Source organism: Hyla sarda, chromosome 2 (genome assembly GCF_029499605.1).
Source record: "Hyla sarda isolate aHylSar1 chromosome 2, aHylSar1.hap1, whole genome shotgun sequence".
NCBI classification, from domain to species: Eukaryota; Metazoa; Chordata; class Amphibia; order Anura; family Hylidae; genus Hyla; species Hyla sarda.
Genome location: NC_079190.1, coordinates 205,565,771 through 206,117,507, shown reverse-complemented (window position 1 = coordinate 206,117,507; position 551,737 = coordinate 205,565,771). Strand labels below are relative to the sequence as shown.

Here is a 551,737-nt window from a genome sequence, read left to right as displayed (position 1 = left end):
AGATGCGACTACTACCGCCGGGAGCTGCCCCAGCGGCCGATACGCGCGGCAGAAAGACGCCGCAAGAAGAAAGCACCCCCAGAACCTGCTCCCCGTCGGGACTTGAAATGCCAGACTGCCTCGTTGGTAGTTGGACTCTAACATCACTGTGGCAGATGGTGGGAGATCCCATAGATCCCTAAAGCTGGCCTCGCCAAACATCCGACATGCCCTGACCTGTCGGCAGGGGGCATTAGGTACTCCCACAAATACAGCCTATCAGGCTTACACTTTCTATTTCTGGATAACCCCTTTAAACCTCTCTAATCCTCTGAACCCATTGGACATAAGTCACTGCCACTAGACTTATTCCCTTCCCCCATTAGAGCAAACATTGACATTTAGGAAGTGGCCAGAAATCTGGACTGAACATACTGTACTAGTGACATCCCATCAATTCCAAACCTTTATTTTACAGGAATAAAAAAAAAAAGTGCTGCCTCTTTTGGGTCCCACAAAATAAAAAGTACACACTTGAAAACAGACCCAATATAGTCACTAGCAGACTGTTATGTCCTCTGAAGTCAAAAAGCCTGGCTTAAGGTGGTGCCACAATATATGGCATGACGTACCTTTTGTGCTGGTATACAGTACAGCACTTTAATAGTGTGCATGTCTATTTTTCCACATGCTAACCTTATATACTGGAACAGCCGTGTGAAGCAGGCGCTTATGTTGAGCCAAAGTGTTTTCCATCCGTAGACTGAGCATGATCACCTAGATGGATACGATTTACCTTTCAAATTAGGAAAGCAAACAAATAATTCTCATTTTAGAAATCCAAGATTTGCATTCACTTGGTATGTAAGACCCAGCTAGTAATGCTGTACAGGGATGAGCAAAAACTCCACAGAACCAGATTTTGGAAAGTGGTCCGTTTATGGCTGGGTAACAGGACATAGGTATAACCTAGACAAAAGCTTTCCTCCAGCCATTACTAAAAGGCTATTATGCCATCATGCAACACAGAAGATAAATAAATAAAATAGAAAACCAACAGTGAAGAGCACCCACTACAAGTCCTGCACCAGAGGAGGATCCAGAGGCCTCAATGAAGGAGCAAAAGGAAAGTTAGCGGGACTAACACCTCACTAGCATATGCCAAAGGACAATTGCCAGACTTACGATCTACAATATCGCTGCTGGCCCTGAAGACTTTGTGAGCAAACGGATGTTCCCCTTTATAATGTGCCAGCAGTTATACTGGGTACATTCTGAGGACTGGTTCTCTTCAAGCATTGTCAGTGATAGATTTGGCAGGGATGGAGTGACATATGATTGCTAGATTTCGGAAAAATTGTACCTACATCCAAAAACCTCATTTTACCAGGCTCAGTTATAGGTGCATTGCTATGACAGAGGAAAGAGTTCCCACTAGGGATCGACATATCTTTTATAGGGCCGATACCGATAATCTGTCGCCTTTCGGGCAGATAGCCGATAACTTATACCAGAATATCGGTATAAGTTATCGGCTATTTCAAATCCCCCCCGGCGGGGCAGAAGTCGTTGCAGATCAATGATTTAAAGTTGGCGCTTTAAATCAATGAACTACAGCGGCTTTTGCGGTGCCAGAGACAGCCACTGCCGCCGCCCGCTTCTCTCCCCCTGCCTGTCCTGAGTCTAACCACCACAGTTGCCCCATCGCCTCCCCCCCGCCCCCCCCCCCCATCATGTGCCCACATACCACCGCTGCCCCATCGCCTCCACCCATCCCCGTGTTATAATTACCTGTTCCCGGGGGTCCGCAATCGTTCTGGCTCTGTCGGCGTCCTGCGCGTACACAGCAACAGCAACAGCGCAGGAGCCAGAATGATCGCGGACCCCCGGGAACAGGTAATTATAACACCGGGGATGGGGGAGGCAGCAGCGGCGATGGGTCGGTCGCGGTGCGGTGGTGCATTATCGGCATATCGGCAAGGTAGTTGCCGATACCGATAATGTCCAAAATCACAATTATTGGCCGATCCCTAGTTCCCACTTCTCCTCACGAGTATACCAGACTCCTAAGGGTGCAAGCACACCACATTTTTGCTATACAGTTTCAATTTGAAAACCGTATGCATTGACTTAACATTGTAACCATATGTCAAACACCTCATCCGGTTTATTCTGTTTTGTCTGTTTTTTTTTACCTGTATCCAAAAACCATAGTCTGACATGGTTTTTTGGTCAGGATGAAAAACTTACTTTTTTTCCTTCTTCGCAGTCAATGTTGTGTGGGTACGGTTCCATCCGTTTTTCCCCATACGGTTTTTGACTTTGCACAGCTTTGTTTTTTGGAATTTCAATCAAACAAGTGAAACTTTGTTCAAAAATGGAGTGAAAAGTTAACTTGTGGTTTTCGCTTTAGAAAAAACAAACATATACATACACATATGCAACCGAACATTTTTCAAACTGTATACGCATTTTAACCATATACGGGTTGAAATTTCTACACACTGATACAGATTAGTCAGGTTTTGAGGAATCTGTTTTGTCATCAAAAACCTGATAGGGTAACTGTATTGCAAAAGTGTGGTGTGCATGCACCCCAACTATGAGGCTGCCATGTCCATTTACCAACAACTCCTAGTACAGTGTTTCCCAACTAGTGTGCCTCCAGCTGTTGAAAAACTACAACCCCCAGTATGCCCAGTTAGCAGAAGGCTGGGCGTTGTAGTTTTGAAACAGCTGGAGGCACACTGGTTGGGAAATAGGCTGTCCAGGCAAGTTTTGACCAGTGTTTCCCAACCAGTGTGCCTCCAGCTGTTGCAAAACTACAACTCCCAGCATGCCCGGACAGCCGAAGGCTGTCCGGGCATGCCGGGAGTTGTAGTTTTGCAACAGCTGGAGGCACACTGGTTGGGAAACACTGGTGTAACCTGTCACCAGGGAAGAAAGCACTGGATTTATAGCTCTATGGTGCTTTCACACATGTAGGTTGCTGGTTTTCTGTAACAAACTTGCATGAGGAAAAGCAAAAATTGGATGAGATAGTAACAAGTATCACCAACATATGGCGGACACACAAGCTATCTACAACGTGTCTGTAGGCTACAAAGCCATGATAAGTGACCAGCAGCTAACAGATAGGACCGCCCTCTACCATTCATACAATGTTTACATTCATAGTCACTCGTCTCATGTGAATCAATTCGGACACGATCATGGACAAACTCACATGTGTACAACAGTATTCGCAATGGTTGGGGGTGCTGCCAAATGAGTTAATGTGGTTCACATGCATTATAATATGCTCCGTCACTCACACCGGGCACATTATTTTGCACTCAAATGGACTTCTGCAGGCCGCATCCAGAATAGGAGCAGACAAAGAAACAGGGTTTTTTTTATTTATTTATTACAAAAGAACATTAAAAAGGGGTTATCCAGCCTTATTAAAATAAATAAAAGGCTAACAAAATGTGATTGGTGGGGGTCCAACTCTTACCAACTGATCATATGTTTAAAGGGGTACTCCGTTGGAAAACAATGTTTTCTAAATCCACTGGTGCCAGAAAGTTAAACAGATTTGTAAATTACTTCTATTTAAACATCTTAATCCTTCCAGTACTTAGCTGCTGTATGCTCCAGAGGAAGTTTTATAGTTATTTTCTGTCTGACCACAATGCTCTCTGCTGACACCTCTGTTCATGTCAGGAGCTGTCCAGAGCAGGAGCAAATCCCCATAGTAAACCTCTCCTGCTCTGGACAGTTCCTGACATGGACAGAGGTGTCAGCAGAGAGCACTGTGGTCAGACAGAAAGGAAATTCAAAATGAAAAAGAACTCCTGTGGAGCATACAGCAGCTGATAAGTACTGGAAAGATTAAGTTTTTTTTTTAATACAAGATATTTACACATCTGTAACTTTCTGGGACCAGTTGATCTAAAAAATAAAATAAAAAAATAATAATAGTTTCCCACTGGAGTACATTGCATGAGGTTGATGCGTTTTAAAGAGCCTGTCCAGTGGAATGTTATACAAAAATTTACACACACTAATTTTTTATACACACACACACACACACACACACACACACACACACACACACACACACACGTAATGTTGCTCCTGGTCTCCAATGCTCTCCTTCTGGGTGCTGGAGGTTAATGCGTCAAGTACAGCTCAGCCAATTACTGCCCACAGCGGTACACTGATGTATTATTGGACCCCAGAACAAGGAGCGCAGCTGAGACCACTGGAGGCCACTCCACCACGGAGTGCGGCTGCATTTTAATATATATATATGCACAAAGCAGCTCATCACACCACCTTCACCGGTAGCATTCCCTAAAAAATCTGCTTTAGATCCAGTTACTGATCCAGAAACTGATTGGGATTTTAGACTAGGAAAAGGGGATAAGTATTCTCCTTAGGGAGGAGCACCGCTCCTGATGTATGGAGATTCAAAAAAAAAAAAAAAAAAAGGCCATTAGCACTCCGCGGGTTAATTTGAGCTGCTTTGCATATTCCTTTTTCCAGAAAGCCTGTGGAGTGCTAATGGCCTTTTTTGAATCTCCATACATTGAAAGCAGAGCTTGTCCCCAAGGAGCCTACTTTTCCTGTTTTATTTATTTTTTTGAATGCCACACACACACACTAAGCCAGTAAACCCCTTTAATACATCACTATGGCAATAATAAAGTGGCGGTCCAATTTAATTAAAACCCATCACCCTCATGCAATGTACATAAACTAGGACATACCCACCTTCAGTAAGACGATTTCCCCTGTTGATATGCTGTGGTGATGTTCTAGTGAAGACACTGGAGTCTCAGTCATTGGCTGCAATATGTTCCGAGTAAGTTCTGCTTTATTAAAGGAGAACTCCGGAATATAAAAATTGTCGCCCATACTGCCGGCAATAAAAAAAAAATAAAGATGTACATACCTTCCTCCACTCCCCCGGGGCCTCCAGTAACCGCCACGATCCTCTTCCTGGTTGCCGGTGGTCGGATGAATCATACTGCACTCAGCCAATCACCAGCCACAGCGAAGTCAGACTCGGCCAGCGATATGCTGAGCGGCAGTGTGAGAACGCTTCAGGACACAAAATTCTTCACTACAAGGGCACCTGTGGCCAGGGCCGAAAACGTCACACTGCCGCTCAGCCTATCGCCGGGCGAGTCGGGACTTCACTGCGGCCGGTGATTGGCTGAGCGCAGTAAGACTCTCCGACCACCGGCATCCAGGAAGAGGAATGCGGCGGAGGCCAGAGCCGGTTACCGAAGGCCCCGGGGGAGCAGAGGAAGGTATGTACATCTTTATTTTTTTACTACCGGCACTATTGGGGACAATTTATGTTCTGGAGTTCTCCTTTAAGGTTACATGCTGTAGTTGGGTTTAGTTAAAACTGAATACCCCTTTAAATATTTTTTTACAGTAATAAAGGTGCATTCTCATCTCTTAAAGTGATGGTACATGTTAGAATAGGTCACCACATTATTTAGATTAGAAGCTGATCATATCCTCCTTTTCCCAGGCGCCATCTGTAGAAGAGTTTTAGGGCCTATTCACACGTACAGTATTCTGTGCAGATTTCATGCGCAAGATTTTCTGCTGCAGATTTCAATGCAAGTTGAACACAGCTTGAAATCCTACACATCAAATCTGCGCAGAATACTGTATGTGTGAATAGACCATCAATATCCCTGGCACATTAGACAATTGCCAGGCCCCAACTTAAATCAATGGGTTCAGCTAACTCTTGTATATGGGGGCACTTTAAATGCACCAATTTTTGCATGTGCTGCTGCTATTTGGACATATTGAAGTTGGGATCCCCTCACCAGGGCTCCTACTCAGCTTGCACCGGCTACTGAATTTACACTTTGGTTGTGCTGCTCTCCTGCGAAGTGCATGCATATATCTATATACAGTGGTTCCCTCAACATATCATGGTAATCCGTTCCAAACGAACCATCGTTTGTTGAAACCATCGCATGTTGAGGGATCTGTGCAATATAAAGTATAGAACAGTGGTCTACATCCTGCGGACCTCCAGATGTTGCAAAACTACAACACCCAGCATGCCCGGACAGCCCATGCTGGGAGTTGTAGTATTACAACATCTGGAGGTCTACAGGTTGTAGACCACTGTTAGAGAAAATTGTGAAATTGTACTCACGTGTCCCCGCCGCTCCGGACCGTCACCGCTGCCCAGGATGTCGCCGTCGCCACATCCCCGTGGTGTCCCTGATGCTCCGGCAAGGCCTCTGCTTCCACGGCATCCGCGCTCTCCTTCGCCGCCATCACGTCGCTACGCACGCCGCTCCCATTGGATGATGGGACGGCGTGTGCAGCGATGTAATGACATCAATGGAGAGCGCCGACGATGCAGAGGATCCTGAAGAGGACGCGCCGGAGCCCCAAGGACAGGTAAGTGATCGTCAGCGGACCACAGAGGGCACCGTAAACGGCTATCTGGTGGCAGCTGAAGCAGTCAGCGCTGCCAGATAGCCGTTTATGCGATGGCCCCAACATACAAAAGCATCGTATGTTGATGCTGCCTTCAACATGCGATGGCCTCTGAGAGGCCATCGCATGTTGAAATTATCGTGTATCGGGGCCATCGTAGGTCAGGGGGGTGTCACTGTATATCTCTATCGAGAATGGTGTTGTGAGAACACAGAAACGATGCACTTGCCTGTTCGTGGAATAAAAGTCATTTATTATTTTTGACGTTTTGGAGTGCTGCGGTCATCTTTTTGTATTTGTATCTCATTGGACCCAGGACCGCAGCAACCTGCTTGCACCTTACCTACTCATTTACAGTTTTGGAGGTGCTGCTCATAATATATATATATATATATATATATATATATATATATATATATGTTAGTTAGTGTGTATATACACATGCAATACACATATCCACACGTGTATATGAAATATATGTGTGAAAAATATATATATGTACACACACTGTATAATGTGTCTAGACTGGGGGTTACCAGAGTTAACTCTATAGACTCTTTCTCCAAATCGGCCCGGGGCTGTGCTGCCTACATCCAGCATTAGCCGGATCAGGGACCAAACAGTGAAGCATGGTGTGACCAGGGCTAAACACATGCGATAAGGACACAATCCCTCATGGAGGCACAACGTGTACACACGATACAATGTCATACAGCAGGATAGATGAGGCCATGCAGGAGGTTACATATACAGATCAGACTACAGTAGTTATGAATGGACCCGCCAGGACAACGTGAGCCCCAGCATGGCCATGTTCACACTATGGATAATGATGATGCAATGATATGAATGGCGCTGACAGCACACTCCTCACCTGGTCTCCTGGTTGCTGAACTTCTTGGTGACCACCTTGCCCAGCTCCAGCCCCAGGCGGTCGGCTACTTTCTGGGAGAGATCTTGGTGGGAGCTGCCGCTGAAGAGCACGATGTTAGGCATGGCGGTGGTGTGCAGGGACCGAGCTACAAGCTGACCGGAGCCGCCGGGGGAAGAGGCCAGAGCGGAGGGAGAGGACCGATGTCCTGCGCACAAGGCTGGAGTGAGGCGCCTGTCTCCCCGCTGGATCAGGGTGCAGAGCCCAGTGTCATGTGGCTGCTGTGCAGGAGGAGGGGACCCGGGAAGGAAGTGATGGCGGCGTCCTCTGTGTCAGGCTCCCGCCTCCTGCCGTCTACACAAGACTCACTGAAGAGTGTGGCCAACCAGAGGGATGGCGCGCAGTACTGGCAGTGGAGGCTACGGTGTACTACACACGAAACAGCAGCACAAGTAGTATATATAATGTATGTGGGGGAGGCCCCTCCCAGCTTGTAGTGAATGGAGATGAGGACACATATAACAAAATCTGTGTAGAAGAAGAGCTGTGCAGATACCCATAGCAACCAATCACATCGCTTCTTTCATTTCTAAAGAGTCCTGTGAAAAATGAAAGAAGCAATCTGATTGGTTGCTATGGGCAACTGCACCACTCATCCTCTACACAGGTTTTGATAAATCGTCCCCCATAAAGCAATGCACATATCAACATTTATGTGTAGCCACATGTCTAACTACCCCCAGTACCTTCTCATGTACCCTGCAGACTATGTAAGTGGTTACAGTGCATGTAGTTACCACAGGGGACATCTTCTGAGATCACAATCAATCACTGTAAGGCTGTATTCACATCACGTTTAGGCACTGCGGCTGCCGGGTTTAGCTGGAAAATGTAAAAACCGGGCACTCCCATATCCCAGCCGGATCGGTGCCGAAACCCATTCACTTTAATGAGCCGACCGGAATCAGACAGTGACTTCGGTCGGCTCACTTTTGACTCGTATCCAGTTTTGTGACAAGACCTAAAACCGTAGTATACTACGCTTTTAGGTCCAGTCACAAAACCGGATACAGGGCAAAAATGAGCCGACCAAAGTCACTAGTCACCAGAGTCAGTGAAGATTTGACGCCCGTCCGGCTTGGATATTGAAGGGCCTGGTTTTGAAATTTCCCAGCCGGACCCAACAGCGGTAGTGCCCAAACGTGATGTGCATGCAACCTAACCCATTATTTTCCCTCCAGCTCAGAATCTTGGAGTGTGTTCACACTGAGGAAGTTCAACTAGACTCGGTAGGATCCCCATCGTTCAAAATAAGCCAAAAACAGTGCCTATACACATAAGTGGCAACCCTTTGACAAACAGCACTTCTCTGGCAGATCCAATGGAGGACATTTATCAAAGTCAGTGTAGGACAGGTGCACTATGTTATACAAAGGATTTGATGGTGTAGTTGGAGTGTACATGCACCAGATTTAAAGGGGTATTCCAAGAATTTTTTTTTTATTTGACTATGCTACAGGGGCTGTAAAGTTAGTGTAGTTCATAATATAGTGTCTGTACCTGTATGTGATGGTTTTCTCACTATTCTTATGTGATTTTCACCCCAATATTTATTTTTAACAGCATACAAAATGACTGTTGTCTCAGATTTTTCCCAGCTTGCAATGCAGCCGAGACCTCACTCACTAGTCAGCTGATGACAGGGAGCCTGTCTGCTTCCATGAGTGGAGGGATCGCTTGGTGGGAGAGAGATCAATCTGCAACTAATGCATCAGTTGTAGGCACCCTGATTGAAAACCACAGGTCTTTTGAATGGATGCAGCTTATTTATGTTTCAATAGGTGGGGTGGCTGATGTGTGGGAGCGAGGAAAATGGAATGCTGGGATTTGTAGGCAAAGAAGGAAATTCAAACAGGAAATACCAGTTCACAAAAAGCTTGCCACAGTGTTCTGGTAATCTCACAACATAGCCATTTAGCCCCAAGACAAGCGCAGATCCTTCCTAAGCATGTCCATTCCTGTCTGCCAGGTACATACTAAAATCACCTTATGGTGGATAACCCCTTTAATATATAGTGCAGGGCATGTGATAAAAATGGGGTAGTACACATGTTTGTGAAATTTCACTTCAGAACACCACTTTGTATGACTCTTTTCACTAGGGATGCACCGAAATTTTGCCCACCAAAAATTATCGGCCAAAAATGCCTCTTTCGAAATTTTCCGCCGATAATTTTGGTGGGTGTGGCTTAACCCTTTCCAGACCCATGACATACATGTACGTCATGAAGCGGGCTGCGGGTCATGTCCGCCTCATAACCGGGAGATGCCTGCTGCTATCAGCAGCTGACATCTGCCTGTAATGAGGACATCGGAGATTGCTCCGATGTCCTTCATTAAACTGGGTGCTACAGTTTGAGGCGTGGGCTCCTGACTCAAACCAGCTCCATACTCGATGGCCCCCTGCTGATTCTTGTAGCAGGGGGCCGCAGCTAATAGTCAACATGCGGTGGCTATTAACCCTTTGGATTGCCGCTGTCAAATCTGACAGCTGCATCTAAAGGGTGCTTTAAACACTCCCTGGTGGTCCAGTGGGGTGGATCACCCCCCCGCAGTGCGATTGCAGGGGGGGGGGCGATCCACTGTGGAGGTGTCGGGGGGGCTTACCTCTGCCATACCTCCCAACTTTTGCTGAGAGCAAAAAGGGACAGGCCACGCCCACTAACCATGCCCTTAGCCACACCTCTAGCCATGTCCCATCACGCTAGCACATGCATAATGGAAATACCTCTTTAACAGCAATAATGTTATCAGTCTGTCATCTAAGTTTAGGAGGACATCCTATACAGGTGACAGACTGACAACAACTCCCATCATTACCACTACAGACCATATAAAAGATCATGTACAGTTATATGAGGTGACTGACTGACAACAACCCCCATCATTACCACAATAGACCAAACAAAAGATTAAATACAGTTACATCAGGTGACTAACTACAACCCCCATCATTACCACTACAGACCATAAATGTGATTACATAAAGTTAGGTGACATCTTCTCTGATTGGAATCGGTCACTTTCCTTTTTCTTCTCCATTCGACCCAGACCGTCATGATTATTCCTTCCAGCTATGACTCCTCTCTGCCGAACCTGTCGGAAAAAAACATTTTAAGCTCCACATTCTTCTAAGATCTATAATGCCCCAAACCGTAATTATAAGTGACCTGAGTAGGTAGGTTCCCTCTGGAGAGTGTTGCCCCTTGTAGGTAAATCCGCCAGATAGCCATTCACTGTATAAAAACCCCTATATAACCTATGTAGATAGTAGGTAGCCCCCCTATAAGCTTGGTAGCTAGTCCCCATATTTGCTGGGCAGGAACGTAGTAGATAATCCCCCAGGTAGGTGGCAGTTCCCCCACATAAGGTAGGCGACATTTCCCCCACATTTGACATGCGGCAGTTCCCCCACATTAGACAGGCGGCAGTTCCCCCAAATTAGACAGTTGGCAGTTCCCCCACATTAGATAGGTGGCAGTCCTCCACCCCCTAACTTTTCTAAGTGCTTATGTAGCATCCACATGTTGCCTTAAAGTGCCCACAAAGTTCCATACAGTGCCCATATAGTGCCATGCACTGCCAACATGGTACCATATAGTGCTCACAAAATTCCTATCAGTGCCCACAGTGTGCCAGCACTGTAGGCTAAGGATCATAGGATACAATATATCGGTAATAGAAGAAATGACCCAGGACAGCAAGGGTTAATGCAGGCAGCTGTACCGGTAGAAGGATGGGCGCTAAAAGGCAACCTGCAGAAGAAAAAGTGCGAGCACCAAAGAGGTTTGGCAGCCAACAGAAGGCCATGGAGACAATATTTGGGGGGGGGGGGGGGGGGGGATGAAAAAATAGCCACCTGAGGGGAGGGACTCCCACTGTTGCCAGTAGCACCACAGACACCAGACCTGGACCTTAGGGCTAGGAGAGGGGAACCATGAGAACTAAAAGGGTCAGCAACGGGAGAAATATTTACTTCTCCGATGTCTTTGGGTGCACACAGTCACCCCTTCGGTAACCTCACACAGATAGTGGGGTACCAGCGCTCCAACTGCGGGTGAAGTATTCCAGAATGAGTGGTGGACCCCGCCAGTGGGCCCTTTTCGGTGCATCCCTACTTTTCACCCATGCAACTTTTTGAAACTGCTGTCTGTAGCTGGTATTGTAAGCCAGGTCTGGGATGGTGTAAGTGAGAGCTATAATCTGCAACCTTTTGAGAAGAGTCGCACTTCATAAATCTCTTACCACTGCAAAGTGAAAAAGCAAAAGTGTGTGCAAGTGTGACAAATCTGCGAAAAATTTACACCAACAAACTGTGTAAAAAGTTACCAACACGGTAAAGGAGGACCGTATATTTTAAAGAACAAAAACTACCACAAGAGGACATAGATTTAAATTGGCACTGTCAGATACAAAACTTTTGATATGTTGTAAAGCATGTAAAACCAATAAGTTTTGCAATTGCTTTCATTAGAAAATTTTCAGTATTTCAAACTGAAAAAGCCAGTCAAACAGTCCTGCTGTGTCCATGCATCATCACCTATGTCATGGACACACTTTCTTGATTGACAGTTGTGAGCGCAGGGCTCTAACCTATAGGAAAAATCCTTCCACTGTCAGCTTGTGTCCCGCTACTGTCAGTGAGGACAAGCTGGGAGTTGTAGTTTTGCTAATGCTAGGGGAGATGTGAGCAGACAGCATACTGAGGGAGGGGGCGGAGACCTGGACAGTGAGGCCACGCCACCTCCCTTTGAGAGGAATTCAGACTAGTGAGCTAAATTAAAAGTGTAATACAAAAATAAATAAAGGTGCTAGACACATCAAAATTAGATGCACATGGTCAGGATTAGGTACTGAGTGGTATGTTTAAAAAAAAAGTTTTTTGTTGGATCTGACAGGTACGCTTTAAATTAGAGGGGTAAAGATAGTGTTACTTTACTGAGAGAGTAGTGGATGCATGGAATAGCCTTCCTGTAGAAGTGGTAGGTGCAAATACAGTGAAGTACTTTAAGCATGTGTGGGATATTCATAAGGCTATCCTTCATATAAGATAGGGCCAGGGACTATTCATAGTATTCAGAATATTGGGCAGACTAGATGGGCCAAATGGTCCTTATCTTCCAACACATTCTACGTTTCCCACTTGTGAACTGAGCAGCAGAACTCCATTTGAAATCAATGGGAAGGTGCTGCAAGCAGAATTCACACAGAATTTATTTAGTCTGAAAATTCTCCAGCACTATACCTACCTCTTCCCCACCCATAGTGCCCTGAAAAGTAATAATGCCCCCATGGTGCCCTACACAGTAATTGTACTCCCATATTTGTGACCCAAACAATTACAGTGCTTCACAGAGCCCCCAAATCAATAATGCCCCCTCTGTGCCCTCACACATTTATAGTGTCCCTCTGTATCCCCCCAAAAAATGAATGCCCTACATTTTTAGAGACACCATGCAGTTTTTAGTGCCCACTATGTGCCACCATATATTTATATTGCCCCGTCTATGTCCCCATGCAGTATTACACTGCAGAATACATGCTAAAAATCGTGCCTTTAACATGCCCCACATATTTCTAGTGCCCTCTATGTTCCCCCACACATTTATATTGCCCCATCTATGTCCCCATGCTGTAGTACACTGCAGAATACATACTGAAAATCGTGTGCATTACACGCTATTCTTATTAATAGACTCCACAGTTTACACTGTTAATTGCAGCACGTGTTTCGTGCTTGCACTTCAAACATGATGGAGTAAGTGAAATTTGACTTTTTCAGAGGATATTGCTCTGGAATGTTTGTTGAAAATGAATCCAGATAAATCCCCTTGAAATAGGGCTAGTCTGCATTCAAAATTGCTGTCCATAGTATCAGCATATACTGTGAAAATCCCAGGCTATCCTCAGAATTTCCATAGTATATTTTGCAAATCACATTGTTTAACCCCTTAAAGAGGTACTCCGGCAGTAAACTTTGTTTTTCAAAATCATGCATAGGCTGCCGGCATTAAAAGAAAAAAACTCTACTTCCCACTGCTCCTCCAGTGGCTCCAATATTGCCACCCCAACCTCAGCTGCGATCCTCTTCCTGGTGCCGAGAGAGGTCGACACTTCAGACTGCAGCTTAGCTAATCGTTGGCCACAGCAGTGTTCCGCTTTGGCAAGTGATTGACATAGCCCAGGCACCAGGAAAAAGATCAGGGCTGGGGCTCAATATGTCACATAGCGCTGATCTAATTACTGTCTGAGGCGGAACAGCGCTGTGGTCAGCGATTAGCATTCCATATACAGGGATGTATGAAGGCTCAATTTTTACGCCGTGATCTTTTTTTTGCATCGTGATAGTTCTTATCAGTACCTGTTTTGTTTAGATGGGATTACTTGATTATATGGTGGTGGGGTGTGTGGGGCAGGGCAGATGTTGTTACCCTAGGGGCAGATGGCATTAACCCCTTGTATTCGTGACGCCAGGGCGTGGTTTAGCCTGTTACCACCCGAAGGTATACTGCTGGAGCCTGGGCTAGGCACTGGGGCAATAAAGACTCCAGTAGCTTTGCTGAGGGTAGACAGTTGGTAAAGTCTATACAGTTCAGCCAGGGCCCAAGGAGGTCACCACTGATGCAGAGACCTTAAGGGCTTGCTGGGACTTGTAGTAGAACTGGACAATTGAATGCAGACCACGCTGACTTGACAGATGACAGGGACTGACTTGACTCATAAAGCTATGACTTTAACTTACTTGACGGTGGCTGCAGGACTCGACTTTGAGGCCTACAACACTCTGAACACCCACACACACTAGGCAATACTGCACTGGACCTCAGCTTAGCAGAAGAGCAGAGCTCAAAGAGAGAGAGCATCTTCAGGACCCCTTGGAGCCTCTGAAGCTGCAGCTAAATCTTCCTCGACAAATTCAAGAGTGGATATTGGTCCAGGGCTGGCGGGACCCAAAGTTGCTGGCATCGGCACTGGAGAGGCTGGAGACTGAGTTGGTACTCTAGAGACTGGCGTAAAGGCTGGAGCCAATGCTGACAAGACTGGGACTGGTGTGGAGACTAGTGTTGGTTGAATGGGCCCTGGGGTTGGTGAGACACAGAAGATCGCAGGCTGAGTTAGAGATAACATGGTGAAGTCCATGGATGGGTGGATTTCCTCACCTGGGATATATTCTCTCATAGGTCTGACAGCTGGTGGTAGTGGTGCTGGGGCACTGGTAGATCTTCTTTCAGTCACAACTTGATTCGGTTTTGGTGAACAAATTGTGGCTCATACCCAGACTTTTGTATGTTGTATACAAGAGTCCGGATAGGGTATGGCCATCACCGTGTACGGTTCTGTCTCCCAGATAGATTCTAACTTGTGGGTCCTTGGAAGCTTCCACAGCCAGACTTTATCGCCAAACTGAAGTGGTTTGGCATAAGCATGATGGTTACAATCCTCCTGTTGTCTCTGCTGGGCCTCGCCCATCTTCTTGCTGACAATTTTTTTTGGCCTCATGTATTCTTCTCTGGTGGTGAGAGATCCACTCCAGGGAGGCTTGCTGAGAATTGTTGAACGGGGCTTGGAGCCCAAATGTCTGATCTTTAGGCAGCTGTCCATTGCACTCCATCATCAAGTAGAAAGGGGTGTATCCCGTAGAACAGTGGACTGTGTTATTATAGCTCTCCAATAGTTCAGGCAGCAGTTGTCTTGACACAGCAGCGGCTCGCAACATGTGGAAAAAGATTTGGTTGATGTGCTCACAGAGCCCGTTCCCCTGGGGGTAATAAGCAGTAGTCTGGAGTTTCTTGCAGGCATGGAATTGACACAGCTCTTGGAAGAATTGGGACTTGAAGGCCATTCACCGGTCCATTAGGACAGATTCCAGACACCCAAGGGTTTGCACCCAATCGGAGTAGAACATCTGGGCCGTTGTCTTGGCTGTAAGATCTTTAACGGGGACAACGACAACCCATTTAGAGTAGTGATCCACCATGGTGAGAGCATAAGTGTACCCGGACCCGGCAGGAGACAACTTGACATGGTCTAGTGCGACCAACTGGTTAGGCCTTTCACTCTGGAATGAATGGAGGGGTGCTCTTGTGTCCTTGGCATGTTCTTTTTGACATTACACATTGCACATTCACTGCACCATTTCTCAATGTCGCTCCACATTCCGATCCAATAGAATCTTCGCCTGACAGTAGCTTCGGTCTTGTGGACTGATCATGGTATGCGTTGAGGACCATCGCCGTGTCTCTTCAGGGGAACCAGAATCTGATGAAGTCGATTATCAGAAACCGGATCCAAAGAATTTTGGCACAACAGCCCTTTGTGCACAAACAGTCGCTTCCTCTGTCGCCACAGACGTTTCAGCTCATAATCACACTGGGCCCGTAGACGGGTTGGTACCTTTTTCGCCAGAAGGTAGTACAATAGATCCCCCATGATTCGACTTTCATCTTGAAGATTCTTCCAGGTGTACAGGTCTTCTTTAACCTTTTAGGACCTGGGTTGACCGTCCATCAGGGCGGTCACAACATTCTGGTTCACGAACCGTTAATAAAATGGGGGCATCTCCAGTTGGTTCTTCGCCGGGGTGTCATCCGAGACAGTACATTGGCATTGACATTCGACTTGCCGCTTCTGTACATGATGGTGAAACTGTAATTGTCTAATCTTGAAGCCCAACTTTGTTCGATGGCGCCCAACTTGGCAGTTTTCAGGTGGGACGGTTATTATCCATGTACACAGTAAATGGTGGCCAAGTAGTCTTTGAACTTTTCGGTCACGGCCCATACCAGGGCAAGAAGCTCTAACTTGAATGAGCTGTAGTTTGCATCGTTCTTCTCTGCTCCTCGCAGGTTATGACTGTCATAGGAAACTACTCGCTCTTGCCCTTCCTTGACTTGGGACAGGACAGCTCCCAGACCTTCGAAACTGGCATCGGTATACAACTGGAACGGCTGACTGTAGTCTGGGTACGCCAGCAGACGGTTCTGTCAGCAGATGTTTAAGAGCTCGGAAAGTTGTCTCTTGCTCTTCGGCCCATTCAACAGGTAGTTTCCCATAGTACTTCTCCTTCACTGTACCTCGTAAGAGAGCTGTGAGGGGTTCTGCAATCTGAGGGAAGTGGGGAATGAAGTGGCGGTAGTAGGCAGCAAATCCCAGGAAGTTCCTGACTTCTTTCACCGTGCGTGGGGTAGGCCAGTTCTTGACAACTTCCACCTTTTCAGGATTGGGCTGGACTCCCTCGGCCTGACAACATGACCCAGGTAGTGTACCTGAGGTTTGAGCAAGTGACACTAGGACACCTTGATCTTCAACCCATGCTTGATCAGGACTTGGAAGACGTCTGATAGATGACTGAGGTGTTCCTGGTAGGACTTGGAATACACAATGACATTGTCCAGGTACAATAGGACACTTTGAAATTTTAGATGGCCCAGGCACCTTTCCATCAAATGCTGAGTCGGGAAGGAATTTTTACCTCTAGTATGAGGGTTTTTTGCCTTCCTCTGGATCAGCTCAACTCGGTAGGGATTCATTAGGGTTATAGGTTGAACTTGATGGACTCTGGTCTTTTTTCAACCTTATGTACTATGTTACTATGTAGCAGAGGAATTACATAGCCCAAAAGGCATAGTTTTAAACTCGAACAGTCCCATGGGTGTCCCGAAGGTTGTCTTCTCCCGGTCTTCCACAGCCATGGGCACTTGCCAATATCTGCTGGTTAAGTCCAGGGTGGAGAAGGAAGCAGCAGACCCGATAGCTGTGGGTGACTCCTTGATCCTTGGCAGAGGATAAGTGTCCTTATGTGGGACATTTTTCAGTTTCCTGTAGTCGACACAGAAGTGGATGGTTTCGTCTTTTTTCTTGACCAGGACAAGTGGCGCCGCCCAGGGACTCTGACTTTCTTGAATGCCGAATGCCTCTTTCATGTCAGCCAGCATCTTCTTGACAGTCTGATACATGCCTGGTGCGACCGGGCGGTGTTTCTCCTTGATAGGTGGGCTGTCGCCTGTGAGGATTCGGTGTTGGATCATGGAAGTATACCAGAAATCTGTGGGGTGTTTGCTAAAAGCTTCATGGTACCTTTTGGCGACATTGATGACTCCCTTGAGTTGGTCCCTTGGGGTAGTGTCGTCTCCAACTTGGAGTTGTACTCGTACTGGATCCTTCAGCCACTTGGGCTGCACGCTGTTGGGCCACCATACGTTCTGTTAAGATGTCCTTTGACTCTATGAGATACAACTGGGCTACTGGGGTGTATTTGGGTAACAAAATAGCAGCATCAGACAGGTTGACTAACTGGACTGGAACTCTCCCATTGGTAACGGTGACAAGGCTTCTCGCAGCTCGGACAAGAGGGTGGTCTTCTAGTTGCAGAGGCTCCAGCAAGGCTTGATAGTCTCTATTCTTGACTCTGGGATGTGCATGACACCAGATGATAGTCTCTGTGTTGGGTTGCAAGGTCACCGACAGGATGTCTTGTACTCGAACTCTGCAGATTTCACCTTGCTTGTTGGCAAACTTCCACTCCGCTTGTAGAACTTTTCAAGTGGTGCTGCGCAGCCCGCTGGCCTGAAGGGGACATATGGGGAAGAGAGGCATGCAAGGCATCTACTCTTTCAACAAAACAGTTTTTCATAATGTTCCTCCCCAGTATAAATTCAGCAGACCCCTTATCTGTCACATTAGTTACAATCACTCCCTGCCTGCTAAGTACATGCTCTCCCAACTGAATGGTTGGCTCCCAGTATCCATGTCTGAGGACTGGTTGCCCATTACCCGCAACTACTCTGAAGTTAACATTCTCCCGTTCACACAATAAAATAGCATCCAAATGCTGATAGAAAACATTTTTAGATATAGTAGACACTTGTGACCCTGGATCTATCAACACCTCCAACGGTACATCTGCTACAATAATTTTTACATAGGGGCAGGAGACAACATAAAGTGAGAGTCCTGACTTAGGTCGTGGTATTGGACCTGATGACTGTTTGAGGTAGAGAAATAAATAAAGGACTTAAAAAAAGACCAGGATTTTCGGCGCTGACCACGGAGAAATGAACAAAGCCCAGGTAAAGGAATGGAGGTGTCACGATGCCGGCTGGCAGGAGGTGGATCCTCTGTGCCAGAGAGGGATTGGCGTGGACCGTGCTAGTGGACCGGTTCTAAGTCACTACTGGTTTTCACCAGAGCCCGCCGCAAAGCGGGATGGTCTTGCTGCGGCGGTAGTGACCAGGTCGTATCCACTAGCAACGGCTCAACCTCTCTGACTGCTGAAGATAGGCGCGGTACAAGGGAGTAGACAGAAGCAAGGTCGGACGTAGCAGAAGGTCGGGGCAGACAGCAAGGATCGTAGTCAGGGGCAACGGCAGGAGGTCTGGAACACAGGCTAGGAACACACAAGGAAACGCTTTCACTGGCACAATGGCAACAAGATCCGGCGAGGGAGTGCAGGGGAAGTGAGGTATAAATAGGGAGTGCACAGGTGAACACACTAATTAGAACCACTGCGCCAATCAGCGGCGCAGTGGCCCTTTAAATCGCAGAGACCCGGCGCGCGCGCGCCCTAGGGAGCGGGGCCGCGCGCGCCGGGACAGGACCGACGGAGAGCGAGTCAGGTACGGGAGCCGGGGTGCGCATCGCGAGCGGGCGCCACCCGCATCGCGAATCGCATCCCGGCTGGAGGCGGTATCGCAGCGCACCGGGTCAGTGGATCTGACCGGAGCGCTGCCGTAGCGAGAGTGTAGCGAGCGCTCCGGGGAGGAGCGGGGACCCGGAGCGCTCGGCGTAACAGTACCCCCCCCCCTTGGGTCTCCCCCTCTTCTTAGAGCCTGAGAACCTGAGGAGCAGACTTTTGTCTAGGATATTGTCCTCAGGTTCCCAGGATCTCTCTTCAGGACCACAACCCTCCCAATCGACTAAAAAAAAAGTTTTCCCTCTGACCTTCTTGGAGGCCAGTATCTCCTTTACGGAGAAGATGTCCGAGGAGCCGGAAACAGGAGTGGGAGAAACAAGTTTGGGAGAGAAACGGTTGATGATGAGTGGTTTAAGAAGAGAAACGTGAAAGGCATTAGGAATACGAAGAGAAGGAGGAAGAAGAAGTTTGTAAGAGACAGGATTAATCTGGCACAAAATTTTGAAAGGACCAAGATAGCGTGGTCCCAATTTGTAGCTAGGGACACGGAAGCGGACATATTTAGCGGAGAGCCATACCTTGTCTCCAGGAGAAAAAATGGGGGGAGCTCTTCTTTTCTTATCAGCAAACTTCTTCATGCGTGATGAAGCCTGTAAGAGAGAATTTTGGGTCTCTTTCCATATGGTGGAAAGATCACGAGATATTTCATCCACAGCGGGCAAACCAGAGGGCAAGGGAGTAGGGAGGGGGGGAAGAGGGTGACGGCCGTACACCACGAAAAATGGGGATTTGGAGGAAGATTCAGAGACTCTGAAGTTATACGAGAATTCGGCCCATGGTAGAAGATCTGCCCAGTCATCCTGGCGGGAGGAAACAAAATGTCGTAAATAATCACCCAAGACCTGGTTAATTCTTTCTACTTGCCCATTGGATTGAGGATGATATGCAGAAGAAAAGTTTAATTTAATCTTGAGTTGTTTACAGAGAGCCCTCCAGAATTTTGACACGAATTGGACGCCTCTATCCGAGACGATCTGCGTGGGCAACCCCTGAAGACGAAAAATGTGTACAAAAAATTGTTTTGCCAACTGAGGCGCTGAAGGAAGACCAGGAAGAGGGATGAAATGTGCCATTTTGGAGAATCGATCAACGACCACCCAAACAACAGTGTTGCCACGGGATGGGGGTAAGTCTGTAATAAAGTCCATACCAATCAGAGACCAAGGCTGTTCGGGGACAGGCAGAGGATGAAGAAGACCAGCGGGCTTCTGGCGAGGAGTCTTATCCCGGGCACAGACAGTGCAGGCTCGCACAAAATCCACGACATCCGTCTCCAGAGTCGGCCACCAATAGAAACGAGAGATGAGTTGCACGGATTTCTTGATGCCCGCATGACCTGCGAGATGGGAGGAGTGACCCCATTTGAGGATTCCGAGGCGTTGGCGTGGAGAGACGAAGGTCTTCCCTGGAGGAGTTTGCCTGATGGAGGCTGGAGAAGTGGAGATCAGGCAGTCAGGAGGAATGATGTGTTGCGGAGAGAGCTCTACTTCCGAGGCATCCGAGGAACGAGAGAGAGCATCGGCCCTAATGTTCTTATCGGCAGGCCGAAAGTGAATTTCAAAATTAAATCGGGCAAAGAACAGAGACCACCTGGCCTGGCGAGGATTCAGCCGTTGGGCAGACTGGAGATAGGAGAGGTTCTTGTGATCGGTGTAAATAATAACTGGAAATCTTGATCCCTCCAGCAGATGCCTCCATTCCTCAAGTGCTAATTTAATGGCTAGAAGCTCTCGATCCCCGATGGAGTAGTTCCTCTCCGCCGGAGAGAAGGTCCTAGAAAAAAAACCACAAGTAACAGCATGCCCGGAAGAATTTTTTTGTAGAAGGACCGCTCCAGCTCCTACTGAGGAGGCATCAACCTCCAATAGGAAGGGTTTAGATGGGTCAGGTCTGGAGAGCACGGGAGCCGAAGAAAAGGCAGACTTTAGCTGTTTAAAGGCGTCTTCCGCTTGAGGAGGCCATGACTTAGGATTGGCATTCTTTTTGGTTAAAGCCACCATAGGAACCACAATGGTGGAAAAATGTGGAATAAATTGTCTGTAATAATTGGCGAACCCCAAAAAACGTTGGATAGCACGGAGTCCGGAGGGGCGTGGCCAATCTAAGACGGCAGAGAGTTTGTCTGGATCCATTTGTAGTCCCTGGCCAGAGACCAAGTATCCTAGGAAAGGAAGAGATTGGCATTCAAACAGACATTTCTCCATTTTGGCATAAAGTTGATTGTCACGAAGTCTCTGAAGAACCATACGGACATGCTGGCGGTGTTCTTCTAGATTGGCAGAAAAAATCAGGATATCGTCCAGATATACAACAACACAGGAGTATAAGAGATCACGAAAAATTTCATTAACAAAGTCTTGGAAGACGGCAGGGGCGTTGCACAGGCCAAAGGACATGACCAGATACTCAAAGTGTCCATCTCTAGTGTTAAATGCCGTTTTCCATTCATCCCCCTCTCTGATGCGGATGAGATTATAAGCACCTCTTAAGTTCAGTTTGGTAAAGATGTGGGCACCTTGGAGGCGATCAAAGAGTTCAGAGATGAGAGGTAGGGGGTAGTGGTTCTTTACCGTGATTTTATTAAGACCGCGGTAGTCAATGCAAGGACGTAGGGAGCCATCTTTTTTGGACACAAAGAAAAATCCGGCTCCGGCAGGAGAGGAGGATTTGCGGATAAAGCCCTTTTTTAAATTTTCCTGGATGTACTCAGACATAGCAAGAGTCTCTGGGGCAGAGAGAGGATAAATTCTGCCCCGGGGTGGAGTAGTGCCCGGGAGGAGGTCAATAGGACAGTCATAAGGCCTGTGAGGAGGTAGAGTCTCAGCTTGTTTTTTGCAAAAAACATCCGCAAAGTCCATATAGGCCTTAGGGAGACCGGTTACAGGGGGAACCACAGAGTCACGGCAAGGAGTACTGGGAACCGGTTTAAGGCAGTCCTTGAAACAAGAGGGGCCCCGACTCTTGATCTCCCCAGTGGACCAATCCAGGGTTGGGGAATGGTGTTGAAGCCAGGGTAGTCCAAGGAGAATTTCGGAAGTGCAATTGGGGAGGACCAAAAACTCAATTTTCTCGTGATGAGGTCCGATGCACATTAGGAGGGGCTCCGTGCGGAAACGTATGGTACAGTCCAATCTTTCATTGTTAACACAATTGATGTAGAGGGGTCTGGCGAGACTGGTCACCGGGATGTTGAACCTGTTGACGAGAGAGGCCAAAATAAAATTTCCTGCAGATCCGGAATCCAAGAAGGCCATAGTAGAGAAGGAGAAGGTAGAGGCAGATATCCGCACAGGCACAGTAAGACGTGGAGAAGCAGAGTTGACATCAAGGACTGTCTCACCTTTGTGCGGAGTCAGCGTACGTCTTTCCAGGCGGGGAGGACGGATAGGACAATCCTTCAGGAAGTGTTCGGTACCGGCACAGTACAGGCAGAGATTCTCCATGCGGCGTCGTGTCCTCTCTTGAGGTGTCAGGCGAGTCCGGCCGACCTGCATAGCCTCCACGGCGGGAGGCACAGGAACGGATTGCAGGGGACCAGAGGAGAGAGGAGCCGGGGAGAACAAACGCCTTTCGGAAAAACGCATGTCAATGCGAGTGGCTAGATGAATGAGTTCATGTAGGTTAGCAGGGATTTCTCGTGCGGCCAGAACATCTTTAATGTTGCTGAATAGGCCTTTTTTAAAGGTCGCGCAGAGGGCCTCATTATTCCAGGATAGTTCTGAAGCAAGAGTACGGAATTGTACGGCGTACTCGCCAACGGAAGAATTACCCTGGACCAGGTTCAACAGGGCAGTCTCAGCAGCAGAGGCTCGGGCAGGTTCCTCAAAGACACTTCGAATTTCCGAGAAGAAGGAGTGTACAGAGGCAGTGACGGGGTCATTGCGGTCCCAGAGCGGTGTGGCCCATGACAGAGCTTTTCCAGACAGAAGGCTGACTACGAAAGCCACCTTAGACCTTTCAGTAGGAAACTGGTCCGACATCATCTCCAAGTGCAGGGAACATTGGGAAAGAAAGCCACGGCAAAATTTAGAGTCCCCATCAAATTTATCCGGCAAGGATAGTCGTAGGCCTGAAGCGGCCACTCGCTGCGGAGGAGGTGCAGGAGCTGGCGGAGGAGATGATTGCTGAAGCTGTGGTAGTAGCTGCTGTAGCATCACGGTCAGTTGAGACAGCTGGTGGCCTTGTTGCGCTATCTGTTGTGACTGCTGGGCGACCACCGTGGTGAGGTCGGCGACAACTGGCAGAGGAACTTCAGCGGGATCCATGGCCGGATCTACTGTCACGATGCCGGCTGGCAGGAGGTGGATCCTCTGTGCCAGAGAGGGATTGGCGTGGACCGTGCTAGTGGACCGGTTCTAAGTCACTACTGGTTTTCACCAGAGCCCGCCGCAAAGCGGGATGGTCTTGCTGCGGCGGTAGTGACCAGGTCGTATCCACTAGCAACGGCTCAACCTTTCTGACTGCTGAAGATAGGCGCGGTACAAGGGAGTAGACAGAAGCAAGGTCGGACGTAGCAGAAGGTCGGGGCAGACAGCAAGGATCGTAGTCAGGGGCAACGGCAGGAGGTCTGGAACACAGGCTAGGAACACACAAGGAAACGCTTTCACTGGCACAATGGCAACAAGATCCGGCGAGGTAGTGCAGGGGAAGTGAGGTATAAATAGGGAGTGCACAGGTGAACACACTAATTAGAACCACTGCGCCAATCAGCGGCGCAGTGGCCCTTTAAATCGCAGAGACCCGGCGCGCGCGCGCCCTAGGAAGCGGGGCCGTGCGCGCCGGGACAGGACCGACGGAGAGCGAGTCAGGTACGGGAGCCGGGGTGCGCATCGCGAGCGGGCGCCACCCGCATCGCGAATCGCATCCCGGCTGGAGGCAGTATCGCAGCGCACCGGGTCAGTGGATCTGACCGGAGCGCTGCCGTAGCGAGAGTGTAGCGAGCGCTCCGGGGAGGAGCGGGGACCCGGAGCGCTCGGCGTAACAGGAGGTTTAATAGCAACGCGTTAACGCGTTTCACCACATGCGCGGCTTCATCAGGCTTAACATACAACAGTTGTTGAGGGTTTTTATACCCACACAGAGTTAACCCATGAAGTACATACAGAGTTAACCCATAAGGTGCACAATAGTCATAAAATACAAATAATACATGTATGTATAAAAACTATATATAAAATGTATATAAAGAGCGCAGTATTAATCAGAACATGTTATAAATGCAAAACACGAACATAACCGATTATCCTTAAAAGACCAAATCAATACAAAAAAGTAAGAAGAAAACGCACAATGTGAAATAGGACCTAAATAAGACTGAGCATATTAACCCCTTAAGGACCCAGCCATTTTACACCTTAGGACCCGGCCATTTTTTGCACATCTGACCACTGTCACTTTAAACATTAATAACTCTGGAATGCTTTTAGTTATCATTCTGATTCCGAGACTGTTTTTTCGTGACATATTCTACTTTAACTTAGTAGTAAAAAATTTTGGTAACTTGCATCCTTTCTTGGTGAAAAATCCCAAAATTTGATGAAAAATTTGAAAATTTTGCATTTTTCTAACTTTGAAGCTCTCTGCTTGTAATGAAAATGGATATTCCAAATATTATTTTATTTTATTCACATATGTCTTCTTTTTATTTGCATCATAAAATTGACGAGTTTTTACTTTTGGAAGACACCAGAGGGCTTCAAAGTTCAGCAGCAATTTTCCAATTTTTCACAAAATTTCCAAAATCACAATTTTTCATGGACCAGTTCAGGTTTGAAGTGGATTTGAAGGGTCTTCATCTTAGAAATACCCCACAAATGACCCCATTATAAAAACTGCACCCCCCAAAATATTCAAAATGACATTCAGTCAGCATTTTAACCCTTTAGGTGTTTCACAGGAATAGCAGCAAAGTGAAGGAGAAAATTCACAATTTCCATTTTTTACACTCGTATGTTCTTGTAGACCCAATTTTTGAATTTTTACAAGGGGTAAAAGGAGAAAATGTATACTTCTATTTGTAGCCCAATTTCTCTCGACTAAGCACATACCTCATATGTCTATGTAAAGTGTTCGGCGGGCGCAGTAGAGGGCTCAGAAGGGAAGGAGCGACAAGGGGATTTTGGAGCGTACGTTTTTCTGAAATGGTTTTTGGGGGGCATGTTGCATTTAGGAAGCCCCTATGGTGCCAGAACAGGAAAAAAAACACATGGCATACCATTTTGGAAACTAGACCCCTTGAGGAACGTAACAAGGAATAAAGTGAGCCTTAATACCCCAAAGGTGTTTCACGACTTTTGCATATGTAAAAAAATGTAAAAAAAATGTCAATAAAATGTGTGTTTCCCCCCAAATTTCACATTTTTGCAAGGGTTAATAGCAAAAAATACCCCCCAAAATTTGTAACCCCATCTCTTCTGAGTATGGAGGTACCCCATAAGTTGACATGAAGTGCACTATGGGCGAACTACAATGCTCAGAAGAGAAGGAGTCATATTTGGCTTTTTGAGAGCAAATTTTGCTCGGGGGCATGTCGCATTTAGGAAGCCCCTATGGTGCCAGGACAGCAAAAAATACCCACATGCCATACCATTTTGGAAACTAGACCCCTTGAGGAATGTAACAAGGAATAAAGTGAGCCTTAATACCCCACAGGGGTTTCACGACTTTTGCATACGTAAAAAAATTTAAAAAAATCACTAAAATGTGTGTTTCCCCCCCAAATTTCACATTTTTGCAAGGGTTAATAGCAGAAAATACCCCCCAAAATTTGTAACCCCATCTCTTCCGAGTATGGAGGTACCCCATAAGTTGACCTGAAGCGCACTACTGGCGAACTACAATGCTCAGAAGAGAAGGAGTCATATTTGGCTTTTTGAGAGCAAATTTTGCTCGGGGGGCTTGTCGCATTTAGGAAGCCCCAATGGTGCCAGAACAGCAAAATAACCCCCACATGGCATACCATTTTGGAAACTAGACCCCATGAGGAACGTAACAAGGGGTACAGTGAGCATTTACCCCCCACTGGTGTCTGTCAGATCTTTGGAACAGTGGGCTGTACAAAATTTTTAATTTGCGCAGCCCACTGTTCCAAAGATCTGTCAGACACCAGTGGGGTGTAAATTCTCACGGCACCCCTCATTACATTCCGTGAGGGGTGTAGTTTCCGAAATGGGGTCACATGTGTTTTTTTTTTTTTTTTGCGTTTGTCAAAACCGCTGTAACAATCAGCCACCCCTGTGCAAATCACCTCAAATGTACATGGTGCACTCTCCCTTCTGAGCCTTGTTGTGCGCCCCCAGAGTACTTTGCGCCCACATATGGGGTATCTCCGTAGTCGGGAGAAGTTGCATTACAAATTTTGGGGGCTTTTTTCCCTTTTACCTCTTGTCAAAATGAAAAGTATAGGGCAACACCAGCATGTTAGTGTAAAAAATTTATTTTTTTACACTAACATGCTGGTGTAGACCCCAATTTCACCTTTTCATAAGGGGTGAAAGGACAAAAAGCCCCCCAAAATTTGTAAGGCAATTTCTCCCGAGTACGGCGATACCCCATATGTGACCCTAAACTGTTGCCTTGAAATACGACAGGGCTCCAAAGTGAGAGCGCCATGTGCATTTGAGGCCTAAATTAGGGATTTGCATTGGGGTGGACATAGGGGTATTCTACGCCAGTGATTCCCAAACAGGGTGCTTCCAGCTGTTGCAAAACTCCCAGCATGCTTGGACAGTCAACGGCTGTCCGGCAATACTGGGAGTTGTTGTTTTGCAACAGCTGGAGGCTCCATTTTGAAAACAGTGGCGTACCAGACGTTTTTCATTTTTATTGGGGAGGGGAGGGGGGCTGTGTAGGGGTATGTGTATATGTAGTGTTTTTTACTTTTTATTTTGTGGTAGTGTAGTGTAGTGTTTTTAGGGTACAGTCACATGGGCGGGGGGTTACAGCGATTTTCCCGCTGCGAGTTTGAGCTGCCGCGCCAAATTTGCTGCATCGCAAACTTGCAGCCTGATACTCACTGTAAGCCCCCTGCCCATGTGAATGTACCCCGTACATTCACAAGGGGGGGACCTCCAGCTGTTGCAAAACTACAACTCCCAGCATGCACAGTCTATCAGTGCATGCTGGTAGTTATAGTTTTGCAACAGCTGGAGGCACACGGGTTGGGAAACACTGAGTTAGGAAACAGACAATGTTTCCCAACCAGTGTGCCTCCTGTTGTTGCAAAACCACAACTCCCAAACATTCTCAGGCATGCTGGGAGTAGTAGTTCGGCAACATCTTTAGAGCCAGATGTTGCCGAACTACAACTCCCAGCATGCTTGGAGTTGTAGTTTGCAACATCTGGAGGACTACAGTTTGCAGACCACTAATACAGTGGTTTCCAATCTGTGCCCTTCCAGATGTTGCAAAACTACAACTCCCAGTATGCCAAAACTGTCCAGGCATGCTGGGAGTTGTCGTTCTGCAACATCTGAAGGGCCAGATGTTACAGAACTACAACTCCCAGCATGCCTGGACAGTAAGGGCATGCTGAGAATGTGTAGTTTTGCAACATCTGGAAAGGCACAGTGGTCTCCAAACTGTGGACCTCCAGATGTTGCAAAACTGCAACTCCCAGCATGCCCAGACGCCAAGGGCTGTCTGGACATGCTGGGAGTAGTAGTATATAGGGTCCCAATACAGCAATGCATGTCGCTTTACGGCGACGTGCATTGCTGTAAAGGGCCCGACCGCGGCTGAAGATCTACTCACCTATCGCCGCCGCCGCCATCTTCATCGTCTGGATCCGGGTCTTCAGGGACGAGGTAAGTACCGGGGCCGGTCCCCAGCACTCCCCCGTCCCCCGCCGCGTCCTCCGGTCTTCCTCCCGTCCTCTCCGGACTTCAAGGGGCCGGGCAGGACGGGAGGAAGTAACCGCCCCCCCTCCTGCGATTGGTCGGTTAACTAACCGACAGATCGCAGGGGATCGGAGGAGGTGGCCGGCTTGCCGCCTCGCTCCTAGTCTTCAGCATGGTCCTGGCTGTCTGTGACAGCCGGGATCATGCGAAATTACCGGGCGGTCGGGTCCCAGAGACCCAATCAGCCCGGTATCGCCGCAGATCGCAAGGGCGATTTCCCTTGCGATTTGCGGCGATCGCCGACATGGGGGGCCTACATGGCCCACCTCGGCGTTTGCCCTGGATCCCTGCTGAAGGATTTCAGCAGGGATCCGCTTCCGATCTCCGCCGGGTGAGCGGCGGAGACCAGGAAAAGACATGACGTATGCATACGTCATGGGTCCTTAAGACCCAGGGTGTGATGACGTATGCATACGTCATGGGTCCTGAAGAGGTTAAAGGAGTACTCCGACGCGCATTTTTTTCCTTTTATCCCATCTGGGCTGCAAAATAAAAGAAAACACACTTTCTCTTACCTGCCAACGAGCCCCCGGAGCTCCGGTACACTCCGGTACAGGTGTTCGGTCCCCGGGCTGTATTCTTCTTACTTCCTGTTAGCCCGGCATGTCACACGGAGCTTCAGTCTATCAGCGGCCGCAGCGATGTCCTGCCTCAGCCAGTGATAGGCTGAAGCTTCGTGTTAAGTGCCGGGCTAACAGGAAGTAAGAAGAATACAGCCCGGTGACCGAACACCTGTACCGGAGTGTACCGGAGCTCCGGGGGCTCGTTGGCAGGTAAGAGAAAGTGTGTTTTCTTTTATTTTGCAGCCCGGACGGGATAAAAGGAATAAAGAGCGCGCCGGAGTACTCCTTTAATTCCACCGGGCGTGTCAGGCTAAATCCAGGGCTCAAGCTATGAGCCACACAGTGTCTGTGGAGGATACACCCTCCATAGGCACCAATTCACACTTGGAAAGTCATTGATGAACATCAGACAGAGGTATACACTGCAGCAATTATAGATACAAAATAATAAAGTGAGATAAAATAAATTAAATTGGATTATAATAAAATAATATAAAAACAAGATTAGCGAACATTTTCAATTGTCTCATTTAAACCATTCGGAAATAAAGTACCGTATTTATCGGCGTATAACACGCACTTTTTAGGCTAAAATTTTTAGCCTAAAGTCTACCTGCGTGTTATATGCCGCAGGCGCTTTAAATCAATGAACTGCAGCGGCTTTGCAGGTGCAGAGATCGCCACCGCTGCTGGCTTCTCTGCCCCTGCCTGTCCTGGGGTCTAGAGCCCTGCTACCGGCCCTTCTCTCCCCCTGGCTATCGGTGCTGCTGCCTGTTCTCTCCCCCTGACTATCGGTGCCGGTGCCCCATTGCCAGCGCCGATAGCCAGGGGGAGAGAAGCGGCGCCAGCAATGGGGCAGCGGTGCCGACAGACAGGGGGAGAGAAGGGGCAGCGGCATCCATTGCTGCCGCCGCTGCCCCATTGCCTCCCCCATCCCTGGTTGTATAATTACCTGTTGCCGGTTACCTGTTGCCGGGGTCGGGTCCGCGCTGCTTTAGGCCTCCGGTGTGCGTCCCCTACGTCGTTGCTATGCGCTGCAAGACGCAATGACGTCACTCGCCATTGCGCCGTGCAGTGCATACCAACGACGCATGGGATGCACACCGGAGGCCTGAAGCAGCGCGGACCCGACCCCGGCAACAGGTAATTATACAACCGGGGAGGGGGGAGGCAACGGGGCAGCGGCGCCGGCAATGGGTGCCGCTGCCCCTTCTCTCCCCCTGGCTATCGGCGCCGCTGCCCCATTGCCGGCGCCGCTTCTCTCCCCCTGGCTATCGGTGCCGGCAATGGGGCGCCGGCACCGATAGTCAGGGGGAGAGAAGGGGCAGCGGCGCAGATAGCCAGCGGGAGAGAAGCGGTGGCAGCAGGGCTCTAGACCCCAGGAAAGGCAGGGGGAGAGAAGCCGGCAGCGACGGCCCCTCTCCCCCTGCCTTTCCTGGGGGTGTATCGGGGTACACGCATGCACACACACGCACCCTCATCTTACCAAGGATATTTGGGTAAAAACATTTTTTACCCAAATATCCTTGGTAAAATGAGGGTGCGTGTTATAGGCTGGTGCGTGGTATACCCCGATAAATACGATAGCTAACTTATGGATCCAAAAGCTCTCCCGGTTAATCAAACATTGAAACCTATTTGAATAGCTTATAGGAACAGATTCCAAAATAATTAAATTTAAAGAATCAATGCAATTATTGTGCTTTAAAGGAAAAAATTTTTTCTTTAAAGCACAATAATTGTATTGATTCTTTAAATTTAATTATTTTGGAATCTGTTCCTATAAGGTATTCAAATAGGTTTCAATGTTTGATTAACCGGGAGAGCTTTTGGATCCATAAGTTAGCTACTTTATTTCCGAATGGTTTAAATGAGACAATTGAAAATGTTCGCTAATCTTGTTTTTATATTATTTTATTATAATCTAATTTAATTTATTTTATCTCACTTTATTATTTTGTATCTATAATTGGTGCAGTGCATACCCCTGTCTGATGTTCATCAATGACTTTCCAAGTGTGAATTGGTACCTATGGAGGGTGTATCCTCCACAGACACTGTGTGGTTCATAGCTTGAGCCCTGGATTTAGCCTGACACGCCCGGTGGAATTAATATGCTCAGTCTTATTTAGGTCCTATTTCACATTGTGCGTTTTTTTCTTTCTTTTTTGTATTGATTTGGTCTTTTAAGGATAATCGGTTATGTTAACCTTATGGGTTATGTTAACCTTATGGGTTAACTCTGTGTGGGTATAAAAACCCTCAACAACTGTTGTATGTTAAGCCTGATGAAGCTGCGCATGCAGTGAAACGCGCTGCTATTAAACCTCCATTCCTTTACCTGGGCTTTGTTCATTTCTCCGTGGTCAGCACCAAAAATCCTGGTCTTTTGAAGTCCTATATTTTTTCCACATCTCTCAGGAAGGCTGCAGACTACAGGATTGTGATCCTCAAATCACACACATGCGATCAGCATTGTTGTGTATGCCACTACACAACTTAGCAGGGGGAGCACAGAAATTTTTCCTTTTCTTTTTCCCCGCCCTCGTGCTGGCTTTACTCCACAGGGAGCGCCTTTCTTCTTTTCTCTTTTCTGTTTGAGGTAGAGGTAATTGATTAAGCGCAGGTGTGCGAAACGATTCGTCGACTGAGTATACAGATACTCAGGGCATCCGTATGTTTTGTTCTGAAATTCGGCTCTTGTGGTCTGGAAGAGCACCGGCACTAGCGGAGGATCCATGAGTAGCAGTGGCATTCGTGCTATTATTCCAGTGTTTTACCCAGTGGCAGTGCCAACTCTGGACTTTATTCTGACTTTGGATAGAAAATTATTACTTGCTATCTTTCAATTGCAAACACTGTTCAATGCTACACCATAGCATAGCATGGATCAGGATTTCCAAGCGGCACAGAGGCAGGGGAGGGACCTCTGACCGCCATCTTACCTTACCTTAACATTACATAAAATTAACACTTTTAGATCCCATACATAACAAGTATTAGGTTTGCGACAAATAGTGCTTTAAAACTATAATGCTATTTTTCTATTTTTCCCGCACGATGAACACTTAAAAAAAATAAAGAAAGAAAAATAAATAAATTAAAAGAAAAATCTTTGGTCCCTTTGCCTTCAAAAAAGCAAATAAAATACAAAAGAAAGAATGTATGTCAAAAATGGTACCAAATACAAAGTACTCGTCCAGCAGACCAGAGAAGAAGATTGACGATGATACTGATCAGTATCGGCAATCTAAGGATTGCTATAAATATTCCCTTATGGGGACATAAAAAGTACAAAATAAATATGGGGAAAAAAATGTAAAAGCCCCTCCCCCAATAAAAATGTAAATAACCCCTTTTTCCCATGTTATTAAAAAAAAGTGAAAAAAAAAATTAATAAACATATTTGGTATTGGCATAAAGATATGTGCATAAATGTTTGAACTATAAAAACTTTATGTTAACGATCTTGTGCGGTGAATAGCGTAAACATAAAAAAAAAAGTACAAGATTGCTGCTTTTTGGTCAGATCACATCCCAGAAAAATTAATAAAAAAATGTGATCAAAAAGTCACATATACGCAAAAGTGGTACCAATAAAATCAACGGATAATGGTGCAAAAATGAGCCCTCATGCAGCCCCATATATGGAAAAATAAGGGAGTTTATAATAGGGCGATTTAAAACATACTAAAGTAGTACAATAATAGTAAAGCATGTCAAAATGGGTATCATTTTAATTGTATTGACCAACAAAATTAAGAAAACATGTCATGTTTATCTTAAAAGAAAACCCTCCAAAATTAGCAAATTTGTGGTTTTCTTTTTAATTTCCCCACAAAATAATATTTTTTTGGGTTGCGCTGTACATTTTATGGTAGAATAAAAGGTGTCAATACAAAGAACAATTGGTCATGCAAAAAACAAGCCCTCATATGGGTCTGTGGATGGAAAAATAAAAAAAGTTATGGGTGTCTTTGTAATTGTATTGACAGGATAAAGATAATATGTCAGTTTTACATAAAATTTCAAAGTAAAAAATAAAGTATTTGTTTATTATTTTTGCTTTTATAACATTGGTGTCAGGGACCGACCAGGGGACAGGGAGAGTGACCCCTAAACTCACCATAAAACCGCTCTCCCTGCCTACTTGCCCATCCACCCTAACCGGTGGATCGACAACTGGGCGCCGTGCCCCTTCCTGAACTAAGGTTCAGGGGCCTAATAAAAACACATACTAATAAATAGTCGGTAACAAACCAGAAACATAACAGGAACATAGAACTCTAAAACAGATTAAGTTCAGAGGACACAGATCAGTGAGCAGCACAGGAGACACTAACAGCAGACATGAACAGAGGACACTATAGATCATCGGACATGAACAGAGGACTCAGTGGTCGTGAACAGAGGACACTATAGATCTGTTGTCGTGAACAGAGGACACTATAGATCAGTAGTCATGTACAGAACTCCAAAGATCTGAAATCAAGAACTAATAAAAATAGAGTTCAAAACACCAGACAGGAAAACGGATAAGTCAACAGACTTTAGGAACAGACAGGAATATAACATAATCCCCCAGAACATCCAGAAGACACAAAGTCCCCATCGACCAGAAACAGGGATCTATCGCTAATCAGGAATATACGCATTCCCTATGCAAAACTTCCTGTGGACATGAAGTCCCCATGGATAGGTAATAGGGATGCCTAGATACACAGGATATATTTATAGAACACTGTTCACACTGAACATAAGACAGGAATCGCAATCCCTCAGAAAACCTCCAGTAGACAGGATTGTCCCCATGGAGCAGAAATAGGGATGCCTAACATAGGACACTGTTCACACTGGACACACAAACTGGACACTCCACTCCACTATAGGAGTAGCCATTAATAATAAATCAAAATAGACTACTGGCCAGCGGCACACTCCAACGTCCACTCCAAGTATAAAACACAGAACTTCACCTAAACGGATACAAGAGAAAACACAGTGTGAACAGACACATAGCAGAAAGGATAAACAAATCCTAAAACCGACTAAACAAACACAGTTTGAAATCCACTAAGAGCATGCAACCTAACATGGCTAAAACCAGAAAATAAAAAGTGCATGCTAAAACAGAGATAGTAGATGAAAAGCTCAAATAAGAAGTGTTTCACCCAGCCTCCATTAGCAGCATAGCCAGCATGATAGCAGCTAGACATCAGGAAGTCCATCAGTAAATGAAGTCAGGATGAAATGTAGTATCACCAGCCCAGAGGCTAGGCTGGGCTGACTTTAACTAGACGCACCCAAAAGGCTATTGGCTAACAGAGGCTGAGGCTGAAAAGGCCAGAGACATTAACTATTCCCTGACCAGAAAACATAAAACTGTTCACACACAGCAAATCCAATTGCTGTGTATGAACACAGACCAGGACAGACATGACAATTGGCACATACCAGAACAATTTTTTTTCCTCATGTATCCTCAAACTTTTTATGTGCAGTACATATTAAACGGGAACTGTCAGATCCAAAAACCTTTTATATGTTTTTACTGATGAAAATTAAAGACCTTTTGTAATATGGTTGTAATTTTTTTTTTATATTTAATAAAGAAAACAGCTCCTGAAAATCCCATAATTAGGGGTTCCCATACCTACTGGGACACTTACCAGTCCTGCATCATCAGGCTTGTCCATGAGTCATGGACAAGAGATGACTCGTGGACAAGGATGCATGAGCAGACACACCAATCACCTCCCACCACCACAAGGAGGGACACGCCGCCCCCTTCCCCTGAGAAGATTTCTAACAATGTGAGCTAATGAAAAAAATTATTTTTATAATAAATATAGGTGATAGAGACATAAAAATTAGATGTACATGGTCATTAAAAATTTTTTTTTGTGGGATCTGACAGGTACGCTTTAATACAATAAAATAAACGCATATATGTTTTTATAGTTATATGCTGCTGTATCTGGGATTTTCATAGCGTATTGCTACCATCCCTTGTTTCATGTGATTGTTTTCATTAATACTCCAAGCATTGTTATGTCCTTGTACTTGCCTGTTCTCACACAAAAGATATAAATATTTAATTTCTTGGCCTTGCTGAAGACTAGATGTAAATGGCAATGCTTTTATTATTGTGAAACAGAGAAGAGACAGATGATAGACACTATACAGCAAGTGTTGTGCACTGGGAGAATAATAATACCATCACTGACTGTGATATTCTTGGGATGACATTCCTATGGTGCAAAACAATGCATACTTTAAATAGTTTTCTGCCTTGTTTTCTTGAATATGAAAATGTCTCTGTGACTGATTTTAACACGAGCTGAGCTTTGAAGATGAGCAATGTTTCAATCCCAGCTCCTTTTCGCTAAGTGGAATAATGCCTTTAAATAATATGGTTAATGCCTGCGAACAATTGTGAGTAACATATTAACAGGATCAATAAACAGTGTTCCATGCTTATTTAAGAAAGCTTTTTGAATGTGTGCCAATTACCAGTACACTCTGCAGTAATGGTAGAACAAATACATGGAAGCCAAATGTCAAAATGAGGTAATGTAATGTAAAGCCAAGTAGGAGTAAGGTCACACATATAGGGGAAGCATATATATATATATATATATATATATATTTTTTTTTATATATTCATTTTTTTTCTAAACCATTTCATGCTTGGGAGAGAAAGACTGAGTAGTTTTTCAAGGAAAATCTAGAATATGTTTTCCCTCAAAACCAATACCTCTTGAATAACCAAAACATACACTCACTGGCCACTTTTTTAGGAACACCTTGCTGGACTCCTTACGCCTACAGGACTACATTCATTCTTCATGGCATGCTTTCTACAAGGTGCAGGAAACATTCCTCAGAGATTTTGGTCAATATGGACATAATGGTATCACGCAGTTGCTGCAGATCCATGATGGGAATCTCCTGTTCCACCACATCCCAAAGGTGCTCTATTAGATTTAGATCTGGTGACTGTGGACGCTATTGGAGTACAGTGAACTCATTGTCATGTTCAAGAAACAGTTTTAGATTATGTAAGCTTTTTCACATGGTGCATTATCCTGCTGGAAGTAGCCATCAGAAGATGAGTACACTGTGGTCATAAAGAGATGGGACTGATTAGCAACAATATTCAGGTAGGCTGTCGCATTTAAACAATGCGCAGTTGGTAGAAAAGTGTACCAAGAAAATGTCCCCCACGCCATTACACCATCACCACCAGCTTGAACATGAATTCACGTTGGTTACATCAAATTCTGACCCTGCCTTAAGAATGTTGCAGCTGGAAACGAGACTAGTCAGACCTAGCATGGCTCTTCCATTGTCCAAATGCATGATTTAAATCAGGTTCATCTACACTGTAACCCTGTGTATGGTTTAATTACTGTACTTAAAAAAAGAAAGTAAAAAAGAGTTAAACGCCTAGCTACTAAGGAGTATAGACACTGAGTGGCTAAAAAAGTAACAAGTCTGTGCTAGCACAATGTTGAAAAACAATCATAAAGGGTTATTACATTCATTCTGCTTGAAGTTTCCCCATTCTTTTTTTTATATAACTGTTTATTTTAATACATTTTTCAACAATTTTACAGAAAAGAGAGAAATGAAATATCATTCAGAAATAACTATGACATAAAAAAACACAGAAATATCTGTGGACCAACTACATTATATGAGATATCTATTCATATGCTAAGTTGTCTTAAAAGTTTGTGGGCTGGGGGTTGGTACTGATTCTTATTATAGAGAACCAAGGGTGTATGGAAGGTAAAAAAAAACTACAGGTAAGAATGCTAACAGCTGTCTACAGATGGGTTACTCTTCCTTCTGGAAGGCACTATGGTTTAGCCAGGAACCTCTAGTTCTTCCTTCTGGAAAGAGGTAGTTTACATGCTTTTTTTTCCCCAATGAGTATTGCCTGAAAATAGGTATCTTTACACCTCTGGGTCTCATCAGCAAGTATCAGTACACCCTGAGCTGCCTCTAAGACATCTCTCTGGCAAACCAGAACCCTCTGTACTGACAAAAGGTAGTAACGGTTACTGAGTCACATGAGGTGCCTGTTGAATAGTGTATTTACACTTTCAACAAACTTCTGTCATTTTATAGTGAAATTTTATAGTGATTCTTATTATAGAGAACCAAGGGTGTATGGAAGGTTAAAAAAAAACTACAGGTAAGAATGCTAACAGCTGTCTACAGATGGGTTACTCTTCCTTCTGGAAGGCACTATGGTTTAGCCAGGAACCTCTAGTTCTTCCTTCTGGAAAGAGGTAGTTTACATACTTTTTTTTCCCCAATGAGTATTGGAAGGCACTTTTAAAACACTAATTATTCCCCCTCTACATGTTTTGTTGCTCCAGCAACGTCTTCAGGAGGGAAACGGGCATCCTCCTGAAGACCATCTGCATACCTGTTAATCTGTCAAGGGCCTAGATACTGTGAAAGGACATCCAATAGTACACATGTGCTGCTGTTCTACACAAATACTGTTTTAAACGTAGTGAAACGTATTGTACTCCCCTCATATGCGCAGTAAGTATGTCAAGCAGAGTAGTGCCAGGACGTGCACAGAGGATTGGCAGAGGCCTAAATTCATCAGGCACAGGCAGAGTTTGCAGCAGAGATGTGTGGCAGCCGGAGTCACAGCGAGAGGTCTGAGCTCCCGGTGTCAGCTAGCAGTCGTGTCGCGACCAGCAACCCTGCAGCGGTGATTGATCGGTTCACTCGGTCATCTACTTCATCCCAAGTGAGGTTCACTCGGTCATTCACTTCATCCCAAGTGACATCCAACACCCCCAGTCAACATGAGGTGGGTTCCTCAGACTCAACCCTCAGTTGGCATGGCCCTCATGCTGCTGCTGCCACCTCCAGCCTCTGTCATTCTGCTGCTCTATGGTCTCTTCATGTTAATGCTACCACCTCCAGGCTCTGTTATTGTGCCACCATATGGTCTCCTCATGCTGATGTTGACACCCTTCAGGCTCTCTCATTCTTCTGCTCTATGGTCTCCTCATGCTAATGCTACCTACCTATCACCTTGGATACTGCAAAACAAAATTAAGGTGCTGGTCCCCAGTTTCAGCAATTCCTTGCATTAGGGTCACTTTCTGGACTCCTGATGCCACCTCCAGGCTGTGCCATTCAGCCTTTATATGGTATCCTCATGCTTCAGCCAACTACAGGCTGTGCCATTCAGACACTTTATGGTCTCCTCATGCTTCAGCCACCTCCAGGCTGTGCCATTCAGACACTTTATGGTCTCCTCATGCTTCAGCCACCTCCAGGCTGTGCCATTCAGACACTATATGGTCTCCCTATTCTGCCACAAACTCCAGGCAGCCATTCAGCCACTGCATGGTCTCCTCATACTGATGCCACCTCCAGGCTCTGTCACTGTTCTGCCATGTGACATTGTTAGATATGGTCCTTTGTACCCACACGCCGGGGCCTGGGACACTAAAACTTGGGAGTTAAAATTTCAATTTCAAAATCCTCAATTTCAAAATCTTAAATTAAAAAATCTTAAATGTCAATGGTCTCCCCATGCTGCTGCCAACTCCAGGCCTGTGCCATTCAGACACTTTATGGTCTCCTCATGCTTCAGCCACCTCCAGGCTGTGCCATTCAGACACTTTATGGTCTCCTCATGCTTCAGCCACCTCCAGGCTGTGCCATTCAGACACTATATGGTCTCCCTATGCTGCCACAAACTCCAGGCAGCAATTCAGCCACTGCATGGTCTCCTCATACTGATGCCACCTCCAGGCTCTGTCACTGTTCTGCCATGTGACATTGTTAGATTTGGTCCTTTGTACCCACATGCCGGGGCCTGGGACACTAAAACTTTGGAGTTAAAATTTCAATTTCAAAATCCTCAATTTCAAAATCTTAAATTAAAAAATCTTAAATGTCAATGGTCTCCCCATGCTGCTGCCAACTCCAGGCTGTGCCATTCAGACACTTTATGGTCTACTCATGCTTCAGCCAACTCCAGGCTGTGCCATTAAGCAATATATGGCTTACTGATGCTGCTGGGCCTGGCAATAAAACATGTGTTATGGTAGCACTAGCTACCGTAAATCTTCAATTGAAATTTCAAAATTAATCTTTTAATCTTAGGGATTGTGAAGCCCTAGTGTCTACTCATGCTGCTGCCAGCTCCAGGCTGTGTCATTCAGCCACTGTATGGTCTCCTGATGCTGCCAACACCTCCACACTGTGTCATTCAGCCACTATATGGTTTCCTCATGCTGCCAACACCTCCACGCTGTGTCATTCAGCCACTATATTGTGTCCTCATGCTTCAGCCACATCCAAGCTGTGTCATTCAGCCACTATATGATCTTCTTATGCTGCCAACACCTCCATGCTGTGTCATTCAGCCACTATATTGTCTCCTCATACTGATGCCACCTCAAGGCTCTGTCATTGTGCCGCACTGCTGGAGTGATTCTAAAAGCAATGCCTATAATCTGCATGTCATACTGAATGACAGTATAATTTCACTACCGCAGCACACTCCATATGCATGTTAGAACAAAGCAAAGTGTTCTACACCCCTATTGAGGCTCTCTGTAGGCCAGAAATAGCAGTTTTTAATATAGATTTGCCGCAAATAAATTCGGATCAAACCAAATTTTTTTGAAAAATTTGCCAAATCGGCCGAATCGAATTTTTCTAAAGTTCGCTCATCTCTACCTATAATTTCCACCTGTTGTCTGTTCCATTTCCACAACAGCATGTGAACTTGATTGTCAATCAGTGTTGCTTCCTGAGTGGACAGTGTGATTTCACAGAAGTGTGATTGACTTGGAGTTATATTATGTTGTTTATATGGGCACTGTCAGATACAAAAACTTTTGATATGTTATAAAGCATGCAAATTTGCAATTGCTTTCATTAGAAAATTTTCAGTATTTCATACTGAAAAAGCCAGTCAAACAACTGCCCCCCCTGCCTGCTTGGACACATACTAGTCCAGCTGTGTCCATGCGTCATGGACACACTTCCTTGATTGACAGCTGTGAGTGCAGGGCTCACAACTGGAGGAAAAATCCTCCCACTGTCAGCTTGTGTCCCGTTACTGTCAGTGAGGACAAACTGGGAGTTGTAGTTTTGCTAATGCTAGGGAGATGTGAGCAGAAAGCATACTGAGGGAGGGGGCAGAGACCTGCACAATGAGGCCATGCCCCTCCCTTTGAGAGGCATACAGACTAGTGAGCTACATTAAAGTGTCATAACAAAATAAATAAATATGCTAGACACATAAAAAGTTGATGTACATGGTCAGGATTAGGTACTGAGTGATAAATTAAAAAAACAAAAATTTTGTTGGATCTGACCGGTACGCTTTAAGTGTTCCCTTTATTTTTTTGAGCTGTGTATGTAATCTTTTTCCACAGATAAATGATTCTTCCTTCTGGCTAGTATGAGCCAGTTTTCTTCCATTTTGGAGAAGAGGTAATTCACACACTTTTTACCATGTAGCATTGCCTAAAAATCTATCTTCATTCACCAATAGGTCTCTTCAATGTGAATCAGGGCCTCCATGTGAAAAGACCAAAGGATTACCATCTTTCTTCATACTAGAAGCTCCATACCCATGGCACACATTCCCAATAAGAGGTCCTTAAAGGGAACCTGTCATCACTTGCGTCACCAACCTTGATTGATAGCTCTCTCCTTGTTTGAATATAGAGAAAATAAATTACAAAAAAGACAGCACTCATACAATGTGTTTCAAAAGAATAACAAAGGCTGGACTCTCCTGGAGTAGATGGGGAGCCACCCAAAGACGATTAAATGGCACCCCACGACACCTAAAGCCAGAAAAGCGATGATAGGGAGAAAGGGAGGAACATATACCTCTTTTCTACATCCTCTTCTTGAAGATCCACTAAAAATAATAGAGTGAGCAGTGTGGAACCTCAAATTTTTTATAGACTCAATATGGGCAGATAATGAAGGAAGAGAAAGGTAAAAAAACAAAACACTTGCGCTCAGGATGGGGACCAAATAGCATATAGACCAAAGGTAAAATAAGATTAACAAAGCTCCTGGACACGTCCGTGGTCGGGAGTGACCGATTTATTTAATAAAAGCATGTGTAAACAGCAATGCATTTTGGGGGGATGTACACACAGTAAGAAAAATAACTATTTATGCTCACATATCTCTGCATCACTTCCAGGAGTCGCACGTCCGAGCCCCTCCTCTACCATGCCAGCGTCTGTGAAGACTTCCGGACCGGTGGATCGCACATGCGTCCTTCCCGACATCACTTCCGGCTCCTGCCCTTGTGGAGCGCACATTGCATTCCACCAATGTTTATGTCCTCTAATCTTCTGCGTGAAGCGCAACAATGCACTCCACTACACAGGGAGGTGCCGCTAATGGGCACATAAACCTCCAAAGGATGAATTAACATAAAACTAATACTGGAGGGCTCGGGGTGCGTCACCAGTTCGTGAGCAAGAGGCAAACATCATGCATATCTCATATACAGCATTCATATATATAACTAACATATAATGTATATTAACCCCTTAAGGACCAAGCCCATTTTCACCTTAAGGACCAGAGTATTTTTTTGCACATCTGACCACTATCACTTTAAGCATTAAAAGGGTTCTCCGGTGCTTACACATCTTATCCCCTATCCAAAGGATAGGGGATAAGATGCCTGATCGTGGGAGTCCCGCAGCTGGGGATGCCCGTGATCATGCACGCAGCACCCCGTTTGTAATCAGTCCCTGGAGCGTGTTCACTCCGGGTCTGATTACGGGCGACTACAGGACCGGCGGCGTGTGACGTCACACGTGATAGCTATGTGATAGCTTTGGATAGGGGATAAGATGTGTAAGCACTGGAGAACCCCTTTAATAACTTTGGGATGTTTTTACTTATGAGTTTGTTTCCGATATAGTTTTTACGTGATTTTCGTCAATCATCATTTCTAGGTGAAAAATTCAAAAATTTCATGAAAACTTAGAAAATTTTGCATTTTTTCTAACTTTGAAGCTCTCTGCTTGTAAGGAAAATAGACATACCAAATAAAATATATATTGATTCACATATAAAATCTGTCTACTTTATGTTTGCATCATGAAGTTGACATGTTTTTACTTTTGGAAGACATCAAAGGGCTTCAAAGTTTAGCAGCAATTTTCCAAATTTTCACAAAATGTTAAAAATTTGAATTTTTTTGGGACCAGTTCAGTTTTGAAGTGGATTTGAGGTGCCTTCATATTAGAAATACCCCATAAATGACCCCATTATAAAAACTGCACCCCTCAAAGTATTCAAAATGACATTCAGAAAGTTTGTTAACCCTTTAGGTGTTTCACAGGAATAGCAGCAAAGTGAAGGAGAAAATTAAAAATCAAAATTTTTTACACTAACATGTTCTTGTAGTCCCAGTTTTTGAATTTTTACAAGGGGTAAAAGGATAAAAAGCCTCAAAAATGTGTAACCCAAGTATGGAAATACCCCATGTGCGGACATAAAGTGCTCTGTGAGCGCACTACAATGCTCAAAAGAGAAGGAGCCACATATGGATTTTTGAAAGGAAATTTTGCTGAAATTGTTTTTGGGGGGCATGTCGCATTTAGGAAGCCCCTATTGTGCCAGAACAGAAAAAAAACTCCACATGGCACACTATTTGGGAAACAACACCCCTTAAGGAACATAACAAAGGGTAGAGTGACTTAACACCCCACAGGTGTTTGACAAATTTCCGCAAAATTTGGACGTGAAAATGAAAAATTAGATTTTTTTCCACAAAAATGCTGGTGTTACCCAAAATTTTTCATTTTCACAAGAGGTAATAGGAGAAAAAGCTGGGCAAAATTTTTAACCCCATTTCTTCTGAGTATGGAAATATCCCATATGTGGATGTAAAGAGCTCTCTGGGCGAACTACAATGCTCAGAAGAGAAGGAGCACCATTGGGCTTTTGGAGAGAGAATTTGTTTGGAATGGAAGTCGGGGGCCATGTGCGTTTACAATGCCCCCATGGTGCCAGAACAATGAACTCCCCCACATTTGACCCTATTTCCGAAACTACATCCCTCACGGAATGTAATAAGGGGTGCAGTGAGTATTTACACCCCACTGGCGTTTGACAGATCTTTGGAACAGTGGTCTGTGCAAATGAAAAATTAAATGTTTCATTTTCATGGACCACTGTTTAAAAAATCTGTCAGACACCTGTGGGGTGTAAATGCTCACTATACCCCTTGTTACATTCCATGGGGGTGTAGATTCCAAAATAGGGTCACATGTTGGGGAGTCCACTGTTCTGGCACCATGGGGCTTTGTAAACGCACATGGCCTTCCATTCCAGACACATTCTCTCTCTAAAAGCCCAATGGCGCTCCTCCTCTTCTGAGCCCTGTAGTGCGCCAGCAGAGCACTTTACGTCCACACATGGGGTATTTATATACTCAGAAGAAATGGGGTTACAAATTATGGGGGGCTTTTTCCTTTTACCCCTTGTAAAAATGAAAAATTTGGGATAACACCAGTATTTTAGTGAAAAAATTACGTCCAACTTTAATGAAAATTCTTCAAACACCTGTCGGGTGTTAAGACTCACTACATTCCATAGTTTCCAAAATGGGGTCACATGTGGGTGTTTTTTTTTGGGTGTTAATATCAAAACCGTCGTAACGATCAGGCACCCTTGTGCAAATCACATCAAATGTACATAGTGCACTCTCACTACTGAACTTTGTTGTGTGCCTGCAGAGCATTTTATGTCCACATATGGGGTATTTCCATACTCAGAAGAAATTGTGTTACAAATTTTGGGTCTTTTTTTCCTTTTACCTCTTGTGAAAATTAAAATTATGGGGCAACACCAGCAATTTAATATTTTTACAATAACATGCAGGAGTAGACCCCAACTTTACTTTTTCATAAGGGGTAAAAGGATAAAAAGCGCCAGAAAGTTGTTAGGCAATTTCTCCCAAGTTCGGAAATACCCCATATGTGGCCCTAAACTGTTGCCTTGAAATACAACAGGGCTCCAAAGTGAGAGAGCACCAAGCGCATTTGAGGCCTAAATTAGGAATTTGCATTGGGACGGACCCGGATGCAAGAATTACACTTGCCTCCGATACCAAAATTAGCTGTTGCAAATCTCCCAGCATGCCTGGACAGTCAATAGCTGTCAATTGGGGGGGGGGGGGGGGGGTTTGGTGTTAACTGTGTAGGGGTATGTGTATATGTAGTGTTTTACTTTTTATTTTGTATCATAGTGTAGTGTAGCGTTTTTAGGGTGCATTCACACAGGCTGGGGTTCACAGCGAGTTTTCGGCTGGGACTTTGACCTGCAGCGAAAAATTAGCTGCATATCAAAATTGCAGCAAGAATCTCTCTGTAAACCCCCGCCCATGTCACATGGGGTGGGGGAGTCAAACCTCCAGCTGTTGCAAAACTACAACTCCCTGCATGCCCTTTGGCTGTACTTGCATTCTGGGGGTTGAAGTTATGCAACAACTGGAGGCACACTGGTTGAAAAACACTGAGAGTTTGTTACTTAACTCAGTGTTTTGAAACCAGTGTGCCTCCAGCTGTTGAAAAACTACAACTCCCAGCATGTACGGTCTGCCAGTGCATGCTGGGAGTTGTAGTTTGCAACAGCTGGAGGCACACTGGTTGCGAAACACTGAGTTAGGTAACAAACTCTGTGTTTTGCAACCAGTGTGCTTTCAGCTGTTGCAAAAGCTACAACTCTCAGGATCCCCCCCCCAGGGGTTTGCACGGGGTGCCTGCTGAATGATGGAATTCCCACGGACGTACAGGTCCTTAAGTACCAGGACGTGAGGGCATTCCTGTACGCCCTTGGTCTTTAAGGGGTTAATAGAAGTGAAAAAATATATAGGCACAATAGCACATTAGTAAAAAGAGAACATATATACACAATAACACATAGATAAAAAGGGACGGAGGGATCCAGAGAACAACCAATTATATATTAAAAATCATGGAAAGTGCCACAGGGAGAAGAAATGCCACCTTAAAAAAACTGATTCCAATGATTCATTAAGACCATGGGGGCTAAGAGTACCAAAACGAAAAATCCAGTACATCTCCCTGTGGCATAACGTCTATAGTGCCCCACTTTGATCTTATCAATGGGGGTCACGCTCAGGCCAGAGTAGTTTCCTCCATGACAGGTCGTAAAGTGGCGGGACACACTATGTAATTCATATTGGTGTTTGATATTGAACCTTTGTTGTGTGAGCCGTTTCCTCAAAGAGTTGGTGGTCTGTCCTATATACCTGAGGCCGCATGGGCATTCTAACATATATATGATGTACCTAGTTTCACAATTAAAATACGTGTTTATAATATATGGTTCGATTTCTCCCCCAATGTGGAGCTGTCTGGTTTTATGTGCAATAAATGGACAGCACTTACACTGGGCAGAGCCACATTTATATACTCCCATAGGACCCCCACACTTGGCCATCTATTTCTCCTTCTGTTGGTGGGGTACGGAGGGATCTACAATATTTTTTATGCTACGGGCTTTCTGGAAGATACAGCTAGGTTTATCATTAATATTTTTTTTCCCCAAAATAGGATCACTTTTTAAGAGTCCCCAATGGGCTTCTAAAATCCCTTTAATATGAGTATGCAACATATTAAACTGAGTAAAAAATGCTAAATTAAAACCCTCTTTCATAGTGCATTTGTCATCAGTTCTTGGTCAAGGGCCCTTTGTGGTAAATATTTTATGCACTATATTGTATGCAACATAAGCTGTACTTTTAATAAAATTTGGTTCATAATTGAAGCACGGTCTCAGTCAACCAATCTATTAATGAGAATACTGCCCTTGAGGTGTAGGTAATTTACAAATCTGTTTAACTTTCTGGAGCCAGTTGATATAAAAAAAATAAAGTTTTTTCCTGGAATAACCCTTGAAGATTCAAGGCCTGGATGTATTCCAGTAGTTTTCCCTGGGGGCCACTCCAGATGATAATAATATAAATATTGATGAACCTCTTATGGAATTTTACGCGGGGATCACGCATATTCCTCTCAGAGGCTCCCATATACAGGTTTGCATAGCTAGGGGCAAACTTAGTCCCCATAGCCGTGCCACAAACCTGTCTATAGAAGCCCCGGTCATAGGTAAAGTAATTGTGTCCGAGTGTTAATTGAATTTAATATGAATTCCTGTTGTTTCTTGGGCATCAATGGATCTTCACCTAGAAAGGATGCCACAGCTTGGACCCCTATATTATGGGGGATGTTACTATACAAAGCCGTGACATCCCAAGTGGCCCACAGATACCCTTCCATCCATTCAACCCCCCTCAGGAGGCTCAATAGATGTCCGGTATCTTTCAAGTAAGTGGGTAGATGTACTCTGTACCTCTGGAGTAATTGATCAATATACTCTGAAGGATTGCTAGTGATAGATCACATGCTGGCTATAATGGGGCGCCCTGGGGGAGTCTTTTGGCACATATACAGCTTAGGTAGGAAATAAAAATATGCAACACTCGGATTGGGATAAAAAATATAGTCACTCTCTTTTGTCAACATTTTATTTAACTTGTTTGAATATAGGGAAAGATATATCATTTATGGCTGCAAGGCAGCCAGAAGCCAACAGGGACTGCCACAATGACTCATGGTTCAGGCAGCATAAAAGTGAGGACAGGTTTCTTTTAAGATCATTCTCATTGTTAAATGTATTTTGCACAGGATTTCTACTAGAAAATTCCATGCAGAATCTGCTTATAGCAGCCTCTCATTGATTTCAATGGGCGTTGTGCTGCACAGTTCACACATCGGAAGTTCTGTGACAGAGAAGTGCTGTTTGTCAATTTGCTGTGGACATAAGTGCTGATTCTGGAACATTTTAGAATGGCGCATATCCAATGAGAAAATTCAGTGAATGTCTGCTGATGAATTTCCTCAATGTGAACATACCCTTAGGGCTCATTTACACTATAGAATTCAGCAAGGAAAATTTCCTCAATGACTTCCTCTTGGGACCCCCAACCTTTCTGTGGAATCAGCAATTTGCCACTGAAATAAGTACTGAAAATCAAATTCTATCCTAATATATTTTAAAGAAAACTGACACCACCTTTACCCATATGATACTACTGCCACTGCTAAATAAAGCTTGTAAAGTATTGAACAGTTCCTTTGTTATGCAAATGAATTTGTTACGCCGAGCGCTCCGGGTCCCCGCTCCTCCCCGGAGCGCTCGCTACACCCTCGCTACTGCAGCGCCCCGGTCAGATCCACTGACCGGGTGCGCTGCGATACCGCCTCCAGCCGGGATGCGATTCGCGATGCGGGTGGCGCCCGCTCGCGATGCGCACCCCGGCTCCCGTACCTGACTCGCTCTCCGTCGGTCCTGTCCCGGCGCGCGCGGCCCCGCTCCCTAGGGCGCGCGCGCCGGGTCTCTGCGATTTAAAGGGCCACTGCACCACTGATTGGTGCAGTGGTTCTAATTAGTGTGTTCACCTGTGCACTCCCTATGTATACCTCACTTCCCCTGCAATCCCTCGCCGGATCTTGTTGCCCTTGTGCCTAGTGAAAGCGTTCCCTTGTGTGTTCCTAGCCTGTGTTCCAGACCTCCTGCCGTTGCCCCTGACTACGATCCTTGCTGCCTGCCCCGACCTTCTGCTACGTCCGACCTTGCTTTTGTCTACTCCCTTGTACCGCGCCTATCTTCAGCAGTCAGAGAGGTTGAGCCGTTGCTAGTGGATACGACCTGGTTACTACCGCCGCAGCAAGACCATCCCGCTTTGCGGCGGGCTCTGGTGAATACCAGTAGTGACTTAGAACCGGTCCACTAGCACGGTCCACGCCAATCCCTCTCTGGCACAGAGGATCCACCTCCTGCCAGCCGGCATCGTGACAGTAGATCCGGCCATGGATCCCGCTGAAGTTCCTTTGCCAGTTGTCGCCGACCTCACCACGGTGGTCGCCCAGCAGTCACAACAGATAGCGCAACAAGGCCATCAGCTGTCTCAACTGACCGTGATGCTACAGCAGCTACTACCACAGCTTCAGCAATCATCTCCTCCGCCAGCTCCTGCACCTCCTCCGCAGCGAGTGGCCGCTTCCGGCCTACGACTATCCTTGCCGGATAAATTTGATGGGGACTCTAAGTTTTGCCGTGGCTTTCTTTCACAATGTTCCATGCACTTGGAGATGATGTCGGACCAGTTTCCTACTGAAAGGTCTAAGGTGGCTTTCGTAGTCAGCCTGCTCTCTGGGAAAGCTCTGTCATGGGCCACACCGCTCTGGGACCGCAATGACCCCGTCACTGCCTCTGTACACTCCTTCTTCTCGGAAATCCGAAGTGTCTTTGAGGAACCTGCCCGAGCCTCTTCTGCTGAGACTGCCCTGCTGAACCTGGTCCAGGGTAATTCTTCCGTTGGCGAGTACGCCATCCAATTCCGTACTCTTGCTTCTGAACTATCCTGGAATAATGAGGCCCTCTGCGCGACCTTTAAAAAAGGCCTATCCAGCAACATTAAAGATGTTCTGGCCGCACGAGAAATTCCTGCTAACCTGCATGATCTCATTCATCTAGCCACTCGCATTGACATGCGTTTTTCCGAAAGGCTTCAGGAGCTCCGCCAGGATATGGACTTTGTTCGCACTAGGCGTTTTTTCTCCCCGGCTCCTCTCTCCTCTGGTCCTCTGCAATCCGTTCCTGTGCCTTCCGCCGTGGAGGCTATGCAAGTTGACCGGTCTCGCTTGACACCTCAAGAGAGGACACGACGCCGCATGGAGAATCTTTGCCTGTACTGTGCCGGTACCGAACACTTCCTGAAGGATTGTCCTATCCGTCCTCCTTGCCTGGAAAGACGTACGCAGACTCCGCACAAAGGGGAGACACTCCTTGATGTCAACTCTGCTTCTCCACGTCTTACTGTGCCTGTGCGGATATCTGCCTCTACCTTCTCCTTCTCTACTATGGCCTTCTTGGATTCCGGATCTGCAGGAAATTTTATTTTGGCCTCTCTCACCAACAGGTTCAACATCCCGGTGACCAGTCTCGCCAGACCTCTCTACATCAATTGTGTTAATAATGAAAGATTGGACTGTACCATACGTTATCGCACGGAGCCCCTCCTAATGTGCATCGGACCTCATCATGAAAAAATTGAGTTTTTGGTCCTCCCCAATTGCACTTCCGAAATTCTCCTTGGACTACCGTGGCTTCAACGCCATTCCCCAACCCTTGATTGGTCCACAGGGGAAATCAAGAGCTGGGGTACCTCTTGTTTCAATGACTGCCTTAAACCGGTTCCCAGTACTCCCTGCCGTGACCCTGTGGTTCCTCCTGTAACCGGTCTCCCTAAGGCCTATATGGACTATGCTGACGTATTTTGCAAAAAACAAGCTGAGACTTTACCTCCTCACAGGCCTTATGACTGTCCTATTGACCTCCTCCCGGGCACTACTCCACCCCGGGGCAGAATTTATCCTCTGGCCGCCCCTGAGACTCTTGCTATGTCTGAATACATCCAGGAAAATTTAAAAAAGGGGTTTATCCGCAAATCCTCCTCTCCTGCCGGAGCTGGATTTTTCTTTGTGTCCAAGAAAGATGGCTCCCTACGTCCTTGTATTGACTACCGCGGACTTAATAAAATCACGGTAAAGAACCGCTACCCCCTACCTCTTATCTCTGAACTCTTTGATCGCCTCCAAGGTGCCCACATCTTTACCAAACTGGACTTAAGAGGTGCTTATAATCTCATCCGCATCAGGGAGGGGGACGAATGGAAAACTGCATTTAACACTAGAGATGGACACTTTGAGTATTTGGTCATGCCCTTTGGCCTGTGCAACGCCCCTGCCGTCTTCCAAGACTTTGTTAATGAAATTTTTCGTGACCTCTTATATTCCTGTGTTGTTGTGTATCTGGACGATATTCTGATTTTTTCTGCCAACTTAGAAGAACACCGCCAGCATGTCCGCATGGTTCTTCAGAGACTTCGAGACAATCAACTTTATGCCAAGATGGAGAAATGTCTGTTTGAATGTCAATCTCTTCCTTTCCTAGGATACTTGGTCTCTGGCCAGGGACTACAAATGGACCCAGATAAACTCTCTGCCGTCTTAGATTGGCCACGCCCCTCCGGACTCCGTGCTATCCAACGTTTTTTGGGGTTCGCCAATTATTACAGACAATTTATTCCGCATTTTTCCACCATTGTGGCTCCTATCGTGGCTTTAACCAAGAAGAATGCCAATCCTAAGTCCTGGTCTCCTCAAGCGGAAGACGCTTTTAAACGGCTCAAGTCTGCCTTTTCTTCTGCTCCCGTCCTCTCCAGACCTGACCCATCTAAACCCTTCCTATTGGAGGTTGATGCCTCCTCAGTGGGAGCTGGAGCGGTCCTTCTACAAAAAAACTCTTCCGGGCATGCTGTTACTTGTGGTTTCTTTTCTAGGACCTTCTCTCCGGCGGAGAGGAACTACTCCATCGGGGATCGAGAGCTACTGGCCATTAAATTAGCACTTGAGGAATGGAGGCATCTGCTGGAGGGATCAAAATTTCCAGTTATCATTTACACCGATCACAAGAATCTCTCCTATCTCCAGTCTGCCCAACGGCTGAATCCTCGCCAGGCCAGGTGGTCTCTGTTCTTTGCCCGTTTTAATTTTGAAATTCACTTTCGCCCTGCCGACAAGAACATTAGGGCCGATGCTCTCTCTCGTTCCTCGGATGCCTCGGAAGTAGAGCTCTCTCCGCAACACATCATTCCTCCTGACTGCCTGATCTCCACTTCTCCAGCCTCCATCAGGCAAACTCCTCCAGGGAAGACCTTCGTTTCTCCACGCCAACGCCTCGGAATCCTCAAATGGGGTCACTCCTCCCACCTCGCAGGCCATGCGGGCATCAAAAAATCCTTGCAACTCATCTCTCGTTTCTATTGGTGGCCGACTTTGGAGACGGATGTTGTTGATTTTGTGCGGGCCTGTACTGTCTGTGCCCGGGATAAGACTCCTCGCCAGAAACCTGCCGGTCTACTTCATCCTCTGCCTGTCCCCGAACAGCCTTGGTCTCTGATTGGTATGGACTTTATTACAGACTTACCCCCATCCCGTGGTAACACCGTTGTTTGGGTGGTCGTTGATCGATTTTCCAAGATGGCACATTTTATTCCTCTTCCTGGTCTTCCTTCAGTTGGCAAAACAATTTTTTGTACACATTTTTCGTCTTCACGGTTTGCCCACGCAGATCGTCTCGGATAGAGGCGTCCAATTCGTGTCTAAATTCTGGAGGGCTCTCTGTAAACAACTCAAGATTAAATTAAACTTCTCTTCTGCTTATCATCCTCAATCCAATGGGCAAGTAGAAAGAATTAACCAGGTCCTGGGTGACTATTTACGGCATTTTGTTTCCTCCCGCCAGGATGACTGGGCAGATCTTCTACCATGGGCCGAATTCTCGTACAACTTCAGAGTCTCTGAATCCTCTTCCAAATCCCCATTTTTCGTGGTGTACGGCCGTCACCCTCTTCCCCCCCTCCCTACTCCCTTGCCCTCTGGTTTGCCCGCTGTGGATGAAATAACTCGTGATCTTTCCACCATATGGAAAGAGACCCAAAATTCTCTCTTACAGGCTTCATCTCGCATGAAAAAATTTGCCGATAAGAAAAGAAGAGCTCCCCCCATTTTTTCTCCTGGAGACAAGGTATGGCTCTCCGCTAAATATGTCCGCTTCCGTGTCCCCAGTTACAAATTGGGACCACGCTATCTTGGTCCTTTCAAAATTTTGTCCCAGATTAATCCTGTCTCTTACAAACTTCTTCTTCCTCCTTCTCTTCGTATTCCTAATGCCTTTCATGTCTCTCTTCTTAAACCACTCATCATCAACCGTTTCTCTCCCAAACTTGTTTCTCCCACTCCTGTTTCCGGCTCTTCGGACATCTTCTCCGTAAAGGAGATACTGGCCTCCAAGAAGGTCAGAGGGAAAACCTTTTTTTTGGTCGATTGGGAGGGCTGTGGTCCCGAAGAGAGATCCTGGGAACCTGAGGACAATATCCTAGACAAAAGTCTGGTCCTCAGGTTCTCAGGCTCTAAGAAGAGGGGGAGACCCAAGGGGGGGGGGTACTGTTACACCGAGCGCTCCGGGTCCCCGCTCCTCCCCGGAGCGCTCGCTACACCCTCGCTACTGCAGCGCCCCGGTCAGATCCACTGACCGGGTGCGCTGCGATACCGCCTCCAGCCGGGATGCGATTCGCGATGCGGGTGGCGCCCGCTCGCGATGCGCACCCCGGCTCCCGTACCTGACTCGCTCTCCGTCGGTCCTGTCCCGGCGCGCGCGGCCCCGCTCCCTAGGGCGCGCGCGCCGGGTCTCTGCGATTTAAAGGGCCACTGCACCACTGATTGGTGCAGTGGTTCTAATTAGTGTGTTCACCTGTGCACTCCCTATGTATACCTCACTTCCCCTGCACTCCCTCGCCGGATCTTGTTGCCCTTGTGCCTAGTGAAAGCGTTCCCTTGTGTGTTCCTAGCCTGTGTTCCAGACCTCCTGCCATTGCCCCTGACTACGATCCTTGCTGCCTGCCCCGACCTTCTGCTACGTCCGACCTTGCTTTTGTCTACTCCCTTGTACCGCGCCTATCTTCAGCAGTCAGAGAGGTTGAGCCGTTGCTAGTGGATACGACCTGGTTACTACCGCCGCAGCAAGACCATCCCGCTTTGCGGCGGGCTCTGGTGAATACCAGTAGTGACTTAGAACCGGTCCACTAGCACGGTCCACGCCAATCCCTCTCTGGCACAGAGGATCCACCTCCTGCCAGCCGGCATCGTGACAGAATTACACAATTGTGTAGAAAACAATCTTTTATTTTTTATGCTAATTAGGTCAATGATGAACAGGGGACATTACTTTGGTGACCAGGGTACACTGCTGTGCTCACCCAGACCACTCCCATCTTCTCCTGTAGCCCCTCCTAACTAACAACCCTGTTCAACCCCTCTGCAAAGACATGGAGCCAAGGCAAATGCAAGATCTCCAATCTCCAATGCACCAATGACCTAATTAGCATAAGGTATAAAGCTTGGTTTTATACATGTTGGTTCAGCACATGTACATAATAAATGTATTGTTTATTGCATTACAAGCTACGTATAGCACTGGCTGTCATACAGGCAAATGTGTTGTCAGTTTCCCTTTTAACAATGGGACTTTTCCAGAAGCAGATAATGCAGATTCCACCAGAAGAATTAACATGTTCATTCTTCGGGCAGAACTTGGATCTGCAATGAAAATTACCTCTCAGAAATGTTGCTGCATGCAGAATTTTGTAGTATGAAAGAACCCTTGGGCTATGTCCACACAATGGAACTTCGGGGCTGAATTCTGCATTGGAATTTCGCACAGAAATTCCGCAGCATTGATTTCAGTGGGTATCTGCTGTGCTTTTCACATAGCAGAATTTCCGCACCGGAAACATCTGGCGTGGAAATTCTACTTCTGTTCTCCGCAGAAAGAATAGGCATGTCATGTCTTTCTGCAGACTCTGTACGGAAATGCAATTGCTGTCTAAGATGTCTATGAAATGGTGCATTTCCGAGCGGTCCTAGCTGTCAAGGGCATGCAAATTTTCCGTGCAGGCATTCTACCATCTGAACATAGCCTTGGAGTAAACCTATATAGTGGATTTCTGCAGAACGTGCATCAAAGTGACACATATATATGAAAACCACATGTAGCGGAAAAAGTCAACCTATCAACACTGTTGCGAATTTTCACCACAGATTCTTTACTCTGCAACACATAGGGTGCAACCAAAAATGATGACAAAATATGCAGATTTTGTAGTGCATTGATTGCGGATTAGCCTCAGGTTTAGAAAAGATCGGTCATATATGACTTTAGACATCCTGGCAACCATATTATCAACATAGGTCATAGCAGGGTATGATGGCTCATTGCTTAGGGGATGTAGAAATGTTTATGTAAGTGGTCAGTATACCTGCTGAATTGCTCATTGTACAAATACATTGTATAATAATGTTAATGGCATTTCTCACAGCGATTTACCAAAAAATGTATCAGTCCTAGGAGTTTAGACAAGCATTTTGACTACTGTGATATGTGCGCCTTAGCACTTCCTGTCATACTGCCAGTACTTCAGCTGACCACATTCATGTGTGCTCTGTGGAGAACTATGAGCTGCCGGTGCTGTGAAATCAAATGAAAGGGTCTAATGCATGATAGGAAGTGCTGCTACAGGAACTATGGGCATCAGAGAAAGGAACAATGAAAGCATTGAAAATGACCTAAGAAATCACACACTGTTATAACAGTATATATTGCATATTGAATGTATATATTAACATATAAACAGGCTAAAGGTATCCTAGTCGGATGTCACAGGCAAGAATCACAGGAAGTTGGAGAGTCCTTAAATGATTAGAACACAGGTGTAAAAATAATATTATATATGTATATTTTCTGGACAACATACTACTAATATATTCACGTGCGAATTTCATAAGAGTAATTTACAGGAGCTTCCTGAGCCTAAATAAGTGATGGGCTATCCATGCCAGGCAAAGTATTGTACTTTAGGCAGGGCTCAAGTCCTGCAGGAACTCATGGGAACGCAGTTGCCATTAGCAGGAGTCCTGCAGGACCAGCCCTTAAAGAGGTACTCCGCCCCTAGACATCGTATCCCCTATCCAAAGGATAGGGGATAAGATGTCTGAACGCGGGGGGTCCCCATCGGCGGTTTTCGGCTGTGGCACCCGAGACATCCGGTGCATGGAGTGAACTTCACTCTGTGCCAAATGACTGGCGAAGGGGGGCAGAGGCTCCTGATATCATGGCCATGCTCCCCTCAATGCAAATCTATGGGAGGGGGCGTGACGGCCGTCATTACCCCTCCCATAGACTTGCATTGAGGAGCTGTGGCCGTGACGTCACGAGTCTCCGGCGCTGCACCCAACGCTCTATGCGAATGCCGGGTGCAACAGGGAGATTGCGGGGGTCCCCAGCAGCGGGACCCCTGCGATCAGACATCTTATTCCCTATTCTTTGGATAGGGGGTAAGATGTCTAGGGGCTGAGTACCCCTTTAAGTGGAAATCTTGGGTGAGTTCCCACACTTTTTTCTTGACCCCTGACTTTAGGTAATGGTTCTGCCTGACACTGCAGCTAAGGCCAGTTGACTTGAATATGACTGAGCTGTAGTAGGCTGTAATACCAGACACAGCCACTACTAAATGTTTGGTGCTGTACCTGGTACACAATTAAAGGGGTACTCCGCCCCTAGACATCTTATCCCCTATCCAAAGGATAGGGGATAAGATGTCAGATCGCCGGGGTCCCGCTGCTAGGGACCCCAGGGATCACTGCTGCAGCACCCCGCTATCATTACTCTGCATGTAATGACGGGCAATACAGGGGCCGGAGCATCGTTACGTCACGGCTCCGCCCCTCGTGATGTCACGGCCCACCCCCGTCAATACAAGTCTATAGGAGGGGGTGTGGTGGTCGTCACGCCCCCTGCCATAGACTTGCATTAAGGGGACGGGCCGTGATGTCATTAGGGGCGGAGCGATGACGTCACGCTGCTCCGGCCCCTGTATCGCCCGTCATTACGCACAGAGCAAACCCGCTCTGTGCAGTAATGATAGCGGGGTGCCGCAGCGGGGATCCCTGGGGTCCCCAGCAGCGGGACCGTGGCAATCTGACATCTTATCCACTATCCTTTGGATAGGGGATAAGATGCCAGGGGCGAAGTACCCCTTTAAGAAGCTGCCATTCTTCACATCTTCTTTAGTCATCAGATCAGTAGGAGTACCTGAATTCAGAGCTCCACTGGTCTGAAATTGTTGGCCTATCCTAGGACAAACTTTGAGTAATACAGACTTGAAAAACCTTCTTAATGACAAGAACAAAATAATACAATAATAGACATACTCTATGTACCTTGGCTTTCAAAGTAATATCCCCCATTTTCAATTGATTCTATTAAAGGACAACTGCAGCGGTATGACACTTATCCCCTATCCACAGGATAGGGGATAAGTGTTTGATTGCGGGGGGACCGACCGCTGGGACCCCCACCGCAATCTCCCTAACAGGGTGCCGCCATTAGCACTCATGGTGAGCGATAAGGCGCATAGTGTCGACCTAGAGGTCGACGGTGACGCCTCGTCTCCTCCCCGTCCCCATACAGTTCTATGGGGGAGACGGAGAGGCACGAATGCTGCCTCCCCGCCTCTTCCATAGAGATGTATGGAGGAGGTGTGCCGGCTGCAACGTCATGATGCGGCCGGCACGCCCCCTGCACGGGACAGCCGCGGCCCCGTACAGGAGATCACAGGGGGTCCCAGCGGTCGGACCCCCCGCAATCAAACACTTATCCCCTATCCTGTGGATAGTGGATAAGTGTTAATCACGCTGCAGATGTCCTTTAAAACTAACTTATTTCCTAAAGGCACCTTAACCCCTTCAGGACCAAGCCCATTTTGGCCTTAAGGACCAGAGCGTTTTTTGCACATCTGACCACTGTCACTTTAAACATTAATAACTCTGGAATGCTTTTAGTTATCATTCTGATTCCGAGATTGTTTTTTCGTGACATATTCTACTTTAACATGGTGGTAAAATTTTGTGGTAACTTGCATCCTTTCCTTGTGAAAAATCCTAAAATTTGATGAAAAATTTGAAAATTTTGCATTTTTCTAACTTTGAAGCTCTCTGCTTGTAAGGAAAATGTATATTACAAATAAAAAAAATTTTTATTCACATATACAATATGTCTACTTTATGTTTGCATCATAAAAGTGATGAGTTTTTACTTTTGGAAGACACCAGAGGGCTTCATAGTTCAGCAGAAATTTTCCAATTTTTCACAAAATTTTCAAACTCACTATTTTTCAGGGACCAGTTCAGGTTTGAAGTGGATTTGAAGGGTCTTCATATTAGAAATACCCCACAAAAGACCCCATTATAAAAACTGCACCCCCAAAGTATTCAAAATGACATTCAGTCCTCATTTTAACCCTTTAGGTGTTTCACAGGAATAGAAGCAAAGTGAAGGAGAAAATTCACAATCTTCATTTTTTACACTCGCATGTTCTTGTAGACCCAATTTTTGAATTTTTACAAGGGGTAAAATGAGAAAATGTATACTTATATTTGTAGCCCAATTTCTCTTGAGTAAGCACATACCTCATATGTCTATGTAAAGTGTTCGGCGGGCGCAGTAGAGGGCTCAGAAGGGAAAGAGCAACAAGGGGATTTTGGAGAGTACGTTTTTCTGAAATGGTTTTTGGGGGGCATGTTGCATTTAGGAAGCCCCTATGGTGCCAGAACAGCAAAAAACCCTCACATGGCATACCATTTTGGAAACTAGACCCCTTGAGGAACATAACAAGGAATAAAGTGAGCCTTAATACCCCACAGGTGTTTCACGACTTTTGCATATGTAAAAAAAAAATAATTTTTTTTCACTAAAATGTGTGTTTCCCCCCAAATTTCACATTTTTCCTAGGGTTAATAGCAGGAAATACCCCCAATATTTGTAACCCCTTCTCTTCTGAGTATGGAGGTACTCCATAAGTTGACCTGAAGTGCACTATGGGCGAACTACAATCCTCAGAAGAGAATGAGTCATATTTGGCTTTTTGAGAGCAAATTTTGCTCGGGGGCATGTCGCATTTAGGAAGCCCCTATGGTGCCAGAACAGCAAAAAAAAAAAAAAAACACATGGCATACCATTTTGGAAACTAGACCCCTTGAGGAATGTAATAAGGAATAAAGTGAGCCTTAATACCCCACAGGTGTTTCACGACTTTTGCATATGTAAAAAAAAAATTATTTTTTTTTCACTAAAATGTGTGTTTCCCCCCAAATTTCACATTTTTCCAAGGGTTAATAGCAGAAAATACCCCCCAAAATTTGTAACCCCATCTCTTCTGAGTATGGAGGTACCCCATAAGTTGACATGAAGTGCACTATGGGCGAACTACAATGCTCAGAAGAGAAGGAGTCATATTTGGCTTTTTGAGAGCAAATTTTGCTCGGGGAGCATGTCGCATTTAGGAAGCCCCTATGGTGCCAGAACAGCAAAAAAAAACACATGGCATACCATTTTGGAAACTAGACCCCTTGAGGAACGTAACAAGGGGTACAGTGAGCATTTGCCCCCCACTGGTGTCTGACAGATCTTTGGAACAGTGGGCTGTACAAGTTTTCATTTTCACGGACCACTGTTCCAAAGATCAGTCAGACACCTGTGGGGTGTAAATTCTCACTGCACCCCTCATTACATTCCGTGAGGGGTGTCATTTCCGAAATGGGGTCACATGTGGGGTTTTGTTTTTTTTGCGTTTGTCAAAACCGCTGTAACAATCAGCCACCCCTGTGCAAATCACCTCAAATGTACATGGTGCACTCTCCCTTCTGGGCCTTGTTGTGCGCCCCCAGAGTACTTTGCGCCCACATATGGAGTATCTCCGTAGTCGGGAGAAATTGCGTTACAAATTTTGGGGGGCTTTTTTCCCTTTTACCTATAGGGCAACATCAGCATGTTAGTGTAAAAAATTAAAAATTTTTACACTAACATTCTGGTGTAGACCCGAACATTTCCTTTTCATGAAGGGTTAAAGAAGAAAATACCCCCCAAACCTTGTAACGCAATTTCTCCCGGGTACGGCGATACCCCATATGTGACCCTAAACTGTTGCCTTGAAATACGACAGGGCTCCAAAGTGAGAGCGCCATGTGCATTTGAGGCCTAAATTAGGGATTTGCATAGGGGTGGACATAGGGGTATTCTACGCCAGTGATTCCCAAACAGGGTGCCTCCAGCTGTTGCAAAACTCCCAGCATGCGTGGACAGTCAACGGCTGTCCAGCAATACTGGGAGTTTTTGTTTTTCAACAGCTGGAGGCTCTGCTTTGGAAACAGTGGTGTACCGGACGTTCTTATTGGGGGAGGGGGGCTGTGTAGGGGTATGTGTATATGTAGTGTTTTTAACTTTTTATTTTATTTTGTGTAGGTGTAGTGTAGTGTTTTTAGGGTACAGTCACATGGGCAGGGGATTACAGTGAGTTTCCCAGCGCAAAATTTGCTGCATCTCAAACTTGCAGCGAGAAACCCACTGTAAAAGCCTCGCCCATGTGAATGTACCCTGTACATTCACAGGGGGGGGGGGGGGGGGTGCAACAGCTGTTGCAAAACCACAACTCCCAGCATGATTGGTCTGTTCGTGCATGCTGGGAGTTATAGTTTTGCAACAGCTGGAGGCACACAGGTTAGGAAACACTGAGTTAGAAACAATGTTTCCTAACCAGTGTGTCTCCAGTTGTTGCAAAACTACAACTCCCAGCATGCCCAGACAGCTGAAGGGCATGCTGGGAGTTGTAGTTCGGCAATATCTGAAGGGCCAGATGTTGCTGAACTAAAACTCCCAGCATGCCTGGACAGTCAGTGCATGCTGGGAGTTGTAGTTTTGCAACAGCTGGAAGAGCACAGATTGGAGACCATTATACAATGGTCTCCAAACTGGGGCCCTCCAGATGTTGCAAAATTACAACTCCCAGCATGCCCAGACAGCCAAAGGCTGTCTAGGCATGCTGGGAGTTGTAGTTTTCAGACTCCTAGAAGCAGCAGTGAAGTTCTTCACTGCTGCTTCTGAGGACCATATACTCACCTGCCGGTCCAGTCGCTGCTCGTCCACGTGGCCGGTCCCGCGCTGCTCCTCGGTCCCGCCGCTGGGTCGGGTAAGTCCGCCGGTCCCCACGTGTTCCCCCACCTATGCCGCGAGCCCCCGCAGCCATCGTCCCCCGTTCTGCCCGACTTCCAGGGGCGGGCAGTGCGGGGGATCTGAACTTTCACCCTAGATCACTGTGATTGGTCCACAGGGACCAATCACAGTGATCGCTGACCAGGACCATCAATGGATGGTCCTGGGGGTGAAGCAGAAGTTGTCCCCTGCTGGAAACAGCGGGACTTCTGCCAGTTAACCCGTGCGATGCTGCGCATCGCCGGGTTAACTAAATGTCATTTATAAACGCCGGGATGCGCGAACGCACTGCACAACCCGGCGTTTATATATGCCATTCTGCGGGAAGGGGTTAAAGGGGTACTCCACTGGCCAGCGTTAGGAAGTAAATGTTTCGAAAGCTGTTTTCGTGCTGCGGGGGTCGGCCACGCCCCTCAAGACATCACGGCCACACACCCTCAATGCAAGTCTATGGGAGGGGGTGTGATGCTTAGCCTCTTCTCCTATGTTTGGCCGTACACCAAACCGGTAAGTGACAAAGCATTTTTTTTAATTTCTCCAGTGCAAATAATGGTAATACTGTGCAAACTGCCTATGTGGTATCAGAACACTATGAGGGGCATTTACTAATCTTTTACTATATAGTCTGGTTTTTACCCTGTTTTTTTCTACTTAATTTTTGACTATGTGCGACAAATTTACTAAATTGTTGCACAGCGTTAATAAATTTGGCACACATAGGTAAAAGTGGGAAATTTACTTCATGTAGTAGAAAAAATAGTCTTTTTCCTGCTGTCTGAATAGGTTTGGCTGCTAGGTTTCCTTCTGGATCTTTTGTTTTTGAGTTTTTTTTTTTAGCTTTTTCACCACATCTAAATAATTCAATAACTAAATTGTAATCATGGCTCAGAATAGTGGTAAACGGTGTTTAGTGTGTGTGTGTGTGTTTATTAAATTTTTTTAACACAGTTTTTTCTCCCTAAATGTGCTTACACTTTTTTTTTTTTTGCTACTTCTTCTAAAGATCCGTGTATCCTGTGGACTCCTTCGGATTCGGTGGACTACTTCGACGACCAGCGTTTTTCTTTGCTTGATGTTAATAAAATGGTTAATGAGGGCTTGTGGGGGAGTGTTTTTTTGTAATAAATTTTTTTTTAAACCTGTTGTGTTTTTTTAAATTCTTTTTACTTTACTGGACAGGCTTAGTAGTGGAAGCTGTCTTACAGACACCCAACGCCACAGGGGTGCCGGGAAGAGCCGGTGCCAACAGCCCTGGAGCGTCAAAAATGGCGCTCCTGGGCCTAGGCGGTAACAGGCTGGCGTTATTTAGGCTGGGGCAGGGCCAGTAACAATGGTCCGTCTATAAGACAGCTTCCACTACTAAACCTGTCAAGTAAAGTAAGGAAAAAACACAACAGGTTTTAAAATTTTTTTATTACAAAAAGCACTCCCCCACAAGCCCTTGTTAACCATTTTATTAAAATCAAACAAAGAAAAATGCTGGTCATCGGAGTAGTCCACCGAATCCGAAGGAGCCCACAGGATACACGGATCTGAAATGAGAAGGAAAAAAAAAATGTTAGTATATTTATTATCACCTGCTCACACATCTCCCGTCCCGCACGACTACAACTGCCAGCATACCCTTACAGTAAGGACATGCTGGGAGTTGTAGTTGTGTGGTGTAGGAGATGTGTGGGCAAGTGACAAGCTTGTCCCCTTCCCCTAGCTGCAGGACTACAACTCCCAGCATGCCCTTACAGTAAGGTGGGGCGGAGGCCGGGCACAGTGTTTCCCAACCTGGGAGTTGTAGTTTTGCAACATCTGGAGGCACCCTGGTTGGGAAACACTGGCCTAAAACAGTGTTTCCCAACCAGGGTGCCTCCAGATGTTGGAAAACGACAACTCCCAGCATGCCTGGACAGCCAAAGGCTGTTCAGGCATGCTGGGAGTTGTAGTCTTGCAATATCTGGAGGCACCCTGGTTGGGAAACACTGTTTTAGGGCTTGGGCAACTTACCGGCTTCCGTAGGATCCAGCGCCGCACGGCATTGCCGCAAGACACTGCCGCAAGACACTGCCGCAAGACACTGCCGCCCGATGATCTCCGTCACCGATCGTCGCTGGAGCCTCGGAAGGGTAAGTGAACGTCTTCGCCGGTCCCCTTCAGCTGTTTAGTTTTGCAACAGCTGGAGGACTACAGTTTACAGACCACAAACCAGTGGTCTGCAAACTGTGGCCCTTCAGCTGTTGCAAAACTACAAAACCCAGCATGCCCTGACAGCCAAAGCTTTTGGCTCTCAGGGCAGGAGCCCGGGCTGACATTACAGTGCAGCCGCTCCTCATACTGCCTCCCCGCTACCCTCACTTATGGGGACACTGATATACATCCCCCCCTTGTCTCCCACCCGAGCCGCTCAGCTCCCGCTGCTACAAGACTACAACTCCCAGTGTGTCCTCACTGTAAGGGCATGCTGGGACTTGTAGTCTTGCAACAGTTATCAGACAGATGGGAGTTGTGTGGCGCTGGCAGGTGAGAGGGGGGGGGGGGGGATGTAAATCACTGCAGTGTCCCTGTAGCGAAGTGAGGGTAGCGGGGAGAAAGTATGTCGGAGCCCGGGCGGCAGTAGCTTTTCCGGCTCCATGTTGGAGCTGGAGTAAATTTAGTCAATTTTTCGGCCGTTGCGACAGTTTATTGTGCAGCTGCGACTGTCGCAGTTAATAAATACTTGACCACTGCACGTCAAAAATGCAAACTAGCGTAAATCAAGCGGGAAAAAAAAATGTGACTTTCTAGCTCTTGCTAGAGAAAGTCGCACGAAAAATAGGGTAGGCGCAATTGCGACAATTTAGCACCAAAAATAGTCAGAAAAAAATGACTAAACCCCTTAGTAAATGCCCCTCAAAGAGAATAAACATGTGTTTCTGTGAGACCATTACGGCCATGACTGTACAATATGTCTACTTTATGTAGGCATCATAAAGTTGTCATGCTTTTACTTTTGGAAGACATCAGTGGGTTTCAAAGTAAAGCAGCAATTTTCAAAATTTTCATGAAAAATGCTAAATCTGCATCTTTCAGGGACCAGTTAAGTTTTAAGTGGATTTGAGGGGTCTTTCTGTAAGAAATACTTTAGGTGTTTCATGGGAATAGCAGCAAAGTGGAGGAGAAAAATCTATCAAAATCTTCATTTCTTTTCTTTTTACAAGGGGTAAAAGGAGACCCCCCCCCAAATTTGTAACCCAATGGATGGAATGGAAATAGCTCATATATAGATGAATCGTGCTTTGCGGCGCACAACATGGCTCAGGAGGGAAGGAGCAAATTTGGAATTTTTGCTGTAATGTTTTTTTTTTTTTTTTGGATGGGGGTCATGTTGCATCCAGGAAGGCCCCATGGTGCCAGTGCAGGATTTAAACCCCACATGGGAAACTACATCCCTCAAGAAACGTAATAAGGGGTATATTGAGCCTTAACACCTCACAGGTGTTTGACGACTTTTCAAGTTTGATATGTAAATGAAAAATTAGATTTTTAATATTAAAATGCTGATGTTACCTCAAAATTTTCATTTTCACAAGGGTTAATTGGAGAACCCTTCCCCCCCAAAGAAAAAAAAATTGTAGCCCAATTTCTCGCTAATAAGGAAATATCCCATATGTGGACAAAAAGTGCTCTGCTGGCACACTACAGGTCTCGGAACAGAAGGAGCTCTAGTGAGCTTTTGGAGAGAGAATTTTTCAGGAATTTAAGTTGGGGGCCATGTGCATTTACAAAGCCCCCATGGTGCCAGAACAGCGGAAACCCCCACATGTGACACCATTTTGGAAACTATACCCCTCAAGAAATGTAATAACTGTTACAGTGAGTACTTACACCTCACAGGTTTTTGGAACAGTGGGTTGTAAAAATGAAAAATTAGATTTTTAACACTTAAATACTGGTGCTACCCCAAACTTTTCATTTTTACAAGAGTTAATTGGAGAAAAATACCCCCACTACAGGTCTCAGAACAGAAGAATCACTAGTGGGCTTTTGGAGAAAGAATTTGACAGGAATTTTAGTTGGGGGTCATGTGCATTTCCATAGCCCTCATGGTGGCAGAACAGCAGTTCCCCCTAACTGAGCGATCCTTTTTGAAAATACACCCCTCAAGGAACATAACAAGGGGTACAGTAAGTATTTACAGCTCACAGTTTTTTTTTAAATTGAAAAAGCAGATTTTTAACACTGAATTTCTAGTGTTAGACCAATTTTTTTTCATTTTTAACAGGGATTATAGGAGAAAAAGCCCCCAAAATTTGGAGCCCAATTTCTCCCGAGTAAGGAAATACCACATATGTAGATTTAAAGTGCTGTGCGGGTGCACAACAGGGCTAAGGAGTGAAAAAGCACAGAGCACCTTTGAGGCCTAAGCTGTTGATTTGCCCTGCAATGGCAGAAGTTTTGACCTAAAATCTAAAAAAAAAAAAAAAAAACCCCGGCAAGTGACCTCAATTTTGAAACTACACCCCCAAGGAACGTAACAAGGGGTACAGTGTGTATTTACACATCACAGGTTTTTGGATCAGTGGGTTGTAATAATGAAAATTTAGATTTTTTTACTAAAATGCTGGTGTTAGCCAAAATGTTGCCAATTCACATGGGGTTAATAGGAAAAAAAGCCCCAAAAATGTTTAGCTTAATTTCTCCAGAGTAAAAAAAAATTACCCCATATGTGGACGTAACCTACTGTGCGGGCACATAACATGGCTCAAGACTCATAGAGCTATGGTTGCAGCTATGGAGGAAAATTAAAAAAGAAACACCCACATATGACCCATTACAGAAAGTACACCACCTGAGGAATGGGCATAGGGTTGAAGTGGACATTTGGAACAGACAGGTGTTTCTTATATTTATATTCCAGGAATGGATGAAGTGTAGTTTGTGGAAAAGGAAAATTGCAATTTTCCAACTGATATGCTATCTCTGTATTCTGTATTATGATGACCCAGAGCATAGTCAAAAGTAAAATGTGTGCCTGTAACAAACCCTAGGCTCTGCTTTATCATTATGGGAATGTTTTATTTGGGTGGCCATCCCTAAACTGTTACCCGCAAATGCGCACACACCGCTCAGGGGTTTCTAACTGACATATCAGTAACTGACAGTCACATACATTCAGAGGAATATAAAAAAAAGAAACAGCCACATATGACCACATTTTGAACGGACGGACATTTCCTAAATTTATTTTCCAGGAATGGATGAAGGGTAGTTTTATCAAAAATGAAAATAGCAATTTTCCTAATAATATGCCAATTGGGTACCCAGAATGATGATAAAAATTGTGCCGCCCCAAACCCTATTCTTTGAATCATCATTCTGGGAATGTGATGTGTGTGGCCATCACTTTTCTGTCACCTCAAATGTACACACCGCTCAAGTGGGAAGAGAGCACTGCGTATTTGAGGCAATTTGAAAACCCCCAATGCAAATGACTCTGTGACACATGATCCAATACCACCAGAGGTCTTTTCAGGTTTTTGCGGGTTTTTTGGGTTTAAAATTTGGAAGATAATGTACTTTGGACAGGTACATTGGGGTCAAATCAAGGGGAATTAAAATTGGGAAAGAGGATTTGAAAATTTAGTGCTCCATGGAAGTGTGATACTCCCTGAAGCAATTTCTAATGCAGAGGCCCGGATAATAGGGGCAAGTGTCACACTGGGTGGTGGTGTCCTTCCGTATCCCCCTTCTGCAACACACTCTGCATTTTTTCTGGGATGGTACCTTCTTTCCAGTGTGGGGGACCTCACCCGGAAAGTGTTGGCCTGGGGCAATCTGGAGGCCTACAGTTCCTGAAGTGCTCGGGGCCAAAGAGCAGGGCATTTATGAGCACCTCCTGGAACTGTAGAAATCTCCCAGTGTTACCAGTGCTCCAGTATAGTACATATGCTTTGTACATGGCAACCTGAAACATGTAGATCGCAACTTTTATTGTACCATGCCCGGGTTTTAGCATGGCGCTATATGGCTTGAGGACTTGATCAGAGAGATCAACTCCCCCAAATACAATCAGGCTTGAGGACCGATGCCGCGGTACCTTGCACATCGACAGGGGTGATGCCGTTACCATGAATTGTGGTGAGCATAAGGACATCCTTCTTGTCCTTATACCTGACCAGCAACAGGTTTTCATGGGTAAGGGCACTGGTTTCACCCCTGGGGATTGGCGCCTGGAGGGGATAGGTCGGGAGGCCTCTCTGATTTTTCCCCATGGTCTCACAAGCGGACGTAGATCTGGCGGCGAAGGATTTGAAAAGAGGGATACTAGTATAAAAGTTATCCACATAAAGGTGGTAACCCTTATCTAGTAGTAGGTGCAAACATGATCTTCTCCCTGACACCCAGAATGGGGGGCATTCTGGGGTTCAATACGGGACCTCGACCCTCGTATATTCTAAACTTGTAAGTGTACCCTGAGGTACTCTCACAGAGTTTATACATCTTCACGCCATACCTCGCCCGCTTAGATGGGAAATATTGGCAGTAAATGAGTCTCTCCTTAAAACTGATGAGAGACTCATCAATAAAGACCTTCCTTTTGGGGACATAGGCCAAAGTGATCTATGACCAGCTGTATTTTGGTCAGGCGGTATTGGGCAGGATCACCTTGGGGGGGGGGGGGGGGTGACATGCTGCATTATCATTGTAATGCAATCATTTCCGTATGGCTTCAAAATGTCTCCGTGTCATGGCCATACTGTAGAGTGGGGTCTGGCAGAGGATGTCCCCACTCCAGTACTGCCTGACACTGTTTTTTTTTACTAGGCCCACATGCAGCACGAGGGCCCAAAACATCATCATTTTGGCTGCATCGATGGCACGCCAGCCACTGGGCCTAGCCAGAAGTGAGCCCGGGTGCACGGTGACAAACTGTTGGGCGTAAAGGTTTGTCTGTGTCACCATCATATTGACAATTGACATATTGAAATAATAACTAAAAGTCTATTTCAGTGAGCCAACAAATCCAGGAATCACAGGCTCAAAGTTCTCTGGGGTAGTCCACACAGGTTCACCGGTAAAGGTGGACTTGCCTGGTGGGCTGGCATACTAGTACTGGCGACAGGGTCGCTACTTCTAGTATGGGGTATGGGGTCAGTTACATGGGGGGTTTCTGGCCTTGCACGGCGGCGCCTTGGGGGCTCATCATCAGAATTTGATGATGAGGAGAGCGAGGAAGAGACCAGGAAAGTGGGGTCTTCCTCGCCCTCACTAGCTCTTTCAGTGTCAGAGGCAAGTAAGGCACCCCCCCAACAAAAGAAGAAAAAAGAAAAAAAGAGTGGTACCACTGATTAAGGGTCAGTAGCAGCAGGGGGTGCAGAAGACACCAAAAAGGGGGGGGGGGGGGAAAGCACCTGCTTGAACCCTAAAAAAACGCTGATCAGTTATATATATTACTGTCAACGGTCAGAACAGGTTCACACATGGGTACGGTCGGTCCACACAGCACAGACCTGCTGCTGGTGGCACAGACCACAAATCCCCCAAAAAGATGCTAAAAAATGTATGAAAAAAAAACCGCTAGATCCCCCAAAAAAGCGCTGCACCCATAAAAATATGCTGATCAATTGGACAGCACTGATCAGTGGTGGGGTGGGTGATTCGCTAACAGTGGCCGGACAAAAAAAAAGAAAGAAAAAGCTTACACCCCCCCCAAAAAAAGGATGTGGTTAAGCCGCATCACCCCTGTAAGGGCTGGAGAACGCAGCAAAAGGTGCACCCTCAGAACCCAGACAGTGGGCGCTGCCCGAAATAAAAATTACTTTTTTTTTCTTTTTTTTTTTACAGTTACACTGTCCATGCCTAATAAACACTATCCCTGAGAGGACAAGGGGACAGGGGGCTACAGGGGGCTTCTGGACGGCTCAGTATGGGGGGATCTGAAAAGATCTCCTCACAGTCTCTGCTTTGCCCACCAACTACAAGCTGTTGGTGGGCAGATCAGAGCTTTGAGGAGATTTGGGGGCGAATTGGAGGGAAGGGGGGATCCCCTCCCGTCAACACATTTGATTGGATGATCGTACAGATCCTCAAATCAAATCAAAGAGCTGTGGGAGGAGCATCACTACGACAGCTACGTCAGCAGGTTGACGAGTGGCATGTATAACCGATATGGGGGGTTCTCAGGACCCCCCTCGGCGATGTTATGGGATGCCTGCTGAATGATTTTGGCAAGCGGCGGTGATTGCATATGCCAAGGGCGTACAGGTACGCCCTTGGCCCTTAAGTACCAGTGAGCAAGGGTGTACCTGTGCGCCCTTGGTCCCCAACAAGTTAAGTGGTATGCCATATATATAATGGTAAAAATGGCGGAACAATTATCTCCAAATACAGTAGCTTTATTGACTCTTTTCCACCTGTCCCCATTAAAAGCAGATCATTTGCTACTTATTGCTTCTCTATTATGTTAAAATCACAACTTCCTAGTCTGGGCATTGCCAGTGTTTGCAGCCAAGCCAGCTACAATTGCTAAAACAAACATTGTTATAGCTGCCGGTTTTATGAATTCGTAATCAGTCATTGGCCTTATTTTACAGCAGTAGTGTTTTTATGTACACAAAGTGCCCCAATGTCCCAATGACATTTAACATACAACAATGATATTAAAATGTTGTAAGACCTAAGTCTCTTTACGTTAAAGCATTTAAATGTTAATAACACTACATTATTTTCCACTATTCCTTATTATACATATTTACTTTTGTAAGAAACCTTTGTTCTTTACTTAGTTAAGCACTATATTGAAATGTTTACACAGTTTAGCTAACTTTGTGTTTTGTGAGCTTGACCTATGATCCTGTTGGATCTGCAGTTTCCGTTCTTATAATAGCGCCTGTTATTAGGTCCAAGTATTTTTATATTATTATGATCCTTTTTTTTATATGTTCTCTGATATTTAGTATAAATTGTTTAAATGTTTACAAAGCGTATTATGCTCATTGTTGTTCCAAGCTGTGCTGCACCAGCATGTAAAGGAAATCTACAGAAAAAGACAACTTATCCCCTATCCACAGGATAAGGGATAAGTGTCTGATCGCGGGGGGTCTTAAAGCTGGGACCCCCCCGCGATCTCCCAAATGGGGCCCTGTATTGTCGCTCTATCTGAGCGGCTAATGTGCGTAGCGTTGACCTCTCCATGCCCCCTCCACTCCCCCTCCCCATACAGCTCTACGGGAGAGGCGGGGAGGCACGAAAACTACCTCCCCACCTCTCCCATAGAGATACACGGAGAAGGCATGTCGGCTGTGGTGTAATGCTGCAGCCGGCACGTCTCCTGCACGGGAGAGCCGCGGCAGAGCCGTGGCCCCATGCAGGAGGTCACGGGGGTTCCAGTGGTCAACCCCCCCCCCTCCTGTGATCAGACACTTATCCCCTATCCTGTGGGTAGGGGATAAGTTGTCTTTTGCTGCAGATGTCCTTTAATGGTTTCACTTACCTTTAAAGGGGTATTCCAGGCCAAAACTTTTTTTTATATATCAACTGGCTCTGGAAAGTTAAACAGATTTGTAAATTTCTTCGATTAAAAAATCTTAATCCTTCCAATAGTTATTAGCTTCTGAAGTTGAGTTGTTGTTTTCTGTCTAACTGCTCTCTGATGACTCACGCCCCGGGAGATGTGCAGTTCCTATGGGGATATTCTCCCATCATGCACAGCTCCCGGGACGTGACATCATCATTGAGCAGTTAGACAGAAAACTTCAGAAGCTAATAACTATTGGAAGGATTAAGATTTTTTAATAGAAGTAATTTACAAATCTGTTTAACTTTCCCGGAGCCAGTTGATATATAAAAAAAAGTTTTTGCCTGGAATACCCCTTTGAAGAGTATCTCTCACCATCATATCTTTTTTTTCTGTCCCTGCCTATTGCCCATCTATCCCTAACCCCCTCCCTGCCTTTACATTGACAACTTGCATCACTTGCCATCAGTTGTATGGCATGCAGTGTTGATTGTTCCTGGACGCCGGACAGGGGAATGCACCTTGCAGCTTTTTCCTGTCCAATGCCATCCGGCATGTCCAACCATCCGACGTCAAAATTGAGACGCTGGATGATTGTGAACTGTCCCATTCTAATGAATGGGATCCGTTCTAGCATCAGTGTCCCTCCAGTGTACGCCAGTGTACGGCATATGTGAGCCCAGCCTAAGCTGTTAATGGGTAATCGCAGCCATCACTCTGAATGCCGTACATGTACGACACTTGTCCACAAAGCCCAAGTGGCTGTGCCATACATATTCAGCATACAGTATGTCACCAAGGAGTTTATGGCTTTAACAGTTGTGTTAGACATTTATATATTATTTTTTTATTTGATATATTACGTGTTGTGATCAGCATATTTAGTTAAAACCAAGAATGGATTTAAAACACAGAAAATAGTTGTCTTTGTATTGGTTGTAAACAATGCATGTAGAAAAATTGGTAGTACAGTACCTTTTTGTTGCAGTTTGAAGAAATGTTATTCTTTATTTTGTTACAGAATATTGGTTGGACTCCTTGTTTTGGCTACAGTGTGTGAACTCAGCGTAAAGGTTGCTGTTTTGCATATTCTAAGTAACAGTGCCATCTAGTGTTACAAAAGGCTATCATCAGTTGTTCAGAGGATTTGAATAACTATTAAAATGGTTTGGATACAGATTGCTTAGTTTTGGTCACCTGCTATTGGTTGCAGCTTTACCCACTGTCGTGGTGGTATTTGGGTATCATTCATTTAAATTAAAGAGGTGTGTTTGTGTGACAGAAACAAACCAAAAGCTCTTCAAGTAAAGATTCTAACAAAAAATTTGCTGAAAGGGATGTCTATCCCCATTAACAAATATCTTAGTTTATGTTCACACATATTTTTGGGGCCATTTTTGCAGCTGTGAAACAGTTGTTTTATAGGTGGAAAAGTTCCATGGAAAAAAATCTAAAGGAGAAAATACCTGTTTGTTCCAAAATCTAGTAATTCTACAGATGTAATTATCACAGCCACAAAATATTTGACAGGTCCCATTTTTGGCCATGTATGGCACAAAAATCTGCCTTATTTTGTGGCATTTTTTGGAATGTAAACAGCCCAAAAAATTTCCCAAATGCCAACAGCTGTTTTTTGAGCTGTAGAATTATGGCTCAAAATACAATGTGTGAACGATATTTATTCCATATGCTCTGCTCTATAGTCATATTGAATTACTGTTAATAACAGGTGTTAGTTCTGCCTACGTTAACTTTGAACATTTAATATTTCTTAATATGACATATTTCAGCAACATTCTGAACACACTGAAAAATAAAAAAGAAAGTCTATAAGGGTGCGTTCATACATGCATATTTTTGTTGCAGATTTGCTTCCGCAGATCTTTCTGCCCATTGAAGTCAATGGTGAGCAAAATCTGCAGTAGCAAATCTGCAACAGATCTGCAGCAAGAATACGCACATGTGAACGCACCCTAAAATAGGTATATAAAAGTAGCATTTTTGATAAAGTGTTCTATTGTCCTGATTTTACAGTGTGCGTACGTTTGCCTCATAGTAACTGTGAGTCATGGCAGATTTCTGATTCATGGAAGTTAAAGGGGTATTCCAGGCCAAAACTTTTTTTATATATATCAACTGGCTCCGGAAAGTTAAACAGATTTGTCAATTACTTCTATAAAAAAATCTTAATCCTTCCAATAGTTATTAGCTTCTGAAGTTGAGTTGCTGTTTTCTGTCTAACTGCTCTCTGATGACTCACGTCCCGGGAGCTGTGCAGTTCCTATGGGGATATTCTCCCATCATGCAAAGCTCCCGGGACGTGACATCATCATTGAGCAGTTAGACAGAAAACTTCAGAAGCTAATAACTATTGGAAGGATTAAGATTTTTTAATAGAAGTAATTTACAAATCTGTTTAACTTTCCGGAGCCAGTTGATAGATATAAAAAAAGGTTTTGCCTGGAATACCCCTTTAAAGGAGTATTCTACCTTTAAAAATATGTATATTTTACTGGGGATAGAACATTTTAATCTATACATAACCATTGTCCCAAGGCAGCTTCTTCAGGTCCCTCGCTGCTTGTCTTCCCCTGTATTCAAAAGAGGTTGAAGCAGGACCTGCCTGCTCAGCCAGTCACTGTACAAGACAGGACACTGCATCAGACAGTGACTGGCTGAGTGGGCAGGTCCTTCTCCGACCTCTTGTCTCAAAAGCAGGGAGAAGAAATGAACAGTGGGGGGCTGGAAGAAGCTGCATTGGGAGCTGTGGGTTTCCGGGGTAGATAAGCATCATCTATTTTAATTGTGAAGGAACAGCACAGGAGCAAGTAGTAAGTGAACTGTGTATTTTATGAACACTGGAGAAAACCCTCTTTAAAGGGTTATTCCAGGCCAAAACTTTTTTTTTTATATATCAACTGGCTCCGGAAAGTTAAACAGATTTGTAAATTACTTCTATTAAAAATTTTTTATCCTTCCAATAGTTATTAGCTTCTGAAGTTGCGTTGTTGTTTTCTGTCTAACTGCTCTCTGATGACTCACATCCCGGAAGCTGAGCAGTTCCTATCGGGATATTCTCCCATCATGCACAGCTCCCAGGACGTGACATCATCATTGAGCAGTTAGACAGAAAACTTCAGAAGCTAATAACTATTGAAAGGATTAAGATTTTTTAATAGAAGTAATTTACAAATCTGTTTAACTTTCCAGAGCCAGTTGATATATATAAAAAAAGGTTTTGCCTGGAATACCCCTTTAATGATGTGATGTTCCTGTGACAGGTTTGCAATTATATAATGTCATTGCAGTGGTCCTCTTTAAAAAGAATACCCTCATTTTGGCTGGTAGCCACCTTTTGAACAGGTGTATCTTACTAGCAGCTTTTTTTTCATAGACCATATGCTTCATTTACATGCACTTACTTCTCCGCATGTCATGACCACATGACCACATGGGGGTGAGTATTCTTCCCACTCCTGACTCCAGCACACAGTAGGGAATAATGAGTGGAATGGGAACCTGTTTCTCTTTAAATACATGTTGTAGATCTGATTCGTGATGCCATGAAATGCACTGTTTCGAGGTTGTTGGCCCTTGTCAGTACAGAGCAGGGTGTTCTAGCTTAGCTTGTGAGAACCCTGTTGACTAGGTAAAAGAGATAATATTTCCCCTCGTGGAGACACTATTGCTGGTGTGTGGAGCTTCAAAGGCCTATATATATATATATATATATATATATATATATATATATATATAGGTACACTATATATAGTATAGTACAAAACCTTTGTGTGCAGCTGTTCCTTAAAGGGGTACTCCCCTGGATTTTTTAAATGAACTGGTGCCAGAAAGTTAAACAGATTTGTAAATTACTTCTATTTAAAAATACTAATCCTTCCAGTACTAATCAGCTGCTGTATACTCCACAGGAAGTTATTTTCTTTTTGAATTTCCTTTCTGTCTGACCACAGTGCCCTCTGCTGACACCTCTGTCCATTTTAGGAACTGTCTGGAGCAGGACAGGTTTGCTATTGGGATTTGCTCCTACTCTGGACAGTTCCTGATATGAACAGAGTTGTCAGCAGAGAGCACTGTGGTCAGACAGAAAGGAAATTCAAAAAGAAAAGATATATTCACATGGAGAAATTAGCTTGGAGCACTCACCTCGGACACCACGTTCTTTATTCAGTAATGTCTTTATTCACATTGCAGGTGGAACGTAAAGCAGGGAGGTGGGAAGATGGAACAATAGCGGGTGGGTTCAGCCGGTGGGCGACGGTCCATATCGCACTCTTGCGCTTCGTCAGGTCTTGTGGGGGTATCAAAAAGAAAAGAACTTCCTCTGGAACATACAGCAGTTGATATGTACTGGAAGGGTTAAGATTTTTAAATAGAAGTAATTTACAAATCTGTTTAACTTTCTGGCACCTGTTGATTTAAAAAAAAAAAAAAAAAAGTTTTCCAGTGGAGTACCCCCTTAACATCAAGTTCTGAGAATGTGATAATGGGTTCCACCATAGTTTCCCCTATAGGTGAGTTATTCTTTAACATGGAGGATTCTCAGCAGTCCGTCTCGAAGAAGGTGGCCTCTTGACATTTCACCTTTTAGATAGAGCGCTGACTGCAGAGACCCTTATCTCCCAAGATTAAACCCCTAGTCCTTTCCCCAACTAAATAATAATAATAATGACAAACACAAAATTAAATTTTTATCTGTGGGTGAGGGTAGGCCACAGCTTTATTATAAATAATAAAATTAACATTTTTATAAATAACCGTAGAAAAATAAACTGTATAAATTAACTCTGTTCATCCTGCGAGGTGCTGCCACACCCTCCGGTGCACAGGTCTACCCCAGGATGTAAACTCTTCACTCTTCTACCGCCAGCTGTGACTTCAAACAGAAAACACACAACACAAAATAAACACCAACAGGGGAGGGAGGGCGGGACAAAATTCTCCGGGTACGAGGGGCAGAATGAGGTGAAGGAGGAGAGATCTCCCTTTTAAACCGGTGGGAGGAGGGTAAAAACCCGGGAACAAAGCACACCCATGATTGGTGTGATCCCCAGCTCTCAAGTCTCTGGGCAGTTTAGGAGGGAGGGGGAGGAAAAGCAGGGCGACACAAAGTCTGTAGCTGGGGAAAGGAAATTAACCCTTACAGTACTTTTTTCAAACTAAGCTCTGCAGTCAGAGGGCAAGCAAGTTATACACAGCTTGCCCTGACAGACTGCAGAGACCCTTATCTCCCAAGATTAAACCCCTAGTCCTTTCCCCAACTAAATAATAATAATAATGACAAACACAAAATTAAATTTTTATCTGTGGGTGAGGGTAGGCCACAGCTTTATTATAAATAATAAAATTAACATTTTTATAAATAACCGTAGAAAAATAAACTGTATAAATTAACTCTGTTCATCCTGCGAGGTGCTGCCACACCCTCTGGTGCACAGGTCTACCCCAGGATGTAAACTCTTCACTCTTCTACCGCCAAGAAGGAGGCCAGTTACACCTACACTGGGCTCCGACCCCCACCCAACAGATAAAGACCATGCTCGATCCCATCCTGCAAACCGGACAAAAAGATGTCCAAACCAATATCCGTCAGGTGCACCCCATCAGGCCTCATCAACCGACCGTTATCCCCCTCCAACTGCACATGACGGACCACCACGCCAGCCCGGAGGCGCACGAATCGAGACATTCGCGCGTTCACCGTGCGGCGCGCCCTCTCCACTGCCACCGGATCCCTAGCACCTGTCCACAAAACCCGAGGAACAATCTCCGACCAGAGAAGGAGAAGCTCAGAGAAAAACCCAGAGAAACATATTAAATCGGCCCTCATCATGGTGAGAAGCTCAGCCAAGGGAGTGTAACACAAATCGTTGCCGCCAACGTGCAAAGCCAACAGAACCGGCCCCCGGGAAAACCTGCTGATGCCAACCACTTCGGACAGAACCTGGGGCCATCTCAAACCGCCAATGCCTCTCCAGCACACCTCGACCCCTTGGAATCCTAAGTTCCGGCCACCAGGACGAATCTCCGCCCGCTGAGCAGCACGAAAGACATAGGAGTGCCCCAACACCCAGACCACCGGCCGATCAAACTCTGGAAAAGAAATTAAAAATCAATCAAAAGGTCAGGGCGAATATACCGAGCATAACAAGCAGAACGCCAGCGCCCGACGCGCTGAACATCCGACTCTGACAAACCCGCACGGGCGGCCTCCGTAGCAGCACCAATATGAAAAGAATGGGTACCAAACTCCCGAAAATCAAGACCCACGAACGAAAGACACCGCCGGAAAAGAGCCAAAAACTGAAACTGAGTAAGGGGAGAAGCATCCTCATGCAGAAGAAAAAGGGGCCCACGGGGCCGCAAAAGCAAAAAGGAAGAAACCAGCTGAAAAGGACAAGCCTCGCCATTAACCGCATAAAGCAAAAGCCACGTGCCACGGCCCGCCTGGTCAGTTTTCGACTTACCAATACGCACCCGAACAAAACCCTCTCCAAGAAAAATATCCGACTCACCCAGACCCCCCGGACGCGAGCGAGAAGGAGGGATAAGCTCCCCAATTCTCATAGCCCCAAAAAAGGCCAGCGCAAAAGCCGTGGAAAACAAAACAGACTCAAAATACGAAGAACAAACCTGGCGCGACGCCACAACCAATTTCAGCGAAAGCGGAAAAGATACCGGACGACGCACATCAAGGCAAACCCGCTCCCGAGACCAGCCCTTCAAAGCTTGACGGACCACGAAAAATTTCGTGACATCCGACCAGCCCAAAAGCTGAAAATTAAAAAGCCACCCCGGACATTCGGCGAGCAGCAACCGAACCCGAAAACCCGCGCCCGCGCAGCGCCAGCAGATAGTCTAAGGTAACCTCCAGCCTATCCGGCACAGCACCTGCAACATCACGATCACCCACCAAATCCAACCACTCAGCCCATGCCTTACCGTGAGATGACCAGGTGGCCGGAGCCACAGAGGACCTGACTAAAGACATCAAGCAGTCTCCACGATGTCCCACAGGATGCCCGGACACGGGCACCCCTCTGGATCCGCCTGAGGAAGCAACTGCCGAAAATCCTGCCAGAGAAAACGAGATAAAGCGTCAGCAATTTTATTCTCAACACCAGGAACATGGCGAGCCCGGAACCATATGTTAAAACTAAGGCAACGAAGGACCAAATGCCGCAGCAAGTTAAGAACAGGAGGAGAGCCAGAAGAAAGGCTATTAATAGCACAAACCACACCCATGTTGTCACTCCAAAAACACACTCGGCGATCACACAAAGAGGCCCCCCACAGCTCCACAGCCGCCACTACCGGAAAAAGTTCCAACAGCACCAAATTCCGACACCTACCAGACTCACGCCAAGAAACTGGCCACTCCCCTGCACACCACTGAGCCCCAAAAACAGCACCAAAACCGACCGAGCCAGACGCATCCGTGAACAGAGCCAACTCGCCATTAGTGACAACGGGGGACTGAAAACAAGTACGCCCGTTGTAGGAGTCCAAAAAACCCAACCAAACCGAAATGTCGGCTTTTATGGCTCTGGTGACACGGATGCGGTGACTCGGGCGCCGAGCGCCCCTGATCGCAAATGACAGCCTGCGGGAAAAAACCCTGCCCATAGGCATGACTCTGCAAGCAAAGTTCAACAAACCAAGCAAAGACTGAAACTGGACCAAAGTAACCTTCCTAGCCACAAGGAAACCAAGCAACAAAGCACGCAATTTGCTCACCTTGTCCGCGGGAAGACGGAAAACCATAGCCAGCGTGTCAAACTCAATACCAAGAAAGGACAACACCGTGCCAGGGCCCACCGTCTTATCCACAGACAAAGGAACACCAAAACGCCCCATGAAAAAACGAAAGGTATTTAAAAGGAAGCTACAGTGATCAGAACCTGCAGGGCCAACAAAAAGGAAATCGTCCAAATAATGCGTGACAGACGAGGAACCAGTCTCATAGCGGACCACCCACTCCAGAAAAGAGCCAAACAGCTCAAAGTAGTGGCACGATATGGAGCAGCCCATCGGGAGGCAAGCATCATAAAAATAATCACCATCCACAAAACAACCCAGCAAATGATGGCAATCCGGGTGAACCGGGAGGAGGCGAAAAGCAGACTCCACATCCGACTTGGCCAATAACGCACCTCTACCCGCCCCACGGACCAAATCAACCGCCCTATCAAACGACACGTATTGCACGGAAGAATCCTCCACCGGAATACCGTCGTTGACAGAAGCCCCAACGGGAAAAGACAAATGATGGATCAACCTGAATTTCCCCTCCTCCTTCTTAGGAACCAAACCCAGGGGAGAAACCCTGAGGTTAGAAAAAGGAGGAGACGAAAAAGGACCCTCCATCCTACCCATCGCCACCTCATCCGTCAATTTGGCACGCAAAACCTCAGGATGAGAAATGGCGGATTTAAGGTTGGGAGAAAAAAGAGGGGAACCATCATACAAAAAGGGGATGAAAAAAACAACAGAAAAACCAAAACGCAACAAATCTGCAGCAACTCTATTTGGGTACAGGTCGAGCCACGGGCCCATCGCGTCCACGCTCACCGGGGTCCTTCGGGTCACCAGCGACCGGAGGCTTACCCGGCAACTTGGAAGCGGGGCGGGTGCACTTGACGGCAGCATGGGCACCCCCACAGGAGGAGCACTCATGTTTGTACTTGCACAGCCCGAAAAAACGGCAGTGGCCCTCGTTGAAAAGCCAGCACGCCCCTGGGCGGCGCACGGCCACCGCGCCGGGACCAGACACTTGTCCCGACACAGCGGCCCCAGGCTGAAAGGGGGGGATTTTAGGAGACAACATGAGCCGCAACCACACATCCGTAACTTTAACCCCCCAACCCATCTCAGGCTGAAGGGCCAGACGCCTCCTGAACTCCTCATCATAGCGCCACCAAGCCGAGCCACCGTGAGACTTAAATGAGGAATAAATCATATCCAGATAAATAAAAAGCTCAGCACAACGTTCAGGATGCCTCTGGCCCATCACACACCCCAAAACGCTAAATGCCTGCAACCAATTAGACATAGTTTTAGCAACCCGCGGTTTGCGGTCAAAAGACCGGTCACCCGGAACCCTGCGCTCCTTGTCCACCGTGTACTGATCTGCAGACACAAGTGACCAAATATCTACATAGCCATTCTCCCAGATCTTAGTCTTAACCTCATCAGATAAATGGGACCCCAAAGGACTAACCCCACAAAAGAAAGTATCCTTATGAACACTAGCACCAAAAGGAACAACAGAAGGGGACGGGGCGTCCTTATGCACACTAGCACTAGAAGGGACAACGGGAGGGGAAGGGGAAACCTCAGTAGAGACCGAACCTGACAATTGATCAGCCAGAGCCCTAAGGGCTGGCACCAAAGCAGAACCCCCCTCCGCCCCCCAAGCCCCAGAATAATTGCACTTACCATCTCCAGTGGACGTAGAAGGAACACCAACTCCTGGAACCGCAGCACTGGACGACAGGTGAAGAACACTGGACTGAGGAACAGCAGCACTGGACGACTGGGGTACAGGCACCACCGCAGGCACCGAAGCTCCGGGAACCGGCCGCCGACTTGACCGGCGCCGAGAACCAGAACGACGCCTGGAAGCACGCCTGGATCCCGCATCAGAGGAGCCTGAACCAGAAGAAATGGAAGGAGACCTCCAGCGGGAGGACCTGGAGCGCCTGCACCGCCTGGGGGATCTGGAACACCTGGACAATCGCCTGTACCTGCTCCTAGACCCAGAGCGAGAGCGGCGGCGAGAACGCCTGTGCCCTCGCCCGGACCTAGAGGGGGAACGGCCATGGGAGCTAGCACAGGAACGCTCCCTGTCCCCCCTGGCAACAGCTGGAGGAGCAGGAGGAGGGACAGCTGAAACAGCAGGAGCAGCAGCTAGTGGAGGGACAGGAGAGGGCAGGACAGGGGGGGGGGTGGAAGAGGCTGCACAAACACAGCCTGAGAGGCGTCCCCTGCAGCCGCAGATGGAGAGGGGGCCTCCTGGGTAGGGGGGAATAGCAAGGGTGAAGCAGCATCAACAGGGCTAGAAAATAGGGCAGGAGCTGCATCCACAGGGCCAGGAGTCGGAGGGACCACAGACTCACCGGAGGAGCTACAGCTGGCCTGCGCCCCCATGGCAGTAGAGGAGACTGGAGGTGCTGCAGGCTGGGACTGCTGGAGACCGGAAGAGGCACGCTGTCTCAAGGAGAAAGCTCCACGTGACTGACCTCCCTGCACAGCAGGGGAAGCAGAGAGACCAGGGCTGAGACGGACAGGAGGGCGGGACTGCCTGGAGGACCGCCTACCTCCCAAGGAAGACGCTGCAGCCGATGGTGGGACAGGAGGGGAGGCGATCTCAGCAAGCAAACGAGTCAGCCACCCCTCACCCTCCTGTTCCACCCGAGCCCTAAGTTGAGAGACCAAGTCCATACCCACTCCGGCAGCAACAAAATTCTCCGGGTACGAGGGGCAGAATGAGGTGAAGGAGGAGAGATCTCCCTTTTAAACCGGTGGGAGGAGGGTAAAAACCCGGGAAAAAAGCACACCCATGATTGGTGTGATCCCCAGCTCTCAAGTCTCTGGGCAGTTTAGGAGGGAGGGGGAGGAAAAGCAGGGCGACACAAAGTCTGTAGCTGGGGAAAGGAAATTAACCCTTACAGTACTTTTTTCAAACTAAGCTCTGCAGTCAGAGGGCAAGCAAGTTATACACAGCTTGCCCTGACAAAAGACATGCCAGCTTCATGGCCTTACTAGGAACAACAGTTAGCAGTTCACAATCAAACTGTAGGGGATTAGATGGGAACCTCAGTGAGGATAGGCCAGCACTCTGGATACAAGATCCCCCCAAAAATTATCCATTTTATTAAGTCATTTTCTAATCAAATTGTTTGTATACATTTTTACCCCTTAACGACGCAGGATGTAAATGTACGTCCTGGTGAGCTGGTACTTAACGCGAAACAGCCAGTGACCCGCCGGTAATGGCCGATATGTCCGCCATTAACCCCTCTGATGCCGTGATCAATACAGATCACGGCATCTACAGCATTGCGGTCACTAAAATGGATGATCGGATCGCCCGCAGCGCTGCCGCGGTGATCCAATCATCCAGAATGGCAGACAGAGGTCCCCTCACCTGCCTCCGCTGCCTTCCATGGGTCTTCTGCTCTGGTCTGAGATCGTGATGTCCTATGCATAGCACTGAACAGTATTAGCAATCAAAAGATTGCTATAAATAGTCTCCTATGGGGACTATTAAAGTGTAAAAATTAAAGTAAAAAAGTAAAAAAATTAGATATGAGCGAACTTACAGTAAATCCGATTCGTCACGAACTTCTCGGCTCGGCAGTTGATGACTTTTCCTGCATAAATTAGTTCAGCTTTCAGGTGCTCCGATGGGCTGGAAAAGGTGGATACAGTCCTAGGAGACTCTTTCCTAGGACTGTATCCACCTTTTCCAGCCCACCGGAGCACCTGAAGGCTGAACTAATTTACGCAGGATAAGGCATCAACTGCCGAGCGGAGAAGTTCGTGACGAATCAAATTTACTGTAAGTTCGCTCATCTCTAAAAAAAAAAAAATTTTTAAATGTGAAAAACCCCTTCCCTAATAAAAACGTAAATTGTCCCATTTTCCCTATTTCACCCCCAAAAAGTGTAAAAAAAAAAAATTTTTTTATATACATATTTGGTATCTCCGCATGTGTAAATATCCGAACTATTAAAATATAATGTTAATGATACCGTAAGGTGAACGGCGTCAACGTAAAAAAAAAAAAAGGCCAAAATTGCTGCTTTTTTGTAACATTTTATTCCCTAAAAAATTTATAAAAAATGTATTAAAAGTTTTATATAAGCAAATATAGTATCATTAAAAAGTACAGATCACGCCGCAAAAAATAAGCCCTCGAAAAATGAAAAAGTTATTCAAAATAGGGGGATTTTAAACTTACTAATTTGGTTAAAAAGTTTGCGATTTTTTTAAAGCGCAACAGTAATAGAAAAGTATGTTATCATGGGTATCATTTTAATCGCATTGAGCCAAAGAATAAAGTACATGTCATTTTTATCATAAATTGTACGGCGTGAAAACAAAACGTTCCAAAATTAGCAAAATTGTCATAGAACAAGTAATTTTAGGAACAAAAGCTACAAGTTGATTCCTTCCATGTTATAAAGCAATGGAAGATCTGTCTGCATATTCTCAAATGAGCAAACACACAGATCTACCCGGCATGCTGGCCCACCTCCAAACCTTCCTGCACATACAGGGCTGCTGCAGGTAGCCCTATGTGTCTGCTCATAGAATATGCAATGTATTTCCTGCTGTCCAGCAGAGTTTGTGCAGGGTGAAATACGCTGCGTATATGCTATGTGTGACACTACCTTAAATATCGGAATGTCCCCTTATTCATTTTCTTAAAAGAAGTGACATATGAAAAATAGTAAGCTATGATTAAGAACCAAGTAGGTCCGAAACAAGTCAGCTAGAAAACATGTAGTTTGAATACTTTTTTTTAATGTTTCACAGTTTTTTAGAAGATGGCTAAATAAAATAGGTTATTTTAATTGCTTTGGAGTGCTGGCCTATCAGGCCTCAGACTTGGCTGTGCCACCTGGATTCTATTACTTTCCTGTGCATTGGGAGGGGGTCAGCTCATATCACATCTTTTAACTATTATGACTGGGGTGGTTTTATCATTTGAAATGCTGCAATGTAAAGGAGTGTTTTATTTTATTTGTCTACCCAATTTTTTGGGGTTCTTTTTTTTCTGGGTGGGACATGTTCAGCTTTCTAATTATTTAAAATTGGAGCAGAAATCATTTGTAGGGTGATCAAAATTCATTAAAAAAAGACACATTTTGTACACATACTTAAAGGGGTACTCCCATGGAAAACTTTATTTATTTATTTTTTTTTAATCAACTGGTGCCAGAAAGTTAAACAGATTTGTAAATCACTTCTATTTAAATTTTTTAATCCGTCTAGTACTTTTTAGGGGCTGTATACTAAAGAGAAATCCAAAAAAGAAATGCATTTCCTCTGATGTCATGACCACAGTGCTCTCTGCTGACCTCTGCTGTCCATTTTAGGAACTGTCCAGAGCAGCATATATTTGCTATGGGGATTTTTTCTGCTCTGGACAGTTCCTAAATTGGACAGCAGAGGTCAGCAGAGAGCACTGTGGTCATGACATCAGAGGAAATGCATTTCTTTTTTGGATTTCTCTTTAGTATACAGCCCCTAAAAAGTACTGGAAGGATTAAGATTTTTTAATAGAAGTGATTTACAAATCTGTTTAACTTTCTGGCACCAGTTGATTTAAAAAAAAAAAAAAAAAGTTTTCCACGGGAGTACCCCTTTAAGCAATGCTCTTTTCCTTGTGGTGTTTTTTTCCACTAGTGGAGTCTTTTTTTAGTGGCATTTTCTTTCCAAATGCAGCAGGGTCCAGGTCTTACATTTTTTCAGGTACTATGTGGTGGTTCTGTTTGCTTTTTTTTTCCAGCTTAAAAACACATATATAAGTGCATGTCACCTTTTTGTTAGCTTTTTTGTAGATTTGTTATGGGGACAACACTATATAAAAAATTCCACCCAAAACACAGATACTAAAACACAGAGGCATCTTTAGCCTGGAGACAGACAAAAGTCAGAAAATGCAAGTGGGATTTCAGCTCAGCACAGTGTATAGAGTAAACAGTAGAGTGTAGAGATCTGAGGGGGGAGTCTGCGGCCTCAGCCAATCACAGCCCATCTCGCACTGTAGTGCTCTGGGCTGTGTGTAGCTGAGTGAGGGAGGAAGTTCTCTCCAGCAGGGCTTCAGATGATGTTATGCCTGCTGGGGTAGCCCCTTCCTAGCCCGTGGAGCTCACTAAGACAGTGCAGAAGATACAGAACAATATCAAGGTAGAAAACTTAAAAATAAAAAAATTAAGGCAGGGGGTGGTTTATCTTGATGGGGGGAATGAACTGGAAGGATTATAAAATTTTTCAAGATCATGACAAGTACAAAGCAGAAAATGAGTGTTCAGTGACATCAAATTGTTGCCCAGAAAGTGCCCACTGAGCCAATCACTAGCGGATTCTGGTTACTACCGCAGCCAATGGTTGGCTGAGTGGGTATTACCTTTATCAACACTCGAATAAGCGTGCCGGAAAGCATTGGGGCCTGAGAGCCATCATAATGGAAGTAGCAAGGGATTTCTTTTTTACAACACCTGGGGGCATTTAAAAAAAAAACTTTCTGCCCGTAAAATCCCTCCAAAGGGAGGATGAGCTGCAGTACCAGACACAGACCATGGGCAAAAGGGTGCATTTTCTAAATAAAAAAAATACCAGACTCTTGTTGTCATTTTGTTTAATCCTCCCTTCAAGGAAATGTGTCACCAAATTTTGTACATTTTTTTTTTAGAGGTTTAATAAATTTTTCACATTTTTTAAATATTTTTGCTAATATTTTTTACATTTTTTATTTGTCACAAAATATGAAAAATTAAAAAATAACATCATATTTCCCACTCTTGACCAGCAGAGGGCGCTAACATGAGGAATCAGATGAATAGAAAGGAATTGCTGTAAAATATGGCCTTGCTTTCCTGCAAGTCCCTCTTGTGTCTGTATGCAAATAGAGTGGGGGATGGGAATCTGTAGTCCACTAGCCAGAGCCATTTTGTCAGTGATTGATAAATGCAGACTACCAAAAGTCTCTCACACACTTTTCTGCTCTAACTTTTCCTCACTGCCTGCTCCTCCGCTCCTTACTGCCTGCTCCTCCGCTCCTCACTGCCTGCTCGTCCGCTCCTCACTGACCGCTCCTGCACTCCTCACTGCCTGCTCCTGCACTCCTCACTGCCCGCTCCTCACTGCCTGCTCCTACGCTCCTCACTGCTTGCTCCTCCGCTCCTCACTGCCTGCTCCTCCGCTCCTCACTGCCCGCTCCTTCGCTCCTCACTGCCCGCTCCTAAGCTCCTCACTGTCTGCTCTTCCGCTCCTCACTGCCTGCTCCTCCGCTCCTCAATGCCTGCTCCTCTGCTCCTCACTGCCCACTCCTCACTGCCCGCTCCTCCGCTCCTCACTGCCCGCTCCTCCGCTCCTCACTACCCGCTCCTCGGCTCCTCACTGCCCGCTCCTGCGCTCCTCACTGCCTGCTCCTCCGCTCCCCTCTGCCCGCTCCTCACTGCCTGCTACTCCGCTCCTCACTGCCTGCTCCTCCGCTCCCCTCTGCCCGCTCCTCACTGCCTGCTACTCCGCTCCTCACTGCTTGCTCCTCCGCTCTTTACTGCCCGCTCCTAAGCTCCTCACTTTCTGCTCTTCCGCTCCTCACTGCCTGCTCCTCCGCTCCTCACTGCCTGCTCCTCCGCTCCTCACTGCCTGCTCCTCACTGCCCGCTCTTCGGCTCCTCACTGCCCGCTCCTCGGCACTTGTTAGTATAAGATTCATTTGTATTCGTTTGTGTAAATGAGGACACATACACAGCATGAACAAAAAAAAAAAACAATTTATTATATATATATATATTTATTTATTCTCTAGTAAATCATAATACCTTCTTGGATGTGAAACATATTTCATCATTTTCAGAGCTTAAAAATTATAATTTAAAATATTAAATATTGTTTATTTACATTATGATTTCATTTGCTATATCTAATGTGACTGGGCTGAAAGGAAAAGAGGAAGATGCAGCATAGGTTAACTGCTTACATAATAAGCCTGCAGATAATGCAAGATAAGTAGTTGAGGTTCATTAGGCTCTTAGATGCTTCATTTTTACAAGATGCCGCATCACATCAGCATTTTAGCTAATGAGCAATGCCATTTTCTCAGTATGGTTTAGGGACAGATGTGTCGTGGTGGATAGTAGGTTACAAGCGAGTAATGCAATTTACATTGGTCTATACATATGTAAAGAAAAGGTTTATGTATGGCTTTGTTAAGGTAGTTTATGAAGTGACTATCTTAGCTTATTTGTTCAAAAGCGTTTTAAGAGAACGTGTTAGTGTGCTTACAACGGCAGCCATAGTACTAGAGTGTCGAGCCATAAGTTTAACACTGGGATCACTGAACACCTTTGCAGATGTGGACTCGGCAGCCTTCAACAAACAAATGTAGTTTAATACCACCTCATCTATTTTTGCTATAATTTCTTGTTGTTGGGATTCAGAGTTCACCGTTTTAACTAATCGCATGCAAGCTTCTGTTAAACAACAGAGAATTTGAAAACTTGAGGTCATAGCTGACAGCATTTCTTCTGGACCCTTGTCCGAGGTGGCCATCTTCCTGCAGGCACTTCCTAGCTGTCTGGATTCAACAGAAAGTCGTTGTTTATACTGAGACAGCTCCTGGTCATAGGTATCGATGCTTGCATCTTCCCCCTTTCCAGTGTGGTTTGATCGTATTAGGCAGAGTAACTCATTCGCATCTCTTTGAGCAGCATGAAACCCATCAGGTATTGCATAAACTTTTTCTTTTAGTGCATTTATTCTGGTAATCTTTTCATCAAAGTCCATGTTCTGGACACTCATCTCAGTTTGCCCAGACACCTGTTCCTCCTCAGTATGCTTTTTGGCCATTACTATACTGGCCCTGGGAGATTCTGTATCTTTACTTCCACTAGGTAGGAATGAAGGCTCTCCTTTTTGACCTTCCACTGGTGATTGTGGTAGATACACACATGACAATTCCTTATTTTCATTATTATTACCATGGTCTACCTCTTCAAACTCATCTTCTTCATCATCAGCATTCTTCCCCCTGTTTTGGAAGCAGTAACTAAAGGGCCCCCGACATCTCCAGTTGCTTGAATCTAGCTTCAACAAAGGCAGCGACCTAGACTGTTTTTGTACCTTTTGCATAGAGCCAGTGGAGGTTGACCTTTTATTATCTTTGCTTTCATTGAGTGTATTCACAGAACTATGGGAACAACTTTTGGAAATTTTTTTCCCTAATGGAAGCTCAAGTCTCTTTTCAGACCTGGACTGTCCTGTCTCCACCCCGTCCAAGCACAAGCTTATTGAAGAAATTTTCTTGTCTGTTACTTCTGTGCCTGAGGATCTTGTTATGACACTGCTGCTCCTTCTTAGTACCTTTCTATTATGTGGCATTTTCAGACTTCCTCCCATGATGTCATACTGGTGTGAACTTATCTCTGCGGCACAGGCCTGGTTCCCTTGGTGAAAATGGAGAGAGTCTTGGTTCTGAGTTGGCACATTTGATTCTGAGCAAATGCTGGATGATGCAATAGGGTCACCTTTCAGGTGCTTATTTGTAGCTGTAGGCATGCCATCTCTTCTTCCTTTTGCAGGCTCTGTCAAAGCTACACTAGGGGTAGTAGAAAAGCGGAGATATTGTTAAGCATTTCTGAAGAAATAAATATTGCAGATAAACACATGAAGTAATAAATACAGTAAAACCTTTTCAAAAGACCTCTTCTTTGAATAGACCACCCTGTAATTCAGACCAGATCTCCTGTGACAAATTTAAATTCCACTATATATTATGCACATGTCTATATTCTTTGAGATGGCCATCACCCATTTCAGTGCAATTTTAATGGTTGTCTCAAAGAAGTTTCACTGTACTTACAATTCGCAAACATGGCTTTACACTGGTTGCCCTGTTACTTTGTCCAAGACTATTACAGTTCTAGTGAGTTAGGCAAGAACACAACTCCAAGGTAAATGCTATTAATAGGAGTGTGTTCAGAAACCCAATTTGAAACAATATATGTTGTAAACATAGAAAGAATACATGTCCAGATTTACTGTCTAATTCTTAGGCACTGTAAACTTAGACTAGATTGTCTAAAAAAGGGGCCAGAATTTTCAAAGTCTATTATGTTGTTTAATAAATATGAAGCCAAAGTGGGAAAGATACGCAACTTGCATATCTACCATTGATGAAAATTGTGCAAATGGCATAGCCCTGTGAGCTACTCTGTTTCGGTAACGCTAGGAGTTTAGTAAACAGAGTAGTGTACGGGGCAACACCATTTCTTCAACTTGTATTAAAGTCAATGGGAGTTCCCTACCACCTCTAGCGTCCAACAACAGGCTGTAGGTGGCCAAAAAGCCAATTGACGAGATAGAACAACCCCATTTTTGTCTTGTCCACAGTGCTCTCTGCTGACACCTGATGCCCGTATCCGGAACTGTCCAGAGCAGGAGAAAATCCTCATAGCAAACTTAGGCTACTCTGGACAGCTCCTAATAAGTACTGGAAGGATAAAGATCTTTTAATAGTAATTTACAAATCTGTTTAACTTTCTGGCACCAGTTCATAAAAAATAAAAATAAAAAAAAGTTTCCCACCAGAGTACCCCTTTAACTCCTTAAGGACTGAGCCCTTTTTCACCTTAAGGACTCGGCCATTTTGTGCAATTCTGACCACTGTCACTTTAAACATTAATAACTCTGGAATGCTTTTAGTTATCATTCTGATTCCGAGATTGTTTTTTCGTGACATATTCTACTTTAACATAGTGGTAAAATGTTGTGGTAACTTGCATCCTTTCTTGGTGAAAAATCCCAAAATTTGATGAAAAATTTGAAAATGTTGCATTTTTCTAATTTTGAAGCTCTCTGCTTGTAAGAAAAATGGATATTGCAAATAATTTTTTTTATTCACATATACAATATGTCTACTTTATGTTTGCATCATAAAATTGATGAGTTTTTACTTTTGGAAGACACCAGAGGGCTTCAAAGTTCAGCAGCAATTTTCCAATTTTTAACAAAATTTTGAAACTCTTTTTTTCAGGGACCAGTTCAGGTTTGAAGTGTATTTGAAGGGTCTTCATATTAAAAATACCCCCACAAATTACCCCATTATAAAAACTGCACCCCCCCAAAGTATTAAAAATGACATTCAGTGAGCGTTTTAACCCTTTAGGTGTTTCACAGGAATAGCAGCAAAGTGAAGGAGAAAATTCACAATCTTCATTTTTTACTCGCATGTTCTTGTAGACCCAATTTTTGAATTTTTGCAAGGGGTAAAAAGGAGAAAATTTTTACTTGTATTTGAAACCCAATTTTTCTTGAGTAAGCACATACCTCATATGTCTATGTAAAGTGTTCGGCGGGCGCAGTAGAGGGCTCAGAAGGGAAGGAACAACAAATGGTTTTTGGGGGGCATGTCACCTTTAGGAAGCCCCTATGGTGCCAGAACAGCAAAAAAAAAAAAAAAACACAAGGCATACCATTTTGGAAACTAGACCCCTCGGGGAACGTAACAAGGGGTTAAGTGAACCTTAATACCCCACAGGTGTTTCACGAGTTTTGCATATGTAAAAAATAAAATAAAAATTTTACCTAAAATGTTTCTTTTCCTACAAATTTTACATTTTTAAAAAGGGTAAAAGCAGAAAATACCCCCCAAAATTTGCAACCCAATTTCTCCCGAGTACGGCGATACCCCATATGTGGCCCTAAACTGTTGCCTTGAAATACAACAGGGCTCCAAAGTGAGAGCGCCATGTGCATTTGAGGCCTAAATTAGGGATTGCATAGGGGTGGACATAGGGGTATTCTACGCCAGTGATTCCCAAACAGGGTGCCTCCAGCTGTTGTAAAACTCCCAGCATGCCTGGACAGTCAGTGGCTTTCTGGTAATACTGGGAGTAGTTGTTTTGCAACAGCTGGAGGCTCCGTTCTGGAAACCGTGGCGTACCAGACTTTTTTCATTTTTATTGGGCAGGGGAGGGGGGCTGGGTAGGGGTATGTGTATATGTAGTGTTTTTTACTTTTTATTTTATTGTGTGTTAGTGTAGTGTAGTGTTTTTAGGGTACAGTCACACGGGCGGGGGTTCACAGTAGTTTCTCACTGGCAGTTTGGGCTGCGGCAGAAAATTTGCCGCAGCTCAAACTTGCAGCTGGATACTTACTGTAAACCTCCGCCCATGTGAGTGTACCCTGTACGTTCACATAGGGGGGGGGGGGGGGGGGCGACATCCAGCTGTTGCAAAACTACAACTCCCAGCATGTACGGTCTATCAGTGCATGCTGGGAGTTGTAGTTTTGCAACAGCTGGAGGCACACTGGTTGTGAAACACCGAGTTTGGTAACAAACTCAGTGTTTTGCAACCAGTGTGCCTTCAGCTGTTGCAAAAGCTACAACCCCCTGCATGTACGGACAGCGGAAGGGCATGCTGGGTCTTGTAGTTATGCAACAGCTGGAGGCATACTACTTTGCCTGGGGATGCTGGGGATTGTAGTTATGCAACAGCTGGAGACACACTGGGTTTGCTACTTAACTCAGTGTGCCTTCAGCTGTTGCAAAACTACAACTCTCAGCAGTCACCGACAGCCAACGGGCATGCTGGGAGTTGTAGTTATGCAACCAGCAGATGCACCACAACTCCCAGCATGCACTTTAGCTGTTTGTGCAAGCTGGGAGTTGTAGTTATACAACAGCTGAAGGTACACTTTTCCATAGAAAAAATGTGCCCCCAGCTGTTGCAAAACTATAAGTCCCAGCATGCCCATAAGGGAATGCTGGGAGTTGTGGTGGTCTGCCTCCTGCTGTTGCATAACTACAGCTCCCAGCATGCCCTTTTTGCATGCTGGGAGCTGTTGCTAAGCAACAGCAGGAGGCTGTCACTCACCTCCTGCTGCTGCTCCGTGCACAGGTCAGTGCCGCCGCAGCCGCTCCTGGGGCCCCGATCCCAACATTAATGCCGGGGATTGGGGTCCCCAGCTCCTGGGGTCTTCTTCCCGCACCCGCTCACGTCCTCCGGAAGAGGGGCGGAGCGGGTTGCGGGAGTGACATCCGCAGCAGGCGCCCTGATTGGTCGGCCGGGAAACCAGTGCCACCTCACCCCTGCTGGCTATGGCTGTTCTGGGCCGTCAGAGTTGGCCCCCAACAGCCTGTAATTCTGGGTCACCGGGGTCATCATGACCCCCCTGGGCGATATGCCGCGATGCCTGCTGAACGATTTCAGCAGGCATCGGGCACCGGCTCCCCTCTGGCTAGCTGGGGGCCGGGATTTGACAGGACGTACTCAAACATCCTGAGTCCTTAAGGACTTGGAAAAGGGGCCGTTTGAGTACGTCATGCGTCCTTAAGGGGTTAAGCCACACCCACTTTTACAGAAGCCATGTCTTTTTTTCCAAAACTATCCGTGTCCCATTTCTAAAAGTGTCAAAACTTATAACAAATGTGGTGTAAGTCAATGGCCGACATTTATCATTGTCTTTAGATTGTCTTAAATAAATAAATAAATAATAAATTGTCTTCTGTGTCTAGAAAAGATGCAAAAAAGGCACAAGTAGGGTTTATTTGTGCTTTTTTGCACCTTTCGGTTTACACATTTCTGCTGATTTTGAGTTGCAATCCACTGATTTTGGCAATACACATGATATGGAAGGGTTTTATGAAATGCCCAAAACGTATCAAATGCTCTGCAACTATTTAATAAATTTGGTGCTCTTGCACATAACCAGCACACACAAAAAAAAGGTGCAGAAAAATGCTTCACTTACACCTACAAAGATAAATGCTTCACTTACACCTACAATGATAAATGCCAGCCAATGTGCTTGTACAAAATCGTTGGCTAATTTCTGGGGCTATTACACAGGCTTGTTTTGCTAGTAATTGCCCAGTGTAATAAGACCCTATGTAATACAGGATAGGAGCACAAAGGCTTATAACTTACTAGAACTGGCAACACAGTTTACAGATGGTCTGCTACACTAATAAAATAACACAAGCTGTATTCTGAGTCCAGCGCTAGCTCTCCAGTCCAGCCCCACTCCCCCTGCTTACTTCCCCTGATGAAGCGCTCTCTCTGCTCTGCTGATGACATTCTCAACACATTGCATTGGCTGCCACAGCCAGTCAGTGCTGACAATGGATTTAGAAGATCATCAGCAGAGCAGGTATAGTGTGCCATCTAGGGAAGCAGTGAAGATCAGCATTGCTAGACTCAGCTTGCAGAAAAATCGTGAGTATAGTGTATTTTATTTTGTTATAACCAAATCATATTATATATTGTATATTAGAAAACCATTTTAAGTGTTTCAAACTAGGATGACAATGTTGTAAATGATAAGGCAGAATCCCAGTGCTGGGAATTGCTTAATTTATAGAATCCTCTCTCACATTTTCTTTTGCTTGGGTTAGAGTAAGGCCCAGGAACCACTAGACATCCAGGGTGTACTTGCTGATGCCCCTTTCCTTCCTGATCCTCACACATAGCCTTATCCCCTGGAGCAGCCACAGAGGTCCACAGAGAACAGAAAGGAGACAGACAGAAAACACAGACAGACATGACCCACTGGGAATTTACCTAATAGTGCTAATTACCAGTGTGGACCTGGCTGATTATATGACTTATGTAAGAGTTCGTCATATATATGTATAAATATATATATATATATATATATATATATGATCAGCTATTAAAGAGGTCATTTTAAAACGCCACATATCACAAGATATGACCTTTGTAGGCATTAGGACTTCTGTTGGGACTTAAGTGATCAGGCTCATCATAAGGGCTTCGTAGACCCAACATACTATAATCAGCCCATATATGAAGACTGTCCACTTGCTGGAGACTCTCTAAGTACTGGCTCACCAGGTTGTGGGCTGCAGGTCAGCAAAAAAGAGTTGGCAACAGGAGGCTGAATAATGGAGGGAGGGCAAGAAAACAGAGGGAGAAGGCAGAGCTTCACCTCTTCCCTTATAAACAGTGTTCTCCGAACTTTCTCATTCTCAGGGCTTAGAACCTTTTTTGTGTCCTTCTAATCTGCCGACCCAGGACTATAGAAGAGTGGAAACAATGTGATCTCACCAGGAGCAGCACGGACAGTGGCCTCAACTAGGAGAGCTGCCCTTTGTGTGAAACAGCAGAATGGCGTAAAGGAAATCTGCACAGTAGGGCCTGATATTCCAATAGTGAGTGATGATCTTTGTAATTGCCAGTGGCGTACTTAGGGGGGGCGGCCGGGGTGGCCCGCCCCGGTTGCCGCTCACAAGGGGGGTGCCAGGGGCGGACTGACCCGCCGCCACCACTACTGAGGTCCCAGATCCCCAGCAGACAGCGATGCCTTCTCCTGTATGCGCGATACACGTACATACAGGAGAAGGTGTCCCCTCTGTGTGAGCCGCATCTGCAGCTACACAGAGGAGACGTGACCTCTGCCCCCACGCAGCACAGGCGCCGATGAAGTCACTCATCGGCGCCTGTACTGTGGAGGGGAGAAGACGTGGGCCCTGCAGCTGAGGAGATCGCTGCGTGGGACATCAGGTGAGCATCCTTTTTTAATTTATTTTTTCTCAACTCTGCATACACCTATGGGGAAGGGGAGGAGGGGGGGTTACTCTACATATACCTATGGGGAAGGGGTGGGGGGGGGTTACTCTACATATACCTATGGGGGAGGGGGGGTTACTCTACATATACCTATAGGGGAGGAGGGGGGTTACTCTACATATACCTATGGGGGAGGAGGGGAGGTTACTCTACATATACCTATGGGGAAGGGGAGGGGGGGGTTACTCTACATATACCTATGGGGGAGGGGGCGGTTACTCTACATATACCTATAGGGGAGGAGGGGGGGGTTACTCTACATATACCTATGGGGGAGGAGGGGGGTTACTCTACATATACCTATGGGGGAGGAGGGGGGGTTACTCTACATATACCTATGGGGGAGGAGGGGGGGGGTTACTCTACATATACCTATGGGGAAGGGGAGGGGGGTTACTCTACATATACCTATGGGGAAGGGGAGGGGGGTTACTCTACATATACCTATTTGGGAGGAGGGGTTACTCTACATATACCTATGGGGAAGGGGACGGGGGGTGTTACTCTACATATACCTATGGGGAAGGTGAGGGGGGTGTTACTCTACATATACCTATGGGGAAGGGGAGGAGGGGTGTTACTCTACATATACCTATAGGGAAGGGGAGGGGGGTTACTCTACATATACCTATGGGGAAGGGGAGGGGGGGGTTACTGTACATATACCTATGGGGAAGGGGAAGGGGGTTACTCTACATATACCTATGGGGAAGGGGAGGGGGGGTTACTCTACATATACCAATGGGGAAGGGGAGGGGGGGTTACTCTACATATACCTATGGGGAAGGGGAGGGGGGTTACTCTACATATACCTATGGGGAAGGGGAGGGGGGGGGGTTACTCTACATATACCTATGGGGAAGGGGAGGGGGGGGGTTACTCTACATATACGTATGGGGAAGGGGAGGGGGTGGGGTTACTCTACATATACCTATGGGGAAGGGGAGGAGGAGGGGTTACTCTACATATACCTATGGGGAGGGGGGGTTACTCTACATATACCTATGGGGGAGGGGGGAGGGTTACTCTACATATACCTATGGGGGAGGAGGGGGGGTTACTCTACATATACCTATGGGGGAGGAGGGGGGGTTACTCTACATATACCTATGGGGGATTATGGGGGGGTTACTCTACATATACCTATGGGGGAGGAGGGGGGGTTACTCTACATATACCTATGGGGGAGGAGGGGGGGTTACTCTACATATACCTATGGGGAAAGGGGGGGGGGGGTAACTGCCTATTCCAGTGGGGAAGAGGGGGGTAAATCTGCCCATACCAATTGGGAAGAGGGGGGGGGGGGATCTGCCTATACCTATGGGAAAAAAGGTGTTTAACTCTGCCCATGCCTATGGGAAACAGGGGGAGTTTTTTTTTATAACTCTGTCTATACCTACGGGGAAAGGGGGGTTAACTCTGTTCCTGTACCTATTGGGAAGGGGGTTTAACTCTGCTGCCTATACCTACAGGAAAGGGGGGCTACCTAACCTTATACCTGGATGCCTAACTACTTACCTACATACCCAGCTACCTAACTATGTACATACCTGGCCTTCATCCATGGCTGCCTAACTACCTAGCTAGCCCCCTACCTATCTACATATCTGGCTTCCTGATCTACTTACCTAGTTACCTATTTACCTGGCTACCTACCTACCTGCCCGTTTACTGTGCAGGACACCAAGGAGGGCATTATTACAGTTTGTGGGCCTATAGATGGAAATATTGTAGAGGAGGTAAGGGCACTGGAAAAATGCAGAATCTGACATGTTTTTCCTGCAGATGTTAAGCGATCTACATGGCGGTCTGATCCAGTTAGAGAAGAAAAGGAAAGAGGACGCCGCTGATCAGAAAAGACGTAATTGTGAGTCCCAAAATGTAACTGTAATCGCTTATATGGTATATACATCCTGCATACAGCTGATATCTACCGCCATATGGTCCTGTATATAATCACTTATACAGATCCTTTATAGTATACTGGTCTGTGTATAGTGGTTTTATTCAGTACAGTATGGCGGTATTATACAGTTATTGTGTGGTGGTATATATTTACTCCTTGTATACCAGTATTATTGGTCATGGAAATTTACCTATGTTAAAGTGTTTCTTATATATATAAATTTTAGTTTATTGTGTGTGGGATTTAGGTGGAATAGGGGCATGGCAGAAGATTGACGAGCTGCAGAGCCTAGCAGGGGCCCTTGCTTTTTTTTGGTCCATGGGCCCTGAGTGTTGTCAGTCCACTCCTGGGAGGGGGTGTAATTAAGGGGGGGGGGGGAGAGGAGTGGGTAAATAAAGGGGGGGGGGAGGAAGGGGGTGCAATTAAGGGGGGGGGGTGCCAAACAAAGGGTCCGCCCTGGGTGCCAAATGCTCTAGGTACGCCCCTGGTAATTGCTCACCAGGATCCAAAAATAGAGACCCCTATTCCCTAAAATAGTTTCTTTAAATTATACAATATTTTTCATTCTTTTAACTTTATAAGGGACGAAGTGGTTTTTGCAATCTGATGATTTTTCTCTTCCTCTGCTAGTTCACATTACCCTTGCCTGTCTGTAGCAGAAAGAATAAGTAGTAGAATCCCCCTGTAGTCATGTCATGGCACGTGCCATTAAACTGCACCTCTACTTCTATGTATGTCTGTGATTTGGAGCCTCCATCAATCTGTAAAAACAGCGATGCCATGAAATAGACTGACTTTACTAAAGATGAGTGGTCTATAAAGGATCTTGCAAGTTTGGGTTTTACATGTACATTTTTACAATTTTTATATGAGGATATATGATACCATTGATATATAAGCACTATGTATAGTTGAAAATACCAGTGAATGACCTGCATAAAGTCTTTACATGTATTTGTCTCCCTAGTTGTGTGTCAAACTCTATAAAAACAATAAGGAAAATACCAGCTTTCTCAATGGTCATGAACACAAGCACTGTAATTTTAGGATACCTGATAGTCCTTCAGTTATACAGGTACTAAAACGAGCGTATACATTGTTACAGTAATGTTACAGTAATGTAATAATGTCAAATGTTGTGGAAGCTGGTAGGTAGGAGTTGGTTGCTAGGAAGAACTGTATAATTATAGTCAGTAAGCTGTTCTCAGCCAGTATTGCTTCTGCTCAATGTTTAACATGCACAGTGTGTAGTCTAACTATACTCAATAACGCTACACAACTGTATTTTTCCAACCTCTGCATAAATAGGGAGCCTGGGAAACACATCTGACTCGAACTACAAAATTGTATAAAATATGGTAGGAAAACATGTTGCAGATATGCTGCAGACTTTCTGCAGCAGAAAATGTGCCAAAGGCAGAGGTGGATTTAGCAGGAAGTATAACACCTGCCTTGATATTTCCCCTTCCAGCTGGCTCCACTTCTGCCTTTGGCACATTTTCTGCCGCAGAAAGTCTGCAGCATATTTGCAATGTGTGTTTCTAGTCTAATCAGTAGAGATGAGCGAACTTACAGTAAATTTGATTCGTCACGAACTTCTCGGCTCGGCAGTTGATGACTTTTCCTGCATAAATTAGTTCAGCTTTCAGGTGCTCCTGTGGGCTGGAAAAGGTGGATACAGTCCTAGGAGAGAGTCTCCTAGGACTGTATCCACCTTTTCCAGCCCACGGGAGCACCTGAAAGCTGAACTAATTTTAGCAGGATAAGTCATCAACTGCCGAGCCGAGAAGTTTGTGACAAATCAAATTTACTGTAAGTTCGCTCATCTCTATTAATCATTATAGCATAATGTAAAAACATGTACTCTAAAAGCCACATATCATAGAGCAAACAGCCTTGTTTTCATCCAACATTTCTTTTATTTTTAGACCCCCTTTAATGCAGTTTGCAACCCACTTCTATTGTGTATTTTCCAGTGATACATGCTGGATGTGAGTTCTGTAGATTCAGGATGTTGCTGTCTTTACTAGGTCTCATTTCTGGTGAGATTTCTAGTTCTACGGCTTTTAATGGGTCTTTTCTTCCTAGTGCTGACAGATATGAATACTGATAAGTATTGGATTCCCCTTCCTCCCCCTGCAGAGTGTACATCCTTCTGCTTTCCTGTTTATCTAAATCAGATACTGTACAGCCGGTGTGATTTCCCCTTCTTGATTGGTTGGCTCCTCCTTTCCCTTTGCTCTTTCTGATCTGTTGTGTATAGCCTCCTTCACTTATCTGTTATCTCTTACACTGAGAGTAGGAAGGGGGGGAGCACAGACGTAAGCAGCAGGACAACTTTGGATGTAATGAGGTACACAGAGCTAGCAACAGCAAAATGGTGGCATTTGTAATGGAGACTATATAGAAATATAATGTTGTCTTTGGGAACCAAGTGAACAAAAAAATTAGTGCAAAGCCCTAGCCATTAAAGGGGTTCTCCGCTGCCCTGCCTTCCGGAGCTCCGCTCGCAACATTCGGAAGTTTATTACTCTGAACTCTGTGTGCTGGCTTCCGTGTTCCAGGCCACCCCCTCGTGACGTCACGCCCGCCCCCTCAACGAAAGTCTATGGGAAGGGGGCATGGCCACTGTCACGCCCCCTTCCCATAGACTTTCATTGAGGGGGCGGGCGTGACATCACGAGGGGGCGGCCTTGAACATGGAAGCCCGCACACAGCGTTCAGAGTAATAAACTTCTGAATGCTGCGAGCGGAGCTCCGGAAGGCAGGGCAGCAGAGAACCCCTTTAACTAAAAGAAATCAAAACAGCTAAGTACTGTAAAATACTCCAAAAATAAAAACTAAGGATATCATGTGCGGTAATGGTAAAATGTCTGTACAAGAGATATACAAAGGTTCTGTTATAGAGGAATATACTGTCTATTAGTACTACTAGTTAAATATAACGTTAAGTTGTGACTACATAACACAAGCGCTTTCTCCAGTGGTTCCTTTTTTTTCTCTTCAGGAGCAAACTTTTCCTTGCCACCCAGTCCTTCTACTGACAGCTTCTACTGTGATGCAATGTCAGTGCTGTAAAACCTGAATACATTTCTATGCTATCTTAGATTTGCAGTAAGGCCTCAAATACTCCTGGTTTTAGATGTAAATAAGCATAAAATCTCCTAGCTAACACAGTTACTGGTAGAAACTGGTAGGTACTCCTCCCCTAGACATCTTATCCCCTATCCAAACAATCTGATCAGGGGGATCCCACCACTGGGGACCCCGTGATCTCCCTGCTGCACCCGGCGTTTGTTTAGAGTAATGGGTGCAGTGTCGGAGTGCTGGAGGCTCATGATGTCATGGCCGGGCCCCGCTCATAACATCATGGCCACACCCTCTAAATGCAAGTCTATGGGAGGGGGCGTGATGGCCGTCACGTCCCCTCCCATAGACTTGTATTGAGGGGGCATGGCCGTGACATCATGAGCGGGGCATGACCGTGATGTCATGGGCCTCTGCCCAGCATTGCCAGTCATCCGGCATGGAGCGAAGTTCGCTCCATGCACTGGAGGTGTGGGGTTCCGCAGCCAAGATTGCAGGGGTCCCCAGCGGTGGGACCCCTGCGATCAGACACCTTATCCCCTATGCTTTGGATAGGGGATAATATGTCTAGGGGCAGAGTACCCCTTTAACCAGTTAAGGACTCAAGGCATACAGGTACGCCCCCATTCCCGAGACCTTAAGGACTCAGGGCGTACCTGTGCACCCTGATCCCGCTAATGGGGTTTAAACGATTCTCACGAGCGGAGAACGGGTTAAACCCCGTGGGTCTCGGTTGCTACGGGCAGCCAGGACCCATGGCTAATGCCGGGCACCGCCGATCGGGCCGATGCATGGTATTGACCATTTAGACGCCACGATCAAAGTTGATAGCGGCATCTAAACTGAAAGTAAAACTATCCCGGCAGCTCAGCAGAGCTGATCAGGACTATCGTGACAGAATCGCGATGTCCCGATAAGCTTACTGGATAACGGGAGGATCCTCACCTGCCTTCTCGTCATCCGATCGGCGATCTACTGCTCCATGCCTGCGCAGCAGTCTGGAGCAGCAGGGCACCGATAACACTGATCAATGCTATGCTATGGCATAGCATTGAACAGTGTATGCAATGAAAAGATTGCATGGTATAGCCTCCTAAGGGGGCTAAAAAAGAAAAAGTTGTAAAAAATATAAGAGAATAAATGTGAATAAGCCCCCCCCCAAATAAAAGTTTAAATCACCCCCATTTTCCTATTTTATAAATAAAATAATGTAATTAAAAAAATAATCATATGTGGAACCGCCATGTGCATAAATGTCCGAACTATTAAAAGATAAGGTTAGCTAAACCGCACGGTCGATGGCGTACACGTAAAAAAAACTACCAAAGTCCAAAATTGTAAATTAATAAAATGCAATAAAAAAAAGTCCCATCAAAACAAAAATGGTACCGATAAAAACCACAGACCACAGTGCAAAAAATAAGCCCTCATAAAGCCCTGTATGTGGAAAAATAAAAAAGTTATAGGGGTCAGAAGATGACAATTTTAAATATACTAATTTTGGTGCATGTAGTTATAATTTTAAAGTATTTAAAAACACTGCGTAGAAGAAACGGAAGCCCTAAAAATGAGCAAAATTGTGTTTTTTTTTTTTCACGCCACAAAAACATTTTTTTTCACTGCAGATTATTTTATAAAATAAGCAATGTCATTACAAAGTACAATTGGTGACGCAAAAAACAAGTCCTTATATGGGTCTGTAGGTACAAAATTGAACGCGTTAGGATTTTTAGAAGATGAGGAGGAAAAAACAAAAGTGCAAAAATGAAGATTGTTTTGAGTCCTTAAGGTGAAAAGGCCTGAGTCCCTAAGGGGTTAAAGAAGCAAAATAAATCTGAACATGTGGTTACATTTTGCATAAAAAAAATCCTGCAAATGCCAATTTTACCAAATCAGTGGAATTATTACACATATTTTACACTCTTCAAAACTAATGTAAGAATTTTTTGGCTGGTTTTAACAGAAATTATAGAATTATGTCTATATATTTAAACAAAGAAACTGATGTGTAAAACATTAGTGATGTACCTGTAGTTTCTTTAATTTTAGAAATCCGATGACCTCCCTCTCTCAAGGTTCCAAACAATGGGTCGGCATTCGCTGCTGTGTGTGCGGCTGGAACATTCATCCTGTGACAAGCAGTGTCACCTTGTTGATGCAGTTCAGGATATGTTGTCCCATGATTTGGAAGCATTGATTGTCTTTCATCGGGGTTCATGTAACTCCCACTCTTGACTGATGCATCAGAGAGAATATGCTTAGCATCAGAAGTACACAATGGAGACTCTACTGGAGTTGCACATGAACTGCTACCAGTACTACAACCTGCATCCACAGACGAACACTGGGAACTTTGCAAAGAAAAATGCCCTTCGCTCTGAAATGATGACATGTTCTTGGCGATGTGGTACTCACAAATCCTATTTATGTTCTGATCAGTGTCAGCTAACTTCGAAATGTGCTCGGTAGAAGTGCCATCACCTTCAGGGTCACCAAGTTCTTTGGAAGAAGAAATAAAAGCTGCATTGGAAATAAATATATCCTCTTGTTCTGAAAGGGAGTTTTCAATATTTGGGTCATCCTTAGTATCAGTATCAATTTTTCCTACCGCAGAAAGCCTCGGCAAAGTCTTCACATACACTGAACCGGCTGGCATTTTCTCTATTGCTCCTTTCTCTGTGGTATTATACCATCGTGGATTGTCTTTCCGAAATGCAGTTCTTTCCAAGTTAAAATGACTCAGGAGCTGACAGTCTTTTGAAGGGAGTGTTTCAAACTTTGTTTTTAGTTCACCATCATTTTCTGTGCGTTTACCTACTTGCTTTTTGACGGTAACATTTATATCAAAATGTGTTTTTATTTCTGGGTCTGGTTTATTTTTCCTTTTACAAGCATACACCAAAGAGCCCATTTGCATCTTGTTGAAGTATTCGGTAACAGATTTTGTCTCCATGGTTTCTGGCTCCATTTCGATGTTATCAGAGTGAAGTATTTGTTTTGAAGGCACAGCTTTTGACTGGAGTTCCACAGCCTGCCGGTTAGCTAAGGAAGAAGTAGACTTCAGAGACATACATCCAGACGGATTCTTAGCTACAGAAATCCCTGTCTGATCTGGCATCAGAGTTTGGTATGCTTCATTGTTGGGCAAGATTGCACGGGCTGGATTTTCTGTTTGCTTCTGTGCTGAAGCTAGTTCCGAACTCTCTGTCATTTCTGAGGAATTGGTTTCATTTCCAGAGTCTGAAGATGATTCAGGACTGTATGCCCTTAATATTGTTACACCTATGGGAGAGAAAAGAACATTGGTGAAAAAATGACTACACTCAATGTTTTAATCTGTTCTGTATATTAATATAATCGTACCTTTGTAAATAACATGAGTGTTTCATATAAAACTTCAAAAATTATAAAAATGAATGGCAGGTCCAATGGATAAAATGAAATTATGAGATTTATACAAATAAAATATGTGATGGCTCAAGGGATGAAATGGACACTAATGAATGAATGTCACAATGGTAAAAGAACCTGAGGTGTCATCTGCTTGGCTGTCTTCTGATACAGCCAATTCTTGCATCACTTGAAGATTTGAAACCACTGTCTCTTCTAGGATTGTCTCACATTTTTCATCTGCACTTGTTGGTACGGCATCAATAAGCGACACAGGGATGTCATCATTAGACATACTGACAGCGCAAGCAGACTGATTCTGACTGTCTTCTTCATCAGAACTGTCTCTAAATCCAGGGGGAGGAGCAGCAATGGCCATGTTCAAGGAGTGCAACAAGAAGTCATCCTCATTGTCGTCTCCTTCAGGTGGTGGAAGTGAGGTCAAATCTATGATGTCATCACTGGATCCTGACATACTTAGGATATCTGTTCTGGTATCCTCTGGTACTATTATGTCTTCTTCACAACTAGCCTCATCTTCATCTTCAACATCGTCTGTGGTTTCAGAGTAACATATATCATGTAAAAGTGGTTCTTCAATTCCTTCTGCAGCGCTAAACATTTTACTTTCCGATATATTTGCATAAACAGCATTAGCAGCATAATGGATGCTTTCGGCATCAGATGTCAAGTCTAGGTCTTTAATGTCATTGGCATTATTTAAATAAATTACATTTTGTTTATCTAAGATTTCAGGACTTTCATCTAACAATCTTTCGTAGCCAAGTGTCTGTGGGTTCATGGTGTCTAAGCTATGATCACCGAATATGAAAGACACCTTTGCACTCCTTGGAGAGTCTTGTGCTGTATTAGAGTGTTCTAGTCCTGACAGAGATAGCAATGCCGTCTGGCTTACACTGAGGCTATTTTCCAAATCTATATGGTCACATTGTTTGGTTAGTTGCTGATCAAGTTCTCCTGAATTAAATGTGGTCTCTATATACAAACTCCGATGGTCTTTATGGCATAAGGGACTTTCAGAAACTTCTATGTTTCGTTGTTTCAAATCTGTGTATATTTGTTGAGCTTCCTGATTTTCTTCGTAAGCAAAGATAGTTGATTTTGGTAAATAATTCCAATCACAATCATGATAGTTCATTTTACTACGGAGTTCACTTCCTAAAGAAAGATAAGAAAGTAATAAATACTATAAAATACTGATGACATTTTGCTTACAATAAACATTTAGTCTAAACTGTAATATTTACATAAAATAGCATACATGCTACAAACAAGGAAATCAGATTGCTGCTTTTCTTTTTCAGAGACATTGTTAAGAATAAAAGAAGCAATCTGATTGGTTGCAATGGGCAACTGGTCAACTATGGGCAACTGGTCAACTTTTCCTAAATCTCCCCTTACGTGTCGCTCTGATTGCCTACAATCCACCACTACAAGAGGACATTCAGAGCCGCACGGCCACAGCCGGGAGCTCGCTGTGCAGTCTCTCTTCTGACTGCCGCCGGGCGCATCCGTAGCATCAAATATGCTGCGGATCCGCTACCTCTGTGACCCCACCCTTGGGGTGAATAAAAGTCCCATTTTGGGGCAGCATATTTTTACTGCAGTCTGCCTATTCTAAAATAGCATGCATTATACACAATATAAGGATATGATGCCTTACCTGATTCGCGATTGGCTGTGTTTTTATTTGCCACATTAAAAATTGACCGTCTTGAATCAACTAATAGTCGGTAATAACCTGCTGTTAAGCAGGCAAGATTCATGGCATCAGATGATTCCATAAGCAGTGTGATAGGCTGTGAACATTAAAAACATATTAAGATATAAAATATAGATTACAAAAAAAATTCTGCATTAATATAGTATCTAGTATAATATCATCAAAGCAAAATAACTATAGCAATATATGGCCTAATTTTATGATATGGGGGTATGTTCACACAGCATAACATTTTCTGGTGTAATTTATTGTGTCTGCATTATTGCCGATTACAGATGAAAATGCACACGTAAAATAAAATATGCCAGTGAATTATATGCTGTGTGAACAAACCATGTCCAAATATGTCATGCCAATACATTCCTCTATGGAATTTTAGAAAGATTATGATTGTCACAGAAACTTTGGTTCTACTTCTATAAGTCTTAATTTGGCCATCTTAATTGTAAATGATTAAATTGTAGCAAACAGCAACCATATTATCAACATAAAGTCCTTTCATGGGACATGGTGGAAATAAATATTTTTGGTGGGAATAGTGTTCATACAAATATTTATGACATTTTATTTTATACTTTCTAATGTAATTTTGTCTCATAAACTAAATTAAAGTTGACATCTTTTATTCAGCCATACTATTTGTTGCCTATCTCAAAGGGAATCTGCCAGCTCTATATCATGCCCAGACCTCTAGTGTCAAGCAAGTATGCATGCCTCCTCCCTCTCTGCCTTGATTGATTGACATACAGGACTCAGTGCTTGAATCCAAACCCTGTACAACAATGATATAAGATGCATTATGGCTTTTCTATTACAGTCTGCCTGAGGCAGACTCTATTACAAGATTGAACTGAAGCCAGCAAGGAGGCAATTAGGGAAACTCAGGCTAGCATGAGAACTGATCGGACCCCTACATACATGTTGTAGGGGTGCCGATTGGTCAGAGGAGCTGTGATTTAAGCTCTTAAAGGGGTACTCCCATGTAAAACTCTTTTTTTTTTTTTTTAAACCAACTGGTGCCAGAAAGTTAAACAGATTTGTAAATTACTTCTATTAAAAAATCTTAATCCTTCCAGTTCTTTTTAGGGGCTGTATACTACAGAGGAAATGCTTTTATTTTTAGATTTCTCTCATGTCATGACCACAGTGCTCTCTGCTGACCTCTGCTGTCCATTTTAGGAACTGTCCAGAGCAGCATATGTTTGCTATGGGGATTTTCTCCTGCTCAGGACAGTTTCTACAATGGACAGCAGAGGTCAGCAGAGAGCACTGTGGTCATGACATCAGAGAAATCTTAAATGAAAAGCAAATCTTAAATGAAAGCAAATCTTAAATGAAAAGTATATAGCCCCTAAAAAGTACTGGAAGGATTAAGATTTTTTAATAGAAGTAATTTACAAATCTGTTTAACTTTCTTGCACCAGTTGATTTAAAGGGGTTATCCAGGAAAAAACATTTTTTTTATATATCAACTGGCTCCAGAAAGTTAAACAGATTTGTAAATTACTTTTATAAAAAAAAATCTTAATCCTTTCAGTACTTATGAGCTTCTGAAGTTAAGGTTGTTCTTTTCTGTCTAAGTGCTCTCTGATGACATGTGTCTCGGGAACTGCCCAGTTTAGAAGCAAATCCCCATAGCAAACCTCTTCTAAACTGGGCGGTTCCCGAGACACGTGTCATCAGAGAGCACTTAGACAGAAAGAACATCCTTAACTTCAGAAGCTCATAAGTACTGAAAGGATTAAGATTTTTTAATATAAGTAATTTACAAATCTGTTTAACTCTCTGGAGCCAGTTGATATATATAAAAAAAAGTTTTTAACCTGGATAACCCCATAAAAAAAAAGTTTTCCACAGGAGTACCCCTTTAAGTGCCAAGATTGTTATTGATCATAGCACAAGGGGTAAAGTTTATGTTATTTCTCTTCATTGTATGTCTTATAAAAAGAACACATGAGACTAATCAGAGATTAGCTTAAGTAAACAAAAACATTTTTATGTAAGTAGGTCTGAGGACATGAAAAAATTGCACATACCTTCACATCAAGAACATGAAGCTCCACTCTAATGGTTACATCATCCTCCGTATACATTTCAATTCGATTGACATGGCTAAAGTCTGCAAGTAGGGCAACCAGGTTTGTTTTTGTGTTGATTACGTGACTGATGCCATATCGCGGACCAACTAGCAAGGTCACATCTGAATGTTTTTCTCCCTGCTGTAAGTTCCAGAAAATATAGTGGTTAAATGTATTCACCGGCCAATCTTTTAAGGCAAGGCTAAAAATAAATTGCGCCATGCTGTAAGCATTATAAATGCATTTGTTGATTAAATGAATATGGATAGGGAAATGTATTTAAATTTAAAGCAAGGCACAACATCTATATTTGTGCAGCTGTGAAAATGTATTCCATCATTTCCATGTATATTCGTTGTAGGAGATGAAATAAAATTACCCAGGAAATATCAATGACCCTTTTACTAGCTTTCACATTGATTGATGCTTAAAGCCTTTAGAATAATAATAAATTACAGGATACCCAGATATCAGAGTATGTTGAATTAATAGCTATATAACAAAAAATCACTTACAACCAATTTTGCTTTAAATACTCGTCCACCATATAAGCGTAAGTCACTAAGAAACTTCAGATAGTGCACTTTGGCTTGTAGAGCAGACAGCTGTGAAGAGAAATCATTTTTTTGCATTAATCCATGTATTTATACAAGAATTTCTGCTAAAATAGAATAAAATACAATAAGCATAAGTACTTTAGTTTAGTTCCTTTTATACTCATTTGCTTGTTCCTGACTACTTACGACCACTCTACCTGTCTGCCGCCTGTCCTGACCTGTTCCAGTCTACTTTATTTAAAAGGCCACTGTCATTATGAAGTTTTGATTGTGGGGGTCTGACTGATCAGGAAAATGAGCCAGGAGAACTTCGCGCTCGTCACATTCTCTTCCGGCTCCATGTCACGTCATCGATACAAACTCTCTATGTAAATCTATGAGAGCGTCCCGATCACATGACACACGCAGGGGGGAGGTAGAGATAGTAACGCATAGCAGTGCAAACTTCCTCCGGCTCATTTTCCTGATCTTCCGAGGTCTAAACACTCAGACCCCCACCGATCAAAACTTTGCACATGTTGCAAGGACACATCAAAAATTTTTTACATAATGGCAAGTAGTCTTTAAACAAGAATTTCTGCTAAAATGTAAAAAAAAATACCACTTACTATAAGTATTTCAATTATCCACAACTGAAATGTTTTTAAAAATAGGACACTTCAAAGAATCCTATTACTTAGATTTAAGTGGACATGTTGACGTGGGAACATAGGATGTTGCTGCCCTCACCAGCTCTCATGTATCAGCACCGCTCTATTACTGTACTGCTTTGAGTCAGCTTTGAGTTTTTCCTTTCTCTGTACAATAATACTTAGTGCCACACGACACCATCTTACCTGCTCCAGGCCAGTAGCGTTATCTGCTTCTGCCTTTAGCCAATGCCCAGGTGTCCTGGGTTTTATAAGGGACTTTCCCTCATCACTCTTGGTCTAAGCAGTAGGGTGCATTTAGTTCCTCTTGTCTGTATTTAATACTTATGTTACCCCCATCTTGAATACTACTTCTAACTGTCTGTCCCAACCTCTTATCCCCACACTCTTGCAGTAGTTAAAGGGGTACTCCACCCCTAAACATCTTATATCCTATCCAAAGGATAGGGCATAAGATGTCTGATCACGGGGGTGCCGCCACTATGGACCCCGCCATCTCCCTGCTGCACCCAGTATTTGTTTAGAGCATCGGGTGCAGCGCTGGAGGCCTGTGACATCACGGCCGTGGCCCGCTCGTGACATCATGGTCACACCCCCTCAATCCAAGTCTATCGGAGGAGGCGTTACGCCTCCTCCCATAGACTTACATTGAGGGGGCATGGCCGTGACATCACGAGCCGGGCATGGCTGTGACATCACGAGCCTCCGCCTCCCCCCCATCCCCAGTCATCAGGCATGGAGGGAAGTTCCCCTTTGGATAGAGATAAGATGTCTAGTACCACTTTAAAGAGTACCCCTTTAAATATTAAGAGGTTACAATCCCTTACATCCATTAGGTGACCCAGTGGATCCACAGCTCAAATTTTGAACTCCACTTGGACTTTTCATTTTTTCAAGGTGCACATTCAGATGCAGTCTGGCATTTATCATTCACTCACAAGCGCTTGTCATAACCGCAACTGCCAGTATTATCCAATCCTTTAACCTCACGTACTGTATGTTAAAGGATTGCTAAAGGAATGTTAAAGGATTGGATAATATTAAATAATAATAATGTTAAATAAGAAACTACACAATAAGAAGACAACATTCAGGAACCAATAAAGTATCTTTCTAACCAGCAGATAAATGCAGTTTATCAAGGAAAATGTACCAAAAATAGCTGACCTGGATCTATTTCTAAGCAATAATTATACATCAATATTTCTGTTAGTTTTATTATACAGACATGTCCAAATCTAAATAACTCAAAATGAAACAATGGCTTCACTAACTATTAAGTAAAAATTGGGAATCGTACACTTTTAAAATATTGGCCCTCATTTACGAAAGGCTTCCCAACTGTTTTTATCGGTTTGTGCACCTTAATTTCTGTCGCAGCAAGCGTGCGACCAAATGTGTGCCCAAAATTTACACCGCAAAACCGACAGTTTTGCTAACACTCAGGGTATTTTTTGGAACCAAGAAAATGGGCGTGTTTTTTGTTAAAAGGGGTGTCGTCCCGACAGAATGCTAAAAACACTCCGAGTTAGTAAATTGTGTGAATTGTGTTTGCTGAAAAACCGACAGCCAAGAGGATGTGTAAAAACTACCAAAAGCAAGTGATTTTGGAAAAGGCACAGCTTAAAGTGGTGGGAAGTGCTATATATATTTTTTTCATTGTTTTACAGTTGTACACAAGGATTTTTAGAATATGCAATGCATTTCAAACTTTAAAATATGCCTTTAATTGTATATATGTTTTTAATTCCTTTATTAGATGGCCTAAGTCAATTTAATTTTTTTAGTTCTATTTTGTTATTTGAAGGGGTTATCCACCATAAGGTGATTTTAGTACATACCTGGCAGGCAGTAATGGACATGCTTAGGAAGGATCTGCGCTTGTCTTGGGGCTAAATGGCTATGTTGTGGCTAGCTTTTTGTGAACTGGTATTTCCTGTTTCAGTTTTCTTTTTTTGACTACAAATCCCATAGTTCCATTTCCTCCCTCCCACACATCAGCCACCCCACCCATTGAAACATAAATGAGCTGCATCTATTCAAAAGACCTGTGGTTTTCAATCAGGGTGCCTACAGCTGTTGTATTAGTTGCAGATTGATCTCTCTCCCACCAAGCGATCGCTCCACCCATTGAAGCAGACAGGCTCCCTGTCATCAACTGACTAGTGAGTCAGGTCTCGGTCGCATTGAAACCTGGGAAAAATCTGAGACAACAGTCACTTTGTATGCTGTTAAAAATAAATATTGGGGTGAAAATCACAGAATTGTGAGAAAACCGTCACACACAGGTACAGACACTATATTATGAACTACACTAACTTTACAGCCCCTGTAGCATAGTCAAATAAAAAAAATCCTGGAATACCCCTTTAATTCCTGTTAAATCTTGCTTGTTTGGTTTGGCACATACTATTGATGAGTATGTGCGACACATTTTCCTGTGCGACACAAAAAAACCTGTGCAACACAAAATGAACCGACACGTGCAACACATTAGTAAATCAGCTCCCAGAAAAAGAGGAGTGAAATCTAAAACACTCCAAAAGGAACACTCAGATATTAGTAAATCAGTGCCACTCTGTTAAATGCTCTTAGTACTTTTCTAGTTTTAGCTTATTTTTATTAGATGTGAATATTACCTTTTTACCTGGAGGGACCAGGTTTTGATTGGCTTTGACAAGGTGTGAAAGAGCCTTCTTTATGTTCTTTTCCTTCATGCTTTGTAGAACAGCAGATGGAAGAAAAGTCTCAAGTCCCCATTCCTTTCTGCAGGGAAATTTTTTTATTCCTCTTGTTAATATCTAAGATGATTAGATTTCTCGAGCAAAACAATAGTAAGATGAACTATTAGGGTATGTTCACGAAGGGCAGACGCTCTGCTGATTTTCCATTCAAGATCCGCATGCAGAAAATCAGCAGCATATTACAGCAGTAGAAATCTTGTCTATACACTGCGTAAAAAAAAGTCCACAAAAAAATTGCACATGAAGTAACCCATGGTGCAGATTTTAATCTGTGGCATGGTAAGTTCAGTGATGAAAATTATGTGGGTTTATTGCAGAATTTCCCCATTGACTCGGGGAATTAAAAATCTCGATTGGAATAGGGAATTAAAGGGGTACTCCCGTGGAAAACTTTTTTTTTTCAAATCAACCGGTGCCAGAAAGTTAAACAGATTTGTAAATCACTTCTATTAAAAAATTGTAATCCTTCCAGTACTTTTTAGGGGCTGTATACTACAGAGAAATCCAAAAAAGAAATGCATTTCCTCTGATGTCATGACCACAGTGCTCTCTGCTGACCTCTGCTGTCCATTTTAGGAACTGTCCAGAGCAGCATATGTTTGCTATGGGGATTTTCTCCTCAGGACAGTTCCTAAAATGGACAGCAGAGGTCAGCAGAGAGCACTGTGGTCATGATATCAGAGGAAATACATTTCTTTTTTGGATTTCTCTTTAGTATACAGCCCCTAAAAAGTAATGTAAGGATTAAGATTTTTTAATAGAAGTGATTTACAAATCTGTTTAACTTTCTGGCACCAGTTGATTAAAAAAAAAAAGTTTCCCACGGAGTACCCCTTTAAAAATCTGTAATAAATGCACAGTTATTTGAGATTTGCTGCACAGATTTATATCTGTGGTTTTTTAATTCATTGTTGTTTTTTTACTACAATTTAAAAGGGGTAATCCAGAAAAAAAAAATATTTTTATACATGCGGCTGGGGAGCTATAAAAAGGTAGAGATACTCACCTTCCCCAATCCCCTACAGCTGCCATTTTGAGGCTTTACTTTTTGCTGTAATTTCCTTGTTCCTGTCCCTGTCTGAGGTAAAACACTGATGCAGCCAGTGATTGGGTGAGCAAGGCAGTTCCTTTGGGAAAGAAAGGTCACAGGAACAAGGAAGTAGCAGCAATGAGCAGGGACCAAGAGTGTTGCAGCTGCAGGGGATTAAGGAATGTGATTATTACTTTATCATTTCTTTTATAGCACCATTAGCCATATCTATTTTATTATTATAATTTTTTTTTATCCCTGAACAGCCCCTTAAACATAATCTGCAACAAAATCCACAATGAGAAAACAAATTTGCATCAAAATCTGTACAACTTGGTGCCTGGGGATTTTGATGCAGAAAATCCACTCTGTGTGAACATACCCTTAATTTTCTACCTTTACACCTTTGACACCATTATGCTGTCCATTTAAATAAAGAATTATTGTAATGCATAGATAAGATAGCATTCCATTCTGGCTCATTAAGGGAGGTCTCAACAAGGAAACCTTCTATGATGCTCATCTTTCCAAGTAGGACATATAGAAAGTGCTTGTCAATATCAACCCTTTAAAGGGGGTACTCCACCCCTAAACATCTTATCTCCTATCCAGAGGATCGGGGATAAGATGTCTAATGGCAAGAGGCCCTGCTGCTGGGGACCCCCGCAATCTCGGCTGCGGCACCCCAGACATCCGGTGCACATCCGGATGACTGGCTATGCGGGGCGGAGACTCATGATGTCACAGTCACGCCCCATTCATGACGTCACGGCCATGCCCCCTCAATGCAAGTGTAAGGGAGGGGGCATAACGGCCGTCACGCTCCCTCCCATAGACTTGCATTAAGGGGGCATGGCCATACTGTCACAAGCCTCCGGTGCTCCAGCGCTGCACCCTACGCACTAAACAAATGCCATGGTGCAGAAGGGAGATCGCTGGGGTTCCCAGTGGCAGGATCCCCGCAATAAGACATCTTATCCCCTATCCTTTGAATAGGGGATAAGATGTCTAGAGGCGGAGTACCCCTTTAATCATATATTATTCATGTAGCCTTTTATAATTTATGTTTTTAATATTCAATATATTTTACATGTAGCCAAATCTGGGCTTAGAAATATGATTCCCAGTGAGTATATAAAACTAGAGTACACAAGGACAAGTAACAAATAAATTCCAAATGATGGTCCAATACATAATATACTTAGAATAACATATTCAGATTTCTTATACTTACTCAATATATTTCAATGAGATTTTTTGTGTTTGTTTCGTGGTAACTGTTGCAATGTACATTTGTAATGCTGCCAGTCTCAGTGCAATGTCATATTTCAGCTCCGGCCCAAATCTTTCTTGAACAACGTCATTGCAACTCTGTAATTGACCAACAGATGGAGCATTAGGCTTAGAATTCCAGACAATGTCATTTTAAAATGGATGTGCGAACAAAGATCGAGAGTATAGTAAACAGCTCCAGTGCCAATCAGGTAGGCCATAGGCACACAGGCAAAGAGTTATTAAAAAATCAATGTCATAAAAGCTTTATAATGTGTGCAGACTAGAATAGACAGAAAAAAGAATACATCCAGCTTATATTTGTTTTCAATCATTTCTAATAGAAACTTGGCATTTTAGAAGGTACTTGGCCTATTTTATATCATATCATGCTTGCAGAAAGAATATATGACTATTTTACCTAATTGTTAATAAATTGTGCACAATACTGACTCTTATATTCTTCAGATATAATCCATACAGGGTCTGACATATATGCTGAAGTGGTGACGATAATGTCTTACCTGTACATATAAATATTCAAAGGCAACAGGATCTCTCCGAAGTAAGTCTATTGGATCCTTTGGAACAAAGCTAATTCTAAACAGGCATCTCATCATATGCGAGCTGGGTCTTTGAGTCACCTAGTCATTACATAACAATATTAGTAGAATTCTGAGAGATTGGAATATAAAGGGTATGTACACCGATGCAACCATTTATTTACTGCTCAAGTGTATAATAAATTGTCCAGGAAAATGAATAATTTGCCCACCCTGGTCTATTAATATGTGTAGCATAAATGGCAGGAGATTTATTGATACATATCGGCACAAAAAAACACCTTTTGTGTAGTGTGATCCTGCAGTCATGAATTAATTACTCTACTTTATATAGCAACTGGCTCCAGAAAGTTAAACAGATTTGTAAATTACTTCTATTAAAAAATCTTAATCCTTTCAGTACTTATGAGCTTCTGAAGTTAAGGTTGTTCGTTTCTGTCTAAGTGCTCTCTGATGACACTTGTCTCGGGAATCGCCCAGTTTAGAAGAGGTTTGCTATGGGGATTTGCTTCTAAACTGGGCGGTTCCCGAGACACGTGTCATCAGAGAGCACTTAGACAGAAAAGAACAACTCAACTTCAACAGCTCAGAAGTACTGAAAAGATTGAGATTTTTTAATAGAAGTAATTTACAAATCTGTTTAACTTTCTGGATCTAGTAGATATATAAAAAAAAGTTTTTTCCTGGAATACCCCTTTTAATCTGTCTCCTCTCCTTACCAACTGATGTAGGTTAGAGTAATAATATCATTGTATTGCTATGGTCAGGAAGGCTACATTCACAGTACTGAATTTTCCTCAGTGGAAATGCAAATTCTGGATTCTGATGAAAGAATCAACATGTTCATTCTTTGGGTGGACATCTGCGTGGACTGCATTGCCATCAATAGTGAAGGTACATGTCCACGAGGACTTTCTTAGTGTGGATGTAGCCTATCTGTCATGTGACAAAAGTCTCTGTGGCAAAAACAAGTACTTATTTTACTAAGCAAACAGATAAATCTAATATTAGCTGACATCTTTTATTTTATACAAATCCCATTTTCTGATCCTGTTTTCATGGTCTAAACGATTTAGTAAGATAAATAAACCTGAGTTAGTGTCTCCTGTTCATGTAACAAAAGGAGTTTGGTTCCAGCTCCCTCGGTTCTTTGCTCCAGCATTAAGGAAAAGTGTTCAATGCACTTTATTGAAAGCTTTTCTTGGAGTGTTAATATAACATCCTGTAAGAAAATGATCATATTTCAGTATAACACTCTTCATCTTATCTCCTCCCCATGAACAAGCAAGAACGATGGAGTAAGGTTTTTTTGTTTAAACAGCCTATAATGCATTTCCTTCTTTGGAGACTGCGACAGCTGCCCATGGTGTGTCAACAAACTAATGGAGACAACAAACATAACACTAAGGCTATGTTCACACTTCGGAATTACCGTGCGGAATTCAGCACAGAGATTCTGCAGCAGCTGAGTTCTGTTGAATTCAGTGGGATTCAGCTGCACAGTTCACACCTCGGAAAACATCTGGCGCGGAAATTGTGATTCTGGTGTCTGCTGAAAGAATGTACACGTCCATTCTTCCTGCGGACTTTACATGGAATGTATAGCCATCTATGAGACGCTGCATTCCCATGTGGTCCTAGTGCTAACATACTATGCTAGCACCTGCAGACTCCAGAATGTCTGCACAGAGATTTTCCATGTGAATATTTCGTGGTATTTACATAGCTTAAAGGGAACCTCTCATCAAACAAACTTTTGATATATTTTAGATTAATGAATGTTGAATAACTTTCCAATAGCATGTTAATGAAAAATATGCTTCTTTCTATTGTATTTTTCCCGAGCAGTCCTGTCAGCAAGCATTTCTGACTCATGCTGGAGTCCTAAACACTCAGAGCTGCCAGCCTGCTTTGTTCACAGCCAAACAGGCTGTGAACAAAGCAGGCGGGCAGCTCTGAGTGTTCTCCTTTGTGAACAAAGCAGACTGGCAGCTCATAGTGTTTAGGACTCCAGCATGAGTCTGAAATGCTTGATGCCAGCACTGGTAGGGAGACCCCTAGTGGTCATTTCTTCAAAGTGGAAAATTAAATAGAAAGAAGCATATTTTTTTAATAACATGCAATTGTAAAGTTATTCTGCATACATTAATCTATAATATATCAAAAGTTTTTTTTGATGAGAGGTACCCTTTAAGGGTGCAGACATAGAAACAAAAATGTTTACTGAGAAGTTGCTTAGGTTTTTTTTATTTTTTTTATTCTGCTTACCAATATTTGCAAATGCATTAAAAAGGTACCTAGGAAATCACATCAATGTATCTGTCATCTAAAAAAACTAAAAATACAAATACCTATGGAAATAAATTACCAAGATTGTAATATGTGCTGTGGAGGTTTCCATCTGCATGTGGCAGAGACAGATGGCATGGATTGTTAAACAGGAAATGTTAAGTACAATGAGAGAAGTAATGGGAAAGCAGATAGACATATTTTGGATTAGGTAGATTACGGCACCAATTAAACATTGCGGCTGCAGTTTCACAGCTTAGAGACTCATTGGTCTCCGTAATGAGACGGGGGGGGGGGGGGGGGGGGGGATTTGCAGATGACCAAACTACTTTAATGTCAACCACAAATCCAAATGTTAAAAGTTGATCAGAAATGTGATTCCCTCTGATAGGAGGATATTAACATATAATCTACTTATAATGGCAATTCTAATTACTGTCTGACACAAAGGAGGAAAGAGTAGCTGCCGCTTAGCCTGATGTATGTTTCATGTATCATGCAGCGTGTCATTATGATTAAAATCACATTACATAACAGCAGTGCAATTCTGAGATTAAAGTAACCTGCCATTAACAACAACTTTTTATATAATGTAGAGAATACCATTATGTACATTTGTAACATACAATGATTAAAACATTTTTGTATTTTTGTAGAAAAAAATACTCTCCCTGCGGCTATCGCCTGTGTGTGTCTAGGAGGAGTCCAAATACCAGAAGTGAGGGAAGGACAAGCAGGGTTCTGTGCAGGCTCCTAGCTTGTCAACCTTCCTGATGTGTGAGCTGGAAGCTGTCATAGAGCCTCACTGCACAAAGCCCTGCTTGTCCTCAGTGTACAGAGCCCTGCTTGTCCTCACTGCACAGAGACCTGCTTGTCCTCAGTGCACAGAGCCTTGCTTGTCCTCAGTGCACAGAGCCCTGCTTGTCCTCACTGTACAGAGTCCTGCTTGTCCTCAGTGTACAGAGCCCTGCTTGTCCTCAGTGTACAGAGCCCTGCTTGCCCTCAGTGTACAGAGCCCTGCTTGTCCTCACTGCACAGAGCCCTGCTTGTCCTCAGTGTACGGAGCCCTGCTTGTCCTCACTGCACGGAGCCCTGCTTGTCCTCACTGCACGGAGCCCTGCTTGTCCTCACTTCTCAGAGCCCTGCTAGTCCTCAGTGTACAGAGTCCTGCTTGTTCTAAGTGTACAGAGCCCTGCTTGTCCTCAGTGTACAGAGCACTGCTTGTCCTCAATGCACAGAGCCCTGCTTGTCCTCACTGTACAAAGCCCTGCTTGTTCTCACTGCACAGAGCCCTGCTTGTTCTCACTGCACAGAGCCCTGCTTGTTGTCACTGCACAGAGCCCTGCTTGTGCTCACTTCACAGAGCCCTGCTAGTCCTCAGTGTACAGAGCCCTGCTTGTTCTAAGTGTACAGAGCCCTGCTTGTCCTCAGTGTACAGAGCACTGCTTATCTGCAATGCACAGAGCCCTGCTTGTCCTCACTGCACAGAACTCTGCTTGTTCTCACTGCACAGAGCCCTGCTTGTCCTCACTGTACAGAGCCCTGCTTGTCCTCAGTGTACAGAGCCCTGCTTGTCCTCACTGTACAGAGCCCTGCTTGTTCTCAGTGCACATAGCCCTGCATGTCCTCACTGCACAGAGCCCTGCTTGTCCTCACTGCACAGAGCCGCTTGTTCTCACTGCCCAGAGCCCTCCTTGTCCTCAGTGTACAGAGCCCTGCTTGTCCTCACTGCACAGAGCCCTGCTTGTCCTCAGTGTACAGAGCCCTGCTTGTCCTCACTGCACGGAGCCCTGCTTGTCCTCACTTCACAGAGCCCTGCTAGTCCTCAGTATACAGAGCCCTGCTTGTTCTAAGTGTACAGAGCCCTGCTTGTCCTCAGTGTACAGAGCACTGCTTGTCCTCAATGCACAGAGCCCTGCTTGTCCTCACTGCACAGACCCTGCTTGTTCTCACTGCACAGAGCCCTGCTTGTTCTCACTGCACAGAGCCCTGCTTGTTGTCACTGCACAGAGCCCTGCTTGTGCTCACTTCACAGAGCCCTGCTAGTCCTCAGTGTACAGAGCCCTCCTTGTTCTAAGTGTACAGAGCCCTGCTTGTCCTCAGTGTACAGAGCACTGCTTATCTTCAATGCACAGAGCCCTGCTTGTCCTCACTGCACAGAGCCCTGCTTGTTCTCACTGCACAGAGCCCTGCTTGTCCTCACTGTACAGAGCCCTGCTTGTCCTCAGTGTACAGAGCCCTGCTTGTCCTCACTGTACAGAGCCCTGCTTGTTCTCAGTGCACAGAGCCCTGCATGTCCTCACTGCACAGAGCCCTGCTTGTCCTCACTGCACAGAGCCGCTTGTTCTCACTGCCCAGAGCCCTGCTTGTCCTCAGTGTACAGAGCCCTGCTTGTCCTCAGTGCACAGAGCCCTGCTTGTCCTCAGTGCACAGAGCCCTGCTTGTCCTCAGTGTACAGAGCCCTGCTTGTCCTCACTGCACAGAGCCCTGCTTGTCCTCAGTGTACAGAGCCCTGCTTGTTCTCAGTGCACAGAGCCCTGCATGTCCTCACTGCACAGAGCCCTGCTTGTCCTCACTGCACAGAGCCCTGCTTGTTCTCACTGCACAGAACCCTGCTTGTCCTCAGTGTATTGAACCCTGCTTGTCCTCAACGTACAGAGCCCTGCTTGTCTTCAGTGTGCAGAGCCCTGCTTGTCCTCAGTGTACGGAGCCCTGCTTGTCCTCACTGCACGGAGCCCTGCTTGTCCTCAGTGTACAGAGCCCTTCTTGTTCTCAGTGTACAGAGCCCTGCTTGTCCTCAGTGCACAGAGCCCTGCTTGTCCTCAGTGCACGGAGCACTGTTTGTCCCCAGTGCACAGAGCTCCCTTCTTGTTCTCAGTGTACAGAGCCCTGCTTGTCCTCAGTGTACAGAGCACTGCTTGTCCTCAATGCACGGAGCACTGTTTGTCCCCAGTGCACAGAGCTCCCTGCTTGTCCTCAGTGCACAGAACCCTGCTTGTCCTCAGTGCACAGAGCCCTGTTTGTCCTCAGTGTATAGAGCCCTGCTTGTTCTCAGTGTACAGAGCCCTGCTTGTCCTCAGTGTACAGAGCCCTGCTTGTTCTTAGTGCACAGAGCCCTGCTTGTCCTAAATGCACATAGCCCTGCTTGTCCTCAGTGCACAGAGCCCTGTTTGTCCTCAGTGTACCGAGCTCTGCTTGTCCTCACTGCACAGATACCTGCTTGTCCTCAGTGTACAGAGCCCTACTTGTCTTCAGTGTCCTGAGCCCTGCTTGTCCTCAGTTACAGAGCCCTGCTTGTTCTCAGTGTACAGAGCCCTGCTTGTCCTCAGTGTACAGAGCACTGCTTGTCCTCAATGCACAAAGCCCTGCTTGTCCTCAATGGACAGAGCCCTGCTTGTCCTCAGTGCCCAGAGCCCTGCTTGTCCTCACTGCACAGAACAGTGTTTGCCCTCAGTACACAGAGCCCTGCTTGTCCACAGTGGACACAGCACAGTTTGTCACCAGTGCACAGAGCTCCCTGCTTGTCCTCAGTGTACAGAGCCATGCTTGTCCTCAGTGTACAGAGCCCTGCTTGTCTGCAATGCACAGAGCCCTGCTTGTCCTCAATGCACAAGAGCCCTGCTTGTCCTCAGTGCACAGAGCCCTGCTTGTCCTCAGCGCACAGAGCCCTGCTTGTCCTCACTGCACAGAGCCATGCTTGCCCTCACTGCACAGAGCCCTGCTTGTCCTTAGTGTACAGAGCCCTGCTTGTCCTCAGTGTACAGAGACCTGCATGTCCTCAGTGCACAGAGCCCTGATTGTCATCAGTGCACAGAGCCCTGCTTGTCCTTAGTGCACAGAGCCCTACTTGTCCTCAGTGTACAGAGCCCTGCTTGTCCTCACTGCACAGAGCCCTGCTTGTCCTCAGTGTACAGAGCCCTGCTTGTCCTCGGTGAACATAGCCCTGCTTGTCCTCACTGCACAGAGCCCTGCTTGTTCTCAGTGTACAGAGCCCTGCTTGTCCATTCACACTTCCTGTATGTGGACTACTCACATTTTTTAACCAATGTATATTACAAACATACATATAATGGTATTAGCTACATTATATAAAAAGTTATACTGATGAAAGGTACATTTCAAATTATGCTCTATGGTCTAGAATAAAAGCAAGGTAGAAAATGGCATAAAATGCACATACATCATACCACTGCCAGGTACAGTATATTGTCTTCTCTGCATCTACATAGTACACTTATAGGCCTTAGAAATAACTTTGGAATCTATGCGTTATAACAGTAACACATGCTGTTTTTTCACATTCATAAGAGTAATGTATAGGCAGTAGTTTTCAGAATTTTATAACTATATTTACATTTTAGTAAGTGGAAGATAATGCTTGTCTGGAAACACATGCTTCACTGTTTTGACAGTGTAATTTATTTACTCTCTTCGACTGCACAGGATTTGAATCAGATGATGAAGAAGAAGCGTAAACTATTTATTTACAGTCCCGATCCTGGCCATGTAACCCTTTGACCCATAACATTGATTGCCGTGCTGATAAAGGTAAGGGGTCTCTGTCATTTCCCCATCAGTCAGATGATTTGTAGTTACCTGGGCTGACAGCTTTAAGACACATACCATAATATATTTCTAAATGATGGTTAGTAGTAAATAGTTTAAACAAAAAAAAAAAAATCGCAAAGCTTTTGTGTGGCTTTTCTCATGCATTTGCCACGATTCAAACATTTTTATTTATTAAACATTAACATATAAATGATGCTAGAAAAATCTTCAAATTGTCCCCCCCCCCCCCCCAAAAAAAGGCCCCAAAACATCTGCATAGACATACATTTTATAATGTTATGGCTGACACAATGCAATGAGACAAATGCAAAAAATGTGGTCATGTGGTCATTAAGGTTAAAAAAAAATAACTGTCTTGATTCTTCTAATGCATTCACTTATGTATGATGATGGGAGAAATAAGCTTGAGACTATAAAGACTTGAAACTATATATATGCTATATAATGCTGTAGGTGAATTGAGCACTTGCTTCCTGATTGTGCCATACGTCATGGATGGCTACTAGGGGGTGCCTGAAATAGAGCACTCTATGATCAGCCTATAAGCCAGGAACCCTTTTATGAAAAAGGGGTTTCCACATGACCAACTCTTTAACAACAGGGGCATACATAAGTCAAAATGTAGAGTCCAGTAGAGGGGAAAGTATTTATTGTATGGGTTTATATGACAGTTATTAGCTTCATTTTACCTATGTCTTGTCATTATCTATTTGGTTGCTTGTGTGCAGTAATTCGGCTTGTCTAAGTAACTGGTCAGCTCTCTGTGTTATGTTGTCCTATATGATCCTGAGGTATTGGGTGCAATGTGGTGTTTGTTGGGCACAAGTTGAAGTGATTGTTATATTTAGGGAAGGAGTTATTTAGGTGCATTTTCCCAACCATGTACTAAAAAGTTACACCCACGCCTAACAAAGTTCAACCCCTGAGGAAGTCGCTTGTGACAGAACGCGTGGGGTTCTCTGACCCTGTCCTCTGCATGGTATCTGTGTCGCTGGCCTGTGTGGAGTGTATCTGTAATATTGTGGTATTGTATATGACAGTGTGGTAGAAATAGAGCACTACTATTGGTTTATTGCTATATTATGAGATAGGTTACTGTTATAGTGGTGCTTATCTTGCCCGTTGAATTGTATTATCTCTTTACAGTCACATAGAGCTGACACTGCATGTATTTATTAACAGTAGGACGGGGTCATTCACTCAGAGCAGGGGGTCATGGCCCGGCTCTGAGGCCATGTTGTGACTCTTAAGGAAGCTTTTTTAAATGGTTTTAAAGTAGAACTTGATCTGTTGTTTTGTATACTTTAATAAAGATATTGTATCATGAGATTGTATAGTGGTGTGCATTCTACTTTCAGTGGCAGCTTTTTTTGGGTAGAATTGAAGCTGTTAGAGGCTGCATCTATATAAATTGTTATTTGTGCACTACTAAAGTCTAAGTAACACTAAAGAAAAACAAGAGACAAGCAATTATCCTCAGGCACTAAAAATGGTTGGTCTAAATATATGACATAGTTCTTTTATATGTCTTTTTTTTGACCATTCAGGGTTACAATGAATAACCTCTTACTGCATTGATCAAGAATAGTGTTGCTCCCGAATATTCGCAATTCGAATATTATTCGCGAATATCGCATATTCGCGAATTCGCGAATTTCGCGAATATAGCGCTATATATTCGTAATTACGAATATTCTTTTTTTTTTTTTTTATTTTTTTCACAGTACACATCACAGTGATCACCCCTCTCTGCTTCCAGCTTGTGTGGTGTAAAGAAGGCTCTAATACTACTGTGTGAGACTGGCGCGCGAAAATTCGCATTTGCGAAAATTCGCACATGCGAAAATTAGCATATACTAATTTTCGCATATGCGAATGTTCGCATATGCGAAAATAAAACGAATATGCGAATATTCGCGAATATATGACGAATATTCGTCCATATATTCGCGAATATTCGCGAATTCGAATATGGCCTATGCTGCTCAACACTAATCAAGAAGAAACTACAGATTACCAATGAGCTATACAAAAGAGGTTGTTTCTCGAAGATTTGTCTGATTTCTTTTCTCAAACTGGAGATGGCCTAGTGATCAGCTGATCATCCAGCATTAGGATCCTATTGATAGTTGTTATCATTAAGGAAAGCTGCAACCACCCATACAATTCTCCCTGCAAATGTCACATGTAGTAGTAAATGCTGCCTATTTAAATGGATGGTCAGCCATGTGATACATGAATAAACTGGCTACACTAAAGTAAGAGATGTTTTTTTACTTTTTTTTTATTTTTTTTTGCGAGAAGAATATCATATTGCTATAAACAACTAGGATGTATGGAAAGGGATAGTTTTCATTAGACCCTTTTAAAGAACTGATATTAAAGGTGTACTCCCCTGGAAAACTTTTTTTTTTAAATAAACTGGTGCCAGAAAGTTAAACAGATTTGTAAATGACTTCTTTTAAAAAATCTTAATCCTTCCAGTACTTTTTAGGGGCTGTATACTACAGAGGAAATGGTTTTCTTTTTGGATTTCTCTGATGTTATGACCACAGAGCTCTCTGCTGTCCATTTTTGGAACTGTCCAGAGCAGGAGAAAATCCCTATAGCAAACATATGCTGCTTTGGACAGTTCCTAAAATAGACAGCAGAGGTCAGCAGAGAGCACTGTGGTCATGACATCAGAGAAATCCAAAAAGAAAATAATTTCCTCTGTACTATACAGCCCATAAAATGCATTGGGAAGGTTAAGATGTTTTAATAGAAGTAATTTACAAATCTGTTTAACTTTCTGGCACCAGTTGATTTAGAAAAAAAAGTTTTCCACGTGAGTACCCCTTTAATGATTTACACAATATGGAGGGTCTAATAATATGACATGTTTGATACAATGATGTATGGGCACTGTTTTGGTCATACTATATAACTAAAAGGGTTTTTCCACTACAGGAACTGATGGCTTTTGTGTCCTCAGAAAGAAGAAGCTCCAGTTGATAAAGTACAACAACCCCTGCTAATGTTCCCTGTGCATGAGAACTACAACACAGACATGCCAATTCAGTAGTTGTGATGCACGTCCCTGCACATCAGGTGGCTGGAAGTGCTCCCGTATAAAAGAACTGCCAAAAGGGGACTTAATTCTGAATTGACAGTGGTCTTGATATAGACGTCAGATAAAGAACCAAGTGATTTGCCATAACACATACATGCTATCTAAACTGTATGATGAATGCAATCCAAACACACCCTCTGTCTTTGTTTTCAGAATTCTTTATAAATAGGACATCCTATATCCCACTGCACCTGTTGACAAGTTATATTAAGGATACAATTCCAATTCTAATTTATCTTATAGGTCCCTCAGTTTATGATTGGAATTGCTTATCGTCAACTTGTAGTGTTTGGGGTAGGCTATATATATGGGATAACACATATGGACACGCTCTGTTCATTATTATAAGGTCACACTCTGGCAGGTTGAAAGCCGTGTATTTGGTACAGAACAGCAATAACACTATGTTATTGCAATGCTTTATTGAGGCACGTATAAGCCTTCAAACCATTAAAACAAGGAGTATAGCCGAGTACAAAAGGTTACCAGCCAGGTCAGAAAGAAAATTAGAGAGGAGTGCCAGTCTGCGATAAAACCTGTAAAATACACGCTGTTGTCTAAAGGTCTATAACTATGACATGACTATGAAACCTCAGGAATAATTCTCTTTGCATAAAACTATAGCAAAAATGTCTATAATAAAGATGATTTGTCAACATTTTTGTGCTGCCCATATCACAAGCAGCATAAAACTGGTGCAGGGCGTTTTAGATAAATCATAGTTTAAAAATGCCACCGGACCTGGGTAACTAGTCACAAGGGGTAGTCCCTGTGGCTTGTCTATGCCCTGCCTGCTCTGAGGGATGCGTCTTTTTCTGTCTGTGTGTAGGGAGCGACATGTCACTCAGTGGTTGCAGGGCTGATGGACAATTGATGGACAAAACCTGATATTATCTATAGTACACACCTGAGTTCTCCAACTTTTCTGGCTTGTAAACCACTTTAACATATGACAGTGAGTCACAAATATGTAAGAAAAAAAGTCTTCCAAATATATGATCAAGTATTATGGCTTGACCCTATTGCCACCTGCCAGTGATCCAATCTTTACCCTAGTATTGATTATACTCATCCCTAATGCCACAAGTGTTCAATAGTATCTATAACTGCTAACATCTGCAAAGCTACGTGTGGCTAATCCTAGAACCAGATGTGTCGCCTGAACCTTAGTTGGGAAACACTAGTAAACACTTCTATTACACTAAGGCTGGGTTTGCACACCATATAATTATATGCAAAACACGTCCGTAAAATTGGTATAAAAGACTGGCCTATTTTTTATTTAATTACGTGCACTATAAAAGTCTATAGAAAAGTCTACAAAAAACGGCCCTAATTCCAATATTGCCATGGTTCACTGACAACCACTTTTCCATAGACATTTCTATTGCACATTTTTAGATTTAGATTTTTTTGTTCTCCAATTCTACAGCTGTATTTTGCTTTGTGTCTACATGATCCAAGGCTATATTCACATGGTGTAAAATGAAAGGCAAAATTTGTCTGTAAAATAGTAATATATCACATTAGTATTTTTAATCTAATGTTGTGTACAATAAAAGTCTATGAAAAAGTGTCAGTAGACGTGATGGGGGAGATTTATCAAAACCTGTCCAGAGGAGCCCATAGCAAGCATTCAGATGGCTTCCTACATTTTTCACAGGTCTTTTCAAAAATGAAAGAAGCAATCTAACTGATTGCTGTGGGGAAATATGCACTGCGTAGAAACGCAAGCCCCCAAAAGTTACAAAATGGCGTTTTTTCTTTGATTTTGTCGCACAATGATTGTTTTTTTCCTGTTTCGCCATGAATTTTTGGGTAAAATGACTGATGTCACTGCAAAGTAGAATTGGTGATGCAAAAAATGAGCCATAATATGGATTTTTAGGTGGAAAATTGAAAGGATTATGATTTTTAAAAGGTAAGGAGGAAAAAACAAAAGTGCAAAAACTGAAAAACCCTGAGTCCTTAAAAATACCAACATATTATATTACTATTTTACGGACTTATTTTTCTATTTATTTTACACTGTGTGAACATAGCCTAAGAGTCTTTTGAACAACAAAAAGGTAAACCCGGGCTTGAGGAGTGGAGGAGGATTTTAAATGGAATGTACCATAGTGATCTTGTTGTTTTCTATACTAAACCAAAAATGTAATGCCATATATGTTTAGCATCTGCTCTCCAAGACAGGAAGCCACTACAGAGAGCTAAAGAAGGATTGAGTATAAAGCCCAGGATTTGGAGGCAATGTATTTGTGATTACAAAGACATATGGTTTGTTATTTGCCATTTCTTCTATATGTAAAACAGATTGGGTTATTTAGTAAGCAAGATGTATTATCCTCTATAGGGATGACTGGTCACTAGGACATACATACTGTAGACAAAACATCAATAATCATTGTTGTTTACCTTACCTTTATAGAAGTACCGCTGTCAAAGCGAAAGGATTTGGTTTGCCCATTTTCTAAATACACTTTTAGTACATTTGGCATGAACAGAAGTGAATTGTCTTTGACTGTTTCCTAGGTACATGTAAGGAAGAAACAGGTTAATTTAGCATTTATACTTTTTTGATATTTTTTTTTTGGGTGGTATGAAGTGAAAGTCAGACAATAATTGTATTATTGAACAGTAACACATTTGATTTGATTACTTTGTGCTGCATCTGTTTCATGCTGTCGGAACCACAAGTCAGGGTAGTCACCAGGGGCTTCTCCCAGCCAGCCTTGGTTAACTGATCTCTCCCTATACACAAACAATGAGAGATCTATCAATCAGGGCTGGTGGGCTGTTGAAAAGCCACGTAAGACTGCCCAGATGACTCATGGTTCAGGCAGCATGAAAGAGATTACCGGTTCCCTTTAAAGTGCTCCTACCATTTCAATGTTATTTTGTCATAAAAGAAAGAAAGATGCCAAAATACACATTTTTACCACAACTGTAACTAATATTGCCTTGTACTTGCACAGTGGCAATCGGGCTTTGAGCTGAACAGCTAAATAATTTCTATCCTGCTGATTCTTAATCACACTGCCCAAAAAACAACAATAGCCCTGTAGTTTTTTTTTGCTGACAGGTATTTTAACAAATTTTCCCTACGTTTTGCAGAGCTCAAATCCACCGCAATTTATGTTGGAATATTAATAAATATGTTGGAATTTTTCAAAACTGTTTGGGGGCACACCCCCTTTTCAGCAGCCACACCTCTTTCATTGGAGGCCATACCCCTTTTCAGTTTTTCTGCAGATTGTGGAGAGTTTGTATGGTTTTTTGGACTTTTTGTCAGAAAGTCTGGCACAAGACACATGCACAAAACAAAACCCCTAAATGTCTATTAAGGGTTAAATGGGCACTGTCAGATACATAAACTTTTGATATGTTGTAAAGCATGCAAAACCAATAGGTTTTGCAATTGCTTTCATTAGAAAATGTTCAGTATTTCATACTGAAAAAGGAAGTAAAACAACTGCACCCCCTGCCTGTTTGGACACATGCTAGTCCTGCTGTGTCCATGCATCATCACCTATGTCATGGACACACTTCCTTGATTGACAGCTGTGAGCGCAGAGCTCACAGCTGGAGGAAAAATCCTCCCACTGTCAGCTTGTGTCCCACTACTGTCAGTGAGGACAAGCTGGGAGTTGTAGTTTTGCTAATGCTAGGGGAGATGTGAGCAGACAGCATACTGAGGGAGGGGGCGGAGACCTGCACAGTGAGGCCATGCCCCCTCCCTTTGAGAGGAATTCAGACTAATGAGCTAAATTAAAAGTGTAATAATAATAAAAAAAAGTTGCTAGACACATCAAAATTAGATGTAGATGGTCAGGATTAGGTACTGAGTGATATATTAAAAAAAAAATGTTGTTGGATCTGACGAGTATGCTTTAATGCATAGTATCTGTGTCATAGTATCTATTGCTTTAAGAATCAGCGGGATGAAGTTTATTCACATTTTTGGCTCCTTATCACAACACAGCCAATTGTATTAAAGCAGATTTTATTGCGGCTGTGATTCAGATAAGCCTAAGAAAAGCTTCCAACAGACCAGTCCCTGTCCTCCTTGGTGATTATTTTTCCGATTGAAACACTAAACACGCTTTCTATTCTTAATAACAAATCATCACATGGTTCTGTGCTCAAAAATAAAGTTCTCAAAATATTTGTACAAGTTGATGCAAAAGGAAAAATAACCAAATCATGTTCTTATTTAAAGGGGCACCCCCGTGGAAAACTTTTTTTTTTTTTTAAATCAACTGGTGCCAGAAAGTTAAACAGATTTGTAAATTACTTCTATTAAAAAAATCTAAATCCTTCCAGTACATTTTAGGGGCTATATACTACAGAAGAAATGCTTTTCTTTTTGGATTTCTCTAATGTCACAACCACAGTGCTCTCTGCTGACCTCTGCTGTCTATTTTTGGAACTGTCCAGAGCAGGAGAAAATCCCCATAGCAAACATATTCTGCTCTGGACAGTTCCTAAAATGGACAGCAGAGGTTAGCAGAGAGCACTGTGGCCGTGACAACAGAGAAATCCCAAAAGAAAAGCATTTCCTCTATAGTATACAGCCCATAAAATGTATTGAAAAGATTAAGATTTTTTAATAGAAGTAATTTACAAATCTGTTTAACTTTCTGGCACCAGTTGATTTAAAAAAAAAAAAAAAAAAAGTTTTCCACGGGAGTACCCCTTTAACCCCTTAAGGACTCAGCCCATTTTGGCCTTAAGGACGTTTTCATTTTTTCCTCCTTGCCTTCTAAAAATCATAACTCTTTTATATTTTCATCCACAGACTAGTATGAGGGCTTGTTTTTTGCGCGACCAGTTGTCCTTTGTAATGACATCACTCATTATATCATAAAATGTATGGCGCAACCAAAAACACTATTTTTGTGGGGAGATTAAAATGAAAAACGCAATTTTGCTAATTTTGGAAGGTTTCGTTTTCACGCCGTACAATTTATGGTAAAAATGACGTGTGTTCTTTATTCTGAGGGTCAATATGATTAAAATGATACCCATTATTACATACTTTTATATTATTGTTGCGCTTAAAAAAAATCACAAACTTTTTAATCAAATTAGTACGTTTATAATCCCTTTATTTTGATGACCTATAACTTTTTTATCTTTCCGTATAAGCGGCGGTATGGGGGCTCATTTTTTGCGCCATGATCTGTACTTTTTTTTATACCACATTTGCATATAAAAAAACTTTTAATACATTTTTTATAATTTTTTTAAAAATAAAATGTATTAAAAAAGTAGGAATTTTGGACTTTTTTTTTTTCGGTCACGCCGTTAACCGTACGGGATCATTAACATTTTATTTTAATAGTTTGGACATTTACGCACGCGGTGATACCAAATATGTGTATAAAAAATTTTTTTACGCTTTTTGGGGGTAAAATAGGAAAAAACGGACGTTTTACTTTTTTATTGGGGGAGGGGATTTTTCACTTTTTTTTTACTTTTACTTTTACATTTTTTTACATTTTTTTTTACACTTGAATAGTCCCCATAGGGGACTATTCATAGCAATACCATGATTGCTAATACTGATCTGTTCTATGTATAGGACATAGAACAGATCAGTGTTTTCGGTGATCTTCTGCTCTGGTCTGCTCGATCACAGACCAGAGCAGGAGACGCCGGGAGCCGCACGGAGGAAGGAGAGGGGACCTCCATGCAGCGTTATGAATGATCGGATCCCCGCAGCAGCGCTGCGGGCGATCCAATCATTCATTCAAATCGCGCACTGCCGCAGATGCCGGGATCTGTATTGATCCCGGCACCTGAGGGGTTAATGGCGGACGCCCGCAATATCGCGGGCGTCGGCCATTGCCGGCGGGTCCCTGGCTGCGATCAGCAGCCGGGATCAGCCGCGCATGACACGGGCATCGCTCCGATGCCCGCGGTTATGCTTAGGACGTAAATGTATGTCCTGGGGCGTTAAGTACCACCGCACCAGGACGTACATTTACGTCCTGCGTCCTTAAGGGGTTAATGTCCATTTACCTCAGATTTCCACTAATATTAGTTGTTTCAGCTTGCTTTTTTCCCATCACGCTACATAAAGGTCATAGACACTATAAACATTGACCTTCTGAATGTGCTATTAAGCTGAATGGGTCATCTCTTGTAAATAAAGCTGGGTTAGAAGGATTTGGGGAAAAAAATTGCAATAGGTGCTTGATAAAATAATGACCATTCCATTAACATTTTTTTTCAGGAGACCTTGTTGTAGGTGGTATATCGGGTGAATGACACAAGGCCATTTTATTCTAAGTAAAAAGAATACTAGACATTAAAGGATAAGTTACACATAGGTAAATGTATTCCCTTTCCAAAGTTTAGAGTATAAGTTTCTTATCACGGAGGGGTATAAGTGGTGGGGACCCTGTGATTAGACTTGTGTATCTCCGTCTCTCTCATAGAGATGAATGAATGGTACGTGCCGACCTTCGCTCCATGCATGAGGAGAGCCAGAGCACTGTACAGGAGATTGTAAGGGTCCTAGCAGTTGGACTCCCTGCAATCAGACATTATACCCTATCCTTTGGATACAGGATACATTTTCCTAAGTCCTAACCATGCCAGAACCCGCAGGGTTAAATCTTTCTAGTTCTGAAGTTTCTTTTGTTTGTTTTTGTTTCTGGGTTACGCCCAGCTGTCTGGGCTAGGTCAGCTGACCTCGTTGGCTTTTCACCTGAATAGCTCCCTATTTTAGCCTGTATAATGCCTTCAGACCTTGCCTGTGAAAGATTTTTCTCCAGTAGCTAGCGCTATTTCTTGTATTTCTGATCATCTGGCATTCTGACTATTCTCCTGTATTTGTTACTTGGCACCTTTTGACAACTCCTGGCAAAGACTCGGCTAGTGGACTTTGACTATTGTGTCACGCCCTCCATCTGTTTTGTAGTTTATTTTGTTGACAGTGACTTCCATCAAATATTTAGGGAGGGACTGTGACCATGGTTGTCGATCCATTATTTAGGGCGGATAGGCAAGTAGGCCATAAGTGACGTGCAACCACTTATTTTTATATAAGGATTGAGTACTGAACAGTCTCAGACCAGGTCCATAAAAGAGTATTCAAGGTGCAAAACAGTTGTCACCTGTACAAACTGCACACAACACTGAAGTGTCTTAGCTCATGTTGAGCAGAGGATTGTCTGTTTTATTACTGCCTGCACTTTCATGAATAAATCCTCAGAACGACATATGGTTAGTTGACGCTTTCTCTTCTACATTTGGACAATGTAAGACTTTACAATATATTAGCTGAAAACCACCAATAGTCAACCAGACAGCAATTTCATTGGTATTTCATTTAATTTCATTGGATGATTGTGCCAACAGATTTTTCTCTGTTATTTATTGTCTAAGCATGTGTAAGCTTCACCCACAGGGTATGGGTCTAATATTTTAGAATTCAAATTAAACTGTTTTAGGAGTCATTGTGGCCATGAAATGATATAATGTGATCTATGATCTAGATACTACATGGATACTACACTAGCGGTACTTTGTTTTTCCTATGCCAAGATGTTAAAAATTATGCAATTACAATTTCATCTTAAAATCTGAAACAGATTTTTCGATTTTCATGAAACATCATTCTTTTTTATGTTTTTATGGCATTGTCCTAAAAATGTAAGATTATATCAACAACATAATATGGTCTGGTAACAGAAAACATAACAAGAAGATTTAGTCTGATAATTTAAAGAGTACCTGTCATGATCTTATAAAATTTTATAATCCTCCCAGTTCACTACCCCCATCATGATAAACCACCCCCTGCCTTTATTTTTATTATTTGTTAGTTTTCTACCTTAAAATTGCTCTGTATTTTCTGCTCAGTCTCACAGACTGGGAAGGGGCGTTCCTCAGCAGGTGTGACATCATCTGAAGGCATACAGGGGAGAACTTCCTCCCTCACTCTGCTACACAGCTTAGAGCAGTTCAGTGTGAGATGAGCTATGATTGGCTAAGGCTGCCCCCTCAGCACTCCAGACTGCATTTCCGGATTTTGGACTTCTACCAGACCAGCAGGAGTCCAAAGTATGTGCAAGAGATGGGGGGGGGGGGGCTCTGGACAGGTAGGGAGACACCTAATGGCAGCCTTTTTAGACACAAATAAAACATGGAAAACTTATTTTTTTAAATAAAGTACATAAGAAAGATTTTTTATTTACCATGAGGAGTGCAATGCAAAATTTTTTTTAATGACAGTGCCTATTTCCACTGTAAATGGAAAGCAATTCTCCTAATTATTTTATGTTACAGTATAGGGTGATGAGCCAAACATGTATTGCACACCATACAGTACAGTGCTGTGGTGTCGTATGTATTAGCTAGGAGAGAAAAAGTCTGTACATTCAACGTGTAATAAAATATGCAGCAATTTTTTTTCTATCCAATTTTTATGGACTAAAAAGCTTAAAATTCCTTTGCATAAAATCAGAGGAATATGAAACTACAGTAGGGCCTTGTGGGTGCCCTATTATGGCTCCCTATGAAACAGACAATACATTTCTGCATTGTGTATGAGACCTAAGATGGCGAGAGACTTGATGAACATTTGAAAAAGAGTAGTTGTATTGAGAAAGATTAGTTGTAGTAATATAGGCACCATATAGTTCCCTTGAAACGTTGTAAGAAATTATAGCGGCAGACAACACTTACAGAAACCTGCCCATTGATGATGACTTCCTCCGAAAATCGGACCTTGACTGGATTGGACTTCAATCTTGCTTTCTTTGCTGCACTAATAAATGCTGATTTTGGTGACTTGAAAAAATGAAAGACACAACATAAACCATTAATATTAATTCTAGTCATTATATAATAAGAAAACAAACTGACTATAGGTATAGGTCATATACACGTGGAATATATAATTTTAAATACATTTAATATGACACTTTTATTATGACTCTCAACAGCTGACTTTGCTGGAGGAAGTTGAAACTAACTGTTGATTTCCCCTGCACCTTTGTTACATATGAAATGAGAAATGTAGACATTCAAATGAATAACTATCCATGCAATGTATAGAAAGGCCAAACCAGGGGTTGGTGACATTTATTAAAGCTCATTGAAGTTAATAATCTTTAATGGTAAAGTAATATTATTTTGTTATACTCACTGGGTATGGTTGCACAACAGTAAGAAGTATTGATTCCTTGCAGCTTCTGTAAGAAAGCAAACAAACATAGAATTTGTAAAATATATAATTTCAAAAGTTTAAAAGCAAAACATGTAATTTTATTGCAGCACTATGTATTAACACTGTGAAAATGATAATCCATGTACAGTTATAGAATGGAGAAAGCCAGAGGCATGATCTTGTCTTGAGCAACAACCATTCTTATATACAACATTGCTTTTCTGTATGACCTTAAATGTCCTTTGCGGCTACCTAAAAATTCCAGGTGATAAGACATTGTCCATAAATAGGTCATTATGAAGGCTGCACCATTAAAGAAGATGTCCAGCAGTAAGAAATGTGTCCCTATGTGCAGGAACCCCCTGATCCCCCGTACTCATCCCTGGCTCTGCTCAATTAAATGACGTTTTGCATCCAGCAGGTCAGCAGGTAGAAAAATGCCCCCTCCATTCATTTCTATGGGAGAGGCGGAGACATGCAAACATGCAAAATGTTCACGTTTCTCCGCCTCTCCCGTAGAGATGAATGGAGGGGGTGTGTTTCCACTTGCTGATGTACTAGGTACGAAACTCACTCTAGCAGAGCAGTGCCCAGGCCCCGTATGGGAGATCACATGGGGTCCCAGCGTATACCCCCCCTACGATCACACATTTATTCCCTATCCTGCGGATAGGGGATAAATGTCCTATTGCTGGACATCCTCTTTCTGGGACAAGACGAATACTTCACCTCAGGCTTTGCTGTACTAGGACTGCAAAGGGGCATCAATTTAGCCTCCATCAATGCACTCCTGAACAGCCCTGTATGAAATCAGCCCCGGTCTGCAGGAACTGCAACAGTTGTTCTGAAATGTGAATATGTTTCCCAGTTTGGTCACTTTTTATGTGTACAGTCAAGTTAAACTTCAACCTTAACCCCTTAAGGACCGGGGTTTTTTCCGTTTTTGCATTTTCGTTTTTTGCTCCTTGCCTTTAAAAAATCATAACTCTTTCAAATTTACACCTAAAAATCCATATGATGGCTTATTTTTTGCGCCACCAATTCTACTTTGTAATGACGTCATTCATTTTGCCCAAAAATCTATGGTGAAGCGGGAAAAAAATCATTGTGCGACAAAATTGAAAAAAAACCGCTGTTTTGTAACTTTTGGGGGCTTCCGTTTCTACGTAGTACATTTTTCGGTAAAAATGACACCTGATATGTATTCTGTAGGTCCATACAATTAAAATGATACCCTACTTATATAGGTTTGATTTTGTCGGACTTCTGGAAAAATTAATAACTACATGCAGGAAAATGAATACGTTTAAAATTGTCATCTTCTGACCCCTATAACTTTTTTATTTTTCCGTGTATGGGGCGGTATGAGGGCTAATTTTTTGTGCCGTGATCTGAAGTTTTTAACGGTAACATTTTTGCATTGATAGGACTTATTGATCACTTTTATTCATTTTTAAATGATATAAAAAGTGACCAAAAATGCACTATTTTGGACTTTGGAATTTTTTTGCGCGCACGCCATTGACCGAGTGGTTTAATTAATGATATATTTTTATAATTCGGACATTTCCACACGCGGTGATACCACATATGTTTATTTTTATTTTTATTTACACTGTGTTTTTTTTTTAATTGGAAAAGGGGGGTGATTCAAACTTTTAATAGGGGAGGAGTTAAATGATCTTTATTCACTTTTTTTTCAACTTTTTTTTTGCAGTGTTATAGGTCCCATAGGGACCTATAACAGTGCACACACTGATCTTCTATGTTGATCACTGGTTTCTCATAAGAAACCAGTGATCAACGATTCTGCCGCATGACTGCTCAGGCCTGGATCTCAGGCACTGAGCAGTCATTCGGCGATTGGACAGCGAGGAGGCAGGTAGGGGCCCTCCCGCTGTCCTGTCAGCTGTTCGGGATGCCGCGATTAGCCGCGGCTATCCCGAACAGCTCGACTGAGCTAGTCGGGAACTTTCACTTTCACTTTTAGCCGCGCGGCTCAGCTCTGAGCGCGCGGCTAAAGGGTTAATAGCGCGCGGCGCCGCGATCGGCGCTGCGCGCTATTAGAGGCGGGTCCCGGCTTCACTATGACGCCGGGCCCGCCGTGATATGACGCGGGGTTACTGTGTAACCCCGCGTTATATCAGGAGAGCAGGACCAAGGGCGTACCTGTACGCCCTTGGTCCTTAAGGGGTTAAATGGCTGCTCCGGTGAAATTTTTTTTTTAAATCAACTGATGCCAGAAAGTTAAATAGACTTGTAAATGACTTATGTTTCCTTCCAGTACTCATCAGCTGCTGTATACTACAGAGGAAGTTATTTTCCTTTTGAATTTCTTTTCCGTCTGACTACAGTGCTCTCTACTGACACCTCTGTCCATGTCAGGAACTGTCCAGAGCAGAAGCAAATCCCCATAGCAAACCTCTCCTGCTCTGGACAGTTCCTGACACAGACAGAGGGGTCAGCAGAGAGCACTGTGGTCACGCTGAAAGGAACTCCAGAAAGAAATACAACTTCCTGTGGAGCATACAGCAGCTAAATACTGAAAGGCTTAAAAAGTAATTTACAAATCCGTTTAACTTTGTGGCACCAGTTGATTTAAAAAAAAAAAAAATTCCACCGGAGTACCCCTTTAACTGTTTGCAGTTTAGCACCAAACATGAAAACAACATGTACAAAAAAAAACGCCACCTGCAAAACAAGAGTATTTGGAGGAAAGCACAACATAATAAAGCCGGTACAAGTTTGATCATTTCCCTTTAAGACATATTTTGCAATTATAAGAAATCTTCCAGTGACATTGTTCCAGGGTTTACTGACATATTGTGCGTGTCTTTTGAACCAAATAATCATCAAGACGCATTCATAAGTTACTTTAATTTTGAGCAAAGTATTAGATCAGAATATGCCATGGGCTTAAATTGACTAAGCTAAGTAAATCTTCTTTCATTCTTTAATGTCTTTCATTAATGTGAAAATTATGGAACACAGGCATTTGAGCAATGATTTGTGTTGCTAATGTAGTTTAAAATACAAAGGCAAAAGCATTCTGTTATAAATGGGCTCCTTGTGGTGCATCATAAGAGACATACTAAAAATATCAATCGCTGTGGAATCTGCATTAAAAAAAGAGAAGAAACATGCATAATCTTGAACACCAGATTCAATTCCCAATATAGTACAATGTCTCATACAAACAATATACATATACAGTACAATTGAAGCCATACGTTTACATACACTTAGGCTAAAGTCAATACAGTACAAAGAGGTAAGTAGGCTGTGAAAGCAGGCTTAAAATACTACCACAGGTCACCTCCAATTACCTCACATGATCTCATTTAAACTTCTACCTACATGATATCATTTTATGGAATTTATTAAAACTAATTAAAGTAGACCTGTCAGCAGGAAATTAGGGTTATTAAAGGGGTACTCCACTGGAGAGAAAAAAATTCTAAATCAACTGGTGCCAGAAAGTTAAACAGATTTGTAAATTACTTCTATTAAAAAATCTTAATCCTTCCACTATTTAACAGCTGTTATATGCTCCACAGGAAGTTCTTTTATTTTTGAATTTCTTTCCAGTCTGACCACAGTGCTCTCTGCTGACAACTCTGTCCATTTTAGGAACTGTCCAGAGTAGAAGCAAATCCCCATAGCAAACCTCTTCTGCTCTGGACAGTTTCTGATATGGACAGATTTGTCAGCAGAGAGCACTGTGGTCAGACAGATAGGAAATTCGAAAGAAAAGAACTTTCTGTGAATCATACAGCAGCTGATAAGTACTGGAAGGATTAAGATTTTTTTTAAATAAAAGTAATTTACAAATCTGTTTAACTTTCAGGCACCAGTTGATTTAAAAAAAAAATGTTTTCCAGCGGAGTACCCCTTTAATGATCTTGTGTCTGGATAGGGATGGTCATCAGGACTTGGGGCCTACCTTTTTTTTTATTTCTATAGTCCTCTCCATCACTGAGATATAAGCCTTTTTGTTCATTTGCAAATTATAATGGGGTGTGGCATGCAAGATCACAGCAGCGGGACCCCCCGCCATCAGGCATCTTATCCCCTATACTTTGGATAGGGGATAAGATGTCTTAGCGCTGGAGTAACCCTTTAATTTGTGCCATAATCTTGCAATTACATTTTGTTGCATTTAAGTCATGCCCATTTCAAGCAAAGACACTCCCTTATCCTGCATCGTTCACATTGCTGTTGGACTCCGCTATTCGGAGTTCTGTCAGCAATCTGGCCAGAAGAAAGGAAGTTTAGTGGAGAAAAACGATAGTGCAAGCTCTATTTTTTTCTCCGCTAAAATCCTGTAAAATTACATGGTCACCGACAGACCCCATGCAAGTGAATGGGGGCCACCTGGTCCCGGCAGTAGCCATTTGTATCCGACCCGTTTCAGGGTCCGATCGGCTCAAAAAAAAAAAAAAGAGCCGATCGGACCCTTTATGGATCGGTTGCAAATGGCCGTGTGAACCTAGCCTAAGTCCTGAGACTGGAAATAGCATCTAAAACACAGAGTAAATGCAATGGAAGAATTCTAGTGCATTTGTTACAGTAAATCTGCCTCAATGTTCCCGAAATTCTTTTATGGAGATTATACTTTTAGTGACCATTTCCAGTATCAATCTAAAGCATGCCTACAAATATTATACTATCTCATGCTTTTAATAATGTATTTATATGTATGTGTTTGGTTATATTTGTACATTTCTATTAGCCAGCTGGCCCAGCATCTACTTGAGACAATAAACTAGTTTTAGAATCATTTAGCAGATGTATGCCAATTTACATCACATTAGTAGGTTGTGATTTTATGTCCCTTATATTTAATTTAATATTTTATTATATTTATAATAAATATTTCTAATGATCAAGCACAGCTAGCAACTGTTTTAAATTCGGTGAACGCAGACAGCCATGCCCCTCCTGTCCCTCCACCGCACACCTACTAGTATAAACGTATAAACATTTTCTGCATACGTCACTTAGTTGGCCAAGGACATTTTAGCCATGTATATGGCATACAATGGGTTAAAAAGATATTACTCTAATTTATATTCATTTTGTATAACAGAGAACATAAAACTAGATATACGTATGCTGATAAACTAGATGTATGTACAGTCAGTCACCCATACTATGACTTAAATAGACATATGGTACCATACATCTTAAGAATCACCCAAATAAAGAAATATTGATGATAGTTGTTATAGAAGAATAATAAACACCATATCATTTTAGTGTCCCATTAATACATGTATGGTGGTCCCTCAAGTTACAATATGAATCAGTTCCAGGATGACCATTGTATGGTGAAACCATTGTATGTTAAGACCTTAAAGGTATACTCCACTTCCTGTACTTATCAGCTACTGTATACTACAGAGGAAGTTCTTTTCTTTTTTAATTTCTTTTCTGTCTGACCACAGTGCTCTCTACTGACACCATTTTAGGAACTGTCCATAGCAAACCTATCCTGCTCTGGACAGTTCCTGACATGGACAGAGGTGTCAGCAGAGAGCACTGTGGTCAGATAGAAAATAAATTCAAAAAGAAAATAACTTTCAAATTACAAATCTTTAGAAAGGAAAAGAGAGGGTACCATAAGCCTCTAGACTAATACCATAAAATGGTACATGATGATAACCAAATATTAGAAAGAACTGTGCTTCACTTTGATAATAAGAACATTTATTTATAAAATAATTGCAAAAGGGTAGCAAAAAGATAGCATTAATAACAACCTCCTTTTACAGGGCCCTTGTGGGATGGTGTATCCTGCCTCCTCGGATGTCCAGTGATACGGCGCCACACCACGAATCATACTACTAGCCACTCTCATCGGCAGGAGCTGGTAATTATAAATGGTGTTCCTCACCTTAATCTGAACTATACCCCATACATGGACATTGACTGCAATTCATTTCATATGAGAAGCGATCCATGCCGGTATATTAAATGTCGGATTAGCGGATTATAGTATTACATAGCGGTTTATTAAGACTCCATTGTTTTATACTATTCTGTATATGTTTTAACATCTCCCCACAAGGGCCCTGTGAAAGGAGGTTGTTATTAATGATATCTTTTTTCTACCTTTTTGCAATTATTTTATAAATAAATGTTCTTATCATCAAAGTGAAGCACAGTTCTTTCTAATATTTGGTTATCATCATATACCATTTTATGGTATTAGTCTAGAGGCTTATGGTACCCTCTCTTTTCCTTTCAATAGTTATTTAATCTGTACTTGTTTGGGTGTCAGTACCTTTCATAAAGCCTCGACTAATTTATTTGTGAGCTGCACAATACAAAAACTTATTTTTTTTATTTACAAATCTGTTTAACTTTCTGGCACCAGTTGATTTAAAAATGTTTTTTTTTTCTAGTGGAGTACCCCTTTAACTTTATGGAAACCTGGTAATTGGTTCTGTAGCCCCAAAATATCATTCAAATATAGAAAAAAGGTGAGAATTAAAGAAAAATAAGTAGATAACTAAAACAGATATAGCACATCCTTACATATAAAAGTAAGAAAGATCTGCTGTAAGCTGTAAATCACTGTCTATGTAGAGGACAGGATCTTCTTCAGGGTCCTGTACAGTACACAATGTCCTAAAAAAGTAAAATGGAGCCACCTTCACCTGGTGTCCAAAGTATCAGCTAACCTTGGCACAGGTATAATGTAGTACAGAACATGTAGTACCACTCTGTACTGTAGGGAGGCGCTACCAGACGGCCAGTCAGTGCATGCACTTTTTTTTCTGGCTCTTGTCTTCTTCCTCCTTACCTTCTAAGACCCATAACTTTTAAATTTTTTGACTGACAAAGTTGTATAAGGCTAGGTTTCCACTTGGGTTTTTTTCTGTCAGTTTTTGGAAAACTGCCACTGCAGTTTTTGAGCCAAAGCCAGAAGTGTTTTCAAAAGGAATAGGAAATATAAAGGAAGGACTTACACTTCTTCTCCCTTATGGATCCATTTCTGACTTTGGCTCAAAAACTGCAGTGGCAGTATTCCAAAAACTGCCAGAAAAAAAACCAAGTGGAAACTTAGCCTTAGGGCTTATTTTCTGCATTGCGAGTTATACTTTCCACTTTTATTTATTTTTTATCATACAATGTATTACAAAGCCAGTAAAAATTATATGTAGGGAAAAATTGAAAAAAAAATGAAATTGCACAATTTTGTAGGGCAATAATACGGTAAATCTGACATGCCATCTTTATTTAAAGGGTCAGTACAATTCCAATGATACCAAACCTGAATATTTTTTGTTTTGTTTTATAGTAAAAAAAAATAATTTACCTTAAAAAAAAAACTTTGTCCATTACCATGTTCTCACCCCTATAACTTTTTTTATTTTTCCACCTATGGAGTTGTTTTAGGATTTGTTTTTTGCACCATGAGTTGTAGTTTTTAACGGTACCAGTTTTGTGTAGTTCTGGGATGTAATATAACACATAATATAAACATAATAATTTAATAGTTCAGACAATTAAGCACGTGGCGATACCAAATATGTGTATTTTTTTGTTTGTACATTGTTTTATTTAAAAAATGGCAAAAGGGAGGTGATTTGCATTTTTATTAGGGGAGGATTTTTGATACACACTTTTTGCCCCCTCCCTAGGGGCCTATCATAAGCCATCATCAGATGGCTTACATAGATCAATGTCATGCTATTGCATGACAATGATCCATGAAATCTGTGCTCGATTGCTAAGGGCTACCTAAGGGAGCCCTAAGCAATCACAGAGACAGGGAAGACACCGAGGACAAGGTAAGGCCTTGGGCTTTCCTAGCAACCCATGTATTCGCAGGGGGGGCGGGGGGGATATTGGACCACTAGACACCAGGGTATAGTGGCATTTAATGTTTAAATGCCGTAATCTGTATAGATCACGATATTTAAACAGTTAAATGACAGACATCGGAGCGATCTCCGATGACTGTCATTACCGGCAGATGTCAGCTGCTGATAGTAGCGGACATCTCCCAGTCATGAAGCGGAACCGACTCGCGGGCTTCCGTCATGTCCACCTACCCGACCCATGACGTATATGTATGTCATGGGTCGGGAAGGGGTTAATTGTCTGTCCCCCGTGTCCCACAAATCTGTTTAGTTTCTGTGCTGGTATAATAAGTGAGGAGTAGGGATGAGCGAATTGAATCTGATGAATCCGAATTCGTTGCGAATTTCATGAAAAATTTGCTTTGCAACGAATCAGAATATCACCGCGATTTGATCGCACAAATCGACTCATTAAACTCCATTTAGTGAGGGCCAGGCTCCAGGGCATCTAAGATAGCGACTCCACATGTCAGGACATGGGGCAAGGAATTCTGGGAACATGGGTAGGCGGGATGACTCTGAATCACATGCAGCATGCAGCCTATCAGTAGCCAGCCACCCCTGTGATTTCACAGCCCTATATAATCGGCAGCCATCTTGCGGCCAGTCACATCAGCGTTTTATTACAGAGAGAGGGGGACAGAGAGCAGTATCTGTTTCACAGAAAAGCATTTTTACAGCAGTGATTCACCTCCCAGTCACATCAGCATTCTATTGCAGAGAGAGAGGGACAGAGAGCAGTGTCTGTTTCACAGAAAACCATTTTTACAGCAGTGATTCACCTCAAGGCCAAATCCAACCTAGATGCACTGATAGGGAAGGGAGAGAGATTGAGAGAGAAAGTTCAATTTTGGTTGTACTACACAGCGACTGTGTGCTGCAGCACTGGTGTGTACAACAACTGAATGGCTAATAGTAGCTAGCCAGTTGGGGTGAGCAGAGCACTAAAAGCCATAATCACCTGCTATTAGTGCCTAATGCAGGTTGCGTGGCAGAGTGTATGGTCCTCTATTAAGTGCAACCTGTGCGTACATAGGTGGTGTACAATTTTGTTCCTGCTAAAGTCTTAAGGGCCTACTTACTGTGAAAGGCCAGCCAAAAGTACACACCTCCTGTTGTTCTAGACAAATACTGTTTTAAGTGTAGTGGAATGTATTGTACTCCCCTCATATTCGCACTAATCATGTCAGGCAGAGAAGTGCCAGGACCTGCACAGAGTGGCAGAGGCCTAAATTTATCAGGTGCAGGCAGAGGTTGCAGCAGACTAGGGGCGAGTGGCAGCAGGAGTCGCAGTGAGAGGCCTGAGCTCCCGGTATCAGCTAGCGGTCGTGTCTCGACCAGCAACCCATCTGCCGTCATCGATTGGTTAACTCGGTCATCCACTTAATCACAAGTGACATCTGACACCTGTCAACAGTCGGTGGGTTCCTCAGTCACAACCCTCAGTTGGCATGGCCCGGGAGCAGTCTTATCCTCCCATTGCCTCTGTCCTATGCTGTTCCCTCCCCCACAGAAGTATCTTATGCTGTGGGTTCAGATCCACTATTTAGTGAGGACGATCTAGAGGACAGTCAGCAGCTACTGCCCAGCCAAGAAGTGGAGGAGACATCCGCCGCTTCCTCCGCTAGGCGGCCAAGTAGTGATGAGGAGAGTGGCGTGGGAGGTGGTGTTGCAAGTGTTCAGGCTCCTGAAGCAGACACTGTTGAGGAACCTGAGGAGGACATCAGTGACATGCAGACACAACTCGATGATGATGAAGCCGATCGCACTTGGGAGCCAGGTGCAGAAGGGGCTTCATCATCATCAGGAGAAGAGGGTTTCAGGTTGCCCTGAGGCAGCAGCTGAGCCAGCAAGGTGGTAGCATGGTTGACAGTCAGTACTGTACTTTTCAATTACTGTATGGTTCAGTGCTCATAGTTGGGGGTCATGCACAGTGGGTGAAATCAATACTCATAGTTTTTAAGACTAAACCATGTGTAAGATCTACAAGAAGCTTGTTTTGTCATATTTGTTGAAACATGAACCACTGCTGTGCCTCAAGACATTATTATAACTTGCGCACATTGTGTACTTTTTGTTAAATTAGCAAATAATCAATAAAAGTGCATTCTGAAGCAAAGCCCTGGGAAATAAGCAAGAACTTTTGGAAGACAAATCGCAAGTGATATCTAAGACATGATGATTGATTTTTGCTGTAATGAAAAATTCTGAATTTCTGAAATAGTGGCAGAAGAAATGCATTGATAGCTGTAGAGCAAGCTTGTGCTTTGCATAGCTGAAAGGATACTTAATGTCTCCTACTGTGCAGTGTGAACAGATGGCAAATATTTCCCCTCCCGTCTTTCAACCTGCTTTAGAACTATGCATGGTACATAAGCTGAGCATATTCACTGAATTCTACATTGTTATGCCAGGCCTTGGCACAGACAGGTTTTATGCCAGGCATTTTACATTTTCAATTATTACAAGTAACATTTAGTATAAAAACAAAACAACAACTAAACACTTGTTATAAAGAAATGATGTCCACATGATCACAATTCCTTAGATTTTCTGAACAATACATTTTTTTCCCATTGTATAGGCAGAACAATGAAAATAGTGGCAGTATGGCATCCTTTACATGCTGGACACCTACAATGACTGGTAGATTATTGGGATCCATAGGGTTTCCATCATGGTTTCATCTTGAAGAATCTGTAATGGAGGCTGCAAACGGAACCACTGATGCAGGTGTGAATGATGCACATGTATACTTTCTGCATTAATCTCTAACTATTTTTAGGATCTCGTTTACATGGGAACTTTAGTATCTTGTTTGCATAGAAGAAAACTTGTTCTGTTCATGTGACTGACATCAGGTGTCAAAACCATTACAAGATCCAGCTCAGATAGAGACAAGTAGTATGTATAAACCAAGTAGTTTGGATGGATTTCACTTCGAAATCTGCATGCACTCCAATCCAGAGATTCAGCCCTCCTTCTCCCCATATATCATTAGATACAGTCTCAAAAAGCACTCACGTGAGTGCTTCATTCCCTGGTTTGCTGCCTTTTCTCTCCCTCTGCAGGAGACAGGCTTCATTGTAGGTCTATGAAAATGGTCTCAAACTGTGACCCCCCAGATGTTGCAAAACTTCAACTCCCAGCATGCCCGGACAGCCATTGGCTGCAGCCAACGTCTGTCCAGGCATGCTGGGAGTTGAAGTTTTGCAACATCTGGAGGGTCACAGTTTGAGACCACTTGTCTATGAAGACCCTCTCCTGCTTTGAGGCAGAGATTATAGCCGGCTGGGGAGTGAAGTGGTTAGCTGAAGAAATGTCAAACATTTAAGGGGACCCTTTAAGTCTTTAAAAATGGTTTCAAAGTTAGTGACTTAAACATGGACAGAAAATATATTATACTGATTATACTGTTCTCTTGCCTGTAAACGGTCTAAATCTATACCAATTCTCTCCTTAATAAATACAGACAATAATAAATGTTTATTACATAGATCGGCTACAGACCATATTCTTGATTTAATGGTAAAATAAAAACTGCATAGAGAAGCTTTGCATTATCCAGTTACTGGAATACATTAATAGGAAGAAAAGAATGTGGCAAACAAAATAATACGTCTGCACAGAATAAACTCTAGCATGACTGCTTGACACATGACTAAGTGTTCACTTACATTGGAATATAATAATTTGTATAAATAGGTAGCAAGTTAAATCATTTGAATCAAACATATTCTGTAAGTTTTATGAGAATGATGTACAGACCGATTGAAGCCCGAAACTCATGTGGTGCAGTATCCTTGGGTGGCTTCATATACTGGATTCTCTCTTGCAAGTGGCCTTATAGATCTGTGTACTTGGGATTTGGGCAACATTGAACAACATTCCATTTACATCATTTGGGTAGATAAAGAAGGAGAGATCCTACTATCCAGGGCCAAGTGATGGAGTATCATATCTTGGCAAAATCAGAATTCAGTAGGGTATTGTATACATGCAGGGCCGGTTTTAGGCTTAGCGTGGCCCTAGGCAAAATCAAAAGAGGGGCCCCAAAAGTCGTAATAGTGCACTAACCAGATTTGCACATTTTTGGTCACTTCAAATACCATAAAAAATATCTAAAAAAGCAATTGAAAAGTCCCATCAAAACAAAAATGGTACCGATAAAAACTACAAATCACAGCGCAAAAAATGACCTCATATATCCCATATACAGAAAAATAAAAGAATTATAGGCATCATATTAGTACAATTTTATATTTTTGTATAGTTCCCCCACATTAGGTTGGCAGTATAGTTCCCCCACATTAGATAGGCAGTATAGTTCCCCCACATTAGGTTGGCAGTATAGTTCCCCCCACATTAGGTTGGCAGTATAGTTCCCCCCACATTAGGTTGGCAGTATAGTTCCCCCACATTAGATAGGCAGTATAGTTCCCCCACATTAGGTTGGCAGTATAGTTCCCCCACATTAGATAGGCAGTATAGTCCCCCCCCATTCGGTTGGCAGTACAGTTCCCCCACATTAGGTAGGCAGTATAGTTCCCCCACCAGGGACGTGCACACATAGGGCTCAAAGGGGGCTTGAGCCCCTGCCTTTTCATGCACCTGCCCCTTAATGCCCCCTTTTTTTTTTTTTTTTTTAATAAAAGGTGTGAGGCACAGAGGCACAGGGGCAGGAGTGTATAGAGGCACTGCTGGTAGAGATAACAGCAGGGGACAAGAAGAAAGAGCAGATACAAGTGTTAGGAAGTGACATCTTGTCATACAGGCATTCTCTGGACACTGTCTCCTGGGGTCCTGCTACTGCTGATGGCCCCTCCCCTCCCTGCTCCTCTCTGAGTAAGTAAAGGAAGAGATGGAGGATAGAAGATCAGCTGGAGCTGCCATGAGGGGACAGTAAGTGATAATCAGCCGGGTCTGTCAGGGAGGACTATAGGGACGGTGGACGGTGTGAGGGGACTTAGAAGAGTTAGAAGAGTCCACAATGACAGTAACTGATGATCAGCAGGGTGGTCTGTCAGGGAGGACTGGCCTCCTCTGTACAAGCAGCTTCAGGGAAATGATAGTGTGTTTTTGTGTTGTTTTGTTTTTTTCCTTATTTATTCTGATATACACTATGGGGGAGATTTGACAAGACCTGTCCAGAGGAAAAGTTGCCCATAGCAACCAATCAGATTTCTTATTTTACTTTTGAAAAGGCCTCTGAAAAATGAAAGAAAGGATCTGATTGGTTGCTATGGGCAACTTTTCCTCTGGACAGGTCTTGTTAAATCTCCCCCATAGTGTCCCCCACCTACAGTACCTGAAAAGCTTAGTCCAGCATAGTTGTTCTTTCCCTCCCAATAAACCAGTGTTTCCCAACCAGGGTGCCTCCAGTTGGTACAAAACTACAACTCTCAGCCAAAGGCTGTCCAGGCATGCTGGGAGTTGCAGTTTTGCAACAGCTGGAGGCACCCTGCTTGGGAAACACTGCTATAAACCAATAGTGTTACCCACCTGTGCCCCTATAATGCCATTCCACATCTGTATCTTCCCCACATCATCAGTCCCTACAATCTTTGTATTGTCCCACCTTTCTTGTGGACCTGTCCAGAGGAAAAGTTGCCCATAGCAACCAATCAGATTGCTGCTTTCAGTTTTCAAAGGCCTTGTTAAAAAGGAAATAAAAAATCTGATTGGTTGCTTTGGGCAACTGGACATCTTTTCCTCTGGACAGGTTTTGATAAATCTCCCCCATTTTGCTGCAGAATTTATGCTGGTAATTCAATAACAAAATCCACAGTATAAAATCTGCAGCAAAAAAATCTGTAGCAAAATCCCAATGGCTGGATTCACACTGTAAAGCACAACTCCGTTGCTTATGATAAATAACTATTGTGCAGAACCAATTTGGCTTCTAAATACCTTAAAGGGGTACTTCTTTTTTTTTTTTTTTTAAAGAACTGGTGCCAGAAAGTTAAACAGATTTCTAAATTACTGCTATTTAATAATATAGCTGCTGTATGCTACAGAGGAAATTCTTTTCTTTTTAAATTTCTTTTTTGTCCTGTCCACAGTGCTCTCTGCTGACACCTCTGTCCATGACAGGAAATGTCCAGAGCAGGAGAGGTTTGCTATGGGAATTTTCTCCTGCTCGGGACAGTTCCTGATACAGACATCAGGTGTCAAAAGAGAGCACTGTGGACAAGACAAAAAGAAATTCATAAAGAAAATAATTTCCTCTGTAGTAAATAGCTGCTAATAAGTACTGGAAGGGTAAAGATTTTTTTAATAGATAATAACCTGCCAACCCACTGCCAACCCCATTAGGTTGGCAGTGTGTTCCCCCCACATTAGGTTCCAGTCCCCCCCCCATTAGGTTGGCAGTAAGTTCCCCCACATCAGGTTGCACAGTCCCCCCCCCCCTGCATTAGGTTGGCAGTATGTTCCCCCACATCAGGTTGCAGTCCCCCCCCCCATTAGGTTGGCAGTATGTTCCCCCACATCAGGTTGCACAGTCACCCCCCCCCCATTAGGTTGGCAGTATGTTTACCCACATCAGGTTGCAGTTCCCCCCCCCACCCATTAGGTTGGCAGTATGTTCCCCCACATCAGGTTGCAGTCCCCCCACCCCCATTAGGTTGGCAGTATGTTCCCCCACATTAGGTTGCAGTCCCCCCCCCATTAGGTTGGCAGTGTGTTCCCCCCACATCAGGTTGCAGTCCCCCTCCCCCCATTAGGTTGGCAGTATGTTTCCCCACATTAGGTTGCAGTCCCCCCCCCCCCATTAGGTTGGCAGTGTGTTCCCCCCACATTAGGTTGCAGTCCCCCCCCCATTAGGTTGGCAGTATGTTCCGCCACATCAGGTGGCACAGCCCCCCCCCTATTAGGTTGGCAGTATGTTTCCCCACATCAGGTTGCAGTCCCCCCCCCCCCCATTAGGTTGGCAGTATGTTCCCCCACATCAGGTTGCAGTCCCCCCCCCCCATTAGGTTGGCAGTATGTTCCCCCACATTAGGTTGCAGTCCCCCCCCCCCATTAGGTTGGCAGTGTGTTCCCCCCACATTAGGTTGCAGTCCCCCCCCCCCCATTAGGTTGGCAGTATGTTCCCCCACATCAGGTTGCAGTCCCCCCCATTAGGTTGGCAGTATGTTCCCCCACATTAGGTTGCAGTCCCCCCCCCCATTAGGTTGGCAGTGTGTTCCCCCCACACCAGGTTGCAGTCCCCCCCCCCATTAGGTTGGCAGTATGTTCCCCCACATTAGGTTGCAGTCCCCCCCCCCCATTAGGTTGGCAGTGTGTTCCCCCCACATTAGGTTGCAGTCCCCCCCCCATTAGGTTGGCAGTATGCTCCCCCACATCAGGTGGCACAGTCCCCCCCCCCCATTAGGTTGGCAGTATGTTCCCCCACATCAGGTTGCAGTCCCCCCCCCCATTAGGTTGGCAGTATGTTCCCCCACATCAGGTTGCAGTCCCCCCCACCCCATTAGGTTGGCAGTATGTTCCCCCACATCAGGTTGCAGTCCCCCCCATTAGGTTGGCAGTATGTTCCCCCACATCAGGTTGCAGTCCCCCCCACCCCATTAGGTTGGCAGTATGTTCCCCCACATCAGGTTGCAGTCCCCCCCATTAGGTTGGCAGTATGTTCCCCCACATTAGGTTGCAGTCCCCCCCATTAGGTTGGCAGTATGTTCCCCCACATTAGGTTGCAGTCATACATGATAATACACTGCAATCAAACTGCTTTGCTGAGGTGTAAAATTCAGGGAGAATAAACACAGAATCTGTTCAGAGTCAAACCTAATGACTGAACAGGACCCAAAGCACAAAATACAGAAAAATGGTCATCACAGGTATATCACGGGAAGGGGTTAATGTCATTCAAATAAAGCCCACCTAATAATAAACATGCCAAATGTGGCTTTTTTCTGCAGTTTTTCAGTTAATTAAAGGGGTATTTCCATCTTATAAATTCTTGGGTAGGAACCAGTCACTTCCCTGATTCATGCAAAGTGGTTGGTAAAAATCCCATCCAGTTCAGGGGAGAAGCAGTGCTCTGTCCTAATATGAAAGCAAGCACCATGTTTAGGGATCCCCTCCCCCCCCCCATCCCAATGGCTATTATGTCAATTTTGACAGTTGACTCCTTCCACAACAGCTTATGGCCACTGCCGCTACTTACTGTGTCAGTATGGCCGATGTTTGTAAGTTAGGAGAAACCTGTAGTTGGAAATTTCAGTCCAACCACTACATAAATTGATAATGCCTTGCCTTGTGATTGGTAGTCCCCCCTAGTTCCTGAGAATGAAGGGGCTGCAGCACTATTGTAGTTCTGCTGTCCCTTCATATCTCTTGCCCCAGCCACCTGGTGCAGGGAAACTACATAAAAGCTCAATTCAAGTGAATAGAGCTGGCTGCAGTTCCCTGCTAAGGCTTTGACAGGGAGCACTGTCATGCCAGGAAAAAGCAATAATGTGGCCACATTGCTCAGCCATGCTGTTGCCCTTTCATTCTAAGAGTCTCTTTTTGCCCATATCCTAGCTTTATGAAATGGGAATAGCATTGACATTTAAATAAAAATACATGCTCTTGGACATCATCTCTGTTAACCTTAGGCTCTGTGTACACTACATTTGAGCCCTATAATTGGTTAATGTGCTGGGAAAGCTCCTGTTCCATACACCAAATGTATCCTGAGACAAAAAATGCTTGTACAGAGGGTTCAACCATAATGTGTACAGAGCCTTTCTCTATTAAGAAGACAAACAAATGATAATAGGCTATAGCTTTAGCCTATAGCTTCACAGACTCAAAAAGATTACAAAAAGTACAAAAACAGCACATGTAGAATCTGACAGTTTTAAAGTTATGGCCAGATGTTTGGCATTATCATACGCACAGTGACAAGGTAGATTTCCTCTTCCATGCCTATCATTATTATTCTTCAGTAAACTATTCTATTGGTTGTAAAAAAGAATTAAAGGGGTATTCCAGGATTTTTTTTTTATTTGACTATGCTACAGCTGTAAAGTTAGTGTAGTTCATAATATAGTGTCTGTACCTGTGTGTGACGGTTTTCTCACAATTCTTATGTGATTTTCACTCCAATATTTATTTTTATCAGCATACAAAATGACTGTTGTCTCAGATTTTTCCCAGCTAGCAATGCGGCCGAGACCTGACATCACTAGTCAGCTGATGACAGGGAGCCTGTCTGCTTCAATGGGTGGAGCAATCGCTTGGTGGGAGAGAGATCAATCTGCAACTAATGCAACAGCTGTAGGCACCCTGATTGAAAACCACAGGTCTTTTGATGGATGCAGCTCATTTATGTTTCAATGGGTGGGGTGGCTGATGTGTGGGAGGGAGGAAAATGGACTTGTGGGATTTGTAGTCAAAAATAGAAAAGCCAAACAGGAAATACCAGTTCACAAAAAGCTAGCCACAGTGTTATGGTAATCTCATGAAATAGCCATTTAGCCCCAAGACAAGCGCAGATCCTTCCTAAGCATGCCCATTACTGTCTGCCAGGTACATACTAAAATCACCTTATGGTGGATATCCCCTTTAATGGAATTATATTGGAGACAACAGTACCCAAATGGTTGAGTTAGACATAGGCTTAGTCTTACATGATTTCTAGTTTAAAGTTTTGTCGAGTTCTCATGTTCTCAGAAAGTTTTATATTCACTCTAGTTATTATACTGCTACTAAATGTCAGCTTATATTGTAAAAAAAAATACTTTTTAATGGAGTACTGTCTTAATGTAGCTTAATATAGCTATTTAATTGACAGGTTAATGTATTTTTTACAGTTTTGAGGAGGCATAGCTACAATTAGTTCATGCCTAGTTATTCTGAAAATATCTGGCTAGTGTAGTGTAGAGTTTAGCAAACAAGCACATTATAATTCAGAATTTTTCTGTATAAACACCCTGTAAAAGGCGTAGCTGGTAGATATATAAATAGATAACTGGCTGCTGTCACCATGAAAATTTAAATTTAGTACATGGAGTACAAAGAGTAGTGTGCTTTCTGACTCCCAACGTCTATAAAAATAGCATAAAATTCTAGAACGAAATGATTTTAGTTTAATCTAATATTTTTTTTTGACAGTTGTTCCCAGAAAATGATGAACAAATAGACAGAAAAAAACAGACACATGATCTGTACCTAGAGGAGTTATATTATAATAGCACAGCTTAATACTTCAATGCCTAATACATCTATTACTTTAATGGGGATGCTTTATCCTTTGTCATGTTCCTGCTTTAAAGTAGTCTCTGTATAAGCGTGATGCGTGATATCATACATAAAGCATATCTAGTCTAGATTATATATATATATATATATATATATATATATATATATATATATATATATATATATGTAGCATCAAGACAAGGGAGAAAATGACGCTGCAACTCACCACTTTCAAGCTTTCTCTTTATTGCCGTCACATCCTCAGAACAAGTACCGCTTGTGGTGGACCGACATCGGGCTGTGGGTAGGGGAGAGAGGGCGATGTGGACGCTGCGGGGAGGTTCCTAGGTCTAGGGACCTCCCTGCAGCGTCCACATTGCCCACTCTCCCCTACCCACAGCCCCGATGTCGGTCCACCACAAGCACTACTTGTACTGAGGAAGGATGTGACGGCAATAAAGAGAAAGCTTGAAAGTGGTGAGTTGTAGCGTCTTTTTCTCCCTTGTCTTGATGCTACATACAAGTCACTTATCACTCAAGTATACGCTATTGCACCCCACCAAGCTACGGGACTGTTTCAGCAGTAGTCCTTCTAGGAGTCACCGATTCACACGCAGTGCCTGGCTTATTTTCTTCTGTTGATATATATATATATATATATATATATATATATAGTGTACTTCCTTGTAAGCAGTCATATAGCTTGGCTTTTACCAACGGCGAAGAAACTTTTATTGTACAAACCCCGTATCTAAATACCCTGGCCAATGCTGTGTAATTTTTTTGTGCCCCCACCCCCTTGCCCCGGTTGCTCCCTCTAGCTACACCCTTGCATTATAGATTGAAAAGAAACTGACTTTAGTGTTCTTTGATGAGAAGTCTAGAAAAGTCTCTGACCCATGATCACTAGTTTAACATATATATAAAATATGCTCAGTTAGTCATGTTGTCATTAATAATGTATAAATCGACACATTTATAGACCTAGTATTTTTCTGTGGCTAATTACATAGTTGTTGAGGCTGAAGCCATAACTGTTTTTAAAAGGTTACTTTTACTAACAGTCCGGTACTGTAAAACTCAGAATACTAGGAATGAAAAGAAAAAAAGATGTATTTTCTTTAAAATTGATAATTGAAGTACCAGATTATAAATGGATAATACAAAATCAATCAGAAAAGAGCATTTGAAGATATAAGGAAGTAAATCGCTCATTGAAACAAAAGTCATGGAGCGTGACCAAGTAAATACAGAAATAAAAACCTAAAGAAAGCCATCACCATTACACAGGAAGATCATTAAATCATTAATATCATGACCTATCGATGAAAAATGAAATCGGTGCATAATCTAGATGTAGGGTAAGGGGCAGTGATAAGTTTGCCATCACTTGTTTTGCCTGGGCTATGCCTTTTAATGGTCACTCCACTTCGAACAAGTTATGCAAAAATCTACAGAAACAAGCAAATATACGCTTTTTTCTTCTTCCTACTAAACATATCAATCACGCTGAAAAACTATCTATCTGCACTCCTATACAGATTCAACTAAAGTAAATCACAAAAAAAATTTATTCAGACAAATCAGAATTTTCTTTAAAATTTGGATTGATTCCAAATTGATTCGCTCATCTCCAGTTATAGCTTCTATGGGTAGGTTATCTATTGTCAGGATGGAAATAGTAAATATTGGCATTATATTCACTGTCACTGTGAATAGACATTTAAGTCCAGGTGTTCTACATCTGAATAGTTCAACCATAAAAATTAAATACCAGTGAAACCTCTATGAAAAGACCCCCAAAATTCTAGGGGGTGGTTTTCTTGAAGAATGTATAATAATGAGGAATTGAAAATCTGTCACAAAGTATCTGGCCTGGATAAGAGGTTTTGGAGTGGTGTCAGAGTATAAACATTTGTTGTACAGTTATATCAACGGACACATTTAGTATCAATAGCTTTCCTTGAGCATTTTACATACAAACATATGATATGCACCTGCTATAAAGTCTCTATTAATGTTCCATAGACCGTTTATGCAAACAAACCATTAATATCATAAAAGTTACCTATATGTTCTAGTTTTCAAGTCCCAAGGTAGGTTTTTGATAGACAATTATACAAGAAACCCAAGGTCTTGTAATTAGGTCTGCAAATTGGTCTCAGAGAGAGACCCTTTGCATATAATTCTGCAGACAACTATAAAGAACATTCACAAATAAACAAATAAATAGGATCCAAAAATAGAAGAAAATGAAGCAACAAACAGCAAATATTTCATGCTTTTGCTGAAGTAGAAATACAAAACTGCAAAAGGGAAATTGGCTATTTTTAACATAAATTGTACACTTGGGACCTTTTTAGAACAACCATAGTGTTATTTATATTACCTGTATTACCATTTCCTGCTGATGTTTTGTATTTCAGTACAATTTTCTACATTCTCCTCTCTTCTGATGCGCCTAACTGGGATTTTTTTTTATTAAAAAAGCACTTAAAATCAAAATTCATGTAACTCTGAGCGCTCCGGTCCCCGCTCCTGGACCGGAGCGCTTACGGCGTGTGTCCCCAGGCTGCGCTCTGGGGTCTCAGCGTGTGCGCCCCCGCTCTCTTGGTCCCGGGAAGCTTAGATCTAAAGGGCCAGTGCACCGGTGATTGGTGCCTGGTCCAATTTGGTTAATTAAGGGTTAAGGTTTGTGAGAGGCAGTGCTGCTTGGACTTAATTAGGCTACTGACTACCGCCTGTGAACCGTTGCTGCCTGCCCTGACCATTTGCTTCGCCCGACTACGCCTTTGCCTGATCCTCTTGTACCTTGCCTTATCTCAGCAGCCAGAGAGGTTGAGTCGCTACTGGGAGGAACAACCTGGGGGTTACCTGCCGCAGCAAGTCCATCCCGCTTTGCGGCGGGCTCTGGTGAAAACCAGTAACTCCTTAGACTCCGTTCCCCTGGTAAGGCCCACGTCTTCACCTCTCTGGCACAGCGGATCCACCACTAACCTCTGCTACCTGCTACCAGCCCAGATCCTGACAATTCATACTTTATTGGATCCCCATAGGATAAAATTTAAAGGTTTGATTTTCATATAACAGTCACAATTATATTGTCATGCCCATGTTCTACTCTTACCTAAAGAAGCACTCCAGTTTTTTATGCCAATATCGTGCACACTCACTATAACACCATCACTAGTCCTACAGTGCTGTTTGGTTCATTCCAGCACAGCTGCATCATTGCTTTTTATTACTGTAATGCCAACATTACATATATTGTCTGATATAGTTCCCTCCGGCATGCACCGGAGGGAAACTGATGCTAGAACTAATCCCATTCCTTTGAATGAGACAGTTCACAATCATCCGGCATCTCAATTTGGACACTGGATGGTTGGACACAGCGGACAGGGTAATGCAGCTTGTCCGGAGCCAAGAAACAATGGACGCCGGATGCTACACAACAGATGACAACTGATGCATGTTTTCATCAGTTGTGGGATCAATTGCGTCAAGATTTATGCTAAGTTCACCTATGCCGGATGTGAATGCAGCCTAACTTGGTCATGTGATCACCAATTTGACTCACACAAAATTACAGTGGTCAGTCCTGAGTCAGTTAACTTCTTGTGAATTACAGGATGAGATCATCACCTATCAGATCCCTGCTAGCAGATTACAGACCACTCCCCACCCAGCTCTATCAGTATACAGCAGCTATCTCTGTGGGATTTATATATATCACAGTAAAAACTTCTGGTTGCTATAGTATTGGCGGGTGATAAGATTGGTCTCATTAGGTGAACTACAGTGAACTTCCCCTATCTACAAACCCAGAGGATTCATTGGAAATGCAGGCAGCACAATATAATTTCTGCTCTCAACAGAAACCAATATAGATGAAAGCCCATGCCTGATGAAACAGGTCAGCACAAAAAATACACATAAATCTATTATATTCTCTAATAATAGCCTATGTTGCACTATTTGAGAAAAAATCTGAGAAGAAAACATTCCATTGGAATCCAGGGGAATATGATCTCATGAAGTTTATAGAGCTACAGATAATGGTGACAAGAAAGTGTCCTTGCCACCACAAGTGCTGCAGAAAGTTTTGGTTAGCAGATTTTTTCAGTAAATCTTTTCAATGGAGAACACAATTTAAAGAATGCCTGTTGTTTCAAAATAATTTTAAAAAGCTGCATGGCTTTGTTAGATTAACCCTTCAGAGTAGTGATGAGGTGGGCTTTCTGGGCTTTCACAGCTGTTATTGAGAGTTTGAGAGTCCTTCCATGGTAAATTACTATTTCTTATTATCTCCATATCGGGCAGGATCGGAACTGTCCTGTTTGTCAATAGCACTCAAGCAGGTACTCACTTTCCCTTATTTGCATAGCAGGACAGCACCTATCCCTCATGTCTATCAATCCTGTGATTTCCATAATTCCACAACTTTTGCTTCATTATGTTGCAATTTCAATGTTGAGAAATGCGGGAATGTGTGTGTGTGTGTGTGTATATATATATATATATATATATATATATATATATATATATACCCTGGGGGGAGATTTATCATTGAGTTTACCCCTTTTTCACGTGTATTTTTTTTGCGCAAAAATTTGCGCAGTGACTTTCATTGCATCTTTTTTGTGCGTCTTTTTTGATAGAGCAAAAAGCAAGTACTCTATTCTTTTGCATATTGTGGAATGCATTCTACAGTGGATACTAATTTATCATGTGCGTTTTTTTTTTGTTTAGACGCATTGCTTTGCGCAAATAGGTTTTTTTAATGCAAAAAATACACCATTAAAAAGGACACGTAAGAAAGTGTTCTACCGAGACAGCCGGGGGATGCAGAAGCCGTCCCTCAACACTGCTAAACTACAACTACTCCAATCATGGGTGGCACATGTGGCTACACTGCGCTGCCCTTTGTCTCCTGTATACACGGCTCATAATTCCTAATTGCCACCGCCGGGAGACGGGAGCTCTGATTGGTGACAGCGGGGATTATGAAATGTGACAGCTGTATACAGGAGCCTGGAGCCGGCGGGAAGTGCAGTGTAGCCGCATGTGCCGCCGGCTTGTTAACTTAATAAATGCGGATCGCAGTGGGTCTCAGCAGAATGACCTGCTGCGATCTGCAACTCAGCCCCTGGACTATAACTACCATCATGGACAAAGTCCAGCAGCCGGGGGATGTGCAAGTGCCATCCCTAAGCACTGCGCTACTACAACTACTCTCATCATGGGACAGACTGTGTCCGGCTTTTACAGTTAATAAATGCGAATCGCAGCGGGTCTCTGGAGAATGACCTGCTGCGATCTGCCCCTCAGCCCCTGGACTATGACTCCCATCATGGGCAGAGTCTGTCCCATGATGGGAGTAGTTGTAGTACTGCAGCGCTGAGGGATGGTACTTGCACATCCCCCGGCTGGGGGACATTTAGGACTACTACTACTACTCCCATCATGGACAGACTCGGTCCATGATGGGAGTTATAGTCCAGGGGGTGAGGTGCAGATTGCAGCAGGTCATTCTTCAGAGACACACTGCGATCTGCATTTATTAAGTTAACAAGCCGGCGGCACATGCGGCTACACTGCGCTCCCCGCCGGCTCCAGGCGGAGAACCCTGTCATTATTCATAATCGCCACCGCCAGGAGACGGGAGCTCTGATTGGTGAATAGCTATTCACCAATCAGAGTTCCAGTCTCCCGGCGGCAGCGATTATGAATTGTGAGAGATGTATACAGGAGCCTGGAGCCGGCGGGAAGTGCAGTGTAGCCGCATGTGCCGCCGGCTTGTTAACTTAATAAATGTGGATCGCAGTGGGTCTCAGCAGAATGACCTGCTGCGATCTGCAACTCAGCCCCTGGACTATAAATCCCATCATGGACGAAGTCCAGCAGCCGGGGGATGTGCCATCCCTCAGCGCTGCGGTACTACAACTACTCCCATCATGGGACAGACTCTGTCCCATGATGGGAGTAGTAGACCAAGGGCAGAGGGACAGTCCGAGCTACACAGTCCAGGCCTGACTCTGTTCTCATTATGCGTTTTGCATAATGGGAACAGAGCCTTTTTGGCAGTGTTTTCCCAAACAGGGAGACTCCAGCTGTTGCATAACTACAGCCCCCATGATGGAAGTTGTAGTTTAGCAACAATTGGAGGCTCCCTGTTTAGGAGCATGCTGCATTATGTGTGCTCTCCCCCGGGGAGGGTGCAAAAAATGTACTAACCCATATTTCTTGTTTTTCTTTTCTTCTCATTTCAGATACGTGAATGCGGAGGACTACGTCAGATTGGTTGGATTGCAACGATGACCAGCATTTTTTTTTTATTTCAATAAAATGGTTAACCAGGGCTGTGGAGGAGTGTTTTTTTTTTTATACATTTCTTTTTTCAATGTGTTGTGTTGTTTATAATTGAATTTTCAGGCTTAGTAGTGGAATCCGTTTTACAGACTGAATCCATTACTAAGCCAGGGCTTTGCGTTAGCCCCAAAATCAGCTAACGCTAACCTCCAGTTATTACCCTGGTACCCATTGCCAGAGGGGTGACAGGAGCCGGTACCAACAGGCCCGTTGAGTCAAAAATGGTGTTCCTGGGCCTAGGCGGTAACAGGTTGGCATTATATAGGCTGGGAAGGGCCAGTAACAATGGTCCTTGCCCACCCTGGTAATGTCAGGCTGTTGCTGCTTGGTTGGTATCTGGCTGATACTGAAAATAAGGGGAACCCTATGCGATTTTTTTTTTAAATAAATAAATTTAAAAAAACCTGTGGGGTTCCCCCATTTTTTTATTATCAGCCAGATACCAACCAAGCAGCAACAGCCTGACGTTATCAGGGTCGGCTTGGACCATTGTTACTGGCCCTCCCCAGCCTAAATAATGCCAGCCTGTTACCGCCTAGGCCCAGGAGCGCCATTTTTTACAATTCGGGCCTGTTGGTACCGGCTCTTCCCAGCACCCCTGTGGTGGTGGGTACTGGGGAGCAATAATTGGGGGTTAGCGCTTCTTTGAGAATCTCCCCTCTGTGTACTTTATAAAGATTTATGATTTTACTATTGTGCAGAGTTTTGTTCGGCGCACACTGCTGCTCCAGCACTTCTAGCTATGTGAGCAGTATATGGCAGGAAAATGCCACAGCTAGGTGAAGTGTGAGGTAGAGAAGGAGTGCACGGTAGAGCTAGGGGGGGCATTTCTATATTTGCACAAAATTTATCAAAGGACGTGCACAACTTTTGTAAATCTTGAGCAAGAGTGTAAATTAGACAAGCAGTGTAAAGGGGTAGATCTGTGTCTACAATAGACACCTAATGATAAATCTCCCCCTCCGTATCTACCTGTGCCAGGTTAATTCCAGAATAATTTACTAAATTCATCTCTTGGCTAATCTACTGTCACGGCTGACTATGATCCCATACATAAAGGTGGGATTAAATACAATTAGACTGGGATTCTTTATGGTTCATGCAACCTTGGCCATGAACATTTTCATAAATGTATTTAGACAACTCATTGAGACCTATTGAGCTCTATCAATTTAATGCTTCTTGTTGCTTTAAGCAAATGTCATATTTATAAAGTTTGTATGCCTAATACAAGCATGTTAAAAAAGATAGTAGTGTTTCAGAATAGGACTTGGCTAAAGACATTTCTGAACATTTTCAGCTTTTTTATTTCACTTCTAAAAATAGCAGGTCCACTTTGTGTTGTTATTAGTCTACTGGAAATGTTGTCTAGCACTTGTCTTTTCTCACTTGACTTTGTAGGTTAGAGTCCTGAGATATGCATACACGGATCAGCCATAACAGTAAAACCATCATCTGTAGAGGTATCACCTCCTAACTTATGAGACTTAAAGGATCTGCAGAATTATGATACTCAGTATACTGTGTTAAAAGGGTACTCCACACCTAGACATGTTATCTCCTTTACAAAGGATAAGGGATAATATGTCTTATTGCGGGGGTCCTGCCAATAGGACTCCTCGCAATCTTCAACCTGGTGCTGCAGCATTACGGACACAAAAGCCTGGATAGGGGATAACATGTCTAGGGGCATAGTACCCCTTAAAGAAAATGGATGTAAATGCTTAACGCACCAAGGCATACATTTACAACCTATACATGAAGCGAGTGCAGGAGCTGTGCTTGCTTCATGCACGGCAGGTCTGGTTGCTATCAACAGCCAGGGACTCACCAGTAATGGCGGACATCAGCGATTGCGCTGATGTCTGCCATTAACCCCTCAGATTCAGTGATTAATACTGATTACAGCATCTACTGCATTATCGGTGCTGCTGGTGACTGATCAGACCACCCGCAGCAAAAATCGAAGGGGTTCGAACAGTCAGGATAGGCTGCCTCCTGGCGGCTCTGGCTCTGGCCTTCTTGCAGATCAGAGCCTTAAATCATTGATATCATTGATCAGTGCTATGCATATGCAAAGCACTGAACAGTAATAGCAATCTAGTGATTGCTATGTATAGTCCCCTATACTCCCCCCTATTTTTGTCCTATGGGTACATAAGAAAAAGTAAAGTAAAAAAAAAAACTTTTATAAAATGTGAATAAGCCCCTCCCCCAATAAAATGTTAACCCCCCCCCCCCCTTTCCCATTTCCCAAATTCCGGAAAATGCATCCCCAGAGCATTCTAGTTCCAAAGCAAGTCACAGGCTCAAAAGTTACCGGGAAATTCAAAAGAATCCTTCTGCTGGGGCAGTCATTAGAGGCAACAAATCTGCAAAGTTTCTTCCATATAGGTGTCACAAATTCCAAAGAACAGACTAGACAGGTAATGTTCCTTTTAGCCCTCAGTCATTTAAGCATTTTCTTTACAATGTTCTATTTCAAGAAGAGAAAGAAATGTTCTTTTCCTGTATTAATTCATTAAAAATGCATGGGCAGGAGCAGCTCTATGGGCTCAGTAAATCAGATTTTTTAATAAAAGCACGAACACCTTTTTTTATTTATTACAGAACAATGAATAGCAAAGGTCTACAAGCTTTTCTGAGCGTTTTCTGAGTTTTCCTAGAAAAACAAGCTGATGATGTACTGGGCAACAAAACGGCAAAGGAAAAAGTAATTTCTTACAGTTTTGGCCCCAGGCAGTTTGGCAGAAATAAATAAGTATGTATTATTGTAATTCAATACTTCAAATAAAGATCTCCATTTTATACAGACATCCAAATATAGATTTACTTCACTGTAGAATTATTATTATGTAAGGTAATGTTCTGTGGTAGACTCTGGAAATAGCTGCTTTCTATTGTATGCTCCATCAAACATTACCTTTATATCTTAATCTACAGCAGCAATTCTATTTCATCTACTGTGATTGTGAATGAGGTTTAATTTATTAATGACATATTAAAGAAAAATCATATTTAATATAATTTAAGTTTTATGTCTCTCTTTTTTTACAATAATTGTGTCAAAGGCAACCCAGAATTTTAGCCATGATCAGCATGGGAAAGTGAGGGGATAACCTGGGCAAGTGCCTAGGGCCCCCATCCCTAAGGAGGCCCCCAGAACAGATTAAGGACCACAGGCACATCTGCATTTTGCCATCATTTGTACAAAATTGTGGGAAAACACCACCGTTTTTCCAAATGTGACAGATTACAGTAATGTGAGTGTTGACCTACTGCTGTTTGGACTGCACAAAGTCTATAGAACAGCACAAACACTCTTGGGATGCCATCACATGTATCTTGTGATCAGGCTCAGTACTAACCCGGATCACTGGCTACAACTAATGCCAAATGCAGTAGTTGTGGCATGGTACCCAGTTATATCTGCAGGTCGGATGGGGGAACATTGCAAGATGCCCTACCCCATCCAACGTGTCCAGCAATCTGGCATCCCAGTTGAGATGTCGGATTAATCTGAACTGTCCCATTCAAATTAATAGAATAAGTTTAATAATCAGTTTCCCTTTGGCACTTTTTCTACAGCACTGGAGGGAAACAGAGCCGGACATATGTGATGGCACCCTTACTGGACCTAAAAGGACCTTACTGATGATGTCCTCACAGGTTCCTACAGCTACAGTGTACACAGAGGAGGAGGATGTAATAGCAAATGCATTGGGGTTGGGGGGAAGTTATAGAAAACAATGTATGTGTGGTGTAGTCATAGGGAGTAGTATATAATTGGCCACAGAGAACAGTATATAGGGGGCATAGGGAGCAGTATATATGAAATAAGGGCCATAGAGAGGAACATGTATGAGTTTGAGTCTGTATTCTATGATTAAAGGTCATGCCCTATCCACAAGACAGTTCTTAAGCATCTGATTGGTGAGATCCGACCACTGGGATCAGATCAGATACTTAGTGCCCCCAGTTTTGTGGGTTGGTGAATATGATTAGTTTAAATCTTGGGATAGCCCTTTCATTTTACAGTTTGGTCTGTGGCCCATTTATCCCTGTCTTTGTTCATAATGGAAGTATAGTATTTGGGGGTATGGGACAGTGTTGTAGGATGGCAATGGGGACACATGGGTCAACCGCAGACTTAGAACAAAAGGAGAAAGTCTGGCATACGAAACTCCAACTTTATCTTTATTAGGCAATAAAAGCAGGTACAAACTCGAAGGACATCTGGACGCATTTTGGGAGGGTATACCACCCTTTATCACAGATAGTTCCTAACCCCTAGTGGCTCCTTAAGTAAGGAGAAAATTCCAAGGGGAGGGAACTTCCTGTCTAACAACTTCACATGTGAACAAGATAACAATTTAAAATGCACACATAAGAACAAAGCATAAGATCATGAAAACAAAATTGTAATAATATAACTGTGAAACTGTTGCTTCCTATTTTGACTTTTTGGTTCAACATGCAGTCCAATATAAGCATGAAATATCGGCATGGACATTAATGTAAATGCATGCTATCCAAAGGAAATCAAACATCTGGCAAGAAGTCAAGAATCAAAGTATAATATTAATAATAATAAATTGTTATTTATAGTGTTGAGCGGCATAGCCCATATTCAAATTTGCGATATTTCGCGAATATATGGACGAATATTCATCATATATTCGCTAAATTTGCATATTCACAAAAAAAATTTATTTTCGCATATGCGAAAATTAGCATATACAAAAATTTGCATAAGTGAAAATTTGCATGTGCGAAAATTAGCATATACAAAAATTAGCATATGCGAAAATTCGTACGCCAGTCTCACACAATAGTATTAGAGCCTTCTTTACACCACACAAGCTGGAAGCAGAGAGGGATGATCACTGTGATGTGTACTGTGAAAAAAAAAATGAATATTTGTAATTGCGAATATATAGTGCTGTATTCGCAAATATTCACGAGTTCGCGAATATGCGATATTCACGAATAAAATTTGCATTGCGAATATTCACGAGCAACACTAGTTATTAATAATGCAACAAGAATTCTTGTCTGATGTCCAAACCAGAGTGGGCATGCATTTTTAGCACAAATTGCCAATAGGCTTCTCTGTTTAATAATTTTCTGTGTAAATCGCCTCCCCTTATACCTGTGGTTACTTTCTCAATCGCATATGTTACAAATGTACGGTGTGAACCATGATGCACATTAATAAAAGGATTTGAAGCTTCTTAAAGTGGTGTTTTCTATGTCATTAAGATGCTCACAAATGTGTGTTTTGAATGTTCCTATATATTTCAAATTGCATTCGGAACACTCAATGACATAGGCGACACTACATGAATTGCAATTGAGAAATAGTTTTATTTTATAGATACGATTGTTACTACTATCTGTAAAGGTATTGACTGGCTTGACAAAACTGCATGTTTTGCACGGTGAGAGTCACATTCGTTAAAACCGCTATAATGTAGCCATGTGCGGGTGGAAGAAATAGTGGATTTCACTTCACTGGGGGATAACATATCGTCCAGTGTAGTGGCCCTTTTGGCCAAAATTGCGCAACCATTTTCTAATAATTTAGATAGAATTGGATCATGATGTAATATATGTAGGTGTCATTTTATGATGTTTTTCTCTTGAAAGTGGGGTGAAAAAGTAAGTGCAAGGACTGGTATATTGATCAGTGTGTTATCTGATTGTCTCGAGTTGGTTTGATATGTTAACAAATCCTGTCTACTTTTTTTAGCCATCATGTGTTCTGCACGCTGTAAGTAAAATCTAGAAAAACCTCTATTTTTAGACGCCTTTTAAAATCTTCTTTATGTTTTGATAAATTTCATGGTTAGTGCAATTGCGTTTGAGGCGGGTCATCTCACCTACTGGTATCGAGCGGATTGTGTGCCGTGGATGGTTACTGTCAGCACGTAATAATGTATTACCTGATATGGGCTTACGATAAACTGCAGATCGGACCAGTTCACCATCTACGGCAGACAACTCCAAATCGAGAAAGGGAACAGTGCGTGAGTAGATCGCATGGGTACATTTAAGATTGAAATCGTTAGAATTAATATAGTCGACAAACAGTGGCACGGAAGATACACTGCGCCTCCATATAAAGAGAACGTTATCTATATATCCACCACTGCACATCGCCAGAAAATGGATTATTGGGAGAATAAATGTACTGTTCTTCCCAATATGACATTGTCAAGTTTGCGAGGGAAGGCGAGTGTCTTGCACCCATAGAGACGCCACTTGTTTGTAAGTAGTGCTTCCCATCAATTAAGAAATGATTATGTGACATGAGGAACCAGGTAATGTGAAGTATAAATTCATGCAGTTCTTTGGTGTACTCACTATATTTGGTGAGATGGAATTCGAGAGCTTGTATAGCCACCGACCAAGGGATGCAGGTATAGAGCGAGGTAACATCACATGTCACCCAGCTCCAACCTGCATCCCACCGTACATCACACAGACTACAAAGAACATCCTTGGAGTCTCTGAGAAATCCAGGAACCCTTTGCACCAGCGGTGGAGTAATTGATCCAGCCACAAAGACGCTCTCTCTAAAAGAGAACCTGTGCTGGATATAATAGGACGCATGGGCGGGGGTGAAACCCCTTTGTGGGTTTTGGGAATAGCATACAGGATGGGAATCATGGGGTCATCATGTGATAGTTCTGTATTCTGTGACTGCATCTGATTAGGTCAGAACTGCTGTAACTTAGCCATAATAAAGAGGCATTTCAGGGTCTGAAGTTACATGGTTAAACATAGAAAGTATTCACCATGTATTTCCCTTTCATTGGGAACATAGGCCATATTACATGGATGTATGATCATTTACAGAGCGCTATGTATTCTGTATCACAAAACAGATCCTTTAAGAGGGAACCAGCAAAACTGTCCCTGTTGGAAAGTTTTGGGAAAGTATGTCCTGTTTTCATGGGTTTCCAATCCGTGTTTTGTACAAAGTATACAGCTCTCAAGCTGACAACAATACAGTGATGGGAACACAGGCATAAAGAGAGTCAAATGTAGGGGTATTATGCTGTAAGAGGCAAACAAAAAGATTAATGATTACACTGTAAGGCTATGATTACATCATTACAAGGAAAATTAAATGGTGGAAGTCACATAGACTTGCTTGGGACCTCTGGCAAATCTGTCTCCTGATCACAACCAGGCTCGGAAGTTGCAGAGATATTTAAAGACATATCTTACCGCCAGGACTATCTTTGGAGGTGTGCTTTAGAGATTGGATTAGAGCTGATAATTCAGGAAAAAGCCATTTGTAAGAAAATGAACAGGGATATTTTTCATCTGATCAACATTATAAACTTTTCTGGTAGTGCTTCTTTAGCTTACTACCAGAATGATGAACGATCCACTTATATATAATGTATGAGCTTTTATGTATTTAGCCATGAAATGAAATCAGGTATGTAAGTTACATTTATTACATAACTTTAGTTTTCGGAATCGAAGTACCATATATACTCGAGTATAAACGCCCCTCAGCTTATACTCGAGTGAACTCTCTGCCTGTCAATCCCTTCTCAGTGTTGCAAAACTACACCTCCCAGCATGCTGGGAGTTGTAGTTTTGAAACATCTGGAGGTCCGCAGGTTGAAGACCACTGTGGCCCTCGTCATCATCCAGACCCCCCTTTAGTTTTCTACTCACCCTGACATCCCTGCCCATGAACGTACGTCATCGTCAAGGCAACGTCACCAGTCTGGGGCCGGCCCGGAGCGGAGAAGAGGGCCTCCCGGTGAAGATGGACAGCCTGGAAGGACTAACCCTCCCCACCGGACGGTCCCTGCAGCATAGATGGCCCGGACCAGCTCACCCTTCCTTCCCACCGAAAGGAGGTGAGTAGAAAACTAAAGGGGGGTCTGGATGATGACGAAGGCCACAGTGGTCTTCAACCTGTGGACCTCCAGATGTTTCAAAACTACAGCTCCCAGCATGCCCGGACAGCCGATGGATGTCCGGGCATGCTGGGAGTTGTAGTTTTGCAACTTTTCCTGGGGTGAAATTAGGGGCCTCGCCTTATATTCGGGTTGGCTTATATTCGAGTATATACAGTAAATAGAGCTGTAGTCTAGGGGTTAGTTGACTGGTCTCCAGGGGCAATTACTCATAGCTGTATAAACTAGAGCCCACACAACATGTTCATGTCAACAGGCGGATCACAAATATTGCTCAGTTTGGGATTTTTTAAATACTTTATCCTGGATGCTGGTTTTAACTGCTCATAGGGAAATTACAAGGAAAATAAATTAAAACTTATTGGTAAAAACTATCAAAGAAGTAACATTTGAATATGGAGACCATATTTGTTCTATTTTGAATATGTTATGCTTGAATGCTCAACTTTAGAATATAAATGAAGGACATCTGTTACAATACAAGATTTGTGGGATTAAACTATGCTTTTCTGCATTCATTTGATTTAACTCAAGCCATTTCATAGAGGCAGAATCAGATAGTAGAGATAATTAAGCCGGATTACTCACAGCTACTCCACCTACTTTTTATGTCCATATTCCCTGCCAAATAAACAATTGGAGGGGAATAAAATGAATTACATCTTCGGGTGCCTAGACCTGGCACCCAGGGCCGATTTTACATTATATATATCTTTTAGTCAAACATCTTCCAGCCAAACAATTGTCCTGACTAGAAAGAAATATATAATGTTTCATTGGCGCTAACTATCATGCACCCACATTTTTAGTTTATAAAATCACTAAAAGCTGTGCATGTGAATTGAAGCATTGCTTTATGCATTATTATACTCTAAATTCCTTATTTTTCAGGTTGTAACATACACTTTTTAGGAAAGGTAACTTTTGATGGCAACTGACTGATTCATGGCAAGGAGAAAGCACATAGCCTGTCCCGAAGTGACATTTGTATCCATTAAAGGAAATGGGATCCATATGACTTAAAATAGGTCAAACTTATTCCCAGCTGCATGCAGAAAATCCAAAATATTATATGGAGATGGTAACATGATATTATTAGCAATATTAATAACAATACTAACATAATACCTTAGTGTTCCCTTTTTTTTCTTTTCTTATCAGTGTATATATATATATATATATATATATATATATATATATATACATATTTATATATATACATATATAAATATATATATATATATATATATATATATATATATATATACACTGCTAAAAAAATAAATAAAGGGAACACTAAGATAACAATAACACATCCTAGATTATCAATGGAAATCAAATTCATCAACCCATAGAGGTCTGGATATGGAGTCACACTCAAAATCAAAGTGGAAAACCACACTACAGGCTGATCCAACTTTGATGTAATGTCCTTAAAACAAGTCAAAATGAGGCTCAGTAGTATGTGTGGCCTCCACGTGCCAGTATGACCTCCCTACAATGCCTGGGCATGCTCCTGATGAGGTGGCGGATGGTCTCCTGAGGGATGTCCTCCCAGACCTGGACTAAAGCATCCGCCAACTCCAGGCCAGTCTGTGGTGCAACGTGGCATTAGCAAGACATGATGGCCCAGATGTGCTCAATCGGATTCAGGTCTGGGGAACGGGCGGACCAGTCCATAGCATCAATGCCTTCCTCTTGCAGGAACTGCTGACACACTCCAGCCACATGAGGTCTAGCATTGTCTTGCATTAGGAGGAATCCAGGGCCAACCGCACCAGCATATGGTCTCACAAGGGGTCTGAGGATCTCATCTCAGTACCTAATGGCATTCAGGCTACCTCTGGCAAGCACATGGAGAGCTGTGCGGCCCCCCCAAAGAAATGCCACCCCACACGATTACTGATCTACCACCAAACCAGTCATGTTGGAGGATGTTGTAGGTGGCAGAATGTTCTCCATGGCGTCTACAGACTCTGTCATGTCTGTCACATGTGCTCAGTGTTAACCTGCTTTCATCTGTGAAGAGCACAGGGCGCCAGTGGCAAATTTGCCAATCTGGATGTTCTCTGGCAAATGCCAAATGTCCTGCACTGTGTTGGGCTGTAAGCCCAACCCCCACCTGTGGATATGGGGCCCTCATACACCCCGATGGAGTCTGTTTCTGACTGTTTGAGGGGACATATGCAGATTTGTGGCCTGCTGGAGTTCATTTTGCAGGGCTCTTGCAGTGCTCCTCCTGCTCCTCCTTGCACAACGGCGGAAGTAGCGGTCCTGCTGCTGGGTTGCTGCCCTCCTATGGCCTACTCCACATCTCCTGATGTACTGGCCTGTCATCTGGTAGCGCCTCCATGCTCTGGACACAACATTGACAGACACAGCAAACGTTCTTGCCACAGCTCGCATTGATGTGCCATCCTGGATGAGCTGCACTACCTGAGCCACTTGTGTTGGTTGTAGACTCTGTCTCATGCTACCACTAGAGTGAAAGTACTGCCAGCATTCAAAAGTCACCAAAACATTAGCCAGGAAGCATAGGAACTGAGAAGTGGTCTGTGGTCACCACCTGCAGAGCCACTCCTTTATTGGGGGTGTCTTGCTAATTTCACAACAGCATGTGAAATTGATTGTCAATCAGTGTTGCTTCCTGAGTGGACAGTGTGATTTCACAGAAGTGTGATTGACTTGGAGTTACATTGTGTTGTTTAAAGGGGTACTCCGGTGAAAAACTTTTTTTTTTTTTAAATAAATCAACTGGTGCCAGAAAGTTAAACAGATTTGTAAATTACTTCTATTAAAAAAATCTTAATCCTTCCTGTACTTATTAGCTGCTGAATACTACATCAGAAATTCTTTTCTTTTTGAAACACAGAGCTGTCTGCTGACATCATGAGCACAGTGCTCTCTGCTGACATCTCTGTCCATTTTAGGAACTGTCCAGAACAGCATGTTAGCTATGGGGATTTCCTTTTACCCTGGACAGTTCCTAAAATGGACAGAGATGTCAGCAGAGAGCACTGTGCTCATGATGTCAGCAGACAGCTCTGTGTTTCAAACGGAAAAGAATTTCCATTGTAGTATTCAGCAGCTAAGAAGTACAGGAAGGATTAAGATTTTTGAATAGAAGTAATTTACAAATCTGTTTAACTTTCTGGCACCAGTTGATTTAAAAAATAAAAGTACCCCTTTAAGTTTTGTTTTTTTTGAGCAGTGATATATATATTTTATATATATATATATATATATATATATATATATATATATATATATATGTATATATGTTGTTATTATTGTAATCTGCTACTAATACATGACTGGTGGGGGGGGGGATGGGGGTGACTGCTTAGTAATATATTTGCACACTGATACCCCATGCTCCACCATCATCTTAGATGGTGCGGCACCTATGTGCCTCATACATAGACTACATAGACTTCCCTCTGTATATGGCTGGAGTTTTTTTTATTTATTTTTTATTCTTCACGTTTCTGGATTGGAAATTGACTTCCTAACCCTCTTGTGTGTGAGAATAATCACAGACTATTGGCCTACATCTCCTCGCTGGTAATAACCGATAGATCACAATTATTACAAATATTCTACGTCCTGCGGAAAATCTTTTCATACCATTATGGAAAATCGATGTAATCCATGTAGTGCCAGGAACTTATTTTTTTAGCTTAATAACTTAAAACTTGAAGATTTCCAGAAATTGTCCCATTTTATAAATGACTGAAAGGCTCATCTCTAAGAGATTCCAATTTACATTCACAGCTGTTCATTATTCTGAAAGCATATGCAAGAAAACATAAGTCCTGCTGTGTATTAATGTTTTATTACTGGTGGCAACAGACTTAAGGCTATTGCTGGGTGCGACAAACGAAAAGCGGAATCATATCACTTACCTGACAAGGTCGATCACTCGCTCCCTTGGGGCACTGCTGACTGGCTCCTCATTTATCATAATGATCTGGTCTCCTGGGACTAGTTTTCCTTCAGAGGGTCCACCTGGACCGGAAACAAGGGAAGAGAAATTATAAACTTTTAGTTAAGTAATGCACCTCCTACTCCATAAAATATGTATTATTATTTATATTCTACTCATTATATTTATGGCATTGTATTATTTATTGTTTTCTTCCTAGTAGTTATGGTAAAATACAATACAGAAGGTCAAAATACACAATAAGGGTATGTTCACAAACACAGGATCTGCTGCATATTTTGTGCAGCTGAATTTGCTACCTATTAACTTCAATGGGTAGCAAAATCAACAGCATAAAATATGCAGCAGATCTTGTATGTGTGTACGTATCCTGAATGTACAAAAAAAAATTTTTAGTGATATTTTATTTATTACTGATTCTTAGTTTGTGTAATAAAATGACTGCTCCAATATTAGGTACATAACAATCTACATGAGAACAAGACAGCTGTTTCTTACAGCCCAAACCATGGGCAGCATTATAGGAGAATTCCTTAACAACTTATTCCCCTATCCGCAGGATAGAGGATAAGCGTTTTATCGCGGGGGGTCTGACTGCTGAGACACTAGCAAGCATTTAGCTAAAAGATAACACTGCGACTAACTGCAGCCTTACTATGGAGACCTTACTACATACTGGTCCATATTTATCAATCAGCCTTAAACCCTAATTGTCTGTTTTTTTTCCATAGCAACCAATCACAGTTCAACTTTCACTTTACATGAGCTCATTGAAGGGGTACTCCGGTGCTTAGACATCTTATCCCCTATTCAAAGGATAGGGGATAAGATGCCTGATCGCGGGAGTCCCGCCACTAGGGACCCCCGGGATCTTGCACGCGGCACCCCGTTTGTAATCAGTCCCCGGAGCGTGAGGGGCAGAGCGTGACGTCACACAGGGCAGAGGCGTGACGTCACATGCCGCCAGCCGTGTGGTCGCCGATAATCAGACCCGGAACACGCTTCGGGGACTGATTACAAACGGGGTGAAACGTGCAAAATCCCAGGGGTCCTTTGGATAGGGGATAAGATGTCTAAGCACCGGAGTACCCCTTTAAGATATGAAATCTGAGCTGTGATTGGTTGCTGTGGGAAAAACCAGACAATTAGGGTTTCAGGCTGATTGATATATCTGGACAACTGTGTCATGATGGAGTTCAACATATAGCAGTAGGCAGTATGTACTAAGCTATGTCTGGTTGTGGCCAATGTTTAAAATACATGTCTAGATATGGGATTTGGTATTAAAATGAAGCTATGACATGCAAAAATATTAAAAACTGTATCAGCACAGCACAATTTTAAACCTAAAACGAAATAATGAGAAAAAAGTGAAGATTTACTTTAGGGCTGGAATGACACATCGATTTTATGTGAGTGGATACAATAGAAAGGAGAAACATCAGCATTTCCTTTCTACTTTATTTATGCATCTGGCTCTAAAAAACTATTAGAACAAAAAAAAAGGATTAAGGCATTCATGTAAATGAAGGTTAAGGTTGCGTTAACACGGAAGTGCATACGCATCATATTGGACGCCACGGATGCGCTGCTGGCACAGAGTTACGGCAGAGCGAGCTCCCTGTTGCTGCTGTAGCTCTGTGTGTCCACTCGTGAGTCCGTAAATCCACAATCATGAGCAGACACACAGAGCTATGGCAGCAGCAGCGGAGAGTTTGCTCTGCTGTAACTATGTGTGTGCCGCTACATCAAATACACTGCGGATGCGCTCCCGTGTAAACGTAAATGGTCACTGTCATTTTAACAAACTTGGCATAGATCAATAGTTTCAGTGAAAATAAGAAACTCTGAAATGTATCTTATCAGAGAAAAATGCATTTCCTCTTATTAAGCTGGTTCCTACCTCCCCTAATAAAGTTTAATTCACTCTGAAATAATAGCATCATTCTGTCCTGTGTTTACAAGACTCACTAGCAGGTCACATTATATGCTGCCCATAGAAGTTTATGGAGAGGGAAGGGTGAGAAGTGTGATGGTAGGGTGAGTGAATTTAGAGAGTGCAGGAAGACAGATACATGAAGAGAATGCAAACAGACTTTGTAATATAATCTTTTAAAATTCCTCAGAAATGACAGTATATGTTTGTTTTCTATCAGTGAATAAAAAACATCTTTGTTTACATCTAGAACACCTGTGCAGAGCTTTTTCTGGTCAAATCCTATTTGTAAATGAATTCAGCAGATAAAAACATTGTCTAGAGTGGACCCAATTGTGACTGTCTCAAATTGGTAATGTGTATAAGGTATATTTAAATAGGCACTATCAGATCCAAAAACTTTTTATATGTTGTTACTAATAAAAATTAAAGACCTTTTGTAATATGGTTGTTTGCATTTTTTAAAATGTTTAATAAAGAAAACACCTGCTGAAAATCCCACCACTAGGGGTCCCCATACCTACTGGGACACTAACCAGTCCTGTGGCAGCATCAGGCTTGTCCATGAGTCATGGGCAAGAGATGACTCATAGACAAGGCTGCATGAGTAGACACACCTCCGACCATCACAAGAGATGGACACATCCCCTTCCCCGGAGAGAGGATTTCTAACACTGTGAGCTAATAAAAAGAGGTATTTTTATGTTAGAGGTGATAGAGGCATATAAATTAGATGTACATGTTAGGCACTGAGTGACATAATACATTTTTTTTTTTTGTGGGATCTGACAGGTACGCTTTAAGTATCAGATGTAAACATGAATATTTTCAGCCAGTACCAACCAACAAAAAACTGGTAAAAAAACAAGATAAATCTAGTGGATTGTTACATAACTTTCCCTTTTATAATAATGATGCTTTATTTACATAAAAGCGGAGAACTCTTTAATGAGCATTTCCACTTAAAAGAAGAAAAAACCCAATTAATTAACATAACTTCTTGAGTCGTCCTCCTCTGTCATCTGGATTACGCTTCTATTCAGAGGTTTCTTAATTATGTCTTCTAGTTTTCTTGCTATTTTTTAAAAGTGACAAGACATTTTTGTCTTTGCAGCTTTCCAATATTTCGCAGGTTCCTGAATGGCAAATCTGCCTTGTTCTGCAGTGTTATAGCCTGCTTCTTATATTAATGCATAATTACTATTTGGGAGAGTGAAAGCTAGATAACAACACCTATTAAAGCTGATATGGCAGCCATTATAGCTGTTTTTAGTTGAAAGCAATTGAAGAAACAAATGTAATTTAAAAACCGCTACACAGAATGTTTAACAGCTTGGGGTTTTCTATTCATTGGTCACTATAGGGCTTTAGGTGTAAATATTTTTAAAGTTACATTACAAGTCACAACAACATTAGACTAGGTGGTCTCTCAGTTACACTGTGCCCAAAAACACTCCTCCAGAGCTAATAGACAGAATCACGGTCCTATCAACGTTAGGATAGTTACATAGTGGATAAGGTTAAAAAAATCCACAAAAGTCCATCAGGTTCAAATTTAACCTTTGCTGTGTTGATCCAGGGAAAGGAAAAAAAAACTTCTTTGAGGTAGATCCCAGTTGCCATTCTTGGGGAAAGTTTCTTGCTGACTACAAATATGGCCATAAGACTAATTTCCCGAATCAGCATCCCACTTAAGACCTGTAATATTATATTTTATAAGAAAAACATTAAGGCCCAACAACATCATTGACTCAAACATCAAATCATAGAATAGAGGATAAATATATGATATCTTGGGGTCCAACCACTGGGACCCTCACCAACTACAAGAACAAGGGGGGAAATTTATCAAAACCTTCCCAAAGGAAAAGCTGCTGAGTTGCCCATAGCAACCAATTAGATCACTTCTTTCATTTTTAACCCCTTAAGGACCAAGGACGTACCGGTACTTCCTTGGTCTTGCTCTTCTGATATAACGCGGGGTTACACAGTAACCCCGCGTCATATCACAGCGGGCCCGGCGTCATAGTGAAGCCGGGACCCGCCTCTAATAGCGCGCAGCGCCGATCGCGGCGCCGCGCGCTATTAACCCTTTAGCCGCGCGCTCAAAGCTGAGCCGCGCGGCTAAAAGTGAAAGTGAAAGTTCCCGGCTAGCTCAGTCGGGCTGTTCGGGATAGCCGCGGCTAATCGCGGCATCACGAACAGCTGACAGGACAGCGGGAGGGCCCCTTCCTGCCTCCTTGCTGTCCGATCGCCGAATGACTGCTCAGTGCCTGAGATTCAGGCATGAGCAGTCATCCGGCAGAATCGTTGATCACTGGTTTCTTATGAGAAACCAGTGATCAACATAGAAGATCAGTGTGTGCAGTGTTATAGGTCCCTATGGGACCTATAAAACTGCAAAAAAAAAGTGGAAAAAAAAGTGAATAAAGATCATTTCACTCCTCCCCTATTAAAAGTTTGAATCACCCCCCTTTTCCAATAAAAAAAAAACACAGTGTAAATAAAAATAAAAATAAACATATGTGGTATCACCGCGTGCGGAAATGTCCGAATTCTAAAAATATATCATTAATTAAACCGCTCGGTCAATGGCGTGCGCGCAAAAAAATTCCAAAGTCCAAAATAGTGCATTTTTGGTCACTTTTTATATCATTTAAAAATGTGATCAATAAGTCCTATCAATGCAAAAATGGTACCGTTAAAAACTTCAGATCACGGCGCAAAAAATGAGCGCTCATACCGCCCCATACACGGAAAAATAAAAAAGTTATAGGGGTCAGAAGATGACAATTTTAAACGTATTAATTTTCCTGCATGTAGTTATGATTTTTTCCAGAAGTCCGACAAAATCAAACCTATATAAGTAGGGTATCATTTTAATCGTTTGGACCTACAGAATACATATCAGGTGTCATTTTTACCGAAAAATGTACTACGTAGAAACGGAAGCCCCCAAAAGTTACAAAACAGCGTTTTTTTTTTCAATTTTGTCGCACAATGATTTTTTTTCCCGCTTCACCATAGATTTTTGGGCAAAATGACTGACGTCATTACAAAGTAGAATTGGTGGCGCAAAAAATAAGCCATCATATGGATTTTTAGGTGTAAATTTGAAAGAGTTATGATTTTTTAAAGGCAAGGAGAAAAAAACGAAAATGCAAAAACGGAAAAACCTCCGGTCCTTAAGGGGTTAAGAGGCCTTTTCAACAAAGAAAGAAGAAATCTGATTGGTTGCTGTCGTCAACTTTTCCTCTGGACAGGTTTTTATAAATCTCCCCCAAGGAGTCATATGTTTGCACTGCTCCTCTATGCATTGTCTATAGGACCACCAGACATAGCCAAGTGAATGAAGCTGCTATATGCACATGTGCTGGGAAAAAAAGTATATGTTATGCCCTAAGCAGATAACAAAAATGGAGCCTCCATCACCTTCATAAGCTTCAGTGGCAACACAGTTAATATAATTTTTTTTTCCACTGAGCTTGTGCTCTTATATTATTACCCCTCCCTTCATTGCAGTACAAGCAGCTGCCTACCCTGCCTAGCTCTTGTTCAGGCCTTGCACCTGACCACTATTCCATTCAGAGAGAAGACGCTGAACCTCCATTCTCATGACTGCTGGAAATCTTACAGTATGCCTTGTGGATATGGGATAGGTGTTGTTGGTAAAATATCCCATTTGAATACTCTACAGTCTGGAAGTAAGACCCTTTGGTAGACACCTTACATGGCCAAAGGTATAGAAAATAAAAACAATTTATCAAGATGTGACCAGACAAAAAGAGTACAAAAGGCTGTAGTGAAAACAATTGGCACCTGCAACTAAGTAACACACGTATATGTCCAGGTGGAGAGAGAGGAGTTAATAACCCAGCATAAATTACTCATAGTGCATCACGTCTCAAGAATCAAAAATAGATACAAGTAGCATAAGGAAAGAAAGAAGCGGAGCACTCACACGATCGCTGGTCTTCAATTCAAGTTGTATTGACTGAGGTCCTGTTACCGGTGACTTCTGCAGGGAGGCAAAGATGGATTAGGGGGAGCTCGGACGGCGGCCACAGTCCGTATGGCGCCAACGGGCGCTTCGTCAGGCCGTACGGCCTGACGAAGCGCCCATTGGCACGATACGGACCGTGGCGCCATCCGAGCTCCCCCCTAATCCGTCTACGCCTCCCTGCAGAAGTCACCGGTTACGGGACCTCCGTCAATACAACTTGAATTGAAGACCAGCGATCGTGTGAGTGTTCCGCTTCTTTCTTTCCTTATACTACTTGTGTCTAAAAACAATTTATGTTTGTATCCAAATAAAGCTGGTCCTTCCTTTGCTTCTATAAAGATTTTCTCTCTTTGTAAAGCTATATATTAGTTATTATAACAGCAAAGATTTTGCCAAATAAGAGTCATAAGGTCTTGCTAATACTGTACAGCTAAAATAAAAATACAATCTAAAATTATATATAAAAGAGACTGTAAAATGGAGATCTCATCTTCCTTTGTTGTCTGTTTAATCTCACATTTCAGTGTTAATATTACTGCTCAGAATCTTGAGTCTTGTACAAGGAATTTAAGTTACTTTAATGATGTTTTAATGACCAGGCAGCATCTCGAAAGAACTGTTGAGAAACAAAAACAAGGCTTGAAACTTGTGAATTATTAACACGATTATCTGCCCGTTGATAAATCTTTTATCAGCTAACCTGACTTTCCTTTAGTTCAATGTCACCCATTTATCGGTGATAGTTTTTAACTGCTTCCACAATGCCAGTCCTGAATAAATATCCGAAATGTTGCATCTATAAATGCAGTGACTTGAACCAAGGAGATTAAACCTGAAAGGACCAAAGTCTTGGTGACTAAGTAGGAAAATAAATCTGAAAATCTAGGCTGTCCAGGATGCTTGTTTCACGGTGTGCGCAATGCCAGTGTTTGCATTTACCACGCATAATAGAAGCAGCTTTCTACTGTGACATCTTATCAGTTGTCAATGACTGCTGAAAATGACCAAAATGCAGCAGTTGCTGACTATATCTATGTACAATCAGAGCAACGTACAGAGGCTATGAATGAGATACAAACTGTGTCAAACAGCGATTTGTTCTACACTTGGCACTGTAAACTTTTTTCAGATACATGAAATTTATAAGAATAAACTATAAAAGACATCCATTGACACATGTATGCTATCCCTGCCTGCAAATGTCAGCAGCTGCATGAGAAACAGCAATGTCTAATCGAAGCATTAAGAGTGCGCAGAGCCTATTTCTGGTAGGAAGTTAAGAGACCCAACAAGAAGGGAAAATATTCTGCACTCTAGCCTTATACAGGAGTTTGTCATCAGTGTCAGCTGCACTAACCTGTTGTATAGGCTTGTAGTATGGGTGACACTGATAAAAATGATACTTACTATTCCTTGATCTGTGCCTCTGTTCTTTAGTAATCCCTGTTCTTTTGTATATGCAAATGTGGAGCTTGTTGTACATGGGGCGTTCCCAAGCTCCCCATGCACAGTGATGTCCAGCCGGCATCTTCATTGTAACTCCTCCTCCCCTGTGCTGAGACTCCACTGCTACAGAATGAAGCTCCACTCTGTAGAGGTTCAGCACAGGGGAGGAGGCATTACTACAGAGATCTCAACTGCACATAACTGTGTCTGGGGAGCTTGGGAACTCCCCCTGTGCAACAAGCTCCATATTTGCATATACAAAAGAATGAAGATTACTGAAGAATGGCACATGGAGTGAGGAATGGTAAGTATTATTTTAATCAGTGTCACCGGACACTACAAGTCTGTACCAATAGGTTAGTGTGGGTGATACTGATGACAGATTTTCTTTAATAGTTTTGGGACCTTCTTGTTTTAGCTTGTATGTTTTATATTTCCTTCCCACCACACTTCTAACCTCCTGTTATTCCTTTCAAGGTCGTAATAAATGTCCTTGTTAGACAGGCTGCAAAAGAATGCCCATTCTGTTGGCAGTGACTTTCTATTTGACTATACTGATTATATTTTCTAGCAGCCTCTTCCACTTTAGGGAGACAACACAGGAGGTGGTATATAAAAAAATGGATAAAGATTAAGGTAAGCAAGAAAATAGGGCTGGTTCAGGACAACATATAAGGAGATAGAATACATTAAGGGGACGGGCCGTGATGTCACGAGGGGCGGAGCCATGACGTCACTCGCCTCCGTCTCCTGTATCGCCCGTCATTACGCACAGAGCAAACTCGCTCTGTGCTGTAATGATAGCGCAGTGCCGCAGCGGGGATCCAGGGGGTCCCCAGCAGCGGCACCACGGCGATCTGACATCTTATCCCCTATCCTTTGGATAGGGGATAAGATGTCTAGGGGCAGAGTACCCCTTTAAATGATGTTTGATAGTTGGGGCGGCTGGTTCTGTGACAAGCCTTTTACTGGGGGCCAAGAACTTGGAGCTCTGTAATGATTACATATTTGGGCTAAATAATACAGTGAAAAAAGTATTTCTTTTATCTCTTTATTTCATCTATTCAGACTGCAATAAGAATACTGAATTGTTCTTTAATGAATTATGCCACTTCTAGATAGTCCAACTTGCACCGTAAATAAACACCGAACTTAAAGATTGTTACTAACTGAAGGGGTCTATTATATGTTCCCACTGTCCGGGTAGGGCCACACAAATGATCGCTGGATTGTTCATGTAGCCATTTGCTTCCATACATCACCTTTTACACAGGGCAATATGCGGCTAATACACAATCTTTTTTTGACAATAATCAAAAAAAGGAGCCCTTACTGAAGGAGAATTCTGCAAAGTGACTACCACCATCCCTCAACATACGATGGTAATTCGTTCCAAACGACCCATCATTTGTCAAATCCATTGTATGTTGAGGGATTTGTACAATGTAAAAAGTGCATTTAATACTCACCTGTCGCCGCCGCTCCGGACCGCGTCCTCACCGCTCCCGATGCTGTCTCTAGCATCTTTTTCGGGATCCTCAGGCTTCTTCCGCATCTTCTCCGGTGTCCGGGCCTCGCTTTCTGGTGACGTTATTACATTGCTGCGCCGGGACGTAATAACGACGCCGGAAAGCGAGGCCCGGACCCCGGAGAAGATGCACAAGAGGCCGGAGGATCACGAAGTGGACCCGGAGCAGCGGGGATGGGTAAGTGAACCTGTCCGGGATGATTAAACTGCTATCTGACAGCAGCTTAAGCATTTTGCGCTGTCGGATAGCAGTTAATGCGATGGCCCCGACATATAAAAGCATCGTATGTCAATGCTGACATCGACATGTGATGGCCTCTCAGAGGCCATCGTATGTCGATTTGATCATATGTCGGGGCCATCGCATGTCGGGGGTTACTGTACTATTAAATCTTACAGTTCTTATAAACCATAAAACATACATATCTGTGAATTATATCAGCTCCTCTTTCATTCCATAGGTTTGACCTCCATAAACTGCTGACTTTTGTGTAAAATTTATTGGAAAAAAAGTATAAAACAGAGATAGAATAAAGAATATAAGAGCCAACAGCTATGTGGTGGAGAATTAATGAAGCATTCTTCATATATAGTAAGAAATACACAGCAAGCATGTCGTCTTTCACTCAGATATCATTTCATTTGAGCAGCAGGAAGCAGAATCAGACAGAAGCCCGTTGTGCTAAACTGGTATGTAAAGATTTTCAGACACACCGGGAACAAGGGTGCTTCTAGCGTTTTTGCTACCTGAGTTTAAAAGTAAAATGCTGCTATCCCACTTCTCAATTTGAAGCACTTCTCAATTATGAGAGGTGAAAGTGTGTGGATAATTTCTCATGTATATTGCACAGATCAGAAGGGCACACAGATCCTTTTTATAGTCAATGGGGAGATATATATAGAAAAATATTGCCCGGACCTTCCAAGGTAGTGTGATTGATTAAATAGACAATAGATAACTGGGTCGTACTCCAATAATAATTCAATAGTTATTTATTTAAAATGTATAGTGCATTACTCCTCACAGGGCCCTTGTGAGGAAAAACACATTTGATAAATGTACAAGATTAAAATTTAAAAATATTAAAAAGTATCACTGGCATATGAGATAGCTCTATATAGACAAATTCATATAATGTCTTTACGGTATTGTGAAGATGCAGTATAAATCTTGCTTTTAGAGCATTTTTTTTGTCTATGTTTAGGCGCAGTTCAGGCGCAAGCAGCATATTTAGTGACTTTTATGCGTCTTTTGATATAGACAGTTTCACTTTTTTTGCCTACCCGTAGAACTCTTTCTTTTTGACCATGCAGTGTCACGTAGTTATAATTTGCGACTTTTGTCAAAGTCGCTATTTTGTGTGCAAAGGTACTTTTTTAGATGCAAAGCTACATCACCTACTAGTAGGCGTGAGAATCACTTCTACCTACCACAATTCCACCTTTAACCTCTTGATGACGACAGCGTCCCACTCCCCTTCTATGACACATGCTCACGAGCTGAGCGCAGGTCATAGCTGGGTGGTCCTGGCGGCTATCTGCCACCAGGACCCATCTCTATTGCCAGACATCACCGATCACGGTGATGCCCGGCTTTAACCCCTTTGACACTGCAATCAAATTTGATTTTAGCATCTAAAATGCAGCTCTGTGAAAGTAAGTAAAAACACCTAACCTGCCAAATTCAGGACCCGAGACAGTGTCTACTTCCCTCCCTCACAAGCATCTAGAAAAAGTGTATGTGGTACAGCTTTTCCCACCACAGCAGAGCTGCGCAAAATTTATCATCCTGCTGCACCTTCTTGATAAATAAGATGCACGCTAGTCAAACCCACCACCCAAATAAACGGGGGAAAATAGCTCAACCATAGACATTCTTTGATAAATCTGGGCCAATGACTAGGGTATATACAGTATAATTCTGAACATTAACCACATTGTCAAACACCAAAAGGACAAGTCATAAATCTTCTAGGAGAATGTCCTTGAGGGTGCGTTCAACCACTTTTTGCTTTTGTGGGTTTTCCGCTGCATATTTGAAAGGGGGCAGGCCCTTCTCGGCTGTCCGTAGCAGATTTTCCACGGAGGAATTTACGCTGCGGAAAATTCACCGCAAGCCCCGTTGAAGTCAATAGGGACTGCGGAGGATTTTCCACAGCGTAAATTCCACCGTGGAAAATCTGCTTCGGACAGCTGAGAAGAGCCCGCCCCCTTTCAAATACGCAGCGGAAACCCGCAAAAACTAAAAGCGTGTGAACGCACCCTTGAATAAAAAATGTTTGCTTTTTGGCAAGTCACATCAGCTGCATCTTCATTCACAGATACAACAATTAAGCATACAAAGAAAAAAAAACACCTACTCTATTTATTATTGTTGCTTTGGTAAGCAAGTTCAGTAGGCATTTTTCTTTCCTTGGTTTTGCTTATGTGTAACATTTATTATACTATCACAGGGGGTTGATACATTTGGCTCACTTAAACAAAAAACAATAAATCACTTTTGAATACCATTTTTTTTAGCACACATAAGCAAAAAACTATTTGCAGCTTTGAAAAAAATGTGATATATATATATATATATATATATATATATATATATGTGTTTATTACATTTTTTTCCCCACCTTTTTCCCACTAAATGTACTAATTTTTTGTTTTTTTACTTCTCATTTCAGATCCATGTATCCTGTGGATTACTTTAGATTCGGAGGAGTACAGTGACCAGCGCTTTTTTTGGTTTAACGTTAATAAAATGGTTAACCAGGGCTTGTGGGGGAGTGTTTTTTTGGAATATTTTTTTTTTTTAAACGTGGTGTGTTTTTAATTTTTTCTATTTACTTGACAGGCTTAGTAACGGAAGCTGTCTTATAGACGGAGTCCATTACTAAGCCGGGCTTAGCATTAGCCACAAAAACAGCTTGCGCTAACCCCCAATTATTACCCCGGTACTCACCGCCACAGGGGTGTTTGGAACAGCTGGTACCAACAGGCCCGGAGCATCAAAAATGGTTCTCCTGGGCCTAGGCGGTAACAGGCTGGTGTTATTTAGGCTGGAGAGGGCCAGTAACAATGGTCCTAGGCCACCCTGGTTACGTCAGGCTGTTGATGCTTGGTTGAATAACCTACACTTGCTATCAAAAAAATATATAAACACAATATCATCAAATATCAAAAAACTTTATTGACAACCGTATTGCACAAATATCCAAAAGGACTCAAAAAAGGACAGACACCCCTAACCCATAAAAACACACACCCCAAAAAAATGACATCAGGGTCCCAAACTGCAATACCATCTATAATTTAAAGAGCAATATGCGTGATACCATTATATGGTCACCTCCGTATGAACACAATTCGCGGTAATGCTAAAAACATATGAAGTCATCTTCACAATATATTATCCATACTGCAGTACCTGCTCCAAGCATATTACCAGCGGCCATTTGGGGACCCTGTGTACCCTCGACGGACGTCGTTTCGGGGGCTAACCCACTTCGTCAGGATGCTTGGTTGGTATTTGGCTAATAATAAATCATTGTTACTGGCCCTGCCCAGCCCAAATAACGCCAGCCCGTTACCGCCTAGGCCCGGGAGTGCCATTTTTGACGCTCTGGGCCTGTTGGTTCTGCTTTTCCCAGCATCTTTGTGGTGGTGGGTACTTGGGTAATAAATGGGGGTTAGCTAGCTGTCTTTGGAGCTAACGCTAAGCCCGGTTTAGTAATGGACTAAAATAGGTTAATACATTTATTGTCACCCGCCCGTGCATCTCCTGTGCCGCACGACTACAACTCCCAGCATGCCCTTACAGTAAGGACATTATGGGAGTTGTAGTCATGTGGTGCGTGAGAGTGACAAGCTTGTCACCTATCCCCTGCTGCATGACTACAACTCCCAGCATACCCTTACAGTTAGGACATGCTGGGTGATTTAGTTGTGGGGCAGGTGACAAGCTTGTCACCCACCCCAAAACTACAACTCCCAGCATGGCCTAACAATAAGGGCCTGCTGGGAGTTGTAGTGGTGCGGCAGATTGTCACCCCCCCTGGCTGCACAACTACAACTCCCAGCATGCCCTTACAGTTAGGGCATGCTGGGAGTTGTAGTTGGTCAAGCCAGGAAAGCGAGCGGTAATGCGCTCCACTCCCTGGCCGGGGGGGAAAATCACTGTAATTTTATATTTCCCACCGGGTCCCGTGACACCGAACCTGGCAGGAAATTTGAAATTACAGTAAAGTCTGCTGCGCCGTGGTAAGGAGCCTGGACTGACATAAATCTGCAGCCGCCGGGGACTCCATCATATGTTATCATATATTAAATGTACAGGAGCCGTCCCTGCCATCTCTCAGCGTGTACCGCAGTGCTGAAGGATGGCAGGGACGGCTCCTATACATCTAATATATGATAATATATGATGGAGTCCCGGGCGGCTGCAGTGAGGCCAGCCCGGGCTCCTTACAGCGGCGCTGGGGCTATAGTATATGACGGAGCCCGGGCGGCTGCAGAATGATGCCAGCCCGGGCTCTTTTTAACATATAACAAAGCCACTGAGTTTTTAGTCTCTACTGTCAGATCAAATTTGCTGTTGGTCCTGTCATTGGCTGCTCGGTCCCGGACAATCACGGGACCCAGTGGGAAATATGAAATTACAGTAGGAGATATAGAAACTCTGCAGCGCCGAGGTATGTTAAAAGGAGCCTGGGCTGACATCACCCTGCAGCCGCCCAGGCTCTGTCTGATTCTAATCCCGCTACCCTGACATAATGACAGGGACACCGCTTTACATTCCACCTTGTCTCCCGCCTGCGCCGCACATCTCCTGCCTTCTACCTGCTAGAAGACTACAATTCCCAGCATGCCCTCACTGTAAGGGCATACTGGGAGTTGTAGTCTTGTAACAGGTAGCAGACAGATGGGAGATGTGCAGCGTGGACGGGTGGGAGACAAGGGGGATATAAATCAGTGTCCCCGTCATTATGTTAGGGTATCGGGGTTAGAATCAGACAGAGCCTGGGCGGCTGCAGGGTGGTGCCAGCCCGGGCTCCTTTGTGCCATTATAATATCATATTTCCCGCTGCCAGAAGGGAAATATAAAAATTTGCTCTCCAAAGCCGTTTGGTAAGCCAGCTCTGCGCTGGCTTACATTTACGCTGTTTTGGAGGGCTTGTGACTTTTTGTGCGACTTTTGCACTTGATAAATCCCTGACCACTGCAAAGTGAAAAATAAAATGTACTTTCCTACGCTCTTTTGTAGCTTTTTGCTTACAGCCAAAAGTTGCACAAAAATTTGCTTGGGTGCTAATGCGACTTTTTGTGTGATTTTTGTAAGCAAAAAAAAGAGCTTTAAATCTCTTGATAAATGTCCCCCTATGTGTTGTGGCTGCTTTGCTGAATCAGGCACAGGGTGTCTTAAAGAGTACCTGTCACCAGACTAACATTTTGATATATTGTTTCTTCTGTAATTATAAGACACTACGCTATTTACTTGCTCTTAAAACTCAGGAAGTTCATGCGGGTCATGACGAGCCACAGCTCTTGCACGCTTCAATGATGTCGCTGGGGAACACCCACTTTATCACACAATGTGAGCAAGGGGAAAGGTATGATAAAGAGCTTTTTAAGGGCAGGAGGGGTGTTAGGAATAGGGAATATAATCTGAGTTACAGTAGTTTAGAAAATATGGTTTGATGAAAGGCACTCTTTCAATTTGTATAGGATAGAATGAAACCTCAAGACTAGAAAAGTATTCTGAAGCAAAATGTGCTGCCCAGTGTCAGGAAGCTTAATCTCGCAGTACATGAGTTCTCCAACAGAATAATCACTCAAAACTCACAGCTCAAAACACCCAAATGGCAAAGAGCCAAATATTGGACTGTTCTGAAGTGTCCTTCTTTGATCCATGATTTGAGCGTGCTCTGTCTGAGTGTGTTTTGGAAGAGAGGCACCTGAAAGAGAGTTATAAAACAGAAAGATATCTGCTGTGCAGAGTGAATCTGTGAAGTTGGAGTGACTTGTGTGAGTACTTACATTTGCACATAGAGGGATCACTGACAGCCTTTTCACTCTTTTTTTCTTCTCTACTCTGCCTCTAGGGGGAGGGGTAGATTGGTTAATGAAGTATAAATCTTAGTTTGGGCCTCAATTCTGAAACTGCTCTGTCTGAGTGTGCTTTGGAAGAAAGGCACTTGAAAGAGAGTTATATAACAGAGAGTTTGAAAGCAGGAGTTTGAGATCGCTGTGAGTGTTACTTTACTTACGCTGTAGAGACTTTAACTCAAAAGGTCTATTTAGAATTTAATTCTGATAGTTACTGTCTGTTTTTTGGCTGTTAATCAGTGAAATCCCCATAACTAGATGGCCTCTATGTTGGGAAACGCAGTCCGGTGTACATTTTGTGCAATATATGCAATCCTTGAACAGCAGTTTGAGGGTGCATATTGTTGTGCGAGATGTGTGCGAGTTGTTCATTTGGAAGCCAGATCCTGGATCTAGAGGAGCAACTGTCAACTTTGAGATGCATTGACAACTTGGAGAGGAGTCTCCTGCTCACTGTACTCTCTGGGGTAGAGGTGGGGGTGGATAGTGGGACGGAGGTGCAGGACAATCAGGCAGTTAGCAGGGTTACAGTCAGAAAATGGGGTAGAGGGAAAAGTGTCAGGGAGGCTAGTCCTGAACTGGCACACCCCAACAAGTTTCCCCGGTTGGAGGATGAGGGGGATACCATTTCAGAGCTAGCAGTACTGCAGGACTCTGCCTCTGACCGCCAGAGGGGTGTCTGCTCCAGTAAGGAGGGAGGGAGGAGTGCATGGCAGGCCAGACAGGTACTGGTAGTGGGAGACTCAATTATTAGGGGGACAGACAGGGCGATCTGTCACAAAGACCGGGATCGCCGAACAGTGTGTTGTCTTCCTGGCGCTTGAGTTTGGCTCATCGCGGATCGGGTTGACAGGTTGCTGGGTGGGGCTGGAGAGGACCTAGCAGTCATGGTACACATTGGCACCAATGACAAAGTAAGAGGTAGGTGGAGTGTCCTTAAAAATGATTTTTGGGACTTAGGCTGCAAGCTTAAAGGACATCTGCAGTGCTGGGCAAAAAAACTTTTTTTTACCTCATTTAACCTCTTCAGGACATAGGGCGTATGGATACGCCCTGCATGCCGAGTCCTTAAGGACCGAGGGCGTATCCATACGCCCGTGGGAATTCCGGCCCCCACCGCTAGCCGGTTGGGGACCAGAGCCGGATGCCTGCTGAAATCGTTCAGCAGGCATCCCGGCATATCGCCCAGGGGGGTCATTATGTCCCCCCATGTCGGCGATCGCCGCAGATCGCTGGACAATTCAGTCCAGCGATCTGCGGCGATTCCGGGTCAATCGGGTCTCCAGTGACCCGGTGACCCGGAATTACTGGCTGTTCGGGGCCGTCTCTGACGGCCCCGAACAGCCAGAGCCTGCAGGGGTGAGGTGGCACTGGTGCCACCTCACGATTGCCCTGATTCGTCGGCCGGATTACCGGCCGACCAATCAGGGCGCCTGCTGCGGGTGTCACTCCCGCACCCGCTCCGCCCCTCTTCCGGAGGACGTGAGCGGGTGCGGGACGTGCACCCCGGGTGCTGGGGACCCCGATCCCCGGCGCCCCTGTTGGGATCGGGGCCCCAGGAGCAGCTGCGGCGGCGGAGACGACGAGGGACTGACCTGTGCGGCGAGGATCGTTGGAGGTGAGTGACAGCCTCCTGCTGTTGCTTAGCAACAGATCCCAGCATGCAAAAAGGGCATGCTGGGAGCTGTAGTTATGCAACAGCAGGAGGCAGACCACCACAACTCCCAGCATTCCCTTATGGGCATGCTGGGACTTATGGTTTTGCAACAGCTGGAGGCACATTCTTTCTATGGAAAAGTGTACCTTCAGCTGTTGTATAACTACAACTCCCAGCTTGCACAAACAGCTAAAGTGCATGCTGGGAGTTGTAGTGGTGCATCTGCTGGTTGCATAACTACAACTCCCAGCATGCCCGTTGGCTGTCGGTGACTGCTGAGAGTTGTAGTTTTGCAACAGCTGAAGGCACACTGGTTGTGAAACTCAGAGTTTTTTTTTTACCTAACTCAGTGTTTCACGACCGGTGTGCCTCCAGCTGTTGCAAACTACAACTCTCAGCAGTCACCGTACACCATGCACCGTACATGCAGGGAGTTGTAGTTTTGCAACAGCTGGAGGAACACTGGTTGTGAAACACTGAGTTAGGTCACAAACTCAGTGATACATAACCAGTGTGCCTACAGCTGTTGCAAAACTGCAACTCTCAGCAGTCACCGACAGCCAACGGGCATGCTGGGAGTTGTAGTTATGCAACAGCTGGATGTCCCCCCCAATGTGAACGTACAGGGTACACTCACATGGGTGGAGGATTACAGTAAGTATCTGGCTGCAAATTTGAGCTGCCGCAAACTTTCTGCTGCAGCTCAAATTGCCAGCGAGAAACTACTGTGAACCCCCGCCCGTGTGACTGTACCCTAAAAACACTACACTACACTAACACAAAAAATAAAATAAAAAGTAAAAGACACTACATATACACATACCCCTACACAGCCCCCCTCCCCTCCCCAATAAAAATGAAAAACGTCTGGTACGCCACTGTTTCCAGAACGGAGCCTCCAGCTGTTGCAAAACAACTCCCAGTATTGTCGGACAGCCGTTGACTGTCCAGGCATGCTGGGAGTTTTGCAACAGCTGGAGGCACCCTGTTTGGGAATCACTGGCGTAGAATACCCCTATGTCCACCCCTATGCAATCCCTAATTTAGGCCTCAAATGCGCATGGCGCTCTCACTTTGGAGCCCTGTCGTATTTCAACGCAGCAGTTTAGGGCCACATATGGGGTATCGCCGTACTCGGGAGAAATTGTGTTACAAATTTTGGGGGGTATTTTCTGCTTTTACCCTTTTTAAAAATGTAAAATTTTTGGGAAAACAAGCATTTTAGGTAAAAAAATTTTTTTTTTTTTTACATATGCAAAAGTCGTGAAACACCTGTGGGGTATAAAGGTTCACTTAACCCCTTGTTACGTTCCCCGAGGGGTCTAGTTTCCAAAATGGTATGCCATGTGGGGGGTTTTTTGCTGTCCTGGCACCATAGGGGCTTCCTAAATGCGGCATGCCCCCAGAGAAAAATTTGCGTTCAAAAAGCCAAATGTGACTCCTTCTCTTCCGAGACCTGTAGTGCGCCAGCAGAGCACTTTTCACCCCCATCTGGGGTGTTTTCTGAATCGGGAGAAATTGGGCTTCAAATTTTTAGGGGTATTTTCTGCTATTACCCTTTTTAAAAATAAAAAATTTTTGGGAAAACAAGCATTTTAGGTAAAAAATTTTTTTTTTTTTTTTACATTTGCAAAAGTCGTGAAACACCTGTGGGGTATTAAGGTTCACTTTATCCCATGTTACATTCCCCGAGGGGTCTAGTTTCCAAAATGGTATGCCATGTGGTTTTTTTTTGCTGTTCTGGCACCATAAGGGCTTCCTAAAGGTAACATGCCCCCCAAAAACCATTTCAGAAAAACGTACTCTCCAAAATCCCCTTGTCGCTCCTTCCCTTCTGAGCCCTCTACTGCGCCCGCCGAACACTTTACATAGACATATGAGGTATGTGCTTACTCGAGAGAAATTGGGCTACAAATACAAGTAAAAATTTTGTCCTTTTACCCCTTGTAAAAATTCAAAAATTGGGTCTGCAAGAACATGTGAGTGTAAAAAATGAAGATTGTGAATTTTCTCCTTCACTTTGCTTCTATTCCTGTGAAACACCTAAAGGGTTAAAACGCTGACTGAATGTCATTTTGAATACTTTTGGGGGTGTAGTTTTTATAATGGGGTCATTTATGGGGTATTTCTAATATGAAGACCCTTCAAATCCACTTCAAACCTGAACTGGTCCCTGAAAAATACTGAGTTTGAAAATTTTGTGAAAAATCGGAAAATTGCTGCTGACCGTTGAAGCCCTCTGGTGCCTTCCAAAAGTAAAAACACATCAATTTTATGATGCAAACATAAAGTAGACATATTGTATATGTGAACCAAAAAAAAATGTATTCGTAATATCCATTTTCCTTACAAGCAGAGAGCTTCAAAGTTAGAAAAATGCAAAATTTTCAAATTTTTCATCAAATTTACGGATTTTTCACCAAGAAATGATGCAAGTATCGACAAAAATTTACCACTATGTTAAAGTAGAATATGTCACGAAAAAACAATCTCGGAATCAGAATGATAACTAAAAGCATTCCAGAGTTATTAATGTTTAAAGTGACAGTGGTCAGATGTGCAAAAAACGCTCCGGTCCTTAAGGCCAAAATGGGCTCCGTCCTGAAGGGGTTAATAGGTCTTTGAAAGACCTTTCCAACGATGTTTCCCCCATCAAAATTGGCCCAGTCTTTCTCCCGTTATCAGCACACGAATTACGGAGGAGAAGTGAAAATAAAACTACATCTCCCATCATGCCTTGTGCTTACTTCCTGTAAGCTGCTGCCCTCCCCCTGTTCTATCCCCCCGAGCAAATTATTATATTATAACGCCCACATCTCCCTTCCCTATGCATACACCCTCCCCTTCTGCTCATCTCCCCCTCCCCACACTGGCTCCTGTCCAGTGATGAAGCAGCTGCCTCCGTGCTCACTGTAGTGTGGGCTCTGGAGAGTGGATAGTGAAAGTAAAAATGGTAAAAAAAACATAATTGTTTGTCTATAAAACTGTCCTGATAGGGGTCCCTCCATCTTTTTCACAACTACAACTCCAAGCATGCCCAGTTATTTTATATGCTGTTCGGGCATGCTGGGAATTCCAGTGGTGCCTCCAGCTGTTGCAAGACTACAAATCCCAGCATGCCCTGTCATCTTTCTGCTGTATGTGCATGCTTGGAGTTGCAGAGGTGACTCCAGCTGTTGTAAGACTATACATCCAAGCATGCCGTGTCAGCTGTCTGCTGTTTGAGTGTATAAAGGAGTTGTAGTTCACCAACACCTCTACTGTATCAGGAGACTCCTGGGAGTTGTAGTTCACCAACACCTCTATTGTATCTCTGTAGTCTCCTGGGAGTTGTAGTTCACCAACACCTCTATTGTACCTCTGTAGTAACCTGGGAGTTGTAGTTCACCAACACCTATATTGTATCTCTGTAGTCTCCTGGGAGTTGTAGTTCACCAACACCTCTATTGTACCTCTGTAGTAACCTGGGAGTTGTAGTTCACCAACACCTATATTGTATCTCTGTAGTCTCCTGGGAGTTGTAGTTCACCAACACCTATATTGTATCTCTGTAGTCTCCTGGGAGTTGTATGTCACCAACACCTCTATTGTATCTCTGTAGTTTCCTGGGGGTTGTAGTTCACCAACACCTCTATTGTATCTCTAATCTCCTGGGAGTTGTAGTTCATACACCAGTGTTTCCCAACCAGGGTGCCTCCAGATGTTGCAAAACTACTACTCCCAGCATTCCCTGGTTGGGAAACACTGGCATACACACACATAACAGGGACTACAACTCCCAGCATGTGTCATTCAGTAGTCCCCCCCCCAGTATGATATTTATTCCCTGTATACACCACCAGCCCGTGCAGTGTAATATGTCTCCTTCACACACACGTCCTCCCCTCCCCCCTCCCTGCTCTATGGTTTGCTCTGTGTTTCCCCTGTGAAAACTTGAAACCTCCCCGTGATAAGTGAGGTCCTATGTAGACAGAGCAGGGGAGGGGGAGGAGCTGTGGACGTCCTCATTCTCCCCCTGCTTCAATCTTATAGATAGGGGCGTTTCTGAGGATGAGCCTATGGCTGCCTCAGAAAGCACCCGCTCATGCATATGCATAAGCAGGGAGGACCTGACAGAGGCTAGGGGGAGCACAAACACTGCTGGGAGGAAGAGATCTCCGTCCCCAAGATGGCGGCTGCAATGTAATGAATAGGGGACGGACGCAGGACTACTGGGCTATGCTGGCAACTCTAATATCTCAGAAACGGCTGCATATAGGTAAATAGGACTAATTGACTGAATTGTATAACTTTTGTTTGGGGAACATTTGGGCAGGGATTTTTGACCACTACAGTTGTCCTTTAAGGCAAAGACTTCCAAGGTAATATTTTCTGAAATATTACCTGTACCACAAGCCACACCAGAGAGGCAGCGGGAGATTAGGGAGTTAAACAAGTGGCTCAGAAGCTAGTGTAGGAAGGAAGGGTTTGGGTTCATGGAGAACTGGGCCGACTTCGCTGTTGGATACTGGCTCTACCGTAGGGACGGGCTGCACCTCAAGGGGTAGGGTGCAGCTGTACTTGGGGAGTAGATGGCTAGAAGGGTGGAGGAGTGTTTAAACTAGGGACTGGGGGGAGGGAACCTACAACATAGAGGGGGAAGATAGTGTAGATAGAGAGGGGGGACTTATTAATGTACCTGGGAGAAAAAAAACATACACCAATGAAATGCATGTTGACTAATGCCAGAAGTCTGTCCAATAAAACTGACGAACTGGAGTGGTTAATGTCTGAGGAGATTTATGACATAGTGGGTATAACAGAGACTTGGTTGGACGATAGCTCTGACTGGGCGGTCAACATACAGGGTTATAGTCTATTCAGGAAGGATTGGACAAAACGTAAAGGGGGAGGAGTTTGTCTTTATGTAAAATCCAGTCTGAAGAGCACACTGTGGGAGGATATATGGGAGGGAAACAATAATGTGGGGTCATTATTGGTAGAAATATATGGAGATAAAATAAAAAAATTCTGGTAGAGGTTTGCTATAAGCCATCAAACATAATGGAAGAGACAGAAGATCAATTACTGAGGCAAATAAAAGAGGCAGCAAATCATAATGAGGTGATAATAATGGGGGACTTTAACTATCGTGATATAAACTGGGAAACTGAGACCTGTGAATCTCATAAAGGAAACATGTTTCTGACTATAGCTAAAGACAATTATCTGTCCCAAATGGTGCAAGACATGACCAGAGGGGGTGCCATGCTAAAGTTAATATTAACCAACAGATCTGACAGAGTAACTGTAACACTCAAGTTTCAGAAGACAGGTTGGGTAAGGCAGCTCGTAGTCAGGATAGCAGAAGGTCAAGGCAGGCGGCACAGTATCGTAGTCAGGACATAGCAAGAGGTCAGTAGGCAGGAGGCAGAGGAGCAAGGTCAAGTCACAGTACAAATGATCAGATACACGGCAAGACAATACTCAGGAATGCTTTCTCTCAGGCACAAGGCAACAAAGATCCGGCAGGGAAGTGAGGAGGGTGGAGAAATTTATCAATGATCCACAGGTGAATTACACTTATGAGCGCATTAGCCATTTAAATATTAAAGCCCCGGCACGCGCGTGCCCTAGGGGATGGGGACACACGTGCCGGAGCAGAGGCGGGGGCAGGAGAAGCACCAGGTGAGTGAAGGACTGGTGCTCGCATGCAGGCACATCCCGTGATGCGAGTCCCAGCCTTGCCGGCAGCAGCAGGTAATGGGACCATGCGCATAATGTAACAGTAACTAATGTGCAGGTAGAAGGACACCTAGGAAATAGCGATCATAATATAATACATTATAACTTGTTCTCCAATAAGGTAATCTTGTGAGGGGCCACAAAAACAATGAACTTTAGGAAGGCAAAGTTTGATCAACTCAGAGAAGCCCTTAACAATATAAAATGGGATAATGTCCTCAAAAACAAGAATACTGACACTAAATGGGAGACTTTTAAAAATATCTTAAATTTTAATACTGTAATATGTATATACTTTATGGGAATAAAAGGATCAGGAATAAAAGAAAACCAAAATGGATGAATAAAAATGTTAAGGGGGCAATAAATGACAAAAATAAAGCATTTAAACTACTAAAACAGGACGACAGTGAAGAATCATTAAAAAGCTATAGAGAAAATGTAAAATATGTAAAAAACAGATAAAAGCCGCAAAAGTAGAGCCAAAAAAACTCATTGCTAAGGAGAGTAAAACTAACCCCAAAATGTTCTTTAACTATGTAAATAGCAAAAAGGTTAAAATTGAAAGAGTTGTCCCTTTAAAAAACGATAAAGAAGAAATTATAAACGGGATCAGGAAAAAGCAAATATATTAAACAAATTCTTCTCAACTGTATTCTCCGAGGAAAATGAAATGCTAGGTGAAATAAAGCGAGATAAGGTACACTTCCCAGTACAGGTCACCTGTCTAACCAAGGAAGAAGTACAGTGCCGCCTACGAAAAAGGTTCAGATGACATTCACCCCCGTGTTCTAAATGAATTAAGTAATGTAATAGACAGACCACTATTTTTAATATTCAGGGACTCTATAGTGACAGGGACTGTTCCCCAGGACTGGCGCATGGCGAATGTGGTGCCAGTATTTAAAAAGCGGTCAAAAGGTGACCCGGGAATTATAGGCCTGTTAGTTTAACCTCCATTGTATGTAAATTGTTTGAGGGTTTCCTAAGGGATGCTATTTTGGAGTATCTTGATAAAAATAAATGTATGACCCCATATCAGCATGACTTTATGAGGGATCGGTCCCGTCAAACTAACCTGATCAGCTTTTATGAGGAGGTGAGCTCCAGACTGGACCAGGGTGAATCGCTGAATGTCGTATATCTAGATTTTTCCAAAACATTTGATACGGTTCCACATAAAAGATTGGTGCATAAAATGAGAAGGATGGGGCTGGGGAAGAATATGTGTTAGTGGGTAAGTAACTGGATAAGTGATAGGAAACAGAGGGTGGTTATTAATGGTACTTATTTTGATTGGGTGACTGTTACTAGTGGAGTACCACAGGGGTCAGCCTTGGGTCCTGTTCTATTTAATATATTCATTAATGACCTTGTAGAGGGGTTGAATAGTAAAACAGCAATCTTTGCAGATCATACTAAACTCTGTAAAGCTGTAAACACCATAGAGGACAGTGCACTGGATAGCTTAGACAGTGATCTGGATAGGTTAGAGGTTTGGGCTGGGAAGTGGCAGATGAGGTTCCACACTGATAAATGTAAGGTAATGCACATGGGGAGGAAAAAATCCGGGCTGGGATTATATATTAAATGAGAGAACACTTGGGACGACTGATGTGGAAAAGGACTTAGGGGTCTTAGTTAATAGTAAACTTAGCTGTAGTGACCAGTGTCGGGCAGGTGCTGCCAAGGCAAATAAAATCATAGGGTGCATCAATAAGGGCATAGATGCCCACGACAAGGAAATAATTCTACCGCTGTACAAATCACTAGTCAGACCACACATAGAATACTGTGTACAGTACTGGGCACCAGTGTACAAGAAATTTATAGTGGAGCTGGAGAGGGTTCAAAGACGGGCAACCATAGTAATACGGGGAATCGGAGGACTACAGTACCCAGAAAGATTATCAGAATTGGGGTTATTTATTTTAGAAAAAAGAAGGCTTAGGGGAGACCTAATAACTATGTATAAATATATCAAGGGACCGTACAGAGATCTTTCCCATGATCTATTTATACCCAGGACTGTATGTATAACAAGGGGGCATCCTCTACGTTTAGAGGAAAGAAGGTTTCTACACCAGCACAGATGGGGATTCTTTACTGTAAGAGCAGTGAGACTGTGGAATTCGCTGCCAGAGGAGGTGGTCATGGTGAACTCTGTAAAAGGGTTCAAAAGGGGTCTGGATGCATTTTTTGAGAGTAATAACATCGCTGGTTATGTATATTAGATTTATAGGGACAGAACATCGATCCAGAGATTTATTCTGACCGCCTTATTTGGAGTCGGGAAGAAATTTTTACCTCTAAGATGAGGGTTTTTTGCCTTCCTCTGGATCAACTCAGTAGGGACTCATTAGGGATATAGGTTGAGCTTGATGGACTCTGGTCTTTTTTCAACCTTATGTAACCATGGGTGTAAATAACCACATGACTAGATAGGGCTAGTCATCAGGATTCTGGGCATACCTTTTTTATTCCCATAGCTCATGCCACGTCGTCTTTAGAATGACACATTAGCTTGCTTACATCTGATTACATCATGTGACTGACAGCCACTAGATAAAGAGGACATGGGCTAGACTTACCTGGGCTCTACTCATGCTGGGAAACGCCCCCCCCCCCCCCCCAGGGCTCTTGAGCCTAATTTGCATGACAATAAAAAGGCTAATATCTCCACACTGGAAAGGACAAAGGACATAAAAAAGGGATGCCCAGAGTTACAATGACTAGCCCTATCTAGCCATCTGCTTATTTACACACCTTTTTTTCCTGCTGACAGGTCCACATTAACGGAGAATACAATAGCCTAAATGAAAACCATTTCTGAACTGTAAAAGCTTTTCACAAGTATCAAAAAATATTTATGTAACCATTATACAGTCTGTGTGCTTTGCAATAGCCTAAACCAGTCACTGAAGATCCTATTAGAATTCAGACTGACTTTAGTCAGGATTCATCTTCTAAGTTACAACAATTCACTAGACAAAGGTGACATTTCACAGTATATGAAGTCATATATAGGGGTTTTATTGTCCCCACCAATCTTGAGTATTCTCAGCTTTACAGTATAGTGTAAATAGCAATAGACATCTCCATTTTTTATTCTACCACGCATACCTGCTAAATGTTAGTTAATACAGAGGCTTATTATGTATCCCATTATGATTTTGTTACATCTCTATTATAGAAAGATATACAAGACCCTCCAGTTGTGTATGTCTGTATGTGTTTGCTTATTTGTATTCTCTTATTGCAGCACTATATGTCAGCTGCGTCCCAAATGTGTGACGTCTATCCTCCTGGAACAGTCTGTAACAGGCTATATGCCGCATACAAATGAGATTTGCTTCAAGTACCAAGTAAAGTGAAATAAAATGTCTTTGTGCGCATTGGTTCATTTATCAGCTGTTTCATTTCTATTAGTATTTTGGTGTGAAAAATAATACCTGTAAGGAAATGAACAAACTATTTCATTGAAATATTGCTTGTTATAAATTTTATTCCAGGAACTGTATATTAAGCTGTGATTGACTGCATTCCTCTCCTACTTTCCCATCAAACATTTAAATGTGCTGCCGCTCAATAGTAGCAGGATGCCTATTTTGTAAGCGTAACAAATGTGCACCTAAAACCAACTAATTACCCATGTGTCCTAGCTCACTCAGCTAAATATCACTATAAAAACGTTATATATATATATATATATATATATATATATATATATATATATATAAGGCTGTTTTCCTATGAGACATCCTCAGTGCACTCCATGCAGCTCCAGGGAACCTAAAACCATGACAGCAGTCTCAGGAAAAAAGCACATTTTGTTTGTTCAAGTTTTTCTTGTTTAAAGGTTTAACCTGTTAACACCAAGTCATCTTTCATTTTTGCTTTTTTCTCCTTTCTTTCTAAGAACCATAAATCAATTCTTTCAATTTTCCTATATACCAGGCCATATTAGGACTTGATTTAATGAAAAAAAATTGTACTATGTAATGACATCACTCATTTTACCACAAAATGTACAGTGAAACAAAAATAAAAAAATTGTGGGGTGAAATTGGAATAAAAAACAGCAACTTAGCTAATTTGGGGCTTTTGCTTTTACACAGCATATTTTACATTTAAAATGACATCTTTATTTTATAGTTTTTTGTGATTACAACAATACCCAATTTATAAAGGTTTTCATTTATTTTACTATCTTAAAAAAGTCATAATGTGCTTAAAATTGCCCTATTCTGACCCCTATAACTTTTAGATTTTTCCATCTAAAAGCGCTGTGTGAGGGCTTTCTTTTTGGCATAGCGCTCTGTAGATTTTATAGGTGCCCTTTTGATTTACATGGGATTTCTTGATTACTTGTTTTCCTGATATGCATTGTGACCAAAAATCTGCAATTTTGATGTTTTTTTTCAGTTATGGCATTAACCATGCAGCATCAGTAGTGGGTAATTTGGGTATGGAGTGGGTCTGATGGAAAGGTTTACCCATACACACTTACATGCATTGAAAAGATTTGGCATGACGCGGTTCAAAACTATTTAAACACACTATTGGAAAATTCGGATTTAATAGAGGAGAATGCCTTATTTTTGGTTCCTTTTTGATAAGAATAGAGAATGGCTACACCGAGTTACTGTCATTCCAGCAGAACTAGCATAATGTAAGTCTGAGGCTACACAGCAATCTGGGCAGGGGTGTTGACACCAAAAAAATCACTTGGTCACATTGTGTGGATCATGCTGCATCACACCAAAGTGTTATTTGGAATCAACTTAAAATGTCTGATGCCGAAGTCTCCCACTAGGATTATCTTCTCCTGTGTTTAATTTAAAGAAAGATCACTTGACATTAAAGGGGTTATCCAGTGCTTAGACATCTTATCCCCTATCCAAAGGATAGGGGATAAGATGCCTGATCGCGGGAGTACCGCCGCTTGGGACCCCCGGTGTTTTGCACGCGGCACCCCGTTTGTAATCAGTCCCCGGAGCGTGTTCGCTCCAGGTCTGATTACTAATGACCACAGGGCCGGCGGCGTGTGACGTCACGCCTCCGCCCCGTGTGACGTCACGCTCCGCCCCTACATGCAAGCCTACGGGAGGGGGCGTGGTAGCTGTCACGCCCCCTCCCGTAGGCTTGCATTGAGGGGCGGAGCGTGACATCACACGGGGGCGGAGGCGTGACATCACACGCCACCGGCACTGTGGTCATCGGTAATCAGACCTGGAGCGAACACGCTCCGGGGACTGATTACAAACGGGGTGCCGTGTGCAAGATCCTGGGACTCTTGCGATCAGGCATCTTATCCCCTATCCTTTGGATAGGGGATAAGATGTCTAAGCACCGGAGAACCCCTTTAAACGGTGTTGACACTTTTGAATGCATTTAGTTATGTTTTGTACAGAGTGCAAAACATTTTTCTCATAGGTGTTTATTGATATGTTATGTTTAGTTTTTCTTCCACTGCCTCATTCACAGTAAAGTCTGTCAGAGACTGATCAGTCTGTTTCCTGCCTTAGCTCTCCTGATCTGGACAATCTACTAAGCTGATTTATTATGATTTATGATACCAGCCGTCATTCCAAAAAACATTGTTAGATGGGCTAGTGATGTACACTCTCTTACACAGCATTGAGTACTTTGTCAATAGGCCCTATCAACTATTAGCTGGATTTAAGTTTTTTATCAATGTAATTTTTACACAATTTTATACTAAGCACAGAGTTATCCATGGCACTAAAATAGTTATTTAGCACTCATATATTACAGTAGTGGTTGCCCACCACTTCCCTGTAAGTATGCAAGAATTTGTGATATTAAGATGGTTTTATAATACTATAGTGAAAAACCTAAACAGGGTAAATATTTTGAATTCATTAAAAGACTGTATATAGTCTTGTCTGTGTCCTTGTTATTATTGTTTATAGCTGTATAAAAGAGGTCTCTGGAGTTAAAGCAGGTAATAAACAGTATTCTTGAATGTTGACTTATCCATTGATAAAGAACAGATAACAATTTGATTAATATTGATCAAATAGAATCACTTACCTGGTGTAACAGAACGGACAACAACTGGTTTTTCACTCCCTGCAACAAACCCAAAACCAAGAACCGGATCTCTCCTCATTTCCACATTTCTAGGTGTGGGAGGGTTGATTTGGCAGCTTTCAATTCGGGGGTCTTCAAAGGTCGCTGCTTGTGTCAAGTGACTGTGGAAAAAATACATCATACTGTTCAGCTCTTTTGTCTTAAGACCTGTACTACATAGATCAATCAAAATTGTATAGAACATTGTAAAGTATAACCTTATTATTCCCATTAGTTACATAATCATTATTTGTGTTCTGCAATTACACATTCAGCATTGAGGACATGACAAAAAGTGTTAATTATCTGAATTCATCTAGCCCAGAAGAAATTGTGTGTTATACTTAATTTAAGAGATTCTGATGGGTGGATAATGTTATATAATTAGCAATTAAGGTAAGAAACTTCTGTTGTATCTTTAAAATGCTCTCACAATAGGAGAAACAATTCTCCACAGCTCATGCACAGTGACTGGGAGTTATGCGCTAATCGAAATTAGAAAACAACAGTCATATCTGTTATCTGCTTCTAATATGGTTAGAAGTATTACATAAGTATCATCCCTACAATAAACAAGATACCAAACCTAAACATAAAGTCACACCACACAGGAAGGGTGACAATGTTAATGTACTAGAGGGACAAAGTCATGTCTGAATTTACTTGGAGCTTAATGCAAATTAATGTAGCAGGTCTAAAGGTGCCCATACACTTTCAATATCTGTTGGCTTATGTATCTTTCCATCCCTTCATACATACATGCCTGAAAATAAACAATAGAGACCAACGGGGGGCGCCTTGTGCGTTACCACTATAATAATCGGCAGTAATGTGACAAATGGTGTCACCAGGCAGGAGATGCCCTTAGGTAATGGCCGCTTACCAGAAACTAATAGGAAATTCGCATGTCAACCCACACAGGGGTTTTCTAAGAAGTAGGGAGCCAGCTGCAAAGCCCAGGTCACAGGAGAAGGAGAAGTCCAATCCTGATGGTAACCAATACGTGGAGTAGAAAAAAACGACCCTTTTAAAGGCGCTGCTGGTTCAAGTAAGAAGTGGATCCAAGCCAGGAATATTATAAAACACTGTGGTGTTTTATTTGAATAGATAAAACAATAAAAAGTACAAGGATGTCGTGTTTCGGGGGAGCCACCCCCTTCCTCAGATCAGTGTAAGACTGATTTAGACTGATCTGAGGAAGGGGGTGGCTCCCCTGAAACGCGTCATCCTTGTACTTTTTATTGTTTTATCTACTCAAATAAATCACCACAGTGTTTTATAATATTCCTGGCTTGGATCCACTTCTTACTTGAACCAGCAGCGCCTTTAAAAGGGTCGTTTTTTCTACTCCACGTATTGGTTCATACATACATGTAAGGCTAAGCGTTCTTGTGTTGTAAATGGGGAGAGGGGAGGTAAGCCACTCCCAGAAAGCTCTAACAGTAACATATCTAAGTAAAACAAAAGGGTTCAACAGTTGAAATCCAACATGTCCAATCCTTCTTTCAGGAGGTCCCCATACACATTAGAAATTCAATTGGCCCTGCTTAAACCAATAGGGTAAGCTGAATTGTAATTAAAGGGGTACTTTGCCCCAAAAATTTCAAAGGATAGGGGGTAAGATGTTTAAGATCAGATGTTACGGCACCCCTGTCATCCGGTGCCTAAAGTGAACTTCGCTCCGTGCAAGACGACAGGCGACCACAGACATCACGCCCCCTCTATTAATGTCTATGGAAGGAGGCGTGACGGCTGTGTAATAGCCAATAGTGTTGAGCGCGAACATTTGCAATTCGAATATTTATTTCAAATTTCGCATATTTGCATATTCGCAATTACGAATATTCGTAATTTTTCCCCCCCACAGAACACATCACAGTGATCTCATCCCTCCCTGCTTACAGCTTGTGGTCTAAAGAAGTCTCCTATACTATTTACTGTATTAGACTGGAGAGCAAATTTTTGCAAATATGAGAATGTGCATTCGCAAATATCGTCACTAAAGAATATTAGAAGATAGATAGATGGATAGATAGATAATATAGATAGATAGACAATATAGATAGATATGTAGATACTTGAAGGAAGAGAGCAGCACTCCACTAAAAGAGGTGCACGGGTGCCTCCCGTTATTGATCTGGGTCAGAGATCCAAAGTTGATATCCAAATAAAAGCAGTGGCACTCCAAGTAGTTGAGCTCACTATGGAGTCAATAAAGACAACACCTTTTTCACCTACTTGGAGTGCCACTCCTTTTATTTGGATACACAGGTAGATAGTTATCCACACACGCGCATGCACATACGTGCATGCGAAAATAACCGCAAACATATTGAATATGCGAATTTCGATATTCGTCCATATATTCGCAAAATATCACAAATTCGAATATGGCATATGCCTCTCATCACTACTAGCCACCATGCCCCCTCCCGTAGACATGAATGGAGGGGGTATGGCATGACATCACAAACACAGAAGCTCCAAGTGTCCGTGTTCAGAACGCCGGGGTGCTGGTCCAGAGATCGCAGAGGGTCCCAGTGGCTGGACCACCACAATCAGACATCTTATCCCCTATCCTATGTCTAGGGCAGAGTACCCTTTTAATATATATATGGGGCCTTAAAAACATCTACTTGTGATGTGCAAAGTTGAGACCTAGAGCTACCCAGGCTGTCATGTAAAAGTTGCCTCTACTAAAAAGGGGTTTAAAGGCAGTAAAAAAAATGTTATTCAATTATTTTATGTTTTTTAATCTTCATAAATGTGGATTACTTTGGACAAGAATTGTGCAGTCAAAGTGTTTTAGTTAAAAGTTACATTCCCCCCAAAAAAACAGTTCTGGAGAATCAATGTTTAGTAGACATTATACCATTCTTCCTGGAGATGAATACTAAAGTTGACAATGTTTTTAAATACAATATAAATAAATTAGAGGTCAAGAGGGTTTGTATGCTTATTGATAATGTAGTGATGAGACTCCATATAGCCTCTGAAATATAATTGTGAACATTCTCATTGCCATATTTCCTCCTTTTTCAGCTCAGTCTCCTTCTGCCCATGTGTTACTTCTTATAAATATATAAATGTTGTACAAGTATAATTTTTTAGATTTATTTCTCTACTATCTATTTAAAATGGAGGAAACACCCTTCGCATCCATAGACAGCTTTGATGAATCATTCCATGATTACAAGGGTAATTGATCTACTAAATTAGGATAAGCATTCGATTTTGTAAGAACGTTATTGCTGATCTCAATTATATGTGTAGATGAAATAACTAGCATTTAGAAAACCTTAGTTCAGTTTTGCGATTATAATCTTTCTTAATTAAAACAATGTATATAATCACTTTGATACAAAAAACAGCAGATATAAACCTGTTTATCAATGTAAAAAATAAAAATATACCCATGATTTAATTAGATAAATATTTATGCTACAAAAGATTTTGAAGAAGGCTTTACAGCGTACTTGTTGTTAACAAAAACTTTATATAATGTAGATAACACCATTATATGAATGTTTGTCATATAAATTGGTTACAAAATTACATTATTATATTTTTTTGGGGAAAAAATGCTTTCTTTGCAGCTATTTCCTGTGTGTCTCTATGAGGAGTCCAAAAACAGGAAGTGAGGGCAGGACAAGCAGGGCTCTGTGCAGGCTCTTGGCTTGTCAATCATCCAGCAGTGTGAGCTGGGAGCATGTCACAGAGCCTCAGTGCACAGAGCCCTGCTTGTCCTCAGTGTACAGAGCCCAGTTTGTCCTCAGTGTACAGAGCCCTGTTTGTCCTCAGTGCACAGAGCCCTGCTTGTCCTCAGTGTACAGAGCCCTGTTTGTCCTCAGTGTACAGAGCCCTGTTTGTCCTCAGTGTACAGAGCCCTGCTTGTCCTCATTGCACAGAGCCCTGCTTGTCCTGAGTGTTCAGAGCCCTGCTTGTCCTCAGTGCACAGAGCCCTGCTTGTCCTCAGTATACAGAGCCCCGCATATCCTCAGTGTACAGAGCCCCGCTTGTCCTCAGTGTACAGAGCCCTGCTTGTCCTCAGTGCACAGAGCTCTGCTTGTTCTCAGTGCACAGAGCCCTGTTTGTCCTCAGTGCACAGAGCCCTGCTTTTCCTCAGTCTTCAGAGCCCTGCTTGTCCTCAGTGTTCAGAGCCCTGCTTGTTCTCAGTGCACAGAGCCCTGCTTGTCCTTAGTGCACAGAGCTCTGCTTGTTCTCAGTGCACAGAGCCCTGTTTGTCCTCAGTGCACAGAGCCCTGCTTTTCCTCAGTCTTCAGAGCCCTGCTTGTCCTCAGTGTTCAGAGCCCTGCTTGTTCTCAGTGCACAGAGCCCTGCTTGTCCTTAGTGCACAGAGCCCTGCTTATCCTCAGTGTACAGAACCCTGCTTGTCCTCAGTGTACAGAGCCTTGCTTGTCCTCAGTGTACAGAGCCCTGCTTGTCCTCAGTGTACAGAGCCCTGCTTGTCCTCAGTGTACAGAGCCCTGTTTGTCCTCAGTGTACAGAGCCCTGCTTGTCTTCAGTGTATAGAGCCCCACTTGTCCTCAGGGTACAGAGCCCTGCTTGTCCTCAGTGCACAGAGCCCTGTTTGTCCTCGGTGTACATAGCCCCTCTTAACCTCAGTGCACAGAGCCCTGTTTGTCCTCAATGTACCGAGACCTGCTTGTCCCCAGTGCACAGAGCCCTGCTTGTCCTCAGTGTACAGAGCCCTGCTTGTCCTTAGTGTACAGAGCCCTGCTTGTCCTCATTGCACAGAGCCCTGCTTGTCCTTAGTGTACAGAGCCTGCTTGTCCTCAGTGCATAGAGCCCTGTTTTTCCTCAGTGTACAGAGCCCTGCTTGTCCTCAGTTTACAGAGCCCTGCTTGTCGTCGGTGTACAGAGCCCTGCTTGTCCTCAGTGTACAGAGCCCTTTTGTCCTCAGTGTACAGAGCCCTGCTTGTCCTCAGTGTACAGAGCCCTGCTTGTCCTCAGTGTACAGAGCCCTTTTGTCCTCAGGGTACAGAGCCCTGCTTGTCCTCAGTGTACAGAGCCCTTTTGTCCTCAGTGTACAGAGCCCTGCTTGTCCTCAGGGTACAGAGCCCTGCTTGTCCTGCCCACACTTCCTGTATTTGGTCTCCTCACAGAGACACACAGGCGATAGCTGCAGGGACAAAAATATACACATTTTTTTGACCAATGTATATTACAAATATACATATAATGTTATTTTTTACATTATATTAAATGTTTTGTGCTAAAGACAGGAACACTTTAATTACATAGAAATGCCACAGTAGTATTGCCGGGCTACCATGACTTCATCACATCTTGAAAGTGATGCATTAAAAAAAATCAGCAGAACGTGTCTTGTTTTCCAAACAGAACAGATTGTGTGGTATTTCTGCCTCTGCCTATATAGTATTTCAACAGAGTTTAATTATTGACATGTTTGTAATATGATGGGTCTATTTTTTATAAATAAACATCAAATACTGAAAGGTACATTGGAAACATTACAGCCATAGACAAAGGCAGCTCTTGAAGCTTTTAAGGAATGAATTTACACTGGTCCGACACATACACTATGAAAGTTCCACATTTGGTGTAATTACACTGTATTTAACATGAGCTACATACGAGGTGCTCAAATAGATAATGTCAAAGTACCCCCAAGGTTATCATCATACACATGTACGGTACAAGGACAGTGTGAGTATCCCCCAGAGATATGGCATAAACCCCCTTTAGTACATGTACCACAAATTATGAATTTAGAATCTGAGTCAACAATGTGAAACCCATGGAGTCTCCATGAAAATTTACATTGTTTTGCAGACCACAAAGTAGAAATTCTGTCATAACAAATAGAGTACTCTTAGGCCTTAGTTACTTGGCCTTAGTAGGTCAGCCATACTACTAAAAGCTAAACATTTATAATACATTTTAATTTCCCTATTCATTATAATAGAGGAAAAGAAGATGATCTCATTGCTTTTCTACAGGCTTAGTTTTTTATTGTGTTTATTCACACCATGTTTTCATTGTACACTGCTCAAAAAAATAAAGGGGACACTTAAACAACACAATGTAACTCCAAGTCAATCACACTTCTGTGAAACCACACTGTCCACTCAGGAAGCAACACTGATTGACAATCAATTTCACATGCTGTTGTGCAAATGGAACAGACAACATGTGGAAATTATAGGCAATTAGCAAGACACCCTCAATAAAGAAGTGGTTCTACAGGTGGTGACCACAGACCACTTCTCAGTTCCTATGCTTCCTGGCTGATGTTTTGGTCACTTTTGACTCCATATTCAGACCTCCATGGGTTGATAAATTTGATTTCCATTGATAATTTTTGTTTGATTTTGTTGTCAGCACATTCAACTACGTAAAGATGAAAGTATTTCATACATTCAGTTCAAGGATGTGTTATCTTAGTGTTCCCTTTATTTTTTTGAGCAGTGTACATCAGGGTTACATGTTAAAAAAATAAACAAACAAACAACAAATACTACACGGCGTGGTGTGCGGGCTCAAGTGTGTCCTTCATATAAGGATATACTGGCTAATGTCTCAGTTTTACATCAGTTTTGAGGGTTAGCTAATGTCATTGTTTACATTAACCACAGTAGTGAAACCATATTGTGATCCATAGGTACAGGTCCTCCACTCCAAAGTAGGTGCACAACTGCACCTGGGGTTGAGCCCCTTGTATCACCTTAGATCACGTCAATGTAATTGTTCAAATACTACATGGTTTAGTTTTTTCCCTAGATTCCTCCATAGAATAACACGGCAAAGTATGCTAATTCATAGAATGGAAAAAATGGTATACTAATGTATTTCAGCCTAAAGGATGCCAAAAAAGACACTCTTTTGCTCAACAGAAATGTGTTACATTAAACAGACACTGAAAAATTAGAACACATCCTTAGGGTGCGTTCCCACAGGGCGTATACGCAGCGTTTTTGACGCTGCGCAAAATTTATGGCAGCAGCGGGAAATACACTGCGTATTCCTTACTCAATATACACACAGGGCTTTCCTGCGGCAGCCCTATGTGTGTAGTAAGTTTTGGAGGCGGGGCCGTGTGCCGACGTGTCTGTGACGTGCGGCTCCGCCTCAAAAACTCACTACACGCATAGCGCTGCCGCCGGAAAGCCCTGTGTGTATAGTGAGCAAGGAATACTCAGCATATTTCCCACTGCTGCCATAAATTTTGCGCAGCGTCAAATACGCTGCGTATACGCCCTATGGGAATGCACCCTTAAAGGGGTTATCTACAGCTTTTTTATTTATTATTCTGGCCGAGCTGCTACAATAAAAATAACAAACCTAACTTATCTTATGCACTCCCCTGGTGCCACTGAAATTGTCTCCCGTCCTCTGGCCCTGGTCTTCCTCAACATTCTAGGGCCTGAAACATCACACTGCAATCAACTAATTGCCAGTTGAAAAGATGTCCTGCCTCGGCTGGTGATAAGCGGAGTGTGATGTAACAGGTTGGGCCTGGCCTTCTTCCTGATTCCTTTGAACAGATTTCCTCTCTACAACCTCATTCCAAGCACTAAACAATGTGGCACCTAGTGAGAGTCCAAGCTCAGCTTTCAAGGACTTGGAAATTTATCATACAATATATGGCATTGAAATGTTGTCTATATACTGTATAAAGTATTGTTTTGAAAGCTTCAAGTGATTGCCACTGTACCTTAGTCATATTATTAAAAAAGTATGCTATAGGGTTTCTACTACCATGTGTCATATATAATACTTCTTGCATAGCAGAGGTTCCTTTGGGCCTCCTCAGAAACCAGGGCCTAGGTGTGAGTGCTACATTTGTACCCACTATAGCTATGCCTCTGTATGCATGCCAACAAGCCCATTAATGTTAGTATGAAAGCTTGCCTAAGCAAAGGCTTTATACTGCCATATGTAAACCTCTATACCACAATTGTTACTGATAAACCACTCATTTATCAACACAGTTCTACAAATTATTCTTCAATTATGTTGTAACAGAAATATTCTGCTTAGGAGCATTAGTAGTAAAATATTAGGGTTATACAAGCAACAAACTATTGATATATTATTCCACTATACAGTAAACATTACAGAAACAATAATATATTAACAATACTAAAAATATAATTATAATGTATATACATTTTATACTTTCTATATTTAAAATCTACTTTTGGCTAGAGTACATAAAGCAAATAAAAGCTATTATGAAGACACTTTGTATTTCATTGTGTTGTGCTGTTTTTTTTGTCTGAAGCACCATCGTATTCTTTGATAGGCCTATTTAGTCTGGCAATTAATAGAAGGTAATTTTTAAGAGCCCTGTGAGAATTTGGTTGACACCATCTGGAAGAGCATATGCTGGTGAAAATGACTATTTAGCTTTGAAAAATACATAATAGTTTAAGGTAAAGTCAAGGCATGTGGTTATACGTGAGTTAGATAAGTTGAAGATATCAGATATATTTTGCAATGATAGAGGATTATAGGTAGCTCATAATAATAGATTGTGTGTGATGGATCGAACGAGAACTGGTATATGAAGAGGTTGTGTACCCTGTACAACCTAAGAATGAATATACATATAGGGTTTATACTGTTCTCAAGTAAGGTCCCTGTAAGTGTATATGTTATATATGAATGAGGTGCTGTATGCGGCTGACTGTCTATATGTAGTGAATATCCAATCAGTGAGGACTGGTATTAGTATATAAAACAAGTAGTGTTTATTTCACGGGATAAACCAAAGCAACTGGTAATACAACTTGGAAAAAAAAACACTATGAGTTAGCTGCAGGGCCCCTGCAGGTCGCCCTTATAGTGGTATTTAAAAATACAGTGGGGATCAAAAGTTTGGGAACCCCAGGTAAAAATTAGTGTTGAGCGGCATAGGCCATATTCGAATTCGCGAATATTCGCGAATATATGGACGAATATTCATCATATATTCGCGAATATTCGCATATTCGTTATATTCTCGTTTTATTTTCACATATGCATAAAATCGCGTATGCGAAAATTAGCATATGCTAATTTTCGCATATGCAAATTTTCGCACGCCAGTCTCACACAGTAGTTTTACAGCCTTCTTTACACCACACAAGCTGGAAGCAGAAAGGGGTGATCACTGTGATGTGTACTGTGAAAAAAAAACAAAAAAAAAACAAACGAATATTCGTAAATACGAATATATAGCACTATATTCGCGAAATTCGCGAATTCGCGAATATGCGATATTTGTGAATAATATTCGAATTGCGAATATTCGTGAGCAACACTAGTCAAAATGTGTATTAATGTGCATAAAGAAGCCAAGGAAAGATGGAAAAATCTCCAAAAGGCATCAAATTACAGATGAGACATTCTTATAAAATGTCAACAAAAGTTAGATTTTATTTCCATCATTTACACTTTCTAAATAACAGAAAAAGATAAATGGCGTCTGCAAAAGTTTGGGCACCCTGCAGAGTTAATATCTTGTACTGCCCCCTTTGGCAAGTATCACAGCTTGTAAATGCTTTTTGTAGCCAGCCAAGAGTCTTTCAATTCTTGTTTGAGGTATCGTTGTCCATTCTTCCTTACAAAAGTCTTCCAGTTCTTTGAGATTTATGGGCTGTCTGTCAAGCACTGCTCTTTTAAGGTCTATCTATATATTTTCAATTATGTTGAGGTCAGGAGATTGTGAAGGCCATGGCAAAACCTTTAGTTTACGACTCTTGATGTAATCCCCCGTGGATTTCGAGGTGTGTTTAGGATCATTATCCATTTGTAGAAGCCATCTTCTCTTTAACTTAGCTTTTTCACAGATGGCATCAAGTTAGCATCCAAAATTTGCTGAAATTTTATTGAATCCATTTTCCCTTCTTCTCGTGAGATGTTCCCTGTGCCACTGGCTGCAATACAACCCCAAAGCATGATTAATCCACCCCATGCTTAACAGTTGGACAGAGGTTCTTTTCATTATGCCTTCTCGCTTTCTTCTCCTAACGTACCTTTGCTCATTCTGGCCAAAAAGTTCAATTTTAACCTCAACGGTCCACAGGACTTGTTTCCAAAATGCATTAGGCTTGTCTATATGTTCATTTGCAAAGGTCAAACACTGATTTTTGTGTTGAGGATGTAGAAGACATTTTCTTATGACGACTCTTCCATGAAGACCATATTTGTACAAGTATCTCTTTATAGTGGAATAGTGTACCACAACTTCAGTGTCTGCCAGATCTTTCTGGAGGGATTGTGCAGTCAAACGTGGGTTTTGAATTGTTTTTCTCACAATCCTACAAGCTGTTCTGTCTGATATTTTTCTTGGTCCTCCAGATCTTGCTTTAACTTCCACTGTTCCTGATGACTGCCATTTCTTAATTACATTCCGAACAGAGGATATTGACATCTGAAAACGTTTTTCTATCTTCTTAGAGCCTTCTCCAGCTTTGTGAGTGTCAACTATTTTCAGTTTCAGATTTCTAGACAACTGCTTAGAAGAACCCATGGTGCTGATTGTTTGGGCAAGGTGGGATGAGTCTGGGCATTTAAAACCTTTGAGATTGACATCACCTGGTCTTCCCAGATGATGATTGAGAACAATCCATGACACTGGCAGATCTCAGCTTTGCAAAGGATGCAGTGCATACTATAAATTCAGCAGGGTGCCCAAACTTTTGCAGACGCCATTTTTTAGTTTTCTGTTATTTTGAAAGTGTAAATGATGGAAATAAAATCTAACTTTTGTTGACATATAAGAATGTCTAATCTGTAATTTGATGCCTTTTGGAGATTTTTCCATCTTTCCTTGGCTTCTTTATGCACATTAATACAAATTTTTACCTGGGGTGTCCAAACTTTTGATCCCCACTGTATATATAAAATATATCATATATAAAATATATATAAAAAACTAAAATTTATTAATAAGATTTTATGCAGAGGCATGCACCTTAGTAGATAAATAGTTCATGCAAATGTAGCACATACTGTATAGCTGTTTACAGTGGTCAAGTCCTGGGAAAAAAAGTATGGGAACTCTTCCACTCAAGGGCTGGTCCTGCCGAACTCCTACTAATGGGAATTGTGTTCTTGCTGTGGAAATAGTGCAGAAACTCAGTTCCCACGCGTTCCTGCAGGACTTGAGCCCTGGCTGTTTAGAAAGAGTATGTTGCATAGACTGGAAGATAATCTTATAACACGTGGCATCAATATAACACCTAGATATGGTGGTGGAGAAGAAAAGTTCACAGATTGTTCAGAAATCCCATATAATGCTGGTCATACATTGAGTACAAAATGGCTTTGAACTCCTATATTGTCTTTTGTGAAGACTGGTTCCTGCAAAGGGAGATTGTGGCAAATATCGGCAGTGTGCGCCGTTCCTACAATGCTTCTATGAAGCTTGTGTCAGTCCTTGCTATGTCTTCTATGAAGACCGGTTCCTGGAAAGAAAGGGTAAATATCGGCACTGTGTGCCATTCCTGGGTAGCTTCTATGAAGCTCAGTGTCATTTCCTATGGGGTAAAAGAATTGTGGTGCAGTAGCACCTCTCACCAGATGACTCTCACCCACTATGACTCCAGCCGGGTCTTGCTCTTGCTCTCCAGTTAACTGGCACCGGATGCCGGCAAGTCTGGGGAGGGAGAGGATCTTGATGTGGATGTCCTGTAGCATGTCATATTGGCATCCTTCTCGTGTTTGCTGTGCGCCACTGGTGAAGTCTTCTGTGATACTTTCCTAGGTGCCGGTTTTCTATATAGAGCTATATGTAATAAGATCTAGTGGTGCAATAGATTAGATTATGCAATGCTACACGCGTTTCGAGGCTCTGCTCAGCCTAATTTTCCATAGCAATAGCTTAGCTATTGAAAAAGAGACTGAGCAGTGCCTCGAAACACATCTAGCATTGCATAATTTAATCTATTGCACCACCAGATCTTATTACATATAGCTATTTACAGAAATCCGGCATCTAGGAAAGTATCACAGAAGACTTCACCAGTGCCGCATAGTGAACATGAGGATGACGCCAACATCACATGCTACAGGACATCCACATCAAGATCCTCTCCGTGCCCAGACTCGCCGGTATCCAGCGCCAGCAGACCGAAGAGCGAGCGCAGGACCCGGCTGGAGTCACAGCGGGTGAGAGTGAGAGCGCTAATGCACCACAATTCTTTTACCCCATAGGAACAGAAACTGAGCTTCATAGAAGCTACCCAGGAACGGCACACAGTGCCAATATTTCCCCTTTCTTTCCAGGAACCGGTCTTCACAGAAGACATAACAAGGACTGACACAAGCTTCATAGAAGCATTGTAGGAACTGCGCACACTGCTGATATTTGCCATAATCTTCCTTGGCAAAAACAAGTCTTCACAGAAGACAATATAGGAGTTCAAAGTCCTCTTGTATTCAATGTATAACCAGCATTATATGCGATTTCTGGAAATCTGTGTACTTTTCTTCTCAGCCACCGCCAAACCTGTATATCTAGGTGTTATATTAATGCCACAATGACTACTTGCTTTATATACTAATACCAGTCCTCACTGATTGGATATTCACTACATATAGACAGTCAGCCGCATACAGAACCTCACTCATAAATAACATATACACTTACAGCAACTTTATTTGAGAACAGTATAAACCCTGTATGTATCTTTTGGAATGACATTTTCGAAGTGAACATTGCTTAGTCCATGTTCATTTTGCTGATCACCATGCTGAGCATAAACTCATTTACATTTAGCTTCATTTTTAATTATCTAATATGAGAAGTAAGCCACATGGAACCAAACTATGCAAATATATCATTTAGCAAAACCTGGAAGAAAAACAAATGTTCAGATAACAGATATTAGAAAATGTGTGATTTTCCATCCAAAGCTAAGACTTTTCAGGATGCTTAATATTAACCTTTTTCGGGAAAGACACAGGTATAGTATGTGGGTCTGTGGTGTTCAGCAGCTGAATTTTCAAGAGACATTTGCTCATTATATAGTAGCTATATAGCAATATTCCTAGTTACCCCCCTTGCTAGAGTTCCCATTTCTCTTGCATAACCAGTGGCTCTGCACCCTTGTATCTGATGGTCAGTGGATTGTCGTACCAGTCTGTTCTTGGTATTTACTGTTGTTTAAACCAATTTGTCCTAGGTAATTCTATTTTCAATGCAGGATGGTGAAAGCAAAAGAACTGTTGGTTGACAAACACTTTTCTGTTTTTCCAGTCTGTAGGCTAAAATATCCATCATTAAAGGAGTAGTGTGGCAAAAAACCTCTCACGGGATAAGTGTTTTATTGTGAGGGGTCCAAGTGCTTGGACAACACACAATCTCCTGCATGGCGCCCCAACTCTGTGAGAGAAGTACATGCTGTGGCCTCTCTGGCATCTCCAGCGCTCCCATAGAAATGAATGAAGTGCGTGCTGTCTGTAGTATACGCTCCTCTCAGAAAGCCTGGGCACCAGGCAAGATATTGCGGGGGGTCCCAACGTTTAGATCCCCTGTGATCAAACACTTATTATCCACAGGATAGCGGATAAGTTGTTTTTATTGCCGGACAACTCCTTTATGCAAGCCCAACACTTGACTCAACAATACATTAATATACATATAGATTTACTCTCTGTATTAATTTTTTGTATCTTTTTGTCTTAACATGTCCTGTACATGCAAAAATATATGATATATCATGTGCCTTAGGAAATGTTCGCATTGCTATTGTGCTCTGTCCCATTCTGGGTCCATTTGTCTCTTTATTTTGTCCCAAATGCCACCAAAATGGGTCAGGGCACAATTGACTCCACCCGGTTACCACTTGGTCCTGACTTGAATAGGGTCTGTCAGGGATCCGGTAGAATATCGGAGTTTAGAAGAGAAAATAATAGTGCTTTGGCATATTGCTGATGGAGTTCCCTTTAGCGGAGCCCAATGGCAATGTGAAAGATGCCTTAGGTTATTTAACACACATTATACATACCATATCATAATAATAATGTTAGATTGCAATTACAGGTAGAATAGATTAGAGGAAATCTATAAGAAAATAAAAAAATTTGTTTTGAAGAAAATAGTTATATTTATAGTTTGCCAAGTGCCAGTTTTTATGCAATTTTATGACATAAAAATATCCAGAAATATTCATGTTTTTCCTTGTTTTTTAAGAGATCACTTTTCAGCTAGAAGTGTGTATATACTGAGAGCAGCATCAACATCATATCATTATCAGCACTGGGCAGGTTTCCAACAAAGAGGTAACACCTCTCCTCCTCTCTATGCACATTGACTATGGCACATATCACAGAGTCAAAAAAAAAAAAAAGCCTGCTCATCATGTGCACTGAGTGCATGAAGACAAATACCAACGGTATTTGGAGTAAATTAGTTAATTTAAAAAGTAATCTGATTAAAGGCCATGAGGGCCTGAATGTGTCAGCCATATTGCATTTTCTCCAGCTACATGCTATAACGATATGTTTTGTACCTCAGTTTTTAACCCCTTAACTACACAGTATATAAATGTACTTCCTGGTGCAATGGTACTTAACGCACCAGGATGCACATTTACGCCCTTTATATGACCCCTAGCACCGGAGTGGTGCTCTCATCATGTACGGCAGGTCCCGGCTGCTATCAGCAGTTAGGGACCCGCCGGTAATGGCGGACATCAGCAATCATGCTGATGTCCGCCATTAACCCCTCAGATGCCGTGATCAATACAGATCATGGCATCTGCGGCAGTGCGCTACTTTAAATGGATTATTGGACCGCTTGCAGCGCTGCCGCTGGATTTCGATCATCCATAATGGCGGTCGGAGGTCCCCTCACCTGCCTCCATCTGTCTCCAGGGGTCTTCTGCTCTGGTCTGAGATCGAGCAGACCAGAGCAGAAGATTGCCGATAATACTGATTAGTGCTATGCCCCATGCATAGCACTGAACAGTATTAGCAATCAAATGATTGCTACAAATAGTCCCCTATGGGAGAAAAAAAAGTGTAAAAAAAAATAATGAAAAGTACAAAAATTTGAAAAATCCCTCCCCTAATAAAAATGTAAATCACCCCATTTTACCACCAAAAAGTGTAAAAATAAATAAATAATAAACATATTTGGTATTTCCGCGTGCGTAAATGTCCAAACTATCAAAATATAATGTTATTGATGCCGTATGGTGAACAGTGTAAATGTAAAAAAATAATTCTAAATTGCTGTTTTTTGTCACATCATATTCCTAAAAAATACTAATAAAAACTTTATCAAAAGTTTCATATATGCAAATGTGGTATCTATAAAAAGTAAAGACCACGGCGCAAAAATTAGCCTAATACTGCTGCATAAAAGGAAAAATTTTAAAGTTATACATGGTCAAAATAGAGAGATTTTAAACGTACTAATTTGGTTAAAAAATTAGCAATTTTTTAAAAGCAGTACAATAATAGAAAAGTATGTAATCATGGGTATCATTTTAATTGTATCGACCCAAAGAATAAAGAAAACATGTAATTTTTACCGTATATTGTACAGTGTGAAAACGAAAACCTTCCAAAATTAGCAAAATTGCGGTTTTCTTTTCAATTTGCCCACAAAATAGTATTTTTCTTGTTGCGCCATTCATTTTATGGTAAAATGAGTGATGTAATTACAAAGTACAACTGGTCGCACGAAAAAAAACAAAAAAAAAAGCCCTCATAATCATCTGTGAATGAAAATACAACAAGAGTCATGATTTTTTACAATGCGAGGAAGAAAAAATGAAAATGCTAAAATAAAATTGGCTGTGTCCTTAAGAGGAGCTGGACTAAAAGACCATCTTTTATTATTTTCTGCCTGCGGCATGCATGTTGTTAAGCAAATTTTAACATTGTTTGTTCCAGTAGCTCAGCTAATATGGTTGCCAATAAAATTGTGTACAAAAATGAAATAGAAATTTGCACTTGGAAAATAATGCTAATTTTGAAAAATTCTATATGTAATGGTATATATTTTGCATTACTAAAAATGGTCACCTTCCGTGCCTAGCACTTTGTGGTATAGATTTACTTTATCACCAGTAAATGATACTATCACATGCTTCTCATTTCAGTAAAATTCCATTGATCATTTATAATTAATTTAAATGAATACACTTTATTTTAAAAGGTACTAATGGCATCAGCTTGAAGAGAAAGTAAGACTTTCGATTCCTACAGCTCTAATATCCGGTAAGTGACTAGCAAATGCTAACTTATTTGTTAGGTATAATCAATATTCTGGTGCCTTGTGTCGCTATAGTGGAGCACTCATTGATGAATGGCTCTGTCCTCTGGATTAGCTGGCACTGTTAATCTTGATGATGTTAAGATTGGAGCAATTAACTAAGTCTTTTATTGGGAAAACAAATCTACTTGGACATCGAGTCTAGATTTCTATCCCCAACACAGTTCAAGTAAAAAGCATGTGAATTCAGATAGTTCGGGTTATTGATTAGATTCTCATTAGATTTTAAGGCTGGTAAAAAAAATGTGTCACAACTACTTTGAATGCACCTTGAACAAATAATTGTGCATCTTACATCTGACCTGTATTCCCATGGATAAAACCAATCTTGTGCAGAGTCAAACAGATAATATAAATTTTTCATCCAACATCTGTCAGGCCTGAAAACTGGTTAGATAGATATTACTCCCCTGATTACTGAGATCGAGTGACCTTCTTATTGAAAAAGATCACACCAAGCTAGAGATGATATATACATACATACATAAACTAAGCCTTATGTATTTAGTAGCATTATTACTTAGGTAAGTTAATAATGTGAACAGAGACTCTTGGAACACCAATAATGTCATCTGATAATGAATTCTATATAACAATCACAGGCTGCAGTGGTCCAGTGCTCTTAAAGTATCATAGTTACCACCAATGCACTTACAAAGTGTGTAATTCTGGGCGAACACCTTTGACCATTGGGCTCTATGGACCCTAATCACACATGTACATGCTCAATAGATCATGGCGTTCCTACTGCAGACAGGTTAATAAAGCATAATGTCCATACTGATGTTAAGATATATTATCCTTCACATGTTTATTCAATGAATCTTCACGATTTATGTGTATAGGTGTGAAGAGAGACAGACTAGTGCTGCATGTCAAAAGCTGCCTCTAAAAGGTGCTAGACAGAGGGAAGCTATAAGAGTCTTGTTTTCAAGTATATGCCGCAGTAACTTCAGATGCATTCATACAAAAGCTTACAAGGTACATGGACACACTTATAGAGAAACTCCTCACATGAAAACATTCATGCATAAACACACCCAATACATAATGTCCCGCTGCTTAGCTCTGCCGAGTCCCACACTTGGCTCTTCCCTGCTGCAGATTTCGGATATCCTCCTCCGTACTGTCAGAGGCAGCAACAGTTTCTGGTGCGTCCCCTAGGGCCTGCACACATGTACAGGCTGTTTAAGGGACTGTGAGCATCCCTGATTCCTGTCCTCCTCCCATCCCTGACAAGCCTGTTACCTGACTCTGCCTTTGTCTCATCCTGTTTGTACATTCCTGTTTCTCCAGTCCATGACCCAAACTGTCTACTATGCCTCTGCACACTCAGGTAGCAAACACCATCTGGCTGCTTCTGAGCTAATCAGCTCTGCTATTAACACCAAAATCAGCACTGCTAAATTGGCAATCCAGCTGCTACTTAACTGGGACAACTCTTACGGTAGCGGCCTGGTATCCCACCTGCAGCTGTCCAGCTTCCACATCCAGTGGGATAAAGGGTAACAACCAGGGGAAAACTTACACTATGCACCCATGTTTGGCCCAAAGCCAAATCGGTAAGTGGCAGAGCGGGTCCACATCATACATAGATGCCCTCAAATGCATGCTTACTATATACACAGATACATTGATATACATGCTACACATGCAATTATGCACACCTACTGTATGTATACTACTTAATGTCCTCCTTAAAGATAAATCAGTTGGCACAGGTCTCATTAATGTAGTAGTTTACAGAAAATATCAAACCACTTAGCTTAGTTAGCTAAAAGAGTTAAAAAGTAAAATGCCACTACGGAACATTTTTGGTAGAACTATTTTCAATAAATGAATGGAGACATTCATAATGGAAACACATAGTAGGGAATGTTTGGCTATTCTGTAAAAGCTGTGAAGACTGACAGATTCACTTCAAAATGCAGTTCATGCGCTGCCAACTTAATCTCTAACCTGTATTCTACCTTTCCTGCTTTGTATTAATACTCAAAACTAAATTCAGTCAAATAGCTGCAGAGCCAAAATCTAAGGACTGGAAAAGGGAACAAAAGAAAAGCTCCACAGATTAATGTAACTTATTTCAATTTTTTCAGCGTAGTTTTATAGCCAGTCATATAGCCAGTATATTAAAACTATTAATTTCTGTAATGAACTACATTTATATACTTAACTGCAGTTGTTTTAATTGCACAAATCAGAATAGCTATAATTCTTAAATGTTTTATTTAGTATTGTTCATTTAATAAAAATACAAAATGAAGGAACTTGTGACAAAAGTATTTTTTCCCATACATGTTTCACTTCCTGAACCCCCACCATTCATTATAACATGGGTCCCAATAGTACTTGGCTTCATGGGAAAGATTAGTTAGGCCACTTTAGGCTTTATGGAGTGTCGGAAGATAGATGTTATGCACATTCACTTTTAAAGGATTCTATAGTAATTTGTGACATGGACTGCACATCATGCCTCCTTGCTGGGAATCATTTATAATAGATGATGGCATAAGGTTAGCACTTCTTTTTCCCCCTTCTTTTCACGGATTTAATATTAAGAAACATCAAGACAACATAAATATCCTGGATTTTCCTTTAAACCTAATGGGGAATACAAGCATAATATTTATTGTACACATCTCCTTGCTTTGGTTAATGGTGATCCATGCTAAAATATTGGAACCTTAAGACCTGTGATTGTTAAACTAGCCTAAAAATTTGAATATTTTACTCTATTATACTGAGATGAAAACTCGGTCTGTAAATGAACGGAACAGTACAAAGAGTCAAACATTTCAGTCAAATGTGTCAGTAGTGTAGCTTCCATTCAGCGTCTCAATAAAGCTGCAATCCTAAAGTCAACTGTGATAATTACAATAGATAATTACTACAATTTACGTTTCACTAAAATGAGAAGCAGGCAATATCACCAAGCACCTAAATAAAGGGGAAGTAATGATGGTATTTACAACGAAACGTCAAATAGAATAGAGGCTGCTTACCTTATAACTAGCTATGGCTGTGCCAGGATTTGCAAGAATTTACACTCACAATTTATAAAGTTTGTCAGCATCAAACCAGAGAACAGATGCGATTCCCACCTCCCTAGATCAGTTACTGGGGACATCGGGTGCTTTAAATCTAGTTCCTGTTATTGTCTTTCAAACAACCAATTTTCTTTGGAATTCAGTGCACAAAGCTGTCAGTTGTAGTTGTTGCCTACAGCAAAGCATTATGTGCTAAACCCCTCAGTATTAAGTAACATCATATGATATGATGTGACTGAATCTGATAAGCATGAAACAAGCACTATGCTTCTACTGTACATTGTTGTCTTATAAATATGCCACGTACTGCAGAAAACAACTGGCTACATGGTTGTCAGATACTCTGCTGTCTATTACTTATTCTTTTTAATTGAATGCAAACAAACCATTCTTAGAAAGATGTAACACATACATGATTGTGTAAAAGTAGAAATATGGTGGCTGATATTGTTTGTAATTTTACTCATAACTCCAGGTAATCCTATTGTGTTATCTTTCTTCAGTGAGAATTCAGAAGTGAAAGACAAATTCAGCTCTATAAGTAAGATAAGTAGAAAGGTAGTATGCTTGTTTCCTCAGGCAACAGTAGTTGGACGAGTACTTTTGGCAATGCACTGTTCAAAAGATATTGTACAAGTTTACCAAGTAATAAACAAGACATTGGGAAGATTTATCAATAGTTTTGTATGATTTCTGACTTGATGAATCATTGAAAGTGGCAAAAATCGTGCCAAATTTATAATCATGTTGTACATGCTATCATATGCATAATAACGACTATTCTCTAACACATCCCATTATTGTTACTTTCCTATTACACTAGTTTTCACATCTCTCACTCCTTGTGCTTCTGTAGCTGATCAAGAACCTTGAAACGCGTTAGCCATAGCACAATTTGTACACGTTTTTTGAAAAATGAATTAGAATTAAGAAGCCGTTTCAGAAATGTGTTTTCCCTGAATGCAGGGATTATGTTTAAGGAGTTTCTCTGTGTTCTTCAGAAAATTAAAAGGGGATTTGTAAAATTAGAAACAAAGTTCTGATCATTTCCCAGTGGCAATGCCAATCTCGGGCTGATTTAAATGTGTGAACTGAAAATCTCATAGAATTATAGTATTTTATCATTTTTATCAGAATGATAGAAGGAAAACAAAACTTTCATTTGAAGAAAAGAATATGTCTATGTTAGTAAAGAACTGATTATTCCATAACTGACATTTTAGAATGTGTTAGTAAAACTAGATTTTTAATTTGGAATTGTGAAGTACAACTACCGTATATACTCGAGTATAAGCCGAGTTTTTCAGCACAATTTTTCGTGCTGAAAACACCCCCCTCGGCTTATACTCGAGTGAACTCTCCACCCGCAGTGGTCTTCAACCTGCGGACCTCCAGAGGTTTAAAAACTACAACTCCCAGCAAGCCCGGGCAGCCATCGGCTGTCCGGGCTTGCTGGGAGTTGTAGTTTTGAAACCTCCGGAGGTCCGCATGTTGAAGACCACTGCGCCCTTCAACATCATCCAGCCCCCTCTCACCCCCTTTAGTTCTGTACAATACTCGCCTCCACTCGGCGCTGGTCCGGTGCTGCAGGACTGTCCGGAGAGGAGGTCGTCCGGTGGGATAGTGGTTCCGGGCTGCTATCTTCCCCAGGGAGGCCTCTTCTAAGCGCTTCGGGCCCGGCCCCAGAGTAGTCACGTTGCCTTGACAACGACGCAGAGGTACGTTCATTGCCAACGTACTTCTGCGTCATCGTTAAGGCAACACCTCTATTCTGGGCCCGAAGCGCGGAGAAGAGGCGCCCCCAGTGAAGATAGCAGCCCGGAACCACTATCCCACCGGACGACCTCCTCACCGGACAGTCCTGCACCACCGGACCAGCGCCGAGCGAAGGTGAGTACAGAACTAAAGGGGGTGAGAGGGGGCTGGATGATGTCGAAGGCCGCAGTGGTCTTCAACCTGCGGACCTCCGGAGGTTTCAAAACTACAACTCCCAGCAAGCCCGGACAGCCGATGGCTGCCCGGGCTTGCTGGGAGTTGTAGTTTTGAAACCTCTGGAGGTCCGCAGGTTGAAGACCACTGAGGGCGAATGATGACAAGAGGATGATGAAGGGGGGGGGTGTGGGATGATGACAAGAGGATGATGAAGGGGGGGGTGGGATGATGAAGGGGGGTGGGGATGATGACAAGGGGATGATGAAGGGGGGTGTGTGGGATGATTACAAGGGGATGATGAAGGGGGGTGGGGATGATGACAAGGGGATGATGATGGGGGGGTGTGGGATGATGACAAGGGGATGATGACAGGTGATGATGATGAAGGTCTGGATGATGACAGGCGGTGATGATGATGAGGATGTTAATGACGGGTCTGGATGATGACAGGGGGGGATGATGTATTTCCCACCCTAGGCTTATACTCGAGTCAATAACTTTTCCTGGGATTTTGGTTTGAAATTAGGGGGTCTCGGCTTATACTCGGGTCGGCTTATACTCGAGTATATACGGTACTTATAAATCAACCTTATTTTAAGATTTGCCATTTTGACATATTACAGTGATTACAAGTTTTTTAAATTTTTAAATTTTTTCCATTCTCCTTTGTACTATATATCAAAACATGATGGGGAGATATTAAAAAAAACTACTGTAATTTCTGTTCCAGTGATATTAATTACACTTCTTTTTTTCTCTTAGGTCTCTTGTGCTGCTTAGAAAATATGAAAATATGTGAGAGTTCATTTCCATGCCACTTTAATTTTTATTTTTTTTGCACCAAAAATTGCCAAATTTGGCATCATATTGGATTTGTTTGCACCAAAATTTACATCCCTGAACATTCTGGCGGAAGCACCTATGTAATATTCCATGATTACTAGTGCCTAGACAAGCGATAACTGTATAAATAAAACATTTCTAGGGCTTAAATGTGAGTTCAGGTGCAGTGACCAAGAAAAAAAAAAAGAAAAAAATATATTTTTTTAATAACATTTTCCAATAATAATTATTTATTTTTCAATTATTGATTAAATAACATCTTTTCCCAAAAAACTAAAGAAAAAAAAAACTACAACAATTTCTGTGATTTCTACACTAGCATAAAGCTGGTGTGAAATTTTTGATGTAAAATGGACTCTCACCCCTTTGAAAATATCATGTAAAACAATGATATCATGTAAAACACAGAAATTGACATAGCAATGCCCACTTTTGCAAAACTGGTGTGACTAGTGTAAACCTTGGATAATTATCATGTAAAACACTTTGAATATCTGATGTGAACTTTTTTGCACCAAAATTTTGTCATGAAACGCAAAATATGTGAAGAGTTTTAAATATGTTTTTATTTTTTATGTATTTTGCTAGAGTTCTAGAAGTCTCCTGTCGTTGTTCAGTGTACACACAGACTATGCTAAGTATTCTCTACTATAGATGGAATATTTGTTTTCAGAAATTGATAAATTTGTTTAAAATTTATAAAATTAAAAGAAAGGAGTGGCCTATAATACAAACATTACCAATTTATGAAAATATAGAGCATTACACAACCTGCCCTTTTGGATGCCAATGGTTTGGAGTTAAAGGATGTGTAGATCTTCACAACATAAATATGTTGTACTGCTCTACTGAATTTATAGAGTTTCTTGATACATGCATACAGTTATGATTACAGATATAACACCGTTTTGTGTCTCTATGTAACATGAAGACCTACATGTACATTGTTACTGACTTCAAACAAACCCTGCTTCGTCTGATCCTGAAGGTATAATCCCTTCAATCTGTCCCCTATGGAACAGATGGGAGGGAATCACTGTAGTCATACTACACACTGCACGCTTGTAGTCTGCAACCTTGAAAAGTGAGCTTTGCATAAGAGCTATAGACATGTTTACATATTGGAATTACCATCCTCTTCAATATGATAAAATACAATGTAAACAGTAACATACTGCACTATAGTGAAGCATCTTTTCTAATACCTATAGAATAACAATGACACCACACTTCAGCTGTTTCTACAGTCTATAAATAATGAAGTGATATATAAGTATAGAGAATATAACGAATCCCAAGTGTAAACCTTTTAAACCCTTTACCAACTCTGAAATAGTTTATTATTATACATGTTTAATTTTTCCTTCTGTCCATCTACAAAGCCAAATAAGGGCCTGTTTCTTTTGCTATAACTTTTTTACATTTCTGAGCTGTGTGGGGACACATTTCTGTGCCATAATCTGTAGTTTTTATCTACACAATTATGGCCTAGATTAGACTTCTTAATTGTTTCTTATGACATTTTATGTTAGAAAAGTTGTGACTAAAACACAACTCTGGCCTTTGTTTTTTTTTACATTTATGCTATTTATGGTGTAGTCTTAGTATAAACCCTCTGACCGGTCTATGGGTATGCAGCCACATATACATTTACAGTGAGCTTTCTGTCTAAAGGCCTTCATTTTGCTCCCACTAACACTTTTAATGTTTTTAATTCTATGTGTCAGGTTAATAAGTTTGTGAGAAATGTAACTATTAAAAAGCATTTTTAAAATGTTAAAAGTGATAATAATGAATGTTTACAACAACCTATTATTAATGAAAATAATGGCATGATCTTTCATGAACAATTGTCACTGTTGGCCTTACAGGACCTTGAGTCTTCCAACACTGACATTGTTCGCAACGTTCATACCAACATGATACATCGTAACTCTAATCCATTTTTTACCCAGTACAATCCAGATGTGATCAGATGGACATATTTCAGGAATATGTTATAGGGACTTTGTTGCTCTATTTGCACAGCCCAACACAAACTATGCCATCTAACAGGTGGGGAACTTTTGGCAGTACAATCCCTGTATAATGACAAGAATCTTACTATTAAAATGTCCAATTTAGGGCGGTATGGTTACAGTTATGAACACCACCTGTTACACAGATCATATGTTGAAATTGTTAGAGGATGGTTCCACATATAGAAAACCATTACTCTCTATGGTTTACACAAGACGCATAAAGGTATTTTACCTCCACCTTTGCGTCTTATAGTATCTTCTAGGGGATCATTAATGGTTCCCGGGTTTTCTGAGGTGCACCATTGATGCAATTGGATGGTATGATATGGGATGCTGGATACAGCTGGGCAGCATGTGATGTCGCCTCGCTGTATGGGACATAGCATTAGTTGCCCTTGAATTTCATCTTTCTAAATACAGCCAATATTCCCCTGACTTATGTGAATTTATTTTGCAAGCGACCAAGTTTCTGATGTCCCACAATTACTTTGCATTTAATGGGGCTAGACACTTCCTATGGCTTGCAAACCTCACCATGTCCTATTGGGAATCTCTCTTTGTTTTTTCGGAGTCCAACCCTTTTGTGGCTGACATACATCGATGACGTGCTTCTTGTTTGGCGCCCTGATGTATCTTCTGTGCTAAATCTTATGCATTACTTTAACAACAATAGTTTCAATTTGAAATTAAACTTTGAGGTGTACAAGGACACTGTGTCATTTCTTGTTGTAACCCTGGTGGGAATAGCATGTTGTGCTGTGCAGTCTCAATCTTATAGAAAGCCCATTTCGGGCTATGAGCTGACCGAAATCATCCCAGACATACCACCAGGGCCATCCCAATAGGCAAACTAACAAGATTGAAAAGGAGTAATACCACACTTGCGACTTATGAGACACAAAAACCTAAAAATCCTGTTTTAGCTCTAACCTATTCTCCTTATTTTGAAAAAGCCCGAAACATCATCTACAAACATCTACATATATTAAAACAGGATCCAATGTTAGCAGAAATATTATCGGATGGTTGCATGATTGTTCCGACATCTAACACTAATCTTGTAGGTGCCAATTCACATACCTCGGACACATGGCTGCGGTGCAACGGCTTCCACAAATGTGGGAGACACCCCTGTCACACCTGCGGCCATGTTATATCTAGAAAAACCTTTTCAAATTCAAGAGGAGATCTTGAACATTTACAATTAAACAGTTTTTAAATTGCTGCTCAACTAATGTTATTTATATCGTTGAGTGCTCCATTTGTGAATTAAAACATGTGAGATGTACAAAGCGCAAGCTTAAAACAAGAAAAAAAAAGATATTAACAATTCTTCCAGGCACACATGTTCATCAGTATCTTCTCATTTTGCCAACATACATCATGGTTCACAGGATGCAGACTTAATAATTTTTTGTAATTTTTGCATTACTAGGATTTACTTTTGGATGTCCACGTTTTTTTCTCATATGTCAAAATGCTATATGTGAACAGGAGTTTTTTTTTGTCAAGCTTTGACTGCTACCTTTTTTATGTCTTTTTTTTAAGTGTGTTGCTACTAGACAGGACAGGCCCGCTTGTAAGGAAAATAGACATACCAAATAAATTATATATTGACTCACATATACAATATAAGTAGACATGTTTTTACTTTTGGAAGACGTCAAAGGGCATCAAAGTTTAGCAGCAATTTTTCACGAAATTAAAAAAAAATCGGAAATTTTTCAGGTACCAGTTCAGTTTTGAAGTGGATTTGAGGGGCCTTCATATTAGAAATACCCCATAAATTACCACATTTTAAAAACTGCACCCTCAAAGTATTCAAAATTACATTCACAAAGTTTGTTTCACAGTAATAGCAGCAAAGTGAAGGAGAAAATTTAAATTTTTTACACTCTCATGTTCTTGTAGACCAAGTTTTTGAAATGTTACAAGGGGTAAAAGGAGAAAAAGCCCCCCAAAATTTGTAACCCAATTTCTGTTGACTAAGGAAATACCTCATATGTGGATTTAAAGTGCTCTGTGGGTGCACTAGAGGGCTCAGAAGGGAAGGAGCGACAATGGAATTTTGGAAAGTGAATTTTGCAGAAATGGTCTTTGGGGGGAATGTCGTATTTAGGAAGCCCCTATGGTGCAAGAACAGCAAAAAAAAAAAACAGGGTACACTATTTGGGAAACTACACCCCTCAAGGAACGTAACAAGGGGTACAGTGAGAATTTACACCCCACTGGCGTTTGACGACTTTTCGGTAAAGTCGGATGTCTAAATGAAATTATTATTTTTTTCACTAAAATACAGTTTTTTTTCCCAAATTTACCCTTTTTACAAGAGGTAATAGGAGAAAATGCCCCCCAAAATTTGTAACCCCATATCTTATGGAAATACCCCATTTGTGGATGTAAAGTGCTCTGCAGGCGCACTACAATGCTCAGAAGAGAAGGAGCGCCATTGAGCTTCATGAAAGCAAATTTTGGTGACAAAGTTGGACGTGAAAATGAAAAATTTAATTTTTTTCACTAAAATGCTGGTGTTACCCCACATTTTTCATTTTCAAAAGGGGTTATAGGAGAAAAAGCCTCCCAAAATTTTTAACATCATTTCTTCTGAGTAAGGAAATACCCCATATGTGGATGTAAAGTGTTCTGCAGGCGAACTATGATGCATGGAAGAGAAGGAGCGCCATTGGGCTTTTGGAGAGAGAATTTGTTTGGAATGGAAGTCCTTGAGAAAGTCATTCTGCGTGGAACGGCTGGTAACTGGATGAAATATGGGTGAGTCTCCTACCTATTGAATTCAATTGTTTACTGTTACCTGCAGTGGCACTTTAATGTAGGATGTAGGAGGTGTAGGGAGCATACTAGCCCATACAATATAGTGCAATCCACTCTGGATTTATATTACTATAGTGCAATATTGGGCATTAAGCAATACCTGTATTCTGTCTTTTGTTCCCCTAATCACCCCCTTTAACAATTATGAGATATTATATCATGAGAAGTTGATTCTGTGTGCAATATTACGACCATCATCCAGTCCCACCAGTACTTGTTTTTAATAACCTGATGTTCCTTGTGTGTAGATGTCTAATTGTTGCTAATAAAGATTATTTAATGCATCAGTAGTAATTTCATGAGGGTTGTAGTGTCCAAAATGGGGTCACATTTGTGTGTGTGTGTGTGTGTGTGCGGTGGGGGGTCCACTGTTCTGGCACTATGGGGCTTTGTAAACACATGTGGCCTTCAATTTTGGACACATACTCTCTCTAAAAGCCCAGTGGAGCTCCTTCTCTGCTGAGCATTGTAGTTCGCCCGCAGAGCACTTTACATCCACATACTCAGAAGAAATGGCACTACAAATTTTGGGGGGCTTTTTTCCTATTTCCCTTGTGAAAATGAAAAATGTAGGGTAACACCAGCATTTTAGTGAAACATTTTTTTTTTTTTTTAATTTTCAAATCCAAATTTAACAAAAAATTTGTCAAACACCTGCTCACTATACCCTTTATTACATTCCGTGAGGGTTGTAGTTTCCAAAATGGGGTCACATGTGGGTATATATTTTTTGGCATTTATGTCAGAACCTCTCTAAAATCAGCCACCCCTGTGCAAATCACCAATTTAGGCCTCAAATGTACATAGTGTGTTCTCACTCCTGAGCCCTGTTGTGCACCCACAGAGCATTTTACATCCACATATGGGGTATTTCTGTACTCACGAGAAATTGCATTACAAATTTTAGGGGTTTTTCTTTCCTTTTACCTCTTGTGAAAACGAAAAGTATGGGGAAACACCAGCATGTTAGTGTAAATTTTTTTAATTTTTTACACTAACATTCTGGTGTGGACCCCAACCCCAAAATGTGTTAGGCAATTTCTCCCGAGTACGGAAATATCCCATATGTGGCCCTAAACTGTTGTCTTGAAATACAACAGGGCCCCGAAGTGAGAGAGCGCCATGCGCATTTAAGGCCTAAATTGGGGATTTGCATAGGGACGTACTAAGATGCAAGAATTACACTTGCCTCCAATACCAAAAAATACCCTACGGTAGTGTTCCCCAAACAGGGTGCTTCCAGCTGTTGCAAAACTCCCAGCATGCCTGGACAGTCAATGACTGTCCGGCAATACTGGGAGTTGTTGTTTTGCAACAGCTAGAGGCTCCATTTTGGAAACAGTGCCATACGAGACGTATTTTATTTTTATTGGGGGGGGGTAACTGTGTAGGGGTATGTGTATATGTAGTGTTTTACTTCTTTTACTTTGTGTGTTGAGTTTGAGCTGTGGCAGAAAATTTGCCACAGCTCGAACTTGCAGCGGGAAACTCACTGTAAACCCGCCCGTGTGGATGTACCCAGTAAATTCACATGGGGGGGGGGGGGGGGGCAAACCTCCAGCTTTTGCAAAACTACAACTCCCAGCATGTGCGGTCTGTCAGTGCATGCTGGGAGTTGTAGTTTGCAACAGCTGGAGGCACACTGGTTGTGAAACACAGAGTTAGGTAATAAACTGTGTTTCGTAACCAGTGTGCCTTTAGCTGTGGCAAAACTGCAACTCTCAGTTTGCATTGACAGCCAAAGGGCATGCTGGGAGCTGTAGTTATGCAACAGCTGGAGGCACACTACTAGATCTTCCAGCATGCCCTTTGGCTTCCGTGCATGCTGGGCGTTGCAGTTATGCAACAGCTGGAGGCACGCTGGTTGCGAAACACAGAGTTTGTTGCTTATCTCAGTGTTTAGCAACCAGTGTGCCTCCAGCTGTTGCAATACTACAACTCTCACCATGTACAGTGCATGCTGGGAGTTGTAGTTTGCAACAGCTGGAGGCACACTGGTTGCAAAACACTGAGTTAGGTAACAAACTGTGTTTTGCAACCAGTGTGCCTCCAGGTGTTTCAAAACTACAACTCTCAGCATTCATTGACAGCTGAAGGGCATGCTGGGAGCTTTAGTTATGTAACAGCTGGAGGCACACTACTACAACTCCCACATGCCCTTTGCCTGTTCGTGCATGCTGGGAGTTGCAAGGGGTTTACAGCGAGTTTCCTGCTGGGAGTTTGAGCTGCGGCGGAAAATTTGCCAGAGCTCAAAATTGCAGCAGGAAACTCACTGTAAACCCGCCCGTGTGAATGTATCCAAAGGCAAACCTTCAGCTGTTGCAAAACTACAACTCTCAGCAAGCCCTTTGGCTGTCTGTGCATGCTAGGAGTTGTAGTTATGCAAAATTTATCATAGAAAAAGTGTGCCTCCAGTTGTTGCATAACTACAAGTCCCAGCATGCACAAACAGCCAAAGGCATGGTGGAGGTTGTAGTTCAGCTACCAGCTGTTGCAAAACTACAACTCCCAGCATGCTATTTGGCTGTGCATGTTAGTAGTTGTTGCTAAGCAACAGCACAAGGCAAACAACTCACCTCCTGCTGCTCCTTCCGCCACTGACCCTTACACCCCTTAGGAAGTCACAAGCAGGTGACGGAACGCGTGAGGTTCAGGGGGAGGCCTGTATAGGGATCATTCATTACATTGCTTCTTGATTCTTGCATTTCCCAGCCTCCTGTCTGCTATACTTGGGGATTTCCCTTTAATCAGGTTGTATATTGTATATTGTATTTGGCAGGGAGTCTGTGGTAACATAGGCAGATTGTATAGATATTGAACTATCTTGTTATTTGGATGTATATTTAGAGGCGGTGTTAGAACTCATATATTTATACAGGTGTCCTGGGAGGGGTCCTACAGGCTCCCCCCTGTTGTGGGAGGTCATGTTTATGCCTCTTTTAAATGTTTTTATGGGGATTTATTGTTGTCTAAAGTGATTTATGCATTTTCTAATAAAGATTTTTTGTACATTGCTTTGACTATTACATGGTACACAAGGTAGCACCCCTGTTTACTATTAAGAACTTATATATATAGCTGAGCCTGCTAGCTTCCACCAATGACGACGCTGCTGCCGCCTGGGGACCTCTGCCGATGCCGCCAACTCCAAGGACCCTCCACGCTGATGTCAGGGACCCCCGTGTCCCGAGCAGGCTCGGTTATTGATCGGTCGTGTAGACCGATCAATCACGCGATCGTGAGGTGGCACCAGTGCCACCTCACTCCTGCTGGCAAAGGGGGATGGGTGCCGTCTCAGACGCCACCTATCACCCTTTTTTTCCGTGTCACCGGAGATCCGATTGACCCTGAATCGCCGCTAATCGCTGGTCTGAATTGACCGGCGATTTGCAGCAATCGCCAACATGGGGGAGTCTGCATGGGGTTCCTACTGAATGATTTCCCAGGAATTCCCATGGGCGTACAGGTACCCCCTGTGTCCTTAAGTACCAGGACATCAGGGCATACCTGTACCTTAACAGGTTAAGCTCTCGTGAAGACTAATATAGCTTTCGGGCAATTTGACATTCTTTATGAAGAAAAGGACTTTTTTGGGTACCCACTCTCCAAGGATGTAATTTGGCGACTATGTAGCTATTATATGGATCAGCACCAAAGTACCCTATGTAGTCTGTCATTTTTATTGCTGAATTGGCAATCTGTGATGCTTTAGCTGTAAATACTGATTGAATAGTAGGTCAAAGGTATCTCAGGCCCACTTCTCCAGTCATTTCAAATGTGGCTGATAATGCTACAGCTTGCCAGTACTATGAATAATCTTAGTTGGAAGATTTATTATTTTGAGGACATTAAAAACCCTTTGCTCATATTTCTTAGCTCAGTCTATGTGAAGCTTTTTCATAAGGTTGAAAAATTATTTGTGAGTGAATGATTTATGATTTTTCCTCTTTTCATAAGATTTATGAGTATTCAGTTTTATTGGTACTTTCAAGAATCATCTTGCTCCCTGTGTTAAAATATTATGAGGGCTAATCCTCATACAAATCTGCTGTGCACATCCACAGCAGAAAACTTTATGGGCTTTTAACCCATTGCGTGCACATAGCTTTTATTGTGAGCATATAGAAGGACCAAAAGCATATAGAAGGACCAAAAGAACCAATAAGGCAACACTACATAAAATAAGATTTTATAACAGAAAAATAAAAGTGGATGATGAACATTTTTTAGGGATAAGAACTACTGATACCACTATATAATTAGAGGAAATGTGTACTAGTAGTTTGGTTTAACTAGTATAACAAATTGGTGCTTTCTATAACAATTATTTTCCTTTTCAATCTTCAGGAAAAAAAGAATATGTTAAAGAAGTGTTTTTGGTTTGCTCCCTTAAAGGGTATTCCAGCCATTGACACTAGTCCCCTATCCACAGGAAATAAGTGTAACAATTGCACTTGACCAGACTTTGCAGGCTTTGGGGGAGCTTGAGGCCTTGATGGGGGAGCTTGAGGCCTTGATACTGGAGGAACATATTGATATAGTTGGGGTCACTGAGACATGGCTGGACTCCTCGCATGACTGGGCTGTTAATCTGCAGGGGTTTACATTCTTTTGCAAGGATAGAATGAACAGAAAAGGTGGTGGAGTCTGTCTGTATGTTAGAAGTAGTATGAAAGTCAGTGTGAACGATGCCATAGTGTGTGATGATTCTGAGGATGTGGAATCACTGTGGGTAGAATTACAAAAGGAGGGAAATACTGAAAAAATAATATTTGGTGTAATCTACAGACCCCCTAATATCACTGAAGAGATAGAAGGTCGGCTGTATAAACAAATAGAGAGGGCCGCCCGGGCAGGTACAGTGGTAATAATGGGAGATTTTAACTATCCAGATATAGATTGGGGCCGGGGGTTGGCTAAAACTACAAAGGGGAGAAAATTCCTAAATTTATTGCAGGATAATTTTATGGGCCAGTTTGTGGAGGACCCAACAAGAAGTGATGCCTTGTTGGATCTGATCATTTCCAACAACGCAGAGCTGGTTGGTAATGTAACTGTGAGGGAAAACCTTGGTAATAGCGACCACAATATAGTTACTTTTGACTTAAAATGTAGAAAACAAAGACAGACGGGGAAAGCAAAAACATATAACTTTAAAAAGGCAAACTTCCCTGGGCTGAGGGCTGCACTACAGGACATAGACTGGGGGGAGGTGTTCTCAAATACTGATACAGAAGGTAAATGGGACATCTTTAAATCAACTCTAAATAACTATACAGCTAAATATATACCAAAGGGGAACAAATATAAACGATTAAAACTAAATCCTACATGGCTGACAAATGAGGTTAAAAGAGCAATAAACAACAAAAAAAAATAGCCTTCAAAAATACAAATCTGATGGGTCAGCTATAACATTTAAACAGTACAAGGAGCTTAATAAAATCTGTAAAAATGTAATAAAAACAGCAAAAATTCAAAATGAGAGACAGGTGGCCAAAGAAAGCAAAACTAATCCTAAATATGTTTTTTAGATATATAAATACAAAAAAACCAAGGACAGAGCATGTAGGACCCCTTAATAATGATAATGGGGAGGTTGTCACGGGCGATCAAGAGAAGGCGGAGCTACTGAATGGGTTCTTTAGTTCTGTATATACTATGGAAGAAGGAGCTGACATTGGCCAGGTCAGTGCTGGTAACACATCATATAATGTATTGAACTGACTTAATGTAGAGATGGTACAAGGTAAGTTAAGTAAAGTAAATGTAAGCAAATCTCCAGGGCCGGATGGACTACACCCAAGAGTTCTTAGAGAGGTAAGTTCAGTAATATCTGTACCCTTGTTCATGATATTTAGAGATTCTCTGGTGTCTGGTATTGTGCCAAGTGACTGGCGCAAGGCTAATGTGGTACCAATCTTCAAGAAGGGCTCTAGGTCTTCGCCAGGCAATTATAGACCGGTAAGTCTAACGTGCATTGTGGGTAAATTGTTTGAAGGACTTATAAGGGATTACATACAGGAATACATAGGGGATAATAGTATTATAAGTGATAGCCAGCATGGGTTTACTAAGGATAGAAGTTGTCAAACCAATCTAATTTGCTTTTATGAAGAGGTGAGTAGAAGCCTTGACAGAGGAATGGCTGTGGATATAGTGTTTCTGGATTTTGCCAAAGCGTTTGATACTGTCCCTCACAGACGTCTGACAGGTAAGTTAAGGTCCTTGGGCTTGGAAACTTTAGTTTGTAACTGGATTGAACACTGGCTCATGGATCGTACCCAGAGAGTGGTGGTCAATGATTCGTATTCTGATTGGTCCCCGGTTATTAGTGGTGTACCCCAAGGTTCAGTACTGGGCCCGCTGCTGTTTACTTTATTTATCAATGATATAGAGGATGGTATTATCAGCTCTGTTTCTATCTTTGCAGATGACACCAAGCTTTGTAGCACGGTACAGTCTATAGAGGATGTGCATAAGTTACAAGATGACTTGGATAGACTAAGTGTCTGGGCATCCACTTGGCAAATGAGGTTCAATGTGGATAAATGTAAAGTTATGCATCTGGGTACTAATAACCTGCATGCGTCGTATGTCTTAGGGGGAATTAAACTGGCAGAGTCACTGGTAGAGAAGGATCTAGGTGTACTTGTAGATCACAGACTACAAAATAGCATGCAATGTCAGGCTGCTGCTTCCAAAGCTGGCAGGATATTGTCATGTATCAAAAGAGGCATGGACTCAAGGGACAGGGACATAATACTCCCCCTTTATAAAGCATTGGTACGGCCTCACCTGGAATATGCTGTTCAGTTTTGGGCACCTGTCCATAAAAGGGACACTGCGGAGTTGGAAAGGGTGCAGAGACGCTCGACTAAACTAATATGGGGCATGGAACATCTTAGCTATGAGGAGCGATTAAAGGAGTTACAATTGTTTAGTCTTGAGAAGAGACGTTTAAGGGGGGATATGATAAACATATATAAGTATATAAATAGCCCATACAAAAAATATGGAGAAAAACTGTTCCAGGTTAAACCCCCCCAAAGGACGAGGGGGCACTCCCTCCGTCTGGAGAAGAAAAGGTTTAGTCTAAAGGGGCGACACGCCTTCTTTACCGTGAGGACTGTGAATTTATGGAACGGTCTACCTCAGGAACTGGTCACAGCAGGAACAATTAACAGCTTTAAAACAGGGTTAGATACATTCCTGGAACAAAATAACATTAATGCTTATGCAGAATTATAAAACTACATCCCTTTCCCTTATCCCCTTACACCCTTCCCTTCAATCCCCTGGTTGGACTTGATGGACGTATGTCTTTTTTCAACCATACTAACTATGTAACTATGTAACTATGTTGTGCTCTGGTCATTGAGGAGTTATAGGCCCGGGCCAATCAGTAGCTAAGGAGGGCTATTTGATTCCCCCTCAGCCTCCTGGTTGTGCTTTTTATTTAAGCTTAGTTCAGGTTTTAGTCCTGCTTGTTTCAGTTTAGACTTTTTTTTACCCATGGCTTTATAGTTCTGACCCGTGTGTTTACTCTTTAGCCTAGTCCTGTCTGTCTTGTGATCTGTGTGTACTTGGTCAATTTAATCCTGCTTAGTATCTGTAACCTGTATCTTTAATCCCGTATCCGTAACCTGTATCTTGACTCGTATTCAGACCTGTTTGTGTTTTCTACTTCACCACAGTATTGGTACTAATCCATTGCTTTTTGCTTTGCCCCTATGCCTGGTGTTGTTTTACTGTGTTTAGTCTTGTGTGATCCAGAACCTGTGTATCCTGATCTGCTTAGTGTTCTGACTTAAGTTGCCTGTTAACTCACAAATTTCATATATAGTGGCCTCAGCATCTTCTTTAACCCCTTAACGACCAAGGACGTGTATACACGTCCTTGTGTCGTTAACAGGGTATGGCGTGGGCTCCCTACTTTAGCCTGTGCCATACCAGCCAGCCTCTAGCTGATTCTTGTACCTATCTACAACCCTTTAGATCGCCGCTGTCAAAGTTAACAGCAGCATCTAAAGGATGCTGAAACTACATTGATCTGTATGAGGAGTCTAATGATACCCCCTAAAAGTCCCTTAGGGGACTAAAAGTGTAAAAAAAAAGTTTAATAAAAGTTAAAAAAAACACACATTAACCCCTTATTAAAGGTTTAAAACACCGCCCTTTTCCCAAATTCCATATAAAAAATATGAAAACATAATAAAAACAAACATATGTGCTATAGCCGCATGCGTAAATGTCTGTACTATAAAAATATAATATTAATTAAACCGCATGGTCAATGGCATATATGTAAAAAAAAGTCCAAAATTGCGTATTTTTGGTCACTTTCTACGCTCTAAAATTTTTTATAAAAACTGATCAAAAAGTCTCATCAAAACAAAAATGGTACAGATGAAAACTTCAGATCATGGTGCAAAGAATGAGCCCTCATACCTCCCCATATAGAGAAAATAAAAAAGTTATAGGGGTCAGAAAAGGAAATTTTTAACCTACTAATTTCGTGCATAAAGGATATAATTTTTTTTACAGAAGTAAAACAAAATCAAACCTATATAAGTAGGGTATCATTTTAATCATATGGACCTACAGAATAAAAATAAGGTGTCATTTGTACTGAGAAGTGCGATGTGTAGAAAGCCTCCAAAAGCTAAAAATGCCATTTGATTTTTAGAAGGTAAGGAGGAAAAAACGAAAGTGCAAAAATGAAAAAATCTGTGGTCCTTACGGGGTTAAATATTTCTTTTTAAATGTTCAAAGCTAATTCTTATTTAACCTCTTGGGGAAGCAGAGGAAATTATTTTATTTTTGATACAGTCTGGGATAATGTGAACCAAAGGCCTGGGACACATAAAAGGAGGACTGGGTTCCGGGGTTACTAGGAGGGGAAGCGCCCGGAACCCAGTCCTCCTTTTATGTGTCCCAGGCCTTTGGTTCACAGTATCCCAGACTGTATCAGAAATGCTGAATGACTATCTCACTCAGAGAGGACTTCGGAGCTGCTGACCTCATCTTCACCGAGCGATACTACATGCAGATATACGTGCTGTGCCCTGAGCATGACCACTTTTGGTAAGCCTACCTAATTATCCTAAGGGGCTCACCTGTCTGAACCATCCGCACTAGGAGCGCACCTCTCTTTTTGTCTTTTTCTCTACATTCTTTTATTTTTGGAACACAGAGCTCTCTGCTGACATCATGACCACATTGCTCTCTGCTGACATCTCTGTCCATTTTAGGAACTGTCCAGAGCAGCATATGTTTTCTATAGGGATTTTCTTCTACTCTGGACAGTTCTTAAAATGGACAGAGGTGACAGCAGAGAGCACTGTGGTCATGATGTCAGCACAGAGCTCTGTGTTTCAAAAAAGAAAATAATTTTCTCTGTAGTATTCAGCAGCTAATAAGTACTGGAAGGATTAAGCTTTGTTAATTGAAGTAATTTACAAATCTGTTTAACTTTCTGGCACCAGTTGATTAAAAAAAAAAAAAAAAAGTTTTCCACCGGAGTACCCCTTTAAATCCCGGGAAGGGATTAGGGCTAATACTTTTTAGGGTTAAGGGAATGTTCACAAAAGGTGGACATGTTATAAGAATCCATTTAATAATTCTAACCTGGGTTATTTTTTCTAACTATATGTGGATTTTAGCAAGCCCTATACAGATGAATGGGAGAGTGGTCAAATTTTTCTCATTATAAAATCATCCATGAGATCAGATTTGTTGATTTATAGTGTAACACTACTTAGGTATGGCTTGTCTATAATTTGGATTGTATTCACTGAAGGAATACAAAGCAGTCTATCCAGCAACCCTCATAAGCTTATTATTACAACTCAACATATATGAAGCTCATCTAAATTATTCCAAATTCTATTCAACTAATTAACGTTTCTATATTTGATAAGATGTAAAAGGACTGGTTAATGGTTAGCAATGCAACTATTCATCTAGACTACACCATGGGGGAAGTTATTGGTTTTACCCAGGTTTTGTGGTGTACATTTGTCTCACAGTTTGTCTCAGATGCTGTTTTGAGACTTTTCATTGTGACTTTTGCTTTACAAAGTTTTTCTAAAAGAACATACCAAGTCATGATTTCAGTTGATATCATGCAGTGATTAGGAATTCATGATATGCGACTTTTCAGTTTGTTGCATCTTTTGTCGCAACTGCGGTAAATTAGGCGCAAATCTACACCAGCCTTGACTTGGCTTACAATACTGACTGCAAACAGCTTTATTAAAAAGTCGCACATTTTGTCACACGGGATAAAAAGTCGCACAAAAAGTCGCAAAGAGGCACCATACAAAGGGGTGTACTGAAGTAAGAAATGTAATCATCATTAGATTTATCACATACCCTGCACTATGTTATATATCTGATTCAGGTACGCAGTTTCCACCACATGAATTAATGGGGTAAAAAGACGTTCGCCTACACCACTCCTGAAGCTGGGGGCCGACGTTAATAGCCGACATGTGGCAATCGCTGCGGGCGGCTATTAACCCTTTAGATTGCCGCTGTCAAAGTTGACAGCGGCATCTAAAGGTGCCTGTATTCAGTCCCTGGGGGTTCAGTGGGGTGGATTGCCCCCTGCAGTGCGATCGCGGGGGGGGGGCGGTCGATCCACTGCTGAGGTAGCCTGAGGGCTTACCTCTCCTTCCACGGCAGCTCCGGCTCTCTGAAATGATACAGCCTGACAGGGCCAGGCTTTATCATTCGAGCGCAGAGCACACTGATCACTATGGTTCTATACAACCATAGTGATCTGTATGAGGAATCTAATGATTCCTCCTAAAAGTCCCCTAAGGGGTCTAAAAGTGTAAAAAAAAAAAAAAAAAGGTTAAAAAAAGTTTAACACACACACATTAACCCCATCCTTATTAAAAGTTTAAATCGCCCCCCTTTTCCCAAATTCCATATAAATAATATATAAACATAATAAAAATAAACATATGTGGTATCGCCGCGTGCGTAAATGTCCGAACTATAAAAATATATCATTAATTGAACCACACGGTCAATGGCGTATGCGCAAAAAAATTCCGAAGTCCAAAATAGCGTATTTTTGGTAACTTTTTATATCATGAAAAAATTAATAAAAAGCGATCAAAAAGTCCAATCAATACAAGAATGGTACCGATAAAAACTTCAGATCACGTTGCAAAAGATTAGCCTTGTACCGCCCCATACGCAGAAAAATAAAAAAGTTATAGGGGTCCGAAGATGACAATTTTAAACGTATACATTTTCCTGCATGTAGTTATGATTTTTTCCAGAAGTACGACAAAATCAAACCTATATGTTACGCCGAGCGCTCCGGGTCCCCGCTCCTCCCCGGAGCGCTCGCTACACTCTCCTCACTGCAGCGCTCCGGTCAGATCTACTGACCCGGGGCGCTGCGATACCGCCTTCAGCCGGGATGCGATTCGCGATGCGGGTAGCGCCCGCTCGCGATGCGCACCCCGGCTCCCGTACCTGACTCGCTCTCCGTCAGTCCTGTCCCGGCGCGCGCGGCCCCGCTCCCTAGGGCGCGCGCGCGCCGGGTCTTTGCGATTTAAAGGGCCACTGCGCCGCTGATTGGCGCAGTGGTTCCAATTAGTGTTATCACCTGTGCACTTCCCTATATCACCTCACTTCCCCTGCACTTCCTTGCCGGATCTTGTTGCCATCGTGCCAGTGAAAGCGTTTCCTTGTGTGTTCCTAGCCTGTGTTCCAGACCTCCTGCCGTTGCCCCTGACTACGATCCTTGCTGCCTGCCCCGACCTTCTGCTACGTCCGACCTTGCTTCTGTCTACTCCCTTGTACCGCGCCTATCTTCAGCAGCCAGAGAGGTTGAGCCGTTGCTAGTGGATACGACCTGGTCACTACCGCCGCAGCAAGACCATCCCGCTTTGCGGCGGGCTCTGGTGAAAACCAGTAGTGACTTAGAACCGATCCACTAGCACGGTCCACGCCAATCCCTCTCTGGCACAGAGGATCCACTACCTGCCAGCCGGCATCGTGACAGTAGATCCGGCCATGGATCCCGCTGAAGTTCCTCTGCCAGTTGTCGCTGACCTCACCACGGTGGTCGCCCAGCAGTCACAACAGATAGCGCAACAAGGCCAACAGCTGTCTCAACTGACCGTTATGCTACAGCAGTTACTACCACAGCTTCAGCAATCATCTCCTCCGCCAGCTCCTGCACCTCCTCCGCAGCGAGTGGCCGCTTCTGGACTACGATTATCCTTGCCGGATAAATTTGATGGGGACTCTAAGTTTTGCCGTGGCTTTCTTTCCCAATGTTCATTGCACTTGGAGATGATGTCGGACCAGTTTCCCACTGAAAGGTCTAAGGTGGCTTTCGTAGTCAGCCTTCTGTCTGGAAAAGCCCTGTCTTAGGCCACACCGCTCTGGGACCGCAATGACCCCGTCACTGCCTCTGTACACTCCTTCTTCTCGGAAATTCGAAGTGTCTTTGAGGAACCTGCCCGAGCCTCTTCTGCTGAGACTGCCCTGTTGAACCTGGTCCAGGGTAATTCTTCCGTTGGCGAGTATGCCGTACAATTCCGTACTCTTGCTTCAGAATTATCCTGGAATAATGAGGCACTCTGCGCGACCTTTAAAAAAGGCCTATCCAGCAACATTAAAGATGTTCTGGCCGCACGAGAAATCCCTGCTAATCTACATGAACTCATTCACCTAGCCACTCGCATTGACATGCGTTTTTCCGAAAGGCGTCAGGAGCTCCGCCAGGATATGGACTCTGTTCGCACGAGGCGTTTCTTCTCCCCGGCTCCTCTCTCCTCTGGTCCCCTGCAATCTGTTCCTGTGCCTCCCGCCGTGGAGGCTATGCAGGTCGACCGGTCTCGCCTGACACCTCAAGAGAGGACACGACGCCGCATGGAGAATCTCTGCCTGTACTGTGCTAGTACCGAACACTTCCTGAAGGATTGTCCTATCCGTCCTCCCCGCCTGGAAAGACGTACGCTGACTCGGCACAAAGGTGAGACAGTCCTTGATGTCTACTCTGCTTCTCCACGTCTTACTGTGCCTGTGCGGATATCTGCCTCTGCCTTCTCCTTCTCTACTGTGGCCTTCTTGGACTCCGGATCTGCAGGAAATTTTATTTTGGCCTCTCTCGTCAACAGGTTCAACATCCCGGTGACCAGTCTCGCCAGACCCCTCTACATCAATTGTGTAAACAATGAAAGATTGGACTGTACCATACGTTTCCGCACGGAACCCCTTCTAATGTGCATCGGATCTCATCACGAGAGGATTGAACTTTTGGTCCTCCCCAATTGCACTTCTGAAATTCTCCTTGGACTTCCCTGGCTTCAACTTCATTCCCCAACCCTGGATTGGTCCTCTGGGGAGATCAAGAGTTGGGGGCCCTCTTGTTCCAAGGACTGCCTAAAACCGCTTCCCAATAACCCTTGCCGTGACTCTGTGGTTCCTCCTGTAACCGGTCTCCCTAAGGCCTATATGGACTTTGCGGATGTTTTTTGCAAAAAACAAGCTGAGACTCTACCTCCTCACAGGCCTTATGATTGTCCTATCGACCTCCTCCCGGGCACTACTCCACCCCGGGGCAGAATCTATCCTCTGTCCGTCCCAGAGACTCTTGCCATGTCTGAATACGTCCAGGAAAATTTAAAAAAGGGCTTTATCCGTAAATCCTCCTCTCCTGCCGGAGCCGGATTTTTCTTTGTGTCCAAAAAAGATGGCTCTCTACGTCCTTGCATCGACTACCGCGGTCTTAATAAAATCACGGTAAAGAACCGCTACCCCCTACCCCTCATCTCTGAACTCTTTGATCGCCTCCAAGGTGCCCACATTTTTACCAAACTGGACTTAAGGGGTGCTTATAATCTCATCCGCATCAGAGAGGGGGATGAATGGAAAACGGCATTTAACACCAGAGATGGACACTTTGAGTATCTGGTCATGCCCTTTGGCCTGTGCAACGCCCCTGCCGTCTTCCAAGACTTTGTTAATGAAATTTTTCGTGATCTCCTATACTCCTGTGTTGTTGTATATCTGGACGATATCCTGATTTTTTCTGCCAATCTAGAAGAACACCGCCAGCATGTCCGTATGGTTCTTCAGAGACTTCGTGACAATCTACTCTATGCCAAAATAGAGAAATGTCTGTTTGAATGCCAATCTCTTCCTTTCCTAGGATACTTGGTCTCTGGCCAGGGACTACAAATGGATCCAGACAAACTCTCTGCCGTCTTAGATTGGCCACGCCCCTCCGGACTCCGTGCCATCCAACGTTTTTTGGGGTTCGCCAATTATTACAGGCAATTTATTCCACATTTTTCTACCCTTGTGGCTCCTATCGTGGCTTTAACCAAAAAAAATGCCGATCCCAAGTCTTGGCCTCCTCAAGCGGAAGACGCCTTTAAACGGCTCAAGTCTGCCTTTTCTTCGGCTCCCGTGCTCTCCAGACCTGACCCATCTAAACCCTTCCTATTGGAGGTTGATGCCTCCTCAGTGGGAGCTGGAGCTGTCCTTCTACAAAAAAATTCTTCCGGGCATGCTGTTACTTGTGGTTTTTTTTCTAGGACCTTCTCTCCGGCGGAGAGGAACTACTCCATCGGGGATCGAGAGCTTCTAGCCATTAAATTAGCACTTGAGGAATGGAGGCATCTGCTGGAGGGATCAAGATTTCCAGTTATTATTTACACCGATCACAAAAACCTCTCCTACCTCCAGTCTGCCCAACGGCTGAATCCTCGCCAGGCCAGGTGGTCTCTGTTTTTTGCCCGATTTAATTTTGAAATTCACTTTCGGCCTGCCGATAAGAACATTAGGGCCGATGCTCTCTCTCGTTCCTCAGATGCTTCTGAAGTTGAACTCTCTCCTCAACACATCATTCCTCCTGACTGCCTGATTTCCACTTCTTCAGCCTCCATCAGGCAAACTCCTCCAGGAAAGACCTTTGTTTCTCCACGCCAACGCCTCGGAATCCTCAAATGGGGTCACTCCTCCCATCTCGCAGGTCATGCGGGCATCAAGAAATCTGTGCAACTCATCTCTCGCTTCTATTGGTGGCCGACTCTAGAGACAGATGTGGTGGACTTTGTGCGAGCCTGCACTATCTGTGCCCGGGATAAGACTCCTCGCCAGAAGCCCGCTGGTTTTCTTCATCCTCTGCCTGTCCCCGAACAGCCTTGGTCTCTGATTGGTATGGATTTTATTACTGACTTACCCCTATCCCGTGGCAACACTGTTATTTGGGTGGTCGTTGATCGATTCTCCAAAATGGCACATTTCATCCCTCTTCCTGGTCTTCCTTCAGCGCCTCAGTTGGCTAAACAATTTTTTGTACACATTTTTCGTCTTCACGGGTTGCCTACGCAGATCGTCTCGGATAGAGGCGTCCAATTCGTGTCTAAATTCTGGAGGGCTCTCTGTAAACAACTCAAGATTAAATTAAATTTTTCTTCTGCATATCATCCTCAATCCAATGGACAAGTAGAAAGAATTAACCAAGTCTTGGGTGATTATTTACGACATTTTGTTTCCTCCCGCCAGGATGACTGGGCTGATCTTCTACCATGGGCCGAATTCTCGTATAACTTCAGAGTCTCTGAATCCTCCTCCAAGTCCCCATTTTTCGTGGTGTACGGCCGTCACCCTCTTCCCCCCCTCCCTACCCCCTTGCCCTCTGGTCTGCCCGCTGTGGATGAAATTTCTCGTGATCTTTCCATCATATGGAGAGAGACCCAAAATTCTCTCTTACAGGCTTCTTCACGCATGAAGAAATTCGCGGATAAGAAAAGAAGAGCTCCTCCCATTTTTTCCCCTGGAGACAAGGTATGGCTCTCCGCTAAATATGTCCGCTTCCGTGTCCCTAGCTATAAGTTGGGACCACGCTATCTTGGTCCTTTCAAAATTTTGTGCCAGATTAATCCTGTCTCTTACAAACTTCTTCTTCCTCCTTCTCTTCGTATTCCTAATGCCTTTCACGTTTCTCTTCTTAAACCACTTATCATTAACCGTTTCTCTCCCAAATCTGTTCCTCCCACTCCTGTTTCCGGCTCCTCGGACATCTTCTCCGTCAAAGAGATTTTAGCATCCAAAAAGGTCAGAGGGAAAACTTTTTTTTTAGTGGATTGGGAGGGTTGTGGTCCAGAAGAGAGATCCTGGGAACCTGAGGACAATATCCTAGACAAAAGTCTGCTCCTCAGGTTCTCAGGCTCTAAGAAGAGGGGGAGACCCAAGGGGGGGGGTACTGTTACGCCGAGCGCTCCGGGTCCCCGCTCCTCCCCGGAGCGCTCGCTACACTCTCCTCACTGCAGCGCTCCAGTCAGATCTACTGACCCGGGGCGCTGCGATACCGCCTTCAGCCGGGATGCGATTCGCGATGCGGGTAGCGCCCGCTCGCGATGCGCACCCCGGCTCCCGTACCTGACTCGCTCTCCGTCAGTCCTGTCCCGGCGCGCGCGGCCCCGCTCCCTAGGGCGCGCGCGCGCCGGGTCTTTGCGATTTAAAGGGCCACTGCGCCGCTGATTGGCGCAGTGGTTCCAATTAGTGTTATCACCTGTGCACTTCCCTATATCACCTCACTTCCCCTGCACTTCCTTGCCGGATCTTGTTGCCATCGTGCCAGTGAAAGCGTTTCCTTGTGTGTTCCTAGCCTGTGTTCCAGACCTCCTGCCGTTGCCCCTGACTACGATCCTTGCTGCCTGCCCCGACCTTCTGCTACGTCCGACCTTGCTTCTGTCTACTCCCTTGTACCGCGCCTATCTTCAGCAGCCAGAGAGGTTGAGCCGTTGCTAGTGGATACGACCTGGTCACTACCGCCGCAGCAAGACCATCCCGCTTTGCGGCGGGCTCTGGTGAAAACCAGTAGTGACTTAGAACCGATCCACTAGCACGGTCCACGCCAATCCCTCTCTGGCACAGAGGATCCACTACCTGCCAGCCGGCATCGTGACACTATATAAGTAGGGTATCATTTTAATCTTATGGACCTACAGAATAAAGAGAAGGTATACTGCGTAGAAACGGAAGCCCCCAAAAGTAACAAAATTGCATTTTTTCTTCAATTTTGTCGCACAATGATTTTTTTTCCCGTTTCACCGTAGATTTTTGGGTAAAATGACTGATGTCCCTGCAAAGTAGAATTGGTGGCGCAAAAAATAAGCCATCATATGGATTCTTAGGTGCAAAATTGAAGGGGTTATGATTTTTAAAAGGTGAGGAGGAAAAAATGAAAGTGCAAAAACGGAAAAACCCGTGGTCCTTAAGGGGTTAAAGTGTGAAACACTGTCCAAAGGATAGGGGATAAGATGGCTGATCGTGGGGGTCCCACCACTGAGGACCCCCGTGATCTTTGACGCAGCACCCCGCTACCATCAGCCCCCAGAGCATGGTCGCTCCAGGTCTGATGACTGCCGATTACGGGGCTGAAGTATTGTGATCACGCTCCTCCCCCTCAATGTAAGCCTATGGGAGGGGGCATGACAGATGTCATCAGACCCGGAGCGAACATGCTACGGAGGCTGATGGTAACGGGGTGCTGCGTCAAAGATCACGGGGGTCCATTTGCAGCAGGACCCCCGCGATCAGTCATCTTATCCCCTATCCTTTGGATAGGGGATAAGATGTCTTAGCGCCGGAGTACCCCTTTAAAATAATTTTTTGTTTTCTATTTTCTTATTTTTATGCTATACATATGCTCCATTTCCCCAGCTACTTGTGTGTTTACACTTCCGTGAACTGAGTTTAAATTCATGAACTGTAGAATTCTTGTATCTTCTATTGTTTCAGGGTTATCGACCAATCTTAAAATGTCATTGTTTTTTTATTTTCTAGTAGGCCGGTGTAATGTCACCTGTAACAATGTATATTATTCTCATTTTATAGTAAGTGTTGTGAAATAACTGCTCCTTTTTCCCTTAGTTGTGATATAGATGTTTTGTTCAATAAAAATAGATTTGATAAAAATATATTATACCCAAGTTCAGTAACCATTTTCTGATAGTCTATGTATTGCTGTAGTGTAATATCACGCATCATAAGCTTCAGTACAGCGGCTCAGCAGCAACGTGTCCCTAGAAATTACTTAATACATCACAAGCATTTTTTCAATTATACACAGCTTTTGTATCTATTCTACTTCATTTTTGTCATTACATTCTTTTGCTATTTTGTAATAAAATAAATTGCGCTTATGCTTAATTTTCCCTGTTTTCTCATTTTATCCCTGTTTATGAAGTACTAAATTATATTTTGATGAACAATTTGTGTTGTATCACCCTTTTGCAACTTTTTCTTGGTATACAGACTGTTTTCTATGTCGTTAATTATTTATTAGTTGTTCAGAAATCTAGTATTTCAGACATTTCTAATACAGTAGGCTAATGTATTGTCAACCGTGGTGGTAAATCAGCCAAGTGCATCTCCAAACCCAACTGATGGCAGTTAGTTACTATAAGTAGAAGACAAAATGTGTACAGTAACATTTCTGTGTTGTAAACATAACACTCCACTCCCTCCTGCAATGATCACTGACGGAACACAGCAAACTGCAATGTGGCACATAATACCCCCCCCCCCCCATGCTACACTGAGCTACCTCCTGTCATACTACCCGTATTCATTGTACTGGACTACTACTTAGTTCTCCCTTTTCCCTGCTTCTAAAGAGTTCATGTAACTGCAGGATCACTTGCAAGAGAGAATGTGGACTAAGAAGCCTAAGTAAAATTTACGTCCATATTTTTACCATAAATGTGCTCTATGTAGGGGAAAGGGGTTGTCTGTTCACACAATATATATAAAAAATGGACACACATAAGCATAAATTACATGTCTGTTTGTGCAACAAAAATGTTGCCCAAACTGCCTTTTTACACAAAGTAAACAAATCACCCATTTCAGCTCTGTCTCTCCTCCAGACTCCATTTTCCCTTCCCATGATGTCAGCAGGGGACTGCAGTAAAGGAGTGAGTTGGTTTTACAGTTTACTAGCTGCATGGCAGGGAGCCTGTCCTCAGCTGTCATCAGTTGTTTTTTTTTTATGGACTTTTTCTACCTTACTTGTATACAGATTTTTTTTTTACAAGTTGGTGCTAATGTGATTAGGAGAGCAGAGATATAGTAGGTGAGTCCCCACACTTCGTTATAAAACTCCCTGACTCATACTGTAATTTGCAGATTCACTGATGTGTGTCCCATGAGATGCAGCTTCAAACGGCTCTCTCTCTTTCTTATAAAAGCTAAAAGAAACCAATCAAAAACAGAAAACATTGAATACAGGCTGATGCTGCATTGCATAAGGATATACTAAAACTCTGCAGTGTATAATAGGGGACAACATTTATATTTTGGCACTGATCTAATACTTACTGCACTTAAATAAGACTCAGAGCAGTGTTTGTGCCTCTGTCTCTGGTAAGCCAGAGGAATAGTGAGAAATGTAGGTTGCATTAGGGGAACCATATCAGAGGGGAAAAGTAGATAGATGACTCATCTAGGTATACATAAGGAAAATACACACAACTCCACATTATTCATTAATAATGGTCTATGCTATTTTACATAAGCAAAAAATAAATGCTGAAGTGCTCCTTCTTTTTAGTGGTTGAAATTTTACTATTTAGTTCATTATGGCAGAAAATGTCACATGTAGAACATTTTTAAACCTAAAAATATGATTACTGAAAAAACATTTTGCAAAGTGACTTAAGGATGATATAATAAATATATCAACCATTTATTACCAATAATTGCCTAATAAAAAATGCATTACGCTTTATTGATTTTTATCACGCATCTGATAAAATCTCTTTCATTTTTTTGGACAAATCCTTTTGAGAGTGCAGAGGAATAAAGCAACATTTCCTTCGCTTCTGGTGTTTACCATGAGTCATATAGATAAATTGGCTCAATGTAGCATATGGAGTGAACTTTATGATCTCATCTGGCTTGTTCTGAAATACATGTTAAAAAAGACTTCACAATAGTTAAGGTTATAAATAAGCTGCCATATATAGTGAGTGGGTTGTAACTAGTGAAAAACAAGGCAAGTGCAACACAGAACGTTTGTAATCTGCAACAAGAAGCCGGAGATTCTAAGGCAAAAAAAAGCATTGTGTTAACCCGGCCAAAATAAATATTCTGTATTTATTACTTTAGAAGGTTAGTTTTAACCCCTTGCTACAAAACTCTATTTATAAATGGCGCAATAGGGTTATGAAGCGAGCTCAGAAGCTGAGCTCGCATCATACCCACATGTTCCCGGCTGCTAATAGCAGCCAGGACCGGTGGCTAATGCCGGACATTGCCATTTAGGCAGATGTCTGGCATTAACTCTTTAGACACGGCGATCAAAGTTGATCGCCACTTCTAAAGTGAAAGTGAAAGCTTCCCGGGCTGATCTGGACCATTGCAGTAAAACAGCGATGTCCCGATCAGCTAGGACGCATCAGGAGGGTGCCTTACCTGCCTCCTGCACTTCCGATCGGCAATTGATTGCTCCAAGCCTGAAATCCAGGCTTTAAGAAATCGACCGCCGATAACACTGATCAATGCAATGGCATTAATCAGTGTATTGAATCAATGTACTTCATGTTATAGTCCCATATGGGAGCTATAACATTGCAAAAAATAAAGTGGAAAAAAAAGTTAATAAAGATGATTTAACCTTCCTTAATAAAAGTTTGAATCACCCCCCTTTTCCAATAAAAAAAAACTGTGTAAATAAAAATGAACATATGTGGTATCGCCCAGTGCGTAAATGTCCAAACTATAAAAATATATCATTAATTAAACTGCACGGTCAGTGGCGTATGCGCAAAAAAAAATCACAAAGTCCTAAATAGCATATTTTAGGCAACTTTTTATACCATAAAAAAATGAATAAAAAGCGATAAAAAATTCAAAATATTACCAATAAAAACTTCAGATCCCAGAGCAAGAAATGAGCACTCATACCACCACGTACGCAGAAAAATAAAAAAGTTATAGGGGTAAGAAGATGACAATTTTAAACATATTAATCTTCCTGCATGTAGTTATGATTTTTTCCAGAAGTAAGACCAAATCAAACTTATATAAGTAGGGTATCATTTTAATCGTATGGACCTACAGAATAAAGTGTGATTTTTACCGGAAAATGTACTGTGTAGAAACGGAAGTTCCCAAAAGTTACAAAATTGCATTTTTTCTTCAATTTTGTCGCAAATTACTTTTTTATTGCCGTAGATTTTTGGGTAAAATGACTGATGTCATTACAAAGTAGAATTGGTGGTAGAATTGGTGGTGCAATTTTTGCCGTAGATTTTTGGGTAAAATGACTGATGTCATTACAAAGTAGAATTGGTGGTGCAAAAAATAAGCCATCATATGGATTTTTAGGTGCAAAATTGAAAGGATAATGATTTTTAAAAGGTAAGGAGGAAAAAAACTAAAGTGCAAAAACGGAAAAATGCTATCGGGGACATTTATCATGGTTGCGTTGCTGTAGGCATTTTTTTCTTGCTTTGGTTTTTGCTTATGTGTGATATATTCATTATACTATCACAGGGGGTTGATAAATTTGGCTTACATAAGCAAAAAAACAATAAATCACTTTTGAATACCATTTTTTAGCACACATTGGCAAACACCAATAAATGCGCCTAAATTTCTGTCGCAGTGACCGTGCACCCAAATGTGCGCCCAAACTTTACACCGCAAAACCGACAGTTTTGCAAACACTCAGAGTATTTTTTGAACCGAGAAAATGGGCGTGGTTTTTGTTCAAAGGGGCGTGGTCCCGACAAAATGCTAAAAACACTCTGATTAAGTTAGAAAACACTCTGTAAATTGTGTGAATTGTGTTTGCTGAAAAACCGACAGCCAAGAGGATGTGTAAAAACTACCAAAAGCAAGTGATTTTGGTAAAGGCACAGCTTAAAGGGGTATTCCAGGCAAAACCTTTTTATATATATATCAACTGGCTCCGGAAAGTTAAACAGATTTGTAAATTACTTCTATTAAAATATCTTAATTCTTCCAATAGTTATTAGCTTCTGAAGTTTTCTGTTTAACTGCTCAATGATGATGTCACGTCCCGGAAGCTGTGCATGATGGGAGTATATCCCCATAGGAACTGCACAGCTCTCGGGACGTGAGTCATCAGAGAGCAGTTAGACAGAAAACGACAACTCAACTTCAGAAGCTAATAACTATTGGAAGGATTAAGATTTTTTAATAGAAGTAATTTACAAATCTGTTTAACTTTCCGGAGCCAGTTGATGTATATATATATATATATATATATATATATATATATATATATAAAGTTTTGGCCTGGAATACCCCTTTAACGTCGTGTGAAGTGCTTAAACTGTTTTCTTTTTTTTCCATTGTTTTCCAGTTCTACACAAGGATTTTTAGAATATGCAATACATTTTAAACTTGCCTTTAATTGTGTGTATATATATATATATATATATATATATATATATATATATTTTTTATTTTTTTTTTGTGGGGGAGGGTTGTTTTTAAACTCCTATATTAGATGATCTAAGTCCATAAAAAAAATGTTCATTCTATTTTGTTGCTCAATTCCCGTTAAATCTTGCTTGTTTGGTTTGGTACATGCTATTGATGATTTGTATTCTATATCCATGTTTTTTCTTTTTCTTTTAACTCGGAGTATGTGCGACACATTTTCCCGGGCGACACATTAGTAAATCAGCTCCCAGAAAAAGAGGAGTGAAATCTAAAACACTTCAGAAAGAACACTCAGATTTTAGTAAATCAGGGCCTCTATGTATTCTGTATGTCCATACAGTTGAAATTATATAAAACGGAGGCTTCTTTCACACTGCCATTGTGACACAACAGTGTGACGTCTATGGGGGAACCCAGGGAGAATAGCAGGAGGAAAAATACATCCTCCCGTTACTCCCGTCAAAAAGCAACGGCGCAATACAGACCCAATAATATTGAATGGCATCTGTCGGTACCCGTTGTTTCCCATTGTGTCACGTCAAAAATAACGTCTTTTAAGACACAAAAGTGGCTGACGGATGTTTGCGGCAGTGTGAAAGGGGCCTTCTATAGGTTTGATTTTGTTTTACTTTATAAAGATATATATATATATATATATATATATATATTATATTTATATATATGTATATATATATATATATATGTATATATATATATATATATATATATATATATATATAGCTATTTATATGAAAATTAGCATGTTTAAAATTGTCCTCTTCTGACCCTTCTAACTTTTTTTATTTTTCCATATATGGGGATATGTGAGGGCTCATTTTTTCATCACGAGAGTTGTAGTTTAGAAACAGGGAGCCTCCAGCTGTTATTGGGGCTAATGCTAATTCGGCTCAGTAGAGGACTCTGGTGGAGATTGATCAAAACCTGTGCAAAGGAAGAGTTGCCCAGTTGCCCACAGAAACCAATCAGGTCGCTTCTTTCATTTTGCAGAGGCCTTGTTAAAAATGAAAGAAGCGAGCTGATTGGTTACTAGGGGCAACTGGGCAACTTTTCCTCTGGACAAGTTTTGATAAATCTTCCCCTCTGTCTATCAGACAGCTTCCACTACTAAGTAAATAAAAACTTTAAAAAACTTTTATTCCAAAAAACACTCCCCCACAAGCCCTCGTTAACCATTTTATAAATTTTAAACAAAAACAAAAATGCTGGTTATTGACGTCATCCACTGATTGTGAAGAAATTTTTTGGATACACGGATTTGAAATGAGGAGAAAAAAACATGGAAAATTGGTTAGTACATTTATGGTGCCCTCCCTTAGGGAAAATGCCAGTAAACCAGCATTTCCAAACAGGGAGCCTCCAGCTGTTGCTAAACCCCAACTCCCATAATTTCAAGACAGCCTTTGGCTGTCTGGGAAAGATATAACTTGTAATTTAGCAACAGCTGAAGTCTTGCTGTTTCTAAACTACAACTCCCGTCATGGGAGTTGTAGTTTAGCAACAGCTGGAGGCACCCCATTCCTAAACTACAACTACCATCATGGGAGTTGTAGTTTAGCAACAGCTGGAGGCACCCGTTCCTAAACTACAACTCCTGGCATGGGAGTTGTAGTTTAGCAACAGCTGGAGGCATCCCGTTCCTAAACTACAACTCCTGTCATGGGAGTTGTAGTTTAGCAACAGCTGGAGGCACCTCAATTCTAAACTACAACTCCCATCATGGGAGTTGTAGTTTAGCAAAAGCTGGAGGCACCTCATTCCTAAACTACAACTTCTGGGCACATAAACGCCCCCGTATTGCGCGCTCTATGATGCATTATAATAAAAAGGTTGGTGGTCTGTCAGTCCCCAACTTTCTTAAGTACTATTACGCTGCTAGGCTTGCACAACTCGCACTAATTAACCGAACTGAGGGGGCTCCTCAATGGTTCACCTTGGAGAACTCTTTACTCCATCCGCACTCTTATAGGGCTTTCATGTGGACTTCTTGCCCCCTGACTGGTCTACTTCCTTCCTCAGCCCTGGTAGTTTTATATTCGCTGTCTCTCTGGCGTCAGGTGTTTCTCCCCTCCTTCCTATTCTTTCTAATCCTCTCTTCCCTCCTGGGTTGACTTCGTAAAATTTTTCATGGTGGGTGCAGGGCAAGTTACTCTGCCTACACGATGTACTGGTAAGGCGACAGCTTCCTACACTGGAAAACTTTCACTTAACACCCCCCCCCCCCCCCCAAGTTTTCTCCTTCTTTCGCTCGCAAGTAATCTCTCTCGGTGCTATCTCCCCTACCTTTTTTGAATCAAGTATGATCTTCACGCCTGACAGGCTAGGTATGCTCTCCTTTATATACTCTCACCTGAATGCCCCTCCGTGAGACGACAAACTATGTTTCATGGTTGACTGGGAAATGGACTTAGGCACCACCCTGACATTATCACAGTGGCAGGACTGTTGCACCACCTTGAGCCGTGGCAGCTGGCAGGTGTCCTTGATGGAGACAGCACTTAAAGTTTTGCACAGAACTTACTTTGTCCCCACTAAATTGCACGTTATTTATCCATCAGTTTCCCCTTTATGCTTCCGAAATTGTGGGCTTCATGGGACCATGCATCATGTATGGTGGTCATGTCCTGTGGTCACTGATTTATGGGTTAGAATTCTAAATCTCCTTTCCTCTTTATTTTCGTGCACCGTCCCTAGGACACCTGCCTTCTGCTTACTGGGTTTTAAACCATTGAGGATGAAGTTTAAACCTTTTCGCTTAATCCAGCTGATTCTACTGGCTACCCGCATACATATAGCCTCCCAATGGAAAAAGCCCCAACTGCACTTCAACACTGTGATACAAAGGGTGAACCTCATTATGCTGAATGAAAAGAAGGACTCTGTTGACCGTTTTGAAGAGGTGTGGGAACCGTGGCTGACTTCCACGCACTGTCCCAGTATGTCTCATTACTTTTCCTTGTATTAACATAATTTCTCTTTCCTTCCCACCCCGAGTGAACAGCACATGACTCATTCTTACTGATATGTAATACCCTGATTGCTTTGCATTTCATGTGTTTTTTCTATGCCTAACTGTACATCGTGTACATCGATTTCGCCATCCTTTTGGGATGACTTTTTCCTTTGTTGTGCTTTCATTACCTAATAAAAGCTTCATGGTTTGACTGTTAAACTACAACTTCTGTCATGGGAGTTGTAGTTTAGCAACATCTGGAGGCACCAGCTGCTCACCGCCCACCCACCTGCATCTACAACCCACCCGCTAGCTGTTGCAAGACTACAAAACCCACAGTGAGGACATGCTGGGAATTGTAGTCGCAATGGCTAGCGAGACGATAATAGCTACCGATGGGTGGCCAGGTTGTGGAGCCGGTAGGCTCCCAGGAATATGAAACTACACTGTAATTTCATATTTCCCAGGTGGTGCCATGATTGGCTGGTGTGTCTCGGCCAATCACGGCACCACCCAGGAAGTAGGAAATTACAGTGTAGTTTAGTATTTCTGTGAACTGGCTGGCTCCGCTACCCTGGCCCCTCATCTCCTCCCCCCCCCCCCTCTGTTCATGTCCCTCGCTGCTCCCTCCCTTCCTCTCCGCTCATGTCCCCCTCCGCTCTCCACATCTGCCACCTGCAGGCTACTTGAGCTGTTCCAGGACTGCAACTCCTAGCATGCCTTTTCAGTGAGGACATGCTTGGAGTTGTAGTTGCAATGGCTGCTAGTTGCAAGCTGGAGGGTGGCCGAGGAGCGGTGCCGGCCATCTCCCAGATATATGAAACTACACTGTAATTTCATATTTCCTGGCTTCGGCTGTGATTGGCCGAGACCGATCAGCCAATCACTGCCCAGGCCGGGAAATATGAACTTACACTGTAGTTTCATATTTCTGGGAGCCTGCTGACTCCGCTGGCCCGGACTCTTATCTGTACCCCACCGCCGCCACTCATCTGTCCCCTGCCTCCGCCATTTATCTGTCCCCCATTCCCACTCTGTATGTGACTCCGCTGCGCATGTGCCGGCTTCCTGTGAACACCAAGCGACTTCAGCGCAGCTTCATTCCAGCGGAGCGGAGCTGCAGTAATGGTGTAGTAAGTAAAGGTGCAGTAAGCCGGCACATGCGCAGTGGAGTCACATACAGAGTGGGGAGGAGAGTTAGATGAGGAGTGAGGGCATGATTATACATAAGCCGGGCAGTGCTGCGGACAAGCGGCGCTGATGTCACAGTGCCAGATGAAGGCAGTAACCCCACCCATGCCAGTTAAAAGATGATTTCCATATATTGAAATATGAAGATAATGGGGTTTATTGACAGTTTTCCGTTAACCCCTTCCCTCTTTGGCGATTTCTCATTTTTGCACTTTTGTTTTTTCCTCCTTACCTTTTAAAAATCATAACCCTTGCAATTTTGCACCTAAAAATCCATATCATGGCTTATATTTTGCGCCACCAATTCTACTTTGTAATAACATCAGTCATTTTACCCAAAAATCTATGGCGAAATGGAAAAAAGAATAATTGTGCGACAAAATAGAAGAAAAACGCCATTTTGTAACTTTTGGGGGGTTCTGTATCTACGCTGAAAATTTTTCGGTAAATATGACACCTTATCTTGATTCTGTAGATCCATACGATTAAAATGATATCCTACATATATAGGTTTGATTTTGTATTACTTCTGAAAAAAAATCCTAACTATATGCAGGAAAATTTATACGTTTAAAATTGTCCTCTTCTGACCCCTATAACTTTTTTCTTTTTCCATGTATAGGGCGGAATTGGGCTCATTTTTGCGCTGTGATCTGAAGTTTTTATTGTTACCATTTTTGTTTTGATCTGACTTTTTGATTGCTTTTTATTCATTTTTTTTGGTATAAAAAGTGAACAAAAATATGCTAATTTGGATTTTTTTTGTGTGTACGCCATTGATCGTGCAGTTTATTTTACTATATATTTTTATAGTTCAGACATTTACGCATGCGCCGATACCACATATGTTTATATTTATTTTTATTTACACAGTTTTCCCAGTTTTTATGGGAAAAGGGGGGTGATTCCAACTTTTATTAGGGAAGGGGTTAAGCCATCTTTATTAACTTTTTTTTTAAACTTTTTTTTGCGATGTTATAGCCCCCATAGGGGACTATAACATGCAGTACATTGATTCAATACACTGATCACTGCCATTGCATTGCAATGTATTGCTCAGTGTTATCGGCGGTTGATTGCTCAAGCCTGGATTTCAGGCTTGGAGCAATCAATCGCGCAGGAGGCAGGTAAGGCCCCCTTCTGTTGCATTCTAGCTGATCGGGACAGCCTGACTGAGCTGCCGGGAAGCTTTCAATTTAGATACGGCGATCAACTTTGATCACCGCTTCTAAAGAGTTAATGCTGGACATCAGCCGGTGTCCGGCAATAGCCGTGGGTCCCAGTTGCTTATAGCAATTGGGACCCAGCAGGTATGATGCGCACTCACCTGCGGAGCTCACGTCATACCTCGGGAGCCGTTTGTGGACGTTTATACAGTCATGGCTGTAAATGTTGGCACCCCTGAAATGTTGGCACCCCCTTTTCTCACTGAAAAGGATTGCAGTAGCATATATTTTGCTATACACATGTTTTTTCCCTTTGTGTCTATTGGAACTAAACCAAAAAAGGCAGGGGAAAAAAGCAAATTGGACATAATGTCACACCAAACTCCAAAAATGGGCTGCACAAAATTATTGGCACCCTTTTAAAATTGTGGAAAAATACGATTGTTTCAAGCATGTGTTGCTCCTTTAAACTCACCTGGGGCAAGTAACAGGTGTGGGCAATATAAAAATCACACCTGAAAGCAAATAAAAAGGAGAGAAGTTCACTTAATCTTTGCATTGTGTGTGCTTGTGTGTGCCACACTAAGCACCTGTCCTAGGACTTGAGAACCAAATTTGTGGAAAAATATGAACAATCTTAAGGTTACAAGTCCATCTCCAGAGATCTAGATTTGCCTTTGTCCACAATGCGCAACATTATCAAGAAGTTTGCAACCCATGGCACTGTAGGTAATCTCCCTGGGCATGGACGGAAGAAAAAATTGATGAAAGGTGTCTATGAAGGATAATCCGGATGGTGGATAAGCAGCCCCAAACAAGTTCCAAAGATATTCAAGCTGTCCTGCAGGGAGCATCAGTGCCAGCGCAAACTATCCTTCGACATGTAAATGAAATGAAACGCTATGGCAGGAGATCCAGGAGGACCCCACCGCTGACAAAGAGACATAAAAAAACAAGACTACATTTTGACAAAATGAACTTGAGGAAGCCAAAATCTTTCTAGGAAAACATCTTGTGGACAGATGGGACCAAGATACACTGTAGAGCTTTTTGGTAAAGCACATCATTCTACTGTTTAGCAAAAATGGAATGAGGCTGAATGGGTTGTTTTGCTGCCTCTGGCACTGGGTGCCTTGAATGTGTGCAAGGCATCATGAAATCTGAGGATTACCAGCTGATTTTGGGTTGCACTGTACAGCCCAGTGTCAGAAAGCTGGGTTTGCGTCCGAGATCTTGGGGCTTCCAGCAGGACAATGACCCCAAACATAAGTCAAAAAGCACCCAGAAATGGATGGCAACAAAGCACTGGAGAGTTCTGAAGTGGCCAGCCATGAGTCCAGATCTAAATCCCATTGAAAACATGTGGAGAGATCTTAAAATTGCTGTGGGAAAAATGCACCCTTCCAATAAGTGAAACCTGAGGCAGTTTGCAAAGGAAGAGTGGTTCAACATTCCGGCTGAGAGGCGTAAGAAGCTTATTGATGGTTATAGGAAGCGACTGATTTCAGTTATTTTTTCCAAAGGGTGTGCAACCAAATATTAAGTTAAGGGTGCCAATAATTTTGTCCAGCTCATTTTTGGAGTTTGGTGTTACATTATGTCCAATTTGCTTTTTTTCCTCCCTTTTTTGGTTTAGTTCATAAACACACAAAGGGAACGAACATGTGTATAGCAAAACGTGTTACTGCAATCCCTTTCTGTAAAAAAATACTTAACTTTCTTGAAACATATCAGGGGTGCGAACATTTACGTCCGTGACTGTAAACATCCATATGCGGCAAGGGGTTAATGCAGACCACGCTGACTTGACAGTCGCAGACAGGGACTGACTTGACTTTTGACTGACTGAGCTATGACTGTAGCTTACTTGCAATTGACTGTGGCTGCAGACTTGACATGAGGCCTCCTTCGACTCTGGACACACACTTAGGCTCGTCTGCACTGTACTGGACCTCAGCAGGAAGAGATTAAGAGAAAGAGCTAGCTCCACCCAGGGCTTATATGGGGGAGACTAGCAACAACACATTATATATTATAATACATAGCAAAATATATATATATACAGGGGGGAAACAAGCACAGGGGACACTGGAGGGAGGCTGCCAGACAGGTCAGCAAGGGTACGGGTAACACCTCCCGTACTGGGCCACCACATTTTGTACTCCTGGTCAGACCTGGAGCAGACTTGTGACTTCTTGAAGGGGGTTTGTGACTTTTTTTTTTTGCCTATGTGCGATTTTCGGACATCATAAATACCTGAACACTGCAAAGTGAATACTGGAATTTGCTTAGGTAAGGCTGTTTGCTTTTTGCTTACCCACAAAAGTCACACAAAAAAGTGCTTAGGCGCATGTGCGACTTTTTGTGCGACCTTTGTAAGAAAAAAAAAAAGGTTCTGAATACCTTGATAAATGTCCCCCTTTGTCTTTAAAGGGTTAACATTTTTTTTTCATTGCCTCTCTTCCTTTAACACATTCCATAGCTGATATTGGAAAAAAGAAGAGAAAAGTCTGATATTAAAAGAGAGATAAACCTACTATGCTATCGATCTTTTAACAGTATCCTGCATCTATTTGGGCAAGTACTCATGGACAGCACAATTTTTTTGAGTTATTTTTACCATGTATGTACATGGTTCTACATGGCTGGTAAAGGCCCCTGGAGACACCGGGGTGGGGGGGGGGGGGGTAACTCAGTCTTCTTGAGTTACGTTACGTTTCTTCAGCAGTGTAAAATTCATTTGGAGGCATTGTTAGAAAAGAAGATGGACAACAGTATCAGTGCTTCTAAGGAAAAAGAAACTCCGCCCCCAGTGCACCGAGGTGCCTAATTTGCATATTATTAAACCTAATAATGCAGATGAATAGCGATAAAATGTGCTATGCTGCTCATGGTATTGGACCCTATAAGCCTTCATTAGCAGGTAAGGGCACCAGCCTAACCTGCTGATATACTCCCTTTAACTAGAAGGAATAAATATTAAAAAAACTAATAAAAATATTAACCTTAGTAAAACAATTGAGTTGAGTGCAAGTACCACTGTTTTCCAAAATCCTGTTGTATGCTGTTTTGTTTAGTACTTTTTTTGCGTTCAATGATTTGGGGTAACAGCACCCCAACATATGTGGTGTGGACTGTGCAAGTGTTATTTTTAGATGGGACTACTCAGTGCCCCTTTAAATTCAAGTATTCAACTAAGCTTTGTTATAGATGAAGTGCAAATATTTAACAGAGCACAAACACTTTTACAAATCTTGAAGAAGATATTAGTCTCTATAGCAACAGTTTTCAATGTCCACTTCATGTTACACATATCATAACATAAGTTCTGATCTCCGATAATTAGCCCTTGTTAAAAAAAATTAAGTGGAAATATATCATTTTCCTCACATTTGCATAATTTTTTTGTGCAAGTCCCTGCGCAAATAATGTTGCCCAAATTCCCCCTTTGCGCAAAGAAAAAAAAACATAACCCAAAAACTGACAAAAAATATTGCGCAATTTTTTTTACTCTGCACTGGAGCAGGAATGATAGATTCCCCCTTTAAAGGGGTTATCCACCATAAGGTGAATTTAGTAGGCACCTGGCAGACAGTAATGGACATGCTTTGGAAGGATCCGAGCTTGTCTTGGGGCTAAATGTCTATGTTGTGAGATCACCATAATTCTGTATCTATCTTTTTGTGAACTGGGTATTTCCTGTTGGAGTTGTTCAAACTACACATCCTATAGTTCCTTGTTTATAAATATGAGGTTTCTAACCAGAGTGCCTCTAGCTGATCTCTCTCCCACCCAGTGGTTGCTCCACCCATGGAAGCAGGACAGGCTCCTTTTGCACACCTGACTAGTGATGTCATGTCTTGGCTGAACTGCAACCTGAGAAATCCCGAGACCTAGAGAGTAATTTTGTATGCTGTTAACAATAAATGTGTAGACTGTTATGTGACGTCACTGCTCACAAGAAGAAACCATAACTGAAATTGGTGATCTGTTCCCTTTGGACAAGTAAGTTGCTTTATTATAGATTTTGACACGACACACAGGTTGTTTGTTTCACAAGAAACCCCTCTAATTCTATTCCTAACCACTTTTCTACCAAAGTGTTTATCTCCATTTCTATATCAGACCAATTTCAGCTTCTTTTGTTTTGGTAATGCCACATTCAGAGAAACATAACCTTTTTATTACTTTGTCAATATAGCTTATGAGGGCATTTTTCTTCTTTCAATAAAAGAGTTCTATTTTTCAATAGCATATTTTTGAAGTATATATAATTTATAAGGAGTCAGACAAAATGGTTAATTTGGGTATTTCAGCTGAACATAATTTAAAAATTTATGGCGAGGCAATAGCGTTCTCAAGTAAACATTAGAGAGACTGCAGCACTTGCACAAACAATGAGGCCACTTTAAAAAAAAAAAAAAACAGATCAGAAGGGGTGCTTGGAGTTGGAACCCCTCAAATCTATCCTGAGGAAAGACCATCAATTTTATAAGGCTTGATAATCCTTTTAATATGTATATAATCTAGATATATATAATCTAGATAGGCATTGAAGCCTCCAATAGACCCGCAGCTACTATGGCAACCCCTCTGTGATCACTTTGTAGGGTGAGACCCTGTCTTTCCCTCTGCCAAACCAGAGTCTACCCTGTAACTGCTGCGTCACAGTTACAGTGCAGTTACAGGTCTATGCAGTGCCATCAATTGCAAGAGGTAAAGCAGCCTGCGGTCGGTAGATAAATAAAGAGTTATTTCATTCTGAATGTTGGCCAGTCTGTTCTAGAAGCACAGAGGCGAACAGTGTGCTTCCACATAATGGTGAATGGGAAAATGTTATCCTACCTAACTTAGGTCATGGAACTAGATTTACTATATGCATGAAATAGAATACTAAAACGATTAACTGCATTTGTTCATGGAGACCTAATGCATCTATACAGTATGTAAACCATTCGCAGTATCTCAATGAAATGCTCATTAACTGGCCATAGCCATAGTGGGTTCAGAGATAACAGTCGCACCTGAGCCCTAGTGCTTGAAGATTTCCAGAGGCTCCTTTGCCACACAAGAAAACATCAGTATTCTAAATGGAACGTGGTAAGTGGGGCCCTTGTGACGGATTCTGCACTGGGACCCGGAAACTTCAAGTTACTCCATTGGCAACCAGTTGCTATACAGTACCAGTTCAGTGTTCCCTAAACATAGTGAATAATCTGGTTTACAGAAATATTCTTCAATCTAGTAGGCCAGGGCACTTTAAAATATTATATTAAAATTTACTGTAAATTAGTAAACGCACCATTGCCAGAGGACCAATAATATATTTCTCACTAATGCATTGCTGACCTTTTGGCCAGAAATAAATTTGTAGATGTCTCTGTGGAGCTAACGTAACCTTCTCTCTGCACTATATATGCATATTTATATAGCTAAAGCTTTTAATGGTCCAAGGTCTAGTCATGGTTACAAGCTGTACATATTAAAGAACAATTTATTTAGCTTTAATAAACTGCATGCAATAGTCTGCTTAATGGGAATCTGGAGCAGCGGATTTCAATCTGAGATGTGTCATTTCCTTGTAGATTTCAATTTAACTTTAGATCAAATGACAGAAATATATCTGTACCGTGTTAGCCAGTAGATAGAAATAATAAAAAGTAAGAGCCATCAGTAGTAGATACTTTTTAATGGCTAAATGAAAAGACAGATGACAGATTGCAAGATTTCAGACGACAGCGGACTCTTTATCACACATGGTTTAATACAATATCTGAAGAGGTACAAATTTATCCACAAAAGGCCATAGGAATAATCTTATGTCGTAATATTACTTATTGTGTATAAATATGGGGACATGGAGAGCAGTCTGTGAAAGACGGGGAATAGGAAACAGTTTGTGATAGAGGGATCATTTTGGAGAGCAACCTGCAAGCATTGTTCCCTCTAAGCTGTGTATTCTGGAAAGCAGAGAGTTAAAGGGGTACTCCCGTGGAAAACTTTAAAAAAAAAAAAAACAACTGGTGTCAGAAAGTTATACAGATTTGTAAATCACTTCTATTAAAAAATCTTAATCCTTCCAGTACTTTTTAGGGGCTTTATGCTAAAGAGAAATCCAAAAACGAAATGCATTTGCTCTGATGTCATGACCACAGTGCTCTCTGCTGACCTCTGCTGTCCATTTTAGGAACTGTCCAGAGAAGGAGAAAATGCCCATAGCAAACATATGCTGCTCTGGACAGTTTCTAAAATGGACAGCAGAGGTCAGCAGAGAGCACTGTGGTCATGACATCAGAGGAAATGCATTTCGTTTTTGGATTTCTCTTTAGTATACAGCCCCTAAAACGTACTGGAAGGATTAAGATTTTTTAATAGAAGTGATTTACAAATCTGTTTAACTTTCTGGCCCCAGCTGATGTAAAAAAAAAAAAGTTTTCCACGGGAGTACCCCTTTAAAACAGAATACTAATAAGGTTACTAAGCCAAACAGCTACATTGCATGTCAGTGGAGTTGGAGTTTTGAACTTAACTGTTTTCAGAGGACACAGCTTAAAGGAAACATTGTCAGTGGAAGAGAGATAAGCCATCGGTCAGTGTGATAGGAGGTACTATGAACAGCAGTCTGTGAGAGAGGGGGGACTCTGGGAAGCAGTCTATTTGATAGGATGGACCATAGGTAGTAATAGCAGTCTGTGTGGAGGTAGAAGCCGTTAGTTGAACAAAAAGGAGGGCATGTGTAACAGAAGAGGACACAGAGAACATTTTATGTTAGAAAGAGGCTTGGAGATCTGTTATTGTTAAAGCAGTGAGCATGGGGAGCAGTCTATGTGAGGGCAAGGGTGGCATGGGGAATATTCTGATTGAGAAAGAGGGTATGGAAAGCAGTCTGGGATTCCACTCTATTGTGTTCATATATACAGTCTGCAGAGAGTCTATGTAGATAACTCCTTACTGTTTGATGGTAATATCAGTCCCTTGTATAGTGTATGCTACTCAGTATCAGTAACAGTATAATGTTTTTTGGCATTACTATATAGCGGTAATGGTAGGGGTCATGGTGGTGTTAATTGGTCTCTGCATAGTGGAATTAATAATAATATTGGTCTTTGTATAGTGTGTTTTGGTCAGTAACAACATGGGGGGACATTAGGTATTTAGAGCCTTTTTTAATTACTCTGGGTGTACAAAAAGTTGCACATGCGATTAAGCACTTGTTTGTGTGACTTTTGTGGGTAAGCATAAAGTTGCAAACAGCCTTACATAAGCAATTTTCAGTTTTTACTTTGTAGTGGTCATGTATTTATGATGTGTGAATGTCTCTTGTATGCAAAATAAAGTCACAAACCCTTTTCAAATAGTTGCAAGTCAGCTCCAGAGCTGACCTAAAGTACAAAAAGTGAGCAATTTCAAAAAAGGCGCAAAAAATCTCAACTGAGACTTTTGTGTTTTGCTTATGTGCTCCAAAATTATCAACTCCTGTGTTAGTATGATAAATAAGTAGCACAAAAAAAAATGCCTTCAGAACTTGCTTGGCAAAGCAAACAATGATAAATGTTCCCCTAGGAGATAATAATGAATCGAGGTATAGAGGTAGTATTTAATCACAGTTTAGTCCTAATTTTTTGTTTTCGCATAGCTGTGTAATGTTATATATATATATATATATATATATATATATATATATATATATATATATATATATTCAAAATCGCAGCATGTTGGAGAACTTTGGGATACCATTTTATTGGACAAATAGTATTTTGCAACAACAATCTTTTGGGAATCTTCCCGTTATTAAGTCAAAATGGCTTGACAGTGAGAGAGCTTGTCACTACAAAATACTGTTAGACCAATAAAAAAAGGTTTTACACTCCCATAGCTCCCTTGGTCACCCTACCAGTCATGTACTCGCTTGCTTGTTTTTGTTATTTGAGCATGACCTTTTATTTCTGGAAATGACCAACCAGGTCCAATGTGCCTTCTTGTTTATTTTGATATAAATGCTCTGTTCGTTGTTTTGTTGTTGATATTAATTAAAACTATTTGGAATTGGGAAAAAAAAAGGTATTACACTATGATTTTGCACCATGGACTAATATGGCTACTCCAAACTACTATATATATATATATATATATATATATATATATATATATATATATATATATATATACTAGCCCTTCCTATTTGGACAGGTAGATGATTGTTAGTAAGAAAACCAATACATCAAGTAGGAGTAATATGTTAAATGATTATATTTGTCTTTCTGCTTAGTCTTTGTTTTGTGTATTTGTAATAAAAAGTTTTTTCCTTATTTATTTTTCCACAATTACCGATACTACCTAGTACTTCTTCTAGCTAAGATGTCTTGAGAATAAATGGATTAACAATAATATATATTAAAAAGTCTATATCCCATGTGACAATTTTCTTGGATGGATTAAGTGCTGAGGCTTCGTTTGCCAAGTTAATTGCTGCTGGGATGAGAATCAATTTGTCTTTTGTGAACAGACAAGCAATAGCTAGTAGCAACTATAGCAACATACATGTGGCTAAAAATAATATTTCATTGTTTAAGCTTTAAATATAGTTTCCATAACACTTGTTAAAATGACCCTTATGGTTGTATTTGTTCATATAGGCGAATACGTTCATCCAGTCAAATGATATATTTTCTCTGTATTTAAATTCATTATGTTAAGATTCTCATCTGATGTTAAAATGACAGAAGATGTTTAAATGTGAACTGAACTTGTAAGTTCAATAATGTTCTGCCAGTTTTCCCTATGAAAATCTCATAGGAATGGAATCCAATAGGACAATGTATTAAAGCTCACTTTGTTCTAGTGGTGGTAAGAGCTGCCATTTTTTAAGTTAGCAAAAGAGAATGTGCAATCACAATATAACTTTTTTTTTTTTTTTAGCTTAATATGCCACAGTAGATATTAAAATAAAATCCTGAAATCTTGCCGTTTTCACTCTAGCCTCCAAACCTCATTATAGAATGACACTTCAAGACATCCCTTAACTCCTTAAAGGGGTATTCTAGGAAAAAACTTTTTATTTTTTATATCAACTGGCTCCAGAAAGTTAAACAGATTTGTAAATTACTTCTATGAAAAAATCTTAATCCTTCTAATAATTATCAGCTGCTGAAGTTGAGTTGTTCTTTTCTGTCTGGCAACAGTGCTCTCTGCTGACATCTCTGCTTGTCTCGGGAACTGCACAGAGAAGGAGAGGTTTGCTATGGGGATTTGCTTCTACTCTGGAGAGTTCCAGAGACAGGTGTAATCAGAGAGCACTTAGACAGAAAAGAAGAACTCAACTTCAGCAGCTCATAAGTACTGAAAGGATTAATATTTTTTTATAGAAGTAATTTACAAATCTGTTTAACTTTCTGGAACCAGTTGATATATAAAACAAAGTTTTTTTCCTGGATAACCCCTTTACGACAAAGGACGTCCGTGTACATCCTGATGCCTGATACTTTGTGCACCAGGACATACATTTACTCTCTGTACATGAAGGGTGTGTAGGATCTGTGCTCTCTTTATGCGGTCTGATGAGTCAAGATGATGGCTAGAGTTCTCCTCACCTGCCTCCTGCTGCTCTCAAAAGATTGCTAGAAATAGTCCCCTATGGGGACATAAAATTTTTTAAATAAATAGCAAAAAATTTGAATGCGCTCGTTAATCAATAATAATTTAAATCACTCTTTTTCCCATGTAAATAAAAAAAAAAGAATAAACATATTTGGTATCGATACATGCATAAATGTCCAAACTATCAAAACATAATGTTAATATATTACATAAGCGTGCATAAAATGAACCCTCATACAGCCTTGTATACAGAAAAATGAGAAAGTTATAGGTTGTTTAAAATAGGCCAATTTTAAAAAGCAGTGCTTTAATAGAAAAGCCTGAAAACAGGGTATCATATTAATGGTATTGACCCTCAGAATAAAGAAAACATGTCAATTTTACCGTAAAGTGCGGAGCGTAAAACAAAACCCGCCAAAAATTGTGTTTTTCTTTTCAGTTTCTCCACACAAATAATATTTATTTTGCTTTTGCTTTACATTTTATGGTAAATTACAAAGTACAATTGGTCGCGGAAAAAAAGACCCATATAGGTCTGAAGATGGAAAAAAGTTATGGCTCTTAGAAGGCGAGGAGACAAAAACAAAATGCAAAAATTAACCTGGCAGTATCCTTAACCCCTTAAGGACCGGAGGTTTTTCCGTTTTTGCATTTTCGTTTTTTGCTCCTTGCCTTTAAAAAATCATAACTCTTTCAAATTTACACCTAAAAATCCATATGATGGCTTATTTTTTGCGCCACCAATTCTACTTTGTAATGACGTCAGTCATTTTGCCCAAAAATCTATGGTGAAGCGGGAAAAAAAATCATTGTGCGACAAAATTGAAAAAAAAACGCTGTTTTGTAACTTTTGGGGGCTTCCGTTTCTAGGTAGTAAATTTTTCGGTAAAAATGACACCTGATATGTATTCTGTAGGTCCATACGATTAAAATGATACCCTACTTATATAGGTTTGATTTTGTCGGACTTCTGGAAAAAATCATAACTACATGCAGGAAAATTAATACGTTTAAAATTGTCATCTTCTGACCCCTATAACTTTTTTATTTTTCCGTGTATGGGGCGGTATGAGGGCTCATTTTTTGCGCCGTGATCTTAAGTTTTTAACGGTACCATTTTTGCATTGATAGGACTTAGTGATCACTTTTTATTCATTTTTAAATGATATAAAAAGTGACCAAAAATGCACTATTTTGGACTTTGGAATTTTTTTGCGCGCACGCCATTGACCGAGCGGTTTAATTAATGATATATTTTTATAATTCGGACATTTCCGCACGCGGTGATACCACATATGTTTATTTTTATTTTTATTTACACTGTGTTTTTTTTTTTATTGGAAAAGGGGGGTGATTCAAACTTTTAATAGGGGAGGAGTTAAATGATCTTTATTCACTTTTTTTTTTCACTTTTTTTTTGCAGTGTTATAGGTCCCATAGGGACCTATAACACTGCACACACTGATCTTCTATGTTGATCACTGGTTTCTCATAAGAAACCAGTGATCAACGATTCTGCCGCATGACTGCTCATGCCTGGATCTCAGGCACTGAGCAGTCATTCGGCGATCGGACAGCGAGGAGGCAGGAAGGGGCCCTCCCGCTGTCCTGTCAGCTGTTCGGGATGCCGCGATTAGCCGTGGCTATCCCGAACAGCCCGACTGAGCTAGCCGGGAACTTTCACTTTCACTTTTAGCCGCGCGGCTCAGCTTTGAGCGCGCGGCTAAAGGGTTAATATCGCGCGGCGCCGCGATCGGCGCTGCGCGCTATTAGAGGCGGGTCCCGGCTTCACTATGACGTCGGGCCCGCCATGATATGACGCGGGGTTACTGTGTAACCCCGCGTTATATTGGAAGAGCAGGACCAAGGACGTACCGGTACGTCCTTGGTCCTTAAGGGGTTAAAGGGGTACTCCAGTGGAAACCTTTATTTTTATTTTTTTAATGAACTTGTGCCAGAAAGTTAAACATATTTGTAAATTACTTCTATTAAAAAATATTAATCCTTTCAGTACTTTTTAGCAGTTGTTTGCTACAGAGGAAAATCTTTATTTTTTTTATTTAGTTTTTGTGTTGTCCACAATGCTCTCTGCTGACACCTGATGCCCATGTCAGGAACCGTCCAGAGCAGGAGTAAATCCCCATAGCAAACCTTTGCTGCTCTGGACAGTTCCTGACATGGACAGAGGTGTCAGCAGAGAGCACTGTGGACAACACAAAAAAGAAATTCAAAAAGTAAAGGATTTCCTCTGTAGCATACAGCTGCTAAGAAGTACTGAAAGGATTAAGATTTTATAATAGAAGTTATTTATAAATCTGTTTAACTTTCTGGCACCAGTTCATAAAAAAAAAAAAAAAAGTTTTCCACCGGAGTACCCCTAATTATCATCACATACAGGATAACAATGAAATGTGACAGGAGAATATAGATAATAAAAATAGCAAAAGAAATGGACAGCTCACAACAAAAAAGTACGAGATTTACTGGGTACCCTCAGGTGAAGTAACAATAGAGAATAAAATAATAGAATTCCCAGTCCTCAAGTACCTCAGCCAAAGAAGGTGTACAATGGATAGTTGGAAAATACATACATTTTAATATATCATATGCATAAATATAACATTTCTCACAGGACCCATGTGATGTACTATAAATATACATAATAGTGATGTACTATTTCTCACAGGTCCTGATACCTATTATGTATATTTTATAGTATATCACATGAGCCCTGTGAGAAATGTTATATTTATGCATATGATATATTAAAATGTATGTATTTTCCAACTATCCATTGTACACCTTCTTTGGCTGAAGTACTTGAGGACTGGGAATTCTATTATTTTATTCTCTAGATATAGATAATACAGGGCGCACCATTCACAACAGATGATGGTCACAGCTCACCTTCTTGTCTATTTTACACAATGACCTCTGCACAGGCCATGGGGCAAGCTTAGAAAACTCTCCGATAATATTGAGTAAGACTACAGATTCCTGTGGTCCATGTGGCTGTTGTAATGTGTATCTCTAAATGCTGTAAATAGCAGGTCAGGCACTTTTTTTTTTTTTACTACTACTGCATGCTTGTTTCAGCCTAGAGTGGTTTCACACCACGTTTTGTACTTACGGTTCCTGTATACGGATGGGAGGCGGGGGCGGGGCTCAATCTCGACGCCCACACTCCGATCGGCTGCGTTTTCGGCCGTATGCGGTTTCCCGACCGCAGGCAAAAAAGTGGTCGACCGCGTTTTTGCCTACGGTCGGGAAACCGCATACGGACGAAAACGCAGCCAACCGGAGGCTGCGGTTCACTCCGGTCGGCTAATAGACATGCAATAAATACGGTTCCCCTATACGGCTGAGTGCGGGCGCCGCAATTAAGCCCTGCCCCCCCTCCTCCCAGCCGTATACGGGAACCGTAAGTACAAAACGTGGTGTGAACCCACCCTTACTGTGATACAATTTTAGCAAAGTTCAATAAAATTTTTTATCTAAACCAGATACGTCCCTGTGTGCAGATAGAAATATGTAACTAGTTTCATTAAATTTGAAAGAAATAGGCCATGCTAAATATTACATAAAAAATTTTTCATGCAAAACTCCTTTTTAAAGGGGTACTCCCGTGGAAAACTTTTTAAATCAACTAGTGCCAGAAAGTTAAACAGATTTGTAAATCACTTCTATTAAAAAACCTTAATCCTTTTAGTACTTTTTATGGGCTGTATACTAAAGAGAAATCCAAAAAAGAAATGCATTTCCTCTGATGTCATGACCACAGTGCTCTCTGCTGACCTCTGCTGTAGATTTTAGGAACTGTCCAATGCAGCATATGTTTGCTATGGGGATTTTCTCCTCTGAACAGTTCCTAAAATGGACAGCAGAGGTCAGCAGAGAGCACTGTGGTCATGACATCAGCATCAGAGGAAATGCATTTCTTTTGGCACCAGTTGATTTCTGGCACCAGTTGATTTAAAAAAAAAAAAAAGTTTTCCACGGGAGTACCCCTTTAAAGCATTTTCTTTAAAGAGTACCTGTCAGGATCTTGATAAATTTTATAATCCTCACAGTTCACTGCCCCCATCATGATAAACCACCCCCTGCCTTTATTTTTTATTATTTTTTAGTTCTCTACCTTGATATTGCTCTGTAGTTTCTGCTCAGTCTCAGTAAGATTCACTGACTAGGAAGGGGCGTTACCCAGCTGGCATGACATCATCTGAAGCTATACAGGGGAGAACTTCCTCTCTCACCCTGCTACATACAGCCCAGAGCAGTTCAGTGTGTGAGATGAGATATGATTGGCTAAGGCTGCACACACACCCCTAAGCAATCCAGACTGCATTTCCTCATTTCCTGATTTTGGACTTTTGCCAGGTCAGCAGGAGTGCAAAGTCTGTGCAAGAAATAGTGGGAAATGTGCTCTGGACAAGTAGGGAGACATCTAGTGGCAGCTTTTTTAAACACAAATAAAACATAGAAAACTTTATTTTTATACAAAGTACATTAGAAAGATTTTTTATTAACCATAAGGAGTGCAATAGCAAAATGAGTTTTAATGACAGTGCCTATTTAATATTAATGTACGCTTCTTAAAATACAGGGTCACGAATTCTGCTCTGATAAAAGGAGGATAGCTCTTTGACTCTGAAGACATTTGAGGTGTCAAGGAAGAACACTTCACTGAACACTTGAGAGATGCAAATAGCATTTAGGTGTATATTATCAATTCATTTTAGAGGAAACAAAGTACATTGCTGGAGGCAGAATTGTTCTTTCAGAAGAAATACATTTATTGCACACATATGAATTCTAATGATGCTGTGATAATATGAGTATCAATATGAGGATCAATACAGAGCCCAGATTAGCCTTTTTTCTGCAATTCTGACATAATCTTAATGTTAAAGAATGCATAATATTAATAAAATATAATATGGTTGGGTTGTTGTTTTAGTTTTCAAATGTATCCCCTATACACAGACAATACCAAGTGTGTTTATTATAATTTTAAAAACATTTTTATTATTCATTTTACTCTTTGTAACTATAGGGGATGCTGAGGTAACAGTTGCAATGGGACCCTGGTGCCCATGGAGTTCTGAAGACCCCTCTTCCCAGTATAATAAATGGCACCAGAGTAACAAGTCAAGCCTCTGCTGGGGAACTCAACTTAGAGGATAAGTGTCAGATTGCAGGGACAGATGGGCAGATAGGGGGGTGACAACTGGGACCCCCTAAAATCTCCTGTACAGGACTCGGCAATTTACCTGCCCCCACCTATGAGTAACCTCCTGCTTACCCAATCTGTACAGTGCAGGAATCATGTGATCAGGAGTCAAGAAGAGAGTTAGCAAAGACATGGTTGAACATGGGAGAGTAGACAATGGGGGAGATTTATCAAAACCTGTGCAAAGGAAAAGTTGCTCAGTTGCCCATAACAACCAATCAGATAGCTTATTTCATTTTTAACAAGGCCTCTGTAAAATGAAAGAAGTGATCTGATTGGTTGCTATGGGCAACTGGGCAACTTTTCCTTTGCATAGGTTTTGATAAATCTCCCCCATTATATGTAAGGAGTAGAGAAGAGGGAATTAGAGACTGGACGATTAATTTTATTTAATTTTACTGATTGAAAGTAAAAACACAAAACCAGAAATCAGAAACCAGAAACCATATAGCTACACTTCTATGTTCAACATGTGACCCAACATCTGAGCTTTAGCATTAATGCCTGGTGACAGGACACCAGAAGATTTCTAAATGTAATTTTTACATGAATGGAGAAGAAATAACATGGTTAGATTCCGAATTCTGCTGGTGTCCTGTCAACAGGCATTAATGCACTTTGGGAGCTCAGATGGCAGCGCCATTGTTGCCTCTATCGTGGCATTGTTCAAAAATTGTGTTTTTCTTTACTTTTTGTAAACACAGTTCCCATAAAATAACTTTATGCTATTGTACTGAAGCATGAATTGTTATTTTCAAAACCATACACTCATCAATTTAAAGAGTACCTGTCACCAAATAAAACTTTTAATATAGTGTATTTAGCAGACACTTTGTGTATTTAGCAGACACTTTCCCCTTCACTTGCTTTTAAAGTTATCAACATAAATATGTTTAAAATGTAATATAAAAAATAGCCACTTGGTGGCTCTGTTCTGTTCCCTTACACAATTAATACAGTGAGTTTGGTCTTCTCCCGGTTTGGTAGGAGTCTAAACTTCTGTCTGCACTGAGCTTGATTGACAGCTGCACAGAAAGTGAAAGCTCCTCAGAATCTCACAGAAAGCCACACAGACTGAAACCTGGGAGGAGAGCCTCACTGATAGCAACTCAGATGTCATGCCTGCTGGGAAATGATTGCACCATGGGAGCAATAAGAATGGTATGATACAGAGCTTTTTTTAAGGGCTGGAGGGGTGTTAGGAGTAGTTAGGAAACATAGCCTATGTTAGTTTATAAAAGTTTATTTAGTGACAGGTACCTTTTAACGCAACACTTTAGTGTTGAAAACTATGCCCCATTTTCCATTACTTCACATGCAACAGAATTATCTGAAAGAAAGTAGCTTTTAATTCTAGATAACCCATTTAATTCTTCTTACCATGGATGCTGGCAAAAGTCCCCTATTTTTATGAACTGCCTATGAGGTATAAAAATGTGCAATTTCTAATAGGCCTGCACATTTGACATTGTAAGGCTTCTTTCACACTACACAATTACTCCATTTTAAAGATCCCTACGATGTTCTGTCTGAAAATCAGCTGAAAATCAGCTTATTTTCAGACGGAACTTCGTACGGATCTTTAAAACGGAGTAATTTTTTAGTGTGAAAGAAGCCTTACAATGTCAAATGTACAGGCCAATTGTGTGAAAGGGGCCATACAATTACCTTTGTAAAAACTATATAGCAATGTATTTTCAGTGTATTTTCATGTTAAAGTAAACAAAAGTACAGAACAGATGAATAATTCTACTGCTGATTCCCAATTTTCAATGATCACATTTCTTGTAAATAATTTGGCTTAATATGTAAAGAGAGTTGTGACATAAATTACAAAGATAGCATAATAAGAAATATGCCTTTGGTACTGTTAGGGTTTATGTGACAGTGTGGGTGGTAATGTAATTTCTAGCAAAACAACATATTGGGCTTATGTATTAGTCCTGTCAGTCTGCAACATAAAATTATTGGTTTATTGGCTTATAACGGGAAAGTGACAAATTATTGGCTTATAAAGGGATCCGTCAGGCCTCCATTGGGTCATGCCTTATTTACATAGCAACAATGATGCTTCATGCTACCCTATTCTACTCAAACTCTAAATTCTAAGAGAGGGAAGAGGGAGGGCAGAAAGAACTGACGCAGCAAGGTGTAATTTGCTGTCTGATCTATGTTAGATACAGTAGAACAGCCAACTATGTGAAGGAGTTACACAGAATCTACCGCATCAGACAAATGTATTAAATTTACAATTAAATAAGCAAAAGAAAACATCACAAAGATATCTCTAGACTTTAAATCATTTAACTTATGAGTATACAGCGCAGTGTTGCCTTTTTTCATACAAATTTGCAAAACATACTTTGTGCATACGTTGACACAGCAGGGATTGCTAGTAGATGTGTGCATTCAAGCCATCATTTTTATTTGGATTTTTGTTAAAATATAACTAAAATGATATACAAAATGAGAACCAGTAGTAGAACATTGTTTATACATTACAAGTAGAGATGGAGGTAATGGGAATAAGAAACATATAGCCCAAGGGGAAGGGTAAAAATACATGGCTGAATATCATAATTCAATATGTGTTTACAAAAATAATCAATAAAGTAACACATACAACAGCAGCTTTTTTTTAAGAAACCTACTGTTACATAATTAAGGAAATAAATAAAGAGAAGCAATGTGTAAATTGTAGTTTTAGAAACCCATAGCTAGTATAGGAACAGTCACCTTGGGGGGCAGACCATATATTTTCAACATAATAATATAGTGAAACTATAAAGTGAATATAGTGAAAGAGAGAAGAGGCATTCTGTATTCAAAAAGCAAAGTATTATGTGATTTAGCAAATTTACAAGTTTGGAAAGAACTTTTCATTAGATTTATGTTGTTTGACAAATCTGACCTATAGACCAACTATTAGTTATCTTATTTTACTAGAAAACTGACACATTTTGTGTACATGGAGTTGCACACAAATTGCACCTTTTTTGAAACGTCAAATACACTTTTCTTTAACCCCTTAAGGACTCAGGGTTTTTCCGTTTTTGCACTTTCGTTTTTTCCTCCTTACCTTTTAAAAATCATAACCCTTTCAATTTTCCACCTAAAAATCCATATTATGGCTCATTTTTTGCATTGCCAATTCTACTTTGCAGTGACATTAGTCATTTTACCCAAAAATGCACGGCGAAATGGAAAAAAAATCATTGTGCGACAAAATCGAAAAAAAAAACGCCTTTTTGTAAATTTTGGGGGCTTCCGTTTCTATGCAGTGCATATTTCAGAAAAAATTACACCTTATCATTATTCTGTAGGTCCATACGGTTAAAATGATACCCTACTTATATAGGTTTGATTTTGTCGCACTTCTGGAAAAAATCATAACTACATGCAGGAAAATTTATAAGTTAAAAAATGTCATCTTCTGACCCCTATAACTTTTTTATTTTTCCACATACAGGGCGGTATGAGGACTCATTTTTTGCACCGTGATCTGAAGGTTTTATCGGTATGATTTTTGTTTTGATCTGACTTTTTGATCACTTTTTATTCATTTTTTTAATGGTATAAAAAGTGACCAAAATACTCTTTTTTGGACTTTGGAATTTTTTTGCGCGTACGCCATTGACCGTGCGGTTTAATTAATGATATATTTTTATAGTTCGGACATTTACGCACGCGGAAATACCACATATGTTTTTTTTTTTTTTGTTACACTGTTTTTTTTTTTATGGGAAAAGGGGGGTGATTCAAACTTTTATTAGGGAAGGGGTTAAATGACCTTTATTAACCCTTTTTTTTTTTTTTTTTTTGCAGCGTTATAGGTCCCATAGGGACCTATAACACTGCACACACTGATCTCCTATGCTGATCACTGGCGTGTATTAACACGCCTGTGATGAGCATTATCGGCGCTTGACTGCTCCTGCCTGGATCTCAGGCACGGAGCAGTCATTCGTCGATCGGACACCGAGGAGGCAGGTAAGGGCCCTCCCGGTGTCCGATCAGCTGTTCGGGACGCCGCGATTTCACCGCGGCGGTCCCGAACAGCCCGACTGAGCAGCCGGGATACTTTCAGTTTCACTTTAGAAGCGGCGGTCAGCTTTGACCACCGCTTCTAAAGGGTTAATACCGCACTTCGCCGCGATCGGCGATGTGTGGTATTAGCTGCGGGTCCCGGCCGTTGATGAGCGCCGGGACCGAAGCGATATGATGCAGGATCGCGGCGCGATCCCGCTTCATATCGCGGGAGCCGGCGCAGGACGTAAATATACGTCCTGCATCGTTAAGGGGTTAAAGGGGTACTTCCATGGAAAACTTTTTTTTTTTTTTTTTTTAAATCAACTGGTGCCAGAAAGTTAAAAAGATTTGTAAATCACTTCTATTAAAAAAAATCTTAATCCTTCCAATACTTTTTAGGGGCTGTATACTAAAGAGAAATTCAAAAAGAAATGCATTTCCTCTGATGCCATGACCACAGTGCTCTCTGCTGACCTCTGCTGTCCATTTTAGGAACTGTGTAGAGCAGCATATGTTGGCTATAGGGATTTTCTCCTACTCTGGACAGTTCCTAAAATGGACAGAGATGTCAGCAGAGAGCACTGTGGTCATGACATCAGATGAAATGCATATTTTTTTTATTTCTCTTTAGTATACAGCACCTAAAGTACTGGAAGGATTAAGATTTTTTATTAGAAGTGATTTACAAATCTGTTTAACCTTCTGGCACCAGTTGATTAAAAAAAAAAAATCCATGCCCATTTTTTATGTTTTTTTTTTTTTCTGTAGATTTTGGTATAAAATAAGTGATGTGATTACAAAGTACAATTGGTGACGCAAAAAAAACAAGCCCTTGTATGGGTCTGTAGGCGCAAAATTCAAAGTGTTATGATTTTTAGAAGGGGAGGAGGAAAAAACAAAAGTGCAAAAACTAAAATTGGCCGGGTCCTTAAGGCCAAATGGGCTCGTCCTTAAGGGATTAAAGGTATGCATTAAATTTGCTGTTCTATCTTTCACAGTTATTTTCAACTATATTATTTTATAACAGTTTTATTTGTACTTGGTAAATAACTATTAAAATTAAATTACTTTTACTATTTCTGTTGCGCCCATTTGAGATATATTTTTTCTGGCACTGAAAGGCAGACTACCGGATTCTAGAGCACATAGAAGATTTACTCATGTTTACTGTCACTAATAATATAACATTTTGACATTAGTCTGTTATGACAGTTATTCTTAACGGTGAAAAAATGTCCTTGTTCAACTATATTTTTCAATTTTGGCAAGATCTATGTTTTTGAAACAGTTATAGAGGAACAAACAGAACAGTAATTGATAATACTTGTAGTTGGCGTGTATTATATACCAGCTGTTGTCCACATGCAGGAAACTTATTATTACATCACAACAGTAATAGAAGTGACAACAAACCATGTTCTTATCTATTTTATTTTTTTTATAAAAAAAAATGATTGAGTTGTTTGATTTAAAAAAAAAAAAGAAGAATTAGGCCGGATGGAATGATAAAAATTTTCAGGTTATGCTTTGTGTTTTAATCTTTTGAGTTATGTGTTCATATACAGAATTAATGCACTGGAAAGTAAATAAATAGTTTGTGTGTGTGTATATATATATATATATATATATATATATATATGTATATATATATATATATATATATATATATATGTTCATAAAGTTTATAAGTTTATTCATAATTTCATAAATTTATGAACACAGATTTTAATACATAAAGCACTGTGCATTTAAAATGCATGGAACATAAAATAAAGATTAATATGAAGCCTAACAAAAATCAACATTTCCCACAAACTTTTCTTTTAAAATTGTAGCCATATTGGTTGTCCACAAAATTCCTGTAACAACCAGACAAGGACGAGAACAAATATATGAAAGCTATAGATGAGCGAATTTCTGAAAAATTCTATTCGGACGATTAAAAAAAAAATTCAGTTTGGTATGAATTTATTTGTGGCGAATCGCAATAAAAAAATTTTGGCCTACAGAGAGGCTCAATAGGGGTGTAGAACACTTTGCCTTGTCCTAACTGCATATGGATTGTGCTGTGTTAGTGAAATATTACTGTTATTCAGTATGACATGCAGATTACAGGCATTGCTATTAGAATCACTGCCGCAGAGCGTCTGGATGTGGCAGATTTTTTATAAAATTTTTATTTAATTTAATTTAAATTTATTTTAATTTTTTCATTACCCATACTGCTGAGCATCCAGCTGGCGGTCCTCCGCCAGGTGAGACACCATCTGTTCCAGTGCCTGCCTCTCAGTGCCCCCTTGACTGTGAAAGTGCGAATGTTTTATTTAATCAGTTATGGTTCATTGTTATCACTCCAAGCTGTTTCATTGGATTCTTGACGTCGACGACCATAGGGCCTCAGTCTTGAAAAGATTACATCGCTTTTTTTACATTTAAATTTAAGATTTATCTTAGATTCCCAAGTTTAATGTCCCAACATTTACTTTGAACTAATATTGTATGACTACAAAACCCAATCTAACAAGGAGTCACATGGCAGCACAATTACAGAGCCTAGGGGTGGCAGCAGCATGAGGAGACCATAATCTGTCAGAATGACACAGCCTGGAATTGGCAGCAGCAAGAGGAGACCAAATAGTGGTTGAATGACACAGCCTGGAGTTGGCGGCAGCATGAGGAGACCATAGGGCCTCACAATCCCTAAAATAAAAAGATGAATTTTCAAATTTAAATTGAAGATTTATGGTAGCTAGTGCTACCATAAAAATGTTTAGGTAATGTCCCAGCAGCATAAGGAGAACATTTAGTGGCTGAATGACACAGCCTGGAAGTGCTGGAAGCATGAGGAGACCATATAGTGGCTGAATGGCACAGCCTGGAGTTGGCAGCAGCATGAGGAGAACATACAGTGTCTGAATGACACAGCGTGGAGGTGGCGGCAGCATGAGCAGAACATATGGTGGCAGAATGAGACAGCCTGGAGGTGGCAGCAGCATCAGGAGTGCTGAAAGTGACTCGGTGGCAGAGTGGTGCAGTGGGTGGCAATACCAGTACCCAGGGATGAAGGTGGGAGAAAAAAGGTCTGATGCGGAGAAATGTTTGTAACTGTGGAGCAGCGCCTTGAATCTGTATGGCACTATCCATATTTGTGAAGTGTTGGTGTGGCACCATGGTCAATCTACTTTCATGCATCAGGCATTGGTGGTTGGAAATCCTGGCTGATCCATGCCTGATTCATCTTCACAATGGTCAGTCTCTCCACATTTTTTGTGGACAGACGAGTTCTCCTTGGGGTGACTATGGCCCCCGCCGCACTAAACCCCCTCTTTGATGGCACACTACTGGCTGGGCAGGACAGCCTTTCCAGGGCAAACTCTGCTAATTGTGGCCACAAATGAAGTTTGGCTGCCCAGAAGTCCAGCGGATCTTCAAGGTTTGTTGGCATGGGCATGTTAAGGTATGCCACAACCTGCTGGTTCAGGTCCTGCTCCAAGTCTACCTCCTGCTGCTGAGTTGCTTCACTATGCGGGAGAAGAAAAGTACTCATCAGCGACTGTAGACTCAGGCTGCTGCTGATGGAGTTGGTACTGCTCCTGCAGAGGGCCTCCTGAGTCAGACCTGCGAGAGGATGGAGGATGGTACTGATAGGCATCGGCCAACTGATTATGTAGGATGTCTCTGTAGTAGGTCAGTTTGTCCTCCCTCTCAGTGGGTGTAAAAAAGGCCCCCATTTTGTGCCAGAAGCGAGAGTCCAATGAAGTGGAGAGCCAGAAGTCATCCCGCTGCTGAATGGTGACAATTCAGCGGTCACTAGGCAAGCAAGAGAGCATGCATGATGCCATTTGTGCAAGTGACTCGGAGGGACTCCCTGTCTCCATCTCCACTGCATACTGCCATGGTGTGTCTGGGTCCTCGGTCTCGCCTTCCTCATAGACCTCTAGCTACTCCTGCTCCTCCTCTCCTGTCAGATGACTATAAAAAAAACGCCCATTTCGTGATACCTACACCGTGCTCCACTGTGCCCCTCCCCTGCTACTCCTTCAGTTCAGCCCCAACAGGGCTCATGTGGCCGTGAGATGTAGGCGCCACGTCTCCAGTGCCCAGACCAGTCATCGTTTCCAACACGTGTTGTAGGAAATGAAGCAGTGGAATGATGTAATTCATCCAGTAATCCTGGCCACTGACTAATAATGCTTCCTCAAAGGGCCTGAGCAAACGGCAGGTGTCCCGTTTGAGCTGCCACTGGTGGACATTAAAGTTACACAGGGGAGTACCCCTATTCGACTGGATCATCAAGAAATCGGTGATGGCTTTTCTCTGTTCGTATAGTCGGTCTAACATATGGAGGGTGGAATTCCAACGTGTGGCAACGTCGCAAATCAGACTGTTGGGGTATGCCGTTCTGACGCTGCAGCTCAAGGAGGGTGTGCTTTGCGGTGTACGAGTGGCTGAAGTGCATGCAAAGTTTCCTTCCCATTGTTAGGATGTCTTGCAAATGGGGGGAACACTTCAGGAACCGCTTGACCACCAGATTGAACACATGTGCCATGCAGGGCGCATGGCTCAACCCACCTTGTCGCAGCACAGATGTGATGTTATTACTGTTGTCAATCACCATGGTTCCCATTTCCAGTTTTCGTGGAGTAAGTCATGCTTTGATTTCTTTATGAATGACTTCTAGCAGTTCCTCTCCTGTTGACTCCATTCGCCAAGGCAAACCATATCAAAAACAGCGTGACACCGACGCGCCCTTCACACATGTTATGCTGAGGGGCACTGAGACTTGTTTGTGCAGTGGAGGCTGAGCACACGGTGGAGGATGAGGAGGCAGAGTCGCACAATGGCCTGAGAGTTAGAAAAGGGGCATGAAGCGCCGTTCATTTACGGCATGGCTATGAAGTTAGAGCAGGAACTCCTGCGCTCGCTTCATAGAAGTTGCGCATAGTGACATCCTCTGATATTAGAAGCCAGTGTTTTCCAACCATGGTGCCTCCAGCTGTTGTAAAACTACAACTCTCAGCATGTCTGGACAGCCAAAGGCTGTCTGGGCATGCTGGGAGTTGTAGTTTTGCAACAGCTGGAGGTGCCATGGTTGGAAAACACTGGCTTACAGTAAATATCTTAAAGGACTATTCCGGGATGCAAAAATTTTCATTCAGACTGCCGGCAGTAAAATAATAAATATACATACCTGCCGTCGCTCCCTTGGTGCCTCCAGGGGAGCGACCTTCGCCGCGATCCTTTTCCTGGTTGATGGTGGATGGTGAGGCATACTGACAATCACCGGCCGCAGCGAAGTCCTGCCTCGGCCGGTGATAGGCTGAGCGGCAGTGCGACTCACCGACCACCAGGAAAAGGATGCCGCTCCCCTGGTGCGTATATTTATATTTATTATTTTACTGCCGGCGTCTGAATGAAAATGTTTGCATCCTGGAGTACTCCTTTAAGTCAGAGAAAACAATGATATATTGTGGAAACCTCTCTTATCATAAATCATCCTGTACAGATTAACATTAGGGTAGGGTTAAATGTCTGCGGATCCGCCGATGACTTGACTCTATAGAGTGCCTCCTGCTGTTTTCCCCCTGTGTGCTGCTCACAACAGCAATCTGCCACTAACAAGCAACCACACATGGACCTGCGAATCCCCGTTGGCACATGCTGTGTAACGGCAGATTGCTGCTGCAAGCAGGACATGGGGGAAAACAGCTGGAGGCACACTATAGGGTCAGGTCATTGACGGATCAGCAGAGTAACACACACTATTGATCTGTTACATGTGACCCTACCCTAAGAGTGCGTTCACGTGTGCGCATTTTTGCTGCATATTTGCTTCAGCATATTTTGCTGATGTGTGTGCATGTATGATGTGTTTATGTACTGTATGTATGATGTATGAATGTGTGTAAACAAGATGTATGTATGATGTGTGTAAACAAGAGGTATGTATGATGTGTGTAAACAAGATGTATGTATGATGTGTGGAGATGTATTCTGTGGGGGGGATCTGGAGGCAACGGGTGTATGTATGATCTGTATGTGTATGATGTGTGTGTATGTATGTATTATGTATGTGTGTGTATGTACTGTATTATGTATGTGTGTATGTACTGTATGAATGATGTGTGTGTATGTACTGTATGAATGATGTGTGTGTATGTACTGTATGTGGCAGTATTATATTCAGGGGGTACGGTGTGTGGCAGTATTATATTCAGGGGGTACAGTAGGAGTCAGTATTATACATAGGGGTACAGTATTTGGCAGTATTATATTCAGGGGGTAAAGTAGTTGGCAGTATTATATTCAGGGGGTACAGTAGGAGGCAGTATTATATTCGGGGGGTACAGTATTGGCAGTATTATATTCAGGAGGTACAGTAGGAGGCAGTATTATATTCAGGGGGTACAGTAGGAGGCAGTATTATATATAGGGGTACAGTTGTGACAGTATTCAGGGGGTGCAGTAGGAGGCAGTTTTATATTCAGGGGGTGCAGTAGGAGGCAGTTTTATATTCAGGGGGTGCAGTAGGAGGCAGTTTTATATTCAGGGGGTACAGTGGGTGGCAGTATTATATTCAGGGGGTACAGTAGGAGGCAGTATTATATTCAGGGGTACAGTAGGAGGCAGTATTATATTCAGGGGATACAGTGTGTAGAAGTATTATCGCACAGGGCGCCTGAACACCTAAGGCCGGCCCTGTTCCGGGGTACAGTAGGAGGCAGTATTATATTCAGGGGGTACAGTAGGAGGCAGTATTATATTCAGGGGATACAGTGTGTAGAAGTATTATATTCAGGGGGTACAGTAGGAGGAAGTATTATATTCAGGGGGTACAGTAGATGACAGTATTATATTCAGGGGGTACAGTGGGTGGCAGTATTATATGCAGGGGGTACAGTGGATGGTAGTTTTATATTCAGGGGATACAGTAGGTGGTAATATTATATTCAGGGGTACAGTAGGAGGCAGTATTATTTTCAGGGGTACAGTAGGTGGCAATATTATATTCAGGGACAGAGCCGGCCTTAGGGGTGTGCGAGCTATGCGGCCGCACAGGGCGCCATAGCAACAGGGGCGCCGGGTGGCCGACACAGCTCGCACCAAGTATATATAATTTGTATTGCCCGATGACCGGGATTTAGCCCTGCTTCGGGCAAGCAGCGCAAAATGCCGGTGTAATGAAGAAAACTGTGCCCTGTAGTGGAATGTGACCCTCCGCACAGGGACACAGTTTTCTGCTTTGCAGGCCGCTCCCTCTCATTACATTCCCACTACCCTCCCTCAACTGTGTCCCTATGCGGAGGGTCACATTCCGCTTCAGGGCACAGTTTTCTTCATTACTCAGAAGGCTTCACTTACCCTGATCTCCTCCGCGTCTCCGGTTGGCTGGCCGGCCCAAGTTTTAAGAGGGACGTCGCGCATGTGACGTACCTCCGCAGACCTGCACAGGACGTCAGTGACGTCACTCGTCAGGCCGCCGCCGAAGAGAAGAGAAGCGCAGCGCAGGACAGGTAAGTGTGTCTATGTGTATGTGTGCATGTGTGGGTGTCTGTCTGTGTGTGTGTGTGTGTGTGTGAGTCGGGGGGGGGATGGGGGAACGACAATGCTATCGAATTTGGGGAACCTGATTCTTCCGAATGTGGGGCTATACTGCACCTAATGTGGGGGACTATACTGCACCTAATGTTGGGGAACTATACTGCACCTAATGTGGAGAGCTATACTGCACCTAATGTGGGAGAACTATACTGCACCTAATGTGGGGAACTATACTGCACCTAATGTGGGGAACTATACTGCACCTAATGTGGGGAACTATACTGCACCTAATGTGGAGAACTATACTGCACCTAATGTGGGGAACTATACTGCACCTAATGTGGAGAACTATACTGCACCTAATGTGGGGAGATATACTGCACCTAATGTGGGAACTATACTGCACCTAATGTGGGGGAACTATACTGAAACTAATGTGGGATACTATACTGCACCTAATGTGGGGAAGTATACTGCACCTAATGTGGGGAACTATACTGCACCTAATGTGGGGAGCTATACTGCATCTGATTAAGGGGGGCAGAGGACTGGTGAAGGGGGAATGATTAAATATAAAAAATATATATTTGTTACAAAGATTTTTTTCCTCTTTGTGTACGTTTATGGGGTAATGGGGGGGGGGGCGCCTCAAGGTTAGCTCGCACAGGGCGCCTGAACACCTAAGGCCGGCCCTGTTCAGGGGTACAGTAGGAGGCAGTATTATATTCAGGGGGTACAGTAGGAGGCAGTATTATATTCAGGGGATACAGTGTGTGGAAGTATTATATTCAGGGGGTACAGTAGGTGGCAGTATTATATTTAGGGGTACAGTCAGTATCAGTGTTATATTCAGGGGATACAGTATGTGGCAGTATTATATTCAGGGGGTACAGTCAGTGGCAGTATTATATTCAGGGGATACAGTGTGTGGCAGTATTATATTTAGGGGGTACAGTAGGTGGCAGTATTATATTCAGGGGGTACAGTAGGTGGCAGTATTAAATGCAGTACAGTGGATGATAGTTTTATATTCAGGGGATACAGTTTTTGACAGTATAATATTCAGGGGATGTAGTGCGTGGCAGTATTATATTCAGGGGGTACAGTAGATGGCAGTATTATATGCAGGAGTACAGTGGATGGTAGTTTTATATTCAAGGGATACAGTGTGTGGCAGTATTATATTCAGGGGTACAGTATTTATCAGAATAATAATGATTCTTGTCTTCATACAGAGAATGAGGATCTACTGACAAAGTGAGCAACCAATGATGTCCGGGCGTCAGACTCTGCAGAGAAGATGGAGCTGGAAGACGTCCTGACCAGATGAAGAAGAAAAGAAAAGACAACAGAGAAGACGTCACTCAGGTCATTCATATCATTGTGTTTTCTCCTGACTGCCCCATCAGCTGCAGTGACTTGTTAGTTCTGTAGTGATGATGGGTGATGCTGTACCCTAATCTGTGGCTCTCCAGGGCAAGGGCAATTTTTCACACCGGGGCCCTTTGGTTTCTAGCTACGCCCCTGCAATCAATCTATATATTCGCAAAATATCGCAAATTCGAATATGGCCAATGCCGCTCATCACTAGTGCGCATATGCAGAAAAAATGAATATGCGCAATTTCAAATATGTAGCGAATATATTTGCAATATTCGCAAATTTGTTCTGCTCCAAGTATGTACATAGTGTTGTTCTTATCTAGGACAAAATTATCATGTCCACTTGTAGGGATGTCCCGATACCATTTTTTTTTAAGACCTAGTATGAGTACCGATACTTTTTCTTAAGTACTCGCCAATACCAAATACCGATACTTTTTTCAATGTCATGTGGCATATTTTTTTTTACTTAATGGTACGTTTACATGGGCAGATCCACAGCATTTTTTACGCTGCGGATCCGCCGCTGAAGGAACGCTACATGGTTCCTTTAGATGTGCCTGCTCTTAGCGGTCGTACGCCGCTACGAGCAGACACACTGCGAAGTGCGAGTCGCAGCGCGCATGCGCAATGTACTCGCACATTGCGGCTGCTCTCAGCCTAACTCATGAGGGACCGCCCGCGATGTGTGCCAGTACTCTGCGCATTTGCGGCGACTTGCACATCACTTCAGTGTGTCTGCTTGTAGCAGCGTATTGCTGCTCCGAGCAGGCACATCTAAAGGCAGTATGTAGCAGTCCTTCAGCAGCGGATCCGCAGCGTAAAATATGTTGTGGATCCGCCTGTTTGAACGTATCCCTAATGGGAAAAAAGTTTTTTTTTAAAGTTTTTATAAGAGAAAGGGCTTTTTTATATTAAAAGAATATATATTTTTTATTTTATTTAAAGGGGTATTCAGGCTGTAGACATTTAACCCCTATCTAAAGGATAGGGGATAAGATGTCTGATCGCGGGGGGGGGGGGGGGGGCTGCCGCTGGAACCCCCCACGATCTCCCTGCAGCACCCACATTATGTGCGGATCTTCGTCTCCAGGCTCGGAAACCAGAAGTTTCCAGGACCGGAGACGTGTCGTAATGCCATGCCCCCTTGTGATGTCACGTCACGCCCCCTCCATTCATGTCTATGGGAGGGGGGCATAATGGTCCCAGTGGCGGGCCCCCCACGATCAGACATCTTATCCCCTATCCTTTAGATAGGGGATAAAATGTCTAAAGCCGAAATACCCCTTTAAACGTTTTTGAAAAGGGGGCTGATTAAAAAATTTTATTGGGAAAAGTTTAATGCACATTTATTATTTTTTACAATTTATTTTCCCTTTTTTTAGTCCCCATAGGGAACTATTACATGCAATGTATCAATTCAACTTGGTTAATCACTATAACAGCCACATGTGGTAATAATAGCGGTCAGCACACAGGTAAGTGTGGTGCTCAATGTCAATAGTAGTTAAATGATGCACGAGAAGATCACAATAAAGACATGGCAACTCACCGAGGCTGACATCTGTTAAGCAGCGGTTTATTGAAGTATGCTGAAGCATACAGCACCTGCTCCACTCTCCCTCACCTTTACGTTAGCGGGTCAGCATGGATTTGTGATGTTTGCTTCAGCATACTTCAATAACCCACTGCTTTACAAATGTCAGCCTCGGTGAGTTGCCTTGTCTTTATTGTGATCTTCTCGTGCATCATTTATATTTGTACATTTACTTTATCTACTGTATAAAAAAAATGCACATTTTTGAACAAGGTTGAACAGATGTGATGCTATTTACTACCATAAGGGTGCATTCACATCACGTTTTTGCAATATAGTTCCCGTATCCAGTTTTTGACGAAAAACGGATCCTCAAAACCTGACTAAACTATATCAAAACGTGTGTACAAATATTAACAGTTAAAACCATATATGTTTTTTTTTAACACAAAACCACATACCTTTTTAACTTGTCACTCCATTAGGAATAGAGTTTCACTTGTTTGTTTAAAATTCCAAGAAAAAAACTGTCAAAAACCATATGGTAAAAACCGTATGGAACCGTACGCACATACAGTTCTGTACGGTTCCCATTGACTCCCATGTAAAAAAAATACGTATACGGTTTCAATACGGTTTTTCACCCGGACCAAAAACCATGGTGGGCAACGGATTTGGGTACGGGAAAAAAACTGACAAAACCGTACTAGACGCAAAACGGATGCATCCGGATGCATCTTTTGGCATTCGGTTTTCAATATGGTTTCATATGGTTTTCAAATTAAAAACATATACGGGAACTGTATTGAAAAAACGTGGTGTAAATGCCCCCTTACAGCAAATACCTGAGCGACAGGACCCTGGTCTATCGATTCATTGATAATTGTGTTATTTTACACTTGTACAGGGTCATAGGGGGAGATTTATCATTGCTTTTAGAGCATTTTTTTGTCTATGTTTTGGCACGGTTCAGACGCAAGCAGCATATTTTGAGACTTTTTTGCGTCTTTTGATATAGACAGTTTCCCTTTTTTTGCCTACCCGTAGAACTTTTTCTTTTTGACCATGCAGTGGTCATGTATTTATCATTTGCGACTTTTGTCAAAAGTCGCTATTTTGTGCGCAAAGGTACTTTTTTAGGTGCAAAGCTACACCACCTACCAGTAGGCATGAGAATAATTTATACATTCCACAGTTCAGCCTTTAACCTTTTGTGGAGGACAGTGTCCCACTCCCCATCTCTGACATGTGCTCAGGTGCTGAGCGTGGGTCATAGCTGGGTGGTCCTGGCGGCTATCTGCCACCAGGACCCATGTCTAATGCCAGACATCACTGATCACGGTGATGCCCGGCTTTAACCCCTTAGACACCGCAATCAAATTTGATTGTAGCGTCTAAAATGCAAGTAAAAATGTCCTGGCAGCTCTTTGAAATTAAGTAAAAACACCTAACCTGCCAAATTAGGGACCCAGGAAAGTGTCTACTTCCCTCCCTCACAAGTGTCTAGACAAAGTGTATGTGGTAGAGTATTTCCCACCACATCAGAGCTGCGCAAAATTCATCATCCTGCTACACCTTCTTGATAAATAAGATGCATGCTAGTTAAACCCACCATCCAAATAAATGTGGGAAAATAGCTCTACCGTAGACATTCTTTATAAATCTGGGCCATAGTGTGCAGTCCTCTTGGCATTGATGTAATGAAGTAAGAAAATAGTAGACAGGCTACTAAGCTTTCCAGTATTAACAAAAACAACAACAACAACAAAATTGGCTGAAATGTATCTTGCTAATAAAACGCACATTTTAGAAACAATGTTGGTGTTGTGTTTTTCAACCACTATGTAAGAAAACAAATACACACACACACACCAATATACCCTGATCAGTTTTAGCATTGAAAGCAACTGTCATGGTTGTATATTCCCTTTGTGCTACCAAAAAAGCTCTAAGACATTGAGGCATGGCCTTCACAAGGCCTCTGATGATGTGTTACTCCATACAACCCTGAAGCGGTCGGGGGAACAACTGAAACCGCTGGGTCCAATTGACTTAAATAGGACCCATCAGGTGTCCTGTATTTTACAACAGTTGAGTCGAGAAAGAAAATAGGCTGACGTAGCTCCCTTTATCGGAACACAGCTGCAGTGTGAACGAGCCCTAACAGTGGCAATACTGTATCTAGTAAGGAGATATCTGGTTACTATAGGGCATAATTTAGAACATATACATCTGTTTTTGTTATGGCAATGATAGCATGTTATTCAACCCACATGTGCACATACATTATACATCAGTGCACACAGCAGATGTACACTAAAAACTCATCTGTTGTAAATAACAATTCATATTCATATGCATACATTATTTCTAAGACTGCAAAGTCATAATATATTTCAATGTTCACAAAATCAGTGAGCCTAGTAATTCAGCAGACAACATGAACACAGCTCAGACGTGTATGTTACAAAATATCACACAAGATGCCGGGAAGGTAGGTTTTAGCAACACACCCAAAGACACCCCTACTGTAAAACTGGAGTCACAGTAGGCATAGTAAAAGCCTTTTTGATTTTTATACTAAATGCACAATAATATAATAAAATTAGATTGAAAATCTCACCACATAACGGATATAATTATATAATGTATACATCCTGTGATTGTGATTTTAGTATTACCTGATACTTGTCAAGATGTAGGTCCTAAGGTCAGGGACCCAGATTTAAAGTGGTACTCCAGTGGAAAACAATTTCTTTGTAAATATGTAAATTACTTTTATTTAAAAAATAATAATCCTTCCAGTACTTATCAGCTGCTGTATACTACAGAGGAAATTGAGTTGTTCTTTTCGGTCTGTCCACAGTGCTTTATGCTGGCAAATCCCCATAGCAAACCTCTCTTGCTCTGGACAGTTCCTGACATGGACAGAGGCATGACCTTCAAATAAAGGTTTATCAAAACCTGTGGAGTGGCAAAGTTGCCCAGTTGCCCATAACAGCTTGCTCCTTACATTCTTAATAAGGCCTCTGAAAAATGAAAGAAGCCATCTGACTGATTGCTATGGGCAACTAAGCATTTTATTAAGACTAATTTGGACATGTGAATGACATTATACAATGTATATTGGCAAATAGATTAATTAATGAATTAATTAATTTTCTTTATATTGAGATTGTAGTTTTAGAATGTTCTGGATTACAGATTTTAAGTTCAGAAGAATCCGTTTCCCAGATTCATTTAAAGCATTGAACTACTGCCTCAGATTAGACTGAGTGTTATAAAGAAATTCTCACATAGGGAGCTTTTGAGCTTTCCCTACAAAATTTAGTACCCAGCAAGATAGTATATCTCTGCTATCTGTCTTGAAAGTCATGTGCTAAATGTATATCGTAATGGGTGGAGGGATACATTTCTCCTCTATGTTCTACATCCTTCAAAAAAGTGTGCCCATTACCAGAATCATGTGATGTGTGGTGGTTAGAAGATGGTGGAGTGTAATTTATTATTCCATAGTCATAGATCTAGAAATAACCACAATATTCCTCCGCTTCATCAGGCATAAGATCTAGAAAGAAGATATTGCTCATTTTGATATCATGATGTTGCCTCTTGTAGAGTACTGTACCTTTTACCTATATGATATCCAAACTCACCTAGTAACTGTTGTTATATTATGACATATGTATTTAACCAACATAAGCTATATTTTATTGATATTCACTTATATATCATTGTTTTTATATTTGACTTAATAGTTTTTACTTATAACAAATATATCTGCATATTTTTATAATTGCTGTGTACTATTTTATTACATTGCAAAATTACCTTCCTAGCATATAGACATAAAAAGAACTTAATATAGCTGAGGAATTAGTTGACTGATGTGAATTGCATTGGTTATATTTTTGTGCAATTCATCAGGTCTTAATTTTTATAATTTCTCACTAATGGCGCCATGACCACCCGCTGGATGTGTTTACCTGACAGGATATAAAAGCAAAGTATACCTTTCCTGGAGCTGATGGTGATTGCTGAACTTATAAAATTACCTTTTTATTTCTCAGCCAAGTGTCAAGGAGGCCGAACTGAGATGCTGAGGTGCAACGGCATGGCAAGTCCTCCCATATGTTCTCACCTCCCAGTCCATCCCTAACTTATGTGTAGGGCTCTGTATATCAATTATGTACAGACTTGAAGGTGAGAGTAGAGCAAGGAGGCATGCCAGGCTGTGGAACTTGACCAGTATGGCTTCATCTTGACACTTGACTTAGAAATAACAAGCCAATTTTAACCCCTTAATGACCGTGGACGTAAATGTGTGTCCTGGTGCGGAGGTACTTTGCGTGCCAGGAAATATATTTACGTCCTGTACATGACCACGAGCATCGGAGCAGTGCTCGCGTCATACACTGCAGGCCCTGGCTGCTATCAGCAGCCAGGGACACGCCGGTAGTGGCGGACATCAGCAATCGTGCTGATTTCCGCCATTATCCCCTGCGGCAATGCGCACACTTAAATAGATGATTGGATCGCCTATGACGCTGCTGCGGCGATCCGATCATCTAAAATGGCGGCCGGAGTTCCCCTTACCTGCCTCTGGCCATTTCCTGGGGTCTTCTGCTCTGGTCTGAGATCGAGTAGACCAGAGCAAAAGATTGCCGATAACACTGATCAGTGCTATGCCCTATGGATAGCACTGAACAGTATTAGCAATCAAGTAATTGCTATAAATAGTCCCCTATGGGGATATAAAAAGTATAAAACAAATGTAAAAAGAAAAGTAAAAAAAAAAAAATCCCCTTCCCCAAAATGGAAATTGTCCTTTTTTTACATTTTACCACCCAAAAATGAAACATATTTGGTATCACTGCATGCGTAAATATCTAAACTATCAAAATATAATGTTAATGATTCGATATGGTGAACAGCATAAACGTAAAAAAAATTTACGTCGAAAATTGCTGCTTTTTTTTCACATTTTATTCCAAAAAAATAATAAAAAGAAATTTAAAAGTTTCATAAAAAATGTGGTATTGATAAAAAGTACAGATCACAGTGCAAAAAAAATATGATTTTAAACATACTGATTTTGTACAAAAAGATTTTTTTAAGCAGTACAGTAATGGAAAAGTATGTAAAGATAAGTATCAATTTAATCGTATTGACCCACAGAATAAAATAAAAATGTTACCATAAAGTGTACAATGTGAAAACTAAACCCTCCAGAATGTGCAAAATTGTGGTTCTCATTTAAATTTCCTCCCTAAAAAAGTAATATTTTGGGTTCGCCATACATTTTGTGGTAAAATGAGAGGTGTCATTACAAAGTAAAATTATTCACACAAAAAACAATCCCTTATATGGGTCTGTAGAGGGAAATATAAAAGAGTTATGGATTTTAGAAGACGAGGAGGAAAAAACGAAAATGCAAAAATTAAATTGGCCAGGTTCTGAAGGTCAAAATGGGCTTGGTCCTTAAGGGGTTAAAGGTTGACCAATTACCATCAGCTCCAGGAATAGTACAGTTTGCTTGCATACCTGTATAGCTTGTATCGCTTTCCAATGGTGTCTGTAGCTCTTAGTAGCAAATAGAGCCGACAGATTCTCTTAAACGAGAGTAACCCTAGCAACCCTAGCAAAGTTGCAGGCAATGAAGCGACACTGGATATACTAAATAATTACAGACACTAGAATGCATGTTGCATATAGATGATTCTTACTAATTTAAAGGAGATCCTCTGCAAGGCTGTAGACAACATCAGACTCTTAACCCCTTAAGGACTCAGCCCATTTTGGCCTTAAGGACTCAGACAATTTAATTTTTACGTTTTCATTTTTTCCTCCTCGCCTTCTAAAAATCATAACTCTTTTATATTTTCATCCACAGACTAGTATGAGGGCTTGTTTTTTGCGCGACCAGTTGTCCTTTGTAATGACATCACTCATTATATCATAAAATGTATGGTGCAACCAAAAAACACTATTTTTGTGGGGAAAGTAAAACGAAAAATGCAATTTTGCTAATTTTGGAAGGTTTTGTTTTCACGCCATACAATTTATGGTAAAAATGACATGTGTTCTTTATTCTGAGGGTCAATACGATTAAAATGATACCCATTATTACATACTTTTATATTATTGTTGCGCTTAAAAAAAATCACAAACTTTTTAACCAAATTAGTACGTTTATAATCCCTTTATTTTGATGACCTCTAACGTTTTAATTTTTCCGTATAAGTGGCGGTATGGGGGCTCATGTTTTGCGGCATGATCTGTACTTTTTTTTTATACCACATTTGCATATAAAAAACTTTTAATACATTTTTTATCATTTTTTTTTAAATAAAATGTATTAAAAAAGTAGGAATTTTGGACTTTTTTTATTTTTTTTCGTTCACGCCGTTCACCGTACAGGATCATTAACATTTTATTTTAATAGTTCGGACATTTACGCACGCGGCGATACCAAATATGTCTATAAAAAATGTTTTTTACGCTTTTTGGGGGTAAAATAGGAAAAAACGGACGTTTTACTTTTTTTATTGGGGGAGGGGATTTTTCACTTTTTTTTACTTTTACTTTTACATTTTTTTTCATTTTTTTTACACTTGAATAGTCCCCATAGGGGACTATTCATAGCAATACCATGATTGCTAATACTGATCTGTTCTATGTATAGGACATAGAACAGATCAGTATTATCGGTCATCTTCTGCTCTGGTCTGCTCGATCACAGACCAGAGCAGGAGACGCCGGGAGCCGCACGGAGGAAGGAGAGGGGACCTCTGTGCGGCGTTATGAATGATCGGATCCCCGCAGCAGCGCTGCGGGCAATCTTATCGTTCATTTAAATCGCGAACTGCCGCAGATGCCGGGATCTGTATTGATCCCGGCACCTGAGGGGTTAATGGCGGACGCCCGCGAGATCGCGGGCGTCGGCCATTGCCGGCGGGTCCCTGGCTGCGATCAGCAGCCGGGATCAGCCGCGCATGACACGGGCATCGCTCCGATGCCCGCGGTTATGCTTAGGACGTAAATGTACGTCCTGGTGCGTTAAGTACCACCTCACCAGGACGTACATTTACGTCCTGCGTCCTTAAGGGGTTAAAGGGGTACTCCGGTGAAAAACGTTTTTTTTTTTTTTAAATCAACTGGTGCCAGAAAGTTAAACGGATTTGTAAATTACTTCTATTAAAAAATCTTAATCCTTCCTGTACTTATTATCTGCCGAATACTACAGTGGAAATTCTTTTCCGTTTGAAACACAGAGCTGTCTGCTGACATCATGAGCACAGTGCTCTCTGCTGACATCTCTGTTCATTTTAGGAACTGCCAGGGAAAAAGGAAATCCCCATAGCAAACATATGCTGTTCTGGAAAGTTCCTAAAATGGACAGAGGTGTCAGCAGAGAGCACTGTGCTCGTGATGTCAGCAGACAGTTCTGTGTTTCAAAAAGAAAAGAATTTCCGCTGAAGTATTCAGCAGCTAATAAGTACAGGAGGGATTAAGATTTTTTAATAGAAGTTATTTACAAATCTGTTTAACTTCTGTCACCAGTTGATTAAAAAAAAAAAAAAAAGTTTTTCACCGGAGTACCCCTTTAAGTCCATACAAGTATATTGAGTTATTGAATAGTTGCTTCTACTTACTTTGTCACCCATGCTGTAAAAGTGTTAACCTAATCAGAAACAACCTTTCTCACAACGTGATCAGCTGATATCTGCAATTCTTGTTCCCAGCACCTTGACAAATACAGTTTCAGGGTAAATGTAGGATTACATAGCTGCCATCCAGATGAATTGTTGCCCTGGTAATAAAAGGACAGCCTAAGTCCACCAAAAGAGAAGCCACTGTCTTAGCCACTGTTCTGGCTGGAACAGAGGGTTCCCCCCCATTCCATCCCATGAGGTCCATATGTGCTTCAGCAGACAATGTTCATAAGTCATATGATCACTAAAATGAATAGGTCATTTACTGTAAAATATATCTAAGTGTTGCATTGTTAACTTGAGATGAGGAATAGAGAAGAGAAATATAATATAATGCTTTCTACATTGGAGATTTTTATTCTCATTTTAGAAAACTGTAGATTTTTTTTGTAACTGAACCTCTTATTTCGATCACCAAGCTTTGCATAAAGCAACGGTACAAGTGAATTTAAAGGGGTACTCCGGCGCTAAGACATCTTATCCTCTATCCAAAGGATAGGGGATAAGATGCCTGATAGCGGGGGTCCCGCCTCTGGGGACCCTCGTGATTTTCCACACCGCACCCCGTTAGAATCAGCCCCCGGAGCGTGACAGCTGTCACGCCCCCTCCATAGGCTTGCATTGAAGGGGCGAAGCGTGACGTCACACGGGGGTGGAGCCGTGACATCACTATGCTCCGTCCCCGTGATCGCTAGTAATTAGACCCGGAGCGAGCACGCTCGGGGGACTGATTCTAATGGGGTGTGGCGTGGAAGATTACGGGGGTCCCCAGCGGCGGGACCCCTGCGATCAAGCATCTTATCCCCTATCCTTTGGATAGGGGATAAGATGTCTTAGCACCGGAGTACCCCTTTAACTTAGACTTTTTCTTTTTTTTTGCTGAGAATCTACCTAACAGTGCCTACAGACAACCAGAAAAGCAGAGGATTCGGAGTTCAATCTTAGAAAAAATGATTTCTACCCCTGCTAAATTTATCATATTAAATAATAATGTTAAAGATCCCACTAAAGGGTTTGCTAAATAAATAAAGTTTAACTTATCTTCTGCCGTGCTGCTGGAATTACTCTCTGGTCCTCCGTCCCTCGACTTCTTAAAGTTTTGGGGCCCAACGCGTTACACTATGCTCAGCTTCTCGCCGGCCACAAGTTTGTCCTACCTCGGCCAATGACAGGCTAAGTTGCAGTGTCTCTGCAGACGGCTATTAGCTGAGCGCAGCGTAGCGGGTCCGACCCTAAAAGCCGGAAGAAGACTGGGGCTGGAGGATGGGAAAGTGATTCCAGCAGCATCGGGAGAGTAGCAATAGGTAAGTTAATGTTTTTTTTTTATTCCGGCAGCCTGGGCATGTAGGAGAATCAAATTTTTGCTGTATAACCTTTTTAACTACAAGTGTGGCTGAACATTTGGCATGTCCACCCCTGATTTATATGTACTAAGTATCCCTATAAAGTCTCACACAGATTACTGTGTTTTTTCAGCTATAAAGGTTAATTTTGTCTCTGTATTAAAGTTACCACACTTCACTCCTACACTCCAGATGGAAAGAAGTGAATTCCCTGTGGTTTGCTTCAGCAAGCTATCTGTCTTTCACGGCAAAGGTTCAATTGTCATCTAAACACTGAAAGTAACTATGGGCCTTAGCTAGAAGTAATTGTATTATTAGGTGCCCCCATTGACAATAATGCTTTTCACTTACAGATTTGCGTTTCAGTAACAAATTGTTCTTGTCCTTCATAATTCCTGTCATATAATTTACTCTGTAAGTTACAATATTTTTTCATTTAATTAATTCCAATAAATATATATATATATATATATATATATATATACGGTATATATATATACGGTATATATATATATATATATATATATATATATATATATAATTTGTGCATCCCATAATGCTTTTGCTATGATGGAGATATTGGATACTAACGCAGTGCTGAGGATTACTGCTTATCCTCTACTATGTTATTATAGAGAATATTGTTCACCTTCAATAAGAACAATAGTTATGGAAATAGATGAATAATTTATAAAAAGAACAAATAAGAGGATGCAATTTGTACCTGATGAAGAAGTCTCTCCCGTCTCTGTTTGTCGCCATCTCCCATCCATAAGGTGGTCCCTGAGGCAAATTCCAGGTCCCAGTAGGTGGAGGCCACCCTGAAGACTTTGTTCTGTGACTGGAAAAAAATAAACAAAAAAAAACCTTCAACCATTTATTCATTTACACAAACCACGCACCACAATACTCATATCGGCTGTTTGTTTTTTATTATTTTTTTGGAACCCAATTTTTTATTATCAAAAAAAAAAAAGTACAGCATTGAATAAACAGCATATGACACATAGGGGGAGATTTATCAAAACCTGTGCAGAAGAAAAGTTGACCAGTTGGCTATAGCAACCAATCAGATTGCTTCTTTCATTTTTACAGGCCTCTTTAAAAATTTTAAAAGCAATCTGATTGGTTGTTATGGGAAATTGGTCAATCTACCCCACATTGCATATCTATCAACAGGTAAGCGCTTCCGAAAAACAAAATAAACTAAAATAACCAATGCAATCAATGCCTCCAACCGTCTCATCTGGTTAAGAAACCTGAAGAGTACTTAAAATGCCTTTTAATTCTTCAAGGCAATACCACTCTGTGTTCTGGAATTGGGTCAAAATAGTGTCTCTTTCTAATTGTTCTAGGGCCCTCTCCATGAACTTCCTTCAAGTAGCAAAGAATTGTTTAGTAGACTTGGTGGATGAACGTGTTTGAGTGTATCAATAATTTCCGACATGGAGGGGACAGTAGGTTTTAGCCAGTGTCGAAGTATACATTTTGTCATCACTAGGAGCATCATATGTACCCCATTAGTTGCCACCAGTCTGCTTGTAGGTTTCAGAGAGGGGAATATAATAGGTTGTTTAAAACTTCCAGGCAATCTCCACAGCCAGAGAGAAACACAATTGGGAGACATACCGGAAGTCCCATAGACTTGTATTGGCTCCCTGTTTTACTCTCGGGATGCAGAGATTGTTGATATCAGGACATCACAAAAACTGTACTATAATTTTATTTGACATATAAGAAAGATTGAGTTATATATATATATATATATATATATATATATATATATATATATATATACATATATATATATATATACATATATATATATATATATATATATATATATATATATATATACTAGCTGAGTACCCGGCATTGCCCGGTTTTTCCTTCCTAATCCTTGTTGTGGAGGAAAATCAACAGAGGAAGCTTTTGACTTCATATCCCGTCCTCATATGTTGTTGCCATATCCCAACCCCATATCTCGTCCTCATATCCCGACCTCATATCCCGACCTCCTATCCCGACCTCCTATCCCTTCCTCTTATCCCATCCTCCTATCCCGACCTCTTATCCCGACCTCCTATCCCGTCCTCCTATCCCGTCCTCCTATCTCGACCTCCTATCCCGACCTCATATCCCGTCCTCATATCCCGACCCGTAATATGTGTACCAGGTATTGAAATATCTCCAGCCGTATGGAAGTTATGTGGGAACATACATTTCACATTGATTTGCATGGGACTTTAAACAAAAACCCTAACCCCCACAAATGGGGGTAGTTAAGGGTTAAATTAACTATCCTATATTTTAAGTGGACATATAAGTAACATGTGACCAAGTATTATCAAAATATCTCCAGCCGTTTGGAAGTTATGCAGTAACATATATTTTCCATAGACTTGTGTGGGCCATTAAACAAAAACCCCGACCCTTGCAAATGAGGGTGAGTAAGGGTTAAATCACCTATCCTATGTTTGTTGCTGACATATACGTAACATGTGTGCCAAGTTTCATGTTAATATCTTTAGCCGTTTGGACGTGATGCTGGAACATACACACATACATACATACACATACATAAATACATGGGGGGGATTTATCAAAGTTGTCTATGTCCCGCATCAATATAGACCAAACTACAGATGGTTAGGCCGGTCTATTGTGCGCTTAATTTATCAAAAGGAGCACTACTCTTGATAAATTCTGTGCACAGACTTCGGGAGCTATGCTTTAGATTGTATTGAAACCTCCTCCAACATGGTCTGACATTTCAGCTTTTGATAAATTCAGCACCAGTGCATTTTTCTTTCTAAAATAGACTAGAATGCATCATGTTCTAAAAATCCTCTAAAGCAAAAGTCGCAGAAAAGTCGCACATACTTAGGGGGAGATTTATCAAAACCTAATCAGAGGATAAGTTGCTGAGTTGCTCATAGCAACCAATCAGATCGCTTCTTTCATTTTGAAAAAGGCCTCTGAAAAATGAAAGAAGCGATCTGATTGGTTGCTATGGGGAACTCAGCAACTTTTCCTCTGGACAAGTTTTGATAAATCTCCCCTTAGACTGCGACTTTCTCTGCGACAAATTTAGACAGGAAAAACCAGTCTAAATCCTTTGATAAATATCCCCCATTGAGTTTTATATATATATATGCTTCTTTGTGGATATATATATATATATATATATATATATATATATATATACATACAGGTTGGGCCATTTATATGGATACACCTTAATAAAATGGGAATGGTTGGTGATATTAACTTCCTGTTTGTGGAACATTAGTATATGTTAGGGGGTAAACTTTTCAAGTTGGGTGGTGACCATGGCGGCCATTTTGAAGTTGACCATTTTGAATCCAACTTTTGTTTTTACAATAGGAAGAGGGTTATGTGACACATCAAACTTATTGGGAATTTCACAAGAAAAACAATGATGTGCTTGGTTTTAACATAACGTTATTTTTTCATGAGTTATTTACAAGTTTCTGACCACTTATAAAATGTGTTCAATGTGCTGCCCATTGTGTTGGATTGTCAATGCAACTCTCTTCTCCCACTCTTCACACACTGATAGCAACACCGCAGGAGAAATGCTAGCACAGGCTTCCAGTAACCGTAGTTTCAGGTGCTGCAGAATGGGCAAAACAAAAATTGGAACAGGATGCTCAGTTTACGCAGAAGATTTTGTTCAGTGATGAGGCAAACTTTTATGTGAATGGTGAAGTTAACAAACAAAACCACTGCTATTGGTCTGACACTAACCCACATTGGATAGATCCCTCCAAGGCTGTTGGAACACAAAAATTAATGGTATGGTGTGGTATATGGGGTACAAAGATAGTGGGGCCATTCTTCATCATTGGAAACCTCAAGGCCACTGGATGTGCGAAATTGCTACATGATGATGTATTTCCCTCTTTATGCACTGAAGCTGGCACGTTCCCTGAGTTTTTCCAGCAAGATGGTGCACCGCCACATTATGGGTGTCAGGTGCGAGCATTCCTAGATGAACAGTTTCCTGGAAAGTGGATTGGTTGTCGTGGGCCCCCAAGGTCTCCCGATCTGACCCCCTTAAACTTTTATCTTTGGGGTCATCTGAAGGCAATTGTCTATGCTGTGAAGATACGAGATGTGCAGCACCTGAATCTACGGATACTGGAAGGCTGTGCTAGCATTTCTCTTGCAGTGTTGCTATCAGTGTGTGAAGAGTGGGAGAAGAGGGTTGCATTGACAATCCAACACAATGGGCAGCACATTGAACACATTTTATAAGTGTTCAGAAATGTGTAAATAACTCATGAAATAATTAAGTTACGTTAAAACCAAGCACATCATTGTTTTTCTTGTAAAATTCCCAATAAGTTTGATGTGTCACATGACCCTCTTCCTATTGAAAAAACAAAAATTGGATTCAAAATGGCCGACTTCAAAATGGCCACCATGGTCACCACCCATCTTGAAAAGTTTCCCCCCCCTCACATATACTAATGTGCCAGAAACAGGAAGTTGATATCACCAACCATTCCCATTTTATTAAGGTGTATTCATATAAATGGCCCACTCTGCCCACCCTGTATATATATATATATATATATATATATATATATATATATGTGTATATTTGCACTAGCTCATCATACTAATGAATGGTATAAATATAGCCCCTGGGAATAGGTTTCTGATACATATTAGTTATAACTAGTATCTTTATTGTACTGGAGAACATAATCCATAGCTGCCTACAGTAAACCTTTCACTCATAACTTGTATGTATGGTAAATATAGTGCAGGCAATTAATTACAATTAACCAACCAGCTAGCAATTTCCTTAGTTTGACTATGAAAGATCAAAGAGAATATCTCATCTGATGCTATGGCATGCAAAACCTATTACATAAATTCCATCATCTTTCCAGCTGTACCCTCTTCATTCTGTTACTTGTGAAATATGTACAAGTGGCAAGTAGTAAAGTGCTTTTCTACCTCAAGTGACTTCCTGGAATGGCAACATAAAGTGAACAATTTGCCAGTAGGGCTTATTGTCCTAAACTGGGTCACCTCTTTTATTTCTCAGCTAGTGATTTATTATGTATTGATGTCTTGATGCAGCATATGGCATTTTAAACTCCACCGAGTAACAAATTCTTTCTTTTGGCCGATGTTCAGCAAGAGTTTTGCATTTGCAGCTTATGATGTACTTTAAAGCCTTTGGCATATTGGCTGAAATGTCCACAGATTTTATGAAATAGGACCAAGAAGATTTGCACAGTGAATAATGCTTATAGTGTTCTCCCAGATGCCTTCTTTATTACCGATGTTGGCAGCTAAGTAAGTAAATGTATTGTACGTATCAACCAATTAAGCAAGGTGGTTACTATGTGCAACAGACAGAATATATTTTTTTCACTTGTCTTTATTGCACTTTGGATGCAAAATAATGTGTTGTGTGAAATTCTAAGTATTTGATTTTCTTGCTGCTCTGAAGCTCCCTTAATAATCCTACATAAAGGCCAGAAAAAAGGTAAAATGTGCTGGTTGCTGGAACGTACATCAAAATAAGTCAGAGAAAAGCTACTTCTCCTGGATTAGTTCTCTTGAGTATTACGGGATAGAATCTGCAGATTTAGTTTTAGAACTTTTTACTGTAACTATTTAACAATCTTGGTCATCATCCAATTGTCATCCTTAGCTGTCCATTATACTTTATCTAAAGTCATTGCTATAAGTTATATTAGGTTTAGGTAAACAGTTGACAACAGAAATGTAATCGGACATAATACCTTGACAATCAAATCACCAATGCACAGGATAGATAATAAATGTCTTACTGTTGGGTGCCCTAATGTTGGGACGCCACCGATCACTTGAACGGGATACCTAAGTACTCCTTTCTTCCTCAGTTTATGACTGCTCTCAGACTAGAGTTTTAATAGTGTAGCAGTTGGGTAATGTCCAAAGTGGGAAACTGAGATCTTTGGAAAATTTAAATTCTCGAAGCTTCATATTATGTAGTTTATAGCATTACTGTCATTAAAGAAAAATTTTTAAAAGATTTGATCAATTGGTGGACCTGCCAGATATAGATATATCCTTGTAAAGTGTGTGTGTAAGAGCACTTCATACCCCAGCCTAGTGCTCATCGCAAGGAGTCTGACCTCTGGGATCCCCAATGATGAGCACAAAGAAGGAGCTTTTCATTGAATGGGACTAAATGGGAAGAGCTGCAATATCATGTACAGCTACCTAGATAAGCCTCCCTGCCCTTGTAAGCTACGAGAGAGGCCATCAATGTTTACAGAGGAATTGACAACCGGTTTACCCGCACTTAAACAAATGCGAGTGAACTGGATTACAAAAAGGTATCATTTACCTGTATCCACAGTCCGGTTCCAGGGATACCCGTTGGACAAGCTTCCATTGCTTATAGCTGGCTTTGCTCAATGGAGGTGGGACCCAGCATGCTGGATATGCCGAGTCCCGCCTCCATTGCACAAAGCTGGCTATTAACAATGGAGGCTAATACAACAGGGTATCTCCGAAACCAGACAACTGATACAAGTAAGTGTTATCTCCTTAAATTCTGGTTTGCTCCTACTATAACTCCATGTATTGGGTTTAGTGCGGTGGAACTGGTTGTTAGTTTCCCTTTAAGTACAGGAGAATGCCTTCAATCAAAAATTATGGAAGTATAAGCAGTTACTGAATATTTACTTTTTGTAAATATGAATGCTTAATGAATAGATAAACAGTAGAGTTTATTACTTATCTATTACTGGAAACATTGGGGGAGATTCTCAAAGAATTTTGCGCCCAACAAAAAAAAATTGTCACGCCAAAATTTGAATGTGAAAAGTATCGATCACATTTTCAAAGAGCTTTGTGCCGCGGTTTACACTGTTCACATCAGTTTTGTAAAAGTGGGCGTGTCCACGTATATTGTCTACTTTATATCACATTTTCAAAGGGGGGAGAGTCCAGTTTACATAAAAAATTTCACACCAGTTTATTGATAGTGTAGAAATCACAGAAATGGATGTAGTTTTATTGTTTTTGCTTTTTTTTCTTAGATTTTGGGGAAAAGGAGTTATTTAAGTAATTATAAAAAAAAATTATTGTTGAAAAATGTTATTTAAAAAAATATTTTTTTCTCTTTTTCTCACTGCACCTACACTCACATTTAAGCTCATTAATGTTTTATTTATACAGTTATCGCTTGTCTGGACACTAGTAACCATGGAATATTTCATGAGATGTTTCTGCCAGAATTTTCTGGGATGTAAAATTTGGCACAAAAATTGCAATTTTGATGTAAACATTGCCGATTTTGGCACCAAACTGCAATTTTGGCGCAAAAATATCCAATATGGCTGCAACAAAAAAAAATTGGGTGCAAAAAAAATAAATAAAAAAGAATTTTCACATATTTTCATATTTTCAAAGCAGCACAAAAGACCTTTGAAAATGTGAGGGAAAAAAAAGTGTGAATAATATCGCTGTAGCAGAAGTTACAGTAGTTTTTGATAATCTCCCCCATTGTTTTTATACTCAATTGAAATTTGATGTGCTCTACTATGTGTTTACCAGAGAAAATAAAAAAGAGATGCAGTACTATAAATGAACAATTAAAACATATACTATCAAATTACAAGAATGTTTCTTTGTCAATATAAGAAATTGAGTGACGTAACTAAAACCTGAAACTTATAAATTATAATTTTTAAAGCCTTTTAGAATTCAGAAATTAGGTTTCGGAATCCTATAAGGGGAAAATTCCATGAAAATAATAATAATCATAACACAAGGTAAGGATATGTTTGCATCAGATAGATAGTCTAGGTTTGGGAAAAAGATTGCCATACTGGCAGAACTGTAGACCAATGTATAGTACCTCATACCCATACTGGGGGAGATTCTCAAAAACTACTGTAATTTCTGTTCCAGGGATATTATTCACACCTTTTTTTTTCTCCTCACATGTTCAAAGGTCTCTTGTGATGCTTTGCAAATATGTGAAAAAAAATTTGCACCAAAATTGCTGATTTTTGTGCCAAATTTTACATCCCAGAAAATTCTGGTGGAAACATCTCACAAAATATTCCATGGTCACTAGTGCCCAGACAAGCGATAACTGCATAAATAAAACATTTCTGAGCTTAAAGGACAACTGCAGTGGTAAACATTTATATATGCCCGTGCCCGGGCCTCAAAAATAAACAAAATAAACTCATGCATACCTTCCTACGAGCCCCCGTTTGTCCAGCACAGGCCTCACAGTCCGGTAGTGCTGACATCATTCCACTTCCTGGGGACAGGGACACCGCAGAGCCGTCGGCGTATCACCCGCCGCAGCGATGTCCCGCCCTGGTCGGTAATAGGCTGAGCCCACTGTCATGTAAGAAGCCTGCCAGAGCTCCTTATATGAGAGTGGGCTGAGCCTATCACAGGCCGTGGCGGGACATCGCTACGGCCGGTGATACGCCGACGGCTCTGCAGCGTCCCCGTCCCCAGGAAGTGGAATGACGTCAGAACCGCCGGACTGTGAGGCCTGTGCTGGACCAACGGGGGCTCGTAGGAAGGTATGTATGAGTTTATTTTGTTTATTTTTGAGGCACGGGCATATATAAATGTTTACCACTGCAGTTGTCCTTTAAATCTGAGTGCAGGTGCAGTGACGAAGAAAAAAATAAAATAAAAAAATTGTTTTTTATTAACATAGTTACATAGTTACATAGTTACATAGTTAGTACGGTCGAAAAAAGACATATGTCCATCAAGTTCAACCAGGGAATTAAGGGGTAGGGGTGTGGCGCGATATTGGGGAAGGGATGAGATTTTATATTTCTTCATAAACATTAATCTTATTTTGTTCCAGGAATGTATCTAATCCTGTTTTAAAGCTGTTAATTGTTCCTGCTGTGACCAGTTCCTGAGGTAGACTGTTCCATAAGTTCACAGTTCTCATGGTAAAGAAGACGTCTCGCCCCTTGAGACTAAACTTTTTCTTCTCCAGACGGAGAAGATAATTATAATAATTATTTATTTTTTTAATTACCGTATATACTCGAGTATAAGCCGAGTTTTTCAGCACGATTTTTCGTGCTGAAAACACCCCCCTCGGCTTATACTCGAGTGAACTCCCCCACCCGCAGTGGTCTTCAACCTGCGGACCTCCAGAGGTTTCAAAACTACAACTCCCAGCAAGCCCGGGCAGCCATCGGCTGTCCGGGCTTGCTGGGAGTTGTAGTTTTGAAACCTCCGGAGGTCCGCAGGTTGAAGACCACTGCGGCCTTCAACATCATCCAGCCCCCTCTCACCCCCTTTAGTTCTGAGTACTCACCTCCACTCGGCGCTGGTCCGGTCCTGCAGGACTGTCCGGTGAGGAGGTGGTCCGGTGGGATACTGGTTCCGGGCTGCTATCTTCACCGGGGGCGCCTCTTCTAAGCGCTTCGGGCCCGGCCTCAGAATAGTCACGTTGCCGTGACAACGACGCAGAGGTGCGTTCATTGCCAACGTACTTCTGCGTCATTGTCAAGACAACGCCTCTATTCCGGGCCGGAAGCGCGGAGAAGAGGCGCCCCGGGTGAAGATAGCAGCCCGGACCACCTCCTCACCGGACAGCCCTGCAGGACCGGACCAGCGCCGAGCGGAGGTGAGTACTCAGAACTAAAGGGGGTGAGAGGGGGCTGGATGATGTTGAAGGCCGCAGTGGTCTTCAACCTGCGGACCTCCGGAGGTTTCAAAACTACAACTCCCAGCAAGCACGGACAGCCGATGGCTGCCCGGGCTTGCTGGGAGTTGTAGTTTTGAAACCTCTGGAGGTCCGCAGGTTGAAGACCACTGAGGGCGAATGATGAGAAGAGGATGATGAAGGGGGGGTGTGGGGATGATGAAGGGGGGGGGGTGTGGGATGATTACAAGGGGATGATGAAGGGGGGATGTGTGGGATGATAAGGGGATGATGAAGGGGGGGATGTGCGGGATGATAAGGGGATGATGAAGGGGGGATGTGCGGGATGATAAGGGGATGATGAAGGGGGGATGTGTGGGATGATGACAAGGGGATGATGAAGGGGGGATGTGTGGGATGATAAGGGGATGATGAAGGGGGGATGTGTGGGATGATGACAAGGGGATGATGATGAGGATGTTAATGACGGGTCTGGATGATGACAGGGGGGGAATGAGGTATTTCCCACCCTAGGCTTATACTCGAGTCAATAACTTTTCCTGGGATTTTGGGTTGAAATTAGGGGTCTCGGCTTATACTCGGGTCGGCTTATACTCGAGTATATACTATAGTAATATAGTATTATTACTTAAATAACACCTTTTTCCCAAAAAAACTAAGAAAAAAACAAAAACAATAAAACTACAACCATTTCTGTGATTTATACACAAAAAGCTGGTGTGAATTTTTTTTATGTAAACCGGACTCTCACACCTCTGAAAATATCATGTAAAGCAGACAATATACGTGGACACGCCCACTTTTACAAAAATGACGTGAACAGTGTTAATCACGGCACAAAGCTCTTTGATAATGTGGTCGATACTTTTTGTGCCAAAATTTGCGTAAAATTAATTTTTTTGGCGCAAAATTCTTTGAGAATCTCCCCCACTGTGTCTATTGATTTTTAAGGACCAAACATAGTTTACTAGGGACTACATGTGATCACTTTCCCAGTATATACTTTTTATTGCAGAACTCAGAAAGTGCAGGCTTCTCCTGCAAAAAACTTTATACACTTGTCAACTGACCAAACGTATGCTATATTCACACACCGTTTTTCAAACCTCAAAAAAAGGTTGAAAAATCAGTTTGAACAATAAAAAAAATGTAAAAAAAGACCCAAAATAAAGCTCAAACAAACGTAGGCCACTTATCTGCCAAGAATGTAGCCTAGGTGTTCAAGACTTGTGGCCTAATTAGTTTCTGCTTCAGGTATTCACATAACTCGAATACATTGTGAACAGATAAACATTTAGTGTTCAATAACAACTTTTTTTTTTTCTTCATAAATTGCCAGATAAAATAATACATAAATCCTTAGCTACACTTAGAAAGGCTAGAATCAATATCTAGTTAAAATGTATAATACCTTAGAAACTGGAAAGCAGGCTGTGGTAATATACTCCAAAACAAATTGTTACCTGGGTATTACATTTATTAGTTCCTTCTATTCAATCCTTACATATACTAGGGCCACTTGTACCCTAAAGTGCTCCTTTATTTATTTATTTTGGAAAAACCCTGCCTACCCACAATCATTATATTCTACCAATAATATCTCTTATTTTCTGGCGTTTTCCCCCTGTAGCCAGCTTGTTAAGATTTCAGAAAACTTCTTTAAATGTTATAACAAAATTTACATTTCTTTCACCGCATGAGTCTACAGTGCTGCCAGGCGGTAATATATAACCTCGAGAAAAAGAGGGAAATTGGGTGATAGAGGGGAATGAAAATACATCTGGAATACTATGTTGATTCTGGAGATCTCACTTGCAAAATGATACTGATACAAAATTGGTGGAAGGTCTAAAGCATAAAATATATCAGCAAAGACTTAAAGAACTAAGAGGGATTCATCAAGAATGATGAATAATACACTGGTCTTAAATAACCCTCTCCCAGCACGTGAGCCCTCTGGATTTATGTAGACAAAATGCCTGGGGGCATTCCTCAGCACTGCTATATCCTAGGTAAGTCCGGCTCATGTCCTCTTTATTACTGCCCCCAGCTCTGCTTTTATCTGCCTACCCTTTTGACTAAAAGTCACTACATAAAATGGACATGAATTGGAGTTATCTTGGCTCTTACCATGCTTGGAAACAACCCCTAAGCTCCATTTGCATAATAACAAAAAGGTTTCTATGTCAGCACTGAAAGGACTTAAAATATAACAACAGGTACAATCCTAATGACTAGACCTAGCCAACCATGGGTCTTTTTATACCCCTGTTTTCCTGCTGACAGGTCTTCTTTAAAGATTGCCAGTTCAACTAATAACATTACCACTCATTAAGACATGTTAACATATCCTAGCAATACAAGGAGAAGTAGGGTAAACCAGGCACCGCTCTATACAACACGTATTCCCATAAGATAGGCTCCAATTTGTTCTAGGTATAAGCAAGCAAGTCCATAGAGCGGAGCGAGGGCCGGTGAGGCTCTCAGACGCAGGGCATACCACATCTGAGTGCATCACCTGCCCTTGCTTCCCGCTATGGAATTGTTTTTCCTGTCATTTGCAGTTTATTTGTTGGAATAAAAGTTTTCATCATGCTGAAGAAACATTCGGGTGAGTGCGACTTCATTTCTCTCTTCTATATGATATCCTATATTATCACATTCTGGTAGTGAAAAACCTACTTTAAAGGGGTTGTCTGGCCAGTTGTTTTTATGCTTAAAGGGGTACTCCGGTGGAATTTTTTTTTTAAATCAACTGATGCCAGAAAGTTAAACAGATTTGTAAAATACTTCTATTAAAAAAATCTTAATCCTTCCAGTACTTTAGCGGCTGTATCCTACAGAGGAAATTCTTTTCAGATTTCTTTTCCGTCACAACCACAGTGCTCTTGGCTGACAACTCTGTCCATGTCAGGAACTGTCCAGAGCAGGAGACATCCCCATATCAAACCTATCCTGCTTTGGACAGATGCACTGAAAATCAATATTCGCTATCCCCTGCCACTTCCACCATGTCAGTGGTGGCTGATTTATAGGCCTCAACATTTCCTTGTCTCCTGTCAATACATGGAACTGCCCCAGTCATTAAAGATGCTGCTTATCACAGTACACAAAGTACATGCTATGGTTGTTTAAAGGGGTACTCCGGTGCTTAGACATCTTATCCCCTATCCAAAGGATAGGGGATAAGATGCCTGATCGCGGGAGTCCCGCCGCTGGTAACCACCATGATCTTGCACGCGGCACCCCGTTTGTAATCAGTCCCCGGAGAGTATTCGCTCCAGTTTCATTACCGGAGACCACAGGGCCGATGGCGTGTGACGTCACGCCTCCACCCCGTGTGACGTCACGCTCCGCCCCTCGATGCAAGCCTAAGGGAGGGGGCGTGACAGCTATCAAGCCCCCTCCCATAGGCTTGCATTGAGGGGCAGAGTGTGACGTCACATGGGGGTGGAGGGGTGACATCACACGCTGTCGGCCCTGTGGTTGCCGGTAATCAGACCCAGAGCGAACACGCTCCTGGGACTGATTACAAACGGGGTGTGGCGTGCAAGATCACGTGGGTCCCCAGTGGCGGGACTCCCACAATCAGGCATCTTATCCCCTATCCTTTGGATAGGGGATAAAATGTCTAAGCACTGGAGTACCCCTTTAAATCACATGCTCCTCAGCATTGGTGTCTGACAGCCAAAATAAGAGATCTGTTATGAGCTGTTGAAGGAGAAATCAGTACAGGGAGGAATTTGTGCTTATACATGAGAAATAGTGAAGGCAGCAGCACCCTAAACACACAAACCTACACACACCATTGTATTACTGGGGGACACACTCATAAGAGAAGTCTGAAACTAGGGGCTGGTTGCAAATTGCATATCAATGGGGTCTGAAAATAAATGAAGGAATGAAGACTGCAACATGAAATGTAGTCCACCTTTTTAAACTTAAGCTAACTTTTCTATGAAAGGATGTCCATAGCCATTAATTATGAATACAGTGCATTTCAATGGAAAATGTATTATTTATTCTAATGTATGATAAAGTATACCGATTCGGTGTTCAAAGCACTCGATGTGTACTATTCACAAATAGAATCTTGTGTAACATATTTCTTTATGTCTCCAAACAGACAGGTTTTCATTTATTTATTTTTTGATACTCAAGCTGACAGCTTACTTGGAAACATTTACTATATTCCTTTCCTGTGAAAATAGTCAATTGTACTAAAAGTTGTTCAAAGAATCTTCAATCTGTAGACACAAGCGGTGATGGACAAATGCCGCCCGAGGAGAAAGTCTATTCTGGTAATGCCCATATGTCAAACACCACTCAATCTGATTAGTAAAAAGGCCGCATTCTATCTGGTCTGGGAGAGAAGCTTTTGTGTTCAGTAGCTGCTTTCTCGCTAAATGATCTCTTTTGGTTCATATCAATTTATAGCAGCTTTATATGCATTTCTTAATTCATTTTTACTTAGATCTGATCAATGTTACAATAAATATACACTGGAATGAGTTTCAGAATTTTCAGATATCTGTATTTGGGAAATAATTCAGCCACTTACATGCAATTAAGGCTGCTGAACGATAATTCATTGCATTTAAGCCCAATTGTGAAAAAATAAAGTTTTACACCTCTACCTGCCTAGACAGGACAACATTTTGCCCATTTGCAGCCCCCAGGTCTTAAATAGGCACTGTCAGATACAAAAACTTTTGATATGTTGTAAAGGATGCAAAACCAATAGGTTTTGCAATTGCTTTCATTAGAATTTTTTCAGTATTTCTCACAGAAAAAGCCAGTCAAACAACTGCCCCCCCCCTGCCTGCTTGGACACATACTAGTCCCGCTGTGTCCATGCATCATCACCTACATCATGGACACACTTCCTTGATTGACAGCTGTGAGTCCAGGACTCATAGCTGGAGGAAAAATCCTCCCACTGTCAGCTTGTGTCCCGCTACTGTCAGTGAGGACAAGCTGGGAGTTGTAGTTTTGCTAATGCTAGGGGAGATGTGAGCAGACAGCATACTGAGGGAGGGGGCGGAGACCTGCACAGTGAGGCCACGCCCCCTACCTTTGAGAGTAATCCAGACTAGTGAGCTAAATTAAAAGTGTAATAAAAAAAAAATAAAGGCGCTAGACACATAAAAATTAGATGTACATGGTCAGGATTAGGTACTGAGTGATATATTTAAAAAACATTTTTGTTAGATCTGACAGGTACGCTTTAACTCAAAGTTAACCTGTGTTGTAAGAAACTACAGTGCTGGTCATTTCATTCTTTAAATAAATACTGAATATATGCCTCAACCATAACTTACCATAGGCTTAGGCCTTGTTACTATTCATCCAGCATTCAACATAGTTTCTATCGGCCTTTAGGTATCAGATCAAAAGATGCAGCATGCAGGAGTTTATGATCTGGCAAATGCACTCCAGGTGGCAAATATGCTGGATGGTTTATACGTGCAACGCCGCACCCCATTACAGCCTGTGGAACAATGGATGGGACTCTGGATGCAAGATCATCCAGCATTCCCATACATTCCCATCTAGGATAGTGGTGAACCCACGTATATACAGTTGCATACATCTGTTATTGACTTTCATTTTAAAAAATACATATCATGATGGAGAATACTTTTTGTGGACCTTAGTTGTATGAAAAAAATGTATTCTTTGTTGTAAATTTACAGAGCAGGGCCAACAAGTACTGAAGAATGTGGTATGCAAAAATCACTTATTCTAAACTATAAATGGCTGTGTGGCAGGACCTTGACATTTGTATCCATGGTTTAGCCACTAGACACAAGCCTTATATCAGCATTAATAATGCCACGTATCATCTGGAATGACAATAAGGTTGTTATGGAAGAACTAGAGAAGCATACATAGAGCCCTAATCTTAACCACATGGGGTTGCATGGGGCCCCCATTGTAAACAAGACCTTCTCTTCCAAAATCAGTGCCTGGTCTCATAAATGCTCTTTTGACTAAATGGGCACATATAGACATACTGCAACATATTGTGGGAAACCTTCCCGGATAAATGTAGGCTGTAATAGCTGCAAAATGAGTACAACCAGATATTGATCCCTATGATTTTGGAGTGGGATGTCCAGCGTATATACTGTAGATGTGAAGGTCAAGTGTTCATAAACTTCTGTAAGCATTGACATTCCTGTCACTATGTTGGTTCATTAGCTAAGCTTGAAGAATGGAGAGATTACGAAATGGGGAAAGAAACAGAATCAGTTAAGTAAAAGAAATGACAAAATAAAATCACTGTTAAGTGGTAAAAGAAAGAATGATACATAACAATTCTAAAGAAAATGGTAAATGGGGCAATATTCATGGATAAAATATGTCAGTAAAAAAGGAGGGGGAATAAAAAGAAAAATAGAGAATAAACAGGATCCTGACCAGAAAAGAATCTGCTTTTTTTTTTTTTTTTTTTTTAAATCAACTGGTGCCAGAAAGTAAATTACTTTTATTAAAAAAAATCTTAATCCTTCCAGTACTTATCAGCTGCTGTATGCTCCACAAGTTCTTATCTTTTTGAATTTCTTTTCTGTCTGACCACAGTGACCAAAGCAGGAGCAAATCTCCATAGCAAACCTATCCTGCTCTGGACAGTTCCTGACTTGGACAGAGATGTCAGCAGAGAGCACTGTAGTCAGACAGAAAAGAAATAATAAAAAAAAAGAACTTCCTCTGGAGCATACAGAAGCTGATAAGTACTGGAAGGATTTTCTATTTAAGTAATTTACAAATTTAGCTTTCTGGCACCAGTTAATTTTAAACAAAAATACATTTCCACCGGAGTACCCCTTTAAATACTTTTGCAGGTCACTGTATATATTGGTCATTTCCAGCATAAACAGTGAATACAGATGACAGTTTATGTGGATCCCAAGCTAGCGGCACTTACCGTACTGACCCGCACACATAGGAATGGATGCGGAGCTACTGAATGGGTTCTTTAGTTCTGTATACACTATGGAAGAAGGAGCTGACATTGGCCAGGTCGGTGCTGGTAACACATCATGTAATGTACTGAACTGGCTTAATGTAGAGATGGTACAAGGTAAGTTAAGTGATATAAATGTAAGCAAATCCCCAGGACCGGATGGACTACACCCAAGAGTTCTTAGAGAGGTAAGTTCAGTAATATCTGTACCCCTGTTCATGATATTTAGAGATTCTCTGGTGTCTGGTATTGTGCCAAGGGACTGGCGCAAGGCGAATGTGGTGCCAATCTTCAAAAAGGGCTCTAGGTCTTCCCCAGGAAACTATAGACCGGTAAGTTTAACGTGCATTGTGGGTAAATTGTTTGAAGGACTTATAAGGGATTACATACAGGAATACATAGGGGATAATTGTATTATAAGTGATAGCCAGCATGGGTTTACTAAGGATAGAAGTTGTCAAACCAATCTAATTTGCTTTTATGAAGAGGTGAGTAGAAGCCTTGACAGAGGAATGGCTGTGGATATAGTGTTTCTGGATTTTGCTAAAGCATTTGATACTGTCCCTCATAGACGTCTGACAGGTAAGTTAAGGTCTTTGGGTTTGGAAATTTTAGTTTGTAACTGGATTGAACACTGGCTCATGGATCGTACCCAGAGAGTGGTGGTCAATGATTCGTACTCTGATTGGTCCCCGGTTATTAGTGGTGTACCCCAAGGTTCTGTACTGGGCCCGCTGTTGTTTAATTTATTTATTAATGATATAGAGGATGGCATTAACAGCTCTGTTTCTATCTTTGCAGATGACACCAAGCTTTGTAGCACGGTACAGTCTATAGAGGATGTGCATAAGTTACAAGATGACTTGGATAGACTAAGTGTCTGGGCATCCACTTGGCAAATGAGGTTCAATGTGGATAAATGTAAAGTTATGCATCTGGGTACTAATAACCTGCATGCATCGTATGTCTTAGGGGGGATTAAACTGGCAGAGTCACTGGTAGATAAGGATCTGGGTGTACTTGTAGATCACAGACTACAGAATAGCATGCAATGTCAGGCTGCTGCTTCCAAAGCCGGCAGGATATTGTCATGTATCAAAAGAGGCATGGACTCAAGGGACAGGGACATAATACTCCCCCTTTATAAATCATTGGTACGGCCTTACCTGGAATATGCTGTTCAGTTTTGGGCACCTGTCCATAAAAGGGACACTGCGGAGTTGGAAAGGGTGCAGAGACGCGCGACTAAACTAATATGGGGAATGGAACATCTTAGCTATGAGGAGCGATTAAAGGAGTTACAATTGTTTAGTCTTGAGAAGAGACGTTTAAGGGGGGATATGATAAACGTATATAAGTATATTAATGGCCCATACAAAAAATATGTAGAAAAACTGTTCCAGGTTAAACCCCCCCAAAGGACGAGGGGGCACTCCCTCCGTCTGGAGAAGAAAAAGTTTAGTCTCAAGGGGCGACACGCCTTCTTTACCATGAGAACTGTGAACTTATGGAACAGTCTACCTCAGGAACTGGTCACAGCAGGAACAATTAACAGCTTTAAAACAGGATTAGATACATTCCTGGAACAAAATAAGATTAATGCTTATGAAGAAATATAAAATCTCATCCCTTCCCCAATATCGCGCCACACCACTACCCCTTAATTCCCTGGTTGAACTTGATGGACATATGTCTTTTTTCGACCGTACTAACTATGTAACTATGTAACTATGTTTGAATGTCTTAAGTCTACATCATGAGAATAGTAAGGATTTGTAAGTGTGAGTCATTGTAGTGCTGTGCCGTAAGAAGCTTTTTTGTGTGATTTTCAGTCATTAAAGTGGCTTCTGCACCTGCTAAGAACTCTTATTTTATTGCTATTTTGATTACTGGGTTCTTTTCATTTTATTGTGTGTTAGTTTTCTGTAGAGTTTGACCAATGTGAAATACTTATCAACGCACAATGCCAAACCCCATGTTAACAGCTTGAGGCTTCCATTATTTACTTGTTTAGAAAGGTTTCCTTCAATCAATGAAAAAGAAAACATTAATACTTAACCTCAGGTGCATTTTCTCATACACATTACTTGGGTTTCGAAACTGTAATAAAATCCACATTTTACAGGGCAAAATTTTACTTCAAATAGTGATACCCAGATTGATTTTAGCAATGGATGCAGTCAATGGGAGACCAGAACGCTGGCAACTTGGATAGAAATGTTGGATGGTTAAAAAGGTAAAAAGGCTTAAAAAAAGACACTGGCCCTCATTTACAAAGACTGGAGTGTCGGTTAGGTTTTTTTTTTTCAGTGTACTCGTCTTTTTTATCCTTGTGATCTACTAATCTGTAGCATTTGTCGTTTTTTTTTGTGTCGCACGATATTAAATTCTGTCGCACGGGAACAAAAAGTGTTGCACTGGAAAAATAAAAATTAAACCAAATAAATAAAGTTAATGTAACTCTGCACAATGATATAACTTTACATTCATGATTGTTAATGGGTTAACAACCCAAAAGTTTTTTAAAAATATATATATATATAAAAAAAAAAAATATATATATATATATATATATATATATATATAAATTAAAAAAAATCTATTACATAATTTAATCATAAAAGCGTTGAGGGGTTAAAAATGCTTTTAAAGTATAAAACAAGTAATTTCATCATGAACCACAATGGTCAGCTGTCCCTTCCTCAAAAACACTCCATTTTTCCATTTTCACTCGACCCCTGGGCTGTCGGTTTTTCAGAGTTGAGAAATCACACTTTTTTCAGAGTGATTTCACAATTACTCCGAGTGATTTTTCCATTTTGTCGGGTTAACGCCCATTTTTTAGTAAACCATGCCCATTTTGTAGGTTAAATTAAACTCTCCGAGTGTTTTTGAAAATATAGGTTGTGCGCCTAAATTTTGGGTGCAGATTTGGTCGCACGCGGGATGCGACCAAATTTTGGGTGCAATAACCGAGAAAAAACGTTGGTTCTCCTTTAGTAAATGAGGGCCACTGTCATAGATATTTCCTCAAGGTAAAAGTAAAAAAACTCTTCACGTACAGCCTCAAAAGGGGCAACTGGTCATTAACACATGTACTACATCAAATTATTTTTAATGATATATTTATTCCACGTAAGATGTAGAGATCAAGTCCATTTTTACTGCCTGAGGCTATGTTCACACAGTGTATTTTTAGGTGTATTTTACAAAAAAAAAAGAAAAGAAAAAAGGTATGTCCATGACCATGAAATTGTATTCTTAATTGCCAAATTAATTTAAGTCTGTGGGTAAATGGTTGTCAGTGGTTGTAGTGGTTAGTATCATTCGTTGGTATAGTGGAGGGAGCCAACAGAGGTTGTTCAATCAGTTATTCCTCTAGGTAGCCACTACGGTACTCCAAGAGTACCACAGTTGCTGCCTGGGAAAAGAGCAGATGTCACGGCCCAGTGATGTGATGCCGGCAGGGTGAAGTGCATAGCCGCAGTGACAGCACAGAGGGGAATGCCCTGCAGGCCCGTGAACAACCGTTCAGCTTGCTAGACCACCAGATGTCTGTACTGGTAACTAACTAGGGAGCATGTGAAGGTGGCTCAGATTGTATTCAACAAAATAATAGCGGCAACTATCCAAAGGATAGGGAATAAGCTGTCTGATCCCGGGGGTCTGGCCTCTGGGACGCCCGCGATCTCCATGCAGTTACCCGGCATTCTGAACATTGTGTTAAGAACGCTGGGTTTGGGCGGCTGTGGTTGTGAAGTCACACCACACCCCTCGTGACATAACACCACACCCCTCAATTCCTATCTATGAATGGGGGCTTGGTGTGACGTCACAACCACAGACACCCAAACCCAGCGTTCTGAATGTAATATTTAGAACGCTGGGTGACTGTACAGAGATTGAGGGGGGTCTTATCCCCTAACTTTTGAACAGGGGTTAAAATATCTAGGGGCTGAGTACTCTTTTAATGGTAATGTGCATGTGGTTGCATGTAAGTCTACATTTGAAGTTACCCTTGTATGGCAGCGAGGTTGTGATGGTATTCTTCTGGTGCTTATATAAACGAGGGGACAAAATAGAGCCCAATGTAGGAACTGTATTTGACAGAGCTTGCACTGCATTTTCCACTATTTTGACCATGTCAGGATCCTGTTTAAGGGTGTATTAACATGTACAGTATCCTGCACATGTTTAATGCAAAGAATTTGAACCTGCAGATGCATCAAGCATGTGCATTAAAATGGATATATTTTACAAAATAATATTTTTCATTTTGCTAAATTGTGCACTAAAAGGGGTGACAAAACAGATCTTGGTATTTTGACTCAGAAGATGGGGGCTGGAGAATTCAGCAGGTAGACTCAGGGCTCCATAGATCACAGGGGGGTCCCAGAGGTCGGACCACCTGTGATGACACACATCCCCTATCAACAGGATATGTTTTAAGTGTTAGAATACTCCATTTAATAGGCTTAAAATATTATGGCAATAGTATACTTCATATTGTAAACATTTTAAATTCAGTAATTATTAATATACATTACATTACTATTCCCAAGTACATCCTTTATTATTCTCCAAAAATGCATTCACTATTCTGCTGGTGCAGTCACTGTGTACACACACATTACTGTTTCTGAGTTACATCCTGTATTATACTCCAAAGATGAACTCACTATTCTGCTGGTGCAGTCACAGTGTACATACATTACACTATCCTGTACTGATCCTAAGTTATATTCTGTATAGTACTCCAGAGTCACCACTCACATATAAGAGCCTCGGGAGCATTTCTTCAGTTCACTCTTAAAGGGATACTCCACTGGCCAGTGTTCCGGCTGCATTCGGAACATTAAGTTGCTGCGGGGGTTGACCATGCCCTCTTGTGACATCAGGGCACGCCCCCTCAATGCAAGTCTATTGGAGGGGGAGTGGCGGTTTCCTTGGAGACTAGGTGAGTGACCAGCTGCTCCCATCATAAGTAATGTAATGTGACCTTGCATTCACTGCAATAGTTAGATTTTGCACAACGGGTGCCACCCTGACCACAGTACTATCTATTTACAGTATTTGTAGGAAGTTCTTTAACTATAGTAGCAAACTGTACAAATTTGATGTATGCAAAGTGGTCAGTCAACCACAAGATATGAAGCATTGCAATAAATAGGAACTAAAAAGGGGAATTGAAGTAGAGCAAGAATTGAATAAAGTAAAATAAGCAGAAAATTTTATGCACTTAATAACTCATTTTTAGCAGACATACTTGCAAAATACAGATTAAGCTACATACAAAATGCATGAAATACAGTATGGGAATACTGAACATAAATGGCAGTCATATGGCCTATTCTAACAAGCCTACATGCTTAAATGACTAAACCAAAACAAGAGAAAACAATGGAGTCATTGTGGAAGCATAAAGCAGTTTCTTGGTATACATTAAAAACCAAACACACATGTATGAGGAGGAAATAGTACATAAAAAATGTCGTATCACCAGACACCCTGCACCGAAGATGTTAATCATGAGGCAAGACATTAGTAATGGATGTGCATAAACACCAGCAAAAAAGCATATCTAGATGCATACCAGAATTAGGGTGCCATGTGTGAGTATTGTCTTTTTTGTACTGCTATTTATTACACCATGTACTTTTTTAGCTATTATATGTGACTGCTAGCACATAGAACCTTAATTCTGATATGCACGGTATGCACGTAAACTTATTTGTATCTAGATATGTTTTTTGCTGGTGTTTATGCACATCCATTACTAATGTCATAGCAGCATGTGTCTTGCCCCATGATTAACATCTTCGGTGCAGGGTTTCCGGTGATGCCACATTTTTTGATGTACTGTTTCCTCCTCATACATGGGTGTTTGGATTTTAATGTATACTAATAAACTGTTTGTTTTATGCTTCCCCAACGACTCCATTGTTTTCTCTTTCTTTGGTTTTGTGCTAAGTTAGGAGTCGCGTGATTACTTTTGGGCATTACTTTTATAGGCGGTGTTACAGTAGTGTTATATAGCATTACACATCTATTACCCTATCTTATTTCTGTCTGACTTTTTTTTTTTGGCTTAAATGGGCACTGTGAGATACAATAACTTTTGATATGTTGTAAAGCATGCAAAACCAATAGGTTTTGCCATGCTTTCATTAGAAAATGTTCTGTATTTCATACTGAAAAAGCCAGTCAAACAACTGACCCCCTGCCTGCTTGGACACATACTAGTCCTGCTGTGTCCATGCATCATCACCTATGTCATGGACACACTTCCTTGATTGACAGTTGTGAGTGCAGGGCTCACAGCTGGAGGAAAAATCCTCCCACTGTCAGTTTGTGTCCCACTACTGTCAGTGAGGACAAGCTAGGAGTTGTAGTTTTGCTAATGCTAGGGGAGATGTGAGCAGACAGCATACTGAGGAGGGGGCGGAGACCTGCACAGTGAGGCCACGCCTTCTCCCTTTGAGAGGAATTCAGACTAGTGAGCTAAATTAAAAGTGTAATAAAAAAAATAAAGGTGCTAGACACAAAAATTAGATGTACATGGTCAGGAATTAGTACTGCGTTATATGACGGGTACGCTTTAAGCTTAAAGGGGTTATCCAGGAAAAAACTGGCTCCAGAAAGTTAAACAGATTTGTAAATTACTTCTATTAAAAAAATCTTAATCCTTTCAGTACTTATGAGCTGCTGAAATTGAGTTGTTCTTTTCTGTCTATGTGCTCTCTGATGACACAATTCTCGGGAACCACCCAGTTTAGAAGCAAATCCCCATAGCAAACCTCTTTTACTCTGTGCAGTTCCCGAGACAAGCAGAGATGTCAGCAGAGAGCACTGTTGCCAGACAGAAAAGAGCAACTCTACTTCAGCAGCTGATAATTATTGAAAGGATTAAGATTTTTTAATAGAAGTAATTTACTAATTTGTTTAACTTTCTGGAGCCAGTTGATATAAAAAAAATAAAGTTTTTTCCTGGAATACCTCTTTAAATGACTGTATAAACTGGTCTGGCTGTAAAAATAAAGATCAATTAGATGACTGTAATTTCAGGATTTCTTTATTTTACTATTTTCACTTGTATACTTACATGAAGATACTATGCTCAGAACAACAGCCTAACAAACTAATTTGTAATGCTATTCTGCAAACTTTGAGAAAGCTATACTGATGTTATGTATTAGCTTTACAAAATCATATTTCCAAATTCTGTTCTGGAGATCATTTATTTTTGTTCATGAATATTTCATTTTAGTGTAGTGACACTTACTGAATGAGAAATACATTTATGTAACTTCTCACCCCATGAGATATTAAAATGGTACTTCAGGTAAGTTAATTTATCCCCTATTCTATGGATAGGGGATATAAGTCTGATCCTGGACCCCCCAACATCTCCTGTATGGGACCCAGTTACTCATCTGTCCAATAAACTCAATGGGCTCAATGGGCTCCACCCTTGGAGACGAACAGGAGTGATGGCCAGCTCAGCCAATCCCCAGCTGAGTCGGGACCCCAGCCACAAGGATGATTAAGGATGCAGCCCATTAGGACCTTGGGGACATAGCCTATTTTCATTGTTGTGTTTTTGTTTTTTTCTTCCTATCCTTTTAAGAGCTATAGAGAGCTCTTTTACATAGCCATACGATGGCTTATTTTTTGTGTGACCAATTGCACTTTGTGATGACACCATTAATTTTAACTTAAAATGTAGGTTGCACCCAAAAAAATAAGCTCTCTGAAGGTTAGGTGACAATGACATGTGTAATATATGTACTGTTTTATCATGACATATACCGTACTTAAATCTAATCTACTCATCCCAGGGCTGTACTCTTATTCTGCTGGTGTAAAGAGAGTCACTGTGTACTGTGGGATTAGCTCTCGGATCGTCCTGGTCACTTGCCACGGGACACGTTCCTCACAATAACTCGCCAGACAACAGTTCTGTATACAAGTCTGGCACCTTGCCAGCTTTATTTACACAGGTTGCAGGTAAAAACAAAACATAAACAGGAAAAAAATAAAGTCCTACACCATCTGGTCGCTGACTTAAATTTCTCAGCATGCCCTGTCTGTAAACCGGTGAGCGTCCCTCATCCAGTTAAAACCCGTGCCACCTGCAACCTGTTTTACTACCAGTTCAAACTTGGACCACTCACAGTGCCTGCTTCGTGTTACCTAAACAGGGCCAGTGTGTCTCTCCCTCTAACAGCCAGCATACTGTTTCCAAGGTAGAGCCCAGATTAGACTGAGTGTCCATCTTATATACACCTCCCTTCCCTGCTGCCTCATTAAGCAAGCAGCAGGCAAGAGATTCTCCAGGGTGAGTCAAGGAAATACACCCTTTCCTTGCCACCTTATCACACATCCCCCCCTTTGCTCAGTCCACCGGGAAGGAGCACATGTGTTTGAAAGGCAGAAATCATCTGCCTTTCCTTTCCCTTGAACAACTTTTGTCTCACAGTCTCTGAAGTCCTTGACTTCTTTCTTATGGACTTTTACCAGCCACAAATTGCAAGTCTCTTGGTCACACCTCTCCAGTATCAGGTTCTTCACCCTGGTGTGCACAGGGTTCTTGAAATTAAGGACCGAGGGGACCGATGCTAACCTTTGTCTTCTTCTGGCTTGCCGGACCTCTGCCTCTGCTTCAGAGAATCTTTCGGCCTCAGTGGCTTCACCAACCACTGTCTTCTTCTCTGTAGCTTCAGAGGACCTCCGACATGGGTCCATCTCAGTCTCAACTTTAGAGGACTTCCCACCTGGTTTTACCACATTTTTGACTTCAGATGATTTCTCACATGGTTTCACATCATCTCTTCCAGCTTTCTCTTCGGGGCACCAGCTTCCTTCAGGTTCTTGTGTAGAACCAGCTTCTACTTCTGTTTTGCTCTTCTCTGCAGCTTCTTCAGGCTTACTCTTCTCTTCACCTGTAGCTTCAGTTGTGCCATTTTCTTTACTCACAGCTTTTGAGGTTGACTCTGGTTTTCAACCACAAAAAGAACCCCTAGGTGGGTTAGGGATCCCACTAATATATATCACACAAACCCGGGGCCTAAGCCCAGGGCACAAATCCCTTTAAGGTGAACCCCCCAAAATAAAATATAACTTTTATTGTATTATCATATAAAATGATGACGAGTGATTAAAACCACAAATTTCACAGTTCCAGATAAGTAATGAATTCTGGGATCAACCCAGTAATTTCCTGTCTTATTGTCACGATGCCGGCGGGCAGGTAGTGGATCCTCTGTGCCAGAGAGGGATTGGCGTGGACCGTGCTAGTGGACCGGTTCTAAGCCACTACTGGTTTTCACCAGAGCCCGCCGCAAAGCGGGATGGTCTTGCTGCGGCGGTAGTGACCAGGTCGTATCCACTAGCAACGGCTCACCTCTCTGGCTGCTGAAGATAGGCGCGGTACAAGGGAGTAGGCAGAAGCAAGGTCGGACGTAGCAGAAGGTCGGGGCAGGCAGCAAGGATCGTAGTCAGGGGCAACGGCAGAAGGTCTGGAACACAGGCTAGGAACACACAAGGAACGCTTTCACTGGCACAATGGCAACAAGATCCGGCAAGGGAGTGCAGGGGAAGTGAGGTGATATAGGGAAGTGCACAGGTGAACACACTAATTGGAACCACTGCGCCAATCAGCGGCGCAGTGGCCCTTTAAATCGCAGAGACCCGGCGCGCGCGCGCCCTAGGGAGCGGGGCCGCGTGCGCCGGGACAGAACAGACGGAGAGCGAGTCAGGTACGGGAGCCGGGGTGCGCATCGCGAGCGGGCGCTACCCGCATCGCTAATCGCATCCCGGCTGGCAGCGGAATCGCAGCGCCCCGGGTCAGAGGATGTGACCGGAGCGCTGCAGCGGGGAGAGTGAAGCGAGCGCTCCGGGGAGGAGCGGGGACCCGGAGCGCTCGGCGTAACAGTACCCCCCCCCTTGGGTCTCCCCCTCTTCTTAGAGCCTGAGAACCTGAGGAGCAGACTTTTGTCTAGGATGTTGTCCTCAGGTTCCCAGGATCTCTCTTCAGGACCACAACCCTCCCAGTCCACTAAAAAAAAGGTTTTCCCTCTGACCTTTTTAGAGGCTAAGATCTCTTTGACAGAGAAGATGTCCGAGGAGCCGGAAACAGGAGTGGGAGGAACAGATTTGGGAGAAAAACGGTTGAGGATGAGTGGTTTGAGAAGAGAGACGTGAAAGGCATTAGGGATACGAAGAGAAGGAGGAAGAAGAAGTTTATAAGAGACAGGATTAATTTGACACAAAATTTTGAAAGGACCAAGATAGCGTGGTCCCAACTTGTAGCTAGGGACACGGAAGCGGACATATTTAGCGTAGAGCCATACCTTGTCTCCAGGGGAAAAAACGGGAGGAGCTCTTCTTTTCTTATCCGCGAACTTCTTCATGCGTGATGAAGCCTGTAAGAGAGAATTTTGGGTCTCTCTCCATATGATGGAAAGGTCACGAGAAATTTCATCCACAGCGGGCAGACCAGAGGGCAAGGGAGTAGGGAGGGGGGGAAGAGGGTGACGGCCGTACACCACGAAAAATGGGGATTTGGAGGAAGATTCAGAGACCCTGAAGTTATACGAGAATTCGGCCCATGGGAGGAGATCTGCCCAGTCATCCTGGCGGGAGGAAACAAAATGTCGCAAATAATCACCCAAGATCTGGTTAATTCTTTCTACTTGTCCATTGGACTGGGGATGATATGCAGAAGAAAAATTTAATTTAATCTTGAGTTGTTTACAGAGAGCCCTCCAGAATTTAGACACGAATTGGACGCCTCTATCCGAGACAATCTGCGTAGGCAACCCGTGAAGACGAAAAATGTGTACAAAAAATTGTTTAGCCAACTGAGGCGCAGAAGGAAGACCAGGAAGAGGGATGAAATGTGCCATTTTGGAGAATCGATCAACGACCACCCAAATAACAGTGTTGCCACGGGAAGGGGGTAAATCAGTAATAAAATCCATACCAATCAGAGACCAAGGCTGTTCGGGGACAGGCAGAGGATGAAGAAAACCAGCGGGCTTCTGGCGAGGAGTCTTATCCCGGGCACAGATAGTGCAGGCTCGCACAAAGTCCACAACATCCGTCTCCAGAGTCGGCCACCAATAGAAGCGGGAGATGAGTTGCACAGATTTCTTGATGCCCGCATGACCTGCGAGATGGGAGGAGTGACCCCATTTGAGGATTCCGAGGCGTTGGCGTGGAGAAACAAAGGTCTTTCCTGGAGGAGTCTGCCTGATGGAGGCAGGAGAAGTGGAGATCAGGCAGTCAGGTGGAATGATGTGTTGCGGAGAGAGTTCAACTTCTGAGGCATCCGAGGAACGAGAGAGAGCATCGGCCCTAATGTTCTTATCGGCAGGACGAAAGTGAATCTCAAAATTAAATCGGGCAAAGAACAGAGACCACCGGGCCTGGCGAGGATTCAGCCGTTGGGCAGACTGGAGGTAGGAGAGGTTCTTGTGGTCGGTGTAGATAATAACAGGAAAACTTGATCCCTCCAGCAGATGCCTCCATTCCTCAAGTGCTAATTTAATGGCTAGAAGCTCTCGATCCCCGATGGAGTAGTTCCTCTCCGCTGGAGAGAAGGTCCTAGAGAAAAAACCACAAGTGACAGCATGCCCGGAAGAATTTTTTTTGTAGAAGAACAGCTCCAGCTCCCACTGAGGAGGCATCAACCTCCAATAGGAAGGGTTTGGAAGGGTCAGGTCTGGAGAGGACGGGAGCCGAAGAAAAGGCAGACTTGAGTCGTTTAAAGGCGTCTTCTGCTTGAGGAGGCCAGGACTTGGGATCAGCATTTTTTTTGGTTAAAGCCACGATAGGAGCCACAATGGTAGAAAAATGTGGAATAAATTGCCTGTAATAATTGGCGAACCCCAAAAAGCGTTGGATAGCACGGAGTCCGGAGGGGCGTGGCCAATCTAAGACGGCAGAGAGTTTGTCTGGATCCATCCGTAGTCCCTGGCCAGAGACCAAATATCCTAAAAAAGGAAGAGATTGGCATTCAAACAGACATTTCTCAATTTTGGCATAGAGTTGATTGTCACGAAGTCTCTGAAGAACCATACGGACATGCTGGCGGTGTTCTTCTAGATTGGCAGAAAAAATTAGGATATCGTCCAGATATACAACAACACAGGAGTATAACAGATCACGAAAAATTTCATTGACAAAGTCTTGGAAGACGGCAGGGGCGTTGCACAGGCCAAAGGGCATGACCAGATACTCAAAGTGTCCATCTCTGGTGTTAAATGCCGTTTTCCACTCATCCCCCTCTCTGATGCGGATGAGGTTATAGGCGCCTCTTAAGTCCAATTTAGTAAAGATGTGGGCACCTTGAAGGCGATCAAAGAGTTCAGAGATGAGGGGTAAGGGATAGCGATTCTTAACCGTGATTTTATTAAGACCGCGGTAGTCAATGCAAGGACGTAGGGAGCCATCTTTTTTGGACACAAAGAAAAATCCGGCTCCGGCAGGAGAGGAGGATTTACGGATAAAGCCCTTTTTTAGATTCTCCTGGACGTATTCAGACATGGCAAGAGTCTCTGGGGCAGAGAGAGGATAAATTCTGCCCCGGGGTGGAGTAGTGCCCGGGAGGAGGTCGATAGGACAATCATAAGGCCTGTGAGGAGGTAGAGTCTCAGCTTGTTTTTTGCAGAAAACATCCGCGAAGTCCATATAGGCCTTAGGGAGACCGGTTACTGGAGGAACCACAGAGTTACGGCAAGGGTTACTGGGAACCGGTTTTAGACAGTTCTTGGAACAAGAGGACCCCCAACTCTTGATCTCCCCAGTGGACCAATCCAGGGTTGGGGAATGAAGTTGAAGCCAGGGAAGTCCAAGGAGAATTTCCGAGGTGCAATTGGGAAGGACCAAAAGTTCAATCCTCTCGTGATGAGATCCGATGCTCATAAGAAGGGGCTCCGTGCGGAAACGTATGGTACAGTCCAATCTTTCATTATTTACACAATTGATGTAGAGGGGTCTGGCGAGACTGGTCACCGGGATGTTGAACCTGTTGACGAGAGAGGCCAAAATAAAATTTCCTGCAGATCCAGAGTCCAAGAAGGCCACAGTAGAGAAGGAGAAGGCAGAGGCAGACATCCGCACAGGCACAGTAAGACGTGGAGAAGCAGAGTAGACATCAAGGACTGTCTCATCTTTGTGCGGAGTCAGCGTACGTCTTTCCAGGCGGGGAGGACGGATAGGACAATCCCTCAGGAAGTGTTCGGTACTAGCACAGTACAGGCAGAGGTTCTCCATACGGCGTCGTGTCCTCTCTTGAGGTGTCAGGCGAGACCGGTCGACCTGCATAGCCTCCACGGCGAGAGGCACAGGAACAGATTGCAGGGGACCAGAGGAGAGAGGAGCCGAGGAGAAGAAACGCCTCGTGCGAACAGAGTCCATATCTTGGCGGAGTTCCTGACGCCTTTCGGAAAAACGCATGTCAATGCGAGTGGCTAGGTGAATAAGTTCATGTAGATTAGCAGGAATTTCTCGTGCGGCCAGAACATCTTTAATGTTGCTGGATAGGCCTTTTTTGAAGGTCGCGCAGAGGGCCTCATTATTCCAGGACAATTCTGAAGCAAGAGTACGGAATTGTACGGCATACTCGCCAACGGAAGAATTACCCTGGACCAGGTTCAACAGGGCAGTCTCAGCAGAAGAGGCTCGGGCAGGTTCCTCAAAGACACTTCGGATTTCCGAGAAGAAGGAGTGTACAGAGGCAGTGACGGGGTCATTGCGGTCCCAGAGCGGTGTGGCCCATGACAGGGCTTTTCCGGACAGAAGGCTGACTACGAAAGCCACCTTAGACCTTTCAGTGGGAAACAGGTCCGACATCATCTCCAGATGCAGGGAACATTGGGAAAGAAAGCCACGGCAAAACTTAGAGTCCCCATCAAATTTATCCGGCAAGGATAGGCGTAGCCCAGGAGCGGCCACTCGGTGCGGAGGAGGTGCAGGAGCTGGCGGAGGAGATGACTGCTGAAGCTGTGGTAGTAACTGTTGTAGCATAACGGTCAGTTGAGACAGCTGTTGGCCTTGTTGCGCTATCTGTTGTGACTGCTGGGCGACCACCGTGGTGAGGTCAGCGACAACTGGCAGAGGAACTTCAGCGGGATCCATGGCCGGATCTACTGTCACGATGCCGGCTGGCAGGTAGTGGATCCTCTGTGCCAGAAAGGGATTGGCGTGGACCGTGCTAGTGGACCGGTTCTAAGCCACTACTGGTTTTCACCAGAGCCCGCCGCAAAGCGGGATGGTCTTGCTGCGGCGGTAGTGACCAGGTCGTATCCACTAGCAACGGCTCACCTCTCTGGCTGCTGAAGATAGGCGCGGTACAAGGGAGTAGGCAGAAGCAAGGTCGGACGTAGCAGAAGGTCGGGGCAGGCAGCAAGGATCGTAGTCAGGGGCAACGGCAGAAGGTCTGGAACACAGGCTAGGAACACACAAGGAACGCTTTCACTGGCACAATGGCAACAAGATCCGGCAAGGGAGTGCAGGGGAAGTGAGGTGATATAGGGAAGTGCACAGGTGAACACACTAATTGGAACCACTGCGCCAATCAGCGGCGCAGTGGCCCTTTAAATCGCAGAGACCCGGCGCGCGCGCCCTAGGGAGCGGGGCCGCGCGCGCCGGGACAGAACAGACGGAGAGCGAGTCAGGTACGGGAGCCGGGGTGCGCATCGCGAGCGGGCGCTACCCGCATCGCGAATCGCATCCCGGCTGGCAGCGGAATCGCAGCGCCCCGGGTCAGAGGATGTGACCGGAGCGCTGCAGCGGGGAGAGTGAAGCGAGCGCTCCGGGGAGGAGCGGGGACCCGGAGCGCTCGGCGTAACACTTATGGGTCTGCAGTACCCAAACAAATGGAATCTGTTAAATTGATTAATATCTGAAATTTGCCTCCTCTACTAGTTTCGGCGCATCTGTGCCGTCCTCAGGAGGAATATGCGGCAAACACCCGTCCACGTGTCTCACTCTGTCTTTTATATCCTATGTTTATTACCTCATCACTCCCCGACACTCTACTGGACCAATCCTAGATTCTAATCCTTATATCCAATAGGTACTTTCCACCTCACTTACCTGTGTGGAATGTGACCAACCAGGTTGATGTTTACCTGTTCCTACCTGATGACGTGAACTGCTGTCATCACGGAGCGCCACTGTTATGATGTCCCGATCATGTGTGTAATCACATGATCGGTTGATCGCTTGTCCTGTTGCCGCGCATGCGCTCGGACTTAAACATCGCATCCCATTTGATGCGCAGGCGCGGGGACTTAGAAAATGTTCCGCTCGCTTTCAGTGTATAACTCAATGACAGATTAGGCGCATGCGTTGGGACTTAGAAATCCACAGTCCATTCATTTTCTATGTATGTTGCTGTTCCGGGACATAGACATACAGTCACTCTGACTCTTATATGTACCTTATGCCGGAATATATTAGGAAAAGTCCTTCTTTTCTAAAGATGAAGCTCTAAGGTGATGATATTATATAACAACTTGTCACTGACATTTTACCATTCTGATATATATCTTCACAATATTATCACTATAAATAAACATAGCTGATATTCATTATGTATTATGTATAACATGAGGTAATAAATTCTATATCATAAGGTAAAGATATCATAATTAGGATACATAATGTAAAATACAGTTGATATTTGTAGTATCAACTGTCAACAAATATCAACTGTATTTTACATTATGTATCCTAATTATGATATCTTTACCTTATGAAAATCAATACCTTATCAAAAAGTCCCACTAAAACAAAAATGGTTCCGATAAAAACTACAGACCATGGCACAAAAAATTAGCCCTCATACATCCCCAAATATGGAAAAATAAAAAAGTTATAGGGGTCAGAAGGAGACATTTTTAAACATACAAATTTCCGTGCAAACAGTTATAATTTTTTAACAGAAGTAAAACAAAATCAAACCTATATAAGTTGGGTATCATTTTAATCGTATGGACCTACACACACACTCAACATACAGTGGTCGTCCCGGAAGAAATTACCAGTTTTCCATAGAGATATGTACTCAGCATACAATGGTTCCAGAGCTCCAGAACCAATTACCAGTTTTCCATAGACATATGTTTTCAACATATGATGGTTTCAACATTCAATGATCCTCCTGGAACCAATTAATATTGTATGTTGAAGGACCACTGCAGTTAGATTTTGCACAATGGGTGCCACCTTGACCACAGTACTATCTACCGTATTTTTTGCCATATAAGACGCACTTTTTCTTCCCCAAAACTGGGGGGGAAAAGTTGGTGCGTCTTATACGGCGAATACACACCTATCGCGGCGGTCCCTGTGGCCATCAATGGCCGGGACACGCGGCTAATACAGGACATCAGCAATCGCGGTGATGCCCTGTATTAACCTTTCAGACGCGGCGATCAAAGCTGACCGCCGCGTCTGAAGCGAAAGTGACACTAACCCGGCTGCACTGGGAGGGACCTTACCTGCCTCCTCGGTGTCTGCTCCATACCGGGATCCCCTGCATGGCCGGCACTCTCCTTCGTCATCATCACGCCGTCCCGCACGCCGCCCCGTCATCCAATAGGCGCGGGGTGCATAGCGACGTGATGGCGGCGACGGAGAGCGAGGATACCGGGCAGCAGAGATGTGCCGGAGAGATGGGGACACCCCGGGGATGCAGCGACAGCAATGGAGGGCGACATCCAGGGCAGCGGTGATGAGCGGTGACGGGTCCGGAGCGGCGGGGACACGTGAGTATTACCTCCTATACCAGTGGTTTTCAAGCTGCAGACCTCCAGATGTTGCAAAACTACAACTCCTGGCATGTTGTATTTTTGCAACATCTTGAGGATCACTGGTGGAAGATCACTGTGACCTATACTCTACATTGTATTCTAGATTTTCCTCATTTAAAATTGGGTGCGTCTTATATGCCGGAGCGTCCTATAGGGCGAAAAATATGGTGTGTATGGCATTTGTAGGAAGTTCTTTAACTATAGTAGCAAACTGTACACATTTGATGTATGCAAAGTAGTCAGTTAACCACAGTACATGAAGCATTGCAATAAATAGGAACTAAAAAGGGGAATTCAAGTAAAGCAAGAATTGCATAAATTAAAATAAGCAGAAACTTTTATGGAGATAATAGCTCATTTTTAGCAGACATACTTGCAAAATACAGATTAAGCTACATACAATATGCATGAAATACAGTATGGAAATACTGAACATAAATGGTAGTCATATGGCCTATTCTAATAAGCCTACATGCTTAAATGACTGTATAAACTGGTCCGGCTGTAATAATAAAGATTAATTAGATTACTGTCATTAATTGTGTTTCCTTATTTTAATATCTTGGTTTATAATTACAGCAGGGTGTTCCTTTGAGACTTTAGCCTTTAATGAAATAATTACACATTAAGAATGAACCATTTTTGCTCAAATTATCGCTGAAACAATCAAAAATATAATTATCGTTCGAGAAGGAAAAACGAGACCTTTTAGCATACATCAGCACTTACGCATACAAAGAATTACACTTTACTAGAAGCAATATAGAATGTTGTGGGTACCTAGAGACTAAAAGAATTGTCTTTATTGCGTAAGCATTGTAAAACTGTAAAATTATACGCTAAATATGGGCCATCTCTAGTTAGCATAAATATCATTGCATCCTCGTATTAAAGGGGTACTCCGGTGGAAAACTTTTTTTTTTTTTAAATCAACTTGTGCCAGAAAGTTAAACAGATTTGTAAATTACTTTTATTAAAAAATCTTAATCCTTCCAGTACTTATTAGCTGCTGAATACTACATAGGAAATTCTTTTATTTTTGGAACACAGTGCTCTCTGCTAACATCATGACCACAGTGCTCTCTGCTGACATCTCTGTCCATTTTAGGAACTGTCCAGAGCAGCATATGTTTGCTATGCGGATTTTCTCCTACTCTGGTTAGTTCTTAAAATGGACATAGATGTCAGCAGAGAGCACTGTGGTCATGATGTCAGCAGAGAGCACTGTGTTACAAAAAGAAAATAATTTCCTCTGTACTATTTAGCAGCTAATAAGTACTGAAAGGATTAAGATTTTTTAATAGAAGTAATTTACAAATCTGTTTAACTTTCTGGCAGCAGTTGATTAAATAAAAAAGTTTTCCATCGGAAAAACATTTTTTGCTTGTCATTAAAAAAACTTTTGGTCAAGGTCTCAGTGCTCTGGCTCAAAAACTGCAGTTTTCCAAAAACTGCCAGAAAAAAAAACAAGTGGAAACTTAGCCTAAGGGCTTGTTTTTTGCGTGACCAATTGTACTTTGTAATGACACCTCTCATTTTACCAAAAAATGTATGGCAAATACAAAGAATTATTTTTTTAGGGAGGAAACTTAAATGAAAATCACAATTTTGAACACTTTGGAGGGTTTTGTTTTCCTACTGTACACTTTACGGTAAAAATGACATGTGTTATTTATTCTGTGGGTCAATACGATTAAAATGATACCCATAGCTAGATACTTTTTATTTTATTTTTTTGTACCACTTAAAAAAATCTCAAACTTTTTGTACAAAATCAGTAAAATAAAATCTCCCTATTTTGACCACCTATAACTTTTTCATTTTTCCGTATATGGGGTGGTATGAGGTCATCTGTACTTTTTATTGATACCACGTGTGCACTTTTTATTTTTTTGGAATAAAATGTAACAAAAAAGCCGAATTTCAGGATTTTTCAACTTATTTTTTAACACTTTTTATGTCCCCATAGGGGACTATAAATAGCAATCAGTTGATTGCTAATACTGTTCAGGGCTATGTATAGGACACAGCACTGATCAGTATTATTGGCAATCTTCTGCTCTGGTCTGCTCGATCTCAGACCAGAGTGGAAAACACCGGGAGATGGCTGGAGGCAGGTGAGGGGACCTCCGTCCGCCATTTCAGACGATCGGATCCCCGCTGCAGCGCTACAGGCGATTCAATCATCTAATTTAACATGCGCATTGCCGCAGATGCCGTGATATGTATTGATCACGGCATCAGAGGGGTTGATGGTGGACATCCGCGCTGATAGCAGCCGGGACCTGCAGAGTATGACGCGAGCACCGCTCTGATGCTCGCGGTCATACACAACGTAAATGTACGTCCTGATGTGCTAAGTACCACCGCACCAGGACGTACATTTAGGTCCGTGGTCATTAAAGGGTTAAGTATATGTTCATTGATTTTCACAGTTGTGTATGTTCTATTGGAAAACTGGCAAATGTTTATGTTAAAGAGGTAGTCTGCAGTTGGAAAACAAGGTTAACCTTATGCAAGATTATTTGCTTTAACAATTTTTACTGTCACTGTTTGCTGCAGGACTAATTTTGCATTACAATGACAACTTTTTTTTTACTATGAAATCTACTGTAAAACTGAAAAAAAATATTTTTTTGGTAAAATTTGAAAAAAAGGTGGGGGGCTTTTTATTTATGCCGTTCACTATGCAGTAAAGGTAAAGGGATATTCCAGGCAAAAAATTTTTTTTATATATCAACTGGCTCCGGAAAGTTAAACAGATTTGTAAATTACTTCTATTAAAAAATCTTAATCCTTCCAATAGTTATTAGCTTCTGAAGTTTTCTGTCTAACTGCTCAATGATGATGTCACGTCCCGGGAGCTGTGCATGATGGGAGAATATCCCCATAGGAGCTGGACAGCTCCTGGGACGTGAGTCATCAGAAAGCAGTTAGACAGAAAACAACAACTCAACTTCAGAAGCTAATAACTATTGGAAGGATTACGATTTTTTTAATAGAAGTAATTCCAATTTGCATAGTTTACTTCACGTCTTACTGATTTTAATCATAATAACTTTTTACTTTTTTGTCTATGCATCTGAGTGGGGATTAATTTTTGCACCATTACCTGTAGTTTTTATTTGTACCATATTGTCATTGATTTAACTTTGATTGTTTTAAATTACAAAATTGTGGGATGTAATGTGACCAAAAAAAAAACACAGTTCTGGATTCTGGCATTGTACATTACATGTACTGCATTCATCTATGACATCTCCGCATATGACTACCTGAACCATTGCACAACCAATCTGCCGTTTAAACACCACTGTCAAGTTTGACAGTGACATCTATAGGGTTAATAGCCAACAGCTGCGATTGCTGTATGCTGGCTATTAGGAGAAGCACCAAGCTACTGAAATCGTCTAGGGTTTGCCAGGTATAAAGTGGGCTTGAGTCCTGAGCCGTCGCTGTACACTCTTGACAGCCACACAATGAGCATGCTCATCCTGCATCGTCAAGAGGTTAAAACATTTATAATAGGGATCGATTAGCACAGGTTCAGGTCATCCAAAGTTATGCCCCAACCAGTGTAATGAATAGGTCTTTGGCACATCAAGTGAGCAGTCACAGAGATTTTAATCGAATTAGAAAATACAGTTGGAAACTGCTCACAGTAAGGCTGGGTTCACAGATTGTAAAATTACATGAAAAAAATTGCCATAAAATAGGTATAAAAATGTTGGTATTTTTCGTTAATAATGTGCACTAAAAAGTCTGGGGAAATGCATCCTGCATTTCACATTCTGTTTAAAAAAAAATGTCTGTAATCAAACATTGGAATTAGAGATAAGCAAGTTTTAGAAAAATTAGATTATGCCGATTCGCCTAATTTTCCAAAAAATTTGTTTCGGACCGAATTTATTTGCGGTGAATCTGCATTAAAAATTGCCATTTCTGGCCTACAGAGAGCCTAAATAGGGGTGTAGAACACTTTGCCTTGCTGTAACATGCAGAGGGAGTATGCTGGGTTAGTGTTATTCAGTATGACATGCAGATTAGAGGTGTCACTATTATAATCACTGTCACAGAGCGGCACAATTACAGAGCCTGGAGGTGGCATCAGTATGAGGAGACCATATAGTGCCTGAATGACACAGCATGGAAGTGGCGGCAGCATGAGGAGACCATATAGTGGCTGAATGACACAGCGTGTAGGTGGCAGCAGCATGAGGAGACCATATAGTGGCTGAATGCCTGACAAGACCATAGGGCCTCACAATTGAAAAGATTAAAGATATTTTTTTTTACATTTAAATTGAAGATTTCGAATAGATGAACCAAAAAAGTTTTATTTAATGTGCCAGCAGCATGAGGAGACCATATGACAGTACAGTGACACAGCTTGGAGGTGGGGGAAGCACGAGGAGACCATATAGTGGCTGAATGACACAGCCTGTAGTTGGCAGCAGCATGAAGATAACATATAGTGGCTGAATGACACAGCCTTGAGTTGGCGGCAGCAAGAGCAGACCATATACTGTAGTGGCTGAATGACACAGCCTGGAGTTGGCGGCAGCATGAGGAGACCATATAGTGGCTGAATGCCCCAGCCTGGATTTGGTGGCAGCATGGGGAGACCATAAAGTGGCTGAATGACACAGCCTGGAGTTGGCGGCAGTATGAGGAGACCATTTAGTGGCTGAATGACACAGCGTGGAGTTGGCAGCAGCATGAGGAGACCATATAGTGGCTAAATGACCCAGTCAGGAGGTGGTAACAGCCTTTTGAGACCATAGGGCCTCATAATTGAAAAGATTACAGATATTTGTTAACATTTAATTGAAGATTTCAAAGAGATGACCCTAAAGTTTTATTTAATGTGCCAGCAGCATGAGAAGACCACATGGCGGTACAGTGACACAACCTGGAGGTGGCGGAAGCAAGAGCAGACCATATAGTGGCTGAATGACACAGCCTGTAGTTTGTAGCAGCATGAAGAGACCATATAGTGGCTGAAAGACACAGCCTGGAGTTGGCGGCAGCAAGAGCAGACCATATAATGGCTGAATGACACAGCCTGGAATTGGCGGCAGAATGAGGAAACCATATAGTGGCTGAATGACACAGCCTGGAGTTGGCGGCAGCATGAGGAGACCATATAGGGATTGAATGACACAGCCTGGAGGTGGCTGAAGCATGAGGGGACCATATAGTTGCAGAATGAGACAGATTGGAGGTGGCAGCAGCATGAAGAGAACATATGGTGGCAGAATGAGACAGCCTGGAGCTTGTATCAGCATGATGAGAACATATGGTGGCAGTATGAGACAGCCACGCATCAGCAGCATCAGGAGTCCTGAAACTGACCCAGTGACCAAGTGGTATGGTGGGTGGCAATACCAGTACCCGGTGATGAAGGTGAGTGAAAAAAGGAGTACATGGCATCAGATGTGTGGCACCAGGCGGGTGGCAGGATCAGAATAGTAGCTGAGGCAGGTAGGCAGAAGAAAACAGTCTCTTTTGTAAAAGTGTTAGTGTGCACAAGTAGGTATTGAGGATATGCATTATGTAAAACTTAACTTTTAATAATATTCTTAGGATAAAATATATGTACCCAACATTTTTTTAAATCAAACAAAAGGAAAGGTGTTCAAAAAACACCACGTGCCACCTACACCACCAAGTATTGATGTGACGCAAAGACCTCTGAAAGGTGGAAGGGAACAACGTATGGTTCATTGTAACCGGTGGGGGTAAAAATTCCCTTCTTGGCAAATGTTACCTGCCCTAAAAAGGGCGGCCAAACACACAGGAAACTCTCCCTATTTTCACCTATAAACCCTGGGAAATGGCAGTGTTTGTATGTGGAAATAGGGAGAGGTTCCTGTGTGGGGCTGCCCTTTTTAGGGCGGGTAACATTTGCCAAGAAGGGAGTTAATAATGCGAGAGAAAGGCCTTACAGGGAAAGTTTTTACCCCCCCCCCCCCCTGGTTACAATGGACCATAAGTTGTTCCCTTCCATCTTTTAGAGGTCTTTGCATCACATCAATACTTGGTGGTGTAGGTGACACATGGTGTTTTTTGCACACCTTTCCGTTTGTTTTATTTCACAAAATATTTTGGTTACATATATGAAAAGTTACGCTTTTTCTTACGCATATCCTCAATACTTGTGGTCTGATGCGGAGGAATGTCTGTAACTGGGGAGCAGCACCTTAAATATGTCTTGCACTATCCATATTTGTGAAGTGTTGGTGTGGCATCATACTCTGATGCATAATATAGTGGCTGAATGGCACAGCCTGGAGTTGGTGGCAGCATGAGTAGAACATATAGTGGCTGAATGGCACAGCCTGGAGTTGGCAGAAGCATGAGGAGACAATATAGTGGCTTAGTGGCACAGCCTGGAGTTGGCGGAAGCATGAGGAGACCATACGGTGGATGATTGAGACAGCGTGGTGGTGGTGGCAGCAGCAGTATCAGGAGTCCTGAAAGTGATCCGGTGACAGAGTGGTGCAGTGGGTGGCAATACCAGTACCTGGAGATGAAGGTGGGTGAAAAAAGGTCTGATTCGGAGGAATGTTTTTAACTGGGCAGCAGCATCTTTAATCTGTTTGGCACTATCCATATTTGTGAAGTGTTGGTGTGGCACCATGATCAATCTACTCTAATGCATCAGGCATTGGTGGGTGGAAATCCTCGCTGATCCATGCCTGATTCATCTTAACAAAGGTCAGTCTCTCCACATTTTTCGTGGACAGATGAGTTCTCCTTGGGGTGACTGCACCTGCTGCACTAAACACCTGCTCTGATGTCACACTACTGGCCGGGCAGGACAAATTTTCCAGGGCAAACTCTGCTAGTTGCATCCACAAATCAAGTTTGGGTGCCCAGAAGTCCTGCGGATCTTCAAGGTGTGTTAAGGTGTGTTGGCATGGACATGTCAAGGTATGCCACCACCTGCTGGTTTAGGTCCTGCTCCAGGTCTATCTGCTGCTGATGAGTTGCTTCACTATGCGGGTGAAGAAAGCTACTCATCAGTGACTGTAGACCCAGGCTACTGCTGATGGAACTGGTACTGCTCCTGACACCCCACCCCTCCCGAGCAGACATGGCAGTGGAAAGTAAGCACAGAGGGACCCCAAATCATACCTGTGAGAGGAAGGACAATGGCGCAGATAGGGATCGGCCAACTGACTACATAGGATGTCTTTGTAGTAGGTCACTTTGTCCTCCCTCTCAGTGGGTGTAAAAAAGGCCCCCCTTTTGTGCCGGTAGCGAGGGTCCAATAAGGTGGAGAGCCAGAAGTCATCCCGCTGCCGAATGGTGACAATTCAGCGGTCACTGCACAAGCAAGTGAGCATGCATTTTGCCATTTGTGCAAGTGACTCGGAGGGACTCCCTGCCTCCATCTCCACTCCATACTGCCACGGTGTGTCTGGGTCCTCTGTCTTGCCTTTCTCATAACCCTCTAGCTCCTCTGGCTCTTCCTGCTCCTCCTCTCCTGTCAGATGACTAGAAAAGCAAACCATTTGAAGAACAGCGTGACACCGCCATGCCCTACACACATGGTATGCTGGAGGGGCACTGAGACTTGTCCATGCAGTGGAGGCTGAGGACACTGTGGAGGATGAGGAGGCGGAATCGCACACTATCACAGGACCAACGGCCTGAGAGCGTGGAGGCGGAAGCGGCGTTACCTGTTACCTGTTGTGGCGGTGCAGGAACCACATTTACTCAGTTGACTGTACAGGACATGTGTTACAGCTCCAGACGTCGGCACTGCCGTGCACTTTGGTACACCGACAGGCTCAAGGACTGGCCCACTTTCTGTTCCACAAAATTGTACAGGGCTGGTACTGCCTTGGGAGTTTCCACCTCGGCTCGGCACAAGCCATCAGTTCATTTGAAAAAGGAGGGACTGCAGCACTAGCAACTTGTACAGGAGCACATTCAGCTTCTGCGCTCTTGGATAAGTGGGAACATTCTGTTGTCTCTTGGACATGGCTTCGCCGATGGATTGCTGAAGGAATGACTTAGGAGGAGCAGGAGCATCTGGAGCGACAGAAGATGGGTATGACACACAGGTCTCTTCGGCTTAGGTGGTGAAGCCTTGGCTGTCCACTAGGTGATGCAGCAGACTGGACCACTACACCGGTGCCACGCTTCTCCCAGGCCACTTTATGGTGATGCTGCATAAGTTAATGCAGGGCCGTAGACGTGTAGCCAACATTGGGACCCTGGCCACACTTCACCTTCTGTCGACACATCTTGCATGTGGCCATGGTAACCTCCTCCGGATGCTTGATGAAAAATTGCCACACCGCCGAGTAGCTGATTTTCACACCAACTGTCCACCCTGATTGACTGCTACTGCCGCCGACTCCAGGAACCACTGTTCCACTACCTCCCAGGAAGGTAGGCTGCCAGAATTTCCACTTCTGCCACCATGCTGACTCCCAATCATTCTACCACATTGCTAGCTCAGCTGCTGGCTCACGGAAACCTGAAACCCTCTTCTCCTGATGATGATGAAGCCCCTTCTGCACCTGGCTCCCAAGTGCGATCGGCTTCATCATCATCGAGTTGTGTCTGCACGCCACTGATGTCCTCCTCGGGTTCCTCAACAGTGTCTGTTTCAGGAGCCTGAACGCTCGCAACACCACCTCCCACGCCACTCTCCTCATCACTACTTGCCCGCCTAGCGGAGGAAGCAGCAGATGTTTCCTCCACTTTTTGGCTGGGCAGTAGCTGCTGAATGTCCTCTAGTAGATCGTCCTCACTAAATAGTGGAGCTGAAACCACAGCATAATATACTGCTGTGTGGGAGGGAACAGCATATGACAGAGGCAATGGGAGGACAGGGACTGCTCCCGGGCCATGCCAACTGAGAGTTGTGTCTGAGGAACCCACGACTGTTGACTGGGGGTGTCAGATGTCACTTGTGATGAAGTGGATGACCGCGTTAACCAATTGATGACGGCAGATGGGTTGCTGGTTGAGACACGACCGCTAGCTGATACCGGGAGCTCAGGCCTCTCACTGCGACTCCTGCTGCCACTTGCTACTAGTCTGCTGCGACCTCTGCCTAATGATTTAAGGCCTCTGCCACTCCTCTCTGCATGTCCTGGCATTTCTCTGCCTGACATACTTAGAGCGTATATGAGTGGAGTACAATACACTCCACTACTATTAAAACAGTATTTGTCTAGAACACCAGCAGGTGTGTACTTTTGGCTGGCCTTTCACAGTATCTAGGTATTTAAGACTTTAACAGGAACAAGATGGTACACCACTTAGATGTACATATGTGGTATGCACATATGAGGGGAGGACAATGCGCTCCAGTATGCTTAAAAACAATATTTGTCTACAACACCAGCAGGTGTGTAGTTTTGGCTGGCCTTTCAAAGTATCTAGGCCCTTAAGACTTTAACAGGAACAAAACGCTACACCATTTAGATGTATGTATGTGGTATGCACTTATGAGGGGAGGAAAATGCACTCTAGTACGCTTAAAACAGCATTTGTCTACAACACCAGCAGGTGTGTACTTTTGTCTGGCCTTTCACAGTATCTAGGCCCTTAAGTCTTTAACAGGAACATAATGGTTCACCACTTAGATGCACGGATGTAGTATGCACTTATGAGGGGAGGACAAGGCACTCCAGTACATTTAAAAACAGTATTTGCCTACAACACCAGCAGGTGTGTGCTTTTGGCTGGCCTTTCACCGTTAGTGTTGCTCGCGAATATTCGCAATTCGAATTTTATTCGCGAATATCGCATATTCGCGAATTCGCGAATATAGCACTATATATTCGTAATTACGAATATTGTTTTTTTTTTTTTTTTTTTTCACAGTACACATCACAGTGATCATCCCTCTCTGCTTCCAGCTTGTGTGGTGTAAAGAAGGCTCTAATACTACTGTGTGATACTGGTGTGCGAATTTTCGCATATGCGAAAATTTGCATGTGCTAATTTTCACATTTGCGAATTTCCGCTTATGCTAATTTTTGTATATGCTAATTTCAGCATATGTAAATTTTCGCATACGCGAATTTTCGCATATGCGAAAATAAAACGAGAATATTACGAATATTCGCAAATGTATTACGAATATTTGTCCATATATTCGCGAATATTCGCGAATTCGAATATGGCCTATGCCGCTCAACACTATTCACCGTATCTAGGCCCTTATGATTTTAACAGGAACAAAATGGTACACCACTTAGATGTACGTATGTGGTATGCACTTATGAGGGGTGGACAGTGCACTCCTGAACTCTTAAAACAGTATTTGTTTACAATACCAGCAGGTGTGTACTTTTGTCTGGCCTTTCACAGTATCTAGGCCCTTAAGTCTTTAACAGGAACAAAATGGTATACCACTTAGATGTACTCACAGGTTACACTTAATGGAGAACAATACACTTTTGCTCTGCTCACCCTTACTGGCTGGCTACAATTAGCTTTTTAGTTGTTGTACACACCAGTGTTGTAGCACACAGTCACTGTGTAATACACCCAAAATTGCACTTTCTCTCTTAATCTCACTCCCTTCCCTATCAGTGTTTCTAGGCTGGATTTGGGCTTGAGGAGAACTGCAATAGAACGCTCATGTGACTGGGAGGTGAATCGCTGCTGCAAAAATGCTTTTTTGTGCAACACACACTGCTGTCTGTCCCTCTTTTTCTGTAATACAGGGTGGGCCATTTATATGGATACACCTTAATAAAATGGGAATGGTTGGTGATATTAACTTCCTGATTGTGGCACATTAGTATATGTGAGGGGGGGGGGGAACTTCTCAAGATGGGTGGTGACCATGCCGGCCATTTTGAAGTCAGACATTTTGAATCCAACTTTTGTTTTTTCAATAGGAAGAGGGTCATGTGACACATCAAACGTATTGGGAATTTCACAAGAAAAACAATGATGTGCTTGGTTTTAACGTTTTAACTTTATTCTTTCATGAGTTATTTACAAGTTTCTCTTTGTATACAGCCATTGACATGTCGTCGAGGTTAACACGTGAGGAGCGGATAGAAATTGTGTTGATGTCTGGTGAATGTAGTAACCGGGTCATTGCAGCAGATTTCAATGCAAGACACCCTACGAGACCATCCATCTCCCATGCTACAGTTAGCAAACTGCTTGCTAAGTTTCGTGAAACTGGTTCAGTGTTGCATTTGCCAAAATGTGGATGCATGAAATCTGTCACTAATGAAGAAACATCAGTGGCTGTCCTAGCTTCAATCAGCAAGAGCCCACAGCGTAGCACTCGCCGCATGTCACTGGAGAGTGGCATTAGTCGAACATCCCTTCGGCGGATATTAACTACTCACGAATGGCACCCTTACAAACTCCAGCTACTGTAGCATCTCAACGAGGATGACCCAGATCGGCGCACTGAATTTGCAGAATGGGCAAAACTAAAATTTGAACAGGACCCTCAAAGATTTTGTTCAGTGAGGCAAACTTTTATATGAATGGGGAAGTTAACAAACAAAACCACCGCTATTGGTCTGACACTAACCCACATTGGATAGATCCCTCCAAGACTGTTGGAACACAAAAATTGATAGTGTGGTGTGGTATATGGGGTACAAAGATAGTGGGGCCATTCTTCAACATTGTTTTTCTTGTGAAATTCCCAATAAGTTTGATGTGTTACATGACCCTCTTCCTATTGAAAAAATAAAAGTTGGATTCAAAATGGCCGACTTCAATATGGCCACCATGGTCACCACCCATCTTGAAAAGTTTCCCCCCTCACATCCACTAATGTTTCACAAACAGGAAGTTAATATCACCAACCATTCCCATTTTATTAAGGTATATCCATATAAATGGCCCACCCTGTAGAACGCTGCTGTGACTGGCCGCAAAATGGCTGCTGATTATATAGGGCTGTGACTTCACAGGGGTGGCTGGCTGCTGATAGGCTGCATGCTGCAAGTGATTCAGGGTCATCCCACCGATCCTTGTTCCCGCCTTCTCAGGATTCCTCGCCCCATGTCCTCACATGTGGATCCGCCATTTTAGATACCCAGACCGCACTAAATGGAGTTTAATGAAGCGAACGAATGGCAGCAATATTCGTATTCGTTGTGAATCAAATTTTTCCTGACATTCTTAACGAATTCGGATTCGTCAGATTCGATTCGCTCATCCCTAATTGTAATGTTTCATACTGCATATTATTACATAAAAGATACAGCGGTAATTTTACAATGTGTGGACAAAGCCCAGGGCCATATTTGCACACCTTAAAACGTACAATGTTGTTTTTTGTTTTGTTTTTACCAATTACACAAAATTTTCAAATGCTACAGCTAAGACCCCCAAAATAAAAACAGTAATCTAGCTTCTTCTTTATCCCAAATCTCCTGTACTACAGAATTTTATAGTAATATTCCAAAGAGCACTGATATTAAATGGAGTGCGAGTCATAAATTGTGGTTACTAAATGACTCTTACTTACTGTACTATTTTCTATCCTGCCCATGGTGTTCGGCATTTGAATTTAATGACATGACTGTGTAATGAATGGCCCTTTATAAAATTTATCACCAACCCCATTCGTTAAACCGATTAATCTACACAACAAAAATATAAATTGCAACAAATAAAGCTGACATCAGACGCTGTAAAATGGACCTGCTGTGCTGGCTTCACATGTTTCATCAAATTACTACCTATAACCGACATCAAAACTGGCACAAGGTGCCCTGTCAGCTGTAGAATCCTGGGCATATTATTCATGGTAATGGCCATTGTTACACATCTTCTAATAGACTGTCATAAATCTGTGCTTCCTACAAAAGTGCTACAACATAAACAGCCTGTTTATATTTAAGCTTTATTTGGCTGCTGGTGACAAGCAAAACCTGTTCAGCTTCCCTTCAGAGCCAGCAAAATGAATTCCTGTAATCTCAATTAGGAATTTACAGTAAATGTGTCCGAACCTGGACCTGGTGGTTCCGCTGCTGATTGCTTTAGTCTATTATTTTCTTTTTAAGTGCTCTGGGTGCCTGGAAAAGTCCAGGATGACAGTCTTGGGTCTCCTTGGACTGTATCCATCTTTTCCGGGCACCCAAAGTACTTGAAAACTGAGCTAATTTAAGTAGACTAAAGCAATCAACGGCCGAACCATCAAGTTCCGGCTGAGCCACATTTACTGTAAATTCACTCAATACTAATTTCAATCACAGACAGTTGAGTCAACAGGCCATCAAGCTTGATAGGTGCATGGAATAGCTTTTGGGTTTAGCAAATCTCTGTAACTGTTGTGACCCATGAGTACCAGGTACAAAATGGTGGTGATAATTTGATGTGGTTGTTTTTTTTTTTATTTATTTTTTTTAAAGTTGCTACCTATACATAAAAATTCTGAAATATTTTATTTCCACATTGTTCACTGGTGCACACAAAATGAGCTGCCCTGTTTTTAGCAGTTTACATTTTAGCTTGGCCGTGTAAACTTGGACAAAGTAAGCAGAGTCATTTCATTATCATTTGAAGGTGGGGGATCGTATACCAGATGACAGCTCTGCTTTTACATGGGCAGGCCAATACCAGATACAAGAACCGATCTAGTTGATCAGTGTTCATTAAAATGAGACTTTACATTATTGTTGCCAATACATCTGTTTACACAGTAAAATGTGCTTCCTACCAACAATGATTTTTAGGGTTACACAGTCCTAGCATTAGCTGGCATACAAGTGTTTGCTTGCTCATTGGATGATCAATAGGTTTTACACAGGGTAGTATTAAGCCCGTGTGACATGTAAGAGGATCTTCTTAACACTATACACAGGTAATGTTTGGTATCTATCTCCTTACTAACATTTCTTTAGTGGAAAATGGCTATGCTGTCTCACTCCTGTAAGACTTTATTTTAATTAAATGTAATCATTTCATTTAGTATATTTCAGATACCATAAAACACACAATACTTTTTGTACTGTCTACATGGACAATACAGGAAGAAAATTTGTGTTAAAATACAACTGCCCCTAGGCTTTATCAAAATGAAAAGGAAATAGCTATAGCATTTAAAAAATAATGGTGGAGGTCGAGGGGGGATTTATTTTCCCTGTGCCTGGGGTGCCGCACCAACTGGTGATTGGCTAAGCAGGCCATCACTCCCACTTGTCTCCACTGCGCTGCTAAGACAGATGAGTAGCTGGATCCCATAGAAGAGATCACAGGGAACCCAGGATCAGACTTGTATCCCCTTTCCTCCTGATGAGTTGACTTCCCAAGAGTACCCATTTAATAACTCATAGAGTAAGAAGTAACACTAAATTATTTCCCATTCAGAAAGTGTCACCACTCAGTGTCACTACAATAAAATATTCATGAAAAAAAATAAATGATCTCCAGAGCAGAATTTGGAAACATGACTTTGAAAAGATTATACTTTACGTCAGCATAGCTTTCTCAATGTTTGCAGAACAGCATTACAAATTAGTTTGTAAAGCGGAACTGTTATTAATTTGTACCCCCATAAACTAATCCCAGGATGACAAAGTTGTTAACAATAACAATTCAAGTATACCTTTTGCTGCTTTCTAGCAGCTTTGATCAGGCTAAAAAAATGCTTTATAAGACGATAAGCAACAGTCAGATAAGCGTGGCCATGCCCCGTGGCCGCCACGCATATCCCCTGTATGTCAGCACTGAGACCATTGTGTGATTGACACACAGTTCCCAGCTCATAGGCCACTTGTAAGAAGAATAAGGGGTCTATGCACTGGGACCTGTGTGTCAATCACACAGCAGTCCCAGCACTGACACACAGGGGATAGGCACGAGCGGCCACGGGGAATAGCCACGCCTATCCGACTGTTGCTGACCGTCTTATAAAGCATTTTTCAGCCTAATCAAAGCTGCTCGAAAGCAGTAAAAGGTATGCTTGAATTGTAATTTACAATGTATACAGTATGAAGTATGCACATACCACAATATTTAAGCCTATTTAAAGTGAATCAAATCCACTCCTGTTTACTAAGACCATGTACCATGTTATGAGACCTGGGAGAAAAGTATCTAAAACTCACAATATATGCGGTATAAGTCATAAAAGAAATTTTTTTGGTGCAAATTGTGCCAGAATTCTGGTGCACAAATCCATCAAAATATGTATTCTGTTCTGTAGGAATAACACTTCAGACAACGTACTAAATCTATATTCTCCAATGCTGGAATAGGACTCCCTCATGACAAATTACAATAAAAAATTCTAGATACTACTGAAATGCTGTGAAAATCATTGACTAGTATTACATTTACATGAGTATGCCACATTGAAGTGAAGTAACAACTCAGAATTGTATAAATTTACATATATATTGCTATAACTGTAAAAAACGATCTTAGATGCTGTTTTACATGTTACACCTACAGTGCAATTCCAAATCTATAATTCCCTCAACCAATATATCAACAATACTCTAGGATTGCTCTCTGTTTTTATTTAATTTTTTTTTAAATATTAATGTTTTATTAATTTTATTCAAAGTACAAAGTTCAAGTAAAGTACAAAAACACCATCAATAAACAGGCATCGTAAGAAACGCGGTTGTCGATAGGGTACACACATATGATACGTGCCATCACTTTATAAAGTCAGGTATTCAGTAACAAGACAGGATGTTGAATACATTAAAGTGAATAGTTAAAGACATGACAATTCAAACATCAAGTAGTCAACTCAAGGTACATGGTCCGAGCTTCTATGTGATCAGGGTAGGTACAATCAACAACAATGTGGTTGGTGTAAGCAACATATGGGAAGAAGAGGAGATGAGGACAGAAAGAAGGAGGAAGAAGAGACAGGAAAGGGTTCCAAAGGGACAGAAGGGAATGGGAACGAGGAAGACTACTTGGTTCATAAGAAAGAGGTTGTAAGCCTTACCCAGCGGGTCAGGAGGGCTTCAGGACAACATGGCAAAGCAATGAAGCATGGTGGCTATTTGTGAAAAACGGGCTGTTTAGGTAAAGGGAGCACCTAAAACCGGGCGTGCTGTAGGGCTTAGGGGACATATGTTTCTGAGTGAAAGATGCATGGACGTATAGTCCCTAGAGGATGTAAAATGTGTCCAAGGGTGCCAGCCGGTGTTGTATTTGGGAGTCGGCTAGCAATTCTTCCATCCTGTGTAGATGGGAGGATTCTTGGAGCCAAGAGGTAATGGATGGGGGAAGTTTTGATTTCCAAAGTCTTGGAATTACCGTTCTGGCCGCAAGCAACAGAAACGATATTAGTTTGGCCGTATGCTTGGGTATGTGAGCAAGAAGGATGGTGAGTAGGATGACTTCTGGCGTGGGGGAAGCTGGGTCAATGTGATACGATGTATTATATCTATAACTTGAGTCCAGTATGTAGATAAGTGGGGGCAGGTCAGCCAAACATGAAGCATAGTGCCACCTACACCTCCACATCTCCAGCACGTATCTGGAACATCGGGTAGAATTTGGCGAGTAGGGATGGCACTCTGTACCATCTCGTTAGAACTTTATAGTTGATTTCTTGTGCTTTACAAGAGATGGAGCTGCGGTGGCATTGATTCAGAGCCCTGGTCCAATTTTCCTCCATGAATTGATGTCCTATTTCTTTTTCCCAGCCTAACCGGAATGGGAGCGGATCGGTTGTAAATTCATGTATGAGGAGAGAGTAAAGGACACTGATTTTATGGTTGATTTTATACGAGGAAACACAGAGGTTTTCAAAGTTGGTGAGTGGACGATGAAGTGATAGATTCCTTTTGTTAGACAGGTAAAAGTGACTGAGTTGTGCGTATTGAAAGAGTAAGTGGGTAGTCACCTCGGTCTCCTGTAAGAGATCAGGTAGGCTCTTCAACGATGTCTGAGATATTAATTTGGAAAAACAAGTGCCATCTCCCCATTGGAAGGTGAGAAAGGTGCTCGTAGATAAGGCCGGGGGAAAAGCGGGATTGTCAAATAATGGGGTAAGGGGGCCGTCTGGGGAGAAGAGAGAAAGATGACTAAGATATGTATTGCGAGTGTGAACGATTGAGTTAAGGACAGCCGGGAGACTGGCCACATCTTTAGTGGAAGAGATGTACTGCGGGAGCCAAAGTAAGAATTTGGGGTTTTGATTCAATATAGTACCCTCAAATTGTACCCATTGTTTGTCTGTATAATGGTGAAAGCAATCTAGTACGCGGGAGAGGACTGCAGCCAGATATTATGAGAGGGGTCAGGCATCGCCAAACCCCCCTCTCTTTTCCTTCTAATCGATATGGTGTGGGCCAGTCTTGACGGTTTGTGCATCCATACAAATCCATAGCTGAGAGCAGAGAGTTCCTTGAAATAGGATCTGGGTATTAGGCAGGGAATACAGGAGAAAAGATATAAGAGACGAGGTAGCATATTCATTTTCAGGATATTTACCCTCCCCAGCCAAGAAAAGCCTCTCCGCTCCCATCTGGACAAGTCGGATTTGAGAGAGTGTAAGAGTGGTGGGAAGTTGATGCAAAAGGTTTCAGACGGGTCAGCGGGAACATGGACACCTAAGTATTTAATTGATTTAGCCTGCCATCGGAAGGGATAACATTCCTGTAACTGTTGTAGGGTGTGAGCAGGGAGTGTGATGTATTTAATTTTTTTATATCTTCAATGTATCTTATATCTTATTATGTTCATAGGGCTGTCAGTCCTGACAGTGGATACAACTATTTATGTGATCTTTACATAAAGCCCCTTTTTAGTATTAGAGTTGTTTCTGCTTGGCACAACTCACTAAAGCTGTGTTCACATTTTCAGGTTTTTATTTGCAATTGTTAAAATCAAAGCCATCATAAATGTAGAGTAAATGGATAAGCTTCACTAGACCAAATAGTAGGATTGAATCAGCGCTGACCGGACCACTAAACACAACCAAAATGGTGAACGGAGGATTTATTACACAGGATGCAACACGTTTCGCTGTGCATGTGCAGCTTCCTCAGGCATGGCAATACAAGGTATAATAGAGTTTTTATATAGCACAATGGTAACCCCTTTCTTGTCTGATGAAGAAAAGGAATAGGCCATCTCATAGAGTTGTACATTTAAACTTGAGTAACTAACATTAGTAATTACATATAAATAATAAAACATTACATACTTATATTGGGACATGCCAACAATATAAAACCATAAAACAGACAATGTAAAAATGCAGCATGACGTACATTTACGCTCCGCCATGACAGCGAGCACTGGTCCGGAGCTCGCGTCATGCTCAGCAGGTCCCAGCTGCTATTAGCAGCCAGGGACCCTCCGGTAATGGCGGACATCCGCGATCATGCAGATGTCCGCCATTAACCCCTCAGATGCCGTGATCAATACAGATCATGGCATCTGCAGCAGTGCGGTATTGTACTTTAAATGGATGATCTGATCGCCCGCAGTGCTGCTGCGGGGATCCGATCATCCAGCATGGCAGCTGGAGGTCCCCTCACCAGGCTCTGGCTGTGTCCCGGGGTCTTCTGCTCTGGTCTGAGATTGAGCAGACCAGAGAAAAAGATCAGCGATAACACTGATCAGTGCTATTTCCTATGCATAGCACTGAACAGTAGGAGCAATCAAATAATTGCTATAAATAGTCCCCTATGGGACTATTAAAGTGTAAAAAAAAAAAGTAAGAAAACGTTAAATAAAAAAGTAAAAAAATTTGAAAAATCCCCTCCCCAATAAAAAGGTAAAACGTCCGTTTTTTCATTTTACCCCCAAAAAAGCATAAAAGACAATAATCAATAGACATATTTGGTATCACCACGTGCATAAAAGTCTGAACTATTAAAATATATTGTTAATTATCCCATGAGGTAAATGGTGTAAATGTAAAAAAAAAAAATTTAAAGTCCAAAATTGCTGCTTTTTTTGTCACATTTCATTGCAAAATTTTTTTTTATAAAAAATGTATAAAAAGTAAAACCTAAGCAAATGGCACAGTTAAAAACTACAGATCATGGCACAAAAAATGAGCCCTCATAGAGCCCCATATACGGAAAAATGAGAAAGTTATGCAAAATAGGGCAATTTCAAACATACTAATTTTGTTAAAATAGTTTAAGATTTTTTTTAAGCAGTAAAATTATAGAAAAGCATATAACATGGGTATCATTTTAATCGTATTGACCCATAGAATAAAGAAAACATATAATTATTACCGTAAAACGTACAGAATGAAAATGAAACCTTCCAAAATTTGCTAAATTGCAGTTTTCTTTTCAATTTTCGCACATAAATAATATTTGTTTGATTGCACTGTACATTTTATGGTAAAATAAGTGATGTAATTACAAAGTACAATTGGTGACGCAAAAAACAAGCCCTCATATGGGTCTGTGGATGGAAATATAAAAGAGTTATGATTTTTAGAAGGGAAGGAGGAAAAAATGAAAATGCTAAAATAAAATTGGTCTGGACCTTAAGGCCAAAATGGGCCTGGTCTTTAAGGGGTTAAAGGGGTTATCCAGGGATTGATAACAAGAGCTAATTTCTTCCAAAAACAGTGCCCCCTGTCCTCAGGTTGTGTGTGGTATTACAACTTGTTTCCATTCACTTTAATGTAACTGAGCTGCAATATTACGCACAGCCTAAGAACAGGGTGGTGCTGTTTATGAAAGAAATTAGCTCTTGTTTTCTATTCCTGGACAATCCCTTTAGAATGTGTGAACACAGCCCAAGGTGAGCGTCTGGTCTTCCAATGAAGGGGTGTTCAAACATTTGGTTTTCTTTCAGATGCTTGTCCCATTATGCCCCCTTGTTGTGTCTTACTTTCGTAAGTACATTCACATTAGGTCACATAAATACATCTATACATATTGTTTTCCTAATGGCAGCTGCATAAAGGTTTCTTAATGCATAATTGGGGAAAGTTATTGAACAGCATATCCCATGCACTTGTTTGATGTTCATCAGCACTTCAGAAAAGATCCTTCTTTAAATTAAGAAATGAGGGTGATATCAGCATTTATAGTTTCCAAGATCAAAGACTCTGACAGTGTCCTGGTGTGCATCAATTTGACTACTAAAGTAATCACCCCAAATGACTCATAGGCCTTATAGTTCTACTGTACAAATGAGCTGGAGGTCATGGTCCTAGACCATTCGCTTATTATAATATTTTTTTTATTTCAGGAAAGATAAACAGATATACTATTTTCCCAAAATCTGGATCCTAAAGGTGTCATGTGGTATTAACCATGTACATATTCAAACATCAGTTTAACATAAGTTCAGTTAACAGATCAGTTAACAATGAATGAGTTTTGTGTTTTCATTAGTGAAAATTAAAATACAAAAAAAATATATAATAATATACTGTACAGTAAAACAAACAACAAAACAGCAATGGGTTAGGCTGCATTCACATCTCGTTTTGTACATACGGGTGCCGGATCAGCCCGTAAGTCCATTTACTTTAATGAGCCGAACGTAGCCGACCGGAGTCAAACGGTGACTCCGGTAGGCTCAGTTTTGACCCGTATGCGGTTTCCTGACTGGACCTCAAACCGTAGTATACTACGGTTTTAGTTCCAGTCCAAAACCGCATACGGGTCAAAACTGAGCTGACCGGAGTCACTGTTTGACTCCGGTCGGCTCATTAAAGTAAATGGAGTCACGGGCTGATCCGGCTGGGGTACGGGAGTGCACGGTTTGGCCCTCCACCTGCCAGATCCGGCACCCGTATGTACAAAACGAGATGTGAATGCAGCCTTACTGACACTGCAGCAGAGTATTTTGCTTTTTAATTGTTATCTTTCAGGTGGTTTCAGCCTTAGAAATTTCTGAAACAAATATGCTAATATACAGTGTGTACCCTTAGAGATGCTACTATGTAGCGACCTTTAGCCTGATAGCTAATAATCATTGTGCCAAGGGGACCTGATACTCATGTAATACTTGGCACAGTGATATTTCTATGCATCTGGTGACGGCTAGAGATGATAACAGGTTTGGATGAGCGAATCGAATCTGACAAATCCAAATTCGTTACGAATTTCAGGAATAATTTGATTCCTAACGAATGCGAATATCATCACGATTCGATCGCGGGAATCACTCCGTTAAACTCCATTTAGTGCGGTCCAGGCTCCAGGTGCCGGGCATCTAAAATGTTGGCTCCACATGTGGTCAAGGAATCCTGGGAAGGCGGGAACAAGGGTCAGCGGGATGACCCTGAATCACATGCAGCATGCAACCTATCAGCAGCCAGCAACCCCTGTGATGTCACAGCCCTATATAATCGGCAGCCATCTTGCGGCCAGTCAAATCAGCATGCTACAACAGAGAAAGAATGACAAACAGCAGTGTGTGTTGCACAGAAAAGCATTTTTACAGCAGCAATTCACCTCCCAGTCTCATCAGCATTCTATTGCAGAGAGAGAGGGAAAGAGAGCAGTATGTTGCACAGAAAATCTTTTTTACAGCAGCGATTCACCTCAAGCCTAAATACAGCCTAGACGCACTGATAGGGAAGGGTGTAAGAAGATTGAGAAAGAAAGTGCAATTTTGGGTGTAGTACACAGCGACTGTGCGCTGCAGCACTGGTGTGTAAAACAACTGAAAAGCTAATAGTAGCCAGCCAGTTAGAGTGAGCAAAAAACTAAAAGTGTATTTTCCTCTATTAAGTGTAACCTGTGCGTACATCTAATTGGTGTACCATTTTGTTCCTGTTAAAGTCTTAAGGGCCTAGATACTGTGAAAGGCCAGCAAAAAGTACACACCTGCTGGTGTTGTAGGCAAATACTGTTTTAAGCGTACTGGAGCACATTGAGGGACATTTATCAATGTTTGCTTATGTATTCTTTTTTTTAGTAATTTTTTCCTTACTTTTTTTGCTTATGTGGGACTTATTTATCAGCCTGTTGATAATTTTCTTTCACGTAAGCAATTTTTCCTTTTTTACTTTGGTACTAGCTTTTTTTGCTCCATGTTTGTGCTGGAGTAAATTTAGTAAATTTTTAACCTAGTTGCGACTTTTTTTGCGCAGTTGCAACTGTCGCAGTTGATAAATACCCAACTAAAGCAAATCCATTTTGAAAAATTTACTATGTAAGCAAGTTTGAATTTTCTTGCTTTTCTTGTTCTTCATGCAAATTGTCGCACGAAAACACACGTAGTCGCAGTTGCGACAATTATAGTAAAGAAAACCTGACTAAACCCGTTGATAAATGTCCATCATTATCCTCCCCTCATAAGTGTTTACCACATACATACGTCTAAGTGGTGTACCATTTTGTTCCTGTTAAAGTCTTAAGGGCTTATATGCTGTGAAAGGCAAGCCAAAAGTACACACCTGCTGGTATTGTAGACAAATACTGTTTTAAGCATACTTGAGCACATTGTCCTCTCCTCATAAGTGCATACCACATGCATACATCTAAGTGGTATACCATTTTGTTCCTGTTAAAGTCTTAAGGGCAGTGTCTCTGCGGCATTGATTCTAATAGTGATGCCTGTAATCTGCATGTCATACTGAACAACATTATTATTTCACTAACCCAGCACACACCCTATACGTGTTACAGCAAGGACAATTGTTCTACACCCCTATTGAGGCTCTCTGTAGGCCAGAAATAGCCATTTTTAATACAGATTAGCCGCGTACAAACTCGGACCAAACCAAATTTATTTGGAAAATTTGGGCAAATCGAATTTTTCTAAAATTTGCTCATCTCTAATGACAGGGTCTTCACTGTTAAAATAGTGATATGCTTTGTTTTTTAGTGTTGTCCTGATGACACAAAACATAAAGCTTCCCTCACAATAATTTTTAAATTTATGTTTTCTAATAGAGAAGCCTCTTTAAAATCGTAAAAAAAATACCATGCCTAAGCATACTGTGTTCTGTAAAAAGGCACTTAAATTAAACAAAATACCATTGTTTGTAGTGCATTACATATTTCACCATTTCCTTTCAGCTAACATCTGGTAACAGTGCCCCAGATTTACTAATACTGTTTCATTCTTAGATAGTATAAGCTTAGAATAGCCAGTCTAAGAAAGCACCAGATTTCTCCCAGTTGACATATGTTCTGGCTGTCTCGTTCAGTTTAGACAAACCATTGGCTGACTTATGTTTCTCCACAATGTTAAATCACAATTTTGACACAATTTATTGCACAGGTTTGGTAGAAAAAGAGAAAGAAGGGGCACTCACACATATTAAAAACTTCTAAGCTGTATTCTTTAAGAGAATAAAAAACCATGAGATAATTTTAGAGTGGAGAGGAACATGATCGCCGATGGTGAATAAGTAGCAGATGGAGGGGAGCAACAAAATGGCTCTCATTCAGCTTCGGCTGATCACATTCCTCTTTCCTCTTAGATTCTCTCATAAAAATATAGCTTTGAACTTTTTAATACAGGCGAGTGCCAATACTTTCTCTTTTCCTACAAGATATTGTTTAGATTGGCCTATTATGTAGCATTGCACCCCTGACACATTGAAACAAACCCTCTGCCCCCCCCCCCATACATTTTCCTGTGCATTTTTACTGTTCTGCTCACTCTTATATCTACCGCAGTGGTGCCACCCTAACTTCTCCTGCCTTGTCAGTAATTTTATCAATGCAAACCTTTTATTGATGCTATGCCCCTCTCTGCTAAGCCACACCCCTTTGCAGAATGAGACATCCAACTGTCTTAAAGGGGTACTTCCCTGGAAAACATTTTTTTTTAAATCAACTGGTGCCAGAAAGTTAAACAGATTTGTAAATTAATTCTACTTCCAGTACTTATCCAGTTCCAAAGGAAGTTCTTTTCTTTTTGCATTTCTTTTATGTCTGACCATAGTCCACTCTGCTGACACCTCTGTCCATTTTAGGAACTGTCCAGAGCAGGATAGGTTTGTTATGGGGATTTACTCCTACTCTGGACAGTTCCTACTCTGGTCAGAAAGAAAGGAAATTAAAAAAGATAACAACTTCCTGTGGAACATACAGCAGCTAATAAGTACTGGAAGGATTAAGATTTTTTAATAGAAGTAATTTACAAATCTGTTTAACTTTCTGGCACCAGTTGATTAAAAAAATGTTTTCCAGTGGAGTACCCCTTTAAAAGTGTCTAAAACTCACAATGAATGGGGTGTTATTTAAGTTTTTAATTAGTGTAAATAATTTTTATTAATTCTGGAGAATGTGCAACAATAGTAAATCTGGACCAGTGTGCTTGTGAGTGTGTTTTTATAAACTGGAAAAGAATGCCACAATAAAAACTTTTACAATAGGTGCTATTAATTACATCACTCTAAAACAGAATTGGTAATACGATTAATAGTAATGGGATTGTTACTATAACATGCTATTATGCTACATAACTGTACCATACTACTAGTTTACTTTAGTATTCTATACTATTGTATCATAACACTTTATTGCTTTGTTTTCTATCTTCTCACAATGATGTTACATGCCTAGACAAACAATGAGCCTCTCTAGGTGTCACCCATAAATGGCAGCTACATGTTACTGCTCATCTCATGTTTCATTAATATTTGTACTAGTTAAAATTCACCTTATGTTGTTGTCATCGCGTTTTTGACAGAAATTACAGAAGCAGAGCACAAAAAAAGAGAGAAAGGATGGATGTAACTTCTAGTAAAATTCCTCCTTTAACACCGTAACTACAATAGCCATAAATGTTCATCCTGCTGCCATGGTACTTGAGCACCAGTATATACATTTATGTTTTAAGTGGCATTGTAACTATCAATCAAGCACAGAAGCTGCTTTTGCTTCAGAGACGGCAATGACAAACATCAGCCATAGTCCAGATACCTAATATTAACCCTTTAGATTTCGTGATCAATGCTGATGACAGCATCTAAAGTATTTGCAGTACTTGGATCCATTCATTGGACCACCTACAGCGCGATCACGGAGGCCTGATAAATGAAAATGGCTGGAGCTCTCCATACCTGTTCTGTCCTGCTTTGGGGATCTTCTTGTATGGTCTGCCCACAGAGACAGGCTATACAAGTGGATCACCAATATTACTGATCAGTGCTATGCCAATGTATAGCACTGAACAGTAACAGCAATTCAAAGATTGTGTGTTCAGTATACAAATACTATTTACCGGGGGGGGGGGGGGGGGGGAAGTAAACAAGCATCATGGTAAACATCACATTGCTATAGCTAATAGTGTACCAGCAGTTCATAGCATACAGTTAAATGGGCACTCTCATTAAAAAATATGTTGATATTGCACTCTTTATGGCAAATGAAAAATCTTTCTAATATACTTTGTTTTAAAAAAAATTCAGTTTTCTTTGTGTTTAAAAAAAGTTGCCTCCCTACTTGTCCAGAGCACATTCCCCTCATCTTTTGCACAGACTTTGGACTCCTGCTGGCCTGGCAGAAGTCCAAAATCAGGAAATGCTGAGGGGTGTGTGCAGCTTTATCCAATCAGAGCTCATCTCACACACTGAACTGCTCTGGGCTGTGTGTAGCAGAGTGAGGGAGGAAATTATCCCCTGAATGGCTTCAGATGATGTCACCCCTGCTGGGTAACGCCCCTTACCAGTCTGTGAATCTGACTGAGCACAAAATACAGCAATATCAAGGTAGAAAACTAAAAAATAATAAAAAATGAAGGTAGGGGGTGGTTTATCATGATGAGGGCAGTGAACTGAGAGGATTATAACATTTATCAAGTTAATGAGAGGTACTCTTTAAACCTGCCTGTACTCACATGCCCACTGTGAACCGCCAGGAAGCTTCCCGGTCAAGCAGCTTAAGATAAGTATTCTCTCCTTGTATAAAGAAAGGTATTTTTTAATGCCATATATTCTGAACGCATTGGGTTGACCAGGAAATGCAGTGGGGCACCTGATTTTTCCTGATTGTAGTATTAGAAATGTCACTGCAATGCTCAAGTGCATTATTTTGCTTATTTTGTGCTTATTTTCAGCTCATAAGAGGATCACCACACATATTGGTTATTGCACTTTAACCCCTTCCTGCAAAAAACAGGTACATGTACATGGTGATTAGGGACGACACGTACAGGTACCTGATGAGAATAAACTGTAACAGCGCCACTCAGAAGCTGGTCAGCCGAGCCTCCCTGAAGCCGGCCAGGGACCAATCGCAGCGATTCCCAGACAGCGATCACTGCTATTGGTCAGTCAGTACAGATGCACTCCGATCCTAGGTTAACCCTGTAGACATTGTGGTTACTAAGACCGCAGTGACTATTAGGGCAACAGAGGGAAAAAGCTCCCTCTGTCGCTGATCGGCGCTCTGCAAAGTGAAAGCAGAGCGCTGAAGGTTGCCATGGCAACCAGAGGACTGACAGTGGCCTCCATTGTCATGGCAACATGAGGGATCAGTCCCTACCTAAGGTAGGGACTGATCTATCCTATGCCTGTCAGCACTGACAGACATAGGCATAATTCAATGAAGTTAAGATGTGTACTCCATTCAATTATGTGTATAATAGTGAAAAAAAATAAAGTGTGAGAAAAAGTGCGAGAATAGTGGAAACATGAAAAAAATTTGAAAAAGAAAAGAAAAAAATTTGAAAAAAATCTAAAAAAATTATAAAATAAATTATATATGTGTATAATACACCCCCAAAAATAGTTCCCCCAAATACATCAACATGTCCTGCAAAAAAACAGTCCTCACACAATTGTTTCAGTGAAAAAATAAAAAAGTTACAGCTTACAGAATGCGGCGACTTAAAAAAAAATTGTTTTTATGCCATAAATGAACTAAAATATAAAAAAAGTTTATACATTTGGTAACACCGTAATCGTATCAACCTGCAGTTTAATGTTAACATGTCATTTACAGCCCCCAAAAGTTACAAAATGGCATTTTTTCTTCGATTTTGTCGCACAATGATTTTTTTTTCCGTTTCACCAAAAATTTTTGGGTAAAATGACTAATGTCACTGCAAAGTAGAATTGGTGATGCAAAAAATAAGCCATAATATGGATTTTTAGGTGGAAAATTGAAAGGGTTATGATTTTTAACCCCTTAAGGACTCATGGCGTACCGGTACGTCATGAGTCCACTCCCGATCTATAACGTGGGGCCACGGCGTGGCCCCATATCATAGCGGGTCGGGCCCGGCCTCTAACAACGGCTGGGACCCGTGGCTTATAGCGCGCGGCATTGATCGCACTGCCGCGCGCTATTAACCCTTTAGACTAAAGTTACATAGTTAGTACGGTCGAAAAAAGACATACGTCCATCAAGTTCAACCAGGGAATTGAAGGGTAGGGGTGTGGCGTGATATTGGGGAAGGGATGGGATTTTATATTTCTTCAACAGTGAAAAGTGAAAGTGAAAGCATGCCGGTTAGCTCAGGGAGCTGTTCGGGATAGCCGCAGTGAAATCGCGGCATCCCTAACAGCTTACAGGACAGCCGGAGGGTCCCTACCTGCCTCCTAGCTGTCCGATCGCCAAATGACTGCTCAGTGCCTGAGATCCAGGCATGAGCAGTCAAGCGGCAGAATCATTGATCACTGATTTTTCACATTGATCACTGGTTTCCTATGAGAAACCAGTGATCAATGTGAAAAATCAGTGTGTGCAGTGCTATAGATCCATATGGGAGCTATAACACTGCAAAAAAAAGGTGGAAAAAAAAAGTGAATAAAGATCATTTAACCCCTTCCCTATTAAAAGTTTGAATCACCCCCCTTTTCCCATAAAAAAATAAAATAAATAAAAATAAAAATAAACATATGTGGTATCACCGCATGCGGAAATGTCCGAATTATAAAAATATATCGTTAATTAAACCGCATGGTCAATGGTGTGCGTGCCAAAAAATTCCAAAGTCCAAAATAGTGCATTTTTGGTCACTTTTTATATCAAGAAAAAATGAATAAAAGTCCTATCAATGCAAAAATGGTACTGCTAAAAACTTCAGATCACGGCGCAAAAAATGAGCCCTCATACCGCCCCATACGCGAAGAAATAAAATAGTTATAGGGGTCAGAAGATGACAATTTTAAACGTATAAATTTTCCTGCATGTAGTTATGATTTTTTCCAGAAGTACGACAAAATCAAACCTATATAAGTAGGGTATCATTTTAATCGTATGAACCTACAGAATAAAGAGAAGGTGTCATTTTTACCGAAAAATGTGGCATAATTACCTGAGTCGGGTCCGCGCTGTTGCAGGCCTCCGGCGTGCGTCCCCGGCGTCGTTGCTATGCGCTGAACGGCGCGGCGCATGACGTCAGTGCGCCGCGCCGTGCATAGCAACGACGCAGGGGACGCACGCCGGAGGCCTGCAGCAGCGCGGACCCGACTCAGGTAATTATGCCAACGGGGATGGGGGGAGGCAACGGGGAAGTGGCGCCGGCAATGGGTGCCGCTGCCCCTTCTCTCCCCCTGGCTGTCGGCGCCGCTTCTCTCTCCCTGGCTATCGGCGCCGACAATGGGGCGCCGGCACCGATAGTCAGGGGGACAGAACGGGCAGCGGCGCCGATAGCCAGGGGGTGAGAAGGGCCGACAGCAGCGCTCTAGACCCCAGGAAAGGCAGGGGGAGAGAAGCGGGCAGCGACGGCCTCTCTCCCCCTGCCTTTCCTGGGGGTATATCGGGGTATACACGCGCACACACGCACCCTCATTTTACCATGGATATTTGGGTAAAAAACTTTTTTTACCCAAATATCCTTGGTAAAATGAGGGTGCGTGTTATAGGCCGGTGCGTGGTATACCCCGATAAATACGGTATATATATATATATATATATATATATATATATATATATACAGTATATACCTTTAATCGTAAAAGGACAAAAGTGTATAAAGGACATTTTGTTGAAATTCCTAATCTATGACTAGAAGAATCTATTTTGCTGTCCTAGTGTGAAACAATAAATCACAACTATTAGATGCCTTACCATTTCTCAAAGATTAGTGCATTTCCTCAATTGCTTTCATATATCATGTGGCAATAGGAGAAAATGCTCAAAAGTATTTTTCTATGTAGAAACTTTGTACTGTACTTTTGGTTACCTTGATTTATTGAAGATGACAGTATTCATTGTTTTTTTTTTTTTTTTATTGCGCTGCTAGAAACTGCTAACTGTAGGTTTTACCAACAATGTATCCTATCAATTATTTATACAGTTTATAATCTTACACTCTTTAAAACAAATGAGCATACAAAATGAGTAAGCGTGTCCTTAAACTGTGACTCCTTGATCTGTAAATGTAAATTTAATAACCAGAAATCAAATAAAAAGGCATTGGGATAATATAACGGAAATGAGAAAAAGACAATATTGGTTTGTAAACACATTAATGCATCAGTTTAACACTACAAATTTTAAATAAAATCTCACAGGTCACATTTTACACATTTCATTCACAGGATTTATTTATCCATTTAATTTGCTAAACTGACTATTCCTGCGGATGGATCTGGCCAACATTCTTGGGCAAAGGGATATGTCTATATTATTATGCAAGGCATGATTCTTCCTCCTGCTATGAGAAAAACAGGAAAATATAGCAATGGACCCTGGGGATTTACTTTAGTAGATTTAAATGAATCAAAGGGGGAATGAGTATTTGGTGGAAATCTTTTATCAAAGCAGGAATACTTTGGTGAAAAGGCATTTGATTCAGTATTTTTCCGTCCAGCCAGAGACAACAAGTTAGAAGTCACATGGTCTCCGAGTACTGCTATGCTGCAGTGTGTGGGCAGATTCCCTCGAGTCCATGTGACCTCTGACATCTTTAAATTCCTCACAGAGTTCCATATAGCTGGAAGAGTGCAGCTACCGTATATACTCGAGTATAGGCCGACCCGAATATAAGCCGAGGCCCCTAATTTCACCCCAAAAACCCAGGAAAAGTTATTGACTATAAGCCTAGGGTGGGAAATGCATCATCCCCCCATGTCATCATCCCCCCTCCTGTCATCATCCAGACCCCCGTCATTATCACCCCCGCCATCATCACCCTGTCATTTTCACCCCCGTCATCATCACCCTGTCATCATCCCCCGCCCCCTCATCATCACCGCCTGTCAATCCCCTCAGTGGTGTTACGCCGAGCGCTCCGGGTCCCCGCTCCTCCCCGGAGCGCTCGCTTCACTCTCCCCGCTGCAGCGCTCCGGTCACATCCTCTGACCCGGGGCGCTGCGATTCCGCTGCCAGCCGGGATGCGATTCGCGATGCGGGTAGCGCCCGCTCGCGATGCGCACCCCGGCTCCCGTACCTGACTCGCTCTCCGTCTGTTCTGTCCCGGCGCGCGCGGCCCCGCTCCCTAGGGCGCGCGCGCGCCGGGTCTCTGCGATTTAAAGGGCCACTGCGCCGCTGATTGGCGCAGTGGTTCCAATTAGTGTGTTCACCTGTGCACTTCCCTATATCACCTCACTTCCCCTGCACTCCCTTGCCGGATCTTGTTGCCATTGTGCCAGTGAAAGCGTTCCTTGTGTGTTCCTAGCCTGTGTTCCAGACCTTCTGCCGTTGCCCCTGACTACGATCCTTGCTGCCTGCCCCGACCTTCTGCTACGTCCGACCTTGCTTCTGCCTACTCCCTTGTACCGCGCCTATCTTCAGCAGCCAGAGAGGTGAGCCGTTGCTAGTGGATACGACCTGGTCACTACCGCCGCAGCAAGACCATCCCGCTTTGCGGCGGGCTCTGGTGAAAACCAGTAGTGGCTTAGAACCGGTCCACTAGCACGGTCCACGCCAATCCCTCTCTGGCACAGAGGATCCACTACCTGCCAGCCGGCATCGTGACAGTAGATCCGGCCATGGATCCCGCTGAAGTTCCTCTGCCAGTTGTCGCTGACCTCACCACGGTGGTCGCCCAGCAGTCACAACAGATAGCGCAACAAGGCCAACAGCTGTCTCAACTGACCGTTATGCTACAACAGTTACTACCACAGCTTCAGCAGTCATCTCCTCCGCCTGCTCCTGCACCTCCTCCGCAGCGAGTGGCCGCTCCTGGGCTACGCCTATCCTTGCCGGATAAATTTGATGGGGACTCTAAGTTTTGCCGTGGCTTTCTTTCCCAATGTTCCCTGCATCTGGAGATGATGTCGGACCTGTTTCCCACTGAAAGGTCTAAGGTGGCTTTCGTAGTCAGCCTTCTGTCCGGAAAAGCCCTGTCATGGGCCACACCGCTCTGGGACCGCAATGACCCCGTCACTGCCTCTGTACACTCCTTCTTCTCGGAAATCCGAAGTGTCTTTGAGGAACCTGCCCGAGCCTCTTCTGCTGAGACTGCCCTGTTGAACCTGGTCCAGGGTAATTCTTCCGTTGGCGAGTATGCCGTACAATTCCGTACTCTAGCTTCAGAATTGTCCTGGAATAATGAGGCCCTCTGCGCGACCTTCAAAAAAGGCCTATCCAGCAACATTAAAGATGTTCTGGCCGCACGAGAAATTCCTGCTAATCTACATGAACTTATTCACCTAGCCACTCGCATTGACATGCGTTTTTCCGAAAGGCGTCAGGAACTCCGCCAAGATATGGACTCTGTTCGCACGAGGCGTTTCTTCTCCTCGGCTCCTCTCTCCCCTGGTCCCCTGCAATCTGTTCCTGTGCCTCCCGCCGTGGAGGCTATGCAGGTCGACCGGTCTCGCCTGACACCTCAAGAGAGGACACGACGCCGTATGGAGAACCTCTGCCTGTACTGTGCTAGTACCGAACACTTCCTGAGGGATTGTCCTATCCGTCCTCCCCGCCTGGAAAGACGTACGCTGACTCCGCACAAAGGTGAGACAGTCCTTGATGTCTACTCTGCTTCTCCACGTCTTACTGTGCCTGTGCGGATGTCTGCCTCTGCCTTCTCCTTCTCTACTGTGGCCTTCTTGGACTCTGGATCTGCAGGAAATTTTATTTTGGCCTCCCTCGTCAACAGGTTCAACATCCCGGTGACCAGTCTCGCCAGACCCCTCTACATCAATTGTGTAAATAATGAAAGATTGGACTGTACCATACGTTTCCGCACGGAGCCCCTTCTTATGAGCATCGGATCTCATCACGAGAGGATTGAACTTTTGGTCCTTCCCAATTGCACCTCGGAAATTCTCCTTGGACTTCCCTGGCTTCAACTTCATTCCCCAACCCTGGATTGGTCCACTGGGGAGATCAAGAGTTGGGGGTCCTCTTGTTCCAAGAACTGTCTAAAACCGGTTCCCAGTAACCCTTGCCGTAACTCTGTGGTTCCTCCAGTAACCGGTCTCCCTAAGGCCTATATGGACTTCGCGGATGTTTTCTGCAAAAAACAAGCTGAGACTCTACCTCCTCACAGGCCTTATGATTGTCCTATCGACCTCCTCCCGGGCACTACTCCACCCCGGGGCAGAATTTATCCTCTCTCTGCCCCAGAGACTCTTGCCATGTCTGAATACGTCCAGGAGAATCTAAAAAAGGGCTTTATCCGTAAATCCTCCTCTCCTGCCGGAGCCGGATTTTTCTTTGTGTCCAAAAAAGATGGCTCCCTACGTCCTTGCATTGACTACCGCGGTCTTAATAAAATCACGGTTAAGAACCGCTATCCCTTACCCCTCATCTCTGAACTCTTTGATCGCCTCCAAGGTGCCCACATCTTTACTAAATTGGACTTAAGAGGCGCCTATAACCTCATCCGCATCAGAGAGGGGGATGAGTGGAAAACGGCATTTAACACCAGAGATGGACACTTTGAGTATCTGGTCATGCCCTTTGGCCTGTGCAACGCCCCTGCCGTCTTCCAAGACTTTGTCAATGAAATTTTTCGTGATCTGTTATACTCCTGTGTTGTTGTATATCTGGACGATATCCTAATTTTTTCTGCCAATCTAGAAGAACACCGCCAGCATGTCCGTATGGTTCTTCAGAGACTTCGTGACAATCAACTTTATGCCAAAATTGAGAAATGTCTGTTTGAATGCCAATCTCTTCCTTTTCTAGGATATTTGGTCTCTGGCCAGGGACTACGGATGGATCCAGACAAACTCTCTGCCGTCTTAGATTGGCCACGCCCCTCCGGACTCCGTGCTATCCAACGCTTTTTGGGGTTCGCCAATTATTACAGGCAATTTATTCCACATTTTTCTACCATTGTGGCTCCTATCGTGGCTTTAACCAAAAAAAATGCTGATCCCAAGTCCTGGCCTCCTCAAGCAGAAGACGCCTTTAAACGACTCAAGTCTGCCTTTTCTTCGGCTCCCGTCCTCTCCAGACCTGACCCTTCCAAACCCTTCCTATTGGAGGTTGATGCCTCCTCAGTGGGAGCTGGAGCTGTTCTTCTACAAAAAAATTCTTCCGGGCATACTGTCACTTGTGGTTTTTTCTCTAGGACCTTCTCTCCAGCGGAGAGGAACTACTCCATCGGGGATCGAGAGCTTCTAGCCATTAAATTAGCACTTGAGGAATGGAGGCATCTGCTGGAGGGATCAAGTTTTCCTGTTATTATCTACACCGACCACAAGAACCTCTCCTACCTCCAGTCTGCCCAACGGCTGAATCCTCGCCAGGCCCGGTGGTCTCTGTTCTTTGCCCGATTTAATTTTGAGATTCACTTTCGTCCTGCCGATAAGAACATTAGGGCCGATGCTCTCTCTCGTTCCTCGGATGCCTCAGAAGTTGAACTCTCTCCGCAACACATCATTCCACCTGACTGCCTGATCTCCACTTCTCCTGCCTCCATCAGGCAGACTCCTCCAGGAAAGACCTTTGTTTCTCCACGCCAACGCCTCGGAATCCTCAAATGGGGTCACTCCTCCCATCTCGCAGGTCATGCGGGCATCAAGAAATCTGTGCAACTCATCTCCCGCTTCTATTGGTGGCCGACTCTGGAGACGGATGTTGTGGACTTTGTGCGAGCCTGCACTATCTGTGCCCGGGATAAGACTCCTCGCCAGAAGCCCGCTGGTTTTCTTCATCCTCTGCCTGTCCCCGAACAGCCTTGGTCTCTGATTGGTATGGATTTTATTACTGATTTACCCCCTTCCCGTGGCAACACTGTTATTTGGGTGGTCGTTGATCGATTCTCCAAAATGGCACATTTCATCCCTCTTCCTGGTCTTCCTTCTGCGCCTCAGTTGGCTAAACAATTTTTTGTACACATTTTTCGTCTTCACGGGTTGCCTACGCAGATTGTCTCGGATAGAGGCGTCCAATTCGTGTCTAAATTCTGGAGGGCTCTCTGTAAACAACTCAAGATTAAATTAAATTTTTCTTCTGCATATCATCCCCAGTCCAATGGACAAGTAGAAAGAATTAACCAGATCTTGGGTGATTATTTGCGACATTTTGTTTCCTCCCGCCAGGATGACTGGGCAGATCTCCTCCCATGGGCCGAATTCTCGTATAACTTCAGGGTCTCTGAATCTTCCTCCAAATCCCCATTTTTCGTGGTGTACGGCCGTCACCCTCTTCCCCCCCTCCCTACTCCCTTGCCCTCTGGTCTGCCCGCTGTGGATGAAATTTCTCGTGACCTTTCCATCATATGGAGAGAGACCCAAAATTCTCTCTTACAGGCTTCATCACGCATGAAGAAGTTCGCGGATAAGAAAAGAAGAGCTCCTCCCGTTTTTTCCCCTGGAGACAAGGTATGGCTCTCCGCTAAATATGTCCGCTTCCGTGTCCCTAGCTACAAGTTGGGACCACGCTATCTTGGTCCTTTCAAAATTTTGTGTCAAATTAATCCTGTCTCTTATAAACTTCTTCTTCCTCCTTCTCTTCGTATCCCTAATGCCTTTCACGTCTCTCTTCTCAAACCACTCATCCTCAACCGTTTTTCTCCCAAATCTGTTCCTCCCACTCCTGTTTCCGGCTCCTCGGACATCTTCTCTGTCAAAGAGATCTTAGCTTCAAAAAAGGTCAGAGGGAAAACTTTTTTTTTAGTGGACTGGGAGGGTTGTGGTCCTGAAGAGAGATCCTGGGAACCTGAGGACAACATCCTAGACAAAAGTCTGCTCCTCAGGTTCTCAGGCTCTAAGAAGAGGGGGAGACCCAAGGGGGGGGGTACTGTTACGCCGAGCGCTCCGGGTCCCCGCTCCTCCCCGGAGCGCTCGCTTCACTCTCCCCGCTGCAGCGCTCCGGTCACATCCTCTGACCCGGGGCGCTGCGATTCCGCTGCCAGCCGGGATGCGATTCGCGATGCGGGTAGCGCCCGCTCGCGATGCGCACCCCGGCTCCCGTACCTGACTCGCTCTCCGTCTGTTCTGTCCCGGCGCGCGCGGCCCCGCTCCCTAGGGCGCGCGCGCGCCGGGTCTCTGCGATTTAAAGGGCCACTGCGCCGCTGATTGGCGCAGTGGTTCCAATTAGTGTGTTCACCTGTGCACTTCCCTATATCACCTCACTTCCCCTGCACTCCCTTGCCGGATCTTGTTGCCATTGTGCCAGTGAAAGCGTTCCTTGTGTGTTCCTAGCCTGTGTTCCAGACCTTCTGCCGTTGCCCCTGACTACGATCCTTGCTGCCTGCCCCGACCTTCTGCTACGTCCGACCTTGCTTCTGCCTACTCCCTTGTACCGCGCCTATCTTCAGCAGCCAGAGAGGTGAGCCGTTGCTAGTGGATACGACCTGGTCACTACCGCCGCAGCAAGACCATCCCGCTTTGCGGCGGGCTCTGGTGAAAACCAGTAGTGGCTTAGAACCGGTCCACTAGCACGGTCCACGCCAATCCCTCTCTGGCACAGAGGATCCACTACCTGCCAGCCGGCATCGTGACAAGTGGTCTTCAACCAGCGGACCTCCAGTTGCAAAACTACAACTTCCAGCATACCCGTACAGCCATCAGCTGTCCGGGCATGCTGGGAGTTGTAGTTTTGAATCATCTGGAGGTCCACAGGTTGAAGACCACTGCGCGGGCCTTCATCATCATTCAGACCCCCTTTAGTTTTCTACTCACCTCCCATCGGTGGAAAGGAAGGGTGAGCAGGTCCAGGCCATCTATGCTGCAGGGACCGTCCGGTGGGGAGGGTTAGTCGTTCCAGGCTGCACATTTTCACCGAGAGGCCCTCTTCTCTGCTCCGGGCCGGCCCCGGACTAGTGTGTGTCATTCTCAAGGCAACGTCACTAGTCCGGGGCCGGCCCGGAGCGGAGAAGAGGGCCTCCCAGTGAAAATGTACAGCCCAGAATGACTAACCCTCCCCACCAGATAGTCCCTGCAGCATAGATGGCCCGAACCAACTCACCCTTCCTTCCCACCGAGGGGAGGGGAGTAGAAAACTAAAGGGGGATCTGGATTATGACGAAGGCCCGCGCAGTGGTCTTCAACCTGCGGACCTCCAGATGTTTCAAAACTACAACTCCCAGCATGTCTGGACAGCCGATGGCTGTCCGGGCATGCTGGGTGTTGTAGTTTTGCTACATCTGGAGGTCCGCAGGTTGAAGACCACTGAGAAGGGATCGTGCTGAAAAACTCTGCTTATACTCGAGTATATACGGTAAATTGCCGTGGGTGGGAAAATGGCATAGTGGGGCGATTTACAAGACATAAGAGGTCACCTGGTCTCTGGGGGAATCCGTCCACACACTGCACTGTAGTCTTATACCACAGGAGACCATGTGACTTCTGACATATTATCTCTGGCTGCACGGAACTCAGACACAATACTAAATAAAATCCCTGCCACTTGCGGGACCTGGTATGGTCCCATGCATGAAAACAGGAAAAAGCACCAGACAGAGATAATAAATGCATATTACATACTAACATAACTTGGCATCATGGACTCAAACAAATATAAAAAAAAAAAAAGGAAGATCCATTTAACCCCTTCATGACCCAGCCCATTTTCACCTTCATGACCTGGGCATTTTTTGAAAATCTGACCACTGTCACTTTAAACATTAATAACTCTGGAATGCTTTTACTTATCATTCTGATTCTGAGATTGTTTTTTCGTGACATATTCTACTTTATGTTATTGGTAAAATTTCACTGATATTTGTATCCTTTCTTGGTAAAAAATCTAAAAATTTCATGAAAATTTAGAAAATTTAGCATTTTTCTAATTTTGAAAGTCTCTGCTTGAAAGGAAAATGGATATTCCAAATAAATTACATATTGATTCACATATACAATATGTCTACTTTGGGTTTGCATAAAAAAATTGACAAGTTTTTACTTTTGGAGGGCACCAGAGGGCTTCAAAGTTCCGCAGCAATTTTCCAATTTTTCTCAAGATTTTCAAAATCGTAATTTTTCAGGGCCCAGTTCAGGTTGAAAGTGGATTTTAAGGGTCTTCATATTAGAAATACCCCATAAATGACCCCATTATAAAAACTGCACCCCCCAAAGTATTCAAAATGACATTCAGTAAGTGTTTTAACCCTTTAGGTGTTTCACAGGAATAGCAGCAAAGTGAAGGAGAAAATTCTAAATCTTCATTTTTTACACTCGCATTTTCTTGTAGACCCAATTTTTGAATTTTTACAAGGGGTAAAAGGAGAGAAATCACCCTAAAATTTGTAACCCAATTTCTCTCGAGTAAGGAAATACCTCATATGCGTATGTAAAGTGTTCGGCGGGCGCAGTAGAGGGCTCAGAAGGGAAGGAGCATCAATGGGATTTTGGAGAGTGAGTTTTTCTGAAAGGGTTTTTGGGGGGCATATCCCATTTAGGAAGCCCCTATGGTGCCAGAACAGTGGACCCCCCCCACATGTGACCCCATTTTGGAAACTATACCCCTCATGGAATTTAATAAGGGGTGCAGTGAGCATTTACACCCCACTGGTGTTTGACATATATTTGAAACAGTGGACTGTGCAAATCAAAAATTTTATTTTTCATTTTCACAGACCACTGTTCCAAAAATCTGTCATACACCAGTGGGGTGTAAATGCTCACTGCACCCCTTATTAAATTCCGTGAGGGGTGTAGTTTCCAAAATGGGGTCACATATGGATATTTATTGTTTTGCGTTTGTCAGAACTGCTGTAACAATCAGCCACCCCTGTGCAAATCGCCTCAAATGTACATGGCGCACTCTCCCTTCTGGGCCTTGTTGTGCGCCCCCAGAGCACTTTGCGCCCATATATGGGGTATCTCCGTAGTCGGGAGAAATTGCGTTACAAATTTTGGGGGTCTTTTTTCCCTTTTACCTCTTGTGAAAATGAAAAGTATAGGGCAACACCAGCATGTCAGTGTGAAAAATTAATTTTTTTACACTAACATGCTGGTGTAGACCCCAACTTCACCTTTTCATAAGGGGTTAAAGAAGAAAAAGCCCCCAAAAATTTGTAAGGCAATTTCTCCCGAGTACGGCGATACCCCATATGTGTCCCAAAACTGTTGCCCTGAATTACGACAGGGCTTCAAAGTGAGAGCGCCATGCGCATTTGAGGCCTGAATTAGGGATTTGCATAGGGGTGGACATAGGGGTATTCTATGCCAATGATTCCCAAACAGGGTGCCTCCAGCTGTTGCAAAACTCCCAGCATGCCTGGACAGTAAATGGCTGTCCGGCAATACTGAGAGTTATTATTTTGCAACAGCTGGAGGCTCCGTTTTGGAAACAGTAGCGTACCAGACGTTTTTCATTTTTTGGGGGGAGGGGGGCTGTGTAGGGGTATGTGTGTATGTAGTGTTTTTAACTTTTTTTTTAGGTTAGTGTTAGTGTAGTGTAGTGTTTTTAGGGTACAGTCACATGGGCAGAGGTTCACAGCAAGTTTGCCGCTGGAAGTTTGAGCTGCAGCGCAAAATTTGCGCCATCTCAAACTTGCAGCACTCACTGTAAACCTCCGCCCATGTGAGTGTACCCTGTACATTCACATTGGGGGGAGGGAGAAAACATCCAGCTGTTGCAAACTCCGAGCATGCCCTTTGGCTGTCCGTGCATGCTGGGAGTTGTAGTTTTGCAACAGCTGGAGGAACACTGGTTTGGAAACACTAAGTTAAGTAATAAACTTTCAAGTGTTTTGCAACCAAACTTAGTGTTTCCAAACCAGTGTGCCTCCAGCTGTTGCAAAACTACAACTCCCAGCATGCATGGTCTGTCAGTGCATACTGGGAGTTATAGTTTTGCAACAATTGCAACAGCTGGAGGCACTATGGTAGGAAACGGACAATGTTTCCCAACTAGTGTGCCTCCAGTTGTTGCAAAACTACAACTCCCAGCATGCCCAGACTGCCCAGGCATGCTGGAATAGTGTTGAGCGGCATAGGCCATATTCGAATTCGCGAATATTCGCGAATATATGGAGGAATATTCGTCATACATTCGCGAATATTCGCATATTCGTTATATCCTCGTTTTATTTTCGCGTATGCGAAAATACACACATGCGAAAATTAGCATATGTGGAAATTCGCATATGCGAAAATTAGCATATGCTAATTTTCGCATATGCGAAGTTTTGCGCGCCAGTCTCACACAGTAGTATTACAGCCTTCTTTACACCACACAAGCTGGAAGCAGAGAGGGGTGATCACTGTGATGTGTGATGTGAAGAAAAAAAAAAAACAAAAAAAAAAACGAATATTCGTAATTACGAATATATAGCGCTATATTCGCGAAATTCGCGAATTCGCGAATATGCGATATTCGCGAATAATATTCGAATTGCGAATATTCGCGAGCAACACTATGCTGGAAGTTGTAGTTCGGCAATATCTGAAGGATCAGATGTTGCCGAACTACAACTTCCAGCATGCTTGGGCAGTCTGGGCATGCTGGGAGTTGTAGTTTTGCAACATCTGGAGGTCCACAGTTTGGAGACCACTGTATAATGGTCTCCAATCTGTGCTCTTCCAGATGTTAGAGAACTACAACTCCCAGCATGCCTGGACAGACTGAGCATGCTGAGATTTGTAGTTTTGCAACATCTGGAAGAGCACAGATTGGAGACCATTATACAGTGGTCTCCAAACTGTGGGCCTCCAGATGTTGCAAAACTACAACTCCCAGCATGCCCAGAAAGCCAAAGGCTGTCTGGGCATGCTGGGAGTTGCAGTTTTGAAACTCTCAGAGACAGCAGTGAAATCGCTTTACGGCGATCTCACTGCTGCCAATGAAGATGCCGCACTGCTGCCGGAAACTCACCTCCGGGACGCAGCGCAGCCGGGACCGCATGGAGGACGCCGGGACCGCTCGGGACGCCGCATGGACGGGTAAGTGACGCCGGGGGACGGGTCAGGGACACTTAGCAGAGCGGTGTGTGTCCCGATCCCCGTGATCGGGACTTACACACCGCGCTGCTAAGTATTCTGAGAGCGAAACGCTGCTATCAGCTAGTCAGATTTGACCAGCTGATAGCAGCGATCGCTGGGGGGGGGTGGGGGATGAAACCCCCCGTGGTCGCACGGTAAGATGGCTGGCTATCAGTGATAGCCACCATCTTTCCGGGCGCTGCGGGATGCCGCGAGTAGCGGCAGTAATGTTCATGACGTACCTGTATGTCATGGGTCGGGAACACCTTGCCACCCATGACGTACAGGTATGTCATAGGTCGGGAAGGGGTTAAAATGAATGTGTATTTGATGGGCTATTGGTTTGTTGAACAGAACTCAATAGTGAAAAGTAAGGCCATAAAATAAGTGGGAAAAGAGTCTTACTGTCAGGGCTGGTTCTGCCTATAGGCAAAATAGGCAGCTGCCTAGAGCGCCCTCTTGATGGGGGCACCGCTCTTCCCGCTGCAAGAAAGTTAGTAACCCGACAGCATCTAAAGCGCCCACCACTCATCCAAAGTACCTGCACAGCCAGATCCACCGTAGTGTGAGGAGTGGGTTTGTTACAGTGTGTCACCCCAGTAGTAAGTTGGGGCCTGTCAAAGGACAGAGCCAATGGGCGGGGTCAAGGGGCAACAAAATTAGCTTTCACCTAGCGTGGCAAAAAACCTTGCATCAGCTAGCCCTGCTTACTGTTAAACTTGTTAAGCTTTAACTATATATACAGTGACCCCCCGACCTACGATGGCCCCGACATACAATCATTTCAACATACGATGGCCTCTCAGAGGCTATCGCATGTTGAAGGTAGCATCAACATACGATGCTTTTGTATGTCGGTGCCATCACATAAACGGCTATCCGGCAGCGCAGACTGCTTCAGCTGCCACCGGATAGCCGTTTATGGTGCCCCGTGTGGTCCGCTGACGATCACTTACCTGTCCTCAGGCCTCCGGCGCGTCCTCTTCGGGATCCCCTGCATGTCGGCGCTCTCCATCGACGTCATCACGTCGCTGTGCATGCCGTCCCGTCATCCAATAGGAGCGGCGTGCGTAGCGACGTGATGGCGGCGGCGGAGAGCGAGGATGTCGGGGAAGCAGAGGCCTTGCCAGAGCGTCGGGGACAGGTGAGTACAACTTCCTCTACCAGTGGTCTTCAACCTACGGACCTCCAGATGTTGCAAAACTACAACTCCCAGCATGCCCGGACAGCCGTTGGCTGTCCGGACATGCTGGGTGTTGTGGTTTTGCAACATCTGGAGGTCCGCAGGTTGTAGACCACTGTCATATACTTTACATTGCACGGATCCCTCAACATACGATGGTTTCAACAAACGATGGTCCATTTGGAACGGATTACCATCGTATGTTGAGGGACCACTGTAGTGTTGTATTGTAACTAGACATATTGATCAGTAGATCCAGACCACAATATAATGTGTATGGGGGCCTCCTGACTGTCCTATTGGATGATATTGTTTTGCCAGGGCATAAACCGTTGTCAGGCCTGGCGGAGGTTTGTCTCCTTCTCCCTACAGAAATAAAGCTGCCTTTTCCGCTAAGCATGCATGCCAATGAGTGGGCCAGGAAAGCAGCCAACCAAATAAACATTCAGCCAACTACTATCTTGTGTTCGTAGCCACTATTATAAGATGGATTGGCCATGCACATATATACTGTAACTAACAAAGGAAAGTTGTTTATTTAAGTTACAAAATAAGCCAAACTGCTAGGCTTTATATACAAGAAGACACATTCATTAGTACTGTATAAATTAAATGAAGATACTTCCTTATATTATATAACCGGATGAGGAACACATCTGTCAGAGGTCTTTACACATTGCTCCCACGTAACTATTAATGTGATGGAAAACAAAAGCCACGAAAAACAGCGCTGGTCCATTCTTCAGGCCTTGCACATAGAGGATATGAATAATTAAAATAAAATGCTTTATTAGAAGTGTCATATATTTAAATTCTGAGGTTAAAAATGGTACAATAATCTTTCACCACTTGCCATCATATTTGCATTCGCTTTATTTGACTTTATGCATAATACATTGCTCCGGCAAACATTGTCATGCACGAGGCATATACTCGATATTACCACACCAATTGGACAGCTTCTTCCTACAAAGTCAAAATAATTAATTCTGCTTGTAGCAGAAGGACAGATAATGAAATGCCCAATCTTAAGTCTTGCAGCTTAAAGCAGCTATCTTCTGCTGACCATGCAAGCGACAGCAATAGAATGCTTTATGTGATTATTTGCAGTCACATCACCAAACACCGTACCTACTTGCCATATAAATTCACAAGCGAAGAAGGGAGAGCACAGTCTGTGCCCCGAGGCAACCCATTTCTGACTGATTACTATGTCTTTATGTGCCACAGAGTAAAATCTTACACGTAAATGGACGGAGAAAATGACATAAATTACCAAATAAATATGCAGACGATATTATAAACTAAGGGCTGTGAGACAGTTACATAGGAAAAGGAAAGAGTGCAGAAGATTATTTCGGAGCACGGGAAGAACAAAATTAACTTATACAGTAGTATTGACTGAGATGAGGATGTTGTGAAACATTGCAAATTACTTTCCTAAACGTGTCTAAGTAATTGATAATCTCGGAGTGCACCCCCTCCTGAGATGTTTATTCAATGGTTGGATAGCAGACAACATAAGAAGAAAAAAATATCGGGGTCCGTCTCTAATGCATCATCTTTTCATTTCATGTTACATGAGAGCCAAAGACTTTCACACTGAACTGGTTTGGAAAAATAAATATTTTTTTTATATAAAAATTCTTTGTTGCTTTTTATCAATATTTGTAAAAATATATCAATTAACTACACTATCTTATATGTTACCTGGCCATCCTTCTAATCTATCCTATAAAGTGATCTATGCTTAATATAAATGTAATGTGCTTGTGAGTTCTCATTCTGCATAATATCATTTCCTCTGGTATTGACCCTGCTCTTGACCTCTGACCTTGGTATGGTTACTATTTGTGTCTTAGATGTTGCCTTCTGACCTTAGCTTGTCTCCTGATTTTGTTTTTGGTTCTGATTTTGTCTTTGTCATTACCATCTGGTTCTGACCTGATCAGTTTGATATGTCCTTGGCAGCCCCAGTTGGGAATGCCATTTAGGGCCGATCGTCCAAGTAGGTAGGTAAAGTGGTGTGGGTGGAGATCAGGGATGCACTGAACCCCTTTCTTAACATCAATAAATCTATATATATATTAATTACCTATAATTTAGGCGGAACTCCAATAGTTTTTTCAATTTTACAAAAAATATTGTGCACTGTCAGATTTTTCTAAATGATGTATATTTTAAATTTCGTGCCTAATTCCCTAAACAAAAGATGCTCTTCTCCTTGATCTTTGCCATAAATAACTAGGCATTAGGAAACAAACCGCACCTGTCTTCAGTGCAAGACCCAGCATCGTAAAATCACTGGGTCTTGTGATGGAGATGGGTTCTGTTGTTACGCCGAGCGCTCCGGATCCCTGCTCCTCCCCGGAGCGCTCGCGGCATCTCTCTCTCTGCAGCGCCCCGGTCAGACCCGCTGACCGGGAGTGCTGCACTGACATTTCCGGCGGGGATGCGATTCGCATAGCGGGACGCGCCCGCTCGCGAATCGCATCCCAAGTCACTAACCCGTCCCGGTCCCCAGCTCTCTGAGATTTAAAGGGCCAGTGCACCAATGATTGGTGCCTGGCCCAATCAGCCTAATTAGCTTCCACCTGCTCCCTGGCTATATTACCTCACTTCACCTGCACTTCCTTGCCGGATCTTGTTGCCTTGTGCCAGTGAAAGCGTTTAGTGTTGTCCAAAGCCTGTGTTCCAGATCTTCTGCTATCCACATTGACTACGAACCTTGCTGCCTGCCCCGACCTTCTGCTACGTCTGACCTTGCCTCTGCCTAGTCCTTCTGTCCCACGCCTTCTCAGCAGTCAGCAAGGTTGAGCCATTGCCGGTGGATACGACCTGGTTGCTACCGCCCCAGCAAGACCATCCCGCTTTGCGGCGGGCTCTGGTGAATACCAGTAGCATCTTAGAACCGGTCCACCGACACGGTCCACGCCAATCCCTCGCTGACACAGAGGATCCACATCCAGCTAGCCGAATCGTGACATCTGTGGAGACGAAGTGGGAAGCTACTAGCATCAGAGAGCAGCAGGGTAACAGGATGAAAATGGCTTCCATTCAGGCATTTAGGTGTTACATTTAAAATGAATTGTGCAGGGTTGTTTGTAAAAAAAAATAAAAAATAAACATAATAGGCACACTTTAATCAGTAAGTAGATGCTTGGTGTTTGTAGACTATAGTTTATGGTAAACTTAAGTTTGATACCTTTAAATGTCTCTTGGCCAAACAGAGCAGAAAGTGTAATTTTCATAGTTATGGCAAAATTTGTGTTGGAGGTGTGCCATATTCACTGCCAAGGTGTGTCATTGTATGACAATTTAATACAAATAATAAATTACATCTTGCTAAATTAATGAAAACTTGGATTGTACCTTGCAAACATTTACACTTTCGGGAAACACTGCCTGTCCACATGATAACAACTGCATACTGCTTTCTGACGGTGCTGAAAAGTGAAAAGTCAGCCCATGTTATACGCCACAGCAAAACATGTAGAAGTGAGGTATACATTTTTTATAGTGAAAGTTAATGACAGACCATACATACATTGTCAAAAATGTACTAATGTCTTTGGTATATAGTTAAGCATATATAGTTTAGAAAGAAGAAGGAGATAGAAAAAAAAAAAGTTGATACTCACCTTTCAATGCTTTGGAGCTCCAATGCTGCTGGTCTAGAGTCCACCACCACCAATTTGCTGAAGCATGTGACCATTATAGCCAATCACTAGCTGCAGCGGTCATGTACTTGTTAAAAAATAATACTGTGGATAGTGATTGGCTGAATGGCATATTCTACGTCCAGCCTATTTTCACAATTTTTTTTTTTTTACCATATGCAGGTATGATCAAAAAGCTAAAAAAAAAAGAATTCCTTATTTTTTATTTTAGTATTATTATTATTATTATTAGTTGTTATTGGTTTTTTTAACTTTATATCAAAATATAATGTTCTCACTCTCATATGCATTGTCAAAATAAATACTGTATATACTCGAGTATAAGCCGACCCGAGTATAAGCCGAGACCCCTAATTTCAACCCAAAATCCCAGGAAAAGTTATTGACTCGAGTATAAGCCTAGGGTGGGAAATACATAATACCCCCTGTCATCATCCAGACCCATCATTAACATCCTCATCATCATCACCGCCTGTCATCATCCAGACCCTCATCATCATCACCTGTCATCATCCCCTTGTCATCATCCCACACCCCCCCCCTTCATCATCCCCTTGTCATCATCCCCACCCCCTTCATCATCCCCTTGTCATCATCCCCACCCCCCTTCATCATCCCACACCCCCCCTTCATCATCCTCTTGTCATCATCCCACACCCCCCCTTCATCATCCTCTTGTCATCATCCGCCCTCAGTGGTCTTCAACCTGCGGACCTCCAGAGGTTTCAAAATTACAACTCCCAGCAAGCCCGGGCAGCCATCGGCTGGAGGTCCGCAGGTTGAAGACCACTGCGGCCTTCGACATCATCCAGCCCCCTCTCACCCCCTTTAGTTCTGTACTCACCTCCGCTCGGCGCTGGTCCGGTGCTGCAGGACTGTCCGATGAGGAGGTCGTCCGGTGGGATAGTGGTTCCGGGCTGCTATCTTCACTGGGGGCACCTCTTCTCCGCGCTTCGGGCCCAGAATAAAGGCGTTGCCTTGACGATGACGCAGAAGTACGTTGGCAATGAACGTACCTCTGCGTCGTTGTCAAGGCAACGTGACTATTCTGGGGCTGGGCCCGAAGCGCTTAGAAGAGGCCTCCCCGGTGAAGATAGCAGCCCGGAACCACTATCCCACCGGACGACCTCCTCTCCGGACAGTCCTGCAGCACCGGACCAGCGCTGAGCGGAGGCGAGTACTGTACAGAACTAAAGGGGGTGAGAGGGGGCTGGATGATGTCGAAGGCCGCAGTGGTCTTCAACCTGCGGACCTCCGGAGGTTTCAAAACTACAACTCCCTACAACTGGGAGTTGTAGTTTTGAAACCTCTGGAGGTCCGCAGGTTGAAGACCGCTGCGGGTGGAGAGTTCACTCGAGTATAAGCCGAGGGGGGTGTTTTCAGCACGAAAAATCGTGCTGAAAAACTTGGCTTATACTCGAGTATATATATATATATATATATATATATATATATATATATATATATATATATATGTATATATATATATATATATATATATATATATGTATATATATATATATATATATATATATATATATATATACATATATATATATATATATATATATATATATATATATGGTATGTGTACTTTTTTCCAACAAACTTTATAGTTGTTATGTATGTATGTATGTAAATTTTAGCTTATTTCCGATCATTAACTGGTATTTGAGATTTGTGTAAAGAAACAAGTTGATTGCTTACAATGTTTTTTGTTATAGTTGCTAAGTGGAGATAGGGAGGGTTTGGAAAGCCAAACAATAGTAACAGTTACCTATTTGTGTGGATTCGGGGATCACATATTTTCCATGCATGAATTCACAGATACAGGTCACGAATGCCAAGTGTGTCAATGTTATACAGTATAAAAATACCTTTTTCAAATTTTTATATATATTATGTGTCTTTATTAGCAATTTCAATATATATTATTTGATTAAAATTATATCTATTATATATCTAATTATTTTTTATTGATTTATTCATTTTTACATAAGTATTGCCCTTACCAAGAATGCTTGGAGGACATGAGCACCTGATATGTCCGTACAGCACACATCTGTGCAGATTATTGATAAAAGTGTCTTCTGACCATTAGATCAGTATTATTATCATAAATCTCAGGAGTAGTTTGGATTGGCAGATGAGCATGCCACCCTGCCACAACAATCAAAATCTATGGCACCAGTTTTTATGGGGGGGGGGGGGGGTTGAGTTGGGGCTTCTGTTTATATACACATCTTACTTGTTAACCCCTTAAGGACCGGGCGTAATGTAATGTAATGATATCAGTCATTTTACCCAAAAATCTACGGCAAAACAGGAAAAAAAATCATTGTGCGACAAAATTGAAAAAATACAGCCATTTTGTAACTTTTGGGGGATTCCGTTTCTACGTAGTCCATTTTTCGGTAAAAATGACACCTTATCTTTATTCTATAGGTCCATACGGTTAAAATGATACCCTATTTGTATAAGTTTGATTTTGTATTGCTTCAGAAAAAAATCATAACTACATGCAGGAAAATGTATACGTTTAAAATTGTCATCTTCTGACCCCTAGAACTTTTTTATTTTTCCGTGTTCAGGGCGCTATGAGGGTTCATTTTTTGCGCTGTGATCTGAAGTTTTTGTCGGTACCAAGATATTCATCTTTTCCTGATATAAAAAGTGACCAAAAATATGCTTTTTTGGACCTTGGAATTTGTTTGCGCGTACGCCATTGACCGTGCGGTATAATTAGCGGTATATTTTTTTTAATCGGACATTTCCACACCCATAGGGGGCTATAACATTGCATTTACTGATCTTTAACTGTGTTCAATGCATCTCAATAGGGATGCATTGATCAGGGTTTTCGGCGATTGATTGCTCAAGCCTGGATCTCAGGCTTGAAGCATTCAATCGGCGATCGGACTGCAGGAAGGAAGGTAAGAGACCTTCCTCCTGTAGCACAGCTGTTCGGGAGGCCGCAATTTCACCGTGGCAATCCCGAACAGCTCCCTGAGCTAACCGGCACTTTTTACTTTCCCTTTTAGCCGCGTGGCTCAGCTTTGAGCGCGCGGCTAAAGGGTTAAAAGCGCGCGGCACCGTGATCAGTGCTGCACGCTATTAGAGGCGGGTCCCGGCTTCACTATGGTGTCGGGCCCGCCGTGATATGATGCGGGGTCACCGTGGGACCCCGCGTTATATCACGGGAGCGGGACCAAGGATGTACTCATAAGTCCTTAGTCCTTAAGGGGTTAATGGTCTCATTTTTTGGGGGGGGGGGATTTGCACATTTTTGGGGAACTGCATATTTTTTGCATTTTTTTAACTTACAATATAAGTGATTTCTAAAGACTTATCTTTGTAGACCACTTTAAATGCAGTGGTCATTAATTTAGCATTTTTTAATTCACAGAATTACAATGCATTGATTGAAAAGATACCCCACAAACATAGACCACCCTCAGTGCTGCTCTAGAAACCTGCTTTACAAAGTAAGAAATGTTGCTGTGAAGTCATTTTGTTACTTTTGGTGGACTTGCACAATATTTATGATAAATTATGTGCATGTCTGCCAAAAAATCCACAACAAAAGTATCTTGAAAAGTCACACACAAAACAACTCAGTGATAAATCTCCCCCCATGGTACCCACCAATATTAATAGGAGGTCAATAAACTAACAATAGTCCCTTTGCAGCAATGGTCACAAAGGGATCAGCACTTGGAAACTATATAATAGAAAATGTTATAGGAGATAATACTATAGAATTAGACATTGCTCCAACCACATTATGCTATTCTAGGCTTTTCTATATGATTAATGCTACTACCTCTCTAAGTAATATCACACAATAGGCTCACAAGACTCATGCAAATCTTTACAGTTTCCATTATATTCCATTACTCTATAGGTTACTTCCCAAGGTTGTCTACTTTCCAGCTTGGACCTTTTATGCTGTTTTAGCAAACGCATGAAAGCTTAGATGTATAAGGAGAAATCGGTCTAATCGAGCAAAAAATAAAAAAAATAAAGAAAACCTTGCTGTACTCCTTTTTCCTACTATTACAAGAACAGCTTTACATTCTCCTTGCTTGACCTTTATTTAATAGTATTACTACTATAGTATTACTTTCTTCAAAATTGAATTATTATTATATTACGGTTAGTAGAATTTGTTGCCATTTAACTGTACTGACAACATCTGGTACAATATAAAAAATTCTGTGATGGATAAGGCTTGTATCTCTGAAGAACACTAGGTTTGTGGATTGTTGGAAGGTTTATGCATACTGCACTCTGCTCTAGATAACTGTGGATACTGTTGCTCGCGAATATTCACAATTAGAATTTTATTCGCGAATATCACATATTCGCGAATTCGAGAATATTCGCGAATATAGCACTATATATTCTAAATTACGAACAGTCGCTTTTTTTTCACAGTACACATCACAGTGATCACCCCTCTCTGCTTCCAGCTTGTGTGGTCTAAAGAAGGCTCTAATACTACTGTGTGAGACCGCCGGGGCGAATATTCGCATATGCGAATATTCGCGAATATTGATCTCTCCTTTCTGCTGCTTCTATCAAGTTACACTGGTATACATGCTATAAAGTTCATAAATTTTCACATATACGAATGTTCGCATATGCGAATTAACACTTATGCAAAAAAAAACGGGAATATTACGATTAAACGAATTTAGCGAATATATGACGAATATTCTTCCATATATTCGTGAAATATTGCAAATTTGAATATGGCCTATGCCGCTCAACACTAGTGCTGAGGAATTTACTGTTTTGTATTTGTTCTTGTCCAATAAGAAGGGCTACTGCTGTACTGGGCGACCACATCAATATCAACACTGCTTTAAAAAAAATTGCTCTATAAACTGAGCTTAAAGAGTATGGCTATATTTATTGTTATTATTGTTCTTACTGTTTGATATTTACAAATCTGTAACAGAAGATAAACTGTAGATTTGATGAGTGCTTACCTTAAATCAGGTGCTTTACCTTCCAAATTTGTTAATAGTGTGTTGAACTGGATATATAGTCTATCTTTTGGAATATTACATTTGAAAAATCTGTTATAGATGGTATTTATTATTATTATCATTATTATTATAATCATTATTATTATTACTATTCTTCTTCTTCCTCTTACTATTAATACTAATAGTATCAGTATTATTATTAATAATTACAATAATACACTCCACAATAAACACTCGGGTTTTAGTAAATGAGGGCCATATAGTATATGATTTCCTTAGATTGTAAGCTGTAAGCTTGTCTTTCTCTAAATGCCATGCAGGCTTAAATATGTATACAGTAACCCCCAGCCCCCCCCCCCCCCCCCCGACATGCGATGGCCCCGACATATGATCAAATTGATATACAATGGCCTCTCAGAGGCCATCGCATGTCGATGTCAGCATCGACATATGATGCTTTTATATGTCGGGGCCATCGCATTAACTTCTATCTGACAGCGCAAAATGCTTAAGCTGCTGTCGGATAGCAGTTTAAGCATCCCGGGCAGGTTCACTTACCTATCCCCGCTGCTCCGGGTCCACTTTGCGATCCTCCGGTGTCTTCTGCATCTTCTCCGGGGTCGGGGCCTCGCTTTCCGGCATCGTTACTACGTTGCTGCGCACGCCGTGCGTAATAACATCACCAGAAAGCGAGGCCCGGACCCCGGAGAAGATGCGGAAGAAGCCCGAGGATCCCGAAGAAGACGCCGGAGCAGCGGGACAGCTTCGGGAGCCCCTGGGACAGCATAGGGAGCGGTGAGGACGCGGTCTGGAGCGGCGGGGACAGGTGAGTATTAAATGCACTTTTTACATTGCACGGATCCCTCAACATACGATGGATTCGACAAACGTATGTTGAGGGACCACTGTATTGTATTTTCTATTATTACTTAAAAGCTGTATTTTTTTCTTCCTATCCTCATCCATATCAACCCTATCCTCACCTAAATTGTCGATTGGCATAGAAATCGTAACACAAAACTGTGGCCACCCTGATGTTGCTCCTCTCTGCTTCGTGACTGGCTCCTTCTTAGGGGCCTTCATTTTCCCACCCACTATATACCCTACCCTAAAACTTTGTGAATCGTTTGTTGCAAAAATGTACCTTGTCCCTATCCATCCTCTTTGTTTCCTCTTCTCAAAAATTCTGCCTTTTCACCTGGTCTTAGTGTTTGGCCTATGAGCAGATGTTGGCAGGTTCAGGATGCTAGATTTTATCAGGGATGGATTGTGGTTTACAGTAAATGGCTTCAAAAGTGCTGCAGAGCCCTGTTCACTAGGTTTTTTGGAAGACTCAACAGCTTTGTCATTATTTTACTTAACTTTTTTCTTCTCCCTCTTCCTTTTCTAGAGTTGAAGCCTCTTTTGAACACCTGTGCCTAGGCTCTGGCCCTGCTAGGCAAGTCCTTTTTCTCTCTTTCACCATGTTGGAATCCCATTCTCATCTGCCACCTCCACCATTTCTTGGGAAAGTGACCTGTTTTCTCAGAATCTACAAAACTGCATCTATTTGGGTGGGTGCATTCTTTTCTTTTTTTTTTTTTTTTATAAATCCAGCTACTACAAAGAGGAGAGGTACCAATTGCTCTCCTAATGGTACAGAGTTCCCATAATTCTGCATAAAATCTATCCTTAAATGTCACCTCTTTGCTAGATTTCTATTGGGTTTCTATTTTGAATCATCTGGAGAATGCGGCTATGGCCCATATGCCGGCGCTGTGGAGGCGACCAAATGCCGTTGAAGCCCCCTTTCCCCTGAAGTCCCCCTTTTTTTTGTCTTTCTTATCCCTCTGCTCTCCATCTTGCAGTCCCCCCTCCTATTCCTATTTCCCTTTCCTACTTTATTATTTGTTCAAGTTTGTTTACATAAGCTTATGCTGGTGACACCTGCTAGATTGCCTCTGTTAGGCTATGTTCACATGGGGAAATGTCCGAATGGAAATTCTCCATGAGGCTATTCGCCTCTATGCGGATTTCTGGTATAACATGGGGGCACTAGGACCAATCGGGAATTTAGCGTCTCATAGACGGCAATGCGGCATCTGCTATGTGAACAGTGCAACAGAATCCCATTAACATTTGTTGTGTGCTCTGTTCACACGGCAGAATTTCCATGGCAGCAACATTTGTGGTGGAAATCCTGATTGCGGCTTCAACAAAAACATTGCTGATTTCGCTTGAAACTGCATTGCCGTCTACGTGACAGCACATTGAGCTGTCCTAGCCCCGGCATGAGCTGTCCTAGTACTATTTTTGGACAGATAGCCAACAGTGCTAATTTCTTCCCTTTGCAAAGTGGTTGTGCTGTTTTCTGTTACCATAAAACTTAATAAAAATAGCATGAAATACAAGTATTTTTCCAGGTCATATACAAATTTACAAATTGGTATAATTCTTTCACTGAAAACAAAAAAAGCCAAATTCTCTACACGATCAAGTGTTATGAGAACTATGTAACCAAGATCAAACCAACATATTGTTATTTTAGCACCATTATTATCTTTAAAAATCAACTATAAAGTACTATTTCATACACTATATGAATTACCCAAGACCATTCAATGATAAAACAACCATGAAACAACTCTCTGTAATTTTCTTCGGCAATAAAAGTGATAAAACTAAATGGACTTTTTGGGATGCTATTTCATGAGCAGCCAGCAATTCTTCTGGCATTTTACAGTATACATTTCATCCAAGTTACACTTGTGGATTCGAGAGATGAAATTGTAAAATGCTGTTTACCGCCACAAGTCGTACCAAGAGGCTTATGATTCAGCACATTTTAGAGCCATTTGTAACTGCATAAAAGTAACACAGTCTGCTTGATCTATAGAAAGCTAATACTGTCCATAATCTTCAATGTGGCTTGTTGCTTGTAGCAATATATAGCAATAGTTACACTAGTGTTGAGCGGCATAGGCCATATTCGAATTCGCGAATATTCGCGAATATATGGACGAATATTCGTCATATATTCGCGAATATTCGCATATTCGTTATATTCTCATTTTATTTTCGCATATGCGAACATTCGCGTATGCGAAAATTAACATATGTGAATATTAGCACATAAAAATTAGTGTACGCGAACATTCGCATATGCGAATATTCGCACATGCTAATTTTCGCATATGCGAATTTACGCGCGCCAGTCTCACACAGTAGTATTACAGCCTTATTTACACCACACAAGCTGGAAGCAGAGAGGGGTGATCACTGTGATGTGTACTGTGATGAAATAAAAAAAAAAAAAAAAAAAAACGAATATTCGTAATTACGAATATATAGCGCTATATTCGCGAAATTCGCGAATTCGCGAATATGCGATATTCGCGAATAATATTCGAATTGCGAATATTCGCGAGCAACACTAAGTTACACATACACATATTAGATGAAGACACAACACTGTTACACCACAGTTACAGAGACTTGCAAACATACACACTCACAGTCTACATATCATACAGAAAAGACTTCAGCGATAGCAGTGATGAAGATTCTCAACATTAAACATCAGCTATATGCCAGAATTCCATCACGATGAACATTATTCTTACGTTTAACTGCATTTCATACTGTCACAGGGAAAAAAAAGAACTACTATTTTTGACAAACTGCTCTAATCAACTTATATGTCAAGAAACCCATATTCCGCTAGTAGGGAAATGTTCGGCGCTGCATAAGCAGCCACTGAAAACCGATTGGAATAATTTATCACTGTATTCTGAGATCTATGACCCAGGACTATTTGTCTTGTGCTTGTTTTGCACCTTCCATCAAATGATGTCTACATTCTACAGGACACAGGCATAGACAAATTGGAAAGAGACATGCTTAAAGTAAATGCAACAACGTACCGGCACATAGCAGGGCTTGGTCATTTAACAATTTAGCATTACATGTTCATTCACAATGATATCTCTCTGTGTGAAGATGATGCAATGGATCTACCTGCAGTCCCAGTGAAAAACCAAACATTGTGCATTGCTATAGAGTGTGTTGTACCAAAATAAAAAAAATCCTCTCTGTTACATCTCACTGATTTAGTTCTGCTATGTCTGTATATAAGAAAACGTAATACATTGATATTAGGGAAGGTAGGTAAACAGGCAGCACACGTATTCAGGAACAAAGTAATACCTTGTATTACTAGATGCCAACACAGAGACAATAATACCATTGTTTATTTACCTTATACGTTACCAAGAACAAATGCCATTACTGTCACAGTGACAAATTGTCTCTTCCTTCCCCTTCAAATGTACATTGTCACACTCTCTGACTGCAGGAATAAAAAAGTGCTTAAGAATAATTGGAAATCTTACCTTCCCTTTGCTTTTTGTAGAGTGTCCCCCAAGAGTATAATGGTAAAGTGATGCCTGCAGCTCACAGAGAGAGGGGTAGCGGTGTCTGAACTCTGCAGCTCCCTTTGAATACATTGTTGATAAACATGTCAAGTTCACATTCAAGAATCTCCTCTGGTTCCCATCTCTGATACTGCTGCTGCTGCTTCTTCCCATTCATACTAAATAAAACGGTTCGCGGACTGTGACAAAGTCACAGCATCTGTTTTCAGACTTGTTTATGAAATACAATAGCCCAAATTAAGAGACGCCACTGAGCAATAGATTGTGTCAAAGCGGAAGAGGGAAAATATCAGTTTGCTGCAAAAACTGTCTTCCCATCTTCAGTACCTACATGTAAGCCAAGCCACAGACAACAGGTGAAGACACTAAATCCAGTGATATAAGCTCCATCTCTGGGTGGTATCCGGTGCTGGTGTCCTCCATCAGGTAGCTCACGCAGTACTGCAGTCCATAATTCTAGAAAGAGAAAAACTCTCTCTATTTAGACTACATTCAATGTAACCAATGGGAAAACCAGCCAAAGGACTTGATGTTTTTTGCAGAGCTTGAAAATACTAAAGCTCCTCTGCCTTTGCTATTTTCTTCCCTTTTGCTAACATTCACTTTGAATGAGGAAGGGAAATGCACTGCCCATCCTCTCATGAGGACAGGATGCATTTATGTGAAACATGAGGAGAATGCCTAATGCTGAGGCAGCCTAGGACTGCATTCCCAATGAGCTCTCATTACAGGCATGCTGTAGAGTTACACTGTCTGGTATTACCTTCCCCAATTACTCTGTCTCCCATTCTTTACAATACACAAGGCTGCTGGATCATTAAATAGAAGAAACAGACATTAAAAGTGTTTCAGTGCCCTGTGCATACTGCTTTCCCATTGCTGACACTGTTCTCAAACAGAAACATCAAACTATGGCTTGATCCAAACTTTTAGCGACAAAATATTAATGTGGTACCTCCAGTATTCCCTATATTCATGTTTTATACATATATACTCCTTATTAACCAAGTTCCGCTGTCTGTTATTAATTGGAAAAAAATTGTTTTTGTGTTTATGATATTTAAGGTTTTTGCAGTTTCCTTCCAAAGACAATATGCTCTGAGTGTTTTCTTGCTTCTTATAAATGTTATGAAATAATTGTTATGAAATACCACTAGAACAGTCATTTCCCATTCAGTATTTTGGGGCCTTTTTTAACCTGTATAATGGCCATAAAGCTCAATAGTAAAACAGTTTTTTGTCCGCACATGTATATGACTTTTATGTCTGTAATTGAGAGCATAGTAAATTTTTTGGTCTTTAAAATGTCTGTTTTTAAATGGCCCAGAGTATGCCTTATTTTAATAGTCATTTTTTGGGCTATAGCTTTTGCTGAAGACCAATAAACGAAAAAAAAAAATGCCTGAAAAATGGAAGTAAAAACAATATACAAGCTGGTGTGCTCATGTATCTCCAGTTTTCCCATAGAGATGCATTGGGGAGGGGTGCGTGTTGACCCCTGCTCCGTGCACATAAAAAATTGCAGAAGGACTTCTGTGATCAGACACTGCTCCCCTATTCTTTGTATAGGGATAGATTTCGGGACTACCCATTTAAGGGGATATTCGGAGTTAAAATTTGTCTCCAGATCAGGGCCCTGGGTCTTTGTTAATAATAGAGTTGTGAGTTATGCCTGCACAATAGGCATGGGCCACTAGTGTTTGTAAAAAAAAAAGCCTTATCATCAAAACTCTCTCAAAGGAAACAGCAAGCCAACCACAGGTAATATAGTTTTCTGTCACCTTTTTACAGACCAGTTAGAGGCTGTGCTGAGCCGCAGGATGCACCTCTCCTCCCTCCACCACCCTTCCCTGCCTTAATTTTCTGGAGGACAAGGCATGTACATCAGTTATGCAATGCATGCCTCCTCCCTCCCCCACTGCTTCCTGCCTTGCATAACTGATGTATACAGCTTATCCTTCAACCTGTTATTCAGTAGTTCAGTACAGCCTCTTTGACACTTTGAGCATGATCATAACCTGACAGATTTTCTTTAAAGAATTTATTCACTGAAATGTATTGTTGGGGACATGTGATTGTTCTATTTTAATTAATATGTTATTTTTCAAATTCTTCTTGGAAAAAAAGAATGGTGTAACTTAAATCTGCATTATACTGTTCCTCTATTATTCCTCCAAAAATGTATGAATACATTGACAACCGGTGTTACTATTTTTCTTGTTAATGGAGGATATTTGTACACAATAGGACACTGTTCAATTGGTACTATATCAACAATGTTTTGCAGTGATAAACTTTACTGGTGTAAAAACACCCAGATGTCAATGTATTTATACATTTCCAGGAGGAATAACAGAGTTGTTGGACAATGAAGATATCTAAGGTGATTCAGAGTTTTTAAGGAAAGCAATTATTCAGTAAATACAATACTAAAGACATAGCTCACAGCTTTTCAATAATGGAGCTGTACCCTAAAGTATATGACTACTATTTTAGAGTACTTTTACAAACCATCTTTCTATTTGTTTACACTAACATACAGTATAACACTGATAAAATAACTACATTTGTAATTCTGGAAGATTTACATGGTGGCAAGCACATGGAAACTACAATTTGGGACTGGACAAAGTCTCTTGGCTCCATCATAAATTACAAGAATTTATTTACTGTGAAAATTGTAAATGTATAGAGCATATTCTTTCAAGATCTGGCTATAAATTAATGTTAAAATAGATTTAAGAAAGAATTCCATTTTATTGTAAAATACTGTATACAGGGCTATTAGTTTTAATGTAGAATGTTGATTCACAGATCTGTGGGATTTTCAGTAGAGGTAAGGAAGGAATTTCCCACTTTACTGCAAATTAGGCCTATGGCATTTAAAAGTTGTTTTTTTTATTTCCACTGGTTCACCTGGGGTTTGTATATATAATAGGTAGGACTTGATGGGCTTATGTCTATTTTCAACCCTACAAACTATGTAACTGGATAAATATATACAGTATGTTGACTCTGACTTTACACTGCATGAGGAACATATAAAAAGATGCCGTCAGGGAACTTGTTTTAGATGAACTTGTTAGGGAACTTCTTTTAGTGACTGGGAAAGGTGTAAGTCCATGCAATAATTTAATAAATACTATATCGGTTATATTAATATTGCATAGCAGCATAAGTGATCATTCAAAACGTTGTCATCAAGTGTTCATAAACATTAACAAATGTGTAAGAACAATACATTGTGTTGAACGTACTATCTGTGCATATCATATTGCCAAGGCCTAAAAGATTGCCTGTCAGTTTTATGCTGATAAGCAATAATGTGTGCCTATGCGAGTTTACCAAAGCATTATACGAGTGATCAGCAGACTGCATTGTGCAGTCTCCTATTGGTACTAAATATAGTTAAATAAAGTATATTATGAAAAATCAACACTAAAAAAATTAGCATTACATTTTTTTAGTTTTGTACGGTTAAAAAACCATGTATACAGTATTGCTGCAGTTTTCCTGTCCATTGTAAAAACAATAAAAAGCATGTAAGTTGACATGCACCTCAGAAGGATTCTATTTAAAAATGTCTCATCTCGCAAAATGTGAATCCACATACAGCATTGGTATCCCTCCAAAGATCCATGAAACATATAACAGTGATGCTTAGAATCAAAGTAATGCATTATATATGCTTCACACTGAATGCAACAAATTGTATTAAGAACATGTCGGAATTTATGTTATTTTCCTCCAAAATGAATTATTAAACATTAGTCAATAAGATTTAAACTATGTGATTACTATTGAGACACACCCCTTAATCAATTCAGGCCTTTTTTTTTGGTCCCATTGCCACCAGTGTATAAAATCCAGCTCCTACCTATGCAGTCTGACTTAACAAACGCTTGTGAAAGAATGGGTCATTCTAAAGAGATCACGGGATTCCAGCATGATACTGTATTAGGAAGCTTCTGCTGCAACAAGTTCATTTTTCCCTCCTTTGATCAACTGTGACGGGTATTATTGGAATGCTGAAGCCTTTAGGAACCAACCATGAAGTAGAGGCTACATAAAGTTACAAAGCAGTTGGCAAGTGCTGTGGCCCATTGTGCATAAAAGTTACCAATTCTGCTGACTCAATAACTGCAAAGTTCCTTACCTCATATGGTATTAATATCAGCACGAAAACTGCACAAAAATGGTGGCCTAGGACCAACTAGGAGCTGTAGCCCATAGGTTTTCTTAACAAAGCAGCTGCATACAAGCCTTACATCACCAAGCACAATGCCAAGCATCGGATGGAGTTGTGTAAAGCATGGCACTGGGCTCTGGAGCAGAGGAAATGTGTTCTGCACAGTGACGAATCATGTCTCTCTACTTGGCAGTCTGATGGATGAGTCTGGGTTTGGCAAATGTCAGGAGAACATTACCTGTCTGACTGCATTGTACTAACTATAAAGTTTGGTAGAGAAGGTATAAGGCTATGGGGTTGTTTATCACATCACAGGTCGGCCTAGGTCCCTTAGTTCCACTGTAAGGAAATCTTAATGGTTTAGCATACCAAGACATTTTAAATAATTTAATCCTTCCAACTTTGTGGCACCAGTTTGGGTTTGGGCCTTTTCTCTCCAAGCATGACTATGCCCTACTGCATAAAGCAAGGTCTATTAATGGCATGGTATGGTGAGTTTTGTGTGGAAGAACTTGACTGGCTGCACAAAGCTTTTGGATGAGCTAGAATAGAAATTGTGAACCCCTTTTGTCCAACATTATTGTCTGACCTCACAAATGCTGTTCTGGATGAATGGAAAAAAAATCCCAAAACTTTGTAGAAAGTGCAAGCTGTTATAACTGCAAAGGTAGGATCTACTCAATTTTGATGCCTACAGGGGACATTTGGCATTGTTATCTTTGGAAAGTGAGTTTTGAAGTCATTTTATTTGCTTTGGTTTTGCTTATGTGCGACACATTATTATACTATCAGGGTGGGGGGGGGTTGATAAATTTAGTGCACATAAGCTTAAAACAATAATCACTTCAGAACACCATTTTGCATGGTGTTTCTTTCTGGAGGGTGCAAATGAAAGTTGCTTAGGTAAAACTGTTTTGCACTTTCTACACACAGTTGCAAAAAAGTGCTTAGGTACACATTTTGTATGCCCGTAGTAAGTTAAAAAAAAAACAAAAAAAACTCTAAATGTAACAAATCTCCCTCTATGGGTTTAAAATGTGAAGAACTAAAAGCTCCTGTAGGTGTAATGTAAGAGTCCCAATAGTTTTGTCCACATACAGATGTAGCAAGGGTAATTTTCGTCCCCAATTATCTTGATCTTTGGTGCATTACAACATCCCAACACAACACAATGCTTTGTCAGGTTAACACATTCAAGATAACCATGGCTACATTTTGTAGTGTATGTACCACAAAATACAACCCCCTTACTAGGGTTGTACTCCGGTGGAAAACTTTTTTATTTAAATCAACTGATGCCAGAAAGTTAAACAGATTTGTAAATGACTTCTATTAAAAAATATTTATCCTTCCAGTACTTTTTAGCAGCTGTATGCTACAGAGGAAATTTTTTTATTTTTTTTATTTATTTTTTGTCTTGTCCACTGTGCTCTCTGCTAACACCTGATGACAGTATCAGGAACTGTCCAGAGCAGGAGAAAATCCCCATTGCAAACCTATGCTGCTCTGGACAGTTCCTGACATGGACAAAGGAGTCAGCAAGAGCACTGTTGACAAGACAAAAAATAAATTCAAAAGGAAAAGAACTTCCTCTGTCGCATACAGCTGCTAAAAAGTACTGGAAGGGTAAAGATTTTTTAATAGAAGTCATTTACAAATATGTTTAACTTTCTGGCACCAGTTGATTTAAAAAAAAATGTTTTCCACCGGAGTACCCCTTTAAGGGAAAATAACAAAAACAATATTGATCTCAGAATGTTGCAATACAAAACAATTACATTTTTTTAAATCCCATTCTTAATATAAAGTTCATTTTGCCACAGTCACAGATTATCTGTAACAGTGAAGATGGGTGACACCTGATATAGCTGCTACTTACAAAATGATGGTCAGCTAGCTTTCCAAGACATATCTACATAGGTACAGTGAAACCTCTCTAAAACATCACCTCTGTAAGAAGACCACTGTTTTCCAGACCAGACTTTGTGTGATTATATATTATGTATAGGAAACATTTACTTAAAGAAGTTTCACCATAATTTAGGGCTCTAAGAAAGTGGGGTGATCACTTCTTTGGGCACTATAAGGCCCCTTTCACACTGCCGGTATGCTCTGTCAAATACGGCCGTCAAACTCCCTTTTCAATTTTTTTTTATTGTTTATTTTTTTTTACAGTTTGACGGACGTAATTTTGAAGGGTCATAATGGCCAATACCGGGTCCAGATGGACCACATTATAGTCAATGGGGTCCATCAAGCGCTGTTATTTTCAGAGAGAATTGCCGGAGAAAAAAACGGTGCAAGCAAATCCAAAAAGACGGGCTTCACACTACCTGTCTGCAGCAGTGCAAATGTAGCCTAATTATGTATTGTGAGAAGGTAAAAGGTATCATGGTGGATGGGCGATATGTGTCACCAAGGCTCCTGACTTTGGTGAAGTAAGAGCCAGTATTCATTCGGTGTCTGAGCTGCGATGCAGACTGACACTATGGTCGTAGTATGGCTGGAACACCAATCCGGGACGGCTCTTACTGGGAATGACCACGTGCAGGGTGGGGTCATTGCCCACAATCCAGGCCGCCTTTTGTTGGCCTTTCACCAGCTGAGAGGGATTTGCTAGTTGCAGTTAACACTGCCAGAGAGAGCTGAGAGTGGAGTTCTTCCCTATGTTTGCTCCAAGGTTGGAAGCTAGTGAGCAGCTTGCCTGGAGGCCTGGAAAAGACTTGCTTGATGCCGCATGGCATAGTCTGAGGTGTGAACAAACACCTAAGGAATACAGGTGGACTTTTTTGATGTTTTCCTTTGTTCTGCATTTGGAGAATGTTTGCTGTGTGACAAGTGTGAATGAAACACTGAACTTTGATTTGGAAAATACTGCTTCCTTGCCTCTATACTGCAACCGCACCTATTTGCAAGAGCGAGTCATCACAGTATATAAAATAATCACAGGGACAATTATTACAGGAAGTTATTTCCCCAGACATTTGTGATGTTTTTTTTTTTAAACAACTTGAGTCACAGTGGAACACAAAACAGAATGAATCTATACAACAAAAGTTAAAGGGGTACTCCACTGGAAAACACTTTTTTTAATCAACTGGTGCCAGAAAGTTAAACATATTTGTAAATTACTTCTATTAAAAAATCTTAATCCTTCCAGTAATTACCAGCTGCTATATGCTTAACAGGAAGTTCTTTTTCTTTTTGAATTTCCTTTCTGTCTGACCACAGTACTTTCTGCTAACACCTCTGTCCATTTTAGGAACTGTCTAGAGCAGGATAGGTTTGCTATGGGGATTTTCTCCTACTCTGGACAGTTCCTAAAATGGACAGAGGTGTCAACAAAGAGCACTGTGGTCAGAAAGAAAGGAAATTCAAAAAGAAAAGAACTTCCTGTGGAGCAAATAGCAGCTAATAAGTAAGGATTAAGATTTTTTAATAGAAGTAATCTACAAATATGTTTAACTTTCTCACACCAGTTGATAAATTTTTTTTTCCAGTGGAATACCCCTTTAAGGATAATTATTTAAAAAAAAATAATGCACTACAACATACCTAAATGCAACGCCCCTCCCCCCCCTTAATCCACAAATAGGAATGGGAAAGTGCCAGGATAGATAGTATACCTTTCAAAATTCTTTCCCACCCTGCAGTGCTGCCTGAGGTAAAGTTCTGTTATAGTTGAAAAAACAGATATGACATCTTGACTACAATTTCCCACAAGGCATGTGAGAGAATTAGATTAAGTGCAAAATGTTCTGTGGTCTCCTGAGCTCAAAATTCAATATTTGGACCCATAAGTGCTTTTTGGTGTAAGCCAAAGATTGGACACTACCAAAATACAAAGGACAAAAACTGTCTGATTTTTCCCAGGACAACCAATCACAGCTCAACTTTCATATCTTAATGAGATCAGGCATAAAATGAAAGCTAAGCTGTGATTGGTTATTATGGGTAAAACTTGACCGTGTTTGCCCTCAGGCAGATTGATAACTCTCGACCACAGTAATTATCATGAATCATGAAAATGGCGGCCTTCAGCCTTATGGTGCTTCTCTTCACTAAGACCTGAAAAGCTTTTGAAAGTTAAGATAAATGAAAACAGGGAAATTCTGGATGAAACCATAGTAAGAGCTGCACTGTAGGAGAAATTAGTGTCCATATGTATATCTGCATAGACTTAAAGATGTGCTCTGGTGATCTTAACTTATCTCCTATCCACAGGATAGGGCATAAGTGTTGGATCGCTTGGGTTTGGACCACTGGTACCTCCACCATCTCCTGCCTGGGCCAATCCCCGACTGAAGCAGAACATTGCTGCAGCTGGTGAATGGCTGAGTGGGCGTTACTTGCGCTTGTCTTGGAAAGTTGTGGCTGGTAAGTAGCTGTACCCTGTACTCGAGATCACAGGCATTCCCAGCAGTCAGACCCAACCCTCTTGCGATTAGACACTTAGCCCATATTCTGAGGATAGGGGATAAGTTCAGTTCCCGAAGTATCCCTTTAAGACTAACATAAACATGCTACAAGGCTAACAAAGGTTAAAATGTTTGTCATTGACTGAACTTCCTTAATCTTGTATACTACCACAAAGTTTCTGCGAAACAAAGTCTGAAATGATATTAATATTTCTATGCTTAGCATAAGGACATACATATTATTAAGCTTCAGCAGAAAATATCTTCGGAGCTCTACAACAATTTATCACTTTACAAAGCCTGCAATTTGTTACATGTCAAAAAGTCTTCTAAAATATGCACCGTATCACTTTACAATTAGCTGATTTGTCATGAGAAACTCTGTCAAAAGAGCTATCTATTTCCATCATTCCACAACAACTTCCCTTACAAGGTAGTCTATCACTGGTTGAGAAAGGTGTAAGAGAAATGGTGCCAATGGCTTTTCAAAACATTTTATTGTTGCTTAGATGTTTTAAACATACTCACAGGGCTGGCTCTGCCTATGGGCAAAATAGGCAGCTGCCTAGAGCGCCCTTTTGATGAGGGGGCACTCTGCCTCGCTGGGGACCCCCACAATCTCTCCTGCAGCACCCCCGTTCTCAGCTGCACAGAGCGAGGATCGCTCTGTGGCTGATGGTGGGCGATGCAGGGGACGGAGTATCGTGATGTCACGGTTCTGCCCACTTGTGATGTCACGCTCCGCTCCCTCAATTCAAGTCTATGGAAGGGGGTGTAGCAGCGGAGGTGCTGCATGAGAAATTGCGGGGGTCTCCAGCGGTGGGACCCCAGCGATGAGACATCTTATCCCCTATCCTTTGGATAGAGGATAAGATGTCTAGGGGCAGAGTACCCCCTTTAAATCACAACTGCAGCGAAATACACTTATCCTCTATCCACAAATTATGGGATAAGTGTCTGATCGCAGGGGGTCCGACCACTGGAACCCCAATGATCTCCTGAACGGCGCCTCGGCACTGCTGCACTGCTAATGGGGCCTCGGCATTGCTACAGCTCTAATAGAGAGACTGGGGGGGGGGGGGGCATGAACGCTGCATCTCCGCCTCTCCCATAGAGATACATAGAGGAGGCCTGTCGGCTACGGCATCATACTGTGGCCAGCGCGCCTCCTGCATGGGAGAGCCACAGAAGAGCAAGGGCCCTGTGCAGGAGTCTGCGTTTGGATCCCCCCCCCCCCGCCCCGCGGTCAGACACTTATCCCCTATTCTGTGGATAGTTTAATCTACTGCAGATTTCCTTTAAATGTTCAGATTCTGTGCTCTTAGGGTTGTGATCCATGTCTGTTCTCCTGACTCTTGTCTGCATGACACCTGTGTATTGTATTTGTCCTACTTTGTATGACAAGGATTGCTGATAGAGATGAGCAAATCGAATCTGAATTAGTTACGAATTTCATGAAAAAAATCATTAAACTCCATTTAGTGTGATCCAGGCACTAGGGAATCTAAAATGGCAGATCCACATGTGAGGACATGGGGCAAGGAATGTAATCTGTATGTCATACTGAATGACAGTAGCATTTCATTAACACAGCATACTCCCTATGCGTGTTAGGACAAGGCAACGTGTTCTACACCCCTATTGAGCCTCTCTGTAGGCCAGAAATAGCGGTTTTTAATAAATTTGAACCGAACCAAATTTTTGGGGAAAATTCGGTGAATCGTCTGAAATAAATTTTTCGGATATGTGCTCATCTCTAATTGCTGACTATAAACCTGTGCCACCTGCCACAATCCTCCTGCTTGTTCCTGACATTATTGCTCTGCATGTACATGACCTGTTCCTGGACCAAGACCTCTGTTTTTCTTGCACTAGTGTCTTGTGGTCTGTTTGTCCTGCAGCTAACCACATGGGAATCACTCTTAGGAAGCAAACTGCTCCCTCCCAGCTTCCACATCCCGCAGTGAAATAAACAGTAAAATTCTAAAAAGTCCTTAGATTTTGCTCTTGCATTTGTCCCAAAGTCAAAGCAGATGTGTTGCACAGTAAGGTTCACATCCATTTCTCTTGTAAACACATAATCTGATCCCTCAGTAAGTTGGATTTTGTAGTGAACTGAGGATGAATGAGGATGTATGATCAGTGCAGGAGGTGGAGGTAAAAAAAAAGACGTGGTTCATAACTGGGGGGAGTTAAAGATGGTTTTCTGTGACACTAAAAGGTGATTGTAGCCATATGAGTACACACAGTACTAAGTAATAAGAACTAATACATAATAAGTAGTACTAAGTAATACGGGTCCTTTTTTATCCTTTTTTGTTAGCATTATCTTAAGATTTAGTAAGACAATGTTTCAAAGATGTTAAGGATATGTTCCCATGTACAAAGTCACAGAATACTAACAATAAGGTATTCTCATTTAGTGTCGGCAGTCTCATTGACTTTAATTGACCAAACATAGTCTACTCCATTGCCAGCTATTTTAACAGTTTAAATGCCAGTGTCAATGCTAACAGTAGAGTTTAAACAGCTGCTGGGCATATCGATAGGGGTGCAGGCATTGCATTGATCTGTATAAACAATCAAGTAATTGCTCATACAATTAAAAAAAAGTGTAAAAAAAAGTTTACATTTTTTAATAAAAATATAAAAATAATCTTCCTCAAAATAGAAATTCAAATCACCCCCTTTATCCATTTTTAAAATAAAAAATGTGAACCTCACTTTTGATCCTCACTGTTTGATCCTCACTTTTTCCTATTTTTGGATGACATTTTGGTGGCTTCAGAACCAATTACCAGGTTTCCATAGAGTTCTGGTCTCAACATACAATGGTTTCAAAATACAATGGTTGTCCTGTAACCGATTCATATTGTAAGTTGAGGGACCACTGTACTACATGTGGAATTTTTCAAAGTATAAACCCCTTAAGACCAAGGTCGTACCTGTGCGCCCTGTCCGCTCCCGTTCTATAACGCATAGCGGGTCGGGCCCGGCCTCTAACAATGGCAGGGACCTGTGGCTAACAGCGCGAGGCACCGATTGCGGTGTCGCACACTATTAACCCTTTAGTGAAAATAAATTACCCCCGGCTAGCTCAGCAGGCTGTTCGGGATCTCCGCAATTAAATGGAGGCATGCCGAACAGCTGTAGGACAGCAGGAGGGTCCCCTTACCTGCCTCCTGATGTCCGGTTGCCGAATTACTGCTCAATGCCTGAGATCCAGGCATGAGCAGTAATGCGCCAGAATCATCGATCAATGGTTTCCTATGAGAAACCATTGATCAATGTAAAAGATCAGTGTGTGCAGTGTTATAGCCCCCTATGGGAGCTATAACATTGGAAAAAAAAAGTGAAAAAAAGTTAATAAAGATCATTTAACCCCTTCCCTAATAAAAGTTTGAATCACCCCCCTTTTCCCATAAAAAAAAACAAACAAACTGTGTTAATAAAAATAAACATATGTGGTATCGCCACGTGCAAAAAAGTCTGAATATATATATCATTAATTAATATATATATCATTAATTAAACCGCACTGTCAATGGCGTATGCGCAAAACATTTCCAAAGCCCAAAAATTTGTATTTTTGGTCACTTTTTATATCATGAAAAATGAATAAAAAGCGATCAAAAAGTCCGATCAATAGAAAAATGGTACCAATAAAAACTTCAGATCACAGCGCAAAAAATTGGCCCTCATACCGCCCCATACACGGAAAAATGAAAAAGTTACAGGGGTCAGAAGATGACAATTTTAAACATATACATTTTCCTGCATGTAGTTATGATTTTTTCCAGAAGTATGACAAAATCAACAAACGGAAACCCCCAAAATTTACATAATGGTGTTTTTTTCTTAAATTTTCTCTCACATTTATATTTTTTTCTGTTTCGTCGTAAATTTTTGGGTAAAATGTCATTACAAAGTAGAATTGGTGGCGCAAAAAATAAGCCATCATATGGATTTTTAGGTGCAAAATTAAAAGAGTTATGATTTTTTAAAGGTAGGGAGAAAAAAATGAAAGTGCAAAAACGGAAAAACCCCTGGTCCTTAACCCCTTAAGGACCGGAGGTTTTTCCGTTTTTGCATTTTCGTTTTTTGCTCCTTGCCTTTAAAAAATCATAACTCTTTCAAATTTACACCTAAAAATCCATATGATGGCTTATTTTTTGCGCCACCAATTCTACTTTGTAATTACGTCAGTCATTTTGCCCGAAAATCTATGGTGAAGCGGTAAAAAAAATCATTGTGCGACAAAATTGAAAAAAAAAAACGCTGTTTTGTAACTTTTTGGGGCTTCCGTTTCTACGTAGTACATTTTTCGGTAAAAATGACACCTGATATGTATTCTGTAGGTCCATACGATTAAAATGATACCCTACTTATATAGGTTTGATTTTGTCGGACTTCTGGAAAAAATCATAACTACATGCAGGAAAATTAATACGTTTAAAATTGTCATCTTCTGACCCCTATAACTTTTTTATTTTTCCGTGTATGGGGCGGTATGAGGGCTCATTTTTTGCGCCGTGATCTGAAGTTTTTAACGGTATCATTTTTGCATTGATAGGACTTATTGATCACTTTTTATTCATTTTTAAATGATATAAAAAGTGACCAAAAATGCACTATTTTGGACTTTGGAATTTTTTTGCGCGCACGCCATTGACCGAGCGGTTTAATTAATGATATATTTTTATAATTCGGACATTTCCGCACGCGGTGATACCACATATGTTTATTTTTATTTTTATTTACACTGTGTTTTTTTTTTTTATTGGAAAAGGGGGGTGATTCAAACTTTTAATAGGGGAGGAGTTAAATGATCTTTATTCACTTTTTTTTTTCACTTTTTTTTTTGCAGTGTTATAGGTCCCATAGGGACCTATAACACTGCACACACTGATCTTCTATGTTGATCACTGGTTTCTCATAAGAAACCAGTGATCAACGATTCTGCCGCATGACTGCTCATGCCTGGATCTCAGGCACTAAGCAGTCATTCGGCGATCGGACAGCGAGGAGGCAGGAAGGGGCCCTCCCGCTGTCCTGTCAGCTGTTCGGGATGCCGCGATTAGCCGCGGCTATCCCGAACAGCCCGACTGAGCTAGCCGGGAACTTTCACTTTCACTTTTAGCCGCACGGCTCAGCTTTGAGCGCGCGGCTAAAGGGTTAATAGCGCGCGGCGCCGCGATCGGCGCTGCGCGCTATTAGAGGCGGGTCCCGGCTTCACTATGACGCCGGGCCCGCCATGATATGACGCAGGGTTACTGTGTAACCCCGCGTTATATCAGAAGAGCAGGACCAAGGACGTACCGGTACGTCCTTGGTCCTTAAGGGGTTAAATGGGCACTGTCACCAACTTTATTTTTTGATATGTTGTAGTACTTATGTACTACAACATATCTCTAATATACTTTTATTATTTTTTTTTTTTTATTAAAAAGGTTTAATTTACATTTAAAAACCGGCCACTGAAAAAGGACTGATTTTGGAGTGGCAATCAGTCCTTGTTCAGTTAGGCTGCACTCGCTCCCTGCCTGTCAATCAGACAGGCGGGAGCGAGCGCATTGGCTCCCCGGCCACTGGCTGGGAGGCCACTCCTCCCGCACATCGCTGCTGCCGCCTCGTTGCCGCCGCTGTCCCTGCATGCCCGCTGCCGGACTCTGCAGTAACTTCAAGTGTAATGAGGGAACGAGGTATGCGGGGCAGGGGGGGGGGAGGTAACGGGCTAGTGCCGTAGCGGGGGGGGGGGGAACGGGCTAGCAAAAAAAAAAAACAGGATGGTGGGAGCTACCCTTTAGGGGTTAAAACATATGCCATTTGCCACTAGGCCAATGTTTTGTGCTAGCGATGTAGTATAATTCATATATGTAAGCATAGCCTTTCAGGCATGCCCTATCATTGAGATATGTACCAGAGACAACTGGTTTATAAGAAGTATTTCAAGTGATTCATAGAATTTATTCATTCATGCTCACTTATATAATATGATTCTTTTATGTCCTCCTCTACTGGAAAATCTTTGCCCAAAAAGCCATCCACTGTAAATGAAGTAGTATATTCTGATGTATAACATTCTGACAACACTTAACAAGCAAAAACATGCTTTTCTTAATATTTTACAACTAATTCAGGATGTATGAAATAGTAGTGTGGGTGGTAGGTGAGTTCCAGACATCTGTAGTGCCCCAACCTCTCTGCACTGGTGAAAAGAGAAAATCCGGCTGACAATTTAAATACTAGAATTATGGTAAAAGTCAACGCATTTTATTGTATTCTTAACACTATACTTAAACAGCTGTTATGATAAACAAAGGCAATTGGCTCCTTGGTATTTAGCCATGTAATAGTCATTGTTTGTTTTTTAACCCTCTCTGTGTAGACTATTGAAACTTGTTTTTGCAATATTTTGTCTATATTTCCAGAATGAGAATCATTTACATTTAACATCTGTATTGCAATGCTAAACAGTGTTATTACCGGAATAAAAATATACTTCTGTACGGTATTTTGAGATGTATTTTGTAAGCTTTTATTATCTTTTTTTTTGGAAACTATATAATTATACCTTCTCAAAGATAAGAATCCATAGACATTCTGGATCTCGTAAGGGCAAACAAATAACCAAACAATACATTGTTGATATTGCATTGTATGGTGATATTATAAACAACAATACTAACTTGTCAACAAACAAAAAACATTGCTTCACTCCGGTTCTGTAACCATCAAAAGTTATAATAAAACTGGACATTTCTAATAGGTCATTGTTGTTTATAAAGTGTTTACAAGATTGCAGCTTAGATGTAAAACATATTAAACATGGTATAACTTGTAATAAATGTTCTAATCTTGTAGCATATATGATATTATACCTGTACCTGTTATATAATTGCTGTCTGTACACTGAACTGTTGTTCACTCAGTCCCTGCCTCTCCCAGCCACATGGATCCTTGAGCTTGGCACATGCTCCATCCATTGTCTATGTGAGCGCTGAAGATACCCAATTACTTTACTTGGTTATCTCTGGTGCTCCCATGGACAATAAATGGAACTTGTGCAGACCCCACCAGTTCATTCTGGTGGAGAGTCAAGGCCCCATTCTAGAGATTGCAAAGGGTCCTAGTGGTCAGACCCCGAATGATCCGATATTTATCCCTTAGCCAGTGGATAAGGGACTTGCTTTAAGTATGCCAAGCATTCACAGATTCCAAAAACATCAACTATGGGAAAATAATCACTGATCTAGAAATGAATGGTAGAGGTATATAAAGGAATTATTTGTCCATTGTGTTTATAGCCAACAAGATTTTCTTTCCTGTGGCAGAAAATGTCTGCCACATGTGAATAGACCCTTACAGCTCATGCAAATTTTCATCCTATGATTATGGGTGTGAGCCACGTATTTATTGCCAAGGATAGGATTAGATCCCATTATGGGAGATCACAAAAGACTCTCCCAAATTTCCTAATCTCCAAGGACAGGATCAAGTCCTGCTGCTGGCACTAAACCACAGACCCATAGTATAGCCATTTGCATGTGTTGTAAAACTGATGGAGCATCAGCAAGGGGCATTCGACTTGATATGCATGAGATGAAATGTGTATTAACCTACGTATTAATCATTTCAGCTAACGGCTTGTGCTTCATTGTTTGTGTAGGAGCTGTGACTCACTAGTTGACACTGCTGCCTAATGTTAAGTAGCATCCTGCTTTCTATACAACAGAACAAGTAGGTGGGTTTAGTTCTTTGTTATTAACCTAAACACTTGTCACACGAAGAGGTGTGTATGAAAATGTCTTGAAATTCTCCAAAGCCAAGTAAGCCTGAGTGATAAACAAAAGAATACAATATATATATATATATATATATATATATATATATATATATATAGTTAGATAGATAGATAATAATTATTATTATTATGCTTTAAATAATTGGTATTTAAAAATAAAGATAGAAAAAGAAATAAAGTTCATCATCACTGTTGCCATGAAGATATTGTCTAAAATGTGCATTATTTATATTTTCTTGGCTACTTTTTACTTACTGTATAAAACAAAGAGGCCCTAGGGACCTGAGAGTTTTTTTTAAGCCAATACGAAACATTATATTTTTGAAGAAGTTCATCCCTGCTTCATGCACAGTTGCACAGTTCTCTGTTAGGGAGATCCATAGCTAGAAATCAATCCATGTTCTTAGAGTTGTGCATCATGATAAAGCATCTCATCTTCTTGTTTCTCATCTGCTCCCTTGCCTCATCTGCTTCCTTGCCCCCTCCTGCCCCTCAGCAGCTATGTAGCCACTTCAACCAGCCTTTTTTTAATGATCACTTATGCTGAAATCACATCATGTTTGCATCATACATCGGTGTTATACAGTATATGTTTGCATTTCAAAATGTACAGAGGCATATGCACCAGAATATTCATAGTTTTAAGAGGCTAGTTTATGCAAAATGTGTATACATCTGCTAAAGCTTTTGCAGTCTTAGGCTATGTTTACACAGTGTAAAATTACTGGCAAAATATGTTCATAAAATAGAAATAAATTGAAGCGGCCCCATTATATAAATAAAGTTATATGTAACTCAGTACCAAATCCTGATCATGTCAATATAATTTTAAGGTGTCTAGCACCTATATTTCTCTCACAAATACCTTCTATCTGTTGCTCACTTGGTGGAGGGGTGTGTCCGTCTCTTGCCCTAACTCTACATGACTCATCTTCCTCCCTATGTCTGCTCTGAGTCACTGGGGAGAGGGCCTGGTCAGTCATCCAATCACTGCAGGCTGCTCTGTAACCCCTTCCTCTCTGTTTTCATGCTGCCCATGTAACACAGAGAGGAGGATTATTGGAGTTTGCCTGCAGTATACTTAAGACACTATGGTGAGTTTCTAACAGGGTAAAATATGTAAAAAATAAAAATAGATCTTCATAAATTAGTGGAAAGGTTTAGTGATTAAAGTACAGTAGTTTATTATTATGCAAACATTTCCATCTGTTCTATATGACTATGTATGTCACCCAGCTTTCTCAGACTCATGAATGGCAGAGCAGCTGTTCTTACACAGTGTTTTACAAATACAGCTTGCAGTCTCATACATAAAAAGCTGCAGGCAGTATCACATATAATATACTTAGATGCACTGTTGTAAAGTCAGTATCATGCATACTAGGCTGCAGGCAGTATCATAGATGATACCCTGATTTACTGTTGTAAACCCGACATGTTTTGTCTGGTTGTGCACCAGATTCTGGTGCATTGCATCAGAAATTCTGTCCGCACCAGAATTTGCTCCAAAATTTAATAAAAACGTGATTAACTCTCTATTTTGCTGAGAAAACCCCCAAAAAAGGAGTGTGGGTGTAGGTGAGGGAAAGTGGTCGTGGTCACCGACATTTTCAAAAAACTGTTTTTTACAAAAAAACTACATATTTACTAAGGTTTCCATAGAAAATGTGGTGGATTTGAGCTGAGGAAACCCAACAGATCAGAGCATGTGTAAAACAAAAAACAAAAAAGCAAAATGTAGGGAAACCTTATTAAATACAGTGGAAAACATTGTAGGGAATTAAAACCCACAAAGAAAACTACACTCCACACTTAGTAAATCAGAGCCATCATGTTTAGATATTCTTCTGATAACTGTGCCTTCATGCTCCTTTAGCTGCAGCTCTGAGCTGCCGAGAGAGATGAGCAGGTCACACAGTTAGAGAAACAGTGACTATGGATGAGGGAGATGTGTGTGCCTTAGCCAATCAATGACAATCACACACTGAAGAGCAGTCTGTCCGGAGCAAGCCTAGAGAGGAACCTGCACGGCACAGATCTCCTATACACGGTACCAGCTTGCCTTGCAGCCAGTATCCAAAGTGCTGTAAAATACAAAGTCGATGAAGTGGTGGAAGATAGACTACTCCTAGTGGTGACAATTTTAAAGAATTTTTTTAAGATAAAATGGAATCTTTTTTTAATAACTATATATTTTAAAACGTAGTGCTATCATTTAGTCATATGAAAATGTAAGTCCATACTTTTAATCTGATGTGCACCATGAAAGTCCATGGGAAAAGTAATTGTCAGCGCGCACACTGTTTATAATGTCAGCGTGGAAATTTGTGACTTTTAACAGTGTGTGCACTTTTCCCAAAGACTTTCATTTTGCACACCCCTAGATTAAAATACAGACATACTTTATTCCTATTTTACTGAAGTATTTTGATATAAATTTTATGATGTGTGAATGTAGCCTAAAGGACATTTCAGCTTATGAGACTGCATCCATTTTGTTTACCAGAGAGTGTAGAATATGTGGTATTTCTTAGCAATTTTCCCACTGCTATAGGTACTTTCACCTTGTTACACCTCATACCATTGGGAAGTTATTATTATTCTCATTTTTCCCTCGACAGTCCTTAAAGACAGCTAAATGCCACTTCTGTTCCATCTCTGCAGTCTCACAGCAAATCTAAGTTTGTAAAAAGAAGCTGAACAAGGACCCTAAAAGTGATGTAAACAATCAATGTACCTAAATGATGACTCTAATTTCCAACATGCAAGGAAATCAACCTGCTGTATAGCTATGGGCTATAGAAGAAGGAATAAGATGAATTGTACATCGTGTCTATAATTTTCAATCTCTATTGCTGTTTAAAGCAAGAAACCAAATTTATATTGTTACATGTTATAAACTTGCCACTTGGTCTGGCTGATTTTATACCTACTACTGCAGTCCAATAGCAGTCTTCAATCTTCTACAAGTATCTCTTCTGCCCAAAAAACCTCATGTAGACCATCACTCCGCAAACAGAGAAAAGGCTCTCCACTACAACTAGGATCCAGGCCAAACAAAAACTCTCTTTTATCTGTCCCTTGAACAAGAAATGGTGTCTAAGGGTACTCTATTTGAAGACCAAAACAACTCTGTAGTACCCATAAACCATTGTCTTCCAACACACTTTTGATCTCCCTTATGAACGACATGCTCCTAACAGTCAAGGCTTCTATTCAAAGTGACATGGTGTCTCTCATATACTCTCTCACAGCACATATGGACAATTGGACTCTCGAGTTTACCATATTAAAGAGAAAATGGGCAAGTATTCTGATGCCCATAATTCTTTATCAGATGTCCATAATAGGAAAATAAAATGAGGGGAGCTCAAGGATAACTGGACATAAGAAATTAATAATAAATCAAATATGGTTTATTAGAAATATTACACCAGTCACAATATAATTAGAAGCCACCTCCACCGCCCTTGTGGGTGTGGCCTTCACCTTTACACTATAATAAATGACAATAAAATTATGGATATACTATATACATACAGTATAACTGCCTACGGTACCATAAAATGTGCAAATATATTGCTGGTATCCTGATGGTATCCGCACAGCACAGGGGTAGTGAGTGAGCTGACCCTCTACCCATGTGGTGTGCGGATACCATCGGGACATTAATCCACAACTAGGAGCTCGTCTACTCAGCCGGTCTGCAACGATCCTATTGAAAAGGCTGGAGCTCCATTCGGCTTTCCCACTGACTGCACGTCAGAGGTTGAGAGGTACATCATACTGAGATCTTGCTGGCACATTGATGAATACTGACACTCAAAGCTCGCTATATCTACTTCTGTTTATACAAACTCTTTTAGCTACGGAGCATTAAGTAGACTATTGTACTAGTACAAGACAGAAGTTTCTCTTTAGAAAACACAGCATTATCATATTACAATTGAGAACTGCGACTCTGCTGCAGTATACAGTATCAGCTAGTGGTTTACATTAATATACTTATTGCGACATTAGCAATATATGTGCATATTTTATGGTACCATAGGCAGTTATATGTATATAGTATATCCATAATTTTATTGTCTTTTATTATAGTGTATATTTTATTGTCATTTATTAAGTGAATGGCCCTGGGGGAGGTGGATTCTAATGATATTCTGACTGGTGTAATCTTTCTAAGAATTGGATTGATTATTCATTGATTATTTGATTTATTATTAATTTCTTATGTCCAGTTATCCTTGAGCTCCACTAATATTATTTTCCTATTTTGCTATTTTTCCCTCCTTGGGTATTGGAGGAAGGGTGGATTGCTCGGAGTGCGGATTCTGAGTGGAGTGAGGCTGATCAGTAGTGTTGCTCACGAATATTCGCAATTCGAATATTATTCGCGAATATCGCATATTCGCGAATTCGCGAATTTCACGAATATAGCGCTATATATTCGTAATTACGAATATTCGTTGTTTTTTTGTTTTTGTTTTTTATTTCACAGTACACATCACAGTGATCACCCCTCTCTGCTTCCAGCTTGTGTGGTGTAAAGAAGGCTGTAATACTACTGTGTGAGACTGGCGTGCGAAACTTCGCATATGCGAAAATTAGCATATGCAAAGTTTCGCATATGCGAATTTTGCATATGTTAATATTCACATATGTTAATTTTCGCGTATGCTAATTTTGTATATGTTAATATTCACATACGTTAATTTTCGTATACGCGAATGTTCGCATATGCGAAAATAAAACGAGAATATAAGGAATATGCGCATATTCGCGAATATATGATGAATATTCGTCCATATATTCGCGAATATTCGCGAATTCGAATATGGCCTATGCCGCTCAACACTACTGATCAGTTATTTCAGTTTAGATACCAACAATATTTTGAAACATGAGTTACAACCATAATAAAATATTTATTATAAATGACTCTTCCACTGATGTAATACTCCACATAAACTCTCCAAAAAGTTCTCCACCTGTTCACATCATACTTGGAGGGATTGTCAACAATCAGGAATCCTCTTACATATATTTCGGCAATACTGACCAATATTGCAGCTCTGGGCTCAAATGAACTTGCTTTGAGTTTTTTTTTTTTTTTTTTTCATTTTATCAGCCAGCCTAAGCGTAGTTCTTAATAATTTTTTAGCTGGACAACCTCATTAATGGGACATGTTACATGTTAAGGGTGAAAGCCATGACAATAATGTAAACAATCTGAGGATCTGTCCACACAGGATATATTATAGATGTGTTATATTCAGTTTGTCAGCTGTCATTTTTTTTTTACAGATGGAATAATTCAGCGTGCTACACTATTCTGACCATCAAAAATCAATATAAGCCTGACAGAAAAGAGCTATTGCACATCTGAATAGAGCCTAAGGCGCAGTACACATTTCTGTTTATTATTTTCCAACAGACAAATCTGTCGGCCCATAATAAGTCCATGGGGGGAACAATGGACCAATTGCTCTGTCATGGAACCTGTAGGAAACAGAAGCTCTGATGCCAGCATGAGCAGGGCTGAATGAGGTACATGCAACCTGTAAAGTAATATATAAAGTGACAGTATGATTCTCTAAGAATTACACATGAAATCCTGAGATACATCAGGAACCTATATGCAAATAGGGCCTAAATACACCTGAAACAGTCTCCCTTAAAAGAGTAATCCAAATTATTGGGGATAAGATGTCTGATTGCGGGGGTCCTGCAGCTGAGACCCCACGATCTCTGTGCAGCACCAGTCACCCAGTTAGAATGCTGGGTGTGGACGGCAGGGGTTGTGATGTCACGGTCACACCCCCCTCATGACATCACATCACACCACCTCAAAGCAAGTCTATGAGAGGGGGTATAACGGCCACCACGCCTCCTCTCATAGACTTGCAATGAGGGCTGTGGCGTGATGTCACTAGACGACATGCCCGTGACATCATGACCCCTGCCGCCCGCACCAAAAAAATTGAAGAAAAGGATTCCTGGTCACTGCTGCAAATGTGTGCATTGATAACATAGGAAATTTGAGGGAGATTCATCAAAACTTGTGCAAAGGAGAAGTCGGCCAGTCACCCATAGCAACCATTCAGATTACTTCTTTTATTTATAACAAAGCCTTTGAACAATGAAAGAAGCAATCGGATTGGTTACTATGGGCAACTGATCAACTTTTCCTCTGAATAAGTTTTGATCAATCTCCCCCTATAAGTTTAATGGTTCCTTAGAAGCCGGCATCCATATACTAGGCTGAAACCAGAAATATACACTATATCATCGTAGAGTTCCTGGGAATGATTTCTAAGAGAATAAGGCACAGAATTATGGGTGACATCCGTATGGGGAATTTGTGTCATTTAGGAAATGGTAGGGAGGATACAGGAAAGTAAGGAACGAAAGGGCAACAAACTGGAAAAAGTTCTTGTGGTTTCGGTCCGATAGAAAAGAAGAGAAAAGTAAATGATTACAATTTAAGAAAACATCACCTGTAAGCTATTAGATTTAAAGGGGTACTTTGGAGGAAACCAAGTGTTTTCAGATCAACTAATGCCAGAAGGTTATACAGAATTGTAAATTACTTCGATTTAAAAGTTTTAATCCTTCCAGTACTTACCAGCTACTTTATGTTCCACAGGAAGTTGTGTAGTTCTTTCCAGTCTGGCCACAGTGCTCCCTGCTGCCACCTTAGTCCGTGTCAGGAACTGTACAGAGTAGAAGAGGTGTGCTTTGGGCATTTGCTCCTGCTCTGGACAGTTCCTGACACGGACAGAGGTGACAGCAGAGAGTACTGTGGTCAGACAGAAAAGAACTATACAACTTCCTCTGTAGCATACAGCAGCTGATAACTACTGGAAGGCTTGACTTTTTAAATAGAAGTAATTTACAAATCTTTTTAACTTTCTGGCACCAGTTGATTTGAAAAAATTTTTTCCCCGAAGTATTCACTTATATGGCTTGCAGAATGCCTGTGCAATTCTAGTATAATGGTAATATTGGTCTTTTGTAGCAGCTTATAGTCAGTAACAGTATGGTAATATTACTTAATCATTATGTAGGGGTAATTGTAGTGGTCACCATAAGGAGGTATTATTTTAATATTTTTTTTTTTTTTTGTGGTATCATTGCTAATATTGGTATTTGCATGTTTTGCTTTATCCAGTAACAGTATAGAGCTAATATATAATCACTGCATGGCAGTAATATTTGGTCCTGGTATAATGGTATTATTTGATAACTACATATGCAAATTCTTTTTGAGGAGGTGGGTATTCTTTTAAGACCCTATAGTTGACCCTGGCTATGTGATTAGTGTATATCCTGACATATATGAGTGTATTTCTTTTCCCCCTACTATTTTAAATGTAATATTACTGTTATTCTTCACAGAGCATATGATCACATGCAGTGACATTGTGCTTGATATAATTCTTGTCTCCTGCCCAGTTTTTGAGTGGTGTTTGTGAACGTACAATATAAACACTATCCAAAAATATTAGGCTGTAACCACACAATCTCCTGATGAGTTAGGTACCTATTATCAAGCCAACATTTTGTACCCTTATCTGTGAAGAAATGATTGAATTTACAATGCTGTAGTCTTCTTGCTGAGTTATGATGCATGACTGAGGCTCTGTTTTACTGGGTTTCTGTCACTCTGCTGCTATGCTAGTAAAAAGTCAAAGAGATCATTTTGATCCATTAAACATAGATCAAAATGGATCCTTCTTATTCATCATGAATGCTATACAATTCTACAGATAATATGGGAGGAGAGATACCACTCTCTTAGTAGATTGTGTTTCATCTTATTTAGAGACAAAGGCCCAGATTTACCAAAAAATGTCTACGGTAGAGCTATTTTCCCACGTTTATTTGGGTGGTGGGTTTGACTAGCGTGCATCTTATTTATCAAGAAGATGCAGCAGGATGATGAATTTTGCGCAGCTCTGCTGTGGTGGGAAAAACTCTACCACATACACTTTGTCTAGACACTTGTGAGGGAGGGAAGTAGACACTTTCCCGGGCCCTGAATTTGGCAGGTTAGGTGTTTTTACTTACGTTCACAGAGCTGCCGGGACATTTTTACTTGCATTTTAGAGGCTCCAATCAAAATTGATTGTGGTGTCTAAGGGTTTAAAGCCGGGCATCACCGTGATCGATGATGTCTGGCATAAGAGATGGGTCCTGTTGGCAGATAGACACCAGGACCACCCAGCTATGACCCGCGCTCAGCTCCTGAGTGGGTGTCATAGAAGGGGAGTGGGATGCTGTTGTCCAGGCTGAAGGTAGAAATTATTATCACGCCTACTGGTAGGTGGTGTAGCTTTGCGCCTAAAAAAGTACCTTTGCGCACAAAATAGTGACTTTTGACAAAAGTCGCAAATGATAAATACGTGACCACTGCATGGTCAAAAAGAAAAAGTTCTACGGGTAGGCAAAAAGAAGGAAACTGTCTATATCAAAAGACGCATAAAAGTCTCAAAATATGCCTGAACTGCGCCAAAACATAGACAAAAAAATGCTCTAAAAGCAATGATAAATCTCCCCCAAAGACTCTTAGATCCAAAAGGTTGCATTACAGTATGGGATTACAAATGGCTGCAGCTCTTCTTTCATGTTGACTACTGGTTATTTTTTAGATGGATTAGGCGAGCCCACTGACAGGAGTGCACCTCCCATTTTAAGTGAACTATGTATTTTTTATGCATTTCCTATTTGCCTTACAGAGGAAACAAAAGTACAGCTGGACATATCAAAGAACAGAAAAGCCAAACTAGTCATGTGGTTTAAAGAGTACCTGTCACCAAATAAAACTTTTAATATAGTGTTCCTTGTGTAATTAGCAGACATTTTCGCATTCACTTGCTTTTAACCCCTTAAAGACCAAGGACGCGTATTTACGTCCTTGGCCGGCTCCAGCGATATCACGCGGGGTCATGCAGTGACCCCGTGTCATATCGGGTCGGTCCCGGCATGTAACTGAAGCCGGGACCTGGGGCTAATAGCGCACAGCAGCGATTGCGGTGCTGCACGCTATTAACCCTTTAAATACGGTGTTCAAAAATCACCCCCCTTTTCCCATAAAAACAAACAAACATGTAAATAAAAATAAATATAAACATATGTGTTATCGCCGCATGCGGAAATGTCAGAACTATAAAAATATATCATTAATTAAACCACACATTCAATAGTGTATGCGCAAAAAAATTCCAAAATCCTAAATAATGTAATTTTGGGCACTTTTTATATAATGAAAAAATGAATAAAAAGCGATCAAAAAGTCTGATTAATACAAAAATGGTACCGCTAAAAACTTCAAATCACGGTACGCAAAACATGAGCCCTCATACCGCCCCATTTGCGGTAAAATAAAAAAGTTATAGGGGTCAGAAAATGACAATTTTAAACGTATATGTTACGCCTAGCGCTCCGGGTCCCCGCTCCTCCCCGGAGCGCTCACGGCGTCTCTTTCCCTGCAGCTCCCCGGTCAGTCCCGCTGACCGGGAGCGCTGCTCTGTCATGGCCGTTGGGGATGCGATTCGCACAGCGGGACGCGCCCGCTCGCGAATCGCATCCCAGGTCACTTACCCGTTCCCGTCCCCTGCTGTCATGTGCTGGCGCGCGCGGCTCCGCTCTCTAGGGCGCGCGCGCGCCAGCTCCCTGAGACTTAAAGGGCCAGTGCACCAATGATTGGTGCCTGGCCCAATTAGCTTAATTGGTTCCCACCTGTTCCCTGGCTATATCTAGTCTCCTCCCTTGCACTCCCTTGCCGGATCTTGTTGCCCTTGAGCCTAGTGAAAGCGTTTTTGTGTGTTTATACCCTGTGTACCAGAACTTTGCTATCTCCCCTGACTACGAACCTTGCCGCCTGCCCCCGACCTTCTGCTACGTCCGACTTTGCTTCTGCCTACTCCCTTGTACCTCGCCTATCTTCAGCAGCCAGAGAGGTGAGCCGTTGCTAGTGGATACGACCTGGTCACTACCGCCGCAGCAAGACCATCCCGCTTTGCGGCGGGCTCTGGTGAAAACCTGTAGTGTCTTAGAACCGGTCCACTAGCACGGTCCTCGCTATCCCTCTCTGGCACAGAGGATCCACCTCCTGCCAGCCGGCATCGTGACAGTAGATCCGGCCATGGATCCCGCTGAAGTTCCTCTGCCTGTTGTCGCCGACCTCCCCACACTGGTCGCCCAGCAAGCCCGACAGATTGCCCAACAAGATCACCAGCTGTCGTACTTGACCACCATGACTCAGCAACTCCAGTCGCAGCTACAGCAGATTCAGTCTCAGCTACAGCAGCAGCAACCATCTCCTCCGCCAGCTCCTGCACCTCTTCCGCAGCGAGTGGCCACTCCTAGCCTCCGCCTGTCCTTGCCGGACAAATTTAATGGGGACTCTAAGTTTTGCCGTGGCTTTCTTTCTCAATGTTCCCTGCATCTGGAGATGATGTCGGATCAGTTTCCTACTGAAAGGTCTAAGGTGGCTTTCGTAGTCAGCCTTCTGTCTGGAAAAGCCCTGTCATGGGCCACACCGCTCTGGGACCGCGATGACCCCGTCACTGCCTCTGTACACTCCTTCTTCTCGGAAATTCGAAGTGTCTTTGAGGAACCTGCCCGAGCCTCTTCTGCTGAGACTGCCCTGCTGAACCTGGTCCAGGGTAATTCCTCCGTTGGCGAGTACGCCATACAATTCCGTACTCTTGCTTCTGAACTATCCTGGAATAATGAGGCTCTCTGCGCGACCTTTAAAAAAGGCCTATCCAGCAACATTAAGGATGTTCTGGCCGCACGAGAGACTCCTGCTAACCTGCATGAACTCATTCATCTAGCCACTCGCATTGACATGCGTTTTTCTGAGAGGCATCAAGAGCTCCGCCAGGAAAAGGACTTTGATCTCTGGACACCTCTCCCACAGTCTCCACTGCAATCTGCGCCTAGGCCTCCCGCCGAGGAGGCCATGCAAGTGGATCGGTCTCGCCTGACCCTGGAAGAGAGGAATCGTCGTAAGGAAGAGAATCTTTGTCTGTACTGTGCCAGTACTGAACATTTTTTGGTGGATTGCCCAATCCGTCCTCCTCGTCTGGGAATCGCACGCTCGCACTCAGCTCTCGTGGGTGTGGCGTCTCTTGATGCCAAGTCGGCCTCTCCACGTCTCACGGTACCTGTTCGGATTTCCACTTCAGCCAGTTCTCCCCTCTCAGCCGTGGCCTGCCTGGACTCTGGAGCTTCTGGGAATTTTATTCAGGAGTCCTTTGTCAATAAATTCCGCATTCCGGTGACCCGTCTTGTCAAGCCACTCCACATTTCCGCGGTCAACGGAGCCAGGTTGGACTGTACCATACGTTTCCGCACGGAGCCCCTTCTTATGAGCATCGGATCTCACCACGAGAGGATTGAACTTTTGGTCCTCCCCAATTGCACCTCGGAAATTCTCCTTGGACTTCCCTGGCTTCAACTTAATTCCCCAACCCTGGATTGGTCCACTGGGGAGATCAAGAGTTGGGGGTCCTCTTGTTCCAAGAACTGTCTAAAACCGGTTCCCAGTAACCCTTGCCGTAACTCTGTGGTTCCTCCTGTATCTGGTCCCCCTAAGGTCATTAAGGACTCTGCCTGCCACAGGAAATGCCCCTCCCCCCCTCCCAGTTCCATCAGGCAAGCTTCTGTGTCCCCTCATGGCCCTCGTCCTGGTGTCACACTGCCCCGTGCCAGGTCCCGCCCTCTGCCCTCTCTCCCCATTCCTACTCCTGCGGTTCTGCCTGCCGTTGAGGAATCCCTCCATCCTTTCCCGGTGTCCTCATCCCAGGGGAGGCAGTTACCCGATAAAGAGAAGGGGAGACCTAAGGGGGGGGGTACTGTTACGCCTAGCGCTCCGGGTCCCCGCTCCTCCCCGGAGCGCTCACGGCGTCTCTTTCCCTGCAGCTCCCCGGTCAGTCCCGCTGACCGGGAGCGCTGCTCTGTCATGGCCGTTGGGGATGCGATTCGCACAGCGGGACGCGCCCGCTCGCGAATCGCATCCCAGGTCACTTACCCGTTCCCGTCCCCTGCTGTCATGTGCTGGCGCGCGCGGCTCCGCTCTCTAGGGCGCGCGCGCGCCAGCTCCCTGAGACTTAAAGGGCCAGTGCACCAATGATTGGTGCCTGGCCCAATTAGCTTAATTGGTTCCCACCTGTTCCCTGGCTATATCTAGTCTCCTCCCTTGCACTCCCTTGCCGGATCTTGTTGCCCTTGAGCCTAGTGAAAGCGTTTTTGTGTGTTTATACCCTGTGTACCAGAACTTTGCTATCTCCCCTGACTACGAACCTTGCCGCCTGCCCCCGACCTTCTGCTACGTCCGACTTTGCTTCTGCCTACTCCCTTGTACCTCGCCTATCTTCAGCAGCCAGAGAGGTGAGCCGTTGCTAGTGGATACGACCTGGTCACTACCGCCGCAGCAAGACCATCCCGCTTTGCGGCGGGCTCTGGTGAAAACCTGTAGTGTCTTAGAACCGGTCCACTAGCACGGTCCTCGCTATCCCTCTCTGGCACAGAGGATCCACCTCCTGCCAGCCGGCATCGTGACAGTATACATTTTTGTGCACGTAGTTCTGATTTTTTCCAAAAGTACGACCAAATCAAACCTATATAAGTAGGGTATCATTTTAATCGTATGAACCTACATAATAAAGATATGGTGTAATTTTTACCGAAAAATGTACTGCGTAGAAACGGAAGCCCCCCAAAATGACTTTTTTTCTTCAATTTCGTCGCACAATGATTTTTTTTCCGTTTCACCGTAGATTTTTGGGTAAAATGACTGATGTCACTGCAAAGTAGAATTGGTGGTGCAAAAAATTAGCCATCATATGGATTTTTAGGTGCAAAATTGAAAGGGTTATGATTTTTAAAAGGTGGGGAGGAAAAAACGAAAGTGCAAAAACGGAAAAACCTGTGGTCCTTAAGGGGTTAAAATTGTCAACATAAATATGTTTAAAAAATAATAGAAAAAACGACCACTAGGTGGCTCTGGTCTGTTCCCTGCCACAATTAATACAGTGAGTTTGGTCTCCTCCTGGCCTGTCAGGAGACCAAACTCAGGAAGTGATTCTCTGCACTGAGCTTGATTGACATCTGCACAGAGCCTCACAGAAACATGCACAGAGCCTCACTGAAAGTTGCACAGGGCCTGAGGTCTTCTATTCATAACAGCGCTGCAAAGATGTGAGGGCAGAAGTGGTCCCCCAGGCAGGCTTCAGTGATGCCATGACTGCTGGGGAATGCCCACTTTCTCCTGCTGGAAGATTGCACTATGTGAGCAAGAAGAAAGGAATGATACAGAGCTTTTTAAAGCTGTAACCATTTTGAATGGTTTGTAGGAGGGGTGTTAGCAGTATTTTGGGAACATAGCCTGAGTTAGTTTAGAAAAAAGTTTGGGTGACAGGTACTCTTTAAGCCTTAAAATGCTAAATAGACCCTCCTCTATTAGTCTTATATAATGCAAAGAGAAATATCTTATACATAACATTTCCAATGCATTTTTATTTTCTTAAATTCATTTTATTGCTAAATAAATTGTAAATAATATGTATTATTATAAGTGGAACCAGTGAATTAGTTTTAATATATTTTATACAGTACTTGTGAGCTAAGGGGATACCTACATCTTACTGTGAGGGATGTTGCTTTGCGTATTTATATGTCAAGGGTTGTTTATGTCATTGTGTGCAAATATTAGTAGTGAAAGGTTCATGAAATTGCCGGAGGAGAGTTCCTTGCTCTAACATGTAGGCTAACTGCTTTGTTTATTTCTGTGTTGCAGGACAACAACATATTTTTATCACTTCCATATTTCTCCTTCATTTCCGGTAACTTTTATGTAAGACTTTCTTCTAGCTCCATTTCTTACAAAGTTAATATTTAAGGATGCCTGAATGTGTTGAGCCTGAGCCTCAGTAACAATGTATGGATTACCGCTGCCTTGTTTCACCTGTACTTGCAACTAAGCACCATAGCAAGTACAATGCTCAAAAAAATAAAGGAACACCAAGATAACACATCCAAGATCTGAATGAATGGACTAATCGTATGAAATACTTTAATCTTTACATAGCTGAATGTGCTGACAATAATATCACACAAAAATTATCAATGGAAATCAAATTTATCAACCCATGGAGGTCTGGATATGGAATCACACTCAAAATCAAAGTGGAAAACCACACTACAGGCTGATCCAACTTTGATGTAATGTCCTTAAAACAAGTCAAAATGAGGCTCAGAAATGTGTGTGGCCTCCACGTGCCTGTATGACCTCCCTACAATGCCTGGGCTTGCTCCTGTTGAGGTGGGGATGGTCTCTGGAGGGATGTCCTCCCAGACCTGGACTAAAGCATCTGCCAACTTCTGGACAGTCTGTGGTAGGTGGATGGAGCAATACATGATGTCCCAGATGTGCTCAATCGGATTAAGGTCTGGGACAGTCCATGGCATCAATGCCTTGCTCTTGCAGGAACTGCTGACACACTATAGCCACATGAGGTCTAATATTGTCTTGCATTAGGAGGAACCAGCCACACCAGCCGCATTAGGAGGAACCAGCCGCACCAGCATATGGTCTCACAAGAGGTCTGAAGATCTCATCTCGTTACCTAATGGCAAGCACATGGAGGGCTGTGCAGCCCCCAAAGAAATGCCACCCCACACCATTACTGACCCACCGCCAAACCGGTCATACTGGAGAATGTTGCAGGCAGCAGAACATTCTCCATGGCGTCTCCAGACTCTGTCACGTCTGTCACATGTGCTCAGTGTGAACCTGCTTTCATCTGTGAAGAGCACAGGGTGCCAGTGGCAAATTTGCCAATCTTGGTGTTCTCTGGCAAACATTCCGAAACAGTGTTGGGCTTAAAGCACAACCCCCACCTGTGGACGTTGTGTCCTCCTACCACCCTCATGGAGTCTCTGGCAGTCCAAGGCTCTGGCAGTGCTCCTATGGCTCCTCCTTGCACAAAGGCAGAGATAGCGATCCTGCTGCTGGGTTGTTGCACTCCTACAGCCTCCTCCACATCTCCTGATGTACTGATCTGTCTACTGGTAGTACCTCCATGCTCTGGATACAACACAGCAAACCTTCTTGCCACAGCTCACATGGATGTGCCATTCTGGATGAGCTGCACTACCTGAGCCATTTGTGTGGGTTGTAGACTCCGTCTCATGCTACTACTAGAGTGAAAGCACCGCCAGCATTCAAAAGTGACCAAAACATCAGCCAGGAAGCATAGGAACTGAGAAGTGGTCTGTGGTCACCACCTGCAGAACCACTCCTTTATTGGGGTGTCTTGCTCATTGTCTATAATTTCCACCTGTTGTCTTTTCCATTTGCACAACAGCATGTGAAATTGATTGTCAATCAGTGTTGCTTCCTGAGTGGACAGTGTGATTTCACAGAAGTGTGATTGACTTGGAGTTACATTGTGTTGTTTAAGTGTTCCCTTTACTTTTTTGAGCAGTGTACAAGCCTTGCAGTTAGTAGTAAACTACACGTGTTTACCGCAGCTCGCCTGCAATGAATACATTAGAATAATGCAGAAATGAATGAAATCCATTGCTATACCAAGTGAAAAACTTGTCAGTGTCAAAGTCATATTGAACAGATCTGTAAACCTTCTCACAAAGCATATAAAGATGTTGAAACGCTATTTTCATTTTAAGATAATTCATACATCTCCTTGGGGCCACCTTCACACATGCTTCTTTTTCAGCATTTAGACTAAAACACTATAAATTTCATATATTTTTCATAGCGTTTGAGAGGGTATATTACTAATGTAGCAACACGTAGGACCATATTTATGATAAGGCACATAAGTGCTGGTGCCAAGAAAGGCAGGAGGGAGGGGGTGGCACTAAACTACTTCATCATTTTTTTCCCGCACATGTAGATAGATGCTGCTACCTCTGCCAGATAACTATGAGAAAATCTGGAAGCAACATGGAATGGGGGGGGGTTGGGACCTAGCAAACATCACAGAACAGTATATCCAGAGTAGCACTGCTGGTCGCTGCTGCTTAGATGTCTTGAATAGCTGCTCACATGTTTTCTTAGCTGTGCCGGATGTTTAGCTGTTTCCTCATTTGTATATATACAGCATTTTCAGCTGGTGCCACCCAAGGCACAGAGACTGATAGTGCCCTGTAACAACAGTTGACTTTGACTAGTCTTCTTAGGGTACACTGACACATCAGTTTTGCCATGACTATCAATATGTTTTTCTAAAATCTGTGCCAAAACTATGAGAAAGCAGGCAAGTACAAAGATATAAACCTTGTTGTTAGTAGGCACATTAGGCTCATAAGCCCAGGAGGCATTCTCCAGCATGGCAAGAGCCCAGATAAGTCCAACCCATGTCCTTTTTATTACTGCCCACGGTCAACTTTTATGTGCCTATCCTATTTGGTGGATGACCACTAGATAAAGAGAGGATGGGCTGGAATTTCCTTGGCACTTGTTATACTAGGGAACACCCCCTGGACTTTTAAGCCTTATTTGTATATATACAATACTTTGTATATATACATATATAATTTTATTTATCATCAGCATTCTTGAAGCTTTTGGCTGGGTTTACATACTTTAAAGGAAAACTTTATTCAAAGTCACCCGCACCAACCAGTGGTACTAGTGTGGGTGACGCTGATTAAAATGATGCTAACCTTACCCGGATCCATTGCTTCGTTGGGCAGTTTTCTTCCTTTTTGTGAATATAGTACTGAAGAACAAGTGGCATGAACGGGGTTATGAGCTTGCCTTCGGGCACAGTGAAGTTGACCTGGCTAATGAATATTCATTCCCTCCCTCCTCTTCTCCCCTCCTCCCCGCTCTGCAAACATGTCTTCTGCGCATGTGCCGCTTACTCTCAAATTTGGCTGCCGCCGCTGGACTTAAACTGCACCAAGGCCGCTTTCAGGTGTACCCAGAAAGCGACACATGTGCAGAAGACACGTTTGCAAAGCGGGGAGGAGAAGAGAGGCAGAGGGAGGAAATCATTATTCATTTGCATGGCTGACCTCACAGTGCCCGAAGGCAAGCTCATAACTATGCCCGTGCCACTTATTCCTCATTACCATATTCACAAAAAGGAAGATAATGGCCGAATGAAGCTACAGATTCAGGCAAGGTTAGCATCATGTTAATCAGCTTCACCCGCACTACCAGCCAATACCACTAGTTACTGGGGGTCACTTTGCTAACAGTTTCCCTTTAAAATAAAAAGCAAAGAAATTACAGTTAAATATATATAAGAAGCAGAATTTATTTAATCTCATAATATGTTCCATTAAAGTCTATGGAAAATGTAATACAAAGAAATGACAGTAATTCCAACATACTGAGTATGACTAAGACTGAGCTGTCAGTCGAAACGTGTCACTCTGTCATCTGCATTATGTGATAGTGTGCCTTTTAACCAATAAAGCAAGCATCTAAAACGATAAGCTGCTGGGCTGGGCAACATTTCTTTCACTTTGTTTAACAAAATGTTTACTACCAAATAGTAAAACAGCAGAATCAAGTTTACAGACTTCTCTAGCATTATTAATATTGCATATTGTCTACAGGACATTTCGGTAAAACTTACAATTATGATAAATTTTGCTGGCATATTTTCAAATTCTGGTGTATGGAGGTATTCTAAATTTTTATTCTGACCAATTGTCACGATGCCGGCTGGCAGGTAGTGGATCCTCTGTGCCAGAGAGGGATTGGCGTGGACCGTGCTAGTGGATCGGTTCTAAGTCACTACTGGTTTTCACCAGAGCCCGCCGCAAAGCGGGATGGTCTTGCTGCGGCGGTAGTGACCAGGTCGTATCCACTAGCAACGGCTCAACCTCTCTGACTGCTGAAGATAGGCGCGGTACAAGGGAGTAGACAGAAGCAAGGTCGGACGTAGCAGAAGGTCTGGGCAGGCAGCAAGGATCGTAGTCGGGGGCAACGGCAGGAGGTCTGGAACACAGGCTAGGAACACACAAGGAAACGCTTTCACTGGCACAATGGCAACAAGATCCGGCGAGGGAGTGAAGGGGAAGTGAGGTATAAATAGGGAGTGCACAGGTGAACACACTAATTGGAACCACTGCGCCAATCAGCGGCGCAGTGGCCCTTTAAATCGCAGAGACCCGGCGCGCGCGCGCCCTAGGGAGCGGGGCCGCGCGCGCCGGGACAGGACAGACGGAGAGCGAGTCAGGTACGGGAGCCGGGATGCGCATCGCGAGCGGGCGCTACCCGCATCGCGAATCGCATCCCGGCTGGAGACGGTATCGCAGCGCACCGGGTCAGTGGAGCTGCCCGGAGCGCTGCGGTAGCGAGAGAGAAGCGAGCGCTCCGGGGAGGAGCGGGGACCCGGAGCGCTCGGCGTAACAGTACCCCCCCCCCTTGGGTCTCCCCCTCTTCTTAGAGCCTGAGAACCTGAGGAGCAGACTTTTGTCCAGGATGTTGTCCTCAGGTTCCCAGGATCTCTCTTCAGGTCCACAGCCCTCCCAATCCACCAAAAAGAACCTTTTTCCTCTGACCGTCTTGGAGGCCAGTATCTCTTTCACTGAGAAAACGTCAGAAGAACCGGAGACAGGAGTGGGAGAAACTAATTTGGGAGAGAAACGGTTGATGATGAGTGGTTTAAGAAGAGAGACATGAAAGGCATTAGGAATATGGAGAGAAGGAGGAAGAAGAAGTTTGTAAGAGACGGGATTAATTTGGCACAAGACTTTGAAAGGACCAAGATAGCGTGGACCCAGTTTGTAACTGGGGACACGAAAGCGGACATATTTAGCGGAGAGCCATACCTTGTCTCCGGGAGCAAAAATGGGGGGAGCTCTTCTTTTCTTATCGGCAAACTTTTTCATGCGAGATGAAGCCTGTAAAAGAGAATCTTGGGTCTCTTTCCATATGGTGGAAAGATCACGAGTCACTTCATCTACAGCGGGCAAACCAGAGGGCAAGGGAGTAGGGAGGGGGGGAAGAGGGTGACGGCCGTACACCACGAAAAATGGGGATTTGGAGGAAGATTCAGAGACTCTAAAGTTATACGAGAATTCGGCCCATGGTAGAAGATCTGCCCAATCATCCTGGCGGGAGGAAACAAAATGTCGTAAATAATCACACAAGACCTGGTTAATTCTTTCTACTTGTCCATTGGATTGAGGATGATATGCAGAAGAAAAGTTTAATTTAATCTTGAGTTGTTTACAGAGAGCCCTCCAGAATTTTGACACGAATTGGACGCCTCTATCCGAGACTATCTGTGTGGGCAACCCGTGAAGACGAAAAATGTGTACAAAAAATTGTTTAGCCAACTGAGGCGCTGAAGGAAGACCAGGAAGAGGGATGAAATGTGCCATCTTGGAGAATCGATCAACGACCACCCAAACAACAGTATTGCCACGGGATGGGGGTAGGTCTGTAATAAAATCCATACCAATCAGAGACCAAGGCTGTTCAGGGACAGGCAGAGGATGAAGAAAACCAGCGGGCTTCTGGCGAGGAGTCTTATCCCGGGCACAGACAGTGCAGGCTCGCACAAAGTCCACGACATCCGTCTCCAGAGTCGGCCACCAATAGAAGCGAGAGATGAGTTGCACAGATTTCTTGATGCCTGCATGACCTGCGAGATGGGAGGAGTGACCCCATTTGAGGATTCCGAGGCGTTGGCGTGGAGAGACGAAGGTCTTTCCTGGAGGAGTTTGCCTGATGGAGGCTGGAGAAGTGGAAATCAGGCAGTCAGGAGGAATGATGTGTTGCGGAGAGAGTTCAACTTCCGAGGCATCCGAGGAACGAGAGAGAGCATCGGCCCTAATGTTCTTATCGGCAGGCCGAAAGTGAATTTCAAAATTAAATCGGGCAAAGAAAAGAGACCACCTGGCCTGGCGAGGATTCAGCCGTTGGGCAGACTGGAGATAGGAGAGGTTCTTGTGATCGGTGTAAATAATAACTGGAAATCTTGATCCCTCCAGCAGATGCCTCCATTCCTCAAGTGCTAATTTAATGGCTAGAAGTTCTCGATCCCCGATGAAGTAGTTCCTCTCCGCCGGAGAGAAGGTCCTAGAAAAAAAACCACAAGTAACAGCATGCCCGGAAGAATTTTTTTGTAGAAGGACCGCTCCAGCTCCTACAGAGGAGGCATCAACCTCCAATAGGAAGGGTTTAGATGGGTCAGGTCTGGAGAGCACGGGAGCCGAAGAAAAGGCAGACTTGAGCCGTTTAAAGGCGTCTTCCGCTTGAGGAGGCCAAGACTTGGGATTGGCATTTTTTTTGGTTAAAGCCACGATAGGGGCCACAACGGTAGAAAAATGTGGAATAAATTGCCTGTAATAATTGGCGAACCCCAAAAAACGTTGGATAGCACGGAGTCCGGAGGGGCGTGGCCAATCTAAGACGGCAGAGAGTTTGTCTGGATCCATTTGTAGTCCCTGGCCAGAGACCAAGTATCCTAGGAAAGGAAGAGATTGGCATTCAAACAGACATTTCTCTATCTTGGCATAAAGTTGATTGTCACGAAGTCTCTGAAGAACCATACGGACATGCTGGCGGTGTTCTTCTAGATTGGCAGAAAAAATCAGGATATCGTCCAGATATACAACAACACAGGAGTATAAGAGATCACGAAAAATTTCATTAACAAAGTCTTGGAAGACGGCAGGGGCGTTGCACAGGCCAAAGGGCATGACCAGATACTCAAAGTGTCCATCTCTAGTGTTAAATGCCGTTTTCCATTCATCCCCCTCTCTGATGCGGATGAGATTATAAGCACCTCTTAAGTCCAGTTTGGTAAAGATGTGGGCACCTTGGAGGCGATCAAAGAGTTCAGAGATGAGGGGTAGGGGGTAGCGGTTCTTTACCGTGATTTTATTAAGACCGCGGTAGTCAATGCAAGGACGTAGAGAGCCATCTTTTTTGGACACAAAGAAAAATCCGGCTCCGGCAGGAGAGGAGGATTTACGGATAAAGCCTTTTTTTAAATTTTCCTGGATGTACTCCGACATAGCAAGAGTCTCTGGGGCGGACAGAGGATAGATTCTGCCCCGGGGTGGAGTAGTGCCCGGGAGGAGGTCAATAGGACAATCATAAGGCCTGTGAGGAGGTAGAGTCTCAGCTTGTTTTTTGCAAAAAACATCCGCAAAGTCCATATAGGCCTTAGGGAGACTGGTTACAGGGGGAACCACAGAGTCACGGCAAGGGGTACTGGGAACCGGTTTTAGGCAGTCCTTGAAACAAGAGGGCCCCCAACTCTTGATCTCCCCAGTGGACCAATCCAGGGTTGGGGAATGGAGTTGAAGCCAGGGTAGTCCAAGGAGGATTTCGGAAGTGCAATTGGGGAGGACCAAAAATTCAATCTTCTCGTGATGAGGTCCGATGCACATTAGAAGGGGCTCCGTGCGGAAACGTATGGTACAGTCCAATCTTTCATTGTTTACACAATTGATGTAGAGGGGTCTGGCGAGACTGGTTCCAGAGTGCAGAGTGACAACGCCCAACGCAGCGTTTCGGAATCAAACCTTTGTCGAAAAACCCTCAAACCCACTCTGGAACCCGCTGTCTACTACCTTTTAAGTATGTATTGTTACAGGCTTCTGCTCCTCTGTATCTAGATTAAAGGGGTATTCCAGGAAAAATATAATTTTTATATATCAATTGGCTCCAGAAAGTTAAACAGATTTGTAAATTACTTCAATAAAAAAAATCTTAATCATTTTAATAATTATCAGCTGCTGAAGTTGAGTTGTTCTTTTCTGTCTGACAACAGTGCTCCCTGCTAACATCTCTGTCTGTCTCGGGAACTGCACAGAGCAGAATAGGTTTGCTATGGGGATTTACTTCTACTCTGGACAGTTCCCGAGACCCAAGGTATCATCAGAGAGCACTTAGACAGAAAAGAACAACTCAACTTCAGCAGCTCATAAGTACTGAAAGGATTAAGATTTGTCAATAGAAGTAATTTACAATTCTGTTTAACTTTCTGGAGCCAGTTGATATATCTAAAAAAGTTTTTTCCTAGATAACCCTTTTAAGTGTAGCATGTTTAACCCCTTAAGTACCACGGACGTATGAGTACGTCCCTGCGCCCTGGGTCTTAAGGACCAGGGACGTACTCATACGTCCCAGCGAATTTCGCATCCCGCCGCGCTGGCAAACGCTGAGGGGGGTCCCGGGACCCCCACATGTCGACAATCGCTGCAGATCGTCCGCGAAATCGCGCGGGCGATCTGAGGTGATTCCAGTCATTCGGGTCATGACCCGATGACCTGGAAATAAATGGTGATCGGCGGTGTACAATACACCGCCAATCACCTACCGTTGCTGGGGAGCGGTGACAATACTGTCACCAACCCAGCAACGCTGCTATTGGCCGGCGATCATCTAGCCAATGGCAGAGCGGCAGAGGAGGGGTTAACGGCTCCTTCCCGCTGCTGTACCCGCTATCTGCGTTCAGTCAGCGGGTGCCGCAGTGAGGTGAAGCCGTGGATCCCCCCTCGGAGCCGGAGCCCCCTCAGGAGCCGTTACAATAGGGAGAGCAGTGTATAGGGACAGGGAGGAGTAATAAAGTGAAAAAAGTGAAAAAAAAGTTTAAAAAAAAGAAGAAAAAAAAGTACCCCCCCCCCGACCCCCTAATAGGTCCCCAAGGGTCCTATTAGGGTCTGATCTCCGACCCCGGGTCCTATTAGGGGTTCAGGGAGCTGCGTGCGCCAACCTTATTTCTTTTTGGCCGCAGCGTTTCCCCCCCCCCAATTATAACACACCGTTATATAAAGTAGTACACCAAGCACCACATACACACTTCCCCTCCCCTCCGCACACAAACCCTCCCCCCGCCGCAACCCCCCCCCCCCCGCCACAGTAGAAAAAAGGCGATGGCCCGCCGGGCATTTTCTGCAGTGGAGGCTTACGCTTTTTTAGCCTCCGACTCCGAATCTGCCAGTGAGGACGATGAAGATCCTACATTTTTGTGTTCTTCATCGCCCTCCTCATCATCTAGCAGTGAGGATGAGTCCCCTGTACGGCGACGGAGACGCCACCAGGCGAGGCCATGCACCCCCCATGAGAGTGACCCAGTGGCCGACACTAGTACGAGTGGCAATGCCGCTCGTAACAGGAGTCTGGCCCCCCAGACAAGTGCACTGGAGCCCCCTTCTGATGACCTTGTCTGGAGCCCCCCAGAGGATTATCAGCCACAGATTCCAGAGTCTGTTGGCGACTCAGGAATCCGGATTGACACGGCTGGCTTCACTGATCTGGACTTTTTAAAGTTTTTTTTCAGTGACAGCCTGGTCAATCTAATGATGGAGCAAATGAACTTGTATGCCCAGCAGTTCATTGTCCACCACCCAGATTCCTTTTTGGCCAGGTCCAATGAATGGCGCGCCATTAATGCAGCGGAAATGAGGACATTTTGAGGCCTCTCGCTGCATATGGGCCTGGACAAAAAACCAAGTACTCGTCATTACTGGAGCGGGGACGTCCTCTACCAGACCCCGCTTTACAGTATGGCGATGACACGGAGGCGGTTCGAGGCTATTCGGAAATGCCTGCAATATGCAGATAATGCGGCATGTCCGCCCCGAGGTGATCCTGCCCATGACCGGCTTTACAAAGTGAGGCCGGTCATCGATCACTTTGGGGCCAAATTTTTGGAGGCCTACGTACCGCTCAGGGACCTCTCGGTAGATGAGTCTCTCATCAGCTTTAAGGGGAGACTCATCTTCCGCCAGTATATTCCCTTGAAGCGGGCGTAGTATGGCGTGAAGCTCTATAAACTCTTGCGACAGTACCTCCGGGTACACTTGCAGGTTTAGAGTATATGAGGGATGAGATTCCCGTATTGAACCCCCAGATTATTGGGTGTTAGCGGGAAAATCGTTTGGGACCTTATACACCCATTGCTGGATAAGGATTTCCACGTGTACGTGGATAACTTTTATACCAGCATCCCTCTGTTCAAATCCCTTTCCGCAGGAGAAAATCACCATAGCAAACCTATGCGGCTCTGGACAGTTCCTGACACGGACATAGGTGTCCTCAGAGAGCACTGTGGACAAGACAAAAAAGAAATTCAAAAAGAATATAATTTTCACTGTAGCATACAGTTGTTAATAAGTAATGAAAGGATTAAGATTTTTAAATAGAAGTAATTTACAAATCTGTTTAACTTTCTAGCACCAGTTCATTAAAAAAAAAAAAAAAAAAAAGGTTTCCATTGGAGTACCCCTTTAAGGGATTAAAGGAAATCTGTCATCAGTGTCACCTGCACTAACCTGTCAGTACAGACAGATAGTGAAGGTGACACTGATGACAACGACACTTACCTGGTCTCGTTCCGTGCTCTGGTTTCCCCTCTATCTTCTTCCGTATCTTCCATCCCAGGGCCTAATTGGAGCATGGGCGGAGCTTCCTGACGTCACCGCTGCTGCCCCTCTGCTGGGTCCCGCTGCTAGTAAATAGCAGCGGTGACGTCACTAAGCTTTGCCCATGTTCCAAGTTGACCCCAAAAATGTCAGATAGGGCAGAAGATTGCGGGAGAACCAGAGCATGGAACAGGACCAGGTAAGTATTGTTGTCATCAGTGTCACTACATATTTTTACAAACAAGTTAGTGCAGGTGACACTGTTGACAGATTTCCTTTAACTTAAAAGACCTGCAGAGTATTCATCCATGTAGCCAAGTAAAATTCTCTATAAAATCATGTGTTCCTCTACTGTAACATTATTAGTACTCAACTAATTACATTGTATTTACATTTCCGAAGGTCAGCAAACTTTTAAACAGATTTTTGTGTATTCTTAAATATGTTCTTAATGATGCCTATGTAGATTTATAAGTTACATGAGTGCCAACATGATATACCAGCATCATTAGTAAACTTTATCTATTTTCAATTCTGCTTTTATCTCAAACTACCAGCTTAGGGGACAAATGTAGGAATATATTGGATTACTATCCTACAGCCTCCATTAGTAAAATGATACTGTAGCCCAAAAGGAGACTTCACAATGGAGAATTAATGCTTAGTACCAAAATAATAAAAATCTATTCCTCCCTCAGTGCCCTGGCACCTACACTTTCAGCAGGTTACAAAAGCATAATATACTCCTACTATTTGAATGGTTCTTGTTTTATTTGGAGAGTCCTGATAACTGAGCATGATGCAGGTTTCTCACCATTCTAAGTATGGAAATCATTCTTTCTACTGTAAACAGTTTTTTTCGTGATCAGCCTCTTTCTAGCACCACACTTGTCCTCAGGTTGTCTCTGCTATTACAACTTGGCTCTCTTTACTTTAACGCAGCTTTTCTGCACTGCAGTTCTGTTTTTTATTCCTGTATAACCACCTTTAAAGTGTATATCCCTTATCCACAAGATGGGATATAAGTATCAGACTGCAGGGAGTCAGACCCCCAGGGAGCTTAAGAACGGGCACCTAAGTTGCACCCCGGAATAAAGAAGCAAGACATGCATGTGCACCACGTCTTCATTCATTGTCTATGGAGGAACCGGAGATTGTTGATGTTCACTTGAAAAGAGAGCGACACATAAAGTATTGTACACTTTATTCTTCTTATTCTTCTTCCATAGAAAATAAAAACATACTGGACTTTACGCATGACCTAAATATGTCTGCTCTAAAAGGATACAACATATTTCTTTCAATTAGGTGATGGTATACCAAGTAGCTCAACATCAAAGTGAACTGGACTTTTAGGAACTCAACCACAGCATTTCAGTGGTCATCTATGTGGCTTTTTTAAAGGGGTATTCTGGGCAAAGATGGGGATAAGATGTCTGATCACGGGAGGCCCGCCGCTGGGATCCACCATGATCTCCCTGCAGCACCCGCATTCTATACGGGAGCTTTGTCTCCAGTCTTGGAAACCTCCGGGTTTCTGGCACTGGGGACGTGACGTCCCGCCAGGCCCCCTCCATTCATGTCTATGGGAGGGGGCGTGACGGACATTATGCCCCCTCCCATAGACATGAATGGAGGGGGCGTGATGTGACATCACGTCCCCAATCCCGGAAACCCGGAGGTTTCCAAAACTGGAGATTCAGCTCTCGCATAGAATGCGGGTGCTGCAGGGAGATCACGTGGGTCCCAGCTGCGGGCCCCCCACTATCAGACATCTTATCTCCTATCCTTTGGATAGGGGATAAAATGTTTTTGACCGGAATACCCCTTTAATACCTTTGTAAGCTTTCCAAAAACCAACGTGACATCAATTTTATTGAGTGACATGGTTAGATGTCAAAATACTAAGATGTTATGAACTTCATTATGGTGCATCACCATTGCCAATGTTTCCTAATACTGTTCACATAGTATACAGCACAGTGTTTCTCTTTCTTTCTGCTGTGTTTCACATGGCTATATATTCCTCCCCACTGCCTACTTATATATCACTGTAGACAATATTTCATAATATACCTTAAGTGTTGATGATGTTACTCCATTAACCCCTTAATGACCAAGCCAACTTTAACCTTAAAGACCAGGCCAATTTTTATTTGCATTTTTGTTTTTTCCTCCTCATCTTCTAAAATCCATAACCATGTATCCATGTATATTTCCATCCACAGACCCATATGAGACTTGTTTTTTCATGACCAATTGTACTTTGTAATGACACCTCTCATTTTACCATAAAATGTACGGCAAACCAAAAAAATTTTAAATGAAAACCACAATTTTGCAAATTTTTGAGAGTTTCTTTTTCACACTGTATATTTTACGGTAAAAATGACATGTTTTCTTTATTCTGTAGGTAAATATGATTAAAATGATGCCCATCTCTACATACTTTTCTATTATTGTACTGCTTTTAAAAAATATCTAACTTTTTGTACGAAATCATCATGTTTAAAATGGCCCTATTTTGACCAACTATAACTTTAAAATTTTTCCTTTAACCCCTTCCCGCAGAATGTCATATATAAACGCCGGGTTGTGCAGTGCGTTCGCGCATCCCGGCGTTTATAAATGACATGCAGTTAACCCGGCGATGCGCAGCATCGCACGGGTTAACTGGCAGAAGTCCCGCTGTTTCCAGCAGGGAACAACTTCTGCTTCACCCCCAGGACCATCAATTGATGGTCCTGGTCAGCGATCACTGTGATTGGTCCCTGTGGACCAATCACAGTGATCTGGGGTGAAAGTTCAGATCCCCCGCACTGCCCGCCCCTGGAAGTCGGGCAGAACGGGGGACGAAGGCTGCAGGAGCTCGCGGGGACCTGCGGCATTCGGGGGGAACACGTGGGGACCGGCGGACTTACCTGATCCAGCGGCGGGACCGAGGAGCAGCGCGGGACCGGCCACGTGGACGAGCAGCGACGGGTAAGTATGTGGTCCTCAGAGGCAGCAGTGAAGATCTTCACTGCTGCTTCTAGGAGTCTGAAAACTACAACTCCCATCATGCCTAGACAGCCTTTGGCTGTCTGGGCATGCTGGGAGTTGTAGTTTTGCAACATCTGGAGGGCCTCAGTTTGGAGACCATTGTATAATGGTCTCCAATCTGTGCTCTTCCAGCTGTTGCAAAACTACAACTCCCAGCATGCACTGACTGTCCAGGCATGCTGGGAGTTTTAGTTCAGCAACATCTGTCCCTTCAGATGTTGCCGAACTACAACTCCCAGCATGCCCTTCAGCTGTCTGGGCATGCTGGGAGTTGTAGTTTTGCAACAGCTGGAGACACACTGGTTGGGAAACATTGTTTCTAACTCAGTGTTTCCTAACCTGTGTGCCTCCAGCTGTTGCAAAACTATGACTCCCAGCATGCACTAACAGACCATGCATGCTGGGAGTTGTAGTTTTGCAACATCTGGAGGGCCCCAGTTTGGAGACCATTGTATAATGGTCTCCAATCTGTGCTCTTCCAGCTGTTGCAAAACTACAACTCCCAGTATGCACTGACTGTCCAGGCATGCTGGGAGTTTTAGTTCAGCAACATCTGGCCCTTCAGATGTTGCCGAACTACAACTCCCAGCATGCCCTTCAGCTGTCTGGGCATGCTGGGAGTTGTAGTTTTGCAACAACTGGAGACACACTGGTTGGGAAACATTGTCTGTTTCTAACTCAGTGTTCCCTAACCTGTGTGCCTCCAGCTGTTGCAAAACTATGACTCCCAGCATGCACTAACAGACCATGCATGCTGGGAGTTGTGGTTTTGCAACAGCTGATGCAAGCCCCCCCCCCCCCCCCGCCACCCCCGTGAATGTACAGGGTACATTCACATGGGCGAGGCTTTTACAGTGGGTTTCTCGCATCTTGAGATGCAGCAAATTTTGCGCTGGGAAACTCGCTGTAATCCCCCGCCCGTGTGACTGTACCCTAAAAACACTACACTACACTAACACAAAATAAAACAAAAGGTTAAAAACACTACATATACACATACCCTTACACAGCCCCCCTCCCCCAATAAGAACGTCCGGTACACCACTGTTTCCAAAGCAGAGCCTCCAGCTGTTGAAAAACAACAACTCCCAGTATTGTCGGACAGCCGTTGACTGTCCAGGCATGCTGGGAGTTTTGCAACAGCTGGAGGCACCCTGTTTGGGAATCACTGGCGTAGAATACCCCTATGTCCACCCCTATGCAAATCCCAAATTTAGGCCTCAAATGCACATGGCGCTCTCACTTTGGAGCCCTGTCGTATTTCAGGGCAACAGTTTAGGGTCACATATGGGGTATCGCTGTACTCGGGAGAAATTGCGTTACAAGGTTTGGGGGGCTTTTTCTTCTTTAACCCTTCATGAAAAGGAAATGTTGGGGTCTACACCAGAATGTTAGTGTAAAAATTTTTTATTTTTTACACTAACATGCTGATGTTGCCCTATACTTTACATTTTCACAAGAGGTAAAAGGGAAAAAAAGCCCCCCAAAATTTGTAACGCAATTTCTCCCGACTACAGAGATACCCCATATGTGAGCGCAAAGTGCTCTGGGGGCGCACAACAAGGCCCAGAAGGGAGAGCGCACCATGTACATTTGAGGTGATTTGCACAGGGGTGGCTGATTGTTACAGCGGTTTTGACAAACGCAAAAAAAAAAAAAACCCACATGTGACCCCATTTCGGAAACGACACCCCTCACGGAATGTAATGAGGGGTGCAGTGAGAATTTACCCCCCACAGGTGTCTGACGGATCTTTGGAACAGTGGTCCGTGAAAATGAAAACTTGTACAGCCCACTGTTCCAAAGATCTGTCAGACACCAGTGGGGGGCAAATGCTCACTGTACCCCTTGTTACGTTCCTCAAGGTGTCTAGTTTCCAAAATGGTATGCCATGTGTGTTTTTTTTGCTGTTCTGGCACCTTAGGGGCTTCCTAAATGCGACATGCTCCCCGAGCAAAATTTGCTCTCAAAAAGCCAAATCTGACTCCTTCTCTTCTGAGCATTGTAGTTCGCCCATAGTGCACTTCAGGTCAACTTATGGGGTACCTCCATACTCAGAAGAGATGGGGTTACAAATTTTGGGGGGTATTTTCTGCTATTAACCCTTGCAAAAAGGTGAAATTAGGGGGGAAACACACATTTTAGTGGAAATTTTTTTTTTTTTTTTTACATATGCAAAAGTCATGAAACACCTGTGGGGTAATAAGGCTCACTTTATTCCTTATTACATTCCTCAAGGGGTCTAGTTTCCAAAATGGTATGCCATGTGGGTATTTTTTGCTGTTCTGGCACCATAGGGGCTTCCTAAATGCGACATGCCCCCCGAGCAAAATTTGCTCTCAAAAAGCCAAATATGACTCCTTCTCTTCTGAGCATTGTAGTTCACCCATAGTGCACTTCAGGTCAACTTATGGGGTACCTCCATACTCAGAAGAGAAGGGGTTACAAATATTGGGGGGTATTTCCTGCTATTGACCCTTGGAAAAATGTGAAATTTGGGGGGAAACACACATTTTAGTGAAAAAAAAAATTTTTTTTTTACATATGCAAAAGTCGTGAAACACCTGTGGGGTATTAAGGCTCACTTTATTCCTTGTTACGTACCTCAAGGGGTCTAGTTTCCAAAATGGTATGCCATGTGAGGGTTTTTTGCTGTTCTGGCACCATAAGGGCTTCCTAAATGCAACATGCCCCCAAAAACCATTTCAGAAAAACGTACTCTCCAAAATCCCCTTATCGCTCTTTCCCTTCTGAGCCCTCTACTGCGCCCGCCGAACACTTTACATAGACATATGAGGTATGTGCTTACTCGAGAGAAATTGGGCTACAAATATAAGTATACATTTTCTCCTTTTACCCCTTGTAAAAATTTAAAAATTGGGTCTACAAGAACATGCGAGTGTAAAAAATGAAGATTGTGAATTTTCTCCTTCACTTTGCTGCTATTCCTGTGAAACACCTAAAGGGTTAAAATGATGACTGAATGTCATTTTGAATACTTTGGGGGGTGCAGTTTTTATAATGGGGTCTTTTGTGGGGTATTTCTAATAAGAAGACCCTTCAAATCCACTTCAAACCTGAACTGGTCCCTGAAAAATTGTGAGTTTGAAAATTTTTTTAAAAATTGGAAAATTGCTGCTGAACTTTGAAGCCCTCTGGTGTCTTCCAAAAGTAAAAACTCGTCAATTTTATGATGCAAACATAAAGTAGACATATTGTATATGTGAATAAAAAATTTTTTTATTTGTAATATACATTTTCCTTACTAGCAGAGAGCTTCAAAGTTAGAAAAATGCAAAATTTTCAAATTTTTCATCAAATTTTAGGATTTTTCACAAGGAAAGGATGCAAGTTACCACAAAAATTTACCACCATGTTAAAGTAGAATATATCACGAAAAAATAATCTCAGAATCAGAATGATAACTAAAAGCATTCCAGAGTTATTAATGTTTAAAGTGACAGTGGTCAGATGTGCAAAAAACGCTCTGGTCCTTAAGGCCAAAATGGGCTTGGTCCTGAAGGGGTTAAACGCGGCTAATTTTTTGTGCCGTGATCTGTACTTTTTATTGATACCACATTTGTGTATATAAAAACTTTAAATTACTTTTTATAATTTTTTTGGAATAAAATGTGACAAAAAAGCTTCAATTTTGGAAATGTATTTACTTTTTACGCTGTTTACCGCACGGAATCATTAACATTACATTTTGATAATTCAGACATTTATGCATGCAGCGATACCAAATATGTTTATTAATTTTTATAGGGGAGAGGGGATTTTTAAAATTTGTAACAATTTTTTTTACATTCTTTTTTGCTTTTTTCTTTTACACTTTTTATGTCCCCATAGGAGACTATCTATAGCAATCATTTAATTGCTAATACTGTTCAGTGCTATGCATAGGCATAGCACTGATCAGTGTTTTCGGCGATATTCTGCTTTGGTCTGCTTGATCTCAGACCAGAGCAGAAGACCCCTGGAGATTGCTGGAGGCAAGTGAGGGGACCTCCGACCACCATTTTAGATGATCAGATCCAAATACCTTTATTTGCGGAAAATAGGGTCGAACAACACAGGCACGATCCTTTAAAAAAAAAAAAACTATGACATTTCACAGTGGCTTCTTCCTTACTTTCATTTGGGACTTTCTGTTTCCATTTGGAGCGTAGCACCACCAGACCTACCTACGGAACCTATTGCTGATAAGACTGTGTTGTCTGGTGTCACACTTTCACTCAAGCCACATTTCAGTAGTGCCAGCTCTGTTTCTTTTTGTTTTGTTCATCTATGTGTCCTTTACCTGCAGTAAATGGTGAGAGGGGCGGATGGTTGTGATTTATGCTTATTGTACTATGTATTGTACTCTTATATTTAACTCATGAAAATATTATATTAAGACTAGAAAAAAATATGTTAAAGATGTTTGTATACAGATGACAGATAACATTGACTAAAATGGTGACTGTTGTTTTAAAGGGGAACTCCGGTGGAAACAAAGTAGAAAACAAATGTTTTCAAATCAATTGGTGCCTTAAAACAGATTTGTATATTACTTCTATTAAAAATCTTAATTCTTCCAGTACTTATAGCTGCTGTATAAAACAGAGAAATTTACAGTTCTCTCTGTTGACACCTCTGTCCGTGTCAGGAACTGTCCATATTAGAATAATTTCCCCATAGAAAACCTCTCCTGCTCTGGACAGTTCCTGACACAGACAGAGGTGTCAGCAGAGAGCACTGTTGTCAGGCAGGAAAGAACTTCACAAATTTCTCTGTAGTATATCTGTAGTATACAGCTGCTGATAAGTACTAGAAGGGTTAAGATTTTTAAATAGAAGTGATTTCCAAATCTGTTTAACTTTCTTGCCCCAGTTGGTTTGAAAACATTTTTTTCCCACCGGAATTCCCCTTTAAATAAGGTTCCTCCATTTAATAGCCTATGCAGATGTAACAAATTGGTAAATCACTTCTTTACCCTAAGTTACTCCTCTGAACTTTTGCCACTAGGTGTCTCACTTCCCTGCAAACTGTCTGATTCCAGGTGTCTCCAGGTCATAGAGAGTGTTATGCGCAGGAGAGTGTCTGTACCGTGTCTAAACCTGTCTGCTTCCTCAGAGGGTTAATCTCTGACCACCTATAAAGTTTTTGGTAGCTGTCCCTCGTATAGCTTGTCATTATCATTAGCAGAAGCAGTTTATTACTTAATGGCTGCTTTTGTTATGTAACCAATACATTTCTGTAATCCCCTATTTTCCTCCATTCAGCCATTATGATTATTAGCAGCATCAGTTCACTGCTTACACCAGGGCTGCATTTGTGATGAAACCCCTGCCAGCACAGTAGCAGTCTGTTCAGTCCGGCATTCTTCAGCACCATGTCCTGCAGAGAGGAGTAGGACATAGGGAAATGAAGTCTACAAGTACTGCTGGCAAACAGCCCAGCTCCCATCCTGGTCCCTGAAAGGGAGAAAACTAGGAATACCTTTTCACTATGGAATGGGTTCTCAGAGGGTCACAGCATTCCAAAAGATAGATTCTAACAAACACTATACCACCTTACTGTTTGGTTGACTATCTTTACTTTTCTCTGAATAATCAGATAAGCAGGAACTTTGTTGTAAACTGTGGTGTGATTACCAGGCTGAAGGGGCTTAACTCATGTTTAGGGGTGTGGTTATAAGGCTTCTCACCACACCCACTTGCCCTAATTTTCATACTTCATTTTAAAATAAAGTTTTTATCTATCTAACTATTCAAGAAAGTTACAGATTGTCAATCAAAAGGTTAAGTCCCTAAATAAGTATAGAGCATGGGGGGGGGGGGGGGGTAGCAAGACTGCTAGAATTGCCACTAGAATGAGGGTGCACAAAGATATAAAATATAAAAAAAACTCTTGTTTGTGAGTCCCCTTAGGTCCCCTTTCATTACTCCAATGGGATAACTATTATGGAATTTTTCCTTTGTTAAACTTGCTCTTTATTATTCTTTGTCATGAATATCTATGTCACAATATCTTAGAGTGCAGTATCATTGTAATGTTTTCATGGGTCATTGTGAAGGTTATTCATTGCCCTCATAAATGCATGGGCACTAATGTATCTCTCCCAGCACTCTGTGTCAACATGCAGTCTGCTGCGGTGCCGTATATCAGCTCTGCAGACATGCTGCATATGCTCCCACAACACTTTGCAACGCAAATTCTATGCTTCAATGACAAAGTGTCAGATCTCCTTACTTGTTAAAATGGATTCCTGATAGAAAACCTTCCAGCTTTTGGTATATTATTGCCTTTGCTACGAACAAGTCACCATCAATAATAACTTTGTATGAGGAAACTGGGAATGTAATGTATTTCCAGTTTTAGCTAAAATATAAACATTGAAATAATAATTTCACAAATGGCTGCACAATAACAAATACGGAAGAAGATTTAGAGATCTGACTCAGCAAACTATAGGATTTGTGCACTGAAGATGTATGTTTTTTTTTTGGTTTTTTTTTTTTTGCTGAAAATACATTTTGTAGACTGTTATTTAATCTCTATTTAAGAACCTGATAAACTAAATAAAAGTGTGCAGAAAGACCTGGATTTATAGTAGGCTTCTTTGTTATGCTGTTCACCGTGTGATCAAATTGACTTCTTGATTCTTCTGGTTGACCAGAGTACAAAAATATCCAATTTGTATAATTTCTGTCATGTTTTACTAGTAAAAAAAAAAGTAAAAGTGTGGTAGCCCTTGGGGGTTGTATGGTAGGGATGGTATGGTGTTGATATATGAGGGGTTAATATTGTCACTCGTGACGCCAGGGTGAGGGCTGGTATGCTGAATCTATGTTCCGGCCTATCGCCGCCCTTCCAAGAAGCGATAGGTGCAATGAAATGACTGAAGGTCCACAAGCAGATTTAACTTGAACTTGAATAACTTTACTGCAGTGCTTGCAATATCCAGTCAATAACAGTATAACAGTCTCATATAACAGTCTCATATAACAGTTCTTAGGTTGCTTAGCGACTGGCAGAAGTTGCGGACCTTGCATTAAACTTATAGGGGGACATTTACTAATCTAGTCTATTCTGGGTATACTTATAGACCAGCGTATGTGGTAGTCTCCTGTCTATTGTGCTCCTAATTTATCAAAGGTCTCACAGCCCTTGATAAATTCTGTGCTCAGACTAAAGGGTCTACAGCTTAAACTGCATTTAGACCTGCTCCAACATGGTCTGACATTTCAGCGTATTTTGGGCAGATGCGACTTGTCGCACAAAAGTCGCACTTGATAAATTCAGCACCAATGCATTTTCCAATGCATGTCAGTCTAAAATAGACTAGCATGCATCATGTTCTAAAAATCCTCTACAGCAAAAGTCGCAAAGTCTCACATATTTAGACTGCGACTTTCTGTGCAACAAATTTAGACAGGAAAAACCAGTTTAAATCCTTTGATAAATCTCCCCCATAGTCTCTGAATTTAGGGAGTGATGTGCAGATCCGTCCGGATTTATGGGAAATATTGAGTCCGGTGATACTGCAGAGTGCTTAGGGGATGACACACTCTATAATTTAGATCATTCAGCCGTTGCCGCAAGGCTCAGGCCTAACTCACTGCGATTACTGTAATATAGGTCTTCTCTCATCAAGAGCCAGGAGAAAGAGAGCGAGAAGATGGCCGCCGCTCCCTTATATGGGCAGGGGGCGGTGCGAATCTGATTGGTCCGAATGTCTGCCATTCACTTTACATGGTATCATGGGATTGCTTACATCACAGGATCTATATACATTGCAAAACCCCAAATGAGGCTAGAGATACCAAAGTGAGGCCTGGAACGCATCCAGAATGAGGCTTGGAACGCATCACATGACCCGAAGGCCCTTCGGCACCATGGAAACAAGTAATTAACCATTAACATGCAGAAATAATACTATATACATTATTCTATGGATAAATTAGTAATCTATATACTATAATAGAGGCGACTAGGGGCGGACTGACTAACAGAGATTACTAAGTCCTAGGGACTCTGGCTACGGAGACCCATAGATAAATAAGTACCATATGAAATGCGGTACTGGGACACCACAAAAGTATGGTTAAAATTGCCCTATTCTGACCTCTATAACTTTTTTTTCCCACTTATAGATCAGTTATTTTTACGATCTGTGGCTTTTATTAGTACCAGTTTGGCGTAGAGTGCATTACATTTTATTGCATTTTTTTCTAGGATGTGATGTGACCAAATGACCACAAAACTGGTGGGTTTTTCATTCACCATGCGGGTTCAGTAATATTAGTTGTATTTTGTTTATTTTTATTTTTTTAACGGGAAAGGGTGGGGGTGATTCAAGCCATCCTGCATTGATCAGTGAGATACGTAATCTATTGATAGAGCCTCCCTTAGGCACACTATCAATAGAAGATTGCTGGCAGCCACGGAAGGCTAGATAAGGTCTGTGGCTGCCTTGACAATCTATCACCCCCCCGCCACACACACACACACCAACAAGCATTTAAATGTCCTTTCCAACGCCACTGTCAGCTTTGACTGCAGTACTCTTAAGGGTTTATAGCTGTCAGTGATGATCGGCGCATGCCAGCTGTTAGCGACGGGCCGCTGTAGCTAATGAAATCAGACAGATGCGGCTGTATAGGGAGCAGGAACACATCAGAATGCTTAAAATTTCCAGCTTCTGAACCCCTGCAACTTTTTTTCCCATATAAGCTGCTGTATGAGGGCAAATTTTTTTTGTGCTTAATCAGCACCTAGTTTGTGTATATGTGACCTTTTGATCAGTTTTTATTTTGTAATTTTCTGGAATATGACCTAAAATCAGCAATTTTAGACTTTGTCATTTTTTTTTTTTTTTTACATTTACAGGATAATTAACATTATATATTTTAATAGTTCAGATATTTCCGCACTTGGCAATACCAAATATGTTTATTAATTTTATTCTTTAATGTTTTCATTTCATTTCTGGTCATCCTAAATAAGACATTTTGGGATATATTGAGAAAAGATGCCAATCATTTGTTGGCGATCCATTGCCTATAGACTCTCATGTTAAGAAAAGTATAGATGGCTGTGACAGATGCCTCTGATGGATGTAATTTGACATTATTCCCCCACAGTTTTTTTTTTTTTTTTTTACTGGATAGTATAAAAGTTCCATTGAAATTGTATCATTGGCATTGTGAAAGATTGTATAACATAAAGAGAATCATCTGTGCTCACAACTGGGTTGAGTGAAGCAGCAGCGGTGACGACTTAGAGTTCTGTCCATGCACCAAGCATTCTAACGGACCAATGGGATCATAGATTGGGGATAGGTATCACCTGCACTACACACCTATACCAACAGGTTAGTGCAGGTGACACTGATTCCCTAAGTTAACGGGTGAACACAACCGTCATTTTTTTGAAAACTACAAAATATGAAATGGTCTAAACTAGTATAACATACATGCATATATACTTGGATATTCCCATATGCATGTATATATACTGTACATATTTTGGATGATTACATTTTGCTTATTTAAAAGGTTACACAGTATTGCATTTTAATTTATGAGGGCATATAAGATATTAAACAAAAAACTTTCATGTCATGCATCAATGAAAAATCAAACATTCTGTTCAGCTCCCAATGATTCATTATGACACCAATGGTGAACAATCAGTTTGCCAAATGAAACAAGAAACTTATGTTCTCATGTCTGGCAAATACTAATCTGCTACATTAGCTATAAAGTACAATTAACATTTGTGCGTAAACGGTACCTTTCATACCATTCTTCCGAGCCTTAACATTCTATAAAACTTGAAACAGATGTAGTTTTCTATCATGCAGCCCCCTGCTAATAGGATCCCCAGTGATTAACAGATCTCATTTATACGTTTAAATTGTCATCTTCTGACCCCTATAACATTAAAAAAAATTTGCGTACAGGGCGGTATTAGGGCTGATTTTTTGCGCCGTGATCTGAAGTTTTTAGCAGTATCATTTTTGTATTGATCAGACTTTTTGATCGCTTTTTGTTAATTTTTTCATGGTATAAAAAAATGGTGACCAAAAATATGCTGTTTTGGACTTTTGAATTTTTTTGCGTGTACGCCATTGACCGTGCGGTTTAATTAACAATATATTTTTATAATTCGGACATTTCCATATTTCAGTGATTGGACACCAGGAGGCAGGTAAGGGGACCCTCCTCTCCTATCCTACAGCTGTTTGGGATGCCACGATTTCACCGCGGGGGTCCCGAACAGCCCCCTGAGTTAGCCAGGGGTAGTTTAGTTTTACTTTATAAGCGGCGATCAACTTTGAACGCCTTGTCTAAAGGGTTAATAGCGTGCGGCAATGTGGTTCGTTTGTGGTTCAATTGGTTGGGTGGCTGATGTGTGGGAGGGAGAAAAGTGGAATTATGGGATTTGTAATAAAAGAGAAAACTCAAACTGGAAAAAGCCAGTTCACAAAAAGAAAGCCACAGCTTTATGGTAATCTTACAACATATCCATTTAGCCCCAGGACAAGCACTGATACTGTCGTCAGGTGAGTGCTAAAATCCCCTTATGGTGGATTACCCCTTTAACTTTATGTGTTTATCCTTTCAGCCATATAGGTTCATAACTGCTATAAGAAGTAGTTTTTATTTTTACTGACACATTGTATAACAGATTTTATTAAAAAAAAAATATGTACCATCTTACCTGTGTTATATTAAGTTAGGAAAATCAAGGTATAAATTAAACTTTTCTATTATTATTATTTGCCTTCTTTCTTCACTAAGCACACCCGGATACCTTTCCCATTCATATCAATAGGAAAGCTTCAGTCTACTGTTGCTGATGTCCATGTGGCTTGCTGTAAAGTATATCTCTAAATGTTGTTAAAAACTGCTCTGGCAAGATGTACAAAACCATTAAATGAATAAAACTGCAATCATGTATAAAATTGACCCCTCTTCATTTCTCCTCCAGCACTGAAGAGGAAATTCATGACTTGCCGTGGATTACCTAGTAAAAAAATTTTTGGTTGCTGAAGGTGCCAGGAGCAGTTAGTTTCTAAAAAGAGATTTCTCTGATAAGAAACCCCCTTTAATGCATATTTACAATTTGACCACTGGCAATAATAAAACTCCATAAAAGTACTGTTCTTCCACTTTGATTGAACCTCAACAAAAAATTTGATTCAGGCAGAACTAGTTCTTTCCGAGTCAGACTAAATTTTACTTTACATTACTTTTAATAGATTCCCCTGCACTATACAGCCCACCAACACTGCTGTACACAGAATTGTCTTTCTGCCAATTGTAGACTGCTACCCGTTTTCCCAGGCAGAGAGTTTCTTGCTGTGCAGCAGATTTCTGCTTCTGCTCTGGAAACCCCATGGCAGTAACCACATAACATTGGAGAGGTTATTTTATTTTATTTATTCAATTTTTTACCACCTTTTTTATGTTGTGGGGAAAAGATCAGGACTACTTCAGATTAAGAATTTAGGAAACACATCAGGTTTTTTAATGAGCCACCTCACTAACTGTTTTAAATAAAAGTAATAATTCTTCTTTCTTGTCCTTGCCTTTTTTATTTTATTTTTTATCTGAAGTAATCCAAGTCTTCTTCCTGCTAGAAAGAAAAACAACTTTATGATCATTGGGGTCCAACTACTGGAACCCCCTTTGCTCACTTAGGTTCAAAATGCTCTCCAGATGTTTTTAAAATCAAGAGAGTCTGGAATGATAATGTAGAATTTTGGCCCGGATCCAATTTTGGCCCCACTTCTTACGTGTCAGTAAAGAAAACAATGGATGATCCAGCAATTCCTTGTAAAAACTTCAGGCTTTATTCCCAAAAAAAGATTAAAAAGTATTGAGGGTACACAAACACCACATCACCTTGTCGGCAACACACTCCAAATGGACGAGTTTCAAACGCATGCACGTTCTTGATCACCACAACACTTGTGCAATTCTCCCCCTCTAAGTACAAGACCCTGAGGGAGGAGTTAGAAAAAGTGTGAATATAAAGACATCTACTTTTCTTAAAAATCACTTAACAGGTTCAAAAAAGTACTTGTGCATGATTTGAATAACAAACACTGTGCACACAATGCATTTGACTGCAGTTTTTCTGTGTGCAGTGTTTGATGCATATGACCGCAACCTTGGTACATTACTTTCTATTTGAATGAAATCTATAACCAATGGTAATGAATTGGAGAAATGCTTGTAATGAAACATAAATTATTTTCTTTTGTTCAATCCATATGGAGCTCTAGTTTGTAATCTAAACTGCCAATATGCCTCTCGGCTAAGGAGTTTTCGCTGTAAGTCACCTCCCCTAATGGCTATTTTAACCTTTTCAATTCCATAGACTCTGAAACTATCTGTTCAACCACCATGTACTTCTGAAAAATGCAGGGATGCTCCTCATTTATTTCTAGTACTATCTGTTCTAGTTGTATCATATAGATGTTCTCTGACCCTTATCTTTAACGGCCGTGAGGTGCATCCTACTTTACGGGCACTGCAAATAGTCATGCACACAGTATAAAACATTACATCAACTGCAACTCTACCAATACAGTGTACATCATTGAGGGCATAGCCTGTAACCTGAAATATGGTTACAGGTTACAGGCTATGCCCTCAATGATGTACACTGTATTGGTAGAGTTGCAGTTGATGTAATGTTTTATACTGTGTGCATGACTATTTGCAGTGCCCGTAAAGTTTCTACAGATCTTAGCAACTCCACAGGTCTTGCGCCTGGTTTCTCCACGTTTGAAAAAACAAGCATTGCTTAACCATGTATTCCCACCCTGTGTTTCTGACACAATTAAACTGGGAGATAAACTATCCCTTAATGTGCTGGCTTTTTTCGGTACTACCGCTACTCCCTGTGCCAGTATGCTTGCTAGTTTTTCATCCTCCTTCAATGTTTATTGAATGTGTCCCGAATGATTAAAAAAAACGACATCTTGTCCTGACTGTTCTAACTGATTTTTTTTTTACCTCTCCATATTACCTTCGAGTCAAAGATAGACTTAGCACACCTAATTCTTAAAATAGATTTACTTGAAACTTAAATTTTAAATTTACTTAAAAAATTTACATTTTCTGGAGGGTGTTGCCAGTTTAATGTGACTCTTCAGTGGTTACAATAATTAACACTCTTACAGTAGTTATTAATTGGAAAGTCTAAACAATTAATAAATAATTATAGTGGATAAGGCTATGTTCACATGTGGCAGAATTCTGTCCGAATCCATTAAGATCAGTTGCAAAATCAATATGGCAGGGGAAAGGTGAAAGAAAAAAGTCTTAAAAGTAAGCATTACCTTCCTAAAAATATTATCACACTACAAGTGAATATAGTGTGATGAAATGCCCTGTTAATAAACATGATACCATTAAAACGTTACACGTGCATTTCCCACATTAAATCCGTTGCTCTGTATAAAGACTCACAGGATGAATCTTTAATATTTCCTTAAGAAACTGGACAGTTTCCAAATGTAATTGAAAATGTTTTAACATTGCAATTGATTTATCTCAAAATAGATGCACATCCATGAATTATTACTGTGCCATGATAATAAATGTGGTATAATTACACCAGGGAGAACATGTGCATTTTCTTCTCAAAAGACTTTCCAGGCCCTTATTTACTAATTCATGAATTCAAACTAATACAGTTGCTTGACAACATGTGAAGTAGTGGCTACCAGAAAGTGGCTTCATTATTTAAACTCCAAAGGATAGGGGTTAAAATGTCTGATCTTGAGGGGTCAGGCCACTGGAATCTTCCATGATCTCTGGGGTGGCAACATTTATGTTCACAACACCGACTTCGGTTGACCTTGTTTGTGACATCACGCCACACATTCATGTCATGGCTGTGATAGAGTGTCTTATCTCTTATCCTTTGGATGGGGGGGATAAGATGTCTAGGGACGAGTAACCCTTTATTGCTGGTGTATGATACCAATGTAAATACTACTTTTTTTTTAAATTGCACAATTTTTTGCACAAAAACTAATTACGCAAAAAAATTACACCAAATTTCGGCCAACAAAATGTCAGGAAGGCAATGATATATCTCCCCCATTGTATAGAAAAACTGCAGAAATTTCAACACTGCAAAAATAAAAAGGGTATGGGTCTTAGGAATGTGAAGTAGAAAAAACTGAAATTCATGGGGCTGGAAAAGTGGTTAGCATATTATAAATGAGGAAAAAAGGTTTCAAAGTAATAAAACAATAAATCTATTTTATCCAAATAAAAAAGCCACTTAAATGGCATATATTGACAACAGTCATTTCGCATATACATGTGCACTTTGTCAAAGCCTTGTAAAGGAAACATCCATTGGCCAGTGGTAACACCTTTTCTCTCACATGCCTTCTGTTTTTATCTACTAGAAGAATAATCTTTCAAAATGATCAGTGGTGAGCATCACAATTTTTCCCCTTGTCTATAGGAAAATTATAAATTCTCAAGCCTTCATACAGCTACATTAATAAAAATTAAAAGTTATGCCTCTTGGTAGTCAATGGTATCAAACTAGAAAACAATAATCACTGCCTTTTAAAGGCCAAACTTGATTGTTTTCTTAAATGGGCACTGTCAGATACAAAAACTTTTTATATGTTGTGCGTCTTGGCAAAACATTAACCTTTCTAATATACTTCATAAGAAAATGTTATTTACTTTTTATAATCTTCTAGTTTTTCCGTCCAAGTTGCCACTGGTAGCACTTCCCAATGAAGGCGTAGTTCCAGTGGAGAGGGATGGATAAAAAAATGAACAGAATACGTACAGGCGCTCCCGGTGAGTTGTATCCAGTAAACGAAAATTGGGGACATAAAATAAAAAAGATTAGTTTATTTAACCCCTTGGGGACTCAGGGCTTTTCCGTTTTTGCACTTTTGTTTTTTCCTCCTCACCTTTTAAAAATCATAACCCTTTCAATTTTGCACCTACAAACTTATATTATGGCTTATTTTTTGCGCCACCAATTCTACTTTGCAATGATGTCAGTCATTATACTCAAAAATGTATGGTAAAATCACAAGAAAAAAAATCATTGTGCGACGAAATTGAAAAAAAAAAAAACACGTAATTTTGTGTCTTTTTGGGGCTTCCGTTTCTACGCAGTAAACTTTTCTTTATTCTGTAGGTCCATAAAATTTAAATGATACCCTGCTGATATAGGTTAGTGTTGCTCGCGAATATTCGCAATTCGAATATTATTCGCGAATATCGCATATTCGCGAATTCGCGAATTTCGCGAATATAGCGCTATATATTCGTAATTACGAATATTCGTTTTTTTTTTTTTTTTTTTTTTCACAGTACACATCACAGTGATCACCCCTCTCTGCTTCCAGCTTGTGTGGTGTAAAGAAGGCTGTAATACTACTGTGTGAGACTGGCGTGCGAAAATTAACATATGCTAATGTTCGCATATGCGAATTTCCACATATGCTAATTTTCGCATGCGCGTATTTTCGCATATGCGAAAATAAAACGAGCATATACCGAATATGCGAATATTCGCGAATATATGACGAATATTCGTCCATATATTCGCGAATATTCGCGAATTCGAATATGGCCTATGCCGCTCAACACTAATATAGGTTTGATTTTGTGTTACTTCTGAAACAAATCATAACTACATGCAGGAAAATGTATACGTTTAAAATTGTCATCTTCTGATCCCTATAACTTTTATTTTTCTGCGTACAGGGCAATATGAGGGCTTATTTTTTTTTTGCGCCGTGATCTGAAGTTTTTACTGATACTATTTTTTGATCTGACTTTTTGATCGCTTTTTATACATTTTTTTATGGTATGAAAAGTGACCAAAAATACTTTGGACTTTTTTTTGCGTGTACGCCATTGACCGTGCAGTTTAATTATCAATATATTTTTATAGTTCAGATATTTACGCACGTAGCGATGCCACATATTTATTTTTATTTACATGTTTGTTTGTTTTTTAATGGAAAAAAGGGCGGTGATTTGAACTTTAATTAGGGAAGGGGTTAAATCACATTTATTAACTCTTTCTTTACACTTTTTTTTCAATGTTATAGCCCCAATAGGGGGTTATAACATGCAGTACATTGATTGCCAGCACTGTTCAATGCTATGTGTTAGCATTGAATTGATCAGTGTTATTGGCGATCGATTGCTCAAGCTTGGATCTTAGGCTTGGAGCAATCAATTGCCGATCGGATGCACCGGTGGCAGGTAAGGGACCCTCCTGCTGCGTCTTAGCTGATCGGGACTCTGCCGTTTAACTGCGGTGGCCTTGATCAGCCCGACTGAGCTGCTGGGAATGCTTTTTTTACATTTTAGACACGGCGATCAACTTTGATCGCCACGTCTAAAGGGTTAATAGCGTGCGTCACTGAGATTAGTAACGTGCGTTATTAGCACCGGGTCCCGGCTACTGTTAGCCACTGGGACCGATCCGATATGACGCGGGGTCACCACGGGGTCACCGCAGGGTCACCGCGGGGTCACCGCGTGACCCCGCGTTATATAGTGGGAGTGGGCACATGACGTACAGGTACGCTCTGCATCCCCAAGAGGATAAATAGGATGGACAACGCATTTCAAGCAGTGTTGCTCCTTGTCAGGTCCATAATAAAATAAAACACTTTGCTGCTTTTTATACATGTTCTCGGGGCTGACCCAGAGCCATGATTTTATAAGCCATGATTTCTATAAAAAGGAAATAACATTTTCATATGATTTTCTTATGATATTAAACATTAACCTTTCTATGATATTAGAAAGGTTAATGTTTTGCCAAGATGTACAACATATTAAAAGTTTTTGAATCTTACAGTGCCCATGTAAAGGGGTACTCCGGTGGAATTTTATATATATTTTTTTTTTTCAAATCAACTGGTTCCAGAAAGTTAAACAGATTTGTAAATTACTTATATATAAAAATCTTAATCCTTCCAGTACTTATCAGTTGCTATATACTACAGAGGAAGTTGAGTAGTTCTTTTCAGTCTGCGAGTGCTCTCTGCTGACTCTCTGTCCATGTCAGGAACTGTTTGGAGCAGGAGAGGTTTGCTATGGAGATTTGCTTCTACTCTGGACAGTTCCTGACATGGACAGAGGTGTAAGTAGAGAGCACTGTGGTCAGACTGAAAATAACTACTCAACTTCCTCTGTAGCATACAGCAACTGATAAGTACTAGTAAGGAATATGGTTTAGGATTTTAATATAAGTAATTTACAAATCTGTTTAACTTTCTGTCACTAGTTGAAATTTTTTTTTTCCTTCGGAGTACCCTTTTAAAGAAGTAGTCCATTAAATAAAACTAATCCCATTTCCAAAGGATGAATGTCTGGGTAATACTGACAGTTATGCTATACTGCAGTACAGATATACTGTAATATAGTAGAACAGGGAAAACATATAAAAATAAAAGGTTTGCCAATAAATACATAAAGTGTAAAAAAATATAAAATAATTGTCCTTTCCCAAAAAAGTCCTGTATTATTACACACACAAAAAAACTTTATACATCATTCATAGGTAACACCACATTCGTAATGACTTGTTCCATGAAACTATAATGTTATGTATCCCAAATGGTGAACACCATAAAAAAAAGAAAGAAAACAACAACAAAGTGCAAAAAATTGCACCACTAAAAAGAAGCACTCTTCCCTCCAAAAAAGTCCTCACACACTGCGGTCAGACTAAAAAAAAAAGTTATGATGGCTGTTGGAACATGGCAAAACTGAAAAGTAAAAAATAAAAGGATTTTTTGTAACGGAATTTTCCAATTTTTCCACTATATTTTGGAGTTTTTCACAAACATGCTGCATGTATTAACAAACTGTACCACCAATATAATGTCAATATGTCATGAAAAAATCTCAGAACCGCTTTGCTCAGTAAAAGCATTCCAAAGTTATTACCTCTTAAAGAGACACATACTAGATTTGAAAAATCGGGCCTGGTCTTTAAGGTAAAACCAGGCGGTATCCATAAAAGGTTAAATAAGGAATCAATGTTTAAGAAAGGATAAGGCACAGACAATTGGTACAGGCTTATTCAATGCAATTGCTGGCATTCATATGTAAATCAATAAGAATATTATGCACATTTTTATATATTTGTATTATATACACTTTTAATCCAGTATTGTTCTATTGCATACAATAAAACACAGTATTTTATTTTTCTGTTTAGTTTCTCCTTGCCTTTTATTATCAGTATGTAGGCTATATTCACAGTTATTGATAAAAATCCATGGACATAAAAGCAGCTAGAAAATAGATAAATGCTGCAAAAATGACTTCAGTGCCTTCTATTATGTTCATAAATAATTGTATATCTATAGGGAAAAATGAGAGGAATCTCTTCAATATGGTCAATTCTACTCTGAAAACACCAGATTGTCTGAGATTCCCTTTGAATCCTTTGAGAGACATATTAAGAAACAAATATTAGGCAACTATTATTAGCCGCAAACAACAGATGTTTCACTCACCCAGATGCAAACCAATTACCAGAATTCTAAAATTAGCAAAGTATTAACCTACCAGGGTTATGTTCATCAAAATTGTATTAGAAAAGTCTTCCACTTGCCTTTACTAGTTGAGACTTTGATATATATATATATATATATATATATATATATATATATTTTTTTTTTTTTTTTTACCAAAACTTTTTATTTTCCAGAACCATTTAGTATTACAGTATGCTATAGCTTAGTTCCCTAAAGTATATTGGGGAGATTTATCAAAACCTGTGTAAAGGGAAAAGTTGACCAGTTGCTCATTGCAACCAATCAGATTGCTTCTTTCAATTTTAATAAAGCATCTGAAAAACAAAAGAAGCAATCTGATTGTTGCTATGGGCAACTTGTCAACTTTTCCTCTGCGCAGTTTTTGATAAATCTCCCCCTATGACTCTCTGTTGCAGCTGTTGCCTTTACTATTTGGATCATAGTCAGATAAAAGTAGACAATAGACCCTGGGCTGGTTCCTAAACATGGGCCGACACTGCCTCAATAAGAGACTCCTAGGTGATGTCTTCTCTGCTAGTGGAATTTATTTTTTATTTTAATCTAATCTAGACTACCATAATGACTCCTCTTGACAACTGCAGGATTTGCTGCTGAGACATCTTTGGCCTTATGCTTCTGCAGCCATCTGAAACCCCTATCAGGCTGGGTTCACATATGTCCGGCATCCAGCATAGGTAAACTCCGCCGATGCAACTGATGCCATAACTGATAACAACGTGCATCAGCTGTCACATCAGTTATATGGCATCCGGCTTCCATTGTTTCAGTACACCGGACAAATTGCATTCCCCTGTCCAGCGCCTTCCGGAGTGTCCAACCATACGGCAACAAAATTGAACTGTCTCCTTCAAATAAATGGGATCAGTTCTAGCATTAGTTTTCCTTTGGTGTACACCAGAGGGAAACTATGTCGGACGCTTGACATATGTATATCCCAGATTTACAACACAAACTAAGTTCAGGCCCCAGAACAGACTCAAACTAAATGTAATTGCTAGACTAGATCCCATTAAAGGGGTACTCCGGCACTAAGACATCTTATCCCGGGGTCCCGCTGCCTGGGACCCCGGGATCTACCTTGCAGCACCCACCTTTAGCAGCTTCCGGAACCGCTGGAGGTCCTCAGGCTGAGTCCATCTCGACCACGAGGACAGAGCATAGTGACATCACGGCTCCGCCCCATGTGACATCATGCTCCACCCCCTCAATGCAAGTCTATTGGAGGGGCGTGACAGCTGGCACGCCCCCTCCCATAGGCTTGCATTGAGGGTGCGGAGCCATGCCGTCACTATGCTCCGTCCCCATGATCGCCAGTAATCAGACCCGGAGCGAACACGCTCTGGGGACTGATTCTAACGGGGTGCGCCATGGAAGATCATGGGGGTCCCCAGCGGCTGGACCCCCGTGATCAGTCATCTTATCCCCTATCCTTTGGATAGGGGATAAGATGTCTTAGCACCGGAGTACCCCTTTAAGTGAATCAGACTAAAGACCAGGCTCCTAAATTAATGCAGACCTCAGATAAGACTCTTACAAACTGCAAATCAGACTCTTACATTAAAGGGGTTATGCACCATAAGGTGATTTTAGTACACTTACCTGCCAGAACTGGGTATTTCCTGGTGGATTTTGTTCTCTAATCTACACATCCCACAGTTCCATGCTTGAAAGTTTGAGATCACTTTCCTTCCTCCCACACATCAGCCACCACACCCATTGAAACACAGTGTTTTCTAACCAGGGCACCTTCGACTGTTCCTAAATTAAAGCAGAACAGGCTCTCTCTGATCACCTGACTAGTGATGTCAGGTCTCGACGCACTGCAACCTGGGAAATTCTGACATATGAGTAATTTTGTATGCTGTTAAAAATAAATATAGGAGCGATAATCACAGAAGAATTGCAAGATCACCGTCACACACAGGTACAGACACTATATCATGAAGTACACTAACTTTACAGCCCCTGTAGCATAGTCAAATAAAAAAAGATCCTGGAATACCCCTTTAATGCAGATCCTTACTGTACTGGAAAGATTGAGATTTTTTTCCTCTCTGGTGTACTCCTTTAATTTTAGCATCCATTTGTAATAAAGGACAGTAAAAGGCTTAATGTTTGCACCTCTTTTTGTCTAGGACAGTAAACAGGTTAATGGCCCAATCCTTGGAACTCTTTGACTTGAGGGTTTCATTTATGCATCACTTGTGGTCTATGGCACAGAATGGGTCGATTGATTGAAACATTTTCAGGCAAAATGTAACATGGTGTACCTGATATTCAAGAGTGCCAATAATGTCCATAACTGTAGGAACGGATTGCAAACTGCATAGGGGTATCACAAATAAATGAAGCCTCAATAAACTTAGTGCATATGTATAGTGCTAGTATAGCTGAAAAAATAAATGGCTTTTCTTAATCTACATTACAGTCAAGGTTTTTAGAAAGCATTGCGGTATGTTACTTTTACTTTATAACCGTCAGATACACTTATTTTTTTACACTTTAACGGTACTGTCCTATGTAGAGCTTATGCATCGTATTTCACATTGCTCAAAATCCGCTGCACAGAGGGAAATACGCTGCATATTTTCTGTTGAGCATACACACAGGGCTCCCTGGCAGGCAGCCCTGTATGTTCAGTGAAAATTGGAGGCAGGGCCGCATATCATAGTCATGCCATCGCACGGTCCTGCCTCCAAATCTCACTGAGCACACAGGGCTGCCACCGGGTAGCCTTGTGTGTATGCTCAACGGCGAATGTGCAGCATATTTCCAGCTGCACAGCAGATTTTTCACAGCATAAAATACGCTGTGTAAGCGCTACGTAGGACCGTAGTCTACTAGTAATTGTTACACCTATGCTTATAGAAATATATAACATAAGATTACTGTAGGATTGTGATTTATTTGATTTGTTCAGTAACTATATTGTGCATTATTTCAGATACTGGATTGTATTAATACACAAAAGCGTTTCTAAGGGTGTCCATATCTCCATTGTGTGCATATCTCTATTCACTACCTAATCTACAGTCATGGCTGTATATGTTGGCATCTCTGAATTTTTTCAAGAAAATGAAGTATTCCTCACAGAAAAGGATTGCAGTAACACATGTTTTGCTATACACACATTTATTCCCTTTGTGTGTATTGGAACTAAACCAAAAAAAGGGAGGAAAAAAAGCAAATTGGACATAATGTCACACCAAACTCCAAAAATGGACTGGACAAAATTATTGGCACCCTTTCAAAATTGTGGAAAAATAAGATAGTTTCAAGCATGTGATGGTCCTTTAAACTCACCTGGGGCAAGCAACAGGTGTGGGCAATATAAAGATCACACCTGAAAGCAGATAAAAAGTAGAGAAGTTCACTTAGTCTTTGCATTGTGTGTCTGTGTGTGCGACATTAAGCATGGACAACAGAAAGAGAAGAGAACTGGCTGAGGACTTGAGAACCAAAATTGTGGAAAATATCAACAATCTCAAGGTTACAAGTCCATCTCCAGAGATCTAGATTTGCCTTTGTCCACAGTGCGCAACATTATCAAGAAGTTTGCAACCCATGGCATTGTAGCTAATCTCCCTGGGTGTGGACGGAAGAGAAAAATTGATGAAAGGTATAAACGCAGGATAGTCCGGATGGTGGATAAGCAGCCCCAAACAAGTTCCAAAGATATTCCACCTGTCCTGGATCTCGGGGAACATCAGTGTCAGAGCAAACTATCCATTGACATTTAAATGAAATGAAACGCTAGGGCAGGAGACCCAGGAGGAACTAACTGCTGACACAGACATAAAAAAACAAGACTACATTTTGCCAAAATGAACTTGAGTAAGCCAAAATCCTTCTGGGAAAACGTTTTGTGGACAGATGAGACCAAGATAGAGCTTTTTGGTAAAGCAAATCATTCTACTGTTTTCCAATAAGAGAAACCTGGAGCAGTTTGCAAAGGAAGAGTGGTCCAACATTCCGACTGAGAGGTGTACGAAGCTTATTGATGGCTATAGGAAGCAACTTATTTCAGTTATTTTTTTTCCAAAGGGTGTGCAACCAAATAATATGTTAAGGGTGCCAATAATTTTGTCCAGCCCATTTTTGGAGTTTGGTGTGACATTATGTTCAATTTGCATTTTTTCCTCCATTTTTTGGTTTAGTTCCAATAAACACAAAGGGAATAAACATGTATATAGCAAAACATGTGTTACTGCAATCCTTTTCTGTGAGAAATACTTCACTTTCTTGAAAAATTTCAGGGGTGCCAACATTCATGGCCATGACTGTATAACAACAAAGAGCCAGTAATACTGTAAGTACAGTACAGTAATATTGTATTATCTTGACAGCTTGGGTTTCTTTTTCATGTTATCCTCATGTCTTGGTAGTTATAGGACTCAAGCCACATTTGATATATTTATATAACTATAGACCATCATTAAAGCACATAAAAGATGTAAGTGAAGAATGTTCTTATCAGCCACAGAGCTGTTATTTCAATATATCTTGACATTTCTTCTGGCCTCTGTACCCCCGGGAAATTTGTCATTTTACAAATCCGCTTCTGTGACATTGCAAACTGTTAGGTGGAACTTCCTTACATTGGGAAGGTGTGCTACATTATATACCTGGCAGGTGGGTGACAGAAATATAACCAGAAAATAATCTAGACAGAAAGAGAGAATCATAGAGATAACTCACCTCATTTCTGTCATGCCCATGAAGTGCAGAGGAAACCTCTCTTACTTGCGAGGTAAATTGACATACAAAAAAGCATAACTTCCAGCACCCTTTTACCCTCTTCTAATAAAAGCCATCTTGATAAAGATGGCTTGCATTTGAAGGAGGTGTTGGAGATAAGTCTCCTTTTGTAGACAGATATATAGAAATACCAAAAAAGATGGTAATGTTATTGACATATATCTATCTATATATATATATATATATATATATATATATATATATATATAAACAACAAAAAACGTGGTCTCAGATGGCTGGAGGTGCTCAACCCCAAATGCGGTTGTGCATTTATACTGGGGGAGCAGATCCTGCACTTGTAGTCCGTTGCTAAGGACGATCCCCAGCATAAAAATGCATACAATGGAGGATGCCTGCAGCGGACTACAAGTGCCACAATAGAATCCTACACCAGATAAACGGTGTGGATGTGTAACAATTAGAATACAATACAGGAATATGGGTGCACTACTGTGGTACATGTACACAATGACATTGGCTATCCCTCAGGTGAGGCCAGGCACCCATATTAGCCAACTCAGGTGGGGCTTGCAGCTTGCCTCCCTCCTCCCATTGTATGTGTGCTCAGTCACGCTGGAGGGTATCTGGGAGGAAGTTGTGAGTCAACCGAATGCTGCCGTAATTGCCCACTGGCCCCTGTTTTGCTTATCAAGCACAGGTAGGATTAGCGTTAGGTCTCGCACCAATTTGAGAAACCTTGGCGTTGGTGTGCGGGCTCTGGTGTGTCCTTCATATAAGGATACACTGGCGAATGTCTCAATTTTAACATCAGTGTTGAGGGAAAGCCAATATCATTGTGTACATCTACCACAGTAGTGCACCCATATTCCTGTATTGTATATATATATATATATATATATATATATATATATATATATATATACACATACAGGGTGGGCCATTTATATGAATACACCTTAATAAAATGGGAATGGTTGGTGATATTAACTTCCTCTTTGTGGCACATTAGTATATGTGAGGGGGAAACTTTTCAAGATGGGTGGTGACCATGGCGGCCATTTTGAAGTCAGACATTTTGAATCCAACTTTTGTTTTTTCAATAGGAAGAGGGTCATGTGACACATCAATCTTATTGGTTATTTCACAAGAAAAACAATGATGTTCTTGGTTTTAACATAACTGTATTCTTTCATGAGTTATTTACAAATTTCGGACGACTTATAAAATGTGTTCAATGTGCTGCCCATTGTGTTGGATTGTCAGTGCAACCCTCTTCTCCCACTCTTCACACACTGATAGCAACATCGCAAGAGAAATGCTAGCACAGGCTTCCAGTATTCGTAGTTTCAGGTGCTGCACATCTCGTATCTTCACAGCATAGACAATTGCCTTCAGATGACCCCAAAGATAAAAGTCTAAGGGGGTCAGATCGGGAGACCTTGGGGGCCATTCAACTGGCCCACGACGACCAATCCACTTTCCAGGAAACTGTTCATCTAGGAATGCTCGGACCTGACATCCATAATGTGGTGGTGCACCATCTTGCTGGAAAAACTCAGGGAACGAGCCAGCTTCAGTGCATAAAGAGGGAAACACATCATCATGTAGCAATTTTGCATATCCAGTGGCCTTGAGGTTTCCATTGATGAAGAATGGCCCCATTAACTTTGTACCCCATATACCACACCATAACATCAATTTTTGTGTTCCAACAGTCTTGGAGGGATCTATCCAATGTAGGTTAGTGTCAGACCAATAGCGGTGGTTTTGTTTGTTAACTTCACCATTCACATAAAAGTAAACTGAGGGTCCTGTTCCAATTTTTGTTTTGCCCATTCTGCAGCACCTGAAACTACGGATACTGGAAGCCTGTGCTAGCATTTCTCCTGCGGTGTTACTATCAGTGTGGGAAGAGTGAGAGAAGAGGGTTGTATTGATAATCCAACACAATGGACAGCAAATTGAACACATTTTATAAGTGGTCAGAAACTTGTAAATAACTCATGAAAGAATAAAGTTATGTTAAAACCAAGCACATAATTGTTTTTCTTGTGAAATTCCCAATAGGTTTGATGTGTCACATGACCTTCTTCCTATTGAAAAAATAAAAGTTGGATTCAAAATGGCCAACTTCAAAATGGCCACCATGGTCACCGCCCATCTTGAAAAGTTTCCCCCTCACATATACTAATGTGCCACAAAGAGGAAGTTAATATCACCAACCATTCCCATTGTATTAAGGTGTATCCATATAAATGTTCCACCCTGTACATATATATAGGAGTACTCTGTGGCTCCCTCCTGTGCTCTACCCTTTTGAAAACAGTCCACAGCAATTGCTGCAAAGAAGAAGAAAGAGGGGAGCACTCACGGTTTTGAAAGTATTTTTAATTTTTAATTCTAGGTGCAGTTAAAACTCCATATTGCAGGACACCAGGGTCCGTGGTCGTAACAGGTGAACAGCCGCTTTTGCGCCGAACAAACATTGCCTCTTCAGGTCTGAAGTAGCACTGTTTGTTCGGCACCAAAGTGACTGTTCATCCATTGCGTCCACGGACCCTGGCGTTCTGCCATATGGAGTTTTAACTGCGCTAAGATTTAAAAATAAAAATACCACATGAGCGACTTCCAAAACGGTGAGTGCTCCTCTCTTCTTCTTTGCCGCAATATACATATATATATATATATATATATATACATATATATATACATATATATATATATATATATATATATATATTTACCTAAAAATCTTGTAAATCTTGCAACCCTTAATAAAAATACCACTACAAACAAAATGTTCCCACATGAAAAACAGTCTGTGGCAGGGGGAATGGGCCTCCAGCCACAACACCACGCCACTGCAAATAGCACTTATAGTCATTTACATACCACAAATTGCCCTGAAATAAATCACACTATCTAGTATGTCAGAAAATAAAGAGATAAACAAATTGGACAGAAGAAACAGCAGTAGGGACCCTTAGGGCTCACAATGTATACCAGGGACAGTACAAAAAAATTACTGACCCTAGGATAGCTAATTTCACCCGAATCAGCCAGAGGTAGAGTATCTACCCTATACTTCCCCTCACTGTGTGGCACATAGCTGGGGCACTCGCCCTAAAAAGGCAACCCCTGTACCTCAGGACTCTGAACGTTACTCTACAGAGGCCCTCATGTAAAACACATTTGACTGCCGGCGGAGACAAATTTGCGAGCTAAGTGCCTCACTATTTCATAGTTTCACATTTGCATCTATTACACCATAGCTGTATAGCTCTCCATGTTTTAACTGCATTTTCATGTTTCACCTATATCCTTGTGCTGGCAGTGTGCTGCTGCATTCTTCTGTTGCTGTATATCTAGCCTAGTAGCGTGCACCTGTAGGCCAGGTCCATATAATAGTTTGGTATCAACTAAAGTGCTGGCTGACTTATTCTTTGTCTGTATTGCACATACGGGGGAGTGGCTACCTCCATGTTGGCCTTGCACCCCACCCACCTCTATCAGGTGTGTATATAAGGTGTCTTGGATGTTCCAGATCCTGCCATGCTTACTGAACTGTTCACACAGAGGCATATACACAGTGTAGGGTCCGTCCCAAGGAGGCTACCTTATCGCGGTGGGACGGTTCAAGCTATTTGACCGCCGGCGGAGACAAATTTGCGAGCTAAGTGCCTCACTATTTCATAGTTTCACATTTGCATCTATTACACCATAGCTGTATAGCTCTCCATGTTTTAACTGCATTTTCATGTTTCACCTATATCCTTGTGCTGGCAGTGTGCTGCTGCATTCTTCTGTTGCTGTATATCTAGCCTAGTAGCGTGCACCTGTAGGCCAGGTCCATATAATAGTTTGGTATCAACTAAAGTGCTGGCTGACTTATTCTTTGTCTGTATTGCACATACGGGGGAGTGGCTACCTCCATGTTGGCCTTGCACCCCACCCACCTCTATCAGGTGTGTATATAAGGTGTCTTGGATGTTCCAGATCCTGCCATGCTTACTCAACTGTTCACACAGAGGCATATACACAGTGTAGGGTCCGTCCCAAGGAGGCTACCTTATCGCGGTGGGACGGTCCAAGCTATTTGACCGCCGGCGGAGACAAATTTGCGAGCTAAGTGCCTCACTATTTCATAGTTTCACATTTGCATCTATTACACCATAGCTGTATAGCTCTCCATGTTTTAACTGCATTTTCATGTTTCACCTATATCCTTGTGCTGGCAGTGTGCTGCTGCATTCTTCTGTTGATATATATATATATATATATATATATATATATATATATATATATTATATATATATATATATATATATATATATTTACCTAAGAATCTTGTAAATCTTGCAACCCTTAATAAAAATACCACTACAAACAAAATGTTCCCACATGAAAAACAGTCTGTGGCAGGGGGAATGGGCCTCCAGCCACAACACCACGCCACTGCAAATAGCACTTATAGTCATTTACATACCACAAATTGCCCTGAAATAAATCACACTATCTAGTATGTCAGAAAATAAAGAGATAAACAAATTGGACAGAAGAAACAGCAGTAGGGACCCTTAGGGCTCACAATGTATACCAGGGACAGTACAAAAAAATAACTGACCCTAGGATAGTTAATTTCACCCGAATCAGCCAGATGAAGAGTATCTACCTTATACTTCCCCTCACTGTGTGGCACATAGCTGGGGCACTCGCCCTAAAAAGGCAACCCCTGTGCCTCAGGACCCTGAACGTTACTCTATAGAGGTCCTCATGTAAAACAGTGAGTTGGAAAATAGTCAGACAGTGGTAGATTAAGTTCAGAATAGTGAATAAAAAAGTGCAACAGTGCAGACACAACACCATGGAACCTTGCCAAGTGCTAATGCACTCATAAACCACTTATACAACTTGTACAAGGTCCTTCAGGCTTCAGGGCCAGGTACGACTGTGATCATCTATACTGGATTTTATTGGGTGAACTTACCAAAAGCAGCATACATCTTTTTATAATGTTTTTCTCTAACCCTTGGGGAATGAGAACTAGATCTGATCTTGACATATACAATGGAGTTTCAAAAAAAGGTATACATCAAGCAATTAGCATCTCAACAATAATACATAATGTTTCCATTTACTTTTATTACATTGTGACTTGTGTCCTTACTATAAACTTGTATTCCGTCAAATTCTTCTACTTCATATCAGTCAGCTCTAATGCTCTACATTTCACTAGTGCATTATTTTTATAGCCTTAAACTACTTCATCTCAACAGTGTACAGTAGATGCTTTATATGTTAAATGAGACAAACCTTAGCTGCAATGGTATTAACGTTACAAACAAGTCAAACAAGTGACAAACACGCAGTCTATAACAATAATACATGAGTCTGCCATTTCAATCTACAGGGAAACTCAAGTATAAAAATCATAACCATTTACTGAAAATGATTCCCTCACATTTGCTTTTAGTTTAAACACTTTAACCTACTTCAGGTTTCCATAAACAGGAAATTGTGTCACTGTAATGCCCCAGTCATGTACGGACAAAACTATCATTCTCATTCTTTCATATTTATCTTCAGAGCCTTGTTTAGATCAACAATGCTGACAACATCCTTGGAAACAGAATCTGAACAAAAAACAACCAGCACTGTGCAGTTCCTAATGTGGGTGCTCTGTGCCACAAGGCTTGACTCCTTGTTTTATAGTTAAATAGAATGGAAAAGTAGAGATGAGACTCCAAGTCAAGAGAAAAAAGTGGCTTTCATTCACCCATCAGAGGTGCAGATGCAATGTTTCGATCTCACAATTTTCTAAGCAGCTTGAGTTTCAGCACATTGCGTAGAAAAAGTCTCATTGTGAGACTATAACATTGCATGTGTACCACTGATGGGTGAATAAAAGCCACCTTTTTCACTTGACTTGGAGTGCCGTATCTCTACTCTTGGATTGTATCCTTGGGTAAAAGAATACTTTTGAATTGTATCCTTGGTTAGCTTAAAAGAATAAACAAGTCTATCCAACCAAGTCAACCTATTGAGGAAGACAACAACTCTTAAGAGACAGACATCTGTTATTCCACACTAAGAAAAAAAAAATCATTTTCCACCTCCAAATATTAGAGTAGGTTCTCTAATCTATGCCCAATCTCCAGTTATGTGGTACAGATAATTAATAATGTTTGTTGAATCAATACACTTCATGGACTTGTTTAATGAATACAACCAACAAAGGATCATGTGGAAAATATCATGGTCTCCCTGTTCGGTATTCTTACTGCTCTTACTGTAAATAGTGCTGTTGTTAGCTATACACAGGAACATGAGCCCTCAAACCAAAATAGAATTTTACAGTTTTTTACTGTCAGGGTAGTTTATTAATGTGACACTTTTCTTTTAAAAAAGATACTTGCTATGATGGGAAAACTATTACATGTCTGAAACACAAATGGGGATCATTGGTGCCCATTTTGTTTCCAATTTTTTAAAGAGTACCTGTCATATCCTGCAAAAATAGTTATAAGCAATGCTTTCTATAAAAAGAAAATACATTTTTCTTATGAAGTATATTAGAAATGTCTTGCCAAGATGTACAACATATATGGGCAGTGCCCATTTAAACAGGTTTTCATTGGACACATTGGTTTCCTAACACACTTCAAAAACAAAAGTTCAAACTTATATGAGACTCTATGGAGGCAGGAACGTAAGTGATGACAATCGCTGCATAGCAATGTGGAATGTGTAAGATGCATATAAATAAATAATAAATAAAATAACATGCCCCTTGATGGTGACCAATGATTTATAACAGGTTTAATAATGTCTCATTTAATGAATCCTGTCTGGCAGAATTGTGGCACATTCTCTGTATTCCACAGCTTTTTCTTGTGTATAAACCTGCGGCCATGGGTAAGTTCATATGACCTGTGCTTTACAGTTGTAAAATGTTCTAAGTTTCTTATTAGTCCTGTGTAGATGCTGAATGACTGCCCTGAATAGGATGGCCCTATTCCAATATATTATCCTAAAACACCCTAAATATGTTCTTTACCTGTCTCTGCACATTTACCCATTTTACCAGTGTGAAACTCAGAACCTTAGTAAAAAAAATAATTATGCAGCAACTTCTAGACAATCTGAATGCAAAGCAATGGGTAGTAGTTTTAAATTATCAGCAGCATCCAATTTACCGCACAACAGCACCCGCTGCTAGTTACAGTTAGTCGGAGTGCGTAGAGGAGAACTGATGGAATAATGCTTCTAAAAATATATTATGCATGGTCAGATTGTAAATCAGTATTCTATCTATGGCCATTTTAATGGTATTGTAATAAAATAGTCATAATTTATCATTTTACTGAGGTGAACAACATATGTTTACAAGCACCAGATTCCACACAGGTTGGCTGGAGGGTATATTCATTTATAAGTAAACATGTTTTTGTTCACGGTCTAATTTTGATAAATGAGTCATTTAGCTTTCCACAATTATGAATTCAACAAAAAGAATTTGAAAAGTATGCATTATGTAGTATGTATTGTTTGCGTGGGTTTCCTCCCACACTTCAAAACAAACTGATAGGTTTAGATTGTGATCCCCAATGGGGGCAGGGAAGAGTTATTATTATAAAAATTATATTGTATCGATCCTTTAGGCCTAGGATATTGACATTTACTGTAGAAGGTTGCATACAATTCATGCAGTTATGTTTAATAATATATACTTTTGAAAGGGGTTACCCTATCAAGACAGCCCCTATGCATAAAAATTAGGATACATGGGTTTCAAACAAAGAGTCACCTATTCAGAACCACGCTCTATTCTTACCAAAATGGAAAGCCATTGTCATAAAGAAACTCTAGCTGGGCAAAACTGGTCAATCCATTTGTTACAACATCACCTACTTATCTGAATGAGGGGAGGAAATAACGGTAAATGTACAGTTGGCTATAGCTTCTAATATACAGCTGGTTATTGAAGCTGAGCAGTGATCAATCTGAAAAAATGGTTGTCCCGATGAGGCATACACTTTAAAAATATAGCTATATTCTAATAAATTAGACACATATTAGAGAAAATAATTGTACAATCTGTGTACAATTTTTGTTTCAGAGGACCAAGAAATTGGTCGACATAACTTTTTCATTTAAGATATATTTCTAAAGTATTTTTTATATCTTATTTTATACTCGATTTTATAATCATTGTCTTTATAAGTTTATTATTTTGTTATTTTTATACTTTATGTGAAAATGTAAACCTTCAATGTAAGGTTCCCATCTTGCGGTTTCTATTTAAAGGATAGTTGCATAAAAAGAATGATTGTTACTTACTTGGCCATGAAAGTAAACCTCAGGCAAATGTCGACATAATTTAATGTTTTCTTATGGTGTATTTTTCTCTTAGAACTTTTGCTCCGTATTTCCCCTGGGCTAAATCTATACTCTATATGTTTTCTCAAGTTTTCTATTTCTTCTCCTTCTTTTTGTATAATAACAATAGGACTCATGAACATGAATACTGTAAGAACATGAAGGATTGAAAAAAATGAAGGATTCAAGGAATAGCTGAAAAGCAATCTCAATTCAGAAAAGAGCATGTAGCGTAAAATCAGAATCAGAATGGTATTTCTGTATGGCATGTTCAAAGCCATATGAAAATATTGAAGTCTAGTCATTAAACAACAGTGGTAAGGGTTGCTGCCAGGTCCTTACAACTCAATAATTCCAGGGTGTCTGTAGGCTATGTACACATTGGGTTTAGTGTGATAAAGGTTTTCAGTTCTGCTGTGCTGTATTCTCCTAAGTGAGTTGTACCACTACCAGGCCAAAAATGCTCCTGTTAAGAAGGTCACAGATTGTAATAAACATAATGGTTGTCACTGTACCAGTGAACATGACTTTAAGGGCTTTTGTAGGAAAAAAATATCTCTATTGTACAGTATTAGCCAAAAAATGAAAGAGGTGTCATACTGACCTATCCAGTTTCCTCTCTACTGATGTTGTCATATCTTTTGATGCCCGCTGTGGTGCTCTTCTTCCTTATTTCAATGATCGGGAACAAAACATTATCAGAAGAAGAAGGAAGAGGACCGCAAGCAGGTACTGGAAGATTTGATAGCATCAGCTGTGGGAAGGCGTAGGGGTGAGTATGCCATTCTTTTATAATGCCCAGGGAGGCATATACAATATTAATTATTTTTCATGGAAAATGTCTTAAGCTCTTTGTTCAAGACTCTGACCTTCTCAATGTCATTTTATTTTCTAGAGGAGTCACAGTGATACTCAAGGGAATCTACGTGTAAAATATTGTATTCTAATTATTGTTCCATAGCTCTATATTTTAATGACATGCACTAATTTATTCAGAATGGATAAAGCAACTACACCTATTAAAAATGAATGTTCTCTGCTTCAATTTTTCATGGTTAACCCCTTAAGGACACAGGGCGTACCTGTACATCTTGAGTCCGCTCCCGTTCTATAACGCGAGGCCAACGGCTGGTACCCGTGGCTAATAGCGCACGGAACTGATCGCAGTGACACGCGCTATTAACCCTTTAGACGCGGCATTCAAAGTTGAACGTCCCATCTAAAGTGAAAGTAAAACGTTGCCGGTTAGCTCAGGGAGCTGTTCGGGATAACTGTGGTGAAATCGGGGCATCCCAAACAGCTGTAGGACACGAGGAGGGTCTCCTACCTTGCCTCCTGGTGTCCGATCGCCGAATGACTGCTCAGTGTCTGAGATCCAGGCATGAGCAGTCAATAGGCAGAATCATTGATCAATGGTTTCCTATGAGACACAATTGAACAATGTAAGAGATCAGGACATGCAGTTTTATAGCCACTAGAGGGGGCTATAACACTGCAAAAAAAAGTGACAAAAAGTGAATATAAACATATGTGGTATTGGCGAGTGTGGAACTGTCCGAATTATAAAAATATATCATTAATTAAACCACACGGTCAATGGCGTGCGCACAAAAAAAATCCAAAGTCCAAAATAGCGTATTTTTGGTCACTTTTTGGAATAAAAAGCGATCAAAAAGTCCGATCAATACAAAAATAGTGCCGCTTCAGATCACGGCGCAATAAAGTAGCCCTCATACGCGGTAAAATAAAAAAGTTATAGGGGTCAGAAGATGAGAATTTCAAACGTATACATTTTCCTGCATGTAGTTATGATTTTTTCCAGAAATACGACAACATCAAACCTATATAAGTAGGGTATAATTTGAATCGTATGGACCTAAAGAATAAAGATAAGGTCTTATTTTTACTGAAAAATGTACTTCGTAGAAACAGAAGTTACAAAATGGCGTTTTTTCTTCAATTTTGTCACACAATGATTTTTTTTCGTATCGCTGTATATTTTTGGGTAAAATGACTAATGTCATTACAAAGTAGAATTGGTGGCGCAAAAAATAAGCCATCATATGGATTTTTAGGTGCAAAATTGAAAGGGTTATGATTTTTTAAAGGTAAGGAGGAAAAAACGAAAGTGCAAAAATGGAAAAACGCTGAGTCCTTAAGGGGTTAAAGCATTGTAGCCCTTAATAGCATTTATGTGTTATCTATTCAATATCAGAATGCACAAAAGAATGACAGATTCAGCTATACTACCACAGTATATAATTTCTCATCAGTTGCCATTATTGAATTGATGTCTAGACAGTGTCTAGTATATTGTGTAAAACTATCCTTTAAACTGGGAATTCTCAACCTTTTTTTTTTTTTTTATGGTGCTTCACCTTCAAAAAATGGTGATATATGGGCCACACTGTTGTTTAAAATCCACTTAAATGCTGTGGCCTACAGTACCATCAGAGACAAGCTTAAAAAGCTAGACAAAGAAATGAGCCTCTCTTAAGGATGGCTACTATAGAAGGAATTAAATGACACAAGACATGGCCTTGATGGTCAAAGTCACAGCTGTGTTCTATTGTCTCAAACAGGAGAAGTTGCCCAAATTTAGTACCCTCACTTCACATAGTGAAAGCACCTACCAAGCTGAGTTATGGCATAATACACAACCCTTCAGACGCAGGAAATTGTAGAGTAGGGATCTAGACCCTTTAAGGAGAGTTTGGCTGAAGGGAGAACCCAACATGTTAAAGGGGTACTTCGGTGAAAAACTTTTTTTTTTTTTTAAATCAACTGGTGCCAGAAAGTTGATCAGATTTGTAAATTACTTCTATTATTACTTCTAAAAATCTTAATCCTTCCAGTACTTATTAGCTGCTGAATACTACTGAGGAAATTATTTTCTTTTCGGAACACAGTGCTCTTTGCTGAATCACGAGCACAGTGCTCTCTGCTGACACCTCCATTTTAGAAACTGACCAGAGCAGTATTTGTTTGCTATGGGGATTTTCTCAAACTCTGGACAGTTCTTAAAATGGACAGAGATGTCAGCAGAGAGCACTGTGCTTGTGATGTCAGCAGAGAGCTCTGTGTTCCAAAAAAAAAAAAATTCTTCTGTAGTATTAAGCAGCTAATAAGTACTGGAAGGATTAAGATTTTTTAATAGAAGTAATTTACAAATCTGTTTAACTTTCTGGCACCAGTTGATAAAAAAAAAAAAAAAAAAGGTATCACTAATTGCAATGGCATTTTCTAAGTGTAACAGAAATTCTCCCTTTTCTGGAAGTTGCAACAGGATTGGTGTATGTCTCAAAATAGTGATGAGATATATATTTTGTGAACACTGAAAAGTTGAAAAAAAATATTCTTGTTTTTTTGTATCATGGCGGGTTGTAGCAGCACATCCTTTTGGTGATGATGTCAGGTTGGAATACCAAATATAAAAATGTTGTCATCATGTACTTCAACATGCAGGGTTAGCACTGGCAAGGGTAGCACTGGCAATTGTACTGCTGGCAGAGAAAGTGACACTGCTGGGATCTGTAGTGCAACAACTGGACACAGAAATGCAAAGCTCTGCTTGCTTTATATTGGGTAAAGGCTATCTGGAATCAGTAGCTCCTGTGCATTGTCTGCTCTCTATCTCATCTGTCTCTCCAAGTTGGCAGCCATAATGCAGTGTTTTATCAGCCTTCCAAACCCATCCGTTTTCTGTCTTCTGATTGGCCTGGGAGCTGTATATCACAAATTGCAAGCAATGATTGGATAACTAAGATCATGTTATCTTGCTGCTAGCTGTAAGCACCAATACCAGGCTTGTGCAAAGAGAGTCTGACAAAGTTCAAAAGTTCTGCAAGCCAAATTTACCCTAAAGCTCTGAGTGAGACTGGGTTCGCTGGGCTTGGCTCGCTCATCTCTAGTTCTGTATTAAGCAGCACAGGAGGGAAAGAGGTGCCTGTGAAGATAACAGGATCCTGAACTTAAAGGGGTACTCCGGTGAAAACCTTTTTTCTTTTAAATCAACTGGTGCCAGAAAGTTAAACATATTTGTAAATGACTTCTATTAAAAAATCTTAATCCTTCCAGTACTTATTAGCTGCTGAATGCTACAGAGGAAATTCCTTTCTTTTTGGAACACTGGTGACATCACGACCACAGTGCTGACATCTCTGTCCATTTTAGCAACCGTGCATAGCAGATGTATGCTAAGGGCAGCATGGTGGCTCAGTGGTTAGCTGGGGCCTTGGGTTCAAATCCCACTAAGGACAACAATAAATAAAGAGTTATTATTATTATTATAAAGACGTCAGCAAAGAGCACTGTGCTCGTGATGTCATCAGAGAGAATTCCAAAAAGAAAAGAATTTCCTCTGTAGTATTCAGCAGCTAATAAGTACAGGAAGGATTAAGATTTTTTAATAGTGATTTACAAATCTGTTTAACTTTCTGGCACCAGTTGATTTAAAAGAAAAAAGGTTTTCACCGGAGTACCCCTTTAACCCCTTAAGGACCAAGGGCGTACAGGTACGCCTTTGCTCCCTGGTACTTAAGGACCAAGGGCGTACCTGTACGCCCGTCGGAATTTCGGTCCCCGCCGCGTGCCGGGCGGGGATCAGGCCAGGGTGACTGCTGATATCTATCAGCAGGCACCCCGCGCAAATGCCCAGGGGGTCATTAGACCCCCCCATGTCAGCAATCGGAGCAAATCGCAAGTGAATTCACACTTGCGATTTGCGCCGATTCCGGGTCGTACGGGTCTATGGTGACCCGGTGACCCGGAATAGAAGGGGGATCGCGGGTGTCCTAGACACCCACGATCCCCCTGTAGCGATAGGAGTGAGGTGGCAGGGTTGCCACCCCTCCTATCTCTGCTATTGGTGGTCTAGACGTGACCACCAATAGCAGATCGGGGGCGGAGGGGTTTACTTTCGGTTTCCCCGTCCTGCCCTCCCACAATAGGCGGGGCAGGACGGGGAAACCGACAGGGACCGGCGCCGAAGATCCACTTACCCATCGGAGACGGCAGCGGGCGACGATCAGCGGCGGCAGCGGGCGACGATCGGCCGAAGAAGAGGACCGCGACGCAGCTCCCTGGATCCAACGGAAGCCGGTGAGTTACTTAGCAACATCTGGAGGGCTACAGTCTGAGACCACTATAGTGGTCTCTAAACTGTAACCCTCCAGATGTTGCAAAACTACAACTCACAGCATGCCCAGAGAGCTGTTTAGGCTTGCTGGGAGTTGCAGTTTTGCAACAGCTGGAGGTCTACAGTTTGAGACCACTGCAAAGTGATCTCTATACTGTGCACCTCCAGATCTTGCAAAACTACAACTCCCAGCATGCCCAGACAGCAGTTTGCTGTCTGGGCATGCTGGGAGTTGTAGTTTTGCAACATCTGGAGGTCCACAGTTTGGAGACCACTGTGCAGTGGTCTCTAAACTATAGCTCTCCAGATGTTGCAAAACTGCAACTCCCATCATGCCTAAACAGCAAACAACTGTCTCTGCATGCTGGGAGTTGTAGTTGCGATCCCTCCAGCTGTTGCATAACTACATCTCCCAGCATGCCTTTCGGCGATCAGTACATGCTGGGAGTTGAAGTTTTGCAACAGCTGGAGGCACACTGGTTGGAAAATACTGAGTTAGGTAACAGAACCTAACTGAAGGTTTTCCAACCAGTGTGCCTCCAGCTGTTGCTAAAGTACAACTCCCAGCATGCACGGTCTGTCAGTGCATGCTGGGAGTTGTAGTTTTGAAACAGCTGGAGGTTTGCCCCCCCATGAGAACGTACAGGGTACATTCACACTGGCGGGTTTACAGTAAGTTTTCTGCTTCAAGTATGAGCTGTGGCAAATTTTTCACCGCAGCGCAAACTCCTAGCGGTAAATTCACTGTAAACCCGCCAGTGTGAACGTACCCTAAAAACACTACACTTACACATAATAAAGAGTAAAACACTACATTTACACCCCCTTACACTGTCCCCCAAATAAAAAATAAAAAACTTATTGTACGGCAGTGTTTCCAAAACAGAGCCTCCAGCTGTTGCAAAACAACAACTCCCAGCATTTCCGGACAGCCACTAACTGTACAGGCATGCTGGGAGTTTAGCAACAGCTGGAGGCACCCTGTTTGGGAATCACTGGCGTAGAATATCCCTATGTCCACCCCTGTGCAATCCCTAATTTAGTCCTCAAATGCGCATGGCGCTCTCTCACTTCAGAGCCCTGTCGTATTTCAAGGAAACAGTTTAGGGCCACATATGGGGTATCTCCGTACTCAGGAGAAATTGCACTACTAATTTTGGGGGCTTTTTTTCCTTTTACCCCTTATGAAAAGAAAAGTTGGTGTCTACACCAGCCTGTTAGTGTAAAAAAAAATTTTTTTTACACTAACATGCTGGTGTTGTCCTTTACTTTTTATTTTCACGGGAGGTAAAAGGAAAAAAAGACCCCCAAAATTTGTAACGCAATTCCTCCTGAGTACGGAAATACCCCATATGTGGGCGTAAAATGCTCTGCGGACGCACAACAAGGCTCAGGAATGAGAGCGTACCATGTACATTTGAGGCCTAAATTGGTGATTTGCACAGGGGTGGCTGATTTAACAGCGGTTCTGACATAAACCCCAAAAAATAAATACCCACATGTGACCCCATTTTGGAAACGACACCCCTCACGGAACGTAACAAGGGGTATAGTGAGCCTGAACACCCAACAGGTGTTTGACAAATTTTCATTAAAGTTGGATGGGAAAATGAAAAAAAAAAATTTTTTCACTAAAATGCTGGTGTTACCCTAAATTTTTCATTTTCACAAGGGAAAATAAAAAAAGCCCCCCAAAATTTGTAATCCAATTTCTTCTGAGTAAGAGCATACACCATATGTGGATGTAAAGTGCTCTATGGGTGCACTACAATGCTCAGAAGAGAAGGAGCGCAATTGGGATTTTGAAGAGAAAATTTGTCTGGAATTGAAGGCCACTTGTGTTTACAAAGCCACCATGGTACCAGAACAATGGACCCCCCCCCATATATGACCCCATTTTGGAAACTACACCCCTCATGTAATGTAATAAGCGGTACAGTGAGCATTTACGCCCCACAGGTGTATGACAGATTTTTGGAACAGTGATCCGTGAAAATGAAAAATGTAATTTTCCATTTGCACAGCCCACTGTTCCAAAGATCTGTCAAACGCCAGTGGGGTGTAAATGCTCACTGCACCACTTATTAAATTCTGTGAGGGGTGTAGTTTCTAAAATGGGGTCACATATGGGGGGATCCACTGTTCTGGCACCACGGGGGGCTTTGTAAATGCACATGGCCCCTGACTACCATTCCAAACGAATTCTCTTTCCAAAAGCTCAATGGTGCCCCTCCTCTTCTGAGCATTGTAGTTCGCCCGTAGTGCACTTCAGGTCCACTTATGGGGTACCTCCATACTCAGAAGAGATGGGGTTACAAATTTTGGGGGGTATTTTCTGCTATTAACCCTTGCAAAAATGTGAAATTTGGGGGGAAACACACATTTTAGTGAAAAAAATATATATTTTTTTTTACATATGCAAAAGTCGTGAAACCCGTGTGGGGTATTAAGGCTCACTTTATTCCTTGTTACGTTCCTCAAGGGGTCTAGTTTCCAAAATGGTATGCCATGTGTTTTTTTTTTTTTTGCGGTTCTGGCACCATAGGGGCTTCCTAAATGCGACATGCCCCCCGAGCAAAATTTGCTCTCAAAAAGTCAAATATCACTCCTTCTCTTCGGAGCATTGTAGTTCGCCCGTAATTCACTTCATGCCAACTTATGGGGTGCCTCCATACTCAGAAGAGATGGGGTTACAAATTTTGGGGGGTATTTTCTGCTATTAGCCCATGCAAAAATGTGAAATTTGGGGGGAAACACACATTTTAGTGACATTTTTTTTTATTTTTTTTACATATGCAAAAGTCGTGAAACACCTGTGGGGTATTAAGGCTCACTTTATTCCTTGTTACGTTCCCCAAGGGGTCTAGTTTCCAAAATGGTATGCCATGTGGGTTATTTTTGCTGTTCTGGCACCATAGGGGCTTCCTAAATGCAACATGCCCCCCAAAAACCATTTCTAAAAAAATGTACTCTCCAAAATCCCCTTGTCGCTCCTTCGCTTCTGAGCCCTCTACTGCGCCCACCGAACACTTTATATAGACATATGAGGTATGTGCTTACTCGAGAGAAATTGGGCTACAAACATAAGTATACATTTTCTCCTTTTACCCCTTGTAAAAATTAAAAAATTGGGTTTACAAGAACATGCGAGTGTAAAAAATAAAGATTGTGAATTTTCTCCTTCACTTTGCTGCTATTCCTGTGAAACACCTAAAGGGTTAGAACACTTACTGATTGTCATTTTGAATACTTTGGGGGGTGTAGTTTTTATAATGGGGTCATTTGTGGGGTATTTCTAATGGGAAGACCCTTCAAATCCACTTCAAACCTGAATTGGTCTCTGAAAAAAAGCGAGGTTCAAAATTTTGTGAAAAATTGGAAAAGTGCTGCTGAACTTTGAAGCCCTCTGGTGTCTTCCAAAAGTAAAAACACGTCAATTTTATGATGCAAACATAAAGTAGACATATTGGAAATGTGAATAAAAAAAAATATTTTGAATATCCATTTTACTTACAAGCAGAAAGGTTGTTTCTTTCGTTGGACAACCTCATAGATGCCTAATAATTTTGTTCTCCTTTTGCTTTAAAAATTCTTAGCTTAACTGCATGTCAATACTGGACAGAGGTCTTAAAGGGGTACTCCAATGAAAAACATTATTTTTTTTATCAACTGGTGCCAGAAAGTTAAACAGATTTGTAAATTACTTCTATTAAAATTTTTTAATCCTTTCAGTACTTATCAGCTTCTGTTATGATTCACAGGAAATTATTTTCTTTTTGAATTTCCTTTCTGCCTGACCACAGTGCTCTCTGCTCACACCTCTTTCCATTTTAGGAACTGTCCAGAGCAGGATAGGTTTTCTATGGGGATTTGCTCCTACTCTGGACTGTTCCGAAAATGGACAGAGGTGTCAGCAAAGAGCACTGTGGTCAGATGTTTTCCAGTGGAGTACCCCTTTAAGTGTTGAATAGTTCTATTTCCACTGTTTTATTTAATAGATTTTTACCACTTTGAGAAAAGGAAACACTATGCTCCTAGGTCTTTATTGAGGAGTGTAACTTTTACATGTTGGCTTCTCCCTTTAGCCAACCCATGATCTTGGGGGCAGGTCTCTGCTTTACAGCTCCCGTGTCTGAAGGTGTACACACTTCTTAATAATTTTCAGTGCTTCCGAGGATCAGTGGCGTACCAAGGGAGGGGAGGGCGGCCCACCCCGGGTGCCACTCCCAAGGGGGGTGCCAGGGGCAGACTGACCCGCCGTCGCCACCACTACTGTGGATCTGGGACACTCGTGACAGCGGTGCCTTCTCCTGTATGCGCGATACAGATACCGGAGAAGGCGTCCCCTCTGTGTGAGCCGCATCTGCAGCTTACACAGAGGAGACATGACCTCCGCCCCCATGCAGCACAGGCGCCAATGACGTCACTCATCGGCGCCTGTACTGTGGAGGGGAGAAAACACGGGCCCCTGCTGCTGAGGAGATCGCTGTGTGGGATATCAGGTGAGCATCATTTTTTTCTCAACTCTGCCTATACCTATGGGGAAGAGGGGGGGGGGGGTACTCTGCATATACCTATGGGGAAGAGGGGGGGTTACTCTGCATATACCTATGGGGAAGAGGGGGGGCACTCTGCATATACCTATGGGGAAGAGGGGGGAGGGGTTACTCTGCATTTAACTATGGGGAAGAGGGAGGGTACTCTGCATATACCTATGGGGAAGAGGGGGGGTTACTCTGCATTTACCTATGGGGAAGAGGGGGGGTTACTCTGCATACACCTATGGGGGTAGGGTTACTCTGCATATACCTATGGGGAAAGGGGAGGAAAGGGGGGGGGTAACTCTGCCTATACCAATGGTGAAGAAGGGGGGGTAACTATGCCTATACCAATGGGGAAGGGGGGGTAACTATGCCTATACCAATGGGGAAGGGGGCTTGTAACTCTGCCTATACCAATGGGGAAGGGGGTGGTAACTCTGCCTATACCAATGGGGAAGAGGGGGGTACTCTGCATATACCTATGGGAAAAGGAGGGGGTAACTCTGCCTTTACCTATGGGAAAAAAGGGGTTTAACTGACTCTGCCTATACCTACGGGGAAAGGGGGTGGGGGGACTCTGCTGCCTATACGAGAGAAGGAGAGAGGGGGGTTAACTCTGTTCCTATACATATTGGGAAGGGGGTTTAACTCTGCTGCCTATACCTATGAGGAAGGGTGGGAGGGTGGGGGGCTAACTCTGCTGCCTATACCTACAGGGAAGGGGGGGCTACCTAACTTTATACATGGATGCCTAACTGCTTACCTATATACCCAGCTACATACCTAACTATGTACATACCTGGCCTTCTTACATAGCTGCCTAACTACCTAGCTAGCCCCCTACCTACCTAACTTGTCACCTACCTATATATCTGGCTTCCTGATCTACCTACCTTGTTACCTATTTACCTGGCTACCTACCTACCTGCCCTTTTACTGTGCAGGACACCAAGGAGGGCATTATTACAGTTTGTGGGACTTTAGATAGAAAAATGATCTAGAGGAGGGGAGAGCACTGGAAAAATGCAGAGTCTGACATGTTTTTCCTGCAGATCTTAAGAGATCTACATGGCGGTCTTATCCGGACGGAGAAGAAAAGGAAAGAGGACGCCGCTGATCAGAAAATACGTAATTGTGAGTCCCAAAATGTAACTGTAATCACTTATATGGTATACACATCCTGTGTACAGCTGATATCTACCGCCATATGGTCCTGTATATAATCACTTATACAGATCCTTTATAGTATACTGGTCTGTGTATAGTGGTTTTATTCAGTACAATATGGCGGTATTATCCAGTTATTGTGTGGTGGTATATCCATCCTCCTTGTATACCAGTATTATTGGTCATGAAAATTTACCTACGTTAAAGTGTTTCTTACATATATACATTTTAGTTTATTGTGTGTGGGGGATGTGGGTGGAATCGGGGTGTGGCAGAAGATTGACGAGCTGCAGAGCCTAGCAGGGGCCCTTGCCTTTTTTTGATCCGAGGGCCCCGAGTGTTGTCAGTCCGCCCCTGGGGGGAGGGGATGTAATTAAGGGGGGAGGAGGGGGTGTAATTAAAGGGGGGGAGGGAGGGGGTGTAATTAAGGGGGGGTGCCAAACAAAGGGTCCGCCCCGGGTGCCAAATGCTCTAGGTACGCCCCTGCCGAGGATGCCAGTGTGGCATCATTTGATATCTACACCAGCTCAGAACTGGGGTAGATTTCAACCGCAATTCATGCCTGCTGTAGTAAATCCGGCAAGTGAGTAGACCACGTCCCTTTTGTGCTAAGCCCAGCCCATGAGGAAAGCATGCATAAAATCATAATATTTTTGTTGCTCTGTGCCAGGATTAGACTTTGATGAGTTCTCCCCTATCTTTGCATGTATATTGTAACAGCATCAAAGTAATAGGTAATCTAAATGCATAGCCACCATTCAGGCCATAAAAAATACCAATAGTCCACCCCTTATTGCATTTATGTTTATTTTATAAGATTTATACTTTGATTCTGTTGTACTTTCCACTCTATTGTCTAAGGCGTGATCTTGCAAAGTCTTAGGCTGGGTTCAGACTACGGAATCTGAATCTCCGTGCAGAAAATTTCCGCCCGGAGATTCCGAGTGCGGCCAGTGCTGACTGAATCAGTCGGCGCTAGGACCGCGCGGACACTGCAGTCTCCAATAGACTGCAATGTGTTCCGCAAGTATTTCCGCCTGAAGAAAGAGCAACCCCATTCTTCAGGCGGTAATTTCCAAGCGGATTTTCCGTTCACAAATTCCTCTTCACAAATTCCGAAGTGTGAATTTGTGAACGGAAACCCATTCACTACACTATACATTTTAGCAAGCGGAATTTCCGCCTGCAATTTCAAAGAGGAATTGCAGGTGGAAATTCCGTAGTCTGAACCTAGCCTTAAACAGAAACATTTACTTTGGTCCCCTTTTAATACCTTTTATATAAATCTAGATTATTTGGCACTTGCCTTGTTTACCAAAAGTCTTTTGTATTTATGTATTTTTTTCAAATTTTTTTCACACAATCTTAAATGTAAGCAATGTAAAGAGAAATATTTTTTTATTAAATGTATTTGAAATATAGCCTATTTTATTTTTAAATTGTATTAACAGGGAAGGAGCATGACTATATCGATTTTACTTTTGTGACAAAGTGCAGACAACTGCATTTACAAATTTCAATTTATAGAGTACAGAATATGTGAATCTTTCTCTAATATAGCTACTAAGGTCATCCTAAAATGAACTTAGCAGGAGTGCCTTTCACAGCATGTTAGTTGTTTGTAGACCCATAAAATAAAAAACTTTTGTTATAAAAATTTATTTTTTATTTTGTAATGCTTTCCATTTGCTAAAATGCAGCAAGCAATTTTAACAAAGCGTGGACATGTATAAGGAAAATGTGTACTGTTCTGTGTACAAATTACACTTCTATATTTATGTATTATAGTCCATTGTGAATTTAGGTTATTGTATCCATGTTTAAAAGAAATATGAATAAAAGTAGATCTACACAACAAAGTTTTGAATATTATTTAGATATGACAGAATGTCAATCCTATTGCCATTGACTTTTATAGTATAGAAATTTGTTAATTGTAAAGTGGCTGTCCAGTGAAAGAAACAACCTGTGTATGGTGTCAAAAATGTAGAGTGAATGTAGAGCTCCAATCCCTACTTCCCTGCTGTTTACTCAGGAGGAGTACATTGATGTGAAGAGGGGGAGCTCATATTACTACTCATTACTACTCATTTTTCAGATAAAAAAGCAGACTAATCTGATAGAAACAACTGTAACAGAGAAAAGCTTTGTTCAGCTTTAAAATCTAATAAGCAGCAATATGAGCTGCTCTCTTTATTTGAATTGTTTTATCCGGAGCAGCCAGGAGGGAAGGGGGGAGCAGGGAGAGTAGCTCTTTGCTTTCAGAGTTTTTTGGGACATCACAGCTACAAACCAGATAACTCAGCTGATAATAGAAGATCTGTGTGGTATGGCTAAAACATTATATTAGTAAGTTGCTTTTTTTAATACTTTTTAACACCATACACAGGTTGTTTCTTTCGTTGGACAGCCTCATAGATGCCTAATAATTTTGTTCTCCTTTTGCTTTAAAAATTCTTAGCTTAACTGCATGTCAATACTGGACAGAGGTCTTAAAGGGGTACTCCAATGGAAAACATTATTTTTTAAATCAACTGGTGCCAGAAAATTAAACATATTTGTAAATTACTTCTCTTAAAAACATCTTAATCCTTCTAGTACTTATAAGCTTCTTTATGCTCCACAGGAAGTTCTTTTCTTTTTTAATTTCCTTTCTGTCTGACCACATAGCTCTCTGCTGACACCTCTTTCCATTTTAGGAACTGTCCAGAGTAGGAGCAAATCCACATAGAAAACCTATCCTGTCCTGGACAGTTCCTAAAATGGACAGAGGTGTCAGCAGAGAGCACTGTGGTAAGGCAGAAAGGAAATTCAAAAAGAAAATAACTTTCTGTGGATCATAACAGCAGCTGATAAGTACTGGAAGGATTACAATTTTTTACAAATCTGTTTAACTTTCTGGCACCAGTTGATTTAAAAAAAAAAATTTCCAGTGGAATACCCCTTTAAATATAATAAAAAAAAACTATTATGAAAATGGATCTGAGTGAATTAGTTCTTATGTATTATAGAAAAATGGGTCTGCCATTTTTCAAAAGGGTGTGAAAAGATCTTAGGTAGTTTGAACTGAGCTTGGGATAGTAACAACTGCTTCACAGAATGTATTCAAATTAAAGAAACAATTAAAACAATTACAATACTAAATTAATAAGATTGATCCATACAAAAACAAATAGGATAAACCTCATGCTCTTCTGTTATGACAACAAATTGTGTAATATTTTCCTATGTGCCCACATGTAAGGCTTGATGTGAAATTATATTATATCATACCTTCTATTTAGGTAGGTTATCATTGAAAATCTAGAATTTGGATTTGGTCACTAGTAAGCCTGGGGATTCCAAAATTTAATAATATCTTCATTTACATACTGGCCCTCTTCTTTATCCAATAATTGGGCATAAAGGGGCAGAAATCATTGTCCTATAAGTATCAATGGACTACTTGTCTATTTTTTTTTTCCTATGTGGCCTCAAAATAGAAAATATCAGTTGCTATGAAAATGTTCTTCCAGGTCTGCGCTATCTACAAATTTATATCTTTTTTATAGATGAACATTTTCCATGGAAACAAGGTTGATTTTGTTCTGTGTTTGCTTTTTGTGTTGCATTGCAGCATAGAACATCAATTGATTTCCTGGCTAAAAGGCCTTATTGGTCACCCCGGTCAATAGATGAGCTTGTCATTGTCTTAATCAGCAAACTGTAGATTGCCCTTTATCTGACAGTGTACTGTACTTTAAACTCAGAAAAAAACGAAAGAAAATAAAACATTTATCATCGCGGTATTACTAAACAAGGTATTACTATGCACAGAGAGAATCTGTTTTAAACATAGGGAAAATATTTGCATGCTAGATTTCAGCAAGTTAATTATTGCTTTTTTGCTGTAACAATTGGAGGCAGAAGAATGTTCTATTTTAGTTTACCATCACATTCAGATTACCTCCCAGCCTAAGCAAACATTGGTGGTGGCTGCTACAGCTTAATAATCTTAACAGTTTGCCACATTGATTTATGTTAATGTACCATATCATTTAATTAAGGAAACCAGCCTATCATGCATTGGGCCTTCAGGGACCATTCATACTCGGGTTGACATTTCTCATGAACTATGAGCGTAAAGTATATATAATTTATTACAACATACGCTGCATTGATGAACTATAACACAATGAAGGATTTGATTTTCTAGTTCTGTCATGTATGAAAAGGGTTTAGGTTTATTTAATAGCACATTTTAGGTTTATTTGTAGCCCATTGTTATGGTTTCATCATGAACAAAAATGTATGTCTCTTTTAATAGCTCAAAGTTCAAAACATATTGAAGAACATGTATATTAATATACATAATATGACAATAATGAAGATGATGACAATTTCAGCAACATTCTGCAGTTATATGGACATTACACAATTTTATTATTGAATAGACAGGAATTAATGAATATAGTTCAAGAAAACACTTATTATTTTATGGTGCTACTAATTTATTTTACATATTGAACTACAGATAAAGTGCAAAGGAATACATTGGTCCAGATTCACTAAACTGTCTAATTCTTAGAGTTCACTTAGACTAGATGGTCTACAAATATGCCAGATTGATCACAGTGGCACAGACTCGATAACTCTTGTGTTTTTAGACTGTTAAGTTTAAATGGGCACTGTCAGATACAAAAACTTTTTATATGTTGTACATTTTGGCAAAACATTAAACTTCGAATATCCAATGAAATCATGGCTTATAAAATCATGGCATGGTCAAAGCTGAAACACAAGCATGGACAAAGTTCAGTAAGTGAGGGTGGGCTAGCACTCCTCTGTGCTCTCTCCTGTCTGATAGCACTCCTCTGTGCTCTCTCCTGTCTGATAGCACTCCTCTGTGATCTCTCCTGTCTGATAGCACTCCTCTGTGTTCTCTCCTGTCGGATAGTACTCCTTTGTTCTCGTTCCTGTCTGTTAGTACTCCTCTGTGCTCCCTCCTGTCCTATCACAGAGGAGTACTATCAGACAGGAGATAGCACAGAATACTATCAGACAGGAGAGCACACAGAGAAGTACTATCAGACAGGAGAGAGCACAGAGGAGTCCTATCAGACAGGAGAGAGCACAGAGGAGTCCTATCAGACAGGAGATAGCACAGAGGAGTACTATCAGACAGGAGAGAGCACAGAGGAGTGCTATCAGACAGGAAAGAGCTCAGAGGAGTCCTATCAGACAGGAGAGAGCACATAGGAGTTCTATCAGACAGGAGAGAGCACAGAGGAGTGCTATCAGAGGGGAGAGAGCACAGAGGAGTACTTTCAGACAGGAGAGAGCACAGAGGAGTGCTATCAGACAGGAGAGAGCTCAGAGGAGTCCTATCAGACAGGAGAGAGCACAGAGGAGTGCTATCAGACAGTAGAGAGCTCAGAGGAGTCCTATCAGACAGGAGAGAGCACAGATGAGTACTATCAGACAGGAGAGAGCACAGAGGAGTACTATCAGACAGGAGAGAGCACAGAGGAGTACTATCAGACAGGACAGAGCACAGAGGAATGCTATCAAAGGGGCAAGAGCACAGAGGAGTACTATCAGACAGGAGAGAGCACAGATCGGTGCTATCCCACCCTCACTTATTGGACTTTGTCCATGCCTGTGCTTCAGTTTGGACAAAGCCATAATTTTATAAGCCATGATTTCTATAAAAATTAAATAACATTTTCTTCTGAAGTATAATAGAAAATATTGTGTTTTGCCAAGATGTAGAACAAATAAAAAGTTTAAGTTCAGACTAACTTAAGTGGCTTAAACTGTGCCAGAATCTTGATGCATTTTTGCTGCACGATATTGCATCTTAAGCCCTACTCCTTTTACCAAAGCTACTTTTGCTGAAATCCTTCCTCTTTTTCCAATTGTCTAGAAAACTGTAGAAAACACGTAATTAATGATGTGCAAACCCTGCAAAGTTAAAGTTTTCTTTTGTAACAAATTAGTCCAGAATTCTGGCACACTAGCAATAGTAAATCTGCCATATTTGGCTGTGTACAATTTTGTGGACTAAACCTGTCACTCAAGAGTTATGATCAGTCAGTGTTACAAAAAGTCTCCATGTAGCCCAGACCTCATTTGTTTATAAGTATTTATAACACAACACTTTGCCTTAAGCTTATTCATTTTCATTTTACTTGATTGGTCAGAAGACAGATTTGGACTGTTCCTACACAACATTGACACACCATTCAAGAGTTCAGAAGAGACGCAACACAGTCGAGACAAGTTTTACTGACTGGAGAAAAGCTTACAGTATTGGTTGAAAAAAGACTGGTACCTGGGTCTGTGAAGTGTAGAGAGATCAAGGCTTTCTTCCTCACAGTGATGCCAGCCAGGGAAGTGAGAATGTAGATCACGCTGATACTTCTGTGTTTTGGTGATTGCTGCGTCTTGTATAACTCCTGAGCTGTGAAATACGCATTTTACGTTAGTTACCATGATACCAGTCATACATTTTTGCAGAAATACAATTCAGTATAAAAAGCACAACCATGATGTACACATCTGAGGACAGGGGTTGTATGTGTTAAGTGTGATGTATGTTAGCAATATGTTTTAAATGTACACGCATTACAATATAAAGCCATTATAAATTCTTTATATAGAGCGCAGTACTACAACACCATATCAGTAAACTGATTTAGATTATACAATTTTCCCGAATAGATTTTCATTGCCCGTGATTTGCTACCCTTTATAACCAAATTCACAATTACCAGGGTCAAACTGGCTCATTGGAATAATAAAGGTCACTCTGGTGGGCCCAGAATCTGATACAACATCAAACCATAATAGGCCAACAGAGAATATTCTAATCTTGGAGCTGACTTTGAAACCAATGACTTGCCACAAAGGACTATTTGTTATGGGTACATTTCCACACAGCCTATTTGACCATATTGATGATATGTCCTGTGTGTGCAATGGTAATAGTAAATGTTATTGATGCAGTTAAATGTGAATGCACACATATGATAATAGCTCAGCAGTGTTTGTCTTTATTCCTAAGGCATGTTCAATTAGGTCACAATACTGTTTGACTTCATTCCTTGACTGGCTTCTATTTTGATGAAGTCCCCATAGTGTGACGAGGCAATGTTCCATTGTCTTGATGCAATAATAGCTTCTGTCTTCATTTATTAGCTGGTCGCTTCTTTCATTTTGCAGAAGCCTTGTTTAAAATGAAAGAAGCCATCTGATTGGTTGCTATGGGCAACTTTTTCTCTGTACTGGATTTGATAAATCTCCCCCTATGCCTTTACTTATAAACTGTGTTCTAACATAATCATATCACAATGACTTGCGCCTTCATTTTTAGGGAGTGCTCTATTATGCTGTCACAATAGTATGTGTGTTTCTGGCTGATATCCAAATAGTTATTGTATTTTTTTGTTGTCCTATTATATTGAAATGACAATAGCCTCTGTATATGTTTATAGGCTGTGTTGTATTATGATAATGCCATAATAGTGTCTAACTTTATTCCAAGGTTTAGTTTTATTGTAATCATATTCTTTTTAGCTGTGCCCTATTGTAAATTACTAAGGCTGTGCTCTCAGTGTTTTTTCAGGCGTATTGCATTTGCAAGAAATGCGTCCACAAAATCCCGTACGCATTTTAACATTAAAGTGCTCTATGTAATTCTATGAAAAAGTCTGTGCACACAATATGCAAAAAATACTGACGCCTTTTTACAGCCGCGTAAAAGTGACAAGTCATTTGGTTATGCGGCTGTAAAAATGTTTCCCTATTGTTTACATATTATGTGCACAGACAACCACTTTCCCATAGGACTACATAGAGCACATTAATGTTAAAAATGCGAGTGCAATTTGTCCGCGATTTTTCGGACACATTTTTACAAATAAAATACGCCTGAAAAAACACTGTGTGAACATAGCCTTAGATGGAGCATACTTTTAATCCGAAATAAGTCATCCATGAGAACAAAAGAAGAATGTGGAAACTACGATATGTGGAGTTAATTTTGTTCTATCAGTAGATCGTGTTACTCAAGCCTACTGGGCAGAAGCAGCCAGTGGAACCCGCCCCAAGGACTACTAACTCGGGTCCTGGTGGCTTTATTTAACTATGATTATTTTGAGATCCCTTAGCATCTCAGATTAAACCTAATGTCTCAGACTGGCAATGCCCACAGTTTGGGCAGCATAAAACTGGTGAATGGTTCCCTTTAATTAATTATTTTATGCTGAGATCCTCTTTAAATTAAAATGCACTCTCTGTTTACTACACAAGTGTGCCAATGAAAAAGCCATTATGTTGTAATATTTAAAAGTAGAAAAAGCATTAGATAAGTTGCTGCACTAGATCACAAATAGAGATAGTGGCCCTCATTTACTATTGCAAACCCGACATGTTTGGTCGGGACGTGCGCCATTTTCAGGCGCATTGCGCCTGAAATTCTGTCTGCGCCTGAATTTGCACCTGAAATTGCGCCTGAAATGAAAAAAACTAACTAACTCTCCATTTTGCTAAGAAAATCTGAAAAGGGGCGTGACCGTCGGGAAGAGGGGGCGTGGGCACATAAAAGGGCGTGTTCTCGACATTTTCACAAAATCCCAACATATTTACTAAAGTTTGCACAGAAAATGTGGTGGATTTCAGCTGAAGAAAACCCTACAGGTCAGAGCATGTGTAAAAAAAGCAAAGTGTAGGGAAAGTGGAAACTGTAGGGAAACCTTAGTAAATACAGTGGAAAATAAATTGTAGGGAATTTAAACCCACAAAGAAACCTACACTCCACTCTTAGTAAATGAGGGCCAGTATCTAGTATTTCTGAGGCAATCTGAAACAGAAGGTAAATGGGAAATTTTTAAATCAACTCTAAATAACTATACAGCTAAATATGTACCAAAGGGGAACAAATATAAACGATTAAAACTAAATCCTACATGGCTGACAAATTATGTTAAAAGAGCAATAAACAACAAAAAAAAAGTGGCTTTTAAAAAATACAAATCTGATGGGTCAGCGATAACATTTAAACAGTACAAAGAACTTAATAAAATCTGTAAAAATGTAATAAAAACAGCAAAAATTCTAAATGAGAGACAAGTGGCCAAAGAAAGCAAAACTAATCCTAAATATTTTTTTTAGATATATAAATACAAAAAAACCAAGGACAGAGCATGTAGGACACCTTAATAATGATAATGGGGAGGTTGTCACAAGTGATCAAGAGGTGGAGCTACTGAATGGGTTCTTTAGTTCTGTATATACTATGGAAGAAGGAAGAGCTGACATTGGCCAAGTCAGTGCTGGTAACACATCATGTAATGTACTGAACTGGCTTAATGTAGAGATGGTACAAGGTAAGTTAAGTAAAGTAAATGTAAGCAAATCTCCAGGACCAGATGGATTGCACCCAAGAGTTCTTAGAGAGGTAAGTTCAGTAAAATCTGTACCCTTGTTCATGATATTTAGAGATTCTCTGGTGTCTGGTATTGTGCCAAGGGACTGGTGCAATGTGGTACCAATCTTCAAGAAGGGCTCCAGGTCTTCCCCAGGGAATTATAGACCGGTAAGTCTAACGTGCATTGTGGGTAAATTGTTTGAAGGATTTATAAGGGATTACATACAGGAATATATAGGGTACAATAGTATTATAAGTGATAACCAGCATGAGTTTACTAAGGATAGAATTTGTCAAACCAATCTAATTTGCTTTTATGAAGATGTGAGTAGAAGCCTTGACAGAGGAATGGCTGTGGATATAGTGTTTCTGGATTTTGCTAAAGCATTTGATACTGTCCCTCATAGTCGTCTGACAGGTAAGTTAAGGTTTTTGGGCTTGGAAACTTTAGTTTGTAACTGGATTGAACACTGGCTAATGGATCGTACCCAGAGAGTGGTGGTCAATGATTCGTACTCTGATTGGTCCCTGGTTATTAGTGGTTTACCCCAAGGTTCTGTACTGGGCCTGCTGTTGTTTAATTTATTTATCAATGATATAGAGGATGGTATTAACAGCTCTGTTTCTATCTTTGCAGATGACACCAAGCTTTGTAGCACAGTACAGTCTATAGAGGATGTGCATAAGTTACAGGATGACTTGGATAGACTAAGTGTCTGGGCATCCACTTGGCAAATGAGGTTCAATGTGGATAAATGTAAAGTTATGCATCTGGGTACTAATAACATGCATGCGTCGTATGTCTTAGGGGGGATTAAACTGGCAGAGTCACTGGTAGAGAAGGATCTGGGTGTACTTGTGGATCACAGACTTCAGAATAGCATGCAATGTCAGGCTGCTGCTTCCAAGGCCGGCAGGATATTGTCATGTATCAAAAGAGGCATGGACTCAAGGGACATAATACTCCCCCTTTATAAAGCATTGGTACGGCCTCACCTGGAATATGCTGTTCAGTTTTGGTTGCCTGTCCATAGAAGGGACACTGTGGAGCTGGAAAGGGTGCAGAGACTAAACTAATATGGGGCATGGGACATTTTAGCTACGAGGAACGATTAGAGGAGTTACAATTGTTTAGTCTTGACAAGAAACGTTTAAGGGGGGATATGATAAACGTATATAAGTATATAAATGGCCCATACAAAAAATATGGAGAAAAACTGTTCCAGGTTAACCCCCCCCCCCCCCCAAAGGACGAGGGGGCACTCCCTCCGTCTGGAGAAGTAAAGGTTTAGTCTAAAGGGGCGACACGCCTTCTTTACCATAAGAACTGTGAATTTATGGAACAGTCTACCTCAGGAACTGGTCACAGCAGGAACAATTAATAGCTTTAAAAAGGGTTAGATACATTCCTGGAACAAAATAACATTAATGCTTATGCAGAATTATAAAACAACATCCCTTCCCCTTATCCCCTTACACCCTTCCCTTCAATTCCCTGGTTGAACTTGATGGACGTATGTCTTTTTTCAACCATACTAACTATGTAACTATGTAACGTTGCCCAACCAAGTAATTCTTTTCACATAGATGAAATCATTAATATGTAAGTATTGTTTTTTTTTTTTTAATATCCTGAACTATTTAAGCTTCAGGCAAATTGAATGTTAACCACATTATTGGCAGCAGGATTTATTGAATTGATCCATCCAGAGGCCATTAATTAAAAGCCCACTATAGTATATGATACTCCAAAATGCCATCTGCTCATTCTCTTGGCAGAGTCCATAATGCTTTGGCATACATTCTAAATACTCCATGGTCTTCTTCAGCAGTGCACACATGAAAAGACAATATTACATAATCACATGACTCAAATTTTTGAAGCTTTTAATCTGTCTTTTAAGCCTTGCATGATGTAAGATTAAAGGGGTAGTCCAGTGGTGGAAAACTTATCGCGGGGGGGGGGGGGGGGAGCGATGGGTCCGACTGCTGGGGCCCCCTGCAATTTCTCTGTACGGGGGCAAGGCTCTCTGGCCAGATAGCAGGTGTCGACCACCGCACGAAGCGGAGGCCAACACGCCCCCTCAATAAATCGCTATGGCAGAGCCGGAGATGGCCGAAGGGGATAAGTTGTTCACCACTGGACTACTCCTTTAAGTGGTTTTTCCAATTTGCAAGACATTGACACTTGGTCTTATACTAGCACCTCTTTGGGAATGCCATATAATTCAAGGGAGAAAACCTAATATTTGAGTAAACTAGGTTCTGTAAATAAAACATATTGGTTTCCAAAACAGTGCAAAATCACAAAGAATTGTCCACCGATTGTCCCAGAGCATGTATACTTCCACACAATATGAACTTCAAAGTTTAGCCTAGATGACCCATTGTGTGAAAGATCATATTGCGTGAAGTATTCTTGCTTTGGGACTCCAGTTGGTGTACAGTTCTATAATTGACCAAAATTGGTCTACATGGGAGTTGTGCGTCCAGGCTTGAATTGGAATTGTTCTTTACCACAATGTAGAGTTGAGAGACATTGTATAAAAACCATAAACTATTGTGGTTATAATCCTGCAACTGAAGAGCTTTCTGTCTATTTCTTCTTTTTAAGTAAACCAAATTGCAACTTAAAGGGGTTTTTAGGTATTTCTCAATTAATAGATGGGTGCCACATTCAGGAGCCATGTCTTTTACTCAGAGTAGCACATTGGGCATCTCTGGAGGACTGGTCACACCAGCACTGTAAAAAGGGGTTGTCAAACCTTTAACCTCTTAAGGACCAAGCCCATTTTGGCCTTAAAGGAAATCTGTCATCAGTTTCACCTGTACTTACCTGTCAGTACAGACAGTTAGTTCAGGTGACACTGAAGACAACTGTACTTTCCTTGTCCCATTCTGTGCTGTGGTTCTCCGGTAATCCACTTTGGTATCTTCAGCTGCGGGCCCGATTTGGAGCATGGGCAGACCTTAGTGATGTCACTGCTGCTGTTCTCTGCTGGGTCCCGCTGCTAGTAAATAGCAGCGGTAACATCACTAAGCTCCACCCATGCTCCATGTCAGGGAGATCGCGGGGGGTCTCAGCAGCGGGCCCCCCGCGATTAGACATCTTATCCCCTATCCTTTGGAATACCCCTTTAAGGCCTATATTTTAGATGGATGGATGGATGGATAGATAGATAGATAGACAGAGTAATTAAATATGTCATAGCAAGGCTTATAATTTCATAAAAGCAACATGATAAAAATAATAAAGTGATAATATACATTAGCAATTATGAACAATATGTAAGTCATCTGTTATTATATATCATAGAAATATGCCCTTACTATAATACTTTTATCCCATATATCCTGACAACTTATGACATTATTCACTCATGCTTAATGCATTCGATTTTTTGTGGCCTTTCAAATACTATTCATAGGAAACTAGGTAATGATTAAACCGAGTTAGAGTAGTTTTATTGCCTGAGGCACCTCAATACTTCACTGTAAAGAAGGAATCACTAGAAGCATCCATATCTTGATGTAATTAAAAGCATATACACAATGCAGAGAAAAGAGACCAACGCTGCTAAATTGAATTTCACAGATCAAATGTTGATATAAATGGATGATTTTTGTTGGGAAATCCGCCATTAGCTAAATGCATTTGTTCCTGTTTGTTATTTGTTGCTTGTTAATAGTATTTGAAAGCTTTCTAGTTGTACAAAAGGTATATAACTATAAAATGGTTAAGTAAGTACCATCTATCATCTTTCTTTCCTTTCTTTCTTTCTTTCTTTCTTTCTTTCCCATCTCTGATCGGTCTATCTATTTATCTTATATCAGTCTATCTATCTCCTATGTATTTATCTATTTATGTGTCACATGTTAAAATAATGAAGTAGTGTGATGATGTCACTAATTTTTGATGATGTCACTAATTGTTCACCCTATATATTGTATTCACTTTGATTCATTTGTTGCTTGACAATGGCCGTGAGAGACGGACGAAACGTCGCTCTGGCATTTTTGTGCTGAATAAAAGCTACACCTTTGCACCTAAGGAAGTGCTGCTGTGTTTCTTTGTGGATATCTATTTATTTATCATTTTATCTATTTAAGTGTCTTTTCCATTCACAACTTCCTTTTTTAATGGCAAAGCAGAAAAGTTTGACAAGCTGAACTTATGCCAGATTCATCTGTATAGGATGACATTTATAGCAGATATGCTTCACTGCTAGTATAAGTGCATGACCGCAGACTTAGCTCATGGTAGGGTTACTTTTTTTAAGAGGAGGTGATCGTACCAGGGCCTAAATGTGGATTTCAATAGTTCACATCAGATCTGCAGTGTATGATGGATATCGACCCCGTGTTTGCTATGTATATGAAACTGTTCTGTATTATTTGGTTTTAATTTTTTCTATTTTCGTTTGTATTTTATAGGAGCAGAGGGAGATAAATATGATGTCATCGGCTATACCTGTTACTATCTCACCTCGAAACTACATAGCTCATTATGGACGTCACTCTGTATTTTTATGAATAATCTCTTCTCTGTTTTTTTCCAGCTACCCCCCAACGTGACATTGGAACATAGTTAATCTATACTTCTTTATACGTACATTTTTGGGATTTATTGGTGATCCAAGTCTATAGTGACCTTATAATGCTTAGTATATTTACTATGATCGGTGGTGTGGACACACACAGTGTGGCGACCAGGTCGCTGCAACCCGTGTTCCATCGGGATCGGGCCCCAATGATCAAGGGGTTGTGGTGTTGTGGTACGGCTCCGCACTCTGATTGTGACAGACATGCCACTACTGTGCCACACATTCTGATGTGCTCACCTTTTGGTCACTTAATGTACTATATTATACACAATCTGGTTTGCCCATAACCAACATGGCTCCTTGTGTCCTTTAACTTAGTGCGAATGCGCTCATACATATCGCAGGTTTCTGTGCCAGCCTCTATCCACTAATATATTAAATCACCAAACCCCACACCTGAAGAGAATCCAGGTGGGGGTGCAAGACCCCTTGAAAAGTGCATCCTTCCTTCCTAATAAAACTTAACTTTTATTATAGTGCTTAAAAAATAACAATAGGAGAACCAAAAATGTTTGTTTAAAAACACAGCAGGATCACCACTATATATGTATATTCACACTAGATCTCTGAGAGACTGTATTTGCCCTGTGCCTGCAGTGCTACAGGGATTTGGGGTGATAGCAATGCTGAGGTTAAAATTAAAATGCACAGCCTCCCCTACATGTTTTGTGACAACAGTCACGTCATCAAGAGTATCTGAAGTTTTATTAGGAAGGGAGGGTGCACTTTTCAAGGGGTCTTGCACCCCCACCTGGATTATCTCCAGGTGTGGGGTTTGGTGATTTAATATATAATTCAAACCCCAGCACTCCTCCTGGACATTTGATACTATGTATCTGCCTTTATCCACGTCACTTCCGGGATGCTGTAATTTATACCGGAATATATCTACACACCGGTATGCTACTTGAAATAGCCATGTGGTTCCTACTGTACTATTTTCGTGTATATTAACCCCCTCTGCTCACTTATTTGCACTGTACACTATTGCTCTCACTACGGTGTACACGGATATCTACACTGTTTGTAGTGTTGCACCTGTTCTGTTACTGGTACCCATATTTATTTTATAAATTAATATTTGCTTGTGCTCCTGGCGAGACTTGATACAGTAACCCTAAATCCCTTATGAATATATTCATGTCACATGTTAAAATAATGAAGTAACTGTGTGATGATGTCACTAATTGTTCACCCTATATATTGTATTCACATTTATTCATTTGTTGCTTGTCAACGGCCGTGAGAGAAGGACGAAACGTCGCTCTGGCATTTTTGCCAGATAAAAGCTACACCTTTGCCTAAGGAAGTGTTTCTTGTTTGCTATGTGTATATCTATTTATTTATCAATTTATCTATTTATGTGTCTTTTCCACTCACAACTTCCCTTTTTATTGGCAAAGCAGAAAAGTTTGACATGTTGTACTTATGCCAGATACATCTGCACAGGATGACGTTTATAGCAGATATGCTTCACTGCTAGTATAAGTGCATGACCGCAGACTTAGCTCATGGCCGGGTTATTTTATTTTCTCATAGTCATTATTTCCCCTATTTTGCCGTATTCCTCTCATTGTTAGTCATATGTTTTTTTTCTAATATAAGCATAAAATTATGTTGTCACTGATATAACTACTATACTGCCATTTAAAAAGCAGGGATTATAATATTGATGAGTGGTTATTAATACCAACAAATCAATTCAGTGGGTATCATAGAGGAAGACCATGGGGTGCTTGGAGAGATGGGGCTCCATCCTGGTTCATCCAATTTCTTTTTCTATTGATAAGAAACTGTTCAGAACTCTTCTCTCCAGGGTATTTAATTATCAGTAAATTCATGGAGGGGGGCTATTGACCAACAGGACATGGAAAGCAAAGGGAAAGAAAAAACAGACATTTTTGTCCTGGGCTATAAAATCCAGCACCATAAATAGTAGGCCCATTTTGATATTTGGTATAGGGCCACTGAAACTAATAAAAGGTCCCAGTTAGGTTTTTGGTAACCAATCCTTACAAGACTTCCCATTGACTTATCTGTGGTTGGAAGAATGAACAAAGTTGGTAGAGACATCTACAAACCAATATTTAAATAAGTTTAACATGTATAAGTTGTCGCATGTATCTCCTTATGTTGTAATATTATATTCTTCATACCTCTAATTGATTCCTATTTTTATTGAATATAATCAGAGGGAATAACTAGAGTTTATCCAACAGAATCATAGAAACTACTGTATTCCAAGACTGCATTAACTATTCTTAAGTATTCTTATTGAGTGCAAATCGACAGACTTATTTAACATTCTGTCTGGCAGAGTTTGAGTTCATTATCTGGACTTTTTTTTCCGCTGACAGGATAAGCAGTGTTGATGCTTTTTCCCCTTTCAAATGACATTGCTTATCAGTAGGAATGAAAGAACGCTCTTAATATACCACACACATAACTCACTCCACAGAATAATAGTCCAATGATTTCTAACTAAATAACTTCCTTTTACCCCAACTCTTAATTGCTATCAAATTCTAAATAAAACTCAGATTCACATCTGGGCTGTAATAGCAAATTAAACATTATTCTCTAAAATTGGAAGATGATTTTGTGAACCAAACTTTGCTGACCTATCTGAAAAACACCATAACATAAAATAATTACCATCTTTCAACAGAAACAATTAACCGACAGATGGCATGGTTCCATGGCACTACTTTCCAGTAAGACATCGAAACAAATCTGCAGCCTCTTACATTCTGCAAACTTTAATTAGGACTTTTTATTGGTTTATCATGGTTTATTTGAGGTACCCTGTTTATTGCTTCAATGCATCAAAATAAAATGAAGCAACTCTGGAAAAAGTCGAAATGTAATGTATCCTCATGTTTTATTTATACTGCACCTATGGAAATAGATACAAGCTCCGAAAAATGCAGAAATCTAATTATGTGTTTTTGACCGGTACTTATTAATAACCTACCAAATATATCTAAGTAAAAGAGAGGGGACAGATGAAAGGAAGTCTGACTGCAGGCCCAGTAACACATGTAGTACATTCTATACCTAGCTGCTTCACAGCCATGGTTCTGAGAGGAAACTGAAAGGGATCAGATTCATGGGGATGAAGAACTGTTCAGGGATGTAAGATACAGCGATCTCTGTCCATCTTCACTAAACTTGTATTGGGACTGTCTAATGAAGTTGGACATGAGATTGCTGCAAGCTGGGGAATGAAGTGCCCACATTATTAGGTACACCTTGCTAATAGTGCATTGAACTCACTTTTCCTTTGGAATTGTGTTCATTCTTCATGGCATACTTTCTACAAGGTGCTGGAAACATTCCTCAGAGATTTTGCACGATGGCATCACACAGTTGTTGCAAAAGGTGCTCTATTTGATTGTGATCTGGTGACTATGAAGACCATTGGCGTAAAGTGAACTCATTGTCATGTCCAAGAAATCAGCTGGAGATGATGTGAGATGCTTGACATGGTGCATTATCCTGCCGTAAGTAGCTGTCACAAGGTGTTCACACTGTGATCAGGGGATGGGCTTGGTCAGCAACAATACTCAGGTGGACTCTCATGTTTCAAAAATGATCAATAGGTACTAAGGGGCCCAAAGTATGCCAAGAAGATGTCCCCCACACCACTACATTTCCTCCACCATCCTTAACCATTCATACAAGACAGGAACGATCCATGCTTTCAAGTTCTTTATGCCAAATTCTGACCCTACCATCTAAATGTTGCAGCTGGAATCAAGCCCCATGACATCAGGCAACATTCTTCTAGTCTTTCTTTGTACAATTTTGGTGCATATAGTATCCTCAGTTTCCTGTTCTTAGCTGACAGTAGTGGTGCCCTGTGTAGTCTTCAGGTGCTGTAGCCCGTCTTCTATAAGGTTTGACATGTTGTGTGTTCCAAGATGGTATTCTGCATACCTTGGTTGTAACAAGTGGTTATTTGTGTTAGTTTCCTTTCTTCATCATGAACCGGTCTACCCATTCCTCTCTAACTTCCGATATTAATAAAATTTTCTCTACACAACTGCCACCCACTGGATATATATATATATATATATATATACAGTGGTCCCTCAACATACGATGGTAATTCGTTCCAAACGACCCATCGTTTGTCGAATCCCTCGTATGTTGAGGGATCCGTGCAATGTAAAGTATAGGAAGCTGTACTCACCTGTCCCCGTTGCTCCGGACCAGGTCCTCACCGCTCCCGATGCTGTCCCAGGGGCTCCCGATGCTGTCCCGCTTCTCCGGGTCCACTTCGCTATCCTCCGGTGTCTTGCGCATCTTCTCCAGGGTCCGGGCCTCGCTTTCTGGTGACGTTATTACGCTGCTGCGCCGGCGCGGCGTGCGTAGTGACGTAATAACGACGACGGAAAGCGAGGCCCGGACCCTGGAGAAGATGCGCAAGACACCGGAGGATCGCGAAGTGGACCCGGAGCAGCGGGAATAGGTAAGTGAACCTGCCAGGGATGCTTAAACTGCTATCCGACAGCAGCTTAAGCATTTTGCGCTGTCGTATAGCAGTTAATGCGATGGCCCCGACATATAAAAGCATCGTATGTTGATGCTGACATCGACATGCGATGGCCTCAGAGAGGCCATCGTATGTCGATTTTATCATATGTCGGGGCCATCGTAGATCGGGGGGTTACTGTATATATATATATATATATATATATATATATATATATATATATTTTGACCTTTTCCTATAAACCCTGGTTGTGTGTGAAAATCTCAGTAGATAGGTATCTATGATGCTGTCAGTAGGTCATTAGACTTGTAGTCGGGTTGGAGCTTTGGGCGTAATACACACACACAGAAATGTGTACATTGTATGCTTGTTAGCTTTTGCGAGCAGACTCCTTATTTTTACTGTTTGAACTGTTGAATATTTTGTTACTCTATAGTGAATGATTTGGTTTTATACACAAACCCTTTATATTGTGGAATATGTTGGTGCTTCATACAGTAAATAAAGATTAGTGTTACTATTAGATCATTCTACCAGAAACAGAAAGCTTTTATAAGGCTTTAAAGGGGTATTCCATGAAAAAAAAGGTGTCAGCAAAGAGCACTGTTGTCAGACAGAAAAGAACAACTCGACTTCCGCAGCTGATAAGTACTGGTAGGATTAAGATTTTTTAATAGAAGTAATTTACAAATCTATTCTTTCTTTAATTTACAAATCTGTTTAACTTTCTGGAGCCAGCTGAAATGAAAAAAAAAAAAAAAAGTTTTTTTCCAGGAATACCCCTTTAATACTTGCTGACTATTCCAAGGAAGAATAAAATATAATGGGAACAGATTTTACAGCATTTTGTTCTCAGAAATAAGATTTAAATTACAAAAAAAAGATACCATTCTATTTCCCAGAATTACTGAGCATTTTAAAATACTATTTGAAAAAATTGTCTCAAACTACTGTTCAAAATCGAAATGTTTATTGGTGCGTCTGGTTTAAAAAGCATAGATACATTTATACATCTAGTAGCTGGTTTATTATGACTAGGAAGACATTTAAAGTGACGCTATCATTAACCCCTTAAGGACCAAGCCCATTTTCACCTTAAGGACCAGGCCAATTTTATTTTAGCGTTTTAGTTGTTACGCCGAGCGCTCCGGGTCCCCGCTCCTCCCCGGAGCGCTCGCTACACTCTCCTCACTGCAGCGCTCCGGTCAGATCCACTGACCCGGGGCGCTGCGATACCGCCTCCAGCCGGGATGCGATTCGCGATGCGGGTAGCGCCCGCTCGCGATGCGCACCCCGGCTCCCGTACCTGACTCGCTCTCCGTCAGTCCTGTCCCGGCGCGCGCGGCCCCGCTCCCTAGGGCGCGCGCGCGCCGGGTCTTTGCGATTTAAAGGGCCACTGCGCCGCTGATTGGCGCAGTGGTTCCAATTAGTGTTATCACCTGTGCACTTCCCTATATCACCTCACTTCCCCTGCACTTCCTTGCCGGATCTTGTTGCCATCGTGCCAGTGAAAGCGTTTCCTTGTGTGTTCCTAGCCTGTGTTCCAGACCTCCTGCCGTTGCCCCTGACTACGATCCTTGCTGCCTGCCCCGACCTTCTGCTACGTCCGACCTTGCTTCTGTCTACTCCCTTGTACCGCGCCTATCTTCAGCAGCCAGAGAGGTTGAGCCGTTGCTAGTGGATACGACCTGGTCACTACCGCCGCAGCAAGACCATCCCGCTTTGCGGCGGGCTCTGGTGAAAACCAGTAGTGACTTAGAACCGATCCACTAGCACGGTCCACGCCAATCCCTCTCTGGCACAGAGGATCCACTACCTGCCAGCCGGCATCGTGACAGTAGATCCGGCCAGGATCCCGCTGAAGTTCCTCTGCCAGTTGTCGCTGACCTCACCACGGTGGTCGCCCAGCAGTCACAACAGATAGCGCAACAAGGCCAACAGCTGTCTCAACTGACCGTTATGCTACAGCAGTTACTACCACAGCTTCAGCAATCATCTCCTCCGCCAGCTCCTGCACCTCCTCCGCAGCGAGTGGCCGCTTCTGGCCTACGACTATCCTTGCCGGATAAATTTGATGGGGACTCTAAGTTTTGCCGTGGCTTTCTTTCCCAATGTTCCCTGCACTTGGAGATGATGTCGGACCAGTTTCCCACTGAAAGGTCTAAGGTGGTTTTCGTAGTCAGCCTTCTGTCTGGAAAAGCCCTGTCTTGGGCCACACCGCTCTGGGACCGCAATGACCCCGTCACTGCCTCTGTGCACTCCTTCTTCTCGGAAATTCGAAGTGTCTTTGAGGAACCTGCCCGAGCCTCTTCTGCTGAGACTGCCCTGTTGAACCTGGTCCAGGGTAATTCTTCCGTTGGCGAGTATGCCGTACAATTCCGTACTCTTGCTTATCCAGCAACATTAAAGATGTTGTGGCCGCACGAGAAATCCCTGCTAATCTACATGAACTCATTCACCTAGCCACTCGCATTGACATGCGTTTTTCCGAAAGGCGTCAGGAGCTCCGCCAGGATATGGACTCTGTTCGCACGAGGCGTTTCTTCTCCCCGGCTCCTCTCTCCTCTGGTCCCCTGCAATCTGTTCCTGTGCCTCCCGCCGTGGAGGCTATGCAGGTCGACCGGTCTCGCCTGACACCTCAAGAGAGGACACGACGCCGCATGGAGAATCTCTGCCTGTACTGTGCTAGTACCGAACACTTCCTGAAGGATTGTCCTATCCGTCCTCCCCGCCTGGAAAGACGTACGCTGACTCCGCACAAAGGTGAGACAGTCCTTGATGTCTACTCTGCTTCTCCACGTCTTACTGTGCCTGTGCGGATGTCTGCCTCTGCCTTCTCCTTCTCTGCTGTGGCCTTCTTGGACTCCGGATCTGCAGGAAATTTTATTTTGGCCTCTCTCGTCAACAGGTTCAACATCCCGGTGACCAGTCTCGCCAGACCCCTCTACATCAATTGTGTAAACAATGAAAGATTGGACTGTACCATACGTTTCCGCACGGAGCCCCTTCTAATGTGCATCGGACCTCATCACGAGAGGATTGAACTTTTGGTCCTCCCCAATTGCACTTCTGAAATTCTCCTTGGACTTCCCTGGCTTCAACTTCATTCCCCAACCCTGGATTGGTCCACTGGGGAGATCAAGAGTTGGGGGCCCTCTTGTTCCAAGGACTGCCTAAAACCGGTTCCCAGTAACCCTTGCCGTGACTCTGTGGTTCCTCCTGTAACCGGTCTCCCTAAGGCCTATATGGACTTTGCGGATGTTTTTTGCAAAAAACAAGCTGAGACTCTACCTCCTCACAGGCCTTATGATTGTCCTATCGACCTCCTCCCGGGCACTACTCCACCCCGGGGCAGAATTTATCCTTTGTCCGCCCCAGAGACTCTTGCCATGTCTGAATACGTCCAGGAAAATTTAAAAAAGGGCTTTATCCGTAAATCTTCCTCTCCTGCCGGAGCCGGATTTTTCTTTGTGTCCAAAAAAGATGGCTCTCTACGTCCTTGCATTGACTACCGCGGTCTTAATAAAATCACGGTTAAGAACCGCTACCCCCTACCCCTCATCTCTGAACTCTTTGATCGCCTCCAAGGTGCCCACATCTTTACCAAACTGGACTTAAGAGGTGCTTATAATCTCATCCGCATCAGAGAGGGGGATGAATGGAAAACGGCATTTAACACCAGAGATGGACACTTTGAGTATCTGGTCATGCCCTTTGGCCTGTGCAACGCCCCTGCCGTCTTCCAAGACTTTGTTAATGAAATTTTTCGTGATCTCTTATACTCCTGTGTTGTTGTATATCTGGACGATATCCTGATTTTTTCTGCCAATCTAGAAGAACACCGCCAGCATGTCCGTATGGTTCTTCAGAGACTTCGTGACAATCAACTCTATGCCAAAATAGAGAAATGTCTGTTTGAATGCCAATCTCTTCCTTTCCTAGGATACTTGGTCTCTGGCCAGGGACTACAAATGGATCCAGACAAACTCTCTGCCGTCTTAGATTGGCCACGCCCCTCCGGACTCCGTGCTATCCAACGTTTTTTGGGGTTCGCCAATTATTACAGGCAATTTATTCCACATTTTTCTACCGTTGTGGCTCCTATCGTGGCTTTAACCAAAAAAAATGCCGATCCCAAGTCTTGGCCTCCTCAAGCGGAAGACGCCTTTAAACGGCTCAAGTCTGCCTTTTCTTCGGCTCCCGTGCTCTCCAGACCTGACCCATCTAAACCCTTCCTATTGGAGGTTGATGCCTCCTCTGTGGGAGCTGGAGCTGTCCTTCTACAAAAAAATTCTTCCGGGCATGCTGTTACTTGTGGTTTTTTTTCTAGGACCTTCTCTCCGGCGGAGAGGAACTACTCCATCGGGGATCGAGAGCTTCTAGCCATTAAATTAGCACTTGAGGAATGGAGGCATCTGCTGGAGGGATCAAGATTTCCAGTTATTATTTACACCGATCACAAGAACCTCTCCTACCTCCAGTCTGCCCAACGGCTGAATCCTCGCCAGGCCAGGTGGTCTCTGTTCTTTGCCCGATTTAATTTTGAAATTCACTTTCGGCCTGCCGATAAGAACATTAGGGCCGATGCTCTCTCTCGTTCCTCGGATGCTTCTGAAGTTGAACTCTCTCCGCAACACATCATTCCTCCTGACTGCCTGATTTCCACTTCTCCAGCCTCCATCAGGCAAACTCCTCCAGGAAAGACCTTTGTTTCTCCACGCCAACGCCTCGGAATCCTCAAATGGGGTCACTCCTCCCATCTCGCAGGTCATGCGGGCATCAAGAAATCTGTGCAACTCATCTCTCGCTTCTATTGGTGGCCGACTCTGGAGACGGATGTTGTGGACTTTGTGCGAGCCTGCACTATCTGTGCCCGGGATAAGACTCCTCGCCAGAAGCCCGCTGGTTTTCTTCATCCTCTGCCTGTCCCCGAACAGCCTTGGTCTCTGATTGGTATGGATTTTATTACTGACTTACCCCCTTCCCGTGGCAACACTGTTATTTGGGTGGTCGTTGATCGATTCTCCAAAATGGCACATTTCATCCCTCTTCCTGGTCTTCCTTCAGCGCCTCAGTTGGCTAAACAATTTTTTGTACACATTTTTCGTCTTCACGGGTTGCCCACGCAGATCGTCTCGGATAGAGGCGTCCAATTCGTGTCTAAATTCTGGAGGGCTCTCTGTAAACAACTCAAGATTAAATTAAATTTTTCTTCTGCATATCATCCTCAATCCAATGGACAAGTAGAAAGAATTAACCAGGTCTTGGGTGATTATTTACGACATTTTGTTTCCTCCCGCCAGGATGACTGGGCAGATCTTCTACCATGGGCCGAATTCTCGTATAACTTCAGAGTCTCTGAATTGTCACGATGCCGGCTGGCAGGTAGTGGATCCTCTGTGCCAGAGAGGGATGGAGAGGACCGTGCTAGTGGACCGGTTCTAAGCCACTACAGGTTTTCACCAGAGCCCGCCGCAAAGCGGGATGGTCTTGCTGCGGCGGTAGTGACCAGGTCGTATCCACCAGCAACGGCTTACCTCTCTGGCTGCTGAAGATGCTGAAGATAGGCGCGGTACAAGGGAGTAGGCAGAAGCAAGGTCGGACGTAGCAGAAGGTCGGGGGCAGGCGGCAAGGATCGTAGTCAGGGGCAACGGCAGGAGGTCAGGAACACGGACTAGGAACAGACAAGGGAACGCTTTCACTAGGCACAAGTGCAACAAGATCCGGCAAGGGAGTGCAAGGGAGGTGACTAGATATAGGGGAGTGCACAGGTGGGAGCCAATTAAGCTAATAGGGAAGATTGGGCCAGGCACCATCATTGGTGCACTGGCCCTTTAAATCGCAGAGACCCGGCGCGCGCGCGCCCTAGGGAGCGGGGCCGCGCGCGCCGGGACAGGACCGAGGGAGAGCGAGTCAGGTACGGGGGCCGGGGTGCGCATCGCGAGCGGGCGCTATCCGCATCGCGAATCGCATCCCGGCTGAAGGCGGGACCGCAGCGCACCCGGTCAGTGGATCTGACCGGGGCGCTGCAACAACGAAGATGAGGCGAGCGCTCCGGGGAGGAACGGGGACCCGGAGCGCTCGGCGTAACAGTACCCCCCCCCCTTGGGTCTCCCCCTCTTCTTGGGGCCAAAGAACCTGAGGAAAAAAAACTCAATTTTTCCGTGATGAGGTCCGATGCACATTAGGAGGGGTTCTGTGTGGAAACGTACGAGACAGTCCAATCTTTTATTGTAAAAACAATAGATGTAGAGGGGTCTGGCGAGACTGGTCACAGGAACGTAGAACCTGTTGATGAGAGAGGCCAAAAAAAATTTTCCTGCAGATCCGGAATCCAAGAAGAGCATAGTAGAGAAGGAGAAGGTAGAGGCTGATATCCGCACAGGCACAGTAAGGCGTGGAGAAGCAGAGTTGACATCAAGAACTGTGTCACCTTTGTGCGGAGTCAGCGTACGTCTTTCCAGGCGGGGAGGACGGATAGGACAATCCTTCAGGAAGTGTTCGGTACCGGCATAGTACAGGCAAAGATTCTCCATGCGGCGTCGTGTCCTCTCTTGAGGTGTCAAGCGAGACCGGTCAACTTGCATAGCCTCCGCGGCGGGAAGCACAGGAACAGATTGCAGAGGACCAGAGGAGAGAGGAGCCGGGGAGAAAAAACGCTTCGTGCGAACAAAGTCCATATCCAGGCGAAGCTCCAGACGCCATCCGGAAGAACGCATGTCAATGCGAGTGGCAAGATGAATGAGTTCATGTAGGTCAGCAGGAGTCTCTCGTGCGGCCAGAACATCTTTAATGTTGCTGGATAGGCCTTTTTTAAAGGTCGCGCAGAGAACCTCACTATTCCAGGACAACTCGTAAGCAAGAGCACGGAACTGAATGGCGTACTCGCCAACGGAAGAAACACCCTGGGCAAGGTTCAGCAGGGCAATCTCGGCTGAAGAAGCTCGGGCAGGTTCCTCAAAGACACTTCGAATTTCCGAGAAGAAGGAGTGTACAGAGGCAGTGACGGGGTCATTGCGGTCCCAGAGCGGTGCGGCCCATGACAGGGCTTTTCCAGACAGAAGGCAGAACACGAAAGCCACCTTAGACCTTTCAGTAGGAAACTGGTCCGACATCATCTCCAAGTGCTGGGAACATTGCGAAAGAAAGCCACGGCAATACTTAGAGTCCCCATCAAATTTGTCCGGCAAGGACAGGCAGAGGCTAGGAGTGGCCACTCGCTGCGGAGGAGGTGCAGGAGCTGGCGGAGGAGAAGATTGCTGGAGAAGTTGCGACTGAAGTTGGTGCGAAATGGTGGACATTTCCGACAGCTGACGGGTTAGAAGGGCGATCTGTCGGGCTTGCTGGGCGGCCACCGTGGTTAGGTCAGCGACAACTGACAGAGGAACTTCAGCGGGATCCATGGCCGGATCTACTGTCACGATGCCGGCTGGCAGGTAGTGGATCCTCTGTGCCAGAGAGGGATGGAGAGGACCGTGCTAGTGGACCGGTTCTAAGCCACTACAGGTTTTCACCAGAGCCCGCCGCAAAGCGGGATGGTCTTGCTGCGGCGGTAGTGACCAGGTCGTATCCACCAGCAACGGCTTACCTCTCTGGCTGCTGAAGATGCTGAAGATAGGCGCGGTACAAGGGAGTAGGCAGAAGCAAGGTCGGACGTAGCAGAAGGTCGGGGGCAGGCGGCAAGGATCGTAGTCAGGGGCAACGGCAGGAGGTCTGGAACACGGACTAGGAACAGACAAGGGAACGCTTTCACTAGGCACAAGTGCAACAAGATCCGGCAAGGGAGTGCAAGGGAGGTGACTAGATATAGGGGAGTGCACAGGTGGGAGCCAATTAAGCTAATAGGGAAGATTGGGCCAGGCACCATCATTGGTGCACTGGCCCTTTAAATCGCAGAGACCCGGCGCGCGCGCGCCCTAGGGAGCGGGGCCGCGCGCGCCGGGACAGGACCGAGGGAGAGCGAGTCAGGTACGGGGGCCGGGGTGCGCATCGCGAGCGGGCGCTATCCGCATCGCGAATCGCATCCCGGCTGAAGGCGGGACCGCAGCGCACCCGGTCAGTGGATCTGACCGGGGCGCTGCAACAACGAAGATGAGGCGAGCGCTCCGGGGAGGAACGGGGACCCGGAGCGCTCGGCGTAACATGAATCTTCCTCCAAATCCCCATTTTTCGTGGTGTACGGCCGTCACCCTCTTCCCCCCCTCCCTACCCCCTTGCCCTCTGGTCTGCCCGCTGTGGATGAAATTTCTCGTGATCTTTCCATCATATGGAGAGAGACCCAAAATTCTCTCTTACAGGCTTCATCACGCATGAAGAAGTTCGCGGATAAGAAAAGAAGAGCTCCTCCCATTTTTTCCCCTGGAGACAAGGTATGGCTCTCCGCTAAATATGTCCGCTTCCGTGTCCCTAGCTATAAGTTGGGACCACGCTATCTTGGTCCTTTCAAAATTTTGTGCCAGATTAATCCTGTCTCTTACAAACTTCTTCCTCCTTCTCTTCGTATTCCTAATGCCTTTCACGTTTCTCTTCTTAAACCACTTATCATTAACCGTTTCTCTCCCAAATCTGTTCCTCCCACTCCTGTTTCCGGCTCCTCGGACATCTTCTCCGTCAAAGAGATTCTGGCATCCAAAAAGGTCAGAGGGAAAACCTTTTTTTTAGTGGATTGGGAGGGTTGTGGTCCAGAAGAGAGATCCTGGGAACCTGAGGACAATATCCTAGACAAAAGTCTGCTCCTCAGGTTCTCAGGCTCTAAGAAGAGGGGGAGACCCAAGGGGGGGGGGTACTGTTACGCCGAGCGCTCCGGGTCCCCGCTCCTCCCCGGAGCGCTCGCTACACTCTCCTCACTGCAGCGCTCCGGTCAGATCCACTGACCCGGGGCGCTGCGATACCGCCTCCAGCCGGGATGCGATTCGCGATGCGGGTAGCGCCCGCTCGCGATGCGCACCCCGGCTCCCGTACCTGACTCGCTCTCCGTCAGTCCTGTCCCGGCGCGCGCGGCCCCGCTCCCTAGGGCGCGCGCGCGCCGGGTCTTTGCGATTTAAAGGGCCACTGCGCCGCTGATTGGCGCAGTGGTTCCAATTAGTGTTATCACCTGTGCACTTCCCTATATCACCTCACTTCCCCTGCACTTCCTTGCCGGATCTTGTTGCCATCGTGCCAGTGAAAGCGTTTCCTTGTGTGTTCCTAGCCTGTGTTCCAGACCTCCTGCCGTTGCCCCTGACTACGATCCTTGCTGCCTGCCCCGACCTTCTGCTACGTCCGACCTTGCTTCTGTCTACTCCCTTGTACCGCGCCTATCTTCAGCAGCCAGAGAGGTTGAGCCGTTGCTAGTGGATACGACCTGGTCACTACCGCCGCAGCAAGACCATCCCGCTTTGCGGCGGGCTCTGGTGAAAACCAGTAGTGACTTAGAACCGATCCACTAGCACGGTCCACGCCAATCCCTCTCTGGCACAGAGGATCCACTACCTGCCAGCCGGCATCGTGACATTAGTTTTTTCCTCCTAGCCTTCTAAAATCCATAACTCCTTTATATTTCCATCTACAGACCCATATAAGGGCTTATTTTTTGCGCGACCAATTGTACTTTGTAATGAAACCTCTCATTTTACCATAATATTTACGGCGAACCCCCAAAAAAAATTTAGGGAGGAGATTTAAATGAAAACCACAATTTTGCGCATTTTGGAGGGTTTTGTTTTCACACTATATACTTTACGGTAAAAATGACATGTGTTCTTTATTCTGTGGGTCAATGCAATTAAAATGATACCCATGGCTAGATGCTTTTATATTTCTGCACTGCTTAAAAAAAATCTAAAACTTTTTGCACAAAATCAATAATCTAAAATCGCACTATTTTGACCACCTATAACTATCATTTTTCCATATATAGGGCGGTATGAGGGCTCATTTTTTGCGCTGTCATCTGTAATTTTTATCGATGCCACATATGCATATATTAAACTTTTAGATCATTTTTTATAATTTTTTTTAACATAAAATGTGACAAAAAAGCTGCATTTTGTTGACTTTTTATATTTTTTACGTTTACGCCATTCACCGTACGGGATAATTAACATCATATTTTGATGGTAAGGACATTTATGCACACGGCGATATCAAATATGTTTATAAAAAAAAAATTACGCTTTTTGGGGGTAAAATGGGAAAAACTTACAATTTTCATTTTTATTGGGGGAGGGGATTTTTCACTTTTTTTTACTTTTTATTTTTACATTTTTCAACTTTTATTTTACACTTTTTATGTCCCCATAGGGGACTATTCATAGCAATCAGTTGATTGCTAATACTTTGCAGTGCTATGCATAGGACACAGCACTGCTCAGTATTATCGGTGATCTTCTGCTCTGGTCTGCTCGATCTCAGACCAGAGCAGATGACCCCGGGAGACAGCCGGAGCCAGGTGAGGGGACCTCCGGCCGCCATGCTGAATGATCGGATCACCGCGGCAGCGCTGTGGGCGATCCGATCATCCAAAGTACCGCACTGCCGCAGTTGCCGCGATCTGTATTGATCACGGCATCTGAGGGGTTAATGGCGGACATTAATGCAGATGCCGTGATCGCGGATGTCGGCCATTACGGGCGGGTCCCCGACTACTACTAGCAGCCGGAACCTGCCGTGTATGACGCGAGCACCGTTCTGATGCTCGTGGACATACACTGGACGTACATGTACGTCCTGCTGCGGGAAGTACCGCCAAACCAGGACGTACATTTACGTCCGTGGTCGTTAAGGGGTTAACTAAACTATCCCTTATCCCCCTCCCCATCTGTCCCTGACACTAACCACCTCTATACCTTTATTAATTTGTAATGAAATCCCTGTTAAAATACCTTGTTTATTCCCTCTTCGGTAGCTCAGTGTTGAGCTCTCTTCACAGGGCAGGAAGTGGGCATGGCCCGGCAGGCGCAACGTCATCTGAAACCTGGCTGGGGCTCGTTTCTGCCCGTCTTCCTGTATGGGAGCGTGCATAGAGGCGTAGATCAGGGCAGGGATGGCAGCCTCTCAGTCCCCTCCTCTCTGTTTGGCTATACACGAGCCATACAGAGAGGGGGAACGTTGGAGGACTGTCATCTCCCTCTCTGTCTCCAACATGAGAGATAGACTGCAGCACGCATGCTGCAGTGAGAAGAGGCATATGAAGGGGGGCGGGGATATTCAAATTTTGCGCGGTGTTCACTCTCTGCTTGTTTCATATACAGGCAGAGAGCGAGCTATGATTGAGCATTTCGGACCACGCTGGACCCCGCTGCCCGGCCAGCAGTGTACGAACGTGCTCCACGTAAGGGGGGGGGGGGAAGGATTACTGAGCCATATAGGGTGGCCAGGTTTTCTAATGTGAAAAAAACAATAAAAACTAGATATTTTTTAATTAACATATATTAGAAATATGTTTGTTTTTGCATAATCTTTTTTTTTATTAACTTTAATGAGAGTACCCATTTAAGTATAGATGTTATTACTGTATATAACTACCAGAGTTTAAGAGATTATGAGTAAAATACAAGATCTTACAAGCTGAAAGAAGCAAATTGGCTACACGTGTGAATTGTTTGAGACAACAAAACTAAAAACAGGGGCCAGGATAGTAGTAATAAATGCATATGATCCTAAAACCATATCTAAAAGTTAATTTACAACCTCCTATAGGGTAGCTAAAAAAAAAAGTATATGTTAAAAGACTGCTTACAGTAGCATAGAATGGAGTAAATAAATTCAGATCACCAACTGTACCCTCAAATTCCATTAACTTTGAACTTCCCTTATATTTTTACGGAATAGAAGCTGTGATCTAAAAGTTACAGCAACAATTATTGCCATGACTGGGGGTGTTGAGGACGTGATGCAAGGGGAAGTTGTTTTTTTTTTCCAATTATAATTTTTTTTTCTAAAAAAAAAAAGTTTTTTTTCTCAAAATGTTTTATTTTTTTTATTTTTTTATTTATTGTTTTCCTTTTCTCTTCCTTCTCACTACGGTGTTTATTGTGTTCAACTGGACTGTAAGAGAATGACCGCGGGTGACTGTTAAGGCTGTGGTATGGAATGTACGAGGACTTGGGGATAAAATTAAAAGATCAGCGGTAATTAGAGTTATTATGAAGCACGCACCAGGTATAGTCGGGTTAGTTGAGACACATTTAACGAGAGAAACAGTAATGGTTTTGAAACGTAATGTTGGAGGACATTATTACCATTCTCTTCATACAGCACATTCACGGGGGGTTTCGGTGTTAATCCGTAGAAACTAAAATTGGGAATTAATTAGAAAAAGGGTAGATGATGAGGGGAGGTTTGTTTTCTTATATGGGAGACTAGAAAATGTAAGATGTGTATTAGCATTTGTATATATACCCCCGCCTTTCTCATCCGCGGTCCTTCTTAAATGAATTGATTTTTGTGTGAGTTGCGGAAATTGCCCTGTGTTTGCCATAGGGGATATGAACTGCATCCTAGATGAGAGGTTAGATAGATGGAGGGCAAGCGGGAGTAAAGGAGAGGTGGGTTGCACCCCCCTGGCGAAAGTATGTAATGAACTGGGGCTCAGCGATATTTGGAGGATTTACAACACTCAAAAGAAAGAATATTCATGTTGGAACAAGACTTGTCAGACTATGTCCAGAATAGATATATGTCTGGGAAATGACTCTAGTTTAAATAAGGTGATAAAAATACATTATTGGGTTAGATGTCTGTCGGACCATGCGGTGAGAGATGGGTTCCAGAAAATTAACCCTCACTGGTTAAATTTGATAGAGAATGCCACAATAGAAAAAAACTTGAGGGAGTTTTTTGCAAACAACTGGGGCACAGCAAGTTACCCGGTTGTCTGGGAGACCTGTAAAGCTTACATAAGAGGGGAAATAATAAGAGCAATAAAGTGGAAAAAAAAGAGTTTAAATCAAAAGAGGAGGGCTTAATAAGTAATCTTAGGGATACAGAGAAGGAATATACACAAAATTCAACAGAAGAGAGTAAGGAAAAATTAAATAAGCTATAAAATGAATTTAATGAATATATGTTGGAAAAGATTTTTCAAGGCCAGCAAAGATTTGTACAGGCAGGGAAGCCTAACAAGAATTTGATGGCAATTGTCTCAAATCAACACACTAAGCAAATAATTTCTGGGATAAGGAATAAAGAAGGAGATTGGTGTATAGAAAAAAAAGGAAATAATAAGGGAATTTAGAGAAAATTATGAGTTATTATATAGATCTGAATATAATAAGGAAAGAAAGGAAACGCAAAATTATTTGGACCAAATGGAACTCCCTAGACTCCCCGAAATGGAAAAACAAACCTTAGATGCTCCATTAACTAGAATAGAACTGAATAAAGTGCTAGATCAGATTAGGGGTAATACAACACCTGGAAGCGATGGACTACCCTTTGAGGTATAAAGAAGGTTTGGCGGAATTTTGATCCTGGCATTACATAGAGTGATTGAGACCAGCATGGTGACCGGGAAATTACTGGACTCAATGCGGGAAGCGGTTATAATATTGATCCTGAAAGAGGGAAAAGATAAAGAGGATATGGGGTCGTATAGACCCATATCGTTAATAAATACGGATATCAAGATTTTTTCCAAAGCATTAGCCATTAGATTACAGAGTAATATCACAGAGTTAATTTAGGAAGATCAGTGCGGGTTTATCCCGGGAAGAATGGCCCGACACAATATATATAGAGTCCTTACGAATATAGATATGGGAAAATTACAGGGCGGGGAATCTCACTCCATCCTGTCTTTGGATGCCACTAAGGCTTTCGACAGGGTGGAGTGGGAGTTCTTGTGGGCAGTATTAGAAAAATGTGGCTTTGGGAAAACATATATAGACATGATCCGACTGTTATACTCCGAACCTAAAGCAAGAGTGTCGATCAATGGGAAATTATCGGAGCAATTTTCGCTCTCAAGAGGCACCAGACAGTGATGCCCTCTCTCCCACTTGCTGTTTGCTATGAGCATGGAACCTTTGGCTGTTAAGATCAGAGAGGAGAAGGAGATTGGCGGGTTTGGTGCAAGGGGGAGAGAGGACAAAATATCCTTATATGCAGACGATATCCTGCTTTTTTTGGAAAAACTGTCGGATCTGACCGGAGTGATGGAGATTATCAAGGAATGTGGGAGTTTCTCAGGGTTAGAAATAAACTGGTCCAAATCAGTACTCCTTCCATTGGGGGGATAATAATATATTCATAGAAAACGAAATAAAAATATTAAAAACAGACAAGCACTTTAAATACTTAGGTATACAAATCTCAGGTAAATTAGAAGATCATTATAAATTCAACCTAGAACCACTAATAAAGAACATAGAAAAGAAAATTAAAATATGGAGCGAGTTCAAAATTTCTAAAGCAGACATGCATTTCTAAAGCAGAATGATATTAATTAAAATGATTATGTTGCCGAAAATATTATACGTATTTAGTGCTTTACCCATTTGGTGTGATGACATTTTTTTTAAAAGAATGCTGTCAATCTTCAATGCTTTGATATGGAGCCGAAGAATTTAAATAATTAAAATTAAAATTAAATTAAAATTTGTATAAAATATTGTATTATTCTTTTTTTTTTTGTAATAAAAAAAAAAGTAAAAAAAAATAAAAAATTATTGCCATGACTACCCCACAGATTGTGTTAGCAAGGAACAACTTGTAGCATAATCCTTCTAAAAATGGATGGCATCATTTTAAAGCGTACCTGTACTTTTTAATAATAGTTAAAAAAATGTGCCTAGTTTTGAGACAGTAAGCCTTCAGAGTGGTGATAAGGTGATTTTGGTGCTCTCACTTCTGTCATTAACCCCTTAAGGACCAGGGGTTTTTCTGTTTTTGCACTTTCATTTCTTCCTCCTTACCTTTAAAGAAATCATAAGTCTTTCAATTTTGCACCTAAAAATCCATATGATTATATTTTGTACCACCAATTCTACTTTGTGATGACATCAGTAATGTTACCCAAAAATCTACAAAGAAACGGAAAAAAAACATTGCGTGACAAAACTGAAGAAAAAACTAAATTTTTTTTAACTTTTGGGGGCTTTCGTTTCTACGCAGTTTTTCGGTAAAAATTACACCTTCTCTTTATTCTGTAGGTCCATGTGATTAAAATGATACCCTACTTTTATAGGTTTGATTTTATCGTAACTTCTGAAAAAAATCATAACTATATGCAGGAAAATTTATACATTTAAAATTGTCATTTTCTGACCCCTATAACTTTTTTATTTTTCTGCGTACAGGGCGGTATGAGGGCTCATTTTTTGAGACCATGGTCTCATGAAGCACGGAGGTGCGAGACAGCTGTAACCTGCACGCTGGGTCTCCTGGCGTCTTTGCCTGCCTTTACCTGCCTGTTTGCTGAAAACTGCTATGCACATGCACTTTTGGATGACTATTTCGGATTAAAGTCACCTTTACAAGTCCTTTGAAGTGGGTGAGTGCCATCTTTTTCTCTACCTTGTAATTTATAAATCTGTTTCTCTTTTTGGCACCAGTTGATTTAAAAAAAATAAAAATTCCACCGGAGGACCCCTTTAAGCTCCTCAAAGCTCATTTCATAGTGCACAACTATTTCTCATTCTCTCCATTTAAAGGAACTGGACTAGAGTTGGACCAACAATACTAACATCTAGACTTCCTTTCTCTTATTTCTAGGGTCCATCATAAGATAGTACCTACTTCCCCCTGCTATGTCATGACATACTACTGGAGAAAGTACAATAGACAGAATATTTTGGCACTGTGGTGGGTGATGATACACAGAACACTGCAATAGATGGAATGTGAAAGGTAGAATAGGCTTGTTGTGTTGGTGCACTGGCTTTTCAATTTGTTATGTCAACAGAAAGAAAGCAACAGCTTCACATCACAAAAGCAGCCCTGGTCTAAGCACTGAACTGCTGCTTCTAATGATGATATTGACAAGCTAAAAAGAAAGGGGGAAAGGGGGTTACAGGAAGGCAGGGGTTAAATTATAAAAGAAAACATGGTATTAGCAGTTGATTGTTGCACAGAACTAAACAGGTGGTTAATGATAAGAGGGAAACCTTGTTTAACCCTTCAGAGACATTGCGGATCCTCTAGAAGATGCAGAAATGCTCAGGATTCTTGTACACAGTCAGCTAAGCCCTGTCTCCAATTCCTGTGTATCATCTGGGTCTCTCTGCTGCTAGACATTGAATTTCACTATCAACAGGCAGTGGACAGCAATTTATGGGGAAGTGAAACATCTACTGGCTAAGACCTTGGAGCTTTTTATGGTATAAGGAGTAATTTTTTGGTAAATTGAGTGATTTATAGATATGTTTAAAATAACACATCTGTAAATGGATGGAAGTTGTTGAAACAATGGTGCCCATTTAGGAATATAATCCATAATCTAGAGACTTTAAAGATGAAAAACTGATGGTGCATATCCAGCACAGACTTGATTTTTTTTTTTTTTTGCTGTTTAACCCTTCTTTCATACATTTCCTCTTAACCCCTACATGACCCAGATAATTTTTTTTTGCTGGCTCATGTTTTTTTTCCTCCTTACCTTCTAAGACCCATAACTTATTTATTTTTCATCTAACAAAGTTGTATTAGGGTCACAGACATTGCTGTCACTGTTTACTATGAGTGGTGCTCTTCTTAAAGCGACAAACATCCAAATAGCATGTATAAAAGAAAGAGGTAGCACTAACCCAGGTAAAGTTCTTCTTATTTTTTGCAACACCATCAGGTTACAGAGAATATAAGCATCCCATAGAACAGACAACAAGCCTCTCCAACCTCTGTGCTTCTTTTTGCCAGAACACTGATGTCATGGTGCCTGTGTACATTCAAATAGGCCATATTCACTGATGTCATAGTATATTTAGGCTATGTTCCCAAAACCAGCTGTATTGATTTCAGGCATATAGCAATGAAATTGAGTTAAAATACAGGCATATTTTTTCAAATAAATATGTTACATAAAAGTCTATGGAAGAGCATCCTTCAGTGTACCCATTAGCCCTTGTTACGCCGAGCGCTCCGGGTCACTGCTCCTCCCCGGAGCGCTCACGGCGTCTCTCTCCCTGCAGCGCCCCGGTCAGTCCCGCTGACCGGGAGCGCTGCACTGTCATGGCCGTCGGGGATGCGATTCGCACAGCGGGACGCGCCCGCTCGCGAATCGCATCCCAGGTCACTTACCCGTCCCGGTCCCCTGCTGTCATGTCCTGGCGCGCGCGGCTCCGCTCTCTAGGGCGCGCGCGCTAGCTCTCTGAGACTTAAAGGGCCAGTGCACCAATGATTGGTGCCTGGCCCAATTAGCTTAATTGGCTTCCACCTGCTCCCAGACTATATCTGCTCACTGCCCCTGCACTCCCTTGCCGGATCTTGTTGCCTTGTGCCAGTGAAAGCGTTTAGTGTTGTCCAAAGCCTGTGTTACCTGAACTCCTGCTATCCATCTTGACTACGAACCTTGCCGCCTGCCCCGACCTTCTGCTACGTCTGACCTTGCCTCTGCCTAGTCCTTCTGTCCCACGCCTTCTCAGCAGTCAGCGAGGTTGAGCCGTTGCTAGTGGATACGACCTGGTTGCTACTGCCGCAGCAAGACCATCCCGCTTTGCGGCGGGCTCTGGTGAACACCAGTAGCCTCTTAGAACCGGTCCACCAGCACGGTCCACGCCAATCCCTCGCTGACACAGAGGATCCACTACCTGTAAGCCGAATCGTGACAGCCCTGATTTATCAAAATGTGTGAGAAGAAAATTGGAGATATTTTGGCCTTAACAACCAATCACAATAATACAATAATGATTGCGGTCATGATTTGCAGCTGTAAATAAAAAAAACATTGGAGGTAACAGCAAAATTTGAGCGTAAAAACTGGAAAAAACTTGGTTTTCTTAGAAAAACTGAAATTTTAATGGCTACAAATACAATAAAAAATACACTGTGTAAACATAGCCTTAAATACTCTTTAAAAGTATTAGATTACACCCGTGGGCCCACACACACACATTATGAGCACATCATCAAAAACTCTTAGAAATGTTATTTGTTGTTAAAAGAGTAGAGTACTGCAAAGTATTTTCACTCCATTGCGCCCAGGCTGCAAAAAAAAAAAGAAAATAAACTTTAACTCACCTTCCTGCGTTCCCCCGTAGCGCCAATACAGCTATTCAGTCCCCCAGTCATGTCTTCTTCCTTCTTCCATATGCACGGATCGTCACACTGCGCTCAGCCTATCACCGGCCACAGAGATGTCCCGCCTCTGCCAGTGATAGGCTGATCGCAGTGTAATGATCCGTGCACACGGAAGAGGGAAGAAATGACCGGAGGACTGAACAGCTGCAGAGGCGCTACGGGGGAATGCAGGAAGGTGAGTTAAAGTTTCTTTTTTTTTTTTTTTGCTGCCTGGGCACAACGGAGTGGAAATACTTTGCAGTACACTACACCTTAAAAAAAAAAGTTTCTAAAAAATCCCTACAAACAGATCAAGATACAGATATTCTCACACTTGGTCTAGTCTTTTTTTTATTAAACATTTATCTTTAAACTTTAATGCATGGTGAATTAGTATCAACTTAAACGCTTTGTAGACATAGACTATACAGTATCTACTCCTGATTTATCAGGGGTTACGCAGGATTCCATCCACTGCTCCCTCCATCACTTAATTTTCCCTTGATGATTTGTAAAGAACTTAGATGTAATTTACTAATAGATTTGTATAAAACAAATATTATGTAACTATTCTTACATTTATAGGAAGATCATCAAAGAACAAAAGTACTGTATTTAAACAAAAAAAGTATAGGTAAATAAAAATAGTTTAATCAATATATGGTTTTAACAGGTTATGACTGACTAATACATTTTCCTTTTTTCAAAATCAATAAGGATGGGAATGAGGCAAACCATCAATAATGAGCATTGTTCTATTAGATAAACTTCATTATTGGATACTTTCAACAAAGTATATCCAGCATCAAGGTGTGGGATTAAAAGGTGATTCTTAATTTCAAAATATGCATACCTGTTTCGGGTTAGCTAACCCATAGTCAGGTAACCCAAAATGTGTAGGCATCTTGCTCTGTATTGTGTATTTAGTTTTTTCAAATAAAGAATCACCTTGGAACTCTTTCTATAAAGTATCCTGAATGTCAGGGGGGTTCGGCCTGCCAGCTCGTGTAAGGGCTTGACAACAGAAGATTGTAGCAGTCTTTTTTTTCACTCTCTCACTGCATTATTGGAGGTAATAAAACAAAAATTGAAGCAACTGCCATAAGGACGGCCATCATGTAACATTGTCTGTACCTCCTCTACATAAGTAGATCCTTTTGCATGCAAGGTATGATAACAAAGTCTGTGCGTCTGCAAGCATAAAGGTGATTGATCTACATGCTATAAAACGTAACTATAATCTCAAAATATTACTCTTCATATAACGTTGCACTATAAATTAGTTAATATATTCATGTTCCACGCCAAGCGTTACACCTTCCTAAGCATGAAAATTCTAAAATTAGTTTTCATTAAGTAACATATCAGCTTGCTGCAATAGCTTAGTTTCTTCAAGAAAGTCCTCTGCCTTCTCAACCTAAAAAAAAGTACTCCTTGAGACAGATTAAAGGTTAATGTTAGTGATGTCAATCTTTCATAACCTTTGCTCTGATCAAGTGACCTCTAAAGCAGAACTTAAAGAGATCAACATGAGTTATAAAATCATATTGATGTAATACAAAAAAATGGGTCAATTACTTTTCAAACAGTAAAATATGATGCCATATGAATGTAATTCACTTTTTTTCCTCAGCACATTTGCATTGTAATGAAATCTTGAAACAAAGTAATAAATGTTTAGTGGAGCACTCCCCTCAGACACCATTGGATGCAAGCAAATCTTCTTTATTAGCAATACATGAATAGCAACATAGCAGGGAGGTGGAAAGATGTTACAGCCAAGGGTGGGTTCAGCGGGTGGGCAACGGTCCGTATCGCGCGTCTTTAGCTTTGCCTGACGAAGCACAAGACGCGCGATATGGACCATCGCCCACCGGCTGAACCCACCCATTGCTGTAACATCTTTCCACCTCCCTGCTATGTCGCTATTCATGCATTGCCAATAAAGAAGATTTGCTTGCATCCAATGGTGTCTGAGGTGAGTGCTCCAGTTCTTATACTTGATGGTGAATGAGTTCTGCCTCATTTTTACTGTGAGCACCACAGGCACACACATATATGTTAGCCCAGTAGTTCGGATCCTGCACAAGAGAGGAATATCCTAGACTGATATAATCTGGAGAGTGCCCGGCTACACTCTTTTGTGTGACATAATAAATATTTAGTCCAATTCTTGGTAAAACAACTTTGTTAAAAAATCCAAACAGACTAAAGCTTTACCATAGTCTTTTCATCATCCACTCTATAATTCATAAAACAAAAGTACACCAGGTACTACTAAGTACTTGCAAAACTGTGTTCGCAAAATGGGTGTATTGGGGACGAGAGAATCCCAGTCGTTACAGGTTTGATGTTTCGGTTTTAAAGACCTTTTTAAAGAAGTCTATGCAATGTCTACTAAGTGAGATAGCATTAGTTCAGTTGTTAGGCAATGAGAACAGGAGCTGGAATGGTAGTGGAATGGCCTGCAGCAATGACCGGCAGCAATGACCGGTGAGACTGCCCTTCCAGAGCATTACACAGATGCTATGTCTGTGATTTCCTTGTTACCAAAAAACTAGACCTCTTTCCTTTATTTATTTTTCTTTCTTCTTTCTTTTCTGCTGCAGAATGAGAACCTAATATATTAGAAAGCTTTACTATAGACAAGACCACTGACATGTTTGTCACTGACTACATTCTTAAAGGGGAACTCCAGTACATTACATCTTTTCTTCTATCCACAAAATAGGGGATGTGTCTGATTTCGGGGAGCCTGGCCGCCGGGACCCCCTCAATCTCCTGCCCAGCACCCTGGACCTTCTCATGCATTGATTGACCTCCCCTCTGTGCCGGGTTACTGTCGAACACTGCACGAAGCAGTATTCAACAAGCCCGAAAGCTGCATCTCTGGCTCTCCAATAGACATATTTGGTTATATATGTGGTAATAGCTGATTGCAGGATTAAAGGATAACCATCACAAGTTGGTAGTGACTATTTATGACATCTAGTGCTTATTTGTTAACCTTATAATGCAGTACAAGCAAACTATCCACTAAAATGGTCAGTCACTGCCACATCCAGAAGGTCACATCCTGCCACCTGAAAGCGTAAATATTTTAATTTGTCCATCAATATATCTGTATAAGGGCTTGTTTTTGCAAGCCAAATAGTTTTTTTTGACAGTACCATTGTGGGGTACACATAGTGTAATAAAAAACATTTAGATATTTTTTCCTTTTTTTTTTTTTTTTTGGTGGAGAGGAGGGAATAAAATAACAAACCAAAAATATTTAGATTTTGTTTTTATGAAATTCACTGAGAAATATAAATGACATGCTACGATATTTTATGGCCCGATACAATTAGGATGATACCAAATGTATATAGTGTTTTTGCTTTACTATTTTTGTTTTTTTAATATTGTCATATTCTAAGAGCCACAACTTTGTTATTTTTCTGTTAATGGAGCTATGTGAGTATTTATTTTTTGCTAAATGAGATTCAGTTTTTGTTAGTAGCATTTTAGGGGATGTGTTACTTTTTGATCACTTTTTATTCAATATTTTGAGGAAGCAAGGTAACATAAAAGCAATGTAAACAGAGGTAGGTATCAGCTCACCCCGTGGCCAGTCGCTAGCTCAGACTGGTGTGGACAGCACCCAACAGCAATAGACTGAAAGGAAGGATTTTCCATTGCAACTGCTCTGCAACAACGAAACTTCTTTATTGGTAAAAGCACATGGTATATCAGGACATCTTATCAACAGTGACGCGTTTCAGCCAGAGGCTGACAGTATAGTTGTGTGGAGGAGCCAACAAACCCTTAGGAGCCATCAGGATACAAATGTGGTTCTATGTTTTTCTGCCAATTTGTAGTAAATGGTTGCAGTTACAGAATTTAAACTACATCCAGTCAGACATTGGGATTATTATTTTTCTATTATCATTTCTATTCTACTGGAATATTTTGCAGACAAGGAGCTTTCTTATATATGTCATCCTATCATATTTCAGATCTCAAGACCAACCCATATTTTGTTGGGTATTTTGTGTACAATTTCTCTTAGATAACATATTTTATGATTTACTGGACTTTTTAATTTTATTATGAAAGGATAATAAGTGTTTGGGAAAAACATATTTGACAGGTAATATATATTAGTGTGTCAAATGAAACAGAAGTCCTAATAAACAGAGGAAGGTTTCAATTTGTTTATGACACATTTAATAGCAATCATGATTTTCTGGAAAAAAAAAGCTGCATCTCAATCTAGTTGCTGGGCAACTAAAGACTTTATCGGGATTAGAACACACGGAGTGGCAGGCGCACATGGCCAAAAGCTGGGAGGCAGTGGTTGCATACAGCCAAGATCCAGTTTTCAAATGAATTATTGAAGGCCCCATGATTATTTAAGTAAACAGCAGTTATATTAATAGCCATTAGCAATATATGTTCATGGCCATGTAGTTTTGTGGGTAACACTGCCATTTACCTACGAAATTGTGTAGCCAATAATAATAGGTATAAAAACCAGATCTTGGCCACATACAGCTGTGCTGTGCAGTTTTCAGTGACATGCAAATGCCACTCATTTTTTATTTTTTTAGATTAACGCAGACCTAGAAATAAAAGACACATAAAAAATTCATAGTTTTAGTAACAGGCAATTGAGCTATTATGTTAGAGTGGATATTATGTACACTGTATAGCTGGAACTGTAGTTGTCTTTTATGATCTTATTATGCATGCATTCCTTACATTCATGAATTGTGGCCATACATGGTCTTGCTTCAATAGGTAAAAATATGTCCTCACTATGAATATTAGCAATATCTATAACAGAACAATATCTAGCATATATAAAATTTTGAATTGTGTTTATCCTTTTTATCCGCATGATTGGAAACTGCTGTTCTCGTTGGCACATAGAGTCTTTAGTAAGTTTCTTGGTCTTTTGACTAAGATTAAAGGGGTACTCCGGTGCTTAGACATCTTATCCCTGATGCCTGATCGAGGGAGTCCCGCCACTGGGGACCCCCATGATCTTGCACGTGGCACCCCGTTTGTAATTAGTCCCCGGAGCGTGTTCGCTCCGGGACTGATTACCGTCGACTACAGGGTGGGTGGCGTGTGACGTCACGCCCCTGCCCCTGTGTAATGTCACACTCTGCCCCTCAATGCAAGCCTACGGGAGGGGGCGTGATAGCTGTCACACGCCGCCCGCCCTGTAGTCGCCGGTAATCAGTCCCAGAGCGAACACGCTCCGGGGACTGATTACAAATCGGGTGCCGCGTGCAAGATCACGGGGGTCCCCAGCTGTGGGACTCCCTCGATCAGGCATCTTATCCCCTATCCTTTGGATAGGGGATAAGATGTCTAAGCACCGGAGTACCCCTTTAAGGAAAACTTGTCAATACTTCCATTCTTCCTGAGCCACACATCATCAGGGCTGTCCCGATAGGTTTCTCCAAACAGGGAGAGTCAAAGCTGGTAGGGAGGGGAAAATCTATCAAGCAAGGCTGGTGGAGCGGGGAAAAGCCACTGGGAACCACCCTGATGACTCATGGCTCAGGCAGTATGAAACTGATGAAAACTCCATGTAAATACAGTATCTATACTATTAGAAACTTAAGACATTTGATATTAGTTGGATGTACACAGTGGTATGGAACATAAACATCAGGTGTATGTTAGGGGCTATAAGGTCAATAGAAATAGGAAACCAGTCATCACTGGATCATTCATAAGCAGTGTAGACTGCCACTGGTACATACCTTATCCAGACTGATAAACCAGTGTGCACACTTTATCATTGAAATTGGTTTCCCACTGAAATAAAGTGGTTATCTTAAAGGGGTATTTCACCCCTAGACATCTTATCCCCTGGGATAGGGACTAAGATGTGTAATGGTGGAATATCCCATTAAGATTGAAAGTTATCCTCCATCTACAGGATATAGGATGACTAGCTGAGAGGTTGGAATTTAACTGCTGGGACGGTGTGTGTGTGTGTGTGTGTGGGGGGGGGTCATCCCCTAAGTGAACTTCTGAAGGCCTTGGTGTTGTGTCCTGCTTTATGTGTCTACTGCACTGCCACTATCCATTAACTGTCCACTGGGAAAAATGGACCAGAAAGTAAAATGGTCTAATAACTTGAATAAAAAAGGGAAAGAAAAATACATTTTCCAACTAAGATTTTTATATCATTTAAAGTTTCATTTTAACAACAGTAGTTTTTTCTTTCTTGGTTGGAGGGATAACCCTTTGGGAGTTATTTCATTCATATTTCCTTCCTGCAGGTGAAACCAACTGCAAAATATAATTCCTATATTATCAACATACTGTAATTACCTTTCCTTAACAAGATTGTTATCTCAGTAGCTTTCTGAAACTCTCTTAACAATCCTTTAGTTTAAAAATAAAATATGTTCATGAAAATGTATATTTGACTTAACATAGTCATTAAAGTTCTTTCAATATGCAGTCATTCAAGCTTAGCCAATGTAAAACTTCACCAAGTGGAAAGATCACATGCGACCATGTAATGTTAAAATATTAAAACTTTACATTTAAGACCATTTTGCTATACAGTCTAATGAAATGTTTACCGATATTCTGGCCTGCAGATTCCTTTTCAGTATGCAAATACCCCGTTTCTGTAATACTGAGGAAATATTTTTTGAGATGCTGTCAATGTTAAGAGAATATTCACTGAATGAATTTGGATCTTCATTATTAACAGTATTTTCATATTTTAGCACAAAATTAGTAGTTGTTCGCAACTAGAGGTCTTTAAAACATATCTTTCTGGGATAGATCTAATACAGCATTGCAAGGAATTGTTATTTCAGAAAAAGTTTTTTAAGACAATGGGGGAGATTCTCAAAAACTGCTGTAATTTCTGTTCCAGTGATATTATTCACACCTTTTTTTTCTCCTCACATTTTGGTCTCTTGGACTGTTTTGAAAACATAAAAATATGGGAAAAAAATTTCATTTTCGCTGCACTTTTTTTTTTCGCACCCCAAATTTTTTTTATTGTTGCAGCCATATTGGATTTTTTTTGTGCTAAAATTGCTGAATTTGGTGCCAAATTTTACATTCCACAAAATTCTGGCAGAAACATCTCATGAAATATTCCATGGTTACTAGTGCCCAGACAAGCAATAACTGTATAAATAAAAATTTCTGAGCTTAAATGTGAGTACAGGTGCAGTGACCAGGAAAAAAAAAATATATATATATATATATATATATATATATATATATATATATATATATATATTTTTATTTATTTTTTTTTTAATAAAATTTTTCACTAATAATTATTTATTTTTTTAATTATTGCTTGAATAACACCTTTCCCCCCAAAAAAAAAACTAAGAAAAAAAGAGGATAAAACTACAACCATTTCTGTGATTCTACACTAAGCTGGTGGGAAATTTTTGATGTGAACTGGACTCTCACCCCTTTAAAAATATCATGTAAAGCAGACAATATACCTGGACGCCCACTTTTACAAAACTGACGTGAACAGTGTAAACTGCGGCGCAAAGTTCTTTGAAAATGTGGTAGATACTTTTCACGCCAAAATTTTGGCACAAAAAAGATTTTTTTGGGGCGCAAAATTCTTTGAGAATCTCCCCCAATGTCTGTACATGTATCTTCAGTTGTGGTCAAAAGTTATGCGACTGATACACATTTGTTTTTTAAATTTTGCTGCTTCAGTGTTTTAGATCCTTTAGTCTGATGTTTATATGTTATACTGACGTACAAATATAAGCCATTGTTAAGTTTTTAAACTTTAATTGACAAATAGTGTATGCAGAGACACACTTTTTACAGTGTTGACTCTTCTTCTTTAAGACTTCTGCAATTTGCCCCAGCATGCCAGATATCAGCTTGTGGGCTAAATCCTGACTGATTGCCAAACAGTCTGAAGAAAATAAATGTTGCCTTGGTCCTCTGCAGATCCCTGTATGTCTTACAGAATGTCATTCAGTCTAATGTTTTTCTCGGAGATAAGTTGCTTTTTTGCTGCCCTATTTGACACCAGGCCATCCTACAAAAACATTAGCCTCACTATAAGAGCAGATGAACTGTCAACTCTCTGCTCTCTAGATCTCACAGGCTTCCATAGCAGGCAGACAGGAGGCCATGATCTGACCTCCTGCTGCCATAGCAACCAACAGCGACCCGTGATCGTACTACAGTGCTGTCATTGGTGAACAGGGGGAGCACACTCCCCCCTGTCAATACAGTATTGATCACGGCATCTTTGGGGTTAATGCTGCCGGGACCAGTGTAATCGCGGCCCTGGCAGCTGCAGTGGGTCCCCAGCTGTGATTGACAGCCGGGTCCCGCCGCCAATCTCCTGCGCTGCCTGCGACAGTGCAGGAAATTGCTAGGACGTATGAATACGTCTCAGTGTGCGAACGTGCCAGGTGCTGGGACGTATACATAAGTCCTATTGAGGGAAGGGGTTAAACATGGTAAATGGAAGAAAAAATAATTTCAAGCACCATCCCCCATTTAAAGCAACTAGTGATATCAGCTGCCTTGTCCTTTAACAGAGAGATCACATAAAGGATGTTAGCAGGTCATTTTGTGCCAGGGCTGCTATTCAGTGGAAATTGTTTTTTTTTGTGATTAAGTTACTTTTCAAGGCAAAAAAAAAAAAAAACATGACTATAAATGACAATTCACTCTTCATAACAATCTAGAGTAAATATAAGTTGCAACTATGAAAACTGAAGCAACTTTGTGACAACCAAAACTGTTTCAGTCTGAAAACTTTTGCCCATGGCTGAATGTGAATTCACACAGAAAGGATAACAGGTGGCACTGAAGGACTTACTGCTTCAAATTAAATAGGTCCTGCATAATGGAGTATATGTATTTCAATTGTGCTATCTATTGTAATGTTACACACCATAAACACCGCAGACTGTAATCTAGGGTTACATCACAATAAAGAGTGTCTCAATGAATATAATATATTATAGCCTATGTTCTTTTGTTACATCATAATGGCTGATATAATAAATAAAAAGTAAATAAAGGAATAAATAAAATAATTGCAAATGTGTGAACAGTAGAGTTGTGATTACGACAAAATGCATCTAAGAATATATAAAACAGAATGTGTACCATGATTTATTGTGACATCACAATGGTGTGATACATATCAACATATAGAACATCTGAATTGCACAGTGCCGTACTGTACTGTACTGTACTGTGTGATCACAATAGAACACACAAATAAAACCATTGTGAATTTACAAGTAGTGCTAGATAGTGACATGACAACAGAGAGTATCACAAACAAATGATATGGATTATAGGTTGTGGTCTGTTGTGACATCACTATAGAGTACATGCTAAATAAATAAGATATAAATAAAGCAATTATGAATTTGAAGTCCACAAGGTTATATACCATTCTATATCAATGTCACAATACATAGTGCCATTGTGCATCATAAATAAAATGTTTTGAATTTGTATACTGTGGTATTTGTTGTAGTTCCTTATTAAAAAAAAATGCTTACTTTGACCATATATTTTTCCAGCAACAGTAAACATTTCTTAACCACTTAAGGTCGCAGGGCATACAGAAACACCCTGGCATCCTGGTACTTAAAGGGGTACTCCACCCCAAGACATCATATCACCTATCCAAAGGATAGGGGATAAGATGTCTGATCGCGGGGGTCCCGCCGCTGGGGACTCTCGGGATCTCGGCTGCAGCACCCCGCTGTCATTATTGCACAGAGCAAACTTGCTCTGTGCGTAATGATGGGTGAAACAGGGTCCGGAGCATCGTGACATCATGGCTCCGCCCATCATGACGTCACGGTCCATCCCCTCCCATATACTTGTATTGAGGGGGTGAGCCGTGACATCACGAGGTGGTGAAGCAGTGACGTCACGATGCTCGGGCCCCTGTATTGCTCGTCATTACGCACAGAGCGAGTATGCTCTGTGCAGTAATGACAGTGGGGTGCTGCAGCCAAGATCCCGGGGGTTCCAAGTGACGGGACCCCCGTGATCAGACATCTTATTCCTTATCCTTTGAATGAGGATAAGATGTCAAAGGATGGAGAACCCCTTTAAGGACTCAGGGCATACCTGTATGTCCTGAGTCCCATTACTGGGGTTAAAAGCATTCTCACGAGTGGAGAACGCTTTAAACCCAGTGAGTCCCGACTGCTATCAGCAGCCAGGGCGCCGGGCATCACCGATCTGGCATTAACCCTTTAGACACCACAATTAAAGTTGATTGTGGCGTCTAAAATTAAAATGAAAGAATCCCGGCAGCTCAGTGGAGCTGATTGGGACTATCATGATGAAATTGCGATGTCCCGATCAGCTGAGAGGACGGCGACAGGGTACTTACCTGGCTCCTCGCTGTCCGATCGGTGTTCTATTGCTCCAAGCCTGACATTCAGGCTGGAGTAGCAGATCAATGATAATACTGATCAATGCTATGCTATGTCATAGCATTTATCAATATATGAAATCAGAAGATTGCATGGTATAGCCCCCTAAGGGGGCTAAAAAAAATTGTAGAAAGTGTAACATAAAGGGGCTAATAAAAGTTTGAATTACCCCCCATTTCCCATTTTCTAAATAAAATAATGTAATAAAAAATAAAAATCATAATATGAGGTACATGCATAAATCTCCAAACTATTAAAATATAAGGGTAGCTAAACAGCACAGTCGGTGGCGTACATGTAAATAAATACCAAAGTCCAAAATTGTGGATTTTTGGTCACTTCATATACAAAAAAAAAATTAACCACTTAAGGACGCAGAGCGTACAGGTACGCCCCCGCGTACCTGTCTGTCCTGAGTCCCGCTAACGGGGTTTAAACCATTCTCCTGAGCGGAGAACGGGTTAAACTCCCTGGGTCCCGGTTGCTACAGCCAGCCAGGACCCACAGCTAATCCCGGGCACCGCCCATCGGGCCGATTCCTGGCATTAAAGGAGTACTTTTTACGCGGAAAAATTTTAAAGTTACAGGGTCAGAATTTGACAATTTTAAACATACTAATTTTGGTGCATGTAGTTATAATTATTTTAAAGTGGTAAAATAAATAAAACCTACATAACCGTGGACCTACAGAATAAAGATAAGGTGTAGTTTTTACCAAAAAGTGCACTGCGTAGAACGGAAGCTCTAAAAAGTAGCAAAACTGTTTTTTTTTATTTGACCCCACAAATAAGTTCTTTTTTCTTTTGCTGCAGATTATGTTATAAAATAAGTGATGTAATTACAAAGCACAATTGGTGACACAAAAAACAAGCCCTTATATGGTCTGTAGGTGCAAAATTTTACGTGTTAGGTTTTAGATGGGGAGGAGGAAAAAACTAAAGTGCAAGAACAAAAATTGTCCTTAAGAGTCCTTAAAGGAAAAAAAAAATAATGAATCAACTGGTGCCAGAAAGTTAAACAGATTTGTAAATTACATGTAGGTAGAAAAAAGTAAGTACGGCACTGCCGTGTACATAAAATCCAAGGAGTGGTGTGAACACAGTCCTGTACCTGAGAACTCTGAGACGGATCTTCACAGTGCTCAAGCGTCCAGAAACATGATTAAGCGCATATGAGCGAGAAACGGCCCGTTGGCCAGTGTTGTATCGTTGACCATACCGGAATAAAGTGTTTTGGCTGAATTACAAGTGCCTCCTCGTCTCTTCTCTCCAAGATTTGTAAATTACTTCTATTAAAAAATCTTATTCCTTCCAGTACTTATCAGTTGCTGTATGATCCACAGGAAGTTCTTTTCTTTTTTAATTTCCTTTCTGCCTGCACAGTGCTCTCTGCTGACACCTCTGTCTTTCTCAAGAACTGTCAAAAGCAGGAGCAAATCCCCATAGAAAACCTATCCTTCTCTGGACAGTTCCTAAAATGGACAGAGGTGTCAGCAGAGAGCACTGTGGTCAGACAGAAAAGAAATTCATAAAGAAAAGAACTTCCTGTGGATCATAACAGCATCTGATAAATTAAGATAAATTAAGATTTTTTAATAGAAGTAATTTACAAATCTGTTTAATTTTCTGGCACCAGTTGATTAATAATAAAAAAAAAAAATTTCCAGTCGAGTACCCATTTAAGCTGAAAATGGGTCCTTAAGGGGTTAAAGGCATAATAAAAATAAACAATTTTGTTCCAAAAAATAAATAATGTAATGGAAAAAAAAAGGGTAATTCTGCGTTATCCATTCTATGTAGAGATATATACTTTTGTGACAAAAAAGACCAAATTATCACAGGAGTGATACATTTATTGGTTAACTAGAATATTACATCTGCAAGCTTTAGGAGCACATTGTGCCTTTATCAGAGAGAAGAGCCCAATATATTTATATCACTTAAAAAAGCCAAAGCAATAAAACGAAGTATTAATGCAGAAATACAGCAATAGTCTCCAGTATTATGCACTGCACCCAGAAAATTATGGAGTTCTTATAAACAAACTCAAAGCAAATTCTTTCAACATAATCCAATGAATAGGAAGAGTGGCCAGATACAGCATGCTCAAAGTGCTTCGGGGAACTAAACCCATAGCCCATCCTTTTCCTCTCATTAACCTATTTAATTGTCTAAATTGTCTAAAAAAAAAACATTCATTAGCTATATGGAACAGTTTGCCCTGTTTGATTGTCATATACATGCATGAAGTGAGGAAATGACTTCATCCAGCCATCCACTCTGTACAAATCCCTCTCTGAAAGCAGCCTCCACCCTCCTGAGACACACAGACCATGTGGTTTCTGCCCTGCACTGATGGGTCTCAATTATGCTCTCTTTAGTGCTGAGAACTGGGAGATGTGTGCAGCCTTAGTCAATCAGACACTGAATCTCTCTCTGCTGCTCAGAGCTGGAGGGTGGGGTTGCTCTCAAAGAGTGAGCTGGATGATAATGATAGCTGGGAGATGTAGGCAAGGGGAGGGAAGGATGGCAAAGAATATGAAGCAGCTAGAGAAGACAACAGGGGCCACAGGAGCCATGATTATCAGGCATTATGGTTTACATATGTGTGTGTGTGTGTGTGTGTGTGTATACTTCCCTGGTGTACCCCTTTAAAGCAAAATGGCTGATGACTTTTTTATCAAAAGTATTTTCTCTCAAACTACTTTTTTTAAACTGATGCCTATAAAGTAGAGTATTTTTAGGGAAGTTTGGAGATCTTGGGGGAGTTTGGTGAAGGAGTGAAGTTGGTCCTTTTTATGGGTCATTAATTTAGTGTTTACATTGCATTGCTCTCTCCTGTTGATTATAAAATTACATTTTAGTATTAAGATGTTTAAACTTGTCTTAAGATGTCATGGTCAAGAGATATGTTTACAGTACTTATGTTGGTATCAAGATTCCTTCTTTTCCTGTCTTTGACGTTTTATTCTGTGTAGGTCACAGTGAGACAAATGTAAAAGTTTATAATGAAATGTGATTTTATGCCTGACAGAAAGAAAAAAACAGGAATTTAAACTAATAAAAACTTTCCAGTGCTGACACTGGACTCAATCTTATACCTGGATTTATGACCCTGTTACATGGACACGCTGCACATTTCTGGATCAGACTGAATCCAGATCTTTGCCCACATTTGTTGTCCTTTCATCTGTCATAAAAAATTTGTTGCCCTTGCTCTTTGATGTACCGTATCATTCAATTTGGCACTAGTGTTGAGCGGCATAGGCCATATTCGAATTGGCAATATTTAGGGAATATATGGACGAATATTCGTCATATATTCGCTAAATTCGCATATTCGAAATATTCACGTTTTATTTTCGCATATGCGAAATTCGCACGCCAGTCTCACACAGTAGTATTAGAGCCTTCTTTACACCACACAAGCTGGAAGCAGAGAGGGGTGATCACTGTGATGTGTCTTGTGAAAAAAAAACACAAAAAAAAAACGAGTATTCGTAATTACGAATATATAGTGCTATATTCGCGAATAGTGTTGCTCGCGAATATTCGCAATGTGAATTTTATTCGCGAGCAACACTATTTGACACATCTTAGTGTAACAACATGTACTGTAAATGTTCTGCTAGTCTCTCACCCATTCATTTATATATATATATATATATATATATATATTCATGTATATGAAAATATACATATTTTTCTGTTAGCCATAATAATAGTATTAGTATGCTGAGAAATAACAGCATCCACATATCTGGCAGGGAAAGGGTGAAAGGATACAAGCTTTTATCAGGTATATGCTCTGTTAAATTTACTACATAATGTAAAAATATCAAAATAGAAATATTTTGGGAAGTAGCTTAGCAGCAAAGATTTGTATGCATGCCATGAGAATCTTGTAATTTACTGTATTGATGTGATCATTTTAATATTGCCATGTGTACACCACCCCTCTTTGCTGGTTCTCAGCGTTATAACTTTTACATGATACTAAAATGTGTTTTTATTTTGTTATTTGTAGTTTTGGACTTTAGTACAGTATGACAAATTATATGCATACATTTTCTCCAAATATTTATTCCAAACGTATAAATGTCTATGACACACTATGCTTTTCATTACTCATATAATCTAAATAAACACTTTATTTTGTAGCCCAATTTTTTCATTTTAGGAAAATTAATTTAAAGCTTTCTGATGAATTTAATGAGTTGTCCCATTAGGACATTCATTGTCCTTGTGTCATGTTAGGGCATCTGGAAAATTTAGAGTAGAGAAAAAAACTCCCTCTATTAGGCTGCATTCACATACTACGGTTTTAGGTCCGGTCACAAAATTGAATATGGGTCAAATATGAGCCAACCTGAGTCACCGTTTTGGTCGGCTCATTAAAGTGAATGGAGTTCAACGCTCGTCTGGCTGGGGTACGGGAGAACCCGGTTTGCTCCTCCCCCAGCAGGATCCGGCACCCGTAGTGTAAAAACGAGATGTGAATGCAGCCTTAGCCAGAGCATAGACATGCTATCATGGATAACAGCATACCACATAATACACGGCCACCCTTTTGTTTCATTTGGCACCTCGTAATACATTGTTCATCTGGAAAGGCCAGGAAAAAGGCGAGCCATTTATAACTGATAGCCATGAGAGAGCTTTATACCCTGATTTCATGAAACAGTATTAGGATAAAACACACTGCATGAAACAAAGTCTTAAAGAGATTACATGGCCAGGTAGGGGATAGAAACCCCTTCACAAACATGTCTTTAGATTTGCAGGTTTATATTTGAAATCTGAGCAATTTACATTTGTTCATACATGCAAATGAGCAGCAAGTGCCCAGAAAATAGGGGCTGACTTTAAGTGCCCAGCATTTCCTTTCCTCGTCACCACTTATCTCCTTCTTCTGCATTTTATGGACAGCATCTGTGCTGTTAAGGGGATAGAAAAGTTTGGCACTTAAAGGGGTACTCCCCTGGAAAACATGTTTTTTAAATCCACTGGTGCCAGAAAGTTAAACAGACTTGTAAATTACTTCTATTTAAAAATCTCAACCCTTCCAGTACTTTCCTGTATGCTCCACAGGAAGTTATTTTCTTTTTGAATTTACTTTCAGTCTGACCACACTACTGACACCTCTATTCATGTCAGGAACTTTCCAAAGCAGGATAGGTTTGCTATTGGGATTTGCTCCTGCTCTGGACAATTCCTAAAATGGACAGAGGTGTCAGCAGAGAGCACTGTGGTCAGACAAAAGGAAATTCAAAAAGAAGAGAACTTCCTCTGGAGCATTCAGTAGCTGATAAGTACTGAAAGGAAGTAATGTACAAATCTGTTTAACTTTCTGTCACCAGCTGATTAAAAAAAATGTTTTCCAGTGGAGTACCCACCTTATGGGCACTTAGGGCATTCAGTCCCACCCTGTGAGCATGCGCTGCTAATATACATATGTAAAAAACTCAAATTGCTTAGGTCACAAGCAAAAGTTCACAGATATAAGGATAGGGCTGTGTAGGCTCATTTAACCCCAACCTAGAACTGTGATTAGTTACACTATGTAATACCAATAGACAGATTACCTTTTGGCATAACCAATAAATCATAATATGGCCAAATGAGATACAAATCATGCTGCATGACTTGATTTGTAGGTCTTATGACTAGCATAGCCTCAATATTCTTATAATATATAAGCAAAAAATATGTTGCAGATATTGGTAAAGTGTTGTAAGATTTCATTAAATGTATGTATATTGTTTATTCTCAATCCTTACTCTGCTCCATAGCTTTCTCTTTTTTGAAGGCTTTGATAAAGTTCTGTTTGAATGAATTAAAATAAGACTATGATCTCTTCATACAACAAATAGGAACTGTGTAGCAAAATTGCTAGGCTGCAAAATTGTATCATAGAATCATATGACAAAAAAACTGTAAAACAGATAAACTATGACATCAGAATATATAAGATAACATTTACAGAAACATAGTAAGAAAAGTATTAGTAAAAATAAAATCTTATATTACTGACACAGGTTAGTAACATATTCACACAACAGGATGGGGATTATTTACAGGATCATTCAAAAAGATGGTGCAAAGGTAGTTAAAGTAACATTAATAATAACTGTCCAGTGCCAATATCTGAATAAAACTCTCCAGTTTTTCTCTCACACAGTTTAATAGATCTGGCTATAGGCCCTGCAATTTGTGTTCAATCAAGGCTTCCCTTTTATCTCAGCAACAGCAGTTTCAGTGCTTGTTGTAACCCCTTCCTTGCAGTGCTGCTGCTCTATGTATACAATGCTGCATCCTGTATCTAATCTACCCCTCACTATAGTCTGCTGATTTGTTTTCAGCAGCAGTTCAGTGCCTAGTGTAACCCCGTCCTAGCTGTCTAGTTGCTGTATGTACACAGTGCTGCCTCCAGTATATAATCTCCCCCTCCTCTTAGTCTGTAGGCTTATCTTAAGCAGCAGTTCAGTGCTAAATATAACTCCTTCCTTGTTTTTCATTAGCGATGTCGCGAATTGTTCGCCGGCGAACAGTTCCCGGCGAACTTAGCATGTGAAGTTTGAAAATATGTGAAGTTCGATTCGTCCCCTATACTTTAACATTGCGGTAAACTTTGACCCTGTGAGTCAGAGTCAGAAGACACATTACAGCCAATCAGCAGCAGTCCCTCCCTTCCAGACCCTCCTATCTCCTGCAAGGACGCCATTTTACCTTAATTCGCCATGCTGCAGGCTTAGAAAGTGGAGGGACAGAGAAGCTGCTACTTCTGTAATAGGGAAAGCGATAGCTAGGTTGCTGCTAGGTGGTCCACTTTACTCCTAAAGCACTAGTCTAACATCTGCTTTAAGGACAGCACCCAAAAAAGCCCTTTTTAGGGCTCAAATATCAGTCCATGTGTCTTGCAACAGCTGGAGGCACCCTGGTTGGGAGGGGACAGCTGGTTAAAAGGGGTACTCCAGTGTAAAACTTAAGTTCCTTCAAGCAACTAACTGCAGTATTAAAAGGGCTATAACTTCAGTCCGTGTGTCTTGCAACTGCTCGAGGCACCCTGGTTGGGGACCTCTGCTTAAAAGGGGAACTCCGCTGGCAACCTTTTTTGCTCATTGTCACACTAGTGCAAATCACATTTGGTGTGACAGTTAAAAAAAAAATATATATATACTTTTTTTGGCTGTGAAATAAAATCAGTTCTGCCTAAAGGGGGGCTCTAACAATGTGCTGCCTAATATGGGGGAATCTATGTGCTGCCTAAAGGGGTATCTAAATATGTGCTGCCTAAAGGGGGCTCTATGTGCTGCCTAAAGGGAGGCTCTAACTATGTGCTGCCTAATATGGGGGAATATATGTGCTGCCTAAAGGGGGGGTTCTAACTATGTGCTGCCTAACATGGGGGAATCTATGTGCTGCCTAAAGGGGGGATCTAACTATGTGATGCCTAAAGGGGGGATCTAACTATGTGCTGCCTAAAGGGGGCTCTATGTGCTGACTAAAGGGAGGCTCTACCTATGTGCTGCCTAATATGGGGGAATCTATGTGCTGCCTAAAGGGGGGATCTAACTATGTGATGCCTAAAGGGGGGCTCTATGTGCTGCCTAAAGGGGGCTAAAGCACGTTATTCCAAATAATTTAGGAATAATAGGTGATTTATGCACTTTCTGGATTAAAACCAGACTCTGCATCAACTATGTAATTTTCAATGGGAGTTTTGCCATGGATCCCCCTACAGCACGCCAAAGTTCAGGTATTAATCCCCTTGAAACAACTTTTAAATCACTATTGTAGCCAGAAAGAATCCCTGTGGGTTTTAAAATTCGCCTGCCCATTGAAGTCAATGGCGGTTTGCCCGGTTTGCCGGTTCGCGAACATTTACGAAAATTTTATGTTCGCGACATCACTATTTTTAATTTCTGCTTACATAGCACTTTACAAAGCAAGTGCATTAGTAACTCCTTCTCCACCCAAATGCCATCTGTAGTAGTATACAAGATAAATAATCAACTCAGCACAGTCCCAGTCTGTTTAGTGTACTTTCACCAGCATTATTTTATGCCATAGCAAAGAGGAGTGGGTGCTGTGTTGTGATTGGCCAGACAGGTAAGGTCAAGTAAGCCTGTGTGTGTCTGTGTGTGTGTGTGTATTACTGGCAAACTGCCAAGCTCTAGTACCACCCCTTGAAATGGAAAGAATAAGAAATAGCTGTGTATCATGGAGAAGGCTCTTAAGAGTTCAATAATAGGAGAGAAAGCATTAATGTCATCTTAAATGATTATTTTTCTAATTACACCTAAAACACACGTGTGGACCCATCCTTAACAGAATAGGATTTGTTTCTATTAAAGCAGGCTGAGACATCAATGTTTTTCACTTTTCTATAATTCATTGTGAGAATTTTATAGCATAAGGAAATGTAATGATGTCTTATACAGGTCTCTTCATCAACAATGAAATAGCTGTAATTGACGTCTACATAGAAGAGATATTACACTGACTACATCTTCAACATTCTAGAGTTTCTTAAAGCAATCTTCCATAGTGGTTAACAGGATTTACTCATGAAATCCATCACAGCAACTCCACACTAAATTGTGCTGCTGCAGAGACCTTAGTGTGAAAAATGTTTACTATACAGGCAATATATTTAAAATTCCACATTAACTATGTACACTGCTCCTCACAATCACACTGTCCACTCAGGAAGCAACACTGATTGGCAATCAATTTCACATGCTGTTGTGCAAATGGAACAGATGACAGGTGGAAATTATAGGCAATTAGCAAGACACCCCCAATAAAGGAGTTGTTCTGCAGGTGTGAACACAGACCACTTCTCAGTTCCTATGCTTCCTGGCTGATGTTTTGGTCACTTTTGAATGATGGCAGTGCTTCCACTGTAGTGGTAGCATGAGACGGATTCTACAACCCACACAAGTGGCTCATGTAGGGCAGCTCATCCAGGATGGCACATCAATGCGAGCTGTGGCAAGAAGGTTTGCTGTGTCTGTCAGTGTAGTGTCCAGAGCATGGAGGCGCTACCAGGAGACAAGCCAGTATATCAGGAGACGTGGAGGAGGCCGTAAGAGGGTAACAACCCAGCAGCAGGACAGCTACCTCCACCTTTGTGCAAGGAGGAGCACAAAATGTGCAAGAAGAGCTCCAGCAGGCCACGAAGGTGCATGTATTTACTCAAGCGGTCAAAACCAGACTCCATGAGGCTGGTAGGAGGGCCCGATGCCTACAGGTGGCGGTTGTGTTACAGCCAAACACCGTGCAAGATGTTTGGCATTTGCCAGAGAACACCAAGATTGGCAAATTCACCACTGGGGCCCTGTGCTCTTCACAGATGAAAGCAGGTTCACACTGAGCACATGTCACAGATGTGACAGTCTGGAGACGCCGTGCAACATCCTCCAGCATGACCAGTTTGGCATTGGGTCAGTAATGGTGTGAGGTGGCATTTCTTTGGGGGGCCGTGCAGCCTTCCATGTGCTTGCCAGAGGTAGCCTGACTGCCATTAGGTACCAAGATGAGATCCTCAGACCCCTTGTGAAACCATATACTGGTACTGTTGGCCCGGGATTCCTCCTAATGCAAGACAATGCTAGATCTCATGTGGCTGGAGTGTGTCAGCAGTTCCTGCAAGAGGAAGGCATTGATGCTATGAACTAGCCCGTCCGTTCCCCAGATTTGAATCCGATTGAGCACATCTGGGACATCATGTCTCGCTCCATCCACCAGTGCCGCGTTGCACCACAGACTGTCCAGGAGTTGGCGGATGCTTTAGTCTAGGTCTGGGAGGACATCTCTCAGGAGACCATCCGCCACCTCATCAGGAGCATGCTCAGGCATTGTAGGGAGGTCATACAGGCATGTGGAGGCCACACACACTACTGAGCCTCATTTTGACTTGTGTTAAGGACAAGACAATTACATCAAAGTTGGATCTGCCTGTAGTGTGGTTTTCCATTTTGACTACATATTTAGACCTTCATGGGTTGATACATTTGATTTCCATTGATAAGTTTTTGTGTTATTTTGTTGTCAGCACATTCAACTATGTAAAGACGAAAGTATTTCATACGATTAGTTCATTCATTCAGATCTAGGATGTGTTATCTTTGTGTTCCCGTTATATTTTTTGAGCAGTGTATTTAGCTATGAACCCACAGTGTTTCCATAGCTAAATCTTTACTACTGCAGATTTAATAAGGATTTTTGACTTTCCAATAGTATACTGGAATAAATTTGCAATGGACCCAAAGTAAAAATTGACATTCTGTGCAACCAAAAAGGTGGATATGCAATCTTGCCACTTCATCCAACATCCTTTGTTTGCCCAAATTAGTGACCTCAAAGCACTTAAGTGAGTGAGGTACAATACAGTTATTGAAAGATCTCAATAACTGTATTGTACCTTCTACCATTGTACCTTGTAAGGTACTATGTCACCTAGTGATTTTTTCAGTAATGTTAAACACAATACATGGTTACATGTTAAGGGATGCTACAAATGTGCCAGGAGCAGATGATATTTGTGTGGTTTTATTTCTAAGTCTACTCAATTCTCATTGAAAAATACTGTTAGTACATTTGCCATTAAGTCTCTTATAAATTGTGATTCCACACATGTATATTTAGTCACGTGCAAGAGTTGTGATGTTCAATATGTAGGCTGTACTACGAGAACATTTAAAAGACGCATCTATGAGCATTTTCCTTGTTCAGATGGTGTGTCTTTTATGTCTGGGCTTTCTAAACACATAACTGAAATACATCAAGGCGATTTATCCACATTGGAGGTCAGTGGTATTGAACGTGTATATCCACCTCGTCGAGGTGGAGACTGGTCTCGAATTTTGTTGAAAAGAGTAGCTTACTGGATATTAGTACTAGACACAAGATATCCACGGGTATGAATGACCGGAGGAAGCACGCAAGTCGTGCGAAACAGAGCTCGGTCGTCTATCACTGTCCCCCCACCAACCTCTTCCGATCTAATGTGTATGTGAGTATGCTTCAATAAAGAAGAAGATACTTTTTGCTGAAACCTGGTGAGTGGCCGATGTCTTCTTTACTTTCTTCCTGTGAATATTACTGAACCTGACTGCATACATCAGAGCACCGCCACCAGCATTACTTTCTACATTCAGATCCGTTATCAGCACAGGCTCCTAGTTCAGACGCTTCACGCAGTGCCGCGTTACTACCTCTTTGAGAAATGAATTACAGAAACGATCTAGCCTACATGTATTGATGTTTTCATTGAAGCTATTTTCAAGAGACGCATCTGTGAACATTGACATTTGTCAGATGGTGCGATTTCTGGGTCATGGTCTATATTGGAATTGATCAAATACATAGCTATATTATACCAATATGATTCATTTACAGTGGAGATCTATGGTGTTTAATGTGTATACCTACCCCGTAGAGGTTAAAAGTTTTTTAGAATTTTGTTGAAAAGAGAAGCTTGTTGGACATTAGTATTTTATACAGGGTGTCCGTTGAGTGTGAATTACAGGAATGATCCAGTATATATTTATGGCTGTCACGCCCCCTCCCATAGGCTTGCATTGAAGGGGTGGAGCGTGATGTCACAAGCCCCGTGACTGATTTTAACGGGGGTGCCGCGTGCAAGATCACGGGGGTCCCCAGCGGCGGGACCCCTGCGATCAGGCATCTTATCCCCTATCCTTTGGATAGGGGATAAGATGTCTAAGCATTGGAGTACCTCTTTAAAAATGAAAAGTTATACTGGAAGAGACACTAACAGCAAGTTCGTCCACACATAACCCAATATACTGGGTTATAATGCAAGTGGAAAAGCTGTAAAAATAAGGGTTACTTACATATTTAGGTTAGGTGGGGAGCCAGCTCGCCCAGCTCCCCTGCCTCATCAATATACACTCACGGGCCTGCCCGCTTCCATGAAATTGACTAAATGCTTATTCTTATTATCGTACTATTTTTCAAAAATACATACATTTTAGAGAAAGGTTTATATAAACTAACATACTGAGTTAAAAAGTAGCTGGGGCTTAACATTAAAGAGAGCATGTCCTAACTACACACACCATATTTACCACAAGATATGCTAAGACCTAGCATAAAGTTGAATATATAGACTATGGAAGGCCAATACAGGGTCTGATTCATTAAGACGCCTCTGAATAGTTGTCTCTTAGTTATGTATAGCATGCTCCACCAATTTCCCCCTCTGCAGTCTCCATCTCTATTTTAAAGTGGGTGAAAACTAGCTGCTATTAAGTATTTCATACACTACACACAGAGAAGAGGGGATCCTGCTCATATATATATATATATATATATATATATATATACATATATATATATATATATATATATCATACCCAAAAAAGCAAAAGCACTGTGGGGGATATTATAGAGCAGTACTGATTAGTATAAGAAACACACCTTGGGGTGAGCTATAACATTTACTAGAATCTCTGAGTCTGTTTCTGCCTCTGTCTTTCCCCAGTCACTCCCTTCCCTACCCCCTACCCTCCCCATAGGCATCTATGGGCAGCTGGAGACAGACTTTAGCAGTGAATGATAAGTTTAGGAGGAAAGGAGAAACTAGCCCCATAATTAAATAAACATGCATTTTTCTCTAATAAGATATACTGCAAGGTTTCTTATTGCAAAGTTTTGCTTTGCTTTGATTTATTCAAGGTTTATTCAAAGTGCAGTGATTATTTAATGTGATCCTTTCGCATCTGACCTATAAATCATTCACTAAGTAAATCACATCTATAACATTTTAGTGCTTAGTACACCATTCAATGTGCACAAACTTTATCTCCTAACTAGATTTCATGCAGAGCTGGAAAGCTTCATCAATGTAATGCATGCTGTTCATCTCCAGCTATGCTGCACTTAAATGGAGTGCAACAGTATGTGAATAACCAGGGTTGTTGCAGCATAACCTAGTGCATAGCATTTATATGCTGTAAAGCCTTGTATAAAACTTCAGTCAAGTTTACTCAATAAGTTGCTATGCAGAAAAAAAGTCCACTGCTGGACGATGGCATTACATTTTTTCTCTACTAAATCCAAATGTCCACTTGCATCTTCACCAGATCTAACCCCTTTCCATCCAAATAATCCAATCTACCTGCCTTCCATATAATTTGAATTACACTAGGTATATAATAGTTGTTACTAGAGATGAGCAAACTTTTGAAAAATTTGATTCGGCCGATTCACCAAACTTTTCAAAAAATTTTGGTTTGATCCGAATTTATTTGCGGCAAATATATATTAAAAATGTCTATTTCTGGCCTACAGAGAGCCTCAATATGGGTATAGAACACTTTGCTGTGTTCTAACACGCATAAGGAGTGTGCAGGGGTAGTGAAATAATACTGTTATTCAGAATAACATGCAGATTACTGGCATTGCTTTTAGAATCACTGCCGCAGAGCGGCACAATGACAGATCCTGGAGGTGGCATCAGTATGGGGAGACCGTATAGTGGCTGAACGACACAGCGTGGAGGTGTTGGTAGCAGGATAAGACCATATAGTGGCTGAATGACACAGCGTGGAGGTGTTGGCAGCATGAGGAGACCATATAGTGGCTGAATGACACAGGGTGGAGGTTTTGGCAGCATGAGGAGACCATATAGTGACTGAATGACACAGTGTGGAGGTGTTGGCAGCATGAGGAGACCATATAGTGGCTGAAGACACAGCCTGGAGGTGGCAGCAGCATGAGTAGACACTAGGGCTTCACAATCCCTAAGATTAAAAGATGAATTTTGAAATTTAAATTTAAGATTTATGGTAGCTTATGCTACCATAAAAAAATTTTTAGGTCCAGTCCCAGCAGCATCAGTAAACCATATATTGGCTGAATGACACAGCCTGGAGTTGGCTGAAGCATGAGGAGACCATATAGTGTCTGAATGGCACAGCCTGGAGTTGGCAGCAGCATGAGTAGACACTAGGGCTTCACAATCCCTAAGATTAAAAGATGAATTCTGAAATTTAAACTGAAGATTTTGGGTAGCTAGTGCTACCATAACAACATGTTTATTCCCAGACCCAGGCCCAGCAGCATCAGTAAACTATATATTGCCTGAATGACACAGCCTGGAGTTGGCTGAAGCATAAGTAGACACTAGGGCTTCACAATTTAGGGTAGCTAGTGCTAACATAAAAAATGTTTAGGTCCAGACCGAGGCCCAGCAGCATCAGTAAACCATATATTGGCTGAATGACACAGCCTGGAGTTGGCGGAAGCATGAGGAGACCATATAGTGTCTGAAAGGCACAGTCTAGAGTTGGCAGCAGCATGAGGAGACCATTGAAATGTAGGATTTTTTAATTTATACTAAAGATTTTGATATTGAAATTAAGGATTTTGAAATTGAAATTTCACTACTCTGCCTGACATACTTATTGCGTATATGAGGGGAGTATAATACGCTTCACTACGCTTAAAACAGTATTTGTCTAGAACAGCAGTAGGTGTGTATTATTGGCTGTCCTTTCACAGTATATAGACAGATTAACAGGTACAAAATAGTACACTACTTAAATGTAGGTATGTGGTATGCACTTTTGAGGGCAGAAAAATGTTCTACAGTACACTTAAAAATACTAATTTTTACCTGTGTCCCAGATTCCAAAATTCCTTTATTATCAGAAATAGTCAGAATACCACCTCACATTCAAAATAATAAAATGTTACATACGTTCTCTAAAGAAAAGGATTGTCCATTAGATGACAATATGAGTATTGTGTGTTCCAATGACATTAGCCCATCGGAGGAACAGGAAAACATGATACAAATTAATTCTGCAACTGAAGAACCACAACAAAGAATGAATGACTTAACCTCTTCAGGACGCAGGGCATATGGATACGCCCTGCATTCCGAGTCCTTAAGGACGCAGGGCTTATCCATACGCCCGTGGGAATTCCGGTCCCCACCGCTAGCCGGTTGGGGACCGGAGCCGGATGCCTGCTGAAATCGTTCAGCAGGCATCCCGGCATATTGCCCAGGGGGGTCATTATGCCCCCCCATGTCGGCGATGGCGATTCCGGGTCAATCGGGTCTCCAGTGACCCGGTGACCTGGAATTACTGGCTGATCGGGGCCGTCTCTGATCGGGGCCGTCACTGGTGCCATCTCACGATAGCCCTGATTCGTCGGCCGGTTTACCGGCCGACCAATCAGGGCGTCTGCTGCGGGTGTCACTCCCGCAACCCGCTCCGCCCCTCTTCTGGAGGACGTGATCGGGTGTGGGAACAAGACCCGGGTGCTGGGGACCCCGATCCCCGGCGTCCCTGTTGGGATCGGGCCCCAGGAGCGACGGCCGCGGCGAGGGACTGTCCTGCAGCGGAGCAGCAGCAGTAGGTGAGTGACAGCATCCTGCTGTTGCTTAGCAACAGCTCCCAGCATGCAAAAATGGCATGCTGGGAGCTGTACTTATGCAACAGCAGGAGGCAGACCACCACAACTCCCAGCATTCCCTTATGGGCATGCTGGGACTTATAGTTTTGCAACAGCTGGAGGCACATTTTTTCTATGGAAAAGTGTACCTTCAGCTGTTGTATAACTACAACTCCCAGCTTGCACAAACAGCTAAAGTGCATGCTGGGAGTTGTAGTGGTGCATCTGCTGGTTGCATAACTACAACTCCCAGCATGCCCATTGGCTGTCGGTGACTGCTGAAAGTTGTAGTTTTGCAACAGCTGAAGGCACACTGGATGTGAAACTCAGTTATTTTTACCTAACTCAGTGTTTCACGACCGGTGTGCCTCCAGCTGTTGCAAACTACAACTCCCAGCAGTCACCTTACACCATGCACCATATATGCTGGGAGTTGTAGTTTTGCAACAGCTGGAGGCACACTGGTTGTGAAACACTGAGTAAGGTCACAAACTCAGTGATACATAACCAGTGTGCCTACAGCTGTTGCAAAACTAAAACTCTCAGCATGTACAGTCTGTCAGCTGTCTATCAACAGCTGGATGTTTACCCCCCCCCCCCCCCCAATGTGAATGTACAGGGTACACTCACATGGGCGGAGGTTTGCAGTAAGTATCCGGCTGCAAGTTTGAGCTGCGGCAAATTTTCTGCCGCAGCTCAAACTGCCAGCGAGAAACTACTGTGAACCCCCGCCCGTGTGACTGTACCCTAAAAACACTACACTACACTAACACAAAATAAAATAAAAACTAAAAAACACTACATATACACATACCCCTACACAGCACCCCTCCCCAATAAAAATGAAAAACGTCTGGTACGCCACGGTTTCCAAAACGGAGCCTCCAGCTGTTGCAAAACAACTACTCCCAGTATTACCAGACAGCCAATGACCGTCCAGGCATGCTGGGAGTTTTACAACAGCTGGAGGCCCCCTGTTTGGGAATCACTGGCGTAGAATACCCCTATGTCCACCCCTATGCAATCCCTAATTTAGGCCTCAAATGCGCATGGCGCTCTCACTTTTGAGCCCTATCGTATTTCAAGGCAAAAGGGTCACATATGGGGTATCGCCGTACTCGGGAGAAATTGTGTTACAAATTTTGTAGGGTATTTTCTGCTTTTACCCTTTTTAAAAATGTAAAATTTTTGGGAAAAGAAGCAAATTTTTTTTTTTTTTTTACATATGTAAGAGTTGTGAAACACCTGTGGGGTATTAAGGTTCACTTAACTCCTTGTTACGTTCCCCGAGGGGTCTAGTTTCCAAAATAGTATGCCATGTGGGGTTTTTTTCCTGTCCTGGCACCATAGGGGCTTCCTAAATGTGGCATGCCCCCTGAGCAAAATCTGCTTTCAAAAAGCCAAATGTGACTCCTTCTCTTCTGAGACCTGTAGCGCGCCAGCAGAGCACTTTTCACCCACATATGGGGTGTTTTCTGAATCGGGAGAAATTGGGCTTCAAATTTTGGGGGGTATTTTCTGCTTTAACCCTTTGTAAAAATGTAAATTTTTCGGGAAACCAAGCATTTTAGGTATTTTTTTTTTTTTTTACATATGCAAAAGTTGTGAAACCCCTGTGGGGTATTAAGGTTCACTTTACCCCTTGTTACGTTCCCCAAGGGGTCTAGTTTCCAAAATGGTATGCCATGTGGTTTTTTTTTTGCTGTCCTGGCACCATAGGGGCTTCCTAAATGCGGCATGCCCCCAGAGCAAAATTTCCTTAAAAAAAGCCAAATGTGACTCCTTCTCTTCTGAGACCTGTAGTGCACCAGCAGAGCACTTTTCACCCCCATATGGGGTGTTTTCTGAATCGGGAGAAATTGGGTTTCAAATTTTGGGGGGTATTTTCTGCTATTACCCTTTTTAAAAATGTAAAAGTTTTGGGAAACCAAGCATTTTACTTGTGGGTTTCAAATACAAGTAAAAATTTTCTCCTTTTTACACCTTGCAAAAATTCAAAAATTGCGAGTGTAAAAAATGAAGATTGTGAATTTTCTCCTTCACTTTGCTGCTATTCCTGTGAAACCCCTAAAGGGTTAAAACGCTGACTGAATGTCATTTTGAATACTTTGGGGGGGGGTGCAGTTTTTATAATGGGGTAATTTTTGGGGTATTTCTAATATGAAGACCCTTCAAATCCACTTCAAACCTGAACTGGTCCCTGAAAAAAAGCGAGTTTCAAAATTTTGTGAAAAATTGGAAGATTGCTGCTGAACTTTGAAGCCCTCTGATGTCTTCCAAAAGTAAAAACACGTCAATTTTATGATGGAAACATAAAGTAGACATATTGTATATGTGAATAAAAATTTTTTTTATTTTGAATATCCATTTTCCTTACAAGCAGAGAGCTTCAAAGTTAGAAAAATGCTAAATTTTCTAATTTTTCATCAAATTTGGGGATTTTTCACCAAGAAAGGATGCAAGTTACCACAAAATTTTACCACTATGTTAAAGTAGAATATGTCACGAAAAAGCAATCTCGGAATTAGAATGATAACTAAAAGCATTCCAGAGTCATTAATGTTTAAAGTGATAGTGGTCAGAATTGCAAAAAATGGCCGAGTCCTTAAGGTGAAAAAGGGCTCAGTCCTTAAGGGGTTAAAGCCTACTGGAACTGAGGAACTTCAAAATGGTAAATCTACCACCTGGGATAGTGATTCAATTCCAACAGCCAGTGGTCAGTATCCACAGTTCCCTGTTTCTGCTAGTCCTTGGCAATATTCCTTTTATTACTGGTCTGGTATCAACATGGCAATAATGTTGGAAGAGTAACTCAAGGATACCCACATGTTTCCTACAATACACAGTCAATATATGGAGACCATATAGTGGCTGAATGACACAGCCTGGAGGTGGCTGAAGCATGAGGAGACCATTGAAATTTAAGAATTTTAAATAGAAATTTAAGATTTTGAAATTGAAATTGAGGATTTTGAAATTGAACTTTTAACTCCCAAGTTTTAGTGTCCCGGGCCCCGGCACGTGGGTACAAAGGACCAAATCTAACAAGGAGTCATATGTAACATAGCAGCAGAATGACAGAGCCTGGAGGTGGCATCAGTATGAGGAGACCACATATTGGCTGAATGACTGCCTGGAGTTTGTGGCAGCATAGGGAGACCATAGAGTGTCTGAATGGCATAGCCATATTGGCTGTCCTTTTATAGTATCTAGGCCCTTGACAGATCAACAAGTACAAAATAGTACACTACTTAGATGTAGGTATATGGTATGCACTTATGAGGGCATACAAATGTGCTACAGTACACTTAAAAAAGTATCTGAATACACCACCAGCCGGTGAGTACTTTTACCTGTACTTTCACAGTATCTAGGCCCTTAACAGATTAACAGGTTTAAAATAGTACATTACTTAGATGTAGGTATGTGGTATGCACTGATGAGGGCAGAAAAATGTGCTACAGTACACCTAAGAACTCTGTATTTTTGTAAAACACCAGCCAGTGATTACTTTTATCTGTCCTTTCACAGTATGTAGGCCCTTGACAGATTAACAGGTACAAAATAGTACTCTACTTAGACGTACGTATGCGGTATGCACTGGTGAGGGCAGAAAAATGTGCTACAGTACGCTTAAAAACTCTGTATTTTTGTAAAACACCAGCCGGTGATTACTTTTGTCTGTCCTTTCATAGTATGTAGGCCCTTGACAGATTATTAGGTAAAAAATAGTACACTACTTAGATGTATGTATGCGGTATGCACTGATGAGGGCAGAAAAATGCACTACAGTACCCTTAAAAAAAAGGGAACACCAGCAGAACACAACAGCGCTGCAGCCAAAAAAAGCTGTGTACTAAACACAAAATTGCACTCTGTCAAAGACTATTAGGAATGGACTGCTGGGTATTATACAGTCTACTGACTAGTATAACCGGCAGATGATTTTTTGTGGAACAAAGACACTGAATTCCGCTGAAAAATTATTCCTGCCTCCTCTGCTAAGGTTAATGAAGTTGATGCAGCTTGTTGAAATGTATGAGGCAACACACAGCTATCTGCCCCTCTCTGTAATACTGTGCAAAGAAAGTGACTGGGAGGTTAATGCCTGCAGCTGCAGTAAAAATCCTTTTCAGTGAAAAAACTATGCTCTCCGTCCACGAGAATGCTGATGTGACTGGGAGGATGTTAAACGCTGCTGGACTGTGCTTTTCTCTGCTGTAACACACACACAGGCTCTGCTTCCTATGATCCTTCTGCAGTGTATTGTAATGAAGTGACTGGCCACAAGAAGGCTACCAATTATATAGGGCTGTGACATCACAGGGGTGACTGGCGGCTGATAGGCTGCATCCTGCATGTTATTCAGGGTCATCCCGCCTACTTCCCTTCCTTGCCCCAGCGTTCCTTGCCCTATGTACTGACATGTGGATCTGCCATTTTAGATGCCCTGGAGCCTGCACCGCAGTAAATGAATTTCAATGAAGCGATTTGCGCAATAGAATCGAGGCGATATTCACATTCGTTGCGAATCGTATATTTCCTGCAATCCGTAAAGGAATCCGGGTTTGTCAGCTTCGATTCGCTCATCTCTAATTGTTACAATGTTTGGTTGGGGCTATAACATCTGCACTTTGCTAATCCTAATGCTTCAGAACTACCTAGTAAATTGTTTGATAGTTTATATTTTTTGTCATGGCAACAGGCATTTATTGTGCAGAAAAATTCACAAGGAAGAAAGCTCTTATGCAGAACAGAATCTCCTCCAAAATGAAGAGTGTCCTGTCTGTAGACAGCAGTTATGTATTACAAAATACAACTATTTCTGCATTAGGTAAAACTTAGCAGCTCAGCATTTATTGGATAAAGGGCTCTTGTGTGCCTTGAAGGCCAATGTAAATATACATTGATGTACTAATACATAGTAAAAATTTATTGAAATTTACTTAATTTGAAGAAAAAAATGTAAACTGATACATAGTAAAATTAATTGAAATGTACTCAATCTGAAGAGAAAATGTCTATGTAAACTTCAATAATAATTTTCACAGTATTGAGCTTATTTGATTTTTTTGGATTTAAGTGTTTAGTACCAGAGGCATTCTCTTTACCAAGTGTATTGTAGAATAAAACTGATTTCTTCTGTGTGTTTACAGATCAAAGCTTTTTAGTCTGCAATGTTTTACCATAATTGAAAAGCGGGATAATATAATTTAAGTCCAATTTTTTTCTATAACAGAGTAACAAATGTCGCTATATATTTTTGTGACTTATACAGTAGGCATGTTGCTGATCCATAGAAATACTACTGGAAAAACTGTAGTGTAAAATGTAAAGCGTTAAAATAACTAGATTGACTTCAGAAGTTGAAGGACAACCAGCAATTTTTATCAATTTCAAATGTAGTCTAAGAATTGTAACTTCTCCAGAGATGTGGATTCTCTTTGCTGTAATTGGTTTGGTTTTAGCTAGACTAATGTGCAAGGTCTAAGGAATCTTTCCTTTCTTTATGATTAACCTAGCAAAGAGATATGGCCTATTTCTGTGAGATTCCTAAGTTGTGTAGATAGCAATGGAGCTGAAAGTCTTCATCAGAAGAATGAGAGGTCAGAGAGCAATAGGCCATGAGACTGAAGCATAGTCAGAGCAAGGAGTAGAAAAACAGGTACCAGGCAAACAATCCTAAGAATAAGGCAAGAACAATATCCACAACACCTCTGTAGGCCTAAAGACTAACATATAAAGGAATGCAAGCCTTTCCAAGATCCAGAATTTGCACATGCAGATCGGAAGTAATAGAGTATCACGGGATAACAGCCACCTATTCGAAAATACACAGAATAATGGTGCTTATCCCAGAGAGATGACAGAAGACAAGATCTTCTGCCAACGCATAGGAGATTCGAGAAATTCAGGATAGAAGTAAGTAGCAACCAAAAGATATTCTAGATCCTTAGAAAGGGAAACAGATAAATCAATGGGCCTGAAAACCACATCCATTTTACAATTTTTCTCCACAAAACAGAACAAAAACTAAATAGAAACATGAGAAAAAGAGGCTCCTTTGTGCTTGCTATTGCTTACGCCTGTGAAAGTAGTAGAGGTATTTCAGATTCTTGTAATCATGGTAAATAGTCACTGGAAATTGGGAACCCACAATGAGATGTTGCCATACGTCCAAGGCAAAACTTACCTCTGGTACACAATTTCCCATGGTGTAGTTCTTCCTGGAAGAGAGAATTTCTTAGAGAAGAAGCTATATGGAAGATAGAGAACTAGATCAGAAGAATAGCTGGAGCTAGCCAATGTGGCATCCACTTCTTTTGAAGTTAGAGCAATACCTTAGGAACCATATGTTGTGTCAAGTTCTGCAAAAGACTTTATCAGGACCCAAACAAGTGCCCCTAGAAAAATGATGAAACCCAGGAAAAGAAGCTCTTATTACTTGAACTGACACTTCTACAACTTGAGGAAATCTCACAGAACTAAAGCAGCACAGAGTGGGCATGCTAGGGAGAGGTCTTCATATTCATGAAAGTGATAACATCGCTATATGTTCATAATGCCCATCTCTGACATTAAAGGTGGCTGTAGACCCAGGAGAAAAAGATTACCAGATAACACCTAACACCCCAATCCAGATTCTAGTTAATGTTGACAGACATTAACTCTATTCCTGGTAGAGAAAATGGATTCACACTATACATTGTAGAGTAGAAGAAGCAGAATGGCACAATTATAGGAACAGTGCACAGGGAGAGTCTCTGTCATATATATAATTTGAGGCAGTACATGCCTTGGGGCTTGTGCAGAGACCTCTGAAGATGAGTTAGTGGCATTTAAATTAATATATGTTAATACATGATATTTGTCCTTTTCTGCTCTAAAGAATTTTACTTGCTTTTAAGCAACAGTTAGATGTCTCCCGATATTTAAAATTGTGCTAAATGCTTACTTAAACATTAGAAAAATGTTTTTGCTTTAATAACTAGTTCCACATGTTTCAAATACATTGCTATGTTGAATGCCATCCTGAAAGTTATTATACTCCTTACCTGCAATGCTGCTACTAGTATTTCCCTTTTTCTTGTTTGAGATAATAAATACTGCTTTTTTATTATAAAACTTGTCATTTCCAGAAATAATATATAATTTGAAATGATAATTTACAAAGATAGAGGCAAGAAAAAGAGGCAACTAGCTGGATGAAAGTTAGAAGGCAGGTTAAGTGTGTGGGAGGTTAATTCTGATTTGGCACAACTCAACAAGTTTGCCCAGTTGGCGGATGATGGGGATGTCAGTTCAGAGCTAGCAATGCTACAGCAAGATATTGTCTCTGACTGCCTACTGATCCAGTAAGGGGGGGAAGAGGAGTCCTTGGCAGGCCAGACATGTGTTGGTAGTGGAGGACTAATTTAACAGGGGAGCAATTTGTTACAAAGACAGGGATTGTTGAATAGTGTGTTGTCTTCCTGGCCCTCAAGTTCAGCACATAATAGATTGGGTTGACATATTACTGGAAGGGGCTGATAAGGACCCAGCAGTCATAGTGCACAAGTTATGGGAAAGTGGAGTGTCCTTAAAAAGGACTTAGAAATTGGGAGAAAAAACTGGGATGAAATACGGCGCCTCCTCCGGTGTGGTTGGTATGGTGATTCAGAGCTCTGCTCTTTGGTGTAAGGCAGTTTTTAAAATCTTTATTTCCGAATCACCATACCAACCACACCGTATCTTATCCTAGTTTTTTCTCCCAATTTCTACACGTTTAAATCGGACCTGCCAGTCACGGTTTAGGATGTAGTGGCAGCCACCTACCTAACACCGCCGTACGCTAGGATCTCAGACTCGGGATATCAACGGCTTCATGCGATTCTGAAGGCAGACAAAGGTGTTATGCCCGCAGCACAACCCGCTGCGGTAAGGTGCATTAACCCGCACGTGCCCGCTATACACCGACGGTATCACACTAGGAGCGTGCCTCTTTTTTCCTTTTTCTTTTCACTTAAAAATTATTTAAGTGACTTCAAGCTTAAGGGGCAGCAAGTTCGAAGCAAGGACCTCCAAGGTAATACTTTCTAAAATATTACCTATACCATGTGCCACACCAGAGATAACGTGTAGGAAGGAAAGATTTGGATTCATGGAAAACTGGGCCAACTTCTCTGTCGTCTACAGGCTATGCAGTAGGGAAAAGTGTTAACGGAGTTAAAATAGTCAATCGGGGTAGGCTTCATGGAAAAAAAACTCATTATGGCAGGAAGAGCAAGAGTGGTTTGTGTGGCTTTATTGTTTGCGCAGATCATCACGGAAATGGATTGCAATATACACCATATTGATGAGATAGTAAGAACAGAAATAGAACTTTTATTGTAACATGATTTTTGGATGAGTGTCATTTGCCTCTGCTGTGTCAAAAAAAAAAAAGTAAAAAAAAAAAAAAAAAAAATTGACGCAGTAAAGATATGTCAACATTTTCTTCCTCCCAGATGCCAGTGCTATCATAGTATTAAAAAGTACCAGTCACCAAATACAACTTTTAATATAGTGTTCCTTGTGTAATTAGAAAACACTTTCCCATTAATTTGCTTTTAAAATGATCAACATGAATATGTTTAAAATGTAATAGAAAAAACGGCCACTAGGTGCTCTGTTCGGTTTCCTGCCACAACTAATACAGTGTTTGGTCTCCTCCCGGCCTGGAAGGAGACCAAACTCAGGAAGTGTTTCTCTGCACTGAGCTTGATTGACAGCTACATAGAGCCTCATTGAAATCTGCGCAGAGCTTGAGGTCTTCTATTCATCACAGCGCTGCAACAATGTGAGGGCAGAAGTGGTCCCCCAGCAGGCCTCAGTGAAGTCAACCTGCTGGGAAATGCTCACTTTCAATGCCCACAATTTGGTGACAGGTACTTTTTAAGTGTACATATATACAACATATACATCTACATAAGCCAGGAGCATGTTATGACACCAAATTCAGATCTAGACCTAGAATCTAGCCTGATAGGTATCAGTAATGAATGATTGTATTAATTATGTGAATATAACTGATGGTGAAGTGTACTTACCTTCTGATTCCATGCCGGGTCTACTGCATATCCTTTTGCTCCTGTTTTTATTCTGTGCATGCTAACATGACACACATTGTAATGTCATGTCAAGTGGCACGGTAACCATTTGTTTGCTGTAGTAGTGATGTCACTATAGAACGTAGCCAGACACAGACAGCAGGGGGCTCCTGTACATGAACATTATATATGGGTCCCTTGCTCTATGCAAGTTTTCAACAGAACACCCATTCTATACAACAATCCAATAGTTATTGTGGGCTATGTCATTCATTAGTACAGTCACTTAGATGCAATTCTGGGCCCTTGTGCAGATAAAGAGGATGCTGCACATATGGAATGTTCTCCCCTACTATGGATGGAACCGGATGTGTTGTCAGAATAAGCAAAAACAGAAAATTCAACAGAGCCAGCAGGGTGCAGAAGTGGCATTGACATGGTGATAATATTACACAGTTGAATTTACCTTTTGCAGGGAGATTTATTAAAAACTTGTGGAGCAGTTGCCTATAGAAACCAATCAGATCGCTTCTTTCATTTTTTTAAAAGGCCTCTGAAAAATGAAAGCTGAAATCTGATTGGTTGCTATGGGCATCTCTTCTGCTTTTCCTCTGCACAGGTTTTGATAAATCTCCCCTATTGTATGTTAAAGACTGAGTGGATTTTCATGTCCCAGATAACCCGTTTAACTCATAAAGAAAAAAAAGAGACATGAAGTGAGTGAAATAGTGAATGCGAGAGACAGAAAAAGGAGAAATGCTGTATATATACAAAGTAAAACAAATAAAAAGGATGCGTCTTCTGCATAGTTAGTATGTGAACTTTTATCCCATTTGTCTCTTTCTTGTCCACTGATTTTCTCTCTAATTCCTGCTTTAGAGATGAGCGTTGGATGCAGGACCTGTCCACTAAGCCACTCACTGCCTGGGATGGCAATCATAGCTCAGCTTTCATTTTACTAAAGCTTCTTAAAGAGGGTGTCTACTTTCCATTTCTTTATAATGTGCAGAATAGGAAATCATACAGTTTTCTAATATATATTCCTTTCTTTTACCAGTGTAGCAACCCATTTTTAGTAAACAAAAATAGTATAATCCACACATTAGTCCATAGCAGCCCATGCCAAGGACAGTCATGTGACCCATTATAGACTGTCATGTGACTCACAAAACATGTCATGTGACTCATAATATTTAGTATATTTAATATTTACACTTATCACATATAAGATGGGTAATAGTATCATATTGATAAGCAGAACTTATACAGTGTTGGTAACTCTTCTCACTGTATGTGTGTGTGTGTGTGTGTGTGTTTTTCTTCTTTTAACAGTGGTGTGTATCGGAAAACACAATGGCTTTTTATAAGTGTGGTGTCCCGGGTACCGTATGGTATACAGTACCTTGAATGGTGGTCCCCAAAGTCAGAGTAACTTCGTTCCAATAGGGTCCTCTTGGTGGGATAGCCCCTAGTCACCTCTTCCTTCTTCAGTTTTATGATGTTTAATTCTGTATATAGTGTTGCAGGACCTTAAGTCATGTGACTAATGTTAATTCTATTAAGGTATGTTAAAGGACCTTCCTAGGTCACGTGTTTGGTCACATGTCTAGACCATAATTCCTTGTAAAGTGAATGACATATGGTATGGACCAAGGAACTCAAGGCCAGCCCCTGCCCATATAAGGGAGCTGCCAGTCAATCCTCGCTCTCTTGGGTTCCAGACTAGCAGAGAGTAGAGATCCATGCAAATTTCAAAGACAAGACCAGGCCGAAGCCTGATTATACTAAACCGTGAGCTATAATACAATGTAATAGCCATCAGAGGGGTCAAAATACAATGGTGGACAGGTGGTAATTGTAGTAGCTAGCTGATAGGACTGCAGGCAGTGGTGGACTGGTGGTAGTTGTAGCCAGTGGACAACAGGGGTGGTGATAGTACTAACTAATCAGTGGCATCTGGAGGTTCAGGAATACAGGAGTTTAAAATTCCATACTGATCCAACATGAGTTTTTCCACGTTGCTGGCAGATAATCTTGTTCACTTGATGACAAGGCCACCAGCCGTGCTAAACACTCTGATGCTACACTCTCTATGATGCTACACGCAAGAAATACTATGGGATAAGGCTAACTACAATAAGGCAGCCTTGTGATGCCGCTCCATGTGCCTACATAGGGACATAGTTCCTATACTTGTACCCTGGCCACAGCTTACTTCATGTTTGCTTAGATGGCATAATGTCATGTTTTCTGCATCTGGTAAGGTAGAAAATACTTTTCACATGGCAGAATACTGGATAGGTACACCCCCACCTAACTGTGCCCCTCCTCTGGAAGTTTTTTATCCTTATGCCTACAGATGCAGCATTGCTGTCACCTGCTCCTGAGCTGATCAGATTACCAGGTCTGATCAGATCACCTGATCATCCATGGTAAATTTGCCATTTGTGGCTGCTCCGAATGACATACTACATAAATCAAGCAATTTGTGAGAATAATAACTGCATAATGAAAAAAATAAATTTAAAGTTATACAATACAACTGAATCTGAATGCCACATATGGAAGATAAGTTAAAGCATCATTTAAAATTAACATATTCTCCAGATATTTCAAAAGTTGAGATTGCTTTGGAACTCTCTCCTATGACTCGCTTCAATCTCTACTTACAACCTGGTGAAGTGCACAGCAGTACGTGCCTCACTCACCTGTTGGCCTAAGGCTCAACTTAGTCTCTGATTTCCCATAGACATGCACATGCAATGCATTTGTTCTAATTTAGAACAAGCCACCTCTGGCAGAAGCTTATCCCCCCGAGAACAAAAGAAGCATGCAGTTGAAATCCAACATGCCTGTTCCTTCTCTCCTTTAACATTCACCATTGATAGTCAATAAGAACCCCCCGGAAATCAGGAAATCAGTAGGATCAACCAACGTGTATTGCTAACTTAACTCCATAACTCCAGTGACTGGCTATTAGATCGAATGATCTAATACAAATATTGGCTAATGAAGTGATTTTTAAACTCTTTCGATAAGTAGACAAACCACACCGTTTTACGGTTTACAGATGATCACAAAAACAACATATTGAATTCATCCTACTAGTGCATAGATCACTATCTGTTTTGTTGATCTCCTAAAATGCTGTAAAAAGTTACATTAGATTACTGCACTGATAAAAACGTAAACCACCCCTATAAGGTCAAGCTAGAACTTTATGAATACTGCAGCTATTGCTGTTATACTTGGTTTTCTTTTATTCTACTTATGTTTATTTTTGTGTTCCTAGCATTGTGCTACTACAGTCTCCTCGAAGCCCCCTTATCTATAAAAAAATACCATGTTAATGCTTTATTGCTAATTTTTATTGAACTACTTACCTACTAAACAAATGGCTAACAGTACAGTCATTTCTTTTGTAACTTACATGCACTCACACTAGTTTGGTTCTGTATACTGTGTTGAATTTGTTGTTTAATAAAAACTGATTTGTTACCAGTGATGAGCAGTAGGGGCCATATTCGAAGTCGCAATATTTCACAAATATATGGACGAATATTTGTCTCATGTTCACCAAATTCGCTATGTTCGTTCCTTTTTTTTTCATGGGAAAATTCAGAATGAAATTTGCATAGTGCGCATGCGCAATTATATCTTTCACCTAAAAGAAGGGAGGGATCAGTGTCATCTGGAGGTGCCGATATTCACGAATATTTGCATATTCGCATATACAAAATATTCGCGCTCCTCACCGTCTTTGAACCACAATCTGGAAGCAGGGAGGGATGATTACTTTTTTTTTTTTACACAGTACACATCATTGTTATGATATGTACTGTGAAGAAAAAAAAAATATTCTTCATTACAAATATATATAGCTATATACTAAATATTCGCAAAATTGCGAAGTGCCCATATTCACGGTAAAAATTTGCATTTCGAATATTCGCACTGAACACTATTTGTTACAAAAGAAGCTAGGTTTTCATATTTACATCCATATGATCAGTGTATTTGTTATAAAAAGCTTGAAGAAACACAAATAATCTTGGATGGGGAATCTCAGGTCATCCGCATCCCAAACATCACTACAAGAAGTCATTGTTCTTGTCAATATGCTGCAAAACTACTACTTGTTATAAGAATAGCTATGAAAAATTGTAAATCACAATAAATATGTTTGATCTCCTAAAATATTTTCTCAGATCTAGGATCCTCAAGCTGCTAATCCCTTATTGGACAAAAGGCTAAGACTTGACAGCCTTGCCATTGTAAACACACTACACAACTTGATACACTTCCACAAATATATGTCAATTTGTATTACGGCAAAACATTAGGACGATTATAACGTCCCCTACTTAAATATTAATTTCACAAGGAAAGTTCTTCTGAATTTATTATTCCAATATTCAGAGTGGAAAAAAAAATTATTGCCTTGGCCTAATTTCTGGAAGCTAAGGATACATAATCATAGAAGCGATTCTTTGACGAATGTCAGCGAGCAAACATTTGCGCAGTGCTAAGTGTTGATTATCAGACACAGAGCAATACAGGCAAGTACTGTCTGCACTACTGGAATTGGAAGCACTTCTTTATAAATGTTGTGATCACGGCTAAATCCTTTAGGAAGATTATCCACGTAGAAATCAGGAAATCCTGCAACTAAAGCACTTTTATTCCCAACATTACAGAATAACATCAGCACAAGGGCTGCTTTCCTGATAGCAGATCTTCTGTTTTCTTCTGGAGATGTAAATAGCCTCAGATGATGACTTTAATTAGTGTCCCTTTTTATATCTTTTAATAACTGTTTGCAAGACTGTCAAAATCATATCTCGCTGGGAACTGAAGAGTCATCTCACAGACCTAAAATCTTAGCATACAAGTAATTAAATGCATTTCCCATGAAGAGGGATTCAAGGGGTTGAACAAGATTAAAGAAAAATGTCTGCTTTCTGCCAAAAACAGCGCCACACTTTTGCAACTCAGCTTCCTTAAAGTGCATGGGGCTGAGCTGTTATCCACACACTTCTGTGGACAGGTGTGGTGTGACACTATTTAAAGGGAACCTGTCATCACAATTTTTTTTATAATTCAATAATTCAGAGCTGTACAATCAAATTGGTCACTGTCCCTATTAGGGCTCACAATCTAAACATAACAGTATGTTTTGAAGTGTGAGAGGAAACCGGAGTACCGGGAGGAATCACACGCAAACATGGAGAGAACATACAAATTCTTTGCAGATATTGTCCATGGTGAGAATTTAAACCCAGGACTGCAGCGCTGCAAGACAACAGTGCAAACCAATGACCCACTGTGCTGAACCTCAGGTTATTGAGATGGTCCCCAGTGGCTTCTAACTATACCTAAACTGGATGAGATCTATCAATACAGGCTGGTGGGGTGGGGGAAAGTGGGGTGGGGTGTAAGGCCTCCTTTACATCCGTTATATATCCGTTGTCAGTTTTTTTTCCCTCCGGCGCTGCAGAAAATGCACCAGAGGGAAAATGAAGCAAGAATTGATCCCATTCATTTAAATGAGACAGTTTTCTATCATCCGGCATCTCAGTTTGGACACCGGATGATTGGACTTGCTGGACCGGCACAGACAGGGGAATGCATCTTGCTGCATTCCTCCGTCTGGCGATCACAAACTCTGGACGCCGGATGATGCACAACTGATGCCAACTGATGCACTTCTGGCACCAGTTGTTGCAAAGGTTTGCCCAGTTCCGCCAGAGCCGGACACCACATACAGTGGGGCAAAAAAGTATTTAGTTAGCCACCAATTGTGCAAGTTCTCCCACTTAAAAAAAAATGTGAGAGGCCTTTAATTTACATCATAGGTATACCTCAACTATGAGAGACATAATGAGAAAAAAAATCCATAAAATCACATTGTCTGATTTTTAAAGAATTTATGTGCAAATTATGGTGGAAAATAAGTATTTGGTCACCTACAAACAAGCAAGATTTCTGGCTCTCACAGACCTGTAACTTCTTTAAGAGTCTCCTCTGTCCTCCACTCATTACCTGTATTAATGGCACCTGTCCACAACCTCAAACAATCACACTCCAAAATCCACTATGGTAAGACCAAAGAACTGTCGGAGGACACCAGAAACCAAACTATAGACCTGCACCAGGCTGGGAAGACTGAATCTGCAATAGGCAAGCAGTTTGGTGTGAAGAAATCAACTTTGGGAGCTATTATTAGAAAATGGAAAACATACAAGACCACTGATAATCTCCCTCGATCTGGGGCTCAACGCTAAATCTCACCCCGTGTTGTCAAAATGATCACAAGAACGGTAAACAACAATCCCAGAACCACACAGGGGGACCTAGTGTATGACCTTTGAAGAGCTGGAACCACAGTAACAAAGGCTACCATCAGTAGCACACGCCAGGGACTCATATCATGCAGTGCCAGACGTGTCCCCCTGCTTAAGCCAGTACATGTCCAGGCCTGTCTGAAATTTGCTAGAGAGCATTTGGATGATCCAGAAGATTATTGGGAGAATGTCATATGCCAAAATCAAAAAATTGGATACTACTAGTCTACCACCAAAATCCAAAAAGCCAAAATTGTAGACTAAAATATAACCTTTAATGGATTCTAATTAAAACCATGCCCCTAATGGGCTGCCATCAAAAATCAACACCAATTTATAGTACTCAAAAACTTGTGACCAATACGACAAAGATAATCAATACAGATACAATATAGTAAATGATGATATAAGTATCGCTTCCAACTATCACTCTCCCTGTCCCCTTGACTCGGGGGGTGGTAGATTAGGGACAACAGGCAGGGCAGGATCGGGAGCCTGATATACCCTACAGTAGCCCCAATCTAGGGACCTGCCCTAGGCGGAGTTGGGGTCCTGATAAGGACGGCCCCGCTCTGGAACCTAGTCTGATCTTGCTAGGTATCCCTGGATAAACTAACTTACTAATAGTAGACACTAACTCACTGGGTGGGCAAGACCCTATGTGTGTCTAGGATAATAAGTATGCCACTAGTAAGATCCCATAGTGTAGATAATATTAGGATAAGATAATATAGATATTTATCAGTCTATCCAATATATATAATTGATTTACCAATTGCTCAGAGTACTAAAATGCTATATATAGTTAGAAGCGATACTTATATAATCATTTACTATATAGTATCTGTAATGATTATCTTTGTGGTATTGGTCACAAGTTTTTGAGCACTATAAATTGGTGTTGATTTTTGATGACAGCCCATTAGGGGCATGGTTTTTATTAGAATCCAATAAAGGTTATATTTTAGTCTACAATTTTGGCTTTTTGGAGAATGTCATATGGTCAGATGAAACCAAAGTAGAACATTTTGGTAAAAACTCAACTCGTCGTGTTTGGAGGTGAAAGAATGCTGAGTGGTATCCAAAGAACACCATATGTAATGTGAAGCATGGGGGTGGAAACATCATGCTTTTGGGCTGTTTTTATGCTAAGGGACCAGGATGACTGATCTGTGTAAAGGAAAGAATGAATGGGGCCATGTATCGTGAGATTTTCAATGAAAACCTCCTTCCATCAGCAAGGGCATTGAAGATGAAATGTGGCTGGGTATTTCAGCATGACATATGCTGGTTGAACTTGATGGACATATGTCTTTTTTCGACCGTACTAACTATGTAACTATGTAACTATGACAATGATCCCAAACACACCACCTGGACAAGGAGGGGCTTCGTAAGAAGCATTTCAAGGTCCTGGAGTGGCCTAGCCAGTCTCCAGATCTCAACCCCATAGAAAACCTTTGGAGGGAGTTGAAAGTCTATGCTGCCCAGCAACAGCCCCAGAACATCACTGCTCTAGAGGAGATCTGCATGGAGGAATGGGCCAAAATATTGTACCAGCAACAGTGTGTGTAAACCTTGTGAAGACATACAGAAAATGTTTGACCTCTGTCATTGCCAACAAAGGGTATATAACCAAATATTGAGATTAACTTTTGTTATTGACCTTATTTTTCACTATAATTTACAAATAAATTCTTTAAAAATCAGACAATGTGATTTTATGGATTTTTTTCTCATTATGTCTCTCATAGTTGCGGTATACCTATGATGAAAATTACAGGCCTCTCTCATCTTTTTAAGTGGGAGAACTTGCACAATTGGTGGCTGACTAAATACTTTTTTGCCCCACTGTATATGTAACTCTAGCCTATGTCCTCATCTGACACTATGTACAACAGAAGAAAACTTATGAATCACTGACAAGACTGCACCAGTCCTGTTGATATTTTCTTGTAATGTAGGAACTAAAAGTGCTTTAGTTGCAGAATTTCCTGAATTCTAAGTGGATAATCTTCCTCCTTATGTTATTTTATCCTTAGGGCCAACAGCACATATGCAGTTTTTGTGGCAGTCTTTGATGCAGTTTTTTTTAATCAAAGCAAGTTGTGGATTAAAAAAAATAGTAACAAACAGAAAATATGCAAAAATTACTTTTCATTCCTGGTGCATTTACTTCTGGCTTTCGCAAAAAAATAAAAAAAATAAACAGCACCTCAAAGAGCAACCAATACTGCATGTGTATTTACATCTTTAGACTATGGTTACACAGCTGAATTCCGCAATTCCACACTTCCGCACAAATTCCGTTCAGCAAAGCCTGAGGAATTGCGTCAGAATTGTGGCTGAATTCTGTGTTCTTATAACACAGAATTCTGGGGAAATTCAAAGCCACATTGACTTTAATGTGATTCCACCCCAGAATTCCACAAAATTAAAGACAGGTCTTTAAATTTTGTGGAATGTGGAATATGTCATGGCGGAAATTCTGCTGTGTGAATGAAACAGTGGAATACAATTAAAGTCAATAAGCAGTAAATTTCGGCAGGATTTCCTCAGAATTCGGCTCATAAATTCCTCTGTGTAAACATAGCCTTATGGTTCTATATAAGACAAGCATGCTGTTGGCAGAAAAAAAAGCATGCATGGGTATATACAGTAAGGAGCCATACATAAATATCAGCTGTTTTAAATATAAAATACATAACAAAAGCATACTATAATGTATCATACGTCACTATGGACCATCAAACTATATACTTTGCATATTTCATTTATGACTATGTCCCCCCAAAAAATCGATTACATATTTTGATTACATTACTAAAATATCTACTAAATACTCAAATATAGGGAAATATCTACTAAATATCTACCTTATATTAGGCCAATAGTTTAGATATAATACTTTTTTCTGAGACATGGCATTGGGGTTGGTGATAGGCTGATTTGATGCTATAAGGGCCCACAGGACAATTACAGATATGGAAAGTTCAGGAAGAGTGAAACCAAAATAAAACTTATTGGGGGAGATTTATTAAAACCTGTGTAGAAGAAGAGTGGTTCAGTTGCCTCTAACAACCAATCAGATTTCTTCTTTCATTTTTCACAGGCCTCTTTAAAAATCTAAGAAGCAATCTGATTGGTTGCTATGGGCAACTGCACCACGCGTTCTCTACACAGGTTTTGATAAATGGGGCCATTATTGTCATTAATTCTCCAAAGAAAAGGCCTCTGTAAATCAGATCTCTATGAGTGCCTAGTATTCTTAAATGTTTTATTTGTGCTTAAAAAAGCTCAAGAGCACAGACTTTGGACCGAAGCCCAAACACAGGAAGTGCAGCCTGGAGTGCTGTTTGGGGGGGGGGGGGGGGGTGTGCAACCAACAGCATATGGCAGTTAGGATTGGATGGGGCTGGACATCCCCCCCCCCCCCCCCCTTCAGAACTCCAGGCTGCACTTTCTGTGTCTGGGCTTCGGTTCAAAGTCTCTGTATGAGATGGGGGGAAATAAGCTCTTGAGCTTTTTTAAGCACAAATAAAACATAGAAAACTTCATTTTTTTTAAAACAAAGTATATTAGAAATATTTTTATTTACCAGAAGGAGTGCAATAGCAAAAGTTAATGTTAATGAGAGTTACCCTTTAATATTACTAATAGACATAAGTGAGGGTTACCTTAGATCACTGAAGATATGTGCTCATAGAGATGTAAGTTTCTTACTGTTCTCTAGGACATAGGACACGCGTTTACACTATAAAGAATAAGTAGGCCGCTACTGTTTACTCTTCCGGACTTATCTTATAGCAACTGTTGCAAAATGAGACTGTTAAAAAAAAAATGTGTCCCTGTAGAGGTAAAGCAGCATGCTAGAAGATTGTTCTTGTATTTTAATAATGAGAATCGGTGATAGATTGTGTTTCCACAATGAGCTACCGGCAAACCTTACATAGGTGTTTGCCATATTGATCAAGGCCTATGCAAATATCAAGTAAAATAAATTCTCTACATTATATTATATTAATTCTATCTAATTATTATCTATCTATATATCATCTACCTCAGTGTTTCCCAACCAGGGTGCCTCCAGCTGTTGCAAAACTACAACCCCCAGCATGCCCGGACAGCCGAAGGCTGGAGGCACCCTGGTTGGGAAACACTGATCTACCTTAATATACATCATCAATCAATTCTATCTATCTATCTGTATTACAGTATTGCACAATATGATATAGGTTATATGCGATAGGTTAGGTACTGTAGCATACTTTACATTCATAGCAGTTAGCAACCAGTGGTATAGCACAGGTTGATCTCTAGACATGTCCATTGTTAAAAGCATAGTGAAGCAATGCTAGACAGTAAAGCATAATGTGGCTAGCTTCCATTTGTACTCCCGTATAACATCATACACTGTTTACATCCACAGGGTCACTGAAACACAAAACACAAATGCATAGGAAATAGGTCAAAGGAATGAGATGAGAACTTTGATCTATGGTAAATGGGAGACCTGGATTGCCACAATGCTAGTCCTGTGACTGCAGATTGCATGCCTTGGCTTATTTCCCCCTCCCCCCTTTTTAAGGAGGTACTGTAGCACCGGTCACAGATGCTCCCCATCCATACAATGTGACAGTGGTAAACTTACCTGGATAGCTTAGCAATCTTTGCAAAGCTGAACACATCCATGCAGGCAGCTATGCTCTCTCTTCTAGCTTCCTTTCAGTCAAGCAACATCCTGCTGTTATCACAGGTTTCAACCAACATTAGATGTCTTCTACATCAGAATGCAGCGCGCTATCATCCCAGGTCTGCAGTTTGGGAATGAATCACTCGGAAAAACCATTGATTCTATTTTTAGCCAATATGACTGTTGAGAAATGTCAATATGACATTATCCAGTCTTCAGGCTCCTTGCTGCATGTCTAATTTACAGCATGCTATTGCACATTGTTCAGCCTGTGTCCATGTAGCTCTTTTAAGCATCTTTACTGTGCTTTCTTCATTGAAGACTGCTGATCCCAGGCAGTGAAAGAGAAACAAAAGGGGAGGAGGTAGGAGCAGCCAGTGTGCATGCAGTGAGGCAGCAAAGAGAGAGAAAGGAGAGCATCAGAGATGCAGTAAATCACCCGTGCCTCTGCATAATGCTCACACTATTACCTTCTGCTCTACAAGCCCTCTGACATCACTAAACTGCCTTACCTTTTGTTGGTACTCAGCATACCCCTTTCCTCACTTGGATAAAGCAAGTCTTTGGCTAACCCAATGCCCCGATAAATCAGAACTGTCTTCCTTAAAGAGTCCCTGTCATCAAACCATATTTTCTAAACTAACTCAGATTATATTTCCTAACTACTCCTAACACCCCTCCTGCCCTTAAAAAAATTCCTGAGCTTTAAAAAGCTCTGTATCATACCTTTCCCCTTGCTCACATTGTCTGAGCTCCTGGCAGGAGAAAGTGGATGTTCCACAGCAGGCGCGACGTCTCTAAAGCCTGCAAGAGCTGTGCCTCGCCATGCCCCACACGCACTTTCTGAGTTTGGACTCCTGCCAGGCCGGGGGGGAGACCAAACTAACTGATTGACTTGTGGCAAGGAACAGTACAGAGCCACCTAGTGCCCGTTTATTCAATCACATTAAAAACATATAAAGGTTGAGAATTTGAACAGCAAGTAACTAGCAAAGTGTCTTATGATTATATAAGAAACAATATATTGAAAGTTTAGTTTGGTGATAGGTACTCTTTAACAGTGATAATAGCCAGATGTATAATTATTTATTTCATAATTAACAATAAGGCAACAATAAGTTAACATCAAAACATGATGGGAAGTGTGAGGAAGGATTTGTGGTGGTACAACACAAGTGGAAGCTTTCACAGACCTCGATGGTCCAAATTATGAAAAAACCTGTAAGTGTAAGTAAAGGGGTGTTCACATGGCCGTCTGTCCTCATTTCCCCCAACCCCCCTTTCACATCTGTTTGCAACCATCTGCGCTCATTTCCGTCTTTTTTTTTTGACAGGAGAAAAGATGAAGTATTTTTTCTCCCGTTAAAATGGCAGCAAAAATGGATACAATAAATTTAACATTGAAGTCTATGGGAAACAAATGAGCCTTTAATGTCATCCGTTTGCATCCGTTTTTTTAATCCAATTTTTGATCCGTTTTTACTTCTGAGCATGCTTAGAACAAAAAAATTTTTTTTTGTTAATTAACTGAACAACGGATCCAAACAGATACAAATGGATAACATCCGTTTGTGTCCATTATTGTCCGTTTTTATTTTTGACTGGAGAAGAACAGGATGGGTCTAGATGGCCATGTGAACACAACCTAACTCTTCAGTAGATTTTACAGAGAACATGAGAAATGTCTGAATGACTCCTGGATAATATTTATGATTTTTTTTATTTATTAAAAAAAAAATAAACATTCTACCAAAACTTTACCAGCTATTTAGGCTGCAGAGTGGAAGCTTTGTATATGCCAGGAAACTGTAGAGCACAGCTCCACTCAAGCCAACTCCACACACCTGTGCCACGGACCTTGCGGAATGGCCACTGGCCAACGTTGAGAACATTTAGTTCTTAATGCTGTGCTCATTGTGGGGGTTGGCAAACGCCCCTCGTGATGTCACACCCCGCCCCCTCAATGCAAGTCTATGGGAGGGGGCATGACATCCGCCATGCCCCCTCCCATAGACTTGCATTGAGGAAGGCGTCGCCAACTCTGCAGTGCACACACAGCGTTTGGAGCTGAATGTTCCCAGCGCTGGCCAGTGGAGTACTATCTCTGGAGGAGCTGCAAAGATCAACAGCTGGGTTGGCAGAATCTGTTCACAGGATAACTATAAGTTGTGTACTCCCCATGGAATAGTGGCATAAAGCCGTTGTTGAAAGTAAACAACCAGAAATCCCACAAGCCATGTAGTAGAAACAGCAAACATGTAGAAGAATGTGCTCTGGTCAGATGAGACCAAAATTTTACTTGTATGTGTGACGCAACCCCAACACTGCCCATCACTCTACATACACCATCCCCAAAGTGAAACATGGTGGTTATAGCATCATGCTGCGGGAATGCTTCTCTTTAGCAGGTACGGGAAACTGGTCAGAAGCCCAGACCTGAATCCAATTGAGAATTTGTTGCACAATTTGAAATTTCTCCATCCAATCTGACTGAGCTTCAGCTTTTTTGTCAAGAATAGACAATCATTTCCATCTCTAGATATACAAAGTTGAACCCCCAAAAGACTTGCAGCTGTAATTACAGTAAAATGTGGTTCTACCAAGTATTTATGTCACAATAAAAGGTATTTTGCACTATGCATGTTGTGTTGATCAAATGGTTTAAGTCTAATGAAACTCCAGTTTGTAACTGTAGCAAAATAGGCAAAAAGTAAAGGGGGGGGGGGGTAAATACTTATGTAAAGCACTTGATGTCTGATGCAGTTTGTTACGAACATAAGCATGTCCCATTATAACGTCTTTGGTGAATTCTGGCAGATCCCGACAAAACAAACATGTTAAATCTTCTGACAGAATCCAATTCCTCATGTGAAGTTCTGCTACAGAACCTCTGACATTTGAACTAAGCAGTGGAACTCCATTAAAGGGGTACTCCACTGGAAAACATGTTTTTTAAATCTACTGGTGCCAGAAAGTTAAACAGATTTGTAAATTACTTCTATTAAAAAATCTTAATCCTTCCAGTACTTATTAGCTGCTATTTGTCCCACAGGAAGTTTGTTTCTTTTTGAATTTCCTTTCTGTCTGACCACAGTGCTCTCTGCTGACACTTCTGTCCATTTTATGAACTGTCCAGTGTAGGAGAAAATCCCCATAGCAAACCTACCCTGCTCTGGACAGTTTCTGACATGGACCGAGGTGTCAGCAGAGAGCACTGTGGTCAGACAGAAAGGAAATTCAAAAAGAAAAGCACTTCATGTGGAGCATATAGCAGCTGATAAGTACTGGAAGAATTAAGATTTTTTTATAGAAGTAATTTACAAATATGTTTAACTTGTTTACAAATATGTTTAACTATGTCTGGCACCAGTCGATAAAAAAAAAATGTTTTCCAGTGGAGTACCCCTTTAAGCTTAACCCCTTAAGGACACAGGGCGTATCCATACGCCCCCATTTCCAAGTCCTTAAGGACACAGAGCGTATGGATACGCTAGCCGGATGGGAGCCGGTGCCGGATGCCTGCTGAAATCGTTCAGCAGGCATCCCGGCATATCGCCCAGGGGGGTCATTATGTCCCCCCATGTCGGCGATGGCCGCAGATCGCTGAACAATTCAGCCCAGCGATCTGCGGCAGATTCCGGGTCAATCGGGTCTCCAGTGACCCGGAATTACTGGCTGATCAGGGCCCTCTCTGAGTGCCCCGAACAGCCATAGCCAGCAGGGGTGAGGTGGCTCTGGTGCCACCTCACGATCGCCCTGATTCGTCGGGCCGTTTACCGGCCGACCAATCAGGGCACCTGCTGCGGGTGTCACTCCCGCAACCCTCTCCGCCCCTCTTCCGGAGGACGTGAGCGGGTGCGGGAAGAAGACCCCTGGAGCTGGGGACCCCGATCCCCGGCGTCCCTGTTGAGATCGGGGCCCCAGGAGCGACGGCGGCGGTGAGGGACTGACCTGCAGCGTGGATCTGCAGAAGGAGGTGAGTGACAGCCTCCTGCTGTTGCTTAGCAACAGCTCCCAGCATGCAAAAAGGGCATGCTGGGAGCTGTAGTTATGCAACAGCAGGAGGCAGACCACCACAACTCCCAGCATTCCCTTATGGGCATGCTGGGACTTATAGTTTTGCAACAGATGGAGGCACATTTTATCTATGGAAAAGTGTACCTTCAGCTGTTGTATAACTACAACTCCCAGCTTGCACAATCAGCTAAAGTGCATGCTGGGTGTTGTAGTGGTGCATCTGCTGGTTGCATAAATACAACTCCCAGCATGCCCGTTGGCTGTTGGTGACTGCTGAGAGTTGTAGTTTTGCAACAGCTGGAGGCACACTGGTTGTGAAACACTGAGTTAAGTAGCAAACCAGTGTGTCTCCAGTTGTTGCATAAATACAATCCCCAGCCAAAGTAGTATGCCTCCAGCTGTTGCATAACTACAAGTCCCAGCATGCCCTTCCACTGTCCGTACATGCTGGGGGTTGTAGCTTTTGCAACAGCTGAAGGCACACTGGTTGCAAAACACTGAGTTTGTTACCAAACTCTGTGTTTCACAACCAGTGTGCCTCCAGCTGTTGCAAAACTACAACTCCCAGCATGCACTGATAGACCGTACATGCTGGGAGTTGTAGTTTTGCAACAGCTGGAGGTATCCCCCCCCCCCCCCCAATGTGAACGTACAGGGTACACTCACATGGGCGGAGGTTTACAGTAAGTATCCGGCTGCAAGTGCAAGCTGCGGCAAATTTTCTGCCGCAGCTCAAACTGCCAGCGAAAAGCTACTGTGAACCCCCGCCCGTGCGACTGTACCCTTAAACACTACACTAACACAAAATAAAATAAAAAGTAAAAAACACTACATATACACATACCCATAGACAGCCCCCCTCCCCTCCCCAATAAAAATGAAAACCGTCTGGTACGGTACTGTTTCCAAAACGGAGCCTCCAGCTGTTGCAAAACAACTACTCCCAGTATTGCCAGATAGCCACTGACTGTCCAGGCATGCTGGGAGTTTTACAACAGCTGGAGGCCCCCTGTTTGGGAATCACTGGCGTAGAATACCCCTATGTCCATCCCTATGCAAATCCCTAATTTAGGCCTCAAATGCGCATGGCGCTCTCACTTTGGAGCCCTGTCGTATTTCAAGGCAACAGTTTAGGGTCACATATGAGGTATCGCCGTACTCGGGAGAAATTGTGTTACAAATTTTGGGGGGTATTTTCTGCTATTAACCTTTTTAAAAATGTAAGATTTTTGGGAAACCAAGCATTTTAGGTAAAAAAATATTTTTTTTTTTTTTACATATGCAAATGTCGTGAATCATCTGTGGGGTATTAAGGTTCACATTACCCCTTGTTACGTTCCCCGAGGGGTCTAGTTTCCAAAATGGTATGCCATGTGGTTTTTTTTTTTGCTGTTCTGGCACCATAGCGGCTTCCTAAATGTGGCATGCCCCCAGAGCAAAATTTGCTTTCAAAAAGCCAAATGTGACTCCTTCTCTTCTGAGACCTGTAGTGCACCAGCAGAGCACTTTTCACCCCCATATGGGTTTTTTCTGAATAGGGAGAAATTTGGCTTCAAATTTTGGGGGGTATTTTCTGCTATTACCCTTTTTAAAAATGTAACATTTTTGGGAAACCAAGCATTTTAGGTAAAAAAAAATATTTTTGTTTTTTTTACATATACAAAAGTCGTGAATCACCTGTGGGGTATTAAGTTTCACTTTACCCCTTGTTATGTTCCCCGAGGGGTCTAGTTTCCAAAATGGTATGCCATGTGTTTTTTTTTTTGCTGTTCTGGCACCATAGGGGCTTCCTAAAGGTGACATGCCCCCCAAAAACCATTTGTCACTCCTTCCCTTCTGAGCCCTCTACTGCGCCCGCCGAACACTTTACATATGAGGTATGTGCTTACTCAAGAGAAATTGGGTTTCAAATACAAGTAAAAATTTTCTCCTTTTTACCCCTTGCAAAAATTTAAAAATTGGGTCTACAAGAACATGCGAGTGTAAAAAATGAAGATTTTGAATCTTCTCCTTCACTTTGCTGCTATTCCTGTGAAACACCTAAAGGGTTAAAACACTTACTGAATGTAATTTTGAATACTTTGGGGGGTGCAGTTTTTATAATGGGGTCATTTGTGGGGTATTTCTAATATGAAGACCCTTTAAATCCACTTCAAAACTGAACTGGTCACTGAAAAATAGCGAGTTTGAAAATTTTGTGAAAAATTTCAAAATTGCTGCTGAACTTTGAAACCCTCTGGTGTCTTCCAAAAGTAAAAACTCATACATTTTATGATGCCAACATAAAGTAGACATATTGTATATGTGAACCAAAACATTTTTTCCTTACAAGCAGAGAGCTTCAAAGTTAGAAAAATGCAAAATTTTCATATTTTTTTTAGGGATTATTTGGGGATTTTTCATCAAGAAAGGATGCAAGTTACCACAAAATTTATCACTATGTTAAAGTAGAATATGTCATGAAAAAACAATCTCGGAATCAGAATGATAAGTAAAAGCATCCCAGAGTTATTAATGTTTAAAGTGACAGTGGTCAGATGTTCAAAAAATGCTCTGGTCCTTAAGGTGAAAAAGGGCTCAGTCCTTAAAGGAAGGC

General features: G+C 42.1%; 3 protein-coding genes across 6 annotated transcripts in view; 1 reads left to right on the top strand and 2 right to left on the bottom strand.

Moving 5' to 3' along the window:
* The window catches only part of PRPS2 (phosphoribosyl pyrophosphate synthetase 2), a 53,761-nt gene extending 45,908 nt beyond the window's left edge, over positions 1–7,853 (bottom strand). The window contains exon 1 of the mRNA XM_056556175.1: positions 7,319–7,853. Coding sequence (XP_056412150.1) covers positions 7,319–7,440 — 122 coding nt within the window. The 5' untranslated portion in view covers positions 7,441–7,853. The remainder of the gene's footprint in view (positions 1–7,318) is intronic.
* A 76,495-nt stretch (positions 7,854–84,348) lies between these two features.
* FRMPD4 (FERM and PDZ domain containing 4) lies at positions 84,349–545,499 on the bottom strand. 3 transcript variants are annotated; one of them, XM_056556170.1, is made up of 18 exons: positions 545,083–545,495; positions 468,766–468,894; positions 288,968–289,084; positions 195,099–195,259; positions 166,611–166,713; positions 130,308–130,353; positions 129,845–129,949; positions 123,568–123,675; positions 112,268–112,399; positions 111,139–111,258; positions 110,577–110,713; positions 108,208–108,334; positions 104,877–104,966; positions 104,320–104,502; positions 102,224–102,359; positions 100,678–101,718; positions 99,178–100,431; positions 84,349–86,156 (listed from the first exon to the last, which is right to left on the bottom strand). In XM_056556170.1, the coding sequence occupies exons 1-18, from the start codon at positions 545,121–545,123 to the stop codon at positions 84,805–84,807; spliced, it is 5,382 nt and encodes a 1,793-aa protein (XP_056412145.1). In that variant the 5' UTR covers positions 545,124–545,495; the 3' UTR covers positions 84,349–84,804. The 3 variants fall into 3 exon arrangements, with proteins under 3 accessions (XP_056412145.1, XP_056412146.1, XP_056412147.1); XM_056556172.1 differs by having other exon boundaries at positions 86,024–86,161; positions 545,083–545,499; XM_056556171.1 differs by lacking the exons at positions 468,766–468,894; positions 545,083–545,495 and adding an exon at positions 376,054–376,721.
* LOC130355701 (keratin-associated protein 10-2-like) lies at positions 113,909–122,134 on the top strand. 2 transcript variants are annotated; one of them, XM_056556173.1, is made up of 2 exons: positions 113,909–118,014; positions 120,985–122,134. In XM_056556173.1, the coding sequence occupies exon 1, from the start codon at positions 114,240–114,242 to the stop codon at positions 115,317–115,319; it is 1,080 nt and encodes a 359-aa protein (XP_056412148.1). In that variant the 5' UTR covers positions 113,909–114,239; the 3' UTR covers positions 115,320–118,014; positions 120,985–122,134. The 2 variants fall into 2 exon arrangements, with proteins under 2 accessions (XP_056412148.1, XP_056412149.1); XM_056556174.1 differs by lacking the exon at positions 120,985–122,134 and adding an exon at positions 119,583–119,620.
* Positions 545,500–551,737: the final 6,238 nt, after the last annotated feature.

Coding starts and splice junctions, on each gene's coding strand:
- LOC130355701 (XM_056556173.1), top strand. CDS start 114,240: ATGTGTGAGCTGGAAGCTGTCATAGAGCCTCACTGCACAAAGCCCTGC.
- FRMPD4 (XM_056556170.1), bottom strand. CDS start 545,123: ATGGATGTGTTCAGCTTTGCAAAGATTGCTAAGCTATCCAG. Junction 130,354..166,610: donor CGAGTGATCGACCTTGTCAG/GTAAGTGATATG, acceptor GCTTTCTTACAG/AAGCTGCAAGGAATCAATAC. Junction 108,335..110,576: donor ATCTCATTGAAATATATTGA/GTAAGTATAAGA, acceptor ATTTCCCTGCAG/AAAGGAATGGGGACTTGAGA.